Source organism: Balaenoptera borealis (genome assembly GCF_965194805.1).
Source record: "Balaenoptera borealis genome assembly, chromosome: 2".
Lineage (NCBI taxonomy): Eukaryota > Metazoa > Chordata > Mammalia > Artiodactyla > Balaenopteridae > Balaenoptera > Balaenoptera borealis.
The window spans coordinates 123,488,338-123,996,587 of record NC_138867.1 but is presented as its reverse complement, the minus strand read 5'-3'; the positions used below and the strand labels follow the sequence as shown (position 1 = coordinate 123,996,587).

The 508,250-nt window shown below is 37.9% G+C and overlaps 1 long non-coding RNA gene across 1 annotated transcript; it reads left to right on the top strand.

Annotated features, from left to right (window-relative positions):
* Positions 1 to 36,128: 36,128 nt before the first annotated feature.
* LOC309624587 lies at positions 36,129 to 474,840 on the top strand. The gene is made up of 3 exons (XR_014242037.1): positions 36,129 to 43,118; positions 287,909 to 288,073; positions 460,866 to 474,840. It is a non-coding gene; the product is annotated as an uncharacterized lncRNA (long non-coding RNA).
* Positions 474,841 to 508,250: the final 33,410 nt, after the last annotated feature.

The following is a 508,250-nucleotide window of genomic DNA, read 5'->3' as shown; positions in this document are numbered from 1 at the left end:
GAGGGAGGTGTGGAGCCACAAGATAGACGGGCAAAATGTTCCTCTTAGAACATTTTTCTCAAAGATTTGTGGGAAAAACATTTTTATTAAAACGAATCTATAACTTCGTAGAGGGTAAGATTGGAATGGATTCTTAATTTCTCAAAAAGGAGACGTAGAAGACATTTTGCTTGGGACACTGCTTAGAAAGCTGCATTGTACGTAGCAGGTGTTATATTAGGTTGAATATACTGGAAATACCAAAGGATGACAATTACATATGCTCAGCCTGATAGAAGCACTTACAGTTAGTACATCCTCAAACACTGCAGGGCCTTGTTCTGCCGGGAAGAGGTCCCTCTTTGGAAAAGTTGGAGAAACCCTGATGTAGGCCATCTCCAATCCCTGGGACTCCCAGAATTCCCATGCCCCTCAGAGTCGGTCTTCCCTCCCAGCAGCATGGCCTTTGTCTGCCAATGTCTTGTAATATAAAATGGGTCAAATATCCAGTAAACTTGGGTAAACCTTGCCTTCAGGGGCATCACAGATCATTTTGAGGGCTGAGTTAATGTCTCTTAGTTGTTGAGAAGGAAGAACATAAGTAGGAAGAGCATTTATTGAATATTAAAATTTAAATTAGTTTTCACTATAATTTTTTTGGGGGGGGGCAGTTGTGTTTCCACTTTTGTTCAGAGAAAACATTAGTCAGGAAATTTTTATTTGTCAATATAATGTTTTTCACATACTGTTTTCTCCTAAACAGAGGCAGTTCAGATGCACCTATAAACCACAGCTTTCTCTAACCAGGCTGTCTGCAGTGTTTAACCCAGGGTGCTTGTTAAAATCAATGGGAAAGGGTGTGATTAGTCTTGATGAGGTAAAATAACAAACGCAGGGAAAAATTAATGAAGCAGTGTTTTGATTCTTGTAATTATAGTGGTGTGACTGGCTCTGCTATAGTGAAGCTCTTATCATTTGCAATAAGAAACCTCTTCTGGTTTACAGATATATTTTAACTGTCATGTAGATAGAAATTGTATGGCAGCTGCTAGCAGGAATAACCTTTATTTTTGTTTACAAAACACATATTTCTGTTGAGAATGCCAGCTTTGGTATTACCCCAGCTTCTTTGTTGAAATAGCACATCCAGGTCAGATCTGAATTTCCCTGCACAAAAGTGATATTTGACAATAAATTTGCCATTAGATTAAAATACAAGAAATCTGAGCATCTGATTGGATTCAAATATAGCCCCAAGGTTTAAACTAGAATCCTAGTTATGCTCTGTGCTAGCTGTGTACATAAGCTCTCTGGGCTTCATTTTCCTCATATGGGATGGAGTGTAATAATAGGGACTATTTTATAGGGTTGTTGAAAGGATTAAATGAGTTCCAGACATGTAAAAACAGTTGGAATGGAACAGTGCCTGGCACATAGTAAACACTCAGCAATCTCTGGAAGAGACTGTGGCGTTAATTCTTTAAACATTTGGTAGAATTCGCCAGTGAAAGTATTCAGGCCTCAGATTTTTGTTTTAGGGAGATTTTTAATTACAGATGTGGTCTGTGTAATAGTTGTAGAGCTATTCGAATGTTCTGTTTCATCCTGGGTGAGTTGAGGTAGTTTGTGTTTTTCGAGTAATTGCTCTATATCATATAAATTGTCAAATTTATGTGTGTAGAGTTGTTCATAGTATTTTCATATTATCTTTTTGATGTCTGCTTGGTCTTTAATGATAAGCTCTGTTTGTCAATTTTATCAGTCTTTTCAAAGAACCCGCTCTTTCTTTCATTGATTTTTCTCTATTGCTTTTCCGGTGTATTTTATGGACTTCTGCTCTGTATTATTTCTGTCTCCTGCTTGCTTTGTGTTTATTTTTCTCTTCTTTTATAGGTCTTGAGATGGGAGCTTTAGATTATTCTTTTGAGACTTTTCCACTTTTTTAATGTATATATTTAGTGCTATAAATTTCCCTCCTAACACTGCTTTAACTGTGTTCTACAGATTTTGATATGGTGTATTTTCATTTTCATTCAGTTCAATGTATTTTTTAAAAATATCTCTCGAGACTTTCTTTCTGACCCATGGATTATTTAGAAGTGTGTTTGTTTAGTCTTCCAATTGGAGATTTTCTAGATGTCTTATTTTTTTTTTTTTAAGCATCTTTATTGGAGTATAATTGCTTTACAATGGTGTGTTAGTTTCTGCTTTATAACGAAGTGAATCAGCTATACACATACATATATCCCCATATCTCCTCCCTCCTGTGTCTCCCTCCCACCTTCCCTATCCCACCCCTCTAGGTGGTCACAGAGTGAGGTAAGTCAAAAATAGATGTCTTTTTTGCAATTCATTTTAATCTGCTTACATTGTGATTGCAGAACACACCCTCTATGATTTCAACTCTTTAAATCTGCTGGGGTTTGTTTTCTGGCCCAGGATGTATAAACTATCTTGGTATATGTTTCATGGGCACTTGAAAAGAATGGATATTCTGCTATTGTTGGGGGAAGTGTTTTGCAAATGTTGATTAGCTCCTCTTGGTTAATGGTGTTGTTGAGTTCTTCTGTATTCTATCTGATGTTCTGTCTAGTTGTACTATGAATTGTTGAGAGAAGGGTATTGATATCTCCAACTGCAGTTGTGGATTTGTCTGTTCCTTCTTTTATGTCTATAGATTTTTGCTTTACATATTTGGTAGCTCTGTTGTTTGGTACGTAACACATTTAGGGTTGCTATGTCTTCTTTTTGGATTAACCTTTTTATCATTTTATAATGTTGCTCTCTATCATTGATAATTTTCTTTGCCCTGAAGTTTCCTTTAGCTGGAGTACCTTTAATAGGAGTGCCTATATTTCTTTTTATTAACATTACATTTTAAGTGCATTTCTTATAAATAGCATACAGTTGAGTCATGTTTTTTAATCTGCTTTGCCAATCTCTGACTTTTAATTGGTGATTTAGATAATTTACATTTAATGTAATTATTGATTTATTAGGGCTTAAGTCTTTTCAAAAAAAATTTGTTCCTTTTGAGTGGGGGCCTTCCTTGGGGTTATTCAAACACATTTTAGAAATCGTGTTTGGTTTATCAATACAGTGTTTTTTTTTTTTTTTTATTTTATTTTATTTATTTATTTATTTTTGGCTGTGTTGGGTCTTCATTTCTGTGCGAGGGCTTTCTCCAGTTGCGGCAAGTGGGGGCCACTCCTCATCGCGATGCGCGGGCCTCTCACTATCGTGGCCTCTCCTGTTGGGGAGCACAGGCTCCAGACGCGGAAGCTCAATAATTGTGGCTCACGGGCCCAGTGCTCCGCGGCATATGGGATCTTCCCAGACCAGAGCTCGAACCCGTGTTCGCTGCATTGGCAGGCAGATTCTCAACCACTGCGCCACCAGGGAAGCCCCGCTCTATTTTTAAACCTTGAAAAGTATCAGGGGAAAGCGCGAACGCAGTCCCCCACTACCACAAATTATGCAGTCGAGTTTCCCACATTTGGGGAAATCGCAGGGGTCAGCACATCCGGAGTGCAATGGATAAGCCTCGCCCTGGGAAAACCACCTTCGTGATCATGGTATCTCCCCTGCCAGGTAAGTATAATACAGTGTTTTTGAGTGAATCTCTTTGTATAGCCTTTTCTTTTAGTGATTGCTAGGCTGCTCCTTTCCTGGTCCTCTGCCTAGAGAGAGAAGGCTTTTATTGTTTTTGTTTGTTGTTTTTGTTTTTGTCTGTGCCTCTTGGCATTTCCGTGTTGCTGGCTTCTCTAGCACTCAGTCTGAAATATGAGTGTCATGGAGAAAATTCAGAAAACTCATTTCAGTGTTGTCATTTGGGTGTCAAGTTTCCTGGTTGGTTTGCATTCTTTACTTCATTTTTCCTGGCATTCTTGTTTTGTTTTGTATGTCATGTTCAGTGTTTTTTGTTTTTTGTTTTAATTGGGGTGTAGTTGCTTTACAATGTTGTATTAATTTCTGCTGTACAATGAAGTGAATCAGCTATATGTATACATATATCTCCTCCCTTTTGGACCTCCCTCCCCACCCCCATCCCACCCATGTAGGTCACCATAGAGCACCGAGCTGAGCTCCCTGTGCTATACAGCAGGTTCCCGCTAGCTCTCTGTTTTACACATGGTAGTGTATATATGTCAATTCCAATCTCCCAATTCATCCCCCTCCCCTGTGTGTCCACACATCCGTTCTTTACCTCTGTGTCTCTATTCCTGCCCTGCAAATAGGTTCATTTGTACCATTTTTCTAGATTCCACATATATGCATTAATATGCAATATTTGTTTTTCTCTTTCTGACTTATTTCACTCTGTATGACAGACTCTAGGTCCATCCACGTCTCTACAAATGACCCAATTTTGTTCCTTATTATGGCTGAGTAATACTCCATTGTCTACGTGTACCACATCTTCTTTATCCATTCCTCTGTTGATGGACATTTAGGTTGCTTCCATGTTCTGGTGAATTATTAGAGAAATGCAGATCAAAACTACAATGAGGTATCACCTCACACCAGTCAGAATGGCCATCATCAAAAAATCTAGAAACAATAAATGCTGGAGAGGGTGTGGAGAAAAGGGAACCCTCTTGCACTGTTGGTGGGAATGTAAATTGATACAACCACTATGGAGAACAGCATGGAGGTTCCTTAAAAAACTAAAAATAGAACTACCATATGACCCAGCAATCCCACTACTGGGCATATACCCTGAGAAAACCATAATTCAAAGACACATGTACCCCAGTGTTCATTGTTCAGGGGTTTAAGTTTACTACTACTGACTTTTTATGAGTCCAAAGTCATAGGGCTCCTTTCTCTACTTCAATCCTACCTGTCTTTCAAGTCTTAGCTGAAGTGTCATTTCTGTGAGACTCCCTTTGAGTCTACACACTAGGCTGGGGGCTCCATTTCTCTTTCCCATGGCACTCTGCACTTCTCGTTCTAGTGACTTTGTTCAGTGTCTGTCTCCTCATTTGACAGCTCTGAGGGCAGGGATTTGGTCCCCTCCTGAATAAATGAGTGACATCATCATTTGTAAAACGAGGGAGTTGAAATAGATGCACTTGGAGATCCTTCATCTCTCCCTTCTTTTCCTTTTTTCTCCCCATTTTCTCTCTTTCTCTCTCCTTTTCTCCCACCTCCCCCTTCCAAATAATTTCCAAAATAGAATCATACCTGAAATCTTCTCCTTCTGTGCCTTGCCAACATTAGGTTTTCTCATGAAAAACAAAATCAAAATTTTTGTTATGTTAGATGAATAATGACATCTTACTATGGTTCTATTTTGCACTTATTTGAATACCAGGAAAGTTTATTCATCCTGTCAGCAAATATTGAACATCTACTATGTTCCAAACTCTGTGGAAGAAGGCCCTAGAGGTAGAACAATTCAGAAAACAAAGGCCTTGCTCTCATGGAGCTTACAGTTGAGGTTTTCTCATATTATTATTGATCATTTACATATCTTTTGTGAATTACATCTCCACATTAGTTGCTTATCCACCTGCCACCCTCTCTTTTTTTTAGTGTTCATTTAACAAATACTTTGCTCAGGAGTATGGGAGATATAAAGTTAAGACAGTCCATTTCACAATTCACTTAGCATCTATTCTGCCTCACCAGTACATACATTCAAACAAAAATGTTTTTCTCAAAAAACAGGTCTGAGCATCCCACTTGTCACTATATTGTACACTCGATAAAAATTTTTTTTGAAAAAAAGGCCAAAGTGCTTGTGATTTTTGGCATTTTATTTTTATAATAAATGTGTGGCCTCACTGTGTAGCAGCAGTTAAGTATCATACGTTGGAAGAGGGAATTGAGCAGTTGGATTTAATGGAACCATTTTAACAAGGACCAGTTGCAGTGTTAGGTTGTAACTGCAAAGGAACCTGCCTGGACTTTAATTTGTCATCTTGTTTTATTTAAAAATGATACTCAATTTGCATTTTCCAGACGCCAGAGGCAGTAATGAGAGGTCCTGGGTGACAAGTCTGTAACATCAACAAGGTTTTCTCTTTCTAATTTATTTTATTTTTAGCATCTTTATTGGAGTATAATTCCTTTACATTGTTGTGTTAGTAGCTACTGTATAACAAGGTGAATCAGCTATACGTATACATATATCCCCATATTCCCTCTCTCTTGCATCTCCCTCCCACCCTCCCTATCCCACCCCTCTAGGTAATCACAAAGCACTGAGCTGATCTCCCTGTGCTATGCGGCTGCTTCGCACTAGCTATCTGTTTTACATTTGGTAGTGTACATATGTCAGTGCCACTCTCTCACTTCCTCTCAGCTTACCCTTGCCCCTCCCTGTGTCCTCAAGTCCATTCTATACATCTACGTCTTTATTCCTGTCCTGCCCCTAGGTTCTTCAGAACCATTTTGTGTGTGTGTTTTTTTTTAGATTCAATATATATGTGTTAGCATATGGTACTTGTTTTTCTCTTTCTGACTTACCTCACTCTGTATGACAGACTCTAGGTACATCCACCTCACTACAAATAACTCAATTTTGTTTCTTTTTATGGCTGAGTAATATTCCATTGTATATATGTTCCACATCTTCTTTATACATTCATCTGTTGATGGACACTTAGGTTGCTTCCATGTCTTGGCTATTGTAAATAGTGCTGCAATGAACAATGTGGTACCTGACTCTTTTCGAATTATGGTTTTCTCAGGGTATATGCCCAGTAGTGGGATTGCTGGGTCATATGGTAGTTCTATTTTTAGTTTTTTAAGGAACCTCCACACTGTTCTCCATAGTGGCTGTATCAATTTACATTCCCACCAACAGTGCAAGAGGGTTCCCTTTTCTCCACACCCTCTCCAGAATTTGTTTGTAGATTTTTTTGATGATGGCCATTCTGAATGGTGTGAGGTGATACCTCATTGTAGTATTGATCTGCATTTTTCTAATGATTAGTGATGTTGAGCATTCTTTCATGTGGTTGTTGGCAACCTGTATATCTTATTTGGAGAAATGTCTATTTAGGTCTTCTGCCCATTTTTGGATTGGGTTGTTTGTTTTTTCAATATTGAGCTGCATGAACTGCTTGTATATTTTGGAGATTAATTCTTTGTCAGTTGCTTCATTTGCAAATATTTTCTCCCATTCTGAGGGTTGTCTTTTGGTCTTGTTTATGGTTTCCTTTGCTGTGCAAAAGCTTTTAAGTTTCATTAGTTCCCCTTTGTTTATTTTTGTTTTTATTTCCATTTCTCTAGGAGGTGGGTCAAAAAGGATCTTGCTGTGATTTATGTCCTAGAGTGTTGTGCCTATGTTTTCCTCTAAGAGTTTTATAGTGTCTAGCCTTATATTTAGGTCTTTAATCCATTTTGAGTTTATTTTTGTGTATGGTGTTAGGGAGTGTTCTAATTTCATTCTTTTACACGTAGCTGTCCAGTTTTCCCAGCACCACTTATTGAAGAGGCTGTCTTTTCTCCACTGTATATTCTTGCCTTCTTTATCAAAGAAAGGTGACCATATGTATGTGGGTTTATTTCTGGGCTTTCTATCCTGTTCCATTGGTCTATATTTCTGTTTTTGTGCCAGTACCATACTGTCATGATTACTGTAGCTTTGTAATATAGTCTGAAGTCAGGGAGCCTGATTCCTCCAGCTCCATTTTTCTTTTTCAAGGGTGCTTTGGCTATTCTGGGTCTTTTGTGTTTCCATACAAATTGTGAAATTTTTTGTTCTAGTTCTGTTAAAAATGCCATTGGTAGTTTGATAAGGATTGCATTGAATCTGTAGATTGCTTTGGGTATCTACTACATGAATTTTTACTTTTATCTATTATTTTCTTCTTTGTACTTTATTTTGGTTAACTTTACTGTTCTTTTAAAAAATAATTTTTGAGAGTAAACCTCAGAATATTGTGGAGGGCCTCCATATGTCTGGGTTTCCTTTAAAAAGATGTATTTTTAGTTTGCAGTAAGCATATAAATCAATTTTTTTCTTCTGATTACTGCTTGAATGTATTCCATAAATTCTAATATGTAGTAGGTTCATTATCATATTTTAGAAATTTTGAAATTTTGAGCTGTATTTCCTCTTTCATTTAATATTTGTTTAAGAGAAAATTTTATTTCTTATTTTATTGCATTATAATTAGAGAGTGGTGTTTGTAATATTTCTTCTCCATAGGACTTACTGATGCTTTCTTTGTGACCTAAGAGTTGACTGATCAATTTTGTAAATGTTCTGTGCTGCTTGAGAGGAAAATGTATGTTTCATTATCAGGGTTTAATGTTTGCTATGTTTCCATAAGATCTATTTTATTAAGAATGTTGTTTAGGTGTTCTATAGCCCTGTTAACTTTTTGTCTACTTCACCTGTGTTATAATGAGAGTAGTTTGCTGAAGTCTATTATCAGGGTATTTCTGTGTACTTCTACTTGCTTCTCTTGTAGTTTCAGCTCTATGAAGATGATTGCTCTGTTATTTGGTGCATAGACACTTCTGAATATTATAGCTCTATTTTGAATTGCAGCTTTTAGCATTAGTAGTGCCCCTGTTGTCACATTAATATTTTTTTGTTTTTGGCTTGCATCCTACTTTGACTGATATCAGGATTGCAAACACTGCTTTCGTATTGATTTCATTTGCCTGTTGTGCCTGTATCCATCCTTATGTGTTTAGCCTTTCAGAATCACTTTTTTTTTTTCAGGTGTGGCTCTTGTATACCAGAGGTTCGATATTTCTTTATGAGTGATTTTGGAAATATTTTTCTCTTAAAAGATGAGTTAAGCTAACTCACATTTATTAATATACTTGTTACGTTGGGTCTCTGTCATTTTATTTTAATTATAATTACTATCTCACCTTATTAAATTTTCTCTGTTTCTCTACATGATGTGTTTGCTTTGGTCTTTAATAACAAAACATTTTTTAAAAATTAGGATTAGGTATCTGTTGATAAGCTCTGTACTTATACCTTTTTAAATGCCCTTCTCTACTGTTTTCTTAGTTAACCTTTTTTATCTGGTGTGTCAGTTTCTAATGTATCCTTTGACTCCTCCTTTTTATCTGTACAACAGATGTTCTCAAAGTGTGGTCCACTGGAGGCCCCTGAAACCCTTTCAGAGGGTCTGTGATGTCAAAACTGTTTTCATAATAATACTAAGACTTGACTTTGCTTTTCCACTCTCACTCTCATGGATGCACATGAACATTTTCCAGGGGCTACATGATATGTGATGATATTATCCCTTTGATAGCTAATGAAATGTGTGAAACACATATGGAAATTCTGGTGTCTTCTATTAAGCCAGACCTTAAAGGGATTTGCAAAAATGTGAAATGATGCCACTCTTCTAACTATATTTTTTGGGAAAAGCATTGTTTTTTCATAAAAATGTTGTTTATATTTCTATGTAATAGGCTTATTATTGTTATTTGTAAGTAAATAAAATTCCATTTTCCCTCTCCCTTCTCTTCTACTTTTTATTTATTATCATATTTACTTTGTCAAATATATTTATTTGCATTTTGTCATATGAGGTGTTCATATACACATGATTGTGTTTTTAAGATATTTATTCTGTTCCATTGGTCTATTTTTCTGCCATTGTGGCTTTATTGTGTGTGTTTATATATGGTGGCCAGCTTTTTAATTTTCTGTTTTATAGTTGATTTAGGTATGCATTGACCTTTCTTCTTCCATGTAAATTTTAGAGTAAATATGGTGACTTTCTCAAAGGTGTTCAAGTTGAAATTTTATTGGGAATTTATAGATTAGTGATGGGAAAATTTACATTTTAAAAATTATTATAATTTCCATTTATTCTGCTCATCTTTGTCCTTTATTGGATTTTAAAATTATTTTCTAGAGAGGTATTGAGATTTGTTGCTTAGATGAATTCCTAAATATTTAATGTTTGTTGCTTATTATTATATTTTCTATTGGCTATTGATGATGTTGAGAAATACTGTTGATTTTTGTAGGTCAATCATATATCAACAATATGGCTAAGCTCTCTGATTTTTTTCTAGTAGTTTGTCTTTAGATTATGTTGGTTTTTCTAAGTAGACAGCCATATATAATCTATAAGTAATGCTTCCACTACTCACTGTTGCATTTTGAGCATTTTATTTTGTACTTGGGTGAAATGAAAGTAAGAAAATATAGCAGTGTCAGGTTTGTTCTTTGTTGTCCCTGAGCTTCAATTATTCTTACCTGTACTGTCCAGTGTGATTGTTTGAGAGTTGGGGCAGCACCTGTAGGGGTGTGTTTGTGTGTGTGTGTATGTGTGTATGTGTATGTAGTATTATGTTGAGACTCATTATTAGTCCAAAAAAGTCATTCTTTGTAATATGGAGAGGAAAATATTCAGCCTCAAGGCCACATATACTGAGGAGGAGAAACATTTCTCTGAAATCCTCTCATTTGTATGATACCTGCTGATCTTTTTTATTTTTTATTAATTTTATTGGAGTACAGTTGATTTACAGTGTTGTGCTAGTATCAGATGTACAGCCTAGTGATTCAATTATACATATACATATATTCATTCTTTTTCAGGTTCTTTTCCCATATATTACTACAGAATATTGAGTAGAGTTCCCTGTGCTATACAGTAGGTCCTTGTTGGTTATCTATTTTATACATAGTAGTGTGTGTATGTTAATCTTGAGCTCCTAATTTATCCCTCCCCCACCACATTTGCCCTTTGGTAACCATAGGTTTGTTTTCAAAATCTGTGAGTCTGTTTCTGTTTTGAAAATAAGTTCATTTATATCGCTTTTTAAAAATTAGATTCCACATATGAGTGATATCATATGATATTTGTCTTTCTCTGTCTGACTTACTTCACTTAGTATGATAATCTCCAGGTCCATCCATGTTGCTGCAAATGGCATTATTTCATTCTTTTTAATGGCTGGGTAATATTCCATTGTATATATGTACCACATCTTCTTTATCCATTCCTCTGTCGATGGACATTTAGGTTGCTTCCATGTCTTGACTACTGTAAATAGTGCTGCAATGAACATTGGGGTGCATGTATCTTTTTGAATTATGGTTTTTTCTAGATATATGCCCAGGAGTCGGATTGCTGGATCATATGTTAGTTCTATTTTTCGTTTTTTAGATATCTGTTGATCTCAATACCTTGGTGAGTTGACTAACTAACAAAAATCAAACATTGTCTATTTTACTTACTTGATTTGAATTTTAAAAATTTTGTTAGTTTTTATTGCACAATTTATTATTTTAAACTAAATAAGTAATAAATTAAAACATTTTAATTGTAAATTATTCAAATCGTATTCAAGTGATGTAGAACTAGACAGAATAGAAACCCCTCCTTTTATCTTATTTCATATCTCCACCTACCCTTCCTTCTATCACTATCAACAGTTTTTGGGTGCATCTTTCATCCTGTTTCTTTATATTTAAATACATATGCTTATCTATTACACAACATTTTTCTTCAGTTACTTTTTAAATATATTCTTTATTGAAACACAATTCACATGCAATAAATTCCACTGTTTTAAAGTGTACAATGTAGTGGTTTTCAGTATTTTCACAAAGTTACATAACCATTGTCACTATCTATTTCCAGATCATTTTTATTACCCCAGAAGAAACCCCATAGTGGTTAATAGTCACTTGCCATCTCTCTCTTTCTCTAGCCTCGCAGAACCACTAATATATTTTCAGTCATTGGATTTGTGTAGTTTGGATACTTCACATAAGTGGAATCAAACAATATTCTTTTACTTAGCTGCATATGACTTTTAAAAATAAGTATTAATGGGATCATAATAAACATATCATTCTGATTCTTTTTTCTCTTAGTATTTCTTCCATATCATCTTATATATTTCTGCATAATTATTTTTAGTGGCAGTATAGCATACACGGACCTGATGCATCCTAGTTTATTTGTGTTCCATTGTTGATGGATATATGGGTTGTAGCCAGTCAATATTATCAACAATCTCATACTGAAATTTGTTTTTGATACATGTAATGTGCATATGCAAGAGCTTTGTCTACCAGGGGAATCTAAAAAATAATAATAGTACCCACCTTAAAAATTTATTGTGCAGATAAAGCAAGATAATACCAGTGCTTTGAACAATGCCTGGCAAATAGCAAACTCTCAATAAATGGTAGCTATTATTAATATTACAGAAATATTCAGATCTTCAGTAGCATAGAAAATGTTTATGATACAGTAGTGAGTTTAAAAAGCAACCCAGTAAAATAGTATATATTCTTCAGTTGCAATTTTGTAATAACTATATCTGCTTATGAATAAAAACTCAAAGGAAATATTTATATGTGGAAAGAATTGCTTTGCTATGATGATGGTATTGTGGGCTGCCTTTTTATGTTTTCAGAATGTCTTTCAAAATGTTATGTCAGTATAAAATGATAAGAAATGTAGAGAGAGAAGAAGAAATCTTGACTTGCCCTTGAGTGAGAAAGAGGTTCCCAAGCATCCTCCTACTGGGGCCCCCCACCCAAAACAATGTGGCTCTGACAGGAATGAGTCAAGACTAAGGTAGCTCACCATGATTTTTTCATCACCTTGTGAAGGCTTCCTCATGATTTTCTCTCCCTTCATTGTAAAAATCTTTGCTTTATCTCCTTAGTTATTCATTTATGCATCCATAATAGATATTTATTGAGAGCCCACTGTGTGCTAGGCGTTCTAGGCACTGAATGGACATTAGTGAACTATGTTGAACAATGGAGAGTTCTTGAGTTTTGCATTAGAAAAAAAATCTTAGCCTTATACCAACAAATAAATAAACAACAAAATACCAATGATAAGTGCTAGCAGATAATTAAAATACAATGATGTGATGATACTAGACAGGGTGGCTACTTTATTATTATTTTTTTAAACAAATTTATTTTATTTATTTATTTTTGACTGCTTTGGGTCTTCATTGCTGCGTGTGGGCTTTCTCTAGTTGTGGCGAGCGGGGGTTACTCTTCGTTGTGGTGTGCAGGCTTCTCATTGTGGTGGCTTCTCTTGTTGCAGAGCATGGGCTCTAGGCACACAGCTTCAGTAGTCGTGGCTCAAGGACTCAGTAGTTGTGGCTCGCAGGCCCTAGAGCACAGGCTCAGTAGTTGTGGCACATGGGCTTAGTTGCTCCACGGCATGTGGTATCTTCCTGGACCAGGGCTTGTCCCCTGCGTTGGCAGGCAGATTCTTACCCGGTGGCACAGTGGTTAAGTCCCTGGGGTGGCTACTTTAGTTTGGTGGTTAAGAAGACTTCTCTGTAGAGAGGTTTACCTGTTGAGACCTAAATGACAAGAAGAAGCCGTCCATGGGAATGTCCTGGGGAGGAACATTTCAGGAGAGTGAATAGCAACACCTGAAGGCTTTAGAGCAGAAACCAAATTGGTGTGTGGGAAGTACAGAAAATGGGCCAGTGTGTGTGTTGCTGGATAGTGGTGGGTAAAGTGGGAGCAGAATGAGGTCAGAGAGGAAGGCAAGCATCGGATCGTGTGGGGCTCTGTAAGCTAGGGCAGGGAGTTTGGATTTTATTCTAAGTGTGGGAAGTATTAGATGGTTTTAAGTAGGAGAGTGACTTGCTTGGATCTGTGTTTCAAAAAACATCTAACTGCCTGTTTTTTGGGAAATCGATTTTAGGGAGAATGGAATCAGGGAGATCAGTTGGGAGGTATAGCGACGGTCTAGACAAGAGATGATGATGACTCAGGATAGGGTAGGAACAGTGGAGAAGAAATGGTTGTTGCGATTCTTTTGAAGACAGTTACCTGGATCTGCAACTGAATTGTGGGGCATGAAGGAAGTAAAAGAGCCAAAGATAACTCCTAGATGTTTGACTTGAGTAAACGAGTAAGTGGTGATTCTATTTCCTTTGAAGAAAACTGAAGACTGTCTGGGGAATAAAAGTTCTGTTTTGATTGTAGTAAAGATTCCTATTAGATATGCAAATAGAAATGACAAATGGAGACTTGATTATATGAGTGTGGATTTCCAGGAGAGATACGGAAGTCCTCAATACAGCTGTGGTATTTATTTATTTATTAAGTCTAGTTTTCTTAACAGACTTCATTTTTTAGAGAAGTTTTAGGTTTACAGAAAAGTTGCACATATAGTAATTAGAGTTTCCACATTTGCCTCTCCTCCACACATGGTTGCTCCTGTTACTAATATCTTACGTTAGTGTAGTTACAATTGATGAACCAATATTGATACATAATTATTAAACTCCATAGTTAGAATAATTTACTCTTTGTGTTTTACAGTGAATGATGCATGTATCCATCATTACAAAATCATACAGAATAATTTCACTGCCCTAAAAATGCCCTGTGCTCCACCAATTCAGCTCTTCCTTCCTCCCCTTGAACCCTCTCATCCATTGATAGTTTTACTGTCTCTATAGTTTTGCCTTTCTAAAATGTCACAGAGTTGAAATCATACAGTAGGAACCTTTTCAGACTAGCTTCTTTTACTTAGCAATATGCATTTAAGAATCTACCATGTATATTTGTGGCTTAATAGCTAATTTACTTTTTTATCACAGAATATACTCCATTGTATGTACCATAGCTTTTTTTTTTTTTTACCATTTATTATTGAAGGCAGATGTAGTATTTAAAACCAGGAGATTGGGTGGGCTCAGCTAGAGGGAGTGTGTAGCTAAAGAAGGAAAAGAGGTCCTGTCTTGTACTTTCATAGTGAGGCAGTTCTGATGTGAGATTTCAGATGGACCCAGAAGCTCCCCCTGCTCCTGATGAGAGAGATGACAGGAAGCCACATCATTTTATTTTTGAATGATTGTGGCTATGGTCCCTTCTGGAGTAAGATATTAATGAGGAAGGGGGAGAGAGGATTAATGATAGATCCATGGGGAAGCAGAACTGAGCACTACTAAGATTCACAGTGGGTGGGATGGGGGGGGGAAAGGCATTCTTGGGCCAGGAGAAGACACCAAAAACATGGCGACTGGAGGTCTAAAATCAAACCTGTTCTACAGAAGTTTTGCTCAGGATGGTCTTGTAGTCATTTTGGGAGGTGTCAGTTATATTTATTCCATGGGATCAGAGATAGGGATACTTTCCCACTCAGGCACTTGCCCCGGCATAGCTCATGGCATCTCACTACCTTTGTGTGGTTTTCTGGCCATACCTGGAGGCAGCTGTAGACAGTGTCCTTGATGCCAGTTTGCTGGGGAATTTTCCACAAAAGCACATGAGGATTTGTCCCACCCGAATGAGAAGGCTGTTTTTCTGGATAGATCTCTGTTTATGCATGAGGAAACTTGGCACTGGTGAAGCGGTAGCTTATTTTCCTTTTTTGTTTGGTTTCATTTGTGCTTCAGAAATAGAACAGATTAAGCATCACTTGCTTTTGAAGGCTCCAGCTCTCCTTACAGCATGACTTTAAATTCTGTTCTCCCCAGGCGAGAACGTGGAAAACATCTCTTCTAGCTTTTGTTAAAAGCAAATGCAGGTAGCTGGGGAAACGCTATGTGGAGACTGGACTGAGTGGATGCGGAGCCCTGGAGCTGGGGAACTAGAGGGCGGATCTTGAATGGGATGCTAGACATTGCTCATGAGAAATCCGAGAAGGATACTAAAAAGACAACTACAGTTTTCCTGATGACTGCTGCCAAGTTTCTTGAGGGCCCAGCTGTTGCGGGTCTCTGGTTGAGTTTTTAAGCAGGATCAAGTTAAAGAGTGCCACACACCTATCCACAGGGGCTCTGATATGATGTGTTTTTTGGAGCTGAAATTCATATATACATCTAAAGCTATTGGTCAGAAAGCTCTTTGGTTCTAGATATTTATTGGATGTCTGTGATGCACCAGGCTTTATGCTGAGTACCAGCGATACAGGGTGAAGAAGACCAAACAGAATCTGCCTTGTAGAGCTTACAGTAGGGTGGTGAAGACACTGCTGAACAGGAGCTGACAGTCCTTGGGAGGGTAAAGAAGGAGCTGATGGCAGGTAGCCTTGTCCAGCTGTGTGGATGACAGGCTCTTGGTGCTCCAGCCAGGCGTCAAGGCTGTGACTCTGAGGTGGGAGAGCCAAGTTCAGGACACTGGTCCACAAGAGACCTCCCAGCACCACGTAATATCAGATGGTGAAAATCTCCCAGAGATCTCCACCTCAATGCCAAGACCCAGATCCACTCGATGACCAGCAAGCTACAGTGCTGGACACCCTATGCCAAACAACTAGCAAGACAGGAACACAACCCCAACCATTAGCAGAGAGGCTGCCTAAAATCATAATGTCACAGACACCCCAAAACACACCACCAGACGTGGACCTGCCCAACAGAAAGACAAGATCCAGCCTCATCCACCAGAACACAGGCACTAGTCCCCTCCACCAGGAAGCCTACACAACCCACTGAACCAACCTTAGCCACTGGGGGCAGACACTAAAAACAACGGGAACTATGAACCTGCAGCCTGCAAAAAGGAGACCCCAAACACAGTAAGTTAAGCAAAATGAGAAGACAGAGAAACACACAGCAGATGAAGGAGCAAGGCAAAAACATACCAGACCTAAAAAATGAAGAGGAAATAGGCAGTCTACCTGAAAAAAATTCAGAATAGTAATAGTAAAGATGATCCAAAATCTTGGAAATAGAATAGAGAAAATACAAGAAACGTTTAATAAGGACCTAGAAGAACTAAAGAGCAAACAAACAGTGATGAACAGCACAATAAATGAAACTAAAAATTCTCTAGAAGGGATCAATAGCAGAATAACTGAGGCAGAAAAATGCATAAGTGACCTGGAAGGTAAAATAGGAGAAATAACTACTGCAGAGCAGAATAAAGAAAAAAGAATGAAAAGAATTGAGGACAGTCTCAGAGACCTCTGGGACAACATTAACTGCAGCAACATTCGAATTATAGGGGTCCCAGAAGAAGAATAGAAAAAGAAAGGGACTGAGAAATTATTTGAAGAGATTATAGTTGAACACTTCCCTAATATGGGAAAGGAAATAGTTAATCAAGTCCAGGAAGCACAGAGAGTCCCATACAGGATAAATCCAAGGAGAAACATGCCAAGACACATTAATCAAACTATCAAACATTAAATACAAAGAAAAAATATTAAAAGCAGCAAGGGAAAAACAACAAATAACATACAAGGGAATCCCCATAAGGTTAACTGCTGATTTTTCAGCAGAAACTCTGCAAGCCAGAAGGGAGTGGAAGGACATATTTAAAGTGATGAAGGAGAAACACCTACAACCAAGATTACTCTACCCAGCAAGGATCTCATTCAGATTTGACAGAGAAATTAAGAGCTTTACAGACAAGCAAAACTAAGAGAATTCAGCACCACCAAACCAGCTTTACAACAAATACTAAAGGAACTTCTCTAGGAAGGAAACACAAGAGAAGGAAAAGACCTACAATAACAAACCCAAAACAGTTAAGAAAATGGTCATAGGAACATACATATCGATAATTACCTTAAATGTGAATGGATTAAATGCTCCAACCAAAAGACATAGACTGGCTGCATGGATACAAAAACAAGACCCGCATATATGGTGTTTACAAGAGACCCACTTCAAACCTAAGGACACAGAGACTGAAAGTAAGGGGATGGAAAAAGATATTCCATGCAAAAGGAAATCAAAAGAAAGCTGGAGTAGCAATTCTCATATCAGACAAAATAGACTTTAAAACAAAGACTATTACAAGAGACAAAGAAGGACATTACATAATGATCAAGGGATCAATCCAAGAAGAGATATAACAATTGTAAATATTTATGCACCCAACATAGGAGCACCTCAATACATAAGGCAAATAGTAACAGTCATAATTGACAGTAACACAATCATAGTAGTGGACTTTAAGACCCCACTTCCACCAATGGACAGATCATCCAAAACGAAAATAAATAAGGAAACACAAGCTTTAAATGATACATTAAACAAGATGGACTTAATTGATATTTATAGGACAGTCCATCCAAAAAAAACCAGAATACACATTCTTCTCAAGTGCTCATGGCACATTCTCCAGGATAGATCATATCTTCGGTCAGAAATCAAGCCTTGGTAAATTTAAGAAATTGAAATGATATCAAGTATCTTTTCCGAACACAACGCTATGAGACTAGATATCAATTATAGGAAAAAATCTGTAAAAAATACAAACACATGGAGGCTAAACAATACACTACTTAATAACCAAGAGATCACTGCAGAAGTCCAAAAGGAAATTAAAAAATACCTAGAAGCAAATGACAGTGAAAACACGATGACCCAAAACCGATGGGATGCAGCAAAAGCAGTTCTAAGAGGGAAGTTTATAGCAATAGAATCCTACCTTAAGAAACAAGAAACATCTCAAACAACCTAACCTTACACCTAAAGCAATTAGAGAAAGAACAAAAAAAACCCAAAGTTAGCAGAAGGAAGAAATCATAAAGATGAGATCAGAAATAAATGAAAAAAAAAAAATGAAGGAAACGATAGCAAAGATCAATAAAACTAAAAGCTGGTTCTTTGAGAAGACAAACAAAATTGATAAACCATTAGCCAGACTCATCAAGAAAAAAAGGGAGAAGACTCAAATCAATAGAATTAGAAATGAAAAAGGAGAAGTAACAACTGACACTGCAGAAATACAAACGATCATGAGAGATCACTACAAGCAACTATATGCCAATAAAATGGACAACCTGGAAGAAATGGACACATTCTTAGAAATGCACAGCCTTCCGAGACTGAACCAGGAAGAAATAGAAAATATGAACAGACCAATCACAAGCACTGAAATTGAAACTGTGATTAAAAATCTTCCCACAAACAAATGCCGAGGACCAGATGGCTTCTCAGGCGAATTCTATCAAACATTTAGAGAAGAGCTAACACCTATCCTTCTCAAACTCTTCCAAAATATAGCAGAGGGAGGAACACTCCCAAACTCATTCTACGAGGCCACCATCACCCTGATACCAAAACCAGACAAATATGTCACAAAGAAAGAAAACTACAGGCCGATATCACTGATGAACATAGATGCAAAAATCCTCAACAAAATACTAGCAAACAGAGTCCAACAGCACATTAAAGGATCATTAACCAGGATCAAGTGGGGTTTATCCCAGGAATGCCAGGATTCTTCAGTACACTCAAATCAATCAATGTCAAACACCATATTAACAAATTGAAGAATAAAAACCATATGATCATCTCAGTAGATGCAGAGAAAGCTTTTGACAAAATTCAACACCCATTTATGATAATAACCCTCCGGAAAGTAGGCATAGAGGGAACTTATATTTGATAAAGGAGGCAAGAACATACAATGGAGAAAAGACAGCCTCTTCAATAAGTGGTGCTGGGAAAACTGGACAGCTACGTGTAAAAGAATGAAATTAGAACACTCCCTAACACCGTACACAAAAATAAACTCAAAATGGATTAAAGACCTAAATGTAAGGCCAGATACTATAAAACTCTTAGAGGAAAACATAGGCAGAACACTCTAGGACATAAATCACAGCAAGATCCTTTTTGACCCACCTCCTAGAGAAATGGAAATAAAAACAAAAATAAACAAATGGGACCAATGAAACTTAAAAGCTTTTGCACAGCAAAGGAAACCATGAACAAGACAAAAAGACAACTCGCAGAATGGGAGGAGCTATTTGCAAATGAAGCAACTGACAAAGGATTAATCTCCAAAATTTACAAGCAGCTCTCGCAGCTCAATATCAAAAAAACAAACAACCCAATCCATCAATGAGCAGAAGACCTAAATAGACATTTCTCCAAAGAAGATATACAAATTACCAACAAACACATGAAAGAATGCTCAACATCATTAATCATTAGAGAAATGTAAATCAAAACTACAATGAGATATCATCTCACACCGGTCAGAATGGCCATCATCAAGAAATCTACAAACAATAAATGCTGGAGTGGGTGTGGAGAAAAGGGAACCCTCTTGCACTGTTGGTGGGAATGTAAATTGATACAGCCACTATGGAGAACAGTATGGAGGTTCCGTAAAAAACTAAAAATAGGACTACCATATGACCCAGCAATCCCACTACTGGGCATATATCCTGAGAAAACCAGAATTCAAAAACAGTCATGTACCAAAATATTCATTGCAGCTCTATTTACAATAGCCAGGACATGGAAGCAACTTAAGTGTCCATCAACAGATGAATGGATAAAGAAGATGTGGCACATATATACAATGGAATATTACTCAGCCATAAAAAGAAACAAAATTGAGTTATTTGTAGTGAGGTAGATGGACCTAGAGTCTCTCATACAGAGTGAAGTAAGTCAGAAAGAGAAAAACAAATACCGTATGCTAACACATATATATGGAATCTAAAAAAAAAAGGTCATGAAGAACCTAGGGGCAAGATGGGAATAAAGACAGACCTACTAGAGAATGGACTTGAGGTTATGGGGAGGGGGAAGGGCAAGCTGGGACAAAGAGAGTGGCATGGACATATATACACTACCAAACATAAAATAGATAGCTAGTGGGAAGCAGCTGCATGGCACAGGGAGATCAGCTAGGCGCTTTGTGACCACCTAGAGGGGTGGGATAGGGAGGGTTGGAGGAAGGGAGACGCAAGAGGGAAGAGATATGGGGAACATATGTATGTGTATAACTGATTCACTTTGTTATAAAGCAGAAACTAACACACCATTGTAAAGCAATTATACTGCAATAAAGATTTAAAAAAAAAAAAAAGCAAATGCAGGGAATACTTGGGAGGGATTTTTTTAGTTTAATTTAATTTATCTGTGGTTGAAAATAAATCTTGTCTCCCTACAAAAAAAATACATGCTTATTGTAAAGAAATTAGAACAAATCGGAAAAAATACAAAGAAGAAAGAAAAAAATTGGATGGTCATGAAAATGATGAAATAAGATTATGTTAGAGCTGGAAGGGACCTTAGAAATAATCTAACTAAGCTCATCAAACTGTTTTATAAAGGATGAAACTGGGGCTCAGAAAAGTTAAGCAAGTTGTTCAAGGTCACATGGCTAATAATGATAAGAAAACTTAGAATCTTTTTCTTTTTTGATTAATATTTTTCTATTGTACCAGGGATTGTGAAATTTTTATTTTTTCCCTTTTAGTGATGAGACTCTTTTTTTAGTCAAATCTTATTTCGAAGCCCAACATATAAAACAAAGATGTTCTAGTTGGATGGGAGCAGGTGGGGAGGGAGAGCTGCAGGTCTCTTCTCCCCACCTCCCATGACCCCCAGAATTCTTTGGAGATACCCCTAGAGAATGCCTTAGATTTTCCGGGGCAACATATAATACATGTAATAATCATTCCTTGATACCATTCATTCATTTATTTTTTTCACCAGCCATTTATTGAGTGTTTACTATGTGCCAGGCACTTTTTGAGGTGAAAGGAATGCATACAGCTTTGAACAAAAACAGGCCAAAAAAAGGCAGGATGTGTGGCGGCGGAGTGGGGGTGGTATAGTGTGTGTAGGTATAGCGTCTCTCCTGGGCTCTGTCTCCTGCTGGCCCGCGGCAGCCTTTTCTGTTCCTTCTGTGTAGTTTTAGATACCCCTTATCATTTGAATCAGGGACAACAATTGATCTAAAACATCCTGCAAGTCCTATTTTTTTTTCTGACTTGGTTTGAATAACTGGTCTTTCTTTGTTCTGAGAAGATCCAACATTCCTCATTGTTCATTAGGAGCCATCCATTTCTCTGACAGTGGGCTTAGGCATTGCCCTGAGACTAATTTCTGCTTCTACTTTGATTAGAGATGAGGAACTTTTCAATTCCAAAGGCTGCCATTTTAGCATTTTTGGGACAAATTTTGTAAGGAAACTACACATCCTAATTTAACAGAAGTTAAAAAAAAAAAAACAAAAAAAAACAAACTCATTTCTGGGGCAAATTGTCCCCTAATGTAGCTTATTAGAAAATCACCCTCTTTCCAACATTAGCAGTAAACTCAAATCCCAAAGGTTAACCGAACCTCTTGCAAGTTGGCTATGTGGTCCTTCACCTCCCTTTAGACCCCAACACAAAGCAAAAAGGCAGACAGAGCAGAGTTGGGGTCCTTGGGGTCAAATCCTGGCTCTGCCATGCACTGGCTGAGGATGTTGGGCAAGTGATTTAACTTCCTTGAGCCTCAGGCTCCTTACCTATATATTAATATATTGGGCATGAAATCAGGGTCATTGTGTGATTAAAAGGAAAAGAATTCTATGAAAGTGGCACAGTGCCTGGCCCACAGATGGACACATAATACATCTGTTTCCTTCCTCCCTTTCCTTTGACTCTCTAGTTTGAATTTATTCTTTTCCTAAGAATAAATTTCTTAGGACAGTGACCTTATGGGGAACAAGACTCACCTGGGGATTGTGTCAAAATGCAAAATCAGAATCAGCAGGTCTGGGGGGTTGGGGATTGAAAGTCTGCATTTCCAAGAGGTTTCCAAGTAGTAACTGCATATAAAGCCCCTGGACATGCTTTATATGCTTGGTCACTTTGGAGTCAGTCCTGTGATTGAATCCTGACTTTGCCAATCACTGGCTGGGTGATCTTGGGCAAGTCACTTCACCTTTCTGAGCCTCAGTTTCTCAGCTGGGGTGATTATGCATCACAGGTACAGTGAAGATTTAAAATGGGATAGTGGGTACCAGGAGTACAGCACCATTACTCTTTTTGCTATTTTTATATTAAATATATTAAACTGAAGGCTAATAACACTGGCATTGAAAACATGACCTGCAGCTCTAGGTGAAGGGAGCACATCCTTTGAAGAGCGACTAGCCCAGTGCCTGGCACGTAGGAGGTGAAGCACAGATGTTGGCTTCCTCTGAACATTTGATGTTCATATTGGCAGAGGCTGGTTGAGAACTGGGAAGGGTTGCTCTGTGGAGGCATTCAGGCCAGGGTGAGAGTTTGGGTGGATGGTCCCTTGAGCTCCCTTCTATAAGCAAAACCAACTACTCATCAATCATCTGGGTCCAAAAAGAAGGAGTGATGCCATTAATTTTTGTTTTGTTCCTTCTGGAAACCACTATGATTCGAGGCTGTGGGGTTCTTATTATAACTTCTAGAACTGGAGGCCGGGATAGCTGAGGCTGGTGTGGTTGGTAAGGTGGCTCTGAGATGATGTGGGAGGCTCCTTTCAGGCAGGATTCTCTGCCTTGTCCCAGCAGTGTAGTCAAGGTTCACAGTGAGACATGCATCCAGCCTAGCTCCCAGGGAGAGTGCCGGGGCTCCGGGGGGCCTCCAGCCCTGCCACTCTCATGCCTCCTTCTTTACCTATGTTTCATGAACTATATTTTATGACTCTGTTTTCCAGTAAAATTTTTTTTAATTAAAAATAATTTTCTAAGTAATGTATGCCTATCCTAGAAAAATAGAAAGTATAGGTGATCACAAAGAAGAAAATAAGTAACCCTGAAACTCAACACCTTAAAATAAATTCTGTTAACATTTTTTTCGATTAAGAGCTTGAAGTAGTACTTTCTTTTATTTTAAAGTTTTATTTTATATTGGAGCATAGTTGATTAACAATGTTGTGTTAGGACTTCCCTGGTGGCGCAGTGGTTATGAATCTGCCTGCCAATGCAGGGGACACGGGTGTGATCCCTGGTGTGGGAAGATCCCACATGCTGCGGAGCAACTAAGCCCGTGCGCCACAACTACTGAGCCTGTGCCATAGAGCCCACGAGCTACAACTACTGAGCCCACGTGCCACAACTACTGAAGCCCGAGTGCCCTAGAGCCCGTGTGCTGCAACTACTGAAGCCCATGCACCTAGAGCCCATGCTCTACAATAAGACAAGCCACTGCCATGAGAAGCCTGTGCACCTCAGTGAAGAGTAGCCCCCACTTGCCGCAACTAGAGAAAGCCCACGTGCAGCAATGAAGACCCAACACAGCCAAAAAAAACCCAAAAAAAAAGAAAAAACAATGATGTGTTAGATTCAGGTGTACAGCAAAGTGATTAAGTTATACATATACATGTATCTATTCTTTTTCAAATTCTTTTCCCATATAGGTTATTACAGAATATTGAGCAGAGCTCCCTGTGCTATACAGTAGGTTCTTGTTGGTTATCTATTTTAAATATAGCAGTGTGTACATGTCAATCCCAGACTCTCTGTTTGTCTCTCCCTACCCCTTCCCTCCTGGTAACGATAAATTTGTTCTCTAAGTCTGTGCATCTGTTCCTGTTTTGTAAATAAGTTCATTTGTATCATTTTGGTTTTTCTTAGATTCTGCATATAAGGGCTATCCTATGGTATTTGTCTTTCTCTGTCTGACTTATTTCACTTAGTATGATAATCTCCAGGTCCATCCATGTTGCTGCAAATGGCATTATTTAATTCTTTTTAATGGCTGGGTAATATCCCATTGTATATATGTACCACATCTTCTTTATCCATTCCCCTGTCAATGGACGTTTAGGTTGCTGCCATGTCCTAGCTATTATAAATAGTGCTGCAATGAACATTGGGGTGCATGTATCTTTTCGAATTATGTTTTTCTCTGGATATATGTCCAAGAGTAGCATTGCTGGATCATATGGAAGCTCTATTTTTAGTTTTTTAAGGAACCTCCATACTGTTCTCCATAGTAACTGTACTAATTTATGTTCCCACCAACAGTTTAAGAGGGTTGTCTTTTCTCTACACCCTCTCCAGCATTTATTGTTTGTAGACTTTTTGATGATGGCCATGCTGACTGGTGTGAGGTGATATCTCACTTTAGTTTTGATTTGCATTTCTCTAATAATTAGTGATGTTGAGCATATTTTCATGTGCCTCTTGGCCTTTTGTATGTCTTCTTTGGAGAAATGTCTAAGTCTTCTGCCCATTTTTTGATTGGGTTGTTTTTTTGATATAGAGCTGCATGAGCTGTTTGTAAATTTTGGAGACTAATCCCTTGTTGGTTGCATCGTTCGCAAATACTTTCTCCCATTCTGAGGATTGTCTTTTCGTTTTGTTTACTGTTTCCTTTGCTGTGCAAGAGCTTTTGAGTTTAATTAGGTCCCATTTGTTTATTTTTGTTTTTGTTGAAGTAGGACTTTCAAAGTTGTGTGTGTTTGTGTGTATGTACAGTGCACAAAGAATTTATTTTACACTTTATTTTTTAATGGTTGAAAAAAATCAAAAGAATATTATTTTATTTTAACTGAGCCACACTCAGTTGTTTGCATACTATTTATGGCTGCTTCCTAGATGTAACAGTAGTGTAGTGACAGGAATTTTACAGCCCCCAAAGCATAAAATAGTTACTGTCTGCCCTTTTACAATAAAATTTTGCCCACCTCTGATATAAATAATGTCTGTGTTGGTAATCCGATCAGCTGCTTAATGATACATCTTTTTATTTTATTTTATTTAAAAAAATTTTATGTTGGAGTATATTTGATTTACAATGTTGTGTTAGTTCCACGTGTACAGCGAAGTGATTTAGTTATATGTATACATATATCTATTCTTTTTCAGATTCTTTTCCCATATAGGTTATTACAGAGTACTGAGTAATGATACATCTTAAACATCCTTCCATATCAAGAAATTCCTCTCTCCAAAATAATGTTCTTCATTAGCAAAACAGGACACTTGTTTTGTCCAGGTCTATGTCTTTGTCAGTCACTATATTTATTGTCCTTACCAGTTTTTATAAGTACTTTCCATTTACAAGACATTATTATCTCATTTAATTCTCACAGCCACCCAGTGAGATAGACATTATGAGTTCATTAAAATCATTTTCTTGCAAGTAATAGAAACCAACTTAAATGTCTTAAACAAGAAAAGGGGATTTAGGAGGATTGATTTAAGATTATGGGATTTGCCATGGAACTCTTGAGCAGGGCTATAGCTGGAAGGGCCTGGAAGGTAGTCTCATGGTCCCCTCTCAGCCCTTTGTGTGTCCACTTTTTAATCTTTTTGCATAGATCGTCTTCCTCTGCTGGTCAGTACAAGTGGACTCTGGTTGCTAATAGTATGAGGTTCCGGATTACTGGCCCCACCACTCTGAAGGAGTTTAATTGTTCTCTTTTGGGCCCAATTCTAAATATTATGAGGAAGAGTAATGCATTTGGCCCAGTATTGGCCAGATTTTACTCCTAGTTTGATCACCTGTAAGTTTCGTAGAAAACAGCTGCTGGGGAAACAGTTACAAAATGGTACCTCTATACATTGGGGAGAGTTAGGTGGGGTAATTGTGAATTACACAGCTACTTCAAAATGTATCAACTTCATTAAATTGCTCCCATCTTACAGAGGAGGAAATTGAGTCTCAGAGACACCAAGTGAATTACCCAAGTAGCAAAATAATTGGTAAAATATAAGTCTACAAACTCCAATCCCAGGCATGTTTTGAGTACAGCAGACTGCTGTTGGTTAACTGCCTTGCACTTGGGATGTTACAACAGTAACATTCTATTTGGCTGCAGATGGTGGTTCACTCATTTTTATCTCGTTGCTTTATATATTACTAGAAGCTGGGAATTCCCTCCGTGTCTTTTACTTTGTCTCCAGGCTGGGAGCTGGATGGACAGATGCAGGTTTTTGAATTTTCTCCTGGTTGATTGCTGTGCTCAGAGTACTTTGATCCATCCACGGAGGGAAATTGAGTGAAAATGATCCACTTGCCAATCTGTGGATATCATCCCTTAGCTTGGCTTTTGTTTCACATCCCTGTGTCTAATGCCAGTAACTAAATCTCCAAGCTTGATTAGCAATGGTTGCAGCCCAGTGAACATGCATCCTGCAACTGCTGTGACATGATGTTTCATCAGTGATGGCTGTTGCTACAAAACCCACTCCTGTGCCAACCCAGGAGGACACCCCAGGTACCATGACTCTGATTCTGGGGCACTTGTTGAATAAAATATGCTGTGATTTTATGGATTTTTTTTCCTCTTAAGTTGAAGGAGTAAAATGAGCCATGTGGTTTTATAAAATGTAGTTCTGGAATAGCTCTGGAAACTGGGGACTTGCTGGAAGAATTCCTTTATCTAGAGGAACTCAGGTGTGGAGGACAGGTGTGGTGGAAATTTGTTGTTTGTCACTCCAATAACCATTCCTCTCTCCTCCCTTTCTCCCTCTGATATGCCCTGACCATATCCCCTTTCTGTGTGGTTTTGGGGTGGGACTGATCCCACACACAGTTCAAAAAGTAGGCTCTGATGGATCCACGCCAACCTGTGTAGTCTTTCCCCTGGTTACGGTTATTAATTTGGGTTTAGTCAGATGACTCATTTTAGGACAATGAAAGGTCCCAGGACCAGGGTATGTGCTATGGGAACTGGTATTTTCTTTGCCATAGATTATTTAAGATAAGGATGTGGGACCTGAAATTGAAGCAGCCATTTTGCCGTTAAGAGTAAAGTTTAAGCTGTTGTGTATATGTGGGGTGGGTGTGTCTGCCATCTGGAGTCTGATGATAAGGCTGACCCCATGGGAGGCAGAGCTAAGAGAAAGAAAGAAGACCAGGCACCAAGGGTTCTTGGTGATGATGTCTGAGCTGCTAAATCAACAAACTTCACTGAAAGCCACGCTGAGTGGGTTGCTTAAGCCATTTGAGCTGAGTTTAAAATCATTTGCATTAAAAAATTCCTATCAAATATAAGTAGTGCCACCAATTGTCTGCTCTGAATAGATGATGTTTGCTTGGTTATTTGTCTTTTTCCAAAGGCTGAACACACTTGTTACTTGATGGCCAATGGGTGCTACACAGACCAGTAAAGGAACGGCAAATGTAGTTCCCAATTTGTTCCCAGCTTCCTGTTTGCATGGCTAGTGTACATTTATCAGGGTTGAGAGATGAATGATTGCTTTATTTGACAGTATTCGCTGTCTTTTGATAGAAATGGAAAAATTATATATCAGTCTGTTAAATTACTCCCTTTCTTCCTATGGTCTACCTTTATGAATTTTTCTAGTGAATGTAGAACTTAAGCCCAAGTGGTATCTTTTATGCCTTTGGGCTGATGAAGCTTCACTAGGGGTGCTCTGGAATCTCAGGAGTGTCATGATAAATCTACGTCACTGGGACAATTCCTTCCCCTATGGGAGTACACAGCTTAGAAGGATGTGTGTTGCCCAATTCTGGCCAAGGAGACAGAATGGAAGTCTGCTGGGGATGAGATTGCTTTAGGGAAAGGTTCCTTAGCTCATTGAAGAACAGAGGACCTTAATGTTATTGAATTGTTTTCCCTTTTGGCTTCTTATTTGGTGAGATTGTTATCTCACAGGTCTTAATGTCTTATTATGTGAGGCTGGTTGTTAGGGGCTTTTTTTTCTCTCTTTTTCTTTCTTAATTAATGTTATAGAATGTGTCCTGATGCATTCTGCCAGGACCACATGAAGTAAGGGAGTGTTGATTCTCCCAGGGAGGGATGCCGAGGACTAGCCCCATCCCCTGCAAAACAAATAAATAAATGAATAAATAAAATAATAAAAAAGGAAGGAAAGAAAGGAAGGAAGGAGGGATAGAGGGAAGGAAGGAAGATAAGAAAACATCTACTGTAGATCCTTTACATTTATCTGGATGTCATGAATCTCTGTGCGTGGCTCTAGCCCCAGCCATAGACAAGGAGTATTCTGTGTGTCTATGAGATTTGGAGGGCCGTTTTGTGCAAAGTTGTGGTGCTTGAATACTGTACTCAGATTACCATAAGTTTGCTAGCTCGCTCTAGTTCATACTTATGAAACGTCCTTTTTATAAGTGAATGCAGGGATGGTATTTAAAAACACTTAAGAAGCATTACATTAGTATAAATTAATGTGTAAATCAAGCTATATATAAAATTAGACATGCATTTCTCTTTATTTTCTGAACTAAACTTATAAAACTGCTTACCAAGTGACAGAAGTTGTAGTGCACACAGTTCACTAAAATGACAGTGATTTATAGGTCATTCACTGATTTTTAGACACTGTTGGTGTGATCTTTTTTGGCACGGCTGTCACATGCTACAAGGCACCATGTGGTTTGACGTGGGGAATCACATCCACCTCTTCTATCCAGCTCTCTATTCAATTGACAGTCATTAGGTTGTTTACAGTCTTAAAAAGTGGAGACTTTCTTAAAACTCAGTAATGTTTTTCATGGTCCTAAGAACTTTTTCAGCTTCTGCTGAGCTAAGCAATTACATAAAAATTTTTTACTAGATTTTATAATGTTGCCAAAGATTTTTATATGGTCAAATTCTGTCCCATCAACTAAGCCATGAAAATCATTTACTGGAATGTCATTTTTTTTTTTTTTAGATTTTTATTTATTTATTTAATTTATTTTTGGTCAGGTCTTAGTTGTGGCACGCAGGGTCTTTTTTTTTTTTTAATAACACTTTTTAAAAAAATTATTTATTTATTTATTTATTTATTTATGGCTGTGTTGGGTCTTCGTTTCTGTGCGAGGGCTTTCTGTAGTTGCGGCAAGTGGGGGCCACTCTTCATCGTGGTGCGCGGGCCTCTCACTATCGCGGCCTCTCTTGTTGCGGAGCACAGGCTCCAGACGTGCAGGCTCAGTAGTTGTGGCTCACGGGCCCAGTTGATCCGCGGCATGTGGGATCTTCCCAGACCAGGGCTTGAACCCGTGTCCCCTGCCTTGGCAGGCAGAATCTCAACCACTGCGCCACCAGGGAAGCCCGCACGCAGGGTCTTAGTTGAGGCACGTGGGATCTTTCGTTGCGGCTCGTGGGCTCTTCGTTGTGGTGCGTGGGCTTCTTTCTTGTTGTGGCATGTGGGTTTTCTCTTCTCCAGTTGTGGTGTGCAGGCTCCAGGTCTCATGGGCTCTGTAGTTATGGTGCACGACTTACAGAGTGTGTGGGCTCTGTAGTTGTGGCGCGCGGGCTTAGCTGCCGCCACGCACGTGGGATCTTAGTTCCCTGACCAGGGATCGAACCCGCATCCCCTGCATTGTAAGGCGGATTCTTCCACTGGACCACCAGGGAAGTCCCTGGAATGTCATTTTTAATTAAGTTGAAACTATACTTCTGGTCAAATGAGAGGTGGTGAGTGTGAAGGTTAAGTACACACCCGCTGTCACTGACGTTTTAAATGGCCTCTTCATTCCTCAGTTTCCTTATCTGTGAAATGAGGAAAATCATAGTAATTATAAAAATTAAAATAAATTACTACAAAAAGTACTCTCCCCTTTAGTGGCTCTTACTGTCTCCTGGCCTGACCATATGCCATCCCCGTCTTTCTCTGGTTCTCTCAGAGCCTGGCTCACGGTGGCTTCATTTTCCGCAAGTGACCACACAGAGATGATTCTAGGGAGTGCTGGACCAAGGTGGGCAGTCACAGCCTCTGTGGTCCAGATGGGCATGGAGGGCTTGCCCACTTGGGTATAAGGAATGCCACCAAAGGCATCCCACACCCAACTTCTGCCGGATCAGAACACACTCTGGCAGGTGGAACAGATATTGGCATATGGGAGCATAGTGAATTGGCTGCTCTTCTATGTGGGTATCAGGATGGCCAGGGATTCCCAGGGCCTGGAGGAGTGCATGGAGAGAGTAGGGCTAGCCCTTGGGGATTATTTGGAGAATCTATGGTGGGGGGCAAGTACAGATACATTGGGCACATTGACTGTCTTGTGCATCAACCAATCATAAAGAATAGCAGCTGTGGGAACCTAGAGGTAGTGGATGTGCCAGTTACTAACACTTTTACTGCTGGGGATAGTGGGAAGGGGTTTCCTTGGAGAGCTCAAGGCAGTGCCTATTTATTAAAACTAAATAATATTTAATATTTTATAATGGCTACTGTCCTGCTTATGAAAGCCAGCAGAATATCAGTCAAACGAGATATAGGAATGTAAGTTAATATTTTTAGAACACATGGTATTAGTAAAGTAAGACTCAGATACATCAGGTAAGTTGCCCGAGGTCACATAGCCAATGTGTGAAGGATTTGGATCCAGGTCTGTTGGTTCTGGAATCATTACAGGTCAATGTCTAAAACAGAGGGAACATTGAGGACCAGAAACACCTCTGAGTTTCAATGCCTGTTTGGAAATATCATGTAAATGACTATTAGAGTTGCAAGGTCACATCACTCCACTCCAACCATTTTCATCACCTGTCAAGTGAGAATGAAATGACCACAAAGAGGTGTGTGGCTATGTCTATCCATATCTGTGTTTGCTCTAAAAGAAAAATGGTTTCCTGCCTGGGACTTAAACTCAGCCACCTGAGCTTGATATTGCATTCCCAGGAAATGAGGGACCCCATCAGGACCAGGAAGCCAGGTGCAGGAGAGATTGCATGTCACAGAGCACCAGGGTCTCTTTCTGGAAGAATCTCCAGGACTCTGAAGAATGGACGGTGATGCTTTCTTTCCAGAAAAGAAACCTGTGAAGCAACTTGTTATTGAGGGTGGGGAGAGTGTGTTGCCGGAGTGCTGGAGAGGGTGGGGCTGAGCTTAGTTTAAATGACAGCATCTGACATTTCTTCTCCCTGAATTTGGAAATCTTAAAGCAAGATCACATGGCTCTGAAATCAGTTTTTCCTTAGAACAGCACAGTGTCACATGAACTGAAATGGGAGCTAGGAGTGGCACAAAGGCTTCCGGGTTTCCTTAGTGTCGTGGAGCAGGGAAGAGATGCATGTGATGTGGCAGTGGAAAGCTCTGGCCTCTGAGCCAGCCTGAAGTTGATCCCCAGACTTGCCATTTACTGCTGGGAAGTGGATGAATCGGCAGTTCTCCCAGCCTTAGTTGGCCCCTTTGTAAGTTGGGGTGTGTGTGTATCAAAGGGTAATAATAATACTAATATTCAACTTTCATATGTTAAATATTATTTTCTGGTCCCACTTTCCCCCAATCCTTAGCATTTCAGTGTGTGACCGTTGTGGTAGGGGTAAGGGTACTCTTCCCACAAAATTCATTTGGCTTTGCCCTGCTCCTCCTCTGGGAGATGACACTTCCTCCAGGGAGCTTTCCAAGTCTTCCAGTGGGAATGAGGTGGCCTATTATTCCCTTTCCTAGAAGGCTATTCTTCACGCATTCTGCACAGTTGTAATGATATAATTTTTTTTTTGCTATTTGTGTTTATTTGGGTTTTCTCTTCTCCAGTAGACTGCACACTGCAAGATACTAGGGACATATCTATTTTTTCCTCTTGTTTAAAGATGAAAAAATGTCTATCATTTCACTTAAAAAGGAGTATGTCATACTGGAAGGCTACTGACACTTGAGAAGTAACTGTTCTGTTAAGCAGTAGCAATGCCTGGCATATAGTAGGTCCTCAGTAAAACATTGTTGAATGAGTGAATACTTGAGATTTTGTGGATTGGAATTAAAATCTAAACTTTCTCTAGACTTATAATAGAGATTTATATAACGGAGCTTGCAAAGAAGAATGGATGCTATTTTTAGTTGATAATACCCAAGGTCTTGAATTTATATTTTTCATTGCCTTGCAAGCCATAACATCTCTAAAATGATTTTTCATATTTGAGGGGCATCAGGAGAATCATAGGTCTCTTATGTGAACTTCGAAGTAAGCAGGCTGAAAATTTTTAGTGATTTTATTCTGGAGTGTCAGATAACAGGCAGCTGAAATCGAAACAGTTTCAAATGTCACAAAATGTCTTCCTGTAATTCTCCTCAAGTATTCAATGCATTAAATCTCAAAGGCACAGTCTGCGTATCCCAATTCACTGTAGATCTAAACTAAGCAGGCACAACCACACCCAAGGGATTTTCTTGTCTAAATGGATTGCAATTATTTCCCCTAAAACTTCAAATTAATTTTTTAAGTAAGATAATGGTTAAGAGCAGGGGTTGGGAAACTTTTCCTGTAAAGGACCATTTGACCATAAGATTTTAACCTTTGTGGGGCTTCCCTGGTGGCACAGTGGTTGAGAATCTGCCTGCCAATGCAGGGGACACGGGTTCGAGCCCTGGTCTGGGAAGATCCCACATGCCACGGAGCAGCTGGGCCCGTGAGCCACAACTACTGAGCCTGCGTGTCTGGAGCCTGTGCTCCACAACAAGAGAGGCCGCGATAGTGAGAGGCCCACGCACCACGATGAAGAGTGGCCCCCACTTGCCGCAACTAGAGAAAGCCCTCGCACAGAAACGAAGACCCAACACAGCCATAAATAAAATAAAAAAAAAAAAAAAAAAAAAAGGCGCTGCTATGAAATATATTGTAGTACTGGTTAATTAAGCTACATATTTAAAAAAAAAAAAAAAGATTTTAACCTTTGTAAAGTAGGACAGGAAGCATGACTCCTTGGATACTACCTCTTCCTTAGCACCCAGCCTAGGACCTGGCAAATTCTAAGTACTCAGCAACTCTGTGTAATGATGAAGTGAATATTTGTATTTTTTTTGAATTTTATTTTTAAATTTTTATTGAAATACAGTGATTTACAATATTGTGTTAGTTTCAGGTATACAGTAAAGTGATTCTGTTATACGTATATATGTAAATATATATATTCATTTTTTACATTCTCTTCCATTATAGGTTATTACAAGATATTGAATATAGTTCCCTGTGCTGTACAGTAGGTCCTTGTGTTTATCTATTTTATGTATAGTACTGTGTATCTGTTATAGTAGTGTGCATCCCAAATCCCTAATTTATCCCTCTCCCCCTCCCCTTTGGTAACTATGTCTGTTTTCTATATCTGTGAGTCTGTTTGTTTTGCTTATACATTCATTTGTATTATTTTTTATATTCCACATATAAGCGGTATCATATGATATTTGTCTTTCTCTGTCTGCTTTACTTCACTTAGAATTATAATCTCTAGGTCCTTCCATGTTGCTGCAAATGGCATTATTTCATTCTTTTTTATGGCTGAGTAATATTCCATTGTACATACATACCACATCTTCTTTATTGATTCATCTGTTGATGGACCCTTATATTTATCAAAGGACTTTTCATCAGTTCTGGCATACATTGCCTGCTCAGTGAGGCTCAGTATGAACACTTTTAAAACCTGTAGTCCAACCTCCTTCCATCCCCTCTTTCTCTGCCCTCTGCTAAATCCCTGCCATGCTGCTTCATCTCTTTCAGACCCAATTATCATATTCTAGCATGCTGCATAATTTACTCATATATTTTGTTTGTTGTTTCCCCCCACTAGAATGTAAACTATAAGAGGGCAAGGATTTTTGTGTATTTTGTTCACATTGTAGGCACTTAAAATATTTGTTAAGTGAATAAATGAATGACATTTCTGAATATCATATAGGGATGGTTGATCCCAGGAAACAAAACGTTAAAAACAAAACAAAGGAAAACAAAACCACCTTACTTTATATCATGAACTTCACATTCTTTAACTGCAATGGATTTGCACTTAATTTCAAGTAAAATCTGTAGCTGGATATTACATTATACTGTAATATACTTGCTTTTAAAAATGGTTTTATTAATAAAATATTTTAAGAGCAAAAGCATATAAAAGGTGATTGATTAAAAGTTAACTGTTAATATTACAAAAATGCTGCAACTTTATCCTAGAAAAGTAAAAAAAAAAAAACAAAAAAGTAAAGAAAAAAATCTAAAAATTACCCTTAATCTCGTTGAGGTAATCATTGCTAATATTTTGGGGCATATTCGTCTAAGTATTTTTCCTGTGTGATATTTTCATCTGTTGTGTATAAAAACAGAAGCATACTGTAAATGTTAGTAAGAGCCAATGTTTACATTGCACTTACTCTGAGGCACTGTTCTAAGTGCTTGATTTATATTTATTTACATTAATTTCACAACAACCTTATGATCTAAGGTTTCACAGCAACCTTATGATCCTAGTATTACCCACATTTTACAGATGAGGAAACTGAGGGCCTGAGACGTTAACTTGCTTGAAGCCATACAGCTACTGAGTGGTAGAACTGGGATTTGAGCCAAGGCAGTCTGGCTCCAGCATCCATGCTCTTAATCACTATTTTTGCTGCTCCATATATTGCTTGTGGCTTGCTTTTTTTTTTTTTTCTCCTCTCTTATCACTATATCAAGAACATTTTCCCAACTGTTATATGTTCTCCTCCAACATAATTTGTAAAGGCTGTGCAGTATTTCAATATTTGGCTACTCTAATTCTTCCATTTTTAAAAAATTGTTAGAAATTCTCCCTCCTTCCTCCTCTCCTCCCTTGCTCCCTCCCTTCTTTCCTTCCCTCCTTCCCTCTTCCCTTCTTCCCTTCCTTCCTTCCTTCTTTCTCTCCTTCCTTCCTTCCCTCCTTCCTTTCTCTTCTGCCTTCTGTCCTCTTCCTTCCCCTCCTCTCCCCTTTCCTCCCCTTCCCTCCCATCCCCTTCCCTTCTTGGCTACTATGAATAATTCTGCAATAAAGCAACTTGAAGGTAAATCTTTGCATAACGATATGATACCTTCCTTAGGTTAAATTTCTCAAACTGGTATATAAAGTTCAGCAAAATCATGAAATAAGGAAACTATGGGGAACAATCTTGAAAAGCAGACAATTTTGTAGTTTTATATATTTGGAGTATTAGGCAGTTGCTTTATGAGTTTCTCTAAGTGAGGTTGACCTGTATCCCCTCTTATCAAATGGTTGCTTCAGCTGAAAATCCCCTTGGTAACCAACTATGTACAAGTAAAAATGTGTTCCTAAATGGAGACCTTATGACTGTGGCAAGAGTTATAAATGACAGTGGAAAATTCGGAATGAAAATTCAGGTAAAGACTGAGCAAGTAAAGTAAACCAAATCCGTATACTTAACACTACAGGCAAATTGGAGTGTATTTGGAGCCAAACAAAAGATGTTGCTTTACGAAGACACAGACCTAATTAATCTCTGTCAAATTGTTTTATAAATACTTGTCTTCTAGATAATTCAAACTCACTGTTGCAGGAATTAATCTATTTCTCCTTTGCCATTTGTAATTGTCAACCTGACAGGCATTTACTTTTTCTTTTTTTTTTTTTGGTAGGGTAAAGTGTTTATGGTGCAAAATTAACATCATTAGACAAAATGTCATCCTTTGGGTGAAAATACTGAACTTTTTTACCTCCTGAGGTGTCAGCTCAAACACTTATGATTGATGCATGGTGCTGTTCTGGGAGAAGGTCTCTAGCTGGTCAAGTGTTCCCTTTGCTAATAATCACAAACGCATGACATGGGTGCATCCAAGGCTTAGGGGGGTGTGTGTGTGTGTGTGTGTGTGTGTGTGTGTGTGTGTGTGTGTGTTTGTGTATGTGTACGTATAAGCTTGCAGAACTGGTTGGACAAAAATACATGTAAATATCTTCTGCCCCATCAACTGGAACTCTCAAAAATATTCAGGTTCAGTCAATTAAAAATTTATTTACTAATCAATTCATTTAGCATTTATCGAGCATACTGTATGTCTGCACTGCTCTAAATTTTGCAATACAAAGATGAATGAAAACCTCAAGAAGTTCATTGTATCATAGAAACATTTGCCAGGTAAATATTCCCAGGAAGACATTTATCATAATCTCTGTCCAACACCAACTGTGCATGGCCCTGCACTAGCTACTGTGCACAGTTTCCACTTCATAGTAGGCATATACTACATGTTTGTTGACTGAAATGTTGTTGGATGGTTATAAAGATGAGAGCTAGTACTTTATTTCAAGGAACTTCCAGTCTTCTTGACGAGATGAGCTATAAACATGTAAAGGACTCACTTACAATGCAAGATTTAAGTAATGGTTATATGCAAAAGAGATTTGATAAGATTACTGTAAACTACCCACCCTCCCCTCCAAGAAAAAGTTGAGCTTCATTAGTATACACAGAAATATTATTCAGGGTCCTGAAAATGAGTAGGAACACTGTATTCTACATTCTACTATATGTAAAGTATGGTGTACACTTTTAGTAATTAGTCTTTAAATAGGACATCGATGAACTACAGTTAGATGAGGAGGGTTGAGCAAGGTAGAGAATGGTCTCTGCAATTATTTTCTTAGGATACATTTATAAGAGTATGATTACTGGGTCAAAGCTTTAGACCATTAAATACATATTACAGTATGATTTCCAAAATAGCTATATCCATTTTTATGGTCACATGCATAAGTGTACTTGTTTCATCAGAACTGTGTTAGAGTTGGTTATTGTCATCTTTAAAGTTTTTTGGGGGGGGGCAATTTTAATTGAGTTGAGATCATTCTCATTGAAGTTTGCGTTTCTTTGTTGACTAGTGAAGTTAAATGATTTTCATTATGTTTAATAGAGGTATTTTCTATTGTGTGAAGTCATCTTCCTGCCAGTACTGTGATCCAAAAGGAGGGCAAGAAAAAGTTATTTTGCGAATAGAGAAAGAGTGGAGAAACAAATGCAAGACAAGCGTGCTGCATCAGTATCTCTATGTACTGTATTGTATTTTTTGTTGTTTTGTTTTTGTCACAAGTGAAAGAAAACCTCACTCCAAATGGCTTAAACAGAAGAAGAAAATTGAGTGGTTTACCTAACTGAAGAGTCCTGACAGTGGACTTGCCTTTAGTTACTGCTCAGGGCTCACATGGTATTACGAGGACCCATTTCTGTCTGTACTCTTCTTTTCGATGCAGTACTTCCAAATTCAAACAAGCTCTCCACTTGTGGTTGTTATGTAGCTGCAGCACATTCCAGAAGAAACTGTGAACCTGGGGGAGGAAGGAGGGCTTTCTCCTTCCTGTTTATGTAACCCAGCAATGCTTCTTCACCTTGCCCATGACACTTGCTTCTAGTAGCAGCAGTTGGTTCCAGTTTGTTTTTCTAACACTCAGAACCTGCCTCATGGTGCCTTCTCAGACATCAGTGCCTGCCAGCCAGCCTTTGTCTAAATTCCAGCTCTGTCAGGTCTTCTAACTTCTGAGAAATGAGCACCAGACAGGCAGTATCCTCTCCTCAGAGATTTGGGTGGAACTCTGCAGCAGCCCTCCTCTAAGCTTTTATATTTTAGTAATAACAACCTCTTCTCTTTGCTTCTCTAGCCTTTGAAGTGGTCACTACTTCCTGCAGTTAACTATTATGTTTACGATACCAGTGTCTCCTTTTGGTATTTTCAGTCTTCCAACATCTGGCAAATAATTCTCCATATTAAATTATCTTTCAAAATAACTGGTGGGGGCTCTGTTTCCTGTCTAGACCCTGACTGAAGCAGCCCCCTTCTGTCTACCTATGTTGTCTCGCCATCATTTGAACTAAGCCCAAAGAAGATCATCCTCATGGAAAGTTAACATTGGCTTCCCATTGCCCTTAGGATAAAGTCTAAACCCTCTTGCTGTCCCAGTGTTGCACCTAAACTCTAGGCACGTGGAGTGTCCTTAAATTCTTCTGATGTGCCAGGCTGTCACCTTCAGGCCATTGAATGTACAGTTCCTTCTGCTAAGGACTCTGGTAACTTCTACCCTTTTATCTGGGTAACTCTCACATATCCTTTAGATGCCAGTGGAGATGTCATTTCCACTGGGAAGGCTTTATTGATTTCTCCCCCTTTCCCATGGTATCCTATACTTTCCTTCTGATGGCATTCGTTTAATTGTTTGCCTTTTTTCCCCACTGGACTGCAGGCTCCTTGAAAGCAGTACCTGGAACTCAATAGGTAGCTTAATAAATATTTGACAAGGACTTCCTTAGAAAATCTCAATGCTTTCTTTTTACTTTTTTGGAGCAAGGACAAAAATCCAGCTACCATTACTGCTGATGCAAGTCATGCCCTAAATGATTACCGAGGATTTCATCTCCCATCCAAAGGACAAGCTAATGTTGTGAAAATTGCCAAAGTGGGACTTAAGGGCAACAAACAAGGTGCCTTAAAGACCTGAGATGACTCTGAGGCTGCCATATGTCACTGCAGTGTTGGAGGTAGACCGGGATCAGCCATTGATTCACCGGGTTAAAAGCCTTCCTGTCACCCACAGCCGCTGAAGGCGTTGTGTCAGACACAAGCGGCAGAAGAAAATGAAACCTTGTCAAGTTCTTACACAGATGATTTCAGGATGCTAATGAGAGGCATCAGATCAGAGGAGAAGATTGAATGTGCTTGCTTTCCTGAGGCTGCACCATGCAATGAAAGAACAAAGACTTTGGAGTCAGAATTTGGTTCAGGTCTTGGTTTTTGCCCCTAACTCCCGATAGAGTTAGGGACCTTGGTGAGATTCTTAGATTCTTAATCTGTAAAATGGGGCTGATAACATCTACTTCATTTTATTTGAAGAGAACTAAATGAGGTAGTTGATTTGAAGTGTCTAGCCCAGAGCTGAGACAGTATTGGTAATTTGTGGAGAATGATTGGATTGGCAGGTCTGATCCCACTTATTCATTCATTTTTTCATCCATTCAGAAACCATCATTGTACGCTGATGTGTATAAAATTGATGACTAATAAGAAAAAAAGAAACAAACCCATCATTGAACATCTCCTAAATGCTAGTGATCTACACGCAAATAAATTTTAAAAACGTTCTTTTCTTCATGGAGTTTCTACTGGGAGAGGAAAAATCTGAAACAGTAACACATCAATAAACAAGAGAATAACAATTTTGTCAGTTGATTTTATATTGTCCTTTATAGCATTTTTTTCTCCCGCCTGATCCAGGATCCAGTCCAGGATCACACATTGTGTTCAGTTGTCATGTCTCTTTAGTTGCCTTTACTTTAGAATAGTTCCTCAGCCTTCCACTGACTTCCATGATATTGACATTGACATTTTTGCAGAGTCCAGGCCAGTTGTTTTATGGAATGACTCAATTTAGGCTTGTCTGATTGTTTTTCTGACAATGTGCTTTTTAAGGCCATGCAGCCAGCAAATGACAGAGCTTAGACTGACCCTCTGTCTTGTACACTTTCCTCTTAAAAGTTGCCAGGAAACTTGGAGGTCAGACCCCATAGTTCCACACCCAGAAGAACAGCCCTGTTAACACAGCCAGGTTGTGAAATAACAGCAGCACTGGAATGGTAATAGCCAGAGAGCACCTCCTCCCGGGTAAACCTAGCTGCTTCCTTGGTTGTCGTCTAGCATCTCCAGGTCTGAGTAACAATTTAAAAAATCTGTAGTTATTTCATTACTTTTCTTTTTGTCTTCATCTCTCAAGGTGACAATCTGTCCTGCTTTAATAGAGCAGCTGGGAAAAACATGAGGAAAATTAGACCAAATGTGGGTAAAATGCCATAAGACCGTATCAGTTCTCTTATGATGTATTTTTCAAAACTGTAGGATGTTGAACAATACACACTAAAATTAAAAAAAAATTTTTTTTTAATTTGGAAAATTCTTTTTAAAAGCTGAACAGTTGCTGCAGATAATCTATAATTTACCCAAATGTTGGGTATATTATGATATTGGCATATTAGGAGTTAGCTCACTAAATTTTCTCAAAGAAATGGGAGAGACAAAGGGGCAAGTAATTGGTGTTCTGAGCCCATGTTCTGCTTCCCATTCCTTGAACTGGAACTCAAGTACATTTTAAAATTGGTCCAGATGTGAAAAAAATTTTTTCCAAACCAGCCCTAAATGAACTCTGCCTTTTCACAGCTTTCTCAATTCTAGATCAGCATTTCTTCTGCTCTTTCAAAAGTGGGATTAGGAGGATGGCACTAGGTAGGGCTGGGGGAAGACCCTTACCCCACTTAGCTCTTGATGGTGCGGGACATGGTGGGGGTGGGCCGTGAGGGGAAATATTTCACATCTTATGTGTCGTATTGGTGAGAAGTGATACAGATAGGTGGTCTGTTTATTTATATTATAAACATTCATTCATAATTGCTTATTGCATACAGCATTGTAAGCCAGGCACTGTGTTAGGTAGTGGATTTAGCAGGTGAATTGCTCAGATATGGTTCCTACCCTCAGGGAACTTATAATTTTATGTATGTGGGGTATGGGGGAGGCAGTTACGTAGGCTAAGCACAGGATGCTGCAGGGAGGCACATAATCAGACATGGGAGGGAGGTAGAGCCGGTGGGTTTAAGGGAGTAGTTTGCTCTGTAACTGACACTTTTCTTTTCCATTATGGTTTATTACAAGATGTTGAATATAGTCCCGTGTGCTATACAGTAAGACCTTGTTGTTTATCCATTCTGTATATAATAGTTTGTATCCACTAACCCCAAACTCCCACTCCATCCCTTCCCCACTCTCCTTCCCCTTGACAACCACAAGTCTCTTCTCTGTGTCTGTGAGTCTGTTTCTGTTTTGTAGGTAAGTTCATTTGTGTCATATTTTAGATTCCACATATAAGTGGAAATATAACCATCATGTAATCACATATAACCATCATATGGTATTTGTCTCTCTCTTTCTGACTTTACTTAGTATGATAATCTCTAGTTGCATCCGTGTTGCTGCAAATGGCATTATTTCATTCTTTTTTATGGCTGAGTAATATTCCATAGTATATATGTACCATATCTTCTTTATCCATTCCTCTGTCAGTGGACAGAGGTGGGTGCATGTATCTTCTTGAATTAGAGGTTTTTTTCCAGATATATGCCCAGGAGTGGGGTTGCTGGATCATATGGTAGCTCTAGTTTTAGTTTTTTAAGGAACCTCCATACTGTTCTCCATAGTGGCTGTACCAATTTACATTCCCACCAGTAGTGTAGGAGGGTTCCCTTTTCTCCACACCTTCTCCAGCATTTGTTATTTGTAGGTGTTTTTTTTTAATGTTTTTTTTAAATTGAATTATAGTTGATTTACAATATTGTGTTAATTTCTGTTGTACAACAATTTAATGATGGCCATTCTGACCGGGGTGAGGTGGTACCTCATTATAGTTTTGATTTGCATTTCTCTAATAATTAGTGATGTTGAGCATCTTTTCACGTGCCTATTGGCCATCTGTATGTCTTTTTTGGAGAAATGTCTATTTAGGTCTTCTGCCCATTTTTTGATTAGGTTGGGTGTTTCTTTGTTTTGTTTTGTTTGTTTGTTTTTGTTACTGAGTTGTATGAACTGTCTGTATATTTTGGAAATTAAGCCCTTGTTGGTCGCATTGTTTGCAAATATTTTCTCCTAGTCCGTAGGTTGTCTTTTTGTTTTGTGTAACAGATAGTTTATCCTATGGTAAAGAACAGAGCTGTTGAGATTATGAGGATTAAATGAAGGCATAAGTGAGAAACCCAATGCTGCACATCGTGAGCACAGAATAAAGGCTGATCGAGGAGAAGAAGAAGGAGAGGGAGAAAGAGATGATGTAGAAGAAGGTGATGGGTATATTATATTAGGTTTTTTTTTTCTTCTTTTTCTTCTACAACTTTCTGTCTGACACAACACAGTAGGATAACAAAAGTGGCCATTTGGGTAAAGAGGAAAAGAATCTTTTTTAGTAGGATGACATGAAGGAGGTATGCCAAGAAGAATGTATCTTGACCTTGTGAAAGTTCTGACTGGTCAACCCTGGGCTAGAGCCAAAGCTGGCGATGGGCCTACTGAGGTTTCCTCTATCTGGGCTGTCTTAGCTCTTTGCATGGAAGTTTTCCTCTCTCCACTTAAATGTCTTCTTCCTAGTCTTTGTTTTCAAATCTCAGTCTCCTGTGCCCTCCCTGCTCCTCCACCTGTCACTGTTTCCTCCTGCCTCTTCTCACAAAGTAGTTTCCAAAGGCTCTGGGCGTTTGTCCAGTTTCAGGAAGAGGTAGGGTATAGGAGCTCACGCTGGTTGAAGGTTGCCTTGCCTCCTGAAATCTCACCTTTCAGAAACATTGGATCACTCTGCCTAAAAACCTGACTTACCCTGAGTAGAGGTAGTGTTAAGACTCAGTGAATGATAATAATCATAACAGTAACAGTAACCCATTTGCATCAGTTCACTATGCTGGTTTTGTACAGTCAGCATCTATTCTGATTGGCCTGTGGTTAAGCAGCATCTTTTCTGATTGGTCAGCTCCCATGTAATACTGGTTGTTATGGGCTGAGTTGTATACCCTCCAAATCATTTTTTTGAAGCCCTAATCCCTAGTACTCCAGAATGTGATTATATTTGGAGGTAGGGCCTTTAAAGAGGTGATTAAGTGCGACACTGGGGTGGACTCTAATCCAATCCACCTGTTGTCCTTCTAGGAAGAGGAAATCTGGACACACAGAGACACATCAAGGATGTGCACACACACAGGAGAGACCCTGTGAAGACACAGTGGGAAGGCAGCCATCTGCAAGCCAAGGGGAGAGGCCGCAAGAGAGACCAACTTTGCTGACACCTCCAGAGCTGTGAGAAAATATATTTCTTTTCTTTAAACCACCCAGTCTGTGGCATTGTATGCCAGCCCTAGGAAACTAATACACCAGTGTGATATATTTTGGACTATCATGTCTGATAATAACAAGAATTTTATTAAGTGCTTACTAAATTCTAGAGGCAATGTGGATTACATCCTCACATCTTGAGATACTGTCCTGGTATTCTTATTCCCATTTTGCAAACAAGGGGACTGAGACTTGGAGGAGGAAATGACTTGCCTGAAGTCAAAGTCACAGAGCTAGAAAGTGGCGGGATTGGGCCCAAATATAAATCTTTTGAACACCAGGGCCAGGGTTCTTAACCACTATGCCATACTACCTAGAAATACTGGTATTCTCTGCCTGTTCCCCTTCTGCCGATGCAAATGATGCTGGTAGATGGCTCTCTGTTCTCTCCCTGGGAGCACTAGCTACACTTTGTAATCATAAATTTAATTCTATGATCATTTTTTTCAACTTCCACCTCTTCCAGTCCCAGAATGTAGCAGTGTGCTTATAATCATAGAAGATGGGGTTGGTTTTGGAACAGACTGCTTTCATTTTTCTGCCAGGTAGCAAGGCAGCCAGCCTTTTGCATATGGTGAAGTGATCAGCCTCAGTGGGCACTGGCAAGTAACAGGAACTCCTGCTGGGCTCTTTATTTTATACCTTAATATTGCACCCATGTGGCCTCAGGAGTGGAGCGCGGCATGTAAGCTTCCCACATGGCAAATACTAGCGTTTGCACTCCTCACCGCTCCTGTCACGGAGAACGCTGCCTAGCCCCATGTTCTCGGACTTGTTTTTCCATTTTGTAATGCACTTCAAGGCAGGAAGCTCTGAGCCACCTGATGCTCCATTGGTGGCTTTTGTTTACTTTTCCTGACTTTCTACCCCGTTTAACACATCTGAGTGAAGTGACAGCTGCTTATTTTAGGAATAATGGAGTCTAAAAAAAAACGGAGCCCTGTCTGTTATACCAGATTGTGGCTCTTCAGTGAACAAGATCCCAGCAGATACTTGTTTTAGGGGTCACACTGGTTAATCACCACTTCAGCCAATGTAATATTATGATGAGAGTCCTTATTTTCCCAGTGTGTTTCCTCATTGGAGGTGCAAACACTTTGTACATTTCCCCCCAACCCCAACTAATAGAAAAATTCTATATACTTACCAAGGGCTGAATTTCATAAAGATATTATTTTTCTCTGTGTGGCTTTTTATATTTAGTTTCTCTTCTCCATCCCTCATTTTTTTTTTTTTTTTTTTTTTACCATTTAATGCTTTCAGAGAGAATGAATAGTATTCTACATTTTTATATTCTAAACACCTCTCCTGCATAATTCTCTTGAATTCTTTGTTGCTCTTTTTTTACAAGTTATGGTTTTAAAAATAATCTAGAACTAATTTGTCTAATGAATATGCAATTATTGCAAGAGTCTTTTGAAGTTTTTGAAAACCTTCAGTCAGCATCTTTCTGGGACGTGGTGATGAATGTAGCATCAGGCACTTGGAAGCTGCTTCTAACTTGGCACGAGCAGGTGTAATTTTTGCACATTTCAAAGCTGGGCACAGTGCAGTCCTTTACTGTTTATTTATCATGTGTACTTATCTAGTGTGGTTGCTTTCTTCCTAGCCTATCTCCCTCTCCTGGAGGAATGGTTGTATCCTTGCTACTGGGGCACTTCTGGGGTTGAAATAAAAACCAGGTATAACAGTGATAATAGCATATGTGGGAGAGAAGGGGGCATAGTCTGGTTCTGCACTTCTCAGGCCAGTACCTACTAACAATAGCTCTCATTTGTAGTGTGTTTATCTCATGCATGACATTTTACATATGTCTTAGTTTTCACTTAACCGTAATCCAGAGAACAAGGGAATATTATTGCTCTTTTATAAGTAAGGAAAATAAGGCATGGATAAGTTGAGAAAATTTCCCAAGGTCACACAGGTAGTCAGTGGCAGAGCCTATGTCCTTAAACATTTACCACCAAGCATGTTTTCTGTGCCCGGCACTATGCTATGCACTTTGGCAAGTCTAGAAGTGAACTTGACCCGGATCCTACTCTCAGAGTGTTTATCTTCGGGTAGAAGAGTGAAGACAAACAACCATGATATGTAGCCAAGAAAATTCAGGAAACAGACAAGATAGAGGGCCATGTCATGAAGTGGAAGCAAAGGAAAGGGAGAAAAATTTTATCTCAGTAGAGGTAAGATTTATTCTCTGAGGGGACTGATGCTCAGAAGTTTTTGCTCACAACTCCGTTTCCTACCTACTTGCATGTTGTGTTTTTGAAAGTGACCCTTGGATAGAATTTTCAGTAATTGTTTTTGACCTGGGAAGCCAGCTTCCTCCTGTGTTCTTTTTTTCCAGTACCTGAATGAAGAAGCCAGCTGGGCTTTCTCCACTGCTGAAGCAGACAAAAGCATCCCAACCCCAACTGTGGGATTCATTAGCCTCTGCTATCAAATTGCTGTGATCACCAGGGTGTGGAAGGCACAGTGCCTTCCCAGACCTAGTGGGGTGCAGGCTGTCATAGCCCCCCATAAAAGCATGCAGGGCCTGCTGTTGAGTGCTGGGATGTGACATGTTGTGATCTGTCACTTTTGTGTGGGATTGCTTTTGTTTGATTAGGCAAATGGAACAAAGTGATTTCTCCCATACTTGGTCTGTGTTATACATTCCCCCCTTCTCTGGTCCCTTGTGAGTATCAACGCTCTGGTTGCAGGTAGTAGAAACACTCCAACTAGCTTAAACAAACAAAGGAGAATTTATTGTAAGAATCTCAGAATTTATTGTAGATCCAGGAACCAGAAAAATCTTTAGGAGCAAAGGCAGTTGGTAATAATTCTCTCTTTCTTCTTGTGCTTCTGGTTGTTTCTTCATATTTGTTTTTTTTCTTTTTTCTTTCTCTCTCAACCAGTTGTCTTTTCTCATGTGTTCATGCCAGGATAAGGCATTCCATATTCCCAAATGTCTGTCTTTGCAGTTTGAGCTACAAAAAGAAGCTCAAACTGTGCCCCAATTCTATTGCTGAAAGAGACAGGATGAATTATTCCAGGCTGGGTCCAATCAGCTGTGGTGGTGAAGAGTCATGTAACATGGACGTGACTTCAGGCCCCCATCCTGTCCCCAACCCCAGTGGGTGGGGCGCATTTTGCAGAAAAAGGAGAAATCGAGGGACAGGCCATCACATAGGTAATTGCATTTGTACATAAGTAATTTGACATAATTTAATATTTTCTTGGGAATCCACACAGCAAGCTAACTATCCATAAGAGGTCAGTATCTGTTGAAGTTCATTACTTCTTTCTTTTTGGAACAAACGGGCTTCACTTGGGCTGTGTAAATACTAGAATTGATGAAGCTATCTATATAATTCAGGTAAAACCCTGTTGCTGAGGGAAAAAGAGGTTGGGTTGTTTTGAATTAATTAGGCCTGTTAATGATACTCAAATACACAAGATAATTGGGAACCTAAGACTACCTTCCTGTCACATGCCTCTTCTGCAGAGAGTTCTCCTTGGTGTCCAAGGGTGAAAGTGATCTTTCCCTCTTTCAAATTTCCAAAGAAGTGCTTTGCACTTCTAGTCTATTTTACTTCCTTATACTTGTTTGTGTGCTCTTATCTCCAGATAGACTGCTATTTGCTGAGGACAGTGTCTGTCTTATTTCACTGTCTCTGACTGAGACAGAGTAGATTTACATAGTAGATTTCTAAATCATATATGCTAAACATGTGAGTCATTTTCGTGACCCATAGTAAAACAGACCAGCTAATTATTAGTTCAAAACTCTTTGAGTCAGAGATTCTTCAACTGGCCAATTAATTAATCAAATAAATATATTAGTACTGACAATGTGCCTAGCACTGTGTTTAGTACTACTAGATAAGTGGCTTTATAGTTTATTAGCCAAGACCTTAGGAAAGCTTAATCCGAGTCTCAGTGTCCCCATCTGCAAACTGGGGGTGAGGAGGAGTGATATTACTTCTCTAGTGGGATGATTGTAAGGATTGGAAATTAGACACAGGAAACACCAAGCACAGAGTAACCTTTTTAATTTTTTGGTTTAATTTTAGTTATTACTTTATTTAGAATGAATTTTCATGCATAAATCTCAAGTGCAAAGAAGGTCACATTACTTTATTTCTTTGATTTATATTGCCTTCTCTGATCTCCCCATTTCCCTAGGAGAGAAATTCAGTTTCATTGTTCTAGAAACCTCTAACCCTTCCGAGGGTGTGAAAAGTCTCCATAGATCTTAGCAGTCCTCTGTACTTGGGAAGGGCTCTCTAGACCTCATTCTATTCTGCTGCCTCTTGATGAACTTGTTCATCTTCTTGGACCCTGAAGGTAGGTGGGTCCACATTTTTTCAGTTCATTGTGGACTTGAAGATCTCTTGCTGTGATTCCTGAGACCACAACTTGTTATTTTCCGTATTTCCCTTGGGCTGAGGAATCTTCCACTTTCCTAATTTGAACTCCCTTGCCCCGACTCCCCCAACCATAAAAGCCTGAGACTAGGTGGGAAGGGGTCTTCTAGGAATCTGGCAACTTCACTTTAGTTTCTGAAACATAATGTTGTTAGTTATCACTTACACTTGGTTACCTTCTTGATGTTTGGGAGTGGAATTGATATTTACGCTTTCCATTTTCTTCTTATTTTTTCTTTGGCTGCACTGTGTAGCTTGCAGGATCTTAGTTCCCCAAGCAGGGTTTGAACCCAGGGCCATGGCAGTGAAAGTGCCAAATCCTGAACTGCCAGGGAATTCCCTGCTTTCCATTTTCATACATCAACAGCAACCAAATATAAATGAGTGCCTCAGAAGATTATGGGTGCCACGCTTCCTCATCCTCAACATGCTAAAGTCCTACTGGTCTTCTTTCCATTCTTGAATATAGAGCTTTGCGCCAGGGCTCTGTGTTTGCATTTCCCTCTACTTGGAACATATTCTACTTAGAACATTCCCTCTACCAGATCATAACTGGGTTCTTTTCATTGTTTAGAGTCTCAGCTCAAATGTTATCTCTTCCTAAAGATCTTTCTAGAATACTCTTTCTAAAGTAGAGACCACTTCCAACTTCAACTGATTACATAGACCTATTTTATTATCTTTATGAAATTCATCACTACCTTATATTGATTATTGATTGTCTTTGTGTGCTAGGATGTAGTTTCCCCAAGAGCAGAGACCTTGTCTTATTTACAGTTGTATCCTTAGCACAAGGACTGGCACATATCAGGTACACAGTAAATAGTGCTTGAATGAAAGAATTAATTATCCTGTCAAGTTGTGATACTAAAGGCAATGAAGAACTTGATGAAAGAAATATGACAAAATATTTGTTTTAAGGTTGCTTAAACTATTTTGAATTAATATTCATGAAATAATTTGAGGATCAACCCAAGGGTTGGGTGGGGAATCTTGGAGAGGTGATGTGGCATTGATATACAGTTAGGAGAAAAAGTTCTTAAGTTCTTTAAATTCTAATGCTTGTATTAAGAACATTAAAGGTAGATACAAGAGCTTTATGTTTATCAAAAGGGGGCATGGATTTTAAAAGCTTGAGCACTATTGGTTTAAATTCTAGTACCAGAGTAAGTTCTGAGCTGGCTCCATCAGAATCACTGGGAATTTGTTAAAAATACAGGATAGAGGACACCACCCATAGCGATTCTGGCTTAGTAGAGTTGGGATGAGGCTCTGAAATTTTGAAAAAAGGTTCTCTAGGTGATTTTGCTTATCTAAATTTGGGAGCCTGTGGATTATACTAAAAGTCTATGGAATGTAAGGCAGAGTGAACTTAGGAAAGGAGACATTTATGGTTGATGCAGAATTTCATCTGAAAGGCCAGATTTTCCAAAGGGCAACTGTCATGCTCAGTGGTGAATTTTTAATGAAACCATAGGTAGTTACCAACTTGAAAACTCGTAAGTCACACTTTATGCCCAGTGCTTGAGGTGAATGATGGTGGTGCTACAGTTTTCCCCTTTTTCTGGTTTTATTGAAACACAACATTTTTATTAAGAAAAATTTCAACTATGAGATTGGTTCAAGATTGTGGAGTAGAAGGATGTGTGCTCACTGCCTCTTGCGAGAGCACCGTAATCACAACTAACTGCTGAACAGTCATCAACAGGAAGACACTGGAACTCACCAAAAAAAGATACCCCACATCCAAAGAAAGACAAAGGAGAAACATAATGAGACAGTAGGAGGGGCGCAATCACAATAAAATCAAATCCCATAACCACTGAGTGGGTGAATCACAAATTGGAGAACAATTATACCACAGAAGTCCATCCACTGGAGTGAAGCTTCTGAGCCTCACATCAGGCTTCCCAACCTGGGGGTCCGGCAACAGGAGGAGGAATTCCTAGAGAATCAGACTTTGAAGGCTAGCAGGATTTGATTGCAGGACTTTGACAGGATTGGAGAAAACAGAGACTCCACTCTTGGAGGGCACATACAAAGTAGTGTGTGCATCAGAACCCAGGCGGAAGGAGCAGTGACCCCATAGGAGACTGAACCAGACATAACTGGTAGTGTGGGAGGGTCTCCTGCAGAGGCAGGAGGGGAAGTGGCTGTGGCTCACTGCAGGGATGAGGACACTGGGAGCAGAAGATCTGGGAAGTACTCCTTGGCATGAGCCCTCCTGGAGTCCACCGTTAGCCCCACAAAAGAGCCTGTAGCCTCCAGTGCTGGGTTGTATCAGGCCAAGCAACCAACAGTGAGGGAACTCAGCCCCACCAATCAGCAGACAAGCAGATTAAATTTTTACTGAGCTCTTCCCACCAGAGGAACTCTACCCACCACCAGTCCCTCCCCTCAGGAAGCTTGCACAAACCTCTTAGATAGCCTCATCCACCAGAGGGCAGACAGCAGGAGCAAGAAGAACTACAACCCTGCAGCCTGTGGAACGAAAACCACATTCACAGAAAGACAAGATGAAAAGACAGAGGGTTATGTACCAGATGAAGAAACAAGATAAAACCCCAGAAAAACAACTAAATGAAGTGGAGATACGCAACCCCCCAGAAAAAGAACTCAGGATAATGATAGTGAAGATGATCCAGGACTTTGGAAAAAGAATGGAGGCAAATATCGAGAAGATGCAAGAAATGTTTAACAAACACCTAGAAGAATTAAAGAACAAACAAACAGAGATGAACAATACAATAACTGAAATGAAAAATACACTAGAAGGAATCAATAGCAGAAAAACTGAGGCAGAAGAATGGATAAGTGACCTGGAAGACAGAATGGTGGAATTCACTGCCATGGAATAGAATAAAGAAAAAAGAATGAAAAGAAATGAAGACAGTCTAAGAGACCTCTGGGACAACATTAAATGCACCAACATTCACGTTATAGGGGTCCCAGAAGGAGAAGAGAGAGAGAAAGGACCAGAGAAAATATTTAAAGAGATTATAATTGAAAACTTCCCTAACATGGGAAAGGAAATAGCCACCCAAGTCCAAGAAGTGCAGAGTCCCAGGCAGGATAAACCCAAGGAGAAACATGCTGAGAGACATAGTAATCAAATTGACAAAAATTAAAGGCAAAGAAAAAAAGCAACAAGGGAAAAATGACAAATAACATACAAGGGAACTCCCATAAGATTAACAGCTGATTTCTCAGCAGAAACTCTGTAAGCCAGAAGGGAGTGGCACAATATATTTAAAGGGATAGGGAGGGTGGAGGTAGACACAAGAGGGAGGAGATATGGGGAAATATGTATATGTATAGCTCATTCACTTTGTTATAAAGCAGAAACTAAAACACCACTGTAAAGCAATTATACTCCAATAAAGATGTTAAAAAAAAAATAAAGTGATGGAAAGGAAGAACCTACAACTAAGATTACTCTGCCTTGCAAGGATCTCATTCAGATTTGATGGAAAAATCAAAAGCTTTACAGACAAGCAAAAGCTAAGAGAATTCAGTACCACCAAACCAGCTCTACAACAAATGCTAAAGGAACTTCTGTAAGTGGAAAACACAGGAGGAGAAAAGGACCTACAAAAACAAACCAAAACAATTAAGAAAATGGTAATAGGAACATACATATTTATAATTACCTTAAATGTGAATGGATTAAATGCTGCAACCAAAAGACACAGGCTTGCTGAATGGATACAAAAACAAGACCCATATATATGCTGTCTACAAGAGACCCACTTCAGACCTAGGGACACATACAGACTGAAAGTGAGGGGATGGAAAAAGATATTCCATGCAAATGGAAATCAAAAGAAAGCTGGAGTAGCAATACTCATATCAGATAAAATAGACTTTAAAATAAAGAATATTACAAGAGACAAGGAAGGACACTACATAATGATCAAGGGATCAGTTCAAGAAGAAGATATAACAATTATAAATATATATGAACCCAACATAGGCACACCTCAATACATAAGGCAAATGCTAACAGCTGTAAAAGAGGAAATCAACAGTAACACAATAATAGTGGGGGACTTTAACACCTCACTTACACCAATGGACAGATCATCCAGACAGAAAATAAATAAGGAAACACAAGCTTTAAAGGACACAATAGACCAGATGGATTTAATTGATATTTATAGGACATTCAATCTGAAAACAGCAGATTACATTTTCTTCTCAAGTGCACACGGAACTTTCTCCAGAATAGATCACATCTTGGGTCACAAATCAAGCCTCGGTAAATTTAGGAAAATTGAAATCATATCAAGCATCTTTTCTGACCACAGCAATCAATTAGAAATGAATTACAGGGGAAAAAACATAAAAAACACAAACACATGGAGGCTAAACAATACCTTACTAAATAACCAAGAGATCACTGAAGAAATCAAAGAGGAAATCAAAAAATACCTAGAGACAAATGACAATGGAAACACGATGATCCAAAACCTATGGGATGCAGCAAAAGCAGTTCTAGGAGGGACGTTTATAGCAGTACAATCCTACCTCAAGAAACAAGAAAAATCTCCAATAAACAATATAACTTTACACCTAAAGGAACTAGAGAAAGAAGAACAAAGAAAACCCAAAGTCAGTAGAAGGAAAGAAATCATAACGATCAGAGCAGAAATAAATGAAATAGAAACAAAGAAAACATAGCAAAGATCAGTAAAACTAAAAGCTGGTTCTTTGAGAAGGTAAACAAAATTGATAAACCTTTAGCCAGACTCATCAAGGAAAAGAGGGAGAGGACTCAAATCAAGAAATTAGAAATGAAAAAGGAGACGTTACAATGGACACCACAGAGATACAAAGCATCATAAGAGATTACTACAAGCAACTCTATGCCAATAAAATGGACATAGATGCAAAATTCCTCAACAAAATACTAGCAAACAGAATCCAACAACACATTAAAAGGATCATACACCATGATCAAGTGGGATTTATCCCAGGGATTCAAGGGTTCTTTAATATACACAAATCAATCAATGTGATACACCATATTAACAAATTGAAGAATAAAAACCATTTGATAATCTCAATAGATGCAGAAAAAGCTTTTGACAAAATTCAACACCTTTTATGATAAAAACTCTCCAGAAAGTGGACATAGAGGGAACCTACCTTAACATAATAAAGGCCATATATGACAAACACACAGCAAACATCATTCTCAGTGGTGAAAAACTGAAAGCATTTCCTCTAAAATTACAAACAGAACAAGGATGTTCACTCTCGCCACTATTATTCAACATAGTTTTGGAAATCCTAGCCATGGCAGTCAGAGAAGAAAATGAAATAAAAGGAATCCAAATTGGAAAAGAAGAAGTAAAACTGTCACTGTTTGCAGGTGACATGATACTATATGTAGATAATCCTAAAGATGCCATTAGGAAATTACTAAAGCTAATCAATGAATATGGTTTCAGGATACAAAGTTTCAGGATACAAAATTACTGCACAGAAGTGTCTTGCATTCCTATACACTAACAACGAAAGATCAGAAAGAGAAATTAAGGAAACAATCCCATTCACCATTGCAACAAAAAGAATAAAATACCTAGGAATGAACCTACCTAAGGAGACAAAAGACCTGTACTCAGAAAACTATAAGACACTGATGAAAGAAGTCTAAGATGACACAAACAGATGGAGAGATATACCATGTTCTTGGATTGGAAGAATCAATATTGTGAAAAAGACTATATTATCCAAAGCAATCTACAGATTCAATGCAATCCCCATCAAACTCTCAATGGCAGTTTTTACAGAACTAGAACAAAAAATCTTAAAATTTGTATGGAGACACAAAAGACCCCGAATAGTCAAAGCAATTTTGAGGGAAAAAAAAATGGAGCTGGAGGAATCAGACTCCCTGACTTTAGACTATACTACAAAGCTACAGTAATCTAGGCAATATGATATTGGCACAACAACAGAAGTATAGATCAATGGAAAAGCATAGAAAGCCCAGAGATAAACCCACTCACCTCTGGTCAGCTAATCTATGGCAAAGGTCGCAAGGATATACAATGGAGAAAAGACAATCTCTTCAGTAAGTGGTGCTGGGAATACTGGACAAATACATGTAGAAGAATGAAATTAGAACACTCCCTAACACCATACACAAAAATAAACTCAAAATGGATTAGAGACCTAAATGTAAGACTGGACACTATGAAACACTTAGAGGAAAACATAGGAAGAACACTCTTTGACATAAATCACAGCAAAATCTTTTTTGAGCCATGTCCCAGAGAAATGGAAATAAAAACAAAAATAAACAAATGGGACCTAATGAAACTTAAAAGCTTTTGCACAGCAAAGGAAACCATGAACAAGACAAAAAGACAACCCTCAGAATGGGAGAAAATATTTGCAAATGAATCATTGGGCAAAGGATTAATCTCCAGAATATGTAAACAGCTTATGCAGCTCAATATTAAAAAAACAAACAACCTAATCCAAAAATGGACAGAAGACCTGAACAGACATTTCTCCAAAGAAGACATACAGATTGCCAAGAGGCACATGAAAAGCTGCTCAACATGACTAATTATTAGAGAAATGCAAATCAAAACTACAATGAGGTATCACCTCACACTGGTCAGAATGGGCATCATCAAAAAATCTACAAACAACAAATTCTGGAGAGGGTGTGGAGAAAAGGGAACCCTCTTGCACTGTTGGTGGGAATGTAAATTGATACAGCCACTATGGAGAACAGTATGGAAGTTCCTTAAAAAACTAAAAATACAATTACCATACCACCCAGCAATCCCACTACTGGGCCTGTACACAGAGAAAACCATAATTCAAAAAGACACATGCACCCAAATGTTCATTGCAACACTATTTACAATAGCCAGGTCATGGAAGCAACCTAAATGCCCATCAACAGACGAATGGATAAAGAAGATGTGGCCCATATATACAATGGAATATTATTCAGCCATAAAAAGAAACGAAATTGAGTTTTTTGTAGTGAGGTGGATGGACCTAGAGTCTGTCATAGAGTGAAGTAAGTCAGAAAGAGAAAAACAAATATTGTATGCTAACACATATATATGGAATCTAAAAAAAAATGGTTTGAACAACCTAAGGGCAGGACCGGAATAAAGATGCAGGCGTGGAGAGTGGACTTGAGGACACGGGGAGGGGGAGGGTTGGGCTGGGATGAGGTGAGAGAGTGGCATGGACATATATACACTACCAAATGTAGAATGGATGGCTGGTGGGAAGCAGCTGCGTAGCACAGGGAGATCAGCTCTGTGCTTTGTGACCACCTAGAGGGGTAGGATAGGGAGGGGATATGGGGATATGTGTATACGTATGGCTGATTCAGTGTGTTATACAGCAGAAGCTAACGCATCATTGTAGAGCAATTATACTCCAATAAAGATGTTGGAAAAAAAAAAAAAAAGCTTACGGAAAAACCCGAACGAACTTTTTGGCCAACCCAATTGATTGTGCTGTCTTCTTATACAGATGTTAATCCTATCAGATCAGGGTCCCACCTTTATGACCTCTTTTTGCCTTAATTACCTCCTAAAGACCCTGTCTCCACAATAACATTGGGGGTTAAGACTTCAACATAAGAATTTTGGAGGGACACAAACAGTCCCTAACAACTACTCCAACAGTGACCAATGTGCTGTTTTCTGTTTCTTTTATATCATCATGAACCTGTGTGTTTTATGTGTTTTAATCCTTTGCGGTATGTTTTAATCCTTTGCAGTGTGCATTGTGTGAATGTACTGTGTTCATTCAACCAGTCAAGGGTTCAACAAACTTTTTCTATAAGGATACAATAGAAACATATTTGTCCCTTCTCCCCTGCCCCACCCACTTCTTCTTCCTTCTTCTCCTTCTTCCCACCCTTTAAAAGTATAAAGCCACACTTAACTTGAAGGCTGTATAAAATCAGGCCTGCAGATTTGGTCCGAGGGTTGTAGGTGGTGACTCCTGAGCCAGTTCCTGAGCTTTTTGGTTTGTCTACAGACTTTTACTGTAATAAATTATGCTGAGACACATAGCCTTTTGTATACATCTTCTGCTATTTTTGCCATTGAAATGGAGTCCTAGGAGTGCTGAGTCAAAGGGTAAAGGCTGATGAATTCTGCTAGATACTGCCAATTTCTTCTCCGTGGGTTCATTCCATTTTGTACCAGCATTGTATGAGAATGCTTATTTCTTCCAGCCTCACTCAAAGACGTTGAACTGTCAGATTTTTGTCACTTGGCATTGAGTAATACGTAGAGTCTTAATTTGCATTTCTTTTATCATGAGAAAGATTGAGCTTCTTTTTGTACGGTTTAAGAGTCACATTTTTTGTGAACTGTCTTCATATTTTTTGCCCATTTTCTATAATTTATTGATCTATTAATTTTCTATTTTTAGAATATTAACTCATTATCCCTGCAAAAAGTGGCAAATATTTTTCTCTGGGTTGCCATTTTTTGTTTTCAGTTATGAAGTTTTTGCTATATAGAAGTTTTTATTTTAAAATATTTTGGGTCAAATTTACCAAACTTTCTCTTTATTGCATCTGAATTTTGAGTCATAGGAAAGTGTTTTCTACTTCTAAGTTTAGAGGAATTCATCCATGTTTTCTTTTATTACTTATATAGTATTATTCTTATATATAAGTCTCTGACCCATTGAGAATTTATATTGGTGTATGGAGTGAGAAATGGGTCTAATTTTACCTTTTTCCATATGACTCAGCAGTTGTTCCCATACAACTTATTAAGACATCCATCGTTTGCCTACTCATTTGAGATGCTGAATTTGAATTAATGAAAAAGTTCAATTATATAAATTCAATTATTAAATGCTAAATTTCCATATGTGACTAGGTTTATCTCTGGATTTTTTTATTCTATTTGTCTTTTTGTCTATTCATGCATCAATAAGACATTTAAAAATTTTTAAGTTTTAAAAATGTTTTTGTATAAAAGTCACCCCTGCTATTTCTTATAATTCTCCTTTTTCTCATAGTTTTCCCAAGTGAGCTTTAGAATCAACTTTATCTCCAGGAAAGTAAAAACCTGATGGCATTTTATTTGAGCTCATTAAGTATAAAAATTAACTTTGGGAGTGTTGACAACTTTATGATGTTGGCTTTTCCTAGCCAAGAATATGGAAAGTCTTTCTATTTGTTCAACTTTACTTCTGTGTCTTTCAGAAATATTCTGTAGTTTTTATCATGGGGATTTTGTTGAAGTGTTATTAGTATGTTAATAGTATCATTACTGATCTTATAAATGGGCTTTTCCCTTCCATTGTGTCTTCTAATAGGATTTTGCTTATATGTCCATCGCTTCACTTTTAACCTTTCCTAATCTCTTTGAGTTGGGTGTGTCTCTTGGTGTGTTGATTTAAATTTGTTAGCCAACCAGAAAATATTTTATAGGTGTCTTAAGCCCACTTACATTTATTGATGTGCTTGAGAAGTTTGACCTCAGTTATGATACACCGATGTGATGTGGGGTGTGTGTGTGTGTGTGTGTGTGTGTGTGTGTGTGTGTGTGTACCTATATAGTATTTTACTACGTGTTCATTTGCTTGCTTATTTTCCTCCTTCCTTCCTTGCTTCCTTCCTTCCCTCTCTCTTTCTTCTTTCTTTCCTTCCTTCCTTCTTTCTTTCCTTCTTTCTTTCTTTCTTTCTTTCCTTCTTTCTTTCTTTCTCTCTCTTTCTTTCTTTCTTTCTTTTTCTTTCTTTCTTTCTTTCTTTTCATTCTTCCATCCTTCCATCCTTCTTTTCCTTTCTTTTCTTTTCTTTTCTTTTTTCTTTTCTTTCTTTCTTTCTTTTCTTCCTTCCTTCCTTCCTTTACTTTATTCCTTTCCCCCTCCTCCTCTCCTCTCACCCTCTCTTTCTCTCTTCCTCTTTTTCTCCCTCCCCCCCTCTCTCTTTCTTTCTCTCTCACCTTTTCTCTTCTTCTCTCTCCTGGCATTTAGGAAGATCTGGAATTTTGTTCTAATGGCTGCCCTTAGGCTAATACCTTCATAAAATATACTTAAGGTCCCCTGTTTTGGGTGGTGTCTAATGCTTTCCTACCAGGAGAAATATTGAAATTAGCTATCAACCTCTTCCTTCACTTCCCCTCCTTTGCCCGTAATGTCTAATGTAATTCGATACCGAAGTAATGTTTTTTCCCCCTCAGTTAATACCTTTAAGGCAATTACGAAGCATAACCTCTTTTCTTTATGCTCTTTCCTTCTCTGTTTCCACTTTGATTGGCCATTCCTGAAAAAAAGGAAAAGGAAAATGGCAACATCTTTCCTCATACCTCATCCTACCTCTTCTTCCCACAGAGCCTGGGGAAGTATGTAGGTTGGGGAATGAGACCAGATTTTGACAGGTAAGAAGGAACCATTTTAGTCATCTGTTTTTAATAGCTTCTCTACCTTTTTAACAACAGGGGGATATTCTGAAGGTGTTTTAGATACTTTCTTGAGTGCTTTATAAGAGGAGAGATAATTACCACTATGGGGACCAGTAGCCTACTGCCTTTCAGCACCCTGGGGAAAACTGAGAGGGAAGGCAGTTTTTAGTTCATGCATGAGTCTGGACACTAGATGCTTAGGGTCCCTCTCTCAGCAAACATCCTGTGCTCAAGTTTCACAAGAAAGCTGCAGTGCCATCTGTACTCAAAGGATGCTGCGAGTGTGTCTAATAGACATACCATTGAGAACAAGTTTGGACTTGAGGAGAACTCCGTAGAAGGCCCTTTCCCAAATATTATGAGCTGCCCATGTTATCAAGCATATGAGGAAGGCAATGGGCTTCCTTTAGCTTGACTGAAATTGAATTTCCAACATAGCTATCTGATAAAGAGAAATGAAAAATTGACTTTTGAAAAATATTCAGTGTTACGGAGTGAAATTTTGACCTCATCTCATGAAGTAAACTCATAACATATATATGAGATGATGAAATGGAAACTTAAGGTACCAAAACAGCAAGGTGGTTCAGGATGGAAGATAAAGCGTTGCCTGAAGCTATCCCCAGAAGTGGTGGGGTATAGCCATTGGAATCCTGTTTTGGGTGCCTACAGCATTGAGTGGGGAGACATCTATTGGTTGTGGGGCTGATTCGAATATAAATGTCTGTTTCCAGTATGTCTGGTAGTCTTCAGAATCTCTGCACATTGCCTTCCTGAGCTCAAATATTTCCCTGTCCTGTAAAGACTTGCTTCTGACCTTGTGTGAGCTTTTCAGGTGCTCCATTTACCCCAGACCTCTGTCTTTGTCATCTCTCATAGAATTAGAATATGGGTGCTTGGTGTCCTGAACTGGAGAAATGACCCTGGTGAAGGATGCTTTATCCTGGGGTTCACAGCTGTGAAGGGTACATATTCCAGAAAAGTTTTAGAATTCGAATAAAATTGGATGTCAGTATGAAAATGTTTATGATCTAAAGCTGGAAGAAAAATTCTGAGTATCAGTGGAAAGATCAAGATTCCTTTAAAGTTATGGAAATGATGGCTATGGGTTATATGTTACATCAGCCCCCTTTTTTGTTTTTATTGCTCAGATCCTTTCTGTTTTGAGATGAGGTAAAAGCCAATGGAATTTTTTACTTGTTTTTAATTTTTGGTGTCTTTAATGAATGAAATCAAGGCTAACTCTCTTAAACAGCCTCTTTTTTCTTCTACATTTTGTATTACATGTAAAAGAAATGAGAGAGAGAAGTAGCTATACAGGCAGAAATAAGCTCTCATCATTTGAAGTGGCTGTTTTTTTTCCCACAGGCTCTGTGGGGAATTCTGAGCATTAGCTTCAAAAAAGCCATTCCTTATGCCAAAGCTGCTCTTAGATTTGGCTTGTTGAGACCTTTTCTGTGAACTACAACACTGATAATGGGAAATGTTGATTTTCAAAATGGTGGAAGGGTGAAGTAATAGGATAAAACCATAGGTTAGAGCTATCCAAAAATTTCTAAAGTGTGAGCATTCCCAATCCTTCCTCCTTCCGGCTGTTAAAGATGATGCTGATTTTGCTCTTTTCAGTATTTACCCCTTTGTGTCATTCCAGACTGGCTTTTTGCATTTTGGTAATATAAAACTGAAGAAAATTAGGAGTTCAAGAAGGGTGAAAAGGGCCTGTTATGGGGTTGGGTGACAAATATTTTGAAGAGTTTGACAAGTGAGCCATGACAGAAGTTGTATATAAAGGAAGTGGAGGGGAAAGAAAAGTGAAAATTTAAAAGAAATTATTCCTGAGCTCAGTATATCCCACTCATAGTATTTGAGAATGCAAGTAAAGAACTTAAGTTATTTAAAAATTGTTATTATTATTTTGTTTCACGACTGTAGTTCTTTGATTGCAATCATATTCTAAGACTAGTCCTCATGCGTGGTACCATCATAAGGTTTACACTTGTGTTTCTTACTGTGATAACTTGATTTCTGGTTTCTGATATAACATTTCCTTAAGTCCAGTATGGAAAATAGGTTACACCTTACACATCAAATGTGATTGAGTGGTGTAGCTTCTGGAGCTCTGTGTTGAGAAGGATTAAGAAATTTGAGTGTGGGTTTTAGTGGTAAAGAATACTCTGATTAACAATGTCTGCATGGGTGTGAGATGCTGGTGAACGATTTATATGCCATAGACTCAGCCACAGACACTGGAAAACATTCTTCTTGACTTTTCTTGTGATATAAAGCTAACATGAGAAAGAAGCCCTGCAGAATTCTTCTGTTTACAACTGCTTTTTGTTGTTAAAACTAAGTGGCAGAATATTATCAAGTTTTAATAGAGCAGAAGGAAGTAAGTTAATTCATACAGCAAGGGGGTTTTCCTTCAGCTTTATTGAGATATAATTGACTTATAACATCATGTAAGTTTAAGGTGCACGATGTATTGATTTAATCTGCTTTTATATTGCAATATGATTACCACCATAGCATTAGCTCACACCTGCATCACGCCACATAATTACCACTTCTTTTGTGTGGTGAGAACACTTAAGGTCTACTCTCTTTGCAACCTTCAAGTATAGAATACAGTATTATCAACTATTTTCACTATGCTGTACATTTGATCCCCAGAACTCATTCTTCTTACAGTAGGAAGTTTGTACCCTTTGATAACATCTCTTCATTTCCGCATCCCCCAGCCCATGGAAACCACCATTCTAATCTCTCTTTCTATGAGTTTAGCTTTTTTTAGATTCCATATATAAGTGATATCCTACAGTATTTGTTTTTCTCTGTTTGACTTATTTCACTAACGCAGCAAAGGTTTTAATGAAAGGAATCTAATCTATGACTGGGTTCTGCAAAATGGGAGAATTGACCTTGGTTTCACTCCTCTTTTGGACCTAAAATTTCCACTGGAGCTCAACATAGACTGAGTTCAAAAAATCAGGCACTTTGTTGTATGAATTATTCATAGTAACTACGTCGGCTGCCTGGAATCCCTACAGCAATAGTTCTTAAGCCCTTTTACCTCAAGTCAGCCCATCATTTTATTAAAGAGCTTGGCTCTTTATAGAAGCAGTGTTTCTGAGAAGAATATCTTTGTAGTTATAGGAATTTTATTTGTTAAAAATAGTTTCCATTTCTGGGCTAAAAGTTTTGCATATACTAACTTACTGAATATCTACAAAAATCTTATGAGATTAATATCATTATCCCCATTTTATGCTGAGATTACTGATGCTCAAAGAGATTATGTAACCAACCCAGCTACACGTTTAATATGTGAAGATTTCATTATTGTATATTGCAGAACTTGAGCTCTTAATTATACACCATAGTGCTAATTTGTTTACTTGTTTGCTTATTTATTATCTACAGAACATTTTAAAACCTTGAGAAAACTATAGTTGTTTTCTAGACCTAGCGCATGAGATCAGGGCACACCGCGCGTGTATTACAAAGTGCTGAGTCCAACTCCATGGAATTTGTGGAGTCGAAGGAAATAGACGGAAGTTGGGAGTCAGGAGGTAATGGGTCATGGTGTGACTCTGCTTAAGCAGAACATTAGAGAAGAGGTTAAAAGAAGAGAGTGGAACTCTTGGTTTCTCTAATTTGTTTTTTAGTTCAACCAGTATTTCCTGACCACCTGCCATATGCCATGCAGTGTGATAGAAACCAGGGCTACAAACTAGCAAGCACAGAATCAATCCCTATCTTCATGGAGCTTACAGGCTGCTAGAGACTGAAGGTTTCTGTCCCCCACCAAATTCATATGTTGAAACCTAATCCCCAATACAATGGTATTAAGAAGTGTGGTCTTTGGGTGGTGATTAGGTCATGAGGTGGAGCCCTCAAAAAATGGGATTAGCGTCCTTATTAAGAGACCTCAGAGAGTGCTCTTGCCTTTTAGATTTAGGTTGAAGTCTAAATCTAGACTTAGGTTTCTTCTATTTGCAGATAAAAATATTGAAATCAATAAACTAGCTGTATAAACTTGGGAAGGTGAATTACTGTCTTCAAGCCACTTTATAATATGGATGAGTTATACTTGCTGTATTTAAATATAGTTGTGAAGATTTTATTATTTAATGCCCTTTATATGCTTAGTCCAGTGCCTAACAAATAGTTGCTCAATAAGTTGTTGCTATGGAGATGAATAATAATACTTTTTCATATTTGGGTCAATGAGGATGGACTTTGACTACATCTGGCCCCATGTCTACAGGTCATATACTAGCCAACTGGAAACAAATAAATAGCTATACTTTCTTTTTTTCCTACCCTGATGTATTTTGATTCTTGGGGTTTTGTCAGGACACATAAATGTACCCTAGACTTCCTGGATATCCTTTTTTTTGCCACCTTAATGCTCCATTTCAATATAATCATTTAGATTGGTTGTACAGATGATTCCATCTGGTTATTAGGTTGTCAGAAAATAACAGCTGAGTGGTTATTGAAGCCAAAAATTATTCCTCTGGCTGTGGCCTCCCTGCCTTTTGTTGAAGGAGTTCACACATATGATAACCACTATGTGGGGATCGTTTTGGCAGTATTTATTCACTTACTCTGTAGCAGGGGAACACTGAATCAACTTTGATATTTCTTGAATGTGCAGATCAATAGCCTAGTTCTTCTTTCCCGAAATCCTAAGAAGACTTTTGGACCACTGGCGGCATTTCACAAGTTAGGTTGACATTCCCAAAATGAATTGGATGACTCAAAACCAAAACTTGCTTTTGAGCATCAATCCTGAAATACTGTTTTTTCTTTCCTCTTTGTCTGTATCTCAATTCACTGGGTGATTTCTAGAATTGTGCTTTCCTTTGAAATGTTCCTCAAGGCCATTCCAACTCAGTGGCTGGGTTAGATGCTAAGCGTGTCTACAGTTAGCTTACTTGTGTCTGCAGGAAGAAATCTAACATTTGAGTACAAGGCATGGTGCTAGGGGATTGATATTATCTTCATGTAATAGATGAAGATCTAGGATCAGACAGATGAAAGGACTTGTCCAAGTCACTAGTTAGTAGGTGGTAGAGATGGAGTTTGAACCTAGCCCTGCCTCACTCCAAAGCCACTTTACTGGAGAAGCAGTTAGTACATGGTCAAAAACACAAACTGCAGTGCAGGTGCCCGTGTCCAGTTGGTGGCTCTAACATTTACTGACTGTGAAATCCTAGGCAGGTTACTTAACTGCCTTGTGCTTCAGTTTTCTCACCTATATAATGGGAATCATATTAGTACCTATGTCAAAGGGTGGTTGTAAGGATGAAATGGGTAAATGTAAATGAAGTAGCCAGAATAATCCCTTCCATAAAGTAAGTGCTATATGTGTTTCTTAAATAAATAAATAAACGTTGTTCTCACTATTAGATAAATGTGTCCGCGTTGCAATATTTCTACTTTGGAATCAATGTCACGTGTGCTTTGTAATGCATGTAGAAATACTTTAAAGCCAGTTGGTTTTTCTTGGCAATAGAGCCAGAACATGGCAGGCTGGAATTTGAATGCAGAAATTAAAAACTGTAAAGCCAGTGTGTTTCCTACTACATCAGGCACAGAATGGGATACTTTAGGGAGTTCCAGAGGAAGAAAAACCCGCTAAAAGTATTAACTCTAAGAATAACATTCATACAAGCTTCTCAGACTTTTCAGGGATTACCCATGAGTGATCAGGGATTTTCTTTGCATATTGAGACTTAAAAATCAAATATGATTTCAAATAAAAGACTAGGGACAAGGCATATATATCTGTATTCACTAGACATTTTTCTTTTCCTTTTTTGTCTCTTGCCATTCACAAAGCTTCTCTTTTCTTATTCATTTTAACTCCCTTATCGTTTGTTTTTACGATAAGAGGTTTTAAATATTTTAAATTGGTCACATATAAGCCATTTTTTATTGACTGCATCAGTTCTGAATCAGTGTGTTATAAATAAGCACAAAAGCTGGAATAAATTTCATTAGCAAGTAAACATAATGTGTATCACAGAACACTTCACATAAATTCCCTTCTGTGCTTGTCAAGCAAGGACTCCAGAAATGCTTGTCTCTGCAAGCTGCACCAAAATTCATAAATTGCTTCACAGAATGAGGAAATATTCAGTAAACACAGACAGTTAATAACCATGTTCCCAAAAGACTGGAATGGAACTCCCATACACTTTCAAAGAGTTAAGGAAAAGTGCTTGTCCTTGTATTGTCCTTGAAGGCTCTGCCGCGGGCACCATGAATAGGTGTGATGGGCTCAGTTTGGTGGGGAAAAGAGACATATAAGCTCCAAATTCATCATTTTATGTGTGTGTGGATGGTATATTTTCCCTTCCTGGAACAGATGCTTCATTTTTCTGGAAACTAACACCCCTGTCTTCCTTTGATGAATCCAATCTTCCCCACTTTCAGTCCATATGGTTTGGGTGGAGTTGGTTTACTCCTCCTGCTTCAGGGGTGGAATCTGACTCAGACCTGGACAGTCAGCAAATTCTGTGCCCTTGACCACAATGCTTGGTCCAGGGGTGGGCAGGTGATCTAACACCGGCCAATAAGACTCAATTCTGGGCCTTCTCTTGGAACTATTAGGGAAGAAAACTCCCTGTAGGCTTGCGGCTAGAGCAGTCCCAACTGCCTGGAATTAAGGCAGTTCAAAGAAAAATGCCTGGGGATGAAGGAATCATCTGTGAAGACATCATTGAGCATCTTGATCCAGTCATGTTGGAAGACTCTATCTCCAAACTTTTCATTAACGTAAGGGAATAATAGCACATTCCTTCTTTAAAGTTATTAATTTGGTATTTTTCTTATTTCTTAAGCCAGTTTGAATTGGTTTCTATCACTTGCAGTGAAAGGGTCATCATTAATAAGACTGTGATATAAAAAGGACCATTATATGAACAAAAGGTCTTGGGGCATCCTGGAGGGAGAGACTAAGGGGTGAAGCTTTAATTGAGCTTTGAAGGATGTGTAATATTTAGCAAGAGGAGTATGGTAGGCAAAGCCATTTCGGATAAAAAGAGTAGCATGTGCCAAGAGGAAGGACATCTCAAGGAATGTGAGAACAGCATTGTGGTGAGGAGTGATGAGAGATGTGGCTGGAGAGATGGCTGGAGCTCAGTTGTCTAGGGCGTTATGCACCATGCTAAGACCTTGGACCATGTGAGCCATAGGAAGAATGATGTGTTAGATGTGCCCATTGGATTACTGACTATGGCAGTGGAACGGGGTGTGCATTGGTGTGTGGAGACCTGTAGGCAGGAAAGCTGATTTGGAGACTATAACAACAGCTCAAGAAAGAAAGAAAATATTCACAGACTAAAGTAAGTAAATATATGGCATAATGCTGTCTTTTCCAAATCCTGCATCTAAGGCAGACACTGCTAATTGACCACCTCCCCCCGACCCCTGCTCTGCTGCCAGCCTGCTTCCCAATTTAGTATTCTCAGCACAGTATTCCAGACAGCCATTCCCAATCTTTTGTTGATGCTGCCACTCAATTAGAAACCTACATGCTATTCCAGACCATCTGGCAAGTAGTCGATATGGATGCTGTAATGAGACTGGAATTCTCTTGCGTTGACTCTTGCTTTAGGTTCTTTGGGTTGTATCATAGAATTAGAACTTTTCTTCTTTCACTGGTAGAAGTAAATGGACGAGTGTTTGTCGAGCAGGAAAAATATTTTGGGTGAAATCCCAGCCTTTAAGGGAGGCTGCAACTTTTCTTCTCTCAATGCAAACAACAGCTCCGGCCCGGCAACCAAAACAAAGTTGATGGACTCCATGGGAGCCACTGTCTGGCTCAACTACTTTTAATGGGATGTGAGGCACGTGCATTTCCTTGAGGTCACAGCTTTAAATCTGACCTGTGGCCATAAGAACCACTGTCTGACAGCTCCTTGGCAGCCGCTGTGAAATGAGTTATCGGTCTCTGGACCGTTTCTAGTAGCATGAGTCTACTTGAGCAAAGCCATTCTGGAGTTACTGCTGGAGAGGGAGTGCTAAACTGAAAGGCAAAGGAATAAATGGAGACAGAGCTGCTCCATCCACACATCAAAGGCGTTTTCCTACAGCCACCTCAAGACTCTTTGGGTTAAAGGTTACAGTGAGAGGATTCACTGGAGAAAGGACACTGCCAGGCAGTGAAAGCTGTGTTCTTTTACTGGCTCAAAGATTCACAAAACAGGAGCCTGAGTGGTTTTGGAGTTGAGAGAAGTGGCCCGCCGCCCAGATAGCAGAGAGGAGTTGTTTCTCCAGATCCATCAGATAAGGATCTTTAGAGTCACATCAAGTTTGTATTCTAATTACAGAAGAGAACCTGCTCATTTCAACAGAACCAGAGGCCATGTAAGAAGGAGTCTGGGTCTTGGATGCGAAGGTTTGAACTTTCAGAAGGCTTCCCTCATTCTGCTTGTTAGGACAGGCTTCTTGTTGTTGCTCATGTGGAAAGGAGAATACACAATTATTTTGGGGAATCCAGTGTTTTTCAATAAAGAAAGTGGGTCTAAAGTGGGGAATGATAGGGGATTTCAAAAGCCTGACAGTATCTGTGTTTTCAGAAATTCAAAGGAAACCTCTACGTAATATATATAACAAGAATTACCATTTATCAAACAAGAACAAAATGCCAGCCCTCTCTCTGTTTGACCTCATTGACATTCCTCAGCCGTGAGAGGTACTTACCATTACTTCTTTAATTTTACAAATGAAGTAACTTAGAGTTTTAAAAAGTAACTTACCTAGGCTGCACCCTTTGAAGTGGTGAAGCCTGTATTTAATCAAACATCTCTCTGCTGTTTTCACTCTACTTTGATAACTTGGGATAGAAAATAGCTTGATCTGGAACAGATATCCCTAACCAGGATGAAATAGAATGGTGTAAGTACTTAAAAAGAGTGGGTACTGGGGACCCTGCTGAGCACATTACAGGTATCCCCTTAATGAATCCTCAGAATAAGACTATGCATTGGGTTCTATTACTTACCCATTTTACAGATGAGGAAATTTAGAGATTTCAGTAACTTGCCAAGGCCTCCCAACCTATAAGTGATGGAGCTGGGGTTAGGATTCCGGTCCACCTTACTCCAAAGCACATACTTTTTAAAATTGAAGTATGATTGATTTACAATATTGTGTTAGTTTCTGGTATACAGCAAAGTGATTCAGTTATACATGTATATACATTCTTTTTTAAAATATTCTTTTCCACTATGGTTTATCATATTGAATATAGTTCTCTGTGCTATACAGTAGGACCTTGTTGCTTATCCATTCTATATATAATAGCTTACATCTGCTAATCCCAAGCTCCCAAACTATTGCTCCCCCAACCTCCTCCCCCTTGGCAAGGTCAAGTCTGTTCTCTATGTCCATGAGTCTGTTTCTGTTTCATAGATAGGTTCATTTGTGTCATATTTTAGATTCCATATATATGTATATTCTTTTTCAGATTCTTTTCCATTATAGTTTATTATAAGATATTGAATATAGTTCCCTGTGCTGTACAGTAGGACCTTGTTTATCTGTTTTATATGTAGTATTTTGTATCTCAAAGCACATACTCTTAACCACTGAAGCTGGTATGGTACAGAGACCTATTAACAGAGGTACATGAGATTATCTTAGGGGGCATATAAACAAATATCTTAAAAGTAGTTATTATTTAAATTAACACATGCAAGACTGCCTTTTCTAGTGGCAGATATACAGTATTTCTATTTTAAAATTGATTTATTGAAGTTAAAAAGTGAGTTGATTTAAATAAAATATTAAGTGAATAATAATGTGACACATGGAGGTGGTTGAAATGGGCAAGATGGTTTGTGAAAGACTGAGGTTTGGGGGTCACTGTAGTGTGCTTAACTGCTTTTTAGGGTGACTCAACATGCTCTAGGCTGAGGAGTGGGAGTTGCAGTGCAGTGCAGGGCTGCAGGTACTACCCCAGGGTGGGGAGTCCCTTCCTAGAGTCAGGAGGGGCCCCACTGCCTGGAGGCCTTGAAAGAAAATGCAGATCTTCCTGTTAGCTCTTTGCGTTGGTTTCTTGAATGTTCTATTCTGTGGGCGGGTGTCCATGATTATTGAGTCTGTTTCACTTTTTAAATTCGACTCGAATGTCCACAGTCAGTTTAAGTCCCTCCTCCTCCATGAAGCTTTCCTTGGAATCCCTACTGCCTTAACTGTCTGTACCCCAAAACCTGGTTTTTCACAGTGCTGTTTGGTAATGGGCTGTTATTGTTACTCTGTTAATTGTGATTAGAAATGACAAATATATTTCGGATCGTGTACTAACTCTGAAATACGGATAGTGGCTATTTAAGTGCTGCCTTGGAGAGGATTCTGAGATTGCATGTGAGATCAGTAGAAAAGGATACCATGATTGATTAGTAATGTCTGTCATGGGGCAAGTTAGGTGAGAAGAAACATGCATGCTGCACGTTTGTCATCCCTGACTGTTGATTCTCCAACTAGATGATGGCTCTCTGAGGAAATGATCCATGGCTGCTTCATACATTGCACTTCCCTCAACATGTAGCATGTTAATAGATTCACTGCTTCTGTCTCTCATTTCCCATGAAGACTGAATCTGGAATTCCAAGAGAATCAAAAGCCACCTATGTTAAATTTCACTACAGATTGCAGGTGTAGAATCTGCACTTCTGGTTTGAAGACAAGGTAGCTGCTTACCAGAGAGCAACTGCCCTTTTCTTTCTCCCTACGCTAAAGTCCAGCAAGTAGTGAATAGGGGGTTTAAGGATGGGGGTGGGTGGAGAGGAGCCAGGGAAAGAATGCATCAGAAAAGCAATGTCTTTAGACCAAGACGAGCTTGCACGGAAACACTGGGAGACAGTATTTCCCCATATGTGAACTGAGTCATGGTCAATCATTTTTTCCTGTGATCTAACATCTCCCTGGTTTTCTCTATGATTCCATTATTTATTTCCAAAAGCGGATGGCCAACAGTTGGGAATGGTTGGTTCCCTGGTCATCTTTGCTTGAGATTTCATCAGTACCATGGTAGGATAAAGAGCAGCCATGGCCAGGATCCATTCACAGTGGGATATTGATCTAGACCAGTGCCTACACTGGACCCGGAGATATCACATCATAACGGGAAAAAATGACGTGCAGACAGAATCCTGTATATTCATCTGGTTTAAGCACTCCCTGAGCAAACTGTGAAGGCTCTGCTCATCTCTCCTTTGACTCTGCTCTATCTGTTCTCTTCGCTGTCCTGAGATGTTTACCACCCTCAGGGTAGGGCCCTCTTGGGAAAATACAATCTGTTCCTTCTCTTTTTTCCTCCTTTGCAAACTCACCCAACATCCTGGGTCACATTTCTTCAGAGTCTTTGCTTTTAACTCATTGGCTCTGTGCCATTTAGAATAAGTTATTCTCAGAGAGCTCATGCATTTTCCCTTCTCAATGGCACTTCTAAGCATAATGCTTTGTTTTTGATGCCTTGCTTGTTTTTAAGGTCATGGAATCAGCTCATGGTGTGAATCTCAGGCAGTGTGATACACCAGAGGAGGAGGTACTTTGGGTTCTAGAGGTTCCCATTGAATCAGACAGTGAAGCAGCTCATTCTGTCTCAATACTTCTAGGCAGTGGATCTCAACCAGCAACCCTAACAGAAGTGGGCTGTCAAATGATGAACAGTAAAGATGCTTGAGCTGATTTTTTCCTACGGTTAAAGTCATGCCTGCTGGATTGTAGAGTTAAGTAGGTCATGCACTGCTACAGAGAGTTGAGTATGACTGGGTGCAAAGAAAAGAAAAGACACGTAGTATACCATTAAGCTGGTACTGAAAGGGGCTGTATGTTTACTGAAACATGAAGAAAAATGACCTTGTGCACATAGGTGAAAGGCAGAGTGAAGGCAGTAAGTGGTTTCACTCAAATACCTGTTGAAAGTCACTATCCTAGAGCACTATGTATCTTGAGACTAGCTTGACACATGGTATAAGGAAGGCACTCAAGAGTGGCTTTGTAATCTAAGGAGTAAGGTTGAGGTTACTTCCTGCTACTTATACACATAGGCCCACATATATGGTATTTTTTTTTGACAGCATTCCTTTTTTTAAATTAATTTTTGTTGGAGTATAGTTGATTTACAATGTTGTTAGTTTCAGGTGAACAGCAAAGTGAATCAGTTATACGTATATCCACTCTTCTGAAGATTCTTTCCCATATAGCTCATTACAGAGTGTTGAATAGAGTTCCCTGTGCTATACTGTAGGTTCTTATTATTATCTGTTTTATATAGTGTTATATGGTAATCTTGAATGTTTGGTGATCCTGCATTTTCTTCAAAAAGCATAAGATTTAAAAAAATGGTTTTTGGTCCAATTGAACATATACACTTCTTAGAATATAGATGAAATAGTTACTGATCTACAAATAAAATTTATTTAGGTTATTCCACATACATAAGTCAAGAGGTAATATTAATTTAGAAGTACTTCTTTTTTTTCACTTTAAAATTTTTGACACAATTTTATTCAAACTCTTCAGATGCGTTTTTGATATGTGTCTTTGACATTGTTCCCTCTTCTCCTGCTCCTATACTTACTTTCCAAAAATTTATGTTGTTCAAAGGAAACTTAGGCTGTTGCCCAAAGATATTTCATAGTTGACAGTATAACACTAAATTATGCAGAACCCCATTGGCACCATTTGGCCTAATGCTGGTTCTGGAATACATTAATTCTTTGCTTCAAGAATCCTTTTGGTTGTTTAGAAAACACTGCTCTTAGTGCTGGAGCCATCAATTGAGCATACTTTTTTCTTGGGCTTCCCCATCAAGTAATAGAATATAACAAGAAGCTTTCTTCTCGGATTCACTTTTGGGCACTAGTCGGTCTAGAGAATTAAGAGGAGTGGCTGGGAGCTGGGGTAGGAGGATCAGAACAGGGAAGAAAGCCATGGGGTGCAGTCCAGCAGTGGGCTGGATTGTGAAGACTTTGGGGGCACAGAGCTAGAAGGGGTGGTAGAGATGATGGAATTCAACACCTTCATAAATTAGAAAAGAAACACACAAAAAGTCTAGGGGAGGCTTGTGTCCCAGTATATGGTTCTTTTTTTTTTTTTTTTTTTGACTTCAAACTCTTAACCATGGTACTGTCTGTCCTCCAGAGAAATCCGTGTGATTCTTGGTCTTGCTTGTTGTTAACTATGAACCCTTAGGCTAGAAATTTAGCTTCTATGAACCTGAGCTTCATTATCTTCAAAATGAGGTAATAATCCCCATGGTGATTTTGTGAGCAGAGATGAAATTAATGTATGGAAAGTGCTCATCACTATCTCTGACACAGTAGCTCAATAGACAGTAGCTTCTACTATTATTATCACTAGAGTTATTATTATTTTGTATTTTTAGGTCTTTTCCTAGGCATTGAGTGCCCTCCGGGTTCCCTTTTCCAATCCCTTCTGACCTAGACCCACTATACTTTGATACTAAACATATAATGAAAATTAAAAAAAAAAGAATTCATCTATGGTGTTAAGTGAAGTTGTATTACATTATTAACAAGAGCTCCCTTTCCTTTACCAGAACCTTATCCATCCTTTATGACTCAGATCAAATATCACCTTTTTCAGGAAGTTGCCCTGTCCCTGCCAAACTGAGGTAGTGATGCTCTGAATGCTAGGAATGTGGGATAAAGGTGAGATGGTATGTGTGTGTGTTAATTCAAACCTAGAGCATAGCAAAAAGTATCAACCAAATACTGTGATTTAGCCACTTGACAGTTTGACTTGAAAGAAAAGAAAATGGGGTATTTTCTTTGCTGCAGTGCATTAGCAGGACATCCCAAAGCTCAAATTCTTTTATTTATCTTCCTCATTTAAGAAAATGAGCCCAGCTCCTGACAGAAGCAATAAATTAGATATTGGTAAAAGCTCGTCATCAGGGTTCCAATTAGCAGTGTCTTGCTGCTTTCACTGAGTACCTGTAATTAATAGAGAAGCTAGCAGAGGCCTGGAGATGCCAGTGTGGCATTCTCCAAAAATATGGCAACTAATATTTTCTTGTCCTAGCTGAAAAGCATAATTTAAAAACATCTTTTTGAGGAAGGACCTTAAAGATGGCAGAGTAGTAAGATGTGGAGATCACTTTCCTCCCCACAAATACATCAAACATACATCTACATGTGGAACAACTCCTACAGAACACCTACTGAATGCTGGCATAGGACCTCAGACTTCCCAAAAGGCAAGAAACTCCCCACGTACCTGGGTAGGGCAAAAGAAAAAACAGAGACAAAAGAATAGGGATGGGACCTGCACCTCTGGGAGGGAGCTGTGAAGGAGGAAAAGTTACCACACACTAGGAAGCCTCTTCACTGGCAGAGATGGTGGGTGGGTGGAAGGGAAGCTTTGGAGCCATGGAGGAGAGCACAGCAACAGGGGTGTGCAGGGCAAAGCGGAGAGATTCCCACACAGAGGATCGTTACCCACCAGCACTCACCAGCCCAAGAGGCTCGTCTGCTCACCAGCTGGGGCTGGTGGGGGCTGGCAGCTGAGGCTCCGGCTTCAGAGGTCAGATCCCATGGAGAGGACTGGAGTTGGCTGCGTGAACACAGCCTGAAGGGGGCTAGTGCACTACAGCTAGCTGGAAGGGAGTCTGGGAAAAAGTCTGGACCTGCCTAGAGGCAAGAGACCATTGTTTTGGGGTGTGCGAAGAGAGGAGATTCCTTCACTGTGTGCCCACAGAAGGCAGAGCACCACTTAAACAAGCTCCAGAGCCAGGGGCATGCTGCAGCTATCAGCTCAGGCCCCAGAGGTGGGCATGAAATGCTAACACTGCTGCTGCAGCCACCAAGAATCCTGTGTGCAGGCACAGGTCTAACTATCCACATCACCCGGGAGCCTGTGCAGCCCACCACTGCCAGGGTCCCGTGATCCAGGGACAACTTCCCCAGGAGAACACATGGCATGCCTCAGGCTGTTGCAACATCACGCTGGCCTCTGCTGCCACAGGCTCACCTTGCATTCCAATTATAACTACTGTACCACTCCCTCCCCCAGGCCTGAGTGAGCCAGAGCCCCCTAATCAGCCTCTGTTTTAACCCGTCCTGTCCTATCTGGGCAGGAGCAGAAGTCTGAGGGCAACTGACACACAGAGGTGGGGCCAAACCCAGAGCTGAAGCCCAGGAGCTGTGCAAACAAAGAAGAGAAAGGGAAATTTCTCTCAGCAGCCTCAGGAACAGTGGATTAAATCCCCACAATCAACTTTAGGTACCCTGCATCTGTGGAATACCTGAATAGAAAATGAATTAACCCAAAATTGAGGCGGTGGATTTTGGGAGCAACTGTAGACTTGGGGTTTGCTGTCTGAGACTGACGTGTTTCTGATTTTTATGTTTATCTTAGTATAGTTTTTAGCGCTTGTTATCATTGGTGGATTTGTTTATTGGTTTGGTTGCTCTCTGCTTTTTTTTTAAAATTTAAATTTTAATTATTTTTTTAATTTTATTTTTTATTACTATTTTTTCTTTCTTTTTTTCTCCCTTTTCTCCTGAGCCATGTGGCTGACAGGGTTTTGGTGCTCTGGCCTGATGTCAGGCCTGAGCCTCTGAGGTGGGTGAGCCGAGTTCAGGACATTGTACCACCAGAGACCTCCAAGGTCCATGTAATATCAATTGGCAAGAGCTCTCCCAGAGATCTCCATCTCAACGCCAAGACCCAGCTCCACTCAACAACCAGCAAGCTCCAGTGCTGGATGCCCCATGCCAAACAACTAGCAAGACAGGAAAACAAACCCACCCATTAGGAGACAGGCTGCCTAAAATCATACTAAGTTCACAGACACCCCAAAACGCACCACAGGATGCAGCCCTGCCCACCAGAAAGAAAAGATCCAGCCCCACCCACCAGAACACAGGCACCAGGCCCATCCACCAGGAAGCCTACACAAGCCACTGAACCAACCATACCCACTGGGGAACAGACACCAAAAACAATGGGAACTATGAACCTGCAGCCTGTGAAAAGGAGACCCCAAACACAATAAATTAAGCAAAATGAGAAGACAGAGAAATATGCAGCAGATGAAGGAGCAAGGTAAAAACTCCATGAGACCAAACAAATGAAGAGGAAATAGGCAATCTACCTGAAAACGAATTCAGAGAAATGATAGTAAAGATGATCCACATAGAATGGAGAAAATACAAGACACGTTTAACAAAGACCTACAAGAGCTAATAGAGCAAAGAAACAATGATGAACAACACAATAAAGGAAATTAAAAATTCTGTAGATGGAATCAATAGCAGAATAACTGAGGCAGAAGAACAGATAAGTGACCTGGAAGATAAAATAGTGGAAATAACTACTGCAGAGCAGAATAAAGAAAAAAGAATGAAAAGAATTGAGGACAGTCTCAGAGACCTCTGAGACAACATAAACTGCACCAACATTAAAATTAAATTGGTCCCAGAAGAAGAAGAGAAAAAGAAAGGGACTGAGAAAATAATTGAAGAGATTATAGTTGAACACTTCCCTAATATGGGAAAGAAAATAGTCAATCAAGTCCAGGAAGCACAGAGTCCCATACAGGATAAATCCAAGGAGAAACATGCCAAGACACATATTAATCAAACTATCAAAAATTAGATACAAGAAAAGATAGTAAAAGCAGCAAGCGAAAAGCAAGAAATAACATACAAGAGAATCCCCATAAGGTTAAGAGCTGATCTTTCAGCAGAAACTCTGCAAGCCAGAAGGGAGAAGTGAGACATATTTAAAGTGATGAAAGGGAAGAACCTACAACCAAGATTACTCTACCCAGCAAGGATCTCATTCAGATTTGATGGAGAAATTAAAACCTTTACAGACAAGCAAAAGCTAAGAGGATTCAGCACCACCAAACCAGCTTTAAAACAAGTGCTAAAGGAACTTCTCTAGGCAGGAAACAGAAGAGAAGGAAAAGACCTACAAATACAAACCCAAAACAATTAAGAAAATGGTAATAAGAACATGCATATCGATAATTACCTTAAATGTAGATGGATTAAATGCTCCAACCAAAAGACATAGACTGGCTGACTGGATACAAAAACGAGATCCATATATATGCTGTCTACAAGAGACCCACTTCAGACCTAGGGACACATACAGACTGAAAATGAGGAGATGGGAAAAGATATTCCATGCAAATGGAAATCAAAAGAAAGTTGGAGTAGCAATTCTCATATCAGAAAAAATACTTATAAAGCAGAAACTAACACACCATTGTAAATCAATTATACTCCACTAAAGATGTTAAAAAATATATATATCCCTAGAAAAAATAGACTTTAAAATAAAGACTATTATAAGAGACAAAGAAGGACACTACATAATGATCAATGGATCAAATCAAGAAGAAAACATAGCAATTGTAAATATTTATGCAGCCAACATAGGAGCACCTCAATACATAAGGCAAATGCTAACAGCCATAAAATGGGAAATCAACAGTAGCATAATCATAGTAGGGGACTTTAACACCCCACTTTCACCAATGGACAGATCATCTGAAATGAAAATAAATAAGGAAACACAAGCTTTAAATGAAACATTAAACAAGATGGACTTGATTGATATTTATAGGACATTCCATCCAAAAACTACAGAATACACTTTCTTCTCATGGAAAATTCTACAGGATAGATCATATCTTGGGTCACAAAACAAGCCTTGGTAAATTTAAGAAAATTGAAATCATATCAAGTATCTTTTCTGATCACAACACTATGAGACTAGATATCAGTTAGAGGAAAAAAACTGTAAAAAATAAAAACACATGGAGGCTAAACAATATGCTACTAAATAACCAAGAGATCACTGAAGAAATCAAAGAGGAAATCCAAAAATACCTAGAAACAAATGACAATGAAAACACGATGACCTAAAACCTATGGGATGCAGCAAAGGCAGTTCTAAGAGGGAAGTTTATAGCAGTACAATCCTACCTCAAGAAACAGTAAAAATCTCAAATAAAGAACCTAACCTTACACCCAAAGCCGTTAGAGAAAGAATAAAGAAAAAAAACCCCAAAGTTAGCAGAGGGAAAAAAATCAAAAAGACCAGATCAGAAATGAATGAAAAAGAAATGAAACAGTAGCAAAGATCAATAAAACTAAAAGCTGGTTCTTTGAGAAGATAAACAAAATTGATAAACCACTAGCCAGACTCATCAAGAAAAAAAGGGAGAAGACTCAAATCAACAAAATTAGAAATGAAAAAGGAAAAGTAACAACTGACACTGAAGAAATACAAAGAATCATGGGAGATTACTACAAGCAACAATATGCCAATAAAGTGGGCAACCTGGAAGAAATGGACAAATTCTTAGAAAAGCAAAACCTTCTGAGACTGAACCAGGAAGAAATAGAAAATATAAACAGACCAATCACAAGCACTGAAATTGAAACTGTGATTAAAAATCTTCCAACAAAAGCCCAGGACCAGATGGCTTCACCAGCAAATTCTATCAAACATTTAGAGAAGAGCTAACACTTATCCTTCTCAAAGTCTTCCAAAATATAGCAGATGGAGGAACACTCCCAAACTCATTCTATGAGGCCACCATCACCCTGATACCAAAACCAGATAAAGATGTCACGAAAAAAGAAAACTACAGGCCAATAACCCTGATGAACATAGATGCAAAAATCCTCAACAAAAGACTAGCAAAAAGAATCCAACAGCACATTAAAAGGATCATACACCATGATCAAGTGGGGTTTATCCCAGGAATGCAAGGATTCTTCAAAATATGGAAATCAATCAATGTGATACACCATATTAAACTAAAGGATAAAAACCATAAGATAATCTCAATAGATGCAAAAAAAGCTTTTGACACAATTCAACATGCATTTATGATAAAAACTCTCCAGAAAGTAGGCATAGAGGGAACTTACCTCAACACAATAAAGGCCATATATGACAAACCCACAGCCAACATCATTCTCAATGGTGAAAAACTGAAACCATTTCCTCTAAAATCAGGAAGAAGAAAAGGTTGCCCACTCTCACCACTATTATTCAACATAGTTTTGGAAGTTTTAGCCACAGCAATCAGAGAAAAAGAAATAAAAGTAATCCAAATCAGAAAAGATGAAGTAAAGCTGTTAGTGTTTGCAGATGACATCACACTATACATAGAGAATCCTAAAGATGCTACCAGAAAACTACTAGAGCTAATCAATGAATTTGGTAAAGTAGCAGGATACAAAATTAATGCACAGAAATCTCTTGCATTCCTATACACTAATGATGAAAAATCTGAAAGAGAAATTGGGGAAACCCTCCCATTTATCACTGCAACAAAGAGAATAAAATACCTAGGAATAAACCTACCTAAGGAGACAAAAGACCTGTATGCAGAAAACTATAAGACTCTGATGAAAGAAATAAAAGATGATACAAACAGCTGGAGAGATATACTATGTTCTTGGATTGGAAGAATCAACATTGTGAAAATGACTCTACTACCCAAAGCAATCTACAGATTCAATGCAACAACCTCTATCAAACCACCAACGGACTTTTTCACAGAACTAGAACAAAAAAAAATTTTCCATTTCTGTGGAAACACAAAAGACCCCAAATAGCCAAAGCAATCTTGAGAAAGAAAAACTGAGCTGGAGGAATCAAACTCTCTGACTTCAGACTACAGTACAAAGCTACAATAATCTAGACAGTATGATTCTGGCACAGAAGTAGAAATATAGATCAGTGGAACAGGATAGAAAGCCCAGAGATAAACCCACACACATATAGTCACCTTATCTTTGATAAAGGAGGCAAGAGTATACAATGGAGAAAAGACAGTCTCTTCAATAAGTGGTACTTGGAAAACTGGACAGCTACATGTAAAAGAATGAAATTAGAACACTTCCTAACACCATATACAAAAATAAACTCAAAATGGATTAAAGACCTAAATGTAAAGCCAGACACTATAGAACTCTTAGAGGAAAACATAGGAAGAACACGCTTTTTTAAAAAAATTAATTAATTTATTTTTGGGCTGCATTGGGCCTTCATTGCTGTGCGTGGGCTTTCTCTAGTTGCAGCGAGTGAGGGCTACTCTTCATTTTGATGCACAGGCTTCTCATCACTGTGTCTTCTGTTGTTGCAGTTGCAGAGCATGGGCTATAAGTGCACGGGCTTCAGTAGTTGTGGCACGTGGGCTTAGTAGTTGTAGCTCATGGACTGTAGAGTAGTTGTGGTGTACAGGCTTAGTTGCTCTGTGGCATGTCGGATCTTCCTGGACCTGGGCTTGAACCCGTGTCGCCTGCATTGGCAGTCGGATTCCCAACCTCTGTGCCACCAGGGAAGCCCCAAAGAACACTCTTTGACATAAATCACAGCAAGATGCTTTTTGACCCATCTCCTAGAGAAATGGAAATAAAAACAAAAATAAACAAATGACACCTAATGAAACAAAAGCTTTTGTATAGCAAAGGAAACCATAAACAAGATGGAAAGACAACCTGCAGAATGGGAGAAAATATTTGCAAATGAAGCAACTGACAGAGGATTAATCTCCAAAATATACAAGCACCTCATGCAGCTCAATATCAAAAAAACAAACAACCCAATCCAAAAATGGGCAGAAGACCTGAATAGACATTTCTCCAAAGCAGATATACAGATTGCCAACAAACACATGAAAGGATGCTCAACATCACTAATTATTAGAGAATTGCAAATCAAAACTATAATGAGTTATCGCCTCACACTAGTCAGAATGGCCATGATCAAAAAATGTACAAACAGTAAATGCTGGAGAGGGTGTGGAGAAAAGGGAACCCTCTTGCACTGTTGGTGGGAATGTAAATTGATACAGCCACTATGGAGAACAGTATGGAGGTTCCTTAAAAAACTAAAAATAGAACTACCATATGACCCAGCATTCCACTGCTGGGCACATACCCTGAGAAAACGATAATTCAAAAAGAGTCATGTACCACAATGTTCATTGCAGCACTATTTACAATAGCCAGAACATGGAAGCAACCTAAGTGTCCATCAACAGATGAATGGATGAAGAAGATGTGGCACTTATGTACAATGGAATATTACTCAGCTATAAAAAGAAACAAAATTGAGTTATTTGTAATGAGATACAAATAATGTATCTGGATGGACCTAGAGTCTGTCATACAGAGTGAAGCATGTCAGAAAGAGAAAAACAAATACTGTACGCTAACACATATATATGGAATCTAAAAAAAAAAAGTTAAGAAAAAATGATTCTGATGAACCTAGGGACAGGACAGGAATAAAGATGCAGATGTAGACAATGGATTTGAGGACACGGGGAGGGGGAAGGGTAAGCTGGGACGAAGTGAGAGAGTAGCATTGACATATATACACTACCAAATGTAAAATAGATAGCTAGTGGGAAGCAGCCGCATAGCACAGGGAGATCAGCTCGGTGCTTTGTGACCACCTAGAGGGGTGGGATAGGGAGGGTGGGAGGGAGACGCAAGAGGGAGGAGATATGGGGATATATGTATATGTATAGCTGATTCACTTTGTTATACAGCAGAAAGTAACACAACATTGTAAAGCAATTATACTCCAAGAAAGATATTAAAGAAATAAATAAAAACATCTTTTTGTTTTTATTTGAATTGCTTTGTGTGGAAAAATCGATAGCGCGCTTCCATGAGGCTGGGTTCTCAGAGGCCACATTCTGAAGGCCGTGTCTCTCCACCCAGAGTTTAAGTGCTAGTGACTGAAGAAGCAGTTTAAAGGAGGGACAGGAGAGGCTGGCTGGTGGCTCCCTTTCCTGCCACCCCTCCATCACCCTTATTCTGAGCTGGGAGAGTCCTTTTCCTCTCGACTCCCACCAGCCTTCAGTGATGAATCCTCCAACTTTCTAGCGTTAGATCTGTGCCTGCTTTTGAAGATCAGCTTAACTAACGTTTATTGAGCGCTTACTATGTTCAAAGCACTGGGATAGCTTCTGTGGACTCTGCCTTAAAACAAAATTATAGTCTACTAGGCCGAGAAAATTGCACGCGTAGGGTATGAGGAAGTAAAATGCGGACAAGGCGGTTTCTTTCTTTTTTTGGCTTATCCTGGTATGTATGTATGTATGTGTTTGTATTGGATAAATATGACATGTAACTGTAAATTTAAGGTGTACATAGTGTTCCTTGGATACATTTGTATATGGTGATTTGGTTGCCATTGCAACAATATTTATCACATTACACACTTACAGTAGAATATTATTGTCTGTGTTCAGTAATCTGTACAGGGAAGTTTCTCACTGTGAACTGAGGCTAAAAGGAACCAGGTGTAAAGTTCCAGATGGAAACCATGACATAATAGTGCTGGCCTTAATCCGCCCTGCACTGCTGTTGAGCACTCTCTGAGATCCAGGGAGTAACAATACATTATTGCCAGTTGGAAACTGAAATGTGTACAGGCTCGATCTCAGTCTGTGCTATGACCCTCCCACTTCCTGTGTGATCTGGCCGTCTCCTGACTCCAACCTCAACTCGCATTAGACTCCACTTTTCTTCCTCCACTGCGGGCACAGTTCAATAGGCTGAGCTCTTCCGGCCTCAAGTCCTGATGTGTCTGCCTCTAACTTCCCACCTTTCCAATTTCAGCTAACATACCACATCTGCATGGAGGCTTTTCTGGAACACTCCACCAAAGAACCCTCTCCCAGTTGCTCTTCATCCCACTACCCTGTTTTATTTCCTTCTTAGCACTTTATCTATAACTATCTTGCTGATTTATTGTTTTACTTGCTCTGCCCTCACCCCCCACGAAAATGTAAGTCCATGCTGTGTAGAGCTGGGTACTAATTCCGGAAGGAGTCAGGGCTAGGGCTGAGTGGGGTGCGCGGCCACCCTTTGACCGCCATGTCTATCTGCCTTATGGTTTTGTTTTCACTCTTCTTCCTTTGACATCTTTTCCTCACAGTCCTAACAATTGTCCCATTGATATCTTAATACAAAAGGAGCTGTTTTTAGATTATGTGCTCAGGAGTGTCTTCTTCTGTTTCCTTCCTTAACTTATCGTCTTTGCAGGGATGTTGCCTTGTTCATTGTAGCCTCAGTACCTAGCACATTGCCTGGCACAGCACAAGTACTCAATAAATGTTAATTCGATTGTCTGCCACATACTGGCTATGTGACTTTGGCATGTTATATGACTTCTTCAAGCATCAGTTTACCTGTAGAATATGGGAGGGAAAGGGGGAATAATGGCACCTTTATTACCGAGAGAAGGCAGAAAGATAAAGAATGCAGTGCGTTTAACATACCATGGATGATAGAATGGAAATGTCATGAGCAAAAGGGGACCCTGTGAGCCTCTATCTCTCTTTCGGAGAAGTAACCTTAGATGCTCTGTCCCTGAGGCAGAGTCAACATTCACAGAGTCCAGAGTCTGTGCCTGATGCATCCGTCAGCAGGTAAGAGCTCACTTCACTTTCAGCTAATGTATCCTTGATGAGGCCAGAGTGTAGAGTCATCCAGTAATTGCCTGGTCTGAGTTCATCCTTCTTTTAAATTTGAAAACTTTCCTTTTCCATACTGATTCCCTATTTTAACAAAATTCACAACTTGATCTATTTTAAGGGAAAGAATAGTATAGCTGTACATCAGAATCCCCAAGCTAACACCAAATCCTTGCTTGCATGCTGGAACTCCAGTAGTATAGACAGCTATAATTGCTGTCTATTAGACTTCTTTCCTTCAAGCAATAATCTTTGAATAGCAAGAGCAATGATAAATAATCTCATTTCTACAAATTATGATTAAATTAGTATTTGTTGAATACTTACCATGGGCCAGGCGCTGTGCTAGGTACTTTTGTCTATTTGTTCTAATTAATCCTCCAAATAAACCTGTGAGGTAGTTAAGGTAGTGTTCTTATCCCTGTATTATGTATAAGGAGACTAAGAACAGAGAGTTTGTGTCATTTTCCTGGGGTGTCACAGCAAATGAGTTAAAACCAAGGCATGGTAGATTTAAAGTTCTGTACTTTTTCCTGTGAAAACCCTCTATGCCAACATAAACTTTCTTTCTATTTGCCTGTTCTTACACCATGTGGCTATATGAAATGGCTGGATGAATTTTAACCAAATTCAATGAATATGTTTGGGTCAACCAAGATATAAACACAGATTATCTGATATGCTCAAAATTTACCTTAGAGGCATTCTTCTTCTGATAATGCCAGATCATGTTACTTCTGACTAAAGCTCTGCATAAGGACAACTTAAAAGGCTGGATAGTATATTTACAAATTCTAGTTGAAGGCACCAGAGAACCACCAAGGAAGGGAGGATTTGAAAGACAAAGATCTGAAAGAGGAGAGAATCTCTTAGTGGTTATCACAGCGTTCAATGCTGCTTCTCTCCTTGGGGGTAATTTTTTTTTTTACATCTTTATTGGAGTATAATTGCTTTACAATGGTGTGTTAGTTTCTGCTGTACAACAAAGTGAATCAGCTATATATATACATATATCCCATATCCCCTCCCTCTTGAGCCTCTCTCCCACCCTCCCCATCCCACCCCTCTAGGTGGTCACAAAGCACCAAGCTGATCTCCCTGTCCTATGCAGCTGATTCCCACTAGCTGTCTATTTTACATTTGGTAGTATATATGTGTCAATGCTACTCTCTCACTTTGTGCCAGCTTACCCTTGTTTGTAGATTTTTTGATCATGGCTATTCTGACCAGTGTGAGGTGATACCTCATGGTAGTTTTGATTTGCATTTCTCTAATGATTAGTGATATTGAGCATCCTTTCTTGTGTTTGTTGGCAATCTGTATATCTTCTTTGAAGAGTTAACTATTTAGGTCTTCCACCCATTTTTGGATTGGGTTGTTTGTTTTTTTGATATTGAGCTTCATGAGCTGTTTGTATATTTTGGAGATTAATCCATTGTCAGTTGCTTCGTTTGCAAATATTTTCTCCCATTCTGAGGATTATCATTTTCTCTTGTTTATGGTTTCCTTTGCTGTGCAAAAGCTTTTAAGTTTCATTAGGTCCCATTTGTGTATTTTTGTTTTTATTTCCATTAGTCTAGGAGGTGGGTCAAAAGGATCTTGCTGTGAGTTATGTCATAGAGTGTTCTGCCTATGTTTTCCTCTAAGAGTTTTATAGTGTCTGGCCTTACATTTAGGTCTTTAATCCATTTTGAGTTTATTTTTGTGTATGGTGTTAGGAAGTGTTCTAATTTCATTCTTTTCCATGTAGCTGTCCAGTTTTCCCAGCACCATTTATTGAAGAGGCTTTCTTTTTTCCATTGTATATTCTTGCCTTCTTTGTCAAAGATAAGGTGACCATAAATGTGTGGGTTTATCTCTGGGCTTTCTATCCTGTTCCATTGATCTGTATTTCTGTTTTTGTGACAGTACCATACTGTCTTGATTACTGTAGCTTTGTAGTATAGTCTGAAGTCCAGGAGCCTGATTCCTCCAGCTCCGTTTTTCTTTCTCAAGATTGCTTTGGCTATTTGGGGTCTTTTGTGTTTCTATACAAATCATAAAATTTTTTGTTCTAGTTCTGTGAAAAATGCCATTTGTAGTTTGATAGGGATTGCATTGAATCTGTAGATTGCTTTGGGTAGTATGGTCCTTTTCACAATGTTGCTTCTTCCAATCCAAGAACATGGTATATCTCTCCATCTATTTTGTATCGTCTTTGATTTCTTTCATCAGTGTCTTATAGTTTTCTGCATACAGGTTTTTGTCTCCTTAGGTAGGTTTATTCCTAGGTATTTTATTCTTTTGGTTGCAGTGATAAATGGGAGTGTTTCCTTAACTTCTCTTTCAGATTTTTCATCATTAGTGTATAGGAGTGCAAGAGATTTCTGTACATTAATTTTGTATCCTGCAACTTTACCAAATTCATTGATTAGCTCTAGTAGTTTTCTGGTGGCATCTTTAGGGTTCTCTATGTATAGTGTCATGTCATCTGCAAAGAGTGACAGTTTTACTTCTTCTTTTCCAATTTGGATTCCTCTTATTTCTTTTTCTTCTCTGATTGCTGTGACTAAAACTTCCAAAGCTATGTTGAATAATAGTGGTGAGAGTGGGCATCCTTCTCTTGTTCCTGATCTTAGAGGAAATTGTTTCAGTTTTTCACCATTGAGAATGATGTTGGCTGTTGGTTTGTCATATATGACATTTATTATGTTGAGGTAGGTTCCTCTATGCCCAGTTTCAGAAGAGGTTTTGTCATCAATGGGTGTTGAATTTTGTTGAAAGCTTTTTCTGCATCTATTGAGATTATTGTATGGTTTTTATCCTCCAGTTTTTTTGTTTTTTTTTTTGTTTTTTTGGTTTTTAATATGTAATTTTTTTATTATTCTGTAAAAGGTAACAAAATATACAGAATGAAACTTTCCCTTTTTTAAACTAATGTTACAAACCCACATTATCACTTATATATAAATACTATACTCTACAGCTGATCATTATTTAGGTGTATAAGTCCAACAATGTAGCCCTCTAACTGTTAAGCAAAAAAAGAAAGAAAAAAAATTATTATCCAAGGATACGGTCTCCTGCATTGTTTATCTTGAGTGATCGAATGATCACAGGATTTCATCAACTGAACTGAAGGCCTGGAGGAAGGAAATCGTGTGGGCAAGTGTGTGTGTGAGTGCTTCAGACTTTTCAAAAATTTCACCCTTCAAAAACCAAATATACAAAGATGTATCCTTCATAGAAATCAAGAAGAAATCAATTTCAGTTAATTTCAAATAGAAAAAAGTATGGCACAGAATATAAGCCACGATGTGGTTTTAATTATATGGAATCTTGTATCACGCATGCCAGCACGGAGTTAGTTATTCAGACATTACAGGCATCTTAATTGATTCAGTCCTGCTCCAAGCATAAAACAGGAAGTGATTTAATAATAATAATAAAAATAAAAATCAGGCCTGTTTGGCACTATGATACAGTTTTTTAATATGGTGTGTCACATTGATTGATTTGCATATGTTGAAGAATTCTTGCATTCTTGATTGTGGTGTATGGCCCTTTTAATGTGCTGTTGGATTATGTTTGCTAGTCTTTTGTTGAGGATATTTGCATCTGTGTTCATCAGTGATATTGGCCTGTAGTTTTCTTTTTTTGTGACATGTTCAGAATACTAATCACAATGAGGGGTGAAAATTGGAGTTCAGAACTTGCCAAGGAAGGAAGTCCCTGGTAAAATCCTAAGGTTTCAGTAAGGATCGTAGGAGTAAGTGAAATGGAAATAGTTTAGTGCTCACAGTAACTCAAACCCAACTTTGAATTATCTCACTATGTGATTAGATCAGTATTATTTGGGACACTGTTAGGAAAACAACATCATTCAGTCTCAGATATCTCTGTAAGTTTTACATAGAATATATCATATTCAATAAAAATTTAGGAATATAAGGTGAGATTTGACCAAAACAACAGTAAACAAACCAGCAGGAGATAAAAACAGATATCGGAAACCATTCCCCAGGAGACATAGATGTTATAGTTAAAACAATTACAATTAATACGTTCAAGGAATTAAGACAAGATGGAAAAATTTGACAGAAACCTGGAAACTATAAGAAAAGAGAACCTAATAGAAAATTTGGAGCCAAGAGATACAATAACTGAAGTGAAGAATTAAGTGGACAAGTTAAACAGTAGGTTAGACACTGCTGATGGGGAATTTGTGAACTGGAGGATAAGAGAAAGAAAATATTCAGACTTAAGCATTAAGAAAGAAAAGGATGAAAAATGCACAAGAGAGTGTAGGAGACAAATGAAATGTGGTGAAATATATAAAAAATACATATGTAATGGGTAGACCAGAAAAAAGTAAAGGATAGTGCACAAGTAGTATTTGAAGATACAGTGATCAAGTATTTTTCTAAATTGTCAAAAATTCTCAAGTTATTGTTTCAGTAATTGATGGAGAGCTACAAACCTTAGGCAGGAAAGCACAAAGAAGATTATACCTAGACCCATCATTATAAAAGTGAGGTAAGCCAAGGTCAAGGAGAAAATATTAAAAGAGGAGAGAAAAAATTACCTTCAAAAAATCAACAATAGGGCTTCCCTGGTGGCGCAGTGGTTGAGAATCTGCCTGGCAATGCAGGGGATATGGGTTCAAGCCCTGTTCTGGGAAGATCCCACATGCCGTGGAGCAACTAGGCCCGTGAGCCACAACTACTGAGCCTGCGCGTATCAGCCTGTGCTCCACAAGAGGCCACGACAGTGAGAGGCCCGCACACTGCGATGAAGAGTGACCCCCACTCGCCACAACTAGAGAAAGCCCTCGCACAGAAACAAAGACCCAACACAACCAAAAAAAAAAAAAAATCAACAATAAATTGACAACCGACTTTTTCTTTTTTTTAACAGGTTTTGTTCTATGTTTATTTATTTATTGTATTTATAGCTGTTTTGGGTCTTCGTTTCTGTGTGAGGGCTTTCTCCAGTTGTGGCAAGCGGGGGCCATTCTTCATCGCGGTGCGTGGGCCTCTCACTGTTGCGGTCTCTCTTGTTGCGGAGCACAGGCTCCAGACGCGCAGGCTCAGTAATTGTGGCTCACGGGCCCAGTTGCTCCGCGGCATGTGGGATCTTCCCAGACCAGGGCTCGAACCCGTGTCCCCTGCATTGGCAGGCAGATTCTCAACCACTGCGCCACCAGGGAAGCCCCTGACAACCGACTCTTTAATGAAAACAATGGAAGCTCAATCCTAGTCATCTTCCCTTACTGAAGATAACAATTATCTTGAAGATGAAGTTTTGTTATTTTCATGATTACAAAAATACTTTTGCCATATATGCATGGGTTTACTAAAAATATAGCATTGTTTAAATACTTAAAACATTATTTAGTGTTTTAACTCTTTAAATGATATTTCAGTACACTTTTTAAAACCCCAGTGTTATATTTTGGGATGTATTCATGTTGATATATAAAGTGTTAGTTCATTCTTGGACATGTCTTCTTAGCATATATACAAGAAGGTCAGGATACACCTGTTAAGTGGACTTACTGAACTAATAGGTGTACACATCTTTACCACAACAATTTAAGAAATGTATACACATTTTCAACTTGACGAGTTTCACCCAATTCCTTACCAAAATGGGTGATGAAACAATTTCTAGTTCCCCCAGTATTGTATGAAATTCCCCATTTCTCTACATCAGAACCAACTTGGTTCTGTCAAGCTTATGTTTTTTGCCATTATTACATGTGAAATGGCATCTCATTCTTGTTTTAATTTGCATTTCTCTTGTTATTCAATGAAATTTACCATTTCTTATGTTGTTATTGGCCATTTAGAGGTTCTCTTCTGAAACTTGTCTATTAATATACTTTGTCTACTTTCTGTTCATTTTTTTCCTTATTGATTTGTAGTAGTTCTGGATACGACTCCTTTGCCAGATATATTTTTTACCAGTATCTTCTCTCAGATTGTAGTTTACATTTTAACTTATTTATGGTAACTTTTTGTTGAGAAAAACTATTATATTTTAGAAAGTCAAATTTATTTATCTTTTTCCTATGGCTTGCACTTTATACACATTGCTGAAGCAATTCTTTCCTAACTCAACACAATAAATGTATTATTCTGTATTTTCTCAAGTTTTAGAATTTTGCCTTTTTTGCATTTAGGGCTCTAATGCAGGAGGAACTGGCATACAATAATATTATAGTTTATTTTGCAATATTGATATCCACTATGCATTGAACAAACCATCTTTCTTCCTTGATTAGTAATACCTTATATCATGTTACCATCTATCTATCATCAGTCAATCAATCAAGCAATCATCTATCTAAGTATTCCTGGATTATATTCTATTGATTGTTTATTTTCCATGTGCCAATATCACACTGTCTTAATTACTATATCTTTGTTACCTGGGGGATGAATCCTCCAACTTGTTGTTGAAAGTTGTCTCGAATACTCTTGGCCTTGCCTTTTCCAAGTGAATTTTTGATTCTTGTTGAAAAATATAGTTCTCTTTGTCTTTTGATTTCCGTTTTTTGATAGAGATACTGATTTCAAGAAACATCTGTGTACTATTAAAAAATGTGAGTGCAATGATAAATGCCGATAAACACAGACATTAAACACATACATTAAAGTTGGGATAAAATAGAAGATGGTGGAGACTGTGCAAAATTGGAGAGCACATGCCCTGTCCAAAGGGGGCAGATTCTCTTCAGCTTCAACTGATTTTTGCCATCTGGGAATATAGACTTAGTGCCAAAGAAAAATGGAAATTCAAGAGAATCTGGAAAGCTGATTTTTTTTCTTACAATATGGAATTTTCTATTTATTAAGTGTTGGCTCAATTATTTATAAACTGTTGTATAGGCCAAAGAAAACATCTCTGAAGGCCAATCCCAGGCACTTTCCTGATGTTAGACTTGAATAGTTTAAGCAGGAAAAAGGAGGATAGAAAGCTAAGATTTGAGGTGAGGAATCTTGGAGCCATGATGAGACATTGAGGTGCTACCTTTGTAACCTCAGTGGATCTAGAGTATAGTCCTAAGACCCCAAAGCAATTATTCCAGTTCCACATGTATTGGCTTTGAATGCTTGAGACAGTTCTTGGGGAATTTGGCATGGGACATTTTAACAGAGGCCTCCATATGGCAGAAGCAGTGCATTCTACCTATGCTTGTACCACTATGACTCACCCCAGCCTTGCCCTCCTCCCTCTGATTTTCAAATTAGGCTTTGTTTTCTTAAGAGCTGATTTTGTAGTAATTAACTCACTCTTTTCCATATCAATGTTTATGTTTCTGAGATTGTATCCTAACAGTGTAATATGACACCAAGTTGTCTTCTTAGAGCTTTATGTAGGAGATATTCCTTCTAACTATTAGGTACAATTTCAAAACTGCTATGTATGGACCTTTGTTAGTAGTCTTTCAAAGCCAAAGTTGCATGTTTTTGGAAAGACCCATCTATTTCTTAATCCTTTTGTAGTTCATTTGACGACTGATTCTCTTGAAGAATACACACTCTTATGACTAAAGCATCACTTAATCCACGTCTAAAACGTTATCTACGATCTAGCATAGATAATATGCTAGCCTGGCTTAAACCGGCTTCAATCTAACCTGGCATGAACTCATGTGCCAAGAATTAACAGATATTGAACAATGGCTACAGTTGTTTTCATCACAGAAAAAACAAGCTAGGACAGCATATGAGGGCTTTTCTCTTGTCTGATTCCTAGGTGCTAAAAAGGATTTATGCTATTTACAAGCTTTATTTGATAAAAAACTATAATGCCAAGGATCACATCATTATAAGATGTATAAATATAGATATGTTCTAGGTTCCTCCCATCTTTTTTATTTTGTTTTGTTCATAGACTCCGTCTTGCTCCAGACAGATCTGGATAAAAGGGAACGTTCATGCATTGCACTGACTCAAGTCAATGGTGCCTCCCTCCATTCACTAAATATTTAATTCAAGGCTCTGGGGATATAGTGACATCCTAGACAAATGTAATTCATGCTCTCCTAGAGCTTACATTACATATCAAAGGGAGAGGGCTGACAGTAAACATCCAAACAAACAAACAAGATCTTTTTAGATAGTGTTAAGTACTTGGAAGATAATTCAATAAAAGAATGGGGTAGAGGGAGTGTGTGTATATGCAAGTGGGGTGAGGAAGACTATGTCATGTCATTTTAGGATAAAAGCTGCTTTGCATATGCCGTAGTAGTGGGTACCATCATCATGTACATAAAGCACAAGTGCCAGAGTATATCCTCGTGTCCATTTAGTGGGGAACACAGCATGGAACAAGTATCTCATGGGCTTTCTAATAATATCACTGTAGTCCTTATCATCTAGTAGTAATAGTAGTAATACTAATAGTAATAATAATGCTGGAAATGATAATAGTGGCTATTGTGAAGTACGTTAAGAGTGCTTTCTCATCTGTACCACGAAAGTAATGTTGAGACTTTGAAAAAATCACTTTTCTCCTTGTCATCTGCTCAAAGATGCCATTGAAACCGATGACCTCTATGGTCCCTTCCACTCTCTTTTCAAAAGGGAAGAACATTAAATCCTCTAGGTCTTTATGTGCCATCTTCTTATACTGGATTTCCCTTCTACTTGGTTATTCATTATTCATTTCATCTTAATCAGGTTTTCTTCTAATAAGTAAGTGTGTGAATCAGTTCTGAGAACTGCTTTCTTTGGCAGAGAGAAATGCCAATTCTGAGCAAGTCCTTGAGACTTTGCCAAAGAGCCAACACAATACTGGAAATGTATAGATGTTATGTAGGGTAGAAATGAGGAAGTTAGGGTGCCGAGTCTAAGAGGCTTGGGTTTGAGTCCTGATTCCCCCACTTGCCAGGTATGGGTCACTGGACAAACAGCTTGATCTTGTTGAGATTTCATTTGCTTACTTGTAAGATGCTGGCAATGGTAGAACCTACCACATTGGATTTTTCTAAGGTTTATGTGGAATAGTAAATGTAAAATGTCTGTTATGTAGTGCCCAATAAATGTTAGTTGCTATTATTATCATTATTTCAGTGTGTCCAAAGGACTTTAAGACTGAATATCTTTTCTTGATCAGTTTCTGATCTGAATCAAATGTGAAATAATTGTAGCTGGAAGAGCCTTTGGGTCTAACCTTCAGTCTGAAGCTTAATGACCTTTATTCAGACCCCATAAATGATGGAAGTTTATTCTCTGCTTGATTATCTCCTGCCTTGAGCAGTTCACTTCCTCCTTCCATTAATAGAATAGTTTTCATGAGAAGATAGTACTTAAAAATAGTGGAAATAACTTGGAAAGGAAGACAGAGTGATTATCTCACCTCTGAAGGAATTATTTGCATTTAAAATATAGTGATTCAGTAATATTTCTCCCAAGGCTATAGTTTGATCACTAGGTTAATTCTTTCTTTTTTGTTGTTATTAAAATGAACTTTTAATTTTTGAATAGCTTTATTTAGATTCATACAAAAGTTGCAAAGAAAATTCTGCAGAGAGTTCCCACCTGGCCCACACCCCATTGTTAACAATAAGTTAATTCTTGAAGAATATGCATCTTCAAAGTTTGGAATCTTTGCCCCCCAAAGAACTCCCAGGCAATTTTATGCTTTAAGTTGTGAAACTCTGAACAAATATTTCCATTCTCTTTAGATATGTATCTACCTCTTCTGGTGGATAGAAACAGCTGTCTAATGACTGCCTAGCAGCATTGCTCAGTGGCTGAGGACAGACTAGGTGATGGTTTCACCCAGTGGAACACCCAAGGGCAATTAGAAAAACAATGTAATTATACAAGTTAGAAATAGGTCAAGATTTGGGACAAACATTCAGATGCTTGGGAAAGTAGCTTTGGGAATTGAATGCCCCTAGAGTGAGAAGTTATTTGGGTTGGTGTGCCTGGGGGCTCTCTCTGTTTTGTTCTGAGCACTTATGCAGAAAGAAAGTAATTCTAAGCATGCTCTTTAGGTACAAGCTTGGGTGATGCTGGTTGTCAGTGTAAGTTACAGAGAGAGATAGATGATATTGGAAGCAATATATAAAAGTGGTCATGAGTGTAGTCTATGGAGTTAGACCTGTGTTTGATTTCTGCTCCTCTGCTTCTTTTTTTTTTTTAAACATGTTTATTGGAGTATAATTGCTTTACAATGGTATGTTAGTTTCTACTGTATAACAAAGTGAATCAGCTATACGTATACATATATCCCCATATCCCCTCCCTCTTGCGTCTCCCTCCCACCTTCCCTATCCCACCCCTCTAGGTGGACACAAGGTGCTCCTCTGCTTCTTAGCTGGTCATCCTAAGCAATATTAACTACTCTGTGTCAGTATTTTTCATTCCTACATTGGGTATAATAACACTTATATGGGGTTGTACGGAGTTAATAAGATAATGAATATAAAGTGTTTAGCACAGTGCCGGGTACTTGGAACATAACTCAGAAGGATATGATAAAATACTAAGCCCCACCCCTTGGCTGCAATCATGTGACCTGCTATGGACCTCCTTCCCATCCTTCAAGTTCCCTTGCAGAGTCCACACTCATGGCTCAATTGCCACATGTACAGAGGCATTTGTTTTATCTCAGGTATGTGGATTTGGACATGTGTAAGGTGGATGCTGGATTGTTGACCTGGTCGAGACTAATGTTGCCCAATTAAGGGGTATCACTGATGGACATGTGCATTTAGGGAGCAAATCTCCCACTAATAGACTATTGATTGCCTAAGACCTGCAAACCAGAGTAGGCATGACCCTGACCCCAGAAAAAGTTTTGTGAAACTTTGTAGGGCTGATTCATTTCAAGCACATTAAGATCCTATGGAAAAAGTAATACCAGGCTTCACTATGGAGACTTATGCTGTTGAAATGATGTGAACTTTTAGTTACATTGCACACTGAGAATGAAAATACAGTGTTAGTGGAAAAAGCTCAGGCACTGGACCCAGACAGACTTGAGTTCAAATCTTGGATCTTCTACTTACTCACTATGTGATCTTTGTCAGCTTACATAAATTAATTTTCAGTTTCCTCATCCGTAAGTTGGGAATACTAATATCCACTATGCAATTTGAGTAGATCACAAGGAATGAATATAAAGCATTCCTTTGGTGTATGGTATGCGGTTAATATCTAGTAGATATTATATTATTATTATTTTTAAAATTATTATTGCTATTATACCGTTTAATTCTAAAACCACATTAAAGCACACAATCATCTTGCATAAATGGACTATACATTACATAATATTATATATATTTATTGAGAACCATTTGAGGCTCTATGAAGACTAAAACACTGTTGCTGTCCTTAAGGAATTTATATTTCAGTTGAAAAGATAGACACAAAAACATCTAAGACAAAAACCCCAAAGTGCTAAACAGGAGGCAAAAGGAGGAACCAGAAATTAATTCTGTGTCGGGGAAACCAAATACGTTTACAGAGGAAATGTCTTGATAGTAGGATTCTGTTGTGAGGGACAGTGTGAACAAAGGCTCAGAGGTAGGACTGTATGGGGTGTAGATGGGAAATAATGGATGGTTCAGTATGGAGGGGTGTTGTAGAAGAGGTTGGGAAATTGCGTTGAGGTTTGATCCTGAAAGGCTTTGAATATGCAAGTATAATTTTTGCAAAAATATCTTTGAAAAGAATGACTTCATTCACTTGTTCCTTCCTTTCTTTGTTCAACGCCATTTTTTAACGCCTGCTCTCTGCCAGATACTATTATGGAGATAAAGCAGTGAACTGGATAAAGGCAGTGAGCTTCCAGATTAGTGTGTGTGTGTGAGAGAGAGAGAGAGACCCACGAATAAGTGATCCCAGTAGGGTGTGCTGAGTGCCTCCATAGCCAGGGAGGAAGGGAAGTGCCTTGCAAGTTTGTCCTGGCCCACAATTGAGGGATCAGAGAGTGCTTTTCAGGGGAAATGACTCTAAGCTGAGATCCAAGGGAATAAATCAGGGTTAATCAGGTGAAAGATGTAGAGGTAGAATATTCTGTGCAGAAGAAACAGCATGTTTTATAGTGTAGAGGTGAGACATCATAGTGGGTCTCAAGAATTGCAAGTGTGTTAAAAATTGGTGTAAGATGGCAGAGTTTGGAGGGATGAGGGAGTCATAGACTCTTTGGAAATCATGCTAGAGAGTGTGGGTTTTACTTAGAGGCCCCAGAATAATTTTGAGCAATGTTTGCTTTGCATATGGAAGGGCAGAGTGTGCACTTGACCTGATGACATTTGTATTTTAGAAAGGGAATTCTCAGCAAATTGAAGAATAGGGGTTGGAGGAAGAAAGACTGGAAGCAAGAAGACCGACTTTGAGGCTCTTGCAGTCGCCCAGACAAATGTCTGTGTTTACCTTTCCCCAAAGTTTACCAGAATGTGAGAGAAAGGAAGGCAACCCATTTTCCTGGATCATATCCTCACCCTGCTGATGTGCATAATGTACTTGGTTGCATAGGGTGAGGTAGGTCTCATGGTTTTTATCACATTAGGCAATGTTTCTAGCAATTGGTCAGAGGAACTGAGCCATCTGTGGTCTGTCAGGAAAGGGATCCTATCTCCTGCTATGGGGATGTTGGAAACGTGGCCTTTGCATACTTGGGCAATGTTTCCTGGATATCAGGAACCATCTCACAGAAGTATTTTAGAAGTGGTCGGATAGCTCTCTAAGAGACCCCCATTTGTCTGCAGAAGTGATAAGCAGGGAAAAACAATGCCCATTTACTCTAATGAGATGCAAAGCCAGAAGCATCTACTCTAGAGAGATATAAGTAAGGTGGCTGATTTGACAGCGATTGAGTGCACTTGTGAACTTTTTCTTTTTCTTCTAGGAAATCAGAATAGCAAACATCATAGAACTAGAGTGTGTTGATGCAAAGCTTCCCAAATCAGAGCTTGTCTGATACCCTGGTCAAATGGAGCAGTCTCCTAGATTTGTTAGAGATGATTGGAGCTGCTTTTCTTGATCCTGTGGATGTGTAGTTTATCTTCTCTGTTGCTGGCTATTTGCATCTGCTATGGTTGAAGAGAGAGGGAGGGGAAAATGTGAATCTGTTATTCATGCTAAGACTGACTCAGATGTAAGACCTGGGGGCAGGCATGAAGCACATTGGATTTGAAAATCAGTTACTAGCTGGTTAGTGACTTGATTCTAGAGCCTGTTTCACTACTGTGTTAAGTTTTTTTTTTTTTTTAATTGCTGCATAACAAATTACCACACACTTAATGTTGAAAGAACACAAATTTATTATCTCAAAGTATTTGTGGGTCAGGAGTCCAGCAAGGGTTAACTAGTCCTCTGCTCAGGATCACACAAGGCTGAAAGCAAGGTCTTGGTCAGCTATGTCCTCATCTGGAGGTTTGACTAGGGAAAAACATGATTCCAAACTCCTTCAGGGTGTTGACAGAATTAATTATCTTTCAGCTACAGGACCAAGGCTTCTTGATGGCTGCCAAGTCGGGTTGACCCCTCATGGCCGGGAGCTGAATGTCTCTCTCACTTTGAATTTCTCAGACTGATCTTAAGGGCTCACCTGATTAGGTCAGGCTCACCCAGGATACCCCCCTCCCCGTTTTGTTTAACTCAAAGTCAACTGATCTTAACTCTAACTGAAAAATCCCTTCTGCCATGTAACGCATCATAACTGTGGAGTGATATCCTATCATGTTCACAAGTTCGACTTGCACTCAAGGGGAGGAGATTGTTCAGGGTATGTACACCAGGAAGCGGGAATCTTGGGGTGGTCTTAGCACTTTGTCTACCACAAGTACCTACCAGATTTTGTCCACAGACAGGACCCCTAAATTTAAGGAGAATATTTCCTAATTTTCAAAACAGGTGTATTCTCAGTCTGGTCTACCCCTGATCAGGTAGAGTCTCAAGTGATATGATATTTGTGGTTTATAAATTAAGTGCTGTGCATACATGAGAGACTGTACCCTTGGAACCCAAGGAACCCTATGGATGTGATTTTTTTCTAGAGTTCACTATTTAAAAGTCGTTAGTTTTAAAAAATTATGAACTTATTGTTGGACATTTAAGTGGTTTATAATTTTTATTATTATAATTAATGGGGTTAAAGGGCACAACTTTAAGGTTTATTTTGTCTTTGATAGATATTGCAAAGTTAGGGTCTAAGAAAAGTGTCAGTGGTGACTATTTCTAAGTGTTCACAGCTTACCCTATATAAGAGAAATGTGCAGGGCTCTGGGGCCTGTGTCTACCCAGGAGTGAGAGAGAGTGGCTTCTCTGAATGGGATGAGGCAGGACATGGGATTCTAGAGCTACCATTAAAACCACTCTCCAAAGACCAACCATCTCAGTTCTTGCTTAGCTAAGACTTAGTGGCTTCTAATTTCTTTTACCTTGGCATTTCCCCTTATTATTGGTTAGATATTATATTTAAATAGTACAATTAGTTAATTAGTTCTGAAAATATCTAGGTGCCAAGTTTTCAGAGAATGACTTCCCTATTTGTAGGTGCCATGGTCACTGTAGAGTCTAGGGCATGGTTTTCTTTTATTTAAAATTGAAGTATAGTTGATATGTAATATTATATAAGTCACAGGTGTACAATACAGTGATTCACAATTTTAAAGGTTATATGCCATTTATAGTTATTATAAAATATTTGCTATATTTCTTGTGCTGTACAGTATATCCTTGTAGTTTATTTTATACATAATAGTTTGTACCTCTTAATTCCCTACTCCTATATTGCCCCCCCTTTCCCTCTTCCCACTGGTAACCCCTAGTTTGTTCTCTACATCTGTGAGTGTGATTCTTTTTTGTTACTATTCACTACTTTGTATTTTTTAGATTCCATATATAAGTGATATTATACAGTATTTGTTTTTCTCTGTTGGACTTATTTCACTTAGCATGATACCCTCCGAGCCCATCCATGTTGCTGCAAATGGCATTATTTCATTCTTTTTTATGGCTGAGTAGTATTCCATTGTATTGGGTGGGCCAAAAGGTTCGTTTGTTTTTTTCTGTAAGAGGGGTCTAGTGGCACTTAGTTGTCTTTAACTTCATTTGAGGTAATTTTGTTAGATTGTATATGACAGCTGTCATATCAGTATGCACTTAAAAAAAGACATCAAAATTGGTGAATTTTTGTGTAGCCATTTTAATATTGAAAATGGAAGAAAAAAGCAACATTTTCAGCATATTATGCTTTGTTATTTCAAGAAAGGTAAAAATGCAACTGAAACGCACAAAAAGATTTGGGCAGTGTATGGAGAAGGTGGTGTGGTTTGTGAAGTTTTGTGCTGGAGATTTCTCACTGGATGATGCTCCATGGTCGAGTAGACAAGTTGAAGTTGATAGCCATCAAACCAAAACAGTAATTGAGAACAATCAACATTATACCACGTGGGAGATAGCCGACATAATCAAGCATTGAAAATCATTTGCACCAGCTTGGTTATGTGAATTGCTTTGATGTTTGGGTTCCACATAAGTTAAGCAAAAAAAAAAAAAAACCTTCTTGACCATATTTCCACATGGGATTCTCTATTGAAATGTAATGAAAATGTTCCGTTTTTAAAACAAATTGTGACAGGCGATGAAAAGTGGATACTGTACAATAATTTGGAACAGAAGAGATCATGGGGCAAGTGAAATGAACCACCACCAACCACACCCAAGGCTGGTCTTCATCCAAAGAAAGTGATGTTGTGTATATGGTGGGATTAGAAGGGAGTTCTCTATTATGAGCTCCTTCCAGAAAACCAAACGATTAATTCCAACAAGTACTGTACCCAATTATATGAACTGAAAGTGGCACTCGATGAAAAGCCTCCAGAATTAGTCAACAGAAAATGCATAATCTTTCATCAGGATAACATGAGACCGCATGTTTCTCTGATGACCAGGTAAAAACCGTTACAGCTTGGCTGGGAAGTTCTGATTCATCTGCCGTATTCACCAGACATTGCTCCTTCAGATTTCCATTGATTTCGGTCTTTACAAAATTCTCTTAATGGAAAAAATTTCAAATCCCTGGAAGACTGAAAAAGGCACCTGGAACAATTCTTTGCTCAAAAAATAAAAAGTTTTGGGAAGATGGAATTATGAAGTTGCCTGAAAAGTGGCAGAAGGTAGTGGAACAAAAGGGTGAATATGTTGTTCAATAAAGTTCTTGGTGAAAATGAAAAATGTGTCTTTTATTGTTACTTAAAAAACCGAAGGCACTTTTTGGCCCAGCCAATATGTGTGTGCATGTGTGTATATATGTGTGTGTATATATGTGTGTCTTTACCACATATTCTTTATCCATTCATCTGTTGATGGACACTTAGGTTGCTTTTATATCTTGATAACTTAAATAATGCTGCTATGAACATTGGGGTGCATGTGTCTTTTCAAAAAAGTGTTTTTGTTTTTCTCAGATATATATCCAAGAGTGGAGTTGCTTGGTCATATGGTAGTTTTATTTTTAGTTTTTTTGAGAAACCTCCATATTGTTTTCCACAGTGGCTGCACCAGTTTACAGTCCCACCAACAAATGTACAAGGGTTCCCTTTTCTCCACATCTTGCCAACATTTGTTATTTGTGTTCTTTTTGATGATAGCCATTCTGACAGGTGAGAGGTGGTATCTCATTGTGGTTTTGATTTGAATTTCCATGATGATTAGTGATGTTGAGCATCTTTTCATGTGGCTGTTGGCCATCTGCATCTCCTCTTTGGAAAAATGTTTATTCAGTTCTGCCCATTTTTTAATCAGGTTGTTTATTTTTTTTTTGATGTTGACTTGTATGAGCTGTTTATATATGTTGGATAGGAATCCTTTATCAGTCATATCATTTCCAAATATGTTCTCCTATTCAGTAGGTTGTCTTTTCACTTTGTTGATGGTTTCTTTGCTCTGCAAAAGCTCTAAAGTTTAATTTATGTCCCATTTGTTTTTTTTCCCTTTTATTTCCTTTGTCTTAGGAGATAGATCCAAAAAACTATTGCTATGATTTATGTCAAAGAGTGTTCTGCCTATGTTTTCCTCTAGGAGTTTTATGGTATCAGTATGGTATGGTGAAGACATTTAGGTTTTTAATCCCTTTTGCGTTTATTTTTGTATATGGTGTTAGAGAATGTTCTAATTGCATTCTTTTACATGCAGCTGTCCAATTATCCCAGTATCACTTATTGAAGAGACTGTATTTTCTCCATTGTATATTCTTGCCTCCTTTGTGGTAGATTAATTGACTATAAGTGCGTGGGTTTAGTTCCGGGCTCTGTATTCTGTTCCATTGATCTATGTATCTGTTTTTGTGCCAGTACCATATTGTTTTCATGACCATAGCTTTATAGTATAGTCTGAAGTCAGGGAGCATGATTACTCCAGCTCTGTTCTTCTTTCTCAAGATTGTTTTGCCTATTTGGGGTCTTTTGTGTTTCCATACAAAGTTTAAAATTATTTGTTCTAGTTCTGCAAAAAATGCCACTGGTCTTTGGTAGGGATTGCATTGAATCTATAGATTGCATAGTATGGTTTTCTATGTTCTGTTTCTTCGTGTATTTAAGAGAAAAATTGTTTCTATATTATGTACATTGAGGGGTTAATTTACACGTAAGTTAATATGTACACAAAAGATGCTTTGAGTTTTAGACCTTACATTTTACATGCACATTTGGAAGAATAGTATTGGTGACAATGTGGAATTCTTACATTTATTAGTTATTCATTCATTCATTGACAAATATTTATTGAATATGTATTATGTGCCAGGCACTTTTCTAGATGCAGAGGATACATCAGTGAATAAAACAGCCCAAACTTCCTCTCCTCATGGTGCTTACATTTTTATAGAGGGAAACATTATATGCCATGGTAAAGTCTTTAGTGTTTTCAAGATTTCTTGACATATTGCCTTTGATCCACATCCTGTGAAGCCTGTAGGATAAGAAAGGGAAATATTATTATTCCTATTTTGTAAATGTGAAATTGAGGATCAGGTTGATTGTATAATTTATCCAAGATCTAATGATTCATAAAGGGGAGAGTTGCAGGACCTGATATTTTGTATTTTGGGGAGCAAGGCAGGCACACAGCCACATGCATTCTTGGGTTACCCACAAATAACTGAGTGATGCTGTGATACAATGACTTATCAACTGGTGTGCCTAAGGTCTTTCAAGCATTTTAATTCCTTGGAGGAAACTCTGTGGTATAATATTATTCCACAGGCAGTAGTGGGAGGAGTATTTGACTAAGAATCTTCTGGAGAAGTTCTGTGATTGGTGAATAACGGGGAAGGAATAGTTGTGCTCTTATTTTTGTGTGTGGTGTTTCATTTACAAAGCACATCTATAGTCATTTCTTTCACTTATCTCCATGATCTTGTGAGAGAAACAGAATTGGTGGCTTATCTCCACTTTTCAGACAAGGAAAACTGAGTCATAGAGAAGTTAAGTGAGTTGGTCTGGACTTCACATTTAGTCACTGGCAGAACATGTCATGTTGGAGAGAGGTAAGCCCCAAGTGTCTGTATTTTCTTTGTATGTTTTCTCTCTGAAAATTTGTTGGACTATAGCATTCTAGTAATCACAGGAATAATGAGATAGTTATGGGAGTATTATGTGTATACTATGTGTATGTTGGCCTAAAATATTACTATTGAAGGTCCCTTTTGCAGTCTTAGGTGAATTTTCTAAATTAGGCAGGCAATGGTATACCACCCAGACCTTCCCCATGGATTCAGGGTTGTTCTTTAGGGACAGGATCTCTTTTCATTGATCGAACTCTTTCGGAAGACCATGTCTGCTGAAGCTTATTTGGAGCCTGCTTCTCTTATCTAAGCTAACAGAACAAAGAAAGAACAGGTTACTAGGGAAATGGAAGGTAACCTTTACAGGTAACAGGATGTGTTGGTACAGTTGACTCAGACCTGATACTTAAAGCACAATTGTGAAATGAAGAATATTGGTCTTGTGTGTTCTTCCTTGCTCTTTTATGTATCAACTTAAAACAAATTAATTAAGTTTTGGAATGGGTAAGATATACACAACAGCACAAAATATTAAAGACACAAAAGGGTAGACAGTAAAAAAGGGAGACTTTTTCTGATCTCCTCCCCCAGTCACCCAGCTCCTCTTCCCATAGGCAATCAGTGCTACTTCTCCCCAATTTGGGCATCACCGTCATAGCTCCTTTGCCTTCAGTTTGCCCACTGACGGGTCTTGGAACCCAGTTGCCTTCAGTGAGAACAAATCCATCCATCCATCCATCCATCCATCCATCCATCCACCTATCCATACACAAGTAGTTTTTTGGATACCTACTGTGCACCTGGTACTATGTTAGAGGCTGGATATGCTGAGGCAAAAGTTACAGTCCTTGACCTCAAAGAGCAGACATTTTTCCATAATGTCTTGAATCTTTCATCCTCATTAAAGCTTAAATGTCTTATGTCTTCCTTAATTAGGCCTCTGCTCTCTGCTAGCTAGTCTTCTAAAACAATTTATGTTAAGATTTTAATGGCTGATTATATGCTGTGCTTTCCAGATAATGTCTGTAGTTAATAGAGGTTTTCAATTCAAAGGGTTTATTTAATGTGAGAATTTTGAAAAGCATCAGGAAAAAGCCATTTTTTAAAGAGTGGAGCAAGATGGCTTTTTACCCTTCTTAGGAAGGCTGTAGTGTTTAGAAGTCATTAACTTCTCTAAGCCTCAGTTTTCACCTGTGTAAAATGAGGATGATAATAGTACAGCAATATTTATCCCATAGAGTGTTTATGAAGATCAATTTAGATGATTCCTGTAAAGAATCTAGCAAAGTGCCTGGCACATATTAAGTCACCGTAATTGCTTTAGTTGCTAACATTGTGATTAGCATCACATAGTGGGTGTCTAGGCCTGCCTGTCACAGGCCTGCCTGGTGAATGGCTCACTGCCTCCACATTCCTAGAGAAAAGCATGTTCCTCACATCAGTGGTCAGGACCCAGCACTCCTCATTTGTCATTAAGAAAACACAGAAGCACTGACAAAATGTCAAGATGCCCCTTGAAAATAAAAAGGACTTGGATGAACTCACCTTTGGGCTGGAAGACAGAGGTAGACATCACACTAGACTACTCACACCCCTCTCCTCATCAAGTGTGACCTTTCTGCTCTAGAAGCTCTTCTTGACACTTATTTTAAGGACCTCTGGTGCCCCACCACAGCTGTGTCCTCTCAGAGCTCCTGGGCCAAGGGAACAGGTGTGAGGAGCCATCCTGAGCTCCACGTTCTGTGTAAGCAGCCACGTGGAACAAAGGCTATCAAGGCCCAGCTGACCTGGTGGTTCTGGTAGATTACATGTGAGAACACTAATTTGTACTCTGAGACCAGGAATGAATTCCAGCCAGTGCAGGTAAAGCAAATTTTCAAGCCACCTTCCTTGCTCTCCACTCCTTTTCTGATTTTCTCTTGACGTTCTGTATGTGCTACAAGCTGGGCTGGGCTAAAGAATTCTTTATCTTACTTTTCTGGGAAGGAATTCCAATCATTCTGCAACCCTTGTGCATATGGACCGAGGTGAAGGATTATACTGCTTTTTAATATTGCTTTAATTGAGAAGCCAGATCAAGACTTAAATTATGGTTCTCCTGTCTTCTGTTTCCATTTTCTCCTCATAAAATGCTCAGTTAATAACCAGAGATCATAGTTCTTCCTGAAAGACTGGGAGGAGCTGGCTCTGATAAAGGAGCTATTCCTCCAAGTTCAGGTGATCATTCAAAATCTCATTAAGAATACATTTCTTGAGAATCCTTCATATTTCCTGAGAAAGAGTATTTAACAAAGAAAACACACTTCCTCATGGTGGAAGGCGGTGATTGTGATTATGGGTAGGTTGTGAGTGGAGCACGAGAGGATGATATATATTTGCACTTAATAGAACCGCTGCAGATTACCTTATAGAGATAGTATATTTTGGGAAATCAGACAATTCTGAATAAAATACAATGTGAAAATGTCTTCCAAGTCATGTGTATAAAAGGTTTCCAAAAATTCTTCAAAAGGAAGACACCACCTCTTCAGCATCAGGCCTGATAGGAGGGTTTTATTATGTCACAGGTGCACAGAATTGGATCATTGATAAACATTGAATCACGGTGCATTTTTATCATTCGTTCTTCTAGGACCCATTTTTTAAAACTTAGTGATTTAACAATAGATACTAAGGCTCTAATGTGGCAGCCTGCTTTGCACATATAAGGACTGCCAAAAAAGTCTAGTGTGGCCAGAGTAGTAGTGAGTGTTAGAAGATAAAGTCGGAGAAGTAGCCTGAGGTCACGATCATGCAGGTCTTGGATTTAATTCTGTGTGAAGTGAGAAGCCACTGGTTGAGAGAATGTGGGAGTTGATTAGAGGAGTGATGTGGTATAAATTGCATTTTCACATGACCACTACCATTGCTACTTTGAGAAGAGCCTTGGTATGGAGGTAGTCAAGGGTTGATGTAGGAAGCTCAGTTAATGGGCTTTTCCTATGGTTCAGCTTAGAGAGAGATGGCAGTGGTTTGGGTCAGGGAGGTAGTGGTAGCAGTCATGAGAGATGGGTGGTTCTGCATATATTTTGAAGGTAGAGCCTGCAAGAGTTGTTGGGAAGATGGAGAGAAGTGGAGATTTATAACTTGAGAGTCCTTTTAACTTTGTAATCCACATATGGTTTTAATGGTAACTGTATTTAAACTCTTCATTTTGAGTAAACAAAGGTTTCCATTTTCTGACAATGCCAGAGAATTACAATGTTATCAGAGAGTGCGCTAATATTATCTTTCAGTATGCTAATTGGCTCACTCTAAAGATTTGCTTAACCAACCAAGAGAATTACAGTTACATACATTAGGTTTTCTGCACACAGTCAATTCCAATAATTCTGATTAGAGAAACAAAGGATGTTGGGTTTTTGTTGGGATTGTTTAAAAAATGACTCTTTTCCACCCTTGAAGAAAACTGAAAGTTTTATAAAAATGATATTTACTGAATGCGATCTAATGTGACTAGTTTTGTAATTCATTACTTTGTTTTTAAGATTCATCCATGATGATGTGTACAGCTAGAGGTCTTTCATTTTCATTGCTGAATAATAATTCCGCATATAAATACACATATAGCAAGTAATTCATTCATTTTCCTGGCAATGGTCATTTGATTTGTTTGCAGATTCTCGCTGTTAGAAACAATGCTGCTGTGAACGTCTTTGTACATGCCTTCTGATGCATGTGAGCAAGGATTTCTGAATGTATATGACTGGTGTTATAATCGTTGGGTCATAGAATATATTAAAAAGTTCATCTTTAAAAGGTGCCAAATTATTTTCCAAAAATAGCAATTTATACTGTTGTCAGCAGTGTTAAGAAACATTTAAGCACTTGCCAACACTTGATGTTAACATTGTATTATCAACCTTTGCTCATCTAGTAGGTATAAAATGCTGTTCTTTCATGCATTTCCTGTACAGTAAGTCCCCTACATATGAACTTTCAAGTTGCGAACTTTCAAAGATGCGAACGTGCGTTCTCGTGTCCAATCACATAAGTTAGTTCATGTGTTTGGCGTACATTGTCAAGTGTGTGCATCCTCTACAAGTGGTTGTGCTTTTGTGTACTTGTACAGTACTGTATAGAGTACAATAGTACAGTGTCATTATTTCACGCCCAGAATGTCTGGAAGCAAGTGTAAAAGCAGCGGTATATATCAGATTGTGTTAGTTTGGTACCAAGACTAACTTTGTTGGACTTATGAAAGCGCTCTCGGAGCAGAACTTGTTCATATGTAAGGGACTTGCTGTATATTAATGAGGTTCACCGTTATATGTTTTTTAGGACGTTTGCTTTCCTCTTCTATGAAATTCCTGTTAGTGTGTTTTGCCAAATTTTTCCATTGTAAGGTTTATTTTTAATCATTGATTTGTAGGTGCTCTTTAGATATAATGGCTATTAATTTTTTGTTGGTTACATGTGTTGCAAATACCTTTTCCCAGTTTGTGCTTTGATTTTTCACATTCTTTATGGTATCTTTTGATAGACAGAATTTGTTAATTTTAAGGTAGCCAAATTTACACATTTCTTTTGTAATTAGTGCCTTTACTGTGTTGATTTTGAAATAATTTTTCACCTAGATTTTACACATATATTCTGTATTTTTAATTTTTACCTTTTGCATCCAGACTTTAATTCATTTGGAATTTATTTTTGTGTATGAAATGAAAAAGGAATATAATTTTATTTTTCTCCCCATATGAAGAACCATTTATCCCAGCACTATTTATTGAATAAGTCCTTCCTTTCCATAATGATCCATAATGTAATCTCTGTAATATATCAGTTTTCTATAGCTGCATGGATCAGTGTCTTGGTTCTGTATACTGTTTCATTGGGTAACTAATCTGTGCCAGTACTACATTGGACATTGTTTTAATTGCTGTGACTTTAGTTTAAAAGACGTCTTGATATTCAATTGTAAAAGTGATTCTTCTCCCTTTCTGCTCCCCACCAACTACCTTATTCTTTCTTCAGGGAAGTCTTGCCTATTGTCAAAGAACTTTGTATTCCATTAAAATTCTATTGAATATACAAACATATTTGTGGAAAGATAATATTTTTATAATATTCAGTTTTTTAAAAAATTATGATTTATAACCTTTTATTGCTGATATATAGGATTATAGTAGTTTGTATATCAGTTTTGTATTTAGCTACGTTGTTGAATTCTCTTATTTTAAATAATATGTTTGTATATTCTTTTGGCTTTTAAAATATAGGTAATTATATCATCTTTGAAAATAAACAATAGTTTCTCACTTGCCAATTGTTATATCTTTTATTTCTCTTTCTTGTTTTATCACCTGGCTAGGATCACTAGCACAGTGTTAAATAGAAGTAATGAAAGGAAATATCCTGATATTAAGAGAATATTTTGAACTTTTCATCATTAAATGTGGTATTTATTTTAGGTTTTTAGTAAATGTCTTTTAATGATTAAGTATGTTTCTTTCTATTCCTGTTTTGCTAAGAGCTTTTTTTCTATAATTGGGTGTTGAATTTTATTACATAATTTCTTGAATCTATTGAGATGGTCATATGATATCCTTTATCATCATGTTAATGAGGTAACTTATATTTACATATTTTCTAATTATAAATAATTCTTTTATTCCTGGGATAATCCCAACTTGGTCATTATGTGTTTTTTCAAGTATATTTTATTAGATTTGTTTACTAAGTTCCCAAGTAAAACTGATCTGTAATTTTCTCTATTACTTCTTGTTCTTGTTGGGTTTTGGTATCAAGTTTATGTGGCTGCATAGAATTAGTTAAGAGTATTCCCCATATTTTTCTGTTAAAGAGGTTGTAAAGCTAATCAAGCCTTACAGAACAAACAATCTAGGCCTTTGTGTGGGGGAAGGGAGGAGAAGAAATACTTAACTGCTAATTACTTTTAAAAGATGTTTTAGGACAATTTAGACTTTAATTTCTTTTTGAGTCAGCTCTGGTAAGTTATATTTTTTCTAGTAATTAGCCTAATTTATGGTTATAAGTTGTCCATAGTAATCACTTATTAGTCTTTAAACCTCTGTTCTATAGTCAGGCTTCTTTGTTATTCTTAACATTATCTTTTTTTTTCTATTCATTAATTTCTCTTATCTTTATAATCCTCTATTTTCTTTGGGTTAGTTTTGGTGTTACTTTTCATACTTTCTTAAACTGGAGCTATAGCACATTCATTTTCTGTTCTTCTTTTCTAATATAAGGACACAGATTTCTCTCCATATACCAGTTTCATGTCATATTACTGGTTTTGATCTAGTCTTAATTTGTTACTATTTAACTCTAAGTATAGTTTAATTATTATTTCTTCTTTTGACCCATGAATTAGTTAGAAGTGTAATTCTTTTGTTTATATTTTATGTTATTGATTTCTAATTTAATTGCATTTTGGCTATAAGTGATATCAGTTTTTTGAAATGTATTGAGATTTGCCTTTTGTCTGTATTTGATTACCTACATTTTCTAACCTGTGTATGCTAGAGAAAAATGCATATTCTCTAGTCGTTGAGTGAAAGGTTCTATGTATGTCCAATAATTTAAACTTGATAGTTATCATTTTCAAATATATATATTTACTTATTTTTTGTTTTCTTGAAAAACTAGTAATTGAGAGACATGTATTGAAATCTCCTCTCATGATATAAATTTACCACTTTATGTAGTTCCATCCATTTTTGCTTTTATGTTTTGATGCCATTTTGTTGGCTACATGTAAATTTAAAATTGTGATGTATTTCTGGATAATTGAAACTTCTGGCATTATGTAGTGACTATCTCAAACCTTAATATTCTTTGTTGTCTTTTGGTTGGTATTTTTTGGTGCATATTTTTACATTCTTTTGTTTTCAGTCTTCTGTTACTGTGTATCTCTTATAAAACTAGTTGATGTTTTCTTAATCCAATGTGAATATTTGTGTCTTTTGAGTGGTAAGTTTAGTCATTTATAGTTACTTCAGTTCTTGAAATATTTGTAAAAGCTTATTGCTTTCTATTTGTCCTGTTTTTTATATGCTTCGTTCCCTTCTGCTTTTTGTTAATTTATTTTGAATTTCTTATTCCATTTTTCTCTCTATGCACATTTGGAAATTAAATCAAATTATTTACAATCTTTAAGTAGTTGCATTTGAAGTGTTTCCATGTGTATTTAACTAAAGAAAATCCAAGTATCTTAAACACCATTTTGAACCATACAAGGAACTCAGAATACTTTAATTACAGTCAACCTTCTCCCAATTTGTCATATTTTTGCCCAATATATTAGTTCTTTTACTTAAGCATACATATTAAATGTTGATGGTGGTGGTATTATTATTATTACTATTATTATTCCTATTATTATTATTTCATATGGATACTATTTGCTTTGGTTTACCTACTTTCCAACAATTTCCAATTGCTTACTAATCATTATATTGCGTATCTTTGGGAGAATATAATTTAGAATGTCCTCTAGTGTACGTAGTTAGTGCTATTAGTTTTTATCTGAAAATGCTTTTATTTTACTCTCATTATTGTTCTTAAATAGATACATGGAGCGATATTTCACTTACTGTACATTTTATCCATTTAAGGTGTACAAGTCAATGATTTTAGTATGTTCACAGAGTTATGCAACCATCACCATGTTTGATTTTAGATAATTTTTATTATCTCCCTCCAAAATATTCTGTTCCCATTAGCAGTGATTCCCCAGTTTCCCAGCCCTAGATAGCTCCTAATCTACTTTCTGTCTGTATGGATTTCTGGACATTTAACATAAATGGAATAATAAAATATGTGTTTTTTTTGTGACTGGCTTCCTTCAGTTAGCATAATATTTTCAAGGTTCATCCATGTTGTAGCATGTATCGGTACTTCATTACTTTTTATTTGCAGAATGATATTTCATAGTATGGATTTGCCACATTTTATTTATCCATTCATCAGCTGATGGACTTTTGGGTTGATTCTACATTTTGGCTACTATGGGTAGTGCTGCTATGAATATTAGTGTACAATTTTTTACTTGGATCTAGGTTTTCAAGTCTCTTGGAGTCTGTAGGAGTAGAATTTCTGGGTCATAAGGTAATGCTATATTTAACATTTTGAGAAACAGCCAAACTGTTTTCAAAGTGGCTCCAACACTTTACATTTCTACCAGCAATGTATGCGGGCTCTCACTTCTCCATATCTTTGATAACACTTGTTATTTTTAAATTTTTAATTGTTTTATTATAGCCATCTTAGTTGTTGTGATAGGTTTTATTTGCATTTCCCTAATGACTTAATGATGTTGAACAACTTTTCATATGCTTACTGGCCATTCATATCTACTCATTGTTGCCTTTGAGATGTCAGATATCAGTCTAATTTTAATTGTTTTGTAAATTATTTTCCTATGGATGCTTTTAAAATATTCACTTTGCTTTTAGTGTTATGTTTTGATGTTCACTATAATGTTGCTAGATGTGGATTTCTTTTTATTTATTCTACCTAGTATTACCTCTATCTTTGGACTGTGGTAATTTGGGGCTATTATAATAATGCTACTGTGAATAACATGAATGTCTTCTGGTGTACATACATATATAACTAGGAGCAGAATAACTTTGCCAGAAAGTATATGCATTTTCAGTATTACTAGAGAAGGCCAACTTATTTTCCAAAGGGGTTGAACTGATTTATAGTAGTTTATGACAATTTCCATTGCTTCTCATTCTACCAATATTTGGTATTGTCAGATTGTTTAATTTTAGGGAATCTGGTGGGTGTGTATTGTAACCTCATTGTAGTTTTGAATTTGAATTTTTCTATTACTAATCGGTTTTCAAATATTTACTGATTTCCCAGATTAATAATTAGTTTTCATATACTTAGTGGCCATTTTTATTTCCTGTTTTGCAAGTTGTCTATGCAGATATTTTACCCATTAAAAAAATGAGTTGTGTTTTACATATCTGTAGGATTTCTTTAGGTATTGTAATTATGATTCCTTTGTCAATTATATATGTTGCAAAAGTTTTCTGTGATTTGCCTTTTGTGTTTTGGATAAGAGCATTTTCAATTTGAACATTTTTAAAGTATCCAATTGTTTCCTTTAGGATGAAAGAAATCTTCCTTTAAGTGATGAATATATTTACTTATATTATTTTGATTTTTTTTTAATTTTAATTTTTATGTATATTTTGGGGGGGTAAGTTTATATTTTTTTGAATTTTACTTTATTTTTTATATAGCAGGTTCTCATTAGTTATCTATTTTATACATATTAGTGTATATATGTCAATCCCAATCTTCAAATTCATACCACCGCCACCCATCCCCCACCACCCCGCCACTTTCCCCCCTCAGTGTCCATATGTTTGTTCTCTACATCTGTGTCTCTATTTCTGCCTTGCAAACCAGTTGACCTGTACCATTTTTTCCAGATTCCACATATATGCGTTAACATACAATATTTGTTTTTCTCTTTCTGACTTACTTCACTCTTTATGACAGTCTCTAGGTCCATCCACGTCTCTACAAATGACCCAATTTTATTCTTCTTTATGGCTGAGTAATATTCCATTCTATATATGTCCCACATCTTCTTTATCCATTTGTCTGTCAATGGGCATTTACGTTGCTTCCATGACCTGGCTATTGTAAATAGTGCTGCAGTGAACATTGGGGTGCATGTGCCTTTTTGAATTATGGTTTTCTCTGGGTATATGCACAGTAGTGCGATTGCTGGATCATATGGTAATTCTATTTTTAGTTTTTTAAGGAACCTGCATACTGTTCTCCATAGTGACTGTATCAATTTACATTCCCACCAACAGTGCAAGAGAGTTCCTTTTTCTCCACACCTTCTCCAGCATTTGTTGTTTGTAGATTTTCTGATGATGCCCATTCTAACCAGTGTGAGGTGATACCTCATTGTAGTTTTGATTTGCATTTCTCTAATAATTAGTGATGTTGAGCAGCTTTTCATGTGCTTCTTGGCCATCTGTTATGTCTTCTTTGGAGAAATGTCTATTTAGGTCTTCTGCCCATTTTTGGATTGGGTTGTTTGTTTTTTAATATTGAGCTGCATGAGCTGTTTATATATTTTGGAGATTAATCCTTTGTCCATTGATTCATTTGCAAATATTTTCTCCTATTCTAAGGGTTTTTTTCTTCTTGTTTGTAGTTCCCTTTGCTGTGCAAAAGCTTTTAAGTTTCATTAGGTCCCATTTGTTGATTTTTGTTTTTATTTCCATTACTCTAGGAGGTGGATCAAAAAATATCTTGCTGTGATTTATATCAAAGAGTGTTCTTCCTAAGTTTGCTTCTAAGAGTTTTATAGTGTCCAGTCTTACATTTAGGTCCTTAATCCATTTTGAGTTTATTTTTGTGTATGGCATTAGGGAGTGTTCTAATTTCATTCTTTAACATGCAGCTAGCTGTCCAGTTTTCTCAGCACCACTTATTGAAGAGGCTGTCTTTTCTCCATTGTATATCCTTGCCTCCTTTGTCATAGGTTAGTTGACCATAGGTGCGTGGGTTTATCTCTGGGCTTTCTGTCTTGTTCCATTGATCTATATTTCTGCTTTTGTGGCAGTACCATATTGTCTTGATAACTGTAGCTTTGTAGTATAGTCTGAAGTCAGGGAGTCTGATTCCTCCAGTTCTGTTTTTTCCCTCAAGACTGCTTTGGCTATTCGGGGTCTTTTCTGTCTCCATTCAAATTTTAAGACTTTTTGTTCTAGTTCTGTAAAAAATGCCACTGGTAGTTTGATAGGGATTGCATTGAATCTGTAGATTGCTTTGGGTAGTATAGTCATTTTCACAATACTGATTCTTCCAATCCAAGAACATGGTATATGTCTCCATCTGTTTGTGTCATCCTTGATTTCTTTCATCAGTGTCTTATAGTTTTCTGCATGCACGTCTTTTATCTCCTTAGGTAGGTTTATTCCTAGGTATTTTATTCTTCTTGCTGCTATGGTGAATGGGATTATTCCCTTAATTTCTCTTTCTAATTTTTCATTGTTAGTGTATAGGAATTCAACAGATTTCTGTGCATTACTTTTGTATCCTGCAACTTTACCAGATTCATTGATGAGCTTTAGTAGTTTTTTGGTGGTAGCTTTAGGATTCTCTATATATAGTATAATGTCATCTGCAAACAGTGACAATTTTACTACTTTTTTTCCGATTTGTATTCCTTTTATTTCTTTTTCTTCTGTGATTGCCATGGCTAGGACTTCCAGCACTATGTTGAATAAAAGTGGTGAGAGTGGACATCCTTGTCTTGTTCCTGATCTTAGAGGAAAAGCTTTCAGTTTTTCACCATTGAGAATGATGTTTGCTGTGGGTTTGTCATATATGGCCTTTATTATGTTGAGGTAGGTTCCCTCTATGCCGACTTTCTGGAGAGTTACTATCATAAATGGGTGTTGAGTTTTGTTCAAAGCTTTTTCTGCATCTACTGAGATGATCATATGGTTTTTATTCTTCAATTTGTTAATATGGTATATCACATTGATTGATTTGCATATATTGAAGAATTCTTGTATCCCCAGGATAAATCCCACTTGATCATGGTGTATGATCCTTTTAATGTGTTGTTGGATTCTGTTTGCTAGTATTTTGTTGAGGATTTTTGCATCTATATTCATCAGTAATATTGGTCTGTAATTTTCTTTTTCTGTAGTATCTCTGTCTGGTTTTGGTATCAGGGTGATGGTGGCCTCATAGAATGAGTTTGGGAGTGTTCCTTCCTCTGCAATTTTTTGGAAGAGTTTGAGAAGGATGGGTGTTAGCTCTTCTCCAAATGTTTGATAGAATTCACCTGTGAAGCCATCTGGTCCTGGACTTTTGTTTGTTGGAAGATTTTTAATCACAGTTTCAATTTCAGTGCTTGTGATTGCTCTGTTCATATTTTCTATTTCTTCCTGGTTCTGTCTTGGAAGGGCATACCTTTCTAAGAGTTTGTCCATTTCTTCCAGGTTGTCCATTTTATTGGCATAGAGTTTCTTGTAGCAGTCTCTTAGGATGCTTTGTTTTTCTGCAGTGTCTGTTGTAACTTCTTTTTCATTTCTAATTTTATTAATTTGAGTCGTCTCCCTCTTTTTCTTGATGAGTCTGGCTAAAAGTTTATCAACTTGTTTATCTTCTCAAAGACACAGCTTTTAGTTTCATTGATCTTTGCTCTTGTTTTCTTTGTTTCTATTTCATTTATTTCTGCTCTGATCTTTATGATTTCTTTCCTTCTGCTAACTTTGGGTTTTGTTAGTTCTTCTTTCTCTAGTTCCTTTAGTTGTAAGGTTAGATTGTTTATTTGAGATTTTTCTTGTTTCTTTAGGTAGGCTTGTATAGCTATAAACTTCCCTTTCAGAACTGCTTTTGCTACATCCCATAGGTTTTGGATCGTCGTGTTTTTATTGTCATTCGTCTCTAGGTATTTTTTGATTTCCTCTTTGATTTCTTCAGTGATCTCTTGGTTATTTAGTAAGGTATTGTTTATCCTCCATTTGTTTGTGTCTTTTATGTCTTTTTCCCTGTAAATGATTTCTAATCTCATAGCATTTTGTTTGGAAAAGATGCTTGATATGATTTCAATTTTCTTAAATTTATGGAGGCTTGATTTGTGACCCAGGTGGTGATCTATCCTGGAGAATGTTCCATGCGCACTTGAGAAGAAAGTCTAATCTGCTGTTTTTGGATGGAGTGTTCTATAAATATGAATGAAATCTATCTGGTCTATTATGTCATTTAAAGCTTGTGTTTCCTTATTAATTTTTTGTCTTCATGATCTGGCCATTGGTGTAAGTGCGGTTTTAAAGTCCCCCACTATTATTGTGTTACTGTCTATTTCCTCTTTTATAGCTGTTAGCAGTTGCCTTATGTATTGAGATGCTCCTATGTTGGGTGCATATATATTTATAATTGTTATATCTTCCTCTTGGTTTGATCCCTTCATCATTATGTAGTGTCCCTCCTTGTCTCTTGTAATAGTCTTAATTTTAAAGTCTATTTTATCTGATATGAGTATTGCTACTCCAGCTTTCTTTTGATTTCCATTTGCATAGAATATCTTTTTCCATCCCCTCACTTTCAGTCTGTATGTGTCCCTAGGTGTGAAGTGGTTCTCTTATAGACAGCATAAATATGGGTGTTGTTTTTGTATCCATTCAGCGAACCTATTTCTTTTGGTTGGAGCATTTATTCCATTCACTTTTAAGATAATTATCAACATGTATGTTCCTATTTCCATTTTCTTAATTGTTTTGGGTTTGTTTTTGTAGGTCCTTTTCTTCCCTTGTGTTTCCCACTTAGAGAAGTTTCTTTAACATTTGTTTTAAAGCTGGTTTTTTGGTGCTGAATTCTCTTAGCTTTTGCTTGTCTGAAAACCTTTTGATTTCTCTGTCAAGTCTGAATGAGATCCTTGCCGGGTAGAGTAATCTTGGATGTAGGTTCTTCCCTTCCATCACTTTAAATATATCGTGCCACTCCCTTCTGGCTTGTAGAGTTGTTGCTGAGAAATCAGTTTTTAACCTTATGGGAGTTCCCTTTTATGTTATTTGGTTTTCTTCCCTTGTTGCTTTCAGTAATTTTTCTTTGTCTTTAATTTTTGTCAGTTTGATTACTATGTGTCTTGGCATGTTTCTCCTTGAGTTTATCCTGCCTGGGACTCTCTGCACTTCCTGGACTTGGGTGGCTATTTCCTTTCCCATGTTAGGGAAGTTTTGACTATAATCTCTTCAAATATTTTCTCAGGTCCTTTCTCTCTCTCTTTTCCTTCTGGGACCCCTATAATGTGAATGTTGGTGCATTTAATGTTGTCCCAGAGGTCTCTTAGACTGTCTTCATTTCTTTTCATTCTTTTTTCTTTATTCTGTTCCATGGCAGTGAATTCCACCATTCTGTCTTCCAGGTCACTTATCTGTTCTTCTGCCTCAGTTATTCTGCTATTGATTCCTTCTAGTGTATTTGTCATTTCCGTTATTGTATTATTCATCTCTGTTTGTTCTTTAATTCTTCTAGGTCTTTGTTAAACATTTCTTGCATCCTCTCGATCTTTGCCTCCATTCTTTTTCCAAGGTCTTGGATCATCTTCACTATCGTTATTCTGAATTCTTTCTCTGGAAGGTTGCTTATCTCCACTTGATTTAGTGGTTTTTCTGGGGTTTTATCTTGTTCCTTCATCTGGTACATAGTCCTCTGCCTTTTCATTTTGTCTATCTTTCTGTGAATGTGGTTTTTGTTCCACAGGCTGCAGGATTGTAGTTCTTGCTTCTGCCTCTGCCCTCTGGTGGATGAAGCTATCTAAGAGGCTTGTTGTTTTATTTTTTAAATTAGTATTTTGCCTTTTATATTTAGTCTGTAATCCACCTTGAGTTCATCTTTGTATACTGAATGAGGTGAGAATCAAGTTAAAACCTTTTTATTCCATAAAGGTATTCAATTGTCCTAGTATCGTTAAATAAGAAACCTACTTCCCACCTGCTCTGCATTGTCATTTTTGACATAGTGTTGTTTATATATGGCTCTGTTTCTTTCTGATCTGTTCCATTGGTCTCTTTGTTTATGCTTGTACCTCTATCATACCTTATTAGTAATTGTAGCTTTTTAATAGGTCTAGATTTTTCATAGAGCAAGTTCTACCATATTTTATTATTCTTCAAGTATGTTTTGTTTATTTTTGTCATTTTGCAATTGCATATTAATTTTAGGATCAGCATGTCAATTACCATAAAAAATAATCAAATAATCAAAAAAATCTGCTGGGATGTTGATAGAGATTGTTTTGAAATTATAGATCAATTCATTAAAAATAAATTTAAAATGTGTTCTCCTTATCAAAAGATAGTATATCTTTCCATTTAGTTGTCTTATTTTACTCAATAATATTTATACTGTTTTATATAGAGTTATGACATATATTTTGCAAGACTTTTCCTAGGTATTGATAGTTTTGAAGCTATTATAAATATCTTAAAGTTTTTTTTCATTTTTAATTTGTTGCTGGTTAAGGAATTGCCATTGAGTTTTAAAATTTCACCATGCATCTGTCAACCTTGCTAAACTCATTTCTTAATTCTAATAATTTATCTGTAAAGTCTTTGGATTTTCACTGTGTAGAAACATATTATCTGCAACATTGACTATTTTATTCCTTCATTTATAATCCTTATTTTCTTTCTTTTGCTCTACTGCACATTCCAGGATCTCTTGTTCATTGTTATATAAATTTGGTGAGAGTAGGTTTCTTGTTTCTTCCTGATTTCAAAGAGAAGAATTTTGACATTTCCTCATTAACTGTGGTATTTTCTGTACATTTTTGTAGCTAACCTTTATAAGCTGAAGAAACTCTATTTCTGATTTGGCCACTTTTGAAGAGGATATGAGAGAAAATACCCATCTTGAGAGCTGAATATTTTTACAGTTGTTTATCTACACCTACTATTCAATCTCAAAGCCAGTACCATATATTTAAAGTTTTTATCATGATAGCAGTCCACACTAGGTACCAATTTTTGTCTCAGCCAGATTTTAATAGATAACAAGAAAACATAGAATCTCAGTGTCATTCAACAGTCTGTATTTCTCACAAGCCTGTGGATTGGCTAGTGCAGTTATGATTCAGGCTGTGGTTCTGTGTCCTTATGTTCTAGATAGTTTTCTTGAATTATCACTTTTTCTTTGTGTAATTGAGACTAACAATATTTTCTCTTAACTTGAGGATATTTAATTCATTTCTATTCAGTATCATTACTCATATTTGAAATCAGTATCTTGTTAGGTAATTTTAATGTATCCTGTGTGTTATATATCACCTTTTGTCTCATTTCCTTTTCTGGGTTGAGTATTTTATTTTTTAATTATCCTATGTATCTACTTCTAGTAGACTAAAGGTTATTCACTCTTTGTCTATTTTTTAGGGATTACCCTAGAAATTATAATTTTTATTCTTCACTTAGGAAAATCTTTTAATAATTGACAACTTTATCCTCTCCCCCCAAAATCAATTCACCTTTGAACACTATAACTTTATCCCCTCCCAAATTAAATGCTAAAGTGTGTGTATGTGTGTGTATATGTAAAACCTCAGTTCATTATTTTATTCTTTCATAGAGTCAAAGCTTATTTAGGTATATTCATACAGTTATCTTTTTTCTCTCTTCACTTTTTTCTGCATCTTTGGTTTTCTATTTATAATAATCATTCTTCTGTCTGAGATCATCCTTGAGAATTTTCTTATTTTGTAGGTCTTCTGGTGGTGAAGTATCAATTTTTGTTTGTCTGAAATGTCTTTATTTTGCTTCCATGTTTAAAGTATATGTTCGCTTGGTAGAGCATTCTGGCTTGGTAATCATTTTACTTTTCCACATTGAAGAAATCTCTAAACATTGTTGCTATTGAGAAGTTAGCTCCCAGTTTAAATTTTACTTCTTTGAAAGTACTTATCTTTTTTTTTTTAGTTTGTTTCATTTTAAGATATTTTTCCTCTTTTTTTTTTTTTTTTGGGAGGGAGATCTTATTCTGATATGACTAAGTGTACTTTTTATTTGTTCTATCTAGTTTTTGTTGATCTTTTTGAATACGTGGCCTGATGTATTTCATCAGTTTTGGAAAATTCACAGGCATTATTTCTTCTAATACTAACTCTGTCCATTTGTTCTCTCCCTTCCTTTTGGTCCAACTATATGCATGATAAGTTTTCTCACTGTAGTCTCTCTATCTCTTACACTCTTTATATTTTTATATTTTTGGTGCTCTGTTCTTGATTTTGATTATTTTTCTTCTATATATCTTTCACTTCACTGATTCTGATTTCACTTCTGTGTAATCTGCTCTTAAACCTGTATATTGAGTTCTTAATTTCAGATTTATATTTTTCAGTTACAGAACTTCCATTTATTTCTTTTTCAGGTTTCTATTAAAGCAGTTTTTGTAGTTTCCAATTTTCTGTCAAAATAGTAATGCTTGGCTTTTATTTCCTTGACTGTAATAAACATACTTGGTCTGTGTCTGCTAGTTCCATTACCCTCAGTGCTATGGGTCTGTTGCTCTAGTCTGTTGTTTTTGCTAGTTAACCCTTATGATGTCTCCTGTTTATATCTTCTTTTCCTTTAGTGTTTCCTGGAAATTATATTTGAAAATTTATATGTAGAAATAACAATTTCTAGGATGATATTACCTCTTATCCAATGCAGATTTTCATTTTCCTCATTGTTGATAGGATTCATTCTTTTCAGGTCTCAGAACTAAGTAAAGGACATTTTACTAAGATCCCCATCTGTGGTGTGTGCTGAGCTTTGACTTTTTCCGTCTAGCTCTGTGAAATCACCTAAAGCAGGTGCTTATGGTATCTTACCCTTATCTCATTGAGCCTTACTGTTACGTACCATCCTGACTTCCAACTGCCTGTGCTTGCATCTCTTTGCCTGAGGGCTTTCTCTAGTAGCCATACATAGGTCAGCAGTGCCAGATGACAAATAATTCAGTGTGAGTCACACTTAACCAGTGACTGATTGGAGTTGATGTATGAATATCCAACTCCCTTTTCCCTAGGGTGAAATAATTTTTAGTCCCATGGTCTGCACTGGTTACAGAGTTCTGCAGTAGGATTAAACTTCAGTTACCTACAGTGGGAACATATTTAATAGTGCCATTATATGTTGCCCTTCCTTTAACTTCCTCACTCTCCTATGTGCGTTTTCTAGGCTTATCTCTCAATAAGTTACTTGCATTCAACTTTGCCTCAGAGAATGCAAAGTCACTGAGCCCAGGTGTACCTCAGGCTCTCAGATACCTTGTCTGGATCAGCAAACTCTCTCAGTGTAATAGTGGACCTAAGTCCTGGATTCACTTGTCTAGATTCATGCTTTCTATTGGAACTTGTTCAGTCATTTCTTACTCTCTTGTTAACTCCTTGATACTATGTAGCAGTTCTTCTCAGCCAATATTTTATTAATTTAAAAAATTTGTCTTCAGTGGGAGAGTTAGTTGAAATTTCCATCATTGACAGGTGTGGCAGCTTCAACTGTTACCTCTTCAAACATTTTTTTCTTTTCATTCTTCTCTTTGGGATTCTCATTAGACATATTTCAAACCTTCTCATTCTACCTTGAATATCTTGGAACCTCTCCTCTGTAGTTTCCATCTCTTTTTCTCTTTGTGTTGTAATCTGAACAATTTATTTATTTAGTTCTATCTTCTAGTGTTTCAATTCTTCCATCAACTGTTTCTAATCTGCCATGAATACCTTCTAAATTTTTATTTCACAGTCGTGTTTTTTCAATCTTCTTTTTTTTTGGCATTTTATTTTATTTTATTTATTCTTTTAACATCTTTATTGGAGTATAATTGCTTTACAATGGTGTGTTAGTTTCTGCTTTATAACAAAGTGAATCAGCTATACATATATATATATATATATATATCCCCATATCTCTTCCCTCTTGCATCTCACTCCCTCCCACCTTCCCTATCCCACCCCTCTAGGTGGTCACAAAGCACAGAGCTGATCTCCCTGTGCTATGCAGTTGCTTCCCACTAGCTAGCTATTTTACGTTTGGTAGGGTAGTGTATATATGTCCATGCCACTCTCTCACTTTGTCACCTTACCCTTCCCCCTCCCCATATCCTTAAGTCCATTCTCTAGTAGGTCTGTGTCTTTATTACTGTCTTGCCAGTAGGTTCTTCATGACCTTTTTTTCCCCCTTAGATTCCATATATATGTGTTAGCACACTATATTTGTTTTTCTTTTTCTGACTTACTTCACTCTGTATGACAGACTCTAACTCCATCCACCTCACTACAAATAACTCAATTTTGTTTCTTTTTATGGGTGAGTAATATTCCATTGTATATATGTGCCACATCTTCTTTATCCATTCATCCGATGATGGACACATAGGTTGCTTCCATGTCCTGGCTATTGTAAATAGAGCTGCAATGAACATTTTGGTACATGACTCTTTTTGAATTATGTAAATTGATACAGCCAGTATGGAGAACAGTATGGAGGTTCCTTAAAAAACTAAAAATAGAACTACCATATGACCCAGCAATCCCACTACTGGGCATATACCCTGAGAAAACCATAATTCAATCTTCTTTTTTAACAAATAATTCTGCTGCTTGTTTTTTGACATTCTTTTCTTTTCTTTAAACATTTTACACATAGTTATTTATGATTCCAGCACCTGAAGTCCATTTTTTGTTGTTGTTTCTTCTGGTGGTTTATTTCCTTGTTTGTTTGTTGATCCTTGATTGTGAACTCAAATTTGGTTATCATTAACCTGTGGTAAACTTGGGACTGTAAACTGAGAGTTTTTTCTCCAATGAGAAATTATTTTTGATTCTGCTGAAAGCCAGGGAGTGCTAATGAACAGGGATCACTTTTTTCCCAGTCCAGGGTCCTTGACTTTATACGTGAGTCTCAGATACAGTTTTTTGTTTTGTTTTGTTTGTTTTTCCCTTCTAGTTTTATTGAGATATGACATACAGCACTGTAAGTTTAAGGTATATAGAGTAATTATTTAACTTATATACATCATGAAACTTACCACAAGTTTAGTAAAGATCTATAATCTCATATAGGTACAAAATTAAAAAAATAGAAAAAATTATTTTCCTTGTGATGAGAACTCTTAGGATATACTCTCTAAACAACTTTCATATATAACATACCATAGTGCTAATTATATTTACCATGTTGTACATTACATCCCTAGTACTTATTTATGTTATGATTGGACGTTTGTACATTTTGACTTCCTTCATCCAATTCCCCCCTACCCCACCCCCTTTACTAACCACACATCTGATCTCTTTCTGAGGTTGTTTATTTTTGAAGTATAATTGACCTACAACACTATGTTAGTTCCTGTTACACAACATAGTGATTTGATATTTCTATGCATTTCAAAATTATCACAAGTCTAGTTACCATCTGTCACTATGCAAAGACAGTTATTGACTATATTCCTCACACTGTACATTTCATACTCATTAATTTTGCAGCTGAAGGTTTGTACCTCTTAATTGCCCTCACCCATTTCTCTCTTCCGTCTATCCTCCTCTCCTCTGGCAACAACCTGTTTGTTTTCTGTATCTATAACTCTGTTTCTGTTTTGTGTTTGTTCATTTGTTTTTTATATTCCACATTATATTAAATCATAAAGTATTTGTCTTTCTTTGTGTGACATATTTCACTTAACATAATACCCTCTAGGTATGTTGTCACAAATGGCAATGTTTTGTTCTTTTTTATGGTTGAGTAATATTCCATTGTATGTTTATACCACTTCTTTAATCATTCATCTATTGATGGACAGTTAGGGTGCTTCCATATCTTGCTTATTGTAAAAATGTTGCAATGAACATAGGGGTGCATAATATCTTTTCTAATTAGTGTTTTCATTTTCTTCAGATAAATACCCAGGAGTGGAGTTGCTATATGATATGGAGTTCTCCTTTTAATTTTCTGAGGAATCTCCATACTGTTTTCCACAGTGGCTGCACTAGTTTACATCCCCACCAACAATGCTTGAGGGTTCCCTTTGCTCCACGTACTCACCAATGCTTGCTATTTTTTGGTAATAGCCATTCTGACAGATGTGATGTGATATCTCATTGTGGTTTTGATATTTGTACTTCCCTGATGATTAGTGATGTTGAGCATCTTTTCATGTGCCTGTTGGCCATCTGTATGTCTTCTTTGGAAAAATGTCTAGTCTGATTCTCTACCCATTTTGAAACCATGTTGTTTATTTTTTCTGATGTTGACTCATATGAGTTTTTTGGTATTTTTTGGATATTAACCCCTTATTGGATATATAGTTTGCAAATATCTTCTCCCATTCAGTAGGCTGCCTTTTCATTTTGTTGATAGTTTCCTTTGCTGTGCAAAAGCCTTTTAGTTTGATCTGGTCTTGTTTGTTTATTTTTGCTTTTGTTTTCCTTGCCTGAGGAAACTTATCCTAAAAAATATTGCTAAGACTGATGTCAAAGAGTTTACTGCCTAAGTTGTCTTCTAGAAGTTTTATGGTTCCATTTAAGTCTTTAATCCATTTTGAATTTCCTTTTATATATGGTATAATAAAGTAGTTAAACTTGATTCTTTTGCATGTAGCTGACCAATTTTCCCAACACCACTTATCAGATTCAGTTTTTCCACTTTACATCTGGGTCAAGGCTTGTCTACCCATCACAGTTGTGACATAAATTCTTTCCTCATAGCAAACCATGTTTTTTGGATGTACTTACTGTTCACTCTGGTATCAACACACTTCCCCCCTCTTGTTGGAGATTTATCTTATTTTCTAAAATTCTAACACTGTAATAAAAATGAGATTTCGCCAAGGATCTAGTTATTTTGTCATGCAAAAGACCTTTAGAGAAGCTAATGTGGCATATTAAAAGAAGCAGAAACTCTACAAATTTTAATTTTATTGCATTGAGGTTCTATGGTAAAAATATTTATTGGATGAAAATTTTGACTTTGCTTACTATTTAGAAAGCTAAACTTGAATTCAGATTCTTTTTCTTCTGGTTATTTAGATCCAGTGTTTGTAAGAACCTTAAAAATGTCACAGACAGCAACATGTAAAATATACATTTTTTGTGAGCCCCTAAACTTGTTCACAATAGGGCCACATTCTACTGGTACTATATTTGATTTTCTGTTTTGAAATTGAATGCTAGATCGGTAGATTTCAAACCTATTGCACATTAGAAATGCCAAGGAGGACTTTTTAAAACACAGATTTCTTAAGCCTAACCCAGATCTGCTCAGTCAGATTCTTGGGTGTTGGAGGACAAGGAAAGTGGAACCAGGCTTTTACATTTTGAATAAGCTACTAGGTTATTCTAATGTACAATCGGCTTTAGAAACCATTCATCTAGAAAATGTCTGCTTTGCTTTTGCCAATGAGAGATACTTAAATGAATTTCAGGAAAGAACACAATCAAGACATTCGTTTGTTCATTCTCTTCAGTTTAATATATTTACTAGGCATATACCAAGTGCTATGGGGAATATAAGATTAATAAAACATCTTCAAGAATTTTATAGTCTATAGAGTAGGATTAGGTGTGCACTCAAATATCTTGCATAAGATATTTGAAATATTATAAGCATATGACAGAGTCCAGTGCTGAGAAGGAAGTGACCCTGGAAATTCGTGCAGTATTCATTAGGACTGTTGGCCAAGATATAAAGTTGAGACCTTCATGACCAAAGGCCAAAAGAGGAAAATCAGAAAAAACATAGAAAAATGGAGTCTTCTGAGGCCTTGGGGTCAGTTGAACAGAGATTCAATGATGATGATAAAAGAGTTTTCTTTCTCCTGATTTAACCAGGTGTTTGAATTCCCTGGAATTCTAAGGGTATAAACATATACTCTATCTTTCTAGACTTCACTAAATAGCTGCGAAAAATGGCTTTCAGCCTTGAATGGCTCTGCAGTAGTAGAATCGTCATGGGTGGAAAGATGACTTCCTGCCAATAAATATTTACTACTAACTTTTGGATTTATGGCAGCTATTGTCATCTCCATGTTGATTCTCTGCTAGTAAGGTAATGACTACCTCAGCAACACTTTCAGTCCCATAACTATTTCGGTTCATCATTAGTTGGAAAGGGTAACAACCTATGGGCTGAATCAAGCTTTCGTGTTTTTTTTTTTTTTTACATCTTTAATGGAGTGTAATTGCTTTGCACTGGTGTGTTAATTTCTGCTTTATAACAAAGTGAATCAGCTATACATATACACACATCCCCATATCTCCTCCCTCTTGTGTCTCCCTCCCACCCTCCCTATCCCACCCCTGTAGATGGACACAAAGCACCGAGCTGATCTCCCTGTGCTGTGCAACTGCTTCCCACTAACTATCTATTTTACATTTGGTAGTGTATATATGTCCATGCAACACTCTCACTTCGTCCCAGCTTCCCCGTCGCCCTCCCTGTGTCCTCAAGTCCATTCTCTATGTCTGTGTCCTTATTCCTGTCCTGTGCCTAGGTTCTTCATAAGCATTTTTTTTTTTTTTGGATTCGAAATGTATGTGTTAGCATACAGTATTTGTTTTTCACTTTCTGACTTAATGCACTCTGTATGACTGTCTCTAGATCCATCACCTCACTACAAATAACTCAATTTCATTTCTTTTTATAGCGAATAATATTCCATTGTATATATGAGCTACATCTTCTTTATCCATTCATCTGTCGATGGACACTAAGGTTGCTTCCATGTCCTGGCTACTGTAAATAGAGCTGCAGTGAACATTGTGGTACATAACTCTTTTTGAATTATGGTTTTCTCAGGTATGTGCCCAGTAGTGGGATTGCTGGGTCATATGGAAGTTCTATTTTTAGTTTTTTGAAGAACCTCCATACTGTTCTCCATAGTGGCTGTATCAATTTACATTCCCACCAACAGTGCAAGAGGGTTCCCTTTTCTCCACATCGTCTAGAGCATTTAATATTTGTAGATTTTTTGATGATAGCCATTCTGAACGGTGTGAGGTGATACCTCATTGTAGTTTTGATTTGCATTTCTCTAATGATTAGCACTGTTGAGCATCCTTTCATGTGTTTGTTGACAATCTATATATCTTCTTTGGAGAAATGTCTATTAGGTCTTCTGCCCATTTTTGGATTGGGTTGTTTGATTTTTTTGATATTGAGCTGCATGAGCTGCTTGTATATTTTGGAGATTAATCCTTTGTCAGTTGCTTCATTAGCAAGTATTTTCTCCCATTCTGAGGGTTGTCTTTTCGTCTTGTTTATGGTTTCCTTTGCTGTGCAAAAGCTTTTAAGCTTCATTAGGTCCCATTTGTTTATTTATGTTTTTATTTCCACTTCTCTAGGAGGTGGGTCAAAAAGGATCTTGCTGTGATTTATGTCATGGAGTGTTCTCTCTATGTTTTCAACTAAGAGTTTTATAGTGTCTGGCCTTACATTTAGGTCTTTAATCCATTTTGAGTTTATTTTTGTGTATGGTGTTAGGAAGTGTTCTAATTTCATTCTTTTACATGTAGCTGTCCAGTTTTCCCAGCACCACTTATTAAAGAGGCTGTCTTTTCTCCATTCTATATTCTTGTATCATTTATCAAAAATAAGGTGACCATATGTGGGTGGGTTTATCTCTGGGCTTCCTATCCTGTTCCACTGATCTATATTTCTGTTTTTGTGCCAGTACCATACTGTCTTGATTACTGTAGCTTTGTACTGTACTCTGAAGTCAGGGAGCCTGATTCCTCCAGCTCCGTTTTTCTTTCTCAAGATTGCTTTGACTATTTGGGGTCTTTTGTGTTTCATACAAAGTGTAAAAATTTTTTGTTCTCTTTCTGTGGAAAATGCCATTTGTAGTTTGATAGGGATTGCATTGAATCTGTAGATTGCTTTGGGTAATATAGTCATCTTCACAATGTTGATTCTTCCAATCCAAGAACATGGTATATCTCTCCATCTGTTTGTATCATCTATAATTTCTTTCATCACTGTCTTATAGTTTTCTGCATACAGGTCTTTTGTCTCCTTAGGTAGGTTTATTACTAGATGTTTTATTCTTTTTGTTGCAGTGGTAAATGGGAGTGTTTCCTTACTTTATCTTTCAAATTTTTCATCATTAGTGTATAGGAATGCAAGAGATTTCTGTGCATTAATTTTGTATCATGCAAACTTATCAAATTAATTGATTAGCTCTGGTAGTTTCCTGGTAGCATCTTTAGGATTCTCTATGTGTAGTATCATGTCATCTTCAAACAGTGACAGTTTTACTTCTTCTTTTCTGATTTGGATTCCTTTTATTTACTTTTCTTCTCTGATTGCTGTGGCTAAAACTTCCAAAACTATGTTGAATAATAGTGGTGAGAGTGGGCAAGCTTGTCTTGTTCCTGATCGTAGTGGAAATTATTTCAGTTTTTCACCATTGAGAATGATTTTGACTGTGGGTTTGTCATATATGGCTTTTATTACATTGAGGTAAATTCCCTCTATGCCTACTTTCTGGAGGGTTTGTATCATAAATGGGTGTTGAATTTTGTCAAAAGCTTTTTCTGCATCTAATGAGGTGATCATATGATTTTTTTCTTTCAATTTTTTAATATGGTGTATCACATTGATTGGTTTGCATATACTGAAGAATCCTTGCATTCCTGGGATAAAACCCACTTGATCATGGTGTATGATCCTTTTAATGTGCTGTTGGATTCTGTTTGCTAGTATTTTGTTGAGGATATTTGCATCTATGTTCATCAGTGATATTGGCCTGTAGTTTTCTCTTTTTGTGGCATCTTTGTCTGGTTTTGGTATCAGGGTGATGGTGGCTTCGTAGAATGAATATGGGAGTGTTTCTCCCTCTGCTATATTTTGCAAGAGTTTGAGAAGGATAGGTGTTACCACTTCTCTAAATGTTTGGTAGATTTCACCTGTGAAGCCATCTGGTCCTGGGCTTTTGTTTGTTGCAAGATTTTTAATCACAGTTTCAATTTCAGTGCTTGTGATTGGTCTGTTTCTAGTTTCCATTTCTTCCTGGTTCAGTCTTGGAAGGTTGTGCTTTTCCAAGAATTTGTCCATTTCTTCGTGTTTGTCCCTTTTATTGGCATATAGTCACTTGTAGTAATCTCCATGATCCTTTGTAATTCTGCAGTTTCAGTTGTTACTTCTCCTTTTTATTTCTAATTTTGTTGATTTGAGTCTTCTCCCTTTTTTCTTGTTGAGTCTGGATATTGGTTTATCAATTTTGTTTATCTTCTCAAAGAACCAGATTTTAGTTTTATTGATCTTTGCTATTGTTTCCTTAGTTTCTTTTTCATTTGTTTCTGATCTGATCTTATGATTTCTTTCCTTCTGTTAACTTTGGGGTTTTTTTCTTCTTCTTTCTCTAATTGTTTTAGGTGTAGAGTTAGGTTGTTTGAAATGTTTATTATTTCTTGAGGTAGGACTGTATTGGTATAAACTTCCGTCTTAGAACTACTTTAGCTGCATCTCATAGGTTTGGGGTCATCGTGTTTCCATTGCCATTTGTTTCTAGGTGTTTTTTGATTTCTTCATTGAGCTCTTGGTTATTTAGTAGTGTATTCTTTAGCCTCCATGTGTTTGTATTTTTTACAGATTTTTTCCTATAATTGATATCTAGTCTCATAGTGTTGTGTTCGGAAAAGATACTTAATAAGATTTCAATTTTGTTAAATTTACCAAGGCTTGTTTTGTGACCCAAGATATGATCTATCCTGGAGAGTGTTCCATGAGCACTTGAGAAGAAAGTGTATTCTCTTGTTTTTGGATGGAATGTCCTAAAAATATCAATTAAGTCCATCTTGTTTAATGTATCATTTAAAGCTTGTGTTTCCTTACTTATTTTCATTTTGGATAATCTGTCCATTGGTGAAAATGGGGTGTTAATGTTCCCTACTCTGATTGTGTTACTGTCGATTTCCCCTTTTATGGCTGTTAGCATTTGCCTTACATATTGAGGTGCTCCTATGTTGGGTGCATAAATATTTACAATTGTTATATCTCCTTCTTGGATTGATCCCTTGATCATTATGTAGTGTCCTTCCTTGTCTCCTGTAATTGTCTTTATTTTAAAGTCTATTTTGTCTGATATGAGAATTGGTACTCCAGCTTTCTTTTTCTTTTGTTTTTTTAATTTTAGAATTTTGTTTTTTATATAGCAGGTTCTTATTAGTTACCCATTTTATACATATTAGTGTATATATGTCAATCCCAGTCTTCCAATTTATCACACAACCTCCCACCACTTTCCCCACTTGGTGTCCATACATTTGTTTTCTATATTTGTGTCTCTGTTTCTGCCCTGCAAAATGGTTTATCTGTACCATTTTTCTACGTTCCACATATGTGCGTTAATATATGATATTTGCTTTTCTCTTTCTGACTTACTTCACTATATGACAGTCTCTAGATCCATCCACATGTTACAAATGACCCAATTTCGTCCCTTTTATGGCTGAGTAATATTCCATTCTATATATGTACCACATCTTTTTTATCCATTCATCTGTCGATGGGCATTTAGGTTGCTTCCATGACCTGGCTATTGTGAATAATGCTGCAATGAACATTGGGGTGCATGTGTGTTTTTGAATTATGGTTGTCTCTGGGTATATGCACAGTAGTGCGATTGCTGGGTCATATGGTAATTCTACTTTTAGTTTTTTAAGGAACCTCCATACTATTCTCCATAGTGGCTGTATCAATTTACATTCCCACCAACAGTGCAAGAGGGTTCCCTTTTCTCCACACCGTATCCAGCATTTGTGTTTGTAGATTTTCTGACGATGCCCATTCTAACTGGTGTGAGGTGATACCTCATTGTAGTTTTGATTTGCATTTCTCTAATAATTAGTGATGTTGAGCAGCTTTTCATCTGCTTCTCGGCGATCTGTATGTCTTATTTAGAGAAATGTCTATTTAGGTCTTCTGCCCATTTTTTGATTGGGTTGTTTGCTTTTTTAATATTGAGCTGCATGAGCTGTTTATATATTTTGGAGATTAATCCTTTGTCCATTGATTTGTTTGCAAATATTTTCTCCGATTCTGAGGGTTGTCTTTTCATGTTGTTTATAGTTTCCTTTGCTTTGAAATGCTTTTAAGTTTCATTAGATCCCATCTGTTTATTTTTGTTTTTATTTCAATAACTCTAGGAGGTGGATCAAAAAAGATATTTCTGTGATTTATACCAAAGAGTGTTCTTCCTATGTTTTCCTCTAAGAGTTTTATAGTGTCCAGTCTTACATTTAGATCTCTAATACATTTTTAGTTTATTTTTGTGTATGGTGTTAGGGAGTGTTTTAATTTCCTTCTTGTACTTGTAGGTGTCCAGTTTTCCCAGAACCACTTATTGAAAAGACTGTCTTTTCTCCTTTGTATATCTTTGTCTGCTTTTTCATAGATTAGTTAACCATAGGTGCATGGGTTTATCTCTGGGATTCTTATCATGTTCCATTGATCTATATTTCTGTTTTTGTGCCAGTACCATATTGTCTTGATTACTGTAGCTTTGTAGTAGAGTCTGAAGTCAAGGAGTCTGATTCCTCCAGCTCCGTTTTTTTCCCTCAAGACTGCTTTGTGGCTATTCGGGATCTTTTGTGTCTCCATGTAAATTTTAAATTTTTTTGTTCCAGGTCTGTAAAAAAATGGCATTGGTAATTTGATAGGGATTGCATTGAATCTGTAGATTGCTTTGGGTAGTATAGGCATTTTCAAATTATTGATTCTTCCAATCCAAGAACATGGTATATCTCTCCATCTGTCGGTATCATCTTTAATTTCTTTCATCAGTGCCTTATAGTTTTCTGCATACAGGTCTTTTGTCTCCTTAAGTAGGTTTATTCCTCGGTATTTTATTCTTTTTGTTGCAGTGGTAAATGGGAGGGGTTCCTTAATTTCTCTTTCAGATTTTTCATCATTAGTGTATACAAATGCAAGAGATTTCTGTGCATTAATTTTGTATCCTGCAACTTTACCAAATTCATTGATTAGCTCTAGTAGTTTTCTGGTAGCATCTTTAGGATTCTCTATGTATAGTATTATGTCATCTGCAAACAGTGACAGTTTTACTTCGTCTTTTCCAAATTTTATTCCTTTTATTTCTTTTTCTTCTCTGATTGCCATGGCTAGGACTTTCAAAAGTATGTTAAATAATAGTGGAAAGAGTCAACATCCTTGTCTTGTTCCTGATCTTAGAGGAAATGGTTTCAGTTTTTCACCATTGAGAATGATGTTTGCTGTGGGTTTGTCATATATGGCCTTAATTATGTTGAGGTAGGTTCCCTCTATGCTCACTTTCTGGAGAGTTTTTGTCATAAATCGGTGTTGAATTTTGTCAAAAGCTTTTTCTGCATCTATTGAGTTTATCAAATGGTTTTTATTGTTCAATTTTTTAAAATGGTGTATCGCATTGATTGATTTGCGTATATTGAAGAATCCTTGCATCCCTGGGATAAACCCCACTTGGTAATCGTGTATGTTCCTTTTAATGTGTTGTTGGATTCTGTTTGCTAATAGTTTGTTGAGGATTTTTGCATCTATATTCATCAGTGATAGTGGTCTGTAATTTTCCTTTTTTGTAGTATCTTTGTCTGGTTTTCGTATCAGCGTGATTTTGACCTCATATAATGAGTTGGGGAGTGTTCCTTCCTCTGCAATTTTTTGGAAGAGTTTGAGAAGAATGGGTGTTAGCTCTTCTCTAAATGTTTGAAAGAATTCATCTGTGAAGCCATGTGGTCCTGGACTTTTGTTTGTTGGAAGATTTTTAATCACAGTTTCAGTTTCATTACTTGTGATTTGTCTGTTTATATTTTCTATTTCTTCCTTGTTCAGTCTTGAAAGGGCACACCTTTCTAAGAATTTGTCCATTTCTTCCACGTTTTCCATTTTATTGGCATAGAAATGCTTGTAGTAGTCTCTTAGGATGCTTTGTGTTTCTGCGGTGTCTGTTGTAACTTCTCTTTTTTCATTTCTAATTTTATTGATTTGACTCCTCTCCCTGTTTTTCATGATGAGTCTGGCTAATGGGGTATCAATTTTGTTTGTCTTCTCAAATAACCAGCTTGTAGTTTTATTGATCTTTGCTATTGTTTTCTTTGTTTCTATTTCATTTATTTCTCCTCTGATCTTTATGATTTCTTTCCTTCTACTAACATTGTGTTTTGTTTGCTCTTCTTTCTCTCGTTCTTTTAGGTGTAATGTTAGATTGTTTATTTGAGATTTTTCTTGTTTCTTGAGTTAGGCTTGTATTGCTATAAACTTCTTTCTTAGAACTGCCTTTGCTGCATCCCATAGGTTTTGGATCATTGTGTTTTAGTTGTAATATGTCTCTAGGTATTTTTTGCTTTCCTCTTTGATATTTCAGTGATCTCTTGGTTATTTAGTAACGTATTATTTAGCCTCCATGTATTTGTATTCTTTACGTTTTTTTCCATGTGATTGATTTCTATTGTCATAGCACTGTGGTCAGAGAAGATGCTTCTTATGATTTCAGTTCTCTTAAATTTATTGAAGTTTGATTTGTGACCCACAATGTGATCTATCCTGGAGAAAGTTCCGTGTGCACTTGATAAGAAAGTGTAATCTGCTGTTTTTAGATGGAATGTCCTATAAATATCAGTTAAATCTATCTGGTCTATTGTATCATTTAAAGCTTGTGTTTCCTTATTAATTTTCTATTTTGATGATCTGTCCATTGCTGTAAGTGAGGTGTTAAAATCCCCCACTATTGTGTTACACTCCAATTTCCTCTTTTATAACTGTTAGCAGTTTCCTTATGTATTGAAGTACACCTATGCTGGGTACATATATATTTATAATTCTTTTATCTTCTTCTTGGAATGATCTCTTGATCATTATGTAGTGTCCTTCCGTGTCTCTTGTAACATTCTTTAATTTAAAATCTATTTTATCTGATATGAGTATCGCTACTCCAGCCTTCTTTTGATATCCATTTCCTTGGAATATGTTTTTCCATCCCCTCACTTTCAGTCTGTTACTGTCCCTATGTCTGAATTGGGTCTCTTATAGAGAGCATATACATGGGTCTTGTTTTTGTATCCATACAGTGAGCGTGTGTCTTTCGTTGGAGCATTTAATCCGTTCACGTTTAAGGTAATTATTGATATGTATGTTCCTATTACCATTTTCTTAATTGTTATTGGTTTGTTTTTGTAGGTCCTTTTCTTCTTTGTGTTTCCCACTTAGAGAAGTTCCTTTATCCTGTGTTGTAGAGCTGGTTTCGTGGTGCTGAATTCTCTTAGCTTTTGCTTGTCTGTAAAGCTTTTGATTTCTCCATCAAATCTGAATGAGATCCTTGGTATGCAGAGTAATGATGGTTGTAGGTACTTCCCTTCCATCACTTTAAATATATTGTGTCACTCCCTTCTGGCTTGTAGAGTTTCTGTGAGAAATCAGCTTTTAACCTTATGGGAGCTCCTTTTTATGTTGTCTGTCGTTTTTCCCTTGTTGCTTTCAATACTTTTTCTTTGTGTTTAATGTTTGTCAATTTGATTACTATGTGTCTCAGCATGTTTCGCCTTGGGTTTATCCTGCTTGGGACTCTCTGCCCTTCCTGGAGTTGTATGGCTATTTCCTTTCCCATATTACAGAAGTTTTCGACTATAATCTCTTCAAGTATTTTCTCGGTTCCTTTCTCTCTCTCTTCTCCTTCTGGGACCCCTATAATGTAAATTTTGTTGTGTTTAATGTTGTCCCAGACGTCTCTTAGGCTGTCTTTATTTCTTTTCATTCTTTTTTCTTTATTATGTTCCACTGCAGTGAATTCCACCATTTTGTCTTCCAGGTCACTTATCCGATCGTCTGCCCCATTTATTCTGCTATTGATTCCTTCTAGTTTCTTTTTCATTTCAGTTATTGTATTGTTCATCTTTATTTGTTTGTTCTTTAATTCTTCTAGTGTTTTTTCTTTGATTCTTCTAGGTCTTTGTTAAATATTTCTTGCATCTTTTCAATCTTTGCCTCCTTTCTTTTTCCGAGGTCCTGGGTCATGTTCACTGTCAATATTCTGAATTCTATTTCTGGAATATTTCTTAGTTGTTTTTCTGGGGTTTTATCTTGTTCCTTCTTCTGTTATGTAGCTCTCTTCCTTTCATCTTGTCTATCTTTCTGTGTATGTGGTTTTTGTTCCATAGTCTGCAGGATTGTAGTTCTTCTTGCTTCTGCTCTCTGCCCTTGTGGGGTTTAACCTTCAGCCCTGGGGTCCTGTCACCTCCCTGCACCAGGGCAGTTGCAGGTGGTGTGAGAGGAAAAGGATGAGCCCTTCTAGCTTTCTTTTGATTTCCATTTACATGGAATATCTTTTTCCATCCCCTCACTTTCAGTCTGTATGTGTCCCTAGGTCAGAAGTGGGTCTCTTGTAGACAGCATGTGTATTGGTCTTGTTTTTGTATCCATTCAGCCAGTCTATGTCTTTTGGCTGGAGCATTTAATCCATTTACATTTAAGGTAGTTATCATTATGTATGTTCTTTTTACCATTTTCTTAATTGTTTTGAGTTTGTTATTGTAAGTCTTTTCCTTCTCTTGTGTTTCCTGCCTAGAGAAGTTCCTTTAGCATTTGTTGTAAACCTGGTTTTGTGGTGCTGAATTTTCTTAGCTTTTGCTTATCTGTAAAGGTTTTAATTTCTCCCTTGAATGTGAATGATATCCTTGCTGGTTTGAGTAATCTTTGCTGTAGGTTTTTCCCTTTTATCACTTTAAATACGTCCTGCCACTCCCTTCTGGCTTCCTGAGTTTCTGCTGAAAGATCAGCTGTTAACCTTATGGGGAGTCCCTTGTATGTTATATGTTGTTTTTCCCTTGCTGCTTTTAATATTTTTTCTTTGTATTTAATTTTCGATAGTTTGATTAATATGTGTCTTGGCGTGTTTCTCTTTGGATTTATCCTGTATGGGACTCTCTGCGCTTCCTGGACTTGATTGACTATTTCCTTACCTGTATTAGGGAAGTTTTCAACTATATTGTCTTCAAATATTTTCTCAGTCCCTTTTTTTTCTCTTCTTCTTCTGAGACCCCTATAATTCAAATATTGGTGCATTTAATGTTGTCCCAGAAGTCTTTGAGAGTGTCCTCAATTCTTTTCATTCTTTTTTCTTTTTTCTGCTCTGCAGTAGTTATTTCCACTATTTTATTTTCCAGGTCACTTATCCGTTCTTCTGTCTCAGTTATTCTGCTATTGATTCCTTCTAGAGAATTTTAAATTTCATTTATTGTGTTGTTCATCATTGTTTGTTTGTTCTTTAGTTCTTGTAGGTCCTTGTTAAACGTTTCTTGTATTTTCTCCATTCTATTTCCAAGATTTTGGATCATCTTTACTATCATTACTTTAAATTTTTTTCATGTAGACTGCCGATTTCCTCTTCATTTGTTTGGTCTGGTGGGTCTTTACTGTGCTCCTTCATCTGCTGTGTATTTCTCTGTCTTATCATTTTGTTAACTTATCGTGTTTGGTGTCTCCATTTTGCAGGCTACAGGTTGGTAGTTCCCATTGTTTGTGGTGTGTGCCTTCATTGGCTAAGGTTGGTTCAGTGGGTTATGTAGGCTTCTTGGTGGAGGGTACTGGTGCCTGTGTTCTGGTGGATGAGGCTGGATCTTGTCTTTCTGGCGGGCAGGACCATGTCCAGTGGTGTGTTTTGGGGTGTCTGTGAAATTATGATTGTAGACAGACTCTCTGTTAATGGTTGGGTTTGTGTTCCTGTCTTGCTAGTTGTTTGGCATAGGGTGTCCAGCACTGTAGCTTGCTGGTCATTGAGTGGAGCAGAATCTTAACGTTGAGATGGAGATCTCTGGGAGAGCTTTCGCCATTTGATATTACGCGGCGCCAGGTGGTCTCTGGTGGACCAAAGTCTTAAACTCGGCTCTCCCACCTCTGAGGCTCAGGCATGACACCCGGCCAGAGCACCAAGACCCTGTCAGCCACACAGCTCAGAAGTAAGGGGAGAAAAAAAGAGAAAGAAAAAAGAAAATAAATAAAATAAAATACAGTTATTAAACTAGAAAAGAATTATTAAAAATAAAAAAGTAATAAAAAATGAGAAAGAGAGAAAGAAAGAACAGCTAAACCAAAAAACAAATCCTCCAATGATAACAATCACTAAAAACTGTACTTAAAAAAGAAAAAAAAAATTTAAAAAAAACACCCCAAAACAGACAGTCAGAACCCTAGGACAAATGGCAAAAGAAAGCTATACAGACAAAGTCACACAAAGAAGCATACAGATACACACTCACAAAAAGAGAAAAAGAAAAAAAATATATATCTATAAAATAAAAAAAGGAAGAGAACCAAATCAATAAACAAATCTAACGATGATAATCTCTAAATACTAAACTAAAACAAACATAAAACCAGAAAGAAATTAGATGCAGAAAGCAAACCCCAAGACTACAGTTGCTCCCAAAGTCCACCAACTCAATTTTGGGATGATTCGTTGTCTAGTCAGATATTCCACAGATGCAGGGTACATCAAGTTGATAGTGGAGATTTACTCCGCTGCTCCTGAGGCTGCTGGGAGAAATTTCCCTTTCTTTTCTTTGTTCACACAGCTCTTAGGACTCAGCTTTGGATTTGGCCCTGCCTCTGCATGTAGATCACCTGAAGTCCCCTGTTCCCCACTCAGACAGGACGGGGTTAAAGGAGTGGCTGATTAGGGGGCTCTGGCTCATTCATGCCAGGGGCAGGGAGGGGTATGGAATGTGGGGTGAGCCCTTGGTTGCAGAGGGTAGTATAATGTTGCAACAACCTGAGGCATGCCGTGTGTTCTCCTGGGGAACTTGTCCCTGGATCATGGGACCCTGGCATTGGTGGGCTGCACAGGCTCCCTGGAGAGGAGGTGTGGATAGTGACCTGTGTTTGCACACAGTCTTCTTGGTGGCTCTAGCAGCAGACTTACCATTTCATGCCCATCTCTGGGGTCCGTGCTGATAGCAGTGCTCGTGCCCATCTCTGGAGCTTGTTTAGGCAGTTCTCTGAATCCCCGCTTCTTGCGCACATCGAAACAATGGTCTGTTCCTCTTAAGTAGGTCCAGAGTTTTTCCCAGACTCCCTCCTGGCTAGCTCTGGTTCACTAGCCCCTTTCAGGCTGTGTTCATGCAGCCAACCCCAGTCCTCTCCATGGGATCTGAACTCTGAAGCCCGAGCCTCAGCTCCCAGCCCCCACCCACCCCAGCGGATGAGCAGATAAGCCTCTCAGGCTGGTGAGTGCTGGTCAGCACCGATCCTCTGTGTAGGAATCTCTCCACTTTTCCCTCTGCCCCCCTGTTGCTGCTCTCTCCTCCATTGCTCCAAAGCTTCCCCTTTGCCCACACCCCCGTCTCCACCAGTGAAGGAGCTTCCTACTGTGTGGAAACTTTTCCTCCTTCACAGCTCCCTCCCTGAGGTGCAGGTCCCAGCCCTATTCTTTTGTCTCTGTTTTTCCTTTTTTGTTTTGCCCTACCCAGGTATATGGGGAGTTTCTTGCCTATTGAAAAGTCTGAGGTCTTCTGCCAGCATTCAGTAGGAGTTCTGTAGGAGTTGTTCCACATGTAGATGTATTTCTGATGTATTTGTGGGGAGGGTGGTGACCTCCACGTCTTACTCCTCCACCATCTTGAAGGTGCCCCTGTATCAAGCTTTGACATATAGCTGGAAGAAGAAAGGACAAGAAAGGGAGGTTATGTTGTCTTTGAAATATATGGTTGCAGTTTATTTGTTGTTGTAGAACCAGGACTCTAATTATTCTTTCAGCTTTTAGCTTAATGGACATCTTCAACTCACTCTTTCTTACCAGTATCGTGGAGAGAATACCTCTCTTATATTCTGTCATTGCACCCAGTTTGTTTCCTTCATAATACTTATCACAGGTTTTAATGATATATTTATTTATTCTTCTTGTTTATTGTTTATAGCTCTCACTAGAATTTAGATATTGGAGAGAATAGGTTGTATATGCTTAGTTTATCCTTGCATCCCCAGAGCCTAGAAATGTCTGGAACACAGAGTGCTTGTTAAATATTTGTTGAATAAATGAATTGCATAATGCTAAAACAGTGTGGAATGCTGAATTAGTTTCTGGTGAAATGAATACAAATTCATTCCCAAATTACTCATTCATTTCACTTCATAAATAACCTCCCTTTACATTATTTGGGTGCAATTTACTACATGTGTTTTAGTTATCCCCTTTCTTTTTTATAGCATAGAAGTTCTCTCTTAGCAGACTTCTGATTGTCTCTGCTTGCAATCCATCCTAAACAGGGATGACAGACCAGTTTTTCTAGAACAGTCTATCCTGTCATGTCTCAACAGTATCATCCACAGATTATTTAAAGAATACTATGTGGGGTAGTAGTCAAGATGGCGGTGTGGGAAGATGCGGAGTTAGCATCTCCCCACAACTAGGGCACCTGCTGGCTGCTGATGGGGAACTCTGAACCCCAAGGAGACGGGAGGAACCCCAGAGTGAACCGGTAGGATGTAGGGGGACCGAGGGGGGAGGAGAAGTGGAGACCAGACAAAATCATCACCCCTGATGCCAGGGAGATCAGGAGAGGCAGGTGGGAGGGACTCTTCAGGAAGAGCAGAAGAGGAGTGGAGGGAGACCACCTGGCCCAGTTGGGCCAGGGAACTTCCTGAGCTCCCAAGCCAGCCCTCCCCCCAAAGCCCCATCCAGGTCACGTGGGTCCTGGGGGCATAGGAGGGAGGCCAGGGAGATCAGTAGAGGCAGGCAGGAGGGGCCCTTGGGGAGGAGCAGGAGAGGAGCTGAGGGAGATTGCCCTGACCACTCGGGACCAGGGAGCCTGCTGAGCTCCCAGGCTGGTACCCTGCCCTCCAAGGCCCCCCCTTTCCCCCCTTCCCCCCACCACCACACTGGTACTGGGGACATAGGAGGGAGGCCCAGGAGATCAGGAGAGGCAGGTGTGAGGGGCTCTCCCAGACCCCAGACCAGAGGAGCAGGAGAGGAGAGGAGGACATTTGCCCTGCCCACTCGAGCCCAGGAAGCCTGCTGGGCTCCCATGTGAGGTCCCCTGCCCTCTGAGATCAGTGGTGGGAGGCACGCCTGGGCCCCCACCCTTCTGTTCCATCCCCCAGCACCTTTTCCAGCCCTGTGGGTCCTGAGCATTGGCCCCACCCACTGCCCAAACCTTGCCCTTGCTTAGGCCCTGATCTCCACAGCCAAGGCCTTTCCCCCACCGCCTTTTTTTTTGTTTGCTTTTTTTCCTTTTCCCTTCTCCTCTTTTTTTTACTATTGTGGTACTTACGTACCTTCTGTTTGTTGATTCATCTATATTTTTATTTTTACATTCTTTCTAACATATCTGTTAGTTTCCTAGTCTAATTTTATTTTTTACCTCTTTTTTTTTTTTTTTTGCTACCCCATGTGGCTCACGGGCTCTTGATTCATGAGCCCGGGGTTGGGCAGAAGTTCCTGCTCAGGGAGGTCCAAGTCCAAACCACTGAGCTAACAGAGAACCTCAGACCCCAGGGAATATTCATCAGAGTGAGGTCTCCTGGAGGTCATCATCTCAGCACCAAGACCCAGCTCTACCCAATAGCCTACAAACTCCAGTGTTGGAAGCCTCAGGACAAACAACCAGTAAAACAGGAGCACAATCCCACTCATAAAAGAAAAAAAAAAAAGAGACAGCAAAAAAATATGTCACAAATGAAGGAGCAAGGTAAAAACCTACAAGACCAAATAAATGAAAAGGATATAGGCAATCAACCTGAAAAAGAATTCAGAGTAATGATAGTAAAGATGATCCAGAATCTCGGAAATAGAATGGAAGCACGGATTGAGAAAATACAAGAAATGTTTAACAAAGGTCTAGAAGAACTAAAGAACAAACAAACAGGTATGAACAACACAATAACTGAAATGAAAAATACACCAGAAGGAATCAGTAACAGAATAACAGAGGCAGAAGAACGAATAAGTGAGCTGGAAGACAAAATGGTGGAAATAACTGCTGAGGAGCAGAATAAAGAAAAAAGAATGAAAAGAATTGAAGACAATCTCAGAGACATCTGGGACAACACTAAACGCACCAACATTCGAATTATAGGGATCCCAGAAGAAGAAGAGAAAAAGAAAGGGTCTGAGAAAATATTTGAAGAGATTATAGTGGAAAACTTCCCTAACATGGATAAGGAAGTGGTCACCCAAGTCCAGGAAGAACAGAGAATCCCATACAGGATAAATGCTAGGAAAAACACACCAGGATACATATTAATCAAACTAACAAAAATTAAATTCAAAGAAAAAATATTAAAATCAGCAAGGGAAATACAAAAGATAACATACAGAAGAATCCCCGTAAGGATATCAGCTGATTTTTCAGTGGAAACTCTACAGACCAGATGGGAGTGGCAGGATATACTTAAAGTGATGAAAGAGAAAAACCTACAACCAAGATTACTCTACCCAGCAAGGATCTCATTCAGATCAATGGAGAAGCCAAAAGCTTTTCAGACAAGCAAAAGCTAAGAGAATTCAGCACCACCAAACCAGCTTTACAACAAAGGCTAAAGAAACTTCTCTAAGCAGGAAACACAAGAGAAGAAAAAGAGCCCAAAACAAACCCAAAACAATTAAGAAAATGGTAATAGGAACATACATATCGATAATAACCTTGAATGTAAATGGATTAAATGCCCCAACCGAAAGTCACAGACTACCTGAATGGATACAAAAACAAGACCCATATATATGCTGTCTACAAGAGACCCACTTCAGACCTAGGGACACATACAGACTGAAAGTGAAAGGATGGAAAAAGATATTCCATGCAAATGGAAATCAAAAGAAAGCTGGAGTAGCAATACTCGTATCAGATAAAATAGACTTTAAAATAAAGACTGTTAGAAGAGATAAGGAGGGACATTACATAGTGATCAAAGGATCAATCCAAGAATAAGATATAACAATTATAAATGTTTATGCACCCACCATAGGAGCACGTCAATATATGCTACCAACCATGAAAAGAGAAATCGACAGTAACACAATAATAGTAGGGGACTTTAACACCCCACTTTCACCAATGGACAGATCATCCAAAATGAAAATAAATAAGAAACACAAGCTTTAAATAACACAATAGACCAGATAGATCTAATTGATATTTATAGAACATTCCACTCAAAGTGGCAGAATACCCTTTCTTCTCAAGTGCACATGGAACATTCTCTAGGATAGATCACATCTTGGGTAACAAATCAAGCCTTGGAAAGTTTAAGAAAATAGAAATTTTATCAAGCATCTTTTCTGACCACAACACTATGAGGTTGGAAATCAATTACAGGAAAAAAACTCTAAAAAACACAAATACATGGAGGGTAAAGAGTACACTACTAAATAACCAAGAGATCACTGAAGAAATCAAAGAAGAAATTTAAAAAAAACAGAAAAAAATGACAATGAAAACAATACGACCCAAAACCTATGGGGCACAGCAAAAGCTGTTCTAAGAGGAAAGTTTATAGCAATTCAATCTCGCCTCAAGAAACAAGAAAAATCTCAAACAATCTAACCCTACACTTAAAACAACTAGAGAAAGAAGGACAAAGAAAACGCAAAGTCAGTAGAAGGAAAGAAATCATAAAGATCAGAGCAGCAATAAATGAAATAGAAATGAAGAAAACAGTTACAAAGATCAATAAAACTAAAAGCTGGTTCTTTGAGAAGATAAACAAAATTGATAAACCCTTAGCGAGACCCATCAAGAAAAAAAGGGAGAGGATGCAAATCATTAAAATTACAAATGAAATAGGAGAAATCACAACTGACACTGCAGAAATACAAAGGATTATAAGAGACTACTACAAACAACTATATGCCAATAAAATGGACAACCACGAAGAAATGGACAAATTCTTGGAAAGGTACAATTTTCCAAGACTGAACCAGGAAGAGTTAGAAAATAGAAACAGACCTATCACAAGTAATGAAATTGAAACTGTAATTAAAAATCTTCCAACAAACAAATGTCCAGGACCAGATGGCTTCACAGGCAAATTCTATCAAACATTAAGAGCAGAGCTAACACTGATCCTTTTCAAACACTTCCAAAAAATTGCAGAGGGAGAAACACTCCCAAATTCATTCTACAAAGCCACCATCACTCTGATACCGAAACCAGAAAAAGATATCACAGAAAAAAGAAAAGTATAGACCAATATTACTGATGAACATAGATGCAAAAATCCTTAACAAAATACTAGTAAACAGAATCCAACAGTACGTTAAAAGGATCATACACCATGATCAAGTGGGATTTATCCCAGGGATGCAAGGATTCTTCAGTATACGCAAATCAATCAATGTGATACACCACATTAACAAATTAAGGAGTAAAAACCATATGATCATCTCAATAGATGTAGAAAAAGCTTTTGATAAAATTCAACACCCATTTATGATAAAAACTCTCCAGAAAATGGGTATAGAAGGAACCTACCTCAACATAATAAAGGCCATATATGGCAAACCCACAGCACGCATCATACTCAATGGTGAAAATCTGAAAGCATTTCCACTAGGATCAGGAACAAGACAAATATGTCCACTCTTGTCACTCTTATTCAACATAGTGTTGGAAGTCCTAGCCATGGCAATCAGAGAAGAAAAAGAAATAATAGCAATACAAATTGGAAATGAAGAAGTAAAACTGTCACTATTTGCCAATGACATGATACTGCACATAGAAAATCCTAAAGATGCCACCAGAAAACTATTAGAACTAATCAGTGAATTTGGTAAAGTTGCAGGATACAAAATTAATGCACAGAAATCACTGGCATTCCTATACACTAACAGTGAAGAATCAGAAAGAGAAATTAAGGAAACACTCCCATTTTCTATTGCAACAAAAAGAATAAAATACCTTGGAATAAACCTGCCTAAGGAGGTGAAAGACTTGTACTTAGAAAACTGTAAAACACTGATGAAAGAAATCAAAGATGACATAAACAGATGGAGAAATATACCATGTTCTTGGATTGGAAGAATCAATATTGTGAAAATGACTATACTGCCCAAAGCAATCTGCAGATTCAATACAGACCCTATCGAACTATTCCATGCAATGGCATTCTTCACAGAATTATAGCAAAAAATCTTACAATTCATATGGAAACACAAAAGACCCTAAATAACCAAAGCAATCTTGAGAAAAAAAATGGAGTTGGAGCAATCAGGCTCCCCGACTTCAAACTATACCACAGAGCTACAGTAATCAAGACAGTATGGTACTGGCACAAAAACAGAAATATAGATCAATGGTACAGGATAGAATGCCCAGAAATAAACCCACGCACATATGGGCACCTAATTTACAACAAAGGAGGCAAGAACATACAGTGGAGAAAAGACAACCGCTTCAATAAGTGGTGCTGGGAAAACTCGACAGCTACATGTAAAAGAATGAAATTAGAACACTCCCTAACACCATACACAAAAATAAACTCCAAATGGATTAAAAACTTAAATGTAAGACCAGACACTATAAAACTTTTAGAGGAAAACATAGGAAAAACACTCTTTGACATAAAGCACAGCAAGATCTTTTTTGACCCACCTCCTAGAGCAACAGAAATAAAAACAAAAATAAACAAATGGGACTTAATTAAACTTAAAAGCTTTTGCACAGCAAAGGAAACCATAAACAAGACAAAAAGACAACCCTCAGAATGGGCAAAAATATTTGCCAGTGAAACAACAGCCAAAAGATTAATCTCCAAAATATACAAACAGCTCATGGAGCTCAATATCAAAAAACAATCCAGTTAAAAAAATGGGCAGAAGAACTAAATAGACATTTCACCAAGGAAGAGTTACAGATGGCCAAGAGACACATGAAAAGCTGCTCAACATCACTAATTATTAGAGAAATGCAAATCAAAACTACAATGAGTATCACCTCATGCTGGTCAGAACAGCCATTATCAAAAAAGCTAGAAACAATAAATGCTGGAATGGGTGTGGTGAAAAGGGAAGCCTCTTATACTGTTGGTAAGAATGTAAATTGATACAACTGCTCTGGAAAACAGTATGGAGGTTCCTTAAAAAAGTAAAAATGGAACTACCATATGACCCAGCAATCCCACTAGTGGGCATATACCCTGAGAAAACCATAATTCAAAAAGAGACATGCAGCACAGTGTTCATTGCAGCACTATGTGCAATAGCCAGGACATGGAACCAACCTAAATGTCCACCAACAGATGAATGGATAAAGAAAATGTAACTCATATATACAATGGAATATTACTCAGCCATGAAAAGAAACGAAATTGAGTTATTTGTAGTGAGGTGGATGGACCTAGAGTCTGTCATACAGAGTGAAGTAAGTCAGAAAGAGAAAAACAAATACCGTATGCTAATGCATATATATGGAATCTAAAAAAAAAGAAAAAAAGGTACTGATGAACCTAGTTGCAGGGCAGGAATAAAGAGGTAGACATAGAGAATGGACTTGATTACATGGGGTGGGAGGACGAAGCTAGGGCCAAGTGAGAGTAGTATCGACGTACATGCACTACCGAATGTAAAGTAGTTGGCTGGTGGGAAGAGGCAACATAGTACAGGGAGATCAGCTCAGTGCTTTGTGATGACCTAGAGGGGTGGGATAGGGAGGATGGGAGGGAGGCTCAAGAGGGAGGGGATATGGGGACATGCGTATGCATATGGCTGACTCGCTTTGTTGTGCAACAGAAACTAACACGGTATTGTGAAGCAATTACACTCCAATAATGATGTATTAAAAAAAAAGTAAAGAATACTATAAAATATTCATTAGACTGCTTCCTCCACTATCCTTTCAACTTTCTTCTCCAATCTTACCCCTCATTCTCCCTTGGTAAAATTTCCACTTCACTAACACTTGAAACCTCTCTTCTCTTACCACCTTTGCTTCCTTCAAATACGCCATGAACATTCCACCTTGATCACACAGTTCCTTCTGATTGATATGACATCCATCTTTTACTGTCTATTGAAACCCTATATATCTAAAAATTCAAGTTTTAATGAAGACTTCCAGATCCGTGTAGTCCATAGGATTCTTCCTTCCTCCTTATTTCCCCAAACTCAAATATCCCTTTATTTTCCCCAGTAGCATCCTAGGTTTATTATCTGATTTTGGTACATAAATTTTCTTGTATATATAATCAACACATAAAAGCAACCTATTGGTCCCCATGTATAGACTCTTTTGTATTTCCCCTAGCTCTTTACTCAGTGCTGTTTATAGGGTAGATGCTCAAAAAGTCATTGCTAAATGAATAAATGAATTAATTAATAAGTCTTGTAAGAACAGTGTGTTAAAAGAGGGATCTAGGTCTGGCTTGTCAGATAAGTTTCATCTCTTCTGAGGGTGATTGCTTGATATTGGATACGTTGAGCACAGAGTTGAGAATTCTTGGCTCAGCAAGAAAAGTACTGTATCAGTATGTTTGCCCAGGTGAGGCAGAGGAAGTGGCAGGCTGCATGCCGTAAGTTCATTTAAAGTGTATGAAATTGTGGTTTTCTCCAGGTATATACCCAGGAGTGGGATTGCTGGGTCATATGGTAGCTCTGTTTTTAGATTTTTAAGGAACCTCCATACTGTTCTCCATAGTGGCTGCACTAATTTACTATCCCACCAACAGTGTAGGAGGGTTCGCTCTTCTCCCCACCCTCTCCAGCATTTATTATTTGTAGACTTTTTGATGATGGCCATTCTGACTGGTGTGAGGAGATCATAATTTGAAAAGATACATGCACTCCAATGTTCATTGCAGCACTATTTACAATAGCCAAGACATGGAAGCAACCTAAATATCCATCAACAGATGAATGGATAAGGAAGATATGGAATACTTATACAATGGAATAATACTCAGCCATAAACGAATGAAATAATGCTATTTGCAGCAACATGGATGGACCTAGAGATTATCATACTAAGTGAAGTAAGCCAGACAGAGAAAGACAAATACCATATGATGTCACTTATATGTGGAATCTAAAAAAAAAAAAAGATACAAATTAACTTATATACAAAACAGAAATAGACCCACAGACATAGAAATCAAACTTATGGTTACCAAAGGGGAAAGGGTGAGTGGGGGAAGGGATAAATTAGGAGTTTGGGATTAACATATACACACTACTATGTATAAAATGGATAACCAACAAGGACCTACTGTATAGCACAAGGAACTATACTCAGTGTTTTGTAATAACCTATAAGGGAAAAGAATCTGAAAAAGAATAAAATATATATATATCTGAATATATATATATATAACTGAATCATTTTGCTGTAACTTGAAACTAACACAACACTGTAAATAAACTATACTTCAATTAAAGGAGTTTATGCAATTGCCTTGTTTATAGATAAAAAATGGTCATATATTGGTAACTTCATATTGTTGAACCTAATATTTGCTGATCTTGAATTATAGATTATTTCAAATTGATTTTTTTCTACCATGTGAAAATCTTGATGACTCCTGTCAGAATTCATGCCAATGAGTTAGATGAGTATGCATCTATCATCAAATAGTTGGTAAATATCCAGATCTGTTAGGTGGTGTAGCTACCACCAGACATGGTTTGAAATCTACACGTATTAAGACTGAGTACTGTCTTTTCTAAGGAGAATAAATGAAAAGAAATATTCTGGTACTAAATAGTGGTATATTAAATTACTTTCACTTACTCATACATAGGCTAATTTATTTATCTATTTAAATGCTATTTATAGGAGCCTTATAAGTTAATAAAATGTCACCGATTTTCTTAGATCTAGGAATCTTTGATCAAAATTCAGCTATTTAATTTTTATATCAATATTTGGTCTTGTAGTAGTAATAGTTTCTAATGACTTCCGTTCAGCAAGGTTAACTCTGCTAATGTGCTTATATTTTCTGCTATGTAGTATTTTTTGACCATATGGAGCCCTTAATTTGCATGTAGTGTTTGCCATCCATCTTTGCAATGGACTATGGAACAGTGACAAGTGACTAATCACTGAGGGGAGAAATGTTGGGTCTCAAACCAGGACAAGGCACTAATGAATAGCTCCTTTGGTTTGAAATATTTTCATTCTGCTTTTCAAGCAAGACTTAAGACAAATTCATAAGTTTCTCAGCACATTGTACTCTATATTTTATTTAAATCTCCATATTGAAAACTTGTCTTGAAGTCAGGACTTTCTGACATGTACTAACTCTGATATTTATTGTAGTTTCTGGCTGCCTAGAGGTCTTTACTGAGAAGAAGTCTGAGGGTTTGTCTGGAGGAAGTGCTCTGCGTTACTTAATCCTTCTAAATAGTGACTTATCACAGGTAGAAAGGCTTGATTTTAGCGTTTGAACAGGAAAAAGAAAAAAAACCAAGAACTTGGTTTTCAAATGAGAAGAATTGGGTTTCAGAGTTAGAACAACAAGAATCTTCCAATTTTTCATCTGAGTTTTGGTCTGGTGGAATGACCCTAAACTGTGGTTCTGAGGCCTCCTTCTAGGATAAATGCCAACTCTAACTACTATATCCTTATGCTTCCTGTCTGTAAAACAGAGATGAAACTGTGTTACCTTTTCCACTGTGCACTAATAACTTCCCTTCAGGTAAACCTAACCAAATAGGAGAGTTGAAGCCATCTAAATAAATTAAGTAATTAATTCAGACAGGGAAAATTATATTTGTAATCTTCTAAATATTTTCATGTGTGAGTTTTCTCTCTCCCTCCTTCCTTTCATTTTGTCTATTTCTTTCTTTCCTCATTCTCTTATTCTTTCTTTTGTTTTTCAGAGCCCAAATAGACTTTTGAGTAGAGAAGAAAAGGAATATTTGGAAAGGCTAACTATCAGCTTCATTTTATCTGAATTAATCTTTCAGGCATAGTGAATAACCCAGGGTGACATGAGAAAGTAGATGTGTAAGCATTAGAAAATGGGGGAAAATTTTTTTAAAACTTATTGAAATATAAATTATTAATACTTTGAAATACTGAAAGAGGAACATAACTTTGATGATGCCATTTTTTCTAGGTAGGGCAGAGACATTAGATGAATCTGATTTATCAATGGTCTACATTTAGCAGGGCAGGGACAGTAACTTGTAAAAACCTAAAGCTCTAAGCACGGTTCAATAATCTGAAGTCTTACTTTTCTACTAATCTGAGCTCATTACAGGCCAGGGTGTGTCATACGTTATAATAGTAACTTCTAGTCCATTGCCTAGCACTTTGAGGTGTTAAGTGAGAGTTTGCTGAATTAACGGATGGATAGATGAATTATGGATCTGTCAAGATGGAGCCCTGCAATTTGATTTACACTCTCTGTGAGGACTTCTAGGTCTTTGATTTGCTGTTTCCAACCTACAGTCCACATTTACCTTTTCCCTTTGGACACAAGGACTTAAAAGACTTTGCTTTCTCTCTTGGTGTCACTATCAATGAATCCGTCATTGGAAGGCTGTGCCCAAGAAATAAGTGGTGGTGAGTAACATGGTTGACATGTGATGTGCCTTTGACCTACTCTGGTTTTCTGTGTGTGTGTTTCTCTTATGACTCAAACTTTACTACTTGTTAAACTAATATATGTTCATTGTTTTAGAAAATATAATAATTAAAACCTCAAATTACTCATAATCCTATCACCTAGAGACAGTAACTCAATATTTTCGTGCATATCCTTATAGACCTTCTTCCTTTTCACTTGAATGTGTATATATATATTTTTAATGAACATGTTACAAAATATTTCCTTTTCATGCATTTTTAAAAATTAATTAATTAATTTTTGGCTGCACTGGGTCTTCATTGCTGTGCATGGGCTTTCTCTAGTTGTGGCGAGCGGGGGCTACTCTTTGTTGCGGTGTGCGGTCTTCTCATTGCAGAGGCTTCTCTTGTTGCAGAGCACAGGCTCTAGGCATGCAGGCTTCAGTAGTTGCAGCACGTGGGCTCAGTAGTTGTGTTGTGTGGGCTCAGTAGTTGTGGCTCACGGGCTCTAGAGCACAGGCTCAGTAGTTGTGGCACAGGGGCTTAGTTGCTCTGCGGCACGTGGGATCTTCCCAGACCAGGGATCGAACCTATGTCCCCTGCATTGGCAGTCAGATTCTTGACCACTGCACCACCAGGGAAGTCCTTTTCATGCATTTTTTGGAGTAAGCAGAATTCTTCACAGCAAATTGAGATCATAAAAGTGATCAAATGTAAGCCACATTTCTGTAATTAGTAAGAAAAATGTTAATGTTATTTATTATTGATGCATCATGGACTAGATATACACTGACTGACTCAAACTAAAACATAATACTACTTATTATAACTCATTGTTAGTATGGATATACCCATGTTCTGTTTGTGGGACTTAACACTGGTACAATTTTTCTGAAGATTATACTAATTTATATATTTAACTCTTAGTTTGGAAAATTTCAAACATATGCAGAAGTAGAGTGAATATCATAGTAAATGTCTATGTATCCATCACCCCAGGTTCAGAAATTAGAACCTCATATCTAATCTTTCATTTATACCCTTGCTCACTAACAAATACTCCCAATTATTTTGAAGCAAATCTTATATATCTTTTTATTCACAAATATTATAGTATTATATCCAAAAAGATAAGTTTGTTTTAAAAATATGATCACAACACCATTATCAAATTAAAATATTTTAACAGGAATTTATTAATATCATTAGTGTTCAGCATTGCCTCATTTTGTCTTCTAAAGTTTGTCTGAGTCAGGATCCAAATAAGGTTACAGGTTGTAATTAGATGATATGTCTCAAGTCTCTCTTAATCAGTGAGTTCATCTGCCATCTCTCTCTTTTCTTTTTTTTTTTTTTGGAAATTTTTGGTTGAGGAAGCCAGGTATTTTTTTCCTATAAGATTTCCATAATTTGAATTTTGCTGATTCCAACCCAAGTTATTAACTATTCAATTACTCTGAGGTAGAGTTCTTATGGTAAAGGTACAATATATACTTTCTTTCTGCCTTCCTTCCTCTTCTGCTAATTTTTCTTCTTTTTCCTTTTAATTAGTTTTCAGTCTGAGTTGATTCCTTGGCATCTAAAAGTGGCCTATGATTTCCTTTTTTAATCTCATGTTAAATTCATGGATTAAAACTATTGCATGTTTTAACTTACTGCAGTTATGAGTCTAATTGCATTTATGATTCAAATCACTCCGGCTTGAGCCAATGGTTATCTGTTAGAATTGGCTCCTGGGTCATTTTGAAATGACCCTTGAAGTCTTTCATGGATTCTTTGATGACAAGTTGTCTCTCACCATAGAGACTTCCTACACAGCTTTATATTTAGCCATTTCTCCAAGGAGCCCTGATTCCTTTAAATGGTAAATGGTGTTTAGAGACCCAACTTGGGTATCAGGGGTGCTCTTTGCAGCTGAGTTCATCCTTGTTTTTGTCTTTTCAGTAGACAAAGCTAGGAATATAATTTTTAAAAAGATAAAATGCATCATAAATTATACTGATGTTTATAATCCATATTTAGGACTATAGGCTTTTTCCTTCACCTTATCAATCTTATGTTTATTTCCTTTTGTCCCATGCTGGACATCTCAGCTCTCAGAAGCACCAACATAATTACTTTTTTGCTTAAACATGCAATACATTCACAATAGCCTCAGAATAAGAAAACCAACACTATTGCCAACAATAGGCTTACTAAAAATAAATTTTGTTTTCAATTCTTTCCTTTCTTACAGTATATCCACTTGGAAGTTATAGTCAGATCACTGGTTTTTAAAGGCCACTTGGAATAGTTATTTTCTGTATTCTTATGCCACAATTCAAAACATAGTTAGCTTAATTTATTTCATTTTATCAATGTTTAGAGATGGTATTTTTATATTAAATTTTATTTTGTAATTATCCAAGTATATGTTTTGGATGTCAAAGCTATAAAACAAGGTAGGTAAGATAAGCCTAGCTTCAATACTTATCCCTCAATCCTATTTACTTCTTTTTATAAGAACCAATTAAAAATATATGGCTTGATTTTTCAGTTTAAAAAAATATAGAAATATGTAGATATATTTGTTTCCTCTTTCTTAGATGAACAGTAGCAGACTTTACATACTTGCCTCCAACTTGCTTTTTTCACTTCACATTTTATTCTGGCATTCACTCCACAGTAGTATATATATGGCTAGTCCTCATTCTTTTTTTTTTTTTTTTTTACAGCTGCATAGTACTCCATGTTGGATTGAACAAGTCCTCTACTGATGGGTAATATGGTTGTTTCCCATCTTTTGCTATTACAAATCATGTTGCATTGATTATATATATGAGCCACTTTTGAGCCAGCTTAAATGTGTATTTCTCCAGATAGAATTGCTGCCTCTGGAGAAATTTCACTCTCTGAGCACATTCAGTGTGTAGTATACAGAATGTTGGATGAGGTAGAGGTGAGGTATATGTATCAAGCAATGAGACTGGAGTAGTTGATCTAGACCATAGATCAGCACCATTTAAAGCCAGATGTCTTTAATGTCATGCTGAGGAAGTTCAGTCTTTATTTCAGAGGCAAAGGAGATGGAGGGAAAGGTTTTGAGTGTGGGAATAAGGGCTCACGTGAGCATTAGTAAAGTGAGTCAGTGGCTTAGCTAAATGATGCTGGTAATTACAGTCAATATTTTATAATAACTTTAAACATAGTACAATATATAAACATTTTGAATCACTATGTTGTACACCTGTAACTAATATAATATTGTAAATCAACTATACTTCAGTAAAAAAACAAAGAACCCCTTACCTCCAAAATACCGAATGACTCTGGTAAGGAACAGGTTTCCTGGGAGGGTCCCTCACACAGCAGGCTTTTCTACCATGGAGACTTTGATTTAGTGCATGGTACTTGTGATTTTTCTATGGAAAAAAAAAATCTCAAGAGCTTTTGAGTAATCAGTGAGGCCTGAGCACTTTGTCAGCTAAAGTGCCCTGAAATCAATGCCATGGTACTGCCATGAACATACTAATTTCATTCCAACATTCAAATTACATAGACGATTACTCTCCACAGTCCACTTCCCCTGGAAATCGCTGAATTTCTACTTCCTCCTTTGTACTATGAAATGGTCTCTTCTCTAATGTAGGAAAATATTTGAAATTTTACTTTATTATTCTCATCACTATATTTTGATATAGATATTCATTTATAAGTTTTTTTTTTTGATAGAGCTAGTGTGATGTTATGGCCAAATCAATGTGGGTCTCAAATTCATATTGGAATAAGAAGCAAGTTGATATTTTCAGATATAAGAATCCATGTTTTTATAGGCTTGAGCATCAGATGTTTTTCTCCAGTTTTATGAGAGCACTGAACAATTCAATATTCTCATCATTTTTAACAGTGTCAGTTCTTCCCTAATGTATTCATGGTTTGATTTAAGGTCAGTGTTTTCCTCAGGATGGGGATATATAATGGGATATAGGTGAGGCAAGGAATCTGACAAGCTGATTCTAAAGATTATCTAGAATAATAAACAAAGGTAATTTTGAAAAGGAATAGAAGAGGTGAATTTGTCTAACAAAACTAAGACTTTTTTTAGAGTTGTAATAATTTAGGAAGACTGGTAGAAAGTCAAGTGTAGACTGACATATTAATGAAATTCCTAGTTATTTATTCTTTTAATAGATATTTATTGATTATGTACCATGTTCTAGGCTCTGAGAATATAGTAGTGACTCAAACAGACAAGGTCCTAGTTCTTGAGTTTCTGTATTAGTGAAGGAAATAGTCAATAAACAAGCAAACACACAAATAAGCAAATATTATATTATGACAAATACTATGAAGAAAATAAAATAGTGTAAAAGAATGGAAAATATCTGAGTGCCTGAGGGGTGATTTTCATTGGGTGATCAGAAAAGACCTCTCATGAAAATGACTTTTGAAAGAGAGACCAGAGTAATAAGAATAAAATGTCTGTTGAGAATTTTTATCATGAATGGATATTGAATTTTTTCAGTGCTTTTCCTGCATATATTTAGGTGATCATGTAATTTTTATTCTTCATTTTGTAAATGTGGTGTATCATGTTGATTGATTTGCAGATATTGAACCATCCTTGCATCCCTGGAATGAATCCCACTTGATCATGATGTATGATCCTTTTACTGTACTGTTGAATTCAGTTTGCCAATATATGTTGAGAATTTTTGCATCTATATTCATAAGGGATATTGGCCTATAATTTCCTTTTTTTGTAGTGTCTTTGTTTGGTTTTGGTATGAAGGTAATGCTGGCCTTGGAGAGTGAGTTGTAAGTTTTTACTTATTTGTGGAATCTAAAAACAAAACAAATGAACAAATATAACAAAACAGAAACAGATTCACATATATAGAGAACGAACTGGTGGCTGTGAGTGGAGGGGCATGGAGGGATGGGTGAAATAGGTGAAGGTGATTAAGGGGTACAAACTACCAGTTATAAAATAAATAAGTCACAGGGATGTAATGCACAGCACAGGGAATACAGCCAATAATATAATAACTTCGGTGCATAGTGTATAAAAGTATCAAATCACTATATTGTATACCTGAAACTAATGTAATACTGTAAGTCAACTATACTTCAATTAAAAAAAAAGAATAAATCATCTGATAACCTGTAGGATTTTAGAGATCTATTAAGTGTGATTTAAAACTCCCTCCATAATCATAGTACAAAATTCATATGCAGTATATATAAGATTTTAATATATATTAAAGAAGGCACCTTAAACCAATGAGGAACTGATAAGCCATTCAAAAAATGGTGTTAGATAAATCTATTATTTGAGCAAAAAACATTATATCCTTACATCAAACTGTAAACAAAATGCATTACAAGTAGATTAAAATTTTTAGTATAAAAAGTGAAACCATGAAATACTAGAAGGAAACATAGATAAATATGTATATGATCTTGAGGCGGAAAGGAACTTCAAGATACAAAATCAATGAAAAATCACAAAGGAAAACATTAGAAAAATATCTGCAATAAATATAGTAATGCATATAAAGCTCATAAAATAAGCCAAGAAAACACTAACCTCTCAATTAATAAGATGGTGAGAGAGAGAGACAGGTAATTCACATAAGAATAAAAACAAAGACTCTCTAAATTTATAAAAATATTCAACCTTACTAGAAATAAAATAAAATTTATTGAAAACAAAGGGGGTGATAAGATTTTTGTTTATTATGCTGGCAAAGAATAAATGATCATATTCAGTGACTTTGATGGTGGGTTGGTCTGTACATATTCAGGTACTTTTCATGTAAGTTGTATTCTTTTAACATTTAATCTTTACTTTTTGGGAATATGTATCAAAAATATTAAAATTAAAATTAAACTTGGATAGAGTTATATAACATCTGCTTATTCCCTTTTCAAAAGGAGTAATCAGAGGTGGGGATAAAAATTTAATGCAAGGATATTTGCCAGAGAATGGTTTAAAAGAAGAAGAAATGGGTAGCAACCTAAATGCTCAATAGTAGAGGAAGGGCACACAGTAAGTTTATGCAACCACTGAAAATTAAGCTTTTGCAGATATTTAAAGGATAAGGGGAAATACTTGTGATATAAAGCTAGGCATAAAAACAGAATTCTAAACCGTTTGTGCAGTAGGTATTTCATTCAAAAAAAAAATGCCAATTTTGTGTTTATACAGCCTTCCATAGCTCATTCGCAGTAACTCTATTTCTCTCTCTCTCTGGAAGAAAATATAACCAACAGCTGACATGGTAATAAACTGGAGGTAAGATTAGAGATGACTTTTATTTTCTTATTTTCCCAAATGTTTTACAGTGAGCACACATTACATTTATAATCTGGAGAAAATGACCATCATCTTAAATATAAAAGGCATCCCTTAAAGCGCAGTTATCTAGATTTGAACCAGTCCATTTCTAACAGTCATCGCAGGGCTCCATTTCCTCTCTACACCTACTCCCGCTGGGGCCATCCCACAAGGGAGTATGGGAAAGAGTCAGTATCATTATTTTTGAGAGAATCCAGGCAAAGATTGGGCAAGAGAATGAAACTGTAAGAGGAAGTGCTTCAGGGGAGCATGAGGCAGGGCTGGCTGCCTTGTGGTCACCTGCCAAGTCAGTCCAATTTTAACACATGTGTACCCTCACTCTGTGAATTATTTTAATGCCATCTTATTGCATTACTTAAAATCCTACTAGTTAGAGATTAGTTGGGGGTAATGACCCCCATATATAAATAAGAGTATAAATATAAGAATGACTATCTCTGGGTAGGTTAAGGGTCTGTTTCATCATCCGTACTTGAGTATGATTTAGGACAAAAGCAATCAGATTGAATACATTTGAAGGAATAGGAGTTTTTTCAAGGATAAGGAAAGGCAGGACTTTTGGAATCTGCTGTTCTTTGGCTGACAGGAGCCTGTTGGGCGTTGTGTTGCACAGGGGTGCTTAGGCGACATGAACACTCTGTGTTTCTGGGTAGCTGGAGAGAAGGTGTGTGTAGGAGGAGCAGTTAGGACCTCAGGTTCTAGGTTCAGACCTGGGTTTGAGTTCTGGATCAATGACTGAGCCATTTTGGATAGTTTCTTAACATCTCTAAGCTTCAGTTTCCTTTCTTATATCATGGGAAAGATGCCTACTTCATAGGGTAAGATGGAGTGAGGGTAAGTAGGATATTAAATGCCTGGCACATTGTAGCATTCAATAAATGGTAGTGATGGAGATAATGATGTTGATGACATTGATGGTAATTGGAAAGGTGGTTCCAAAGGAAGGGAAAAGTACTAAACATCAGTGGGGCTGATGGAGGGGAAACAAATTTTTCTTCTATCTCCTTCTGGCAGTTTGAAGCTTCTTGTACTTAAAACCCAGAAACCAGGCAAGAATAATCAGTATAAGAAATTTTCTCTCTTTCTTTCTAAATTGGTGCCTGCTACTATGGCAGAAACAAAATCTTGCATGTTACTCATTTGCTATCATACTTCAAAGTAAATTACTCAGTGGTACCCCAGTGGCCTGAAAAAATTAATTCATCTTCAGAACTTGTTTTCATCCAGGGAGTATCTGAGTCATCCAAGGAGAATCTGAGTCAATTACTAGGGAATCAAGGAAATGGAAATGACATTTTACAATTAGGTTGCAACTGGATAAGGAGGACACAATTAGGCTGTCTGTAAAGTTTGCCTCGTGTACCTTATTATAATGTAATAAAACCCCATAAGGAATAGCTAATAAAATTGAGTATAATGTATCATCCTTTTTCAAAGTGACACAGAAAAGACAAATTTTACTATTCATGCTCCTATGTAAACATCATTAAGACTAGGTTCTGTATTGCCCCCGAAGATATATTTTAGTATCTCTGCAAAATTAGAGCTGAATTTTATGACCCCCTTTTCATGGTTATATGTTCTGTCAGCAGAAGTTAACTGAAGATGCATGAAGAGGAGAAAGTCAACTTGACATCGGCCTCTTTCTAATGGTTGCTGATGTATAAAACATCCCAGCCACCAGAGCCCAAGGGCTGGAAGTAAACTGCGTTGTCCCAAAGCACAACATAAGTCTCTGTGTTCTCCAAGGTTAGGAAGAAGTATTTCCATAAAAACGCCACACACCAAATAGTAAACAGTTTTACACTCCTTTCCCAGCTCTATGACATCAGGGAGAGGCCAAGTTTAACCTGCCAAGTGTGGAGTTCCCTGGCTCCATGCTGTGTCTCATTTTCTGGCCACAATTACCCAATTGTGGGTATTACTCATCATTCATTCACAGCATCATTCACATACTCATCATTCATTCACCGTTGCCAGGCCAAATCAGACTCTAGGGCTATTTCTCCTTTACACTAACTAGTGACTTCCACTGAGTAGTGTGTTGTGTGTGTGTGTGTATTTTGTATTTAGTTCCTTCTCTATTTCTTTGTCATAGTTTCTTTCAGGATTATTGAAAATCACAGGGTAGTCTTGGCTCTGTAACCATATGCACAATATGTTTGAACTTGAACAAGTTATTTAACTTCTCTGGATCTGATATTTCTCATCAGTAATATTAGGGGGTTGGATTTAATGATCTTTCTTTCCTTTACTAAGATGTAGTGAGTGTGACCTATCACACGTTCAGTGATATGCGATATCTGGGGACTTGGGAAGAATGGAAGAGAAGTAAGACACAGCACATGCCCACAGGAAGCTTATATTCCTCTTGAGGGAGGAAGGGAATAATTAAATAACAAACTGAGATGGTGTATGATTAAAATAAGTGGTCAGCAAATGAACTGTTGACAGATATGAAAGTGCATGTTAGGCACTGAGTTAAGGGCCCTTCAAGCAATGCTATTAATGAATATGGAGTAGTCAGGGAAGGGCAGGTTAGGGTGGACTGCACTGATGGGGAAAGTTATGCAGCTGGAGATATTGGGGGTGAGCAGGCAGGGAACAGTGACAAAGTGCATTCCTGGCAAAGGAGTCGGCAGAAGCAAAGTGAGGACGTCAGATGAACAGTGCAGGTTTGGCTGCTGTCTACCCTTCTGCCCCTTGTATTTCTTCAATATGATTTTGCTTATAATAAATCCGCTTTTGTGGGTCAAATCTCACTTTCCCTTCTCTTTCTTCAAGTTCTACAGAAGGGTTATCAAGAGTCTGGAACAATGGACTCGAATCTCTAGATAAGCCTAGCATCTCTTTAGGTTCAGACAAGATTCATTGTGTGACCACAGTGGTGATTCATGAATTCACATCCTTTCATCTGTGATGATACCTAGGGGGACAAGTTCACACTGTGGTGTACTCTTCTTATGGGTCTACCAGGGCTTGGTGGTGGAGCTGGCTCTCCACCCCATGTTTTCCCACCAAAGAAAATATACTAGAATGAAAGTAAGCAGGGATGGAGATTGGAACCAAGATGGCAGAGTAGAAGGACGTGCTCTCACTCCCTCTTGTGAGAACACCAGAATCACAACTAGCTGCTGGACAGTAATCAACAGGAAGACACTGCAACTCACCAAAAAAGATACCCCACATCCAAAGACAAAGGAGAAGCCACAATGAGATGGGCGCAGTCACAGTAAAATCAAATCCCTTAACTGCTGGGTGGGTGACTCACAGACTGGAGAACACTTATAACACAGAAGTCCACCCACTGGAGTGAAGGTTCTGAGCCCCACGTCAGGCTTCCCAACCTGGGGGTCCGGCAACAGGAGGAGGAATTCTTAGAGAACCAGATTTTGAAGGCTACTGGGATTTGATTGCAGGACTCTGACAGAACTGGGGGAAACAGAGGATCCACTCTTGGAGGCCACACACGAAGTAGTGTGCACATTGGAACCCAGGGGAAGGAGCAATGACCCCAGGGGAGACTGAACCAGACCTACCTGCTAGTGTTGGAGGGTCTCCTGCAGAGGTGGCATGGGGGGGGGGTGGCTGTGGCTCACTGTGGGGGCAAGGACACTGGCAGCAGAAGTTCTGGGAAGTAATCCTTGGTTTGAGCCCTCTCAGAGTCCGCCATTAGCCCCACCAAAGAGCCCATGTAGGCTCCAGTGTTGGGTTGCCTCAGGCCAAACAACCAACAAGGAGGGAACCCAGCCCCACCCATCAGCAGTCAAGCGGATTAAAGTTTTACTGAGCTCCGCCCACCAGAGCAACAGTAAGCTCTACCCACCACCAGTCCCTCCCATCAGGAAACTTGCATAAGCCTCTTAGATAGCCGCATCCACCAGAGGGCAGACAGCAGAAACAAGAAGAAGTAAAATCTTGCAGCCTGTGGAACAAAAACCACATTCACAGAAAGAGAGACAAGATGAAAAGGCAGAGGGCTATGTACCAGATGAAGGAACAAGATAAAACCCCAGAAAAACAACTAAATGAAGTGGACATAGGCAATCTCCCAGAAAAAGAATTCAGAGTAATGATAGTGAAGATGATCCAAGACCTTGGGAAAAGAATGGAGGCAAAGATCGAGAAGATGCAAGAAATGTTTAACAAAGACCTAGAAGAATTAAAGAACAAACAAACAGAGATGAACAATACAATAACTGAAATGAAAACTACACTACAAGGAATCAATAGCAGAATAACTGAGGCAGAAGAACAGATAAGTGACCTGGAAGACAGAATGGTGGAATTCACTGCTGTGGAATAGAATAAAGAAAAAAGAATGAAAAGAAATGAAGACAGTCTAAGAGACCTCTGGGACAACATTAAATGCACCAACATTCACGTTATAGGGGTCCCAGAAGGAGAAGAGAGAGAAAAAGGATCCAAGAAAATATTTGAAGAGATTATAGTTGAAAACTTCCCTAACATGGGAAAGGAAATAGCCACCCAAGTCCAGGAAGCACAGAGAGTCCCATACAGGGTAAACCCAAGGAAAAACACGCCAAGACCCATAGTAATCAAATTGGCAAAAAATAAAAACAAAGAAAAATTATTAAAAGCAGTAAGGGAAAAATGACAAATAACATACAAGGGAACTCCCATAAGGTTAACAGCTGATTTCTCAGCAGAAGCTGTACAAGCCAGAAGGGAGTGACATGATATACTTAAAATGATGAAAGGGAAGAACCTACAACCAAGATTACTCTACCCGGCAAGGATCTCATTCAGATTCGATGGAGAAATCAAAAGCTTTAAAAACAAGCAAAAGCTAAGAGAATTCAGCACCACCAAACCAGCTCTACAACAAATGCTAAAGGAACTTCTCTAAGTGGGAAACACAAGAGAACATAATGACCTACAAAAACAAACCCAAAACAATTAAGGAAATGGTCATAGGAACATACATATCAATATTACCCTAAACGTGAATGGATTAAATGCTCCAACCAAAAGACACAGGCTTGCTGAATGGATACAAAAACAAGACCCATATATATGCTGTCTACACGAGATCCGCTCCATACCTAGGGACACATTCAGACTGAAAGTGAGTGGATGGAAAAAGATATTCAATGCAAATGGAAATCAAAAGTAAGCTGGAGTAGCAATACTCATATCGATAAAATAGACTTTAAAATAAAGAATGCTACAAGAGACAAGGAAGTACACTACATAATGATCAGGGGATCAGTCCAAGAAGAAGATATAACAATTATAAATATATATGCACCCAACACAGGAGTACCTCAATACATAAGGCAACTGCTAACAGCTATAAAAGAGGAAATCAACAGTAACACAACAATAGTGGGAGACTTTAACACCTCACTTAGACCAATGGACAGATCATACAAAATGAAAATAAATAAGGAAACAGAAGCTTTAAATGACACAATAGACCAGATGGATTTAATTGATATTTATAGGACATTCCATCCAAAAACAGCAGATTACACTTTCTTCTCAAGTGCACACGGAACATTCTCCAGGATACACCACACCTTGGGTCACAAATCAAGCCTCAGTAAATTTAACAAAATTGAAATCATATCAAGCATCTTTTCTGACCACAACTCTATGAGATTAGAAATCATTTACAGGGAGAAAAACGTAAAAAACACAAACACATGGAGGCTAAACAATACATTACTAAATAACCAAGAGATCACTGAAGAAATCAAAGAGGAAATCAAAAAATACCCATTGAAAAATGACAGTGAAAACACGATGATCCAAAACCTATAGGATGCAGCAAAAGCAGTTCTAAGAGGGAAGTTTATAGCTATACAAGCCTACCTCAAGAAACAAGAAAAATCTCAAATAAACAATCTAACCTTACACCTAAAGGAACTAGAGAAAGAAGAACAAACAAAACCCAAATTTAGCAGGAGGAAAGAAATCATAAAGATAAGAGCAGAAATAAATGAAATAAAAACAAAGAAAACAATAACAAAGATCAATAAAACTAAAAACTGGTTCTTTGAGAAGATAAACAAAATTGATAAACCATTAGCCAGACTCATCAAGAAAAAGAGGAAGAGGATTCAAATCAATAAATTCAGAAATGAAAAAGGAGAAGTTACAACAGACACTGCAGAAATACAGAGCATCCTAAGAGACTACTACAAGCAACTCTATGCCAATAAAATGGACAACCTGGAAGAAATGGACAAATTCTTAGAAAGGTATAACCTCCCAAGACTGAACCAGGAAGAAATAGAAAATATGAACAGAACAATCACAAGCAATGACATTGAAACTGTGTTTAAAAATCTTCCAACAAACAAAAGTCCAGGACCAGATGGCTTCACAGGTGAATTCTATCAAACATTTAGAGAAGAGCTAACACCCATCCTTCTCAATCTCTTCCAAAAAATTGCAGAGAAAGGAACACTCCCAAACTCATTCTATGAGGCCACCATCACCCTGATACCAAAACCAGACAAAGATACTCCAAAAAAAGAAAATTACAGATCAATATCACTGATGAATATAGATGCAAAAATCCTCAACAGAATACTAGCAAACAGAATCCAACAACACATTAAAACAATCATACACCATGACCAAGTGGGATTTATCCCAGGGATGCAAGGATTCTTCAATATACGCAAATCAATCAATGTGGTACACCATATTAACAAATTGAAGAATAAAAACCATATGATCATCTCAATAGATGCAGAAAAAGCTTTTGACAAAATTCAACACCCATTTATGATTAAAAACTCTCCAGAAAGTGGGCATAGAGGGAACCTACCTCCACATAATAAAGGCCATATATGACAAACCCACAGCAAACATCATTCTCAATGGTGAAAAACTGAAAGCATTTCCTCTAAGATCAGGAACAAGACAAGGATGTGTACTCTCGCTACTATTATTCAACATAGTTTTGGAAGTCCTAGCCATGCCAATCAGAGAAGAAAAAGAAATAAAAAGAATACAAATTGGAAAAGAAGAAGTAAAACTGTCACTGTTTGCAGAAGACATGATACTATACATAGAGAATCCTAAAGATGCCACCAGAGAACTACTAGAGCTAATCAATGAATTTGACAAAGTTGCAGGATACAAAATTAATGCACAGAAATCTCTTGCATTTCTATACACTAATGATGAAAAATCTGAAAGAGAAATTAAGGAAACACTCCCATTTACCATTGCAACAAAAAGAATAAAATACCTACAAATAAACCTACCTAGGGAGACAAAAGACCTGTATGCAGAAAACTATAAGACACTGATGAAAGAAATTAAAGGTGATACCAGCAGATGGAGAGATATACCATGTTCTGGGATTGGAAGCATCAATATTGTGAAAATGACTATACTACCCAAAGCAATCTACAGATTCAATGCAATCCCTATCAAGTTACCAATGGCACTTTTTACAGAACTAGAATAAAAAATCTTAAAATTTGTGTGGAGACACAAAAGATCCCAAATAGCCAAAGCAGTCTTGAGGGAAAAAATCAGAGCTGGAGGAATCAGACTCCCTGACTTCAGACTATACTATAAAGCTACAGTAATCAAGACAATATGGTACTGGCACAAAAACAGAAACATAGATCAATGGAACAATATAGGAAGCCCAGAGATAAACCCACACACCTATGGTCAACTAATCTATGACAAAGGAGGCAAGGATGTTCATTGGAGAAAAGACAGTCTCTTCAATATGTGGTGCTGGGAACACTGGACAGCTACATGTAAAAAAATGAAATTAGAACACTCCCTAACACCATACACAAAAATAAACTCAAAATGGGTTAGAGACCTAAATGTAAGACCGGCCACCATAGAACTCTTAGAGGAAAACATAGGAAGAACACTCTTTGACATAAATCACAGCAAGATCTTTTTTGATCCACCTCCTAGAGTAATGGAAATAAAAACAAAAATAAACAAATGGGACCTAATGAAACTGAAAAGCTTTTGCACAGCAAAGGAAACCATAAATAAGACAAAAAGACAACCCTCAGAATGGGAGAAAATATTTGCAAATGTATCAACAGACAAAGGATAAATCTCCAAAATATATAAACAGCTCATGCAGCTCAATATTAAGAAAACAAAGAACCCAGTCAAAAAATGGGCAGAAGACCTAAATAAACATTTCTCCAAAGAAGACATACAGATGGCCAAGAAGCACATGAAAAGCTGCTCAACATCACTAATTATTAGAGAAATGCAAATCAAAACTACAATGAGGTTTCACCTCACACCAGTTAGAATGGGCATCATCAGAAAATCTACAAACAACAAATTCTGGAGAGGGTGTGGAGAAAAGGGAACCCTCTTGCACTGTTAATGGGAATGTAAATTGATACAGCCACTATGGATAACAGTATGGAGGTCCCTTAAAAACTAAAAATAGAATTACCATATGATCCAGAAATCGCATTACTGGGCATACACCCTGAGAAAACCATAATTCAGAAAGACACATGCACCCCAATGTTCATTGCAGCACTATTTACAATAGCCAGGTCACGGAAGCAACCTAAATGCCCATCGGCAGACGAATGGATAAAGAAGATGTGGTACAGATATACAATGGAATATTACTCAGCCATAAAGAAGAACGAAATTGGGTCATTTGTTGAGATGTGGATGGATCTAGAGACTGTCATACAGAGTGAAGTAAGTCAGAAAGAGAAAAACAAATATCGTATGTTAATGCATATATGTGGAACTTAGAAAAATGGTACAGATGAACTTGTTTGCAGGACAGAAATTGAGACACAGATGTGGAGGACAAAGTTATGGACACCAAGCGGGGAAAGTGGGGTGGGGGTGGGGGTGGGATGAATTGTGAGATTGGGATTGACATGTATACACTGATGTGTATAAAATTGATGACTAATAAGAACCTGCTGTATAAAAAAATAAAATAAAAATAAATAAATAAAATATTAAAAAAGAAAAATAAAGTAAGCAGGGATGACATTGTTCTAGGAACTGCCTTAGTTCACTCCATTAAAAAAGTATTCTCTTGCAAATTTGGGTAATATGATCACTTGTAGTCAATAGCAGTGATAGATTTCATTTATTGAGTGTTTAGTATGTGTTGGGCATTATGCCAAGCACTTTAGGACGATTATGTCATTTAAACATCACAATAACCTCATAAGGCAGGGACAGTTATACTCATCTTTTCAATGTGCCTGGCTCTATATCAGGGATTTTATATGCATTACCTTATTTAGTGCTAACCACGGCATTGTAAAATGTTTACTGTTATCACCATTTTATAGACGAGGAAACAGGCTCTGAGAAAGGAAGAGACCTGTAGAATTGTTTCTCTGGTGGTAAGTGACAGAGTTGGGGTCCAAACTAAGTTTTGGTGATCCCAGAGGCTGTGTTCCTTTTTTCTTTTCTTTTCTTTTCTTTTTTTTTCTGCATTGGGTCTTCATTGCTGCATGCGGACTTTCTCTAGTTGCAGCGAGCGGGGGTTACTCTTCGTTGCGGTGTGTGGGCTTTTATTGCAGTGGCTTCTCTTGTTGTGAGCGTGGGCTCGAGGTGCACAGGCTTCAGTAGTTGTGTCACATGGGCTCACTAGTTGTAGCTTGTGGACTCTAGAGTGCAGGTTCAGTAGTTGTGGTGCACGGGTTTAGTTGCTCTGCAGCATGTGGGATCTTCCCAGACCAGGGCTCAAACCCATGTCCCCTGCACTGGCAGGCAGATTCTTAACCACTGCACCAACAGGGACGTCCCGAGGCTGTGTTCTTAACCATAGTAGTATGACTAAAAAATTACCTGTAGCACCTCTGACAACGGATCATAACCTGAAAAGAGGGCTGTCTCCATGGTTGAGAAACACTGGTGTGCAGGATTGTTTTCTGTGATTTCTTTTAAATTGCACTGAATATGGCTAATATGAAACCAGACAATATGGGGAGAAAAAACATAGCTGGTAACACTAGGACACTCATGCTTTGCTGAGCAAGAGCATTTGCTATTTGGAATAATGACTAGAATAATGATGTTTTTCCCGACTTTGTGATACTTGATTGACTCTCACTTTATCTTGTGCAGAACACAGGTGATGCACACAGGTTTTCTGGGAGCCCTCAGGTTAATGTAAAATCACAGGAGGATTACTCCCAAATGACCCTCAGTCTCCTCCATCTGGTTAGGGACCCTGTACTGCATATGCAGAATAATTAACACAACTTTCGATTAAGCACTTTGATTCTAAATGTTGGGACGTTATGTTCACATGGATGGAATGAAAGATTTCAACACCTACCAATGTATGAACTCAGGGAGGAAAAGGATGAGACTTGGTAGGCACCAAGTATCCATTGTGCAATAAAGGGGTCATGGAATGGATTTTAGGAGATTAAACAAATGCAAGACGCTTGTGTCACGACATTACTGCAAATCTCTACTGTGCCTATGGGTGCAGAGGCAGTCACCCTTCCCTCTTCCTTGCCTAAACGTTAGGCCAATTTGGGACAAACTGACCTGTACATCTAAGTCAAATAAACAAATTATTTATGTGGCATCTATAGAGTAAAAGGCATTATGCTCGGCACTAGGAAAACAGGGGAAGAAGTTGTAAAGAGCTTTCTAGCAGTTTTAGGCTTATGTGGCCTGGACAAGTGTGTGATGACATTGACATTGTATGCTGGCTCCTATGATAGCAAGAGGTCAGGGTGTTATGACAGCACTTAGTGAGGAGTGGAGGTGGGGTTGGGAAGGCCAGCCTCAGGAAGGGGTATCTAAACTCAGAATGAAACCTGAAGAGGAGTTGGCCAAGCAAGAGAGAGTTGGGACTTGTGTATGAAGCAGAGGGAAGAGCTATTTGAAGGCCAGGAGACAGAAGTCTGTGGTGGTGGAGGAGGTGGGTAGTAGGAAGAGGAGTGGGGAGAACAAGAGATGAAGCAGGAGAGAGAGGTGGGGTCCAGACTATAGAGGGCTCTGTAGTTAGTGCTAAGTATATTGGGATTTTACTCTAAGGGTAATGAGAAGTCATTGAAAGTTTTGAAGTAGGCATCTTGTAAAGCCAATTGCAGCTGATGGTAATTCTCATAGATAGCTCCAGTAATTCAAGTCCAATGTTAATCATCCTTGGATGGATTTCTTGGATCATATGCCTGTATTACTTTCCCTCTGTAACTGAAGAACACTCGATGCTTAGGATGGTGCCTGGGTTCACAGAACGTTTCTGAACACAGGGGCCTGGCTAGTTTAGGTGACTAGAATGTGACAGAAGTAAGACAGAGGGCTTGGTTCATGTATGGTGTGGGTGTTTTTAACTCTGCCTTTGGTCATCAAGTTAGTAGTCTTACAAATGCGTTCTTTATTCTAACGAGGAGGGATGAGTGTGAATTGGCTCAACTCAACTCAGCATTAGACTAAGTAGGGTTAGTGCCATAGGATGTGGCCTGAAAAGGTTTGTGTAGGCCTATGAGCCATGTGTTAGTGAATTGTGTAGAGGTGTTAGCTGTCCAAAGCTGGGACTCTTAGTCAAACCAGACTGACTTCTTGTCTGAACGTATATGATTAATCTGTACCCACCAGTGGACAGTGGAGTGGCTTCACTTCTGTTTTTAAATAAACCAGTTTAATGCTGGCCTTAAGTTAGGGGGTAGCTCTTGTTCACCATATAACTCTTCTTCTGGCAGAATATTCTGTGACTTGACCTTCTTGTTCCCTGATTGCTTTTGCTTATCTGTGGTCCATTGTGACACTATACAAGAATGTAGGACCTTGCCACTTACATGAATCAAGGCAACACAAGCTACCATAACAGATTCTTGGAGTGCCACAGTCTTGATCTGAAGGTCTCCCAGGATCTCAGAATGACTCTGAGCTTACCATAAAATGTTTTGGGAATGGTCAATAGATTGAATTGTATAGTTGAATAAGGACAATTATTATTATTTTGAAAATTATTTACTCAACTTGGTCAATTATTAATGATTTACCAAATACCTATTTTATACAAAGCTGTTTTCTAGATGCAATGTAGGCTTATAGATGAACCACGTAAGGCTCTGCCCTTAAAACTAGAGGAGCCAAGGTGAGATAATATAAGACAGATGACATGCTGCTAAAATGTGAGTGCATTTTCCTTTCCTTTTTCATCAGCTAGGACCCAACAGCTTATGAGTGTCAAGCATCATGAAACTTGCTCAGCACCCCTCCTTAGACAAAGGAAAACTTGGCTCAGCTTCTTTTGCATGTGCCTATATATGAGATTTTAAGAAGTCCTTTTTTATTTAATATTTGGCATCAAAACATGATATGCAGGTGAGTCAGTGATTCACTCCAGGCAGGGCCCATATACAACTCTATTTGCTTTTTCTGAGTTTTAATGAAGTCAGGCCACAGAGTTAAATTATATGTTCAATAAACCTGATACTTGACTCCTCTTGTCACGGCTTGACAGTATCCTTAAACTTCAATGGACCAGAAAATACAATTGCACAATTATTGCTCTGACTGAGAGCAATAAAACTGATGGATGAAATGATAAGGATTAGCTAAGATGACATAACTAGAACCATATAGCACCCGTGAGTACTACCCCTTTCTTCCCTAAGTTTAACTACTGCAAACCCACTCCATCCAAACTAATAATTTACATGGATCATATATGTGGCTATTGGTCCTCCCTACCACCCCCCATTGGGAAGTTTGCAAATTATCAATTAGTGAAGACTTTATGCCTGATAGTAATCATGTTATATACATTTTCTTCAGCTTCTCTAGTGTTTTCACACTTTTCATAGTACTCTCAAATGTATTTATGTCAGCTTGATCCTCATACCCTGTAAGACTGAACAGACATTACTTTTCTTGTTTACAAATGAAAAGTCAGAGGCACAGAGTAATGAGATGACGCACTCATGGTCCACGCAACTGTTGTGTAACAGTGCTAGAGCTAGAATTGGGTCTTCTGAATAGCACATTTTTAGCATGGTGATTAACAACATGGAACTTGGCTGGGATCAAGTCCCAGCCCCACTACTACCAGCTGCGAACTTAGCTATAAAGTTCATAACCCCTCTAAGATCCCTTGGTTTCCTCATTTATAAGATAGGGTTAATTATAAAATCTATTTCTTAGCATCATTGTAAGGATCTGGCCAGGATAGTGTACCATGCTTAGTGCTGTGACTGTCATAGAGGAAGCACTCAAACATGGTTAGGTATCACTAGGACTAGTGCCTGGTGTGTCTTACACACTGTGTTATGCTGTGGTCTGTATTACAAGTATGAAGTGTTGCAACTTCAGCAAATAAAAAGAACACGGAAGCATCACTGTCTTAAAACTATGTCTGCATCGGACAGCAGACAACTCTCATTCACCCAAACTGCTGTCCCCAGCAGGGACTGCTCAGGACGGTCTGTTTTGTCTTTTCTGCTGGCAAACGTTTTGCTTTTCATGTATCTTTCAGCATAGCAGGCTGTGGTGATTCTTCCAAGTTGGCCACATTTTCCTTTGACTCCAGAGAACCAAAGAGAGCTAGACCTACTGGAGCATGCTTGAAAAGCTGGCAGCCTGAAACTCGAATTGTACTTGCTTTGTCCTCCCACCATTTGCAGCTCCACCAAGCTGTTACTTAAAAGGGCTTGCACATTTTCTGAATGGAAGTTGGGACATTGGGGATCACGTGCTGTGTAGGAGGTAGAATGGGCAGTTGTTTATGTCTCAGTCTTTGCAGGTACCCGTGGTCAGTATAGATGGAGTAGACACTTGATTTTAACACATGACAAGGTGGGACATATCTTCTTCAGGATTCTGCTCTTCTTGGAGGAGGCTTCTAATAGCAGCAAAGTCAAGTTGTCCAGAGTTTGGCTAAGCTGATGTAGTGCCTGGCATGTGTTATGTCCAAAGTTGAAATTATAGAATATTGGGGCAATTAGTGAGGAAAGTTCCCTGGATGAATTGAGAGGAGGATCCCTCTATTGAGAAGAAAAGTCATACCTCTTTGGTAACTCCTATTTTTTGCTCAAACTCCTGTAGTTCATTCATTCATTTATTTATGTATTCATTTATTCTTTCATTCAACTAATATTTGTTGATGATGAGGACACAGTAGTGAGCAAAAAGCATTGACAATACTTGCCTTTAAGAGGCTTATTTCCTAGTATAAGAGAGAGACATTAAAGAAATAATCACATAAATATATAGTTACTGTTTATTAAATTTAAAGGTCCATGAAAAAGAACCCAAATATCCATCAACTGATGACTGGTGGTACATCCATACAATGGAATACTGTTCGGCAAAAAAATGAAACAAAGTGCTGATACCTACTCTGATATGGATGACACTTGAACACATGCTGTTAAGTGGAAGAAGTCAGACACAAAAGACCACATATTGTATGATTCCATTTATATGAAATATCCAAAATAGGCAAATCCATTGAGGCAGAAGTATATTAATGTTTGCCTAGGGCTAGAGTGGTTGAGGGGAAAGGGAGACTGACTATTAATGGGTATAGGGTTTCTGTTTGGGGTTATGAAGATGTTTTAAAATTGAATGTACTAACGGTTGCAAAATTATGTGAATATATTAAAAACCATTGAGTTGTATACTCTAAATGTGTGAATTGAATGGTGTGTGAACTATATCCCAATAAAGCTGTTACAATAAGACCTATAAGAGCACACAAGAAGGCAGTCTGGTCTATTGTGCAGAGCCAGAGAAGGCTGCCCTGAGGAAGTGATGTCTGAATGGAATTCTTCAGGATGGGTTAGGAATTAATTTAGGTAAAGATGGTTAAGAGGTTGGGGGAAGAGTGTTCCCAATAGAAGAAGATCTGTGGAATATAGGAGGAGCAGAAAAAGGCCAGAGCATCAGGAGCTCTGAGAGCAAGAAGAGGAGTGCTACAAGGTGTACTGGAGAGATCATCATGACCACTTACTGTAGGCAGACCCTGTTCCAGATATAATGTATGTATTATCTAATGCAGTGTTCACCATGATCCCATGAGTAGGAACAGCTATAGGTAGGGGAAGATAATGTTGAGCTTTTTACATATTATGTTCAAAGTATTTTACTGGGGGCAGTGAAGAGAACACAGGAAAGAAATGATAAGATTTGTATTTTAAAGATCCCTCTATGCTGTTGTATAAAGAACATTAAAACTCAAGTGGCCATAAACCTTAAGCTCTGGAAGAGGAGATTACAGTCAGTTCCCACTACAAGCTAATTTCCTTTGTAATCTGTTATTTTTTATTTTTTTGCAGAGTCAGTGGGTGGACAGCATGGAGAAATGGAACTATTCAGAAAGTGTGTCCCACACATAATTTAAGAATGATTTGTCAAATGCATGAACCATAGCTCCTCCGTTCAATCAATTTTAGATCAATTAGCTGCCTTGAGTAGGACAGAACATGGAGTCCCTCACTTATCTCCCTGTACATATAAAGTTGTTGAAAAAAGACTTACGTCATGTGGCTTTATTGATCTGGGTTCTAGGAGGTAGTAAAGGGTAGGGATTTGGGGCATGGACTCTGGAGTCAGACAGATTCTGACTCTGGAATTATAGACCAGGTATTTGTGCTGAGCCAGGCCTGTTGAGTCAGCAGCAGGAAAGAGCTCATGGCTGGCTAAGAGCATCACTACAGGAAGGTTATGTACCATTTCTATTGCTTGGAGGTCTCAGTCGTTAAGCATGAAGTGTATCATAATTCATTACCAGTATAACATGATGGCATTAGCTGAAGAGTGCTGGGCTTGATGGAGAAGGCTCACAGTTGAGAACAAAGGTCAGTAAAGGCACTACATTCTAAGTTTAGAGAATTGCCTGCTGGTGAGGACAGCTACCTTCTCATCCTGCTGCTGAGGCGGGTCTCCTGCTATCACCTCAGAGGGAGACAACAAGGTAGATAGAGGGTTACATTTGGAGGAGGTATTGTTTCCTATTGCCACTGTAAGAAATTACCACCAACTTTGTGGCTTAAAACAACACGAATTTATCATCTCACAGTTCTGGAGGTCAGAAGTGTGACATGGGTCTCACTGGGCTAAAATGAAGGTGTCAGTAGGGCTGTGTTCCCTTCTGGAGGGTCCATTTCCTCACCTTTTCTGGTTTCCAGACCTGCTTCCTTGTCTGAGCTCAAGGCCCTCTTCCTACATCTTCAAAGCCAGCAGTGTTGGAATGAGTCCTTCTCATGCTATAATATCTCTGTTTCTTTCTCTTCTGCCTCCCTATTCCACTTTAAGAATGCTTGTGAATGCTTGTGATTGCGTTGGGCTCATTTGGATAATCCAGATTCATCTTTCTTTAAAAATTTTATTGTTACCTGATTAGCAACCTTAATTCCATCTGCAGCCTTAATTCCCCCTTACTGTGTAACATAACATCAAAGTTTCCAGGGATAGGACATGGTAATCTTTGGGGCTCATTATTCTGCCTACCACAGAGGGAATGCAGTTTATGGAATGGCAATCATATCTACCCTCTCTCTTCCTCTTGAAAGTAGGAATTTGATGTGGGCCCCTCTACTCCCCTTCTAAAAGATTGAAGGTACCTGAAACATTCTCTTCTTCAATTATTTGGAGAGTGGTTATTTTCTTCTGTCTGAAAGTTGTCAGATGTTGAAGTACTAGTGGACATGACACTGATGAAATATGGAGAAAGGGCTGGTAGAGTGATGGGAGAGTGATACAGAGAGTGATGTATAGGAGAGGTAAAGAGAAAGCAACCCCTATTCCCAGTATCTTGTATGGAGGAATACTTGAATTTCCTTTGGGTTGAGTAGAGACCTCAGAAGGTGGCCTGCTACTTCCTCTATATCTCCTTGCCCAACAGAGGGTAACCTGTTGGGCAATTTATTCATGAGTTATGAGGGCTGTTGATGGAATAAAGAGGTTGATCTGGGTCTCCCATGGTATAGGAATAATCATAAAGTGTACCCCACATGAGCAACAACAGAAAATACAGATAAATTGGACTTCACCTAAATTTAAAGCTTTTTGCATTAAAAGACATTATCAAGAAAGTGAAAAGACAACATGTAGAGTGGAAGAAAATATTTGCAAATCATATATCTGATAAAAGTCTATTATCCAGATTATATAAAGAACATTTAAAAGTCAAAAACAAAAAGGTAAACAACCCAATTTTAAAAAATGGGTAAAGGATTTAAACAGACATTTTATCAAAGAAGATACAAAAATGGGCAATGAACACCTGAAAAGTCTCTCAACATTCTTAGTCATTAGGGAAATATAAATCAAAATCACAATGATATACTACTTCATACCTACTAGTATGACTTTAATTAAAAAAATGCCCTGAAAATAGCAGTTGTTGGAGAAACTAGAACCTTTGTATATTGCTGGTGGGAATGTAAAATGATGCAGCTGCTGTCGAAAACAGTTTGACAGTTCCTCAAAAGGCTAAACACAAAATCACCATATGACCTAGCATTTCCACTTCTAGGTAGATGCCCTCCAAAATGGACAATAGGCAGTCAAACAGTTACGCATTCATGTTCATCAAAATGTTATTCACAATAGCCAAAAGGTGGAAATAATCTAAGTGTACATCAATGGATATATGGATAAACAAATTGTGGTACACAATGGAGAATTTTTCAGCCAGAAAAAGGAATGAAATACTGATACATAGTACAGTGTGGTTGAACCTCAAAAAAATTATGCTAAGTGAAAGAAGCCAGACACAATAGGTCACAATATTGTATAATTCCATTTATTAGAAATATCTAGAATATCTAAATCTATAGAGACAGAAATCAGATTGTTGATTGCCAGAAGCTGGAGGAAGGGTAATTGGGGAGAAATTGCTTAATGGATAAGGAGTTCCTTTTGGGTGATGAAAATGTTTTGGAACTAGATAAATGTGTGGTGATTGCACAATATTTTGAATGTACTAAATGCCACTGGATTGTTCACTTTAAAATGGTTAATTGATATTATGTGAATTTAATTTCAATTAAGAAACAAAAACCAAAAAGGGTACCCCACAAGAATTTGAGTCCCTTCTATAGAGAGGCGCTGACTTCCAGATAGCCTTAGAGAAGACAGACAACCAGCTTAGGGGTGAGCAGATCTTACTCAGACCAGTTACATAGGAGATAAGATCTACTTTCCTTCCAATACCACAGGGTATAGGCTCCAGTAAAGGAGGCACACATGCTTCTCCTACAAGCTAAACCAGAAGAGCCATGAATGTTTATTTAACACTGGGAATAGTAACAGGGACTGGGGAAGTTATTAGAAAAAATATAGTCATTTAATGTTTGAATCAGTCCAAAGTTAAGACTTCATAGTTAAAATAATTATAATAATAGCTAACACATAGCATTCAGATGCTATACACGAAGTGTTTTTATGTTTAATTCAGTAAATCCTTAAAAAATCCTGTGAGGTACGTAATTTCATTATATCCATTTTACAGATGAGGTAAAAGCACAGAGAGAATAAATAATGTGCCCAGCATCACACAGTTAGAAGTGGTAGAAATGGGATTTGAACCCTGAGAAATGAGGCTGAACTATTAAAGTTTTCAAAGATTAGATTTTTTTAAACATCAGGGTACATTTATGGGCAATTAGTATAAAAATGTTTTTCCCAGTCACTTGAATTCTGTTCTGTGTTTTTGATTCATTCATTCAGCAAATATTTGTTAAGAACCCAGCATGTCTAAGCAACAGCTGGAGCAGAGTAAGCAGGGGAGAGACTCATAGGAGATGAAGTGAGAGAGGAAATGGGCCAGGTTATGTGATGTCTTGGAGCTTCTGCAAGGCTTTTAATTCTACTTTCAGAATTAGAATTTTAATTCTACTTTCAGTTAGATGGAGAGCCTTGGGAAGATATTTAGCAGAGGAATGATATAATTTGATTTGTGTTTCAAAAGAATTACTCTGGTTTTTGTGTTTAAAATAGCCTGGGAGTTGGGAGGTAATAGTGCAGGAAAAACATAGTAATAGCTGGACCACTGGTAGCAGAGGAAAAAATGAGACATGGACAGATTTGAGATATATTTGAAGGTAGAGTTAATACAATTTATTGATGGATTGACTCTGAGATCTTAGATAAAAGCATGAAGTTACTGTTAATTCTAAGAATAACTTACAACCCACAGTGCATCTCATTGGCACATCATACAGTCCCACGTTAATGGTTAGGGCTGTGCTCATTATTACAATGCCTGTGAAATGTAATTTATGGTATTTGAAAAAAACTACTCATGCAACATTTTTTTTGATAAGGGAGAGGGCAAAGCTAGAGTGCAATGGGTTTTGGGTTTTGTTAAATGGGTTTTGTTAAAACACACCTGTAGGAGTGTGCTCTTCATATGTATGTCATATTCACATGTCAGAGTGGAAAAATGGTGAGAACCTCTGTTCTGGAGGGCTGTTGTGGGTTGAATTGTGTCCCTAAAAATAGACACATTGGAGTCCTAACTCCCAGTACCTTAGAATGTGACCTTATTTGGAGATAGGGTCTCTATAGAGGTAATCAAGTTAAAATGAGGTTATTAGGGTGGGTCCTACTCCATTATGACTGGTGTCCTTATAAGAAGGGGAAATTTGGATGCAGACAAGCACTCAGGGAGAACACCAAGTGAACATGAAGACAGAGATCTGGATGACGGTTCTATAGGCCAAGGAACACCAAAGATTGCCAGCAAACTATCAGAAGCCAGAAGAGAGGCATGGAACAGATACTGTCTCGTAGCCTTCAGAAGAAGTCAGCCTTGCTAACACCTTGATCTTGGACTTCTAGCCTTTGGAACTATGAGACTATAAATTTCTGTTTAAGCCACCCAGTTTGTGGTACTTTGTTATGGCAGCCCTAGCAAACTAATACAGGGTCTCTGAATAAAGATGCTCAAGTCACAACTGAGCTGTGATAGAGGGCTGGAGGAAGGACTGGGGGCTGCCGATGACTAATAATGCTGAGACTAATGCTGAGCTGTCTACAGGTTGATGACCAAGGAGGTCAGTACTACCGCTACAGTACTCAGTATAGCGTCCGGCAAACAGTAAATCATCAGTAAACATTTGTTGCCTGATAGAATGCCTAAAGTATGTAGGCACCTAAAACATTATAGGTACTCGAAAAATACTACTTTCTTTCTCCCCTGAATAGTAAGCTTGGGCACTGAAAACCATTGCCAACTATAATGGGTTTTTGAGACCTTCCAGAGGAAACCAGAATTGGAAGCAGATGTTCCAGTGTTAGCCAGTCAGATCCTGTTGCCAAGAGGGCCTCTGGGCTTCCCTTACACTGTGTCATTGTGTCAAGGTGCTATAATCCAGCATAACAGTAGAAGTTTTTAGGAAATCCAAAGTCAAGTCTCTATCCTCATGGACCATGGTAATGAGAATAGAGAATATAGAAATGGAAAGTAAAAATCCTAGCAACATAATTATACTCCTTTAAAAATGATAATTAAGGGCTGGATCTACCTGGTTTTGTTAAGAGTTTTAAGTTTAGAACTTCTGCTTTAGTAAAATTATGCTTTCTTATGACCTCCAATCGTTTTCTTTTTATTAACTCATCCGTAAAAATGAGAGAAACATTTTAGCCACTTTGATTCGTTTGCTCTGTTTCTAAGTTACTTTGAACTTAATTTTGTTAAATATTTCATTGCTTAGGTACAAACTGAACTGTCTCTTGACAGTTTTTCAGTCTGTACTTTTTATCACTCAATGGGTCATAACTGGTGAGGATGCTATATGATATTCCGGGTGATGATATAATAGATAACTTTTGTAAAATCTTTACAGTGTTTCTTTGAAGCTTCATGAAGGAAGCATGCAAATGGGAAAAGTTCCAAATAGCAATAGACCAGAAGAAGCAGACTGCCATGTTTCTTTATGAGAGCAGTAATAAAATATATGCCAATTCCAGTGGGCTGGATAAATCTTTGCTGTGAGATTGTGGTGGGGTGGCAGGCACAGTGTGTAATAGCCTGTCCCTGGCTTCTCAGTGACCTGAGGCCTCCTCTTTGAGAGTAATATTGTGCAGGCATACTGACAATGATTGGCTGCCCACGTTGTTCATACATAAAAGCAGGTGGTTGCAACAAAAATCTAAGTAGCTGAGGCGTCATCATTATTTATGAGGCAGGCCTGGGAGAAGAAGAAGGCTCTAAAAGTACAACAGCGAACACCATCTTTCCCCCGAGAAAACAGCTGACTAGAGGGAAAATTCTAAAAGAGAAAGGAAGCCAGTGTCACATGCATTTTCATGTTATAGATGGTAAATAATAAAAAATAATTATCATAATGTAGGCCTTGCAAGTTCCCATGGAAACCAGTTTATTCGTCATGATTCCTGGTCGAATTGGTTGCTTTAGAGAAAATCCTTCTTATTATTGACTTCCAGTCATTGAGAAGAAGTTTGGGTAACCAAATCTTGAATAACGTTTTTAAAAACTCTTAATTACACTGATAGGGCTAATAGTTGATATATGATGATAATATGATGATAAGTTTGCAAAAGACTGTTTCAGGGCAAGGTGAGAGCACTGTTGTTTGGATGTGTGTTCCATATGGAGGGATCTCCACTAGAGTGTGCTTTGCCTCTTTTTCACTCCATTGCTCACTCTTTCCTAGGGGATTGAGTGATTTGATTGATGAGTTTGGGAGAAGTATCTAAGCATTCATGGCTCAACCCTTCTTTGTCTTAGGGCGGAACTCTGCCAGCTGGAAGCATTCTTTCTATGCTTCTCCGATATGCCATAGGTACTACAGGAGTAGACCTCCCTAAATGAAGGGGCAAAGTATCAGGGAGCCCAATTGTCTCACCAATTTGATAGCAATTGTTCCCTATCAGGTTTATTGGTAACAAAGCTGATTTTAAAAATCTTCCTTGTCTTTAAAAAAAACTGAAGTATAATTGACTTATTATATTAGTTTTAGATGTACAACAAAATAATTCAATATTTTTATACATTACAAAATGATCACCATAAGTCTAGTTACCATCTGTCACTGTACAAAGTTATTACAATATTATTGACTATATTCTCTGTGCTCTACCTTATATTCCTATGGCTTATTTATTTTATAAGTGGAAGTTTGTACCTCTTAATCTCCCTCACCATTTCACTCACCCTCCCACTCCTCTCCCCATTGGCAACAATCAGTTTATTCTATGTATCTATGAATCTGTTTTATTATGTGTATTCATTTTTTTTAGATTCCACATATGAGTGAAATCACATGTCTTTCTCTGTCAGACTTATTTCACTTAACATGATATCCTCTAGGTCCATCTGTGTTTTTGCAATGGCAAGATTTCATTTTTTGAATGGCTCAGTAATTATCCATTATTTATATATACCACATCTTTATCCATTTGTTTATCAGTGGACACTTATGTTGCTTCCATATCTTGACTATTGTAAATAATGCTGCAATGAACATAGGGGTGCATATATATTCTCGAATTAGCGTTTTTGTTTTCTTTGAGTAAATACCCAGAAGTGGATATGCTGGATAGCATCGTAGTTCTATTTTTAATTTTTTGAGGAACCTCCATACTGTTTTCCACAGTGGCTGTACCAATTGACATTCCTACCAGCAGTGAACGAGGGTTCCTGTTTCTCCACATCCTCACGAATGTTTGTTGTCTTTTTGATAATAGCCATTCTGACAGGTGTGAGGTGATATCTCATTGTGGTTTTGATTTGCATTTCCCTAATGATTAGTGATGTTGAACATCTTTTCTTGTGTCTGTTGGACATCTGTATGTCTTCTTTGGAAAAATATCTTTTCAGATACTGTGTCCACTTTTAAATTGTTTTTTTTTTTTTTTGATGTTGAGTTGTGTGAGTTCTTTGTATATTTTGGATATTAACCCCTTATTGGATCTATCATTTGCAAACATTTTCTCTCATTTAGTAGGCTGCCTTTTAATTTTGTTGATAGTTTCCTTTAATATGCAAAAGGTTTTTGGTTTGATGTAGTTCCATTTGTTTATTTTTTGCTTTTGTTTCCTTGCCTGAGGAAACATATAAAAAAAAAAATGGCTAAGACCGATGTCAAAGAGTGTTCTGCCTGTGTATTCATCTAGAAGTTTTATGGTATAAATTCTTACATTTAAGTTTTTAATCCATTTTGAGTTTATTTTTGTGGATGGTGTGAGAAAGTAGTCCAGTTTGACTCTTTTACATGTAGTTGTCCAGTTTTCCCAACACCATTTATTGAAGAAGCTGTCTCTTCCCCATTGTATATTCTTGTCTCCTTTGTCATAGATTGACCATATAAATGTGGGTTTATTTCTGGGCTCTCTATTCTGTTGCATTGATCTATGTGGCTGTTTTTGTACCACACTGTTTTGATTACTGTAGCTTTGTACTGTTGTTTGAAATCAGGGAGTGTGATGACTCCAGCTTTGTTCTTCTTTCTCAAGATTGTTTTGGCTGCTGTGTTTCCACACAAATTTTAGAATTATTTGTTCTAGTTCTGTGAAAAATGTCATTGGTATTTTGATGGAGATTGCAATATATCTGTAAATTGCCACAGGTAGTATGATCATTTAAACAATATTAATTCTTCCAATCCATGAGCATGGTATATATTTCCATGTGTTTGTGTTATCTTCAGTTTCTTTCATCAGTGTCTTATAGTTTTCCAAGTATAAGTCTTTCACCTCCTTGGTTAAATTTATCCCTAGGTATTTTATTCTTTTTGATACAATTGTAAATGGGATTCTTTTCTTAATTTCTTTTTTTGATAGTTTGTTTGTATATAGAAATGCAACAGATTTCTGTATATTAATTTTGTATCCTACAGCTTTTACTGAATTCATTTATTAATTCTAATAGGTTTTTTTTTGGTGGGGGGGGAGGCGTCTTTAGGATTTTCTATATATAGTATTATGTCCTCTGCAAACAGTGTCAGTTTTAGTTCTTTTCCGATTTGGATTTCTTTTATTTCTTGTCTGATTGTGGTGGATAGAATTTCCAATCTTATGTTGAATAAAAGTTGTAAGAGTGGGCATCCTGTCTTGTTCCTGATCTTGAAGAAATGTTTTCAGCTTTTCACCATTGAGTATGATGTTAGCTGTGGGCTTGTGGTATATGGCCTTCATAATGTTCAGTGAAGGATGGTTCAATATCCACAAAATAAATCAATGTGATATACTACATTAACAAACTGAAGAATAAAAATCATATGATTATCTCAATAAATGCAGAAAAACCTTTGGACAAAATTCAACATGTATTTATGATTACACATTTTGTTGAGCGTTTTTACTCATAAATACATGTTGGATCTGTTAAAAGGTCTTTCTGCATCTATTGAGATAATCATATGATTTTTATTCTTCAGTTTGTTAATGTGGTGTATCACATTGATTTATTTTGTGAATATTGAACCATACTTGCATCCCTTGGATAAATCCCACTTGATCATGGTGTATGATCCTTTTAACAGATTGTTGAATTTGGTTTACTAATATTTTGTTGAGGATTTTTACATCTATTTTAAATCAGTGATATTGACCTATAATTTTCTTTTCTTTTTTTTTTTTTGTGGTGTCTTTTTCTAGTTTTGGTATGAGGGTGATGCTGGTGTAGTATAATGAGTTTGAAAGTGTTCTTTCCTCTTCAGTTTTTTTAGAATAGTTTTAGAAAGATAGGTGTTAACTCTTCTTTAAATATTTAGTGTAATTCACCTATGAAGCCATCTGATCCTGAACTTCTGTTTGTCAGGAGGTTTTAAATTACTGATTCAATTTCATTACTGGTAATTGGTCTGTTAATATTTTCTGTCTCTTCCTGATTCAGTCTTGGGAGATTGTATGTTTCTAGGAATTTATCCATTTCTTCTAGGCTGTCTATTTTATTCATGTGTAATTATTCACAGTAATCTCTTATGATTCTGTGTATTTCTTTGGTGTTAGTTGAACGTCTCCTCTTTCATTTTTGATTTTATTTAGACCCTGTCTCTTTTTTTCTTGATGAGTCTGGCCAAAGGTTTATCAATTTTGTTTATCTTTTTAAAAAACCATCTCTTAGTTTATTGATCTTTTCTATTTTTTTCAGTCTCTATTTCATTTATTTCTGCTCTGATTTTTATTATTTTTTTCCTCCTACTAATTTTAGGTTTTGCTCTTCTACTTTTTCTAGTTCCTTTAAGTGTAAGTTAGGTTGTTTATTTTAATTTATTTATTTTTCCTCAGGTAGGCTTGTATCACTATTAACTTTCCTCTTGGAACTGCTTTTGCTGTGTCTCATAGATTTTGGAAAGTTGTGTTTCCATTTTCATTTGTCTCCAGTTATTTTTTGATTTCCTCTTTGATTTCTTCAGTGACCCATTGGTTGTTTAGTAGCATATTGTTTAACCTCTATGTGTTTAGCCTCTACAGTATTTTTCTGATATATGATTTTCTAGTGTCATACCTTTGTGTTTAGAAAAGATGCTTGATATGAATTCAATTTTTAAAAAAATTATTGAAACTTTTGTGGCCCACCATGTGATCTATCCTGGAGAATATTCACTTGAAAAGGTGTATTCTGCTGCTTTTAGAATGGAAAGTTCTCTATATATCTATTAAGTCCATCTGGTCTAATGTGTCATTTAAGGCCAGTGTTTCATTATTGATTTCCTGTCTGGATGATCTATTGATATAAATGGGTGTTAAAGTCCCCTACTATTATTATGTTACTGTCAGTTTCTCCCTTTATGTCTGTTAATATTTACTTTATATATTTAGGTGCTCATATGTTGGATGCATAAATATTTACGTGTTATATCCTCTTCTTGGACTGATCCCTTGATCATTATGTGATGTCCTTCTTTGTCCCTTGTTACAGTCTTTGTTTTAAAGTCTATTTTGTCTGATATAAGTATTGCTACCCAGCTTTCTTTTTGTTTCCATTTGCATGAATACCATTTTTCATCTCCTTACTTTCAATCTGTGTGTGTCTTTAGATCTGAAATGAGTCTCTTATAGGCAGCATATATATGGATTTTATTTTTTATCCATTCTGCCACTTTATGTCTTTTGATCAGAGCATTTAGTCCATTTACATTTCCAGTAATTATTGATAGGTGTGTGCTTATTGCCATTTTGCTAATTGTTTTCTGATAGTTTTAGTATTTTTTTGTTTTTTTCTCCTTTTGCTCTCCTCCCTTGTGATTTGTTGACTGCCTTTTGTGTTTTTTTTGGATTCCTTTCTCTCTCTCTCTCTCTTTGTATTTATTTTAGACTTCTGGTTTGTGGTTACCATGAGGCTCATGTATAACAGCATGTATATATGTATGTATACATATGTATATGTATATATAGTCATATATATATATGAATAATCATTTTAAGTTGATGAGCTCTTAAGTTTGAACACAATCTAACAATTCTGCATTTTTTTACTTCCCCCACATTTAGTGTTTTTGATATCATATTTTACATCTTTTGGATTTTGCATATAGCTTAACTACCTACTGTGGATATAGATAATTTTACTATTTTTGTCTGTTAACCTTCCTACTAGTTTTATAAGTGGGTTATCTACTACCTTTACTATATGTTTGCCTTTCCCAATGAAGTTTTTCCTTTCATAATTTTCAAATTTTTAGTTGTGGTCTTTTCTTTTCTGTTTAGAGAAGTCCCCTTAACATTTCTTGTAAAGCTGGTTTAGTGGTGCTAAACTCTTTTAGCTTTTGCTAATCTCTAATATTCTTTATCTCTCCTTCAAATCTGAATGATAGCCTGGCCAGGTAGAGTATTCTTGTTTGTAGGTTTTTTTCTTTCATCACTTTGAATATATTATACCACTCCCTTCTGGCCTGCAAAGTTTCTGCTGAAAAGTCAGCTGATAGTCTTGTGGAAGTTTTCTTGTGCATAACTAGTTGCTTTTTCCTTGGTGCTTTTAAGATTTTCTCTTTTGTTTTAATTTTTGCCATTTTAATTATAATATTCCTTGACATGGATCTCTTTGGGTTTATATTATTTGGAACTCTCTGTGCATCTTGGACCTGGATGTCTGTTTCCTTTCCTAGGTTAGAGAAGTTTTCAGCTATTATTTCTTCAAATAAGTTATCTGCCCCTTTTTCTCTCTCTTCTCCTTCTGGGGCCTTATAAAGCAAATGTTAGTACATTTGATGTTGTCCCAGAGGTCTCTTAAACTATTATCATTAAAAAAAATTTTTTTCCTGTGCAGCTTGGGTGATTTGCACTAGTGTGTTTTCCAGTTCACTGATCATTACCTCTGTATCACCTAATCAATTATTGGTTCTTTCTAGGATTGTTTTGTTTTGTTTTGTTTTTTTGTATAAACCCTTGTGTTGAGAGCTGACTTTCAGTAGATTTCAGTGAGGGAGCTGCTCTGCTACATACAAAACCTTGACCCAGAAGCAGGTTGTCTAAGAATGGTTTAGCATCTGATTCCCCATATATGTGTGGTGTGTGCTGGGCGTTTTCTAGTGTTTTTAAATTCCAGTTATTGTATTATTCATTTTTGTCTAGTTCTTTTTTATATTTTCTAACTCTTTGTTCAACTTCTCATTGTAATCATCCATTCTTCTCCTGAGTTTGTTAGCATCTTTATGATCATTACCTTGATTTCTTTATTGGGTAGATGCTTTTCTCCACTTTGCTTAGTTCTTCTGGGGTTTATCTTGTTCCTTCATTTGGAACATGTTCTTCTGTCTCATTTTGCCTAATTCTTTGTGTTCATTTCTTTGTATTAGGTAGGTCAGTCACCTTTTCTGATCTTGGAGAAGTGGTCTTATGTAGGAGATGTCCTATGGGGTTCAGCAGTGCACTTCCCTTTGGTCTCCAGAGCTGTATGCTCTAGGGAGTCCCCCCCTATGTGTACTGTGTGGGCCCTTCTGTTGTGGCAGGCTGACTAGTGGGGGCACGCTGGTAGGTGGGACTGGCTTCTGGCTTGGTTGGCTGTCAGCCCCTGCTCTTGTGGTGGCTGGTGGTCCTTCCTTGGGTGTGCTGGGTCCTGGCCTGACTGGCCACATGGCTCAGGGGTCCCTGGGCTGATGATGGCCTGAAGGTGGTGGGTCTATGTACTGGTGGGGCTGCCTGTGAGTCTTGGGACTGGTGCCATCCAACTGGTGAGTGGGACCTGGTCTTGGTGACTGAGTGTGGGGCCTAAATGATCCTGGTGCTTGCCCACTAATCTTCCTTGTCTTGACTCCTCTGATTATCACTCAAATGGCTCTGAATTTTGGTTGGAGAAATAAAGAGATGTTATTTACTGTTAATTATTATTATTACTATTAAAACTCAAACTTCATATACAAAAATGATATATATGCTCTGTCCATAGAAAGAGACAGCTTGAAATGAATTCTTTTATTTATTAAACACACATCTTGTATAAATAAATAATACTTGCTCACTTAAAAAAACCTTTAAAAACTTTTGTTCTTTATGGAGATTACTCTCTTTTTTTTTTAAAGGAGAAAATAATATATTCTTTTTTGTGTGTATGTGTGTTAGATTCTGCTTTACAACAAAGTGAATCAGTTATACATACACATATGTTCCCATATCTCTTCCCTCTTGCATCTTCCTCCCTCCCACCCTCCCTATCCCACCCCTCTAGGTGGTCACAAAGCACCGAGCTGATCTCCCTGTGCTATGCGGCTGCTTCCCACTAGCTATCTATTTTACATTTGGTAGTGTATATATGTCCATGCCACTCTCTCACCCTGTCACATCTCACCCCCTCCCCCTCCCCATATCCTCAAGTCCATTCTCTAGTAGGTCTGTGTCTTTATTCCCATCTTGCCACTAGGTTCTTCATGACCTTTTTTTTTTTTCCTTAAATTCCATATATATGTGTTAGCATACTGTATTTGTTTTTCTCTTTCTGACTTACTTCACTCTGTATGACAGACTCTAACTCCATCCACCTCACTACAAATAACTCAATTTCATTTCCTTTTACGGCTGAGTAATATTCCATTGTACATAAGTGCCACATCTTCTTCATCCATTCATCTGTTGATGGACACTTAGGTTGCTTCCATGTCCTGGCTATTGTAAATAGAGCTGCAATGAACAATTTGGTACATGACTCATTTTGAATTATTTTTTTCTCAGGGTATATGCCCAGTAGTGGGATTGCTGGGTCGTATGGTAGTTCTATTTTTAGTTTTTTAAGGAACTTCCATACTGTTCTCCATAGTGGCTGTATCAATTTACATTCCCACCAACAGTGCAAGAGTGTTCCCTTTCCTCCACACCCTCTCCAGCATTTATTGTTTGTAGAGTTTTTGATGATGGCCATTCTGACCAGTGTGAAATGATATCTCATTGTAGTTTTGATTTGCATTTCTCTAATGATTAATGATGTTGAGCATTCTTTCATGTGTTTGATGGCAATCTGTATATCTTCTTAGGAGAAATGTCTATTTAGGTCTTCTGCCCATTTTTGGATTGGGTTGTTTGTTTTGTTGTTATTGAGCTGCATGAGCTGCTTATAAATTTTGGAGATTAATCCTTTGTCAGTTGCTTTATTTGCAAATATTTTCTCCCATTCTGAAGGTTGTCTTTTGATCTTGTTTATGGTCTCCTTTGCTGTGCAAACACTTTTAAGTTTCATTAAGTCCAATTTGTTTATTTTTGTTTTTATTTCCATTTCTCTAGGAGGTGGGTCAAAAGGGATCTTGCTGTGATTTATGTCATAAAGTGTTCTTCCTATGTTTTCCTCTAAGAGTTTGATAGTGTCTGGCCTTATATTTAGGTCTTTAATCCATTCTGAGTTTATTTTTGTGTATGGTGTTAGGGAGTGTTCTAATTTCATACTTTTGCATGCACCTGTCAAGTTTCCCCAGCACCACTTATTGAAGAGGCTGTCTTTTCTCCATTGTATATTTTTGCCTCCTTTATCAAAGATAAGGTGACCATATGTGTGTGGGTTTACCTCTGGGCTTTCTATCCTTTTCCATTGATCTGTATTTTTGTTTTTGTGCCGGTACCATACTGTCTTGATTACTGTAGCTTTGTAGTATAGTCTGAAGGCAGGGAGCCTGATTCCTCCAGCTCCGTTTTCCTTTCTCAATATTGCTTTGGCTATTCAGGGTCTTTTGTGTTTCCATACGAATTGTGAAATTTTTTGTTCTAGTTCTGTGATAAATGCCAGTGGTAGTTTGATAGGGGTTGCATTGAATCTGTAGATTGCTTTGGGTAGTATATCATTTTCACAATGTTGATTCTTCCAATCCAAGAACATGGTATATCTCTCCATCTATTTGTATCATCTTTAATTTCTTTCATCAGTGTCTTATAATTTTCTGCATACAGGTCTTTTGTCTCCTTAGGTAGGTTTATTCCTAGATATTTTATTCTTTTTGTTGCAGTGGTAAATGGGACTGTTTTCTTAATTTCACTCTCAGATTTTTCATCATTAGTGTATAGGAATGCTAGAGATTTCTTTGTATTAGTTTTGTATCCTGCTACTTTACCAAATTCATTGACTAGCTCTAGTAGTTTTCTGGTAGCATCCTGAGGATTCTCTATGTATAGTATCATGTCATCTGCAAAGAGTGACAGCTTTACTTGTTCTTTTCCAATTTGGATTCCTTTTATTACCTTTTCTTCTCTGATTGCTGTGGCTAAAACTTCCAAAACTATGTTGAATAATAGTGGTGAGAGTGGGCAACCTTATCTTGTTCTTGATCTTAGTGGAAATGGTTTCAGTTTTTCACCATTGAGGACGATGTTGGCTGTGGGTTTGTCATATATGGCCTTTATTATGTTGAGGAAAGTTCCCTCTATGCCTACTTTCTGGAGGGTTTTAATCATAAATGGGTGTTGAATTTTGTCTAAACCTTTCTCTGCATCTACTGAGATGATCATATGTTTTTTCTTCCTCAATTTGTTAATATGGTGTTTCACATTGATTGATTTGCATATATTGAAGAATCCTTGCATTCCTGGGATAAAACCCACTTGATTATGGTGTATGATCCTTTTAATGTGCTGTTGGATTCTCTTTGCTAGTATTTTGTTGAGGATTTTTGCATCTATGTTCATCAGTGATATTGGCCTGTAGTTTTCTTTCTTTGTGACATCTTTTTCTGGTTTTGGTATCAGGGTGGTGGTGGCCTCGTAGAGTGAGTTTGGGAATGTTCCTCCTTCTGCTATACTTTAGAAGACTTTCAGAAGGAAAGGTGTTAGCTCTTCTCTAAATGTTTAATAGAATTCACCTGTGAAGCCATTTGATCCTGGGCTTTTGTTTGTTGGAAGATTTTTAATCACAGTTTCAGTTTCAGTGCTTGTGATTGGTCTGTTCATATTTTCTATTTCTTCCTGGTTGAGTCGCAGAAGGTTGTGCATTTCCAAGAATTTGTCCATTTCTTCCAGGTTGTCCATTTTATTGGCATAGAGTTGCTTGTAGTAGTGTCTCATGATCCTTTGTATTTCTGCAGTGTCAGTTGTTACTTCTTTTCCATTTCTAATTCTATTGATTTGAGTCTTCTCCCTTTTTTTCTTGATGAGTCTGGCTAATGTTTTATCCATTTTGTTTATCTTCTCAAAGAACCAGCTTTTAGTTTTATTGATCTGTGCTATCATTTCCTTCGTTTCTTTTGCATTTATTTCTGATTTGATCTTTATGATTTCTTTCCTCCTGCTAACTTTGGGCTTTTTTTTGGTTTTTCTTTCTCTAATTGCTTTAGGTGTAAGGTTAGGTTGTTTATTTGAGATTTTTATTGTTTCTTGAGGTAGGATTTTATTGCTATAAACTTCCCTCTTAGAACTGCTTTTGCTGCATCCCATAGGTTTTGTGTTATCGTGTTTTCATTGTCATTTGTTTCTAGGTTTTTTTTTTTGAGTTCTTCTTTGATTTCTCCAGTGATCTCTTGGTTATTAAGTAGTGTATTGTTTAGCCTCCATGTGTTTGTATTTTTTACAGATTTTTTCCTGTAATTGATATCTAGTGTCATAGTGTTGTGGTCAGAAAAGATACTTGATAAGATTTCAATTTTCTTAAATTTACCAAGGCCTGATTTCTGACCCAAGATATGATGTATCCTGGAGAATGTTCCCTGAGCACTTGAGAAGAATGTGTATTCTGTTGTTTTTGGATGGAATGTCCTATAAATATCAATTAAGTCCATCTTGCTTAATGTATCATTTAAAGCTTGTGTTTCCTTATTTATTTTCATTTTGGATGATCTGTCCATTGGTGAAAGTGGGTTGTTAAAGTCCCCTACAATGATTGTGTTACTGTTCATTTCCCCTTTTATGGCTGTTAGTATTTGCCTTATGTATTGAGGTGCTCCTATGTTGGGTGCATAAATATTTACAATTGTTATATCTTCTTCTTGGATTGATCCCTTGATCATTATGTAGTGTCCTTCTTTGTCTCTTGTAATAGTCTTTATTTTGAACTCTATTTTGTCTGATATGTGAATTGCTACTCCAGGTTTCTTCTGATTTCCATTTGCATGGAATATCTTTTTCCATCCCCTCACTTTCAGTCTGTATGTGTCCCTAGGTCTGAAGTGGGTCTCGTGTAGACTGCATGTATACGGGTCTTGTTTTTGTATCCATTCAGCCAGTCTGTGTCTTTTGGTGGGAGCATTTAATCCATTTACATTTAAGGTAATTATCAATATGTGTGTTCCTATTACCATTTTCTTAATTGTTTTGTGTTTGTTATTGTAGGTCTTTTCTTTCTCTTGTGTTTCCTGCATAGGGAAGTTCCTTTAGCATTTGTTGTAAAGCTGGTGTGGTGGTGCTGAATTCTCTTAGCTTTTGCTTGTCTGTAAATTCTTTAATTTCTCCATCAAATCTGAATGAGATCCTTGCTGGGTAGAGTACTCTTGGTTGTAGGTTTTTCTCCTTCATCACTTTAAATATGTCCTGCCACTCCCTTCTGGCTTGCAGAGTTTCTGCTGAAAGATCAGCTGTTAACCTTATGGGGATTCCCTTGTATGTTATTTGTTGTTTTTCCCTTGCTGCTTTTAATATGTTTTCTTTGCATTTAATGTTTGATAGTTTGATTAATATGTGTCTTAGCATGTTTCTCCTTGGATTTATCCTGTATGGGACTCTCTGTGCTTCCTGGACTTAATTAACTATTTCCTTTCCCATATTAGGGAAGTGTTCAACTATAATCTCTTCAAATAATTTCTCAGTCCCTTTCTTTTTCTCTTCTTCCGCTGGGACCTGTATAATTCAAATGTTGGTGCATTTAATGTTCTCCCAGAGGTCTCTGAGACTGTCCTGAATTCTTTTCATTCTTTTTTCTTTATTCTGCTCTGCAGTAGTTATTTCCACTATTTTATCTTCCAGTTCACTTATCTGTTCTTCTGTCTCAGTTATTCTGCTATTGTTCCCTTCTAGAGAATTTTAAATTTCATTTATTGTGTTGTTCATCACTGTTTGTTTGCTCTTTAGTTCTTCTGGGTCCTTGTTAAACGTTTCTTGTACTTTCTCTTTTCCATTTCCAAGATTTTGGATCATCTTTACTATCATTATTCTGAATTCTTTTTCAGGTAGACTGCCTATTTCCTCTTCATTTGTTAGGTCTGGTGAGTTTTTGCCTTGCTCCTTCATCTGCTGTGTGTTTTTCTGTCCTCTCATTTTGCTTAACTTACTGTGTTTGGGGTCTCCTTTTCGCAGGCTGCAGGTTCGTAGTTCCCGTTGTCTTTGGTGTCTGTCCCCAGTGGCTAAGGTTGTTTCAGTGGGTTTTGTAGGCTTCCTGGTGGAGGGGATTAGTGCCTGTGTTCTGGTGGATGAGGCTGGATCTTGTCTTTCTGGTGGGCAGGTCCACTTCTGGTGGTGTGTTTTGAGGTGTCTGTGGCCTTATTCTGATTTTAGGCAGCCCCTCTGCTAATGGATGGTGTTGTGTTCCTGTCTTGCTAGTTGTTTGGCATGGGGTGTCCAGCACTGTAGCTTGCTGGTCGTTGAGTGAAGCTGGTTCTTGGTGTTGAGATGGAGATCTCTGGGAGATTTCCACCGTTTGATATTACGTGGAGCTGGGAGGTCTCTTGTGGACCAGTGTCCTGAACTTTGCTCTCTCACCTCAGAGGCACAGCCCTGATGCCTGGCTGGAGCACCAAGAACCTTTCATCCACACGGCTCAGAATAAGAGGGAGACAATAAAGAAAGAAAGGAGATAAAATAAAATAAAATAAAATAAAGTAAAATAAAATAAAATAATTAAAATAAAAAATAATTATTAAGAAAAAAATGTTTAAAAAGTAATTAAAAAAATGAAAAAAAAAAAAAACGGACAGACAGAACCCTAGGACCAATGGTGAAAGCAAAGCTATACAGACAAAAATCACACACAGAAGCATACACATACACACTCACAAAAAGAGAAAAAGGGAAAAAAAAAAAATATATATATATATATATCTTTGCTCCTGAAATCCACCTCCTCAGTTTGGGATGATTCGTTGTGTATTCAGGTATTCCACAGATGCAGGGCACATCAAGTTGACTGTGGAGATTTAATCCGCTGCTCCTGAGGCTGCTGGGAGAAATTTCCCTTTCTCTTCTTTGTTCCCACAGCTCCAGGGCTTCAGCTTTGGATTTGGCCCCGCCTCTGCATGTAGGTCGCCTGAGGGCGTCTGTTCTTTGCTCACACAGGACGGGGTTAAAGGAGCAGCTGATTCAGGGGCTCTGGCTCACTCAGGCCGGGGGGAGGGAGGGGTGTGGATGCGGGGCGACCCTGTGGCAGCAGAGGCCGGTGTGACGTTGCACCAGCCTGAGGCGCCACGCGTTCTCCTGGGCAAGTTGTCCCTGGATCACTTGACCCTGGCAGTGGCGGGCTGCACAGGCTCCCGGGAGGGGCGGTGTGGATAGTGACCTGTGCTCGAACACAGGCTTCTTGGTGGTGGCAGCAGCAGCCTTAGAGTCTCATGCCCGTCTCTGGGGTCCGCACTGATAGCCGCGGCTCGTGCCCGTCTCTGGAGTTCGTTTAGGCGGCGCTCTGAATCCCCTCTCCTTGCGCGCCGTGAAACAAAGTGGCAAGAAAAAGTCTCTTGCCTCTTCGGCAGCTGCAGACTTTTTCCCAGACTCCCTCCCGGCTAGCTGTGGTGTGCTAACCCCTTCAGGCTGTGTTCACGCAGCCAACCCCAGTCCTCTCCCTGGGATCCGACTGAAGCCCAAGCCTCAGCTCCCAGCCCCCGCCCGCCCAGGCGGGTGAGCAGACGAGCCTCTTGGGCTGGTGAGTGCTGGTTGGCTCTGATCCTCTGTGCGGGAATCTCTCACCTTTGCCCTCCGCACCCCTGTGGCTGCGCTGTCCTCCGTGGCTCTGAAGCTCCCCCACTCCGCCACCCGCAGTCTCTGCCCACGAAGGGGCTTCCTAGTGCGTGGAAACCTTTCCTCCTTCACAGCTCCCTCCCACTGGTGCAGGTCCCATCCCTATTCTTTTGTCTCGGTGTTTTCTTTTTTCTTTTTCCCTACCCAGGTACGTGCGGAGTTTCTTGCCTTTTTGGAAGTCTGTGGTCTTCTGCCAGCGTTCAGCAGGTGTTCTGTAGGAACTGTTCCGCATGTAGATGTATTTCTGATGTATTTGTGGGGAGGAAGGTGATCTCCACGTCTTACTCTTCTGCCATCTTGAAGCTCCTCCATACTTTCTTTTTTGTAATTTATTTTCTCTCTCCACTCTGTACTTTTTCCTTTCTCTTCCTCTTCTCTTTTCATTTTCACGCTGTATGCATTGCTTCCCCGAAGAGTACGTGAATAGAGTGGCAAAGTATTGATGTTGGGGACAATCACTTTGTGTCTCAGTGCAAGCCCAGGGTTGCTTGTTTCTTCTGATGGGGTTGGAAGAGTAGGTATGTAGTTTACCTGGCCATGAAGAAGTGGCATATGTAGAAACATTTTGTAGTTTATAAAGCATTAAGAATATGTCACTTACACAGTCCTCTGTAGCCTATAGTCCCTTGCCTCTGAATTCTCTTTGTTTTGGTCCAAGCTTGGTGGGGATACTAGGGTTAGTTTGCAGTTGTTCTCACTGTTGCCAGAATATTTTGGAAGGCTGGTGACTTGAGTTGTATAGCAGAAGTCTGTTGCCTTTGCTCTCTAGCTTCCATTTACCTTTCTTCTTATAAGAGCATCTGATCCCTCCAGAGAAATACTCCTTTCCCTGTTCTTTGACCTAAGCTTCAAGTAGAAATGACTCCACTCTAAGGTGGCCATGTGATTATGTCTCTGCTTTCAGAGCATTATATTCCCCTGAACACAGTGATTGTTTCAGTGATGGGCATGTGACCTAGTAAGAGCCATTGAGGCTCATAGAAACATGTGCTTAGACTTAGACCTGTTAACATGTAAGAACTGCTGTCAGCCCTCTTGTCACCACGAGGAGCCTGAAAATGAAGCATGTGAATGTACAGAGTTGAGGATGACATCATCTGAAATCCTGAATCCAGGGACAGATATACTCCTGGATTTTTTTAGTTAAGTGACCCAGTAAATTTCTATTTTTGCTTGAACCATTTATTTTTGTCTCTTCCAACCAAAAAGATCCTAACAAGGTCTGGGTGAGCTAAAGAGGTGATATATCTGCCAGCAGACTAGTAGTGACCTGGCTTTTTGGCTTATAGATACTTGCATTACTGATTTAGCAACTGTCTGCAGTACGTGAGAGGTTAAATACACCTTTTTGAAGTCTTAGCTTTTGAGATTTACTATTGAATTGAACTAAGGAATAATATTTAGCTATTCAAGCTGGCAGCAAAGACACTTGGTCTGAGGCAGCAAGTGGTGCCAATGTCAGAATTAATATAACGGTTCCATGTCAAAACAATAAAGGGCAAATCACCTGGAAGGGCAAATCAATCACTTAGGCCTTATCACCACTGGCCAGTGGAGCACTGAGCCACCTGCTTTCCCTTGCTATACACAGGTTTGCATGAAACTGAGCTGCCAACCAATTTAGATTTTTAAAAAATGGCTTTGGGAAATCACTGCTGTCTTAATGGCAAAAAATGCTCTTGTAATGATTTTCTAAGAGGTAATGGAAGCACCAGGAAGCTTTCGGGTACTGGGGATAAAGAAGATGAAGGCATGTTTGGGAGGAAGCTGTGAGCTCAAATTAGGAAAGAGGAACTTTAAAAAATATTTCTTCCTTCAATTTTAATATTTATCCAATGTATTCTAAGTGCTGGGCACTGGAGCTGAATAATGGTCTGTAGAGATGCATCTCTTACATGCAGTTCAGGAGAGAGACAGATAGTAAATATATAAAAAGGGAATAAAATAATAATATAATATAGATAAAAATTAAAAGTAGTTTTGAGTTAAAGAGTTATAGGGAGAGGGATCTGCTTCGTTGGAAGGTGTGGAGTAACACTGAAGCTGAGACCTGAAGGTGAGAAGGAATCAGCTGTGCAGAGTACAGGACAAGCATTCCAAGCCAGAGGGAAGAGCACGTGCCAAGGTTGGAGTGGGACAAGAGGGAGGGACATGAAAGGGCCTGAAAGAAAGAGAAGGTGACTGTGGCATAGTGACAAAGGAGAGTACTGTATGAGATGAGGTTGTAAGAGAGCCAGGGGTTTGACCAGTCAGCTGTATGAAGACTATAGAAGAGAATTTGAATTTCATCCTAATAAAATGGAGAGCCATTGGATGTTTGTTGATGCTTGATGGGTTTTGATGCTCTGAGAGCAGATGTACAATTTTTTGTAAACCAATCTTTCTATCAAACAACCTTTGTTTATGGGTGGCATCTCAATTTCAAATGGTTCATTGTCTCCAAAATGAATCTTTAGTGACAAAATAGGAAAAAGACATTAGACTAAGGTATCTGCATTTGTGCCTAGATTCTGTTACTGATTACTGAGCAGCCTTGAGCAAGTTCTTATACCTCTTTGGACCTTAGTTTCTCCTCTGGAAAAGTACAAGGTTAGCTTGGATGCTACATTTATCATGACTTTTTATTAAAATTGATAGAAACCCAGTCCAAAATGACTTAAGCAGAAAGGGATGTATTTGTTCACTTATCTGTACAATCCAAGGGTAGTGGCTTCAGGTATGTTTGGATCTAGGAGCTCAGAGTAAGTCACCAGGATCTGATGCTTCATCTCTTGGCTCTGTATTGGCTTCAGTAACCAGGAGGTCCTTTCTGTGGATGGTTCCCAGCAGCACGAGGCTAACATCATTAGGTCAGAAATCCTTGTATAAAGGGGCATTTCTCTTCTGAACTGTGTTACCAAAATTTCCAGGATGGCATGTTGACTTGGGGCATGTGCCCATAGCTGAACTGTGACCAAGATGTGAGGAATTAGATCATTGGCTAAGCCTGGATCATGGGCCTACCCTGGAGTCACTCTGAACCACATGAACGTAAAGTAGGGAAGGAGTGGTTCCCCACATGAAAATGGAAGAGGGAATGGATTCTGGGTAGGTAAACAAGACTTGTCCATAAATATTCTTTTTGGCTTTAACAATTCCATGAAACCTACAATGGGAATCAGTTCTGCACACCTTCTTCTAAGAAGTTAAAATTAGCCATTGGTTCTATAAAAAACTCCCACTTTGGGCTAAAATACCAGGATTGTATGTTTACATTGTGTAAATTATAGTATAACTACCAGTTCTCTCCTTCAATTTCTGCTCTGTGTCTCTAAACTCAGTTACCATGCACCTAGACTACCTCCAACAATTCTTTTTCACAGTTCATAAAACTGAGTGAAGAGCTTTGCTTCGGCACAACTGTCGACTTCCTGGCTGTGCAAGTATCCAGAGCCAAAATTTGTTTCCTCATTTATGTTTTTCAGATTGAATTGTTTGTTGAATTGCCAGAAAAAATTACAATGGGCTTATTCTTCAGTACTATTCTGGAGTTACTTTGTTTTAATAGAACTTGAAAAATGCTTTAAAAATCACCATGTATTCCGTATTATAGTGTTTTTTCCCACAAAGAGTGTGAAGACAACCCTTTTTTCTTTTTTTTTAAAAACATCTTTATTGGAGTATAATTACTTTACAATGGTGTGTTAATTTCTGCTGTATAACAAAGTGAATCAGCTATACATATACATACATCCCCATATCTCCTCCCTCTTGCATCTTCCTCCCACCCTCCCTATCCCACCCTTCTAGGTGGACACAAAGCACCAAGCTGATCTCCCTGTGCAATGCAGCTGCTTCTCACTAGCTATCTATTTTACATTTGGTAGTGTATATATGTCCATGCCACTCTCTCACTTCGTCCCAGCTTACCCTTCCCCCTCCCTGTGTCCTCAAGTCCATTCTCTACGTCTGTGTATTTATTCCTGTCCTGCCCCTAGGTTCTTCAGAACCAATTTTTTTTTTTTAAGATTCCATATATATGTGTTAGCGTACAGTATTTGTTTTTCTCTTTCTGACTTGCTTCACTCTGTATGACAGTCTCTAAGTCCATCCACCTCACTACAAATAACTCAATTTTGTTTCTTTTTATGGCTGAGTAATATTCCATTGTATGTATGTGCCACATCTTCTTTATCCATTCATCTGTCGATGGACACTTAGGTTGTGAAGACAACCCTTTAACATAACCCATCTTTCTCAGAGTATCTCCATTATTCCTGTCTACATTCCCACCTTTGTTCCTGTTATTCCCACCCACTAAAATGTTGCATTCCTTTAAGTTCTTGCTTTTCAATGAAATATTGGCAACTGCTAATCTGCCTCTGATTTCCATTTAGTACCAATCGTCTTTTGCTACTAAATTCTGATTCATTATTAATTACTTGAAATGCATGACCTTACAAAAATGAGACCTAATTTCTATACTATAACATTTGCCCCTTAAAATATACAATTCAGTGGGTTTTAGTGTTTTCACAATGCTCTGCAACCACCACCACTGCCACCACTATCTAATTCCAGAATATTTTCTTTCCTAAAAAGAAAATCTGTACTCATTAGCAGTCACTCGTCATGTCATTCATCCCTCAGAAAAGCATGAGTTCTGTCTTTGTAGTTAACTCCTTGAGGGCAGTGGCCGAGAACTTCACTTGTTTTGCATGACTCTCACAGAAGCCCAGTTCTGGGGCCATAGGAGGCATTAATAGAAATGTATTGAATTGCTATCTCATTATGTTGATTGTTGTTTCAACTGAAGGCAAGACTAAGAGGCCGTGTGCTATAGAGCAAAGAATACTGAGCAGAGAGTCTGTTTCAGTTTTTCTTTTTGTTCTTCCCCCAGCTGTGTCCTTAGGTAACTCCCTCCCTCTCATTAGGCCTGGTTTTCCTCTTAGTGAGTGAGGGGCATGGACTCAGTGATTTCTGTGTTGCTTTTGCAGTTCAAACTGGCACAGGACATTGTTAATTTTGAGATCAAGACTGACTTGAGACATAAGACAATTTATTGAATGAAAACAGCAGGGTTTCTTTCCATTTTCATTGGGGTTTTATAGGATATGTGAAATAATAAAGCTCCTTTCTGGGGGCTGAGCTTGGGAAGGTAACGTGGTCTGGCTCAGTCATGTTTGGGTTCAATTGGACCAAGGTGGAATGCACCAACCCAGGAAAAATGGGTGTGCTGTTCTCAGTCAAGGTCTCAACCTTAGCCTTAGTTATTTTGGGGGGAAGTTTACATCTGATTGCATTCAAAGTCTTCTCTCTGTAAATTATGAGCCAAAATACCATATAGAAGTAATGGCACAGAGAGGCCAAAATACACGAATTATGCACCATACTTTATTCCTGACTTGGAGACTGAGCATCTTTCCATTTCCACCTAATGAATATTTGTGGCCCTATGATTTCAATCATCCTTCAGCTCACCAAGGGTCCACTGTCTTCAAGAAGATCTTAGAGAAGAAAAGTGAATCAATCCTATTTCTCATGTTTCCCAGATGAGTGGTTCCACATCATGGAAATGAGGTCAGAATGGTAAACAGACAGCTGTTCTATGTTTCTCCTTCTAGGGAGATGAAGGTCAAAGACACCTTCCTCCTGCTTCACAGATCCCTCCCAGATGTGTTGTAAACAAGACCGCAGTGCAGCCGGCTGCAGTGGGAAAGAAGAGAGGCTTTTGGAACAGCCTTTAGAGGTGTTGAACATACAGGTCTTTGATTCTGTTTTCTCATCTCTTTGCTGTGTCTGTCTTTCATGACATGAAGCCATTGATTGAATGAAGTTAGAATAACTTTTGACATAGCTAACCAAACTAGATAGCAAAGGGACTGGTTGCTAAGCACAGCTGTGCTGGGTTTCCCAGTTGACAGCCTGTATTAGCATGCAGGGCTTTGCAGAGGCAAATGCTTAGTTATCTGCGGCTCGTTGTTTAAACCTGCTATTGCCTCTCCAGGTAATAGTGAGTCAGCAGCACACGTGATATTAAGGAGGAATTACTGAAATTATATGCCTCCCAAACACGATATAAGCTACTTGAGGGTATGACTTATTCCAACATATATTTAACAAACAATATTGAGCACTTACTATGTTTTAGGTGTGTAGTAGGTTCTGGGGATATAATAATGAAGCCACAGTTCCTGTTGTCATGGGAACCGAAGCTTAGAGAGAGAAAGAGAAGGAGCAAGAGAAAGAGAGAAGCAGGTCTGATAGGACAACATTTCTTCGTGTACTAGTGTCTTCAGACTTCTTCTCCCGTTCAGTAAAGAGGGTTTTTGGTTTTGTTTTAACAAGGAAAAGGTACTCAGTATCTTCTCTTTCCATTCCCTCCTGCACTGATGGTCTGGTTCTTTGCTATTGGTAATGAAACTGAGAAAAAGGGAAGAAGTAGACAAAGAAAGGAGAAGCACAAGGATACTTTGGGAAAGACAAGAGGCACTCACACAGGGCGCTCGTGCTAGAAAAAAGGGGTTTTCCTAAATATGTGGGGGAAAAGAGACAATGGAGAATTGGCCATGGGACAATGGGAATGAAGTGGATGCCAGAGGAAAGAAGATTTTAAGATGTATTCCTGTGGATTTTGTTTATCACATCGTTTTTAGGAAAAAAAAATAATTTTAATAAGAAAAGTTATAACTGTTTATTGTTAAAAATTCAAACAATACCAAAGATGATATGATGATAGGTAAAAGCTGTCTGTTCCCCCATCTCATTCCCTCAAGCCATATGTCAGTGCCATTTTCCAGAAGTAACTACCATTTAGCATACTTGCAGATCATATACATATAAAGAGTAATATATGTACGCATACATACACTCACATATATTTTAAACAAAAGAGACTATATAATATATTTTGAAGTTTTGCAATCCTTTAGACTTAATATAACAGCATATTTTCAGGTCAGTAGACATTTATCTCATTTTTTAATGAGCCCCATGGCGTTTTAGTTTAGATGCTCTATTTGTAAAGCGATTTCTCTATTGATGGGAATTTATTACAATATTTCCAAGAGCATCTTTTTACATATGTCTCTCTATGTTTGTGTAAACATTTTTATAGAGTCTTAAAAATTAGTTTTCTGTATCTTAGGGAATGTGCATTACATTTTTTTCATAAACCTTGGCAAACTCTCCTCCAAAAATGTGTCATGTTACTCTACAAAGGGCTTGAGAGTGAATGTTTTTCACATCCTCACTGGCTCTGTCATTAAAGGCAAGAACTGCAGTGTCACTTGTGAATTTGCCTCAAAATCCTCAAATTCTTCAGCTTTTTATAAGAATGTGCACATAGCCAGATTCTCTGATTTGTGGAAGATGAACTGTTATGGGTATGTTCCCAGACATGTCTCGGATATGGAAGCGTTAAAGATTTTGACTCTCAGAAATACTTCTAAAGCCAGCTCTGAAGCTGCTTGGAGGATTCTGAGTGGCATAGAAGTTGAGTTCACTGTAATTGTCAGCACTTCTTAGGGAAAAATGTATCTACAGAGTTATTAACTTCATTCAACTGTCATCACTGGGGGATTTTTAGTCTTCCCTCAGGGGTACATTTAACTAATAAGGTTATCCATGTCATATGTATATCTGCCATTTGATCCACAGGTATAACAATAACAACAACAACAATAAAGTCCTTTATTCCTCCTTCTTCAACTCTGATATCGCAGCTCTGCAAAATGATTGTTTTTGGTTAATTATTGAGTGCATATGTTAGTTCTGTACTAAGGACTTTCAAATACATTATCTTATTTAACCGTTAAACACCTATATGAGCTGGGTATTAATATTCCCATTAAAGGCAGAAACCAAGTGTCAGAGAGTTTAAATAACAGCCCTGCAGCTAGACTGTGGCACAGCAAGTATTTGAAACTGTATCCATTTGATTCCAAATCCCATATTGTTAACCACTGTGACTTACTGCTCATTAACCAATGTGACATTAAATAATGCCTTTCGATGATCTGTTTAGGGACATCCGGTACCATTTGGTAAGATGCTTCCCTCAACTTATTTTGATTCTCACTGATTATCCCTCTTCTGATCTTACTTTATGGCTAACACAAGGACAGGCCAAAGTCATTAACAAGCCATTTTGGTCCCTAATCTCATAAGGAAATGGTACACTACTATGGTTAAAGGTTTAGAGTGAGTCTCCCCAGGTTCAAATTCTGGTGCTGCCACTTACTAATTGTTGACCTTGGGCAAGTTACTGAATCTCAGGTTTCTCATTTGTAAGACTGGTACAGTAAGTTTGCTGACCTCATTGGATTATTTTGAAGTTAAACTGAAATAATGTATTAAAGCATTTAGAAGCCTGTTGGCACATACTAAGTATAAATTACGAGTTTTGTTGTATGGCTATCATTACCAAGTTGACTCCCCTATGGCTCTTCCTTTCTACTGTCTTTCATCTTGTTTCACCAGCAGCATCTCCTCTTGGGTTTCTATCCAGCTCCTTGACAACCCAGTTCATCCACTTTGTGGTCACTCAGTTATCTGTATCTTTATCCAGAATATAGCTCTCAGTTGGCAATCTTCCTATATTCCTGCTTTGGCTCCTGACCCTGATTTCTTGTCCTACTATTTCAACTCAAATTAATGATTTTGGTCTAGTATCTAACCAAGCTCTGGATAGCTCAAGCTCTCTGTTTTCTCAGTCTGTCCTGAATCAGTACCTTTCATAAATACACCTGACTTTTCCAACTTCTTTTTTCCCCATCTGGTCCTCAGCTTGGGCAAACCTATGCTTTGTCGATGAAAAATCTGGTTCTCATATACTGTTTCTGATTTTTGCTTACCTATTCCACTTATTCAACCTTTATTCAGTGAATACTTCTGAGAACTTATGATGTATCAGGCACAGAGTCAGGTGCTAGGGAGACAATGTGAACAAAACAGAGAAACATTGAGCTTACAGCCTTTAGATAATTATCAGATTATCAAATAGTCATGCAAATTTAATGTTGCAATTGTGATAAATATTATAAAGGTGAGTGATATGGTATTATGAGATTCTATACTGGGTGTATTTGACCTTGTCAGGGAGGTCAGGGAGGTCATTCCCTGGGGGAATGATGCTGAGATGAGGTCCAGAGGATGGGTGGGAATTAAGTAGGCAAATGGGGAGAACAGAGTGGTGAAGGCTGAGAGAAGAACATCTACAGAGGTGAAAGGGAGCATGGGAAGTGTTAGTTACTGAAAGAAGGCCAGTGAGGCTGGAACAGAGAGAGCAGAAGAGTACAAGTTGCAAGATGAGGTGAGGTTGGGTGAGATCACTCTGGACCTTGTGGGCTGTGCTAAGGATTTTGGTCTTTCTACCAAGTGCAACAGGAAGCCATTGGATGGTGATAAGCAGGGCAGTAGGGAAGTGATCAGATTTTCATTTTGTACAGGTCTATCTGGAGAAGACAAAGAGTGGACCATGGGTAGAGCAGCTAGAAGACAAGCAGGCAATGTTGGTAGCTTTGACTAGGATAGCAGTTATAGAGGGAAGAAATGAATAGTGTGGAGAGATACTGGAGATGAAATTAGCAATTCTTTTTTTTTTGGCCTCACCGTGTGGTATGTGAGATCTTCCCCGACCAGGTATCGAACCTGTGCCCTCTGCAATGGAAGTGCAGAGTCTTAACCACTGGACACCAGGGAAGTCCGAAAATTAGCAGTTCTTGGTGATATTGGATATGATAAGTGAGGGAGAAGGATGACCTCAAGGTTCCTGGCTTGCAAAACTGGCCAGAGGGTGATTCTCTTTACTGGGATGGGAGAAGAATGCAATTGAATACACTGGATTTACTCAATGATATGTTGTTTGCTCCAGATAAGGTTCTTATAATCTCTGGGAGTAGAAACCCACTTAAACTAGCTAGAGTAAAATTTTTTACGTAAGGATATAGGGAATCACATGGAAGCAATGGTAGAAGGGCCTTGGGGAAACTGGAAAGTTATCAGGAACTAAGACTTCATTCTCTGGCTCTCAAGGCCAATTTGTCTTTGCTTCTGTCTGTGAGTCTCCTTTACTCTTCTGTTTTTGTTGACTGGATACTTCTGCTGGCTCTCGTTGCATATGACTCACCATGGCCACCACCCTGAAATCTAGTCCTAATTGATCAGCAGTAGTATTCTTCACTAACTGCCTACACTTTCTGTATCCTACTTCAAATTATTGATAGAGACAGTATAGAGAGAGAATTGTTGGTCAGCTGTCCAGGGTGAGACCCTGATCCAATTAGCAGGACTGTGTCATAGTCAGTGATGCCCCAAATCTAGGGCTTGTTAACAAGGAAGACAATGGTATACAAGTCTGGTAAACCTCCTTCAAGGCAAGAAAAAATGTTATGCTTTTTGGTGATTTTTGGAGAGAATAGCAAATAATTTGCATCTAGTAGATGCTCAGTAAATATTGTCCTTATTGAGTCATTGGTGATCTTTCAGTATTTTTGAAAAGCTGGGACACATAAGAATCTCCTGTGGCATTTAAAAAGAAAATAATAATAGTATTCATTATTCTAAATAATAAAAAAGTAATAGTGATAATAACAGTAACACTTATTACAAGAAAAATAGCAATACTTATTGTAAGTAATAATATAGTCATTTTAAGCACTGCTAATAGTGATAATAGTAATACTTAGAGTAATATTTATAGTAATACCAATTACTATATAGTAATGCTTATATTACTAATAGTAATGCTTATTACTATAATAGCAATATTTATAAGTAATAGTGGTAATTCTTATAGGTACTAACAAAAAATAGTGATAATAATGGTAACACATTACTATGAAAACAATAATAAACAACAATAGTATTACTTATCACTGTAATGATATAATGGTAGTTTCCCAATTAATGAGATCTTATCACAAGTAGGACACGTTGTCAATCACTTTACATAGATGCTTTCCCCCTATTCCAAACCTCATTTTGCTCATCTCTTAAATGGGGATATTAAAAATCCCAATTTTGGGGTTGAGGGAGGGATAAATGTGAAGGTTGGGATTAACATATATACACTAATATATATAAAATAATCAACAAGGACCTACTGTACAGCACAGGGAACTCTATTCAATACTCTGTAATAACCTATACAGGAAAAGAATCTGAAAAAGAATAAATATATGTATAAGTGAATCACCTTGCTGTATACCTGAAACTAACACAATACTGGAAATCAACCACACTCCAATATAAAATAAATTTTTAAAATTATTTATTTATTTATTTATTTTTGGCTGCGTTGGGTCTTCCTTGCTGTGCGAGGGCTTTCTCTAGTTGTGTCGAGTGGGGGCTACTCTTCGTCGAGGTGCGTGGGCTTCTCATTGTGGTGGCTTCTCCTGTTGCGGAGCATGGGCTCCAGGCGTGCAGGCTTCAGTAGTTGTGGCACGCAGGCTCAGTAGTTGTGGCTTGTGGGCTCTAGAGCTCAGGCTCAGTAGTTGTGGTGCACAGGCTTAGTTGATCCGCGGCATGTGGGATCTTCTCAGACCAGGGTTCGAACTTGTGTCCCCTGCATTGGCAGGAGGATTCTTTTTTTCTTTTAATTTATTTTTGGCTGCATTGGGTCTTCATTGCTGTGCGCGGGCTTTTCTCTAGCTGTGTCGAGCGGGGCTACTCTTCATCGAGGTGTGCAGGCTTCTCATTGCGGTGGCTTCTCTTGTTGCAGAGCATGGGCTCTAGATGTGCAGCCTTCAGTAGTTGTGGCTCATGGGCTCTAGAGCACAGGCTCAGTAGTTGTGGCACATGGGCTTAGTTGCTATGCAGCATGTGGGATCTTCCCAGACCAGGGCTCGAACCCATGTCCCCTGCATTGGCAGGCAGATTCCTAACCACTGTGCCGCCAGGGAAGTCCCAGGAAGCTCTTTTTCATATGGAGAAATCTCCAGGATTCACTCCCTTGGTTCCCAGGATGAACAGTTCTTGGAAAGGTGCTCTTAGAATGTGACTCCAGATTCCCATAATGTTGTTACCTAAGGGCAATCCTGCTTTGTTGTTTTCTTTTTTGTTTTTTGTTTTTGGCTCCACTTGGCTTCCAGATCATGGCTATCAGTTGGATTAAAGAGTCAGTGCTTGAGCTGAGTAGATGTCACAGCTCTGAGTCCATCCATGGAACCAGGATGCCCTCCTCAAGCATAGACAAGAGGAAATGCACAGGTGAGTAGGATGGAAAAACAGCTATATCCATGCTTCTGAGGCAGGATCAATACGAACTCTGTGCGGACCTCCTATCTTTGGGCAAAGAGAGTCCTGTGGCATTTTTAAAATTTCAGACTTCAAAGTCCACCTTTAGAGGAAAAGATCAATAGGTCTGAAGAGGGCCCCAGGAATATGCATTTCTGAAAAAAATACCCAACATAAATTAGATACAAGTGGTCCATGGACCACACACACTTTGTTGGACTCTGCCATAATGTGTTGGTGGAACATGGCTGGAAATCTCTATTGTGAACTCTGGACACTGAGTTCCTCTTGGATCTTGGACCTCTGTTTCTCCATTTATATAATGGGCCAAATATTTCTTTCTTTCTTATATTCAAAATGAATTTGAAGGTTAATAAGATAACTTTGGAAATAAGTTTTGACCTGTCTTTTGCAGAATCATAAATATGAAAGATGGTGTTAATATGCATCTGGATAGCTTCTATATTGCTTGAATTACATCACATTCTTCCTAGCTGTTCACTATTTCCTTATGATGACCCAAGAATGAATAAGACCTCATCAGTGTTTTATTGTCTGCTTTTGGGAACTGGAAATGTAACTCTTAAATCACTGCTACTTGTCCTGACTGAAGTTCTTACAGGGGGAATAAAGTTCTTGGAAAGTCAGACAAAATGCTGTCTGTAACTGCCTGATTTTTCAAAAACAAGGCTTTTTGATTATAAAAGATCCATTTTGAGGAGTGCCAGCTAACTAGACAGTCCCGTTATACTCATTGTTTTGTTACAACAGAGTCTGACTCTAAGGTCAGAGAATTTCAAAGTGAGGGAAGCCTGGGAGAATTGCCAACCAGCTCCTGGAAAGAGTGGGCCCTTACACCTGCTTCCAGATCCTCACCCTTCTCCTTGACCTCAGCCACTGCAGTCTGGCTTCTGCTTCTGCCACCTCCCTGAGACTTCTCTCACTGGGGTTAAAAATGATTGCTGTTTGCCAAGTGCAGTGGTGTCCTTTGAATCATTATGTATCTTAAGTGCTAGCTCTCTGTGCCCTTTATTTCTATAGGCTACTCCCTGAAGTTCTTTCCTCCCCTGCTTTTGAGAACTCCAGTCTCTTTCACCTCAACTTCTATTACACTGATGGTTACTTCTAAGACTCCTTTTCTGCTTCTTCCTACTTTTTGATTTGGTGATTTTCATGGTTTTAACCTTGTTGTTGGTCAGGTCCATCATCTCCCTTTCTTTAGCTGTAATAAATTTGCAGTTGATTCTCATGTATCCACCTCCTGCCTGGAGCTCTCTCTCTCTCTTTTTAAATTGTTGTTATTTTTTAATTTTTATTTAATATTGGAGTATAGTTGATTAAAAATGTTGTGTGTTTTGGGTGAATTACAGCAAAGTGATTCAGTTATACATATACATGTATCTATTCTTTTTCAAGTTCTTTTCCCATTTAGGTTATTACAGAATATTGAGCAGAGTTCCCTGTGCTATACAGTAGGTCCCTGTTGGTTATCTATTTTATTTTATTTTTTAACATCTTTATTGGAGGATAATTGCTTTACGATGGTGTGTTAGTTTCTGCTTTATAACAAAGTGAATTAGCTATACATATACATATATCCCCATATCTCCTCCCTCTTGCATTTCCCTCACACTCTCCCTATCCCACCCCTCTAGGTGGTCACAAAGCACTGAGCTAATCTCCCTGTGCTATGTGGCTACTTCCCACTAGCTATCTACTTTACATTTGGTACCCAAGGCAATCTACAGATTCAGTGCAATCCCTATCAAACTACCAATGGCATTTTTCACAGAACTAGAACAAAAAATTTCACAATTTGTATGGAAATACAAAAGACTCCGAATAGCCAAAGCGATCTTGAGAAAGAAAAACGGAGCTGGAGGAATCAGGCTCCTGGACTTCAGACTATACTACAAAGCTACAGTAATGAAGACAGTATGGCACTGGCACAGAAACAGAAATATAGATCAATGGAACAGGATAGAAAGCACAGAGATAAACCCACGTACATATGGTCACCTTATATTTGATAAAGGAGGCAAGAATATACAATGGAGAAAAGACAGCCTCTTCAATAATTGGTGCTGGGAAAACTGGACAGCTACATGTAAAAGAATGAAATTAGAACACTCCCTAACACCATACCAAAAATAAACACAAAATGGATTAAAGACCTAAATGTAACGCCAGACACTATCAAACTCTTAGAGGAAAATATAGGCAGAACTCTCTATGACATAAATCACAGCAAGATCCTTTTTGACCCACCTCCTAGAGAAATGGAAATAAAAACAAAAATAAACAAATGGGACCTAATGAAACTTAAAAGCTTTTGCACAGCAAAGGAAACCCTAAACAAGACAAAAAGACAACTCTCAGAATGGGAGAAAATATTTGCAAATGAAGCAACTGACAAAGGATTAATCTCCAAAATTTACATGCAACTCAATATTAAAAAACCAAACAACCCAATCCAAAAATGGGCAGAAGACCTAAATAGACATTTCTCCAAAGAAGATATACAGATTGCCAACAAACACATGAAAGGATGCTCAGCATCACTAATCATTAGAGAAATGCAAATCAAAACTACAATAAGGTATCACCTCACACCAGTCAGAATGGCCATCATCAAAAAATCTTCAAACAATAAATGCTGGAGAGGGTGTGGAGAAAAGGGAACCCTCTTGCACTGTTGGTGAGAATGTAAATTGATACAGCCACTATGGAGAACAGTATGGAGGTTCCTTAAAAAACTAAAAATAGAACTAACATAGGACCCAGTAATCCCACTACAGGTCATATACTCTGAGAAAACCGTAATTGAAAAAGAGTCATGTACCACACTGTTCATTGCAGCTCTATTTACAATGGCCAGGACATGGAAGCAACCTAAGTGTCCATCGACAGATGAATGGATAAAGAAGATGTGGCACATATATACAATGGAATATTGCTCAGCCATAAAAAGAAACAAAATTGAGTTATTTGTAGTGAGGTAGCTGGACCTAGAGTCTGTCATACAGAGTGAAGTAAGTCAGAAAGAGAAAAATAAATACCGTATGCTAACACATATATATGGAATCTAAAAAAAAAAAAAAAAAAAAACGGTTCTGAAGAACCTAGGGGCAGGACAGGAATAAAGATGCAGACGTAGAGAATGGACTTAGGACGCGGGGAAGGGGAAGGGTAAGCTGGGACGAAGTGAGAGAGTGGCATGGACATATATACATTACCAAAGTTTATCTGTTTTAAATATAGCAATGTATATATGTCAATCCCAAACTCCCAATCTATCCCACTCCCCAACCCTCCCCCCAGGTAACCATAAGTTCGTTCTCTAACTCTGTGGGTCTGTTTTTGTTTTGTAAGTAAGTTCACTTGTATCATTTTTTTTTTTTTTTTAAGATTCCCCATATAAGTGATTTGAACTCACATTTCCAATAGCTTCTGGGATTTTCCATTTGTGCAGCATATAGACAGCTCACACTTAGCATGTCCCAAATTTGAGTTTATTGTATTCTCTGCCAAATGCATTACTCCTTTTCTTATCTTTATTTATTAAACGTACCAGCATCCACCAGAAACTTTGTAATCTTCCTTGATACCTTGTGCATTTCTGTCAATTTTTCTCCATCTGTCCTGCTACTGTCCTGGTTCAGGCCCTCATGCCCTTATCATTTCTTGTAAGGAAGATTGTAACATCTCACTTTAACTTCAGTCTCTTCTCACTCCAGTTCAAGAGTCACGTTATTCTCCTAAAATACAAACCTTGTCATGTCTACTTAAAACCTTTGATGTTTGGGGTATATTAGCCACACTCTATAAAACCCAAATGTCTAGCAGAGCTCATAAGTATCTTCACAACCTGGTACCGGTCTGCCTAATCAATTATCTTTCTCCTAATAAGAACATACTTTTGAGTAATAGATGTTTTACATGTAATGGGACTTTTAATACTAACAACAAATATGACCAAAGTACCATTATTAGTCTTGTTTTACATATTAGGAAAGTGATACTAAGAAAAGTTAAGGAAATTACCCAAGATCACATAACTAGCAAAGGATGAAGGAACCAGGATAGAACCAAATTCTCCTTATAATCACGCTGCTACTCTGTCTTTACTGAAGCTGCTTTGAACCTTAACATGCGAACATGCCTTTGTTCATGCTGCCTCCTCAGCCTGCATTGTTCAACTTCCTTGTCCAAGGTCCCTGGTGTACTTCAAGGCCTTGCTTAAAAGGCTTTGAAGCTTATCAGACTTCTTGCATTGTAGTAGAATTAATAACTCCTACTTTTGAGCTTCCCCAGTATCTTGTGTATTCTTCAATTATAATATAATATCACTTTGATATATCAAGATGAGCTTCTTGGTATGTCTCTGCTAAATTTGAGTGAACCCTTTGGTGATGTTATGTCTTAGTAATTTTTAGTCCCCAAAGTCTAGTACACAGTAAATCCTCAGGAGATATCTTCAGAATGTAGAGGGAGGAGTATTTTCAGAATCCATTAAATTGTTATTGGATCATCTAAACATTTCTTCTAATTAAAACAGTTTTAGGTATTAACATATAAATATGAAGCCTTCTCAGTAGCAGCTCAGAGTTTATTCATGATGTGCTGTAAGCAGGCATTTTCGAGAACATTAATTGAGACTTACCTAGGAATTAGTTACTTCTGCTTGAAGCACCCAGCATCCTTAATACAGTCAACCAGCCGTATGATACACTCAACCATATGATGAGATACCTCTCAGTTGTAAACCACAGAAAACCCGACTCAAACAATAAAGAGCATTTATTGCCTTGTGTTATGGAAAAGAATAGTGTCAGGGTGAGACTTGATCTGGTGAGAATAACATGCAGTTTCTTTTCTCTGTTGCTTCTGTTTTCAGCAAATTTCTCCTTTTGTGGCCCTAAGGCTACATGCTTGCTCATTCATACTAGAGGAGGGGAATGTGTCTCATGTGTCTCTTGCTCCAGTAGTCAGTAGGATTCAGTCTGTTTGGATCAATTAGGTCACACTTATCTCTAATAGTCAACTGTACTCGAGGGATGTGATTACACAGATCAGATAGTTCTCTGACATACCCCATCCTTAAGTCTGGAGTGGTACCAGCTTTTCTCAAGCAAATGGCCTGCAGTAGGAAAGAGTGGACACTTTAACAAAAGCCTGAGTGCTGATACCAAGTGGAGGGCAAATAGATGCTGGACAGTCAAAACCAGTAAAATGCCCTCCAAGTGACCATGATGATAGTGGATCAGAAAGACAGGGGAAACATGTGATCTGAAGGTGATTGCCCTGCCTTCCACAAAAGACTCACAGCTTGGTCCTGTTTCTGTGGAGGAGGAAGGCACACCACAATGTATCACTTTCCTACATTATCTGATACTTGGAAAGGAGTATGTGCTGGATATTGTCTGCTCTCTGCCAAGGAATGCTGACCTGCATGGTTTGCATCAATGAGATCTCCAGGTTTGGGATGGGTTTGGCCAATGGGGAGACCAGAAAGCAGGAGGAGGGTGCAGTTGGGGTATTTATTCCTTTGGCTCCCTGCCTGCTGGGCTGTGGGTTGGCTGTGTCACCAATCATGCCAAGTGGCCCTCTCTACATCCCTGCTTTCTCAGGATTCTAAACCATTCTTTGCCTTTCTCAGTCTTCATGCTGTTGCTGTTCCTGGGGTTCTGCATTGTTGATTTCTCTAAACTCTGCCTACACCTTTGTAAAGATTGTTTTTAGTAAACTTGTCTCAAATTACCCAGTTGGAGTATGCCATCTGTTTTCTGCCAAGACCCTTACTGATACAGTGGGTAATCATCTCTCTTCTAGCATATTTTCAATTACTGCCAGTAACAATTTTCCAAAATAGAATGATCATGCTATCAGCCAAAGGTAAATTTTCCTTAATTGGAAGAAAGCAAAGCTTCCCTAGTCAATTTTGATCATTTGTGATTCAGTCACAAAATTAAAGGATTTGCAACCTGAGGACAAAAGCATTGGCCAGAATGGCATAGAGTTTTATAATGGTTGTTAAGGAGGTGCCTCCTTTTAGTTGTCATGGGCATTTGCAAATTGGATAAGATTTCTCTTGACTCATTTAACTACAAATAATAAATAAAAATGTAAATTTTAGTTTAGTATTTTTGTGTTTTACATGATTTTAGCAGGAACATTTATTATCAAAATATTACTACAGTTTTTAACTACTAAAGGAAGAATATTTCTATAGTTGGATAGTTATGACAGTCGTATTTACCACTCAAATTAATGATGTAAACTTTCGTACAACTTAATATAAATGGCAACCCCAAGAGCAGATTACCTAAAATCATGTTAATATTATTTTTAGAAAAAACAGTAAACTTGTGATTTCTTTTATGCTGGGATTCAAGTCTTAGATAATGGGTCTAGAACTGAAGACCCCAGTGGGTTAGAATCATTAGTGTGGGTCATTTTATTCACTACTGACTGGATTCAATTTTTTCCCTTGGTTTGCTAGTTTCTTATTTGGGTATATTTCTGATGTCATTAAAACTTGTAAGAGTGATTGTGTCAATAGCTTGAAGTCCTTTCTTTAATGTAGGGAAGTTTAAATTTTTGAATACTTAAAAATAACTTGTGAAATAGATTCTTGGGTCTCATTTTTTGAGATTCTGATTTCATAGGTCCTGGTAAGTCCCAGACTTCACTTTTTTTCTAATTTTCTCCCTTGCTCATTATCTTCTTACTACAAAGACACTCCTGTTATTCCTCATTCATCAAAGTAGTTTCTGTCTCAAGGTCTTATACTGAAAACCATGAGGTTACACTGATATTTGTAATTCCAATTCACATTACAGGTTTCATTTGAATCCCTTCCTGTTTTTCCATATTTGTACTTTCCTTCTTCAACAGTGAGAAATTTGGCTTCCATTATCCTTAATATATTTGGTTATTTGTTTAATCTCCTGAAACTGTAGGCTAATTCCTTAACCCCATGGTCTGCTTTCTCATCTGGAATCCCTCCTTGTACAATCCCAACTCTGCTGGATAACCTTCCCAGTGCCCTCTGGTAATGGTGTTTTGTTTTTTGTTTTTTTTTAACATGTTTATTGGAGTAAAATTTGGAGTATAATTGCTTTACAATGGTGTGTTAGTTGCTGCTTTATAATAAAGTGAATCAGTTATACATATACATATGTTCCCATATCTCTTCCCTCTTGCATCTCCCTCCCTCCCACCCTCCCTATCCCACCCCTCTAGGTGGTCTCAGAGCACCGAGCTGATCTCCCTGTGCTATGCGGTTGCTTCCCACTAGCTATCTATTTTACGTTTGGTAGTGTATATATGTCCATGCCACTCTCTCACTTTGTCACAGCTTACCCTTCCCCCTCCTCATATCCTCAAGTCCATTCTCTAGTAGGTCTGTGTCTTTATTCCCATCTTACCACTAGGTTCTTCATGACCTTTTTTTTTTTTCCTTAGATTCCATATATATGTGTTAGCTTACTGTATTTGTTTTTCTCTTTCTGACTTACTTCACTCTGTATGACAGACTCTAACTCCATCCACCTCACTACAAATAACTCAATTTCATTTCCTTTTATGGCTGAGTAATATTCCATTGTATATATGTGCCACATTTTCTTTATCCATTCATCCGATGATGGACCCTTAGGTTGCTTCCATGTCCTGGCTATTGTAAATAGAGCTGCAATGAACATTGTGGTACATGACTCTTTTTGAATTATGGTTTTCTCAGGGTATATGCCCAGTAGTGGGATTGCTGGGTCATATGGTAGTTCTATTTTTGGTTTTTTAAGGAAACTCCATACTGTTCTCCATGGTGACTGTATCAATTTACAGGTAATCGTGTTTTTTGACTGAATTGGAAGGAAGGAAAAAAGGAAAGAAGGAAGGAAATGACTTCAGCTTTTAAAATGAAATTATAAAAATTACCTATTTTCAGAATAGGTTTTAGGATTAGCAATGAAGAGCTTTATACTTTTACTGTAAACTAATATTCAATGGTTATTTGTACCCTAAAACCTAATATAGTCTTCATTGAACAAATATATAGACTGAAATGAATAATAAAATATACCCCAAATTTAGTAGAGCCAAAAACACTAGACTGGTGTCTAGTCCTAAATATACTGTCAGTTCACTAAGAATTTGAGCAACTACTTTACTTTATTCATTCACTCATTCAAGAAATACAATTTAAACACCTTTTGTGTTCCAGAAACTATCCTAAGATCTAAGGATATAAGAATTGACATGATTGACTTGGTCCCTGCCATCATAATGCTTGTGATCTGGCTCAGAAGACAAACACCTAACAAGCAGTAACAATAAAGGAGGCCACAGGCTTTGTTACAGATGTAGAGAGTTTTGAGAGTGCATTATGGGAGTGCTGAGCTGCATCTGAAGGAGTGGTCGAGAAGATTTCCTGGAAAACATGACAGTTCAGCTATAACCTCATGATGAGTAGGCGTTAGCAAGTTGAAGAGGAGGGGAAGAAGGGTATTTTGGGCAGAAGGAGCACAGTGTGGGAAAGTGAGAGAGAGCATGTTGTCTTTGTGATATTAAATGAAATTTGATGTGGTAGGTGCAAAAATAGTGGCAGGCATGGAAGAGATGTGGTGGGAGAGGTTATCGGGGTCTTGTGAGTCTGTTATGAGCCTTGGGCATTATTTAGAGTGTGATGAGAAATTGCTGCAGAATGTAACACAGGAGTGGTGTATTTAGGTCTTTAGAAGCATTGCTCTGGCCTCTCAACTGAGGAGGGGATACAGGTTAGAGCAGGAGGGAAAGTGTGGAGGCAAAGCAAGAGCTCAGATGCAACCAGTCATGCAGAGGAGAGATGGTGAAGGCGTGGCCCAGGCAGAGATTGTGGGGCTGGATGGAAGTGGATATCAGTGAGAGCTATTTAGAGATGAACTCAACAGAAAGGATGCTCAGATCTCTGGTGTCGGCAATGCTCTTCCCTGAACTAGGGGACGTGACTAGACGAGTCGGTTGGAGTTGGAAGGAGGAGGAGGAGGAGATGAGAAGCTCGCTTTTGCAGTTGTAAAATGAGAAGGTTAGACTCCCAACAATAAAATTATGTGATCATCTTGTTTGTCTTCGTGTGGCCAGAGACAGAGCAATTTGAGGGCTGTGGAGGGATTCTCTAAATATCTCCCTCTTTCTCCTGTTGTCCAGGCATCTAACCAATCTAGCTTTTAGTTACCAATTAAGCTCAGGGAACAGAAAATGTTTGTATTGCTTAATATTTAAATCGAAACGAAAGAAAAGGAGTGGGGAGCTGGCATAAGCTGGTAAATATGATAGCTTTCATAAGCATGAAGTAACACAGAATTTATCATTCCACATTTTATAACTTGGATGATTTTAGATCTTCTGTGGCCAGGCTGACTTTATTGTCCTATAATTCTCAATTCTGTGCGTTTTTTCTTAGCTTGAGCAACCCTCCCGGTTGCTTATGACTTTACAGTTGCTATGGGGAGTCGTTATACACAGATGGCTTTTAGGAGGGGAGTCAATTTGCTAGGCACTTTCCTTGATTACGATGCCTTCTCTCTGCACTGATTGTTAAAGATTCTTGCATGTCAAATGGTGAAAATGTTTCTAGGGTCTTGAAAAAGGAAGGAACATTGCATTTGGTGGATGATCTGTGTATGATTATACTCTGATGAAAGGCTGCCTGGTTCCTTTAATTTATTCAGATAAATTTTTATAAACACTGGTAAAACCAGACCAACATGAGGCACCAAAGGGAAAAGACTGAGCAGAACTTGCCATAGAGAGTAGATATTGATTTGAACATATAATTACATCCACCTTGTTATATGGTTTCATTTTCGTCTCCTGCAACCTTGCAAATAAGTACAAAAATCTTACCAGACATAACTCGTACCCATTTTTTAAAGTACATTCAACTCTACTTCCAGGAGAACACGGATTGAAAAAGAAATAAATACTTTTTTTATTTGAAGCCAGTTTTATTTCTTTTCTTATATTACTTTTAAATCAACTTTTTATTGCACCTTTGATACGAGTTTAATATAGAGATATCAGAAAATAGAAGCCAATGTTTTTCACCTAAATTTGTCTTCGTCTGAGGAAAGGCCTGATCCATATGAATGACCTTAGAGTCCAGAGCTGCAGGAGATAAAATAGACACCGTTAACTGGCCTGGGTGTTTTACATTCAGAGATTTTTTGATGTATAACAGAAAAGCCATGTCAGTATCCCTGTGTGGACTTTTCATGAGGCTTAAGAAAACAAAGCTAGGTGATAATGGGTGTTTTCTCCAGTTTTTTTTACCAGCTGTAATAAGTGGACTTTGCTGCCAAATTCTGAGAACCTGGAGCAAAGCAGAATGTATTCTTGTTTGAAGAAATCTCTTTCCCGAGGTCTAAGAAGCATACTGCCAATGATTGAGCATTTACTGTGTGTCAGATGTTATGCTAAGTATTTCACACGTACTGTATTTAATTCTCATGGAAAGCCCACAAGGTAGGTATTACTCCCTCTTTAACAAGATGGAAATTCTAGTACAGAAAAATGAACTTGTTCCAGATCACAAAGCTTGTCCTCTTGACCATAAGACTAAGTCGTTTCTCATTTTCCCTCTCCCTTGCTCTACTCTTCTCTCCAGCATGAGCATGGGTCCATCTCATCTAAATTAGAATAGGCATTTCTTGCAAATCAAAACTACAATGAGATATCATCTCACACCGGTCAGAATGGCCATCATCAAAAAATCTACAAACAATAAATGCTGGAGAGGGTGTGGAGAAAAGGGAACCCTCTTGCACTGTTGGTGGGACTGTAAATTGATACAGCCACTATGGAGAACAGTATGGAGGTTCCTTAAAAAACTAAAAATAGAACTAACATAGGACCCAGTAATCCCACTACTGGGCATATACCCTGAGAAAACCATAATTCAAAACAAGTCATGTACCAAAATGTTCATTGCAGCACTATTTACAATAGCCAGGACATGGAAGCAACCTAAGTGTCCATCAACAGATGAATGGATAAAGAAGGTATGGCACATATACACAATGAAATATTACTCAGCCATAAAAATAAATGAAATTGAGTTATTTGTAGTGAGGTGGATTGACCTAGAGTCTGTCATACAGAGTGAAGCAAGTCAGAAAGAGAAAAACAAATACCTTATGCTAACACATATATATGGAAACTAAGAAAAAAAAAAAAAGGGTCATGAAGAACCTAGGGGCAAGATGGGAATAAAGAAACAGACCTACTAGAAAATGGACTTGAGGATATGGGGAGAGGGAAGGGTAAGCTGTGACAAAGTGAGAGTGTGGCATGGACGTATATACACTACCAAACGTAAAATAGATAGCTAGTGGGAAGCAGCCGCATAGCACAGGGAGATCAGCTCTGTGCTTTGTGACCACCTAGAGGGGTGGGATAGGGAGGGTGGGAGGGAGGGAGATGCTAGAGGGAAGAGATATGAGAACATATGCATATGTGTAACTGATTCACTTTGTTTTAAAGCAGACACTAACACAGCATTGTAAAGCAATTATACTCCAATAAAGATGTTTAGAATGGGAGGAAATATTTGCAAATGAAGCAACTGACAAAGGATTAATCTCCAAGATTTACAAGCAGCTCATGCAGCTCAATAACAAAAAAACGAACGACCCAATCCAAAAATGGGCAGAAGACCTAAATAGACATTTCTCCAAAGAAGATATACAGATTGCCAACAGACACATGAAACAATGCTCAACATCATTAATCATTAGAGAAATGCAAATCAAAACTACAATGAGATATCATCTCACACCGGTCAGAATGGCCATCATCAAAAAACCTACAAACAATAAATGCTGGAGAGGGTGTGGAGGAAAGGGAACACTCTTGCACTGTTGGTGGGAATGTAAATTGATACAGCCACTATGGAGAACAGTATGGAGGTTCCTTAAAAAACTAAAAATAGAACTACCATACGACTCAGCAATCCCACTACTGGGCATATACACTGAGAAAACCATAGTTCAAAAAGAGTCATGTACCAAAATGTTCATTGCAGCTCTATTTACAATAGCCAGGACATGGAAGCAACCTAAATGTCCATCGACAGATGAATGGATAAAGAAGATGTGGCACATATATACAATGGAATATTACTCAGCCATAAAAAGAAATGAAATGGAGGTATTTGTAATGAGGTGGATGGAGTTAGAGTCTGTCATACAGAGTGAAGTAAGTCAGAAAGAGAAAAACAAATACAGTATGCTAACACATATATATGGAATCTAAGGGAAAAAAAAAAAAAGGCCATGAAGAACCTAGTGGCAAGATGGGAATAAAGACACAGACCTACTAGGGAATGGACTTGAGGATATGGGGAGGGGGAGTGGTGAGATGTGACAGGGTGAGAGAGTGTCTTGGACATATATACACTACCAAATGTAAAATAGATAGCTAGTGGGAAGCAGCCACATAGCACAGGGAGATCAGCTCGGTGCTTTGTGACCACCTAGAGGGGTGGGATGGGGAGGGTGGGAGGGAGGGAGATGCAAGAGGGAAGAGATATGGGAACATATGTATATGTATAACTGATTCACTTTGTTATAAAGCAGAAACTAACACACCATTGTAAAGCAATTATACTTCAATAAAGATGTTTTAAAAAAAAAGTTAAAAAAAATAAAGGCATTTCTTCAGGTTTCAGTGAAAAATAGCTGAGATGAAAAGGCATCTACTTCCTGAACACCTAGACATCAACATTAAGAGATCCAGCGGTTGAGGGAATCATGGTGGTGGGGAAGGGATGAAACGCTCCATCTCTGCTGTACCTGAGGCCAAGCCATATGAGGGATCCAATCTGGAGGAGACTGCTCATTTTGGCTCTCTGGCCAAACACTCTGTGCTGTGCTCTGATAACAAATCCTCCTGTTGCCACTTGCTCTGCAGTGTGATTCTACTTCAAGGGCACAATTTCTACAAAGCTGTTCTCCATGTCCCTCCTCGCAAATCTATGTCTTGGAAGGGGACACATATACCCTTTCATCTACACTTTACTGTACACGTTGTCCTTCCTCCAAATCTTGTTTAAATCTTGGAGATCATATTTATTCACCTATCTTTTAATTTTGAGTTTTTGCTAATGAGCGACTCTTTTCTTTTTCCCATTTGTTAAATATTGCATGTTAAAATAATTGTTTTCAGTCTATTTTCTGTTTCCCAGTTAGTTTCTTATAGATATCAATTTTTTTCCTTTTGCTCTTATATTATTTCCTCGATGGCTTGATAACTTACGACAATTACAGGATGCCTTGGAAAAGTGAAAGTATAATGATAATAATATCATGCACTTATACCACATACTTTTATATTTTATATTTTGTGAAACTTTTTTTGTGTGTGTATGTTTTTTAATATCTTTATTGGAGTATAATTGCTTTACAATGTTGTGTTAGTTTCTGTTGTACAACAAAATGAATCAGCTATATGTATACATATATTCCCATATTCCCTCCCTCTTGAGCCTCTCTCCCACCCTCCCTATCCCAACCCTCTAGGTCATCACAAAGCATCGAGCTGATCTCCATGTGCTATGCTGCTGCTTCCCACTAGCTGTCTATTTTACATTTGGTAGTGTATATATGTCAATACTACTCTCACTTTGTCCCAGCTTCCCTTTCCCCCAGCCCAATATCCTCAAGTCCATTCTCTATGTCTGCATCTTTATTCCTGCCCTGCTACTAGGTTCACCAGTACCATTTTTTTCTAGACTCCATATATATGCGTTAGCATATGGTATTCATTTTTTTTCTTTCTGACTTACTTCACTCTGTATGACAGACTGTTGGTCCATCCACCTCACTACAAACAACTCAGTTTCTTTTTATGGGTGAGTAATATTCCATTATATATATGTATCACATCTTCTTTATCCATTCATCTGTCGATGGACATTTAGGTTGCTTCCATGTCTTGGCTATTGTAAATAGTGCTGCAATGAACATTTTGGTACATGACTCTTTTTGAATTATGGTTTTCTCAGTGTATATGCCCAGTAGTGGGATTGCTGAGTCATATGGTAGTTCTATTTTTAGTTTTTTAAGGAACTTTCATACTGTTCTCCATAGTGGCTGTATCAATTTACATTCCCACCAACAGTGCAGGAGTGTTCTCTTTTCAGCACACCCTCTCCAGCATTTATTGTTTGTAGATATTTTGATGATAGCCATTCTGACCGGTATGAGGTGATACCTCATTGTAGTTTTGATTTGCATTTCTCTAATAATTAGTGATGTTGAACATCTTTTCATGTGTCTCTTGGCCATCTGTATGTCTTCTTTGGTGAAACGTCTGTTTAGGTCTTCTGCTCATTTTTTAATTGGGTTGTTTGTTTTTTTGATATTGAGCTCTATGAGCTGTTTTTATATTTTGGAGATTAATCCTTTGTCCATTGTTTCATTTGCAAATATTTTCTCCCATTCTGAGAGTTGTTATTTTGTCTTGTTTATGGTTTCCTTTGCTGTGCAAAAGCTTTTAATTTCATTAGGTCCCATTTGTTTATTTGTGTTTTTATTTCCATTTCTCTAGGAGGTGGGTCAAAAAGGATCTTGCTGTGATTTATGTCATAGAGTGTTCTGCCTATGTTTTCCTCTAAGAGTTTTATAGTGTCTGGTCTTACATTTAAGTCTTTAATCCATTTGGAGTTTATTTTTATGTATGGTGTTAGGTAGTGTTTTAATTTCATTCTTTTACATGTAGCTGTCCAGTTTTCACAGCACTACTTATTAAAGAGGCTATCTTTTCTCCATTGTATGTTCTTGCATCCTATGTTGTAAATTAGGTGACCATATGTGCGTGGGTTTATCTCTGGGCTTTCTATCCTGTTCCATTGATCTACATTTCTGTTTTTGTGCCAGTACCATACTGTCTTGATTACTGTAGCTCTGTAGTATAGTCCGAAGTCAGGGAGCCTGATTCCTCCAGCTCCGTTTTTCTTTCTCAAGATTGCTTTGGCTATTTGGGATCTTCTCTGTTTCCATATAAATTGTAAATTTTTTTAATTCTAATTTTGTGAAGAATGCCATTGGTAGTTTGATAGGGATTGCATTGAATCTGTAGATTGCTTTGGGTAATATAATCATTTTCACAATATTGATTCTTCCAAACAAAGAACATGGTATATTTCTCCATCTGTTTGTGTCATCTTTGATTTCTTTCATCAGTGTTTTGTAGTTTTCTGAGTACAAGTCTTTTGCCTCCTTATGTAGGTTTATTCCTAGGTATTTCATTCTTTTTTATTGTGATGATAAATAGGATTATTTCCTTAATTTCTCCTTCTGATTTTTTGCTGTTAGTGTATAGGAATGCCAGAGATTTCTATGCATTATTTCTGTATCCTGCAACCTTACCAAATTCATTGATTACTTCTACTAGTTCTCTGGTGGCATCTTTAGGATTTTCTATGTATAGTATCATCTCATCTGCAAACAATGACCGTTTTACTTCTTCTTTTCCAATTTGGATTCCTTTTATTTCTTTTTCTTCTCTGATTGGCGTGGCTAGGACTTCCAAAACTATGTTGAATAAGAGTGGCGAGAGTGGACATCCTTGTCTTGTTCCTGATCTTAGTGGAAATGCTTTCAGTTTTCCATCACTGATTATGATGTTTGCTGTGGGTTTGTCATATATGGCATTTATTATGTTGAGGTAGGTTCCCCCATGACCATTTTCTTGAGAGTTTTTATCATAAATGAGTGGTAAATTTTGTCAAAAGCTTTTGTTGCATCTATTGAGATTATCATATGGTTTTTATTCCTTAATTTGTTAATATGGTATATCACATTGATTGATTTTCATATATTGAAGAATCCTTGTGTTTCTGGGATGAATCCCATTTGATCATGGTGTATGATCCTTTTGATATGTTGGATTCTGTTTGCTAGTATTTTGTTCAGGATGATATTGGTCTACAATTTTCTTTTTTTGTGATATCTTTTTCTGGTTTTTGTATCAGGGTGATGGTGGCTTTGTAGCCCGAATTTGGGAGTGTTCCTCCCTCTGCAATTTTTTGGAAGAGTTTGAGAAGGATTGGTGTTAGCTCTTTTCTAAATGTTTGATAGAATTCACCTGTGAAGCCATATGGTCCTGGACTTTTGTTTGTTGGCAGATTTTAAATTATGGTTTCAATTTCATTACTTGTGATAGGTCTGTTTATATTTTCTTATTCTTCCTGCTTCAGTCTTGGATAATTGTACCTTTCTAAGAATGTGTCCATTTCTTTATGTTTGTCCATTGTATTGACATATAGTTGTTTGTAGTAGTTTCTTATAATCCTTTGTATTTCTGTAGTGTCAGTTTTGATTTCTCCTTTTTCATTTCTAATTTTATTGATTTGCATTCTCTTCCTTTTTTTCTTGATGAGTCTGGCTAAAGGTTTATCAATTTTGTTTATTTTCTCAAAAAACCAACTTTTAGTTTTATTGATCTTTGCCATTGTTTCCTTTGTTTCTATTTCAATTATTTCTGCTCTGATCTTTATGATTTCTTTCCTTCTACTGACTTTGGGCTTTCTTTGTTCTTCTTTCTCTAGTTCCTTTAGGTGTAAAGTTAGATTGCTTATTTGAGATTTTTCTTGTTTCTTGAGGTGAGATTGAATTGCTGTAAACTTCCCTCTTAGAACTGCTTTTGCTGTGTCCCATAGGTTTTGGGTCGTCTTGTTTTTATTGTCATTTGTTTCTGTGTATTTTAAAATTTCTTCTTTGATTTCTTCAATGATCTCTTGGTTATTTAGTAGCACCCTGTTTAACCTCCATGTATTTGTGTTTTTTACAGTTTTTTTTTTTGCTATAATTGATTTCCAATCTCATAGCATTGTGGTCAGAAAAGATGCTTGTATGATCTCAATTTTCTTAAATTTTCCAAGGCTTGGTTTGTGACCCAAGATGTGATCGATCCTGGAGAATGTTCAATGTGCACTTGAGAAGAAAGTGTATTCTGCCACTTTTGTGTACAATGTTCTATAAATATCAATTAAATCTATCTGGTTTATTGTGTCATTTAAAGTTTGTGTTTCCTTATTTATTTTCTATTTGGGTGATCTGTCTGTTGGTGGAAGTGGGGTGTTAAAGACTCCTACTATTATTGTGTTACTGTGAATTTCACCTTTCATGGTTGTTAGCATTTGCCTATGTGTTGAGCTGCTCCTATGTTGGGTGCATAAACATTTATAATTGTTATATATTCTTCGTGGACTGATCCTTTGATCATTATGTAGCATTCTTCTTTATCTCTTGTAACAGTATTCATTTTAAACTCTTTTTTTCTGATATGGGTATTGCTACTCCAGCTTTCTTTTGATTTCCATTTTCATGCTATATCTTTTTTCATCCCTTTACTTTCAGTCTGTATGTGTCCCTAGGTTTGATGTGGGTCTCTTGTAGACAGCATATATATGGGTCTTGTTTTTTATCCATTCAGCCATTCTGTGTCTTTTCATTGGGGCATTTAATCCATTTACATTCAAGGTTATTATCGATATCTATGTTCCTATTACCATTTTCTTAATTGTTTTGGGTTTGTTTTTGTAGGTGTTTTTCTTCCTTTTTTTCCTGCCTAGAGAAGTTCCTTTAGCATTTGTTGTAAATCTGGTTTGGTGATGCTGAATTCTCTTAGCTTTTGTTTGTCTGAAAAGCTTTTGGCTTCTCCATTGAATTTGAATGAGATCCTTGCTGGGTAGAGTAATCTTGGTTGTAGGTTTTTCTCTTTCATCACTTTAAGTATATCCTGCTACTCCCTTCTGCAGAGTTTCCACTGAAAAATCAGCTGATATCCTTATGGGGATTCCTTTGTATGTTATTTTTTGCTTTTCCCTTGCTGCTTTTAATTTTTTTTTAAGTTTATTTTTTATTAGTTTGATTAATATGTGTCTTGGTGTGTTTTTCCTTGGTTTTATCCAGTATGGGACTCTTTTTCCTGGACTTGGGTGACTAGTTCCTCTCCCATGTTAGGGAACTTTTCCACTATAATCTCTTCAAATATTTTCTTAGACCCTTTCTTTTTCTTTTTTTCTTCTGGGTCCCCTATAATTTGAATGTTGTCCCAGAGGTCTCTGTGACTGCCTTCAATTCTTTTCATTCTTTTTTCTTTATTCTGCTCCTCAGCAGTTATTTCCACCATTCTGTCTTCCAACTCACTTATTCGTTCTTCTGCCTCAATTATTCTGTTACTGATTCCTTCTAGTGTATTTTTCATTTCAGTTATTATGTTGTTCATCTCTGTTTGTTTGTTCTTTAGTTCTTCTAGATCTTTGTTAAACATTTCTTGTATTTTCTGAATCCCTGCCTCCATTCTGTTTCCAAGATTCTGGATCATCTTTACTATCATTACTCTGAATTTTTTTTAGGTTGATTGCCTATTTCCTCTTCATTTTTTTGGTCTTGTAGGTTTTTACCTTGCTCCTTCATCTGTGAGATATTTTTTGCCGTATCATTTTTTTTTTTTTTTTTTTTGATGGGTGGGATTGTGTTCCTGTCTTACTGATTGTTTGGCCTGAGGCTTCTGGCACTGGAGTTTGTAAGCTGTTGGGTAGAGCTGGGTCTTGGTGTTAAAATGAGGACCTCCAGGAGACTTCACTCCGATGAATATTCCCTGGAGTCTGAGGTTACTCATGCTGACTGTGTGACCTTGGCCAAGGCCCTTTCCCTCTCTGAGCCTCTTTTCACATCTGTATAGTAGGACTAGATCAGTGTTTGTTGGACTCTCCCACCAACATAGAGCAGAGAATCATGTTCAAGTCCTCAAAGAACTTAGAGCACAGCTGGAAGTAGTCCATTAATGATTAAAATTTCTTTGAAGTCTTGCCTTGAAAAGTAAGGTTTTTATTTAATGCCTTCTATTCCATCATATATGCGTGCTTTTTTTCAGTGTAAAAGCAATGTTTAAAATTAAACACCATTGAGTAAAACTGAAACCCCCGTGGCTTCCCTTCCTGTTGCCCCACATCTCAGGGTTTCTATACCTGAGTTTGAGAATAGACTAGATGATCCCAAGGATTCCTTCCAGTTCTCTGATTTTATGATCTAAGAAAACTCTTTAAGTAAATTTGTCATTTAATGCACTGACCTCTGTCTCCAAAATGGATGTTCTCTGATGTCCAGGGAGTAGAAAAGTGTTCTGAAGGAAAAAAAAATACTCACCTAAAAGGTGACTGTCATTATGATGTAAACGATCCAGTGCTAAATTTATTGACCTGATTCACAAAGGATTTTGTGATTCTCTAAACTCTCTTTAAGCTCAGTATGAATTCATTGGCCTCAGATTGAACTTGTACTTGCAAATAGTTATCAGCGTGTGGGTTTGAAGAAAAAAATAGAACTCGACATGAACATCCATACTGGAATTTAATGCAACTAAAGTTTGTTGAGGGCACTTTGTCACCCTTATTAAATGTATTGATCTTTCTGTGTCTTAAATCACCTTTCTTTGAACTCATTGGTCACTAATGATTCCTCCAAATTGGACATGTCTTGATCTCTTTGCTCTTAGAGAGAAAGATGATTTGACAAAAATATTAAGCAGTTTGAATTCTGTTATTTTCATAAGAAAACCTCACTAAGTTTCCAGTATACAACCAGTGAACTTAAGATGAACTCTGTTTAATTTTGTGGGAAGCAGAAGATGTGAAAACCACCACATAGGGGCGTTTCATTTTCAAGAATCTACCTGGTTCCTCAGACACATCTCCAGAGGGTGGCAGTCAATAACAATTGTCCTAAAAGCCAGGTTTCAATGAGACTCCAGTCTCTAGAATTGACTCTACTGAACTAAATTCACAAGCAACTGATGTATAAGATTATAGAATTCAATTTATTAATTTATTTTAAGAAATGTAATTTATAAGGGGGCTAAGTATGTATATCTTTTAATCGGTACATTTGTATATCACCATATAAATGTGTACAAGAAACAAAATTATTATCTGCAGTATGCTTGGTGAGTATGGGATTAGAGCAAGAAATTAATTTGGATGATCTTGATAGCTTATAGGACACTAGAATACGACAGTGTGATGCATCCACCTATAGGCTGATAGTGAGCTAGCTTCATGGACTTAGTGGATCCTTATCATAGAGGTAATGGGCATGAACTTGGCACACAGGCTGCCTGGGATTAGTCTCACTCTGAAACTTACTAGCATGATTTTGATACCTTTCTTACACCCTGGCCCTCACCTTTCTCTTCTATAAATTCTACTCTACTTCATTCTATTCTTTCTGTAGATTTTAACTTGTGGTAGAAAATCCAATTTTCCTTATATCCTGGTTTTTGGAGTGCATCTCAGTGTCACCCACCTGTAGCCACTCAAACTTCAAGTTGAAATTTCACTGCCCTTCCAATTCTAAGAAAGAAAAGTTGACTGAAAGAAAACTCTTATCTCATAAAAGAGCCCAATGACCAACTTTATGAACTGTTTGACTTCTGGGAGAAAAGTGAAGCCTTAGTTCCCCATTTCTTTCTAGATGGCCTCCAAATGTGATAATTACTGATAGTCAAGGTTTCATAGAGGAGGGTTGTTGGAAGGGAAAAAAACACGAACTTCAACTCAGTAACTGTTCTCAGGACCTCATTAATCTCTCTATGTTTTCCGTGGATGCTACATGACGCTGTTGACATGCTAAATTGGAATTTTACTGGCTACTGTTCTTTTGGCGAGAAAGAAAGTTTGAGAAGGAGATAAAATTTTCAGTTCCCTCAGGTTAACTCAGCAAATCACTTACATTTGAATAAGGCAATGAAAATCATTGACGAGCAAATAAATAAACCTCCCTAAACATTCAGGAATCAAAGAAAGGCCTGCCTGCCAACAATTATACCAAAAGGATAAAGAGCCACAATTGAAAGTCCGTGAAAAATATTGTAATTGATTAACTTCCCTTAAGCCCAGACAATTTAGGAAAAGAGAAACAGATCATTAAAATAAAAGCCCTAATTTTCTTCATACATTCAGCAGATGTATATGGAGTACACTGACCCTTGAACAACTTGAGTTTGAACTGCAGGTCCACTTATATCTGGATTTTTTCTCTGAATACAAACTACAGTACTACACGATTGGTTGACTCCATAGATGAGGAACATGGAGGGCCGACTGTTAAGTTTTACTGGGGTTTCCGACTGCTCTAGGATCGGTGCCCCTACCCTCTCTGTGTTATTCAAGGGTCAACCATTAAGTGCCTGCACTGTGGTAGTTACTGGAGAGACAGTGGTGAGCAAAACTTGACTTGTCTCATGGAGAGCACAGCCTAGGGGAAGTCAGACAGTATTCACATGGTCACGTGAGCAAATGTGAAATTTCAAATGGGATACATGTTATAAGGGGGGCAGCCCTGATACTAGGTGTTCAGTAGGAATATTTGACCTGGAGAGGAAGGTCATGGAACACTCTCCCCACGGAAGTGACACGTGAGCCAAGATGTAAAACATGAATAGAAGGGAACTGAGTAAAGAGCAGGAAGAAAAAGTTAACAGCTTGTGCAGAGCCCACTTGGCAAGAAAGATGAAGTGAGTTCAAGTGTGTAAAAGCAGGTGAGTAGGACGGGAGGTCACAAACCTTAGTACTTAGTTTGATAGGATTTGCACCACCGATGCAGGTATCACATAAAGGTGCATAAACAAAGGCATACTATGTGCAAAAGGAGAAAGAAAGACAGAAGAAGAAAGACAGAGAGAAAAAAGAGAACTTGCAATGTGTATTTACCATTTCTCTAATATGAGTATTTACTGGAAGAAGGGGGGGAAAGTGGTTTACAAACTGTTGCAAGACACCAGTGTCAGGAAAGCAGAGCTGTCCAGCATGCTGCTTTCATTCTTCATATGACCCTTAGGCAAAGCTCTCCACATCTTTATTCATGCCTTGGTTTCCAAAGACTTGGTGGTTGGGGAATCATTGCTTCTTACAGCTGTGGAGTTGAGAGCACCATGAAGGCAGGAGTCGGGTCAGTTGCATTCACTGCTAGAGCCCCTGTGTCTGTTGAGTGCCTGGCACAGATTAGAGGATCACTAATAGTTTTTGAAAAAAAGATCTGGAAAACTTAAAGGAAGCCCCATTTTCCCATTTGAATCCCCACCACATTTGCACTCTTAAACTGGAAATAGGAAGAGATGGGATTCTCCCAGGTACAATTCTAACTGCCACTGTGGAGCACTTAATGCGAGCCCATGGAGGGAACATCTGCTGGGAGCATATTGCAGTCAGGGGTGCTGTGTTGAGAAAGGATGGGAGAGAGCACAGTGCCCACAGACCAAAAGGTGGGCTCAGCCTGGTCGGGGCAGGACTGGAGGGGACAGCTTAGGGCTGCCAAGGCAAGGACAGCTACCGTTGGGGGTAACCACCGTTACCCATTTGGTATGTATCCTTCCAGATCATTAAAAAAAAGTACAAATGTTTCACATTTATATATTGGTTTCTAAAACGTAACAAAAGTATAATTACTTTTTGCTTGTCATGAATTTCCTCTTATGCAGAAATACAGATCTATCTCATTTTTTCCCATTTACATATTTTTACATAGAATTTGACAATTTTGTTTACTTCGTATAAATATTGTGATAATGTTTTTAAGTTGTTTTTTTTTTTTTTTTTTTTAGTTAGAGAATTATAAAAGAAAGCAGAAATGGCCCATATGTCAAAACCCAAATTATTCTTCTTGGTCTAAAAAAGCCATTTATACATGTGGTAAAAAAAACCCAAAACAATAAAGACAGTAATTAGTAAAAGCCAAATGTCTGCCACCCCCATGTTCTCTTTACAAAGCGAATTACCTGTATAATTTCCCGTGCATATTTATGGAGAGGAAACCTCATAACACATAGATGATACAGAGCAAAAGAAGGAGCATACCCTATCCAGTAGTCTGCACCCTGATTATTTCCCTTAATAAAATGTCCTGGAATCATTGTGCAGCCTGTGAGTAGCAGTGGGTGTATTGGTTTAGTTCTATGTAGTCTGGGTTTAAATCCCAGCTCTACTATTTAATGGCTTTGTGATGTTAGGTAATTTGTTTAACCAGTGAGTGCCTCAGTTCCCCTATCTCTAAAATGAGCATGTAAGGTACTTCCCTTAGAATGTTCCGTGAGGATTAAGTGAGTTAATCCACAAAATATATTCACAGCAGAACTTTCTACACACTAAACTATGTGCAGTAGCTGCTACCATTGTACCAAAATGTACTGTTATATCATTTCATTATACTAGCTAATACTATTTTTATTATTATGCCAACATGTAGAGATCTACATCACCCGTTTTTATTTTGCTTAAAAATTTGTGTTATGAAAAGTTTTAAACAGAAATGGAGAAAATAGGATGAAAAATCCTCATGTATCTGTCACCCAGCTTCAAAAATTATCAACACTTTTGCAAATTTGGTTCATCTATCTCCTCCACTTTTTTAATGGAATAGTTTAAAGCTTATCCCACATATTCTTTCATTTTACTTGTAAATACTTTACAATTTAAAACTGAGATAAGTTTTAAAAACATAACTTCTATGTCATTATCACACATGATTCCTTAATATTTTCTGAAATCTAATCCATATTCAGATTTTTCTGATTGACTCAAAAATGGTTTTTTTACAGTAGGTTTGTTCAAATTAGGTTTCAAACACAATCCATATATTGCATTTGGTTGTTATGTTTTTTATTCTCTTTTTGTCCTCAAACGGTCTCCTTTCTCTCCTACCCTCCTTTTATTTTTGCCATTGACTTCTTGGAGAAACAGGGTCTTATTTAATGCTTCATTTTTTGCACTTGGCTGATTGTTTCCTCATGGTGACATTTAACTTGTTTTCATATTTCTCATATTTCCTGTAACTAGGTAGTGAGATTTAGAGTCTTAGTTACTTGTACTTTCTAGGTGTCATATTCTGTTGACCCATCATAAGACTCATTTTTCTAAACATCCCAGGGTGTTCCTTTGGGTGGATGTGACATGTTTTATTTAGTTGTTGCTCTGTGGACAGTGCTACAAGGAACTGATGTGAGCAGATAACTTTGTTCACTTGTGTGAGTGTTACTGGAAGTGGAAAGTCTGTATCAAATGGTAGACTCCAGATAATGTTTATAAGACATGTGAAGCCTCTTATCTTCCCCTTATTAAGTTTCTAATTCTTTTTTTAAAATTTATGGATGGATGGAGGAGAATATAGGTAAACTCAGCTAAACAGACTGTGGGTAGAACCCAACTTGCAGAATATTAAAGCTAGTAGTATCTTTGCAACAATTGCAAGTAGAAAACATATAAGTTGTATGGATACAAGTTAGGGCTGAGATGCAAGTTAGTCTGGTCCAAATGTACAGTACAATAAAAGAGAAGGCAGTGTAGACTCTAAAGTGGTATTATTTTCATTTACTTTTTACATGCTAGTTGAATAATTGGAATTAGAGAAAAGTAGAAAGAAGAAAAAAACCAACCACCATAACTTCGTTACTTGGAGGCAACTTCTTTTTATTAATATTTTGGTTTATTTCTTTGTACCATTTTTTCATATAATAATAACATTTTTCATAGTTGTGAACATATCTTAGAAATAATATGATAAAATGTTCTTTCACTTTACAGTATACATTCCCCCTTGTTATTAAGAACTTTCTACAAACGTAATATTTAATAAATGCATGCAAGACCACTGAGTGTGTTTATCACAGTTTACCATATTACTATTATGAGGGATTTATTTATTATTTACTAGAGATCCAGTATTACAAACATTTTTTGTGCATATAATTATGATTCAAAAAAATATTTGTTAATGCTTTAGTTGTTACAATGTGAGTATTTGCACCAGATGTAAAAGTTTTCCTGGGTTTTGGAGTATGTTCTTCCTAATCCAAGAAAGGGAAAAAGAAAAAGAGGTAGAGTAGGAAGAAAGGCAGGGTGGAGTGGAGTAGGAGGAAGCAAATTAACCTAGTTCAGCAGTCCTCAAATTTCACTGTATGTAAGGGTCACTGGAGGTGTTTATAAAACACAGATTCTTGACTCCACTCCCAGATGCTGATGTAGTAAGTAGTCTGGTTGGAGTCAAAAGCCTGATTTTGTTTTTAAATTTCATGGACGTTTAAACATCCAGATTCATGGATGTTTCTGACACGAGTGTTTTGTGGCATACCCTTGGAGAAAAGTTGCTATAGTCAGTTCTTCAGATACTAATGTGCTGGTGAGCCTTGGCTGTGCATGTGTCCTCAAAATGAGACTGGTTCAGGACTGGTAATGAGTGCTCTGTAACTAACAGCCTGGGTCTGTTTACCACTCAGACCTCACCCATTATAAAACACTGCTGACTTTCTGCAAAAGGTGAGGTGCCGTTCCCTGGCTGAAAAATACTTTCTGTTTTAGGTGAGAGAGGAGCAAATATCAAGGGGTTTGAAGAGCCCTGTTAGTGTCAGGTGGCCCTGCTCCAGTAGAGAGGACTGCAGAAAGCCCCCTCTCTTTTTGGAAGGAGGCAGTTGGCATGGCTGTCTTTTTATCTCCATGGGACAGCTCACTCTGGCTATTTCTGGTTTTCTTCTCTCGTTGCCTGTACATTCATTGGAAGCCCAGTGTTCAGCTCTTCTGATTCCTGCAGGTAAGATTGCTGTTTGGCTCCCTGGAGCCCTCTTACATGATTGGTCAGGATGATTTGTGGTGAAGCTGTCACGTATGCTGAGTTATGCAGTGAGGCTCTCTGCTGATTGAGTATGTGCTTTTGAGCAGGAAATGACCTTTATAAATCTTTTCTTTAACAAGGGCTAAAAAAATTTGCTTCATTCATTGAAGCTCATAACTGTGTCCTCATATCAATAAACTTTTGCCCAGGAAAGATTGCTTGCTTGAAGCACTCGTCTGTCTTTGGATGCCACTAAGCACAGGACAATCCATCTATCCAGGCAAGGAGGCTTTCATATTTCTCCAGGTAACTCCATGAATTATAAGCAAGGATAAATAAAAGTAGGAATAATCCAACACCAACTATCTGCAGAATTAAAAAGTCTCATGAATGATGGCAGACAGGGTAACATATACAACTAGACAGCCTCTTGTGGTACTCCAGGTATTTCAGTACCTGAATACTTTAAACTAGTGCTGAATAGTAGAACCTTCTGTGAGGATAGAAATGTTCCATAATCTGTCCTGCCCAATGCTGTAGCCACTTGCTACATGTGGCTATTGAGCACTTGAATGACTAAGTTGTATGACTTAGAACTGGAATTCAATTTAATTTAATTTCAATAAATTTAAATAGCTACATGTGGTTAGCCCCTACCATATTGGGCAGTGCACCTTTAAACTATGCAGTGGACATTGCTCACAGCTTTGAATTAAAATAGAGAAAAGGTCAGCCAGATTGAGTTTTTAAAATAAATGTAGTTTATTTATTGTATATATAACTCCTCTCTCCTCTAACCGTGCCCCCCAAACTTGAAGGAACTATCACAATTGCAATTAGATAGTTGTAAGTCCAAAAGATGGTTCCAAATCATTCTTTATTTCTTGATTTAATAACCCTTAGTCTGTAGAATCCACACTCTCTGGCTTCCTTTCTCCCTTTCTCCTGCCTCAAACTCCCTTCAGAACTTTTAGCCTCTCTATTCCTCTAGGATCAAAACATATTATTGAGTGAAACATGTAGATCACAAAACCATACGGATGGTCTCATTCAATTTTGATATGTAAAAACTATGCATAGAAAATGTTCTTTTACAGAGGGACCAGTAGTTATCTCTAAGAGATGGGATTACAGTTGTTTTTCATTTCCTTCTTTTTAACTTCTTTTTCTCATCATTTTTCTACAGCATGTAATACTTGTGTTATTTCATAATTAAAAAAATTTAAAAGTAAAAGTTAAAAAACTTTAATTCTCCCCCTCCACAGCAAAGTTATTAGAACTTCTGCTTTTTTCCCTTTCATTGAGGCTTCCTGTGAATACTCTCAGGAGTCCTCCATGAATTCAGGTGCTTCTGAAATATAAACCGAAAGGAACTAGAAAAGAGATACAAAGTATATTAAATTTTCTTTTATTCACCTTTGAATCACTTTGTCACCTTTAGGCTTTGAGAAACTGGATGTGTCCTTATTTTCTTGTGGGCATTAAAGCAGATATTTCATTACAGCCTCTAAGAGGCCAGGACCAAGTTAATTGCCTTGAACTCTACAGAAAGAGCCTGTTTCCTGTGGACTCTAAGGCAGAGGGCACTGTCTCTTTTCTTCCCTTTCCTGATCTTTTAAAGACACAGAAAACAAATCCCAGCTTTCCCCCACCATCCCTCCTGTGAAATTAACAAGAAAGTGTCTTACAGATAACTGTGGGCACTTTAGAACATTTTGCAAAATAATGGAGAAATGAAGACCTTTACTCACCGGTGCCAACCAGCATCAGCAAGGTTGAGAGTTCTTGGCAGCTGCATTTCAAACTCATTGGGTCCATAAAATGATTTACTGTCCTGTTGTATACGAATGAGCAAAATCACATACTTCATTTTAGATTCTTCCGCAGTGATCATCTCTATTCCAGTTCCCCTGCTCGTAATTTAAAATGGAGAAGGCTTATCTGCATTCATTTCTTAGATCATTGCTTTGGCACTTTCAAGATTTTATCCAAGCATGACTTTTATAACCTTGTGGAAATTGCGGTGATAAAGGACGCATCAGCAATTTTCAAACCCATTTCTTTTTGTGGAGCCATCCCTCAGCCCCCCTTAATAGAGCAGTAGAGAGAACCACAGGTCCTCTTCCGGTCCTCATTTTTAAAGAGCTTCGTTTCGGTCAATGAGACGTACACTGTGGAAACAAGGCCAACACAAACTTTGTGGTGCTCCTTCACTGCACATCTAACTAACCTTGATTAGATGTAAGGCATGGGGCTGGTCTGCCATCTTAGTCCCTAAAATTGGTTTCAGAGGAATTGGTTGTAATGGAAATGTCAAGCCCTTTAAATATCAAACCTTTAAATACCATGCAGACATATGGATGTGAACATAACTCTGCCCATTCTTAGATTCTGCTATGTCACATGTCAGAATTAAAGGAAGAAGCAATGAAATAAACTCTTGTTCTGGAAGAAGTGACTGAAACAATTGGATATTGTGAATGGATGAGGCCAATTTGTTCATCTTTAGAGTAAATCTTTTCTATGAAAGTAAGAGCCAAAATGAGATCTGTAGGACATTGGCAACTATGAAATTATGCACATACCTCATTGTTCCTTCCACCCCACTTCTTCTCATGCCCTGGAGGACTACTTTTCCTTGAAATTAAGCAATTGTGAGAGCAGCTCTTTGCAAATGAGTTCAGGAAGCTTGCCCTTTGAAAAATAATAATAATAAAAAAAAATCTCCTAATATTGGAGAGAGCAATAAACTCTACTGTTCTGTGCCTAATATAGATTAAGTACTAATTCAGTATTTATTGAGTTGAATTGAGTTCTGCTGATGACTGGGGACTGTATTAGGCTGGGAAGACATGGACTCGAGTCTCACTGTGTTCTTAACTAGCTGTGTGACCCTGGGCAAGTCACTTAAACTCTTTGGGCTATGGTAAAATAATGATTAAAAATACCTACCATGTATGAGGGGCGTGTCTAAGAACATGATCACCAGAACTTCTTTGAAAGTATAAGGTATAAATAAAAAAGATGAAACTGATGTGCAGAGAGGGCACTTTAAATGAAGAGCAGAGTGAAATGTTAACAAGTTCAAGCATGATTGAATCAATTGCTTTTAAAGAGATACGTGGCTGGGGGGAACGGCACATACGTCTATATTAGAAATAAGGCCTCTCCTGGGAGTCCTGAAGCCGTGCACGGTCTATAATTCTGTGGAATTGCAGACATGAGCTTGCTAAGTGCTGCCCAGAGAAAAGGTCTTATGCCAAAGGAGGTCTGAAAACTCTGTGTGACACATAATATCTTAGAAAAATATCAAATATTAGTCTTGGATCATGGAAATAGCAATATACTGATAGAATGACATTTCTTACAGGGAGAAAGTCTTTTAAAGTCACCTCACATAATGAGCTGGCTCCAGTTACAGACTGGAGATATTTTGTCACACGGCAGAGGCTTTTTCTGTAGTTAAAATTATAGGGCATGGGATGTTTAACCACTTCTGCGGTACCATTCGGCTTGGTCTTCTCAATTCTATCAGCACAAAAAAGAAACTAACATTTCTTGGGCAACTACCATGATGGGCCAACTATATTGCATTTAATATCTTGTTTAATCGAAGTCATTTGGTTTGGGTAATTATCTGTCATTTTGCAGATGAGAAGATGAGGACTGAGGTTTAGTAGTGTGCTGGTGACAGGGGGAGCCAGGTTCTGCCAACCTTTCTCCATGGCCCATGTACTTTCTGGTGCACCAGTGTTTTCCCAAACTGAGTTCTACTGAAAGGCTCTGAGATCAAATAATTTGGGTACATGGTACATGCTCTTATAGCTTCTTAGAGATTTGTAAAACCTATTAACAGGTAAAAGGCTCAGCAAAGTCATATGATTAAGAGATTCTTAAAGATGCAGATGTAGAGAATGGACTTGAGGACACAGGGAGGTTGAAGGGTAAGCTGGGACGAAGTGAGAGAGTAGCATTGACACATATACACTACCAAATGTAAAATAGATAGCTAGTGGGAAGCAACTACATAGCAGAGGGAGATCAGCTGGGTGCTTTGTGACCACCTAGAGGGGTGGGATAGGGAGGGTGGGAGGGAGACGCAAGAGGGAGGGGATATGGGGATATATGTATACATATAGCTGATTTACTTTGTTATAAAGCAGAAACTAACACAACATTGTAAAGCAATTATACTCCAATAAAGATGTTAAATATATATATATATATATATTTTTTTTTTTTTACTTAGTTTTCCTTTTCATAATTATAAAATAGCCATTTCCTATGTTTCTCAAGAAACACATTTGAAGAACAGGTACTTATGCATCATGGAACACAATTTGAGAAATGCTTGCCTCTTCCTAGTTTGGGTATGAGTGTGTTTAGTGTAAAAGTCTTATCATCCAAGAGTATGAGTGGGTGAATCAAAGGACCTAAATTGGATCCATTTCTTTTCTTTTATAACTGTATACCTTTGTTCATGGTAATTGACTTTGCTATTTCCTTTTACTATAATAAATACTCTTATTAAATATTGGAAGGTAAATTACAAAATTAGAGTCCAAATTCCTACCCAGTGTAGAATCTCCTCAGTCGTGGGATTCATCAACTGATGCTTGGATACTTCTATAACTGGTAAGCTCATTAGTTGACAGCCTTGAGAAGGCAATCTGAATAGCTTTTTGTGAATCTAAGACAGGCAAATGGAAAGAGAAACATTGAATCAGTTGGTCATCTGGATATGCTTGCTTTGAGTAGCAAAGGACAACTCAGGTATTTTCACCAATATATTCAATGCAAATATTTGGAATCCTAAATACAAAAATCCAGGAGGCATTATTCACTGAATCCGCCACTACTTTCATCTGGCTGTGTTACTGAAAATGTGCAGCTTGAGCAAATTTACACACAAAAAAGAATATAATTTTCAAGAGGAAAATACATATGCCAGCTTTGCCTCTTATAACTGGATGGCCTGGGATAAGTCACTTAATCCCTCCAAGTCTCAGTCACACATGGGACTAATAATTGTATGCTCCTCTGAAGGCTGTGTTGAGGAATAAATGAGATAGTGCATGTAAGACATTGAACAAAGTGTGAAATACCTAGTAATGCTTTTATTTCTAGTCTACCCAGAGAGGGATATTCTACCTGACATTCTTTTCTTGATTTTCACAATTCATAATACTAAAGAAAGGATCAATAGTAACTTTGATATTTTCTTTCTTGCTTTCCCACTTCTTACATAGGGTTCTTCTATTGAGCTTAAGATAGTGGGCTCAATTGCATAAGGGTTCTTTCTGTCTGTTCCTTTTTCTGTGATGGCATTAGAACTGAGAACTAGAACTCCACCTTAGCCCTAAATCCATTCAAATCCTTAGGGACAGAGGATCCCAAGGAGTGATTTCTAGAAAAATCAGAGTGATGCCTTCTATTCATACACCTCACGTTGCGGTACATATCACCAGTGTGTTGGCAATTAAATTGTGGTGTGGCTGAAAATAGTGATGATGATGATTAGGATAATAATAATCACAGTGACATATATTGAACATGTACCATGTGTCAAGACACATTCTAGTAGCCTTACATCTATTATATTATTCAATTCTTCCCCAAACCCTATGAGTAAGTATTATTATTAACATCCATATCTTGTTGCTGAGGAAGAAGACTGATCACACACTGAATGAGTGGTCTAGGTGGGATTAGAATGACACTCCCACCACTGATGCTTTTAACCACCACACAAGAAGCATAAGGCAAGAAAGAGAAGGATAATGATGGTACTGGTAATTCACCAGTGACATTTTTTGAATACTTACTATGTGCCAGACACTGTACTAACTTGTGCATATTTTGTTGTTTAATTTTTACATCACTCTTGTGTGACAGTTTCTCTTGTTACGGCCGTTTTACTTGGGAACAAACAAACTTAAAGACCTTAAATAACTTTCTCAAAGTCACATGGCTAGCAAGTGGGAGAGCTAGGATTTGAATCCAGTTCCTTTTTGGTAGGTTTTTGGTTTTTATTTGGATATAAAAAATTTCACAGTGAAACTTGCACAGTAGATGTTGTTTAGCAAGTTAGTTTAGGTATTTAGACTTATTCTATATCTGGATAAATTTTTTTGTTGAACCAAGCTCCATTGATCCATATTTTTTTTTATTTTTATTTTTTTGCATCAGCACAAGGAATTTGTGCTTCTGTACCCAGCACAGAGGCTTTTCAGCACTTGGCAAGATGGCTCTGCTAATGCAGAGTGAGCAGTGAGCCTTCCAGATTCCTCAGCTTTGCTTTCCTTCTGGTGTAAGCTCAGTGAAAACTGCTTTGAGGTGAGTCACATTCCCAGTGCAGGATGAGACTTGCCAAATCGTTTTCTAGCCCTTTTCTTCAATTATCAAGGTTGGAGTTCTGACTCTTCACCCTTTGGGGAATGTGTCTGAACCACATTTGCCCAGCAAAACCCAGCTTTGACACTAGCCAGAAGTAAACAATTACCTTCACTTGTCAAAACAGCCTTTTTTAGGAGAGAGAAAGTAAGTGAAGAAATGGGCAGTGCCTTTCAGTCTGTGTCAGAACAGTCAAAGGCTAGAGTCTTTCCCATCACCTCTCAAGGTGGGAATCAGGAGCTGTCTGACTCAGACTCTTCCTGAACATGCACGAGACTAGAGGATGCATGTGCGTGCACTGCATGATGACTCCTGCCTTGGGAAGTGTTTATTAACATCACAGAGGTGTGCAAAAAATGACCATGATCCACATAATGAGGTAGATCAAAGAGCTTCTCAGGCGCTGGATGTACATGTATATATGGACTTTCAAACAACAGAATTAAAGCCCAGGGCTTCAATATTCTTTAATAATAATTCCAATTAAAAGAAAGTAATACACAACTTTCAAGACTATACCAGGACCTGTAGAGGGCTTGGATAAAGGAAAGACATCTAGATCTTTGCTTTCTCCTCTGCCCATTATTTCTCCATAGAAGCTGAAGGGTTAGCTGCCTTTAAAATTGGCACTGTCCTAGTTCTGGACCTCTGCTTTTCTCCGTGGACAATTATAACTTTTATACTGCTCTCCTGCCACCAGCCACCGCCTGGCTTCAGCTCATTCTCTACTCTACCTCCAGAAGGCCTTTTCTAAGGTATTGATTGTATGTTATTATTCACAAGCTGTCAGTGCTCCAGTGCATTCCATTTCGAACAGAACGAAGTCCCCATTTCTTAACCTATCATTCAGTGACACTGACAGTTTGACTCTTGCTTAGTTTACGGACTTATCCTCTGCCTCAGTCACAGGAGTCTGATGTCTGCTTTCCTAACTCATCATTATCTTTTCTGTTTCTATTTGATCAGTTTCCTCTGGACCACCCCCCCCCCCCCCGGGTTTATTCTCTCCTTGGTAAGCCCCTGCTCATCCTTCAAGGCCCAGGTTACATGCTGCACTTGTAAAACTCCATCCCTTATTCCCTAGGGTGTTATGTTTTCCTAATGAGTTTACGTTTAATTATTTAAATGTTTTTCTGACTAGATTGGGATCTTGATCAGGTGAAAGATCCTGTCTTTCCCATTTTGAGTAATTTCTATCACTGGCAATTAACAGAACAACTATAGAAACTTCACACATGTTGATTAAACTAAATGAAGTTCTCTCTCTACTAGAAGTATATTCCGAAAAGGCATTGTAGTCAGTAGCCTTGATTTTGCATAACCCACTGGCTGTGTGACCTGAGGCAAGCCATAGCTTCCTTACTAGCTCAACAGAGACAGCATTAACCACTTCTCAGCATCAAAGGAAACATAGATGTAAATGTATCTGAGAGGGGAAAGTAATATTATAGTACAAATTCATTGTGGTTAATATAGTACTTGCTCTGGTGAAGGTGTGAGTAGGCAGAAAGTTGAAATAAATGGTCACCTCCAGTATTTTAATTGTTATTCATGGAGTAAAACATAGGCCAGTAGTTTAATCAAGAAGGTATTAAGCCTGTAGGAATAAGACATTTCTCAGACATATAAACATGGGACTTGAGGACTTGTGCTCAAATGTTGTCTCCTCAGAGAGCCCTTGGTGACATGAAATCTAAAGCAGATGCACAGTTATTCTGTATCATACATTATTTTGTTGACTTGTAGCTTACACGTTTTGTGTTTATATCTGTCACTGCAATATCAGTCTACTTAGAAGAGGAACATTGTCCTGTTCACAGCTGTATTCCCATGCCTAGAACAGTGTCCAATACATAGTAGGTGCTCAATTAATACTCATTCATAAACGAATTATCTGTCATTGAGGACAAGTGGTAGGATTGTTAAATTTCATATATAATCACAGTTCTCAAGATTATTTAAGTGATTCCTTTGCTTTAGGAGATGAATCCAAAAAAATATTCCTGTGATTTATGTCAACGAGTGTTTTGCCTATGTTTTCCTCTAGGAATTTTATAGTACCCAGTGTTACATTTAGATCTTTAATCTATTTTGCGTTTATTTTTGTATATGGGTAAGAGAATGTTCTAATTTCTTTTTTTACATGCAGCTGTCCAGTTTTCCCAGCACTACTAATTAAAGAGACTGTCTTTTCTCCGTTGTATGTTCTTGCCTCCTTTGCCATAGATTAGTTTACCATAAGTGTGTGGGTTTAGTTCTGGGCTGTCTTTTCTGTTCCATTGATCTATGTGTCTGTCTTTGGGCCAGTACCATACTGTTTTTTTTTATTTTATATTTAAAAATTTTTATTGGAATATAGTTGATTTACAATGCTGTGCTAATATCAGGTGTACAGCAAAGCAAATCAACCATATATATATATATGAAACATATCCACTCTTTTTTAGATTATTTTCCCATATAGGCCATCACAGAGTATTGAGTAGAGTTCCCTGTGCTATACAGTAGGTCCCCATCATCTATCCATTCTCTATATAGTAGTGTGTATATGTCAATCCCAATCTCCCAATTCCCCCCTCCCTCAAACCCTGATAACCATAAGTTTGTTCTCTACATCCGTGACTCTACTTCTGTTTTGTAAATAAGAGTACCATGCTGTTTTGATTACTGTAGCTTTGTAGGATAGTCTGAAGTCAAGGAGCATGATTACTCCAGCTCCATTCTTCTTTCTCAAGATTGTTTTGGCTGTTCTGGGTCTTTTGTGTTTTCCCACAAATTTGAGAATTATTTGTTCTAGTTCTGTGAAAAATGCCATTGATATTTTGATAGGGATTGCATTGAATCTGTAGATTGCCTTAGGAAATATGGTTATTTTAATAATATTGATTCTTCCAATCTAAGAACATGGTATATTTTTCTGCCTGTGTCATCTTTAATTTTTTCATCAGTGTCTTGTAGTTTTCCAAGTACAGGTCTTTTAACTCTTTAGATAGGTTTATTCCCGGGTATTTTATTCTTTTTGATGGGATGGCAAATGGGATTGTTTCCTTAATTTCTCTTTCTGATAGTTTGTTGTTGGTGTATAGAAATGCAACAGATTTCTGTGTATTAATTTTGTATCTGACAACTTTACTGAATTCACTGATAAGCTCTAGTAGTTTTCTGGTAGTGTCTTTAGGAGCTTCTATATATAGCATCCTGTCATCTGCAAACAGGGACAGTTTAACTTCTTCTTTTCCACAACGGATTCCTTTTATTTCTTGTGGGAGATGTCAGTAGTGGGGGACGTTGTGCACGTTTAGGGACAGCAGGTATACGGGAGCACTCTGTAGTTTTCTCTCAGTTTTTGCTCTGAACCTAAAACTGATCTGAAAAATGAAGTCTGTCTTTAAAAATGCCTTGGGAAAAAAGTGGGGAGAGTGGATATCCTTGCCTGGTTCCTGAACTTAGATGAAATGTTTTCAGCCTTTCACCATTAGGTGTGATGTTCACTGTGGGTTTTTCATTTACGGCCTTTATATGTCGAGGTGTGTTCCCTGTATGCCCACTTTCTGGAGAGTTTTTATCATAAATGGATGTTGAACTTTATCAAAAGCTTTTCTTTTAAGGTTTTTTATGGGATTTATAAAATTATGTGTGAAACTTTTGAAAATTGTAAAGCACTACAGAATTTAAAGAATCTTTCATTCAATAAAAAAATTAATGACAAAAAAGGTAATTTAAGTGAGATGATATACGTTTACGTACTTTGTAAACTATTAAATTCTAAGAGCTGATTCATAATTGTGGTCCACTGAAAAATCCTGTTCTGATCATTCTTGCACCATCTTTGTTTTAAAAATTATTAATTAACCTGAAGAGTTTGGTGTTATTTTATTGTCATCCCCATTTCACAAATGAAGATATGATAACAGAAGTTCCTGGTATATAGTAGGTAGTTGACAATGCTGGTTCTATTTTATGGCTTTTGGTTTTTCGACAGTCTAAATTCATAAATTAAATGTACTATACTCAAGGCAAGCCAGGGTACACAGCATTTGTTTCCACTGGGGGTATCTTCAGGTGTCCAGCCTGCTTTGTGACTACAGCTTGGCAAACTGAACACCCAGGTTGGTTCTTTGTTCTGAGTTATTTCATCATCAGATCTCTCCTTGCCAACAAAGAGACTGTGCAGAGAGTTAAACAGGACCCAAGTTTCAGGTATGTGGCCCTAAGCCCACCCCCTTTCTCACCCCAAGGAATAGCTGAAGGATGGGTGCTTCTAGGTATGCTTGCAGTTGGTGGTATGTTAGCTGAAAACACTTCCATCTGCCTAGGTATCTGGTCTGTTTCTCCAGAGCTGTCCCACCACAATGGGTGGTTGTGAGGCCAGGTCCTGGTTCCTCACCTATGTCTATTGTTATTATTATTACTATCATTGTCATTATCATACACACAAAACCACTGGGAAGTAGGTGTTTTCGATGCCTCCTTAAAACTGAGAAAAGTGAGATTCTAAGACACCCAAGTCCATAGAATTAGAGCCAGGATGTAGACCAGGCCTGTTGAGCTCAATATATGTCTTCTTTTGATGTTAAATTTTGGGATGATCATTTGATTAAGAGTAAAGTTACGGGTTTTTTTTTTTCATGATTACTATTTGTCTGTGTATGTGGTGAGAACATTTAAGGTCTACTTTTTTGGTACATTTCAATTATACAATACTGTATTATTAATTATAGTCACCATGCTATACATTAAATCTCTACAACTTATTCATCCTACGTAACTGCAACTTTGTACCCCTTAATTAACATTTCCCTCACCCCCAACTCTGGTTAACCACTGTTTCTTAGGCCATCTTCACAACTCAAGGAAAATAAGAAAGATCAAGTTCATCGAGTCTGTTTAGTGTTCGCTTATGTATTCCCATTTCTTGGAATTATACAGAGACTTTATAACTAGTTTAAATGCTTTGACAAATTCAGTGTGATTGCCTCTGGTTAGCACAGAGTGGTAATTAAGTCTGCAATTATATGTTCAGATTTTCATATTTTTCCTGTATGCGCATTTTGACAGTAATTGAACAAGGCAGGGTTTGCAGTATCCATTCTGAAACTGTTTCACAATATTTCATTATATGCCAGATTAATTTGTTAAACTCACGTAGCAAATGAAAACTTCAACGTTGATCCAATTAATCCAACTGTGGGCCCTTTCTACTAACATGCCTTAGCAGGGAAAACTGAAGGAGATGTGGGCAAAGTGTCTAGAAAGACTAGGGGTATAATTGGGAGATGGAGGAAAGCCTGATGGTACACTTTATTTTTTTCTCTAAGTTGCTCTTTTTTCTCATTTAATACCATTTACTTCCTTGAGAATCAGTACAGTGGGAAGATGAATAAACATTGATGAGATATGCATCTGTATGTTGAAAAGACCTGGGGAAATTTAGTTTTCTCTTTGGGTCCTTTTGTGTGCAAGTGAGAGTGACTGTGTTTGTGTGTGTGTGTGTATGTGTGTGTGTGTGTGTGTGTGTGTGTGTATAGTTCAGAATGAAGAGGTATGGCTCAAAGCAGAATGGCATTTTGATTGTCTATGGCTCTATTATTTTTCACGTATTCCAGTGTAACTTACAAAGGGTGAGAGAATTAGAATCCCTTTTACTATGATAAAGACTTGAGATGACAGGTATGGAAATACTAGATGGAATATAAGATCCTTTTAAGTGTTAATGTTCTCTCTTGTGAACTGATGATAGAGAAGAAACCTGCCGTCTGTTGGGTGAACAGCCTACTTTATAATGTCTTGCATATCTGTTAGCTTCTGTCATTATAGTTTTATTCATTCATTTATTTATTCAGTCATTCAACAAATAGTTATTGAGTATTTAGCGTGAGCCCAGGATTGCAGTAAGTGCTGAGGACACTCTTGAGAGCAAAATCAAATTCAGTTTTTCTCATGCAGTTTAAAATCTAGTGGAGAGGCATATGTCAATCACATAGCACTCCAGGTATATAATGAAACTACATCTAAGATAAATATTGTGTAGTGCTGAGCTTCATAAGAGCTTATAAAAGGAACATTTGACCTTGTCAGTGAGGTCAGAGAAGAATTCCCAGAGGAAGTGATGCTTGCATTGAGATCAGATGGATGAAAGTGAAAGGTTACCATGTTGTGTGAGGGTGAATAGGTAGAAGTTGGGAGAGGGGACAGCATATACAAAAGTTGTAGGAGAAATTATGGTTCAAGCAGAGCATAGGAATGGGAACACAGGGCCAATGAAGCTGGAGAGACTGGATGGAACTGATACCTGGCAGCCTTATAGATAATAACAGTTTTTGAGTGCTTATTATGTGCATGGTGCACTTGTAAATGTTTTACTATACTAACTAATTTAATCCTTATAAGTGTATGTAAAATTATAAATTTCATCTTACTAACTAGGAAACTGAGAGGTTAAACAACTTGCCAAGGTCAGTGGAAGGGTTTTGGAACTGTTAGAGTGAGGATTTGAATGCAGTCTTGTTCTAGAGTAAAAGCTTTTAATACAACACTATCCTTGGAATGGCAGAGCATCAACTTTCTGAGTGTCTGTATGGATCTGTATAATGGCAAAGAATATAGATTCAGAGGAATTTCAGGGGCTTCATGAATATTATGAAATTGTATGAAGAAAATTTTATGTGCATTTTTGTGGAAAAGAGTCTAAAGTTTTTGCCAGATTCTCCCGGTAACCCACAATAAATTGAGAACCACTCATTATTAAATCATATTTTGTTTTGAGATAACTGTAGATTCACACTGAGTATTAGGAAATGATATACAGGGATCCTGTATAACCTTCATTCAGTTTTCCTCAGTGGCAACATTTTGCATAACTTTGGTACAGTATGACAACCAGAAAATTGACCTTGATGCAATCTACTAGCCTTATTTAGATTTCACCAGTTTTACATGTACTCATTTGTGTGTGTATACTTGTGTGTATGTGTGTGTGTCAGAATTTAGTTCTGTGCGACTGTATCATATGTGGGTTTGCATAACCACCACCAGCACAGTCAAGACATAGAACAATTCCAAACAAGGATCCCTTGTGCTACCCTTTTATAGCCATAGACATTTCCTTCCCTGTCTAGATTATTTTTCAGGAAAAGAGTTTATATGTTATTCTGTCATTATTTATCATATGAATCTGAGACATCTTTTTTTCCCCTTGCCATTGTTCAGTATTATTGAACACTATGGATTACTTCATATTTAAAGAGTGATTAATGAATAAGATAGCTCAGTTGGCTTTTGGTTTCTCTAAAATTAAATGAATAAAAAGTTAACACTGATGCAAGAAAAGTTACCTAATTTGGCATTACTGTTCATAAAATACAATGTATGTGAAAAACTTGATTATAATGACATAATTAATTTTGCTGAATTTAAGGCAAGAAAAATAAAATATATAGAAAAGTTTTTTAAAATTCAGGTATAGAAATTCCTCTCCTGAAATCACTCAGTGGCTTCCCATGGCTTCCTGGGCCAAGCTCCACCTTCTTAGCCTGCCACACTGGGCTCTTCCTGGCCCTGGCACCAGCTTGCTCTCCAGCCTGGCCAGGTCCAGGTCCAGGTCTCGGTCCAGATCCAGCAAGGCATTTGCCATCTCTTTCCCTTGGGCCATTCCTTACACCTTTCAGACTCGGGGTGTTGCCTCCTCCATGAAGACTTCTGGATTGCAGCTTTTGTGTCCCTTCATTGTACTTTCTTAACAGTATTACAAAATAATTAAGAAATCAGGTTTTGGAATTAGGTCGATCTGGACTTAAATTCCATCCCTGCCATTAGTAAATGCATGATCTTGGATGAGTTATTTCCCTTGAATCTCTGTTTCCATATTTGTGAGAATAAGGACCCTGCTGGATTTTAATAATTAAAGGGGATGACACTGTGATGCACAGGGCCTGGTATGGAAAGGAGCTCAATAACTTTTATAACTAAGCTGTCACTCTGTGCTTCCCTCTGGCATTGCACTAGTCGTACTGTTTGGTTAGTGTTAACCTGCTGGTAAGGACTGTGTTTTGATGCCCTAGATTCCCAGCACCTTCCACAGGGTAGGTGCTTAGAAGTAGATGAGCGAATGAAGTAGACCAAGAAGGGAGAGAAAATAGATCAGGTCTTCAGTTGCTTCAGTGTCTATTCTTTTCAGAGAACTCCATCGTTTGGCTTCAAGTCATCTTTTAGTATGTTAGAGAGATCCACCTTTAAATGCAAGCCCCATACTCATTCCAAACCCCAGTAGAAACAAAACAATCGATTTCTTACAGGCTTTTTTTTCTAAACAGCTTTTTTTTTTTAAAAAAATACTCACATACTCATTCCTCAATCATTGAGAGTAAACTGAATCCTCTGAGCCTTTGAATAAAAGCTTGATTTTTGCTTGAGGGAAGAAGCGCTGGGTTAGAGAGAGAGAGAGACAGACAGATTGTCTCACGGGGCAACTGCAGACCTGATTTGGAGAGTGCAATCATGCCTGAAAACAAGAGACTTCATAATGGGCTTTCCCTGTTGTGCTTGCAGAGTTTGTGAAGTGAGGAGATGAGGAAAATCAACTGCCCAGAGACTTCAGGTGGGAAAACCCCTCAACTACACATTATTTGGAAATTTTAAAAGGCCAATATCATTTTGTCTCACTCTTGGGGCAGTGTGTATGAATGAGATTCTTCCAGAGATTGCACCTAGAAGACAGCTCTGTGTAGAATAGGTACTTGGTAAATCATTAATAATTGACCAAGTTGAGTGAATAATTTTCATAATAATAATAATTGTCCCTATTCTTCTATAGAATTGAATCTATTGACCATTCCCAAAACAATTTCTGATAAGCTCAGTGTCATTTTTAGATCCTGGAAAACCTTCAGATCAAGACTGTAGCACTCCAAGAATCTGTTATAGTACCTTGTGTTACCTTGATTCATGTAAGTGGCAAGGCCCTACATTCTTGGATAGTGTCACAATGGACTACAGAAAAGCAAAAGCCATCAGGGAACAAGAAGGCCAAGTTACAGGATATTCTGTCAGAAGAAGAGTTATATGGTGAACAAGAGCCACCCCCTAAACTTAAGGCCAACATTAAACTGGTTTATTTAAAAACAGCTGTGCAAGGTGGTCCGTCATGGTAAAAAAGGGGCTTTGTATTTGCAGCAATATGGATGAACTGGGAGGACATTATGCTAAGTGAAATAAGCCAGACACAGAAAGAAAAAAAACTGCATGATGTCACTTATATGTGGAACCTTAAAAAAGTTGAATATGTAAAAGCAGAGAGTGGAACAGTGGTTACCAGGGGTGGAGATATGGGTGAATAAGGGAAGTTGTCAAATGGTACAAAGGATGAATAAGTTGTAGGACTTAATATACAGCATGTGGGCTATAGTTATTAACACTATGTTGATTACTGGAAATTTGCTAAGAGAGTAGACTTCAGGTGTTATCACACACAAAAAAGGTAACTATGTGAGGAGGTATTTTAATTAGCTTGACTGTAGTCATCTTTCACTATGTATATGTAATCACAGCCTCATGTTTGCACCTTAAATATATAAAAATTTATTAAAAAAGTAAAATAGAAAGGGGATCTTGGAATTGGCTGAATCTAGTTTTGAGTTAGGCCACTCATTCACTGTCAACCTTGGGCAGGTTACTTAACCTAAGCCTGAATTTCCTCATTTGCAAAGTGACCATGAAATAATATTGCTACCGTACTTGTGACAGTTGAATAAGATGACATAGCCCAGTGGCCCGAGATAATATATATTCAATTACTGATATCGTTAGTAGTAGTATTGATATTCATATTAGCATTAGTATTGGTTCTGGTTACTTTTCAAATGAGAAGAGTAACGTATAATAGCTACCTTATATCAAACACTTCCTATAAAACAGATGTCACACACCTGTGTGATGACATCTAGTCCTCACAATAACCCCGTGAGATAGGGATGATTATTCTCATTTTGTAGAGGGGGATACTGAAGCTCAGTGGTTAAGTAACTTGCCCCAGACATCCAGGAGTAGAACTGCTGCTCAGATCCCATTACTGTATCCCTGAATGGCTGGTTAGTTCTGGGTTATTCCAGAAATCTTGGAGTTGGGCTTTTTCCAGGGGAATCTAATTTTGTGGGTTTACTAGCTTCCTGATGCATTGGATGATGTCAGTGGGACTCCAAATATGTCAGCTTGCACTTGAGCCAAGGGCAAACTTAAGGAGTGACCACATGGAGAACTGAGCCACATTGCCTTCTTCGCTTTGCTGCTGGATCTGCTGCTTCTTCAGGTTGCTGATGGCTTCTATTCTTTCTCAAATCCCCAGTTAGTTTCACTCTTTAGTTTAACGAGGGGTAAGGCTTACCTTCATCCAGGGCCTCATTTCCTCTCGAGGCCTCTCTGTGCTCTCTAAATGGCCAAGACCTTCAAGCGTTCTGGTTGGAGCGCCCAGAGGCCATGCCCTGATGCTCGTTCTGGGATCTGAACTCCATAGTAATGAGGAGGGATGCCGCTCGGCAGAGATGGACCGAGGGTAAATAACAGAATCTCTGTGGCTGACCTATGACCCATTTCTGTGAATGTCGCTTTGAGACAGATTTTGACTGGTCCCCAATTCACAAACAGTGGGGGAGGGCCTCAGCCAGGCGGGGAGGATTATCTCACACAGCATGGAGAGTGGAGAGTGGTGCTGCAAAGGGCTCCCTTATTAGAGTGACTTCTAAGAGGATCTGCCCTGGGATTTCAGCCTGGTTCTCAGTGGCTCTTTGACACCTGGAAAACAAAAAGTCCTTTGAGAAGCAGCACAGGATTCTAAAGACATTACAGGGTGAGAAAGTAATGCGCCAATTTTCCTTCTAAGCATATACACCAGAGAAATTCTTATTATTGGCCATGGGCAGGAGGAAACATGTACCCAGGTGTTCATTGCTACATTGTTTTTAATGAAGAAAAATTAGAAACAGTTTATCATATGCCTAAATATAAGGCAATTCCAGATATGCAGTGACTTCCCTCCCATTTTTTTCAATGAGACAATTAAAAGAGAGGTTTGGGGCCAAATTGAATTATTTAAACTTTTACGGATGTCAAAGAAATACTCAACCATTTACTTAAAATGTTAAACATACATGTTTGAAATCACATAATACATAAAATATCAATTTAGAAGTGTTCTTTTTCTCCAATCGCAGGTTTCAGAAAATGATTTGACTTAAACTTCTCTTATGTGCCTTCGACATCAGGATTCTTTCTCATCAGCAGAGAACTGCTTTCTGAGTCATAGAAATAGTGTCCCAGGGTGTATCATACTCAGTAATTTACGAATCAGTCAGTGATGTTTTCTCTGGAAAATGTATCTCAACTGCAAGAATCTCTATGCTTTAATATTAGGGCAATTGGCTTGTTCATTGTCCTATAGTTATATATTTGTTCTTCCCACAATAACCAATTACTGTATTGATTTAAAGTGATCTTTGAAGGTCTTATGTATAATGGCACACAACATTTGCAGCTATAAGGTCTTATAAGTCATTACCTGATCTATGTTAAATTTCTTTTTCTTTTCTCCCCCTCCTCCCCCTCCTCTTCCCCTTCCTTTTTCTTCTCCTTTTAAAGATATTCCATTAAGTGATTTCTATAAGCATCCAAAGCTACTATTGCATACTTATTTCTGGAGAAGTGTGTCTTCCTCAATGATGTGTGGTTTGAAATAAAGTAATTGAAAGATTGCACTATAACGTGAAAGACTGTAAAGTCTCAAACATGAGTAATTCTTTTGCAGAGTGATAATTTTGGGGGGAAATTCTGCATTGTATTGTGGTATACATGCCATAATTTGGGAAAGAAAAACAATAAAATGAGATATATTCATATGATGGAATACGTATAGAAGTTAAAAGGAATAAACTGCCTCTCTCTCTCTCTCTCTCTCTGTGTCTCCTTCTGCCTATAGATAGATTTCAAATACCTAGATGACTAGAAGAACATATTGTAGAGTGATACATACAGTATGATGACATTTGTGCTAATTAAAACCCCTAAAATAATGTAATATAGATGCCGTTTGACACAAATATATGCATATAAAAATGTAAAAAGGAACTATATAGGCATAGTTGAAAGACCTGGTCTTAAGAAAAGGGAAAAATGATGGGATTGGTAATTGAGTCAAAGAAACTTTACTTTCATTTGTAATATTTTATTTCATTTTCTTAAAGAAAAGACTTGAAGCAAATATGGCAACATTTTAACAGTTTTTACTTCTTGGCGATGGGTACATAACTTATTCTGTTTATTTTTTTGTTATTTTTTTAATGTCTCAACACATATGAATGAGTAAAAGAAATGAAAAGAAAAGCAGTATGGCACTTTTCTTTCACTGGTAGAGAGCTAGGCTGTACTGAAGAGGGGGTAAGTTGAATGAGGTTGACATTTTCTCCAGGCTGGCACCTTTGTGTGGTTAAATACAAGTTAGAACTGGTGCTTTTCATTCATTTCATAAATTCAGACTGCTTGTCACCAACCTGGTTTTCAGAGGGAGTGAAGATTGTGGAGATGTTGGTAATGGGGTAGTAGAGGAGTTTTCTTTGAACTTTGGGCCAAGAAGATACTACCTGGCTGTGAGTATGGTGTAGTCTCTGCCCTATACAGTACCTGGGTCCACCCCAGGCAGCATCTCTCACTACAGCCAACTCCCTGGTCCTGGAAGAACAAAGATAGGGATTGGGAAGCAGAATTGGCAACTGATGGTCCTCAGGTTTATTCATTTCAGAGATATGTTTTGTTTGGCCTGTACGGTGATTTTAAAAGTGGCCCTTATTTTAAAATAGGGAGATTTCACAAGCATATCACATTGGATTCCCATTTCTAATGTGGCAGCAGTTGACTACAGCTAACTTGAGTTTGCTCTTTCAGGTGAGGTGTGGGCTCTCCCGTGTGCTGCAGTGCCCCCTCCCCAGCCAACTTTGCTGGCGTTAACTGGCCCCTGTAGGAATTTGAGCATGCTGTCCCTGTGTAGAGTAACTGTGTGACAGGCAATAGCTGAGAGTCTGCAATAGGCTGTGCCAATCTTTTGCAGAGATGCTGGCAAAGCATCATACAGGAAAGTTCATTTTAGCTCCCCACTGTGCCTAATTATAAATAAATGGTTGGGACATTTAAACATGCCGCAGAAGAATGACTTGAATCTCAGCAGCTGGCAATTCTTCTTTCTTCCCAGCCTGGGATTAACTAACTGACTTTTCTCATCTTTAATTTCTGTGAATTAAACACTGTCTTTACCCGCGAAGGCTTCAGATTTGTTACCTCCCTGTCATCTTAGGATCTATATGCACATTAGCTAATTATACCCCGTGGGAAATATCTGGGAGACTCTTTTGCCTCACTCTCAAATGGGACCATTTTTAATGTAAACTGTGCCCAATTATATATATACTCAGAAAAGAAACAAATGAACGAAGGGAGGGCATGGTAATGATTCATAGGAAGTTTATATTTGTATTCATTTATTCAACATAGATGGCGTACTATGTTTTGGGCATTGTGCTAGTTTCTAGGAATAAAGTGATAATATACAGCAGACAATCCTTGTCTTCTCGCGGTTTACATTCTAGTGGGAGAAAGATATTAAAACATATTTCTATCATTAATTAATTACGATCGCATCATATCATGGAAAGCTCAGAGTGCTAAGGAAGGTCATAACTGTGGGAATTTACTTGCTGTGAGGTGTCAGGGAAGGTTCCTGAGAAAGGAATACAGTGGAAGAAGAGAAACTGTTTGGGTGAAGGTGGGCAGAGGGGAAAGAGGATGCGGTGATGGGAGCTGCAGGTGAGCAGGTGACGTGGAACGCTGTGTGTCTGGGGACCTGAAGAAGCCCGGCCTGTCTGGGGAGAGCAGGGAGGTACAAGATGAGGCCTGAGGGGTACTCCAGGGTGGACCTGGAAAGTGCAAGGGTTCAAGCTTTTCATTTTACTTTTTTGTTGTGGATGTTTTTTATAGAAAAATGATTTCCTTCTTTTCCTGCCTTTACCATTAGTTCAGAAGACACTGAAATGGCTGCTTTCAGAATCAGTTTGGACACATGGGATGAAAGGCCTCTAGATGTTCCATCTTTCTGCTGAGTAGGCTGTGCAGCAAATGGCCACTTGAGTTTCCTGTCCTGTATGCCGGCAATAAAGAAGAATGCAAAATACACTAAAATAATATAGTCTAGGTTTTGGGAAAACATTTTTCCTTTTCAGATATTTTCTACTCCTAAAAGAAAAAAAAAAAAAAAAAAGCTCACTTAAATGGCAGCTTTACACAGGTGAGATACTCTCGAGGTTCTCACCAGGTGCTCAGATTGGTTGGAACTCCAGCTCTTCCCTCACTGTTGAGATCCAACTTACCTCTAAATCAAAGTAGCTCAGTATTTAAATTACAAGGGGCATAAGCATGATTTTGAAGCATAATATATATCTTAATAAGTTTTACAACAGTTTCATTTGAGGTGTTTCAATTGTAATTTTAGACTAATTCTTCAGGGCAGAGGATAACCTAGCGCCTCCCATTTTATTTAATTTTTTGTAATGCAGAAGAAATCAATCTTGAAATGGTTCAGCACTTTCAATTAATTTTAATGGTCTGCTGCTTTCCACGTCATTGGATCAGAGCCTATGAATTCAGACATGTAGCTGAGCTTTTTAATAAGTTCTTACGAATTATGTGTAGGCTAGATTAGATTCAAGCTAAAAAGAGTTCCTACTCAATCGGTTTATCCTGAGAGTGTGTCTCAAGCAACTATATGGCCTTTATAGGAAAAGCAAGTTAACGTTTTTAAGTGGATGATCAGGAAAGTGCAAGAAAGTGACCATTAGAGGGAAACCAAGTAATGGTTTATGGGGTATGTGGCTATTCTTTACATCAACTTCAAAAACTTAGGACTGTGTTTCAAATAGCACAGATTTCCTGTTATAAATCCATGCTTAGTATTTGAGGTTACTAGAAATCAGCAATTTAGGTTACTCAGTATATCTAGGTTACTTCTCAGAGTAAAACATTTTGTCTAAAGTAGCAATTCTTTTTACGTTGTCCCAAAGGTTACCTTCAACATGTTCAAAATGCCTCTTAGATTCAGTGTCTTAAGAGTAATGATTGAATTCATTTATAAGAACTTTTTCTATGATCTTAATATTCAGGAGACTCAACTGTAAATTATGAACCACATCAGGTTCTCATTTCCAGGGATGACTTTAAACATAACTTAAGTCAACGGTAGTACTCGTCTCCACGCATCACCACCAGAGGAGTCTTTGTGCTAGGAGAGCTGGTTCTTGAAAGCAGTTTTGCCTACTTTGTGCCCTGAACTTTAGAGACCTGATCTCAACCCCTCTAAGGGTTGGATGTTATTATCTCCTATCTATCAATGAAGAAACTTGAGATTCCGAAACGTTAAGAAATTAGTTAAGTAACTGGGCAAGATGCTCCATTTCTGCAACAATAAAAGGAAGAGAATAGCATCTCCTTTATAGTGTTCTGTTGTTCTGAAGAATAAAGTGGAGGGGGATGAAGAACGAAGAAAAAGGTTGGGTTTCTGTCAGGACAAACCAAAGTAGCTTGGGAAGCGATCAATACAGCAATGACTGTGCACTTTACAAGTAGTTATTACAGTTCCGGCAGAGAAGGCAAAAGGGAAAGGCAGAGTGGCCATGAGCCCTGGCCCTGGAAGCCTAGATAATGGGTGTTCAGACATGTGAACTTTTCCACTAGTGTGCAGGGCAGTCTAAGTGACCCTGTCTCTCTAAAAAGCCACTTAGAATGTCAGGGCAAAAATAACAGCATCTTGTCGGAGAGTGGTTGAGAGCATGGACTTGAGAAATCAGGCCAACATAGTTTTATTCCTGGCTCTGCCACTTATAATCTGTTGGATGAGTATTTAATATGGAAGATCAACATGGTAAATCTGTTGCAAGGATTTGATGAGAAAGTGTGTACAGCATGCTTCGCACAAAGCCTGGCTCAGAGTACATATTCAACAAATAGCCATTGTTGTTGTTGGGATTGCCAACCCTATCGCAGATACTCAAAGCCATTTTCCTATGACATGCACTTAATTTTTCCAGTGCATGATGGATGACGCCCACTCCATCTCTTACCTCTTGCATGGACCCTCCTTCTTAAAATAACTGGATTGACATATACATACTACTGTATATAAAATAGATAACTAATAAGAACCTACTCTATAGCACAGGGAACTCTACTCAATATTCTGTAATGACCTATATGGAAATAAAATCTAAAAAAGAGTGGATATATGTATATGCGTAACTGATTCACTTTGCTGTACAGCAGAAACCAACAAAACATTGTAAATCAACTATACTCCAATAAAAAATAATTTAAAAATAACTGAATTCTAGTGTTTGACCTTGACAGAGTGACCCTCATTTAAGCTTCTCTATGGATTGCAACTAAGAATTTGGACTCATTAAGGCAAGGATTCCAACGAAGCACTATTACTTCCAGTGTGGAGAGACAAACCTCACTTTCAAAAAGGACTGAAGAACAAGCTGATGCCTTCCCACAGTATGACATCAGATAATGGTGCACTAAAATCTTGCATGCTGACCACCCACCCCAAGCCAGGGACTCCCTGCTGATTTGTTTTCTCCCTTGGCTGGCATCCTTGAGATGCTGAAGTCAATTATCTCGTTTTAAGAAGAATGTGTATGTTGTCCCTGAATTGGGAGCAAATGAACCAGGAACATGAACAAAAGAAGAAGTTGGGTGCCTTTAAATGTCTACTCCATACAATCCTGTAGGGACAGATGCATTTTCTTTCTCTTTATTTTATTAGTTACATATTTTCAAAATAAAATTAAAACCTACTCATGTGTAAAAATTTAATCATCATCCCATGAATGGAAAAAGAAAAGTTTCTCCTTTCCACTGGGTGCTTCTCTAATTCTCTGTGCCTTTGGTTCACTTATCTCCATTAACTGTATCAAATAGTTTTTTGGTGCAGCCTTCCAACATGTTTCTTGGCATATATAAGTTTAAGTAGGCTTGTTTGTTGCAATTTCAAACAATGCTGAGAAACAGAGTTATATAATCTTTATCTGTATACTCTTTAATATATGTATATATATTATATTATATACATACATATTCGTGCAAGAGTAACTGTAGCCTAGAGTACTAGAAACAGAGTTTCTCAGCCAAAGTGAATATGCATTTTAAATTTGGATGTAAATACCAAATTACTCTTGGGAAATATTGTAGACTCACACTACCAGTAATCAAGAGTAACTGTTTTCTTATGCTCTTGCCAAAAAAGCATTATTAAACTACTAAATTTTGGTAATCATTATAAAATGGGAGGAATGACTGTACAGGAGGCCAATGCTAATTGAAGGTCAGTTCTAAAATAAGAGACTTAACCACATATTGTTGCAACTAGGAAAACTAATTCTGGGGTGAGTTCCTGCTCTTTGCCTTATAATTTATCCTTTTACCAAAACAGGGCTGTCTGATTGATTTCTTACCTACTTCATGGGAAAATTAACTCATTAGCACAGTTCTTCTAGGAAGCAGGCTGTTCTGAAATGATGAGCATAAAGTCCTCTAAAAAACTAAAAGATTGAACCCAGCTCCATGGTCTCAAGATGGAATTTCATTAGGATCTGTTGGAAAAGTGTGACCATATCATTTAGGATTGATTTAGAGCTTGTTTCATAGAACTGAAGCAATGCCTGGGGAGACTGGAAACCAGTAAAAAAAAAAAAAAAAAAAAGAAGAAGGCCATTGAGAGTCCCTCAGCACAGAGAAGCAAGGGCAGACCACTGGGGAATGCAGCCACCAGCCAGCCCCAACCTGAATGGCCTGCGTGACAACAGGAACTAGAGGTCTGCTGATGCACTCCTTGCTCGGGAAAGCATTGGGGAAATCTGGTTGAAAAAGTTCAGAAGTAAGTGTCCCATCTGAGTCAACCATCAACACACTTTTCACATTGTCCTACAAGGCCTCCACTGTCTGCGCCATGTCTTACCCTTTTCAAATCACGGCATGCCACTCTCCCATCTTTAGGGTAAGTGTTGTACATGCATCATCTAATTTAATCCTTGCAGAAAATCTACAATTTCTATTCCCATTTCATAGCTAATAGCACTGAGTCTTCGGTCTTAAGATACTAGAGCTTGATTTGAAATCCTGTTTTCTACCATATTACATTCTATATGTAATCATTCTCCCCAAATCTCCCACCCCTACATTCACACATTTATTCATTTATGACAGCAAGTAATTGAAAATTTGCCGAGGGACTAACACTGAACTGAGAAATAAGAATACAGATTTCTAGATTGTATTTATTCAACGAAAATTTATTGAGCTCTTACCCCATGCCAGGTTGTGGTTAGAGCAGTGAATAAGGCAGAGAAAATCCTTGCTTAAATTCTTAGTGGGGGATTCCCTGGTGGCGCGGTGGTGGAGAGTCCACCTGCCAATGCAGGGGACACGGGTTCGAGCCTTGGTCCGGGAAGATCCCACATGCCGCGGAGCAACTAGGCCCGTGCGCCACAACTGCTGAGCTCACGCGCCTAGAGCCCACGCACCACAACGAGGAGTAGCCCCCGCTCACCACAGCTAGAGAAGGCCCGCGTGCAGCAATGAGGGCCCAACACAGAAAAAAAAAAAAAAATTCTTAGTGGAGGGAGATATGATAAAGATGTACGCCAAGATATAAATAAATGAATTTAAATCTGTACATACAATGAACAAAACAAAAATGGATAATGGATTAGAGAATCATTGGAAGAACATGAGCTGTGGCCATGTATCCCTGTGTATATGGTGGTACATGTACTTTTGGAATACAGTGGCCAGAGAGGACCTCTGTGAGGAGGTGGCATTGAAACTGAAGATGGAAGGAGTTAGCCATGAGGAAATGTGGGTACAGAGCATTCTAGGTGCTAGAAGCAAACTCATAGTTAGGATTATGCGTCCAAATGCCTCACTGCCCTATAACAGGATTACACATCCATTCTATTTGCCAGGTAACTTTGAGGTACACTCCCATTGTGGGTAGAGTGGATTTCCTGTCCCTCTGATGCTAGGCATAGTCATATAACGTATTTTAGCCAGTGGAATGGTCTTCAAGTCTTTAAACATATTTGCACAGTTCAACTTGGTCTCATATTCCTGCCACTTGCAATGAAAAGAACATGGCTGGGCAGCAGTGGTTGAAGAAGGATATGATATACCTGGGGCAGGTCTGAACCCAACTCATACCTTAGAGCCAGCCTCAGCCAACTTGCAGCCTGAAGCAGAGCTGGTCCCTGCAAAGCCACAGCTGACCTGCAGAACTGACACACAGGCACACCCACACATACAAGGTTTATTGTGTTCAGCCACTGACTTGGGCGGTGGTTTATCATGCAGCTTAGTTGACTAATAGAAGGAACCAAAACCCTGAAGTGGGAACAAACTCAGAGTGTTTAGTGAACAGAAAGGTGACCATTGTGACTGGAGCAGTGTGAACAAGTGGGTAGTATTAAGAGTGAGGAAGGAAGCAACCATATCTGGTAAGGTCTTGTCCGGCATGTCAAGAATTTTGAATTTTATTCCAAGGGTGAGGATTTCAAGCAGGAGAGACATATGATCTGATGTATATTTTGAAAAGATCAATTCAAGTGTTATGTTGAGAATAGGATATAAGTTGCCAAGAATAAAAAAGAAGGGAGACCAGATATTAGTACAGTAATTTAGAAAAAGATGATCAGGGCCACCCTGTATAGTTATTTGGGGTGTGTACTGCTGAGTGTATCCAGAGGGTGGGAAAGTGAGAGTTGAAGTCCAACCCAAACTTGCCCTATTGTGCATTCTCTTGTGAGGTCCAGAGAAAGTGCCTTTGGCTAATTTGCACAAAAGCATCATATGGACTCGTGATGGCATTGGCATTCATGGTGGCTTGTACTAGGTGATAGTAGATTCAGTTTATTACTTTTTTCTTTTGGTTATTTGATGACTAGTATTGATCAGAAGAGAAATCTACTGCATCAGAGGAGATAATATATAAGATGAAGTATACGTATAGAGCTAGTGTGTTTGCAAAGGTATCCTTTTGCCTTTATGTGTGTTGGAAACATTCTGTTATGTTATGTTATTGAACGAGAACATATCAAATTAGTGGGTTTGGGAGAATATGGTGTACTTGCTTAGGTACAAGACAGAGGCCAGGTGGGGCCAAAGAGACTGCAGAGTGTTTATGTTCCTGTGTCCCAAATGTGAGGTGAACAAGAACATTTGGAGGTTCAACTGTTTGGAGAAGAGCTGGTGGTTCTTGGCCAAGTAGACACCATTCCCAGTAGCCCAGGTTAGAGTGATCCTGCTAGGTCATGATATAGTTAAATAAGCCATATGGAAATGAAGGCAACAGTCAACAAGAGTAGAGTGAAGTACATATGAAGACAGGTGGTTCCTCTTTGAAGGAGAATCTAAATGGAATCTGTAAAGGGTGGTTAGAGGACAATAAGAGAACATAGGAGGAAGGGTTGGTTACAACAAAAAAGGATACACTGAGCCTGTGTTTGCATGTTTCCCTGTGGCAGTTGTCCCAACCAGACAAAAGAACCAAGTGTTTGTGACTCCACGTTGCCTTCCCTGTCCTGCCCATTGTCATCTGTGCCTCGGAAGATATTTAGGGGAGACAGTATCACCTTACCTTGAAAAATAGAACTCTTCTAGAAAACGTGATGTGCTTTGTTTGGAAATAAGTGGATAATTAGCGTATGTTTATCAAGCATTTACTATGGGCCAGTTACTAAGTCTTTAACCTTCACATCAACCTGTGGAATGTTGGTTTTATCGTTCTCATTTTATAGATGGAAAAAGTGAGGTTTGGTGAAGTTAAGTTGGCTCAGCCCAAGGTCACAGCCAGGCTCTGTCCTTTATCTTGTGCTGTTGCCATAGTAACATGCTACTGTTCAGGGTTTCTTGGTTGCTCACTGCTCCAAGTGGCAGTGGCATCATATACACAGTCCAGGAGTTCAGAGCATTGCTTCTGGGATCAGCCTGTCTGGGTTTGAATTCTCTTTCTTTCTTTCTCTCTTTCCTTCCTTCCTTCCTTCCTTCCTTCCTTCCTTCCTTCCTCCCTTCCTTCCTTCCTCCCTTCCTCCCTTCCTCCCTTCTTTTCCTTCCTTTCCTTCCTTCCTTTCCTTCCTTCCTTTCTTTCTCTCTCTCTCTCTTCCTTTCTTTTCTTTCTTTCTTTCTTCTTTTTCTTTGTGTCTTCATTGCTGTGTGGGCAGAGAGCTGGGGCTACTCTTCGTTGCAATGCGCAGGCTTCTCATTGCGGTGGCTTCTCTTGTTGCGGAGCATGGGCTCTAAGCACGCAGGCTTCAGTAGTTGTAGCACACGGGCTCTAGAGCACAGGCTCAGTAGTTGTGGCACATGGGCTTAGTTGCTCCGCGGCATATGGGATCTTCCTGGACCAGGGCTCGAACCCCTGTCCCCTGCATTGGCAGGCGGATTCTTAACCACCTAGATGAAATGCATGGAAAAATGACAGGCATCTAGTAGATCTTAATAAGTTTTGAGTTCATTCTTACCACAATTATTCTTTTAAAAAGTCTGAACACTGATACCATCTTATGTATATTTTTATGTGGCCTAAATATTTTTTTCTCTCTTTGTTTCATCAATGCTGTTATAATGTGTACCTTTTTACTAAATGTGGCTTTAAATTGTGGAGTTGGGTGGATGGGGTAGGGATGCTTAGGAAAAGGCGAGAGGGCCTCACGATTGCTTGGAAGATTAAATGGGGTCATGGACTTTGGGAAGTAGAAAGTACCACACCAATGAAATAGTTATTATCTGTCTTATTAGACCTTTCAAACATGCGGTGTTAGGGGAGTTGGGCCCTGTGATGTGCATTCTGGTGAGGGGTCTGCTGCCGCTGACCTCCCAGCTTTGACCACCCCTCAGCCTCCACCGTCTCTTGAATCGTCTCCTAGCCATTCACTCTGCTGCTTCTAAGAGCTACTGCCAGAGGCAAGGAAATTAAATTAAAGCTCATTTTAAAAGAGTGTGTACGCTGTGAGTCCTATCTGCCCTTCTTTCACTGAAAGATCAAAATGGGTTTTGGGCTCCTTGTAGTAGTAAGCCTGTCTCTCAGATAGATCTCATTTATTTGAAGTCCTCATTAATGATATCCATACCGACATGGCACAAATAAAACTTCTAGGGATCAAAAGCTAGAAAATCATTGATTTGCTCCCTTGTGTAACTGTCAGCACAACCATGGCTACTGGTGACCTACTGATTATTGTTAATTAACTAATTCATGTGCTCATTAATTCATTATATGTATATTAAGTGGTTGTTAAGTGTCAGGTGTGCTCTCTATGAGAGCAAAAGAGATGACTGAGACTTGGTCTTTGCCCTGGAAAATCTCGAAATTCAGTTGGAAAGAAAATTCATGTGTACAAATGACTTTATTTCAAGGTAATTTTCGAAGTGTGTAATAGATACACAGCAGGATAAAGTTTATTAACCAGGTGGTGGTTATAACACCCCCTCTTTCCTATAGCTTCCTGTTATGTCTACCTTAATTTACCTCCTTCCATCCCCTTGAGAGTGTCTGCCTCTGCCAGATGGTTTCTAGGTGTGTGTGTGTGAGAGAGACAAACAGACAGATAGACAGACACATGGAAGGGAGGGAGGGAAGGAGAGGAAGATGCAGAATCAGAAAATGTATACAGAAGAACAAAATAAAGACTTGCTGGAAAAGTTTGTCTTGTTTTCATAATATAGATGAGCAAGAGAAAAGCAGGAAATAAAGTAAGAAAGAGCTGGGGTAAATTAGGTGCTTCATGATGGGAGGGTGTCTGATGTTTGAGAGCTCCATAGAATTAGGGAATGAGAGAAGAATTGTTTTGCCTGTACAGGCTCTCCTTTGTCATATAGCACCACTCTGAGACTGAACCACACATGAGTCATGGACTTCAGAGGGTTATAGACACGGAGTCTCAGAGGAGTTTGCAGGAGACAGAGTCGCTCTGGTAGGGATGGCTGGAAAACATCATGGAGGTGATGGCTTTTGAAATGGGCCCAAAAGAATGGATGGATTTTGTTATATAGTGGAAGAGTCTATAGAGAGACTGTGTTGTGGCCAGGGGGCATTTTTAAAGTAAAGTAGCAGAGTGGAGCAAAGTCTTTTGGAGATGCTGTTGCAAGTAGTCTGGGTTTTATAGGCAGTGATAGAATAAAACCAGAAAAGCTGGTTGAGGTGAGAAATCAGCAAACCAGCTTCTAACACAACACTGATTTTTATCACAATATGTCCTTCTTCATTTGAACCGATGATGGGGTGGCCTGGGCTCTTCGTTTGGCTTTTTGTGGTTGTGAGAATGAGACACACTCAGGTTAAGGGGGATTATCATTCCCCCACTGTGACTGGGCCTGTTGGCAGGGTAATTCCAGGAAACCACTTTCCACTGCAGTTTTAAGGGAGGCAGAGGTCCTCCCATTTGCCTTCGGAAAAACATCAGACACATCACCTATGCTCTGGCCCCTGGACTGTTGTAACTTGAGTGAATGACCCAAGGACAAGAGGGAGTGTTGGAGATGCAGCAGCAGTGGAATCTATCTCCCCTTGTAGCTGCTCTGGCAACAAGGCGGTTGTTATCCTCCTTGGACATCCAGACGTAATACAGTCCCTGCTCCTTTTGAAGCCTAGTACCCCAGCCACTCTTTCCTTTCTCTTGAACTCTGATAACTTTCCAACAAATCCTATTTATCTGAAGTTACTCAAAACAGATTTCTGTTACTTGCAACCAAGAACTTCAAGGATGCTTTGACCCAGAGCTGTCCATCGTCATTCTGTGAGTAGAGCAACATCAGGTCAAACATCAGGTCCTTCCTTACAGAGCTCAGGATGTTGACAAGCTCTCAGAGAGTTCTACCTTTTGCAGCTATTTTTGATGGATCCTTGAGAAGATGCTTGCTGAATAACCTCCCTGGGAGCAAGGGCAGGATAATTATCATGCTCTCCCAGATATCAGAATGGGGAGTCCTGGGAGGTTAAGTGACAAACACCAAATACGAGAGCCAGTTGGTTCTTAATCCAAGATAAAAATCAAGTGTCTGGCTTGTAGGTATGTGTGCAGAAAGTTCAGCCTCAGGAATGTTACATTTGTTTGTGGAGTGAGAGCACAAAGCCCTTGGTTTTGTGTCTTTGAAGGAATTAATCTCCTTCATTCTGAAGAAAATGGCAAGGGAGTTGCCCGGGATCCTTCCATGATGCCTTCTGGTTGCAGGGTCAGGAGTTCACACGAGCTCCCTTTAGCAGCTTTGTTTTCCCACTAACCCAGAAGATGCCTGATGATCCCTTACATCTATTAACTAATTCTTCTCTTGCTGGGCAGTGTGACCACAGCTTTCCTCAGGCTCTGCAGACAGCTCAGGACACAGAAGAAAAAAATGAGTGAAAACTTTCCTTTGGCTGATTCAGTGTAGGTGCCTGACCCCTGGCCTTGCCCCACCCTGATCAAAGGGATGCCAGTTGTCTTTGGAGCACAATGACAATTTCTTCTTCTTTATTAACTAATATTTATCCATTTTCTTTCCTGAATACCAAAGGAAATCATATTCATTTTCAGAAAAATTGTCAACTTCAGAAAAGCATGCAGAAGAAAATCACTGTTGATTCTGCCATTCAGAAATTACCATTTGTGATAGATATCCTTCTAGTCTTCCTACACACAAGGATATATAAACACACACAGATACACGCATATATACATATATACGTACATACATATGTACATACACGTGTATACATATATATAACATACTTTAAAAATAATCTCCATAGAATTCTATCTATAGTTTTGTAATTTTCTTTTCATCATACCAGGAACATTCCTTCATGATTTCTAAAGGCTGTGTAGTATTTTAATCATATTGACACACTGTAATTCTATTTAACATATACCATATTGTTAAGCATTAGGTTGCCCTTTTGGCTGTGTAAAGAATATTGCTCCTCCTTCACTGTATTTTATTTAGATACATTTCTATAAGTAGAATTGCTGGGTCCTTTAGGTGATGCTCAAGGAATAGATTTAGCTTCCTAAAACTAGGCTCCTCAATCTTCTTTTAAAATTGCTTTGCAGTTGGACGAATGTCTTAGTCCATTTGGGCTGCCATAACAAAATACCACAGACTGAGTAGCTTGTAAATAACAAACATTCATTTCTTACAGTTCTGGAGGATGGAAGTCTGATATCAGAGTGCCAACATGGTCATATGGAGACTCTCTTCTGGGTCACAGATTTCTTATTGTCTCCTCATGTGGTAGAAGGGATAAGTCAGCTCTCTGGGGACTCTTTAATAAGGGTACCAATCTCATTCATGAAGGCTCTGCCTTGATGTTCAAAGTTTCTCCTCCTAATACCATCACCTTGGGGATTATGAATTTTGGGGGATCACAAGTATTCAGACCATAGCAACAAGTTACCCCAGGATGGGGTGGGGTGGCATGAGAAAGTTTTTAGCCATAGAGAATACAGAGTTGGATTATGAAGAGTTGACTAAAACTCGGGGCTTTAGGGAGTTAGCAGTGGTGTCCAATGGAGGGAGGCTTTCAGGTCCTAATTTAGGTGACGGGGAATGTTAGTGAAGGTCAAGTGTAGACAAAGAGAACACAAGGTCCAGGGCTGATCAAGCTCCACACTTTTGGATGCAGGGACCTTCTATAGATGCCTTATGAGACGGTTATGACAACCCTCAATTCTTTGACAACAGTAATAACCCTCTTGATCTATGCCCAGCTGCCCAAAGCATCCTCCCAGATGTGTGCTCTAGCATTTGGCTCACTTACTAAGCTTCTTCCCATTAACTGTACAATCTCTGCATATAAATAAACTCCAGAATATTTCAGCCATCTGTTGTGCTGGTGGGTCTTGGCAACGTGGAAATCCCAGACACTGCCTGAGTAAGCACAAGCAGCTTTGTGGCCATGTGGGTCTATGGCCATTTGAAATTTCCACTTACCTGTCTATTAGCTGGTGTATGAGTGTTTCTATCTACCTGAATGGAAGCTGTGAAACCCAACACCCCTAAGTTGCTGCTGGAGAATACTTAAAGCATTTTGATCGTTGTTCTCTCTTTAATATCTATCTTAGTATGGATTTCCTCAGATAAAAAGTTTCAAATGCAAGTAGTTTATTGGAAGGTGGAAGGGAAATGGGTAGGTAAGATACAGGGAAGGGAAGACAGCCAATAGAGAGCATGTTATTAGTCCAGACGCACAGTGGATGACTGGGGAATAATCCTCTGGGGAAACTGAAATATGATGCTAAATTATCCTGGTCTGAAAAGCAGACACTAGATGAGAACAGACACACAAGGGATGTATTGAGGCAAACATCTATGAAAGGATCAAGGGAGTGTGAGCAGGAGTTGGAAGGGAGAACTTTCAGACCACATGGCTCATCTGACACTTGGGAAAGCCGAGAGGGAAGGAGGACTGGGTAGGAAGAGCCTCAGACCATAACAAAGTCCTGAGAAAATCTCAGCCAGGCCAGTAGAGAGTCCCCAAGCAGAGTAGCCCACTAAGACAGGAATGGATTCACATTGGCATCCCCACTGTGCCCATTATTGGCTGGGCGCAGTCCAGGCAAAGAGTGGTCTTGACCGGGGACATAGTTTTCCTCCTAACTCGTTGGCCACTCCCTCTCAGTTCCTTTTGCTGGCCTATCTTTCTCATCCAGATCTCTACATGTTGGAGTTCCCAGACCATCTCTCCCTTTTTCTGTATATACTCACTCACTAAGTTCCCTGAAAATGTCAGGGCTTTAAATATCATTTATATGCTCATGATTTCCAAATTTATATCTCCAGCCCAGACCTTGCCTCTGAGCTCTACACTCACACATCCAACTGCCTATTTGGATGTCTAATAGGCATCCCAAAGTTATTAAGTACAAAATAGAGCCAAAATGCAACTCAACTTTGTATATTGTTTTTATTTGTGCTGTTAATCCTTTCTCCTCTATCTGAATGTATGATTCAATAAAGACAGGGATTTTGCCGGCCGTATCATGCTGTAGCCCCAAGAATAGCACACAGTAGTTTCTCTCTCTCTCTCTCTCTATATATATATCTATATATATCTATATATATCTATATATATATATAGATATATATATATATGAATAAAGGATATTCCCTGACCTTTGGGACAGGTTAACTGTTGTAAGATTGATCACAGTCTGGGCTAAAGCTGTGAAACAACCCAGCATGATCTAAGGGGCACATAGTAGTTGAAAACCTGACTCACTCTCATGAGCTGAGGTAATGGGCCCAGGCAATTTTTATTCAGTGAGGAAGTGTGATGAGTTGGTGCAAAACCCAGAGGCAGTAAAGACTTCAGTGCTTTAAAGAACACATGCTGCCCTAAGAGAGATAATGAAACTACCATCCTAGCAGAGAGTCCAATGAGCACAATTAAACCTAACACTGTTAATGCATTGCATTAAATGCCTTATATAAATCATTGCACATCATTGTCATAACAGCCATGTGAAAGAGACACTAACATTATCTCTGTTTTACAGTTGAGGAAACCAGGACTCTGAGTGCTTAGGAAAATTTTTTAAATAAAAGCATCTGGGATTCAAATCCAGGTTATCTGATCCCAGATTCCCCCCTCTTTTTAATGCTATCTTCTAAGATGTAAGTGAAAAATTAAGGGGACTAATATGAAACATTTTTGAGCTCAGAAAGTAAGGCTGAGTTCACTCATGATAAAATAGTTTCTCTGAGGGGAGTCAAAAAAGTTTCAGCATTTAGGTTCTTTAAAACAAGATGAGACCAAGTAAAAAATGTGGGTCTTGGAGTAATTTTGTGTTGGGAGAAAGCTTGAATGGACCAAATATGGAATTCAGTGCCCCACTGCCTCAACACTTCCATCTGAAAATAGATGTTATATATATATGGAATCTAAAAAAAAAAAAAAAAAAGGTTCTGATGAACCTAGGGGTAGGACAGGAATAAAGATGGAGAGAATGGACTTGAGGACATGGGGAGGGGGAAGGGTAAGCTGTGACAAAGTGAGAGAGTGGCATGGACATATATACACTACCAAATGTAAAATAGATAGCTAGTGGGAAGCAGCTACATAGCAGAGGGAGATCAGCTCAGTGCTTTGTGACCACCTAGAGGGGTGGCATAGGGAGGGTGGGAGGGAGACACAAGAGGGAGGGGATATGGGGATATATGTATACATGTGGCTGATTCACTTTGTTGTGCAGCGGAGACTGGCATAGCATTGTGGGGCAATTATGCTCCAATAAATATGTTAAAAAAAAAAGATGTTATAGCAGTTTCTGAAGATGCTCCATTCCTACCCTCTGGATCCCTGCACCATTGTTATACAGAGCAGCCTATTTCCAGTGTCCAGATTGCCAGAAAAAGCGGGTGGTGGGGGGCGCGTTGCAGACTGCCTGATGATGGAGACACTGATGGACTGTGCCTTTAGTGCAGAGATGCTAAGGTAGTGGAGAAGTAAGAAATTTGCATTGGATTTAGCAACATGGAGATTTTTGGTGGCCTGGAGAAGAGCAGCGGTGGCTGCTTGGTAGAGGCAAAAAAATTCTAGAAGTGTATTAGGGAGAGAATGGGAGGAAAGAAAAGAGATGTGAGAGACAGCTTCTTTGAAAGATTTGGTAACGACCTTCACCACTTCAAAAAACCATGGCTCAAATCACATGTTCTTCTAATAGGAAAGAAATATTGTCATCATCACACTTAATGTATTAGAATATCAGAGAGGAACAGTTTGGTGACAGCTGAATTAGGAATCATAAAACTGTGTTTAGGACTACTTTAAAATCTGACTAGGTTTATGGCAAGTCATTTCCCATTTTCTTAATCCCTTAGCTATACAGTGATTATCTTTCCAGTGATAGCCATCTGTGATTCAGTTATTTCCCCAAAGAAATTAATTTGAATTTTCTCAAGTAAGGTCTAATTTTCTTCTTTAGTTCTCATGGTACATAATAAATGTATCATGGTACATAATCTATTTATTGATAATATCTTCAATAAGAAAATATTTTTAAAATGTTCTATTCTCCCTCTTTTAGTTTTGTACCTGCTCACAAAATCATTTCTACAATGGCTCTAGAGTACTTGATGAGCTAAATCCCTTATTTCCCTTTGGTTATGACCTATCAGTTATCATTAATTTATGTGTGTGATCATGTAAAAATGTATCTACAGGATGGCTTTTCATTTAACCCACCATTACATAATTATGACATAAATGTTGACATGATACTAAAGTTGAAATTTATCATAGCTCATATTTCTTCAGTTAGAAAATTTGCCAATATCTGGAAAATACTCGAAGGAAGTCTTCTTAAAGACAGCATACTCATAAAAAGGAATGAAATTGTAATTTGCAGAGATGTGGATGGACCTAGAGTGAAGTAAGTCAGAAAGAGAAAAACAAATATCTCATAATATCGCTTATATGTGGAATCTAGAAAAATGGTACAGATGAACTTATTTGCAAAGCAGAAATAGAGTCACAGATGTAGAGAACAAACTTAGGGTTACCAATGGGGGAAGGGGGGAGGTAGGATAAACTGGGAGATTAGGACTGACGTATATACACTACTATGTATAAAATAGATATCTAATGAGAACCTACTGTATAGCACAGGGAACTCCACTCAATGCTCTGTGGTGACCTAAATGGGAAGGAAATGTAAAATGGAGTGGATATATGTAAACGTATACCTGATTCACTTTGCTGCACAGCAGAGTGCAGCATTATAAAACAACTATACTCCAATAAAACATAACATTGTAAAACAACTAAACTCCAATAAAAATTAATTTTAAAAATTAAAAAATAAAGATTGCATACTGTTTTGTGTCAATTTACTCACTCTTTCAATGTGCTAAAGTATTTGAATCATTTGATCAGTGTCATGTTTATTTTATTTTATTTTATTTTATTCATTTTTTTCATTCTTCGTTGCTTAGCTTTATTTTTTTTTAACATCTTTATTGGAGTATAATTGCTTTACAATGTTGTGTTATTTTCTGCTGTATACCAAAGTGAATCAGCTATACATATGCATACATCCCCATATTCCCTCCCTCTTGCATCTCCCACCCACTCTCCCTATCCCACCCCTCTTCGTGGTCACAAAGCACCAATCTGATCTCCCTGTGCTATGCAGCTGCTTCCCACTAGCTAGCTATTATACATTTGGTAGTGTATATATGTCAATGCTACTCTTGCTTCACCCCAGCTGACCCTTCCCCCCGCCTTGTCCTCAAGTCCATTCTCTACCTTTGCGCCTTTATTCCTGTCCTGCCCCTAGGTTCATCAGAACCCTTTTTTTTTTAGATTCCATATATATGTGTTAGCATACAGTATTTGTTTTTGGCTTTCTGGCATACTTTACTCTGTATGACAGATTCTAGGTTCATGCACCTCACTACAAATAACTCAGTTTCGTTTCGTTTTATGGCCGAGTAATATTCCATTGTATATATGTGCCACGTCTTCTTTATCCATTCATCTGTCAATGGACATTTAGGTTGCTTCCACATCCTGGCTATTGTAAATACTGCTGCGATGAACATTGCGGTACATGACTCTTTTTGAATTATGGTTTTCTCAGGGTATATGCCCAGTAGTGGGATTACTGGGTCATATGATAGTTCTATTTTTAGTTTTTTAAGGGAACTCCATACTGTTCTCCATATTGGTTGTATCAATTTACATTCCCACCAAGAGTGCAAGAGGGTTCCCTTTTCTCCACACCCTATCCAGCATTTATTGTTTGTAGATTTATTGATGATGGCCATTCTGGTGTGAGGTGATGCCTCATTGCACTTTTGATTTGCATTTCTCTAATGATTAGTGATGTTGAACATCTTTTCATGTGTTTGTTGGCAATCTGTATATCTTCTTGGGAGAAATGTCTATTTAGGTCTTCCAACTATTTTGGGATTGAGCTGCATGACCTCCTTGTATATTTTGGAGATTAATCCTTTGTCAGTTTCTTCATTTGCAAATATTTTCTCCCATTCTGAAGGTTGTCTTTCCATCTTGTTTAAGGTTTCCTTTGCTGTGCAAAAGCTTTTAAGTTTCATTAGGTCCCATTTGTTTATTTTTGTTTTTATTTTCATTTCGCTAGGAGGTGGGTCAATAAGGATCTTGCTGTGATCTGCCTATGTTTTCCTCTAAGAGTTTTATAGTGTCTGCCCTTACATTTAGGTCTTTAATCCATTTTGAGTTTTTTTGTGTTTCTGGTGTTAAGGAGTGTTCTAATTTCATTCTTTTACACGTAGCTGTCCAGTTTTCCTAGCACCACTTATTGAAGAGGCTTTCTTTTTTCCATTGTATATTCTTGCCTCCTTTGTCAAAGATAAGGTGACCATATGTGCGTGGGTTTATCTCTGGGTATTCTATCCTGTTCCAATGATCTATATTTCTGTTTTTGTGCCAGTACCATACTGTCTTGATTACTATAGCTTTGTAGTATAGTCTGAAGTCCAGGAGCCTGATTCCTTCAGCTCCATTTTTCTTTCTCAAGATTGCTTTGGCTATTCAGAGTCTTTTGTGTTTTCATACAAATTGTGAAATATTTTGTTCTAGTTCTGTGAAAAATGCCATTAGTAGTTTGATAAGGATTGCAATGAATATGTAGATTGCTTTGAGTAGAATAATCCTTTTCACACAATGTTGATTCTTCCAATCCAAGAACATGCTATATCTCTCCATCTGTTTGTATCATCTTTAATTTCTTTCATCAGTGTCTTATAGTTTTCTGCATACAGGTCTTTTGTCTCCATAGGAAGGTTTATTCCTAGGTATATTATTCTTTTTGTTGCAGTGGTAAATGGGAGTGTTTCCTTAATTTCTCACTCAGATTTTTCATCGTTAGTGTATAGGAATGCAAGAGATTTCTATGCATTAATTTTGTATTCTGCTACTTTATCAAATTCATTGATTAACTCTAGTAGTTTTCTGGTAGCATCTTTAGGATTCCCTATGTACAGTATCATGTCATCTGCAGACAGTGACAGCTTTACGTCTTCTTTTCCAATTTGGATTCCTTTTATTTCTTTTTCTTCATTGATTGCTGTGGCTAAAACTTCCAAAACTATGTTGAATAATAGTGGTGAGAGTGGGCAACCTTGTCTTGTTCCTGATCTTAGTGGAAATGGTTTCAGTTTCTCACCATTGAGAATGATGTTGGCTGTGGGTTTGTCATATATGGCCTGTATTATGTTGTGGTAGGTTTCCTCTATGCCCATTTTCCTGAGAGTTTTTATCATAAATGGGTGTTGAATTTTATTGAAAGCTTTCTCTGCATCTATTGAGGTTATCATACGGTTTTTCTCCTTCAGTTTGTTAATATGGTGTTTCACATTGATTGATTTGCATATTTTGAAGAATCCTTGCATTCCTGGGATAAACCCCTCTTGATCATGGTGTATGATCCCTTAATGTGCTGTTCGGTTCTGTTTGCTAGTATTTTGTTGAGGAGTTTTGCCTCTATGTTCATCAGTGATATTGGTCTGTAGTTTTCTTTTTTTGTGACACGTTTGTCTGGTTTTGCTATCAGGGTGTTGGTGGCCTTGTACAATGTGTTTGGGAGTGTTCCTCCCTCTGCTATATTTTGGAAGAGTTTGAGAATGATAGGTGTTAGATCTTTTCTAAATGTTTGATAGAATTCACCTGTGATGCCATCTGGCCCTGGGATTTTGTTTGTTGGAAAATTTTTAATCACAGTTTCAATTTCAGTACTTGTGATTGGTCTGTTCATATTTTCTATTTCTTCCTGGTTCAGTCTTGGAAGTTTGTACTTTTCTAAGAATTTGTCCATTTCTTCTAGGTTGTCCATTTTATTGGCATATAGTTGCTTGTAGTAGTCTCTCATGATCCTTTGTATTTCTGCAGTGTCAGTTGTCACTTCTCCTTTTTCATTTCTAATTTTGTTGATTTGAGTCTTCTCCCTTTTTTTCTTGATGAGTCTGGCTAATGACTTATCAATTTTGTTTACCTTCTCAAAGAACCAGCTATTGTTTCCTTCATTCCTTTCTCATTTATTTCTGCTCTGATCTTATGATTTCTTTCCTTCTGCTAACTTTGTATTCATTTGTTCTTCTTTCTCTAATTGCTTTTGTTGTAAGGTTAGAGTTTTATTGTTTCTGAAGTAGGATTATATTGCTATAAACTTCCCTCTTAGAACTGCTTTTTCTGCATTCAGTAGTTTTTTTGTCATTGTGCTTTCATTGTCACTTGTTTCTAGGTAATTTTTGACTTCCTCTTTGATTTCTTCAGTGCTCCCTGGCTTATTTAGTAGCGTATTGTTTGACTTCCATGTGTTTTTTTTTTTTTTAATTTACTATTAGGGTATTTTTTTTTAAAGACTCTTTTTATTTACTTATTTATTTATTTATGGCTGTGTTGGGTCTTTGTTTCTGTGTGAAGGCTTTCTCTAGTTGTGGCAAGTGGGGGCCACTCTTCATTGTGGTGCGCGGGCCTCTCATTATCGCAGCCTCTCTTGTTGCGGAGCACAGGCTCCAGCCGCGCAGGCTCAGTAATTGTGGCTCATGGGCCCAGCTGCTCCGTGGCATGTGGGATCTTCCCAGACCAGGGCTCAAACCCGTGTCCCCTGCATTGGCAGGCAGATTCTTAACCACTGCGCCACCAGGGAAGCCCCATGTGTTTGTATTTTTGACAGTTTTCTTCCTGTAATTGATATCTAGTCTAATAGCATTGTGGTCGGAAAAAATACTTGATATGACTTCAGTTTTCTTAAATATACCGAGGCTTGATTTCTGACCCAAGATATGATCTATACTGGAGAATGGTCCATGAGCACTTGAGAAGAAATTGCATTCTGTTGTTTTTGGATGGAATGTCCTATAAATATCAATTAAGTCCATCTTGTTTAATGTGTCATTTAAAGCTTGTGTTTCCTTATTTATTTTCATTTTGAATGATCTGTCCATTGGTGAAAGTGGGGTGTTAAAGTCCCCTACTATGATTTTGTTACTGTCATTTTCCCCTTTTATGGCTGTTAGCTTTTGCCTTATGTATTGAGGAGCTCCTATGTTGGGTGCATAAACATTTACAATTGTTATATCTTCTTCTTGGATTGATCCCTTGATTATTATGTAGTGTCCTTCTTTGTCTCTTGTAATAGTCTTTATTTTAAAGTCTATTGTTTCAGCTATGAGAATTGCTACTCCACCTTTTGTTTGATTTCCATTTGCATGGAATATGTTTTTCTATCCCCTCACTTTCAGTCTGTATGTGTCCCTAGGTCTGAACTGGGTCTCTTGTGGACTGCGCATATATGGGTCTTGTTTTTGTATCCATTCAGCCAGTCTATGTCTTTTGGTTGGAGCATTTAATCCATTTACATTTAAGGTAATTATCGATATGTATGTTCCTATTACCATTTTCTTAATTGTTTTGGGTTAGTTATTGTAGGTCTTTTCCTTCTCTTGTGTTTCCTGCCTAGAAAAGTTCCTTTAGCATTTGTAGTAAAGCTGGTTTGGTGATGCTGAATTGTCTTATTTTTGCTTGTCTGTAAAGCTTTTAATTTCTTTGTCAAATCTGAATGAGATCCTTGCTTGATAGAGTAATCTTGGTTGTTGGTTCTTCCCTTTCATCACTTTAAATATGTCCTGTCACTCCCTTCTGGCTTGCAGAGTTTCTGCTGAAAGATCAGCTGTTAACCTTATGGGAATTCCCTTGTATGTTATATGTTGTTTTTCCCTTGCTGCTTTTAATATTTTTTCTTTGTATCTAATATTTGATAGTTTGATTAATATGTGTCTTGGTGTGTTTCTCCTTGGATTTATCCTGTATGGGACTCTCTGTGCTTCCTGGACTTGATTGACTATTTCCTTTCCCATATTAGGGAAGTGTTCAACTATAATCTCTTCAAATATTTTCTCAGTCCCTTTCTTTTTCTCTTCTTCTTCTGGGACGCCTATAATTCAAATGTTGGTGTGTTTAATGTTGTCCCAGAGGTCTCTCAGATTGTCCTGAGTTCTTTTCATTCTTTTTTCTTTATTCTGCTCTGTGGTAGTTATTTCCACTATTTTATCTTCCAGGTCACTTATCCATTCTTCTGCCTCAGTTATTCTGCTATTGATTCCTTCTAAGGAATTTTTAATTTCATTTATTGTGTTGTTCATCATTGTTTGTTTGCTCTTTAGTTCTTGTAGGTCCTTGTTTATTTTTAATTTTTGAATTTTATTTTATTTTAATTTTTATAAACCAGGTCCTTATTAGTCATCAATTTTATACACATTAGTGTATGCATGTCAATCCCAATTGCCCAATTCATCACACCACCACTACCACCCCCCTGCTGCTTTCCCCCCTTGGTGTCCATACATTTGTTCTCTACATCTGTGTCTCAATTTCTGCCCTGCAAACCAGTTCATCTGTACCATTTTTCTAGGTTCCACATATATGTGTAAATATATGTTTGTTTTTCTCTTTCTGACTTGCTTCACTCTGTATGACAGTCTTTAGATCCATCACGTCTCAACAAATGACCCAATTTCATTCCTTTTTATGGCTGAGTAATATTCCATTATATATATGTACCACAACTTCTTTATCCATTCATCTGTCGATGGGCATTTAGGATACTTCCATTTAATGGCTATTGTATATAGTGTTGCAGTGAACATTGGGGTGCATGTGTCTCTTTGAATTATGGTTTTCTCTGGGTATATGCCCAGTAGTGGGATTGCTGGATCATATGGTAGTTCTGTTTTTAGTTTTTTAAGGAACTTTCATACTATTCTCCATAGTGGCTGTATCAGTTTACATTCCCACCAACAGTGCAGCAGGGTTCCCCTTTCTCCACACCCTCTCCAGCATTTGTTGTTTGTAGATTTTCTGATGATGCCCATTCTAACTGGTGTGAGGTGATACCTCATTGTTGTTTTGATTTGCATTTCTCTAATAATTAGTGATATTGAGCAGCTTTTCATTTGCTTCTTGGCCATGTGTACATGTTCTTTGGAGAAATGTCTATTTAGGTTTTCTGCCGATTTTTGGATTGGGTTGCTTGTTTTTTTTTTAATATTGAGCTTCATGAGCTGTTTAAATATTTTGGAGATTAATCCTTTGTCCGTTGATTCGTTTGCAAATATTTTCTCCCATTCTGAGGGTTGTCTTTTCATTTTGTTTATGGTTTCTTTTGCTGTGCAAAAGCTTTGAAGTTTCATTAGGTCCCATTTGTTTATTTTTGTTTTTATTTCCATTACTCTGAGGTGGATCAAAAAAGATCCTGCTGTGATTTATGTCAAAGAGTGTTCTTCCTGTGTTTTCCTCTAAGAGTTTTATAGTATCCTGTCTTACCTTTAGGTCTCTAATCTATTTTGAGTTCATTTTTGTGTATGGTGTTAGGGAGTGTTCTAATTTCATTCTTTTACATGTGGCTGTCCAGTTTTCCCAGCACCACTTATTGAAGAGACTGTCTTTTCTCCATTGTATATCCTTGCCTCCTTTGTCAAAAATTACTTGACCAGAGATGTGTGGGTTTATCTCTGGGCTTTCTATATTGTTCCATTGATCTATGTTTCTGTTTTTGTGCCAGTACCATATTGTCTTGATTACTGTAGCTTTGTAGTATATCTTGAAGTCAGGGAGTCTGATTCCTCCAGCTCCGTTTTTTTCCCTCAAGACTGCTTTGGCTATTCGGGGTCTTTTGTGTCTCCATACACATTTTAAGATTTTTCATTCCTGTTCCGTAAAAAATGCCATTGGTAATTTGATAGGGATTGCATTGAATCTGTAGATTGCTTTGGGTAGTATAGTCATTTTCACAATATTGATTCTTCCAATCCAAGAACATGGTACATCTCTCCATCTGTTGGTATCATCTTTAATTTCTTTCATCAGTGTCTTATAGTTTTCTGCATGTAGGTCTTTTATCTCCCTAGGTAGGTTTATTCCTAGGTATTTTATTCTTTTTGTTGCAATGGTAAATGGGAGTGTTTCCTTAATTTCTCTTTCCAATTTTTCATCATTAGTGTATAGGAAAACAAGAGATTTCTGTGCATTAATTTTGTATCCTGCAACTTTGCCAAATTCATTGATTAGCTCTAGTAGTTTTCTGGTAACATCTTTAGGATTCTCTATGTATATTATCATGTCATCTGCAAAGAGTGACAGTTTTACTTCTTCTTTTCCAATTTGTATTCCTTTTATTTCTTTTTCTTCTCTGATTGCTGTGGCTAGGACTTGCAAAACTATGTTGAATAATAGTGGTGAGAGTGGACATCCTTGTCTTGTTCCTGATCTTAGAGGAAATGCTTTCAGTTTTTCACCATTGAGAATGATGTTTGCTGTGGGTTTGTCATATATGGCCTTTATTATGTTGAGGTAGGTTCCCTCTATACCCACTTTCTGGAAAGTTTTTATCATAAATGGGTGTTGAATTTTCAAAAGCTTTTTCTTCATCTGTTGAGATGATCATATGGTTTTTCTTCTTCAATTTGTTAATATGGTGTATCACATTGATTGATTTGTATATATTGAAGAATCCTTGCATCCCTGGGATAAATTCCACTTGATCATGGTGTATGAACATTTTAATGTGTTGTTGGCTTCTCTTTGCTAGTATTTTGTTGAGGATTCTTGCATCTATATTCTTGAGTGATATTGGTCTGTAATTTTCTTTTTTTATAGTATCTTTGTTTGGTTTTGGTATCAGGGTGATTGTGGCCTCGTAGAATGAGGTTGGGAATGTTCCTTCCTCCCCAGTTTTATGGAAGAGTTAGAGAAGTATGGGTGCTGGCTCTTCTCTAAGTGTTTGATAGAATTATCCTGTGAAGTCATCTGGTCCTGGACTTTTGTTTGTTGGAAAATTTTTAATCACAGTTTCAATTTTATTACTTGTGATTGGTCTGTTCATATTTTCTATTTCTTCCTGGTTCAGTCTTGGAAAGTTATACCTTTCTAGGAATTTGTCCATTTCTTCCAAGTTGTCCATTTTATTGGCATAGAGTTGCTTGTAGTAGTCTCTTAGGATGCTTTGTATTTCTGTTGTGTCTGTTGTAACTTCTCCTTTTTCATTTCTAATTTTATTGATTTGAATCCTCTTCCTCTTTTTTTTTGATGAGTCTGGCTAAAGATTTATCAGTTTTATTTATCTTCTCAAAGAGCCAGCTTTTAGTTTTATTGATCTTTGCTATTGTTTTCTCTGTTTCTATTTCATTTATTTTTGCTCTGATCTTTATGATTTCTTTCCTTCTGCTAACTATGGGTTATGTTTGTTCTTGTTTCTCTAATTCCTTTAGGTGTAACATTATATTGCTTATTTGAGATTTTTCTTGTTTCTTGAGGTAGGCTTTTATAGCTATAAACTTCCCTGTTAGAAGTGCTTTTGCTGCATCCAATAGGTTTTGGATTGTCGTGTTTTCATTGCCATATTTCTCTAGGTGTTTTTTGATTTCCTCTTTGATTTCTTCAGCAATCTCTTGGTTATTTAGTAATGTATTGTTTAGCCTCCGTGTGTTTGTGTTTTTTACGTTTTTTTCCCTGTAATTCATTTCTAGTCTCACAGAGTTGTGATCAGAAAAGATGCTTCATATGATTTCAATTTTCTTAAATTTAATGATGCTTGAGTTGTGACCCAAGATGTGATCTATCCTGGTGAATGTTCCGTGCCCACTTGAGAAAAATGTGTAATCTGCTCTTTTTGGATGGAATGGCCTATAAATATCAATTAAATCTCTCTGTCTATTGTGTCATTTAAGGCTTCTGTTTCCTTATTTATTTCATTTTGAATGATCTGTCCATTGGTGTAAGTGAGGTGTTAAAAGTCCCCCACTATTATTGTGTTACTGTTGATTTCCTCTTTTATAGCTGTTTGCAGTTGCCTTATGTATTGAGGTGCTCCTATGTTGGGTTCATATATATTTATAATTGTTATATCTTCTTCTTGGATTGATCCCTTGATCTTTATGTAGTGTCCTTCCTTGTCTCTTGTAACATTCTTAGTTTAAAGTCTATTTTATCTGATGCAAGTATTGCTACTCCAGCTTTCTTTTGATTTCCGTTTGCATGGAATATCTTTTTCCATCTCCTCGCTTTCCGTCTGTATGTGTCCCTAGGTCTGAAGTGGGTCTCTTGTGGACAGCATATATATGGGTTTTGTTTTTGTAGCAAGCCTGTGTCTTTTGTTTGGAGCATTTAATCCATTCACGTTTAAGGTAATTATCGATATGTATGTTCCTATGGCCATTTTCTTAATTGTTTTGGGTTTGTTTATGTAGGTCCTTTTCTTCTCTTGTGTTTCCCACTTAGAGAAGTTCCTTTAGCATTTGTTGGAAAGCTGATTTGGTGGTGCTGAATTCTCTTAGGTTTTGCTTGTCTGTAAATCTTTTGATTTCTCCATCAAATCTGATTGAGATCCTTGCTGGATAGAGTAATCTTGGTTGTAGGTTCTTCCCTTTCCTCACTGTAAGTATATCATGCCACTCCCTTCTGGCTTGTAGAGTTTCTGCTGAGAAATCAGTTGTTAACCTTATGGGAGTTCCCTTGTATGTTATTTATCGTTTTTCCCTTACTGCTTTCAATAATTTTTCTTTGTCTTTAATTTTTGCCAGTGTGATTACTATGTGTCTCGGCATGTTTCACTTTCGGTTTATCCTTTATGGGACTCTCTGTGCTTCCTGGACTTGGGTGGCTATTTCCTTTCCCATGTTATGGAAGTTTTCGACTATAATCTCTTAAAATATTTTCTCAGGTCGTTTCTCTCTCTCTTCTCCTTCTGGGACCCCTATACTGCGAATGTTGTTGCGTTTAATCTTGTCCCAGAGGTCTGGTAGGCTGTCTTCATTTCTTTTCATTCTTTTTTCTTTATTCTGCTCTGCAGCAGTGAATTCCACCATTCTGTCTTCCAGGTCACTTATCCGTTCTTCTGCCTCAGTTATTCTGCTATTGATCCCTTCTAGAGAATTTTTAATTTCATTTATTGTGTTGTTCATCATTGTTTGTTTTCTCTATAGTTCTTCTAGGTCCTTGTTAAAGATTTCTTGTATTTTTTCCATTCTATTTCCAAGATTTTGCATCATCTTTACTATCATTATTCTGAATTCTTTTTCAGGTAGACTGCCTATTTCCTCTTCATTTTTTTGGTCTGGTGTGTTTTACCTTGCTCCTTCATCTGCTGCATATTTCTGTCTTCTCATTTTGTTTAACTTACTGTGTTTGGGGTCTCCTTTTCGCAGGCTGCAGGTTCGTAGTTATTGTTGTTTTTGGTGTCTGCCACCAGTGAGTAAGGTTGGTTGAGTGGGTTGTGTAGTCTTCTTGGTGGAGGGGACTAGTGCCTGTGTTCTGGTGGATGAGGATGGATTTTGTCTTTCTGGTGGGTAGGACTGCTTCCGGTGGTGTGTTTTTGCGTGTCTGTGAACTTTATGATTTTAGGCAGCCTCTATGCTAATGGGGGCATCCTGTTCCTATCTTACTAGTTGTTTGGCATGGGATGTCCAGCACTGGAGATTGCTGGTCATTGAGTGGAGCTGGGTCTTAGCTTTGAGATGGAGATCTCTGGGAGACCTCTTGCCAATTGATATTACGTGGGGCCAGGACGTCTCTGGTGGTCTGATGTCATGAACTCTGCTCTCCCACCTCAGAGGCTGAAGCCTGACCACCAAGACCTTGTCATCCAACTGGCCAGTTACGTGTGGAGTTTCTTGCCTTTTGGGAAGTCTGAGGTCTTCTGCCAGCATTTAGTAGGTGTTCTGTAGGGGTTGTTCCACATGTAGATGTATTTTTGATGTATTTGTGGGGAGGAAAGTGATCTTCACATCTTCCTCCTCCACAGTCTTGAAGATCCTCTCCCTATTTCCTCTTAATTTGTTTGGTCTGTTGGGTTTTTACCTTGCTACTTCATCTGCTACATATTTCTGTTTTCTCATTTTGTTTAACTTACTGTGTTTGGGGTCTCCTTTTCACAGGCTGCAGTTTCTTAGTTCCTGTTATTTTTGGTGTCTGCCCCCAGTGGTTGAGGTTGGCTCAGTGGCTTGTGTAGGCTTCCTGCCAGAGCGGACTGGTGCAGGTGTTCTGGTTGTTGGGGCTGTAGCATGTCCTTCTGGTGGGCAGGGCTGCATCTCATGGTGTGTTTTGGACTGTCTGTGAACTTAGTATGACTTTAGGCAGCCTCTCTGCTAATGGGTGTGGTAGTATTCCTATCTTGCTAGTTGTTTTGCATGGGGTGTCCAGCACTTGATCTTGCTGGCTGTTGGGTGGAACTGAGTCTTAGTGTTGAGACAAAGATCTCTGGAGAGCTCTCGCCAGTTGATATTATGTTGGGCTGGGAGGCTTCTGGTGGTCCAATGTCCTGGACTCGGCTCTCCCACCTTGGAGTCTCAGGCCTGAAACCTGGCTGATGCACTAAGACCCTGCCAGCCACATAGCTCAGAAGAAAGGAAGAGATAGAAAAAGAAAAACAAACTAAAAAACTAAAACAAAAACAAAGAGACAGAACCCTAGGACAAATGGTAAAAGCAAAACTATACAGACAAAATCATACAAAGAAGCATACACATACACACTCACAAAAAGAGAAAAAGGAAAAAAAAAAAATATATATATATATATATATATATATATATAAAGGAAGAGAGCAGCCAAAGCAGTAAACAAAGCCAACAATGATAATAAGCACTAAATACTATACTAAGATAAACATAAAACCAGAAAAAAATTAGACACAGAAAGCAAACCCCCAAGTCTACAGTTGCTCCCAGAGTCCACCACCTCAATTTTGGGAACATTCATTGTCTGTTCAGGTATTCTTCAGATGCAGTGTTTATCAAGTTGATTGTGGTGATTTAATCTGCTGCTCCTGAGGCTGCATGGAGAAATTTCCCTTTCTCTTCTTTGTTTGCACAGCTCCTGGAGTCTAGCTTTGGTTTTGGCCCTGCCTCTGCATGTAGGCAGCCCTCACGAGTCTATTCTCCACCCAGACAGGAAGGGCTTAGAACAGCAGCTGATCAGGGCTCTCTTACTCACTCAAGCCAGGGGGAGAGGCGGGTACAGTAGTCATAACTGGAATGTGGGGCGATCCTGACGTAGCAGAGGCCAACGTGACATTGCAACAGGCTGAGGTGCACTGTGTGTTCTCCTGGGGAAGTTGTCCTTTGATCTTGGGACCCTGGCAGTGGCATGCTTCACAGGCTCCCTGGGGGGGTGTCGTAGTGACTTGCACTTGCACACAGGATTCTTGGTGGCAGCAGCCCAGCCCTAGCGTTTCATGCACGTTTCTGGGGTCTGAGCTGATAGCCGCAGCTTGCGGCTGTCTCTGGAGTCTGTTTAGGTGGTGCTCTGCCTTCTGTGGGCAGACAGGGAAGGAATCCACTTTCCTTACACACCCTGAAACAATGGTCTCTTGCCTCTTAGGCAGGTCCAGACATTTTCCCAGACTCCCTCCTGGCTAGCTGTGGTGCACTAGCCCCTTTCAGGCTGTGTTCACGCAGCCAACCCCAGTCCTCTCCCTGGGATCTGACCTCCGAAGCCTGAGCCTCAACTCCCAGCCCCCGTCCGCCCCGGCGGGTGAGCAGACAAGCCTCTCGGGCTGGTGAGTGCTGGTCGGCACTGATCCTCTGTGTGGGAATCTCTCCACTTTGCCCTCTGCACCCCTGTTCTGTGCTCTCCTCCATGGCTCCAAAGCTTCCTCCCCTCCCACCCCCCGTCTCTGCCAGTGAAGGGGCTTCCTAGTGTGTGGAAACCTTTCCTCCTTCACAGCTCCCTCCCAGAGGTGCAGGTCCCATCCCTATTCTTTTGTCTCTGTTTTTTCTTTTTTCTTTTTCCCTACCCAGGTACGTGGGGAGTTTCTTGCCTTTTGGGAAGTCTGAGGTCCTCTGCCAGCGTTCAGTAGGTGTTCTGTATGAGTTGTTCCACATGTAGATGTATTTTTCATGTATTTGTGGAGAGGAAGGTGATCTCCACGTCTTTCTCCTCTGCCATCTTGAAGGTCGGCCACTTAGCTTTATTTTGTCTAATGAGATTTAACTTAAGATTCTCTTCTTAAGCCAAATCCAGGTCATCTTTCTTACTTGCAAAATGTGCCTTCATGGGCTTCTGCAGCACAACTGATTTGTTTTGTTTAAGGTCTTTGACTTTAACAGCATGTCTCCTGTGGGTTGTCAGCAAGCTGGGAGACACTGGTCATCTGAGCATATCCAAACCAGAAACAAGACTTTTTTTGTCCTTTGTGCTTAGTCTCATTTCACTTGCTCGTAGGGTACCACATGTGGAGGTACTGCAGTGGACACTTCAGATGAGAGTTCCTAATGTGAAACGGCTGCACCAGCACCTCAGCTTAGATGCTGTGGATGACTCTCCATGTTTATTTTAAAATAAACTTTTATTTTTCAATCATAACATGAAGTAAAGTTCAGTAGGGTCATGGTCTTTGGACTAGGACCATGTAATTGACCTAATTTTCAATCTTGGTTCTGCCACCTGCTTGTGTTTGGCCCTTCTGCTAGTTACTAGGCATTTCTGTGCCTCACTTTCCTTTTCTGTGAAACAAGAGGCTCTGAGTCTTGTGAGGAATAAAGAAGACATGCTTGCAAACTGTTAAGCAAAGTGTGCAAAACTAAGTAAATGTTCAGGAATTTGTTATTACTGTGAGCAAGCAACTTACTAAGTTTCAAAAGGATTAAAAAAATGTTATGACGTGGTACCTAGCCTCACGGAATTTATGCTCCAATGAGAACATTTGACATATACTTAGAGTACAAGGGAATTTATAAGAGCTTTTTAGACACTTAAAAGCCAAGCACTGTGGGGATGCAAAGAAGGAAAGGGTACTTTCCGTGTGGGATATTAAGAAAGGGTTCATGATAAATAGGATGTTCTTGAGAGAGAGTTAGGATTTTGTCTGGTGGGGAAGGAAGGCGAGGAAGGAGGAGTGGAGAAAGGAGAGAAGGAAAAGGAAGGAAAGGCTTTCCAGACCGAGGGAGCAGCTGGAACAGCTGGAGATAGGAAAGGTAAATAGTTCTGTGTGGCTGGAGCTGAGAGTGAGGTGTGTGGTGAATTGGGAGGTGAGAGTGGCAGATGTGGTGAGGATAGAGGTATGGAAATCATGGTGGATTTACGAAGCCATGTTATAGTGTCTGAACTTTTTATAAGCCATGGTAGAAACAACATTTTAGGAAACAGAATCACATAATCAACTCTGAAGCAATAGGTTGGAGGATGCAGGGGAGCTTGGAAATCCCATGTTTTGTTGGTAGTCTGTGAGAGCAGTTCACATGAGCCATAGTGAAAAAACTGGGTGGGGACATTTCAAGTTAAAGGAAAGACAGAAATAGATATATTTTAGAGGTGAACCTAAAAGGATCTGGTGACCATCTGGACATGGGTAGTGAGGGAGAGGGAAGTATTAAAGTAGAAAAATTTTGAAGACAGATGTTGGTAGGAGGGGATAGACTAGGGGCTGAAAAATCTCATGCCTATAAGGAGCAGACAGGTAAGGGAAATGAGTGAAGTAGGCTAGATTGGGAATATGACAGGGAGGGGTTGGTCTGTGGAAACTGCCCTGTCTGCTAAAGGGAGCAGCCTCTACTCAGCCTCGACTAGTCATTACCATAGAGAAATTTGTGTCTAATGGTATCAGATCTTTCAGTTTTCAAGAGAAGCTAAAATTTCAAAGTTGAAAGTAATTTCTCCTGATTTATTTCTTTAGATTTCATTTTTTAAAAAAACACTGTGTGGGTCAAACAAAACAGAGGGTGAGAGTTGAAAACTTAGGATGCATTGGTAATTTTCCTGATTGCCTGATATTCTCATCCATATATCTTCTGAAATTACTGCTTATATTTCCATTTAAAACATTTACATGCACTTTTCCAATTGTTTTAGGATGAATAGTATGAATACATACTGATTACTATTAGTACGTATCTCAAGCAAATAGTCCATTTGTTTCTGTTTCTACGGTGGTTTCTTTTGCAAGACATGCGTTTCAAGAGATCTTAAGATGTGATCAATACATCCAAAATATGGACTCTGAAATAAATGGTTAGTTTTTCAGACTGGGGGATATATGTGCATGCATGCATGTTGCTCTGTTGTTTATGCAGTTTCAAGGGAAAATGTAGACAATTGTATTAAATGCATTGGTGTAAGGTAGAATGGAGGTGTGATTTACAAAAATTCAGATCTTTCAATATAAGCATCCACATCAAATCTATGCATAATTTGTTTTTATGTAGCAAGCTTTGATGTCATTGAAATAATGGAAAATTTTTTTGATGGAAATATTATTTGTTAAGGTTTTGAAAAAATGAGTATGTATCTCATTGCTGAGAAAAAGCTAACAGAAGAGAGTAGGGTCTCAGGCATAATTCTGAAAGTAAAATGGATCAATGAATTTTTCTCCCAATCATTTCATCTTCCCAATGTGCTATTCATCTTACAGCTGGTTACCTGGTAACCTGGTGATTATCAGGGGCAGTCATGGCATATCAACATTGAGGGTACAGCTGATTGTGCATGTGATTCCTGCTCTCTTTCAGGCTGAATAGGTAGTGATGGGTGAGTCTCTGGTCTAAGAGGAAGGGCTTTGTTGGTACAGGGAAAGAATGCTGGATATCAGATGATAATCCCACCTCTAGTACATACTGGCTGTGACTCTTGGGAAAGTTATTTGACCTCAGACAACCTCAGTTTCCTCATCTGTACAATGGCGGTAACTTTAGTTTCTACCTCTCAAAGTTGTGAATCTTACATGAGATCATGCATTAAAATGTGCAAATAGAAGGTACGATTATTTTAAATATTAACAGCCAGCACTACAATCACTACTACTAAAATGAATAAGGCATGCTGTTATTGGAGACCGTTGAAGTTATTTGTTACTGGAAGCTGAATTAAATAGCTAATGATGATGTTTTATGAATCGTGTGGAATTCTTCCATTGAAATTTAGAAAACCTGACTTTGGCCAGTTAAAGCGAAGAGGAATTTATTGAAGGATATTCATAGTGCATATATTCAGTGAGTGGCTCAAGTCCTTTATTTCTAGCTCTTAAGTACTGACAAAATATTTTTGTTTGAATAGGCACTATTCACAGCTGTCTTCAAACTGTCCTAGTAGATACAAAAATCTATGAAATCTACAAAGTGAGCTGTGCCCCTAGGATTAGGTAATTCCCTGCCTGCACAACTGTATGGATTCCTAGACACTTCATAAGTCCTCTAAATATGGTGGAGATCTTGTACACTCTGTGTGGGGACCATAGCACAAAGGAAGATCCTTGTCCCCTGAAAAGCTGGTCCTGAACACAACTGCTGGGAAATATCACTCTGAGTGGAGCAGAAGACATATTTCTACTGATGCATACAGTTTTCTTTTTCTGTTTTGGCATTTTCTTAATTTTATGGGTTATGCACCTACAGCACATACCACCTTACATTGTACACATACTTGCAATAAATTTTCCTCAGAGCGGTCTTACAGAAAAATACACTAAGATATAGCTTGGGGTGTGGTGTGTGATGATCAGTGTTGTGATTGGCAGAAAGAATTTCAGAGAACTAGACTCATTGCCTGAATTTGTTTTAGATTGAGAAAGGGCTTCTGAGGAATGGCTTCATTTATTCATTAATCCAACAAATTATGATTATAAATGGCTAAAAACTGAGGATAGCGTGATGTGATGTGATGAGCAAGATCAGTACAATTCTTATCGTTACTAAAGTAATACTGGAAACACACTGTAGCAATTAAGTGTCATCAATGCTATGATAGAAAAAGTATAGCCACTTATGGAAATGAGTAGAAAGAATGCCTAATCGAAGGGTTCTGGGAAGATGTTATTATCTTGCTTTCGATTTGGCTCTGTCCCCCTTTAATGAAATCATTGACTTTTTTACTCTGTGCTAGGCACCTAGACTGATTTCTAGGTGAAAACAAATATGGAACTCACATAGGAGCACAGCTGCCTTCATTTCCACTCTAAGCTTTGGGCCAGTGATAAAGGAAGGTGGATGAGAATTGGAAATGTGTATGACAAGGAAAGCACATGTCCCCATGTCCTTGTTACAGGCAGAGATAGACAGATTTGTACAGATAATTTTTCCTAGATAACATAAAAATTTTAATTAAGATCTCAGTAGGCATTTAATACAGAACTCCTAAATGAAGTTGTGTTTTTTTTTTTTTTTCTCATTTGTTTTGATCAGCAAATTGTTTCCTGGGGTGAGAATGACAGACAGCATGGTTTGGCAGGAGGATGAGCATACACACCTTGCGTTCATAGATAAAACCATGCTGGCTGATGGCTCTGAGCCACCGAGAAGTCTCTAGTCAGTGACAGGCTTGGTGGGTGGAACGGGCGAGTGGATTGCTGTGGTTAACATTGCATTTCAGTGGAGACCTTCAGGATGGCGGAGGAGTAAGACGTGGAGATCACCTTCCTCCACACAAATACATCAGAAATATATCTAAATGTGGAACAACTCCTACAGAACACCTACTGAACGCTGGCAGAAGACCTCAGACTTCCCAAAAGGCAAGAAACTCCCCACATACCTGGGTAGGGCCAAAGAAAAAAGAAAAAACAGAGGCAAAAGAATAGGGACAGGACCTGCACCTCTGGGAGGGAGCTGTGAAGGAGGGAAAGTTTTCACACACTAGGAAGCCCCTTCACTGGCGGAGACAGGGGGTGGCGAGGGTGAAGTTTCGGAGCCATGGAGCAGAGTGCAGCAACAGGGGTGCAGAGGGCAAAGTGGAGAGATTCCCACACAGAGGATCAGTGCCGACCAGCACTCACCACCCCAAGAGGCTCATCTGCTCACCCGCCGGGGCGGGCAGGGGCTGGGAGCTGAGTCTCAGGCTTCGTAGGTCGGATCCCAGGGAGAGAACTGGGGTTGGCTGTGTGAACACAGCCTGAAGGGGCTAGTGCACCACAGCTAACCAGGAGGGAGTCCGGGAAAAAGTCTGGACCTGCCTAAGAGGCAAGAAATTATTGTTTTGGGGTGCACAAGGAGAGGGGATTCAGAGCACCGCCTAAATGAGCTCCAGAGATGGGTGTGAGCCGTGGCTATCAGCACGGACACCAGAGATGGGCATGAAACACTAAGACTGCTGCTGCAGCCACCAAGAATCCTATGTGCAAGTACAGGTCACTATCCACACCTCCCCTCCCGAGAGCCTGTGCAGCCCGCCACTGCCAGGGTCCCGTCATCCAGGGGCAACTTCCCCGGGAGAACACACGGTGCGCCTCAGGCTGTTGTAATGTCACGTCAGCCTCTGCCTCTGCAGGATGGCCCCACATTCTGTACCCCTTCCTCCCCTGGGCATCAGTGAGCCAGAGCTCCCTAATCAGCTGCTACTTTAACCCCGTACTATCTGAGAGAAGAACAGACGCCAGAGGGTGACCTACACACAGAGGCAGGCCTAAATCCGCAGCTGAAACCCAGGAAATGTGCGCAAAAAGAAGAGAAAGGGAAATCTTTCCCAGGAGCCTCAGGAGCAGCAGATTAAATCTCCACAATCAACTTGATGTACCCTGCATCTGTGGAAAATCTGAATACACAACGAATCATCCCAAAATTGAGGCAATGGACTTTGGGAGCAACTTTAGACTTGGGGTTAGCTTTCTGTATCTAATTTGTTTCTTGTTTTATGTTTATCTTATTTTAGTATTCAGAGTTTATTATCATTGGTAGATTTGTTTATTGATTTGGTTGCTCTCTTCCTTTTTTTTTATATATAGATATATATATATTTTTCCTTTTCTTCTTTTTGTGAGTGTGTATGTGTATGCTTCTTTGTGTGACTTTCTCTGTATAGCTTTGCTTTTACCATTTGTCCTAGGGTTCTCTCTGACCTTTTTTTCTTTATTACTTTTTAATTATTTTTTATTTTTAATAACTTTTTTATTTTTAATTTTAATTATTTTATTTTATTATATTCTTTATTTCTTTCTTTATTTCTCCCTTTTTTTCTGAGCCATGTGGCTGACAGGGTCTCGGTGCTTTGGCCGGGTGTCAGACCTGTGCCTCTGTGGTTGGAGAGCCGAGTTCAGAACATTGGTCCACCAGAGACCTCCTGGCTCCACATAATAACAAATGGCAAAAGCTTTCCCAAAGACCTCCATCTCAACACTAAAACCCAGCTCCACTCAACAACCAGCAAGCTGCAGTGCTGGACACCTGATGTAAAACAACTAGCGACACAGGAACACAACCCCACCCATCAGCAGAGAGGCTGCCTAAAATCATAACAAGTTCACAGACACCCCAAAACACAACACTGGATGAGGTTCTGGCCACCAGAAAGACAAGATCCAGCCTCATCCACCAGAACACAGGCAACAGTACCCTCCACCAGGAAGCCTACACAACCCAGTCAACCAACCTTACCCACTGGGGGTAGACACCAAAAACAACGGGAACTGGGAAACTGCAGCCTGCTAAAAGGAAACTCCAAACACAGTAAGTTAAGCAAACTGAGAAGACAGAGAAATGCACAACAGATGAAGGAGCAAAGTAAAAACCCATCAGACCAAACAAATGAAGAGGAAATAGGCAGTCTACCAGAAAAAGAATTCAGAGTAATGATAGTAAAGATGATCCAAAACCTTGGAAATAGAATGGAGAAAATGCAAGAAAGGTTTAAAAAGGACCTAGATGAACTAAAGAGCAAACAAACAATGATGAACAACACAGTAAATGAAATTAAAAATTCTCTAGAAGGAATGAATAGCAGAATAACTGAGGCAGAAGAACGGATAAGTGACCTGGAAGATAAAATAGCAGAAATAACTACTGCAGAGCAGAATAAAGAAAAAAGAATGAAAAGAATTGAGGACAGTCTCAGAGAGCTCTGGGATAACATTAAATGCACCAACATTCGAATTATAGGGGTCCCAGAAGAAGAAGAGGAAAAGAAAGGGACTGAGAAAATATTTGAAGAGATTATAGTTAAACACTTCCCTAATATGGGAAAGGACATAGTCAATCAAGTCCAGGAGGCACAGAGAGTCCCTCCCATACAGGATAAATCCAAGGAGAAACATACCAAGACACATATTAATCAAACTATCAAAAATTAAATACAAAGAAAAAATATTAAAAGCAGCAAGGGAAAAACAACATATAACATACAAGGGAATCCACATAAGGTTAAGAGCTGATCTTTCAGCAGAAACTCTGCAAGCCAGAAGGCAGTAGCAGGACATATTTAAAGTGATGAAAGGGAAAAACCTACAACCAAGAGTACTCTACCCAGCAAGGATCTCATTCAGATTTGACAAAGAAATTAAAAGCTTTACAGACAAGCAAAACCTAAGACAATTCAGCACCACCACAACAGCTTTACAACAAATGCTAAAGGAATTTCTCTAGGCAGGAAACACAAGAGAAGGAAAAGACCTACAATAACAAACCCAAAACATTTAAGAAAATGGTAATAGGAACATACATATTGATAATTACCTTAAATGTAAATGGATTAAATGCTCCAACCAAAAGACATAGACTGGCTGAATGGAAACAAAAATGAGACCTGTACATATGCTGTCTACAAGAGATTCATTTCAGACCTAGGGACACATACAGACTGAAAGTGAGCAGATGGAAAAAGATATTCCATGCAAATGAAATCAAAAGAAAGCTGGAGTAGCAATTCTCATATCAGACAAAATAGATTTTAAAATAAAGACTATTACAAGAGACAGAAAAAGCCACTACATAATGATCAAGGGATCAATCCAAGAAAAAGATATAACAATTGTAAATATTTATGCACCCAACACAGGAGCACCTCAATACATAAGGCAAATGCTAACAGCCATAAAAATGGAAATTGACAGTAACAAAATAATAGTTGGGGACTTTAACACCCTACTTTCACCAATGGAGAGATCATCCAAAATGAAAATAAATAAGGAAACACAAGCTTTAAATGATATATTAAAAAAGATGGACTTAACTGATATTTATAGGGAATTCCATCCAAAACCAACAGAATACACTTTCTTCTCAAGTGCTCATGGAACATTCTCCAGGATAGATCATATCTTGGGTCACAAATCAAGCCTTGGTAAATTTAAGAAAATTGAAATCGTATCACGTATCTTTTCCGACCACACTATGAGACTAGATATCAACTACAGGAAAAAATCTGTAAAAAATACAAACACATGGAGGCTAAACAATACACTACTAAATAACCAAGAGATTACTAAAGAAATCAAAGAAGAAATCAAAAAATACCTAGAAACAAATGAAAATGAAAACGTGATGACACAAAACTTATGGGATGCAGCAAAAGCAGTTTTAAGAGGGAAGTTTATAGCAATACAGTCCTACCTCAAGAAGCAAGAAACACCTCAAATAAACAAGCTAACCTTACACCTAAAGCAATTAGGGAAAGAAGAACAAAGAAACCCCAAAGTTAGCAGAAGGAAAGTAATCATAAGGATCAGATGAGAAATAAATGGGAAAAAAAAAATGAAGGAAATGATAGCAAAGATCAATAAAACTAAAAGCTGGTTCTTTGAGAAGATAAACAAAATTGATAAACCATTAGCCAGACTCATCAAGAAAAAAAGGGGGAAGACTCAAATCAATAGAATTAGAAATGAAAAAGGAAAAATAACAACTAACACTTCAGTAATACAAAGGACTATCAGCGATGACTACAAACAACTATATGCCAATAAAATGGACAACCTGGAAGAAATGGACAAATTCTTAGAAAAGTACAACCTTCCAAGACTGAACCAGGAAGAAGTAGAAAATATAAACAGACCAGTCACAAGCACTGAAATTGAGACTGTGATTAAAAATCTTTCAACAAACAAAAGCCCAGTACCAGATGGCTTCACAGGCGAATTCTATCAAACATTTAGAGAAGAGATAACAGCTATCCTTCTCGAATGCTTCCAAAATATAGCAGAGGGAGGAACACTCCCAAACTCATTCTACGAGGCCACCATCACCCTCATATGAAAACCAGACAAAGATCTCACAAAGAAAGAAAACTACAGGCCAATATCACTGATGAACATAGATGCAAAAATCATCAACATAATACTCGCCAACAGAATCCAACAGCACATTAAAAGGAACATACACCATAATCAAGTGGGTTTTATCCCAGGAATGCAAGGATTCTTCAATATTAGTAAATCAATCAATGTGATGAACCGTATTAACAAATTGAAGGAGAAAAACCATGTGATCATCTGAACAGATGCAGAAAAAGCTTTCGACAAAATTCAACACCCATTTATGATAAAATACCCTCCAGAAAGTAGACATAGAGGGAAATTACCTCAACATAATAAAGGCTATATATCACAAACCCACAGCTAGCATCATTCTCAATGGTTAAAATCTGAAACCATTTCCTCTGAAATCAGGAACAAGGCAAGGTTTTCCACTCTCACCACTATTATTCAACATAGTTTTGGAAGTTTTAGACACAGAAATCAGAGAAGAAAAAGAAATAAAAGGAATTCAAATTGGAAAACAAACGTAAAGCTGTCACTGTTTGCAGATGATGTGATACTATACATAGAGAATCCTAAAGATGCTACCAGAAAACTACTAGAGATAATCAATGAATTTGGTAAAGTAGCAGTATACAAAATTAACGGACAGAAATGTGTTGCATTCCTATACACTAATGATGAAAAATCTGAAAGAGAAATCAAGGAAACACTCCTATTTACCACTGCAACAAAAGGAATAAAATACCTAGGAATAAACCTACCTAAGGAAACAAGAGTCCTGGATGCAGAAAAGTATAAGGCACTGATGAAAGAAATGAAAGATTATACAAACAGATGGAGAGATATACCATGCTCTTGGATTGAAAGAATCAATATAGTGAAAATGACTATACTACCCAACACAATCTACAGATTCAATGCAATCCATAACAAACTACCAATGGCATTTTTCACAGAAGTAGAACAAAAAATTTCACAATTTGTATGGAAACAATAGACCCCGAATAGCCAAAGCAATCTTAAGGAAGAAAAACGGACCTGGTGGAATCAGTATCCTGGATTTCAGACTATGCTACAGAGCTACAGTAATCAAGACAGTATGGTACAGGCACAAAAACAGAAATATAGACCAATGGAACAGGATAGAAAGCCCAGAGATAAACCCATATACCTATGGTCACCTTATTTTTGATAAAGGAGGCAAGAATATACAATGGAGAAAAGACAGCCTCTTCAATAATTGGTGCTGGGAAAACTGGACAGCTACATGTAAAAGAATGAAATTAGAACACTTCCTAACACCATACACAAAAATAAACTCAAAATGGATTAAAAACCTAAATGTAAGGCCAGACACTATAAAACTCTTAGAGTAAAACATAGGCAGAACACTCTAGGACGTAAATCACAGCAAGATCCTTTTTGACCCAGCTCCTAGAGAAATGGAAATAAAAACAAAAATAAACAAATGGGACCTAATGAAACTTAAAAGCTTTTGCACAGCAAAGGAAACCATAAACAAGACAAAAAGACAACCCTCAGAATGGGAGAAAATATTTGGAAATGAAGCAACTGACAAAGGATTAATCTCCAAGATTTACAAGCAGCCCATGCAGCTCAATATCAAAAAAATCAAACAACCCAATCCAAAAATGGGCAGAAGACCTAAATAGACATTTCTCCAAATAAGATATACAGATTGCCAACAAACACATGAAAGAATGCTCAACATCACTAATCATTAGAGAAATGCAAGTCAAAACTGCAATGAGGTATGACCTCACACCAGTCAGAATGACCATCATCAAATAATCTACAAACATAAATCCTGGAGAGGGTGTGGAGAAAAGGGAATCCTCTTGCACTGTTGGTGGGAATGTAAATTGATACAGCCACTATGGAGAACAGTATGGAGGTTCCTTACAAAACTAAAAATAGAACTACCATAGGACCCAGAAATCACACTACTGGGCATACACCCTGAGAAAACCAGAGTTCAAATAGAGTCATTTACCAGAATGTTCATTGCAGCTCTATTTACAATATCCAGGACATGGAATCAACCTATGTGTCCATCAACAGATGAATGGATAAAGAAGATGTGACCCATATATACAATGGAATATTACTCAGCCATTAAGAGAAATGAAATTGAGTTATTTGTAGTGAGGTGGATGGACCTAGAGTCTGTCATACAGAGTGAAGTAAGTCAGAAAGAGAAAAACAAATACTGTATGCTAACATATATATGGAATCTAAAAAAAAAAAAAAAAAAAGCTTCTGAAGAACCTAGGGGTAGGACAGGAATAAAGACACAGACATAGAGAATAGACTTGAGGACATAGGGAGGGGGAATGGTAACCTGGGATGAAGTGAAAGATTGGCATGGACATATATACACTACCAAATGTAAAATAGATAGCTAGTGGGGAACAGCCGCATAGCGCAGGGAGATCAGCTCGGTGCTTTGTGACCACCTAGAGGGGTGGGAGGGAGACGCAAGAGGGAGGAGGCATGGGGATATATGTATATGTATAGCTGATTCAGTTTGTTATAAAGCAGAAACTAACACACCATTGTAAAACAATTATACTCCAATAAAGTTTTTAAACAAACAAACAAGACAGAAAAACCCCCAAAATTGCATTTTAGCACAGGCATCCAAGGGTGCCAAGAACTTGACAGCATAACAGATAGTGAGAGAGGAAGCCAAGGCAGTTAGGGGTGGCCTCCAATTCATGGTTGACAGCCAGGGATAATTTGTGGTTAACAGATCAGGCAAACTCGCAGCCTATACATGCGTCCTCACTCTGAAAGAGTGAGATTGTCTCAGTGGAGTCTGTGCCTAGCTTTTTTGGATTTTTGGGGGGCGGCTTTTTGCCTAGCTTTGAACTTTAAACACTGACTGTTTAGTGTGCCAGTATCTCTTTCTAAGTTGTCTTAAGTTACTTACCTCACTTTAAATAGTGATATATGTGATGTATAAGCTAGTTTATTCTAAACTTTAGGCCTATGTTTTGTTTTGTGTTTATTGAAGTATACTTGATTTACGATGTTTTGTCAGTTTCTGGTGTACAGCAAATTGATTTATATATATCTATTCTTTTTCAGATTCTTTTCCATTATAGTTTATTACAAGATACTGAATATAATTCCTTGTGTTATACAGTAGGACCTTGTTGTTTTTGTATCTCTTAATCCCAACTCCTACTTTATCCCTCCACTCTCCCCGCCCTTTGGTAACCATAAGTTTATTTTCTAAGTCTTTGAGTCTGTTTCTGTTTCATAGATATGTTCATTTGTGTTATATTTTAGATTCCACATATAAGTGATATCATATGATATTTGTCTTTCTCTTCCTGACTTACTTCACTTAGTGTGATAATCTCTAGGTCCATCCATGTTGCTGCAGTTGACATTATTTCATTCTTTTTTATGGCTTAGTAGTATTTCATTGTATACATATACCACATCTTATTTATCCATTGATCTGTCAATGAACACTTAGGTTGCTTCCATGTCTTGGCTAGTGTGAAAAGTGTTGCTATGAACATTGTGTTACATGTATCTTTTTGAGTTAGAGTTTTCTCCAGATATATGCTCAGGAGTGGGATTACTGAATCATATGATAACACTATTATTAATTTTTGAAGAAACCTCCATACTGTTCTCCATAGTGGTTGTACCAATTTACCTTTCCACCAACAGTGTAAGAGGGTTCCCTTTTCTTCATACCCTCTCCAGCATTTGTTATTTGCAGACTTTTTAATGATGGCCATTCTGACCGGTGTGAGGTAAACATAAGGCCTTTGAATTGCCACTCACACTGCCTAGAACACCCTGTCCTCAGATTGTCAGCTTAAATGGCAGTTCTTCAGAAAGTCTTTCCTGAGCCCCTATTTAAAGAAGTTAGACTCAATAGCTTTCTGTTATATTACATTGCTTTATTATCTTGTAGCATATATCACTTTTTGGAATTATCTTAAAGTTTTGTAATAGTATTTTTCTTTGTTGTAGGTATCCCCTTTCTGGTCTGGAAACTCTCTGAGAATAAGGACTTTCTCTGTCTCATTCACCATTGGATCCTCAGACGCTGGACTAGTCCCTGGCTTTTAAGTCTCTGTGCTCCTTCAAGGCAAGGATCGTATCTTAGACAACTTGCCAAGCCTGATGCCCAGGACAGTAAGTGATTCCCATTAATATGTAGACTTATGTAATAAATACAATTGAGCTTTGTAAAAGTAACCAATAGTGAACATTAAGTGAGCACCTTGTTGAAAAAAGGGCCATTTTTCTCTTAATCAACTTTTAAATTAATTTAAAACCAGCTATTATTTTTGTGTATTTGTGTGTCCAGCTTGCATTTGAGCATCATTTTGTGACAGGTGCTTTGAGAAATGAAAGAGAAGAGTACAAGTGGTCGTTGCCTTTCAAAGTCTTCTATTCTATTCTGAAAGACGTGGGTGAAACTCATTTTCCTTTCTAATCTTTGGAAATGGTGCCTAGCTGTGTTCTTAGATAAATAATGATTTTTTTAAAAAAATGAATAAATGGATAAAAGTAAAAATCACTGAATGAATAAGAAATAGGTGAATTAAGTGATAGGAGTTAGAAGCAGATGCAGCCAATCGTCAGAGTCTTTGAGTCAGGGTGAAGGGATTTGATTGCATGAAGTCGTTGACTCATGAAGTAGACTTAATTTATTTTTCACCCAGTAGAAACCATTCACTGTTTCCTTGTGTTCATGTTATTGTTTCTTACTACCATGGGTTGTTCTTGATGTCCCCATGGCTGGAATGCGTGTTGATAATCTTTGTATGTTTAAAGTCCATTCGCTGAAGATAAAAGCAAATATCATCATCTCAGTGAAATAGTTTACTACCTCCCTTGCAGTAAGAAATTTCTCCACCTCTGAATTCCTAGAATGCTCTATTGACTCTCTGCCTGTCGCACATAACCCTTTTCATTTTATATTGCCATTATTTATGTCTGTGTTTAATCTTCTCTTTTAGACTCAGCTCCTTGAGGGTGGGCTTATTGCTGATTTATCTGAGTAGCAAACTTTTAGTAATTCATTCAAAAAGTATTTACTGAAGACATTGCATGTGAGGCAGAGTGCTAGTATTGGAGAAAGAGTTGTGAGCAACTAACATCGACAAGGCAAACACTAGTTTGCCTTGGATTTTAGAGTTTAATAAAGAGCAGAGTATTAATGGCTTTTATTAGTTGAGCACATCAGAAAATTTGATGAGATAATTATCTTAGCATATTGTAGCTGAAGACATAGGTTTCATTTATTTATTTATTTATTTATTCTGGATAAATGCATTTACTTTTTTTTATTGAAGTATAGTTCATGTAAAATATTATGTAAGTTACAGGTGTGCAATATAGTGATTCAAAATTTTTAAAGGTTATACTCCATTTATTGTTATTATAAAATATTGGCCTTATCCCCTGTGTTGTACAATGTATCCTTGTAGCTTATTTCATACATAATGGTTTGTACCTCTTAATCCCCTACCTCTTATGGCTCCTTCCCCCTTCCCTCTCCACACTGGTAACCACTAGATTGCTCTCTATATCTGTGAGTCTGCTTTTTTTTGTAATTGTTGTTATATTCACTAGTTTGTTGTTTTTACATTCCACATGTGCTATCATACAGTATTTGTCTTTCTCCCATTTATTTCACTTAGCATAATGCCCTCCAAGTCCATCCATGTTGCTGCAGATAGCATTATTTCATTATTTTTTATGGCGGAGTAGTATATCATTGTATATATATACCACACCGTCTTTTTTTTTTTTAACATCTTTATTGGAGTATAATTGCTTTACAATGGTGTGTTAGTTTTTGCTTTATAACAAAGTGAATCAGCTATACATATACATATATCCCCATATCTCCTCCATCTTGAGTCTCCCTCCCACCCTCCCTATCGCACCCCTCTAGGCGGTGACAAAGCACTGAGCTGATCTCCCTATGCTATGCAGCTGCTTCCCACTAGCTATCTATTTTACATTTGGTACTACATATAAGTCCATGCCACCCTCTCACCTCGTCCCAGCTTACCTTTCCCCCTCCCTGTGTCCTCAAGTCCATTCTCTATGTCTGCGTCTTTATTCCTGTCCTGCCCCTAGGTTCTTCAGAACCATTTTCTTTTTTTCTTTTTTAGATTCCATATATATGTGTTAGCATACAGTATTTGTTTTTCTCTTTCTGACTTACTTCACTCTGTATGACAGACTCTAGGTCCACCCACTTCACTACAAATAACTCAATTTCATTTCTTTTAATGGCGGAGTAATATTCCATTGTATATATGTGCCACATCTTCTTTATCCATTCATCTGTCGATGGACACTTAGGTTGATTCCATGTCCTGGCTATTGTAAATAGAGCTGCAATCAACATTGTGGTACATGACTCTATTTGAATTATGGTTTTCTCAAGGTGTATGCCCAGTATTGGGATTGCTGGGTCCGATAGTAGTTCTATTTTTAGTTTTGTAAGGAACCTCCATACTGTTCTCCATAGTGGCTGTATCAATTTACATTCCCACCAAGAGTGCAAGAGGGTTCCCTTTTCCCCACACCCTCTCCAGCATTTATTGTTTGTAGATTTTTTGTTGATGGCCATTCTAACTGGTGTGAAGTGATACCTCATTGTAGTTTTGATTTGCATTTCTCTAATGATTAGTGACATTGAGCATTATTTTATGTGTTTGTTGGCAATCTGTATATCTTTGGAGAAATGTCTATTTAGGTCTTCTGCCCATTTTTGGATTGGGTTGTTTGTTTTGTTGATATTGAGCTGCATGAGCTGCTTGTAAATTTTGGAGATTAATCCTTTGTCAGTTGCTTCACTTGCAAGTATTTTCTTCCATTCTGAGGGTTGTCTTTTCATCTTGTGTATGGTTTCCTTTGCTGTGAAAAGCTTTTAAGTTTCATTAGGTCCCATTTGTTTGTTTTTGTTTTTATTTCCATTTTTCTAGGAGTTGGGTCAAAAAGGATCTTGCTGGGATTTATGTCCTAGAGTGTTCTGCCTATGTTTTCCTCTAAGAGTTGTATCATGTCTGGCCTTATATTTAGGTCTTTAATCCATTTTCAGTTTATTTTTGTGTATGGTATTAGGGAGTGTTCTAATGTCATTGTTTTACATGTAGCTGTCCAGTTTTCCCAGCACCACTTATTGAAGAGGCTGTCTTTTCTCCATTATATATTCTTGCCTCCTTTATTAAAAATAAGGTAACCATAGGTGCGTGGGTTTATCTCTGGGCTTTCTATCCTGTTCCATTGATGTATATTTCTGATTTTGTGCCACTACCATACTGTCTTGATTACGGTAGCTTTGTAGTATAGTCTGAAGTCTGGGAGCCTGATTCCTTCAGCTCCATTTTTCTTTCTCAAGATTACTTTGGCTATTCGGGGTCTTTTGTGTTTCTGTACAAATTGTGAAATTTTTCTTCTAGTTCTGTGAAAAATGCCCTTGGTAATTTGATAGGGATTGCATTGAATCTGTAGATTGCTTTGCGTAATATAGTCATTTTCACAATGTTGATTCTTCCAATCCAAGAACATGGCATATCTCTCCATCTGTTTGTATCATCTTTCATTTCTTTCATCACTGTCTTATAGTTTTCTGCATACAGGTCTTTTGTCTCCTTAGGTAGGTTTATTCCTAGGTATTTTATTCTTTTTGTTGCAATGGTAAATGGGAGTGTTTCCTTGATTTCTCTTTCAGATTTGTCATCATTAATGTGTAAGAATGCAAGAGATTTCTTTGCATTAATTTTGTATCCTGCTACTTTACAAATTCATTGATTAGCTCTAGTAGTTTTCTGGTAGCATCTTTAGGATTCTCTATGTATACTATCCTGTCATCTGCAAACAATGACAGTTTTACTTCCTCTTTTCCAATTTGGGTTCCTTTTATTTCTTTTTCTTCTCTGATTGCTGTGGCTAAAACTTCCAAAACTATGTTGAATAATAGCAGTGAGAGTGAGCAACCTTGTCTTGTTCCTAATCTTAGTGGAAATAGTTTCAGTTTTTCACCATTGAGAATGATGTTGGCTGTACCACACCTTCTTTGTTCACCCATCTATTGATGGACACTTAGGTTGCTTCCATGTCTTAGCAAATGTAAACCATGCTGCTGTGAACATTGGAGTGCATATAGGAGGGTTCTCTTTTTTCCACATCCTCGCCAACATTTGTTATTTATCTTTTTTAAAAATTAATTAATTAATTAATTAATTTTTGGCTGTGTTGGGTCTTTGTTGCTGCATGCGGGCTTTCTCTAGTTGCAGCGAGTGTGGACTACTCTTTGTTGCAATGCTCTGGCTTCTCATTGCAGTGGCTTCTCTAGTTGCAGAGCACAGACTAGGCACGTGGGCTTCAGTAGTTTTGGTACGTGTGCTCAATAGTTGTGGCTCGTGGGCTCTAGAGAGCAGGCTCAGTCGTTGTGGCACACAGGCTTAACTGCTCCGTTGCATGTGGGATCTTCCTGGACCAGGGATTGATCCTGTGTCCCCTGCATTGGCAGACAGATTCTTAACCACTACACCACCAGGGAAGTACATTTGTGTTCTTTCTGATGACATAAGTTTTAGATTCCATAGATTATGGTTTCACTCCTGCTCTATTGTTTACTGGATATGTGACCTAAAGCTGGTAATGCGACATCTTGGAACTTCTGTCTCAGCTACTTGTTACCACAAATAATGCTGTATAACAAACCACACCAAAGTAGATTAAAATAGAATTTATTAAACTCATGAGTCTATGGTTTGACAAGGTGGTTCTTCTGGTCTGGGCCAGGTTAGGCTGTTTTTGTTTTGGCTAGCTCATATGTCTGTGAGCTGGTGAGTCAGCTGGGAGGATGGATCAGTCTAGATGTGCTTCACCCAAGAAAGATCTTTGGCACATGTTTTCTCACCTTCTACCACGTAAGCCTGGACTTGTCCACATGGTGGTTGTGGAGGTCCAAAAAAGCTAGTAATCTAGGCTCCAAGTTGGTAGTGTCACTTTTGCCACATTCTGTTGGCAGAAGAAAGTCACAAGATCAGATCAGATTCGTGGAGTAGGGATTCTATCTTTTGATGTGAGTTACTGGAAAATCACGTTGTAAGAATGTGGATACAGGGGGACATGAACAGTTGTTGGTTATAATTTTACTTCATCTACTATTACTTCAGTCTATAAAAGAGAGATGATAATAATAGTTGCTACTTTATAGGTGGATTCTGAAAATTATATAAAATAATGTGGAAAAAACCTGGGGTGTTATCTGGCACTTAAGAAATGTTGGAAGTTTGTTATGATTTTTACATCACTTATCCTCACAACCAAGCATAGAGAGATATTATATTCCTCATTCAGGTTACTTGTCCCTGACCACAAAGTTAGTCAGTTATGGGGCCAGGATTCAAATCAGGATTCAGTTCAAAGCTGGTATCAGAGACTTCCCAACTATTCACCAAAGTTGTTTTTCTTTTTTGTTTGTTTGTTTTTCCTGGACTACATTTCCCAGCCCCTCTTGCTGCAAGTGTGACAGTGTGATTATTTTCTAGTCCATAAATGGTGAGCAGTATTGCTCAGGAGGGAAGGAGTCCAGATCTCTGATTCTCCACGTGGAAGAGAACTTCCTACAGATTAGGAACACTGATTTTCGATTTTAGTGAGCTAGGAATAAACTTTTCTTGTGAATAGGCAATGAAATGTTGGAGTTCTTACAGTAATAACAAACTAACTACTCTGGTTTAGTTGTAACAAACTAGCTGTAACAAACTAATAGTACTGTAACAAGCCAACTGTAACAAACTAATACTAGCCATAACAAACTAGCTAGTTATAGCTGGTTGTTACTAGCTATAACAAACTAACCAATACAGAGTTTAATTTCTCAAACACTACGTGGTACAATTTAAGAGAGTGAAAACTTTTCTTGGTAGTATTTTGCAGGTATTAGGCTCTCTATCATTCATTGAAGAAATGAAGTTTCCAAAACTAAACATAAGCTTTCCAGTCCCTTAATACCATGTACCACTCTTTATCTCCCTTCTGTCTGCGATTTCCTCCTTTTCCTTCCACTCAGAGAAACACGTTCCTTTTTCATTAAACCAAACTGACTGTCGGGTTTACGTGCATCTAACCTGGGCCAGAAGATCAAATTCTCTGATTAGAGTACCATTATTAGGGTTCATTTTATCTACACGAACAAAAGCAAAACGAAAAAAAAAATCAAATGATCTTTTCTATAGATTGAAAATATTTGTTTCAGGGCCTCTCTTTTCCAATTCTGAGGACACTATCAAGGATTCGGTGGGGTTCAAGGAAATTCTCACAGGGTTGTGAAAGTGGGTTTTAAGCACTCTAATGGAAAGAGAGGAGTTGAAAATTAAAAGTGAAGGAAACTAAAAGGGTTCAAAAAAGCTGGTGAAAACAGAAAAAATATATCAACCTTACTTGAAACGAGAGAGCATGAAATTTACCCTCCCTTTGGCCCAGAAAGAAGATTCCATACTAAGTGGCACCATTATAGAAGCTGTAGAGAAACAATTAGGGCTTTAAATTATGACAAGTATTTGAGACCTCTGGTATTGACATCACTCAAAGAATTTGCCCTATGCCTTAGAGGAACATGGAATCATAGAGAGGCAGATGATGTAAACATTGAGCCAAGGAATAAGAAGTCTACTTACACGCCTTAAAAGGAGAACAATTAGCAATACAGTGAAATAGAATCCAACTTAAAAAAAAAAAAGTCATTTCTATTAGAAATTAGAAAGAAGAGGGCATGTTTGTATAGCTGAATCACACTGACTCCATTTTGTCAGCTCCATCTTGGTCCCAAAGTCCTACTCTCTCTCCCTTCTACGTGACTGAACTTTAGTCTACTCACAAGGAATATGCCCAAGCCAGATAAGTTCCTTATTGACTTTTACGCTTGCCTTCATCTGATATGAAAACTGGAAGAATGCCTTTTTAAAATTTTTATTTTATTTTTATTGGAGTATAGCTGATTTACAATGTTGTGTTAGTTTCTGCTGTACAGCAAAGTGAATCAGTTATACATATACACATGTCCACTCTTTTTTAGATTCTTTTCTCATATAGGTCATTACAGAGTGCTGAGTAGAGTTCCCTGTGCTATACAGCAGGTTCTTATTAGTTATCTATTTTATATATAACAGTGTGTGTATGTCAATCCCAGTCTCCCAATTTATCCCTCCCCCCACTTCCCCTTTTCCCCTGGGCAACCATAAATTTGTTTTCTACATCTGTAACTCTTTCTGTTTTGAAGATAAGTTTATTTGTACCATTTAAAAAATTCCACATATAAGCAATATCATATGATATTTGTCTTTCTCTGTCTGACTTACTGAACACTGGAAGAATGTCTTATGCTGACACATGGTTAGTGTTCGTGAGACACTTGGGAGGGGGCGGGAGGAAAAAAACCCTGGTTTCCATTGGTGCGAAAGTCTTTCTCACTTGGTAGTCAGATTCTATTCTTAGGTTTGGCCCCTTTAAATCCCCCTATACCCCTTTTAAGGGGTGCAGAATGTAGCTGCAAATGCTTCTGGATTGCTGTCTGCTCAATCCTGCCCGTAAGTAAGTACCCACAATAAACTTCATAATTGCATTTTATGGAGTTGCCTGTTTCGTGTTTCAGTCTCATAGTTCCTTCAGTTTGGAGGATATTATTCAATATCCCTGACATCCAACATGTGTGGTAGCCACTAAAAGTGTAGATAGAAAAGTGGTGACTCACAAAAACCTATCATGAACCACAAATATGAGTTATATAAGTAAACATGACTTATAATTTAAAATTTTATAGTAGTCATGTTAAAAAAAGTTTAAAAAATTGATCAAATTAATTTAAATAATATATTTCATTTAGCCCAATATATCCCAGATATCATTTCAATGACTAATCAATATAAAAATATTAATGGAACATTTTACTTCATTTTTTCATACTGTCTTTGAACTTCTCTGTGTATTTTATACTTAGAGCACAACTCAATTTGACCTAGCCACATTTCAAGTGCTCAGTGGCCAAATGGCTACCACATTGGACAATACAGGGATAGACAGTAAAACAATGGATTAAATGGTGAGAGATGGAAATAGACATGTAGAAGGAGCCAAATCCTGAGATGTTTTATTTCTTTCTTTGCAACCCAGTTACTTAGATGAGGTGGTATTTAAGGACCTTCTAACCCTAAAATTCTATGAACCTCTATCCTATTTCAGTGTAGGACGGCCAAGAAGTGTCCCAAACTGAATGTTCTTACCTTAACATCTCAAAATTATTTTAGCACCGTTGTTGGCATAGTTGTTGTCTCCTCCCCTCCTCTTCCCCACTCCTTTCCCTCCTCCTTCACCTCCTCATTCTCCTCCTCTTCCCCCTCTTCCTCTTCCTCCTTCTTCTTAACTCCAAAGGTATTTATACCCACCTCTGACCCAGGAATGCCATAATGAATACACTTACTCTCACATGAATTTTTCTTTAAAGCTCATTTCTCTTGGTTCGTCCAGAAGGACTTCAGTTTGACGGTATCTATTGTAGATTTTTACATAGTAAATTTCACATGCTGATTATAGCACCTTATTTTTTCTTTGAGAACTATTATGCCTCCATTCTCAGTCCATGTTGTTTGGGTGTGGCTAGCCATGCTCCAAGTCAAGGGATAGGTATGTTTCAGGCTTAAGGCTGTGTCCTTGGCCACAGTGATTGGTTCAATGACAGGTGTGTGGCCTAAGTCATGTTACTAGGTACCAATAAGAGCTCATCTGGGGGAAATTTTGCTCGAGCTATTGGCATAAAAGTACTCTTTTCTTTTTACTGGTAAAATTATGGGTAGCATGGGATGTGTAAATGGAGCTAATGGCAGCCTTCTTGTCATCACGAGGAGAGAGCTTGAATGAGAATGGAGCAAGCATAGAGAAATGCAGTAGAGAGATGGGAAAACTAGAATTTTGGGAAAAAACAACAACAACAAAACTTTGTGCTCTGGATCCAGCTGTACCTGAAGTCAAAAAATCCACTCTTGGTCTTCCCATTTTAAAAATCTCTATTTTTTTTCATGTTAAAGCCTCTTTGAACTAGAGTTTCTGCTGCTTGCAATGAAAAGATTACTGGCTAACAACTATTATCAACCTTAGTTGATAACACTATCAGATTAACACTATTATCAACCTTAACATCATTTTATAGAATGGGCCCCAGAATTATGTTACAAGAAAACTTTATCAGATAGACAATTCTGACGTCTGTAAAAATATATTTCTTCCTGTGAACGACTATAATTATTCATTAATTAAGACATTTGTTCATTTTATTAAACAAATATTCCTTGCAAATATACTCTTTTTCAGACACTGTGTTCTGTTTTATATATTATACCAATTATTTACTTGACTTTCTCTCTCACTTCTTTGTGATCTTTCAGTGGGCAGAATACTCCCGCCCAATACCAAATAAAACTAAGATTTTGGAAATAGAAATAGAGGCAAAATCTTTCCGTTTGAAGTGTTTTGTTCTCTTAAAAATTATGTAAGTCTCATGTTCTTTGAGAAGCAACAACTAATTCTCTCAAACTCCTCTTTTTCTACTCCCTTTACACACCTTGTATTAATTATCTCCATAATTTTCTGATTATAATTTTGGAACATTTTAGAATTTATTGTCTCCCAAAATTATGATTAGAATAAATGGGCAGTTTAAGAATAAATATACGTCTAGACCTTTCCCTACTGCATCAGAATTAGTTGGGATTATTATTTAAAATGAAAATTCGTGAGCTCCTTTTGCTCAGAGATTCTAAACTGGAGTCTTTGGGTAGTGTCCTAGAATTTGCATTTTAACCAGCTCTCTTGGAGAATCACATGTACACAAATGTTTTGGAATTACGTGGTTACTTAGGAAAAATTCTATAAGCATTCCAGGATATAGTGAAGGCATGGATTGACTTTGAGACCTAGATCATCGGCATTTAAATATTCTTTATCTGCTCTAGTCTATACCTGATAGCAAATAATTACTTTAATAATCATAAACATTTCACACAGATGAAAGACCTGCTAAATATTATTCACATATTAATGTATGAGGAGAACAGTATTAATTAATCATAGGTAGACTCTATAGATCATAATATCTGTTTATTAAATTTAATTATAGAGTCCAAACTGTGTCTAATGAGGGATTTGCTGACTGATATTAAACTTAAGCTGGAAAAATTGGTCTAGTATTACTTTTTACAAACAAAAAAAATTGCTTGCTCCTAAATTCTGTTCTTATATATTTCATCTGAACTCCTAAAACATCTTGGTCATGCCTTTTTTTATATTAATTTGAGTTTGGAGGTTTGCTGGGGTTTTTAAAATTTTTTATTTTATTTATTTTTTTATACAGCAGGTTCTTATTAGTCATCAGTTTCATACACATCAGTGTACACATGTCAATCCCAATCGCGCAATTCATCACACCCCCACCCCCAACCCCCTGCCACTTTCCCCCTTTGGTGTCCATACGTTTGTTCTCTACATATGTGTCCCAATTTCTGCCCTGCAAACCGGTTCGTCTCTACCATTTTTCTAGGTTCCACATATATGCGTTAATATACGATATTTGTTTTTCTCTTTCTGACTTACTTCACTCTGTATGACAGTCTCTTGATCCATCCACGTCTCAACAAATGACCCAGTTTCGTTCCTTTTTATGGCTGAGTAATATTCCATTGTATATATTTACCACAACTTCTTTATCCATTCATCTGTTGATGGGCATTTAGGTTGCTTCCATGGCCTGGCTATTGTAAATAGTGCTGCAATGAACTTTGGGGTGCACGTGTCTTTTTGAATTATGGTTTTCTCTGGGTATATGCCCAGTAGTGGGATTGCTGGAGCAAAAGGTAATTCTATTTTTAGTTTTTTAAGGAACCACCATACTGTCCTCCATAGTGGCTGTATCAATTTACCTTCCCACCAACAGTGCAAGAGGGCTCCCTTTTCTCCACACCCTTTCCAGCATTTGTTGTTTGTAGATTTTCTGATGATGCCCATTCTAACTGGTGTGAGGTGATACCTCATTGTAGTTTTGTTTTGCATTTTTCTAATCATTAGTGATGTTGAGCAGCTTTTCATGTGCTTCTTGCCCATCTGAATGTCTTCTTTGGAGAAATGTCTATTTAGGTCTTTGGCCCATTTTTTTTATTGGGTTGTTTGTTTTTTTAATGTTGAGCTGCATGGGCTATTTATATATTTTGGAGATTAATCCTTTGTCTGTAGATTCATTTGCAAATATTTTCTCCCATTCTGAGGGTAGTCTTTTTGTCTTGTTTATGGTTTCCTTTGTTGTGCAAAAGCTTTGAAGTTTCATTAGGTCCCATTTGTTTATTTTCGTTATTATTTCCATTACTCTAGGAGGAGGATCAAAAAATATCTTGCTGTGATTTATGTCAAAGAGTGTTCTTCCTCTAAGAGTTTTATAGTGTCCAGTCTTACATTTAGGTCTCTAATCCATTTTGAGTTTATCTTTGTATATGGTGTTAGGAAGTGTTCTAATTTCATTCTTTTACATGTAGTTGTCCAGTTTTCCCAGCACGACTTATTGAAGAGACTGTCTTTTCTCCATTGTATATCCTTGTCTCCTTTGTCATAGATTAGTTGACCATAGGTGCATGGGTTTATCTCTGGGCTTTCTATCTTGTTCCATTTATCTATATTTCGGTTTTTGTGCCAGTACCATATTGTCTTGATTACTGTAGCTTGGTACTGTAGTCTGAAGTCAGGGAGTCTGATTCCTCCAGCTCCATTTTTTTCCCTCAAGACTGCTTTGGCTATTCGGGGTCTTTTGTATCTCCATGCAAATTTTAAGATATTTTGTTCTAGTTCCATAAAAAATGCCATTGGTAATTTGATAGGGATTGCATTGAATCTGTAGATTGCTTTGGGTAGTATAGTCATTTGCACAGTATTGATTCCTCCAATCCAAGAACATGGTTTATCTCTCCATCTGTTGGTATCATCTTTAATTTCTTTCATCAGTGTCCTATAGTTTTCTGCATACAGGTCTTTTGTCTTCCTAGGTAGTTTTATTCCTAGGTATTTTATTCTTTTTGTTGCAATGGTAAATGGGAGTGTTTCCTTAATTTCTCTTTCAGATTTTTCATCATTAGTGTATAGGAATGCAAGAGATTTCTGTACATTGATTTTGTATCCTGCAACTTTGCCAAATTCATTGATTAGCTCTTGTAGTTTTATGGGGCATCTTTAGGATTCTCTATGTATAGTATCATGTCATCTGTAAAGAGTGACAATTTTAATTTTTCTTTTCCAATTTGTATTCCTTTTATTTCTTTTTCTTCTCTGATTGCCATGGCTAGGACTTCCAAAACTATGTTGAATAATAGTGTGAGAGTGGACATCCTTGTCTTGTTCCTGATCTTAGAAGAAATACTTTCAGTTTTTCACCATTGAGAATGATGTTTGCTGTGGGTTTGTCATATATGGCCTTTATTATGTTGAGGTAAGTTCCCTCTATGCCCACCTTCTGGAGAGTTTTTACCATAAATGGGTGCTGAAATTTGTCAAAAGCTTTTTCTTCATCTGTTGAGATGATCATATGGTTTTTATTCTTCAATTTGTTAATATGGTGTATCACATTGATTGATTTGCATATATTGAAGAATCCTTGCATCCCTGGGGTAAATCCCACTTGATCATGGTGTATGATCCTTTTAATGTGTTGTTGGATTCTATGTGCTAGTATTTTCTTGAGGATTTTAGCATCTATATTCATCAGTGATATTGGTCTATAATTTTCTTTTTTTGTAGTGTCTTTGTCTGGTTTTGGTATCAGGGTGATGGTGGCCTTATAGAATGAGTTTGGGAGTGTTCCTTCCTCCGCAATTTTTTAGAATAGTTTGAGAAGGATGGGTGTTAGCTCTTCTCTAAATGTTTGATAGAATTCACCTATGAAGCCATCTGGTCCTCGACTCTTTTTGTTGGACGATTTTTAATCATAGTTTCAATTTCCTTACTTGTGATTGGTCTGTTCATATTTTCTATTTCTTCCTGGTTCAGTCTTGGAAGGTTATACCTTTCTAGGAATTTGTCCATTTCTTCCAGGTTGTCCATTTTATTGGCATAGAGTTGCTTGTAGTAGTCTCAGGATGCTTTGTATTTCTGCGGTGTCCATTGTAACTTCTCCTTTTTCATTTCTAATTTTATTGATTTGAGTCCTCTCCCTCTTTTTCTTGATGAGTCTGGCTAATTGTTTATCAATTTTATCTTCTCAAAGAACTAGCATTCAGTTTTATTGATCTTTGCTATTGTTTTATTTGTTTCTATTTCATTTATTTCTGATCTGATCTTTATGATTTCTTTCCTTCTGCTAACTTCTGGGTTTTGTTTTTCTTCCTTCTCTAGTTCTTTTAGGTGTAAGGTTAGATTGTTTATTTGAGATTTTTCTTGTTTCTTGAGATAGGCTTTTATAGCTATAAACTTCCCTCTTAGAACTGCTTTTGCTGCATCCAGTAGGTTTTGGATCATCATGTTTTCATTGTCATTTGTCTCTAGGTATTTTTTGATTTCCTCTTTGATTTCTTCACTGATCTCTTGGTTATTTAGTAATGTATTGTTTAGCCTCCATGTGTTTGTGTTTTTTAGGTTCTTTCCCTGTAATTGATTTCTAATCTCATAGCGTTGTGGTCAGAAAAGATGCCTGATATGATTTCAATTTTCTTAAATTTACTGAGACTTGATTTCTGAACCCAGATGTGATCTATCCTGGAGAATGTTCCATGCACACTTGGGAAGAAAGTGTAATCTGCTGTTTTTGGATAGAATGTCCTATAATTATCAATTGTGTCATTTAAAGCTTCTGATTCCTTATGTATTTTCATTTTGGATGATCTGTCCATTGGTGTAAGTGAGGTGTTGAAGTCCCCCACTATTATTGTGTTAATGTTGATTTCCTCTTTTATAGCTGTTAGCAGTTGCCTTATGTATTGTGGTACTCCTATGTTGAGTGTATATATATTTGTAATTGTTATATCTTCTTCTTGGATTGATCCCTTGATTGTTATGTAGTGTCCTTCCTTGTCTCTTGTAACATTCTTTATTTTAAAATCTATTTTATCTGATATGAGTATTGCTACTCCAGCTTTCTTTTGATTTCCATTTGCATGGAATATCTTTTTCCATCCCTTCACTTTCAGTCTGTTATGTGTCCCTAGGTCTGAAGTTGGTCTCTTGTAGACAACGTATATATGGGTTTCCTTTTTGTATCCATTCAACAAGCCTGTGTGTTTTGGTTGGAGCATTTAATCCATTCACGTTTAAGGTAATTATCAATATGTATGTTCCTATGACCATTTTCTTAATTGTTTTGGGTTTGCTTTTGTAAGTCCTTTTTTTCTCTTGTGTTTCCCACTAAGAGAAGTTCCTTTAGCATTTGTTGTAGAGCTTGTTTGGTGGTACTGAATTCTCTTAGCTTTTGCTTGTCTGTAAAGCTGTTGACTTATCCATTGAATCTGAATGAGATCTTTGCCAGGTAGAGTAATCTTGGTTGTATGTTCTTCCCTTTCATCCCTTTAAGTATATCATGCCACTCCCTTCTGGCTTGTAGAGTTTCTGCTGAGAAATCAGCTGTTTACCTTATGGGAGTTCCCTTTTGTGTTGTCATTTTTCCCTTTCTGGTTTCAATAATTTTTCCTTGTCTTTAATTTTTGCCAGTTTGTTTATTATGTGTCTCAGTGTGTTTCTCTTTGGGTTTATCCTATATCAGACTCTCTGTGCTTCCTGGACTTGGGTGGCTATTTCCTTTCCCATGTTAGGGAAGTTTTCGACTATAATCTCTTCAAATATTTTCTCAGGTCGTTTCTCTCTCTCTTCTCCTTCTTGGACCCCTATAATGTGAAGGTTGTTGCATTTAATGTTATCCCATAGGTGTCCTAGGCTGTCTTCATTTCTTTTCATTCTTTTTTCTTTATTCTGTTCCGCAGCAGTGAATTCCATCATTGTGTCTTCCAGGTTACTTATCCGTTCTTCTGCCTCAGTTATTCTGCTATTGATTCCTTCTATTGTAATTTTCATTTCAGTTATTGTATCGTTCATCTCTGTTTGTTTGTTCTTTAATTCTTCTAGGTCTTTTTTAAACATTTCTTGCATCTTCTTGATCTTTGCCTCCATTCTTTTTCTGACGTCCTGGATCATCTTCACTATCATTATTCTGAATTCTTTTTCTGGAAGGTTGCCTATCTCCACTTCATTTAGTTGTTTTTCTGGGGTTTATCTTGTTCCTTCATCTGGTACATAGCCCTCTGCCTTTTCATCTTGTCTATCTTTCTGTGAATGTGGGTTTTTTTCTCCAGGCTGCAGGATTGCAGTTCTTCTTGCTTCTGCTCTGGAGGTTTTTTATATTTAATTTTTAGTGTAGTTGATTTACAATGTTGTGTTAATTTCAGGTGTACAGCAAAGTGAATCAGTGATACATATACCACTCTTGTTTAGATTCTTTTCCCATACAGGCCATTACAGAGTATTGAGCAGAGTTTCCTGTGCTATACAGTAGGTCCTTATTAGTTTGTATTGAGTAGAGTTCCCTGTGCTATACAGTAGGTCCTTATTAGTTATCTATTTTATATGTAGTAATGTGTATGTGTCAATTGAGTTTGGGGTTTTGAAGTTCATTTAAAAATTTGTATTGCCTTGCAAAAAAAAAGTCAGTACAGTGGATCCATGTAGCAGGAACTGGATGTGATAATGAGATCTTGTATTGTAGACATAGCGGCCTGAAGTTGGGATTTGGAGAGAAGGACTGAAATAGAAACTCAGATCAAAGTAGATGCTTATGATACTTCATTTGTCAGTTTCATAAATCAAGTGGAAATCTTATTGTGCTTGCAAAATTTTCTGGGCCCTGGTAATGTTTTTGCATTGTTTATATTTGGATAAAAACACTCATGCTAAATAAAGCAACTTGGGAAGGGTTTCTTTCTCAAGAAGATTACTCCAAATGTTGGCCTCTTATTCTGGCCAGCTAGGTTACATTTATTGATGTCATTTATTCATCCATCCATCCAACCATGTTTATAAAGTGCCTGCAGTATGCCCTGCACTGTACTAAGCACTTGGGATGGAATGTTGAACAACAGGGACCTAGCTCTGCTCTCAGGTATCTTATCATTTGGTGATTCTACTGATCTGTCCATCTCATCCTATGTGGAGGGACCCAGAGCATAGTCTTTCTCAACTTTCAGAAGAATATTATTTTAGTTCCCATAAATTATAGACTTATTGGCTTACTAGATATTTCATCTAAAATGCCTGATGATATATACCGTGGTTCTGTGCATCTCAGTCCAATGTCCTGCAGGAGGCATACACAGGTTATTCCACTAATTATCACTACTTTCTTGCAGAGAATCTTGTCATGGATTGTACAAGTCAGTACAAGATTATTGTGCCCTTCACTAATTTATGACTCCAATCTGTACAATGTCCACCCCAATTACTTCATTAGAAAGAATATAAATATTCACACTGATCCCCAGAATAACTTTAGGATCAGGAGGCCCATCTTGAGGGGCCAATGATGACATTAATCACTTGTGGGTTCTGTTAGCCAATGTGGGCAATTATGATCAGTACTACTTAGAAAAATAATTAGATCAGGCTTGCCCATCACTCCAGAGTATGGGTTCTGAAGGAGCAAGTGCTCACACAGAACTGTTCAGTGAATTGTAGAGTATGCCAAATGACTGTCATTCTGGCTGATGATGGTCTGATAAATCTCTCTTAGTTGTCTAGATTTCTAGGTGGTGATGTTTTCACTGACAGGAAGATCTAGTTTTAGGAATCTGTGCTTGGGAGACTCAAATCTATCTTTTCTAGTTTTGTCAGATAATTAATGGGAAGAGACAATTAGTGGTAATATTGAGGCTCTGAGAACACTGGAAAAAGTCGACTTTAAGGTAATGTTTTAGTAACAAAATTACACAAGACTCATCACATCTACATCCTACATTTTTACTTCTATATTCTCTGATCTTGGGGAGACAGATTGATTAAGCAGTTTATTATTGTCATTTTTTAGTATTCTTTTAGGTCTTGGAATCACATCCGGTACATGCAGGTACAGTACTTTAGATTGGATGCTTTTTTCTTTTGCCATTAACATCAGGGTGAGGTTGATGTAGGTTTTTCCCTTAGTGGAGCCAGAAACGTTTTCCCACTCTCTATTACAAACTAAGGTAGCTTCCATGGACCTAGTCATGACTTGGCCTCTGGTAATGGTGGTAAAACTAACACAATTGACATAAACATGCTCATATAGTATTTCATACTGTACAAAATATTGTCGTACAAATTTTTTTAACATCTTTATTGGAGTATAATTGCTTTACAATGGTGTGTTAGTTTCTGCTTTATAACAAAGTCAATCAGCCATATATATACATATATCCCCATATCTCCTCCCTCTTGTGTCTCCCTCCTACCCTCCCTATCCCACCCCTCTAGGTGGTCACAAAGCACCAAGCTGATCTCCCTGTGCTATGCGGCTGCTTCCCACTAGCTATCTATTTTACATTTGGTGGTGTATGTAAGTCCCTGCCACTCTCTCAGTTTATCCCAGCTTACCCTTCCCCCTCCCCTTGTCCTTGAGTCCATTCTCTGTGTCTGCATCTTTATTCCTGTCTTGCCCCTAGGTTCTTCATAACCATTTAAAAAAAAATTTTTTTTTAGATTCCATATATATGTGTTAGCATACACATTTTTATATTTGATTTTTGAAGCTGTGCCACGGGGTGGTTATTATCAAGCTTACTTTACAGATGAGGAAGTTAAGTCTCAGTGGGAGATTTATTTAAGGTCACATGACTTGGAAGCCGTAGACCTAAACTAAAACCTAGCTCTTCTTAATCCAGTATCCTTTTCCTTTCCCACAGCACTGAATGCCATTTGAAAAGATAGTTGTTGCATTATGTGCTATCCAGATTTCACCCTGAACTGTCTTTGGATATATCTGATAATGAAGATAATGAAAATGCAATAATAGTAACAGTAATAATGATAGTTTAGTATTAAGGGTGTATACTCTGATAGACCTTTATTCAAATCCCATGGATTGTTTGACCCTGAGCAACTGATTTAAATTCTCTAAGACTCAGTTTCCACATCTGTTGAAAGCAATAAGTGTCTCTTAATATTGTAAGAATTAAAAGATACCATCCACATAATAACAGTAGTGAGATGATGATGATGATGACGATGACTATTGGCTTGGGATCCTAGGTATAGTAAGTGTCAGATATTTTACATACATCATCTCTGAGTTTTGTAATAATCCTGTGACATGTGTATTTTAGTTCTCAATTTAGGTATGAGGAAATGAAGATTAGAAAACTTATGTAACTGGTTGTAGATTAAATGGCCAGCATGAGCCAGCATTCGGATTTGAACCCACATTAGCCTGGCTACAAAATCCATGTTCTCTGCTGCCTTAGTTGTTTCAAAGCATTCTTTGAAAAGGATGGAAACCTTCAAAGGATCCTGGGCAATGACTTCACCTGAAATCAACTATCAGTCAATTCCTTCAAATCCCTGACATTCTCTGAGTACCAAGTCCATATCATACTCACAGTAGAATTTAGTGTACAAAGAGATATGCACAGTAAAAGAGGTTTGAATTTTGCCATTTAGCATAGGCAGTTGGTTGATGTGAATGAAAATGTGTCTTTTCGTGCTAATGAGCTCATATGTGTTATCCTAGCTTCTTAAAAAAAAAGTAGGTCAAAGTCGAAAGAAATTACGCTTTGGAAAAAAAATAGTTTAATGAAAATCTAAATTGTGCCCCACAAAATTGTGATTCTGTACTTAGCAGACCAGCAAATGGTGATTCAAGCTTACAGCAAAAGAGCTTTAGTGCTTTTTGAAGAACTTACACCTCTATTCTTACATCTTGCCTCCTCTATAAATCTGCGAGGTAGTCAAGGAAAAAATTCGCACACTTCACAGCCGAGGAAGGGGAGGCCCAGAGGAGTGAAATTTCCCATCAGAGATAACACAGCAAGTGGAATGTGTTTCTATCTCCCAGACACTTTTCCTCTGTGACCTTAAAATAGGCACATAGGGGTAGGGCTATTTCTTAGGCTCATATAATTTGTGGATGAAGATTTTTTTCCCACAGGGCATTGCAAAGGATTACAATCAGAAAGTTTTCTTTCTTTCTTTTTTTCCCCCAGTTGTATTAGTCTTCAATTTAGTTAGTATAAACTGAGTCAGTACTCAGGTTCCAGTCCTGCTCTGCCACATACCAGATAATAAAGTAGGTCATGTAGCCTATCTGGACCTACATTTCTTCTTGTAGAAAATGAAGATGTTGATAATTATTCTTATCCCACAGGGCTGTTAAGAGCATCTAACCAGAGGCTGTAGGTGATAAGAACGTGATCTCAATATCCAATTTGTGGATGCACTCTACCCACGCAGCATGACGTCCTCTTTCTTAACTACACCATGATTTCCTTTTCGGGAATCACCTCTTTCCCATTATGTGCAGTTTTGCAGGGGCTGGGAATCAGGGTCTCCCTTTCCCACGATGGCAGTCATAAGTATCCTGGAGGCCACTGCAGGCTCCTCTCACCAGATCCTTCCTCCCCACGACAGTGCAGCCATAGGGCAGGCAAAGGCCCTAAGTCAGACAGATGGGGCTGGAACTGAATCCTCTGCAAAGTGACAGAGAGAGAATAAACAAAACAACTCCAACGAGTTAATCATTTGATTTCACTACAGCTCCTTCAGGAGACAGAGTAGTAGCTCCTCTACCCAGTAAGTAGTTTGTTGTTCCATTCTGGAGCTGGGTTCTCCATCCTACCCAGCAAGTCTATAGGAATCCATTCTCGTACCGAGTTTTCTATTAAGTTAGCCAGAGTTTGATTCTGTTGATTGCAGTAAAGGAATCCTATTATATTTCCAAGTTTGTAATCACGTTTCCTTGATTTTAAGATGTCATAACTTTAATATGTACCATTGATTTTCTGGGACAAAAGAAAACAGCATTGCACTGTATTAAATAGTTATTATATTAATATATTGAAGACCAATAGGCATCCTGATTTGTGAAATGTGAGACATGAAAGGTGGAATGTGAAAAAATGTGTGTGTTAGAACTGAGTAAATATGGTACTTATGTTATCATTGTTAGTAAATTATAGCAGGATAATAATTATGACAACTAAGCATTTTTATGTGCATAGAACCCAGAGGAGTGAGGGAAGCATGTCAGAGGAGTCCATTCTAAAATTCTCTTGATTGCTTCTCTGAGAATTCCTGAATTTATTGCCTTTTGGTGTGAGAAGTCTCCAGTTTTGGCTGCCAGCTAATTTCCAAAGTTGAAGGCAGTTCTGGTTTACAGTGAGTGGGAGGTTTGCAGGAAAATAGCATACAGCAGTAGGGAGAAGCTCTCTGAAGTTGTTCTGAATATACAGCTAATAGGCAGTTATTTTTGATACATATTTTTATAGCTTTCTACATATAGTTGGTGAAAAATTAACCTTGATGTGGGGGGAGGAGCTTATCAATTTGGCTTCTCATCAAACTCAACTTTGTTAAGCAGCTGATTCTTAGGTGTTTTTATAATTTATTACTAAGATGTGTAAGTCTGTGTTGGCAGCCTTGATTAACAGATTAATGATCACTGCACCCTGTGATGTAATTCTCATTGTTGCCCCATCAGAACTATAAATTTATGTCTGAGTTTAAGAGCAGGTGAAGGTGACAATCTGGCATGGACATATATACACTACCAAATGTAAAATAGATAGCTAGTGGGAAGCAGCCACATAGCACAGGGAGATCAGCTTGGTGCTTTGTGTGACCACCTACAGGAGTGGGATAGGGAGGGAGAGAGGGAGACGCAAGAGGGAGGAGATATGGGGATATATGTATATGTATAGCTGATTCACTTTGTTATAAAGCAGAAACTAACACACTATTGTAAAGCAATTATACTCCAATAAAGTTGTTTTAAAAAAAGGAGAACAACAACAAAAAAAAAAGAAACCATGGGAGGAATAAGAGTATTTGGGGCTGTTTCACTGAAGACAAAGAAATGCCCTAAAGAAATAATTTTCCAAGTCACCGTTTTGACTTGACTGTGGCAGTGACTTAATTGGAAGACAATGTGATAATGAACTGTAGCAGGATTAAGAGGAGGGGGGTGTCTATTAGTGATTCCAAACCTACTTGCTGTGCAGATCTTGCAACTCCGCTTTTGTTTCCATCTCCTCCTCTGTAGGGCAAGAGCAATTCTTCATAATTTGACTGCCATTTGCATCATGCTTAATGAGTTAAGGCTACACCTTCCCATGGCCCAGCTTATCACAGACGGGCTGCAGATTTAATGAGATGATGCATCTCTGCTCTGTCACCGGCTAGCTCTCTAAGCAACGGCAGTTATGTAACTCTTTGTATCTTACTTCCTCATTTGGCAAATGGGGATAATGACAACACCCACCTCATTGTTTTGTTATAAAAATTACTCTATGCCTGTGACAGGCTTAGCAGGGTAATATTTAGTAAACGTTAGCTACATTATTTAGTAGAAGGGCAAGAAGATATTTGTGATGGGTACTATGTAGATTAAATGCACTGGTTTATGATTCTTATTAGTGGGGGTTTGACAAACTATGGCCCCTGAGTCAAATCTAGCCTGCCATGTGTTTTGTATATAAAGTTTTATTGGAACACAGCCGTGCTCATTTGTTTATGTATTGTCAGTGGCTGCTTGTGTGTTATAAAAGCAAGGTTGAGTAGTTATAACACAGATCCTATGGCACATAAACTTAAAATGTTTACTATCTGGCCCTTTACAGGAAAAGTGTGCCAACCCCTGGTGTTTGTCAAGAAAACTGACACAAATCCCAAATTCATGTAATTTACATTTAGTAAGTTTGGTTGAATTCTAATTTATTTAATCTTTACCCCACTGATAACTAATAGACATTCAGAAGGTTTCCCTTTTTTTTATTTGTAAATAATTCTTCAATAAATGGCACAGAATATATGTGAATATATCTGTAGGCTATGTTCCTACATATGAAATATTAGAGGTAAGTATTTGGGTCACCTCAGTTGATGCGCTTGCAGATTTACTGATGGGCCATAGTGAATATTCTCACCACCAAAGTTGTCAGAACTGAGTACAGAATTGAGCTGTCAGTTCTAATTCCCTGTAACAGAGTTTATCATTAATTAGCATCTTTGATCGAGCCAGAGGTTGTAGTCCCCAGAGAAAAAACACAACACTGAAGCTCCAGGAATTGACTACTTGTCAGATGAGGTTAGCTATCAGGATTCCTACCCATCACAAATACTCTTCTGGCTGGTCATTGCTTCCATCTCTCAGTTCATTGTTGCTGCCTTTGGGCCTCGTAATAGGTTGCCTGGATAGAGTCAGCAGGCTTAATGTAATTTTCCATCTGGATCATTACATCTGTTGTCCATAAAAGGCTTATGACTGCATAACTCTGGAAAAGAGAACAGTAGTAGTATTCTTTTATGCAAGGTGCTTTTATTCCTAAAACTTGAGCTCTTTATGAAACATGAAGACCTGATTGTGGAAACGGAAGTTTTATCCTTAGTAAAGGGCCCTTCTGTTTTTCTTGTGACATACTTAGGGTGATGGCACCACCTGCAAAGACATAACTGAGGGTTCACTATTGCTGCACATGATTATGATATACTGATTAGTAGATTGTAGAGATTCACTGACTATGACGAGATAGTATTTTAAAACAAGTTACTATGTTAAATCTGGAGTCAAAAACTCAAAAGGCAATAGGGGTCAGGCATATAATAGTAATGGTACACTAGAGAGTTCAGGTCCCATTTGAAGAGAAGGGCGGCTATCTGGTCCTAGCCAACTGTTGCTACACTGTCTTATTTTTCCAAAAGAAAAGTGAAACTCTTCCAAGTTTTAGAAATTTGCAACTACTTCAAAATAAAAACCAAAAGCATATATGGCAGGCCAATTGAAATATGTCTTCTTGTTTTACTCCATCTGTAAGCCATCAGCTGAGGTCTCGGCATTAGAAATTAATAGCAGAGCTGCGTAGGGCTGGGGGTGAAGTAGGAGGTCATAGGACTAGAAAGCTAAACTTCTAAAAGCAAACTAGCACACTAGAATTCAAGGAAGAACTTGAAACATAGTCAGGGGTAGGCCAGTCATGGCGATCATAAATAACACTGGTCCAGTGGCTGTAGGAAAAAAAAGATCCATATAGTTAGAAGCTAGAATGATTGAGTATGGGAATGGCTCAGGATGAGAAATTCATAGCTAAGGCCATAGAACATCTAGGAATTCCCCTTAGGAGCAAGGGCTTTGTCATCAGATAGACATACCAGCAGTGGGAATGACTTCTCTAAGCCTCCATTCCCATTCTGAGGACTAAATGAGAAAATGTGTGTAAAGTAGTTTGCACAGCCCTGATGCATGGCTGGTATTTAATATATATTAGCTGATGGAATTTAAAATGTAAAATGGTCCTGAGTTTGTGAAAATATATCATGCAATACACCTTTGATCTAGAATTCTTTTATACTCTCAGCACGTGTTTTGAGTTGGAATTATTTGCCATGTACCTATTTATTGGATAGTCACTATGGAATCCTGCAGTGTTGTTGTTTTGTGACTGGACTTGTGAAGGGCCCAGAAAACTCTGCAGCATATCAGGAACCAGAGCCCTGGGAATTCTGTGATGCAGATGCTCATTGTCAGGGCAAAGGGTATTTGCCCTTAGGGACAGACAGTAGTCCTCAGTGATTGTTATGAGTTATGGACCAGGGTAGTGGACTGAGTCAGAAGAGAGCTGTGAAGCATGTTCTAATGTGGAGAGGGTCCTGAGCTCTGCAACTTCTGTGAAAACTACTCCTGTGAGGTACTGTTGGGCCTCATAAGATCACCAAGGTCATCAAGAACCCTTCAGACTTGCCAGTGGCTCCAAAGAGGTCAAGACTAATGAGAGAGTTGATCTAGTGCTAGTAACATATTGTATTTATTTAGATTTTGTACTAGATTAGTATCTTATTTTTATAGACCAGTGAATTCAAGGTGGGTGTCAGAAGAGGTTTGTCATTGTGGAGGTACCTCTCCTTGCTTGCTGTCAGTTGAGCTGAGTGGGTCTGAGGAGGCCTGGGTGGGTGCATTTTAGAAATCTGTCCTGAAATACTCTGTCTTGGGCTTCATTATTTTCATGGTCTGCTTAAGCAGGAAACTGTTATTTCCTGGAGAAAGCCCTTTATCTATTACCAAAATGTTCTGTCCAGGGCTGTCAAGAGAAAATGTGGTCTTAGATTTTCAACTCAGAGGGGTTTAACTACCAGGTAATATTAAAATGAGATGTAAGATTTTCCACTGCAATTTTTTTTTCAATGCAGTTTTTCCACTGCATTGCCCATGCGTGTTACATAGAGAGATAGATCTACATATACATCTGTATGTATACATATGGATACATTTATACACATATATATATTAATGTAATACATATTCTAATTTGACTTTAATTACTAGTGTATTATTTAAATTAATGTTGTTTGATCACTATTTCCATGTAGTAAACTATACGCATAATTGTTTGTGTCACAAAGTCACTATTTTTCATTGTTTTTATATTAATCATAACGAAAAACAATATTAATATCATCATTTCTCTCAAGGTATCAATCTTGCCAAACTGGCATATGTATTTTTATTTATACTTTATTTTCCTATGGTAAGATACATTTCCTATGGAGAGCATCTATTTAGATATTTCTTATCTTTTTTTTCATTCATTTTATTAATCATGACCAACTGTTAAATAGTTCATCTTCCAAGGACTTTATTCCCCCAGTGCTTTTAATGACTAAGTAACTTGGAACAGCAGCAGGAAGAAAAATCTCTGAGGCAGCATCTGCTCACACAGATTCTGACAAGTCTCAGCTCAGGGCAAATTTCCAAAGGATAATTATAGATGTCACTAAAGTTGAATTCATGATGGTCAGATTGTCAGAAATCTTATTTATAAATGCTATCATAATGCTGTAGGGGAAACTCCATTTTACTTTGGAAAGTTTGAAATCAGCTAAGTTGCTTGAGTTGGCTTCTATCTCTGATTTAGCGTCTGAGTCACCCGTGGAGCTTTTGAAGGCTATAAATAAAAGTAAATTCAGCCCTTAGTATAAACTTTCTCAGCCAGTATTTATTATTAAGTAACACTGAAGTCATTCACTCACTCACTCACTCACTCACCGATTGGCACTGCTCTATGAACTACAGATAACCCAGAGTTCTCCCATCAAGACTACGAGGCAGTTAGTTACCATTACAACGATTACTTTACCAATGAAGAAACTAAAACGTGGAGAGGTCAAGTTGCTTGCCCAAAGTCACATAAGTAGTAAGTTGCAGAGTCAGAGTTCAAACCCAGGCAGCTCAACTCTTGAGTTCATGCTTATAGCCATCGTATCTCACTGCTGCTCATCCTCAGGACCAGATCTGGATCTGGATTTGTCAGGATAATATCACAAAATGGAATTCATTGCCTGGTTCTCAATTCTTACTAATTTGATTTGAATATTTCCTTTTTTATCACGATTGATTTTTAGGGGATCAGACATACTGGTTGATTACTCTCTACTGAGCAAACAAATAAAAATTTGTCTCCAGTCTGGACTTTTTGGATCAGACTCCCTGATGGCTGGGGCCTGAGCATCTTTGACTTTGAATAGCTTCTCTGGCAATTCTGATGCATCGCTTGCCATATAAGATCAGAAGGAAGACAGGTAGCTGTACTATTTATTTCAATATGAGGTAGACTGAGGACCCTCCAAAGCTGTGAGAGGTACTATGGGGACACGGGAGTGAGAGACATTGATTCTGACCAAAAAGCCTTCTAAAAACCTGGCATATTGTAAAGTCTATGAAGGAATACAAAATAATAAGGACCATTTACTGAATACCTCTATGAGAAGGGAAAGAGTTATACTTGAATGCCCTCCTATAGGATAAACCTGCAGATGTTTGAAGTAGACTTCTTACTGTTTTGCAAGAGAAGATATTTCAGTTTCCTGGCATTGAGAAATATTTAAATATTAAGCTTGCTAAGGCCTAAGACTGTAGTACGAGAGGGTTAATATTAAGTTTCTAATGTTATAACAGAATTGGCACTAACTAAAAGTCAATAGTTGTTGCCCTTCTGTTTGTTCTGACATTATTTCCTCAATGCAAGAGCCTCAAACAGGCATACATTAGCATATTGGCTCCTCTATTTTTGCTTTATTTTTGTCTTTTCTGAACTCTCTCTGGAAGCATCTTTGCTTGGGATGATTAACGGCCCTCTATGAATCAGCATACGTATTAGAAAAGGTACAGAATGTATGGTTCTCCATATGACATATAAAATCTAGTAGATTTAATATTTTTTTAATTTAATTTAATTTATTTTTTTATACAGCAGGTTCTTATTAGTCATCCATTTTATACATATTAGTGTATACATGTCAACCCCAATCTCCCAGTTCATCCCACCCCCCACCCCCCACCCCCACTTTCCCCCCTTGGTGTCCATACGTTTGTTCTCTACATCTGTGTCTCAATTTCTGTCCTGCAAACCAGTTCATCTGTACCATTTTTCTAGGTTCCACATATATGCGTTAATATGCAATATTTTTTTTTTCTCTTTCTGACTTGCTTCACTCTGTATGACAGTCTCTAGATCCATCCATGTCTCTACAAATGACTCAATTTCGTTCCTTTTTATGGCTGAGTAATATTCCATTGTATATATGTACCACAACTTCTTTATCCATTCGTCTGTCGATGGGCATTTAGATTGCTTCCATGACCTGGCTATTGTAAATAGTGCTGCAATGAATATTGGGGTGCATGTGTCTTTTTGAATTATGGTTTTCTCTGGGTATATGCCTGGTAGTGGGATTGCTGGGTCATATGGTAATTCTATTTTTAGTTTTTTAAGGAACCTCCATACTATCCTCCATAGTGGCTGTATCAATTTACATTCCCACCAACAGTGCAAGAGGGTTCCCTTTTCTCCACACCCTCTCCAGCATTTGTTGCTTGTAGATTTTCTGATGATGCCTATTCTAACTGTTGTGAGGTGATACCTCATTGTAGTTTTGATTTGCATTTCTCTAATCATTAGTGATGTTGAGCATCTTTTCATGTGCTTCTTGGCCATCTGTATGTCTTCTTTGGAGAAATGTCTATTTAGGCCTTCTACCCATTTTTGGATTGGGTTGTTTGCTTCTTTAATATTGAGCTGCATGAGCTGTTTATATATTTTGGAGATTAATCCTTTGTCCGTTGATTCATTTGCAAATATTTTCTCCCATTCTGAGGGTTGTCTTTTATCTTGTTTATGGTTTCCTTTGCTGTGCAAAGGCTTTGAAGTTTCATTAGGTCCCATTTGTTTATTTTTGTTTTTATTTCCATTTCTCTAGGAGGTGGATCAAAAAAGATCTTGCTGTGATTTATGTTTTCCAGGGAGTTTTTATCATAAATTGGTGTTGAATTTTGTCAAAAGCTTTTTCTGCATCTATTGAGGTGATCATATGGTTTTTATTCCTCAGTTTGTTAATATGGTGTATCACATTGATTGATTTGCATATATTGAAGAATCCTTGCATCCCTGGGATAAACCCCACTTGATCATGGTGTATGATCCTTTTAATGTGTTGTTGGATTCTGTTTGCTAGTATTTTGTTGAGGATTTTTGCATCTATATTCATCAGTGATATTGGTCTGTAATTTTTTTTTTTTTTTGTAGTATCTTTGCCTGGTTTGGGTATCAGGATGATGGTGGCCTCATAGAATGAGGAATGTTCCTTCCTCTGGAATTTTTTGGAAGAGCTTGAGAAGGATGGGTGTTAGCTCTTCTCTAAATGTATGATAGAATTCACCTGTGAAGCTGTCTGGTCCTGGACTTTTGTTTGTTGGAAGATTTTTAATTACAGTTTCAATTTCATTACTTGTGATTGGTCTGTTCATATTTTCTGTTTCTTCCTGGTTCAGTCTTGGGAGGTTATACCTTTCTAAGAATTTGTCCATTTCTTCCAGGTTGTCCATTTTTTTGGCAAAGAGTTGCTTGTAGTAGTCTCTTAGGATGCTTTGTATTTCTGCGGTGTCCGTTGTAAGTTCTCCTTTTTCATTTCTAATTTTATCGATTTGAGTCCTCTCCCTCTTTTTCTTGATGAGTCTGGCTAATGGTTTATCAATTTTGTTTATCTTCTCAAAGAACCAGCTTTTAGTTTTATTGATCTTTGCTATCGTTTTCTTTGTTTCTATTTCATTTATTTCTGCTCTGATCTTTATGATTTCTTTCCTCCTGCTAACTTTGGGTTTTGTTTGTTCTTCTTTCTCTAGTTCCTTTAGGTGTAAGGTTAGATTGTTTATTTGAGATTTTTCTTGTTTCTTGAGGTAGACTTGTATAGCTATAAACTTCCATCTTAGAACTGGTTTTGCTGCATCCCATAGGTTTTGGATTGTCGTAGTTTCATTGTCATTTGTCTCTAGGTCTTTTTTGATTTTCTCTTTGATTTCTTCAGTGATCGCTTGGTTATTTAGTAACATATTGTTTAGCCTCCATGTGTTTGTGTTTTTTACTTCTTTTTTCCCTGTAATTGATTTCTAATCTCATAGCGTTGTGGTCAGAAAAGATGCTTCATATGATTTCAATTTTCTTAAATTTACTGAGGCTTGATTTGTGACCCAAGATGTGATCTATCCTGGAGAATATTCCATGCGTACTTGAGAAGAAAGTGTAATCTGCTGTTTTTGGATGGAATGTCCTATAAATATCGATTAAATCTATCTGGTCTATTGTGTCATTTAAAGCTCGTGTTTCCTTATTAATTTTTTGTTTGGATGATCAGTCCATTGGTGAAAGTGAGGTGTTAAAGTCCCCCACTATTATTGTGTCACTGTCGATTTCCTCTTTTAGAGCTGTTAGCAGTTGCCTTATGTATTGAGGTGCTCCTATGTTGGGTGCATATATATTTAAAATTGCTATATCTTCTTCTAGGATTGATCTCTTGATCATTATGTAGTGTCCTTCCCTGTCTCCTGTAACATTCTTTATTTTAAAGTCTCTTTTATCTGATATGAGTATTGCTACTCCAGCTTTCTTTTGATTTCCATTTGCATAGAATATCTTTTTCCATCCCCTCACTTTCAGTCTGTATGTGTCCCTAGGTCTGAAATGGGTCTCTTGTAGACAGCATATATATGGGTCTTGTTTTTGTATCCATTCAGCAAGCCTGTGTGTTTTGGTTGGAGCATTTAATACATTCACGTTTAAGGTAATTATTGATATGTATGTTCCTATGACCATTTTCTTAATTGTTTTGGGTTTTTTTGTGTGTGTCCTTTTCTTCTCTTGTGTTTCCCACTAAGAGAAGTTCCTTTAGCATTTGTTGTAGAGCTGGTTTGGTGGTGCTGAATTCTCTTAGCTTTTGCTTGTCTGTAAAGCTTTTGACTTCTCCATCGAATCTGAATGAAATCCTTGCTGGGTAGAGTAATCTTGGTTGTATGTTCTTCCCTTTCATCCCTTTAAGTATATCATTCCACTCCCGTCTGGCTTGTAGAGTTTCTGCTGAGAAATCAGCTGTTAACCTTACGGGAGTTCCCTTTTGTGTTATTTGTCTTTTATCCCTTGCTGCTTTCAGTAATTTTTCTTTGTCTTTAATTTTTGCCAGTTTGATTACTATGTGTCTTGACATGTTTCTCCTTGGGTTTATCCTGTATGGGTCTCTCTGTGCTTCCTGGACTTAGGTGACTATTTCCTTTCCCATGTTAGGGAAGTTTTTGACTATAATCTCTTCAAATATTTTCTCGGGTCCTTTCTCTCTCTCTTCTCCTTCTGGGACCCCTATAATGTGAAGGTTGTTGCGTTTAATGTTGTCTCATAGGTGTCTTAGGCTGTCTTCATTTCTTTTCATTCTTTTTTCTTTATTCTGTTCTACAGCAGTGAATTCCATCATTCTGTCTTCCAGGTCACTTATCCGTTCTTCTGCCTCAGTTATTCTGCTATTGATTCCTTCTAGTGTATTTTTCATTTCAGTTATTGTATTGCTCATCTCTGTTTGTTTGTTCTTTAATTCTTCTAGGTCTTTGTTAAACAATTCTTGCATCTTCTCAATCTTTGCCTCCATTCTTTTTCTGAGGTCCTGGATCATCTTCACTTTCATTATTCTGAATTCTTTTTCTGGAAGGGTGCCTATCTCCACTTCCTTTAGTTGTTTTTCTGGGGTTTTATTTTGTTCCTTCCTCTGGTACACAGCCTTTTGCCTTTTCATCTTGTCTATCTTTCTGTGAATGTGGTTTTTGTTCCACAAGCTGCAGGATTGTAGTTCTTCTTGCTTCTGCTGTCTGCCCTCTGGTGGATGAGGCTATGTAAGAGGCTTGTGCAAGTTTCCTGATGGGAGGGACTGATGGTGGGTAGAGCTGGCTGTTGCTCTGGTGGGCAGAGCTCAGTAAAACTTTAATCCCCTTGACTGCTGATGAGTAGGGCTGGGTCCCCTCCCTGTTGGTTGTTTGGTCTGAGGCGACCCAACACTGGAGCCTACCCGGGCTCTTTGGTGGGGCTAATTGCAAACTCTGGGAGGGCTCACGCCAGGGAGTACTTCCCAGAACTTCTGCTTCCAGTGTCCTTGTCCTCAGGGTGAGACAGAGCCACTCCCCGCCTCTTCAGGAAACCCCCCAACACTAGCAGGTAGGTCTGGTTCAGTCTCTATGGGGTCACTGCTCCTTCCCCTGCATCCTGATGCGTACACTACTTTGTGTGTGCCCTCCAAGAGTGGAGTCTCTGTTTCCTCCAGTCCTGTCGAAGTCCTGCAATCAAATCCCGCTCGCCTTCAAAGTCTGATTCTCTAGGAATTCCTCCTCCCGTTGCTGGACCCCCAGGTTCGGAATCCTGACGTGGGGCTCAGAACCTTCACTCCAGTGGGTGGACTTCTGTGGTTTAAGTGTTCTCCAGTTTGTGGGTCACCCGCCCAGCAGTTATGGGATTTGATTTTATTGTGATTGCACCCCTCCTACCATCTCATTGTGGCTTCTCCTTTGTCTTTAGATGTGGGATATTTTTTGGTTAGTTCCAGTATCTTCCTGTCGATGATTGTTCAGCAGTTAGTTGTGATTCCAGTGTTATTGCAAGAGGGAGTGAGAGCACGTCCTTCTACTCTGCCCTCTTGAACCAGTCTCTGATTTAATATTTTTGATGTTTGGTATAGGTTGTTGGGAGCACAAGGGTATCTGCCTTTGGTCTCTTTGAACTACAGTAGTCCCCCGCTTATCTGTGGTTTTGCTTTCTATGATTTCAGTTACTCATGGTCAACCATGGTCTCTATGACTAGAAATTAACAATTCATAAGTGTTAAAATGTGCACCATTCTGAGTAGTATGATAAAATCTTGTGTCTTCCTACTCTGTCCTGGCCAGGATGTGAATTATCCCTTTGTCCAGCATATCCACACTGTACACACTACCCGCCCCTTAGTATAGGAAAAAACATAGTATATATTTTAATGTTCAGTACTATCCACGATTTAAGGCATCCACTGGGGGTCAGATAAGGAGGGGCTACTGTACAGAGTCTAAGGTAAGGCCCCTAGAAAATGTAAAATTCTGCCTGTAATCTTTTTGTAATGTATTTTGTCCTAGTGATCAGAGAAGGCTGGAATAGGAGAAGTTATTGTCTAATACTAGTGTGTATAAAACCTTGGTAATTTTTTTCTCTCAATCAGGCATGAAGGACTAAAGCATTGTTTGACTCCCATACATAGTAGATGCCATGTGGAATAGAATGCTCCCTAAAGTTCTCTTAGCTGAAATCTGTTTTCTTTTGGTTTGTCTTTGGGTCTTTGTGGGATGATAACTGCGAAGATGAAGAGCTTTAATACTGGCAGTACCTTCATCCACAAGGACCTGGCTCTCTGTAGGCTGCTGTTTTGTCCCTCAAAGTTTCACACTCAGAATGAATCACACTAGACAGTGATTCTCATTTGTCCAGGACTCATATCAATCATTGCAATTACGGAGTTGTATAGGGAAGCACAATGGTCATAACATAATATTCACTAATTAACTATAATTGATGTAACCATTTGTCCAATGCAAATTAATTGCAAAATCAAATTGAAAACTATGCAAAATAGAATTTTATGAATTCATTAAAGTGAAATTGGAGAACTATTCCAATCACATGGACAACTGTTGAAAAAGGAGAATTTGACAAGATTATATCCATTAAAGTAAAAAAAAAAAAAGGTAGAGGATAATATGTGCTTCAAAGGGGATGATTTGAAGAAAATATGATCAGGAGATGTCTTTTTGAAAATTGTAATAGACAATTAATTTTTTTTTGCAAAGATTTATAATTGTGAGGAAATTTTAAACAAAAATGAAGGTCATCCTACGGTAATGCCACAAAATTATGTTGGTTAAATTACACCAAAAACAAACAAAAGGCTATGTTTTTCTTTGTTTATTCTAAAAAGGTACAAAGTTGCAGTTACAACATAAATTCAGTACACATAAGATAAACTTATTTTCCTTATGTTCAGTTTCATTATTCAACATAAAATCCCTAATCAAACTATCATTTTGTTTGCTATGTACTATGACATTTTGCTTAATTTGTATCAGTCAGGGTTTTGGCCAGAAGCAGAAGGCACAGTCAAACTGGTAGTTGAGGAGAGTTTACTATTTACAAAGGTCTGGAGAGGTTTTAGAGAAACTTCCAAGGGATAATACAGTACCCTGGGGCTAGCAATAGTGGGAAACCACAACCTTTCCTAGGATTGAGGAATCAGTTGGAGAGAGCAGTTACTTGAACTCAGAGTATTGTACGGAGAGTGCCGTCTTTGGTAGGGAATGGGGACACAGCCAGCTCATGGTGATCACACAGGGAGGAAGTCGGAAAATAAACACTCTTACTTCACTCTCCTCCTGTCCTCTCATCTCCTGCCAGTGCCTCCAAATGGCCAAAACTAGTTAGAAGCCTGAGTGCAAATAGATCCATTTTCTTTGGCACAGAGCAGGGTGCAGAAAGATGGAGAGTAGAAGTGGTGAGGGCACATGGAAAATTTTAGCACACCCTTTGAAACGGATTACTTTTATTATTTATTATTTTAAATTAATTTTTATTGGACTATAGTTGATTTACAATGTTGTGTTAGTTTCTGCTTTACAGCAAAGTGAATCAGTTATACGCATACATATATCCACTCTTTTTTAGATTCTTTTTCCATATAGGTCATTACAGAGTGTTGAGTAGAGTTCCCTGTGCTATACAGTAGGTTCTTATTAGTTATCTATTTTATATATAGCAGTGTGTATATGTCAATCCCAATCTCCCAATTTATCCCTCCTCCACCTTCCCCTTTTCCCCTGGGCAACCATAAGTTTGTTTTCTACATCTGTGACTCTATTTCTGTTTTGTAAATAAGTTTATTTGTACCATTTTTTTAGATTCCACATATAAGTGATATCATATGGTATTTGTCTTTCTCTGTCTGACTTACTTCACTTAGTATGACAGTCTCTAGGTCCACCCATGTCACTGCAAATGGCATTATTTCATTCTTTTTTACGGCTAATATTCCGTTGTATATATGTATAGTACCACATCTTCTTTATCCATTCATCCATTTGATGGATATTTAGGTTGCTTCCATGTCCTAGCTATTGTAAATAGTGCTGCAGTGAACATTGGGGTGCATGTATCTTTTCGAATTATGGTTTTCTCCGGACATATGCCCAGGAGTGGGATTGCTGGATCTATTTTTAGTTTTTTAAGGAACTTCCATACTGTTCTCCATTGCAGCTCCGCCAATTTACATTCCCACCAACAGTGCAAGAGGGTTCCTTTTTCTCCACACCCTCTCCAGCATTTACTGTTTGTAGACTTTTTGATGATGGCCATTCTGACCGGTGTAAGGGGATACCTCATTGTAGTTTTGATTTGCATTTCTCTAATAATTAGTCATGTGGATTACTTTTAAGTGGACTTTTCTTCAGAACCTAATATCCTCAGATAAAGAAGGTGGCTTCCTGTGCTCAAGGAGTGTTTGGCCAGCATAAAATAAAGGGACTTTTAATAGCTTATTTAGGATATGTTTTAATGTAAGATTAAAATAACATTTATAGTCACAATGTGTACTTTTACTGAAAAATTACTGACATGGTAATATCCTTCAGAATTCCACGTTCACACCGCTCCCCCATCTTGCCTCTCCAATTTTGCATTTGGGAAGTTGACTTTTTGGAGCTATGTGTAAGATGACATTTATTCAAATTAAGTTTTGTGGTATTCAGTTTGGATCATAATTTCAGTCTTCTGGGATCTTTCTGGAGCCTGATATTTATCATCTATCTTATCAGCTCCTCCTCCCAGCTTTTTGTCATGCTTAAATATGATCAGCTGCTAATGATCATCCAGTGACTGATAATAATGTTACTTTGGGCATGGCTGTGGATGGACTCCTGACGCACACTACTACAGACTCTACTCTAGGATGACAATAATTCAGTTTATTAGTAAGGTTAGACTAAGTTGTGCTGCAGTAACAATTAACCCCTGACATCTCAGTGACTTTCCATACCAAATTTTATTTTTCACTTACGCTTCAAGCTTACTGAATGTCCTTCTACTCATAGTTCACTGGCTGGAACTAGTTTTATGACACCAATCTAACCATAAGGCAGTTAAAAATATGGAGGATTGCAAGAATATTTAGTGAGCATTAAATTTCAGTATTTTTTAGATGAAGTCCTGTGACCAAATCCACCTGACACTACTCTTATCTCATCTGCATTGAATCCACCTGACACTGCTCTTATCTCGTCTACATTTCTCCATCTTCTAATGACTATTGTCATTTACTGAATGCCACTTATAGAATAGCAATTATTAAGCATATACTCTATAATTTAATCTTTATGACCATCCAGTGGGATAGGATGTATCATTTCCCTTTTATAAATGAGAAAACTAAAACTTAGAGGTTAAATATCTTGTCCAAGAATATACAGTCAACAAGCAGTAGGGAAAAGATTTAAACCAATCAATTCCAAACACACATATTGTTTCTTATTACCTATCTATCTAATCTCTTGGCCAATAATAGAATAAAAGAAAGGGTAAATCTAAGGTCACGTTGAAAATAGGATGAATTGATTTTTCATGCTGCCCAGAAATTATTTTCTTGTGCTCTCACACCACTTTCTTTTACTTATATTCATGCACCCTTAGCGCTCATTCTCTCTCTTTTTCCATGATCCATTGGTCTCACAAGAAGGTCTGGGAAGTCACTCACATTTAAGTAATAATGACTGAATAGCTTCTTTCACTTGTAAGAGTTTTTTATTTGTTAAAGACAGATCATACTGCAATGAAGAGGAATAAATCTTTAGTTGTGGGATAAGAAACATTTTTGAAGGAGCTTATTTGAACAAAGACATATTATTGTTATCTCTAATATTATATCATAGAACTGCTAGCAGTGTGGTCTTAGGAGGTAGTAGTATAGTGTAATAGAAAGCTTGGACTTTGGAGTCTGTGGATTAATTAAATCCATGTTGTACTTCTGGTATCTATGTGACCTTGAATAATTTATTTAAATTTCTGTAATTTTAATTTTCTCATCTGTAAAATGGGGTAAATAATTCCCACTTTGTATATTTTTGTGAAGTTTAAAGAGGTATTGTTTATGGTAGGTACTCAAAAATATTTGTGAAGTGAATGAATGAATGAATGATGTCTGTGATGTACCTAGCAGAGTCCTGGTACAGGAAAGAAAGCACATACTTGTAAAACTGGAACAGGAGCCTGGGGAGGGTAAGAGAGGGCAAGAAAATTTGGCAAATTGGAACCAAGTGTAGAAAATAAAAAGTTTGCATTTCAATCAGAATCATTTTTTATGCATTATAAGTTAATATGCTAATAGAGGAGATTCATTTATTTTGGAATCTATCCACTAGAAATATCCAGATATATGTTGTATGTCTTACCATTATAATAAATGAGGACAATTTGCTGTGATTAGGGTGGTGTGCATGGTAGCGGTGTGACCAGCCAGGATCCTTCATTGAAATCACTGGCCCAGCCTGAGAGACATTACCAAGTAGACTGGAAAATGATAGAGAATTGCAGTCAGGTTGTTGCTATCAACACAACTTGTGGCGACTCTTGGTCATTTTTGCATTGCTGGAGTAATAACTCAAAGTGTTAAATTGTAATTATGCAGTTATTTCCTACAAATTCCATTTCGGAAATTTCAGAAATGAGAGAAGAAGCAAGAGGATGCATCCAGCAGATGTTGGAGATATGATTGAACCTTTTAATTTTTTTTCTTTTAATCATTATACATCTCAAGGCAAAGAAATTTCAAATCTGAAAGTGCATCCAAGTAACAGGGGAAGTTTTGCTCTATGAATAAAAAGGTAAACATATTAAAATAATATGTGTCTCTGACTTAGACTGGTAATTAAATAGTCAAATTGTTTGTTGGGAATCATAGTTAATATCTATATTAATGGTAAATTTATGTGGAGGAATGGACTTTATGGGGAAAGGAGATATACATTTCTTTTTTCTTCTGCTACATTAAAAGAAAGTGTTTTCTGAGACAGCTTAAGGAACTTATCAATGGAAAATAAAAAAAGCTATTGCTCAGACTAAAGGGGCAGTAGTAGTGTCTCAAGAGTTTTCAGTTGTGGTGTAACATGCCAAGAAAAACAGATGAAGGATGTACAATTTGAAAATTATATGTACTCCAAATCACTGAGTCTCTAGGAGATTCCAGGGCACAGCTCCCAAGGGACATCTGAATTATCTGGTGATACAGCAGCCCAGTAGTCCTTGTTCCTGTCCCTCTTGTGATTGCCTCTTCTCGACTCAAGATGAAGATCAGTATCTGAATTACATAATAGCATGCTGCTTTTTGTTCCTAACACCCCAGGTGGCTGATGGCATTTCCCCATTTCCCTACCCAAGGAGTTAGAGCAGAAATAAAACCCCATGATAATTCATATTCATGCACTGTTGATCCTCCTCCTTCCATGTTCTAATTTTTCAATCTGTTTCTATGCTGACCTCATTCTTTATTGACTTACTTCAAAAAGGAAGGGCAAATTTGGAGTTTTCTTAATTGTTATTTTTAACAGATTATAAAAGAAAAATATGATTTGCAAAATATTTGTTAAATACAAAAATGTATAGAATCAATAAATCACAGATAAAATGTTATAATTAGAGGATATTTTCTTCCAGAATTTACCCTACACTTCAGGGGTTCTTTCTCAACCTCAGCACTGTTGACATTTTGGACAGAATAATTGTTGGTGGGACATGACCTATGAATTCTAAAATGTTTACAGCATCCATGGCCTCTACTCAGCAGAGATGTCAGCAGAATCTCCCCCCACCCAGTCATAATAATCAAGAAAGTCTCCAGACATTGCCAAATGTCCCCTGAGTAGCAAAATTGCCCTCAGCTGAGAAATATGTCTAACTATTAAAACAAAATTAGAATTTTACTGTCTGTACAATTTTATATTCTGATTTTTAAGCTAATGTCGCACGTTGGAAGTTTTCCTATATCATTAAAGATCCTTGAAACGATAGTTTCTATTGGCTGTACTCCCTTATATAGATAGAATACTTATTTAGCTATCTTCTCATTGTTGACCCATTAGGTTGTTTCCTAATTGCCTTTTGGTTTATGAATAAAAATTTAATAAACATTCTTATACATAAATATTTGACCCCATCATTACCAGAAAATTTCTTATGTCTTTCAAAACCCATAATCTAATTTTCAAAATAACAAAGTACCTTTGAAACTAATAAGTAAGTTTTCAGAACTTTGAGGTCTTAGTGGAGTGGTAGACATCTTCCACTCAAAACAAGGCAGTGGCTAAAAAATATCTGAGCCTGTTCTTAACCTGTTTTTTGTTTGTTTGTTTGTATGTTTTTATTGTTTTTGTTTAAATTTTTTCTTCTTAATCTGTTTTGAATAAAGATTCAAAGAGTTGAAAATCCAAATAAAGCTAAGGACACATGCTTTAAAAAAAAACACACATTGTTAAACACATACACACACAATTTTGTACACAATTTCAGGGGGCTGAGGATTTGTGAAGAATAGCCATAGACCTTAGGTTAAGGAATCCTGTTATAAAGACACCTGATCCCCACTGTACCTTTTTTAAAGGGGTAGGCATGGTGTATATTATAACCTCCACGAAGAGCAGAGGAAACCAAGATTAAGGGACATGTCTGTGACCATTAATCTGGTTCTGTGTCAGAATCAGAAGCCTGGTGCCCAATGAGCCTTTATAAATTTAATGAACTACATTAAGGAAAGCTTTGGAGACACAAAAGTGAAACATTTTTCTGGCCCTTTAGACCTGTGGTAGTATTTGACAGGTGGAGTCTAAGTTTTCTGAACTGACCTGACCCACCTGTGAAGTCCTTTTCTAATACCACCAGCAGTATGCAGTGAAGGTAAAACCAATACCAAGCATGAGACTTCTGAGAGCATTTATCTACATCTGTCCATGTCCATGAGGCTGAATATAATTTACTCCCCACTGTAGACTGAGAAATAATCATTTCTATGAGCAGTCCTCCCTGAAGTGAATTATATATTACAACACAGTGATGATGGTCATGGCCATTGCTTTTCAATATAGAGGTGGAAAAAAAAAAAAAAAGAAAGGGAAGGTAAATAGCATCTACTGCAACTGAGCATTTACTCTTTGCCAAACACCATTCACCATTTGCTTCCATACTTTTGTTTAAGCCTTACAATAATCTGGGAAATAATTGATATTACCATTATTTTACTGATAGTAATTCAGATGGTTGAACCATTTGCCCAGAATCAAGGAAAGCAGAATCAAGACTTCCTCCATCTCCTTTAACACCCTGCTACCACCACCTCCAATAAAGCCTGCATCTCCTTAAAAACAGGTATATTACTTTTTGGAGAGCCTTCTAAAACACTCTTAGATGGTCATGTTTTCTACTTTAGTAGACACTAATCTTGGATTTAGAAGACCTGGCTTTGTTTTCTTGCCCTTTATCACTTAGTTATGAATGATGCTGGACTAGTCACTAGTTTTCTTTGAACGTTGGTTTACTTCTCACCACAGATGCTGTAGTACTTAATACACAATATTAAGAGCTCATATTTATGAAAGTGCTTTCTAACTCTAAAGCAAAACAAAACTGTAAAAGATTGACACTTTAATAGACATTTCAACTCCCTGAACTTCAATTTTCTCAATTATAGAATTGGAATTATAACTCCTATCTCACAAGGCTGTTAAACTGTTCATTCAACAAATACTTAATGTGTATCTACTATGCACCAAGCACATTTTGTTTTGTTAGGGGAGAGGTAGTAGTGGTAGACATGTAATAAAAGAGCAGAGAAAACAAAATGATAATCGTGATAAGTACTATGAAAAAAATAGAGAAGCAATTGGATTGGAGGTGGAGGGTGCTGCTTTAGGTAGGGTAGTCAGAGAAAGCCTCTCTAAGGAGGTGATGGAGACCTGAGAGCTGAAGGTTGAGAGGTCACCAAAAAGGGTGCTTCTAGAGAGTGAAGACCCGTGTCACTAAAAGATATTGACACGAGGCGAGAGGGCTGTATGCCTTGCTATTCAACATGTGGTCCATAGACTAGTCCATCTCCACAGTCTCTGTTACTGGTCTGCAGCAAGCTTAGGAGCTTGCATAAGAGTGTAAATCAATGCAATTATTCTTTTATTGAGAAAATTTTTCTAAAAAAATGTCAGCTGAATGTAACAGTATGCTTAGTTATGTAGTTGATGTACAGCCTGGCATCCATAATGCATCATATCCCAGTAACAGTTTGCAGACTGGCTTCTTTTAGTAGAATTGGTAAGATGAAGCTGGAGAGTTGCAGAGGGCAAGGGCTAGACCATGTAGAACCTTGAGGTCATAATAAGGTTTCTGAATTTTATTCTAAGAACAAGGGGAAACCATTGGGGGATCTAAGCAAGAGAGTAGAATGATCTGTTCTTGAGAGAAACAGATGCTCTAATGCACTTGAAAACATTTTATGGACTGTGAAGTGATGATGAATGTGAGTTTTGACTTGATCATTTCATTCAATCAGGGATTTTTCTAGCCATTCTGCCAACAGTCTCCTCCTGGAGTGGTCTAAATAACATATGTCATGAATCTCTTGGAGGCATATTGCAGCATGTTTGTTTTGTTTTTTTTTCTTTTTTGTTTGTTTGTTTTTATTGTAGCAAAATATATGCACCATGATTCTGAGGTTATCTCTTTCCAATTCAAATGAAATTCCATGCTTGGAAAGTAAATAAGTTATATGCCTCTAGCTCAGGGGTCTCAGATCTCAAAATAAATCTCTTTTTGGCAACATTAGTATTCCATGTTCACACCTACAGAGCTTAGTATCAATTTGCACATATTTTGCTAAAGAGAACAACTGCTTAAGATCTAGAAACTTCATATCTACACTTCATTCCCATTGGGAGTTTTAGTGTTTTTCATGATAGAAACTGGCAAGTTCATTTTCTTCTCACCCAGGTAAATGGCTACATATTTTGAAAATCTGTGGCATTGATTTGTTTGCCCCAGAAATGATCATAGTTTCCCTTATTCTTCTCCCTCCCTTCCTTTTTTGATTATTTCCTGACTCTTTCCCCACTCCCTCCCTCTTTCCCTCCCTCCCTTCCTTCCAAACTACTTACTGAGCATTTATACTGTGGACTAAGAACCATTTTAGGCTCTGGAAATACCTCAGTCAAAAAGACAGATGTAGTCTCTACCTAAAAGGAAATTGCAATCTTGATGGGACGCAGATGAGTAACTAGAACGAGAATTACAACCCGGTGTGATCTATGCCACAGTGGGGGAAAATATAGATTGTATATTGAGAACATAAGCTGGGCATCTAACTTAGAACTGGAGTCAGGACAACTTCTGGGAGGAAAAGATGTCAAAGTTGAGGTCCAAAGAATAAAAAGTTATTATGTTGAAGGTTTGGATGTGGGTGGAGGGTTCTTGATAAAAATTTCATGTGTGAAAACTTGGAGATGAGATAGTGCAAATGTGAGTTGCTGTAAATAAAGTAAGTTAAGTGTAACTGGAGCTTTGGAGTCAAAGCAGAATAGGAGAGGGAAGAAGTCGGATATGTAAACAAGAAACAGACCATAAAGGGCCTTATACACCAAGCTAATGAGTATAGACTTTATCTCTAAAGTGATGGAGAGTCACTGAGGGATTTCAAAAGGCAGGTGATGTGATTATGTTACTTTATAGGGAAGTTATACTGTATCTAGGAAGGAAAGTGGATTAAAGGCAGTAAGGTTGGAGTTAGGAGACCACAGAGAAGGATATGTGTATGAATAAGAATGTAGAATGAACAGAATTAGAACACTATGCATGCAGGTGGTGAGATACTGTCCTTAATTAGATGCTCAGAAAGCTGCTGACTGGTTTTCTGGGGGTCAAAGGGCAGCTTGGAAAAGCAGGAATGGAGCCCAGGTCTTCCAATCTGTGTGTTGCTTTTCCAGCAAGAGCTGTTTTGAGACCAATCAACATTCATTCTTCTCTCTGCCCCCTTACCTACCCCAAATAGCTTGAGTTTTTCTTAGTCTTAAAGTGGAGAGTTTCTCTTTGATGATAATTTTACTCTTGGGAGCTGTCCAATATTCTCTTGCTGCATTAAAATATAAACTGACTTTAAAAAATAATGAACAGGATATTATGCAGGCAGCTGTCAAGGGAATGACTGGAAATTAGTCCTGAAATTCTGTTGTATCAAGCCTGCAGATTTTAAACTGTCCCCCTAAGGTTTTTCTCAACACACACCCATGATGGAAAGAAGTGGGATTGATCAAAAAACAAGTGTGTTCAGCACTATTCTGAGCTCCACACAGAATGAATCACCTGGGGACAACAAAGGGACATAAGACACTGCCTCTGCCCTGAAGTTGTCTAGTTTAAAGGCAAAAGCAAACATATATGAAAACACGAAGCCACTTGAAACAAAATCTAGGAATGTGTTATAGTTATATGCTTAAAAATGTAATATTCTAGTTGTTCAGAAAACAAAGAGGAACAAGTAGTCAGAAAAACCCTTCTGGAGGAAATGGTATCTGAACTAAGCCTTGGTGGGTAGAGGGCAGAGGGCAGTAGGCTGGGGAGCTGGCGTGGTGAAGATGTGGAGGTGTGAATGACTGGGTCATGTTGATGGTACTTGAGTGTGGATGGGAAAGTACTGAGAAACAGTGGGAAAGAAGTTCAGCCAGGCAGGGTGTGGGCAATAACAGATGACTCTGAAGTCAAGACACAGACAGTTTGAGACATGGGGACCCAGTGAAGGCTCTAAAATACAGGTGTTAAGGGCAAGAATGATACGATGTCCTTATGAGTGGGGAGCATGGTTATTCCCAACTCCTAAATAATTCAGCTCCCCTACTATCACTTATCTTGACCAAATTAAGTGACTCAATTCATGTCTATATTTCTTCCTGTCTCTGAGCCATCTTGCTGGTTAAATGAGACAATGCTTTGTAGATCCTCAATGATCGTGATCACGCTAATTATTGTTACCACCATTGCTGCCACTTTCACATTTTCCATGTCTTTGACGAAGTCCCTTTTAATTCAGTCTAAATAGCTGACTCTGAGCACTCCCTTCCTGCTCCCTTCCAGGCATCCTCTGCTTTACCACATGGCCTTTCAGAATTCTGTCTGGTTCTAGTCGATTGTGTCCTTTGATACATTTTCATCTCTAGCACCTTATACACATCCGGTTTGACAGAATCCAGTCTGATTAAACAATCCAGCAGAACAAACAGTAAGCTGAATTCAGCATTGAAGACAGCAGGGTGGTTTGATCTAAATTAATATTTAATTTTTGATCTGAGCATGGGGATTTGATGGTCATGGCCCGAGTCTTCTGTTTCTTTCAAAGTTCCCAACAGGACATTGCACAGCCTTAGTAACCGATGGCTTTTCTATTCAAGCTCCTGACTCACTGCCCAGGAGGTAGATTGTTGTTTCTCTGTGTGCTAAAAAGTGCCAGCTTAGTAGCTTTTCCATCATGGCCTCCAGCTAATATTTTTAGATGGCCAAGATGTTATCAAAAATAGTATTTAGTTGGGTGACTTCGATTATTACCTCTCGCTGACAACAGGATTTTAACTTCTTGGTCTCAGCTGTGTCTGTTGAAATCCTCAATTTCTGTAAATTCTCTGCAAGGCACTGTTCTGTGTTTTGCAATAAAGGGCTGTGCATTTTTCAATAGGTTCCCCAGGTAATGAAGATCCACAAAGACATGACTTTTGATTGATGACTGTATTTAAGAAGCTATTTAAGGAGTATTAGGTTTCCATGTTCTTTTTCTCAGAATCAGCTTTTTAAACTGCTCTTTCTCAGCAGCTTCATTCTAACAAGGAACATTTTGTTTGCATTTCATTTTTATTTTTAGGCATTTGCAAATGAACCTACCCTGAAACAGTGATCTGCTCTATCCAGAGGGGGGCAGACCAGTGTCAAAAATTCATGCATCCATTCCACAAATATTCATCAAGCAAGGGAGGCATGGCAGGTCCTGTTCTAGACATTGTAAATACAAGGATGTGTCAAGACAACCCAGTCCTTACCCTCAGGGAGTTAATAGGCCAGTGAGAGTCTGATTCTTTAATTATAATGATAATTGCTGTGAAGGAGAAATACTGGGAGGTGTTAGAGCCTATACTGGGAACTCATCTAGTCTGGGGGGGCTCTAGGAAGAACTTCTTGAAGAAGTGGTAACTAATCATTTATCTGAATGATACATAGAATTTAATAAGATAAAGAAGAAAAAGGGGACAAGGTTGGGGGTAGGAAGAATAAACAGAATAAATGAACTCCCTGAGGTTGGAAGAAACTAAAAATAACTTAAAAGTGGGGAGGGTTAACATATCTGAAACTTAGAAGATGAGGATGAAAATATCATGAGTTGAGGCTGAACAGATAGGCAGGGGCTGGATCATATAGAGGCCTAGTCGGCTATTGAAGGGATTTAATTTTTCTCTTCAGAGTATGGAGGAAGTCACCAAAGAGACCAAAGCAGTGGAATAACAGTATCTGCTTTGTGTTTCTAAAGGATATCCCTGGCTCTAGATTTCTATTACAATAGTGTGGGTTAGAGGTGATGCTGGCTTGGAGTGGAGTTGGCTGTGCAGGTGGAGTAAAGTGATTGCTTATGACACATAATTAGGAAGTGACATGGCAGGATTTAGTGACTGAGTGGATGTAGTGGATGAGGGAGAGGGAAGTATCAAAAATAACCAAGTTTCTTGGTATAGCACATAAAGGGGGGTCGGGTATGGAATCAGATGTGGTCAACGTGCCAACCTTTTTCCAGGCCAAGAGGAAGAAGTTACATCCATCGCTGATGCAGAGTAAGCATTTCAATTCCTAACAGTCAATGACTTTGTAAATATAGCTTCTTCAAGGGGAAGGGTTGCCCAGAAGCAGGAGAGCTGAGGAATAGATAGCTACTTTATTCTAAACTCCAGTTATACTGGTTCTGGTGGCCAAATTTTTTCCTGATATTTCCCCATTCCTTTTAGCTAAGTTGACTGCATCTTCTTCTGAGTGTACTTAACCCTCTGACCATATGTGACTTAGCCTTTACCAAATTGTACTTTTATCATCTATTGATGTGCTAGCTTCTTCTGATAGTTGGTTTGTCACTGGTACTTAAGAACTCTCTTCTTTTTAAAGCATCTTCAGAAATCACATCTCCTTTGGTAACTACACTTTAATTTTCATTGGGGAACTACTTGTCTTCCACTCTGGGTTCACAAGGGGCTGAAAAATCTTCTCTCCCCTATCTCCATGGCCACGTTGTTTGGTTCAAGGACTCTGAAAATGGGACCCAGCCTCAGCACTTTAATCAGAACCACTGAAAAAGAAATGGTCTTTTTGCAAAATCCTGGGGTTTTGGCAGAAGCAATAGTCATTTTGGAGCTTCTGGTGGTCATTTTACTCTTGAATAGGAGTCAGCCCGAGGATTAAGGCAACAGAAAAGGGAGCAGAGCAAAGAAACACAGAAAAAGCTTCCTGATGACATCATTAGTCTGATCTCTATGCCCTTAGCTTTTTCAGTTACGATCCAATATATTCCCTTCTGTTTAAGTGAGTTTTGAGTTCATTTTCTGTCACTTGCAAATGAGAGCTCTTGCAAATACAGTTATCTATGAAATCAGATCAATAGCCAGGATTAATGACTGACAATGATGATGCATATTTATTTAGCTCTTACTGCGTGTAAGGTGCCATTGACACTGAACATACTTTACTTAAATGTAAACAGCTCAACAACTCTATGACTTAAGTATGATGATCCCCAATTTATGGATGAGTTAAGTGAGATTCAGAGTTAGGATTCAAACCTATGCAGCCCGATTCCAAAGCCCATGTTTCACTCTACTTCCCTAGAGTAAGAAAAGATTCCATTATTACTGCTAAGGTAAAAATACCTGCTTGAGAATCATAACCAGTTCCTCTATTTGTCCAGTATATTTCCTGTAATGGAGAGGAAAGGGCAGCGATGGAAGCCATCGCTTATATTCCCTAGGTTAAGTCATGTGAAGTATCACCATTTAAAGTCTAGACATCATCAGATGTTGACTACTATAAAAGGGTTTTCAATCTCAGCCAACACTGCAAACCCAGTGAAGGCAGAGATCTCTCCGGTTTTAGGCCTATATAGCGAACTACCTCTTTTATGTCTTGAATTAGTTGTTTTACAGGAATCTCTTTACATGCCCAAAATGGGATTCATGATTCCCAAATGACACCTCAACCTGTTCTCTTGCTGACTTTCTCATTTTAATCAATGGAAGTCCCAGGTTCTCGGCTTCTCAAGGTCATAGTGAAGGAGAACTCCCTGATCTCTCCCTTCCTCTCTTTCTCTGTGTTCCTTCCATTAGCAAGTTGCCAGTCCTGTATACAAACTATATCTGAAAACCATTCACCAGCCACATAAGCTTTCTGCAGGTTCTTAGAACATTCCAAGCTCTTTTGTGTACTAGGACATTTATTCTTTCTTTCTTTTTTTTTTTTTTCAGTTTTATTGAAGTATACTTGACAAATAAAATTGTAATATACTCAAAGTGTGAAAGGATTCCTCCCATCCACCATCTAGTTAATTCCTCCCATCCATCACCTCACATATTTATCTTCTTTTAAAGTAAGAATATTTAAGTTCTCTCTCTTAGAAAATTTCAGTTGTACAATACAGTGTTATCAACTATAATCACCATGTTATGCATTAGATCATCAGACCTTATTCATCTTATAGCTGAAAATTTGAGAAAGTTTTCTTATATAATTGTTGTAAGTCTACAATTTCAGCCTTTTCATAGGAAGAGAGAATTTACTTCTCAAAAGTGAGTCAATTGTTACATCAGACTCATTTTGATTGACACAAGTAACTCATCCTTTTCTACATGGATTGTAGGACATTTTTTCCTGAGGTTTCTACTACCCCTGATGCTATCTCCCTGGTTCTTTCTCTGGCTAGCTCCTTCTTATATTTCAGTTTTCAGTTTAAAAATCTCTCTTCCCAGAGCCCTTCCCAGACTGCTCAGTCTGAATCAGTACTTCTCCCCACTGCCAGGTACTTTCTATCATATCATTTTATTTATAGCTCTTATCTCAAATTGGAAATTTTAATATATTAATTTGATTACTTATTTTCTGTGTCTCCCACGCGAATATAAGTTTCTTGAAAGCAGATTCCTTATTCCTTTAGTTGACCTTTGTACTTCCATACATAATGCAATGCCTTGTACATTGTAGACGCTCAGTAATCATGTAAGTTGAATGGACAAATGAGCACATCATGAGAGGAACAGTATAGTTAGAGAATCAGATACCTCCACTCTCCTTGTCTAGTTATATGTCATTGACTAAGTCTCTGAATCTCTCTGGACTTTATTCTCTTAACTTATCCAAAAAAAGAGAGAGGGGGCTAATGGTGACTGTGTTGCCCTCCTCAGCCAGCAGGATCACAAAGCCTTTAACTGGAAAGAGCATGGGCAGTGCAAATATCCAGGGAAAACTGTTAATTCATGACCCATGACTCAGGAGGCAGGCAATCAGAGCTATGGAATGATGACAAAAATGACAGTGTGGGGACCAAAAAAGAGCCCACTTGTAACATTTGAAGAGTAATTAGTGCCACACAGAGTGAAGTATTATCTAAATTTGTTGCAGAAATACACTCAACCATGGGGAATTGTCTTTAAGTATTGGAAAGAATATTCCAGAATCCAGTGTTCATGCTAATGTCTACCACTTGAGTCCAGGGTTCACTGCTCTGGGTCTCTTCACTCAGTATAATTTTTGTGCCCAACAAAATTAAATTCTCAGGCAGAATAATTATATGTAAATGCTGCTGGGCTATTAGTCTCAAGGGGCCAATTTTCTAGCCATTTGTTGCCATCTGAAATGTCAAACTTATTACATGGAGGGCATGGTAATACATACAACATCCTTTCCTAAATAGGATATGAAAGGCACTAATCAGCACTGTGACTGCAAACGGTAAAGGCAGTAAGATGTTGCTTTAGCTAATAAGGTGAGCTAAATTAATTACATGGATTATTTTAAGGAAAATAAAACATTCTCACAATAGAAGTGCTACCTATACATAGGTTCCTCAGTTCAAAGGCTGTCTGCTCTTGAGAAGGCTAGTTATTCCCCACCCTCTCATATTTCATAGATTTCCAGGGCCCAGGAGAAAAGGCACTGGGCAAAAATGGAAGCTCTGGCTTTAAGTCCTGGCTGTCTATTGCCTTACTCTGTGATCTTGGGCAAGTCACTTACCCTCTCTGATCTTCAGTTTCAGTTTCTTACTTGTAAAGACAAAGCTTGTGTTGTTCTGGTGACATCCTTGAGGGATCAAAGGAGGAAATTGGTGGTTAAGAACGTTAAAGCTGAAAATGTTATATCAGTGTAGAACTGTGTTCTGTGCAGTGGGCACTTGCTGATTTTTACCTCTCCAGTGTCATTTCTACTGTTTTTATTAATCGTGAAAGACCCTAAACTTCATTTTGGGGAGATGCTCCTTCCTTTATTTTAGTCCACATAGTTCAGCTTGATTTCCTGAAAATTCAGAAATGGTTACGTGACCCAGGGTTGGCCAATTGAACATTTTCTTACTCTGGCCTCTGTGATTAGTTCACAGGTGGCATGTGACTGAGGCCAGGACAATGAGACTTCATTCTAATGTATATAGGGAGAGATGATGAAAAAGAGAAGCCTTTTGCCATTGGCAATGTAATCTGGCAGGGTATAAACCATGGTGCAGAACAGAGAGGTAGGGTAATGCTGAATTGTGAAGATATCTTTTGAGACCCTGGATCCAACCTACTGGATCCAACTCTAAATGCTTCGTTGAGTGCCTGATCTGTGCCAGGCACAACCAAAGGCATTAAGGATTCATCACTGTATGAAACAAATAAGTCTGACTCTTCTGGAACTCACATTTCAATTATATAAGCCAGTAGGTTCTCCGTTTGAGTTTTCTTCATTTGTGTTCTCTCTTGATCCTGAAAGTCTAGGATTTTATTTCCCAATTTATAAAATGGACAAAAAAAATACCTATTTTGCTGAAATATTGTGAAAATAATGTCTCTAAAGTCTTTGGCATATAGTAGATGCTAAATAAGTAATATTAAAGTGGGCATTAGTCATTGTTTTTGGCCACCCGATATCTAAATCCCTTTTTTTTTGTTTGGGAATCTCCCCAACAAAGGAGATTAGAGCCCATTTAGAGGCTGGCAATGCCAGCCCCCATGTGATTAGACCTGGGCTCCTGGCTGAGGTATCACAAATTGGATGCCTCTGACACAGATATGGAGTCTGCAACACATTAAGTAATAAAGTGCCAACAGCACGGACTTCTTTCTGGGGAGAGTGGTATAGGGTGGCACTTGCATGTGATCTTAGAGGCAGCAATTCTGGCAGCAATATCCAAAGCCCTGCCTCAGAGGTGCTAATGGTGCAAACGCAGAGTCTGTTTGGCAGTGAAAGCTGAGTACCATTCTCAGACTAACCCTGAGAAGAAAGGGATTCCTGGCCGTATAACCTCAGACATGGGTGTCTGGATTTCCTAAGGAATATAGAAACTACCCAGTATCCATTCAGTACATCCTTTTCTGCTTAAATTAGGCAGAGTGTATTTCTCTTGCTTGCAATTAAGACCTGACTGATTCTTTAGTTATGATAACATAATTTTAGTGACGATAATGGTGATGATAAGACCTGTCTTGTAGGGAAAAAAAATAACCACTCAGTAATGTGGAGACTAAATAGGAGAGGGGTGAGAGGGGACGCTGAGAACAGTATGAGCTGATCATATATACTAAGAGAGATATGGAGTGGTAAGAAATGGTAAGGATGATATGGGTTGGTAGTGTGGCTCTAGCTATATAGACGGGCAGAAAGGAACACAGTTAAGAGAGATATTGGAGGTGAGATTGACATGACAGTTTCTTCAGCCATTAGACCACGTACAGCACAGAAATATTGAGGTTTCTTGGCCTTAGATGCTAATGTTATTTACCTAAGTAGAGAGATTTTGACTGCAGGGAGTACATTAAGCTGCATATTGTTTAAACTGGGTCAAAGAACAACGAAGGATAAAATTCAAGAGTGGATTCCCACATCTGGGTAGGGTACTAGCCTTCTCCACTTTTGGCTTTTCAAGTTGGTAAGACAGATGTTTCTCCAGGAGTCCCATATGCTGATGACATCCAAGTATTTTGCAAATGGTAAGTATGAAAGAAAAGTGCTCCTGAATAAATCATGGGCACTACTCATCACAATGTCCTTTGGTGCTTTCTCACTGTCCTGCATGCTGTAAGGCCAGCCTAATGAGCCACTTGTGGCCACGGGGTTGGAGCACAGTCAGAGATGGTAATCGCTTCTTATTGAGATGTTTAATTTTCCCCTTAAATTCATTAAAAGTTTCTGAAACAAATAAATAAAACATAATTGATACAGATCCAGTCTCCTTTCCTTCCATAGATCATTAGGAAGTTGTAATTGCTTCCCAACCTCCAGGAAACTCTCATCTCTAAGAATAAAGTGTTAGTGTTCGACTCCCTGGAAATTGTTATTATTCTTAGGAATTAATTTACTCTAATTAGTTTTAAGCCCATTAACAGAAATAGAAAGCTGAGCAAGGGAAGGGAGGTCTGAAAACAACATTTTCCTCAGCCGGTTGTAAGAACTTTTCATGTGCTTAACAATTTGGCCACTGGAAATCAAATCTTGATAGAAACCAAACACAACACATATAAATTAGGATATAACTAGTATGATTCCTAAAAGGCACATTACCTCTTTTTTTATTTTATGAAAGTAAGAAATCAACTATAATTTTTCTCTCCCATGGGAAGGCTCCAAACTGAGTTCTAAAGGACCCTCCAAATCAGAGAAATGACTGAAATTGAAGCTCAGAAATGGTTGGTTTTTCTTAGGCAAAAACCGGTGCCTGCTTGGGATGCTTCAAGGGGATTTGGGAGAGTTCTACTCTCCCAGGAAGTAGTTTTCCCATCCCAAGTCACCCTGGCTAGAATTCTACCATGAGAGAAGGAAAGTGCCATCTTTGAGTTACTTTCTCCAGGTCTTTAAATGGTCTGTTCACCCAGGAGAACTTTTACTCCTTAGAGCTCAGCCTTGGGGTGAGAAGGTACAGAGTGATTTTGAAGACTGGGATGGAGCTGACTCTGGAAGATACAGAGCCAGTATGACCTTTAAGGTAAACTGGGGACAAATGGTGGAGGCTATGGTGTTCAGACTTGGCTTTATAGGCATTGGGGGATTTGGGGGTTTTTGAAGAGAGGAGTAACTGTCAGAACTGTGTCACTTGGTGGAACATGAAGGATGAATTTGAAGAACAGGGACTGAAGGATGGAAGGCAAGTTAGGAGATCCAGATAAAATGTAGGGATGGCCAGAGAGCAGGACAGTAGAAGTGGCAAGGAGGGGTTGGATTTTGGAAATGTTTCTGGGTGAATTGGATGGGATTTAGTGAGGGAAGGGGTGTAGCTGGAGAAACCCAGAGGCTTTGGTCTTGGGGAACCTGGATAGTGAGTTCAGCAATTGAGATAGGAAGGGAACAACAACAACACCAACAAAAAACACCCAGCGCTTTCCCAGAGTCTGAGATAATGGGCTTGGTTTTAGATAAATAGCTAATATTGATATTAAAAGTGATGGACTTCTGGGGAGAGTAATCTGAATTTCCTGTAGAGCAGACATTGATCAAACTCATATATCCTCCGAACCAGCCAGGAAATAAATAAATGAAGCTGGCTGGAATTTAGGGTCATTGGGTTTGAGAACATATCCCACATAGAGGGGCAGCTACCGCCTGGCTCCAGCAAGTTGCTGCTGCGCAAGAATGGGGCCGGGATTGTCCAATCATCCAATCCCTTAATAGAAGCCCCGAATCAAATGTTACTTAAAGTCTCTCGAATCTTACATGTTGGTAACTAATTCAAATCAGTTCTTTTTTTTTTTTTTTTCTTGAAACTATAAGTGAGCCAATCCCAGGCATGTCTGCAGAGCAGCCCTGGGGGCCACGAGTTTGAGATGCAATGAACTAACTTGCATAACCATGGAGAGGTGCAGAAAGGGAAGAAACAGCTAAAGGTGGATCGTTGGGGAAGGATTTTTTCGAGCAGCTGTAAGTTTACGAGCACAGTGCTAGCAACAGTGGGAGATATAATCTATGGTTGCTGCCTTCAAGAAACTGGCAGCTGGGAATGCCAGGCCAGTGAAACAGCCAGAGAAGAAAGCAGCACACTCTGTGATCAAGGGCTATGGATAATAAAATTTCGAGAAAGGGAGAGATCAGCATTGCACAGAAGACTTAAGAAAGATAAAATGAAAGCTCTGGGTCTCAAATAGATGAAGGAGAGCTTTCAAGAAGAGGCAGGGGATGCACAAAGAACTAGAGAATTTTCTCCAAAGTCCATTTCCAAGTCAATAACTGCAGTTCAACAGGTTTTGTGTTTTCTCCAGGGAGGTAGCCATGGAGTTTCTGAGAGCAGTTGGGAAGAACAAAATTATACGTGGAACATGGTTCCACACTAATGATCACTCACCGACCAGTTTGGACTACTTCTTTTATATTATTTTTGAAAGGTTTTTCCCTGCTCCAATTGCTAGGCCCTTGGCATCAAGCTTAAGAATTAAAAAATAATTAAATTTTAAAAAACCCTGACAGTTTACATTAGGAGACAACACATCTCTCTAAAATGAGAGAGATAATCCCTGAAGCTGGAGCATCTCATCCACTGTTGGTTTATTTACGATTGCCCAAGGAGTGTGAAAAGAGGTTAACAGGGCAGTAAGAGTCTTAGGATAGAGGAGGATGGTACAAAGGGGAGATTTGTCATGTTTTTCATAACTAGGCTTTGGGGATGCAGCAGAGTGTCAAGTAACGTTTTCCCTGATAATACACTCCGTATTTCCTTCCCGATTCCTTGTCTCTCTTTTTCTAATCTTTGCTATTTTTTTCCTCCCAAATCTCTGACATTAGTAATGAGGACAGATTTATTTGTTGGGGGGATAAAGAAAATAGTGTCTTTGTCCTGAGTTGGTATCAATCATTTTATTTAAATGAGCTTTTTGCTGATAGGCAGAATCAATTTGTGAACCACATTTGATCACCTCAGTTCAATTACTGCGGAAAGCTGTTTCCAGGCTCAGGTGAGGTGAACTGAGAATATATTTTTGCGTTTCCCCTTCTGCGAGGGAGGACACAAGAGTGTAACAGCTTCATGGAAAACAGCATGACATTTGTGACTGTTCAGCTTTGTGCAGGCATGGCTCTTGGGGAAGGAAGCAGTTTCAGAGGGAAGATGCACTGTTTTCCATAAATAGGTATAGATTTGCATCTCCTGCCTTTCCAACCAATTACCATTATGTTTGGGTAAAAAGTTAAGACCATATTTTTCTCACAACAACATGGGTTCTGATACCTGACGCAATTTTGAGATTACGGGGATGCTATCTCTGCAGAGGGAGTGGGAAGGAATGGACCAACGGTTAGGGTTAGGACCAAGGGAAGCAGGGCTACGGTGCAAAACTCTAGAGGGCGCTGTTCCCACAAGATTTCTCTGGGACTGTCAGCTGCATGTCCAGTGATGTGGTAGATTGAACCCAAGGTTCTCATATGAGTCCTTAGGCCAAATAATATACCTCCCAAGAGATACTGTCTTCTCCATTATAGGAGGGACTATTTCCATTGTGCACAGTCAATGGGTACTTGAGAGAATGGTTAGAAGTTTCATTTCAGAGAACGCTAAAATATTAATGACATTTAATTGCTTTCTGGATGACTTTGAAAAGTCAGATTTTAAACATTCTTTGGGGATTAAGTGAATTCTTTTTTTTTTAATTTCCTCTTTTTAAAAAAATTCCCTGTTTCTTCCTTCAGTGATAAAATAACCAAGCATTGGAGCAATCGCAGGATTATTCCTTTGGGTTCACAGAAACAGTTAATGTTATACAATTCAGAAAACGTTGCAGTTATGTACATGCCTTGAGTTACAAAGAACAGACTAAAGTCATCCCTTACCCAGATGGCCAAGTTTTTTTTCTTCTTCCTTTCTCCAAGCCCCAGCAAGGGCTGCTCTCTCCATAGAGCTACTGAGATGTCAGAGAGCATTAATCAGTGGCTGGTTGTCTGGTCAAGAAGAATTCACTCTTGAATTTATCAAGCACATTGGGGATTTATTATTTGCAAGATATTGGGCTTTGTACTTGTGGTGCAAAGATGAATAAAGCACATTACTTGATATTAAGAAGCTAATAGAATAGAGGGATAGACATGGAAATAGGAAACTTCAATATGATGTGGTGAGTAGTAAGCCATAAAATAATGCGGGCCTGTGGGCCTTAACTCAGCCTGGAAATCTAGAGAAGATGACATCTGACTTGAGTCTTGAAGGAATAACAGAAAACAATCAGAAAAAAGAGGGAACATCAGTGTGCAAAGGAACATCAATAGTTAGCATTCATCCAGTGTTTTCCCTGCACTAAACTCTGTATCTTACACACATTCATTCACAGAATTTTCACAACAACCCTGTAAGTTATGTATTCTTAACTCTATTTTATACATGGAAAACCTAAGGCTTTGAGAAGCCAATTAACTTGCCCAGGTTAATATCACTACTGTCTGGAAGAGATAGGATTCAAATCCAAGACCTGATTCCAAAACTCAATAGCTTCCCCATTTTAGTCTATTGCCTCTCTGGCTCACAAGACATAAATTTTTGTGATTATTTCCTAAAAACAGAAAAATCTCTTTATAGGAAATGTGTGTGCACCTATTTGGTAAAGAGTGAGGAAGAAGACAGAAAATTGAAAGTAGAAGTATTAGGAAGTCATTGACCATTGGAAATTATGCAGTAAAAAGCTAACATGATAATGTAAGCAAATGAGAAGAATAGGACAATTGGTTTAGTGCTGTGCTTAAAGTATGTCCAAACAGATGACAGGTTGTGAATAGTTTTGTTTCTGCAAGGTCAACCTGACCCCACTCTCCCCATCACTCACTCAGGTCCAGCTGCGTTGGCCTGCTTTTCTCTTGCTCCACACAACAAACTTGCTCCCACTTGAGGGCCTCTGCACTCACTCTTCCCTCTGTCTAGAATGTTCTCCCTCTAGATCTTCTATTTTCCATCACCTCGTGAATCGGCTCCTCAAAGAGCCTTCCCTGACCTCCTGATGTAATGAGCCCAAGAAGTCTTTATCAAATTACCCTATTTAATCTTCCCGTAGCATTTATTGTTCTCTGAAACATCATATTTATTTATAAGCTATTTGTGTACTGTCTGCCTCCCTCTACTAAGATGTAAGCCTTAAGATGTTGAGGGTTTTGTTTTGCTCACTACTGTGTTCCCAGCTCCTAAAATAGTGCTTAGCCCACATATTTGTTGAATGAGTGCTTCTGATGGTTAATATAACTCTGAGAAGTAGAATAGGCATTTGTTGTTAATCTTTATCTTGCAGAGAATAAAATGGGGTTCTTTGTGGTAATATAACATGTTCAAGGTCAAATAATAAAAAAAATGGAAGAGTCAGGAATTGAACCCAAGCTTCCTTTCCCACTGCATGTCCCTGTCAGTTATCTCAGGAAAAATATTTGCCAGTCTCCTGCTTTCCTTCCCTTCTGACTCTCACATTTGGGGATGGAATTCCCTTAGATTAAAAATGTTTTCTGTAATGACTAGTATTGTAATTCCTCCATCCCCTACTTAGTGCACCTTATTTATTCATCTTGCTTTAATTATCAGGAAGATTTCCCTTTTTAAGATACAGATCTCAGATTGACTGGGTGGAAGTAGGATGGAGGGTAGACTGTATGCCAGAAATCTGGGCCATGGCAGTGACTCTTGCTGTGTGGCCTTGTGTTCATCTCATCTTCTCTCTGGACCTGTTAAGTGAGGGGAATGATCTCAATAATCTATGAGCAAATGATTCCTAGATTGATGTTTCAATACAAGGTTTGTAATGCTGGGACTGGGTGTGTCAAGGGTATTTGTGTACGTGTGCACATGTGTGTATGCACATGTGATGTTATTAGGAGGATATCAGAAACTAATGACCCAGTTTTAAAAGCTTGAACATAGAGACCTTCAAGATGGTGAAGGTGTAAGACGTGGAGATCACCTTGCTCCCCACAAACGCATCAGAAATACATCTACATGTGGAACAACTCCTAAAGAACACCTACTGAACGCTGGCAGAAGACCTCAGACTTCCCAAAATATATATATATATTTTCCTTTTTCTCTTTTTGTGAGTGTGTATGTGTATGATTCTTTGTATGACTTTGTCTGTATAGCATTGCTTTTACCATTTGTCCTAGGGTTCTGTCTGTCCATTTTTTTTTTTTAGTATAGTTTTTAGAACTTGTTGTCATTGGTGGATACGTTTTTTGATTTGGTTGCTCTCTTCTTTCTTTTTATTACTTTCTAATTCTTTTATTTTTAATAATTTTTTATTTTAATAACTTTATTTCCTTTTATTGTTTTTTCTTTCATTCTTTCCTTTTTTCCCCTTTCTTCTGAGCAATGTGGCTGACAGGGTCTTGGTGCTCCAGCTGGGAGTCAGGCCTCTACCTCTGAGGTGGGAGAGCCAAGTTCAGGACAGTGGTCCACTAGAGACCTCCCAGATCCACATAATATCAAATGGCGAAAGCTTTCCCAAAGATCACCATCTCAACGCTAAGACCCAGCTCCACTCATCAACCAGCAAGCTACGGTGCTGGACACTCTAGGCCAAACAACTAGCAAGACAGGACCACAACCCCACCCATTAGCAGAGAGGCTGCCTAAAATCATAACGAGGTCACAGACACCCCAAAACCACCACTGGACATGGTCCTGCCCACCGGAAAAACAAGATTCAGCCTCATCCACCAGAGCACAGGCACTACTCCCTTCCACCAGGAAGCCTACACAACACACTGTGGGCAGACACCAAAAACAACAGGAACTACAAACCTGCAGCCTGCAGGAGAAACACACAGCAGATGAAGGATCAAGGTAAAAACCCACCACACCAATCAAATGAAGAGGAAGTAGGCAGTCTACCTGAAAGATAATTCAGAGAAATGATAGTAAAGATGATCCAAAATCTTGGAAATAGAATGGAGAAAATTCAAGAAACATTTGAGAAGGACCTAGAAGAACTAAAGAGCAAACAAACAATGATGAACAACACAATAAATGAAATTTAAAATTCTCTAGAAGGAATCAATAGCAGAATAACTGAGGCAGAAGAACAGGTAAATGACCTGGAAGATAAAATAGCAGAAATAACTACTGCTGAGCAGAATAAAGAAAAAACAATGAAAAGAATTGAGGACAGTCTTAGAGAGCCCTGGGACAACATTAAATGCACCAACATTCGAATTATAGGGGTCCCAGAAGAAGAAGAGAAAAAGAAAGCAACTGAGAAAATATTTGAAGAGATTATAGTTGAAAACATCCCGAATATGGGAAAGGAAATAGTCAATCAAGTGCAGGAAGTGCAGAGAGTCCCATACAGGATAAATCCAAGGAGAAACATGCCAAGACACATACTAATCAAACTATCAAATATTAAATACAAAGAAAAAAATATTAAAAGCAGCAAGGGAAAAACAACAAATAACATACAAGGGAATCCCCATAAGGTTAACAGCTGATCTTTCAGCAGAAACTCTGCAAGCCAGGTGGGAGTGGCAGGACATATTTAAAGTGATGAAAAGGAAAAACCTACAACCAAGATTACTCTACCCAGCAAAGATCTCATTCAGATTCAATGGAGAAATTAAAAACTTAACAGACAAGCAAAATCTAAGAGAATTCAGCACCATGAAACCAGCTTTACAGCAAATGCTAAAGGAACTTCTCTAGGCAGGAAACACAAGAGAAGGAAAAGACCTACAATAACAAACCCAAAACAGTTAATAAAATGGTAATAGGAACATACATAATGGTAATTACCTCAAATGTAAATGGATTAAATACTCCCACCAAAAGACATAGACTGGCTGAATGGATACAAAAACATGACCTGTATATATGGTGTCTACAAGAGACCCACTTCAAACCTAGGGACACATACAGACTGAAAGTGAGCGGATGGAAAAAGATATTCCATGCAAATGGAAGTCAAAGAAAGCTGGAGTAGCAATACTCATATTAGACAAAATAGACTTTAAAATAAAGACTATTACAAGAGACAAAGAAAAACACTACATAATGATCAAGTTCTCAATCCAAGAAGAAGATATAACAACTGTAAATATTTATGCACCCAACAAAGGAGCACCTCAATACATAAGGCAAATGCTAACAGCCATAAAACGGGAATTCAACAGTAACACAGTTGTAGTAGGTGAATTTAACACTTCACTTTCACCAATGCACAGATCATCGAAAAGGAAAATAAATAAGGAAACACAAGCTTTAAATGATACATTAAACAAGATGGACTTAATTGATATTTATAGGACATTCCATCCAAAAACAACAGAATGCACTTTCTTCTCAAGTGCTCATGGATCATTCTCCAGGATAGATCATATCTTGGGTCACAAATCAAGCCTTGGTAAATTTAAGAAAATTGAAATTGTATCAAGTAACTTTTCTGACCACAGTGCTATGAGACTAGATATCAATTACAGGAAAATAACTGTAAAAAATACAAACACATGGAGGCTAAACAATACACTACTTAATAACCAAGAGATCACTGAAGAAATCCAAGAGGAAATAAAAAAATACCTAGAAACAAATGACAATGAAAACATGATCACCCACAACCTATGGGATGCAGCAAAAGCAGTTCTAAGAGGGAAGTTTATAGCAATACAAGCCTATCTCAAGAAACAAGAAACATCTCAAATAAACAACCTAACCTTACACCTAAAACAATTAGAGAAAGAAGGACAAAAAATCCCCAAAGTTAGCAGAAGGAAAGAAATCATAAAGATCAGATCAGAAATAAATGAAAAAAAAAAAAAATGAAGGAAACGTTAGCAAAGATCAATAAAACTAAAAGCTGCTTCTATGAGAAGATAAACAAAATTGATAAACCACTAGCCAGATGCATCCAGAAAAAAAGGGAGAAGACTCAAATAAATAGAATTAGAAATGAAAAAGGAGAAGGAACAATTGACCCTGCAGAAATACAAAGGATCATGAGAGATTACTACAAGCAACTATATGCCAATAAAATGGACAATCTGGAAGAAATGGACAAATTCTTAGAAAAGCGCAACCTTCTGAGGCTGAACCAGGAAGAAATAGAAAATATAAATAGACCAATCACAAGCACTGAAATTGAGACTGTGATTAAAAGTCTTCCAGCAAAGAAAAGCCCAGGACCAGATGGCTTTGCAGGCGAATTCTATGAAACATTTAGAAAAGAGCTAACAGCTATCCTCAAAGTCTTCCAAAATATAGCAGAGGGAGGAACACTCCCAAGCTCATTCTACAAGACCACCATCACCCTGATACCAAAACCAGACAAAGATGTCACAAAAAAAGAAAACTACAGGCCAATATCACTGATGAACATAGATGCAAAACTCCTCAACAAAATACTAGCAAACAGAATCCAACAGCACATTAAAACGATCGTACACCATGACCAAGTGGGGTGTATCCCAGGAGTGCAAGGATTCTTCAATATATGCAAATCAATCAATGTGACTAACCATATTAACAAATTGAAGGAGAAAAACCATATGATCATCTCAATAGATGGGGAAAAAGCTTTCGACAATATTCAACACCCATTTATGATAAAAACCCTCCAAAAAGTAGGCATAGAGGGAAATTACCTCAACATAATAAAGACCGTATATGACAAACCCACAGTCAACATGGTTCTCAATGTTGAAAAACTGAAACCATTTCCTCTAAAATCAGGAACAAGACAAGGTTGTCCACCTCACCACTGTTACTCAACATAGTTTTGGAAGTTTTAGCCACAGCAATCAGAGAAGAAAAAGAAATAAAAGGAATCCAAATCAGAAAAGAAGAAGTAAAGCTGTCACTGTTTGCAGGTGACATGATACTATACATAAAGATCCTAAAGATGCTACCAGAAAACTATAAGAGGTAATCAATAAATTTGGTTAAGTAGCAGGATACAAAATTAATGCACAGAAATCTCTTGCATTCCTATACACTAATGATGAAAAATCTGAAAGAGAATTTAAGGAAACACTCCCATTTACCATTGCAACAAAAAGAATAAAATACCTAGGAATAAACCTTCCTATGGAGACAAAAGATCTGTATGCAGAAAGCTATAAGACACTGTTGAAAGAAATTAAAGATGATACAAACAGATGGAGAGATATACCATGTTCTTGGATTGGAAGAATCAACATTGTGAAAATGACTATACTACCCAAAGCAATCTACAGATTCAGTGCAATCTATCAAACTACCACTGGCATTTTTCACAGAACTAGAACAAAAAATTTCACAATTTGTATGGAAACACAAAAGACCCAGAATAACCTAAGCAATCTTGAGAAAGAAAAACGGAGCTGGGGGAATCAGGCTCCTGGACCGCAGACTATACTACAAAGCTACAGTAATCAAGAACGTATGGTACTGGCACAAAAACAGAAATATAGATCAATGTAACAGGGTAGAAAGCCCAGAGATAAACCCACGCACATATGGTCACTTTATTTTTGATAAAGGAGGTAAGAATATACAATGGAGTTAAGACAGTCTCTTCAATAAGTTGTGCTGTGTAAACTGGACAGCTACATGTAAAAGAATGAAATTAGAACACTCCCTAACACCATACACAAAAATTAACTCAAAATGGATTAAAGAACTAAATGTAGGGCCAGACACTATAAAACTCTTAGAGGAAAACGTAGGCGGAACACTCTATGACATAAATCAAGCAAGATCCCTTTTGACCCACCTCCTAGAGAAATGGAAATAAAAACAAAAATAAACAAATGGGATCTGATGGAAGTTAAAAGCTTTGCACAGAAAAGGAAACCATAATCAAGATGAAAAGACAACCCTCAGAATGGGAGAAAATATTTGCAAATGAAGCAACTGACAAAGGATAAATCTCCAAAATTTACAAGCAGCTCATGCTGCTCAATATCAAAAAAACAAAAAACCCAATCCAAAAATGAGCAGAAGACCTAAATAGACATTTCTCCAAATAATATATACGAATTCCCAACAAACACATGTAAGGATGCTCAACATCACTAATATTAGAGAAATGCAAATCAATACTACAATGAGGTATCACCTCACACCATTCAGAATGACCATTATCAAAAATCTACAAACATTAATTGCTGGAGAGGGTGTGGTGAAAAGGGAACCCTCTTGCACTGTTGGTGGGAATGTAAAATGATCCAACCACTATGGAGAACAGTATGGAGTTTCCTTAAAAAACTAAAAATAGAACTACTTTATGACCCAGCAATCCCACTACTGGCCATACACCCTGAGAAAACTATAATTCAAAAAGAGTCATGTACCACAATGTTCATTGCAGCTCTATATACAATAGCCAGGACATGGAAGCAACCTAAGTTTGCATTGACAGATGAATAGATAAAGATGTGGCACATATATACAATGGAATATTACTCAGCTATAAAAAGAAACAAAATTGAGTTATTTGTAGCGAGGTGGATGGACATAGAGACTGTCAAACAGAGTGACGTAAGTCAGAAAGAGAAAAACAAATACTGTATGCTAAGACATATATATGGAATCTAAAAAAAAAACAAAAACAAATGTTCTGAAGAACCTAGGGGCAGGACAGGAATAAAGATGCGGACGTAGAGAATGGACTTGAGGACACAGGGATGTGGAACGGTACGCTGGGACGAAGTGAGAGAGTCGCATGGACTTATATATACTACCAAATGTAAAATAGATAGGTAGTGGGAAACAGCTGCGTGTCACAAGGAGATCAGCTCGGTGCTTTGTGACCACCTAGAGGGGTGGGATAGGGAGGGTGGGAGAGAGACGCAAGAGGGAGGAGATACGAGTATATATGTATATGTATATGATATGTATATATATGATTCGCTTTGTTATAAAGCAGAAACTAACACACCATTGTGTAGCAATTATATTCCAATAAAGATGTTAAAAATAAAATAAAATAAAAGCTTGAACATAAGGTACTCAGGGAACCTGGGGTTGGTTTTATTTGTTCCACGTGCACTGCTTAGTGAATCCTTATGGAATGAAAGATGGAGTGAATGAAGTTGTTTGTGCAAACTTTCCTTCTTAGTGTCTTAGTATCATCTTATTTTCTTAAAGCAACAAAAACTAATTTTGGCTAAATGAAGAAAAAGGAATTTTTTGGAAGGTTTTCAGTGGGCCTACAGAATCCAAAGGAGGCTGGAAGATCTGGCATGAGGATGAACAGAAACAATGAGAGAAGGGGAGGACTTGTATAGTGGAAGTATGGCAATGGTTCTGTCACAAGAAAAACTTAGTCAAGACCACCTTAGGTCCACTTTGTAATGAAAACCACCAACCCCTCCTCATCAACTCCTCAGGGGTCAATATCCTGGGTGAGAGTGCCTGAAGCACTCAGGGGCTAGTAAGGAAGACAAAACCATGCTAGTTATTTTAACAGAGAGACTTTAGTGTAGGGATTGGTTGATTAAACAGAGGCTCGAGGATTGCAGTAGTGAAAACGAACACCAGGGCAACACAAATTTAGTAACTGCAGGAAGAAGTTACCATGCTAGGACTGGGAAACAAGAGAAAAAGTTGGTGCTATCAGAATCTAAAAGCTTGGAGAAGAAGCATGGAGGAGCTGAATCCCAGACCTTTGAAGGGAGGGCACCAGCTAGCCTCTGCTGGTATCTCAGGGGCTGGAACAGGATCCCCAGTGGGCTGGGGCTCAGACCTCAGAGGAGCAGGTACCGCCTGGCTGGTCCCTCTGAGGGAGTAAGATGAGGATGGTCCTAGGACCGTGGAAAGAAGCTGGAAAGGAACCAGTTGCTGTTGGAATGAAATGTAGCTGCTGAGGTGAAGAGCAACAGCTGGGTGAAAGAAAAACCAGCAAATGGGAAGAAGCAAGTTGCTTTTCTCTTCCCCCTGTTTCCAGTTTCCCTATGGGCAGAACATCAGAAGCCACCTGAGAATGGAGAACTATGGTCAACAGAGCCCCAGGTACGACATTACAAAGTTGGGTAGAGAAGTGAGTTTGTGGCTGAGACAGTAGCTTCATAACCTGCAGAGCATCTCATTGGCAGAACTTAGGTCAGGTGCTCACCCTCTATCTTACTGGGACAGGGCTAGGGGAGGACTTGACCTTTTTCTCCCGTCACTAAAAATGGCCTGCTGGAACAGTTTTCCCAGTACTACACCCATGGGGAAGAAGTACTGATAATTCTCCATGAAGAAATACAGGTGATCGTAGACGGAAGGAAAGGATTCTGGAGAGGCAAAATGCCAGCTATCTACTGTGGCCTTCTAGTAAGACCTGTCTTGGTGGAGTGCTGAATGTTGGTATCCTTTTCCTTTCTGTATAAATATATGGAATTGACCCTTCTTGTCCTTTTATAGCATTAAAGCTTGTTATTTATGTCAGGCTACAAACTGCAGATGCCCTGTTTAGGTGGGGATTATAAATTTCCCACATTGAACTTTAATTGGGGCCAAATAAAGAAAAAAGTTTGGGGTTATTTTCTTCCATGGTTTGGAGATTTATATAGGGTACTTACAACTTGTTTATCTTGGCAGGCAGAAAGATAGTTGCTTAAATGGATTTTCATGCTCTGGCTTCAAAACACAAAGCCCTGTGCAGCTTGGTGTTTGTTTTGCAAATCCTTATCACACTCAAATTACTGTTTGAGGAAGGAGGGAGGAAAACAGCTTGTAGCAGTGTCCTCCATCTCCCCCAATTTCTCTATTTTATGTCTAAAGAGATACACTCAAACATGTACTAGATCTGCATTTAGAGGAATTCAGTGCATGGTAATTAGTACACAGGCAGCTTTGAATTTCTTGAAATTAAGAACATTGATTCTTTGCTGAAATGTAAGTTACTTGCAGATACTTTACTCCTTTTATTCTAGGTTTTCTAAAACAACCTGAGCTTATTTTTCTAAGTCATTTATGTTTTACGCTGTTTGACTCAGAAGACTTAGGCGGGCAGTTCCTTAAAATTAAAAGCTCTCATGGATTTCTTCAAAGGCTGTTACAAAGAATTATTGACTGGCTAAACTACAACAGCCAAAAGGAAGTTCAATTGTCAATCTTGCATAATAATTTACTACTTGAAAAATAATGAAGAAAAGTTAAAATTGCCAACAGTAGGCTTAAAAAATATATATATATATCAATAAAGTGAAGTTTCTTCCTTCTCAAAAGTAAACTTATCAGCGTTACAAGATTTTTTTTTTTAATTTATTTTATTTATTTATTTATGGCTGTGTTGGGTCTTCGTTTCTGTGCGAGGGCTTTCTCTAGTTGCGGCAAGTGGGGGCCGCTCTTCATCGCGGTGCGCGGGCCTCTCATTATCGCGGCCTCTCTTGTTGTGGAGCACAGGCTCCAGATGCACAGGCTCAGTAATTGTGGCTCACGGGCTTAGTTGCTCCGCGGCATGTGGGATCTTCCCAGACCAGGGCTCGAACCCGTGTCCCCTGCATTGGCAGGCAGACTCTCAACCACTGTGCCACCAGGGAAGCCCCAAGATTTTTATATACATATGCGTACATACACACATATACACACATATATTAAAAATAGAACTATGATGTACATACTAGTCTGAAATTTAAGGTAATAATATATTAGAGATATTTTCCAGTTCATCACATGTGAATTGCCTTCTGTTTTACATGGCATGATTTCTCGTAGTTTATTCAACTCTACCCAGTAGTGGATATTGAGGTGGATCGTATCCTTATTTTTTGTACTCAGATACAATGCCACAGTGAATGGCTCCCTCACACACCTATCGTTACACATACCTGCTATAACTTCTGTAAGACCGGTGTGGGGACACTGGCCTGTTGCCAAAGGATCCAGTTCAGAATCATGTTGTATTTAGCTATCTTATTTCTTTAGTCTCCTTCAAGCTGGACTAAGTCTCCAGATTTTCCTTTATTTTCATGGTTTTGACACTTTTGAAACTACAGAAAGGCAGCTATATTTATTTCTTTTTACCAGATCTTTATTTCTTACCATATTTTTTTTTGAGAAAGTACCAAAAGCACTTATATGCAACATGGCATTAGGGGAGTGGAGTGATGCTCAACCCTGGCTACACACCAGGATCACCTGGAGGTATTTTTTTAAAAAGTGCCTTTGCTGGGGCCCAATTCCAGGAGTCAGATTTAATTGTTCTCAGTTGGTGCTTGGGTACCTGTATTTTTTTAATGCTCCCCTGGTAATTCCAGTGAGTACCCTGGGCTGAAAACCCCTAGATTAGCTATGGATAAGATGAACTGCATACCTTTGGGGGCTCAGGACAAGATGAAAATGGGAGACCCCCTAGTTCAAAAATTATTAAGGATTTCAAGATGGTGACAGCAGATCATTAAACCAAATGTGGGGTCCTAAGCAAGGGGCCCTGTGCAAGTGCATAGTATGCATGCCCATCAAGCCCGTCCTTGGGGTACCACATTTGGTATAAGAAAGAAAGCCATGCAAATGAAAGGCATAAAGCAATGGTGCCATGAGGAAGGATAGAGACATGACCAAGAGTCCATGGGCTCCTTTCCATTCCCAGCTCTCTTGCAGTTAGATGAGGCTGTACGATCAGGCCTGGACAATGGGCAATGAGTGGAAGTGGTGAAGAGCAGGTTTGAGTTCTCTGTGCACTCTCAGAAGCTTCCATTTGAGATGGCAGTGTCACAAGATGGTGCTGCTTGCGTCAGTGTGGGTCCTCGAGTGAACATGTGAAGCAGAACTCCCTGGCAACCTACATCAGCTATGTACCATGAGCAAGAAATAAGTCTGTGTTATACTAAGCCATGGACATTTGTTACTGCAGCACAATCCAGCCTATTCTGACAAATACAGAAAGGTACGAACCAAATGCCATAGGATCTCAGAGGAGTGAATGCTGACTTCTTGCTGTAGGCATCAGGCAAAGCTTCATGGAGGATGATACATTTAAAATGGGAAAGGTAAGATTTGAAACAACTGATAAAGGTTGTTTCAGTTCCCTGTTATTACATGGAAAACCACCACTACACTTGGTGGCTACCATACACTATTTCTCACGAGTCCATGGGCCAGTTACATAGTACTGCTCTTTTGGGCTGGATTCAGCTCATGCATGCTGGGCTCTCTTATGCATCTGTGGACAGCTACTGGGATGGTGGGGCCTGGCTGGTTTAGGTTGGCCTTATTCACGTGTCTGGAGGTTGACAGGCCTTAGATATCCTGCACATGGTCTTTTCTCCTCCAGCAGGCCAGCCCAGGCTTGAATATACGGTGCGTATCTGATGGCAGGATCCCAAGAGGTAGAGTGGAAGGGCACAAGGCCTCTTTGAGCCTAAGCTCAAGACTAACACATTACCACTTGCACTCCATCCTATTGGTCGATGGAAGTCACAAAGCCAGGCTAAATTGAAAGGATGGGGAAATAGTCCCCACTTCTTTGTCTCATATTTTGGCATATGGGAGGTGTTGAATATTTGTGGAATAATTGTATGAATAATGGACTGTATTGCCTGGACAGCAGTTTTTTTTTTGGAGCTCAGACTTTGGACTTTAATTCCCTGTCTATACTCTCTCACCAGGTAATCTCATCCTGCACTCCCACTTGTGTATATCTAGCCCAGTCTCTTTCTTCAAGTTTCTACCATAAAATCAACTACCGACATGATATCTCACTTAACTCTCTAATAGGTAGGTCATGCTTGATATGTGCAAACCTGAGCTCCTTATATCCCCCTCCGAGATGCTGTCCTCCCACAGTTTTTCCCACTTCAGTCAATGGTAGCTCCATCGTTCCAGTTCCTCAGGCCATACACTTTGGAGTCATCTTGGTTTCCTTTTTTTCTCTCATACTTCATGTTCAATCCATGAGCAAATTTTGTCAGCCCTACCTTCTTCACATGTTCCGCATACAATTACTTCTATCCACTTCTACTGCTATCACTGGGTCCAAGTCATAATTTGTTTGCCTTGATTGTTGCAAAATCCTTTTCTTCTGTCTCCCTGCTTCTGCTCTGACCTCTGCAGTCAGTCTTTTCACATAGTTGCCAGACTGCATTTTTCAATATGTAAGTCATTTTCTGCCACTCCCTTGTTTAAGACCCTCCAAGAGTTTCCCATCTCCCTGAGAGTAAAAGCCAAAGTCTTTACAAGGGCTTTGAAAGCCATACAAACTATTCTCCTATTACCACCCTGGCCTCATTTCCTGTTCCTCTCTTGCTCCCGTTCACTCAGCTCCAACCACAGGACCTCCTCCCTGCCCCTAGAACACACCAACGCACACCTGCCCCCAAGGTCTTTAGTTTTGTTCTTGCCTCTGCCTGGACCACCCTTTCTCCTGACAGCTGCATGCCTCGCTCTCTTATTTCTTTCAAGTCTCTACTTGGATGTCACCTTTTTATCAGTGAGGTCCTTCTAGACCTCTGTACTTAAATAGCAACCTACCCCCCACCCCCGCTGAGCTCTCTCTACCCCTCACCCTGTTTTTATAATTTCTTCATAGCCCTTCCAATCTTTGACATATTCTGTATTTACCTGTTTATTTGTTTACTGTCTGATTCTCCTCACTAGAACATAAGTTCCAGACAGGCAGGGACCTTTTTTTTGTTATTTGCTCTACATCCAGAGCCTAGAAAAGCTTAGAAATATTTTTTAAATCAATGAATAAAATAGAGTCTGAGATTCTCACAATGGGTGAGAAATTGGATGAGATAGTCTCGAAGGTTACTGGAACTCAAATAGTCTATGATGTTAATAGGCGTAGAAATTGAATTGTTTAGAAGTTTTATTTGAGATTCATTTGCATCCAGTATCACTACTGTCCCCTCCAATCTGTTCTCTTCACCAGTGCCTCAATCTGATGATTTCTTTCTCCTCCTAATTACCAACTTCTCCTCCTTTAGATTTAAGTTTAATGATCACATTCTTGAAGTTTCTGCCCAAATTCTCTTTACACTGTCTCATAGTACCGTTCAATAATTCATTATAGCATTTATCACAACAAAAATTGTACATTTATTGCTGTGATTGTTTTCAGAGAGTTCTCCTCCTGAAAGCTCTATGAGGGCAGGGAATCTGGCTGGCTCTGTTCATCAGTAAATCCAGAGTCCAGCACAGGACCTGGTTTAAGGCTCTGAATGCCTACTGGGGACTGAATACAAGACTGAATAAGTGAATTTACCTTAAGCAGATTGTGCTGTTCTCTGATCCCTGATTCTGTAGGATTAACTCCTACCCCCAGTTAATTAGAAGGGAGCTATTTACAAATGCATGCCATCTTTAAAAGACTGTTTTTATTTTTCTTTCTTTTGTTTTTGCTTTTGTCTGTTTGTTGTTGTTTTTAGATCCTGGTCTCAAAAAAAAGCTAAGGCTGGGATAAAGGGTTGAGGAGAGAAGAGAATCTTAAATCTGATTAATGAAAGGACCATATCACAGGGGTCTTTCAATAACACATTACATTAGAGGGTTGAACCTCATAGTCAGGCACCTGGGATCCCAAGAGCTTGGGATCCATCCCTGGGAACTGTTTGTGAGTTTGTCAAAAGCCAGGACTTGGGGATTTTCTTGCAAGACAGTGTTGCACAGAAGCTCCTATCTTGGCAAGCTCTTTCTGGGAGGCAATGTCATATGTTAACACCCCAGGAGCAATTAGATTTATTTAACAAAAACAGAATTGTGTTTGTAAACTAGCTTGAAAGAGTCCATGGGACACAACAAAATTGATTTTAAAGTAGATCAGAGCTGTTCTGTACCTAGCCCGATTATGATGTGTAAGCAAGAGAATTCAGTTACCCAGTGATTTGGCTCAGAAAAAAAAAGCCCCCGTGGTAGGTAAACTGCATGTCTTTGGTTGCCTCCAGGTATGAGATCCTATAACACCATCTTAGTCAGAATCCTGGTGCCCTAGGTGGGAAGGAAGTGCCAAATTTGCCCTTTTCCCTCCCAATCTTCTCTTTTTGCATATTCTTTCTGTCCCAGGTAGTGTGATAGACTTGGAGCCCTGGATTCAACAGATCTGAGTTCAAATCCCAACTTTGCCACTTATTAGCTGTGTGTTCTTGGGTGAATGACTTCGCCTCTCTGAGCCTTAAAAGAGCAATCACAATAATAGGAAAGACTATGTAGGATTTCAGGAGAATTAAGTAGTGGATGCAAATGGTTTAGCAGTGTACCTGACATACAGAACATACATCATAAATGTTGATTATTGTCATTATTTGGGAGGTTCCCTCTGTATTACACATGAGAAAGAAATGAATAACATGGATAATTCCTCCAAGTCAGGCCTTCCTGGGGGGTTTCCCCCAGAGGTCAGACTAGATTCTGCAGCTCTTTAGGCATTTGATTCATCTTAGAGCACTTGCCATTTAATGTGTGGCTGAAAGTTAATTTTCCTCCGAAAACTCTCCATCCTCCCAGTTCCCTGTCTTTTCTTCACCAAAAATGAAAATTTAATGTCTGAAGGATATGTCAGTTGTTTCTATATTGATCTTGAGGGACAACTTATTTCTCTTTTAGAAAGCATAGATGTTTGGGCTGGACATCACTGAGAAACATGAGGAAAGCAGCACCAACCCTGCAGGCAAACTACAGGACGGTATTAAAGATAGATTTTGTTTCTCTTCTCTCATCTGCCAGCTCTCATGGTTCTGACAGAGGCCTCTTCTTTTCCCAGTGGGATGTTTGGGGAAAATAATCAGCACATTTAATTCAGAGAGGGAAAGAAGGAGGAGTGGTGGTACTTGAGTTGAGCTCAAGGTAAAATTATAATAATGATGATGGGGCTTCTGGGTACCTTGCATCTCTCTGCTTCTGGTCTCCAAGAGAAAGCTGGGCAGGAGCTGGAAGGCAGAGTTGGTTTTTTAAACCCTTGATGAATTAATGCTGCGAACATCTCGTGTAAAAGAGGAGAATTAACCTCTGACTTGCAAGTCTGACATATTAGAGATTTGGGTGCATCATGTATTCATTCATTCATTCATTCAAAAAATAGATATTGAAGACCTACTACGTGCCAGCCACTCTTCTAGATGCTGGAAATTACCATAAACTATAAGACAGCTGAGTTTCCTACCTTCACAGAGCAGGAAATAATAATAGAAATAATAATGAATAAATAAATAAAGAGGGTAACTGCAGATTCTGAAGGAGTTTATTACGGAGATATGCTGGATGATGGGATAAATTTTCTGGAGGCCCAAAGGGCTAGTTTCAGTGGGTTGGTTATGGAAGAGTATCACCTTTGGCTAGATCAAGTGCAGCCAAGCAAATATAAACCCGGATTCTGTAGGAAATACGTATTAGAAAACTTGTTCTTATAAGTAGTTCAATTTCATGTGGCCAGAGATTATGAAATGTGGGGAATTCTTCATGTGCCTTTCACCAACCTTGTGAGATAGGTTTTTATTATCATTCCCATTTTTCAGATGAGGCAGATACGTACATTATCTTGCACACAACTTTCTTCCTGCAGTCCCCACACTGTGTTGTAATGGTTGGTCCTTTGGTCTGGCTCTGCCACTGTATTGTGCTCCTTGAGGGCTGGACATATTTCCTTCACCTTGGTGTCCACTTTGTCTGGCACAGTGCTGGATATGCCCTCGACAGTTTGAGGATGAATAAATGCACATGCCCAATGTCATGCTGCGGGGGAAAAGGCAAAGCTGATACAGGAATCCTTGCCTGTTTGGTCCCAGAGTCTCTGTTCCTTTTGTTGTCCTTTTAAAGGGCATCTCTGCCGCTGGTGCCTGAGCTAATGGAGGTGTACAGAATGTGGAAAGAGAAAAATAAGCCATCTTTCTTGCATAAGCTAAAGCTTCCGATACATTATACATTTTCTCTGTTCTGTGTTTGCTCTATTACTCAGAGTGAATGAGTCCACCGCTCAGTAGTTGTAAAGGATGGTGCAGAGCATGTTACATTGAATTTATCCTGCTGGCCTTCAGAAATCATAGAAGTCACAGATGCCATTGCCGACAGTTAATCCCCTTCAAATTAGAGTAGCTGCCATCTACAAATGAGACAGTTTGGTACACACATTTCTCTCAGTGTTAGTGCTGTGGCAGTTTAAAGAACCGACCTTATTCCCAGAAAAGATACACTGTCCTAATAAAAAGGATCCAGATTGATTTGGTTTTTCCTGGGAGCTAACATTGGCTGTTACAATGATGCAGTCTCTTTAAAAGTTTCTCTTTGGAACGTGACAGTATATCGAGTACAGGTTTTGGGTCTGATGGGCCTGAGTTTGAATCCCCCACTCCTCATTTGAATGACACTGGTCATGTGCCCAACCTTGCTGGGCTTCAGTTTCCCCATCTGTAAAACAGCCATAATAACACCCATGTCATAGGATTGTTAAGAGGACTAAGTAAGATGGGACACAGTAAGAATTCAGCATAGCACCTGGTGCATAGCAAAGCTGACATGAAGCTTTCTGACTTTTACCCACTATTTTCAAGTGTAGATGTTTGTGTCTGGGCAGGAAAACTGGCTGAGCATCCCTGCCATGATCCAGGGCGTTCCCACTGCAGTTCATTCATTCTTCCTGGAAGGAGAACCAGGCCAGTGAGGGATGGGCCAGCATACAGAGGGCCCCAGGCAAGACCCCCTTCCTCAGACTTGCAACTGCACATGGGTAAAGCAAGCACTCAAGCATTTGCCCCTTTTAAAACCACTTTCAAAGCTGTGAGCTTTTCGTTATAATCAGAAAAAGGAGAAAGGACACTGTCGGTCGACCTTAGACAAACTTCGTTCCCCAGTGACTCCTCACAGTGTTGGGACCTTTGGGAGTTTTGCCCCATTTTCATCCCCACTGGGTAAGCTCTACCTTCTGGGGAAGCTGTTTATGGTAGAAAGAGCATGTGTGGTGCAAGGAAGTGTGTCCAAATCCCAGCTCTGCCACTTCATCCCAAGGTGAGACCTTGGGAGTCACTGTATCTCTGAACTCCAATTTCCATTCTGCAAAATGATGATAATAGCCCCCAGCCTCATAGCATATGGTATCTGGATGGTCTAGCATGGTCATTTTTTTTTTTTGACATATTTATTGGAGTATAATTGCTTTACAATGTTGTGTTAGTTTCTGCTGTTTAACAAAGTGAATCAATTATATGTATACATATATCCCCATATCCCCTCCCTCTTGCGCCTCCCTCCCACCCTCCCTATCGCACCCCTCTAGGTGGTCACAAAGCACCAAGTTGATCATCCCGTGCGATGCAGCTGCTTCCCACTAGCTATCTACTTTACATTTGGTAGTATATATATGTCATTGCCACTCTCTCACTTCATCCCAGCTTACTCTTCCCCCTCCTCATATCCTCAAGTCCATTCCCTACTTCTGAGTCTTTATTCCTGTCCTGCCCCTAGGGTCATCAGAACCTTTTTTTTTTTTTTTTTTTTTAAGATTCCCTATATATGTGTTAGCAGACGGTATTTGTTTTTCTCTTTCTGACTTACTTCACTCTGTATGACAGACTCTAGGTCCATCCATCTCACTACAAATAACTCAATTTCATTTCTTTTTATGGCTGAGTAATATTCCATTGTATATATGTGCCACATCTTCTTTATCCATTCATCTGTCGATGGACACTTAGGTTGATTCCATGTCCTGGCTATTGTAAGCAGAGCTGTAATGAACATTGTGGTACATGACTCTTTTTGAATTATGGTTTTCTCAGGGTGTATGCCCAGTAGTAGGATTGATGGGTCGTATGGTAGTTCCATATTTAGTTTTGTAAGGAACCACCATACTGTTCTCCATAGTGGCTGTATCAATTTACATTCCCACCAACAGGGCAAGAGGGTTCCCTTTTCTCCACACCCTCTCCAGCATTTATTGTTTGTAGATTTTTCGATGATGGCCATTCTGACTGGTGTGAGGTGATACCTCATTGTAGTTTTGATTTGCATTTCTCTAATGATTAGTGATGTAGAGCATCCTTTCATGTGTTTGTTGAATCTGTATATCTTCTTTGGAGAAATGTCTATTTAGATCTTCTGCCCATTTTGGATTGCATTGTTTGTTTTTTTGATATTGAACAGCATGCGCTGCTTGTAAATTTTTGAGATTAATGCTTTGTCAGTTGCTTTGTTGGCAAATATTTTCTCCCGTTCTGAGGGTTGTCTTTTTGTCTTGTTTATGGTTTCCTTTGCTGTGCAAAAGCTTTTAAATTTCATTAGGTCCCATGGGTTTATTTTTCTTTTTATTTCCATTAGTCTAGGAAGTGGGTCAGAAAGGATCTTGCTGTGATTTATGTCATAGAGCATTCTGCCTGTGTTTTCCTCTAAGAGTTGTATAGTGTCTGGCCTTACCTTTAGGTCTTTAATCTATTTTGAGTTTATTTTTGTGTATAGTGTTAGGAAGTGTTCTAATTTCATTCTTTTACATGTAGCTGTCCAGTTTTCCCAGCACCACTTATTGAAGAGGCTGTCTTTTCTCCATTGTCTATCCTTGCCTCCTTTATCAAAGATAAGGTGACCATATGTGCGTGGGTTTATCTCTGGGCTTTCTATCCTGTTCCATTGATCTATGTTTCTGTTTTTGTGCCAGTACCATACTGTCTTGATTACTGTAGCTTTGTAGTATAGTCTGAAGTCAGGGAGCCTGATTCCTCTAGCTCCATTTTTCTTTCTCAAAATTGCTTTGGCTATTCTGGGTCTTTTGTGTTTCCATACAAATTGTGAAATTTTTTGTTCTAGTTCTGTGAAAAATGCCAGTGGTAGTTTGATAGGAATTGCCTTGAATCTGTAGATTGCTTTGGGTAGTATAGTCATTTTCACAATGTTGATTCTTCCAATCCAAGAATGTGGTATATCTCTCCATCTGTTTGTATTATCTTTAATTTCTTTCATCAGTGTCTTGTCGTTTTCTGCATACAGATCTTTTGTGTCCTTAGATAGGTTTATTCCTAGGTATTTTCCTCTTTTTGTTGCAATAGTAAATGGGAGTGTTTCCTTAAATTCTCTTTCAGATTTTTAATCACTAGTGTATAGGAATGCAAGAGATTTCTGTGCATTAATTTTATATCCTGCTACTTTACCAAATTCATTGATTAGCTCTAGTAGTTTTCTGGTAACATCTTTAGGATTCTCTATGTATTGTATCATGTCTTCTGAAAAGAGTGACAGTTTTACTCCTTTCCAATTTGGATTCCTTTTATATCTTTTTCTTCTCTGATTGCTTCCAAAACTATGTTGAATAATAGTGGTGAGAGTGGGCATCCTTGTCTTCTTCCTGATTTTAGAGGAAATTGCTTCAGTTTCTCACCATTGAGAATGATGTTGGTTGTGGGTTTGTCATATATGGCCTTTATTACGGTGAGGTAAGTTCCCTCTATGCCTACTTTCTGGAGAGTTTTCATCATAAATAGGTGTTGAATTTTGTTGAAAGTTTTTCTGCATCTAATGCGATTATCATATGGTTTTTATCCTTCTGTTTGTTAATATGGTATATTGCATTGATTGATTTGCATATATTGTAGGATCCTTGCATTCCTGGGATAAAATCCACTTGATCATTGTGTATGATCCGTTTAATGTGCTGTTGGATTCTGTTTGCTAGTATTTTGTTGAGGATTTTTGTGTCTATGTCCATCAGTGGTATAGGTCTGTAGTTTTCTTTTTTTCTGACATTTTTGTCTGATTTTGGTATCAGGGTGATGGTGGCCTCGTAGAATGAGTTTGGGAGTGTTCCCCCCTCTGCTATATTTTGTAAGACTTTGAGAAGGAAAGCTGTTAATTCTTCTCTAAATGTTTGATAAAATTCGCCTGTGAAGCCATCTGGTCCTGGGCTTTTGTTTGTTGGAAGTTTTTTAATCACAGTTTCAATTTCAGTGCTTGTGATTGGTCTGTTTATATTTTCTATTTCTTCCTGGTTCAGTCTTGGAAAGTTATGCTTTTCTGAGAATTTCTGCATTTCTTCCAGGTTGTCCATTTTATTGGCATATAGTTCTTGTAGTAATCTCTCATGATCCTTTGTATTTCTGCAGGGTCAGTTGTTCCGTCTCCTTTTTCATTTCTAATTCTATTTATTTGAGTCTTCTCCCTTTTTTTCTTGACGAGTCTGGCTAGTGGTTTGTCAATTTTGTTTATCTTCTCAAAGAAGCAGCTTTTAGTTTTATTGATCTTTGCTAATGTTTCTTTCATTTTTTTTTTTTTTCATTTATTTCTGATCTGATCTTCATGATTTCTTTCCTTCTGCTAACTTTGGGTTTTTTTTTTTGTTCTTCTTTCTCTAATTGCTTTATGTGTAAGGTTAGATTGTTTATTTGAGATTTTTCTTGTTTCTTTAGGTAGGATTGTATGGCTATGAACTTCCTTCTTAGAACTGCTTTTGCTGCATCTCAAAGATTGTGGGTCATCGTGTTTTCATTGTCATTTGTTTCTAGGTATTTTTTGATTTCTTCTTGGATTTCTTTAGTGAGCTCTTCGTTATTTAGTAGTGTATTCTTTAACCTCCATGTGATTTTATTTTTTACAGTTTTTTCCCTGTAAGTGATATCTAGTCTCATAGCATTGTGGTCAGAAAAGATACTTGATAAAATTTCAGTTTTCTTAAATTTACAAAGGCTTAATTTGTGACCCAAGATATGAACTATCCTGGAGAATGTTCCCTAAACACTTGCAATGAAAGTGTATTCTGTTGTTTTTGGATGGAATGTCCTATAAATATCAATTAAGTCCATCTTGTTTAATTTGTCATTTAAAGCTTTTGTTTCCTTATTTATTTTTATTTTGGATGATCTGTCCATTGGTGAAAGTGGGGTGTTAAAGTCCCCTAATATGATTGTGCTACTGTTGATTTCCTATTTTATGGCTGTTAGCATTTGCCTTATGTATTGAGGTGCTCCTATGTTGGGTGCATAAATGTTTACAATTGTTATATCTTCTTCTTGGATTGATTCCTTGATCATTATGTAATATCCTTCTTTGTCTCTTGTAATAGTCTTTATTTTAAAGTCTATTTTTTCTGATATGAGAATTGCTACTCCAGGTGTCTTTTGATTTCCATTTGCATGGAATATCTTTTTCCATCCCCTCACTTTCAGTCTGTATGTGTCCCTAGGTCTGAAGTGGGTCTCTTGTTGACAGCATATATACGGGTCTTGTTTTTGTATCCATTCAGCCAGTCTATGTCTTTTGGTTGGAGCATTTAATCTGTTTACTTCTAAGGTAATTATCGATATGTATGTTCCTATTACCATTTTCTTAATTGTTTGGGGTTTGTAATTGTAGGTATTTTCCTTCTCTTCTGTTTCCTACCTAGAGAAGTTCCTTTAGCATTTGTTGTAAAGCTGGTTTGGTGGTGCTGAATTCTCTTAGCTTTTGCTTGTCTGTAAAGATTTTAATTTCTCTGTCGAATCTGAATGAGATCCTTGCTGGGTAGAGTAGTCTTGTTTGTAGGTTTTTCTCTTTCATCACTTTAAATATGTCCTGCCACTCCCTTCTGGTGGGCAGATTTTCTGCCGACAGATCAGCTGTTAACCTTATGGGGATTCCCTTATATGTTATTTGTTGTTTTTCCCTCACTGCTTGTAATATTTTTTCTATGTTTTTAATTTTTGATAGTTTGATTAATATGTGTCTTTGCGTGTTTCTCCTTGGATTTATCCTATATGGGCCTCTCTGCGTTTCCTGGACTTAATTATTTCTTTTCCATATCAAGGAAGTTTTCAGCTATAATCTCTTCAAATATTTTCTCAGTCTCTTTCTTTTTCTCTTCTTATGGGACCCCTGTAATTCGAATGTTGTTGCATTTAATTTGTCTCAAAAGTCTCTGAGATTGTCCTCAATTCTTCTCATTCTTTTTTCTTTATTCTGCTCTGCAGTAGTTATCTCCACTATTTTATCTTCCAGGTCCCTTATCCATTCTTCTCCCTCAGTTATTGTGCTATTTATTCCTTCTAGAGAATTTTTAATCTCATTTATTGTGTTGTTCATCATTGTTTGTTTGCTCTTTAGTTCTTCTAGGTCCTTGTTCAACGTTTCTTGTATTTTCTCCATTCTATTTCCAAGATTTTGGATCATCTTTACTACCATTACTCTGAATTCTTTTTCAGGTAGACTGCCTTTTTCCTCTTCATTTGTTTGGTCTGGTGGCTTTTTACTTTGCTCCTTCATCTGCTGCATATTTCTCTTCCCATTTTGCTTAACTTACTGTTTTTGGGGTCTCCTTTCACAGGCTGCAGGTTCATAGTTCCCTTTGTTTTTGGTTTCTGCCCCAGTGGGTAAGGTTGGTTCAGTGGGTTGTGTATGCTTCTTGGTAGAGTGGACTGGTGGTGTGTTCTGGTGGATGAGGCTTGATCGTGTCTTTCTTGTGGGCAGGACTGCCTCTGGTGGTGTGTTTTGGGGTGTCTGTGAACTTAGTATGATTTTCAGGCATAATGAGTGGGTTGTGTTCCTGCCTTGCTAGTTACTTGACATGCGGCATCCAGCACTGGAGCTTGCTGGCTGTTGGGTGGAGCTGGGTCTTAGTGTGAGACAGAGATCTCTGGGAGAGCTCTTGCAGATTGATATTACATGGGACTGGGAGGTGTCTGGTTGTCCAATGTCCTTATCTCAGCTCTCCCACCTCAGAGCCTCAGGCCTGACACCTGGCCAGAGCACCAAGACCCTGTCAGCCACTGGCTGCCTTGAGTCACGTGTACTGTGTCCAGAAGGTCTCAACAGCACAGTGCTCTCTCAGGGCTGCCTCCTTGAAGTAGCTCCCACTGTGGAAACTGGGCAAAATGCACATCCCAAAGATGAAGGAGGAGGTGAGGAGCCTCTGACCACAGAATCTAGCTTGAGAGTAGCATAGTCATTTTGAATACTTTGCGGTTCACTCATGTGTCTGAGAAAGGACTTATCTTCAGGAAGCCTGAATCAAACGTCTGGTATCTTCCCAGGCTTTTGTGTCTATTCATCATCACATCCTAATCATCACCATCAGGCATCTGACCTTCAGTCAGACCCACTCACACCTGCCAGTCACCACACTAAACCCTTTACAGGCTCTAACTCATATCATCCTATCACAGACTCTATTATAATTAGGAAATATTATTCTTAATTAATAACAGTAACTTTGTTATGCCATTGTGCAGATGAGGAAACTGAGGCTTAGAGAGTTTAAGCAATTTTCCCAGGTTCACACAGCTGTTGAGAATTGGAATAGATTCAGAACAAAGAGATCTGCTCTCAAGCACACACTTTACTATACTGAGAATTTTAGTTTTCCTTCATGATTTTCCTGGGTCCAATTCAAACAAAGTCTAAAATGCCTCCTGGCATAAATTCAGTTTTTGCCCTAACTTTAAAATTATATATTTTAGAGATAAACCAATTTAAACATGTACAGATGTACCTTGTCACCTTTCTAGTATGAGTGCTTAAGTATCTCTGCTCAGGGCAGAGTGTTCTGAGTCTGATGAATTTATTCTGGAGATAAGGGAGCATACAGATATCTTTATCTTTTTCCCCCGCTCAGAAACCAGTTTTGCTAGGGGCACTTTAGAGAAAGCCAGTACGTCCCTGGGAAATCCACTTTCCCTCTCTGAGACCCTTCGATTCTCACTGTAACTCGGATATCTCAGTGTCTTTCCTTCCTTTGGGAAAAAAAAAGACTTGGGGAACAGATTTCTTTTCTAGGCTTTGGTTGGTCCAAAGGAACAAAGCAAGACACTCTCTTTCTCACAGAATAGGGGATAAAACCAAGCATGTGTGCAAAGGAGAATGAAAAATGCATGTTATTTTCTGCAGGCTGGAGAATGATGTATGTTCCTGGGGGTAACCTACTACCTTGGAATTAGTCATTCCACATCGTGTTCTCTCTGCTGTTTGAAGTGCCTCATTTTAAAAATGTTAGGATTTTTTTTTCCTCTCACTTAACTGTAGGAACATTAAATGCACAACTTTATCAAAATGACATAAGATATATATTTCTGCCAACAGCAACAGGAGAGGATTAACAATTCAAATAGGAACAGGGAAAAGTTCCTCTCAAAAGATGGGAAGAAGAAAGTTTGAATTTTGTTCTGTCTCCTTGAGATCAGGACAAGCTTGAACACATTTGTTGAGTGTGCAACAGTATGCAGACATCTCTCAAAAATAATCCTTATTTACTTAATGGCCAATGCCTGAATTTGTTCACGGCTCACATTTCCAACCATTGTCAGATCCTCACAATCTAACCCAGTAATGAGCCAGAAAGCCAGCCTTCAGCAGATAGGGGAAGGGAGGAGAGCATAAGGGTGTGGAGCCCTTAGGAGGTGAAGGGGTAGGAGAGAAAGAATCGCTTTGTAAGGTTAGTTGTGGCACACCAGAAACATGCATTGTAGATACATACATATAGATGACAAATCGTCTCCTGCACTATTTGGCTGGTGAAGGGAGGTATTCATAAGATTCAACTGGAAATTTTTTGAGGAAGAGAGTTTTTAGGATTCTAGATGAAGTAATAGAATTGCCTTGGTCTTATAAGGAAAAACATATTATTTTGCAAAACTTTGATATAGTTTTAGCAGGATATAGGACTGAATCTTTTGACTTCTCAAAATCCTTTTCTGGGATGTGATTTCCATGTATTGATATATTTTCTACAACTCTCTGTTTCCTACCTTCTTTACCAGGAATGCCTTTGACATTGGTTTTTCCATGCCCCATCTAACCAATCCCATCTCATTTTCCGTCACCACAGGGCATGAGATGGTAGCTAAGGCACTGACATTGACTAGACTCATAGGATGGGCTATGTAGAGTCCCCTTAATGACTAAGAGGAAAAGTCCCCCTCAGGGGAAAAGGACAAAACTTGTGAACTTTACCCAATAAGAATATTCTGGTGATTTGAGAGGAGGGGTAACTCTGTGTACAGTCTGGTGTTGGCCACTTGGATCAACCTTCACCCTCTCCAATCTCAGGAAACACCAGTCTCCCACTTGCTCAGTGGACCCCAGGCGTGCTGTTAGAATTTATGGCCTTTGTACTCACTGCTGCTTTTTTCATGGAACCTCTTTCTATAAGATCTTTTCAGGAGTAGTTCCTTCTTGAGATTCAGGGCTGAGCTCAAATGTCGCCTCCTGAGAAGGTGGTGACAGGAAGTACCTCCTGAGGTACTTCCCTCATTATACTATCTAAATATCATTATACTATCTAAATACTATCTAAATTCATCTCACCGCCCTCTATCACTATCACATTCATCTTGTTTATTTTCTTCCTCACTTTATGAAATGACCTTGTTTCTTTGTTTACTTGAATGCAAGTAAAGTTTCTCCCCACTTGAATGCAATCTCTGATTGAATAGGAACACTGTTCATTGCTATATCCTCAATGCCTAGAAAAGTGCCAGGTGCATTGTAGGAACAGAGTAAATATATGTTGCATTAGTGAATAAACCCACAGTCCTGTGGGTCACAACTTAAAAATCAGTGCTGTAGAGGACACCAAATGGCACCTATCTTAGATTCGTTTCCCCTGAAAGCAAAGACTGGGGAAAGACTGGTGTGCAGATAGTTTATTTAGGAATGTGATTCTGGGGAGCAGGCAAGAGAGACAGGGGAATGAAAAAAGGGAAGGCCATTAAAAAGGTGTGTTATTGATTTGGCTACTGCTAATCAACCAGTTAATTGGTTCTGAGAGTTGCTGAGGAGCTTGATGGAATGTGCCTCAGAAATGTTCATCTAAAAGAGGAAGAAGAAATAATGATACATCAGCCACCATGACCCATTCTGTGGTCAGCAGTTGTTCCATGGGACATTAATTCTTTTTTTCTTTATTTAACTTAATTTTTTAAAATACAGCAGATTCTTGTTAGTTATCTATTTTGTACAGATTAGTGTATATATGTCAATCCCAATCTCCAAGTTCATCCCACCCCCCCACCCCCACTTTCCCTCCTCGATGTCCATACGTTTGTTCTCTACACTGTGTCCCTATTTCTGCCTTGCAAACCCGTTCATCTGTACCATTTTTCTAGGTTCCACATATATGCATTAATATACGATACTTGTTTTTCTCTTTCCGACTTACTTCACTCTGTATGACAGTCCACGTCCATCCACGTCTCTACAAATGACCCAATTTCATTCCTTTTTATGGCTGAGTAATATTCCATTGTATATATGTACCACATCTTCTTTATCCATTCATCTGTCGATGGACACATAGGTTGCTTCCATGTCCTGGCTATTGTAAATAGAGCTGCAATGAACATTGCAGTACATGTCTCTTTTTGAACTATGGTTTTCTGAGGGTATATGCCCAGTAGTGGGATTGCTGGGTTGTATGGTAGTTCAATTTCTAGTTTTTTATGGAACCTGCATACTGTTCTCCATAGTGGCTGTATCAATTTACATTCCCACCAACAGTGCAAGAGGGTTCCCTTTTCTCCACACCCTCTCCAGCATTTGTTGTTTGTAGATTTTCTGATGATGCCCATTCTGACCAGGGTGAGGTGATACCTCATTGTCGTTTTGATTTGCATTTCTCTAATAGTTAGTGCTGTTGAATAGCTTTTCATGTGCCTCTTGGCCATCTGTATGTCTTCTTTGGAGAAATGTCTGTTTAGGTCCTCTGCCCATTTTTTAATTGTTTTTTTTTTTTTTTTTTACTGAGCTGCATGAGCTGTTTATGTATTTTGGAAATTAATCTTTTGTCCGTTGATTCATTTGCAAATATCTTCTCCCATTCTGAGGGTTGTCTTTTCTTCTGGTTTATACTTCCCTTTGCTTTGCAAAAGCTTTTAAGTTTCATTAGGTCCCATTTGTTTATTTTTGTTTTTATTTCCATTTCTCTAGGAGGTGGGTCAAAAAGGATCTTGCTGTGATTTATATCAAAGAGTGTTCTTCCTGTTTCCTCTAAGAGTTTTAAAGCATCTGGTCTTATATTTAGGTCTTTAATCCATTTTGAGTTTATTTTTGTGTATGGTGTTAGGAAGTGTTCTAATTTCATTCTCTTACATGTAGCTGTCCAGTTTTCCAAGCACCACTTATTGAAGAGACTGTCTTTTCTCCATTGTATATCCTTGCCTCCTTTGTCATAGATTAGTTGACCATAGGTGCATGGGTTTATCCCTGGGCTTTCTATCCTGTTCCACTGATCTATATTTCTGTTTTTGTGTCAGTACCATATTGTCTTGATTACTGTAGCTTTGTAGTATACACTGAAGTCAGGGAGTCTGATTCCTCCAGCTCTGTTTATTTCCCCTCAAGATTGCTTTCGCCATTCGGGGTCTTTTTTCTCTCCATAAAGATTTTAAGATGTCTTGTTATAGTTTTGTAAAAAATCCCATTGGTAATTTGATAGGGATTGCATTGAATCTGTAGATTGCTTTGGGTAGTATAGTCCTTTCCACAGTGTTGATTCTTCCAATCCAAGAACATGGTATATCATTCCATCTGTTTGTGTCATCTTTAATTTATTTCATCAGTGTCTTATAGTTTTCTGAGTACAGGTCTTCTACCTCCTTAGGTAGGTTTATTCCTAGGTATTTTATTCTTTTTGTTGCAGTGGTGAATGGGATTGTTTCCTTAATTTCTCTTTTTGATATTTCCTTGTTAGTGTATAGGAATGCAAGAGATTTCTGTGCACTACATTTGTATCCTGCAACTTTACCAAATTCATTGATTAGCTCTAGTAGTTTTCTGGTGGCATTTTTAGGATTATCTATGTATAGTATCCTGTCATCTGCAAGGAGGGACAGTTTTACTTCTTCTTTTCCAATATGTATTCCTTTTGTTTCTTTTTCTTCTCTGATTGCCATGGCTAGGACTTCCAAAACTATGGTGAGTAGCAATGGTGAGAGTGGACATCCTTGTCTTGTTCCTGATCTTAGAGGAAATATTTTCAGTTTTTCACCATTGAGAATGATGTTTGCTCTGGGTTTGTCATATATGGTCATTATTATGTTGAGGTAAGTTCCTTCTATGCCCACATTCTGGAGAGTTTTTATCATAAATGGGTGTTGAATTTTGTCAAAAGCTTTTTCTGCACCTATTGAGATGATCATATGGTTTTTATTCTTCAATTTGTTAATATGGTGTATCACATTGATTGATTTATGTATACTGAAGAATCCTTGCATCCCTGGGATAAATCCCAGTTGATCATGATGTATGATCCTTTTAATGTGTTGTTGGATCCTGTGTGCTAGTATTTTTTTGAGCATTTTTGCATCTATGTTCATCCGTGATATTGGCCTGTAGTTTTCTTTATTTGTAACATCTTTGTCTTGTTTTGGTGTCAGGGTGATGGTGGCCTCATAGAATTAGTTTCAGAGTGTTCGTTGCTCTGCAACTTTTTGGGAGAATTTGCGAAGAATGGGTGTTAGCTCTTCTCTAAATGTTTGATAGAATTCACGCGTGAAGCCATCTGGTCCTGGACTTTTGTTTGTTGGTAGGTTTTTAATCATAGTTTCAATTTCAGTGCTTGCGATTGGTCTGTTTATATTTTCTATTTCTTCCTGGTTCAGTCCTAGAAGGTTGTGCTTTTTTAAGAATTTGTCCATTTTTTCCAGCTTGTCCATTTTATTGGCATATAGTTTCTTGTAGTAATCTCTCATGATCCTTTGTATTTCTTCAGTGTCAGTTGTTACTTCTCCTTTTTCATTTCTAATTCTGTTGATTTGAGTCTTCACCCTGTTTGTCTTGATGAGTCTGGCTAATGGTTTATCAATTTTGTTTATCTTCTCAAAGAACCAGCTTTTAGCTTTATTGATGGTTGCTATTGTTTCCTTCATTTCTTTTTCATTTATTGCTGATGTGACCTTTATGATTTCTTTCCTTCTGCTAACTTTGGGACTTTTTTGTTCTTCTTTCTCTAGTTCCTTTAAGTGTAAGGTTAGATTGTTTATTTGAGATGTTTCTTGTTTCTTGAGGTAGGATTGTATTGCTATAAACTTCCATCTTAGAATTGCTTTTGCTGCATCCCATAGGTTTTGGATATTTGTGTTTTCATTGTCATTTGTCTCTATGTATTTTTTGATTTCCTCTTTGATTTCTTCAGTGATCTCTTCCGTATTTAGTAACGTACTGTTTAGCCTCCATGTGTTGGTGTTTTTTACGTTTTTTTCCCCTGTAATTGTTTTCTAATTTCATAGTGTTGTGGTTGGAAAAGATGCTTGATATGATTTCAATTTTCTTAAATTTACTAAGGCTTGATTTGTGACCCAAGATGTGATTTATCCTGGAGAATGTTGTGTGCGCACTTGAGAAGGAAATGTATTCTGTTGTTTTTGGATGGAATGTCCTATATACATTAGTTAAATCTATCTGGTCTGTTGCATCATTTAAAGCTTGTGTTTCCTTATTAATTTTCTTTCTGGATGATCTGTCCATTGGTGTAAGTCTCCCACTATATTGTGGTGCTGTCGATTTCCTCTTTTATAGCTGTTAGCATTTACCTTATGTATTGAGGTGTGCCTATGTTGGGTGCATATATATTTATAATTGTTATATTTTCTTTTTGGATTGATTCCTTGATCATTCTGTAGTGTCCTTCCTTGTCTCTTGTAATATTCTTTATTTTAAAATCTATTTTATGTGATATGAGTATTGCTACTCCAGCTTTCTTTTGATTTCCATTTGCATGGAATATCTTTTTCCATCCCCTCACTTTCAGTCTCTATGTGTCCCTAGGCCTGAAGTGGGTCTCTTGTAGACAGCATATATAGGGGTCTTGTATTTGTATCCATTCAGTGAGCCTGTGTCTTTTGGTTGGAGCATTTATTCCATTCACCTTTAACGTAATTACCTTTATGTATGTTCCTATTACCATTTTCTTAATTGTTTTGGGTTTGTTTTTGTAGGTCCTTTTCTTCTCTTGTGTTTCCCACTTAGAGAAGTTCCTTTATCCTTTGTTGTAGAGCTGGTTTGGTGTTGCTGAATTCTCTTAGCTTTTGCTTGTCTGTAAAGCTTTTGATTTCTCTGTTGAATCTGAATGAGTTCCTTGCTGGTAGAGTAATCTTGGTTGTAGGTCCTTCCCTTTCATCACTTCAAATATATTGTGCCACTCTCTTCTGGCTTGTAGAGTTTTTGCTGAGTAATCAGCTGTTAACTTTATGGGAGTTCCCTTGTATGTTATTTGTCAATTTTCCCTTGTTGCTTTCAATAATTTTTCTTTGTCTTTAATTTTTGTCAATTTGATTACTGTGTGTCTTGGCATGTTTCTCATTTTCTCTATCCTGCCTGGGACTCTCTGCAATTCTCGGACTTGGGTGGCTATTTCCTTTCCCATGTTATGGAAGTTTTTGACTCTAATCTCTTCAAATATTTTCTTGGGTCCTTTCCTTCTCTCTTCTCCTTCTGGGACCCATATAATGCCAACGTTTGTGCATTTAGTGTTGTCCCAGAGGTCTCTTAGGCTGTCTTTATTTCTTTCATTCTTTTTTCTTTATTCTGTTCCACAGCAGTGATTTCCACCATTTTGTCTTCCTGGTCACTTATCCGTACTTCTGCCTCAGTTATTCTGCTATTGATTCCTTCTAGTGTATTTTTCATTTCAGTTATTGTATTGTCCATCTCTGTTTGTTTGTTCTTTAATTCTTTTAGGTGTTTGTTCTTTAATTCTTTTAGGTGTTTGTTCTTTAATTCTTCTAGGTCTTTGTTAAACATTTCTTGCATCTTCTCGATCTTTTCCTCTATTCTTTTTCTGAAGTCCTGGATCATCTTCACTGTCATTATTCTGAGTTCTTTTTCTGGAAGGTTGCGTATCTCCACTTCATTTAGTTGTTTTATCAACTAAATGGCGTTGATATCTTGGGGTTTTATCTTGTTCCTTCATCTGGTACATATTCCTCTGCCTTTCCATTTTTTCTATCTTTCTGTGAATGTGGTTTTTGTTCCACAGGATGCAAGATTGTAGTTCTTCTTGCTTCTGCTCCTTTTGAGTTCAACCCCAACAAATGTCCTCCTGCCTGGTGTCCTTTGAGTTCAGCTCTGAAGCAAAGGAAAGCTTTATTCTTGGAGCAGAGAATGGAGAGGTGTGAGCTCCCACTCTGGCAATGCCCCTCTCCTGACTGGGACATTAACTCTTTTACACTCTTTTATTGTACATGAATGAGTGCCTAGTGGTTTCCTGAGGGATGCCCAGGGCGGGAAGTAGTGACTGAAGTGATGCGCTGTCAGGTTACACTCTTTGAAGCTGGTTTAAGCCTGCATAGAACTGGTCAGTGCAACCATGGATGGAAAAGAGTGGGGCCAAGAGGCTTTAATTACTACATAGCAGATGCCCAAAGGTGATTTCAAACACAAGGTCATTTAAATAGCAAATGGTTCATTCAATTCCATATTTCACCAATCATCACCTCACAGTTTTATTTTTATTCAGCCCAATGGATTAAGCATGATGAATCTTTCAGGTTAATTTCCTAATACTCACATTCCCCACCACACCTCCATTTGATGATTCTGAGCTAGTCTCTCTGCTTTGGCTCTCTCAGGAGATGAAAATGCAGTTCTCTCTTCTCTGATCATAGTGGCTAGTGAAGCCGAATCCAACCTCTGTACTCTGACACTGAATTAAATCTCAGAGACAGAGTTTAGGGTGAAGTAGAACAGAATAGCTTTATTGCTTTGCCAGGCAAAGGGGAACACAGTGGGCTAATGTCCTCAAAACTTTGTGTCCCAAAGTGGAGGGTATAGTGAGGAGTTTTATAGTAATGGTTGAAAGAGGAAGGTGTGATCAGCTCGTGGACATTCTTCTGATTGGTTGGTTGGTGAGGTAATTTGGAGTCAGCATCACCAATCTTCTGGTTTCAACTGGTCTGGGGTCTACATGCTTGTGGGCTGCATACCATTAACTTTTCCTACCTGGTGGGGGTTTCAGTATCTGCAAAACAGCTCAGTTCCTTTGAAGAGGAACCAGGACCCTGACCCAAGTCTGCGCTATTGTTTCACGACTGTTTCTCCCTTGTCTCCACATCCCCTGACCCCTTCCCTATTTAGGAACTCTTTGAACCTGCCCTTGGAGCCCAGGGAACGTCATGGAGGCTGAATAAAGCCTATTTTCTGTAATCATGAAATGGGGGACAAAGAAAGGTTTTTGTGCCCAGGAGCCCCACAGGGTCCTGCTTGGTATCTCTAGTGGCAGGAATGGTTCATGATCTGGACCCACTATTTCTCAGCAGAAACCAGAATCCAGGCTTGTGATTTCTTAAAGGCTCTTACAAAGGTGCTGGTCAGTCTCTTGTCTCCCTCTTTTCCTATCTTCTTTCCTGGGGTTCCTGCTGAGTTTTGTGGGTGGCTAGTTGGTTATCAAAAAACGATTCAGAGGAGTGCAGAGGAGCTTGCTGAAGTCTTATCAAAACAGGTGTGGGGTTGGAGAACTTCAACGTGGCGGAAGACTAAGATGTGGAGATCACCTTCCTCCCCACAAATACATCAGAAATACATCTACATGTGGAACAACTCCTACAGAACACCTACTGAACGCTGGCAGAAGACCTCAGACTTCCCAAAAGGCAATAAACTCCCCATGTACCTGGGTAGGGCAAAAGAAAAAAAACAGAGACAAAAGAATAGGGATGGGACCTGCACCACTGGGAGGGAGCTGTGAAGAAGGAAAAGTTTCCACACACTAGGAAGCCCCTCCACTGGCAGAGATGGGTGGTGGTGGCGGGGGAAGCTTCGGAGCCACAGAGGAGAGCGCAGCAACAGGAATGCGGAGGGCAAAGCAGAGAGATTCCCACACAGAGGATCGGTGCCGACCAGCACTCACCAGCCCAAGAGGTTTGTCTGCTCACCCGCTGGGGCGAGCGGGGGCTGGGAGCTGAGGCTCGGGCTTCGGAGGTCAGATCCCAGGGAGAGGACTGGGGCTGGCTGCCTGAACACAGCCTGAAGGGGACTAGTGCACCACAGCTAGCCGGGAAGGAATCCGGGAAAAAGTCTGGACCTGACTAAGAGGCAAGAGACCGTTGTTTTGGGGTGCACAAGGAGAGGGGACTCAGAGCACCACCTAAACAAGCTCCAGAGATGGGCGCGAGCCATGGCTGTCAGCATGGACACCAGAGACAGGCGTGAAACACTTACACTGCTGCTGCAGCCACCAAGAAGCCTGTGGACAAGCACAGGTTACTATCCACACCTCCCCTCCTGGGAGCCTGTGCAACGCACCACTGCCAGGGTCCCGTGATCCAGGGACAACTTCCCCGGGAAAACACACGGTGCGCCTCAGGCTGTTGCAACGTCATGCCAGGCTCTGCCGCTGCAGGCTCGCCCCGCATTCCATACCCTCCCCACAGCCTGAGTGAGCCAAAGCCCCCAAATCAGTTGCTACATTAACCCCATCCTGTCTGAGCGAAGAACAGATGCCCTCAGGTGACGTACATGCAGGCACAGGGCCAAAACCAGAGCTGCACCGCAGGAGATGTGCGAACAAAGAAGAGAAAGGGAAATCACTCCCAGCAGGCTCAGGGGCAATGGATTAAATCTCCACAGTCAACTTGATGTACCCTGCATCTGTGGAATACCTGAATAGACAACGAATCATCCCAAAATTGAGGCAGTGGACTTTGAGAGCAATGATATATATATATTTTTCCCTTTTTCTCTTTTTGTAAATGTGTATGTGTATGCTTCTTTGTGTGATTTTGTCTGTATAGATTTGCTTTTACAATTTGTCCTAGGGTTCTGTGTGTCGTTTTTGTTTTTGTTTTTGTTCTTTAGTATAGTTTTAGATCTTGTTATCATTGGTGGATTTATTTTTTGGTTTGGTTGCTCTCTTCTTTCCTTCCTTCTTTTTATTACTTTTTAATTTTTTTTAAATAATTAGTTTTAATTTTTTATTTTAATAACTTATTTTATTTTTTTCTTTCTTTCCTTCTCCCTTTTCTTCTGAGCCGTGTGGCTGACAGGGTCTTGGTGCTAAACCAGGTGTCAGGCCTGTGCCTCAGAGGAGGGAGAGCTGAGTTCAGGACACTGGTCCATCAGAGACATCCCAGCTCCACATAATATCAAACGGTGAAGCTCTGCCAAAGATCTCCATCTCAACGCTAAGATCCAACTCCACTCAATGACCAGCAAAATACAGTGCTGGACACGCTATGCCAAACCACCAGCAAGACAGGAACATAACCCCACCCATTAGCAGAGAGGCTGCCTAAAATCAAAATACGGTCACAGACAACCCAAAACACACCACTGGACGTGGTCCTGCCCACCAGAAAGACAAGATCCAGTGTCATCCACCAGAACACAGGCACTAGTTCCCACCACCAGGAAGCCTAAACAACCCACTGAAACAACCTTAGCCACTGGGGGCAGATACCAAATACAACAGGAACTATGAACCTGCAGCCTGTGAAAAGGAGACCACAAACACAGTAAGTTAAGCAAAATAAGAAGACAAAGAAACACACAGCAGAAGAAGGAACAAGGTAAAAAGCCACCAGACCAAACAAATGAAGAGGAAATAGACAGTCTTCCTGAAAAAGAATTCAGAGTAATGATAGTAAAGATGATCCAAAATCTTGGAAATAGAATGGGGAAAATACAAGAAACGTTTAACAAGGGCCTAGAAGAACTAAAGAGCAAACAATGATGAACAACACAATAAATGAAATTAAAAATTCTCTAGAAGGGATCAATAGCAGAATAACTGAGGCAGAAGAACAGACAAGTGACCTGGAAGATAAATTATCAGAAATAACTACTGCAGAGAAGAATAAAGAAAAAAGAATGAAAAAAATTGAGGACAGCCTCAGAGACCTCTGGGACAACATTAAACACACCAACATTCGAATTATAGGGGTCCCAGAAGCAGAAGAGAAAAAGAAAGGGACTGAGAAAATATTTGAAGAGATTACAGTTGAAAATTTCCCTAATATGGGAAAGGAAATAGTCGATCAAGTCCAGCAAGCTCAGAGAGTCCCATACAGGATAAATCCAAGGAGAAACACACCAAGACACATAATAATCAAACTATCAAAAATTAAATACAAAGAAAAAATATTAAAAGCAGCAAGGGAAAAACAATAAATAACATACAAGGGAATCTCCATAAGGTTTACAACTGATCTTTCAGCAGAAACTCTGCAAGCCAGAAGGGAGTGGCCGGACATATTTAAAGTAATGAAAGGCAAAAACCTGAAACCAAGATTACTCCTCCCAGAAAAATCTCATTCAAATTCGACGGAGAAATTAAAACCTTTACAGACAAGCAAAAGCTAAGACAATTCAGCACCTCCAAACCAGCTTTACAACAAATGCTAAAGGAACTTCTCTAGGCATGAAACACAAGAGAAGGAAAAGGCCTACAATAACAAACCCAAAACAATTAAGAAAATGGTAATAGGAACATACTTATCAATAATTACCTTAATTGTAAATGGATTAATTGCTCCAACCAAAAGACATAGACTGCCTGAATGGATACAAAAACAAGACCTGTATATATGCTGGCTACAAGAGACCCACTTCAGACCTAGGGACACATACTGACTGAAAGTGAGGGGATGGAAAATGATATTCCATGCAAATCGACATCAAAAGAAATCTAGAGTAGCAATTCTTATATCAGACAAAATAGACTTTAAAATAAAGACTGTTGCAAGAGACAAAGAAGAACACTGCATAATGATCAAGGGATTAATCCAAGAAGAAGATATAACAATTGTAAATGTTTATGCACCCAACATAGGAGCTCCTCAATACATAAGGCAAATGCTAACAGCCATAAAAGGGGAAATCAACAGTAGCACAATCATAGTAGGGGACTTTAACACCCCACTTTCACCAATGGACAGATCATCCAAAATTAAAATAAATAAGGAATCACAAGCTTTAAATGATACATTAAACATGATGGACTTAATTGATATTTATAGGACATTCCATCCAAAAACAACAGAATACACATTTTTCTCAAGTGCTCATGCAACATTCTCCAGGATACATCATATCTTGGGTCACAAATCAAGCCTTGGTAAATTTAAGAAAATTGAAATTGTATCAAGTACCTTTCCCGACCACAATGCTATGAGACTACATATGAATTACAGGAAAAAAATATGTAAATAATACAAACACATGGAGGCTAAACAATACACTACTTAATGACTGAGAGATCACTGGAAAAATCAGAGAAGAAAGCAAAAAAATACCTACAAGCAAATGATAATGAAAACACGAGGACTCAAACCTATGGGATGCAGCAAAAGCAGTTCTAAGAGGGAAGTTTATAGCAATAGAATCCTACCTCAAGAAACAAGACACATCTCAAATAAACCACCTAACCTTACACCTAAAGCAATTAGAGAAAGAAGAACAAAAAACCCCCAAAGTTAGCAGAAGGAAAGAAATCATAAAAATCAGGCCAAAAATAAATGAAAAAGAGATGAAGGAAATAATAGCAACCATCGCTAAAACTAAAAGCTGGTTCTTAGAGAAGATAAACAAAATTGATAAACCATTAGCCAGACTCATCAAGAAAAAAAGGGAGAAGACTCAAATCAATAGAATTAAAAATGAAAAAGGAGAAGTAACAACTGACACTGCAGAAATACAAAGGATCATGAGAGATTACTACAAGCAACTATATGCCAATAAAATTGACAACCTGGAAGAAATGAACAAATTCTTCGAAAAGCAGAACCTTCTAAGATTGAACCAAGAAGAAATAGAAACTATAAACAGATCAATCACAAGCACTGAAGTTGAGACTGTAATTAAAAATCTTCGAACAAAAAAAAAGCCCAGGACCAGATGGCTTCACAGACTAATTCTATCAAACGTTTAGAGAAGAGCTAACACCTATCCTTCTCAAACTCTTCCAAAATATAGCAGAGGGAGGAACACTCCCAAACTCATTCTACGAGGCCACCATCACCCTGATACCAAAACCAGACAAAGATATCACAAAGAAAGAAAACTACAGGCCAATATCACTGATGAACATAGATGCAAAAATCCTCAACAAAATACTTGGAAACAGAATCCAAAAGCACATTAAAAGCATCATACCCCATGATTAATTGGGATTTATCCCAGGAATGCAAGGATTGTACAATATATGCAATTCAATCAATGAGTTACACTATATTAAGAAATCTAAGGATAAAAACCATATGATCATCTCAATAGATGGGGAAAAAGCTTTTGACACAATTCAACATCCATTATTGTTAAAAAACGCTCCAGAAAGTAGGCATAGAGGGAGCTTACCTAAACATAATAAAAGCTATATATGACAAACCCACAGCCAACATTGTTCTCAATGGTGAAAAACTGAAACTGTTTCCACTAAGATCAAGAACAAGACAAGGTTGCCCACTCTCACCACTATTGTTCAACACAGTTTTGGAAGTTTTAGCCACAACAGTAAGAGAAGAAAAAGAGATAAAAGGAATCCAAATTGGAAAAGAAGAAGTAAAGCTGTCCCTGTTTGCAGATGACATGATACTACACATAGAGAATCCTAAAGATGCTACCAGAAAACTACTAGAGCTAATCAATGAATTTGGTAAAGTAGCAGGATACAAAATTAATGCACAGAAATCTCTTGCATTCCTATACACTAATGATGAAAAATCTGAAAGAGAATTTAAGGAAACCCTCCCATTTACCGTTGCAACAAAAAGAATAAAATACCTAGGAATAAACCTACCTAAGGAGACAAAAGACCTGTATGCAGAAAACTATAAGACACTGATGAAAGAATTAAAGATGATACAAACAGATGGAACGATACACCATGTTCTTGGATTGGAAGAATCAACATTGTGGAAAGGACTATACTAACCAAAGCAATCTACAGATTCAATGCAATCACTATTAAACTACTAATGACATTTTTCACAATTTGTATGGAAACACAGAAGAGCCTGAATAGCCAAAGAAATCTTGAGAAAGAAAAACGGAGCTGTAGGAATCAGGCTCCTGGACTTCAGACTATACTACAAAGTTGCAGTAATCAAAACAGTACAGTACTGGCACAAAATCATAAATATAAATCAGTGGAACAGGATAGAAAGCCCAGAGATAAACCCATGCACATATGGTCACCTTATTTTTGATAAAGGAGGCAAGAATATAGAATAGAGAAAAGACAGCCTCTTCAGTAAGTGGTGCTGGGAAAACTGGACAGCTACATGTAAAAGAATGAAATTAGAACACTCCCTAACATTATACAGAAAAATAAACTCAAAATGGATTAAAAACCTAAATGTGAGGCCAGGCACTATAAAACTCTTTGAAGAAAACATAGGCAGACACTCCATGACATAAATCACTGCTAGATCCTTTTTGACCCACCTCCTAGAGAAATGGAAATAAAAACAAAAATTAAAAATTGTACCTCATGAAATTTAAATGCTTTTGCACAGCAAAGGGAAACATAAACAAGACAAAAAGGCAACCCTCAGAATGGGAGAAAATATTTGCAAATGAAGCAACTGACAAAGGATTAATCTCCAAAATTTACAAGGAGCTCATGCAGCTCAATATCAACAAAACAAACAACCCAATCCAAAAATGGGCTGAAGCCCTAAATAGGCGTTTCTCCAAAGAAGATATACAGGTTGCCAACAAACACATGAAAGAATGCTCAACATCACTAATCATTAGAAAAATGAAATCAAAACTACAATGAGATATCACCTCACACCAGTCAGAATGGCCATCATCAAAAAATCTACAATCAGTAAAGCTGGAGAGGGTGTGGAGAAAAGGGAACCCTCTTGCACTGTTGGTGGGAATGTAACTTGATACAGCTATTATGGAGAACAGTATAGAGGTTCCTTAAAAAACTAAAAATAGAACTACCATATGACCCAGCAATCCCAGTACTGGGCATATTCCCTGAGAAAACCATAATTCAAAAAGAGTCATGTACCACAATGTTGATTGCAGCTCTATTTACAATAGCCAGGACATGCAAGCAACCTAAGTGCCCATCGACTGATGAATGGATAAAGAAATTGTGGCACATATATACAATGGAATATTACTGAACCATAAAAAAAAAAAGAAAACTGAGTTATTTGTAGTGAGGTGGATGGATCTAGAGTGTGTCATACAGAGTGAAGTAAGTCAGAAAGAGAAAAACAAATACCATATGCTAACATGTATATATGGAGTCAAAACAAATGATTATGAAGAAACTAGGGGCAGGATAGGAATAAAGATGCAGACGTAGAGAATGGACTTGAGGACATGGGGAGAGGGAACGGTAAGCTGGGATGAAGTGAGAGTGTGGCATGGACTTATATATACTACCAAATGTAAAATAGCTAGTGGGAAGCTTCTGCAAAGCCCAGGGAGATCAGCTCAGTGCTTTTTGGCCACGTAAAGGGGTGGGATAGGGAGTGTGGGAGGGAGACGCAAGAGTGAGGAGATATGCGGATATATGTATATGTATAGCTGATCCACTATGTTATAAAGCAGAAGCTAACACACCATTGTAAAGCAATTATACTCCAATAAAATGTTAAAAAAAAAAAAACCAAGCAGGTATGGGTTCTACAATATGGAGGGAAATTGTGAGGATGCAAAATGCAATATATTTTGACACTGCAGTTTATTGAATAAAGTCTTTTTTCCCTCTTTCCCTCCCTACCTAGATACATGATAAACGAGATAACCTCTTCCTTCTGGTCCCACTGTGGATAATGTGATAACCATTTCTTGACAGCAAGCAACATGCTATTTCTTTTGGTGTGTGTTTTGTCAAAATATGTTTCCCTAGGAGATTCTCATGAGCCTCAGGTTTTTATTTTGAGGGTATTTTTGCTGATATCCCTAATTCTATCTGAAATGTTTGAACTCACTAGAGGGCCTTAGGACCATGTGAGAGGGAAACTGGATGCTTTATGGATCTTGGAAGGCCTCAGTTGGGCTTTTGGTGCTGAGATTCAATAACATCTCCTATTTTCCACTCAACAACTACCATTACAGCTTCACATTCAGGATGGGGTTTGACTGCTTTGTCTGGGGATGCTCTGGTCTTAGTGATAAGTATTTACGATAGCAGTGGACTCTTGTTCCAGTTGCTCTCCAGTGCATTCAGGATAACGTCCAGATGTTTTTCTGTATATAAGTTCTTTCATTTCTCACCTTTATTTACTTGTGTAGCCTTAAATCTCAGTAATACCTTGTATTCTGGCCTTAGCTGGACCACTTGGATTTTCTCAAACTCCCTCTATTCTTTCGTACTTCTGAACATTTTCTTCTCTTCACCAGGGTAATTCATCCTCATCTCCCAAGTGATGATATTGATTTCTGATATGATTTCTCCTTTTGTGCCTCACTTTTCTAACTTTTATTCTTTCTTTGTTTCAAGAGAGAGTCTCAGGGAGCTTTACTTTGAGAGGTTATCTTAACTATCTGCTTAGAAATTAGAGTCAAATGTGAAAGTAGGCTCTAGCTTTATATCTACTATATAAGTTTTAAGTAATGAAATGCTAAAATTTATTCTAGTTTGACGGTTGGTTGACATTTACCATAAAGGGCCAGAGAGTAAATATTTTAAGCTTTCTAGGTGAAATAGTGTTATGTATTTTTCTTTTTAATCTTATAGGCTATGGTACACATTTGATCCACAGGCTACAGTTTGCTGACGCCTGAGACTCTGGTTATTAATATTGTCAATAATAAAACATCAGTATTTTGCCAAGGCTCCCATGAGACTGTGAAGGACAAATAGCTCTGCTGAAAAATGAGACTTCATTTTCAGGCCCAATTATCTGATAAGTCCTGGTAGCTTGTTAGAGGACATTGGCTGTTTCATGATGGTTGAGGGGAAATTGGGAAATTGGAGGAAAGTGTGCTTAATTTTATATAACCTTTGAAAAGGATTGCTTTTTTGAACTAGTCTTAAGAGGTCACATAACCTCTTATGTGACCTATGATGTTGATGGGCATCACCTGGTCAATGTATCTAACCTAGTTTCTGTGTTCCAGAATGGTTCCTGCTTTTGCCTTCTTACTCTGGCCCCCAAAAAGCCACAACTATGAAGGCAAGTGGAGAAGGGGAGGTCTTTAGCAGCCAAGCCAAGGAGGTGGTCATGGAGACTATTGGTATCGTAGAACTGTGGCAAAGATGATGAGCCAGTTAGAGAATGTCAGCACTGGGAGGTAAATGACTCATTTGGGTAGAGAAAGTGAAGCCCAAGTTTTGGAATGAGGAACTGGCTGAGCTGGGACTGGAGTCCAGGTTCCAAAACTCCCAGCCCTGGGTTCTTTGCACCTTGCTTTGTTGCCTCCCTGGCCACGTTAAGTAGTGTAGACTCAGCTGGGTGGGTGTTTACTGCATGCCTACAACTGTCTTGTCTGGTTTACCAGCAAATGCAATGCTGCAGTCTCCCCGCAGCAGGCTTAACCCAAAGTCAGCCTATTCTTCTCCCACATGGGGGTGCTTCACTGACACTTGTCCTGGCAGAGTGAAACCTGCCAAGATGTATGTCCCCTGAGAAGACTGACAGCTGGGCTGTGGTTCCGAAATCAAAAATCCACAGATGGAGCCTCATAGTGCTGGCCTTTTCACCTTGATATGCCTGCTCTACCATACTGTGTCTTAATTAATAATGTCACTCTCCATAATGCTCTCGTTAGAGAAAGGCCAGCATCTGATTGTGTGATGGATTATACAAGATTCACATCGCTTTACACGTTAATCTTGCATATTAGCAGTCATCAAATAACTGAAGCTGCTCTTGGTGAGAAGTTTGGTGCTTCTCCAAACAAAGTAGCAAGGTGCAATGGAGAGAGAGGAAGAGGAAGGAGATTAAACCACTCAGCTAAGCAAATGAGATTTGACATAGGGGCAAAGTGTTTGGAGACAAACATAGTCAGACGACGCCACTAGACAATGTGGATACAGCCCATCAGCTGTGTCACGGTGGGGGACGTGGTGGAAGGATGTCAGGGAAATATTTGAATGGCATGCTTGGAGAACACTCCTGTACTTTTCTTTCAGGAGCTATGTTATTTGCTTGGCTGTAGGGCAATAAAGTCTTTAAAAAAAAACCCAAACGATAGGCTGTTTTTGGTATATCCTAATAAAATTGATCGTAATTACAGAACAGATCATGGTTCTGTTTTTGTGTCTTGTATTCTCTGTAATTCAGCTATTATTTATTTAAATGTCCCTCATACTCCATACTTCCTCTGCATCTAGGACTATGTACATTCTGTTCTTTGTGTCTGGACTACTTCTCCTCCTTATTAGTCTGGATAACTTCTCCAAATGCTTTAAGGCCCAGCTGAGAAACTGCTTCCCTGAGAACCTTCTCTGATCTTCCAAAATAGAATTAGGTATCTTTCTTAGGTACTTTCCCTGACCTTATACTCATCGGAGCTCCATTACACTGTTTTGAAGATACTGTTTTACTCACCTATCTCCCTAACCAGCCTGGGAAGACAGGCATTTGTCTTGGGTTTTCATGGTGTTAACCTGGCATTTGCCTCCTAGGTACTGAATAAATATTTGTTGAGTATTTGAAAAAACCATACAAGTCCTTCTTACATGCAAATTCTAGTATTACTTACTAGAGACATTTCAGGGAGGTCTGACATAAGTTTCTGGCTTTCTCAATTAAGTGAACATAGATCCCTGAGCTGGCAGTGCAGGCACCTCTCCTATGCTACCTCAGCCTCTCCCCTGAACTACCAAGAATTTAAATTACAGAGACTAAGTGAGCAAGTCAGCTTTCATTCCAAATAACTCTATCTGCATTTTTTTCAAGTTTGTATGCATGCTGCTAAGAGAGATTTTTAGAACAACTCCTACAAGTTTTAATTTCAGTTCATTTGGACTGTGTGAGATGTATACTGTATTTTATGTGAGATAGAGTTGTTACCACTTATTTGAGCTCTTTGGAAGGAAGACATTACCCAAATGCAAAGGAGGAAGAATGGCAGATTTTACATTTTAATGCATTACTTTATCCCTTTAGTAAAAACTCTCTGGGGAGCGGCAAACCTCAGACATTTACTGGTATTGACATTTTGGCTTTTGTAGATACTGCAGAGCAGGGGTGTATATTGCCTCTGTGTTAGGTGATGAGACAACTTATTACCCATTCTGGATGTGTGGAATTACATCATCCACAAACCCCTCTAAGATCACCTGTTTGTATTTCCTTAGTATCTGCCATCTCATTTAACAGTCACAAGCTCTGATCAATCAATCAATCAATCAATAAGTTATAGAGGGCAGATCCACCTGGAAGTTTGCTGTAAGCAGTAGGAGAGACAGATGAAATATGGAGCATGGTTCTTAGGGAACCATGGTTCTTATAGGGAAATTGTAATTTAATTGAGGAGGTAAAGAAGGAAATAATCCACAAGAACTACAGGGCAGAATGTGATACAGGACATTCCTTTGGCAAATATTGGGTAGACCAAAAAGTTCGTTTGGGTTTTTCATGTTACGGAAAAACCTGAACAAACTTTTTGGCAAACCCAATATTTATCACACAGCTATTATGTGCCAGGCAATGTACTAAGAGCTAGAGCTTCAGTGGTAAACAAGAAAAATCTCTCACCTTATAGTATAGTAGAGAAAACCAGAAAGTAAAAAGTAAACTTAGAAATTAAAAAGATAATATCTGGTAGAGATAAGTGCTAGGAGAAGGAAAATAAAACAGGATGATATGATAAATATGGATGGGAGGGGTGTGGTAGAGGATGGGAGAAGTGTTACTTTAGATTGGGTGGTCTTGTCAAGGTAGCCTTGACAAAGAAATGATATTTGAGCTTTTGCTTTGAGTCACAAGAAAGAGTCAGCCATGTGGAGGTTTAGAGGAACAGATTCCTGACAGATGGAATAATAAAGACCAATCTTTGATTCAGGAATGAGTTGGCATGTTTGAGAAACAGAGAAAAGGCCAACTGTGGCCAGAGCAAAGTAAGGGAGGAGGAGTGGTATGACACAGTGTTTGAGTGTAGGCAGGGAGCCTGGTATGCAAGTTCTGCCAGAGTTTAGAGAAGAAGGCTTCATGAGAGCCAGAGCAATCATTAAAAACATTATAAAGGTGACGGAGATCCAACTAGGCTTTGTAAAATGGGAGAGAGAAAAAGGAAAGCACTAATGGATAGTGGGAGTGTTGTTATCAATAGCCCAGAGAACTGTTAGCTTTGTTGTCTATATTGCTTGCATATTTTCACTTGCTGCTTGTGAGATTAAGATGCACTATTATTGTTACTTTGCAGAGATGGGTTATCTACTTGTTAATTTTTTAATGATTAAGAATGCCAATAATTTTTATTTTTATATTTTGAATAAGTAGTACTAGGATACAGAAGTCAAGGTAGAAAAGAAATACAGTGAAATGTGTTCTTTTTGGCTCACCCCACAGGCACCTAACTCCCCACCTGAGGTGTAATTAGTGCCAAGTGATGTGTTCATGTTGTAATATTTCTCCCATCCTCATCCTTTATTTCTTGAGCCTTCTCTTCTGGTTTTTATTAAATGTTTAGAATTTTATTTTACCTGTGTGTTAATGGTAAGCTTCCTCAAATGCTTTTATTTTTAAAGGGTATTTTGCCACTCTTAAGTTTGTAATAGTAGATTACTTTCTTTAAACCAGCCTCCAGAGGCCTAGGGGTCACATGTGGGCAAAATAGTGCAATTGTAACTAAACATCTTCAGTTTTCAAGTGCATAGAATTCGCTGATTAATTGCTGATAAGTATAAATTCTTTAAAAAGAAACAGTGTAAAATAGTTGAAAAACATCCCTGAATTAGGCATCTGATAATTTGAATTCTAGATATGCCTCTCTCCTTAACTGATGTCATGACATTACATATATCACCTAACTTCTTCTGGTCTCATTTTCACATCTATTAAGTAGAAGAGGTGGTCCCTTCCCTCTTCAATATTCTCTAATTTTAGCTGAAGACCAAATTTTTGCTCCACATGCTTATATGTGGAATTTCACTAGCTCATTTTAGTCATGCAGCTACATTCCCATTGGAGAAGTAAAAGGTTTAAATAAGAGTTCACAAATATTTTTTTTGACATGTCTAAGAGCATCATTTAGGTTATATTTGCTCCTCTTTGATATGACAAATTGCATCATTTCATAAGTATATTTGGTCATTCACGTGACCTAATCTTCTATAATTTACAAAGTAGGTGCTATGTAAATATCTATCAATTTATTGACTTGTTGCTAATTAATGTAAAACAGTTTTGGGGGAGACCGTGAATTATCATGCTATGTCACTGATCTTTAGAGATGGCAGGAAGCTTATCCCTTAAAATGAAGCAGCTTGCTGAGTTCAATAAGAGAAACAAACCAGGCATTCAATTTTATCTGGGCTGCTCCCTGGAGAACTGGTGCTACAAAGTAATGTAGAATAAGCAGTTCCCTGATTCCAGAGAATAAGCAGTTCTGATTCCAGAGATCGAAGCTCCTCTGTGAAAATAATCATAAGTGCTCATTCATTATTTCAACGAGAATTAAGAATTTATTCAATGTGATATTTGCCTAATAGAGAGATATAGCTTCCATATCTCTAGAGGAATATGTAAACTTTTCAAATAATGCCAATAAAAGAGAGAAAATAATAAGAACTAAGAAAGAGAGAGATGTTCAGAGAAATAAAAGATGGTTCCAGTTTGTAGAGGATCTGAAAAGGCTTTATGCAGGATTCATGAAGGTGGCATTTGAGCTGGGCCTTGAAGGGTACAGTGTCATTTATGGTCTAAATATAAATAATTCCACTTTGAGGGAACAGTTCAATTGGATGGATTTCCATGAAAGGAAATGTAAAATGCAATAGTTCTCTGGTACTATCTGTACACATAGGCCAAGAGTTCTTGGTAAAAGAGGAAACAGTCCTACATTATTTACTACCATGTGTTACAGGGATAAAAAATGTATGAGTTGCAAAAATTTGATGGCTAAGATTGCTCAACGCTAAAGTGAATTGGTTTCCAACATGGATCCTATCAGACAGGGTGGTCACTTTGCATTTTTTCTGCCTACAATGTTGCCCAGGCAACTATCTGCTCTGATGGAAGATGCCATTAAGGCAGCACGTCCACAAGCATTTTCTGCAGAACATTAGTGCTTCAAGATGCTCTGGAAGAAGAAACAAATTCCATAGATAAATAACTCTGGGCAATAATAAAGACTATATTCCTCCATAGACACAATGCCTATTGTCTTCTTAAAGGCTCTGAGAAGTCCCTCAGGAAAGAAACCTGTTTCACTTTGGTCAACTTGGCGTTTTCCAACCCAATTTTATTAAGAGACAAATTTTTAAATTTTAAAATGCTTTTATGGGGGAAGGGTAAATTAGGAGCTTGGGATTAACATACACATGCTAATATATATAAAATAGATAATCAACAAGGACCTACTGTATAGCACAGGGAACTCTATTCAATATTCTGTAATAACCTATATAGGAAAAGAATCTGAAAAAGAATGAATATATGTATATGTATAACTGAATCACTTTGCTATACACCTGAAACTAACACAACATTGTAAATCAACTATACGCCAATGAAATTTTCAAAACATACTTTTATTGAGGTAAAATTTACATGCAGTGTGATCCACAGACCTTAAGTATATAATTTAATAAATTTTGATAAATACAAACATTTATGTATTCATTACCCACACCAAGAGATAGAACATTTCTATTACCTCCTCAAATTCTCTCTTACCCTGTTCAAGTCAGTACTTACTCTCCATTGAAAATTACTCTTCTGATTTCTGTCATCACTGATTATTTTGCCTGGTCTTATATTTTATACACATGGAATCATACAGTATGAAATCTTTTGTTTTAGCCTTATTTTGCTCAATGTATGTTTTAGGGACTTATCCACAATGTTGTATCTGTACATAATTTATTTCTATTGCTAAAGAAGTATTCCATTGTATGAATATGCTACAGTTTGGTTATTCATTCTCCTATTGATGAATAATTGGCATTGTCTTCAGTTTTGGATATTATGAATAAGGTATTTTTGAATATTATTATGGAACTCTTTTTTTTGTGGACTTATGTTTTCATTTATGTTGGGTAAATGCCTATAAGAGAAGTTACTAGTTGTATGTCCAATTTTACATTTTCCCCAGCAATATATGAATGGTGTTTCACATATTACCCACATTTGATATTGTCATTCTCTTTAAATTTATCCATTCTAGTGAGTCAAAAAATGTACTTCCCTTAAATGTTGGAACTCAGCACTGAAACCATATGGTCCTGGAATTTTCTTTGTGGGAGGTTTTTTTTGTGATAATACATTTAATTCTTTCTAAGAGGGGTTGTTTTCTGATAATATATTCAATTTACTATTATATATTTATTCTCTTTCTTCTTGATTCACTTTGACAGGTTGTGTTTTAAAGGAATTTGTCCATTTCAAGTAAATTGTCGCATTTATTGGCATATAATTGCAATATTTTCTTAATATCTTTAAAAAATTTTTTTAATTGTATTGGAATATAGTTGGTTTACAATGTTGTTTTAGTTTCAGGTATACAGCAAAGTGATTCTGTTATTTATATATATATATATATATATGTTATATATATATTCTTTTTTTACATTCTCTTCCATTATTGGTTATTATAAGATATTGAGTAGAGTTCCCTGTGCTATACAGTAGGTCCTTGTTGGTTACCTATTTTATATATAGTAGTGTGTATATTTTAATCCTAAATTCCTAATTTATCCCCTCCTTTGGTAATCATAGTCTGTTTTCTATGTCTATGTCTTCTATGTCTGTGAGTCTGTTTCTGTTTTATAAATAAGTTTATTTGTATCATTTTTTTTAGAGTCCACATATAAGCGATATCATATGATATTTGTCTTTCTCTGACTTCCTTCACTTAGTATGATAATCTCTAGGTCCATTCATCTTGCTGCAAATGGCATTATTTTATTCTTTTTTATGGCTGAGTAATAGTCCATTGTATATTTATACCACATCTTTTTAAAATTTAATATTTATTTTATATTGGGGTATAGTTGATTTACAATGTTGTGTTAGTTTCAGGTATACAGCAAAGTGGTTCACTTATACATATACATATATCCATTCTTTTCCCATATAGGTCATTATAGAATATTGAGTAGAGTTCCCTGTGCTATACAGTACGTCCTTGTTGTTTATCTATTTTATATATAGTAGTGTGTATGTGTTAATCCCAAATTCCTAATTTATCTCTCCCTCCCACCTTTTCCCTTTGGTAACCATAAGCTTGTTTTCAAAGTCTATTAGTCTGTTTCTGTTTTGTAAATAAGTTCATTTGTATCATATTTTTAGATTCCACATATAAGTGATATCATATGATATTTGTCTTTCTCTGTCTGACTTACTTCACTTAGTATGATAATCTCTAGGTCCATCCATGTTGCTGCAAATGGCATTATTTTGTTCTTTTTTATGGCTGAGTGATATTCCACTGTGTATATGTACCACATGTTCTTTATCCATTCCTCTGTTGATGGACATTTAGGTTGCTTCCATGTCCTGGCTATTGTAAATAGTGCTGCTATGAACATTGGGATGCATGTATCTTTTTGAATTATGCTTTTCTCCACATATATGCCCAGGAGTGGGATTGCTGGGTCATATGGTAGTTCTATTTTTAGTTTTTTAAGGAACCTCCATACTGTTCTCCATAGTGGTTGTACCAATTTACTCATACAACGAGTTTGGAAGTGCTCCTTCCTCTGCAATTTTTGGGAATAGTTTCAGAAGAATATGAGTTAACTCTTCCCTAAATGTTTGATAGAATTTGCCTGTGAAGCCATCTGGTCCTGGACTTTTGTTTGTTGGGAGTTTTTTAATCATAGATTCATTTTCAGTATTATTTCCTTAATATCTTTTAACATCAGTAGGATTGTTTTGATATGAACTTCCTTTCACCCTAATGTTATTAAATTATGTTTTCTTGCTTTTTAAAAATTGGTCTCATTAGATTTTTATCAACTTTTGCTTTATTGTTTGTTTTCTATTTCACTGATTTCTGTTCCCACTTTTTTTTCCCCCTTTCTTCTACTTACTTTGGGTATACTTTGAGTGCTAATTTAGCTTCTGTCCTAATACAAGTACTTAGAAATATGAATTTTAATATAAGCACTGCTTCATTTCACAGATTTTGATGTGTTGTGTTTTTATTATCATTTAGTTCAAAATAGTTTTTATCTTCCTTATACTTTCTTATTTGACCCACAGTATATTTCAAAGTGTGTTGTTTAATTTCCAGGCAGTTGGAAGGTTGCTCTATATATCTTATGATTACTGACTTCTGATAAAATTCTGTTGGGATCAGTAAACAAAGTCTGTATGACTTTGATTTTCTTGACAATTTTGGGACTTATTTTATGGCCCAACATATGGTCTATCTTTGTTAATTTTCTCTTTGCCATTTTTGTGTGTAGTCCTCCAAGAACATCAAATAGGTCAAGATGGCTAATAGTGTGTTCAAGTCTTCATATAGAATTTTCATAATACAGTTCTGCTGGTATTACATTCTCTCAGTTTTTGTATATTTGAAAGTATTTTTGTGTTATATTTGTTTTTGAAATATATTTTTCTAGAGCTGGAATTCTAAGTTGATGTTTATTTAATATTCACGTTTGCTCTTTAAAGCTCATTTCATTGTCTTCTGGCCTCCATGGTTTTGATGAGAATTTAACTGTCATTTTTATTGTTCTCCTGAATATAAGGTGTCATTCTTTTCACCTTTGTTAGAGATTTGACTATAAAGCATCACTTGCTGAGCTTTGTACACCTCTAGATTTATATTTTCGCCAAACTTGGGAACTTTCTGGCTATTAATTAACATTTTTTCAGTCTTATTCATACTTTTATCTTGTTCTGAGACTTTAATTATACATATGGTGGATCACTTGACATTATTCACACAGGTCATGAATCTCTACTAATTGTTTTCAATATTTTACTATCTTCAGCTTAGATACTTTTTAATGTATCTGTCTTCAAGTTAACGAATCCTTTCTTCTGCCATGTCCAATTTGTTGACAATCCATCTGGTGACTTTTTCATTGCTGGTACTGTAATTTTAAGTTTTAGGATTTCTCTTTGGCTCGTTCTTTAGGGTTCCATTTCTCTCCTATAATTCCCTATTCATTCCTTGGCCTTCATTATGCCTCCTCACCCCCTGCCCACACCTTTAAAGTTATTCAATATACTTAATTTATGGTAAATCCAGCAACTGAGTAATCTCAGGGTCTATTTTTATGGATTTTTCTCTTGATTAAGCACCCAAGTTTTCTATTTTTCACATGTCTACTTATTTTAATGGACACTGTGGATGATAACATATAGAGACACTATATTCTGTTATAGTGTTCTACAGAATGCTGATTTTTATCTTAGACTGAACATCTTGAACGTGTGGTGTCTTGATTTTACTCTCTTATGGGATATTTATTGCATTTTTTTCTGAAGAAAATCTCTTAGTTCTGGATCATAGTATTTACTCCTGGGACATGACCCTTCTGGTATTTCCATGTAAAGCTCCAGGTGTTCAAATTCCAAGCCTTTCTAAGTGACTAGGATCCAACTCTGTCTCCCCTATGGTAGGCGGAAACTAAAATATCTCCTAAACATTTTCAGGCTTCTAGCTGTTGCTTTCCACTGAGCTTTTTATAATGTTTCCCATACATGTATATTACAGGCATCAGCCAAGGACTGAAAAAAGTTTATATGCAGATTTTGTGGTTCCCCACTCTGTGGCATTCTATTTTCTCAGGGTTCCCTTCTCATTTTCCAGCCTCTTTGACAGTCCTGAATTTTTTTTCTCTAATACTTCAATTCAGAAAGACTGAATCTTTCTGCTTGAGATTCAGATGTCTTAATGGAGACTGGCCTCCATGGAATAGATGTATAGACATGAAACTGACCATTTTTGGTTCCATTCTCTCAAGGATTGAATCCATTTTACTTTTTCTCCCTGCTTTTGACCATTCTTCAGTGCCTTTAAATTATTGTTGATGTGTTTATAAAATAATTTGTTTAAAGTTTATGATTGTTAATAGTGAAAGGTTCACTCCTATGCAAAATACACTGCTATTACTAGAACCAGAATTTCCAGTGGATCATTTAAAAACAAACCAAAAAGCAAGAACTGTTCTATCATGTTCCATGGAATCAGTATTCCATGTTACATCATTTTGGCTTTTCCAGAACATGTATAAAAGTTCAGCCTGTCCCATAGTTAAGGGATCACTGATAACTGGATTTATTTTATTCAATTACGTATATTGGACCCCTATATTGTAGATGGCAATGTTTTAGGCATTTGTGGAGACAAAAAAGGTAAAACTCAATCACAGCCTTCAAAGATCTTGTAGTCATTCATTCACTCAGCTAATAATTATTTAATGCCAATGATAGTGAGAAAAATAATGAAGATTTTGCTCTAAAAACTGGGTGAAGTCCAAAGAATGAACCAGAAATTACTTAAATAAATACAAGATCATATAAAAATAATGAAAAATTCTGTAAAATGTAGTAAAAGTCACTTTCTAGAATGTAGAGGATTGAAAGTGTGATTTAGAGTGAGAACTACAAAAGACTTTATTGAGAAAAGATATTTGAGCTGAAACTGTAAGTTAATTAGGCAAAGAGAGGGACAGAAAGGAGGACCTTTATGTCAGAGGGAACAGTATAAGGAAAGGCCCTGAGGGACCAGGGAGTAAATGAACTTTGAGAAATATTTATGAAGTAAATAAACAGTTCTTAGTGAGGATTGAATGTTAAGACTATATGAAGGACAGGGAAAAATCAAGGATTATATTAGAGGTTTGGTGTTCCAAGGCATTAGGTATGGTACTATTTACAGTGATATGGAATGCAGGAGGAGAAACTGATAAAGGCAGGGTTAAAGGCACTGGGTTGGTTTGGACATGGTGAATTCGAGATGCCTTGAAGAACCACTTGACGATATTAACTAGCATATAGGATGTATGATACTGCGGCCATAAGTGGATACATCAGCCATTCTTTTTTGGGGTGGGTGGTAGTAATTCTTTCTTCTTTTTTGAATTTTATTTATTTTATTTTTTAATATAGCAGGTTCTTATTAGTTATCTATTTTATCCATATTAGTGTATATATGTCAATCCCAATCTCCAAATTCACCCCACCACCACCCACCACACCTCGCTTTCCCCCCTTGGTGTCCATACATTTGTTCCCTACATCTGTATCTCTATTTCTGTCTTGCAAACCAGTTGATCTGTACCATTTTTCTAGATTCCACATATATGAGTTAATATACGATACTTGTTTATCTCTTTCTGACTTACTTCACTCTGTATGACAGTCTCTAGGTACATCCACGTCTCTACAATGACCCAATTTTGTTCCTTTTTATAGCTGAGTAATATTCCATTGTATATAAGTACCACATCTTCTTTATCCATTTGTCTGCTGATGGGCATTTAGGTTGCTTCCATGACCTGGCTATTGTAAATAGTGCTGCAATGAACATTGGGGTGCATGTGTCTTTTTGAATTATGGTTTTCTGTGGATATATATGCCCAGTAGTGGGATTGCTGGGTCATATGGTAATTCTATTTTTAGATTTTTAAGGAACCTCCATACTGTTCTCCATAGTGGCTGTATCAACTTACATTCCCACCAACAGTGCAAAAGGGTACCCTTTTCTCCACACCCTCTCCAGCATTTGTTGTTTGTAGATTTTCTGATGATGCCCATTCTGACCAGTGTGAGGTGATACCTCACTGTAGTTTTGATTTGCGTTTCTCTAATAATTAGTGATATTGAGCAGCTTTTCATGTGCCTCTTGGCCATCTGTATGTCTTCTTTGGAGAAATGTCTATAGAAGTCTTCTGCCCGTTTTTTGATTGGGTTCTTTGTTTTTCTAATATTGAGCTGCATGAGCTGTTTATATATTTTAGAGATTAATCCTTTGTCTGTTGATTCATTTCCAAATATTTTCTCCCATTCTGAGGGTTGTCTTTTTGATTGCTTATGGTTTCCTTTGCTGTGAAAAAGCTTTGAAGTTTCATTAGGTCCCATTTGTTTATTTTTGGTTTTATTTCCATTACTCTAGGAGGTGGGTCAAAGAGATCTTGCTGTGATTTATGTCAAAGAGTATTCTTCCTATGTTTTCCTCTAAGAGTTTTATAGTGTCTGATCGTACATTTAGGTCTTTAATCCATTCTGAGTTTATTATTGTGTATAGTGTTAAGAAGTGTTCTAATTTCATTCTTTTACATGTAGCTGTCTAGTTTTCCCCTCACCACTTATTGAAGAGACTGTCTTTTCTCCATTGTATATCCTTGCTTACTTTGTCATAGATTAGTTGACCATCGGTGCATGGGTTTACCTCTGGGCTTTCTATCCTGTTCCACTGATCTATTTTTCTGTTTTTGTGCCAGTACCATATTGTCTTGATTACTGCAGCTTTGTAGTATAGTCTGAAGTAAGGGAGTCTAATTCCTCCAGCTCCGTTTTTCTCCCTCAAGATTGCTTTGGCTATTTGGGGTCTTTTGTGTCTTCATACAAATTTGAAGATTTTTTTGCTGCAGTTCTGTAAAAAATGCCACTGGTAATTTGAGAGGGATTGCATTCAATCTGAAGATTGTTTTGGGTAGTATAGTTTATAGTATAGTCATTTTCACAATATTGATTCATCCAATACAAGAACATGGTATATCTGTCCATCTGTTGTGTAATCTTTGATTTCTTTCATCAGTGTCTTATAGTTTTCCAAGTACAGGTCTTTTACCTCCTTAGGTAGGTTTATTCCTAGGTATTTTATTCTTTTCTTTGCAATGGTGAATGGGATTGTTTCCTTAATTTCTCTTTCTGATCTTTTGTTGTTAGTGTATAGGAATGCAAGCGATTTCTGTGCAATGATTTTGTATCCTGCAACTTTACCAAATTCATTGATTAGCTTTAGTAGTTTTCTGGTGGCAGGTTTAGGATTATCTTTGAATAGTATCATGTCATCTGCAAACAGGGACAGTTTTACTTCTTCTTTTCCAATTTGTATTCCTTTTATTTCTTTTTCTTCTCAGATTGCTGTGGTTAGCACTTCCAAAATTGTGTCTAATAATAGTGGCGAGAGTGGACATCCTTGTCTTGTTATTGACCTTTGAGGAAATGGTTTGTTTTTCACTATTGAGAATGATGTTTGCTGTGGGTTTGTCATATATAGCCTTTATTATATTGAGGTAGGTTCCCTCTATGCCCACTTTCTGGAGAGTTATTATCATAAATCTGTGTTGAATTTTGTCAAAAGCTTTTCCTACACCTATTGATATGATCATATGGTTTTTATTCTTCAGTTTGTTAATATGGTTAGTCACATTGATTGATTTGCATATACTGAAGAATCCTTGCATCCCTGGGATAAATCCCACTTGGTCATGGTGTATGATTGTTTTAATGTGTTGTTGGATTCTGTTTGCTAGTATTCTGTTGAGGATTTTTGCATCTATATTCATCAGTGATGTTGGTCTGTAATTTTATTTTTTTGTAGTGTCTTTGTCTGGTTTTGGTATGAGGGTGATGGTGGCCTCATAGAATGAGTTTGGGAGTGTTCCTTCCTCTACAGTTTTTTGGAAGAGTTTGAGAAGGATGTGTGTTAGCTCTTCTCTAAATGTTTGATAGAATTCACCTGTGATGCCATCTGGTCCTGGACTTTTGTTTGTTGGAAGATTTTTAATCACAGTCTCAACTTCAGTGCTTGTGATTGGTCTGTTTATATTTTCTATTTCTTCCTGGTTCAGTCTCAGAAGGTTTTGTTTTTCTAAGAATTTGTCAATTTCTTCAAGGTTGTCCATTTTATTGGCATATAGTTGCTTGTAGTAATCTCTCATGATCCTTTGTATTTCTTCAGTGTTAGTTGTTACTTCTCCTTTTTCATTTCTAATTCTGTTGATTTGAGTCTTCTTTTTTTTCTTGATGGGTCTGGCTAATGCTTTAACAACTTTGTTTAACTTCTCAAAGAACCAGCTTTTAGTTTTATTGATCTTTGCTATCGCTTCCTTCATTTCTTTTTCATTTATTTCTGATCTGATCTTTATGATTTCTTTCCTTCTGCTAACTTTGGGGCTTCTTTGGTCTTCTTCCCCTAGTTCCTTTAGGGTTAAGGTTAGGTTGTTTATATGAGATGTTTCTTGTTTCTTGAAGTAAGATTGTATTGCTATAAACTTCCCTCTTAGAACTGCTTTTGCTGCATTCCATAGATTTTCGGTCGTCGTGTTTCCATTGTCATTTGTTTCTAGGTATTTTTTGGTTTCCTCTTGGATTTCTTCAGTGATCTCTTGGTTATTTAGAAGCGTATTGTTTAGCCTCCATGTGTTTGTATTTTTTACAGTTTTTTCCTGTAATTGATATCTAGTCTCATAGCATTGTGGTCGGAAAAGATACTTGATACGATTTCAGTTTTCTTAAATTTAGTAACGCTTGGTTTGTGACCCAAGGTATGATATTTCCTAGAGAATGTTCCATGAGCACTTGAGAAGAAAGTGTATTCTGTTGTTTTCGGATGGAATGTCCTGTAAATATCAATTAAATCTATCTGGTCTGTTGTGTCATTTAAAGCTTGTGTTTACTTATTAATTTTCTGTCTCGATGATCTGTCCATTGGTGTAAGTGAGGTGTTAAAGTCCCCCACTATTATTGTGTTACTGTTGATTTCCTCTTTTGTAGCTGTTAGCATTTGCCTTATGTATTGAAGTGCTCCTATGTTGGGTGCATATGTATTTTTAATTATTATATCTTCTTCTTGGATTTATCTCTTCATCATTATGTAATGTCCTTCCTTGTCTCTTGTAATTGTGTTTATCTTAGAGTCTGTTTTATCTGACATGAGAATTGCTACTCCAGCTTTCTTTAGATTTCCATTTTCATGGAATATCTTTTTCCATCCCCTCACCTTTAGTCTGTATGTGTCCCTAGGTCTGAAGTGGGTCTCTTGTAGACAGCTTATATACGAGTGTTGTTTTTGTATCCATTCAGCTAGTCTATGTCTTTTGGTTGGAGCTTTTAATCCAGTCACATTTAAGGTAATTATCAATATGTATGTTCCTATTACCATTTTCTTAATTTTTGGGGGTTTGTTGTTGTCAGTCTTTTCCTTCTCTTGTGTTTCCTGCCTAGAGAAGTTCCTTTACCATTTGTTGTAAAGCTTGTGTGGTGGTGCTGAATTCTCTTACCTTTTGCTTGTCTGTATAGGTTTTAATTTCTCCATTGAATCTGAATGAGATCTTTGCTCGGTAGTGTAATCTTAGTTGTAGGTTTTTCCCTTTCATCACTTTAAATATATCCTGCCACTCCCTTCTGGCTTGTAGAGTTTCTGCTCAGAAGTCAGCTGTTAACCTTATGGAGTTCCCTTGTATATAATTAGTCATTTTTCCCTTGTCATTTTTAATAATTTTTCCATTTCTTTAATTTTTGTCAATTTGATTGCTATATGTCTCAGTGTGTTTCTCCTTTGGTTTATCTTGCCTGGGATTCTCTGTGTTTCCTGGACTTGGGTGGCTATTTCCTTTCCCATGTTAGGGAAGTTTTCCACTATATTCTCTTCAAATATTTTCTTGGGTCCATTCTTTCTTCTCCTTCTGGGACCCCTGTAATGTGAAAGTTTGTGCATTTAATGTTTTCCCAGAGGTCTCTTAGGCTGTCTTTATTTCTTTTCATTCTTTTTTCTTTATTCTGTTCCACAGCAGTGAATTCCACCATTCTGTCTTCCAGGTCACTTATCCATTCTGCCTCAGTTATTCTGCTATTGATTCCTTCTAGTGTATTTTTCATTTCAGTTATTGTATTATTCATCTCTGGTTGATTTTTCTTTAATTCTTCTAAGTCTTTGTTAAACATTCCTTGCATCTTCTTGATCTTTGCCTCCATTCTTTTTCCAAAGTCCTGGATCATCTTCACTATCATTATTCTGAGTTCTTTTTCTGGGAGGTTGCATATCTACACTTCATTTAGCTGTTTTTCTGGGGTTTTATCTTGTTTCTTCATCTGTTACATAATCCTCTGCCTTTTCATTTTGTCTCTCTTTCTGTGAATGTGGTTTTTATTCCACAGGCTGCAGGATTGTAGTTCTTCTTGCTTCTGCTGTCTGCTCTTGGTGGATGAGGCTATCCAAGAGGCTTGTGCAAGCTTCCTGATGGGATGGACTGGTGGTGGGTAGAGCTGGGTGTCGCTCTGGTGGGCAGAGCTCAGTAAAACTTCAATCCGCTTGTCTGCTGATGGTTGGGGCTGAATTCTGTCCCTTTTAATTTTTTTATTCTGGGGTGACCCAGCAATGGAGGCTACAGGCTTTTTCGTGGGGCTAATGGTGGACTCTGGGAGGGCTCATACCAAGGAGTACTTCCCAGAACTTCTGCTGCCAGTGTGTTTGTTCCTACGGCGAGCCTTAGCCACCCCCTGCCCTCTGCAGGACACCCTCCAACACTAGCAGGTAGGTCTGGTTCAGTCTCCTATGGATCACTGCTCCTTCACCCTTGGTCCTGATGCACAGACTACTTTGTATGTGCCCTCCAAGAGTGGAGCCTCTTTTTCCCCCACTCCCGTTGAACTCCTGCAATCAAATCCAGCTAGCCTTCAAAGTCTGATTCTCTAGGAATTCCCCCGCCCATTGCCAGATCCCCAGGTTGGGAAGCCTGACTTGGGGCTCAGAACCTTCACTCCAGTGAGTGGACTTCTGTGGTATAATTGTTCTCCAGTTTGTGAGTCACCCACCTAGTGGTTATGGGATTTGATTTTATTGTGATTGCACCCTTCCTACTGTCTCGTTGTTGCTTCCCTTTTTCTTTGGATGTGGGGTATCCTTTTTGGTGAGTTCCTGTCAGTGATTGTTCAGCAGTTAGTTGTGATTCCGGTGCTGTTGCAAGAGGGAGTGAGCACACGTCCTTCTACTCTGCAGTCTTGAACCAATATCTATTTCAGTCATTCTTCCTGCCTATTCTTTGGTTAATCAGCATGTTGGTGACCTTAGAGCTCTGAAAGTTTCTGTGATGAACCTTCCATCTAACTAATTCAGTCAATTAGTATTTATTGAGTTCTATGAATATTCTAGGCCTCATACAAGTTGTTGAGGATACAATATTTATTTATTTATTTATTTATTTATTTATTTATTTATTTACTTATGGCTGCATTGGATCTTTGTTGCTGTGCATGGGCTTTCTCTAATTGCAGTGAGTGGTGGCTATTCTTCATCATGGTGCGTGGGCTTCTCATTGTGGTGGTTTCTCTTGTTGCAAAGCACGGGCTCTAAGCAGGTGGGCTTCAGTAGTTGTGGCACGCAGGCTCAGTAATTGTGGCTCGCCCGCTCAGTAGTTGTGGCTCGTGGGCTCTAGAGCACAGACTTAGTTGTTGTGGTGCACGGGTTTTGTAGCTCTGCGGCATGTGGTCTCTTCCTGGACCAGGGATAGAACCTGTGTCCCCTACATTGGCAGGTGGATTTTTAATTACTGTGCCACCAGGGACGTCTCGAGGATAAGATTTTAGACGAGACAAGGAGCTCGGATTCTTGTTGGGTGACACAGTCAAAACATACATAAACAAATGACTGAATAATAAAATAATATAAATAATAAATAAATAATAAATTTATTTATTATAAATAATAATAAATAATAATAATAATATATATTATTTAATTATATAAATAATATAAATAAATAACAATAAATAATAAATAATAAAATTTCAGACAATTAGTGCTTTGAAGAATGTTAAACTAATACTAAAATAGTATTTTGGGTTGGAAGTATGTGCAACTTTGTGTAGAGTGGTAAAAGAAGTCTTTTCTGGCGTTTCATCTGCAACCTAAATGATGAGAGAAGAGTCACAGGAGATTTTTGAGCAGGAAATTTCCAGATAGGGGAAACATCTAGAGAATATCCCAAGGTAGGAAAGAACTAATATTTTCTTGTGTGGCTGGATTTTAGTCAATGAGGGGAAGAATTCTAAGGAGCTGCTCATGTATGGATGTCTGGATAAAATGTCCTAATCAGACGAGCTTTCCAAATGATGGCTTTTGTAAGCCTTTTGACACCTTGTACACAGTCTGACCTGCTAAATCAGAAAAGTACTTAAATAGAGTAAAGAATGTCAGGAATATCACTTTTTGAGTATTTCCTTGAGACTGTAATAAATCCATAAAATAAAGCATCTGTGGGTATTTTTTTATTCTGAGTCATCCTCATGTCCTCATTTGTTTGAGGAAAGAAGAGACAAGATTGGTATCTTTGAGCACAGTGTTCTCTTTTATGGGGCACAAAGGTAGGCTATGGTTTGTATGATTGTGAATGATTTCAACAGGAATAGTCAAAGTGGATCAGTAGTCTAAGAGTGGTATAGAACAAAAGATAATGAAATAAATTATAATGGAATATTTTTTGTCCTGTTAAGTTACTTGATGTGATTTAAAGGAGGAATCCTCCTGACAGGAGCTGCCACATCCTCTCAACAATGCTTAGTGACAGTTGAAGTTCCCTGTTTCCTTCCAGATTGTCACTATTTGGGGGTGGGGTGGGGGATATGACAAGTCACATTTGCCAACTAAACAATGCTCCAAATTCATGTTATTTTCTCCCTCCAATCATAGTTTTTCAAGTGTCAGAATCTTCTGTGGAAAATGATTGGACCTATTTGGAAAGCATAAATGTGCATGCAAATCAGAGTTGCAGACATGCATATAGAGCTATTAGTGTCTAATGGGACCTGTTCAGGTTATTTATGCCCTGGTTACTCCTTGGAAACAAGAATAAACTCCGTGGAATTTTGTGGATGAGAACATCACAAAAACCTAGTCTAATAATTGTGAAACATATGTCCTCCTACAATTTTCATAAAAATCCTTTTCTCCCCCACTTGTCTTCAGCATATCCACTTAGGTTAATTTAAGTAAAGTCTGCCCAGGTAAATTGAAGTAGAGAGGTGAGATAAATACACAGATATTTTAGAAATAGAAAATTGCTATTTAGAGAAAAAAAAACACCCATTTTGGCCTGGATATCTAGAGAGTCTTTAAAAAAATTTTTTTAATACCATTTATATTCATCAGAGGACCACATATTCATTTTCTACTTTATCAGGATAAATTTTTTTTTTTTGGCCTTAAGTATTTTGGGGACTTGGGACATCTAGTCAAATCACCTAGGCCCGATAGGTTTTCATGGATCCTAGAAAATTAGCCCTAAAAAGATTCTAAAATATCATCCTCTCCTACAGTCTTTTTTAGGCTCAAATGCTGAAACATTTGATTAAGGCTATTGGCAGAGGGAGGCCAAGTATTTCTAGCCCAGTGCTCTCTTGTCTAACCGAGAAAAGAATAACTCATCTGGATGTCATTCCCACTTGGCTTTGGTTATTCAGGTGCGTTCTTGTGGCTGCACACAGAGCCTGAGTAAAAGGGGCACATTTTACGGCAGGTGGTTTGGCCCAAATTAGGTTAAACTCCCTTCCCAGGTATTTCTCTTTAAATACCCACACATGAATCTGTGGACAGTTGACTCTATGTGTAAGTTACCATTATGTATAAAAAACTCAGCTTAGTTTTCTCTAGCAAGAGTTTGTCAATAACAATCCTTTCAGACTACTTTGCGTAGTCCAACAATTTTATATTTCACTTCCTATATTTATTTACCACAGACACGTCCTAGATTAATATTTCCTCTTGGAAATTTCCAGAAATGCTTTTGTATAGCACTTTGAGTTTGGTGGGCTGCAGTCAGATGGTCATGTATATGGAGAAGCAAAGAACAGGCAGAGCTTTTACCACATACAATTGATACATGTAAGAAATTATATAATTAGGTAAAATCGAACTGTTGTCTGCATATACCATCACATTTCAATTTTAGGCAAATAAAAGGCTTAAATTTGCTTACCAGGAACTGTTTCTCTCCTCTTATCTGTTGTCTTTCTACTGTTCACTTCTTCGATTTTCATTTGCTCAACATTCAATAGATATTTACTTAATACTGCTCTGTATTTGATACTGTTTTACAAGCCAAGAACCCAAAGGTAAATAAAACAAATTCCTGCTTCTCAGGGAGCTTACATTCTAATGGGGGAGCAGGAAAGTAAAGCAAGAAAATATGATAAGCGATTTAAAGGCCAAAATAATTAGACAAATACATAACTTCTTTCAGTACATATCCTAGCATGGAGGAGTTGTTTAGAGCATGGAAAATTACCCATTTTCTAGAAATTGTAATCCAGTAGCAGTAACACACCTCCCAGATGCCAAAAATCTAATGACATCATCGCCAGAATCCAGAAACTTAAAGGGACTGTGGAAAGAGAAAGCATTTCAATTTGGATATTGACAGAGTACTTCTCTTTGCATTTATTTCAAGCCAAATAGTTTTCCTTCCAGTTTTGTTTACATTTGGTATTTGTATCAAGCTCTTATTTTCTTCGGATAACCCATTAACTTAAAAGTAGCTCTTGTGAAGTAATAGTGACTTTTCCATTATTGAGTAACTGTTTCAAAGTCATTTAATCTTCCAAGCAGAATTTGTTGTGTGAAGTTTTATATGGCCAAGAATAATTTATTTGCAAATGTAGCAATAGCATACAATCAGCCAAATAAATCGAGTTTTTCCTCCAAATAATATTCTACTGGAAATTTAAATGTTTCTAGTCTATGTTTCATTAGAATTTGAATACGTATGTGCAGCTACTCAATATGTTCTCTGATAGTGAAATATTATTTAGGAAACAGAACCCTGTAAACATAGACCCTCCTTTCAGCATACTAACACATTCAAATGTCCTACTCACAGCAGATATTATGTGGAAGGCAACACTGTTTAAATGAAAGAATATAATTCCGATTATGATTAGAGTACTATGAACTAGCCAATTAATTTGGCAAATATAGGTATAAAGATACAGATGCATTTTCTTATAATAATTATTAAGAATTTTCCCTTTACACCTTCCAAGACTGAATCAGGAAGAAACAGAAAATATGAACAGACCAATCACAAGTAATGAAATTGAAACTGTGATTAAAAATCTTCCAACAAACAAAAGTCCAGGACCAGATGGCTTCACAGGTGAATTCTATCAAACATTTAGAGAAGAGCTAACACCCATCCTTCTCAAACTCTTCCAAAAAATTGCAGAGGAAGGAACACTCCCAAACTCATTCTATGAGGCCACCATCACCCTGATACCAAAACCAGACAAAGACACTACAAAAAAAGAAAATTACAGACCAATATCACTGATGAATATAGATGCAAAAATCCTCAACAAAATACTAGCAAACAGAATCCAACAACACATTAAAAGGATCATACACCACGATCAAGTGGGATTTATCCCAGGGATGACTGTACTGCTGAACTGAATGAATAAGCATTTTCAGAACTCTAATGAAAAACTGATGAACTCATAAAAGTGCTAACAAAAGATCAAGATGAAAAAAAAAAATTAATTACATGGGACTGAGTGAACTGATGAGGATGAGTATAATTTTTGTGACTTTCTGTTTGAATTAAAAAAAAAAAAAAATCCCACAAGGACTCAGAGGCAAAGAATATACAAATCAATTTTCACTGCAAAGTAAAGGAGCTGTTACAGTGGAGGATTACTGGACTGAATGTCAATATTATGACATAGTATGAGTGTGTTTCATGTTTGGTAATTGCAATCATTGTTACTTTTGTTGTGGTCATCCATGTACAATGCTTGGTGTCAGTCTATTTATCTCTTGTAAAAATAAAATACAGTGTGTGTGTGTGAAAAAAAAAAAAAAGTAACAATAAAGAATTTTCCCTTTACTTCAGCAGTGTTTTTCAAAAAGGTTGTAATAAACATTGAAAGTTTAAGGGAAATTTTAAAATGATCTATGAGGTCATAAGCTTTGTTGTAATACTTGTACAGTTAGCCTAAATGAGACAGGGGTTTACCTGTTAAGCTATCAGAACACTTATGAGTTTGCTTGTTTTGCATGGCTGGTCCCATTGGATTTGCATCCAAATTCCCTAATTTGGATGCTAATACATGTATATGGGGGCCTTGAGTTATTCAGTCTCCAGAACTTTGATATACCTCATTGGTATTGACAATAATAGCCAAACATCAGTGTTAGCCAGGTAATATAAACACTATTCTTTCTTATGGTGGAGATAAGTTTGTGCTGAACTAGCCTTGTCTTACTCTCTGGTTCTTTTGGCCATCATGTGTGGCTATAATCAAGAATGCAGGCCTTGTTTATTCCAATTATTTATGAAAATTTGAACCACATCTTTGGATGTTACAAGTGTAAGGTCTAAAGATCTAAATTAAGAGAGGGAGAGACTGAGGAAGGACTACCCATGATGTGCTGTTGAAACAGATAAAATTATCATGATTTCCCAGCCTTATATGGATGCTGGTTTCTAGCTATCAAGCATTGTCTAAATGTCTTAGAAAGATCTGTTCCTTTTACAGCAACCAAAACAGCACAGACATGAGGATACCTCTCAGACTTTTTGCCCAGGAGTCATCACTGATACATCATGGGAACAAGCATGACTCTGTTTATTCTCATGATTTTCCTGGTGTTGCAAAAGGATTTAGTAAGCCTAGATTGATCACAAGACTCTCATTTTTCTCCCTTAGTCCTAGATCCTTGACCTACAGCAGTTTTTTTCATTTCCATGAGTGAAGTATATTCCATTATTCATTCACCCAGCCATTTAGAAAATATTTATTCAGTGCATATTACATGCCAGTCTCTAGGCCATGCTTGGAGGACACAAAAATGAGCAAAACCAGAAACTTGTTTTCAGGGAATCAGAACAAACAGACAAGAAAGTGATCACAACAGCAATATGATTAGGTGGTGATAGTGGTATGAAAGTGTGCCTCTGTGGAAATACACAGCAGAAAGTGCTTTACTATGCTTGAAGATACCAGGGAAGGTTTCCCAACTACATGAAACTTGAAGGATAGGTTTGAAGACTCTGAAGATGGTCAGATCTCCCAGCCCCTCCCTCCTCAACCTCCATTTCTTTAAGTGAAAGTCTTCAGATGCTCACCATTTCAATACATTATCTTGACTAGGTGGTAATTCCCAGATTGTTTTTCCTATTTTCTTCATTAAACGTATATTTATTAGGCACCTAAGGTACACATAGAACTCTACTGGGCACTGAGAACAGTAATGAATGAGACGGATGATGGGCCCGCTGTTGTGGAATGCATATTCTAGTGAGGAATCTGATCATAATATCATAACGTGAGTACTTATTTAATCATGATTGTGTTGAGCACTATGCATGAGCATTACGAGTGCTCTGGGTCCATGTAACAGGGAACCTGGCAGAATCTGGGGTCAAAGAAGTTCCTTGAGCCACTAAACTTTCAACTGAAATATCAGGCACAATATAGAATTTTCCAGAGAAAAAAATGGGGAGGTAGGTGAGTAGGAATGTTGCTTTCTTGGCAGAGGGCAGCTTGAGTGAAGGTTCTAGAAACAGAATGAAGGCCAATCAGTGTCACCCAGAGGTCAGAGAAGAAGGTGAGGTGTGGTTCCAGAGGGACCCATAGAGGACTTAGATCATGAGGAGCCTTGTGGGTCAACTTTTTTTATTTTAACATCTTTATTGGAGTATAATTGCTTTACAATGGTGTGTTAGTTTCTGCTTGATAACAAAGTGAATCAGCTATACATATACATATATCCCCATATCTCCTACCTCTTGTGTCTCCATCCCACCCTCCCTATCCCACCCCTCTAGGTGGTCACAAAGCACTGAGCTGATCTCCCTGTGCTATGTGGCTGCTTCCCACTAGCTATCTATTTTACATTTGGTAGTGTGTATAGGTCCATGCCACTCTCTCACTTCGTCCCAGCTTACCCTTCCCCTTCCCCATGTCCTCAAGTGCATTCTCTATGTCTGTGTCTCTATTCCTGTCCTGCCCTTAGGTTCTTCAGAACCATTCTTTTCTTTTTCAGATTCCATATATATGTGTTAGCATACGGTATTTGTTTTTCTCTTTCTGACTTACTTCACTCTGTATGACAGACTCTAGGTCCATCCACCTCATTACAAATAATTCAGTTTCGTTTCTTTCTATGGCTGAGTAATATTCCATTGTATATATGTGCCACATTTTCTTTATCCATTCATCTGTCGATGGGCACTTAGGATGCTTCCATGTCCTGGCTATTGTAAATACAGCTGCAATGAACATTGTGGTACATGACTCTTTTTGAACTATGGTTTTCTCAGGGTATATGCCCAGTAGTGTTATTGCTGGGGCTTATGGTAGTTCTATTTTTACTTTTGTAAGGAACCTCCACACTGTTCTCCATAGTGGCTGTATCAATTTACATTCCCACCAACAGTGCAAGAGGGTTCCCTTTTCAACACACCCTCTCCACCATTTATTGTTTGTAGATTTTTTCATGATGGCCATTCTGACTGGTGTGAGGTGATACCTCACTGTAGTTTTGATTTGCATTTCTCTAATGATTAGTGATGTTGAGCATACTTTCGTGTGTTTGTTGGCAATCTGTATATCTTCTTTGGAGAAATGTCTATTTAGGTCTTCTGCCCATGTTTGGATTGGGTTCTTTGTTTTTTTGATATTGAGCTGCATGAACTGCTTGTATATTTTGGAGATTAATCCGTAGTCAGTTGCTTGGTTTGAAAATATTTTCTCCCATTCTGAGGGTTGTCTTTTCATCTTGCTTATGGTTTCCTTAGCTGTGCAAAAAGCATTTAAGTTTCATTAGGTCCCAATTGTTTATTTTTGTTTTTATTTCCATTTCTCTAGGAGGTGGGTCAAAAGGAATCTTACTGTGATTTATGTCCTAGAGTGGTCTGCCTATGTTTTCCTCTAAGAGTTTTATAATATCTGGCCTCACATTTAGGTCTTTAATCCATTTTGAGTTTATTTTTGTGTATGGTGTTAGGGAGTGTTCTAATTTCATTCTTTTACATGTAGCTGTCCAGTTTTCCCAGAACCGCTTATTGAAGAGGCTGTCTTTTCTCCATTGTACATTCTTGCCTCCTTTATCAAAAATAAGGTGACCATAGGTGTGTGGATTTATCTCTGGGCTTTCTATTCTGTTGCATTGATCTATATTTCTGTTTTTGTGCCAGTACCATACTGTCTTGATTACTGTAGCTTTGTAGTATAGTCTGAAGTCCAGGAGCCAGATTCCTCCAGATCTGTTTTTCTTTCTCCAGATTGCTATGGCTATTCAGGGTCTTTTGTGTTTCAATACAGATTGTGAAATTTTTTGTTCTAGTTCTGTGGAAAATGCCACTGGTAGTTTGATGGGGATTGCATTGAATCTGTAGATTGCTTTGGGTAGTATAGTCATTTTCACAATGTTGATTCTTCCAATCCAAGAACATGGTATATCTCTCCATCTGTTGGCATCATCTTTAATTTCTTTCCTCAGTGTCATATAGTTTTCTGCATACAAGTCTTTTGACTCCTTATGCAGGTTTATTCCTAGATATTTTATTCTTTTTGTTGCAGTGGTAAATGGGAGTGTTTCCTTAATTTCTCTTTCAGATTTTTCATCATTAGTGTATAGGAATGCAAGAGATTTCTGTGCATTAATTTTGTATCCTTCTACTTTACCAAATTCATTGATTAGCTCTAGTAGTTTTCTGGTAGCATCTTTAGGACTCTCTATATATAGTATCATGTCATCTGCAAACAGTGACAGCTTTATTTCTTCTTTTCCGATTTGGATTCCTTTTATTTCTTTTTCTTCTCTGATTGCTGTGGGTAAAACTTCCAAAACTATGTTAAATAATAGTGGTAAGAGTGGGCAACCTTGTCTTGTTTCTGATCTTAGTGGAAATTGTTTCAGTTTTTCACCATTGAGAACGATGTTGGCTGTGGGTTTGTCATATATGGCCTTTATTATGTTGAGGAAAGTTCCCTCTATCCCTACTTTCTGCAGGGTTTTTATCATAAATGGGTGTTGAATTTTGTTGAAAGCTTTCTCTGCATCGATTGAGATGATCATATAGTTTTTCTCCTTCAATTTTTTAATATGTTGTATCACATTGATTGATTTGAGTATATTGAAGAATCCTTGCATTCCTGGGATAAACCCCACTTGATCATGGTGTATGATCCTTTTAATGTGCTGTTGGATCCTGTTTGCTACTGTTTTGTTGAGGATTTTTGCATCTATGTTCATCAGTGATATTGGCCTGTAGTTTTCTTTCTTGGTGACATCTTTGTCTGATTTTGGTATCAGGGTGATGGTGGCCTCTTAGAATGAATTTAGGAGTGTTCCTCCCTCTGCTATGTTTTAGAAGAGTTTGAGAAGTATAGGTGTTAGCTCTTCTCTAAATGTTTGATAGAATTCTCCTGTGAAGCCATCTAGTCCTGGGCTTTTGTTTGTTGGAAGATTTTTAATCACTGTCTCAATTTCAGTGCTTGTTTTTATTTTCTGTTTATATTTTCTATTTCTATATATTTTCTAAATATTCTGTTTCTTCCTGGTTGAGTCTTGGAAGGCTGTGCTTTTCTAAGAATTTGTCCATTTCTTCCAGGTTGTCCATTTTACTGGCATATAGTTACTTGTAGTAATCTCTCATGATCCTTTGTATTTCTACAGTGTCAGTTGTTACTTCTCCATTTTCATTTTTAATTCTGTTGATTTGAGTCTTTTCCCTTTCTTTTTTTTTTTAACATCTTTATTGGAGTATAATTGCTTTACAATGGTGTGTTAGTTTCTGCTTTATAGCAAAGTGAATCAGTTATACATATACATATGTTCCCATATCTCTTCCCTCTTGCATCTCCCTCTCTCCCACCCTCCCTATCCCACCCCTCTAGGTGGTACAAAGCACTGAGCTGATCTCCCTGTGCTATGTGGTTGCTTCCCACTAGCTATTTTATGTTTGGTAGTGTATATATGTCCATGCCACTCTCTCAGTTTGTCACAGCTTACCTTCCCCTTCCCCATATCCTCAAGTCCATTCTCTAGTAGGTCTGTGTCTTTATTCCCATCTTGACACTAGGTTCTTCATGACCTTTTTTTTTTTTCCTTAGATTCCATATATATATGTTAGCATACTGTATTTGTTTTTCTCTTTCTGACTTACTTCACCCTGTATGACAGACTCTAACTCCATCCACCTCACTACAAATAACTCAATTTCGTTTCTTTTTCTGGCTGAGTAATATTCCATTGTATATATGTGCCACATCTTCTTTATCTATTCATTCGATGATGGACACTTAGGTTGCTTCCATGTCCTGGCTATTGTAAATAGAGCTGCAATGAACATTTTGGTACATAACTATTTTTGAATTATGGTTTTCTCAGGGTATATGCCCAGTAGTGGGATTGCTGGGTCATATGGTAGTTTTATTTTTAGTTTTGTAAGGAACCTCCATACTGTTTTCCATAGTGGCTGTATCAGTTTACATTCCCACCAACAGTGCAAGAGGGTTCCCTTTTCTCCACACCCTCTCCAGCATTTATTGTTTGTAGATTTTTTTCATGATGGCCATTCTGACCAGTGTGAGATGATATCTCATTGTAGTTTTGATTTGCATTTCTCTAATGATTAATGATGTTGAGCATTCTTTCATGTGTTTGTTGGCAATCTGTATATCTTCTTTGGAGAAATGTCTATTTAGGTCTTCTGCCCATTTTTGGATTGGGTTGTTTGTTTTTTTGATATTGAGCTGCATGAGCTGCTTGTAAGTTTTGGAGATTAATCCTTTGTCAGTTGCTTCATTTCCAAATATTTTCTCCCATTCTGAGGGTTGTCTTTTGGTCTTGTTTATGGTTTCCTTTGCTGTGCAAAAGATTTTAAGTTTCATTAGGTATGAAATTAGAACACTCCCTAACACCATACACAAAAATAAACTCAAAATGGATTAAAGACCTAAATGTAAGGCCAGACACTATCAAACTCTTAGAAGAAAACATAGGCAGAACACTTTATGACATAAATCACAGCAAGATCCTTTTTGACCCACCTCCTAGAGAAATGGAAATAAAAACAAAAATAAACAAATGGGACCTAATGAAACTTAAAAGCTTTTGCCCAGCAAAGGAAATCCCTTTCTTTCTTGATGAGGCTGACTAGTGGTTTATCAATTTTGTTTACCTTCTCAAAGAACCAGTTTTAGTTGTATTGTTCTTTGCTATCGTTTCCTTCATTTCTTTTTCATTTATTTCTGATTTGATCTTTATGATTTCTTTCCTTCTGCTAAATTTGGGGATTTTTTGTTCTTCTTTGTCTAATTGCTTTAGGTGTAAGGTTAGCTTGTTTATTTGAGATGTTTCTTGTTTCTTGAGGTAGCACTGTATTCCTATAAACTTCCCTCTTAGAACTGCTTGTGCTGCATCCCATAGGTTTTGGTTTGTCATGTTTTCATTGTCAAGTGTTTCTAGATTTTTTTTGATTTCCTCTTTAATTTTTTCAGTGATCTCTTGGTTATTTAGTAGTGTATTCTTTGCCTCCATGTCTTTGTATTTTTTACAGATTTTTTTCCTGTAATTGATATCTAGTCTCATAGCATTGTGGTCAAAAAGGTACTTGTTATGATTTCAATTTTCTTAAATTTACCGAGGCTTGATTTGTGACCCAAGATATTATCTAACCTGGAAAATATTCCATGAGCACTTGAGAAGAAAGTGTATTCTGTTGTTTTTGGATGGAATGTCCTATAAATATCAATTAAGTCCATCTTCTTTAATGTGTCTTTTAAAGCTTGTGTTTCCTTATTTATTTCTATTTTGGAGGATCAGTCCATTGGTGAAAGTGGAGTGTTAAAGTCCCCTACCATGATTGTGTTACTGTCAATTTCCCCTTTTATGGCTCTTAGCATTTGCCTTATGTATTTAGGTGCTCCTATGTTGGGTGTATAAATATTTACAGTTGTTATATATTCTTCTTGGATTGATCCCTTGATCATTATGTAGTGTCCTTCTTTGTCTGTTGTATAGTCTTTATTTTAAAGTCTATTTTTTCTGATATGAGAATTGCTACTCTAGCTTTCTTTTGGTTTCAATTTGCCTGGAATATCTTTTTCCATCCCCTCACTTTCAATCTGTATGTTTCCCTAGGTCTGAAGTGGGTCTCTTGTAGACAGCATATATACAGGTCTCATTTTTGTATCCATTCAGCTAGTCTGTGTCTTTTGGTTGGAGCATTTAATCCATTTGCATTTAAGGTATTTATCAATATGTATGTTCCTATTACCATTTTCTTAATTATTTTGAGTTTTTTATTGTAGGTCTTTTCCTTCTCTTGTGTTTCCTGCCTAGCGAAGTTCCTTTAGCATTTGTTGTAAAGCTAGTTTGGTGGTTCTGAATTCTCTTAGCTTTTGCTTCTCTGTAAAGTTTTTGATTTCTCCGTTGAATCTGAATGAGATCTTTGCTGCATAGAGTAACCTTGGTTGTAGGTTTTTCCTTTTCATCTCTTTCAATATGTTCTGCCACTCCCTTCTGGCTTGCAGAGTTTCTGCTGAAAGATCAGCTGTTAACCTTATGGGGATTCCCTTGTATGTTATTTGTTGTTTTTCCCTTGCTGCTTTTAATATTTTTTCTTTGTATTCAATTTTTGATAGTTTAATTAATATGTGTCTTGGTGTGTTTCTCCTTGGATTTATCCTGTATGGGACTCTCTGCACTTCCTGGACTTGGCTGACTATTTCCTTTCCCATATTAGGGAAATTTTCTACTATAATCTCTTCAAATAATTTCTCAGTCCCTTTCTTTTTCTCTTCTTCTTCTGGGACCCCTATAATTTGAATTTTGGTGCATTTAATGTTGTCCCAGAGGTCTCTGAGACTGTCCTCAATTCTTTTCATTATTTTTTTCTTTATTCTGCTCTGTGGTAGTTATTTCAACTATTTTATATTCCTGGTCACTTATCCGTTTTCCTGCCTCAGTTATTCGGCTATTGATTCCTTCTAGAGAATTTTTAACTTCATGTATTGTGTTGTTCATCATTGTTTGTTTGCTCTTTAGTTCTTCTTGGTCCTTGTTAAACGTTTCTTGTATTTTCTCTATTCTATTTCCAAGATTTTGGATCATCTTTACTATCTTTACTCTGAATTCTTTTTCAGGTAGATTGCCAATTTCCTCTTCATATGTTTTGTCTGGTGGCTTTTTACCTTGCTCCTTCATCTGCTGTGTGTTTCTCTCTCTTCTCATTTTGCTTACCTTACTATGTTTGGGCTCCTCTTTTTGCAGGCTGCAGGTTCGTAGTTCCCATTGTTTTTGGTGGCTAAGGTTGGTTCATTGAGTTGTGTAGGCTTCCTTGTGGAGGGGACTTGTTCCTCTGTTCTGGTGGATGAGGCTGTATCTTGTCTTTCTTGTCAGCAGGGCTTCATCCGGTGGTGTGTTTTGGGGTGTCTGTGACCTTATTATGATTTTAGACAGCCTCTCTGCTAATGGGTGGGGTTGTGGTCCTGTCTTTCTAGTTGTTTGGCATAGGGTGTCCAGCCCTGTAGTTTGCTGGTCGTTGAGTGGAGCTTGGTCTTTGTTGTGATGGAGATGTCTGGGAGAGCTTTTTCCATTTCATATTACATGTAGTTGGGAGGTCTCTGGTGGACCAATGTCCTGAACTCGGCTGTCCCACCTCAGAGGCACAGGCCTGACACCAGGCCAGAGCACGAAGACCCTGTCATCCACATGGCTCAGAATAGAAGAGAGAAGACAAGAAAGAAAGAAAGAAAGAAAGAAAGAAAGAGAGAGAGAGAGAGAAAGAAAGAAAGGAAGGAAGGAAGGAGGGAAGGAAGGAAGGGAGGAAGGGAAAGAAAGAAAGAAAGAAAGAAAAAAATAAATTATTAAAATTAAAAAGTAAAAAATTGTTAAAAATAAAAAAATTGAAAAGTAATTTTAAAAAAAGAAAGAAAGAAAGAAGAGAGCAACCAAACCAAGAAATCAAATCCACCAATGATAACAAGTGCTATAAAACTAAACTAAAAAACACACAAACAAACAAAAAACGGACAGACAGAACCCTAGGACAAATGGTAAAAGCAAAGCTACACAGACAAAATCACACAAAGTCCATTGCCTCAATTTTGTGATGCTTTGTTGTCTATTCAGGTATTCCAGAGATGCAGGGTACATCAAGTTGATTGTGGAGATTTAATCCACTGCTCCTGAGGCTGCTGGGAGAAATTTCCCTTTCTCTTCTATGTTCGCACAGCTCCTGGGGTTCAGCTTTGGATTTGGTCCCGCCTCTGCATGTACGTCACCTGAGGGCCTCTGTTCTTCGCTCAGAGAGGACGGGGTTGAAGTAGCAGCTGATCAGGGGGCTCTGGCTCACTCAGGCCGCGGGGGGAGGGTGGTGTACGGAATGCGGGGCAAGCCTGCGGCGGCAGACGCTGACATGACTTTGCAACAGCCTGAGGCACGCCGTGTGTTCTCCTGGTGAAGTTGTCCCTGGATCACAGGACCCTGGCAGTGGTGGGCTGCACAGGCTCCCGGGAGGGGAGGTGTGGATAATGACCTGTGCTTGCACACAGGCTTCTTGGTGGCTGCAGCAGCAGCCTTAGCGTCTCATGCCCGTCTCTGGTGTCCACGCTGATAGCCACAGCTCACACCCGTCTCTGGATCTCGTTTAGGCGGCACTCTGAATCTCCTCTCTTTACGCACCCCGAAACAATGGTCTCTTGCCTGTTAGGCAGGTCCAGACTTTTTCCCAGAATCCCTCCCAGCTAGCTGTGGTGCACCAGCCCCATTCAGGCTGTGTTCACGCCGCCAACCCCAGTCCCCTCCCTGGGATCCAACCGAAGCCCGAGCCTCAGCTCCCAGCTCCCGCCCGCCCCGGCAGGTGAGCAGACAAGCCTCTCGGGCTGGTGAGTGCTGGTCGGCGCCGAGCCTCCGTGCAGGAATCTCTCCGCTTTGCCCTCCACACCCCTGTGGCTGCGCTCTCCTCCGTGGCTCCAAAGCTTCCCCCCTCCGCCACCCGCAGTCTCCACCCGCGAAGGGGCTTCCTAATGTGTGGAAACCTTTCCTCCTTCACAGCTCCCTCCCACTGGTGCAGGTCCTGTCCCTATTCTTTTGTATCTGTTTTTTCTTTTTTCTTTTGTCCTACCCAGGTACGTGGGGAGTTTCTTGCCATTTGGGAAGTCTGAGGTCTTCTGCCAGCGTTCAGTAGGTGTTCTGTTGGAGCTGTTCCACATGTAGATGTATTTCTGATGTATTTGTGGGAGGAAGGTGATCTCCACGTCTTACTCCTCCGCCATCTTGAAGGTCTCTCATCTTAAAGATGTTGGAAAGGGGAAAAAGCTGAAGCTTTTAAGGGTTGAGTGGGGCATGGGGATCCTATGAGGAGATCTCCAAACTGCATTTAGAAAATAGCCCTCTGACTGTGGTGATTTGATCAAAGGAAAATTCCTCTGGGACCCTTTTACATACCAGTCTGTGTTCCTTAATGCAACCTGAACATAAGATTAAATAGATAAAGTCTCAACAGTTACCAGAGCTGTCTCAGGTTCTTGTCAGCTGTTCTAAGGGACTCAGCAGTCAGCAGAAGACACCCATTGAGGGAGGTATCTCTGGGAAGCATCATGGAAGTCGTATTGTTTGCTCATTGTTTTAGGCTGCCACTCATTTTCATACTTGCTATTATCTGCTTTCATTTAGAAAGCCTTTAGAAAGCTTTCATAACAGAATAAACCAAAACACCTTGATGTTCCTGCTTTTCCCTTTAAGCAATTGCAAATGTATTCTCTTCACTGAACAGCTAGCCTCCAACATTAAAGACATTCTCTGGACAGTGGATGCATAATTGGGTACCATGTAACTGAGCACAGTCGTTTCTCCGTTCTGCGCAGAACTGCTCTCACTCCAGCTGTTTTTATTGCCAAATGCTACTCTAAACTTTAGCTAAGGTATATATGAGGATGCATATTTATCACACAGGCTCGAATTATAGGAGAAGGCCTTACTTAAATAAGCAATTAGTTAGTCTCAACTTGATTACTGGACCAAGCTAATTGGTATTCTTGATTCCAGCTTCCACCTCCTCTGATGCATCCAACAAAATAGGATGGACCAGCCATGGGCAGAATTGTGCAGGCTAGTGAATCGTTGAACCCCTTCTGTACCTTCCTCCTTTCTTCCATTTCTTTCCTCCTATGAGACACAATTCCCTATAAGCTTCCTGCTGAGAGTCCCGAAAAGATCTTCAGTCCCAGCCTTCGTGGACTGCTACCTTCCTTCCTTCTTCCCCAAAAACTTCCTTGTTGTGGGTCTCATTCTCTCAATCTCTACATTTCAGCAAGATTAAACAATATGTTGTTTTGAGCTAAGGTGTCAAGAGCTGATTATAATTTATAATGCCACCTTCTCAGAAAACATTTACATTTTTTAACGTTAGCCTTTAGAGTTTTAACAGAGCTTTGAGTACTATGGCAATGCCAAAATACTGTGGCATGAACATAAAGGAGGTGGCTTGGAATAGAAGAAATGTTCCCATTTGGGTAGTGTTTTAAAGTTACAAATTATTTTTACCTTGGTATTTAATCTTTTTAACAACCTTGTAGGTGGGTAAATGAGAGGACTGAAGTAAGAATATCTTCTTGATTCCATCCACAAGACATAGCAATAAGATACAGCTATTATCATATCTTGATGGAATTTAGACTATGATGAGTACTATACAATAAGAATGTCATATTTATTTACTTATATGCCAGCTCTTACAACAAAAAGACATATGGAACAAAATTAGTATAATAGCATCATAAAGAAAAATCATGAGCTAGAAAGAAATGTGGAGGTAAGCTAATTCAAAGAAATAGGATTAGGTTTATTATGATGATGAAGTATAAGATTGTGTTATTGGCTTCCTAGAAGCCAAGTCAAAAAGAGAAAGGTGATGGATCTATTAGTCTTACAGTCAGGAAGAATAGGTGTTGGTAAGGGGTGTCAACATTTTTTGTTTTCTGGATATTAAATTTGGAAAGGTCTTTCTCATACAACTTTTTATGGAAAGTATACTGAATGATGAAATGTATACTGAATGATAACAGCCTCAGTAGCTGTTATTTTACAGATCAAGTATAATTGGATGCTGGCTCTCTCCATTCTGGATTCCAGCTCAGGATGTTTTAAGGGTTTGTTCCTATGCCATCTGGCTGGAATCTTTGTCCATCCTCCTTGCACCTCTGTGAGAAATCTTACCTGCTATTCTGTGCTGACCACATTTCTGCCTCCCCACTATTCATTCCGACTGTTGTCTTTTCTCCCTGCTCTGGTGTCTGCTCTCATTCTACTCACTACCTTAGAGATGCCAGCACTGGCCTCCTCCTGCCAGTGTTTGCAGGCTGCCCACATGACAGTGTTGACATACTCTTGAAATCAAGGTATCCTCTGGGGGCTATTTTCCCTATTGATGTCACATTGTCTTCTTTATTTTCCAACTTAGTCTATACTTCCCTGTTGTGTGGCTTGCTTTTAAGAGAGGGGGGATCCCATCGGAGTGTGGGTGGGCCCCTAGTGATGCAGTTCTTTCAGCATTACTGGTCTTCCCAACACCTCCAGAAGCTCCAGGCTTCATGCAGCTTGACATGTCTGACTTCTTTCTCACTTATAGTCATTCTCACAGGAGTTCTATTTTCTCTAGCTCTGCCTCAGTGTATCTTATATGTTTGTATGAGATTGAACTTCACTGTGAACCTGCTTAAAAAGTTTATTCCCATGAGGCTGTTTTGGACCAAGAGGAGCAGGGAACATGGCTTGCTAGCAAAATGTTACATAACTCAACATACCAGCATACATAAGCCTCAGCTCCACCCCAGCTAAGATCTCACTGAATAATGGAGCAGAAGTGAATTTCAAAAATTCTGTTTCTTATAGCAACCTCTGATAATAGTCATTAAAGAGCAATTCAGTTAGGAGTGTTCTATGAGGCTAATGTGGTACAAGTACATAGCTTTCTAGCTTTTTAACTTGTTCCAAGGAATGGCTTTTCAACAGAGGAGTGAATGGGTAGTTCTGAAACCATGCTTACTTTTATGAGATTGGAAAAATCGATTCTGCATCTTATTTCTACCACATGGATGTAATTGATGTTGTGCTAACCATGGAAGAGCAAAGAAAACTTTTTGTTTCCTTATTAAAATTCCCAGTGGTCATTTTGTTGAGAAATTCTAAACAGTGTCTTTCTTAATAGGCAATCTCATTTCCTGCAGCCTTGCTCTTGATTGAATGTGGAACATCTGAGGACAGGGGGCGATTCATGGAGGATGGCCATTGTTCATTCTTAGTGGGCAGCTGTGATAGATTGAATGCCACTGGCTGCATTGCACTAGGTTTTCTGGCAAATCCTGTTTCTGACAATACACTATCCAGAGTATTGATTATGCTAACCTCTAGTTGTAAATTCATGTCTGGAGTGAAGACTTGCAATAAGGCCCATTTGTCAAGCACAGGCTTAATCAAAGATTATAATTGGCATTAATGAGTCCTCAGTAAAAGAACAGGATTGGAATGCCAGTTAAAGATTGGTCCAGGTCAGTGCATGCATCCATCATCACCATCTGAAAGGGAAGCTGACAGCTGTGCAGGGAATTAGGGGAGTTGCTGCTAGGATATTTCCCTTCTTGATGGGCAGGTGCCCACAGTCCCCATGATGAATTATGTTTGGAATGATGGGATGACCTTTTGGCAAGGCTCAGTACTATCATCCCTTAATCTTCTCGTGTGGGAAATCCATTCAAAAAGTAATTTAAAAGCTGACAAAGAGGAAGCAGAGGGCCAGTTTAAACTTAATTCCAGAACCTTGGGTTTCTCAGTCACAGTTCTGCAGATATTTTGAATGTGTATTTGAGAAGCAAAATCAAGACCTCTCTCTACTACTTCTCTACCCAAGGATCAATATCAAAAAGCATTGAAGAGACCCTTTTCCCTTTCATGGGATTCCATCTTTTGGGTACCATCTGTGTTTTAGTTCCACTATGTTAAGGAGGTGACATCTTGCTCTTTTGCTTTCCTCTTCTCTTTTTTTGGTCATATTCTTGTCCATAAGGCTAGAATTAAAGCGGGCTAGCAGTTGTTTCCACCTGGAAAAAGACTCTGTCCTATCTTTCTCTGGCTCCCTTGGTTTTGTTTGTTTGCTTTTGTTTTTTTCTCACACCACTGATGAGAGACAAGACAGTTGAGCTTTTGCTAACTCAGCAAGAAGTACCTTTCTTGCACCTTGTCCGACCTTGTAGAAGGGCCAACAGGAGCACAGTGAGGCTCAGGGAAAAGGAAACCTTAGATCTCTCAAGCTGTCCTCCCACCTTCATGCAATCTAGTATAGTGTACAAGGGCAGGGGGGCAAAACCTAAGCCTATGGTCAAGTTCTAGTTTGCCTGGCCTTGTCTCTGTGCATACATTTCCTCTGTGAACTCCTATTTTGCGTCCGAGTTACCTTTCAATCTTTACATCCCTAACATTCTGGAATCTCACAAATACATAAGGCTTCATTAGTAATATTGGCTACATTCTTAAAACCTGCCAAATGTTCTCTGATTTCTTAATCCTCACTTCATTATGTTTTCTTGGCTTTGCATTTCTGAGGGATTATTACTTTTCACACTTAATATAAATCACTCTCCTCCTTGAAATAAGGTCTCTGCAAAAGATGTAGTTCTTTTATAAGGCCAAAGAAGATTGTTTCATTCTTAAATCCCCAAACCTATTCTTCTCCATTTTCGAACAGACATTTTGTGGTTCATATTGTGTCATTGTAAGGATACATGGAACATCAGAAATCCATGTCTTCATGTATGTTATACTTTATGGGCTGATAGGAGCAGTATCATTTGGAAAGGCCATTCAATCATGCATTCTTTCATCCAGTAATTTCCCATATGTGCCAAGCGTTGTGCTAAGGGCAGATGATGCAGTGGTGACAAAGAAAGACAAGGTCCCTAAACTCATGGAGTATACACTCTGAATTAATGTTAAATTACACTGTATGCTGAGAAAAGGCAGTAAAATAGGCACAGTACCTGATGTCTTAAAGAGTTTCAATGACTGGACGATTGTATGTTAAATTTATAAACGAGTTAAGTGTGTGCATTAGGGCACCTGTATAGTCAAATTGTAATTACTTTCTTGACTCACAGCCAAGTTAGAAAAAAACTGTCTCCTCATATTCAAACCGATATGTGCAGAGACATAAGTTACTTCTGCACACATACAAAATGTTGCTGTTCATAAATGAAGGTTCAATTAGAGTGTCTGGCATAGAGCATGTACATGATGTATTTTTAATGTTACTAGCAGTATTTATAGTGCTAATAATAATTGCTACATTTACATGCCCACTGTGTAGCATTGCACTAGACAACTATGTATCAGCTCATGTAACTTTCAGAACAATTCTGTAAGACAGATATCACTATCCAGATTTCAAAGATGAAGTTATAAGAGGTTAGATAATTTATTTTCCGTAACATCATTAGTAAGTGTCAGAACTTGGATTTAAATCAGTGACCACCAGACTCCAAGGCTTGTGTTCTTTTTGCTAGATTCCTTTTTCTTGATGTCTTGACAACCATCTTCTTGGTGGATCTTTCAAGCATAAGTGTGAGTGTATGCATGGCCTACTGCCTCTGACTTCCCCCCAGTAAATTGTATAAAATCCCAAGGTCCTTTTGTGTTCTAAACTCAACTGACATATTAAAAACTTTAGTTAGCAAGGGACAGTGTCATCAGCAGAATCACCTTATTATGATAATAAATAAATATAGCTCTTTCCCTTAATCTCTACACAGATGTATGCACACATGTGGAGAGAGAAAATTTTCAAAAACACTTGCAAATGCATTTTTTAACCTTTAATATTTCCATTAGTCTAATTACATATGAGCTTACTGCAATGTGTCAGAAGGTTGTCTCAACATCCATCCCATCAATGTTGTGGTAAATCCCATGGCATTTTTTCCACATATTTTTTTTTTAAGTTTTTCTTGTTTATTCAGTGAAGGTTTTTTTTTTTTTTTTAAACAATTTATATAATCTTTTTGCTCTTTAGAGAAAAATATCTTTAGGTTTCATTGCCATAACATACAACACAAAGCCCCAACTAAGGAGCCGATCTTAAAATAAATCACCAATTATTATAAATCATGAATATTAAACACTATCTTTAATTAAAAGGCTCATTATATACAAGACAGAGATTCTAGCCATTGAACCAATTTTCATTCCATCATCAATTTTGTTTGGTCTTCAATAGCACCAGTTGAGATACCCTTTATTGTTAGCACAACATAAAAAGAGAGCTTATGCAATCATTTGAGCCACTCAAATGAACAGTGTAGACATTGTGTGATACTTTAATTTGCCTAGTTGAGTAATTCTCTCTAATCTCCCCCTTTTCCCTAAAGTGACATAATGAAAAAGTTTAAGAATGAACCATGATTTCATTAAGAATTATGTAAATCCAGCCATTCATCCCTCTCTCTGGCATACTGTGGGTCAGTGTTACTTAGGAAATCTACCATTATTGTTATATTAGCCCACATATGGAATGGATTTGTTGTGGTGGACGTTGTTTTAAGAGCCTTATTGAAGTAATTCTGTACAGGAGCTGAGACAGAAAGTAGATGGGTATTGCTCTTGAGGTTAGAAATTTGCAATGCTTATCTGCCATAATCAATTATACAGGGCAGTAGAAAGGTTCAGTAATGAGAAGAACTAGTAAATTAGGGAAAACACAAATCTATGAAGGTAGGGAGATTGATTTCAACCAGGAATTTTCTTTTTCCACCATTTATTAATCCTGAGTATTGTCACCTGATAGCCACTCCATCAAGAATGAAGAATAGGGCTTCCCTGGTGGCGCAGTGGTTGACAATCTGCCTGCCAAGGCAGGGGACACGGGTTCGAGCCCTGGTCTGGGAAGATCTCACATGCCGCGGAGCAACTGGGCCCGTGAGCCACAACTACTGACCCTGCGCGTCTGGAGCCTGTGCTCTGCAACAAGAGAGGCCACGATAGTGAGAGGCCCGCACACCGCAATGAAGAGTGGCCCCTGTTCGCCGCAACTAGAGAAAGCCCTCGCACAGAAACGAAGACCCAACACAGCTAAAAATAAATAAATAAATTTATATTAAAAAAAAAAAAGAATGAAGAATAAAGAAAATGTGGACACCATCAAAATAAAATGTAAACATAGGATGTGGCAACCTCTCCAAACTGTGTCTCATAGTGTGGAAAACACAGTGGACTCGGGATATGAACTCAGGTTCAGCAGCCTGCTTTTGCGGTCTCCTAGTTATGGCATCTCAAGGAAAGTCATTGAACTTCTCAGAACCTCTTTCATTATCTCTAAGGGTGGGATGCTAATTCCACTCTCACAGACCTGTGGGGAAGATCAAATGAGAGTGTTTGGAAGGTGCTCAAAAATCACAAAGTGCCATCTAAATGAGAGGGGTTATGGTGCTGATGCCAGATTTCTTGGCTGCTGTCTCAGGGACTTGAACTCAGAGTATCCTTCTTTCCTAACTCTTGGGCAGGAGAAGGAAGTACACAGGTTTAATTTCACAGTAACCATTGGATATGGTAAGGACAACTCAGCAAAGTTAGTGAGAATCTAGAAGGCTGGGGAAGGACCTCAGGAAACCCTTTATGACCATGCATGAGGCTCTGTTACCCCTCCCAGAGTACCCAAGTGGATGAGACTTTGGGCTCTGAAGTCAGACAGTCAGACCGGAATTGGAATCTTAGCTCTGCCACTCATTGGTTGTGTAAGCTTAGGAAAGTCACTTCACCTTTCAGTTTCATTTTCCTCTGTTATAAATTGGGGTTAATTACACCTACTAGCTGCTTTGTGAGAATTAAATTATATAAAACATTCCAAGTGTTTACCTATTGAGTGGCCTGTATCAAATGCTCCATAGTAGTGCGCCATTAATCATTCTATGAGACATATCCTCTTCATGTTCAGTAAGTGGCTTTACTGGACATGCTCTGGGTTCAGACCTCACAAGCCAGGATGCTTTCTTCCGGGAAATTCTCAACCCAGAACATGGAAGAATGTGAGGTTCTCACTGTCTGGGCTGCTGCCATATATGCAAATCTTTGCTTTCCTTCCTGGAGCACAGGAATCTTATATACAGGAGTCAAGCTCCAGAATCATCTCAGTTCTGTGCTAGTGGTCCCCTCAAATCTGATTCCTTATGAGCATGGCAGTTTGATATAGATTATGTGTACAGACATGTAGACATGTGTAAGAGAGATTATGGATAAAAAATGAGGGTGAGTGATGAGTGACACCCCATAAGAGAATGAGAAACAGATAACTGAATACACTTATTTTTCAGTCTCCTTGGCTGGGCTTAAATGAGCCCCAGTCAATCCTTAGCCTGCCTTCCTCGTCTCACCAGATGCTAGCCATCTCCCTGCTCACCATTACACTGACTCTTCCTTCTACTCGCTCCCTCCCAGTTTCCTCTACACATTGTAGGATTCCAAGCCTTAGAGCCTTTGTAGATCACTGTGCCTTCTGCCCAGAAGTGCCTTCTGTGCGTCTTAACTGCTTAGTGAATTCCTGTGCATCCTTCAAGACTCAGATCAAATATCACTCTTTGGAGAAATCCTTTCTAATGTTTTTCAGACTGATCATCTCTTCCTCATACAGCTTTTCTGGTACCGTGTAAATAACAATAAAATAAAGTTAAAAATATTAAAGACTAACATGATTGAGAATCTACTATATACTAAGCACTCCTCAGGTCATATGTTAGTTCACGCATACATAAACCTATGAAGCAGGTTCTGTAATTATGTCTCTTTTATAGAGGAGGAAAGTAAGGCTCAGAAAATTTAAGAAAATTTTTGTCCAAGGTCACAAGTATAGTAATCAGAGTTCAATGTGTGTCTAAAGCTTGTGCTCTTACCCACTAGGGTTCTGTTTATTTCATAGCATAATATCTCCTCTACTAGGCTGAGGTTATTGTCTTATTCCTCTTTAGATCTCTCCTTGGCATGTAGTAGGAATTTAATAATTGTTTCCTGAATAAATGTTGGCATGCACTCTCAATAAATATTTATTGAGTGATTGTTAAGCAGTAGCACTTACATTTAGGTGATTTGACAAACCATATTCTTCATTATTGAAGTACATTAATGGCACTATAATTTTACAGTTTGGATTGATTTTTTTGTGCATTTACTTATTAAAAACATATCTCAGAAATGCTTATGGATACCATGGATTTTAGTCTTTAATGCATGCTATTTTATAATGCATAATGTCAGCTGCAGAGATTTCTTCTTATTTTCTCTAATTAAAGGTGTGTGGGGGGAGAAGGGAGATGTTTTTTTCACCTTCGAGATTTGCTTTTTGAGCATCTCTCCCTAGTTTCAAGAAGCAATTATCCTTCTAGGTACAGAGTTTGAGAGAAAGAATCAAATTAAATCATACAATTGTGAGAGTAGCTTCCTCCTCTTAGTTCCTAGGCTGAGAGGTATATTTAGGATTTGATTTTTAAATTTGGACTTTGGAGCTTGGTTCAGATATCTGATCATGAATTCAAGTATCCGGAGAGTATCATGGAGATAATTAATAGTCACTGGATTTACCTGAAACTAATATAAATACTGTAAATCAACTATACCTCAATAAAAAATATTCATTGGATTTAATTGATTTAGCACAGGTAATATACTTTGTGTCAAAGGGAATACACTTTCTTAGTTCTGAATTTCAGAACACATGGATCTAAAGACATATCTGATGTTGTCAGCTGATTTTATTGAAAAGATTACACTGAGAAAATGGACAGGCATTTATGTTATCAGGAGAGGAAACGTAAGCTTATATTAAATATGGGAATGTATTTCTAAGAAGGTTATATTTATTTATTATTTTTTAAAATTAAAAAAAATTTATTGAAGTATAGTTGATTTATAATGTGTTAGTTTCTGGTATACAGCAAAGTGATTCAAATATATATATATATATATATATATATATATATATATATATTCTTTTTAATATTCCTTTCCATTATGGTTTATTACAGGATATTGAATATAGTTCCCTGTATTATATAGTAGGACCTTGTTGTTTATCTGTTTTATATATAGTAGTTTGTATCTGCTAATTCCAGACTCCTAATTTATCCTTCCCTCACCCTTTCCCCTTTGGTGACCATATGTTTGATTTCTGTGTCTGTGAGTCTGTTTCTGTTTTGTAAATAAATTTCATTTGCATTATTTTTTAGATTCCTCATATAAGTGATACGATATTTGTCTTTCTCTGACTTACTTCACTTAGTATGATAATCTGTAGGTCCATCCATGTTGCTGCAAATGGCATTATATCATTATTTTTTTTTAATAGCTGAATAGTATTCCATGGTATATATTAATATATGCCACATCTTATTCATCCATTCATCTGACAATGGATATTTAGGTTGCTTCCATGTCTTGGCTGTTGTAAATTGTGCTACTGTAAACATTGGGATGTACGTATAAGAAGGTTGTATTTAAAATCAATCTGTCTGCCATAATAGTCAAATCAGGTTAAAAAAAAAAAGAAAAGCCAAATAGTCAAACTGTTTGGATTAGACTGCTCTAAGCTAGCATTTCAAGTTTTTCCCTCCTAAAGTCTAACCATATTATATCCTCTCCTCATTATTGATTAATTTGTAAAAGAAAAAAATATATTAATATGGTAGCTACTCCAGATTGCCTAATCAAAGGTCTTTCTCAGCTTCCTTCTCCCTGGCCTGCCCAATGATAGAGAACCACTTTCCCTGCTTTCTTTGTATCAATGGGTGTCCATGTTTCCAAATTATGGTCAGTGACATATGAGAGAAATCTGCTGGTGACTTCTGGGAAAACATTTACTTCCCTGATTTAAAAGTACATAGGCAGCTGCTGCTATTTCTTTATACCCTTATTTCTGCCTGGAATTTGAAGATGATGCCCACAGATGTGGCAGTTTCTTTAACTTTGAGCTGCTAAGGATGAAGAGAAAAGTGAACATGTTAAGGACACCAGAGTAAAGAGAAAGAGCCTGGGCCCTTGATGGCATAGTTGTATAACCAAGGTCAGGAATTGATTGCCTTGGCTTCTTATCATGCAAGTACAGAAGATTCATTTGTGTAAGCCATAATTAATGAGGTTTTCTGTCACTTTCACCTAAAAAGTCAACATCTAGAATTGGTGGAGAAGCTTCAGGAGGACTTAAGGAAGCATCTGAGAGTTAGAGAGGAAGTGAACTGCCCCTTTTTATTCTCAGAAAGGAGCATTTCGGTTCTACCTTGCCCCCATATCAAGATAAGAATAAGAGCAGTATTATCAGCCTAACTTGTGACCCTTCCCTGGAAGCCAATCAACTATGACTATGATTGAGAGAGAAAATATCTGGGTAAATTTCTTCTTCATTTCTTGAGGAAAATGCATCTTGAGATCATCAGGACTGCGTAAAACCTGTTGGTTAAATTCTTTTTGAGGGTTTACCTAATGTGACTCCATGAAAAAGTCCCTGTGCTTCATTTATTCATTTAATAAATATTTATTGAATATCAGCAAAACCTAACATAGCCTCTCTTATATAGATTGTAACCTGATGAGCGACTGTGTATGTATGTATATGCGTGTGTGCATATATATATATGCACAAACGTATATATTTTATATTTATATTTGTATTATAAAAATGAACACACTTTTACAAGCTAAGGTAAGTGCTATGAAATAAAGGGACACAGTTCTAAGAGTACATGTAATAAGCCTATCTGGTTTTTGACATGCTACCAGTTGGAAGACAAGTCCTGTGAAAGTGATACTTGAGTAATAAAGGACGAGTGGATGTTAACTAAGCATAGAAGAGGAGGGAAAAGCATTCCCAGAAAAAAGAAGAGCCTGCAGAGGGGCTCAAGACAGAAGGCAGTGTGGTGAGTTTGAGGATCTCAAAGATCATTGTGATTGGAGTGCCGAGAATAAGGGAAAGTCTGGAGAGGCAGGCAGGAGCCAGGGCTTTGTGGACTACCTTAGAGTCTTTGGTCTTTATCCTAAGAACTGTGAGAAGCCATTGAAGGGTTTAAACTAGATTCATAAATACTTTAGTGCTTTGAGAAGGTCAGTCTGGCTGCATCATGGAACATGGATGAGCAGGGAGCCAGTCTAAATGCATTTAGATGATTGAGAATCTATTGCATTAATTCATGGGGGAGAGGACGGTAGTTTGGTCTAGTTGGTGGTGGTGGCTGTGCTGTTGTTGGAGGTGGGAGAAATGGATGGCTCTGAGAATTATATTCAGGAGGTAAATGGGCAGACCTGGTGCTAGCTTGGGTATGAATTGCACAGAAAAGGGGGCTATGGTGATTGACCCCAAAGTCCTTTGCTTGCTACCTAGATGGATCATGATACTACTCTCTCAGATTAAGAACACAGAAAGAGAACCAGAATCAGAGGAGAATGTTATGTGTCATTCTTGGATCCACTGATTGTGTTTTAACAGGCTTACAGAGGGGTAGTGGTGGAGGTGGACGATAAAATGTGATGGAAAATCTTCGGTCACATTCACTAATCTGTTTGTTATTGGCAATGTTTTTCTTATTATTTCTGATGTCTTTAATTGACCATGAATTCCTTACTGACATGGAGGGTCTCAGGATAAATTGCCTGTTTACAGCATCTTAATGACTTCTTCTAAGACGTTGTTCTTTGGGGGATGGTTCTGAGCAGGTGAGGACCTGCTCAGAGCCTTTTTGTAGATAAAAATACACCGTGATTCTGACCTAAAACATGGGAGACGTTTGATTTAAAAGAGTAAAGTCTCTTTTTCCCACTGGTTCTGCTAGGGGAAAATCTATATTTAGAAAATGATTATCTTTTTTTATAGTCTTTATTTTTTAGAAGTTTTAGATTTTCAGAAATATTGAAGAGATAGTGTGGAGAATCCCATATATCCTCAACATAATTTATTATTAACATCTTACATTAGTGTGGTACATTTGTTATAATCAATTAACCAATGTTGGTACATTATGAATAATTTAAGTCTATATGCTATTCATATTTCCTTGATTTCTACCTAATGTCCTTTTTCTCATTCAGGATCATTCAGTTATCATAATACATTTAGTTGTCTTGTCTTCTTGGGCTCCTCTTGGTGGTGACAGTTTCTCAAATTTTCTTGTTTTTCATAACCTTAACAGTTTTGTGTAGTACTGATCAGGTATATTGTAGGATGCCCCTATTCTGAAACTTAATGTTTTTCTCATCATTAGACTGGGATTGTGGGTTTTGGGAGGAAGAATACAGGTAAAGTGTTATTCTCATGATATTGTATCAAGAGTACATAGTATCAACATGACTTACCACTGTTGATGCTACCTTTGATCACCTAGCTGAGATAGTGTTTACAAGGTTTCTCTACTGTAAAGTTACTGCCCACCCCCTGCCGCCTTCCCATACTATACTCTTTGGAAGTTAAGTCACTATGCACAGCCCACTCAAGGAGTGGAGAATTATTTGGAATTCTCCAGCATGGGAGATTTCTCTTCTTATTTATTTATTCAATCACTTGCTTATATCCTTGGACTCTTGGAAATTTATTTTTAACTTTAGGTTAAAATACAATGCTATTTTATTTATTCTATTGCTTAAACTATTCCAGCTCTGGCTATTAGGAGCTCTTTAGGTTGGCTCTTGTGTTCCTTTGATATACGTCTATTACTGTGGGTGTTTTTTCCTCTTTCTTACTTTCTGGCACTACAAGATGCTCCAGATCCATCTCATATATTTCCTGACCCAGTCCTAGAATCAGCCATTTTCCAAGGAACTCTCATTTATTTTATTAGAGAATAGTATTAGAAATGAAGATCTGGATGCTAGGTGTACTCTTTGCTGTTGGGTGGCATTTCTTTTAAGCCCTTTCAGATGACAGAGCAAAGAAATATATGAGTATGTACTAACCTAGTACATACAAGTATCTATAGATATTTCCTTATGTAATTATCTATACCTACATTAAGAAACAAGATTTCTTAGGGATGTCTCTTACTCTAAACCATTACCACATGGATCATTCTAGCTTCTCCCCTTGCTTAGTTGTAAATCCCCACTACAACAGTGAGCAACCTGGCTCCCACCATCTGCCATCCATTTATTTAATTGTTCGATCCAGTATGCATGCATATCAAAATTGTTACCCACCCGCCCATGGGCAGCATCCTTGTCAACTAGAATACACTGCTTATGTGCAGTTCCTTTTGCCTTTAACCTTACCTACTCTACTCTTTTCCAAAGTTACTTAGGTCAGCACCTTTCTCCCCACCCACTTCAGAGAAATTGTTTCATTCATTTGCAGCACAGTTAGATTCTTCTGTCACAGTCTGCATTTCTTCCTTGTATCCTGACCTCCCAAATGATAGTTTTCTAATTTGCATACATTAAGGTTTACTCTTTGTGCTATAAGGTTATATAAATTTTGACAAAAGCACAATGTTACATATCCAGTATCATACAGAACAATTTCACAGCCCTAAAAATCTCCCCAAACAGAATGTTTTTATTTACTCGAAAGAAGGTGAAAACTTCTAGTAAGAGGCAGGAATGAATGCACACTTACCTAACTCCCTACTCTGAAGCTGCAAAAATGAGCACAAATAACTAAAAATAGAAAAAGTAAACTCAATAAATAATGAAATAGCCACCATAAACTGCTATCACAAGCCCAGAATATTCTTGAGTTACGATGAAATTTGGTTCAAATTTAAAGAGGAAATCCAAGTTGATAACATATTCCTTATTTTTGTGCAAACAGCTGTTTTCAGGAAAGGGCTCTGAGAGGCCATATAAATGCTGCACTTTGATGACTGTGACATAGGTGAACTAGGACACAAGCAAACAAGCATTCCCCTGGAGGCTCATTTCCTCATCACAAAGCTTTCAAAGAGGACTGAAACGACAACATGACTATGTCATTTTTATTTTCTTCAACACACCTTCCTAAATTGGAGTGGTAGCCTGGAGGCCAGGCTGGGCAATGGAGCCAGACCCAGCCTCGTCATTACTGGGCAACACTAGTTGAGCAGAAATAAACAAGCACCGACCCACTGAGCAGAAGTTTCCTGAGATGTGGCATTTTCTGCTCTGACCCCATATCTACCCAGGAAGATCTGCTACCCTGGAAGAAAAAGAAGGAAAGGCTTCTCTTTTCCCTGTAAGACCAGGCACCCCCCCCCCCCCACCCCACCTCCACACACACAGAAGCTTTAATGCTGTAAAAACAAGTGGAAGGTGGGACAGAATGACCACATCCTTTCTGGAGAATGTGGATCCATTTCTATATTCAGGTCAAGCAACACTGAAGACCCATGGTCCAGATATGCTCACCATCAATTTATTTGCTTTTCATTTCATCTCTCTCAGCCCTAAAACTGATATTCTTCCCTTCTGGTACTTAGAGATAAGAATAGTTCACACATAGGAAATGCAAGTCTAGAGAAATTATCAATGCTTTGAGACCAAAATTGGCTTCTCTCTCCATTGACAGATGAAAACATATCACCTGCTCAGAACCAGGGAGTAGGGTGTTCTCTTGCAAAGGGCCAGATGGTTTTGTCAATAATTTACTCTGACAGTGTAGAAATAGCTAGGCTCTAGGAAAAGAGATCCAGGTTTCTGATGCTCATTTTGCTATTATAGCCCCTCTAAATCTTATTCTTAGCTGCTATTAGTTTTAAAGCCCCTAAAATGGAACAGGCCTGTTGGACTATCTTTAGTCAATAATTCCCTTCCCAGTTTGAAACAATTTAGTGTATTATCTCATGCCAAGAATAGGAAAGGGGGAGAGGTAGCATTTTCCTTAAATGATGTCACTAATGTAACAGGCAATGTTAGTGATCCCACACCTCTCGCTCTCTCTTGAGAAGAAGCTATAAATGCTGTCAGTCTTACATATCTGAGCAACCAAATAAATATGAGATTAAGATCACCAAGCTCTCACTGACTGTTTGCAATTCAAATGTAAGCTTAACTTCCTCTGAATTTCTGAGAGTTCCAAGTTTTTACCTTTAGCTCTGGAGGAATTATGAATGTTAACACTGGAAAATTAACTCATGAGGTATTAGTGCTGAAGGGCTTTTAATGTCTAGTTCAATCCCTTTGCCTCACAGATAAGTAAACAGGAGTGCACAGAGGTTGGGAAGTTTGCCTTAGGTCACAGAGCTGGTAAGAGGCAGAAAGGACTAGAGTGTGCATGGGTTCCTGGAGAAATGATATTTACCTTTATTATGTCACTGTCTGCACAAGCTGAGGCACCAGCCAACTCCCAGTGTTGCTGCAGTTTTCCATTTGCTCCTCTGTAGCTGAGACTCAGTTTATATATCTGAAATTTGTGATAAAAATGCCTGCCCTCATAGTTTGCCTGTGATGCACGTGAGAAGTATGTGAAACGGCTGAGCGTGTATACATGTGTGTATGTGTGTATATAGGTGGCGGTAATTTTGCAGCTTCATCAATCTCCAAGCATTCATATTTCACAAGTCAAAAGCTCTAATGGCCCAGCATTCAGCAATTATTTTCAGATTACGTTAATGTGTTTTCCTCTCAAAGCACTTCACTTGCAGAGATTGCAATCTGTTTACATGTGATTCTGAAATGAGAAGGCTATTATTAGCTTGGAAGTAGGCAATACCAGATAAAGAGAGTTTCCCTTTGCTTGGATATCACAAGCTAAGATGCCAAGAAAGGCTTGGTTGAGGAGGTGTCCTGACTTTATTCTCAGCTCGTCCAGTCTTCCTTCAATATTCCTCCAGAGGGCATTGTGACAAGTTTGGGAGTTTAAAGGGTTTTGTTCCACTTATGGGTCAGTCTGGACTCCCTTATTCCAAGGGCTCAGGTGCTTCAGAAAATGAGTCTGTGGTTATACGAGTTACTTGACTAGGAGACAGACAGACAAGAACATGCCTTTCCTCAGCTCCGTGAACTTGAGAAGAGAAGCTGCGTCTTATTCACCTTGTATACCCAGGGCCTCGCGAGAACACAATGATAATTAGTGAGATAAAAACATGACACATCTTTACTTCACAGTAAAAATCAAATGAATTCCAGATGGGCAATAAAAGATAGAAATGTAAAAACAAAACAGAAAAATGCTAGAAGAAAATATAGGTGAAGATTTATATGAATTTGAAGTAACACCATAGGCAGAAACTACAAATGAAGCTTGATAGTTGTGATCAGGTAAAACAATCAGTTTTTGTAAGAACACAATACAAAATTTAAAAGGAAACTCTAAATTGGGAATGAGATTTGGAACTTGCACAGTATAGGTTAATACTGGTTATGCATAAAGAACACTTAAAAATCAGTAAAAGATGATGAATATTCCAACAGGAAAAGATGGGAGAAGGACGCAAATAAGCACTTCACTAAAGAAGAAATGTAAGTGCTCAATAAATATGAAAACATATTAAATCTTAGTAGTGAACAAATTGCATGTCTGAGAACAAAGAGGAAGTATTTGTAGCTATGAATTGGACATACGTTCTGAGAATATCATAATGTCCAAAGTTGACAGGGTGTCACTCTCATGTATGACAGGTAGGGGTGTGCATGGGTAAACTATTGTGCATTATGTACTCAGTATCTTAAAGTCATATTTGCCTTTTGATCCAGCAATTAAACTTTAAAGAAATATTTGGGGGAGTGTGAAAAGACACATATCTAGTAAAGCATAATTTATAACATTAAAAAATTAGATACATCCTAAATGTCCAAAACAGAGGATTTGTTTAAAAATTATTATATATTAGAATGTATTGGAATCTTCAAATTGTGATATATTAGAATGACATAATGCAACCTTATGCCACTAATACAAATGATAATATAGACGTGTAATTATTGATATGGAAATATATTTATGATCTATTACCACATGAAAAAAAACTTCCTATATATTTATATGATGATATATGAGTTGAAAAAGTCACAAAGATAATACTTCAAATACACGTGTATATTGAAGGTAGCTGTCTCTGGATAGTAGAGTGACAAGTAGTTCTTTAACTATTAAAGAGAGAAATTGAATATGCATACACTCTAACTTTTTCTAGACTGAATATACATAACATGTCCTTTGCAAAGAAATAGTAAGGGTTAAAAAACCAAGATAATAACACAAAATTAGTTCATGGATATTATTAAAAGCACATTGGGCCTCTTACAGAATTATCCTTACTTTTAAAGGGCCAAATGTTAGACTCAGAATGTAGGAAGCTGCAGTTTGGTTTCCCAGAAACTGACTCTGAGTCAAGGATCAAGTGCAAATTTTTGATTTGGGAAACATTAGTAGGGCAGTGGGGAAATGAGAGAGGGAGGAAAAGAAAGCTAATAATGTTTCCTTTGGGAAGAAAGTTACTATTGCAACTAAAGCTTAAGCTTACTAAGGAACTCAAGGGAACTGTGAGGAACCTGTACTTCAGAATTACATCGGGTAAGAGGAAAGGCAGCTGGGATATTTATCCACCAACTACTATCAGTCACTGGCTGAGAGCTGTTCCTGGGGTATGTAAATTCACGGAATTTGTGGCCTTCTTTACTGGCAGGCAAAGAGATGCAGATCCTAGCAGTTGGGAATGGCCTGACATGTGTAGAAACAGTCAGCGCTGAGATGACGTGGTGGGGCAGCAACAGTTGGAGTTGGAAATTCATCTGTTAAACGGTGAAGACATGTTGAGTCATGAAAAGAAAGACATTTATTTGCATCAAGTTATATAATTAATGGCTGAGCCGGCCTCAAACATCAAGTCTTCTGACTTCCATCCGGGACTTTTTCGGTGCATGATGACCAGGTCCATCTTTGTCATGGTCACTTCTAAGCGTGACAGGTACCGAAGCTCTCTCCATTAAAGATAGGATGCAAGATTCTTGTGCTCTTATTCCATCTGCCAACTACCACCCCCTCTAAGAGTCCCCAGGTCAGTGGTTTGTAAATGGATTTAAGCCATGCAACCCTTATGTCTAATGAGAGCTTATGAGGATGATGAAGACACAAAATGAGTGAATATGTTGCTGCTTAGATGGAAGCGGGCGAAGGGGTCCTCATTATGTTAGAACCCTAAGGAGGGATTTCAAGAAGCACCATTCAAAAACGCTAATTTCCCCTGTATTCTGGCTAGAGAAAAAGGGAATAATTATTCCAAGGAGTCTCAGGTCAACAGTGGTTTTACAGAAGAAACTCATGCAGGAGAAGAAATAACTGTTAAATGCATGTGATACCAATTGTAAAGTAACAGATTTTCTTGGGAAAAAACACCACTTCTTTACTTTTTCTGCTAATTGCTCTTCTGTCAGATGTTTAAGTAGAATGGCTGGATCTAGATGTCCCCCAAGAACTCATTTTGTTTTAGAAAATTAAAGGGGGGTAACCGTTTTGAAAATGACCACCCTAATCTCAGATGAATTGATATTTCAAAAGTTAACACAATAACCCAGCACAGTGCAGTTGTTTGCAAATAACCTTAATGTATTTTTAAGAAAACATTTTTTTTTCTCTCTCTAGGTAATTTGTTTATATGTTAGAATAATGAGTATGTAAGAGCGAGAAATAGCCTCTGAAGTTCTTTGAACTGGGCAACTTAAGGAAGAGTTGTTCTCACTTGATAACTCACTAAAATTCCTCCTCTCCCCTATCTATACTTAAGGGGGGGTGATTAGGCAGTACATTTAAATACATGAGCTATCTTTAAAACCTTGTCAAAATTGAGCTATTTTCATAATTTAGACCATTCACTTGAAATATGCAGATAGTTGTGAATAAAACTAGTATCTACTTCAATCTCAAGTACTAAGATTGATTTAACTATTTATACCAACAGTTTGATTCATATATACTGCTGTTAAAAGCATGAACATAGGGGCATAGTGTTTAAGTACATAGGTGCATGGCTTTGGAGCCAGACAAAGGTGGGTGCAATCTCATCACCATGAATCAATAGCTGTGTGATGCTGGGCAAGTGTTATAACTATTTTGAGACTAACGCTCACCGTGATTGAAAGTCAGATAGACTGTGCTGGGTATTGTGGCTGGCACATAGTGAGTGCTTAAAAGGTAGTAGCTAGTGTTCTTTGCTTGACATATACAGGCTTAGGTCTGGTAAAAAAAAAAAAAAATCATTTCCAGCTGTGAAATGTGATAGGCTATTAAACATCAAAGTTTCATAGGCAAATTTGTTTCAAGCACATGTCAAACATAACACTACACAAAGAGTGAATCCTAATGTAAGTCATGGGCTTAATTTAATAGTAGTGTATCAATATTGACTCATTGATTATAGCAAATGTACCACACTAATGCAAAACGTTAATAATAGGGGAAATCATATGTGGGATGGGGAGAGAGCTGATACACAGGGAACTCTTTGTACTTAACTGCTCAATTTTATAAATCTTAAAATACTCTAAAAAAATGAAGTTTATTAAATTTTTAAAAAATTAGAAATTCATGAAAATGAAAGGCAATTTTTTTTCTACTGTGCCTCCCCTCCCCAATACCTGTCTGGTACCTATTTATTATCAGAGGGACTTAAATTAACTAGTTGTTAAAATCTGAAAATGTTTTGGGTTACAAACAATTGGTTTCAAAGTGCCTATTTAAGGTACCCAAAGGCAGAAAAACATTTTGGTATCTCTATTCTAAACTTTTAGCACATTAAAAAAATTCTTTTAAATAAAAAAAAAACCAAAAAACATAACACTAGCAAGAAAACTAATAAGTTGCTAAAAAAGTCTGCCTGTTCAGAGGGGGTATAAAAACTGATGTGTAATATAGCTGGTGTGTGTGCATGTGTGTGTGTGTGTGTGTATGTGTGTGTTTAAAAAGATTGCAGTTTTATTTCACAAGGTCATTAAAACATCATATCCCTATGATTTGTTACAAGGAAATGTGCAGCAGGTGGTCCAGGTGCACAAACTACCAGTCAGAGACAAAAACATCCCATCCAAGAAACAAATGGGAATGCATCTGAGTCTGAAATTAGAATAACAATGTTCCTTCCCAAGAGTGGTGCTTATTAGATCAAATTAACATGGAAAAATGAAACAGTGTCAACAGGGACAGAAACCAGAGTGACAGCAACATTTAAAAAGTTTTTTGTGACCATGATTTGATGTATTACTTGAAACTTACGTATAAAATTCTCAATATAAGGAATCCTATTATATATATGTTTTTATTGAAAATTACTTTTAACAGACTTTTTTTCTTTTTTGGAGTTATAAATTACATTTTAATTTAAGTATGCACACAGTAAAATATATACATTTTGAGAATGACAGTTTGGTGAATTTTGACAAATGTCTACATGTATATCACCACCAGACTGATGAAGGGGTAGGAGATTTCCACCACTCCCAAAACTTTCCTCAGGCTGCTTTACAGTCACTTCTCCTCATTGACTGCCCCAGGCAATCACTGATCTGATTTCTACCGCTGAAATATTAGTGATTATTATTAGTGAATCATACTAAATATGAGTGAATATTAGTTTTGCCTGGTGTAGAACATCATATAAATGGAATCGTACACTATGTACTCTTTGTGTCTGGCTTTTTTTTCACTGAATGCATACCTTTGAGATTCAGCCACGTTGTTGCACTATGGTGGCCATAAAAATGTGCTGCTTAGAACTCGTGCTTCAGGGAACAAAACTGACCAAGAGCCCCGGCTGTTGTGCCCTGAGCCCACCACTGTGGTCATGGCTGAGTCCCTACTTCCCTCAGCCTGCTCCCAGCTAAGACTGCACATGGCAGGGATGCTAGGGCAGGCCCTATCCTGTGAGAAGCAAGACTTTCTGACTAGCAGCTTTGGCTCAAGGATGACCTATTGGCCTGGCCAAAATCTTCTTAGAACTCTGGTGCCGTCTGAGATGATTCTTACCCAAACCTTTTTCTTTCCTTCTCTCCTTCACAGGAGCCATCTGCTGACGCTGGCTTCCTCCTCTTGTCCCTCCCATTTTTCTCTGAAGGTGTTTTCCCCTATAAGTCTCCCATCATGTTTACTTCCATCTTGTTGTTTGCTTCTTGGAGAATCTGAACTAAGTCATTTGCTATTTAGTAGTTCATTCCTTTTTATTGCTGATTATTATTCCATTTTAAGAATTTGTCATAACTGTTTATCCTTTCTTCTGCTAATTGAATACCTGGGATGTTTCCTATTTTTGACTACTATAAATAAAATTGCTATGAATATTTATATAAAAGTTTATGTGTTTTCACTTATCCTGGATAAATACCTAGGAGTATGTATGTTGCTGGGTCAAATGATAAGTGTACGTTTCACTTTAAAAGACATTGTCAAAAGGCTTTCCAAAGTTTATACCCTCTTACATTCACACAAGCAGTGTTTAAGAGGTCTTTTTGTTCCACATCCTCACCAATACTTGGCGTCAGTCCTTTTAATTTTAGCTGTTTTAGTGAGTGCATATTGCTATTTCATTGTCATTTTAATTTGCATTTCCCTGATGACTAAGGATTCTGAGAATCTTTGCAACTGCCTTTAGCCATACATATATTTATTTTTTGGAAAAATATGTGTTCAACTCTTTGACTATTTTTATTGGACAGTTTAGTATCTTATTGTAGAGTTGTAAGAGTGCTTTGTATGTTCTGAATACAATTCCTTTGTCAGTATATGTATTGGAATGTTTTCTCCCAGTTCTTGGCTTACATTTTCACTTTCTTACTTATGTCTTATGAGAAACTGCTGTTTTATTTTTGATAAACTACAATGCATCAGCTTCTCTTTTTTTTTTAACAGTTAGTGGGTTTTTTTTTTTTGGTCTTCTCTAAAAAATCCTTGCCTACCACAAGGTTGGCACCTTTTATGGAAGTTATATATCAGTTTTTATGTTTAGTTCTATGACTCATTTTTGTTATTTTTTCCTCTGTAGTGGGTGGTCGAGGGTTGAGGTTAATATTTTTTCATATGGATATACAGTTGTGCCCTCACTACTTGTTAAAAAGATAATCCTTTCTCCATTAATTTATCTTGATATGATTGTCAAGACTCAGTTGACTCTATATATATAGGTCTATTTCTGGATTTCTTATTCTATTCCATTGATCTATATGTCTATCTTTTTTCTAATACCACGTGGTTTTATTACTATAGCTTTAAAGTAAGTCTAACATTCTTCATCTTTGTTCTTCTTTTTTCCAAAGTTATCTTGTATTTTCTAGGTTCTTTGCATTTTCGTATGAATTTTAGAATCATCTTGTCTATTTACACACAGAAGACTGCTGGGATTTTGATCGGGATTGTGTTGATCAATTAGGGGAGAACTGACATCTTAATAATATTGAGTTTTTGGATCATATACTGCCTGTTCTCCAATGTCTATAAAGACACGTTTCATGTATTTTGGAAGGGCTAGTGTGGGACCAGTCATTCCATCATGGCTGAAGGCGAATCCTAATTGTATACAGAATTCCAAATAGGCTATCACTAGTGATTTTTCTCTAACTTCAAACAAAGTTTTCCCAGCATCAGTTTTGTTTTGTTTTTTTTTTAATTGAAGTATAGTTGATTTAAAATGTTGTGTTAGTTTTAGGTGTACAAAAAATGATTCAGTTTATATATATGTGTGTGTGTGTGTGTGTGTGTGTGTGTGTGTATACACATACACATGTATATCTATTCTGTTTCAGATTCTTTTCTATTATAGGTTATTACAAGATATTGAATATAGTTCCCTGTGCTGTACAGTAGGTCCTTGTTGTTTATCTGTTTTATGTATAGTAGTGTGTATCTATTAATCCCAAATTCCTAATTTACCCCTCCCCTCCTTTCCTGTTTGGTAATCATAAGTTTTTTTTTCTATGTCTGTGGGTCTATTTCTGTTTTAATGTAAATTGATACAGCCACTACGGAGAACAGTATGGAGGTTCCTTAAAAAACTAAAAATAGAGTTACAGTATGATCCAGCAATCCCATTCCTGGGCATATATCCAGAAAAGACAAAAACTCTAATTTGAAAAGATACATGCACCCCAGTTCTAGTTTTGATACTTTTTTCCCCCTTTCCCTTTGATGTAGGGAGTAGGGGGGAAAAAAAAAAAAAACACTACAAAAATCTAATCAACATAGGCAGCCAAAGTTCATCAGCAAAGAGGCAAACAAGGCAAATGAGAGAGAAAAATTTTGGAAGACCAAAGTTTGAGTACTGGCTTCACTTCAACTGGTATGGTCTTGGGCAAGCTACTTAATTTCTTCCAATTTTAAGTTTCTTATTAGAAAAATGGGTCTAATCCTACCTTGCTTTTTCCACAGAGATATTTTAAGTTCCTTGTAAAATAATACACGAATATGAAAACACGGTCTAAACTCTAAGGCACCAAACACAACTAAGAATTATTTTTATTATTCTTTAGTAAAATAAAATTCTGTCCTGTCAGACCACTCTAGTTTTCTCCCCACCTCTCCAATTACTTGGATATTTGTCTCAGAATTCTTTTATGCCTCCGCTTTTCCATTATTTTGTAGTTGGCAGGAAGAGAGGGAGGTCTCTGAGCACTCAGCTGGAAAGAAACAGTCTCCAAAGCATTTATATGTGGGAAAATTTCCTCCTCTCTCTGGGATTATGCCTGAGAAATAATACATTTTGGGCTTTCAGCCAATCAAGATAGGAACAGCTAAAAAACCTATTTACCCTCACTTAGAGAGGAAAATGATGATTTCAATTTTATAAGATTTCCTTATTTAAGAATATTTTTGCACATTTTAACAAAGTTTAAAATGAAACTTTTAAAAGATTATTGCTTATAGGAAAGTGTCATGACTGAATCCGTTGATGGCAGAAATTGTTCTGGCCTTGGTATCCTGTCATCTCCTGGAGACTCAAGCCCCTCGACTTTTCTGAAATGCTCACACATGAGATACAGCGCTAACCTTGTCTCAGTATATCACAGGAAACAGAACTTATGGATGCTCTGCTTTTCTTGATTAGTTCTGTATATTCTAAAGCTTGGAAACCAGAGTCCTTTCCTTCTAGTCCTAGCTCCTCCTCTTATTTAGCTATGTGACTTCAGGAAGTTATTCAAACTCTCTAGGCCTCAGTTTCCTCTTCTGTGAAATGGGTTAACATGAGTACCAATACACAGAACTGATGGAGGATTGAGTGAATTAACAAAATACAGCACTTAGTATAGTGCCTTGTGTGTGGTAAGCATACAAGGATTCAATAAGCATTCAAAAAGCATTATCATCAAAAAATCCTCCCTTGGTCTTGTGCTATTCTTTTAGTATATGTGATATAAAATTTACTGTGGGACTAAATATATTGGCAGGAACTATTCTAGTTTTTGAGGATATGAATTGAGTGGGCAGGAATCTTGACATTTCCAAGTCAGTTATGTTCCATAGCAGGGAACTCTTGGAACTCTCCATCAACAAACTTGCACAGATCAGTTGTTTGGGGGAATATCTAAGCTTACGCAGTCTACGACTTGGAACCTAGATTTTAGAGTTGAAAGTCCCTCCTTTGGTTTTAGGCAATCCAACTGCTTCATAGGTGGAAGATGCGAACACCTGTGCCTTTTTGGGCCTGTCTTTTTCATCATGGCCTTGGATGGGGGTTTGTGAAATGAGAGGGGTAGGATCCTTCCGTCTCAACGGTGCCATCTGGAGCATCCACAGAGATCTCCTAGCACCTTATAAATATCTCCAATGAGTGATATTTCCCTCTTTTCTTGTAACTGCTTGTTAATTACTAAGTCTGGCTACCCTGTTAGTTTGAATTCTTTGTAGAAAAGGTCATTTGAGCCCTTAGCACCTAGCACAGTTCCTGGCATGTAATGGGTATTTAGTAAATGTTAAAATAACTTTAAATCAATTCCTGGTTTTACATTTCACTCTTCTTCTGTGTCCCTTTATGTTGGCTGGCCATTTAAATAAGTGGTTAAAAGAGAAAAAAAAAAATAGAAGGTAGTAATCAGTCCCATTCTTTGCTGAAAACCATAGTCCTTCAGTGTTTTGTGCATGTCTTCACTGTTTGCCCCAAGGAGAGAGTTGGGATTCATGCAGACCTAAGGAGAAGAAACTTAATGTCACTATCTCAACAATGCATATCTAGCTATGACTCTGACTTTCATGAAAACGTCTGCTCTTGACCCTTTCTAAATATATTCTCCATGTAGCAGACAGAGAACTGTTTTGAAAATGCAAGTCTGATTATATTATATATCTTCTCTGCTTAAAACTCTTTAATGGCTTCCCATTGGACTTGGAGTCAAGTCCACAACACCATAGCCTCCCAGACTCTTCTGCTTTAGCCCTTGCTGACCTTGCAGTTGACCTTGAAGCCATTCTCTCTCTGATTCTCTGTGCTCCGGTTGCTCCTAACTTTCTTACAGGTCCTCAAGCAAGCTCTCCAGATTTGAATGCTTAGTACATACTTTTTCCTCTGCTGGTCCTCTCTTCCCCACTGGTTTTCACATGCTTGCTCTTTCTTCTTTTGTGTTCTCCCTGAGAACTATTCTAGAGGAGAAGCTCTGCTTTAACTGACATCTCAGCACAGTGTTTATATGCTTCTTATCATTCACCACTATTTGTTTGTTTGGTTGGTAGTTTTGCCTTTTTATTGTCTTTAAAATTTTTATTAATATCCTCCATCAAAGATTTTTAACATCTATTGTCAATTTTTCTTAGGAATTTTATATATTTTTCTTGTCCTTGAATATGGTAACTTTTAAGTTTTTATTATGCAACAATATCAATCATGCTAATCTTGTTCGATTTATCCTCTCCTCTTTCTTTCTGGATTATTTGAAAGAAAACCCCAGACATTTTGTTATTTCACCTAAAAATACTTCAGTATTCATGTCTAGATAATATGGATTTTTTTAAAATTTTCTTTTATTTATTTATTTTACACAGCAGGTTCTTATTAGTTGTCTATTTTATACATATTAGTGTATACATGTCAATCCCAATCTCCCAGTTCATCCCAACCCCCACCCCTGTTTTCCCCCCTTGGTGTCCATATGTTTTTTCTCTACAGCTGTGTCTCTATTTCTGCCTTGCAAACCGGTTCATCTGTACCATTTTTCTATATATATATGCGTATATATGCATATATTTTCACATATATGCGTTAATCTACGATACTTGTTTTTCTCTTTCTGACTTACTTCACTCTGTATGACAGTCTCTAGGTCCATCCACGTCTCTACAAATGACCCAATTTCGTTTCTTTTTATAGTTGAGTAATATTCCATTGTATATATGTACCACATCTTCTTTATCCATTCGTCTGTTGATGGGCATTTAGGTTGCTTCAATGACCTGGTGATTGTAAATAGTGCTGCAGTGAACATTGGGGTGCATGTGTCTTTTTGAATTATGGTTTTCTCTGGGTATATTCCCAGTAGTGGGATTGCTGGGTCATATGGTAATTCTATTTTTAATTCTTTAAGGAACCTCCATTCTGTTCTCCATAGTGGCTATATCAATTTACATTCCCACCAGCAGTGTAAGAGGGTTCCCTTTTCTCCATACCCTCTCCAGCATTTGTTGTTTGTAGATTTTCTGATGATGCCCATTCTAACTGGTGTGAGGTGATACCTCATTATAGTTTTGATTTGCATTTCTCTAATAATTAGTGATGTTGAGCAGCTATTCATGTGCCTCTTGGTCATCTGTATGTCTTCTTTGGAGAAATGTCTATAGAGGTCTTCTACCCATTCTGTGATTGGCTTGTTTTTTTTTTTTTAATGTTGAGCTGCATGAGCTGTTTATATATTTTGGAGATTAATCCTTTGTCCGTTGATTTGTTTGCAAATATTTTCTCCCATTCTGAGGGTCGTCTTTTTGTCTTGTTTATAGTTTCCTTTGCTGTGCAAAAGCTATTAAGTTTCATTAGATCCCATTTGTTTATTTTTGTTTTTATTTCCATTACTCTAGGTGGTGGGTCAAAAAAGATCTTGCTGTGATTTATATCAAAGAGTGTTGTTCCTATGGTTTCCTCTAAGAGTTTTATAGTGTCGGGTCTTACATTTAGGTTTTTAATCCATTTTGAGTTTATTTTTGTGTATGGTGTTAGGGAGTGTTTTAATTTCATTCTTTTACATGTAGCTGTCCAGTTTTCCCAGCACCACTTATTGAAGAGACTGTCTTTTCTCCATTATAAATCCTTGCCTCCTTTGTCATAGGTTAGTTGAGCAAAGGTATGTGGGTTTATTTCTGAGCTTTCTATCCTGTTCCATTGATCTATATTTCTGTTTTCGTGCCAGTACCATATTGTCTTGATAACTGTAGCTTTGTAGTATAATCTGAAGTCGGGGAACCTGATTCCTCCAGCTCCGTTTTTTTCCCCTCAAGATTGCTTTTGCTCTTTGGGATCTTTTGTGGCTTCATACAAATTTTAAGACTTTTTGTTGTAGTTCTGTAAAAAATGCCACTGGTAATTTGATAGGGATTGTATTGAATCTGTAGATTGCTTTGGGTAGTATAGTCATTTTCACAGTATTGATTCTTCCAATCCGAGAACACGGTATATCTCTCCATCTGTTTGTGTCATCTTTGATTTCTTTCATCAGTGTCTTATTGTTTTCTAAGTACAGGTCTTTTGTCTCCTTAGGTAGGTTTAATCCTAGGTATTTTATTCTTTTTGCTTCAATGGTGATTGGGATTGTTTCCTTAATCTTTCTTTCTGATCTTTTGTTGTTAATGTATAAGAATGAAAGAGATTTCTGTGCAGTAATTTTGTATCCTGCAACTTTACCAAATTCATTGATTAGCTCTAGTAGTTTTCTGGTGGCATCTTTAGGATTCTCTATGTATAGTATCATGTCATCTGCAAGCAATGACAGTTTTACTTCTTCTTTACCAATTTGTATTCCTTTTATTATTTTTTCTTCTCTGATTGCCATGGCTAAGACTTCCAAAATTATTTTGAATAACAGTGGCAAGAGTGGACATCCTTGTCTTGTTCCTGATCTTAGAGGAAATGCTTTCAGTTTTTCACCATTGAGAATGATATTTGCTGTGGGTTTGTTGTATATGGCCTTTATTATGTTGAGGTAGGTTCCCTCTTTGCCCACTTTCTTGAGAGTTTTTTATCATAAATCGGTGTTGAATTTTGTCAAAAGCTTTTTCTTCATCTATTGAGGTGATTGTATAGTTTTTATTCTTCAGTTTGTTAATATGATGTATCACATTGATTGATTTGCGTATGTTGAAGAATCCTTGCATCCCTGGGATAAATCCCAATTGATCATGGTGTATGATCCTTTTAATGTGTTGTTGCATTCTGTGTGCTAGTATTTTGTTGAGGATTTTTGCATCTATATTCATCAGTGATATTCGTCTGTAATTTTCTTTTTTTGTAGTGTCTTTGGTTTTTTTTTTTTTAATAAATTTATTTGTTTTATTTATTTATCTATTTATTTATTAATTTTTGGCTGCTTTGGATCTCTGCTGCTGCGCGCGGGCTCTTTCCAGCTGCAGTGAGCGGGGGCCACTCCTCGCTGTGGAGCACGGGCTCCAGGCCCACAGGCTTCAGTAGTTGTGGCTCGCGGGCTCCAGAGCGCAAGCTCAGTAGCCGTGGCACACAGGCCCAGTAGCTCCGCGGCATGTGGGATCCTCCCGGACCAGGTCTCAAACCCGTGTCCCCCGCATTGGCAGGCGGACTCCCAACCACTGTGCCACCAGGGAAGCCCTCTTTGTCTGGTTTTGGTATGAGGGTGATGGTGGCCTCATAGAATGAGCTTGGGAGTGTTCCTTCCTCTGCAATTTATTGGAAGAGTTTGAGAAGGATGGGTGTTAGCTCTTCTCTAAATGTTTGATAGAATTCACCTGTGATGCCACCTGGTCCTTGACTTCTGTTTTTTGAAAGATTTTTAATCACAGTTTCAATTTCAGTGCTTGTGATTAATCTATTCATATTTTCTATTTCTTCCTCAGTCTTGGAAGGTCATACCTTTCTAAGAATTTGTCTATTTCTTCCAGGTTGTCCATTTTATTGGCATAGAGTTGCTTGTAGTAGTCTCTTAGGATGCTTTGTTTTTCTGCGGTGTCTGTTGTAACCTCTCCTTTTTCATTTCTAATTTTATTGATTTGAGTCCTCTCTCTCTTTTTCTTGATGAGTCAGGGTAATGATTTATCAATTTTGTTTATCTTCTCAAAGAACCAGCTTTTAGTTTTATTGATCTTTGCTATTGTTTTCTTTGTTTCTGTTTTATTTATTTCTGCTCTGATCTTTACGATTTGTTTCCTTCTACTAACTTTGGGTTTTGTTTGTTCTTTCTCTAGTTCCTTTAGGTGTAAGGTTAGATTATTTTTTTGAGGTTTTTCTTGTTTCTTGATGTAGGATTGTATTGCTATAAAATTCCCACTTAGAACTGCCTTTGCTGCATCCTATAGGTTTTGGATCATTGTGTTTTTGTTGTCATTTGTCTCTAAGTGTTTTTTGATTTCCTCTTTGATTTCTTCAGTGATCTCTTGGTCTTTCAATAACGTACTGTTTAGCCTCCATGTGTTGGTGTTTTTTTACGTTTTTTTTCTCCCTGTATTTGATTTCTAATTTCAACCAACCGCATTGTGGTCGGAAAAGATGCTTGATATGATCTCAATTTTCCTAAATTTACCAAGGCTTGATTTGTGACCCAAGATGTGATCTATCCTGGAGAATGTTCCATATGCACTTGAGAGAAAAGTGTAATCTGCTGTTTTCAGATGGAATGTCCTATAAATATCAATTAAATCTCTCTGGTCTGCTGTGTCTTTTAAAGCTTGTGTTTCCTTATTAATTTTCTGTCTCGATGATATGTCCATTGGTGTAAGTGTGGTTTTAAAGTCCCCCACTCTTATTGTGTTACTGTTGATTTCCTCTTTTATAGCTGTTAGCAGTTGCCTTATCTATTGAGGTGTTCCTTTGTTGGGTGCATATATATTTAAAATTGCTGTATCTTCTTCTTGGATTGATCCCTTGATCATTATGTAGTGTCCTTCCTTGTCTCTTGTAACATTCTTTATTTTAAAGTCTATTTTACCTGATATGAGAATTGCTACCTCAGCTTTCTTTTGATTTCCATTTGCATGGAATATCTTTTTCCATCCCCTAACTTTCAGTCTGTACATGTCCCAGGTCTGAAGTGGGTCTCTTGTAGACAGAATATATATGGGTGTTGTTTTTGTATCCATTCAGCGAACCTGTGTCTTTTGGTTGAAGCATTGAATCCATTCACATTTAAGATAATTATCGATATGTATGTTCCTATTGCCATTTTGTTAATTGTTTTGCGGGTTTTTTTTTTTTTAGGTCCTTTTCTTCCCTTGTTTTTCCCACTTAGAGAAGTTTCTTTAGCATTTGTTGTAGAGCTGGTTTGGTGGTGCTGAATTCTCTTAGCTTTTGCTTGTCTTTAAAGCATTTGATTTCTCCGTTGAATCTGAATGATATCCTTGCTGGGTAGAGTAATCTTGGTTGTAGGTTCTTCCCTTTCATCACTTTAAATATATCATGCCACTCCCTTCTGGCTTGTAGAATTTCTGCTGAGAAATCAGCTGTTATCCTTATGGGGATTCCCTTTTATGTTATTTGCTGTTTATCCCTTGTTGCTTTTAATAATTTTTCTCTGTCTTTAATCTTTGTCAGTTGGATCGCTATGTGTCTCAGCATGTTTCTCCTTTGGTTTATCCTGCTGGACTCTCTGTGATTCCTGGACTTGGGTGGCTATTTCCTTTCCTATTTTAGGGAAGTTTTCAACTATAATCTCTTCAAATATTTTCTCAGGTCCTTTCTCTCTCTCATCTCCTTCTGAGACCTCTATAATGTGAATGTTGGTGCATTTAATGTTGTCCCAGAGGTCTCTTAGGCTGTCTTCATTTCTTTTCTTTCTTTTTTCTGTTCCGTGGCCATGATTTCCACCATTCTGTTTTCCAGGTCACTTATCCTTTCTTCTGCCTCAGTTATTCTGCTATTGATTCCTTCTATTCTATTTTTCCTTTCAGTTATTGTATTGTTCATCTCTGTCTGTTTGTTCTTTAATCCTTCTTGGTCTTTGTTAAACATTTCTTGCATCTTCTTGATCTTTGCCTCCATTCTTTTTCAGAGGTCCTGGAGCATCTTCACTATCGTTGTTCTGAATTCTTTTTCTTGGAGGTTGCCTATCTCCACTTCATTTAGTTGTTTTTCTAGGGTTTTATCTTGTTTCTTCATCTGGTACATAGCCCTCTGCCTTTTCATTTTGTCTATCTTTCTGTGAATGTGGTTTTCGTTCCACAGGCTGCAGGATTGTAGTTCTTCTTGCTTCTGCTCTTTGCCCTCTGGTGGATGAGGCCATCTAAGGGGCTTGTGCAAGCTTCCTGATGGGAGGGACTGGTGGTGGGTAGAGCTGGGTGTTGCTCTCCTCGGCAGAGGTCAGTAAAACTTTAATCCATTTGTCTGCTGACAGTTGGGGCTGAGTTCCCTCCCTGTTGGTTGTTTGGCCTGGGATGACCCAGCAATGGAAGCTATAGGCTCTTTGGTGAGGGTAATGGCGGACTCCGGGAAGGCTCATGCCAAGGAGTACTTCCCAGATCTTCTGCTGCCAGTGTCCTTGTCCCTGCAGTGAGTCACAGCCACTACCCCCTGCCTCTGCAGGAGACCCACCAACACTAGCAAGTAGGTCTGGTTCAGTCGCCTATGTGGTCACTGCTCCTTCCCCCTGGGTCCTGATGCAGACTCTACTTTGTGTGTGCCCTCTAAGAGTGGAGTCTCTGTTTCCCCCAGTCCTGTTGAAGTCTGCAATCAAATTCCACTAGCCTTCAAAGTCTGATTCTCTGGGAATTCCTCCTCCCGTTGCCAGACTTCCAGGTTGGGAAGCCTGACATGAGGCTTAGAACCTTCACTCCAGGGGGTGGACTTCTGTGCTATAATTGTTCTCCAGTTTGTGAGTCACCTACCCAGTGGTTATGAGATTTGATTTTATTGTGATTGTGCTCCTCCTACCATCTCATTTTGGCTTTTCCTTTTTCTTTGGATGTGGGGTATCTTTTGGTGAGTTCCAGTGTCTTCCTGTCAATGATGGTTCAGCAGTTAGTTGTGATTCTTGTGCTCTCACAAGAGCAAGTGAGCACACGTCCTTCTACTCCTCCACCTTGAACCAGTCTCCCACTATTTGTTAATTATATACTTATTAATGAGCTCCTTTTAGGTTTTTTTTTTGATAGTAACATATAATTTTTATGAGGCATTGAACTAAATATTTTCCCAGTTAAATATAAACATATAAATCTATAAAATTTCATGTTTGTGTTTGTGTTCATAAGGTTTGTGTTTGTCTCCTTGACTATTATATTCCCAGTGTCAACTACAATGCTGATTCCTAGTAAATATTTATTGAAATAATTATGTATTAATTGAAGTTTTCAAATTTAATTTGCATCCTTTTTCTTGTCTCACCAGGTAGGGAAAGAGTGTTTGGAAGTAACACATGCTAATATAAAGTGTGTCGAATCTGAGTATATGATCAGGTTTGCAGACTCACTGTGTTTAGTAGACTTCTTATTTTGGCTGAGCCATGAGGGAATTGTGTCTGAGAGGAAGGAATACATTAGATCAAAAGGAAGTTATAAAGAGACAGGTTAACCAGGTTTCAGTGTGGAGAGCTGAAGCCTTATTCCCCCAAACCCATGAAAGGTCCTAGTGTGCATGGAAAGGATAGCCTAATATCCAGTTACAAGAAAGATATTTGGGGATAATGAAACGTAATCCTTGTGTGCAGTACTTTCAAATGGGCTGCAGAAGGGTAAGGAAACTTACTATGATTAACATTATTTCCAGATAATTTTTTTTGATCGTATAGATATTTTTGGCCACTTTCAAACCATTTGAGCAATTCACAAAGAAAGGCCAGGAATTATTAATATTTATTCAGAGTGGGCTTGCATTTGCAAATAAATTAGAATAAATATCTCTCTTCAGTAGACCTCAAACTGTAACGTGTTCTGTACACAAACAAAAATCAATCAAAATAAATCTCAAACTCAGTATACATTCATCTCCTGTTGAGGATGATGAAATCAAAGCCACATAATGGTGGACTTTCCAGATTGAATTGCCCTGCCTGCATATTAGGTCTCTATTACACAGGGCAATACCTTCTAGAATACTTTTTTTTTTTTTTAAGATTTTTTGATGTGGACAATTTTTAAATTCTTTATTGAATTTGTTACAATATTGCTCCTGTTTTATATTTCGGGTTTTTGGCCCCAAGGCATGTGGGATCTTAGCTCCCCAACCAGGGATCAAACCAGCACCCCCTGCATTGTAAGGCGAAGTCTTAACCACTGGACCGCCAGGGAAGTTGCTAGATTACATTTTGATGCATTAATTTATTTGCATGAGGAAGGGAGGGCAGCACAAATCATCTCATACCACGGAGAGGTCTTCTCAGCACAGAGGTAGCTTTGTATTTCTTCTGTAGGACAAAATCTTGGCAAATTATAGCTTCAAAATCTTAGTTTTACTGAGAGGCAATTGCTATGGCTAGACTAGTTTAAATTAATATCCAGACCTCAGTGTTTTCCCTTCCCTCTCGTGTCCAACACAACAAAATAGGGTCCTTGGGGTAAATGAAGAAGAAAGTATTTTAAGGGGGATCTATCAGTGGAGGAGCAAAATGTCCTTTTGTTCTCAAACTGATATTGTTAGTGGGCAATAAAAATTACCTGGGCATAGTATTTACATAGCATAGTTTCAGAAAGTGGAACGAACAGTTTCAATTGGCTTCTATAGCCATAATCAGCTACCCAAGAAGAAATATAGAAGAAAAGTACTATCTAAATTAACATCTTTCTAAATGGATTTCATGTTGCCTAACTCTGGATTTTCTTTAATATATAACTTCTCTTAACTCCTCTTTCCCCTTAGTAACTTAAAAAAAAAAAAACTTTATATACAAGAGAGATTGAATGGTTTTATTACATATTCTGATCACTAAAAAGGTCTCTTCCCACTCAGTGTCAAATACTAACACAGCTACTCTGCTATACTGACTCATTAAAAGACGGTAATAATAGTGCGGAACCTGGGGCTTGAAACCAGGACCATCTGCTTTTAATTTCAGTTCTTAAACTGAATAGTGGTGAGACTTTGACCAATTCATCTAACCTCTCTGAGCCTCAATTGTTTAATCTCGAAAGTTAGACTAACAATACTGACTTTTGGGAATCAGGTGAGAATTGAGATAATGCATAAAAGTATTTAGCACAATGCAGGGCATGTAAGCAGCGCTCAACAGACAGCAGTTAATTTCAGTAACCATGACACTGGCCATTTTACCTGAGTTACCTTATGAGCCAAGTCAAATGCCTATTTGGATTATAGTATAAGTCTACCCTCAAAACTAGAGAGGAAATGGGAAACAAATAAATCAGCACAGTTGTTCTTCTCATTTTTCTGTCTTTTCAGATTATGGTACAGTTATTCTAAACTATAATTTCTTTCTACAGTGATTAAAAAAAAAAGCAAGGCAAATTTTCCCCAGCATTGGTCTTTCAGCATCACTCACTAGCAAAACAGGCAAAATCACGTGGAGAAATATTGTTACAAGCATTTGGAAAGGTGTATCTTTTGTATTAATTATCTAACTGTGAATTATCCTCTTTATGCTAACCCATCTCCCAGGTCACTCACTGTTCAGTACTTGGCTTCACTTGTCCATGTAGACAAAGCTGTTGTGTCCTGATGGGTTTTGATAGGTGGCTAGTGCAGGCAGGAAATGCCAAGTGCAGGTAGCTTAGGGAGCCCTCAGGAAAACTATTTCCTGACTAAAAATATGATGAGACACTGCATCTTAAATTCAATCCAGCATGTAACCAGAGTAAATGGAACAGAAGAATAAAATGTATTTTATTCATAATGAACTGGGACTGCACATAAAAGAATCTTTTAAATATCCGAATGGTTAAAAATGGATTATATTTCCCTTTGGGAAAAGGAGCAGTCAAAGGGATAGGGCTGATGAACTGAGCTTATTAAATTGGTTTTTGGCGGTGATGAAAATGGTATTGACAAAAAGGCAGTGGTATATATTTCACACAGATTTGCGGGGTAATGAACATAAAGTACTGCTCTTGTGAAAGTTGAGATGCTTTATATTCTGACACCTGGACTCTGGTGGCATGCTTATCATCCAGAGTGGAGCTCAACTTTGAGAAACCAAAGTAATTTCATGAATAAGCACCTTTAATCATTGGTGGGGCTGGTTTCCAACATGAGACGATTCTACATTACTGGAGAAAAGATTCAGAAAGAGCACGGGTGGATACCACTTGCTTCAGTTGACATTATTAGGGAAAGTCCAGTCTTTTTAGTTCAATACCATGGAATCCTTGAGCACTGTGATGGAATTTATGGTATATGAAGGTGTGCCATTAACCTTGTTCTCAGAAACCCTCCTTTTCAAGAGTTTGCTGTAGAATACATGCAAGACTAGATGGTGAGTCATCTTATCATTCTTTATGGATCCCATCTGATTTAGACAAATTAGATTGCATGGAATTTCTGCCTCCATTAGCAAAATAAAATAGATGCTGAAAATTTTAACAAAGAAAGGCAATTTTGTGTGTGGAAGGTGGTGGCTGGAATGGACAGTTATGGCTCAGTTTCTGAAATTTGCATGCCTTTGCTGTATCTTCCTTAAAATGTGTGGCATCACCATGTTGGCCTTTTGGAAAGGTGGATACTCCCATAATACTTTAGTATAACATCAAAAAATAATCCTTCCCTTCCTTCCCAGGAGCCCAGTCGAGACTTGACTGTAACTCTAAATAATATTTACTGAACATTTGGGGATAGTATGAATACACACTGCCTCATTTTCTTCATCTGTAAGGTGGAATAACAAAAATTCCTACCCCAAATGGTTACTGAGAGTCCCCAGTTTTTAAAACAGTATCTGACATCTAATAGGCTTTTGGCAAATGTTAGTTGCTATTATTATTATTACAATGAGATCTATGGATCTAGAATTTTGATAATCTGTGTGTCCATCTGGATCTAAGTAGGAACACAGAAATCACTTCTACTATTCATAAGAGAAGGAATTTACAGCAGGCACTGGATACCCAGGTGAGGTGTTTACTGAGCATCAAACATGTTACAGTGAGGTACCCTAGAGATGAGTACCAGTGGGAAACTAGTACCATTCCTAGGCTAGTGGAACACAGGGAGTAGGTGGTGTTACTAGAGCCCCGGGGACAAGATCACCTGATAGAAGTGAACCTCGAAAGGTTTTTCTGGAGTGACCTAATGTCACAGAAGAGATTTAGCCTGCTGGGGCTATTCAATGACCACAGAAAAGAGAATACCCTGGCCTCTATCTTCTCTCCACCCTCTAGTCTCTCACCAACCCCTCTATTGTTCAAGTCAGTCAGAAGTCAAATAACTTGGTATCCTGGCAAACAAAACTTTCAGGGGTCAACTGTCCCCCACCCTCCATTATAGAAAGGATCAGGCTAAAGGTAAGAAAAGGATTTAAGGACAAACAGGCCTGAGAAAAGCACAAGCTGACTTAAAATGTAAGTTTGTTCTTGGAGTTCACAGGCTACCCTGAATCACCAGCTTCCTAGCTGCTGGACTTCTTCCATCGTAGGACCATTTTAAAACCCACCACTCAGGGGCACCCTTTTCTGCATCTTAGTAATGTCTTATCTAACTTTTATGCTCAGTGTGTTCTGGAAAAAATATTGTTAAAATGCACTGATACCCTTAAAGACCGTTGTCAGGACCCAATAGGATGATGTATATGAAAGCAAGCTTTAAACTGGACAAACACAAGGAATTGCCCTGAGTCCACAGTGGACCCCCAGTTATCTACTAATGAACTCTGACATTGTGTCTATTATACCCTTACTTTTAAAACACTGGTCTTCCAACTAGAAACCACTTCCTTCTACCACTGTGAGCCATAAAATGGATTCCAAAAGGGCAAGAAATATCTTGGTGGAATTTGATTTCTTCTTAGATAAAATGATCCTTTAGAAATGTGATGATTAGTGAGATCAAGACTGTATTCTTCAAAGTTAAATGGAATTGTGGTAAATGAAGGGGAAAGGACTAAATGAGACATCATTTACATGCATACACATTTTCAGTGAGGGAGCAAACTTTGTTGGTGATTTTGATAGAAGCTCTTCTTTTATATGAAATGGCCTTAGGAACTGACATAAATGGGGTTCATCCAAACAAGCTGGGAAACATGATTTTTTAAGCTCTATTTCCCTAGTAGAAATGCACCTTGCTCCAATGAGTAGCCCTAACTCTCAGATCTAGGTCTAAGCTCCAGTAAATACAGAATGTTTTGTGAAAACTGCAGGCAGTGATATGATTATAGGAATTGTTCTTGTATTTTTATTTTCACCCTATTTCTAATCTGTCTAATAAACCTTTTAAATTACGGACATGTGGATCCAGTGGGGGAAGGGGAGGGTGGGACGAATTAGGAGATTAGGTTTGACATAAATACACTACCATGTGTAAAATAGATAGCTAGTGGGAACCTGCTGTATAGCACAGGGAGGTCAGCTCGTTGCTCTGTGATGACCTAGATGGATGGGATGGATGGACGGGAGGGAGGTCCAGGAGGGAGGGGATATATGTATACATATAGCTGATCCACTTCATTGTACAGCAGAAACTAACACAACATTGTAAAGCAATTTTACTCCAATTAAAAAAAAAGAGAGAAAAAATAAATAAATAAATAAGTTCTGCATCAGGTTTCTATTCTTTGCACATTAGGAGTGGAGGGAAGAGATAAAGATTTTAGTGATATGATGTATGTTTGGGGGGATTGACACAGTGGTGTGCTGGTACATGTTTAACAATTGGGTCTCCAAAAATATTTCCAACATGAATGTTGGTTGATGTTTTTCCTTATGTTAATGAGTAAGATCAAAGATAACAAAGACAGGGACTTCCCTGGTGGCACAGTGGTTAAGAATCACCTGCCAATGCGGGGGACACAAGTTCGAGCCCTGGTCCACAACTACTGAGCCTGTGCTCTAGAGCCCACGAGCCACAACTACTGAGCCCCCGCGTGCCTCAACTACTAAAGCCTGCACACCTAGAGCCCGTGCTCCATAACAAGAGAAGCCACCGCAATGAGAAGCCCACACACCTCAACGAAGAGTAGTCCCCGCTTGCTGCAACTAGAGAAAGCCCACACACAGCAACAAAGACCCAGTGCAGCTAAAAATAAATAAATAAATTAATTAATTAAAAAAAAAAGATAACAAAGACATGCGTCAGAATGTCACTAGTTTGTCAACAACGTGAGCAACTTCTTTGATGGTTCAGATAATAATTTTGAATACTGGAAAGATATTTCGTTTTTGTGCTATTCATAATATCATAGTTACAGCAAAATTTTAAATGTAATCCACATTACTAACATTTTCTCCACTTGGTTAGTCTGGACAGTGAAAAACAAAACAAAGAAAACAATAACCAGGCCCTGATTTGTAGTGTTTTCTGGTTCCTGTGGTGCCAATACTTTCACCATGTCCAATTTCAAGCTACACATGTGACATCACTGAATGTGGAGCTGGGAGAAGAAACCTAGTAGCACACCATTATATAGTGCTTCCACCATATACACACAAGAGAGGTAAATTACCTCAAGAGCACAGATAATAGTAAATGTAGTAAAATAATTAGGAAATTATGAGTTTTGAGTATGTTTTAACAGTTTTTTTGAGGTATAATTGACATATAAAATTGTATATATTTAAGATGTATGACTTGATGTTTTGATATACGTATACATTATGAAATGATCACCACAATCAAGCTAATTAACATATCCATGATTGCCATTTTCAGTGTCCTTCATGCCTTGTGTAGATTCAGTCTGGCATTCCATGTAAAATGTGCCACCCTCTGTTTAACATTTTTCATGGACATGTAGGTTATTTCCAGAATTTCCATCTTGTCAATTATATTTGAAACTGCCACTTGGTGCATATGTGTGAGGATGTGCCATTTCCAGAAAGAATGTCTAACTGGTATGATAGCTGCACAAAAAACAAAAAAGAAAAGAACAAGCAAACTTCAGGACTTTCAGGTCAATTAGTCACGAAGAGAAAAAAGCTGAAGAAAGGGAAACTAAAATGTTCATAATTCTTCACTTTATATAAAAAAGAGTTGGAGGTTATTCTTCCTTAGTAGATACATCTATATGCATAAATAGAGATTTAAGAATGATTGTAGAGTATATTAATAAAAGGGAGGATTTAAAGCACAGTTATAACCTTCGAAATTTATTTATCTTTCAAGATTAGAGAAAACAAATTATAAGTCATACAATAAAAATTACAATTAAAAAAACAATAACAAAGTATAAAATTCAGAGTCAGATAAGATACAGGTAGTAAAGGATTACTGAAAAAGCAATAGGAGTAAATTACATAAATTTCCATTATTAAAAGTTAGAATCTCAGATGCAAATAAAGAGCAAATTCACAATGTTAACTTTTTAGGTGTCATAATAATATTATGTAGGAAACTTGTCCTTAGTTTTGATTGACTAGGAATGATATAGCAACTTACTTTGAAATGATGCAGAAAAGAAATTAAAACTATATGGCAAAATCTTAATCACTGTTGAACCTATGTGGTAAATGTAAGTATAATGTATTATTCTTTATACTCTTCTGTATTTTTGAAAATTTTAAAAATACAAAGTTAGAAAAATAAAAGAAATAAATGTCCCTTCAAAACCCCTCTAACTCTTTCAGTCACTTTCTTGAAAATTTGCCACAGTCTTACTAATTTTGAAATTTGTAACGCTGTATTCCTAAAGTGAATAAATAACTCTAAGTTGTCTCTAGTAGATGAAAAACAGATTTTGTTCTTTCCATTTTTTTTCTTCTTGCCAATTAGAAAAATAAAGTCTATCAGTAGAGGAGAATAGGCCAGTCCATTAACAATAGAAAGTAGATTAGTGGTTTGTGTTCTAGAGGTGAGGGTGTGGAGGAAAGTGGTTTACAACTGTGAATATACTAAAAACCATTGAACTGTACAGTTTAAAGGGGTGAATTGTAGGGTATGTAAATTGTATTTCAATAAAACTTATTTTAAAATATTGGCTCCTTTAGGTTTAGCAAGCAACTAAACTAAACAAATTTTATAAGGCTACTTACATGAAAATGAAAGATTGAGTGAGGCAAAGAATGCAAGGCTAGGCAGAGATACATAACATGTGTTTCAATCCTATGAAAAGAAGAGGGGATTCAGTCTCAGCAGTGCTGCTTAGTAGAGCTGTGTTCTCAGCTGAGTAAGTGTTTTGGCATCTCCCTTTCCTTATCCATGACAAAGGTCTCATGGTCCTTGCCTATTTCAAATATCCTCTAACTATAAAATAATATAATTTAAAATGCTTTGGTCAACTGTACAGTGCTATGTAGTGTACTCTAATTACTTATGGCCAGGGTAGTCAACCTGTCAGTTGGAAAATAGACACTTTGAAATGGCCACCAGAAGAGCTCTAGGGTACTATGAGCTCTTAATGGTCACCAGTTCCCCTACTTACTAAAAAATGGGGGCTATCTCAGAGAATTTTTTCAAATTTATTTCTTTATGATATTAAACTATACCCTGGTACTTCAACAAACCATTTAACCTTTCTCAGTTTTTAAACCATGAGACTAGCCAAGAAATGTGATGCTGTGACTTTTCGGGGGGTGAGAAGTGGGAGAGAAACAAGATGAATATTCCTCTGCATACCCAGTCACAGAGTCATGCCACCTACTATGGAAGTGAAAATACATCCTCTCTGCTGCCATTCCAAATGAGCCCACTTTCCAACCTCTTTCCTGCCAGTACCGCCTCATGGTAGCCTGCAATAGTCATTGTAGTTTGGCTGAACAGAACAAAGGGGCTATTGTCTGAGAACAGATGCAGGAAAAGTTTTGCCAAATTGTGCATTCTCAGGTGAACAGGTTTTCACAAATGGAGCATTAATCACAATTCTCTGACAATATCAATTATGGAAGCAGACCAAGAATAAACCTGCAAATAAGAAGAGCCCTTTCCTCCTCTCTCACATTAAGAATGCAAACATACTGGAAATGCAAAGGAATACAGATTTGCTGGAGGATAGACGTCTCCAGCAGAAAAAAACTTCATTTTCTCTGATTTTCTTTATAATAAAAAAAAAAAAATCTTAATCTTTTTTTTTTTAACCAGATGAGTATTTAGCAGTCATGCCTTTAAATATATATATTGTATTAACTTCCTGTTACATTATATATTTTTGTTTCATAGCATTACCTAGTACCTTGCTACCTACAGTGGAGTTTTATAGGCTGGTAACCCCAGAATTACTTGGAAACTTGTAAAAGTGCAAAATCGCTGTCCCTTTTCAGAGCTATGAAGTCCAAAACTCCATTTTACTTAGGAGATTTGTATGCACATTAAAGTGTGAAAAGCACTACTCTAGAATATAAGCTTCCAGAGAGTAGGCATGTCATATCTTTCTGTGTTCTTCCATCTCATCAAACACCTGGGTTAATGGGAACCAATCCACATGCTGGATTGCATGAAATATGAGCAGAGTGTCCCTTTATCATTCTGTTTAGCTCTAAGCGGAGTGGAATTTGTGTTATTGCATAGGGACATTCATGTGGCAGGCAAAATACTATGTGTTCACCAGTAAATACGGTATTTTTTTTTTCCCCTTGACAAATTTTTTTTTTTAATTGAGGTATAATTGACACATATCATTATATTAGTGTCAGGTATACAACGTAATGATTTGATATTTGGATATATTGCAAAGTGATCACCACAGTAAGTCTAGCTAACATCCATCATCACTTTTAAAATCTACTCTTAGCGACTTTCAAATATACAATACAGTGTATTAACTATCATCACCGTGCTGTACATTACATCCCCATGACTTTTTTTTTTCTAACATCTTTATTGGAGTAAAATTTGGAGTATAATTGCTTTACAATGGTGTGTTAGTTTCTGCTTTATAACAAAGTGAATCAGTTATACATATACATATGTTCCCATAGCTCTTCCCTCTTGCATCTCCCTCCCTCCCACCCTCCCTATCCCACCCCTCTAGGTGGTCTCAAAGCACGGAGCTGATCTCCCTGTGCTATGCGGTTGCTTCCCACTAGCTATCTATTTTACATTTGGTACTGTATATATGTCCATGCCACTCTCTCACTTTGTCACAGCTTACCCTTCCCCCTCCCCATATCCTCATAAATACGGTATTAAAAGCTACATTTCCCAGCTACCCTTGCAAAAATCAAGGCCCTGGACTGAGTACTGGCCACTGGGGTAGGTCAATGGATAAAAGATGTGGCCATAAGAGTACTTATGGAACCCTCAGGATTGACTGTATAATCTGTGGGGCCCCAGTGAAAAAATGAAAATGTGAGGCCTTTTACTCAAAAATTAAAATTTCAAGATAGCTATAGCAGAGCATTAAACCAAATATAGGCCCTTCTAAGTGGGGTAGCCATTTTGACTTATACATCTGGGTTGTTGCCCATCACAGATGAATCAAATTGAGAGGAAGAGGTTAAAACTTAGAGACTGATGGGGTTAAGGTAGGAAGGGTTGGCACGGAGAACAGAACTGGAATACCCAGTCTAGTAATAAAAGGAAAATATTCAAGGGAGGATTGGAACGTTTATTTTGAGAGAGTTTGAGGAAGAGAGAAAGGGAGAGGAAGGGAGCCTTCATCTGACACCTTTTTTCTTGTTGCTATGGAAGAAAAGTTATCTGGTAATCATGGATAGTGAGAGTCAGAATTTACAAAGATGCATTTTGAAATAACTACTGCTGGAAACTTCCTAGGAAACCAATAGGAGATGAATAAGAGGATATGTGTCAGAAAAGATCATGATGAATGTAACCTTTGGTGGGGTCGAGAAATCCAATAGATGGAGCTAGAGAGGACAGAAGGAAGAGGTGACCCAGCATCATGACCAAGAAAAGGTAGTTTGAGTTAAATTTTACAGAATATCTATCATCTCTATAGTTAAGAATTGATTGCTCCATTAATATAAATCACGACCATTTTGACAGTTTCAAATAGGTCCACAGACTCACACATGGTCATTGTCACTTGGATAAGGCATCTGGACACTCAGAAATTCTTCCAAAAGTGGCATTTTCTTTGGTTAAAATTACCATAGTGCGGATAATGACTGGTATCCTTGCAATCTTTGAAGTTGATGTTGTAAGGAAAAATACAAATGTCAAGCAGACCAGGCTAGAGTCACCATATTCTCTTCTACCCAAACTATTACATAGGAAATCAATTGAAATCAATTGATTACTAACTGATTAAATTTCCCCCAAATGAATACCGACAATTATAAACACTTACTAAGTGCTCACTCTGTGCCGGGTACTCTTCTAAATGTTTTACATGTATTCCCTTAATTCTCGCCACAAGCCTAGAAGCAAGATACCATTATAATCACCATTTTTTCCAGGTGAGGCAAAGAAAGACTGAGTAATATATCTAAAGCCACATGAATAGTAAGTGGTTAAGCCGTGATTTAAATTGTTTGTCCATGCTCTGATTTGGGGGTTAAGAGAAGCAGTCTGGTATCATATCATTGGTAAAAACACACGATTGCAGGTTGACTGGAGCAGCCAACCTTTTCCTTAGGTAAGCTACAGGGAAGCTGTTTTCTTACAAGGCTTCTGAGAGAGGCAGGACGGCTTCATGGTTTCAGAGCATAGGTGTTGGAGTCACACTTTTGGGGTCATATCTTTGCTCTACCCTCTTGATCTCATATAATTCGGGCAAATTGCTAAACCTTTTGTTTGTTCCCTGAGCTATAAAATGTGGAGCTCATAGGGTTGTTGTAAAGATTAAGTGAGCTAGGAAGACGGAGCCAAGTACTTGGCATGTTAAGAACCCAATCGACATTAGCTACTATTACTAGTGAGCATGGAACTGGATCAAAGGCAATTACGGATTATTTTATTAGGCCCATCTCATACCATTGTCAGCAAACCCTCTTTAAACCCTCGATGCAACTGGTTCCCTAAGTTGCAACTGGTTCCCTAAGGGCCTCCTGTTTGCCAGCAGGGCAAAGTTCTGTTTAGCTTAGCTATTAAATCCTTATGCAGTTCTGCACCAATTTTTTTTTTTTCTGCCCTTAGTTTTTGCTCTTCTCCAGCATGAACACTTCAATACAGTCCCTCAAAGAAGCCCCTGTGACTTTACCCATGTCATTTTTCTTTTTGTCTTTCAGATCTAGTTTGGATGTCCCCTCTTCATGAACTCTGCTCAGAACACCCTGTTCTACAGTAATGCCCTTTCTCTTCAGAGCTTCAAGAACATCAATCTCTGGTAATATTCCTTGTGTTGATTAATTCTTACAGCTTTTTTCTCTTCTTTATGTTTGCTTACAAATGCAGAGGAGAGATAAATCCCCAGGCATCAAATACTACATTTTAATGCAACTGATTAAGCTCTACTACTTGACATGACCACTTTGAGGTAGAGATATTTTCATGTGTCAAAGTGTAAGAACAACTTCTAACGATCCAGTTTTAGACACAAAACAGATCTCAGACCTTTACTTCATCCCTGCTGCCTAAGACATTCCTGAGCCCTATTCCGTTCTCTGAGTGGGGTCACAGATTGATTGGGGCCTAGGGAATGTCTGTTTTGCCCCTTAATTTAGATAAAGGAAAAAAAAATTAATGGCATCAAAATGTCTCTGTGATCAACATGGCTTTGTGAAGACAGCTTTGTAAAAAGGACAGTGCCTTTCAGAAAGTGTTCACATCCTATTTGAATCCTTAGTTGCCACCACCCATTTTTGAGTTCTTTCTAGAAGCTATATTTCAGCACCCACAATATGTTAAGGCTCAGCTTGAAGAGCTGAAATTAATAAATGCTCAATAAATGTTTGCTGAAATAAGAGTACATTATCTTAGACAAAGGAATACCTTCCAACTCCTTAATTTAAAATATCTGTTTCTCATAACTCAAAAAGAGTCATGTACCACAATGTTCATTGCAGCTCTATTTACAATAGCCAGGACATGGAAGCAACATAAGTGTCCATCAACAGATGAATGGATAAAGAATATGTGGCACATATATACAATGGAATATTACTCAGCCATGAAAAGAAACAACATTGAGTTATTTGTAGTGAGGTGGATGGACCTAGAGTCTGTCATACAGAGTGAAGTAAGTCAGAAAGAGAAAAACAAATACCGTATGCTAACACATATATGTGGAATCTAAAAAAAAAAAAAAAGGTTCTGAAGAACCTAGGGGCAGGACAAGAATGAAGATGCAGACTAGAGAATGGACTTAGGACATGGGGAGGGGGAAGGGTAAACTGGGACGAAGTGAGAGAGTGGCATGGACATATATACACTACCAAATGTAAAATAGATAGCTAGTGGGAAGCAGCTGCATAGCACAGGGAGATCAGCTCGGTGCTTTGTGACCACCTAGAGGGGTGGGATAGGGAGGGTGGGAGGGAGGCACAAGAGGGAGGGGATATGGGGATATATGTATAGGTATAGCTGATTCACTTTGTTATACAGCAGAAACTAACACAACAGTGTAAAGCAATTATACACCAATAAAGATGTTAAAAAAAATCTACGTTATCTATCTACCTACCTACTAACTTATCCACCTACCTATCCACCTATCTATTATCTGTCCATTTATCTAGATAGATATGTAGATAAGTAGGTCTATACGATGACAGAGTAATCAGCATTAATTTGTAATTAATTAGAAGTATATAGTTAGAAGAAATATAACAATAATAATATTTCTTCTAAGCAATATAGTTAGAAGAAATTCAACTTGGAATTATAATGTGTGAAAACTGAAAAGTAAGCACAGGCAATAAAAAATGTTTTTAAAAATATCACATTACAAAAAAGGAAGGCAAAGTGACCATTACAGCAGAAGAGATTGATGATTCTTTCTGTAGCTTAAATCTTTGTCGATTAGCACATCTATTTTCCTCCTAGAGGTATGTCTGTTAGCACTAAATCACAGAGCCATCCATACAGACAGGATATATATGTACATATCCTAGAACTGCTGGGCATTCAGGTTCTACGCTTGTCTCTAAGAATAATGGCTAAGATACGTAGGGGGCCATCAGTCATCTTGAGGCACCTAGTGCCCTCTCTCAGTCTGATAATGGCTCATGCCTGTTGGGTAGCATAGTTAGTGGTGGCATTTATGAGAGTTTATTACTGCCTTCTCCCTTCAAAAGACACCTCATTCACTGTGCTGCACTTCTCACTTTAACTGGACTGAACACACACAGGGCGCTAGAGCAAGGAACGGTTAGGGAAAATCATATGTTAAACAGACAGACCCGAGAATGTGGGGTTCAGACCACCTCTGTCAGGAGGCCTGGTAAATGATCACACATAAATGTTCAGGTCAAGGCTCTTTTTTCAGAGTTTTGGGAAAAGCACCAAAAGCAAATGGGATCTGAGCTAATATCCCCCTTTTTCCTGCCCTGATGGTCCAGTTCCTATGACTCACATTCCCTGCTGAGGATACATGGGCTACTGTTGGGTACAGTTGTCAGATCATCTCTCTGGTTCCAACCAGGGCCCTCCACACTGAACTGAAATGATCTGGGGACTCAGTCTCAGATGGCTGTATTCCAAATGGAGCTAATGAACACTTTTGGTGGGTGTAGGTGGAGTCAGTTGAGTAGGCGTGTCACACACAGAGGACTGGGAGACTCTGGAGTAGGTGGGGGTGGGTCAGATTTGACATATTGGGGGTGAGACGTAGTCTCCTTTTTGCAGAGTTACAGAGCATCTTTAGCAAGTATATCAGACTCAGTTTGAGTGTCTTCCTAGATTCACTTGGCTCTATCCACCCACAAAACTTAGCTGCTTGTGTCATGGAGAGATAGGCCACCAGCTCTCTGAGCTCCTTTCAGGGTGAGGATTGGGCTGTGGCCTGGGCCCCATTGTACCTGCCGCAGAGGGAGGTCTGCAGCCTCCTGCACCCAGGACTGCCCCAACCAGACCCAGGAAGCAGTGGCTCCTCACACCGCATCAACATGAGATGAAGCATCATGCCTAAGGCCATGGAGTCTGGCTTCCCCTGCAGTTGCCTGGAAGGACTAAACAACAGAAGATAAATAACAGAAATAAAGGAAAATTTACACTGTGTGTGGCAATTTCTAACCAGGTTCGCTGTTAACAATTGCAAAGCCTGGTAAAACTACTAAGATCATATGCAAATATGTAAAAGTTATAGACCAAATTAACCAACGGTAAAACTAAAATAAGTCATATAACTCCATCTTACTCCACTCGCAAAAATTAACTCAAAAAGACTTAAATGTAAGACCTGAAACCATGAAACTCCTAGAAGAAAGCATAGGAAAAAATTTCCTTGACATGGCAATGAATTTTTGATTGCAGAACTTAAGGCACAAGCAACAATATCAAAAAATAAACAAGTAGGACTGCATCAAGGTAAAAAGCTTCTGCACAACAAGAAAACAGTCAACAAAGTGAAAAGACAACCTATGGAATGGGAAAACATATTTGCAAGCTATATATCTGTTAAGGGGTTAATGTCCAAAATATGTAAAGAACTCATACAGCTCAATAACAAAATAAAACCAAATAATCCAATTAAAAAATGGGCAAAGACCTAAATTTTTCCAAAAAAAGATGTAAAATGGCCAACAGGTACATGAAAAGATGCTCAACATCTTTAATCATCAGGGAAATGCAACCCCAAACCACTATGAGATACCACTTCACGCCTGTTAGAATGACCATCACCAAAAAGACAAGAGGTAAGAAATGCTGGCAAGGATGTGAAAAAAACTGTTGTGCAGTATTGGTGGGGTTGTAAACTGGTACAGCCACTGTGGAAAACATTATGGAGGATCCTCAAAAAATTAAAAATAGAACTCCCATATGATCAGCAATCCCACTTCTAGGAACATATCCAAAGAAAAGAAAAGCACTAACTCCAAAAGATATCTATACCACCATGTTCATGGCAGCATTATTTACAATAGCCAAGACATGAAAACAACCTAAATCCATTGATGGATGAATGGATAAAGAAGTTGTGGTATATATACACAATGGAATATTATTCAGCCATGAAAAATGAAGAAATCCTGCTGTTTGTGACAACACGGATGGACCTTGAGGGCATTATGCTAAGTGAAATAAGTCAGACAGAGAAAGATTAATACCATATGATCACAATTATATGTGGAATCTAAAAAAAAAAGTTAAACTCAGATGAGATTTCTGGTTATTAGAGGCAGGGAGTATGGGGAGGGGGCAGTGGAGAAAGGTGGTCAAAAGGTACAAACTTCTGTACCCTGTAAGATAAATAAGTACTAGGAATGTAATGTACCACATGATGAATATAGTTAACATTGTTGTATGATATATAGGAAAATTGTTAACAGAGTAAACCCTGAGAGTTCTCATCACCAATTCTTTTTTGCAAGAGATGAGATGATGGATGCTAAGTAAACTTATTCTGGTAATCATTTCACAATACAGTATAAGTCAAACCATTACGTTGTACACCTTAAACTTATACAGTGATACATATCAACTATATCTCAGTGAAACTGAAACATATCTCCTACCTTGAAAGCATTACTTTTATAATAACAATATTAAAAATATGAATCAAGTTGTATTATTTATATGAACTAACATTGGTAAAATATCAAAGATGCTAAATTTAATAACTGTGACACATATCTAGGTAATCTATTGATGGACAGGTGATATTTTGATAAGTATTAAAAGCACAGATGTATATGTAATTTATAAGTTAGTATAATATTTATTTTTGCTGTATACTTAGATTTGCTGAAATCAGAAAAACCTAATTATTATAATCAAGATTTTTATGTAAGTTGGGTTGAACTCATAATAGTACTCTAAAAGATTAAAAAATAAAATAAGGTATACTCAAGTGTACACAACTTGAGTGTATTTTATCAAAAAGTAGATTAAAATAAATGTAAAATAAAACTATTTTTCACTTATGTTTTCAAAAAGATTGTTTTCTTTGAAATAACTAATATAAAATTAGTTATTTATTTTTCTATTAACGTTAAAAGGAAAACACAAATCAAGCATTAAGTTTTGCTTAGTTAAATCTTAAAATATTTATTTCATTTAAAAATTTTGATTAAATCATTAAATATTTTTATTAAACAAAAGTACTTTCAGTGGAAGTGTTCAAATTTCATCTAGTTGTGAATGTAAACAATCAGTAATATTCACATATTTTATATTCAGATCTACATGTAATTTATACAAATTTAAGAGGAATATTCATTGTTTACTATTGCAAAATATCTTTAAACCACCATATGTCACTGTTGTAAACACTGCAAAATTGTATAACACTCTGCATTGTGTTCACTTATGCATCAGCAGTGGCCCACCATAGGCTTCTGAATAAAGATGATTCACAGGATAAGAGATGCAGAAAAGTATTTCCCTGGGGCCTGTGTGGTATCAGCTATGAGAGTGACTCTTTAGGGTTAAGGGTTGCTCTGTGCCCGAGCTGAGTGCCCATGTGTTTTGTAATAAATTACTATTTTGGTGAGTGGTTATGCTTGGCAGGACCTTTAATAAAACAAGTTCAAGGCAGAGGCCTCTCTTGGCTTGACCGATGAAAGACCGGAGAAGAGAGTGAGCCCACTTCCCTTCCTCCCACTAATTTTTTTATTATTTTATTAATATTGTGATGATTAGCGGTTACACGTGATTTGCCTGGAAGTGACCAGTTGTATGTTCACTGTGGTACGTTACCCTCAGCTGTGCTGCATACCCCTACTATAAAGACACTCTGTGTTTTCCTTCCAGAGAACTGACTCTTTCCTTGGAGTAGAAAGGACAGTCATCTGGAAATAGAGTTGCATCTTTGAACCAGTCATTCTTTCCATAGCAGCATCTTTTGCTTGCAGAGGTACCTGCTGCCACTGATTTGTGAATCTTTGATTGGTTCTACAGTGCAGATTGGTTTGCTTTTCCATTTTTCCCACTGCCAGCTTATTTCACATTTGCATAGCTATTAACTCAATTACTACTCATCCTTTTGCTTTCCAACTTCCAAAAGTTTGTTCCTGTCATCTCTTGGCGTATTCTTTTTATCTCTGGGTCTATATTTATGCTGTTAAAAATCCCTTTACTGTCATTTTCAGTGAAGTTTCCAAAGTTAGTGGAAATAGTTGTATGTATTCAATCTGCCATCATTCATGACAGTGTAGTTTATCATAGTTATAAATTAAGAAACTTCTACATGTCCTCAATAGAAGATGGATTAATTATTAGTACTCCCAAAGCCATTTATTCATTCAACAAATATTTTCTGAGTCTCTACTATGTCAGGTGCTGTTTTATATTATCTAAGTTAAGTGCACTGATGGTTTTATTTACAAAACTTCTTAAGTAATATAGAGAGATACTCATGAAGTTAATATAATATGTTTTTAAAAAGAAGGATAAGGCCTATGTATACCCTATGACTTTCATTGTAAAAAACTATATAACATGTATAACTTTACTAAAAATTAAGGAAAGATGCCTAAGGCTCTAAAAACCTCCTGCTAAATTATCTTCTAAAATGGGTTTTCCAGCTAAACCTCATGCAGTGGTGAGTGGGAGTACCAAAGGTGATTTCTTCCAATGCAAATGAAATGAATTATGTTAAATAAACTACTTGTTAACAAAATTCCACAATTTCATCCCAATAATGAAATTTAAGGAGATTAGCACTCGCCTATGTTTCATGTCTTTTCTATACTATGTAGAGAGAAATGTGTCCCATGAGGGCAGACCTACTTTGACCCCACAGAATGTGAATCTTTAAGTGGGAGAATGACCCAGTGAACATAGTCTTGGTGTCTGGAAGTCGAAGGCTTAAATCTCAGCACTTATATAACTTTAATATTGAGAAAATGGGGCAGTGATGCATATTGGAAAGACTATATGCTTCGGAGTCAGAGGTACATGGGTTAAAATCTGGGCTCTAACACTTACTACCTATATGTCCTTGAGCAGATTAACCAAACTGCATCTTAGTTTTGTCATCTCCATAACAGGAATGATTCAATTCATTCCAAAATTTTGCTATAAAAATGGACAGAAATAAAATATTTAACTTGCCTAGCACAGTCATGATACAAAGAAGATATATGCATGGGGGAAAACTATTAAAATATTGAGTGCTTGTCTCTGAAAGGTGGAGTTATGGATACATTTTTGTGTGACTTTGGACAAGTTACTTCACCTCTCAAAGGCTTAATTTCCTTTACTATATAAAGTGAATAATTATAGTAATAATGCTTTCAGAGGATTGTTATGAGTATTTGATTCATAAAATTTTTTTTTATAAATTTATTTATTTTATTTATTTTTGGCTGCATTGGGTCTTTGTTGCTGCGCGTGGGCTTTCTCTAGCTGTGGTGAGCGGGGGCTTCTCTTCGTTGCGGTGTGCGGGCTTCTCATTGCGGTGCCTTCTCTTGTTGCAGAGCACAGGCTCTAGGCGCACGGGCTTCAGTAGTTGTGGCTCGTGGGCTCTAGAGCACAGGCTCAGTAGTTGTGGCTCATGGGCTTAGTTGCTCCGCGACATGTGGGATCTTCCTGGACCAGGGCTCGAACCCGTGTCCCCTGTATTGGCAGGCGGATTCTTAATCCCTGCGCCACCAGGGAAGCCCGATTCATAAAATTTTGCAAATAAAGTATTAGGATACCACATGGCATGTATTAGGTGCTCAATATATGTTAGCCATTATGGGTTATCTTTATTTCTTTTGCTCTCTTTTGAAAATTTTAGATAAGTAGCCTGCTTTATTTTCTTAATCAGAAACAACTTTACTGTTTTTAGAAGAAAATGTCCTTTTACCTCCATATTTCCGAATGGAAGCCAAATTAGGAAGGTAAAAATAAAGCAGCGTATCAGTTGCTTCAGTTCCATCACCCTCTGATGATAGTCACTGAATATAATTATACAGCTCCAACAGAGGTATCCTGAGTGCTAGAGAATGAATACAAAGACACGCAGCACTGATGATCATTTCCAGTAAACTCACTGGTCCCTGAATACATCCTTGGGGTTTTATAGGACAAGCATCATCATCATGAAATGAAGCCCTTTTAATTGTAACAATAAAGTAGTCCCTTCAAGTTGGTGCTGTTATACTTTTTGTAATCAGTGGAAATTCAATTAATCCAGTTAATTAAACGTTGGTGAATCCAGAGTGAATTCTATTAATTAATGTTTCTGTATAAAGATATAGCAGACCACACAGTGCTTTCCATCAAGCTCGCAGATGTCTGCCCAATTGTAGCTGCCACATTTCCCATGTCACTCAGAAAGAAAGAAAGAAAGATACAATAAACTGTGATTCCCAGCCCAGGGTTTACAGATGTGATCTTAGGAGACCATTAAATCACTATAAGCATTTAAAACAAGCTTAATTTCTATTAGATTATAATGTAAAAGCAATATAAGACTCTGAATGTTCTGGACGATGACCTAAATGAAGCACTGCCACACAATTTTAGTGTCCACTATTCTCATGTGCTTGTAATCATATCAGGGTTATGTGGTTAACTTAAGGGAGTGGTGTTGACATCACCATTTCTGTTAGGTAAGCATCAGAAACAACCCTTAAGCACCACCTCTATACTGTGATGTAGCTTATTTTGTATTTTTCTCCTACTCTTTGGGGGTGCTTTACAAATGTTTTTCAAATCTAACAACATTATTAAGTTTTATATTATTGTTGTCAAGTTCTGAAGCTTAGAGAAGTAAAATAATTCTCCTAGTTCATACAACCAGTTAGTGATAGAGCTAAGGCTTGAATCTATAACTGCTTGACTCCAAGACTGAACTATTCCTATTGTTAACTGTGGTCCTAGAGCTTAAAAAATCAGATGGATGGAGTGGGGGATTTGTATTGTGTTGACAAAATGCCATGGTCTTAATAGCGTCGAAGCCCAAGTTTCCATCAATGGTTTTATGCTAGGCTCAAACAAATAAGCAACAAACCAGTGATCAGCTTGAAGAAATAACTAATTGATTAGCTGACCCAAGCAACATCTAGAACTTTGGGACCACTACTATGAAAGAATGGATTTGGGAACACAGAGTTATTTGTACATTCATATAGTTCTTAAATATATTCAGAAAAAAATATTTTGTACTTTGTAGATTCTTGACAATTGAAACTTGAATCCAGTTCAATTGTGCTTAATTCTCTTTCAATACTTTTTTACTCATTCAAAAGAATACTGGCTACCTGATTTGGATAAGTCTTATGATAGATATTTTAATGACATGACTAACAGTCCTTGCAACAGTTCTATGAGGTCGGCATTACTAATCCTCATGACAGATGAGGAAACTAAGGCTCATGGAACTGAGTTAATTTGCTCACAGTCATATAGAGCTAGTAAGTGGCAGGGTCATGATTTAGAGTTGTTACTGTGCCATTTTCATACTGTTTACTATGTGCCAGGGATGTACATAACATGACCATATATATAACATGTATATAATATGTATGCCATGTATATAACATTTATAACCATGTATATAACATAGTCATATATATAACATGACCTCAAGTCCAAAGGTTAATCCAGACTATAGTCTGGTGGTAAGCATTAAATATATCTTTATTCCTGGAGCTAAACCTCAGTGATGAAATGGCTGTATGTTAACATTTTAAATAGAATATAATTATCAAAAACTGGAGGGGAATGGGACGGTACATGAGAAGTCTGGTAATTCTGATAGCTTTATGTTCTTAACTAGTTTTTTAAGTTGTTATCTATTTAAATCAGATCCTATTGGAGAGGTATGGGAGTTAAGTAATTCAATATTACTCATAGTAGAGAACAGTAGACAAAAGCAGCCCCCTCAAAGGGCACTAATGGTATTATATAAAGGTATCAGTATCAAGGATATTATTTGAACATATAATCATGTCTTACATTATGAAATAGATCAAGTGAAATGGAACATATTTTCAAAAGCTAATTCTATTGAAGGCTTGTATGCATTGATACAATACATTAAAATGACAGAATTGAGACTAAATACATTTAATATATTAAATGTAAATGGGCATAGCTCATCTATTTAAAAAAGTCATGTTGGTTAACAATGCAAATTCCAATCTTATCTGTGTATTGAAAGACACTTGAAGAGATTCAGAAAGGTTAAAAATAAAAGGATATGAAACTATATAGCAGACAAATTCAAATAAAAGGAAAGCAGGGTCAAAATCTTGATATCTAGAAAAATGAAATTTAAATTAAAAATTATTAAAAGAAGACCTATGTGAATAAATAAATGTACTATGTTTGAAGACTGGAAAATCCAAAATTTTTAAGATACAAACTTTCTTCAAGTTGACCTATTGAATCAATTCAATCTCAATAAAAATCTCCATTTTTTTTGGTGGAAATTGATAAACTGATTCTAAAATTATTTGAAAATGCAAATAACCTAGATTAACTTTTTTTAAAAAAGACCTAAAAAGAAGAACAAATTTGAACAATTTGCATTACCTGTTTTCAAGACATATTACAAAACTACAATAACCAAGAAAGTATGGTTTTGGTATAGGGATATACAAATTGATAGACAAGAACAGAAAGTCTAAAAAGAGCTTTGAAAATTTATAGACAATTAATTTTGACAAAGATGCCAATGAAATTTAGTGGGGAAAAGAAAATTCTTTTCTACAAATGATGATCAATCTTGACTTCTACCTCACACTGTATACAAAATTAACTTGAGATGGGTCATACATATAAACATAACAGCTAAAAGTATGAAGCTTCTAGAATGAAACATAGGAGAATATCTTTGTGATCTTGGAGTAGGCAGGGACCTTTTAGAGAGGACCTGAAAACATGAACCATAAAAGAAAGACTGATATATTTAGTTTAATCACAATTTAAAATTTCAACTCTTCAAAAGCCACCACTAAGAAAATGAATAGGCAAGTGTAGACTGACAGAAAATTATTCACATTATATGTGTCTGATTCAAGAATAATTAAAAGGTAACTACAAATATAGCAAAAAGTAAGATTTAAGAAGGGTACATGAGTTTTATAGTGTTTTTATATTGTTTCATATAACATTTTTAAACTTACAATATTTCAAAACAAAAAGTTTAAAATACAGTATTGTGTATATTATAATGTAAATGTATGAAAGGAGTACAATATACAACCTATTAAATATATAACATAGTAAAATATATAACATGAAAATACATACTGTACTATACATGCGTTTAAAAAGAGTGTTCTTTGCTGTCACTGAGATTCTGGCCTCATGGCATTCATCCATCAGTCTCATTTCTCTATATGTTTTCTGTTTCTGGAAATCTCCTTAGGAGCTTTACACTAAGACTTTCTCTTATCAAATATCTGTTCTAGTTAAGCAATTACTAATACCTAATTAATTTTTTTCAAATTCTCATCGGTAATTTCTCTGATTCTCCTTTTCTTAACAAAATACGGTTTTAAACAGCATTATTTACACATTCACTTATTAGTTCATTCATTTAACAAATGAATATGGTTGGTTCTCCTATCAATTTGCTATGTGAACACAGACGATCTCAGTTTTCACATGTGATAAATGAAATTCTTGGGTCTTATGATCTCTAAAGAATTCTTCCAGCTTTAAAATTCTACAGCACAATGATTCAATCATTTGTTTCTATCTGGCATGCATTACTTTTATGCACACCCTGGGGGTACTTCTGTTCTGTACTCTGTCAACACTTGGACCATCAAGAAATCAATAGTTAACTTCTCTTAGTTCACTTTTGTTTGCAGCAAAACAGACTGCACTTCAATCACCATATTGTAATGGCTCATTGAAAAAGGGTTCCACCTTCAAATATGTTTCAGAAACACTACAAAGTGGGCATTGACTTTTAACTACTCACCTAATTATTGAGAGTAAATTAGGTTACTGTGCTTCTATTTTAACCTAATTACTGTTTTAGACTTGAGTTTTCATAATAAAATAATTTTAAAATAAGTTTGTCATCAGAGGAATTTAGAAATCAAAATTTTTGGAGGACTGTACTTACAGAGATTTCAACTTAAATATTCACCTTTTCACTTGTATAGTCTAAGTTTGCTGCCCTGTATTCCAGTGTATCACAGATGTTTCCACTTCTGTATGGCACATCGGGCAAAATGAATGAGGCTGCTCATAGCCAAAAGCAACCAGCCTAGGACAGGCAACCAGCCCAGAAGTTGAGGAAATCAGTATCTAGGCTTCCCAGTAACTCAAACACAGCAAAAGGATTGGGAAGCTCTGATGTATTTTCTGCTCTCATGGAATGAAAAACATGTTTGTTGTTTGGACAGCAGACTTTTCAATATATCTGTCAAAAGAAAGTTCATACACCCAGGAACTCTCATTTTTTAGGCCAGTATAGTTGAATGGTATCCTCAAGCAGAAATTTTGCTCATAAGTTACCAGAGCTTCAGCAAAATACAGCATTAAATGTGGAACTAGACTATCACTGCAGAGATTCATAGCTCTATTATTTAAACTACATCAATCAGGATAAGGAACAAGTAAACAAGTTACACGAAGTACAAATATATGACTAGTCAGAAAATGACTTCAATATCCCCTATGGTATTTGTAAATAATGACAAGCACTAGAAGCTACCCAATAAAAGTTGAGTTAATAATCTTGACATGGAAAACAAAGGTCTTAATGCTGTGAAATCATCAAGGTGACAGAATATTGCCCATACAAAGTTATCAGTGGAATTGTAGAATTGTTTATGTAACTGTGTACAGTGTGGATAAAGAATTTCTGGTTTTAAAAAATTTAAGAACTCCAAGTCATATGGTATTATCCCTTATCCTCAATGTTGTAACCCATTCTGGGTTGGTGAGTATTGATTCAGTGGTCTAGATTATTTAAACGAGCGTATTTGGCAACTTTCCAGAAAAGAATAATTCATTTGGATCTTAGAACTTCTTCTGTTCTATCATTGTTAGTCATTATTGATGTAAATGATTAAAAAAGTGTTTATGGAGGCACGTTGTCTCGTCTGTCCTGCATGATGGTGTTTCTACATGGAAGGAAACTGTTAGAGAAAGCATATTCAGTTCCACAGAAAGCATATTCAGATTTGAAGTCCAGTGTGCTAGTGTGAAGTCTAGGAATTTTTAAAAAAGAAGTGCCCTTAGGATCAAACCTGTAAAAGAGGAGAAGGATGCATAATTGAACAGGGAGAGAAGTTGAATTGATGCTGACCCAAAGTTGACCCTCAGTTGACCCAACGTGAAGTTCTGGACCTAGAGTGATACTCCAGTCTTGTCAGGTGTTGGGCACAGATGACCCAGCCTTTATAATGACAAATCAAGTGGTCACTAGATGTGGGCCTTTGGATGCCCAGGAAGGTGTGATGTTGGGCCAGGCAGCTCTCTGCAGCTGAGATCATTCCTGATGGGGCTGACACCTGATGTCTGCTGACAGCACTCCAGAAGCTGGGACCAAAAGTCCTTCATGAAAGAGGGATCTGAGCATCACATCACAGTGTCTGCTACAGAAACCATAAAGGAGGCTGAGTAGGTTGAATCAACATGGTTACTGCAAGGCTTTCCCAGTTGATCTTTTGCCTTGATATTTTCTCCCCACCATCTTCTGATCCTTTGCCACATGGAAGCCAGAGCATTTCTCTTCGGATGTACATTTCCTAAAAACTTCAGTGATTCTCCATAGCCTTGAGAATAAATTCCAAACACTTGAATATAGTTCACAAGGTCTTTCTTGAGCTCTTCCTTTCTTAATTCTTTAGGCTCTTTTACTTGTCTGCATGATTTCACTCCTAAATTCAGGGCTTTCTGAATTGCTCAAAATTCCACAAACAAATCATGAGTTCTCTCACTTCTAGGTCCTTGCACATGCTGTTTTCTCTAGCTGGAGCACTCTCTCTTCTCTTTGCCATTATTCCCGACTTACTCATATTGCTCAACAAAGCTTGGTATTGCTTCACTTCCCATGGTGTCTGTTCCCTCCTTAAATTTCATTTGTCCAAGAAGGCTTCCTTGATCTTATAAGCCTTGCTCCTATTTTTTGCAAAGGTAACTTTTCCTTAATCTGCTGTACTGTCATTGACTGTTTACTTGAATCCACCCCACTTACACAAACTCTCACAAATTCATTACAGTATATTCAGCACCTAGCACAGTGCCTGGCACATGGTATATGTTCAGTAACTCTTTGATGAAATTTATAACTGAAAGCTAACTGCCTCTTATGTGACACATGGCAGGATACCTTGCAGAAAAAGATTTGCGTGTTTAGGAAAATAAAAAAGTGTGAAGTTACAAGGCTTTAGGTTTTTTGGCATTGTTCTGTTGTTATTAGCCTCTGTGGTCAGCCCTGGGGCCAGTAATTTGCAGTTTGGAATCAACCCAGAATTTGCATCCCTCAAAGGTCAGTAATTCCTGGAATTTCCTTGCTTCCCATGATCCCTGTTTCTTTTCTCCACCACCCATTTCATCTGAGAAAAATGCCCATTATTATGTCTCACTCTTAGTCATCTGGAGACCTTGTACTTTTCATTCTCTAACTGTAACATATACTTCTCTGTGACATATATTTAAGAACAACAGTGACCACAGATTGAGCATTGACTTTGTAGCAAGAACTGTGTACGAGCTTTAACTACATTTTCTTGAATATTCATGACAAGCAGTAAGGTTACTATTTACTCTCAACATTGTACATGTAAGTAAAGCAAGGGGTTAAAGGACATGCCAAGGTCGCAGAGCTAGTATGTAGTAAAGTCGTTTTGAACCTGTCTAGACTTTTCATTACACTCACACCAGAGCCCTAAGAATGAATGTGAATGACCACAAGTCACCAGGAATGAATTCATCCTGCTCTCAAGGGGCTGACAAGGTGGTTCGAATCATAGTGAGATGGTTATGAGTTCAGATTTGAGATTTTCTCTCTCTTCTGCCTTATACTTGGTATGCCTTTGAGCAAGATGATTAGCTCTCAGCTATAAAAAGGAACAACAACTGTAGTTACTACCTAGGATTTTTGTCAAGAATACAGCATATATTTCATGTCAAGTAGTTAGCATAAAGTATATAGCATGGCCTGGCATAGCTCTAATTTTCAACAAATGACATTTTCTTACTATGAAAACTATTATGAGAGAATTTGTTTGTTCTCCCAATCTCCTAGAAATCTCTGTAAATAGTGAGACACTCAAGTCTATATAAAAAGGGTTGAAAACTCAAATACGTTTATGAGAATCTGGTAGATAGGGTAAATGATTAAATCTGGCCATGTGTTTGACAAGTAGGAGAGGTGGGATTTGTGGCAAACTGTAGAGCACCTGCCCTCTCCAAATGGAGGAAAACTGTTCAGTACAGTTTCAATGGGAATAAAGGCTCAATGTTGCTGAATATTTTGAATTTTGTCAAGCTAAGACTGAAATCCGGATTTTTATAAGAATCATTCCCAGTTAAAAATGTTGGAAACTAATTCTGTTTATTTAAAAAAATACTATTTTTTTTAACTTTTTAAGTGTGAGACATGTAAAACACACCTGTGACCCAAATTCAGCCCTTGGTCCATCAATATGTTACCCACTTTATTTTAGCTTATTCAAGCTAATGACTTCATCTTTTGTGTGACTTTGTGCTTAGAGTAAGGAATACAACAGTCACCAAAAAAGATGAAGTCCTTATCCTTTTGAACCTTGCTTTATAACATTTGTGTGGCTCACAGTGGTTTGTGTGTCAAGGGGTGGAGGGGGAAGCGGAGTGTTCTGTTACTACTGCATTTTCATGAAGTCATAAGATGAGTCATCCTATAGAGCAGGACCTCATATTTCATAATAAATTCTTCTCTTTTCTCATTTCTCCCTAATGCAAAATTCCTCCACAGCTGATATAGAAAGCACACATCCCAATATTTAAAATTTCATAGTATGTATTTTTCTAAATCTCTAACTCCAAAGGAGAGTTCATCTTCTTCAATGCCTGAAGGTACAAATGAGAAAATGATTATGAATCATTTTCAGTTGATGCAAGAAATTTATACCACCATTTTTGTGTAATGCCTAGAGAAATTGAAGTTCTTCTTTTTGATGAATGATCTAGAGGAAAGGAAGAGCAATAAAATCTGCTGTTGCAAACATAAAAAAATTATGAAAGAATTTAATAGATTATATCATGTATGCAAAATAAACAAGTATTAAGTGTAGTTTAGACCCAAGCAAATATAGTTTAGAGATTTTTGACAAAGGTATGAAGGCAATTCAATTGAGAAAGGATAGTCATTTCAACAAATAGTGTTGGAAAAATTGTATGTCCACATGCAAAATATTGAAGCTAGACACACACCTTGCACCTTTCATAAAATTAGCTCAAAATAGATCATGTATGTAAATGTAAAATGAAAAACTTTAAAACTTCTAAAAAATACATAGAAAATCTAGGTTACATCGGGTTTGGTGATGAGTTTTTAGATACAGCACCAAAAGCATGATCCTTGAAGGAAATAAAAATGAAAAGTTGGACTCTATTAGTTTACCAGGGCTACCATAACAAAGTAACACAAACCAAGAGTCTTAAAATGACAGCAATTTATTTTCTCACATTTCTGGAGGCTAGAAGTCCAAAATTAAGGTGTTGGCAGATGCATGCTCCTTCTGAAGGCTCTAAGGAGGCACCCTTGCTTCAGCCCTAGCTTCTGGTAGCTACTGGCACCCCTTGTTGTCTTAGCTTGTAGATGCTTTACTCTGATCTCTGCCTCCATCATCAGAAGGCCTTCTTCATTGTGTATGTGTTCAAATTTCGCTCTCTTTTTTCTCATAAAGATACCAGTCGTATTTAGAGCCCACCCTAATCCAGTATGACCTCGTCTCAATTTGACTACGTATGAAGGAAACCTATTTCTAAATAGGGTCACATTCATAGATGGTGGGGGTTAGAACTTGGGCATATATTTTGGGGGAACACAATTCAACCCACAATATATATCACATTAAAATTTTTTTAATTCTGTTCTGTGAAAGACACTGTTAATAGGATGAAAAGGCAAGCCACAGACTTGGAAAATTTTTTTCAAAACATATCTGGTAGGGGCTTCCCTGGTGGCACAGTGGTTGAGAATCTGTCTGCCAATGCAGGGGACACGGGTTTGAGCCCTGGTCTAGGAAGATCCCACATGCCACGGAGCAACTAGACCCGTGAGCCACAACTACTGAGCCTGCGTGTCTGGAACCTGTGCTCTGCAACAAGAGAGGCCACAATAATGAGAGACCCACACACCACGATGAAGAGTGGCCCCCGCTTGCCGCAACTAGAGAAAGCCCTTGCACAGAAACGAAGACCCAACACAGCCAAAAATAATATTAAATAAATAAATAAATAAATAATGATAATAAAAAAAATAAAGGAACAAAACATATCTGGTAAAGGACTTGTATTCCTGATATATGAAGAACTCTCAAAACTCAACAATAAGAAAACAAACAACCCAATTAAAAATGAGCAAAAAAAATCTGAATAAGCACTTCACCAAAGATATACAGAAGACAAATAACATATGAAAAAGTGATCAATATTATTTTTCATTGCATAAATAAAAATTAAAACAATGATGAGCTACCACTACACATCTACTAGAATGGCTAAGGTTAAAAGAAAGCTTGACAATACTAATTTGCTGGTGAAGATGTGGAGCAACAGAAATTCTCATGCATTGCTGGTGAGAATGCAAAATGACACTGCCACTTTGGAAGACATTTTGGCAGTTTCCTACAAAACTAAACATTGTCTTCCCATACAACCTAGAAATAGTACTCCTAGATATTTACACAACTGATTTGAAAACTAATGTCCACACAAAAACCTGCATGCAAATATCTATTTGTGCTGTATTAACAATCACCCCCAAAAAACTGGAAGCAACGAGGAAGTCCTTAAATGAGTGAGTAGATAAACTGTGGCATATTCATACAATGGAATATTAGTCAGTAATGAAAATGAATGTGTTATCAAGCTATGAAAAGACATGGATATTGCTAAGTGACATAAGCCAGTCTGAAAAAGTGCATAATTATATGATTCCATCTATATGACATTCTAGAAAAGGTAAAACTATAGAAACAGTAGAAATCCTGCCAGTAATTTGGGAAAGAGTATTGAATAGGTGAAACACAGGGGGATGTTTAGGACAGAGAAACTATTTTATATGATCCTGTAATAGTGGATTCATGATACTATATAATTGTTATAACCTGTAGAACTTTACAGCAAGCAAGAAGACTAAAGCTTGATGTATGTAAACTACAAAAATTTTACTTAGCTGGGTATAAGGATAAAATGCATACTGTGATAAAGGAAATATAACTATATTAAATGTATGAACCAACCTTAATGAGGGAGGAAGTGGGAAAAGATCAGAAAGAGAAATTAAGGAAACCATCCCATTTATAAATGCATCAAGAAGAATAAAATACCTAGGAGTAAATTTAACCAAGGAGGTGAAAGACCTGTATTCTGACAACTATAAGACACTAATGAAAGAAACCGAAGACAACACAAATAAATGGAAAGATATACCATGCTCACGGATTGGAAGAATACTAACCAAAGCGATCTACAGATTTAATGTAATTCCTATCAAAATACCAATGGCATATTCCATAGAACTGGAACAAATAATCCTAACATTTATGGAATCACAGAAGACCTTGAATAGCCAAAGCAGTCTGAGAAAGAAGAACATAGCTGGAGGTGTCATGCTCCCTGATTTCAAACTATACTATAAAGTTATAATAATCAAAACTGTATGGTCCTGGCACAAAAACTGGCACATAGATCAATGGAACAGAATAGAGAGCTCAGAAATAAACCCATGTACATATGGTCAATTAATTTATGACAGGGGAGCCAAGGATATACAGTGGGGAAAAGAGACTGTCCAATAAATGGTGTTGGGAAAACTGGACGGCTACAAGCAAAAGAATTAAGCTGGACTACTTTGTTATAACATATACAAAAAACCCTCAAAATTGATTATAGACTAAAGTGTAAGACCTGAAACCATAAAACTCCTAGAAGAAAACATAAGCAGTACACTCTTTGACACTAGTCCTAGCAATATTTTTTTGGATCTGTCTCCTCAGACAAGGGCACCAAAAGCACAAATAAATAAAAATTTAAAAATAAACTAAAAATCTCCTGCACAGCAAAGGAAACCATCAACAAAATGAAAATGAAATCTTTCCCTACTGAATGGAAAATATATTTGCAAATACTATGTCCAATAAGGGGTTAATGTCCAAAATATATAAAGAACACACAAAACTCAATATAAAAAAATCTAATTAAAAAATAAGAGGATCTGAGTAGACATTTTTCCAGAGAAGGCATACAGATGGCAACAGACACATGAAAAGATGCTCAACGTTACCAATCATCAAGGAAGTGCAAATCAAAACCACAATGAGATATCATCTCACACCTGTCAGAATGGCCATCATCAAATAGATAACAAATAACAAGTGTTTGGGAGGATGTGGAGAAAAGGGAACTTTTGTGCACTATTGCTGGGATGGTATATTTGTGCAGCTATATGGAAAACATTATGGAGGCTCCTCAAAAAATTAAAAATAGAACTACTGTATGACCTAGCAATTCCAATTCTGGATATTTACCTGAAGAAAACAAAACCACTAATTTGAAAAGATATATGCACCCTTAGGCTCATTGCAGTATTATCTACAGTAGCCAACATATGGAAGAAACCTAAGTGCCCATTGATAGATGAAAGGATAAAGAAGATTTGTTATACATACACACACACATGCACACATACATACATATACATACACATATAGTGGAATATTATTCAGCCATAAAAAGAATGTAATCTTGGCATTTGAGACAATATGGGTGGACCTGGAAGGTATTACGCTAAGAAAAATAAGTCAGGCAGAGAAAGAAAAATACTATAGGATCTCACTCACATGTGGAATTTAAGAAACAAAACAAATGAACAAACAAAACAAAACAGACACAGACTCACAGATGCAGAGAACAAATTTCTGGTCACCAAAGGGGAGGGGAGGGGGAGTTGAGCAAAGATGCTGAAGGGGATTAAGAGGTATAAACTTCCAGTTATAAAATCAATAATACATGTGGATGTAATGTACAACATAGGGAATTTAGTCAATAATATCACAATAACTTTGGTGACAGCTGGTTACTAGACTTGCCATGATCAATTCATAATGTATGTATAAATGCTGAATCCCTATGTTGTACACTTGAAACTAACATAATATTGTGTGTTAATTATACTTCCATAGTATACTGCTATAACTCTATACTGGGAGTAAACAAATAAATGGATGGTGCAGCCAGGTTTCTCGTTGTTAGAGAGAGGAGCTGTAGACAAACAGGGGGAAGGTTATAATGACAGTGTGGTAACAAATTATAGTTGAAGACCTCAGCATGAATACATGTTTAAATTAATATAATATAGATGGATATTATATATATATATATACACACACACATATGTATAGACACATACAAGTTAACACACACATATGTCCTTGCTCTGTCAACTAAGGAAGGCTAGAAGCAGTGACACCCAGTAGCAACAAGCACACCTAACACTCAGATATTGGTTTGTAATACCATTCTTCAATTTAAAAACTTAGGGAAAATAGTTGATTCTAGGGTTCTGGCAAGAAATATACAAGATGAGCCTGGAACATCTCATAGTTCCAGAATTTAATGAATTGCTCAAAACCAAAACCAAAACACAATGATGGGTAAGCATCAAAAGGACACAGGAGCCAACTGAAAGAGCTTCCCATTGTCAAAGCTGGAACAATTTGAGCCACAAAATAAAGTAGAATTTGGTTATAACCAAGCATATTAAATAAATATTTTTGAGTCTATATTGATATAAATAAATAATTTAATAAGTAAATAATTGGGGTGAATAGACAGACCTCCCATGCATAACTCCTCACTCCTTAAAGTGTATTCTGCTTATAGTAACTTTCTTCCAAAGAGCACGGTATAGAAAGGGGGGAAAGTAGATTTACAGTGGAGAATACTAATACTACCTCAGCCATGGTTAACATCAATAGTTATGTCATGTTAATAGTATATACTTTTGATATGATGTGATGAGAATGGCACTTTACCAATGTGGTCTTCCTTCCCAAACCGGCAACCCAAGTCTAATCATGACATAAACTCAAACAAATCCCAGTTGAGAGACTCTCTCCAAAATACCTGACTAATTATTCCTCACAGCTGTCAAGATCATCAAAAACAAGGAAAGTTTGAAAAATTGTTACAGCCAAGAGGAGCCTAAGGAAACATGATGACTAAATGTAATGTGCTATCTTGGATGGGATCTTGAAACAGAAAAAAGACATTAAGTAAAATCCAAAGAAGTCTAGAGATCTGGATTTCAGTTAACAATATAGTTTCATTAAATTGTAACAAAAGTACCATACTGATGTAAGATGTTAATAATAGGGAGAAATGGGTGCAGGGTATGTGGGAACTCTCTTTGCAATTTTTTGTAAATCTAAATCTATTCTAAAATAAAATGTGTTTTAAAAGTCTTTAAAATATGTAACTCAAATGTGGGAGAGTCAAGTTTAAGTGTAGGAATGGGAGTCTCTGTTGGAAATCAAATCCCACTTGTTTATTTTCAGTTAGAAATCATTGCTCAGTGGTTAAGAGAACTTAAAGATTTAATGATGAAAAAAAGCCCTCCTTGAGATGTATGATGAGGGAGGGTTAGGCAGTTCTGCTGAGTGAAATGATCTGAGTTTGAGTTTTATTTTGATCAAAGACAACTGGGAAAATTGCATGTCATCTCTGAACCTTAGTCTTCTTATCTATAAAATGGGACCAATAATTACATATACCTCATTTAATTGTCATATTGATATAATGAAATAACATATGTACAGGCATACCTCAGAGATATTGTGGGTTCAGTTCCAGGACATCACAATAAAGCAAACATGACAATAAAGCCAGTCTCATAAATTTTTTGGTTTCATGGTGCATATAAAAGTTATGACATATATATGGAATCTAAAAAAAAAATGCTTCTGGGGCTTCCCTGGTGGCGCAGTGGTTGAGAATCTGCCTGCTAATGCAGGGGACACGGGTTCGAGCCCTGGTCTGGGAAGATCCCACATGCCACGGAGCAACTAGGCCCGTGAGCCACAACTACTGAGCCTGCGCGTCTGGAGCCTGTGCCCCGCAACGGGAGGGGCCGCGATAGTGAGAGGCCCGCGCACCGCGATAGTGAGAGGCCCGCGCACCGCGATGAAGAGTGGCCCCCACTTGCCTCAACTAGAGAAAGCCCTCGCACGAACCGAAGACCCAGCACAGCCAAAAAAAAAAATAAATAAATAAATAAAAATACTTAAAAAAAAAAAAAAAAGAAAAAAAAAAAAAGCAGTGCTTTAAAAAAAAAAAAAAAAAATGCTTCTGATGAACCTAGGGGCAGGACAGGAAAAAAGACGCAGATGTAGAGAATGGACTTGAGGAGACGGGTGTAGGGGGAGGGAAAGCTGGGATGAAGTGAGAGAGTAGCACGGACATATATACACTACCAAATGTAAAATAGATAGCTAGTGGGAAGCTGCTGCATAGCACAGGGAGGTCAGCTCGATGCTCTGTGATGACCTAGAGGGGTGGGATAGAGAGGGTGGAAGGGAGGTGCAAGAGGGAGGGGGTGTGGGGATATATGTATATGTATAGCTGATTCACTTTGTTATACAGCAGAAACTAACACACCATTGTAAAGCAATTATACTCCAATAAACACGTTTAAAAAAAAGTTATGTTTACACTCTACTGTAGTCTATTAAGTATGCAACAGCATTATATCTAAAAAAGCTATGTACATGTCTTAATTTAAAAGTGCTTTATTGCTAAAATATGCTAACCATCATCTGAGCCTTCAGAGAGTCATAATGTTTTTGCTGGTGAAAGCTTTGAAGCATTGCAAGAATTACCAACATGTGACACAGAGACACTAAGTGAGCAAATGTTGTTGGAAAACTGATCCCGATAAACTTGATGCAGGGTTGCCACAAACCTTCAATTTGTAAAAAATATGCAGCATCTGTGAAGCACAACAAAGCAAAGCACAGTAAAACTAGGTGTGCCTATAAAGTGCTCAGCACAATTCTTATTGGCACATGGTAAGCCCCGAACAAATGGTGACTGCTATTAATATGGCAAAGGGCATTATAACAAGCAGAATGATAAAGAACACAGGCTCTACAGCCATCCTGGCTTTGTACCCCAGTTCCACCCTTTCCTAACATCACAATCCTTGGGCACATTTCTAATCTTTCTCTGCTTTAGTTTCCAACCTTAAGGTAGTGTTAATAATAGTACCTTTTTCACTGGATCATGGTGGGGATGAGTTAGCAGATGTAAATCACTTAGAAAAGAGTCTGGCATATTTATTAAGTAATGTATTAATTATGACTGTTACACTGGTACCTCTATCAAAGGACCTCAGGCTAAATGACTAACTGGCTTTGCAGGGCTGAGAAGTCACATAGAATACATTTTGAAATCTGGGTACCCAGAGCTGGAGACACCACAATGAATTAGAAAGATGAGGTCCTTATGCTCTTGCACTTTGGTTCTTGGATCCATTTTCATATTTTTCCTAGCATATACTTAACATTGTCACAAACTATCTTTTTAGACCCTCTTGCCAGAGGTTGAGATTAAGATTGCAGTCATTTGAAGGGTATTATGACACTACTTCATTCTCGGCTGTAACCTTGAGCCTGACAAGATCTTCAGTTCAGAGGAGAAACCTGAGTGCTGGATGTGGTCTCTGACTCCTTCTACAGTACAAGCATCCAGGGAGGAATGAATGTTGGACTTTTAATTTTTTTTTTTTTTTTTTAGTCATGGGACTCTTTAAAATGCTTTTGTTTTTACTAAATAATTATATCGTGTTTGAAAATGCTTCACTTACAAAAAGTGATTTTTTAAAATGTTTTAATGTTTTGCGTAAAAAGAATTACTCATAAAAATTACTCATTTTATGTAAAATTTCTAGAATTTATCACTTTCCCAGCTTTGACCCAATGCACAAGTCAAGGTTATTTCTGCTGTTTGAGGAGATTCAAGGGAAATTGTGATGGAGAACTCTATAGGGGAGTGGTTCTATTGTTGGTGCTACCTTTACAGTGCCAGTATCAATGAGCATCTGCCCCAACTCCATCCTTGAACTCCCAACTCCCAAGTTATAGTCCAAGTTTAGACTTAGAACAATATAGAACAATTTCCAAGATGAGGGAATCTTTTCTTTATGTAACCAGGCAAGTTGTTCATCTTCATTCTTTATAATGAGTATATGGGGTGATATATCTCTTAATGATTGGCCCTTTGTAATCAGTTTCCATGGTTATGACATCTTCTAATTCTGCCTCAGACCTATGGTGTGAAAGATGGGAAATGCTATCTCTGTTCAGTCATCTGGTTCCTTGAGACAGGGAAGAATGTCAGAAGTGGGCACAGATAAGCATAGTAAGTAAGGCCACAAGTTTTGATTGTACATACCCAGGGGTGAGTCTTGTTTCTCATCCTCATCAATTGCATGACTCATAGAAAGCATTCTAACCTCCAGTTTTCTTAATACCTACTCCACAGAGGAGTTGTTGTGAGGATGAAATTGGACCAATACAAATGAAGTACTTCACATAGTGCCAGGCACATGGTAGGTTTTGATCAAAATCAGTTTTATTTATTAATAAGACTTATTGAATGCATTCTTTACATCTTGAAATAAATTCTTCCAAGGATTGATTCACGAAACCCTCTTGGAATTTTGAAAAGTTTAGTTCAAAAATCTCTATTCTTAGTGCAGAAAACTCCCTGATACAGAAAATAAAAACAGCAGAATCCAAATCAGCTTTCAGGATAAGCTCTACCATTGCTTCATTGCATCATTTTGGGCAACTTTGTATTTGTTTCCTAATCTGGTAAAATGCAGTTCCTCCTCTCACCCCTAGGGTTTCATTAGACTTCACCAGAGAGAGCCTCCTTCTTTAAATAAAATAAGAACAAACAAAACACTTTCTTGAATCGGCCATTATCTCGTCTCATCCATATTATTCAGTGTTTGTTGTCCAGTCATGATTGGCGCATTTAAACGTACAGAACATTTATGGCAAACATTCTTTCCCAATTTCCTCTTGTTTTATTAGCTTGATATTTCTCAGTACGGATCATGTCCCTAAGTATATGAAATCATTTAGCTAACATTCCCTACTGTACCTAGGTAGATCGTTAAACCAAACGAAATAAAGTGAAACTACTTTCCATTCATGTTGCCGAAATTAACTTTGTATTCATTAGGATGTAGCGATAATTTTTTTAGTGTTAACATTTATTGAATACATGCTGTGTATCAGACAATGTGCTAAGCCTCTTATGTGCATTAATCCTCAGAATGAACATGTGAAGAAGATACCATTATTATCCTCATTTTATAGCTGAACAATATGCTTAGAGAAATTTCTAACTTTCCAGATTCAAACACTTCAAAAAATGGTAAGCTAGGTTTTAAACCAAGGTGTCTTTGACTGTGGCACTCTTACTTTAACTATTTGGTTTCTGGAGTCTCTGGAAATTAGGAATAACAGAAAAAACTACTACCTTTCGCCTGAAAATTTAAGAAAAAAAATTTAAAAACCAGGAGGAGGTCTTTATATTAAGAGCTTACTGAATGTAGTGATGGTTTTTAGCTGAATATACATAATTAATTTCCTCTCAAATCAATTTGACATCTAAATAATGCAGCACCAGCAAATGGGCTCTCAGCTGGCCAAACATTAAGAGATATATTGCCCCATATACTCATCATAAAGAATGAAGGTGAAAAACGTGCCTGGTTACATAACATTGTTTTACAACATAAATAAAAGATTCTCTCATTTTGGCAATTGTTCTGTACTGTTTTAAGTTTTGCTAAATCAGACTTCCTTCTAATCTAACAGATGCCAGCAGTTTAAAAGCAGTTCAAGAATCCTTATTTATATCTCGTGTTCAGCTTTGAATAAAATGGGTCAGCAAATGCAGAGGGAGAGGGGAAAAAGGCATAACTTAAAAATGGAATTTATTTCCAGCCTTCTAAACACAGATTTCCAATAAACATCCACTTAGAGAACCATTTCATTAAGCTAACTGCAGCCGAAAACAAGTTCCCTGATGTTTCTTTGAGCATTTTATTTTATAAAATGAATCATTACTTTCTATGTTTTGGCTTGACAATCCTTCCCCCCAAATTGTGTAATTTTTGCATTTGTCACTCAAATTGCTTGTATTTATGGAGACTTGTTCCAAGACATTTATGCTTTGGAATGAGACTCAATATGGTGGCATGAGTTAAAAGAAGCAAACCAGTAAGGTGCATTGCTTTGTCCTTTAAAAAACTGGAGAGGGTCTGACTTCCTCATTTCAATTACAGTTTAGCAACCGCTTAAGGACAATTCTGAGGTGGCTGCAATGAACTGTTAATAAACAGGATGGATAGCTGTGGACTATGAGAATGCAGGGAAAATGAAAACCAGGGCTTTCAAAGCTCTCCTTCATCTGTAGTTTGGTAAATAATCCAGATATTTGCAAACTCATTTTTTTTTTTTTAACATCTTTATTGGAGTATAATTGCTTTACAATGGTGTCTTAGATTCCACTTTATAACAAAGTGAATCAGCTATATGTATACAAATATCCCCATATCTCCTCCCTCTTGCCTCTCCCTCCCACCCTCCCTATCCCACCCCTCTAGGTGGTCACAAAGCACCGAGCTGATCTCGCTGTGCTATGTGGCTGCTTCCCACTAGCTATCTATTTTACATTTGGTAGTGTATATATATCCATGCCACTCTCTCACTTCGTCCCAGCTTACCCTTCCCACTCCCCGTGTTCTCAAGTCCATTCTCTACATCGGCATCTCTATTCCTGTCCTGAACCTTGGTTCTTCAGAACCATTTTTTGATTTTATTTTATTTTTAGTTTGCATATATATGTATTAGCATATGGTATTTGTTTTTCTCTTTCTGACTTACTTCACTCTGTATGACAGACTCTAGGTCCATCCACCTCACTACAAATAACTCCATTTCATTTCTTTTTATGGCTGAGTAATATTCCATTGTATATATGTGCCACATCTTCTTTATCCATTCATCTGTCGATGGACATTTAGGTTGCTTCCATGTCCTGGTTATTGTAAATAGTGCTGCAATGAACATTGTGGTACATGACTCTTTTTGAATTATGGTTTTCTGAGGGTTTATGCCCAGTAGTGGGATTGCTGGGTCGTATGGTAGTTCTATTTTTAGTTTTTTAAGGAACCTCCATACTGTTCTCCATAGTGACTGTATCAATTTAAATTCCCACCAACAGTGCAAGAGGGTTCCCTTTTCTCCACACCCTCTCCAGCATTTATTGTTTGTAGATTTTTTGATGATGGCCATTCTGACTGGTGTGAGGTGATACCTCATTGTAGTTTTCATTTGCATTTCTCTAATGATTAGTGATGTTGAGCACCCTTTCCTGTGTTTGTTGGCAATCTGTATATCCTCTTTGGAGAAATGACTGTTTAGGTCTTCTGCCCATTTTTGGATTGCATTGTTTATTTTTTTGATATTGAGCTGCATGAGCTGCTTGTAAATTTTGGAGATTAATCCTTTGTCAGTTGCTTCATTTGCAAATATTTTCTCCCATTTTGAGGGTTGTCTTTTCCTCTTGTTTATGGTTTCCTTTGCTGTGCAAAAGTTTTTAAGTTTCATTAGGTCCCATTTGTTTATTTTTGTTTTTATTTCCATTTCTCTAGGAGTGGGTTAAAAAGGATCTTGCTGTGATTTATGCCATAGAGTGTTCTGCCTATGTTTTCCTCTAAGAGTTTTATAGTGTTTGGCCTTACATTTAGGTCTTTAATCCATTTTGAGTTTATTTTTGTGTATGGTGTTAAGGAGTGTTCTAATTTCATTCTTTTACATGTAGCTGTTCAGTTTGCCCAGCACCACTTATTGAAGAGGCTGTCTTTTCTCCTTTATCAAAACTAAGGTGACCATATGTGCGTGACTTTATCTCTGGGCTTTCTATCCTGTTCCATTGGTCTACATTTCTGTTTTTGTGCCAGTATGATGCTGTCTTGATTACTGTAGCCTTGTAGTATAGTCTGAAGTCCAGGAGCCAGATTCCTCCAGCTCTGTTTTTCTTTCTCAAGATTGCTTTCGCTATTTGGGGTCTTTTGTGTTTCCATACAAATTGTGAAATTTTTTGTTCTAGTTCTGTGAAAAATGCCATTGATAGTTTGATAGGGATTGCATTGAATCTGTAGATTGCTTTGCTTAGTATAGTCATTTTCACAATGTTGATTCTTCCAATCCAAGAACATGGTATATCTCTCCATCTGTTTGCATAATCTTTAATTTCTTTCATCAGTGTCTTGTAGTTTTCTGCATACAGGTCTTTTGTCTCCTTAGGTAGGTTTATTCTTAGGTATTTTATTCTTTTTTTTGCAATCGTAAATGGGAGTATTTCCTTAATTTCTCTTTCAGATTTTTCATCATTAGTGTATAGGAATGCAAGAGGTTTCTGTGCATTAGTTTTGTGTCCTGCTACTTTACCAATTTCATTGATTGGCTCTAGTAGTTTTCTGGTAGAATCTTTAGAATTCTCTATGTATAGTATCATGTCATCTGCAAACAGTGACAGCTTTATTTCTTCTTTTCCAATTTGGGTTCCTTTTATTTCTTTTTCTCATCTGATTGTTATGGCTAAAACTTCCAAAACTATGCTGAATACTAGTGGTGAGAGGGGCAACCTTGTCTTGCTCCTGATCTTAGTGGAAATCGTTTCAGTTTTTCACCATTGAGAATGATGCTGGCTGTGGGTTTGTCATATATGGCCTTTATTATGTTGAGGTGAGTTTCCTCTATGCCTGCTTTCTGAAAGGTTTTTATCATAAATCGGTGTTGAATTTTGTCAAAAGCTTTTTCTGCATCTTTTGAGATGATCATATGGTTTTTCTTCTTCAATTAGTTAATATGGTTTATCACATTGATTGATTTGTGTATATTGAACAATCCTTGCATTCCTGGGATAAACCCCACTTGATCATGGTGTATGATCCCTTTAATGTGCTGTTGGATTCTGTTTGCTAGTATTTTGTTGAGGATTATTGCATCTATGTTCACCAGTGAAATTGTTCTGTATTTTTCTTTCTTTGTGACATCTTTGTCTGGTTTTGGTATCAGAGTGATGGTGGCCTTGTAGAATGAGTTTGGGAATTTTCCTCCATCTGCTATATTTTGGAAGAGTTTGAGAAGGATAGTTGTTAGCTCTTCTCTAAATGTTTGATAGAATTCACCTGTGAAGCCATCTGGTCTTGGACTTTGGTTTGTTGGAAGACCTTTATTCACAGTTTCAATTTCAGTGCTTGTGATTAGTCTGTTTATATTTTCTATTTCTTCCTGGTTCAGTCTTGGAAGGTTGTGCTTTTCTAAGAATTTGTCCATTTCTTCCAGGTTGTCCATTTTATTGGCATAGAGTTACTTGTAGTAATCTTTCATGATCCTTTGTATTTCTGCAGTGTCAGTTCTTATTTCTCCTTTTTCATTTCTAATTCTATTTATTTGAGTCTTCTCCCTTTTTTTCTTCATGAGTCTGGCTAATGGTTTATCAATTTTGTTTCTCTTCTCAAAGAACCAGCTTTTAGTTTTATTGATCTTTTCTATTGTTTCCTTCATTTCTTTTTCATTTATTTCTGATCTGATCTTTATGATTTCCTTCCTTCTGCTAACTTTGGGGTTTTTTTGTAATTTGTTTAATTGCTTTAGGTATAAGTTTAGGTTGTTTATTTGAGATGTTTCTTTTTTCTTGAGGTAGCATTGTATTGCTATAAACTTCCCTCTTAGCACTGCTTTTGCTGCATGCCATAGGTTTTGGGTTGTCGTGTTTTCAGTGTCATTTTTTTCTAGGTATTTTTTGAGTTCTTCTTTGATTTCTTCAGTGATCTCTTGGTTATTTATTAGTGTATTATTTACCCTCCATGGGTTTGTATTTTATACAGATTTTTTTCCTGTAATTGATATCTAGTCTCATAGCATTGTGGTCAGAAAAGATACTTGATAGGATTTCAATCTTCTTAAATTTACTGATGCTTTATTTGTGACCCAAGATATGATCTATGCTGGAGAATGTTCCATGAGCACTTGAGAAGAAAGAGTATTCTGTTGTTTTTGGATGGAATGTCCTATAAATATCAATTAAGTCCATTTTGTTTAATGTATCATTTAAAGCTTATGTTTCTTTATTTATTTTCATTTTGGATGATCTGTCCATTGGTGAAAGTGTGGTGTTAAAGCCCCCTACTATGATTGTGTTACTGTTGATTTCCACTTTTATGGCTGTTAACATTTGCCTTATGTATTGAGGAGCTCCTATGTTGGGTGCATAAATATTTACAATTGTTATATCTTCTTCTTGGATTGATCCCTTGATCATTATGTAGTGTCCTTCTTTGTCTCTTGTAATAGTCTTTATTTTAAAGTCTATTTTGTGTGATATGAGAATTGCTACTCTAGCTTTCTTTTGATTTCCACTTGCATGAAATATCTTTTTCCATACCCTCTTTTTCCGTCTGTATGCCTCCCTAGGTGTGAAGTGGGTCTCTTGTAGACAGCATATATACACGTCTCATTTTTGTATCCATTCAGCCTGTCTATGTCTTTTGATTGGAGCATTTAATCCATTTACTTTTAAGGTAGTTATTTATATGTATGTTCCTATTACCATGTTCTTAATTGTTTTGGGTGTGGTATTGTAGGTCTTTTCCTTCTCTTGTGTTTCCTGCCTAGAGAAGTTCCTTTAGCATTTGCTGTAAGGCTGCTTTGGTGGTGCTGAATTCTATTAGCTTTTGCTTTTCTATAAAAGTTTCAATTTCTCCGTCAAACCTGAATGAGATCCTTGCTGTGTAGAGTAATCTTGGTTATAGGTTTTTCCCTTTCATCAGTTTAAATATGTCCTGTCACTCCCTTCAGACTTGCAGATTTTCTGCTGAAAGTTCAGCTGTTAACCTTATGGGGATTCCCTTGTATGTTATTTGTTGTTTTTCCCTTGCTGCTTTTAATATCTTTTCTCTGTATTTAATTTTTGATAGTTTGATTAATATTTGTGTTGGCATGTTTCTCCTTGGATTTATCCTGTATGGGACTCTCTGAGCTTCCTGGACTTGACTGACTATTTCCTTTCCCATATTAGGGAAGTTTTTAACTATAATCTCTTCAAATATTCTCTCAGTCCCTTTTCTTTTTCTCTTCTTCTTCTGGGACCCCTATAATTCAAATGTTGGTGTGTTTAATGGTGTCCCAGAGGTCTCTGAGACTGTCGATTGTTTTCATTCTTTATTCTGCTCTGCAGTAGTTATTTCCACTATTTTATCTTCCAGGTCCCTTATCCATTCTTCTACCTCAGGTATTCTGCTATTTATTCCTTCTAGAGAAATTTTAATTTCATTTATTGTGTTGTTCATCATTGTTTGTTTTCTCTTTAGTTCTCCTAGGTCCTTGTTAAACATTTCTTATATTTTCCCCATTCTATTTCCAAGATTTTGGATCATCTTTACTATCATTATTCTGAATTCTTTTTCAGGTAGACTGCCTATTTCCTCTTCATTTGTTTGGTCTGGTGGGTTTTTACCTTGCTCCTTCATCTGCTGTGTGTTTCTCTGTCTTCTCATTTTGCTTAACTTACTGTGTTTGTGGTCTCCTTTTCACAGGCTGCAGGTTTGTAGTTCTCGCTGTTTTTGGTGTCTGCCTCCAGTGGGTAAGGTTGGTTCCATGGGTTTTGTAGGCTTCCTGGTGGAGGCGACTGGTGCCTATGTTCTTGTGGATGAGGTTGGTCTTGTCTTTCTTGTGGGCAGGACCGTGTCCGGTCATATGTTTTGGGGTGTCTGTGATCTTATTATGATTTTAAGCAGCCTCTCTGCTAATCGGTGGCATTGTGTTCCTGTCTTGCTAGTTGTTTGGCATAGGGTGTCCAGCACTGTACTTGCTGGTTGTTGAGTGGAGCTGGGTCTTAGCATTGAGATGGAGATCTCTGGGAGAGCTTTCACCATTTGAATTTACATGGAGCCAGGAGGTCTCTGGTGGACCAATGTCCTGAACTCGGTTCTCCCACCTCAGAGACACAGCCCTGACACCCGGCTGGAGCACCAAGACCCTGTCAACAACACAGCTCAGAAGAAAAGAGACAAAAAAAGAAAGGAAGAAAGAAAAAAATAAAATAAAATAAAGGTATTAAAATAAAAAATTTTTTTAATTATTTAAAATTTAAAAAAATTGAAGATTAAAAAAAAAAAAGAAAGAGAGAAAGAATAGAGCAGCCAAACCAAAAAACAAATCCACCAATGATAACAAGAGCTAAAAACTATACTAAAAATAAAAAAGAAAGAAATGGACAGACAGAACCCTAGGACAAATGGTAAAAGCAAAGCTATACAGACAAAATCATAAAAAGAAGCATACATAAATACACTCACAAAAAGAGAAAAAAGAAAATATATATATATCTATATATATAAAGAAAAAAAGGAAGAGAGCAACCAAATCAATAAACAAATCTACCAATGATAATAAACTCTAAATACTAAACTAAGATAAACATAAAACCAGAAACAAATTAGATGCAGAAAAGAAACCACAAGTCTACTGTTGCTCCCAAAGTCCACCTCCTCAATTTGGGGTGATTTGTTGTCTATTCAGGTATTCCACAGATGCAGGGTACATCAAGTTGATTGTGGAGATTTAATCTGCTGCTCCTCAGGCTGCTGGGAGAGATTTCCCTTTCTATTCTTTGTTCGCACAGCTCCTGGGGTTCAGCTTTGGATTTGACCCCACCTCTGCGTGTAGGTAGCCTGAGGGCATCTGTTTTTTGCTCAGACAGGAGGGGGTTAAAGTATCAGCTGATTCGGGGCCTCTGGCTCACTCAGGCTGTGGGGAAGGAGGGGTACGGAATGTGGGGTGAGCCTGCGGCGGCAGAGGCCGGCATGACATTGCACCAGCCTGAGGCGCGCCGTGTGTTCTCCCCAGGAAGTTGTCCCTGGATGACAGGACCCTGGCAGTGGCGGGCTGTACAGGCTCCCAGGAGGGGAGGTGTGGAGAGTGACCTGTGCTTGCACACAGGCTTCTTGGTGGCTGCAGCAGCAACCTTAGCACCCCATGCCTGTCTGTCGTGTCTGCATTGATAGCCGTGGCTCACACCTGTCTCTGGAGCTCGTTTAGGCAGTGCTCTGAATCCCCTCTCCTTGCACACCCCGAAACAATGGTCTCTTGCCTCTTAGGCAGTTCCAAAGTTTTTCCCAGACTCCCTCCCGGCTAGCTGTGGTGCACGAGCCCCCTTCAGGCTGTGTTCACGCAACCAACCCCAGTTGTCTCCCTGGGATCCGACCTCTGAAGCCCGAGCCTCAGCTCCAAGCCCCCGCCCACCCCGGCGGGTGAGCAGACAAGCCTCTCAGGCTGGTGAGTGCTGGTCGGCACTGATCCTCTGTGCAGGAATCTCTCTGCTTTGCCCTCTGCACCCTTATTACTGTGCTCTCCTCCGTGGCTCCAAAGCTTACCCCCTCCGCCACCCGCAGTCTCTGCCAGTGAAGGGACTTCCTAGTGTGTGGAAACTTTTCCTCCTTCACAGCTCCCTCCCAGAGGTGCAGGTCCTGTCTCTATTCTTTTGTCTCTTTTTTTTCTTTATTCTTTTGCCCTACCTAGTTACGTGGGGAGTTTCTTGCCTTTTGGGAAGTCTGAGGTCTTCTGGCAGTGTTCAGTAGGTGTTCTGTAGGAGTTGTTCCACATATAGATATATTTATGATGTATTTGTGGGGAAGAAAGTGATCTCCACGTCTTACTCCTCTGCCATCTTGAAGGTCTCCTTTGCAAACCCATTCTTAACGACTTCACCCCCAAGTGATGAAGCTTTACTAATGGAGAATTAATGGAATGTGAAGAAAAATTGAAATAAGTTGTCAGAAGGAAAAATTTCAGTATACAAACTTTGCATAGGCAAGTGACACTTAAGAAAAACTCTCTCAGGAGTTAATTAATCTCAATAGAATTTGGCTTTGGTGTCTTTGATTAAATAGTCAAACTGAGAGAAAAGATTCTATTTAATTTTTTCTAAGATGGTTGTACTTCATGCCTGGTAATAAGCCTAGGAGATGCACAGTTAAGAAGGGAGTATTTTGGCTTGTGGAGAAACTCTCAGCCTAGTAGCTACATATTCATTCTGTTGTCAAAACTTGGCCTCTGTTCACCATGCCAAATAGAAACATGGAGACAGTTTTGGGTGAAGTAGAAAAGCATAGCTCTACTGCTTTGCCAGGCAAAGGGGGCCACAGCAGGCTAATTCCCTCAGAACTCTGTGTCCCCCTCTGGAGCGGGTAGTGAGGAGTCTTATGGTGTTCCAGGAGCAGGGTGCAGTCAGCTTGTGGACATTCTTCTGATTGGCTGGTGGTGAGGTGATCGGGAGTCAGTATCATCAACCTTCTGGTTCCAACTGGTCTGGGGTCTATGTGCCTGTGGGCAGCATACAGTTAACTTCTCCCACTAGGTTGGGGTTTTAATATCTGCAAAACAGCTCAAAGGACGTGGCTGAGAACATTATCTATAGTCCTTGAGGAGGAACTAAAGGTCCTTGACTTTGTTTAATGGCTAAAGTATTATTATTTTGTCTTGCTTGACCGTTTTTCTTTCTTTCTTCATATTCTCACTTCTCTGATTAAATTTATTCTTTGACTGTTTTTCTACAGACAAAAGGCAGGCGGAGAACATGGGTGGGGGTCTATTCTGGGAAGGCCTCATAGGGTCCTGCTCGGTTACAATTCTACCTTTCAAAAGATCAGATACAATAATGATAATTAAAATAAGCAAACCCTAGAGCCATTTATTGAACATTTACTGTATGCTGGTAGGGTGCTAAGATAATAAAAGTAGGTTCAATCATGTCCACTTCATGATGGCCATAAAAATGAGTATGATTATTATTGTTAACAGCAACAACTATCATTGTGAACTGTTTACCACATACAATATACTAAATACATTACATGGTGGTTTCACTAGATCTTCACAAGTAAGTACTGTAATTATCCCCAATTTTCAGATGAGAAAACTGAGAGGTGGAGTGATTTACCCAAATTTCATGGCTAGCTAAGATTCTAATTCAGGCAGTCTAAAACTCCAAAGTGTATGCTTTTGAGCACTGTGCTATATTCTCTCCTGTGTTCTTACTGTTTGCAGATAAGTTAACAGGCCTACAGAGGTTATGTCTCTTTACCAAGATCCCACAGTTGATAAATGGCAGACTTGAGAATCAAACACAGGTTTCTCTGGTTTGTAATCCAGGGTATCTAATGGATCAGGCATGGAATTAGTGAAAGCCCACTATAAAAATGATATGAAATAATATGTTGCAGAAGACAAGGTTGGAGGGCAAACAAAACTGTCTTTAGCTGCCTCACTTCTATGCATATGAACTCTAAACTGTAAAGAAACCTGGAAATGTATATTTCATTCCTTGCACTCCATCTTTGCTATACCTATAATGATGCCCAAAGTTATGGGATTTTACTCTTGTTTTATAAGGGTAAAATACATACCAGTTCTCTTGAAATTCTTTTTGTGCATATGCGTCTTTCCTAATTATATCTGTCTTTTCTAAAAACTGCATGTTGTGCTACATTTGCTGACTCTTTACTGTGTGTGTGTGTTTCAATTCCCTGATCTTCTTTTCTTACATGCCCTTCTCTTCTCCATTGTTGGTTTTCCAAAGTATCAATTATTTTCTCAGTAGCTTTGTATATCAGTATTAAAAGACTGTTCTTATTACTGAGGATAACAGCTATTATTTATTTCATGCCTATAAGACTCTTGCACTTAATTCTGCAGTGTCTGAGGCTCATTACAAATCTGCAAGGTAAATATCATTATCCCTATTTTAGAGATGATAAAACTTATGTTTAGAGAGGTTAAACATCTTGTCTAACATGACACAGCCAATTAATTAAAAACATAATAGCTATTATTTATTGAGAACATGAAGTAAAAATTTAACCCAAGGCTGTTGTCCTAAGTTGGATTCTCATTCTATTCTATTGATGCTGCCTTTTCTCCTTGGAGTTAACAAGCTATAATTATTAGGTTAGTGGTTTGTCACTGAAGGAACACATGAACAAAACTCTTTAATCATGAGCACAAGTATGCTTTTATATGCTCTTTTTATATGAGCACACTGTGGAACATTCATGGGTCCTCACATCATTTCCTTTGAAGGTATTGTCATTATTATCTTATTTCATGGTAGATACAGCAGGATAAGCTACCAGGATTGACCCAGGCAGGTACCATGCCTTATGTTAACGCTACAGGATCAATTATCAAAATGATAGAAGTTCTAGTATGTACTATAGGTGATTAGAGTTTAAATTGGCTTTGGACAGAAACAAAGAGAATAGTCTTGGAAGGAGAGGGCACATCTATTTCCAATTGCCCACTGTAACTTAGCAGAACCTCTCTCTTACTCTAAGAGAGAGAAACCTCCCCAGTTTATAGACCACATGAGTTTTGGTAGTGGAGGCTGACTTCACTTCCAGGTCCAGAAGGTAAACAGTTTTTTTCCGTTCTAATGAACATGACCATCACATTTCTGTGGCTAGGGATTTATTCTGGTTTGGACCTTTGGACCAAGTTGGAGCTCTCAAATCATTGAATTATTGAGAAAAATGCATGCTTTTCCAGATAAAGTTTTTAGGCTATTAGGATATAATCCTGATTTGCTGGTTACAACATTTACCATTTCTTGGAGAGAACCTGAGATTTGAGCCAACAAAGAAGAACGCAGAATGGAGAGGTGCAGTGAGAATTCTGATTTCATCTTTCGAGCATATGGGTCCCACTGTTCCTAAGGGCAAGTACCCCATGGATTTTTCCATTGTGTGAACTAATACATTTTATTTCCACCCCAAAGCCAATTTTATCGGGTTGATGTCATTTGCAAGTAAATTATCTTGCGTAATCCAGCAAATAAGCAAAAAAAATATATGTATATATATATAAAAATATATAGGAAAATTCCAATCTATTAATATTTTTTCATGAATCAAGCTGCACCTCATTATTAAGAGGATCTGCAAGCAAGGCAACGTCTAGAAAAACACGTCTCTGTTCTTCCTTCTCCCATCCAGACAGAAATAGTAGATTAAAATACAAACATTTCTTGACTGCCAGCACACATATGCATATATATATATATATAAACCTTCATACAGCGCTGCATAATGGTTCGGTTAATACATGCCATACATCAACACTATGTTTAAATCTACAATCAGGAGTGTATTTCTTTTTAACAACATGGACAAAGAAATTATTTCCAGTTGCATTTTTACAAATTGCTCTCAATTGTGACATTTATCTTCCATCCCAATCAAGTGTAATTTACCAGAAAGACTGCATAATATTTCTGTATTTAAAGTATGTGAGGTTTCTGTAATACCCTCTCATCCCTCCTACGGATGTTTTTGTAACATTCCCCCATCCCGAATTTCCCCACTAGGTAGGAGTGGGATGGATGTGGTTTAAGCAAACTCATCCATATATAACGGCTCCCCCGAACCCTATATACCACAAAAATATGATGATAAGTTGGTAAGAACTTTCATTGTTTTAGTTCACAGTGGATGAATTAAAATAGCTTAAAAGTTTGAGGCCCAGTTTGATGTCAGTTATCTTAATGAAAAACGTGTGTTGGTGTAGGGTGAGCTGATCATTCACATCGTGATTGAGATACAAGAGGGCAGTAATATAAGGTTTGTAACTCTGGTCTGATGGAACTTTGGGACTCTAATTCAGCAGTTGCCAAACCCAGGGCTGTGGATCTGTGGAAATCCATGTTGAGGTTTTCACCATGCTCTGGCAAAATAAGAAACATCAGTATTGGAGAGTTAGGTTTTTTATTTTCCAAAGCTAAATTTATTCCATTTAAAAGGACTGTTCTTTAATTCAAGATTATGTTCTTCCAGTTCTTTGGTTTGAAATATGTTTTCTTGGGTAAAAGAGTGGTGATATTAAATGAGTTTTGAAAATAAATAGGAAAATTTAAAAATTTGCAGTCCCATGTTTCTTGAATTTTTCTTGGTTTGTCAACCAAGCACTGTTCTTGGCAATAATGATAATGTTAAGCACTAGCATTTGTGAAATGCTATCATACACCGAGCACTATGCTAAATGGTTTGTGTATTTAATTCTCACCTCAACACTACTGCATAGGTGCTATTATTATCTCCATGTTACAGGTAAGGAAACTGAAGCCTATGGGGCTTAAGGAACTTGCCTAAGATCACAAAGCACAGTCAGAAAGTGAATTTGATGACCTTGTTCTTCAGAACTTCAGCATATCTGTCATTCAGAATGTGAATCTGCTAGATCAGGGATAATGATGGTGACATCTTTTTGACCCAGCTTGGCAAGAGAAACCTGAGAATGATAGCTAGTAGATATTTAAATGAGAATGGAGGAGTGCATTGATAAGTCTCCTGTTCTGGAAAGTTTTCAGATATGACAGTGCATAGACTGACAAAATCAGAAAGGGCTGCAGAAACTGGGAACTCCTTTTTCATATTATTGGTTAAAAAAAAAAGAAAATTTTGCCTGGTAACTATCGTGCTTAATTTGAATAGCAGAGTCCTATGCACTTCCTACTATGTTACACTGCAGCAGTGTTTTTGTTCTGGATAAGAAGGGAACTGGGCCATCTCTGCTCACATTTCGCCCCATGGTTCAGAAAAATTACTCTTGGATAAATTTCCTCAACTCTAGGGGATTTCTAGATCTCTTATTTTCCTTTCCACTCTAGGCCAAATATCTCAGAAAGGCAAGAGCCTAAAGCATCACAGAAGGCATTTTTTTTTCTACTATTGATGAATAAGAAAGTGTCACTCTAGGTGTGACTAAAATAAGGAAAATATAGTCCAAAGGTAGTGGACTGATTCTAAGGTTGCCCTTATGACTCCACCTCCTGGTGGTCACACCCTTGTGTGGGCTCCTCCCCTTGAGTGAGTTTCTGGCCAACTAAATATGGCAAGGATGATGGGATGTCACTTCTGTGGTTATGTTACATAGGATTGTAACACTTGTCTTGATAGAACTCTCTTGCCCCTGCTGGCTTTTAAGAAGCAAACTGCCAAGCAAAGAGGGAGGAGATATGGGGATATATGTATACGTATAGCTGGTTCACTTTGTTATAAAGCAGAAACTAACACACCATTGTAAAGCAATTATACTCCAATAAAGAGGTTAAAAAAAAAGAAAAAGAAGCAAACTGCCATATTGTGAACTGCCTAATGGAGAGGATCACGTGGCGAGGAACTGAGGGTGACCACAGGGCAACAGCCAGCAGGAAACGAAAGCCCTCATTCCCACAGCCTGCAGAGAACTCAATTCTTCCAATGACAAAATGAGCTTGGACATGGATCCTTCCACTCTGAAGGGATTCCATCCCTGACTAACACCTTGATTACAGCTTTGCCGAGGACCCTGCTGTGCCTGGTCTCCTGACCCCCAGAAACTATAAAATAAGTGTGCATTGTTTTAAGCTGTTAATTAGTAGTAATGTTGCAATAGATAGCTAATACGTCAAGTTTGTGGCTTGAGAGGCTTAGATGATGCTGGTGAGATCCCCTGAGAAGGAAAATCCAAGGGAGGATCAGAGTCTGGGTGTGTGGAAAACAAGATGAGTTCGGTTTGGGAATGTAGAGTTTGAGGTGACTAAGGAGATCCAGGTGAAAGGTGTTTAATAGGTAGAGAGATATATGGTTCCGAGGCTTGGTCAGAGAAGACTCAAATGGAAATAGAGGCTTGAGAGTCGTTAGACCTTACAGGCTGGGTTCCCCAGAAGCAGATTCTCAGATGGAAATTCATGTGCAAGAAGTTCATTAGCAGTGTTCTGAGATCAATACCTGTGTGAAACGAGGAGGCCATGGGAAGGGGTAGTGGGAGAACATGTGTGTGTGATGCAGACTCAGCTTCGGCTTCTGCTGACCCCATGGTGAGCTCTGAAGCTAGAGTGGCCCAGTGAGGGGAGCAGGTCTTTACATCCCTCCATTGCTGGTTGTTCATTGGGTGTAGACCCTGAGAAGGCACGACCTTGAGTGAAGTAGCTCTCTTCAGCTGAGGGAAATTGCTGGAGGGGGCTGAGAGCTAGCAGTACTCCCAGCAGCTGGAGGGATAAATCCTTCAGTAGTACAGGGATTCTGGACATTAATGACAGTGTCCACTCTATTGGGAGCTGGAGCTATACGTGTGGCTGTGAGTTCCCTCAGGAAGCTGGAAGACCAGGAGGTGGAAAGGGACAAGGACGGGGACGGAACCCTGGAGAACCCCAAGGACACCCTGAAGGGAAGAATGGGAAAACGCTGTTTACAAGTTAAATGAGTGGGGACTTGAGTTTTGTGTAAGGTGAGCAGCACTCCAGGTTTGGGAGGTTGAATGATAAGGCGTCAAGTACAAGGTGCATATTGTGTGGCACAAACATTTATATCAGATCTGACACACTAGATATTCAGATTCTAAAAGATATAAAGACAAGATTACTCGGGCTTCCCTGGTGGCGCAGTGGTTGAGAGTCTGCCTGCTAGTGCAGGGGACACGGGTTCGAGCCCTGGTCTGGGAAGATCCCACATGCCGCGGAGCACCTAGGCCCGTGAGCCACAACTACTGAGCCTGTGCGTCTGGAGCCTGTGCTCCGCAACAAGAGAGGTCGCGATAGTGAGAGGCCCGCGCACCGCGATGAAGAGTGGCCCCCACTCGCCGCAACTAGAGAAAGCCCTCGCACAGAAACGAAGACCCAACACAGCCAAAAATAAAATAAAATAAATAAATAAAAAATGATAATAAAAATAAAGGAATTCCTTTAATAAAAAAAAAGATAAGATTACTCTGGTTCCACATTACTCATTTATATATATATATTATATATAAGTATATAATATATATATTCTATTCTATATAATATATAATATTATATAGCATATAATAATATAATATTACATATAATGTTGTATAATATATGTAATCTAATTTTTTAAAATAACAATGAAGCCTTTATTGCTTCTCACCACTGAACAGAGTTTACCCAACACTTAGTAAGTGCCGGATACTATGCTGCTGCTGGAACACAAGAGTGACCCATGCAGTCTGGTGAGAGTCACATTCAGGAAAGACATTATCTTTGTGCCCTGTGGCAAGTCCCAGGGTTGGGGCAGCACGGAGAAGGTGCCCTTAGCCCAGAGTTGTCCAGGGCTCGTTCTGCTCTGCTCACCATTCATGCAGGTGAGTCAGCCAGGCAGGATGTGGCTTCGGAGTCAGGGAGACCTGAGCTTCATTTCCCCCTGGCTTTTACCATTGTGCAGCCTCAAATGGGTTATTTAACCTCTGTTAACCTCAATTCCTGCGGTTGTAAAAATAGAGAAATAACCATTATTCTTCAGACTTGCTCTAAGGACTATTTCTGATTCATTGATTCAACAAATATTTATTAAATACCCACAGTATGCCAACCTTGTATTATCTTTTTTTTTTAAAGAAATTCACGTTCTTTTATTTATTTATTTATTTATTTATTTATTTATTTATTTATTTATTTATTTATTTATTTATTTATTTTTAGCTGTGTTGGGTCTTCGTTTCTGTGCGAGGGCTTTCTCCAGTTGCGGCAAGCGGGGGCCACTCTTCATCGCGGTGCGCGGGCCTCTCACTATCTCGGCCTCTCTTGTTGCCAAGCACAGGCTCCAGACGCGCAGGCTCAGTAATTGTGGCTCACGGGCCTAGTTGCTCCGCGGCATGTGGGATCTTCCCAGACCAGGGCTCGAACCCGTGTCCCCTGCATTGGCAGGCAGATTCTCAACCACTGCGCCACCAGGGAAGCCCCCAACCTTGTATTATCTTGTTCATGAAAGTTTTTTCATCACATCTTGAAAACATGAAATACACCATACTGCCAAATATGAACATTTACTATTGCAGAAAGTATTTCATGACTGTAACACAGCCATTAATGAACCAACTAGATGAATCAGTAATTCTTTGTAAACAAGTGAAAGTAAGAAATTGAGCTGACATTTTTTAGGAGTTAGGAATTTGATAACTTACCATTATCGGCAAAGAGGACAGGAAAATTAACATCAGGGATAGCATTTTACACAATGAATCTTGTTGGCCATTGTGATTTTAGAGAGTACCAATATTTGAATGATTCTCCTCTGGACCCTTTCAATCATTCAGAGACACTTGCTCTCCATCATAGTCTTTCTCAAATCAAAGATGAATGCTTTTCTATGTCTGTGAGTCTGTTTCTGGTTTTGCATATAGATTCGTTTGTATTATTTTTTAAATTCCTCATGTAGGTGATATCATATAATATTTGTCTTTCTCTGCCTGATTTACTTCACTTAGTATGATAATCTCTAGGTCTATCCATGTTGCTGCAAATGACAATATTTCATTCATTTTTATGGCTGAGTGATATTCCATTGTGTGTATATGTATGTGTGTGTGTGTGTGTGTGTGTACACACACCACATCTTCTTCTTTATCTATTCATCCGTCAATGGACATTTAGATTATTTCCATGTCTTAGCTATTGTAAATAGTGCTGCTATGAACGTTGGGGTGTATGCATCTTTTTGAAGTACAGTTTTCATCTTTTCTGGATATATGCCCAGGAGTGGGATTGCTGGATCATATGATAGTTCTATTTTTAGTTTTTTAAGGAACCTCCATACTGTTTTCCATAGTGGCTGCACCAATTTACATTCCCACCAACAGTGTAGGAGGGTTCAGTTACCAAAGGGGAAAGGAAGGAGGGGAGAGATAAATTAGGAGTATGGGATTAACAGATACAAACTACTATACATAAAATAGATAAGCAACAAGGATTTACTGTATAACACAGGGAACTATATTCAATATCTTGTAATAATCTATAAGGGAAAATAGTCTGAAAAATACATATAACTGAATTGCTTTGCTGTACACCTGAAATTAACAAAATATTGTAAATCAACTATATTTCAATTTAAAAAATATGAACACTTTGACCATATGGAACATCTACAAAGACCACAAACCAGGCTGAAAAGAGAAATTTTAAACTGCTACAAAGAGAGAGAGGCAACTTAGGTGAAACATTTTAGTGGAATGGTATGCGTGAAAGGTGTTAACCTCCAAGAGCACAGCAGTACTTTTAACCAAAGCACATTTGCCACAGTGTGCTTCCATCAATTTCTTTAAAGTTTGTTGAAAGGAAAATTGTATCATGATCAAAAATGTTGTTGGAAAGTAAAAGAGGAACTAATCAATAAATGCTTGCTGAATTGATCATTGAGAAACAGTTCTGCTTTTTACCTTTATCCTACATTCAAGTGACATCTTCGTGTGCTCAGTAGATTTTTATCTCCTGTCGTTCTTCCTAATGATAAAAGTTGACTGAATAATCACTGTGTGCCAGGAACTGCTAGAAGTAATTTATGTGTACTCATTCATTTAACTTGACTTATGAGGTATGTACCATGATTAGTCACAATGTGTAGTTGAGGAAACTTGGACAGAGTGTTAAAGTGACTTCCTGAAAGTCACAGTGTTGGGACTTGGTAGAGCCAAGATGTAACCAACATAGTACTCTGGCCTGGAGCTCTAGTTCTTTACCATTGCACTAAATAGCCGCTAAGAATTGTGAGACGGTGTCTCCTCATTTACCTCTAACACACCAGTATAACATGTGCCACTCTGCACACCATGTCACCATATCAATCACACTTTCGTTTTTCCCCAAATGGTCTATTGTCCACTTACAGCTCCAGACTCATTGCACACTGCTCTCTATTTTCTTATCTTAGTCCTGCTGATTTCACTCAGTCCCTCTAACATATGGCAGTCTCTTCTGCCTGCCCTCAGGAAACATGTTGTTTCCTCATTCTTGGATCACCCATGTCCCCTTCTTTTTCTGGCTCATACCTACATCCTCTTCTGGAATTGACGTAAAGCTCCTTTCCTCCGGCTACCCTTCCCTGACTCCCTTCTTTGCAGCATGTTGCACAGGTATGATTAATTACTAAATTATTTATTTACCTATTATCCCCTATTAGATGCCTGTCTTCCCTGTTAGCCCCCGAAGTCCATGAGGACAAGGCCATGTCTTCCTCTATCCCAGAGACTTGAATAGCACCCTGCACAGAGCAAGTGATTGATTAGTATTTTGGGGCTTATGAGCTAAATGGCGCCCCCCCCCCCCAAGTAGTGTGAATTCATATGTTGAAGTCTTATACCCCAGTAACTCAGAATTGACTGTTTTGGAAATAGTGCCTTTAAAGAGGTAACTAAGGTAGAATGAGGTCATATGGGTGTGATCCTATAGAATTGATGTCCTTGTGAGAAGACGAGATTAGGACACACAAAAAAAATCACAGATGGAGGGGCAAATATTTGAGCACACAGCAAGAAGGCAGTCATCTGTAAGCCAAGGAGAGAGGCCTCTGAAGAAAATAAATCTGTTGATATCTTGATTTCGGACTTCTAGCCTGCAGAACTATTGGAAAATAAATTTCTTTTGTTTAAGCCAACCAATCTGTGGTATTATGTTTTGGCAGCCCCAGGAACTAATACATTGGGTAATTGACACTCTCTGTGTCAAAGTGGTCTTCTTCAACTCTGATTTCCATTATTTTCCATGTGTCAAGCTAAGGCTTCCTCTTTACTACATCCTACCTACCAGGCTCTGTCTTCTTTTCCTCTCTTCTTCACTCAAAGTAATTGATAGACTAGAATATATATGCAAATGCTTCTCATTGTCTTTACTAGTGTTATTTATTACTTCCCGCAGCCTGATTAAAATGATGTAAGCTTTCGTGCCAAGGTGCCCACTTTTTAACCTCTAAGTCTGTGCCTATCTCAAACAGTCATATAATCCTTTCGAATACTTGGCCTGAAAGCTGTTGATGAGCAAATGAGAGAACTTCTTCCAGCTGCCATGGGGTCTATAAATTCAAGTGAGCTCATTATTTTCTTTTCTGATGCATAATGTCACTCTAGAAAATTATCATTTAATCAGCAATAATGACTCTCATATTTCTGCAGCACTGCTTGTTAATCTCTCTACCTAGTATAAAGAGAGAGAGAGAGTCTTTAGCAATGCAAATACAATTTCAGCTTAGAAACAGAGCTATGGAGAAGAATGTGATCTTACCCCATTCTTCTATTGGTATACGTATAGACTTTGATGTCCACAGAAGCAAACAATAATCAAACTTTATCTGATGTACTAAGTAAGATTTTCCCTGAAGGGTGGTCGAAAATAGGAAGTGATTCATCTGAATTTGATAATCATAAAATAGTCAAATGCTTGCATCCCTTGGTCTATGTCAAGTGTTACACATTTATCAAAAGCCTGTGGCTTCACTTATTGAAAGCCCTTACCCCTCCATCCCCATTGTGTGCCACCGTCTCTCTTGCTCACCCTGCTCTATCACTCTTAGTCTTCTTCTAGCCCTTGAACATCAAGCCCCTTCCAACCTCAGCGCCTTTGTACATGCTGTTACTTCTGTGTGTGACAGCTTTTCCATGTTTTTTTTCCTGATAATTTCAGCTTTTAGGGCTTGTTTTGCTGCCAACTTCTGGAGGAAGCCCTCCCTGAATTCTCCAGGACACAGTGGGTTCCATGGTAGTTCCCAAAATATGCATGGTATTTCTCTTGAGTACTGCTCAAAATGACATTAAACACTAATGCTCACAACCAATAACCTATTAGCTCTTCCCTTAATATTTGGAAGGGCAAGAACGTAGGCCGTTTCTTTTAGACTGTCAATCACATACATGTATCCAGGATGGCTTATTAGTCACACCCAGTCCTCCTGTCTGGAACCTTCACTCCATCTGTGTTCCTTGGAGTACCTTGGCTCCACATCCCAACACCACCATCCACAGGATCCCTTGCTTCCTTTCGACCTTTGGTTCAGATAGCTGGCCATTTGGTTGCATCAGATTTTCTTCAGAATTTGGGGTGGATGGTAGACAGGGGAGGACTGGAGGATCGGGAGAGAACCCCCCAATCTCCCTAGAAGAGGGAGGTGCAGAAAAGCGTTTGCTTCCAGCCCAGTCAGGAAGGAACATCAGAAGGAATGTCTGAAAGAGAAAGGAATATTTTCTTAGTAACATTGGCTTCTTCTTATAGTGTAACTCCATCAAAAATAATTCGAGTGTCCTTGCTAATGTTTCTTCAATTCTCTCCTCACCAGAGTGACTTTGTAAAATACAGTTATGGGCCCAAATTTTAAAATGCTTCAGTGGCCCCCCTTGCCCTTGAGGATAATGTAGAGTCATGTCCACACGTTCAGCATGGAGGAAACAAGTTCCTCTGGGATGTGGCTTCAGTCCACCTCTCTGGCATCCCCTACTCCTGCGCTCTTTTTGCCCACGCACTTTGTGCCCATGTAGCATTGACATTCTCAGAACTTTCCAGAAGGAGCTTACCCCCCCGCAAGTCCTATCTGTCTTATCCCCTCCTTTCCACCTGGCCAACTCTTTTTCACACTTCAGAACCGTATTTAGACACTTTTCCTCTGTGAGATCTTCACAGATCCTTATCTCATAAAGAGTAAGAAAATTTTATAGAAAATTAAAATATATCTTCATATTGTTATAAAAATTTAACATTTTCTTAGAAGAATTATTTGTCTACCTACCTGCCTGCCTGCTTCCCTCCCTACTTATCTAAAAAATTATAGAGTACGTACAATTTCTTAGCTACTAGCTCAAACACGCTATATATAATTTAATCCTCTCAACAACCCTTTTGACAGATGGGAAACTAAGGCCCCCAAACTTAAGCAACATACCCAAATTCCCACCATTTCGCAGGGGCAAAATGGGAATTTAAACTGAAGTAATCTGTTTCCAGAGCCCATGCTATTTACCACCCCCCAATTTATCAATGCAGTGCTATATGTTGTATAAACAGCTATTAACTGTTTATGCATGCATCATACCACATAAGAGTAATTTATTATTTGTTTGATTGTGTTCCTTAAATGACTGCAAGAACAAAGAGTATTTCTGCTTAAATTTTTGTAGTGTTGGCACTGTCCTTAGCATAGAGTAATATTTGCTGAACTTATCTTTGGTGCAGGTAGTACAAATCTTAGAGGCTGGCTTCCTTGCCTGATCAAGTCGCTTGACTTTTGTCTTATCTTCCAGCTAAGGATTGAAATGTTAATCTTCTCAGTATAATCAAATTTAATTATTGCAGTTATGTTTCTGTGCCCAGAGGTGAAGATTGTGTGTTCTCAATAAGTCAAAGTAATAAATGAACATACTACAGTTACAAGGTAGGGCATTTGATGGTTCTAGAAAGAGAAAATGCCCCCATCTTATCATTCCAGATTCCAGGACCTCCACACTAAATGG